The 496,555-nt window shown below is 48.2% G+C and overlaps 12 protein-coding genes across 28 annotated transcripts; 3 read left to right on the forward strand and 9 right to left on the reverse strand.

Moving 5' to 3' along the window:
• Positions 1–5,453: 5,453 nt before the first annotated feature.
• CRELD1 (CRELD disulfide isomerase 1) lies at positions 5,454–20,646 on the reverse strand. 4 transcript variants are annotated; one of them, XM_028719695.2, is made up of 11 exons: positions 20,192–20,646; positions 16,264–16,420; positions 15,827–15,909; positions 15,088–15,198; positions 14,627–14,718; positions 12,326–12,502; positions 10,478–10,573; positions 9,821–9,904; positions 9,378–9,473; positions 7,980–8,126; positions 5,454–6,878 (listed from the first exon to the last, which is right to left on the reverse strand). In XM_028719695.2, the coding sequence occupies exons 1-11, from the start codon at positions 20,383–20,385 to the stop codon at positions 6,658–6,660; spliced, it is 1,458 nt and encodes a 485-aa protein (XP_028575528.2). In that variant the 5' UTR covers positions 20,386–20,646; the 3' UTR covers positions 5,454–6,657. The 4 variants fall into 4 exon arrangements, with proteins under 4 accessions (XP_028575528.2, XP_077781266.1, XP_028575530.2 ...); XM_077925140.1 differs by having other exon boundaries at positions 16,264–16,457; positions 20,196–20,333; XM_028719697.2 differs by having other exon boundaries at positions 20,196–20,323.
• A 2,386-nt stretch (positions 20,647–23,032) lies between these two features.
• IL17RC (interleukin 17 receptor C) lies at positions 23,033–58,531 on the reverse strand. The gene is made up of 19 exons (XM_028719694.2): positions 57,972–58,531; positions 53,487–53,508; positions 52,058–52,216; positions 50,797–50,880; positions 50,012–50,124; positions 46,556–46,673; positions 46,410–46,454; positions 41,888–42,033; positions 40,699–40,758; positions 38,833–38,896; positions 38,145–38,332; positions 36,503–36,553; positions 34,306–34,351; positions 33,383–33,513; positions 33,200–33,259; positions 28,458–28,515; positions 26,575–26,670; positions 25,228–25,266; positions 23,033–24,641 (listed from the first exon to the last, which is right to left on the reverse strand). The coding sequence occupies exons 1-19, from the start codon at positions 58,110–58,112 to the stop codon at positions 23,968–23,970; spliced, it is 2,295 nt and encodes a 764-aa protein (XP_028575527.2). The 5' UTR covers positions 58,113–58,531; the 3' UTR covers positions 23,033–23,967.
• Positions 58,532–69,886: 11,355 nt separating this feature from the next.
• On the reverse strand, positions 69,887–123,871 carry IL17RE (interleukin 17 receptor E). Of its 3 annotated transcripts, none has more exons than XM_028719698.2 (18): positions 123,702–123,871; positions 102,259–102,395; positions 100,891–101,045; positions 96,098–96,116; positions 95,024–95,176; positions 93,289–93,380; positions 91,597–91,720; positions 90,739–90,881; positions 89,622–89,690; positions 88,821–88,890; positions 86,775–86,962; positions 85,430–85,477; positions 82,841–82,886; positions 80,965–81,116; positions 78,963–79,031; positions 77,388–77,439; positions 74,942–75,052; positions 69,887–71,860 (listed from the first exon to the last, which is right to left on the reverse strand). In XM_028719698.2, the coding sequence occupies exons 3-18, from the start codon at positions 101,005–101,007 to the stop codon at positions 71,157–71,159; spliced, it is 2,157 nt and encodes a 718-aa protein (XP_028575531.2). In that variant the 5' UTR covers positions 101,008–101,045; positions 102,259–102,395; positions 123,702–123,871; the 3' UTR covers positions 69,887–71,156. The 3 variants fall into 3 exon arrangements, 2 of the variants coding, with proteins under 2 accessions (XP_028575531.2, XP_077781269.1); XM_077925143.1 differs by lacking the exon at positions 123,702–123,871 and adding an exon at positions 111,709–111,724; XR_013392020.1 differs by lacking the exons at positions 102,259–102,395; positions 123,702–123,871 and having other exon boundaries at positions 69,887–70,584; positions 70,623–71,860; positions 100,891–101,319.
• Positions 123,872–130,222: 6,351 nt separating this feature from the next.
• On the reverse strand, positions 130,223–133,367 carry JAGN1 (jagunal vesicle mediated transporter 1). The gene is made up of 2 exons (XM_028719704.2): positions 133,216–133,367; positions 130,223–131,882 (listed from the first exon to the last, which is right to left on the reverse strand). Exons 1-2 carry the CDS (start codon positions 133,302–133,304, stop codon positions 131,420–131,422), a joined length of 552 nt encoding a protein of 183 aa, XP_028575537.2. The 5' UTR covers positions 133,305–133,367; the 3' UTR covers positions 130,223–131,419.
• A 171-nt stretch (positions 133,368–133,538) lies between these two features.
• Positions 133,539–145,930, forward strand: RPUSD3 (RNA pseudouridine synthase D3). Of its 3 annotated transcripts, XM_028719701.2 has the most exons (9): positions 133,539–133,694; positions 135,588–135,730; positions 137,471–137,515; positions 139,324–139,420; positions 141,010–141,117; positions 141,281–141,365; positions 141,593–141,719; positions 142,760–142,899; positions 144,194–145,930. In XM_028719701.2, exons 1-9 carry the CDS (start codon positions 133,630–133,632, stop codon positions 144,401–144,403), a joined length of 1,020 nt encoding a protein of 339 aa, XP_028575534.2. In that variant the 5' UTR covers positions 133,539–133,629; the 3' UTR covers positions 144,404–145,930. The 3 variants fall into 3 exon arrangements, with proteins under 3 accessions (XP_028575534.2, XP_028575536.2, XP_028575535.2); XM_028719703.2 differs by lacking the exon at positions 142,760–142,899; XM_028719702.2 differs by lacking the exon at positions 137,471–137,515.
• Positions 145,931–148,409: 2,479 nt separating this feature from the next.
• TTLL3 (tubulin tyrosine ligase like 3) lies at positions 148,410–193,021 on the reverse strand. The gene is made up of 20 exons (XM_077923507.1): positions 192,884–193,021; positions 192,424–192,542; positions 188,515–188,626; positions 188,327–188,422; positions 186,193–186,363; positions 176,503–176,569; positions 174,145–174,258; positions 172,993–173,105; positions 172,620–172,794; positions 171,242–171,303; positions 169,204–169,332; positions 168,918–169,032; positions 167,521–167,646; positions 166,259–166,448; positions 163,704–163,852; positions 161,518–161,761; positions 159,017–159,452; positions 156,889–157,420; positions 153,351–153,508; positions 148,410–153,087 (listed from the first exon to the last, which is right to left on the reverse strand). The coding sequence occupies exons 1-20, from the start codon at positions 192,884–192,886 to the stop codon at positions 152,938–152,940; spliced, it is 3,261 nt and encodes a 1,086-aa protein (XP_077779633.1). The 5' UTR covers positions 192,887–193,021; the 3' UTR covers positions 148,410–152,937.
• On the forward strand, positions 193,019–206,916 carry TADA3 (transcriptional adaptor 3). 3 transcript variants are annotated; one of them, XM_028719705.2, is made up of 9 exons: positions 193,019–193,124; positions 194,480–194,703; positions 196,901–197,154; positions 197,929–198,034; positions 200,746–200,887; positions 202,083–202,186; positions 202,305–202,414; positions 204,527–204,712; positions 205,698–206,916. In XM_028719705.2, exons 2-9 carry the CDS (start codon positions 194,497–194,499, stop codon positions 205,888–205,890), a joined length of 1,302 nt encoding a protein of 433 aa, XP_028575538.2. In that variant the 5' UTR covers positions 193,019–193,124; positions 194,480–194,496; the 3' UTR covers positions 205,891–206,916. The 3 variants fall into 3 exon arrangements, with proteins under 3 accessions (XP_028575538.2, XP_028575540.1, XP_028575539.1); XM_028719707.2 differs by lacking the exon at positions 193,019–193,124 and adding an exon at positions 193,372–193,603; XM_028719706.2 differs by lacking the exon at positions 193,019–193,124 and adding an exon at positions 193,639–194,077.
• A 5,584-nt stretch (positions 206,917–212,500) lies between these two features.
• On the forward strand, positions 212,501–255,869 carry CAMK1 (calcium/calmodulin dependent protein kinase I). 3 transcript variants are annotated; one of them, XM_028719710.2, is made up of 13 exons: positions 212,501–212,672; positions 215,458–215,500; positions 221,945–222,115; positions 229,918–230,049; positions 237,271–237,345; positions 237,517–237,655; positions 244,561–244,687; positions 247,582–247,657; positions 249,094–249,206; positions 249,525–249,603; positions 251,165–251,252; positions 252,499–252,595; positions 254,167–255,869. In XM_028719710.2, the coding sequence occupies exons 3-13, from the start codon at positions 222,030–222,032 to the stop codon at positions 254,229–254,231; spliced, it is 1,077 nt and encodes a 358-aa protein (XP_028575543.2). In that variant the 5' UTR covers positions 212,501–212,672; positions 215,458–215,500; positions 221,945–222,029; the 3' UTR covers positions 254,232–255,869. The 3 variants fall into 3 exon arrangements, with proteins under 3 accessions (XP_028575543.2, XP_028575542.2, XP_077781272.1); XM_028719709.2 differs by lacking the exon at positions 215,458–215,500 and having other exon boundaries at positions 212,502–212,672; XM_077925146.1 differs by lacking the exons at positions 212,501–212,672; positions 215,458–215,500 and adding an exon at positions 212,724–212,961.
• Positions 255,870–256,027: 158 nt separating this feature from the next.
• Positions 256,028–273,013, reverse strand: OGG1 (8-oxoguanine DNA glycosylase). 2 transcript variants are annotated; one of them, XM_028719708.2, is made up of 7 exons: positions 272,715–273,012; positions 269,683–270,056; positions 267,093–267,272; positions 265,062–265,243; positions 262,822–262,969; positions 260,799–260,848; positions 256,028–258,160 (listed from the first exon to the last, which is right to left on the reverse strand). In XM_028719708.2, exons 1-7 carry the CDS (start codon positions 272,969–272,971, stop codon positions 258,053–258,055), a joined length of 1,299 nt encoding a protein of 432 aa, XP_028575541.2. In that variant the 5' UTR covers positions 272,972–273,012; the 3' UTR covers positions 256,028–258,052. The 2 variants fall into 2 exon arrangements, with proteins under 2 accessions (XP_028575541.2, XP_077781271.1); XM_077925145.1 differs by lacking the exon at positions 262,822–262,969 and having other exon boundaries at positions 272,715–273,013.
• Positions 273,014–274,897: 1,884 nt separating this feature from the next.
• On the reverse strand, positions 274,898–301,812 carry BRPF1 (bromodomain and PHD finger containing 1). Of its 3 annotated transcripts, none has more exons than XM_028719714.2 (14): positions 301,656–301,812; positions 297,236–297,845; positions 293,106–294,062; positions 289,451–289,649; positions 288,359–288,493; positions 287,347–287,493; positions 284,513–284,819; positions 281,650–281,955; positions 279,587–279,865; positions 278,708–278,855; positions 277,505–277,641; positions 277,282–277,400; positions 275,970–276,124; positions 274,898–275,770 (listed from the first exon to the last, which is right to left on the reverse strand). In XM_028719714.2, exons 2-14 carry the CDS (start codon positions 297,829–297,831, stop codon positions 275,587–275,589), a joined length of 3,669 nt encoding a protein of 1,222 aa, XP_028575547.2. In that variant the 5' UTR covers positions 297,832–297,845; positions 301,656–301,812; the 3' UTR covers positions 274,898–275,586. The 3 variants fall into 3 exon arrangements, with proteins under 3 accessions (XP_028575547.2, XP_028575548.2, XP_028575546.2); XM_028719715.2 differs by having other exon boundaries at positions 287,365–287,493; positions 288,359–288,511; XM_028719713.2 differs by having other exon boundaries at positions 288,359–288,511.
• A 15,290-nt stretch (positions 301,813–317,102) lies between these two features.
• On the reverse strand, positions 317,103–377,273 carry CPNE9 (copine family member 9). Its single transcript, XM_028719716.2, has 20 exons — positions 377,080–377,273; positions 362,042–362,082; positions 354,038–354,084; positions 352,159–352,262; positions 351,125–351,164; positions 347,530–347,606; positions 344,792–344,855; positions 342,445–342,548; positions 341,019–341,123; positions 339,766–339,807; positions 336,430–336,505; positions 327,667–327,720; positions 326,349–326,410; positions 325,023–325,069; positions 323,959–324,140; positions 320,197–320,324; positions 319,164–319,266; positions 318,155–318,212; positions 317,766–317,839; positions 317,103–317,652 (listed from the first exon to the last, which is right to left on the reverse strand). Exons 1-20 carry the CDS (start codon positions 377,154–377,156, stop codon positions 317,500–317,502), a joined length of 1,638 nt encoding a protein of 545 aa, XP_028575549.1. The 5' UTR covers positions 377,157–377,273; the 3' UTR covers positions 317,103–317,499.
• Positions 377,274–379,774: 2,501 nt separating this feature from the next.
• On the reverse strand, positions 379,775–470,895 carry MTMR14 (myotubularin related protein 14). 3 transcript variants are annotated; one of them, XM_028719717.2, is made up of 19 exons: positions 470,488–470,893; positions 468,843–468,991; positions 454,241–454,349; positions 453,521–453,596; positions 451,177–451,237; positions 449,843–449,965; positions 447,997–448,070; positions 443,869–443,939; positions 440,187–440,261; positions 431,384–431,450; positions 429,635–429,720; positions 428,280–428,356; positions 427,504–427,540; positions 426,285–426,355; positions 424,773–424,822; positions 416,392–416,530; positions 409,389–409,565; positions 390,894–391,037; positions 379,775–380,313 (listed from the first exon to the last, which is right to left on the reverse strand). In XM_028719717.2, exons 1-19 carry the CDS (start codon positions 470,800–470,802, stop codon positions 380,136–380,138), a joined length of 2,079 nt encoding a protein of 692 aa, XP_028575550.2. In that variant the 5' UTR covers positions 470,803–470,893; the 3' UTR covers positions 379,775–380,135. The 3 variants fall into 3 exon arrangements, with proteins under 3 accessions (XP_028575550.2, XP_028575551.2, XP_028575552.2); XM_028719718.2 differs by lacking the exon at positions 390,894–391,037; XM_028719719.2 differs by lacking the exons at positions 390,894–391,037; positions 409,389–409,565 and having other exon boundaries at positions 470,488–470,895.
• Between the last annotated feature and the right edge of the window lie 25,660 nt (positions 470,896–496,555).

Consider the following 496,555-nt stretch of genomic DNA (forward strand, 5'->3'; position numbering starts at 1 on the left):
AGCCACTCTGAAAATGTAACTCTGAGAGGGCTATGGACCTCCTAACAACACTAAACACCCTTAACAAACTACAGTTCCCAGGATTCTTTGGGGGGAAGCCATGACTGTTTAAAGTGGTATCACCCTGCTTTAAAGATATAGTGCAGATAGGGCAAGAATCCTCCATCTCACACTGAGATATTGCAGAGGGGTGGACTAGATCGGCACGGTTTCTTCCAGCTCTACGATTGTATATACGATCTTCCAACACCGTCTATTCTACTGTTAAGCTGCCTGTGCCATCAGGAAATTCTTCCTAGGGTTTAGTCAATATCTCCTTTCTTGGAGTTTGAATCTGTTGGCTCAGGTCTTGCCGTCTGTGTGGAGCAACAGAAAACCAGTTTGCTCCATCCTCTGTGTGACAGAGCCTTTCAGATATTTGAAGATGGCCTTCGTATTTGAAGGACCGTCACACTAAGTGAGTTACCAAGTATGTTCTTTCAAGCCTGCTTCTGCTATTGCATGGCCCATAATCCATAACGTGCTGGCTCACTACACGCAGGGAGGAATATTTCCACGTGAGGAAATATTTAAGAAATGTGACGTCCTGCCTTCGGTCCATTCTGCCACCTCAGAACTTCGCCACCTCCATCTGTTAATGCACATAAGCAGGCTTGTGTAACCATGGGTTATAAATGCCAGATATTCAATAGCACAAAACCCCTTGATTTCAAAAAAGCAGAAATTGGCGTGCGTGTCTCTGCACATGTGGCCTAAGCTATTCCTACGGCTACGGTTATGAGCAAAAATAAATTAAAAAAGCGGTGGCAACGAACATCTTTGAAACGTGATGAATTATGCTCCCAGCTGAAATCCAAAATAGCACTCCAGCTTCCCTCAGACACGTTTAGCTGCCTTCCCTTCCCCAGCTGATTGAATTGCAGTGGCAGGATGAGAGGCTAGGGGAGGCCTGGGAGGCTTGAGGGAACAGGAGCTGCCGTGTTATAATTCTTTGAACTGGAACGGCACCCTCACATGAAGGACAACGTTGGCTGTGGCGCAGACTTAGCCACACAGGCCGTAAACTAGGGTCCCCATATTCCCAAAAGTGAAAATCCAGACAGAGGTTTGGGGTTTTGTTGGGGGGGGGGGGAGTGTTGGAAGTTGTTGAGCCCAACTTGCCGTATGTCCAGGTTTCCCCGGACATTTTGCCGAAAATCCTCCCGGGTGCCATTTTCCGGCCCAATTCCCGGATGTGTGGCAGCCCTATCGTAGAAGCATCTCCCGGCATTTCAGCAAAGAGCCAACAACTGCAGCCTCCTGCGGGGAGGGAAATATTATGAATCCCTGTGAACGACAAAAGAAAATGGCTGGGTAACCGGATTCAAAATGTGGAGCTTTGCATACTCTCCTGCTGGGAGAGATCTCCAGCAGCAGATATTAAATTCACAAATGAAGCAGCAGTATAGTGTTACTAATATAGGTTGTTAAAACCTTTTTATCCCGTTCAGCTAGCTGCACACAGCAACCGACCACTTTCTACTCCTCTTGCAATGAGCAGACCTTGGCTACGCCATGAACCCAGGATCTTCTGCATATCATATATGTAGTCTATGGCTAACCTTTCTCTCTCTCCACCACCCTACAATTTGGTAGCTGGGTATCCTTAAAAGGCATCCTACAGCCATTCAGGCATGAAAGCCTTGCAACTCGCTTGTAACTGTAGACTTTTAGACTAGTGGAAATTGAAATATCAGCCTATGTGTTTGCTTTTTAAAGCAAGTTTCTAACCCTCATGAAGATTGGTTTTAAAATATATGGGCCTTTAAGACCAACTGAGACTGCAATCTGATTAAGTCCATGGGGGTCATTTTTTAGTAGGTACATACAGAATTCCAGCTTTTATTTTTATCTTCAAGCTGCCTTGAGTCTCGTCAGGGAGAAAAGCAGGGTACAAATTAATCATCATCATCATCTGCATGCAGTGAGCTTACACCATGTGTTTGGGAAGCAACGTTAGCCCTGATCCATATCTGTCCTGTCATTCCTTATGAAATTCTGTATTTTCATGCGTTTTCCCCTCAAAACCATTTTTTGATCTGAATTAGGAAAAAAGAACATCCTAGCTGCGATTTAAACTGGTAACGCGTACACAACCTTTGTTGGAATTGACTGTTTGTCTGCATGTGAGACTCGGGGTAATTTCCCTTTTTCTTTAAAAGATCCCAGTAACACTTTTTGGAAAGGCGGTCTGTGTAAGATTTCAGTGTCCAGCACAGCTCCCCACTATGACTAGCAAATGAAGAATAATAAAAGTATGCAGAAGAAAGCTATATACAGTGGTACCTCAGGTTAAGAACTTAATTCGTTCTGGAGATCCGTTCTTAACCTGAAACTGTTCTTAACCTGAGGTACCACTTTAGCTAATGGGGCCTCACGCTGCCGCTGCACAATTTCTGTTCTCATCCTGAAGCAAAGTTCTTAACCTGAGGTACTATTTCTGGGTAAGCGGAGTCTGTAACCTGAGGTACCACTGTAATGCAGACTGGTACGATTTAAAGACCACCGAATCCAGCTTGTCAGGGCAGAATCTTTTATTTCCTTGCTTATTTCTGAAGATCGGAGCACCACAGAGTCCTGCGTGAAAGGCAATACATACTGAACTGACTGCATATGCTAAGAGTAAAGGCAGAAATGTGGGGTGTATCGTCTCAAGGCCCAACTTCCAGCTGCAGTGGCACACCTGCGCAGCTGCAGTTTGAGATGAGCTATGCACTCCCTGCCAGCAACCCGCCAGGCTTGCTCCCGATTTGCAATTCAAAGGCCAGCTTATCAGGCATGAAGCTAAATCACCTGCCAGCTTGCCTTGTTCCCTTGGAAGATATTGCTGTCACCCTTTTCAGAAAACCAAGCTGTTATTATGAAGAGAAGCCATTTATTATGAAGGCGTTTACAGTCACGCAAAGCATTTTCAGTTTGACAAAAGTGCTTCCATTTCTTAGTCATTCTCCCCCGCAGCCTTGCAGGAATACAATCGAAATGAACTTTCATACCGTTTCACTGTTTATGGATGAAAGCAGGATTCTAATAGCTCAGACTGGCGACCGCATGCCGTACGTGGAGTGAGACAACTAAATCTGACTAAGAGAGTACCATGGGGGTGGTTCAGGAGATTATCATATTCACATTTGGGTGGGCGGGCGACAGAAAAATCTCTCATGTCTTTAGTAGAAGCTACAAGAGGTTCTCTCTTGTGTGCAAAGGCATTTAACTCAGGAACTTATTCAGAGGCTCATTGGCTTGATTAGTTAGGGGCAGAAAATGTTATTTATGCTTTCAGGCACTTAACCTCAGAAGCAATGAATTCTGGGAATGGCTGCTGGAACCCGGGGCAGCAAAGATTGCCAAGATCAACCGGCCTTCCCTTGGAACCATGGGTGGTTGTCTGCGTGAGGCGTCCTTTGAAACATTGCAGAGCTACTGGAAACTGACACCAAAGGTGTGATGGAGGGCATAACCTCTGAAGAGCTCAACAGCTATGAATGGACTGATAAAGGGAGAGAGAGGCAGCAGCTACCCAGACTAATCCCATCGAAAGTCGGGGGCTAAATCTCTGACTGCACTGTTTTGAGCAACTGGAACAACTGGGAAAAGAAGGATAAGGGAGCAAAGGTTTGTGGGGTGGGAACGAAGCAGCTTTGGTCATCTACTTGCTTCAAAACAGCTGGGTATCATCTGCCACCCCTTAAACTCTGCAGGAAAATCTCATTTACTCACCCTTCCCCTTCCAGAAGACACACTACATCCTTGCCACCCTGGGCTCCTTTGGGAGGAAGGGTGGGATATAAATTTAATAAATAATGATATTGTGAAGTGGGGGGAGTGAGCAACCATTTCCCAAATGCTTATCTTACTTGTGTTTTGTTTTTTAAAAAGGGGGAAAGTTAGCCTTCATCAAAGAGATTTCCCACCAGCACACAAAGAAATGTGAAACTGCAAAAATAAAAAATGGGAAGGGTCCTAGCTGAGTGGCAGTAGGCCTCATGTTCAGTGTTCAGGTAGCAGTGGAAGAGAGTCCTGTGTGAACGCCAGGCCCCAAAGAGCTGCTGCCAATCCGTGTAGGAAATACTGATCTAGAGTCTGGTTCAAGTCTAAAGGCAGCTTTTTAGGCTGACAAACAATGAAGCAAACTTAGAAGAGAAATAACACAATCCAGTTAGCCCAAAAAAGAATAATTGTGGTGCAAGACGCCTGGAGAAATAAAAATGTTTTAACTTGGTGTCGAAATGAATGCACTGGTGGTTGCCAGACATATCTCCCACAGGGGACGGGGAGCATTCATTCCATAGTCAGGATGACACCCCCAGAGCAAGCAAAGTCGCTCTCTTTTGCACATAGGGCTGTCATACATTTGGGAATCAGGCTACAAAATGGCGTCTGAGCAGATTTTTGCTGAATTGGCAAAATGTCCGGGGAAACCTGGACGTATGGCAAGTAGGGGTAATTTTATTTTTTAAATGCTTTTAATATAGCCGCAAGGATGCTACTTGCCCAGAAATGGAAAGAAGAGGAAGTACCACCGAAGGAGGAATGGATAACTAAGACAATAGACTATGCCAAAATGGCAAAGAGGGCCGTGAAAATCCGGGACCTGGATGAAAAAAAGTTAAAACAAGATTGGACTAAATTTATAGAATTATCTTAATGTCCACTGTAAAGACTCAAAAACATTAGCAGGATTGACATAGCATCTATGAAGCCATGTGAATTAGGGTTATCAACGCACTTGCAAGTGAATGGAAAACTAAAGATGTGTAAGGTAATAAAGGGGAGAAATTGGAAACCAGGGGTGGGGTGGGGGGAAATATAGAAGTGATGAATAAGTAAGTAATATGGATGTTAAATTGTTAAATTATTGGAAATTGGAAAAAATAAAATAAATGCTTTAAAAATCCAAAAAATGTATTTTTGGGAGGGACAACAACATGGACCAAAAACCCCCACTACCCAACAACTTTGTCCAGATTTTTACTTTTGGGAATATGGCAATTCTTATGTACTTCTCCAAAACGTGGAACACAGAGAAGGGCCTCCTCTGACAAGCACAATAAGTGTTGAGCTCTCCAAAGACCTGAAGGGAAATATTCCCTTGTCACCCTGTTTTGCCCCTGCTGGAAATGCCAGGAGTTTATCTGCACAACGTGAGAGGACACCCACAAGGAGTTTTTTTTTGGGGGGGGGTAGCGAAAGGAGGAAGAAGAGGATATTCCGAGAGCCGCTTCCGAGAGTATGCAGTTGTTTGTGTGTCACGTGTGTGCGAAGTAACGGGTGAGATTTTTCAGTGTTTTATTTTTAGAACCAATGCCTTAAATCCAAGAGTGGCTGAGATAGCAGGCCTCGTCCCAAGCTTTGACACACACCCTGCACTAGAATTGGAATTAGCGCAGGAGAGAGATAGCCAGAACCACGTGGGATGTGGACAGAGAGACCTTTAATTTCCTGAGATGTGGACGGACAAATGGTTGAGTGGGCAGATGTAACGGGGCAAGGATGGGCATGCGTGCCAATCAAGCTTTCCTCTGCCTCACGTGCTGCACTTGGCAGCACCGGAGCTGTTTCACACATTATGCAGAAGGAGGCAAGGAGAGACTGGCGGGGGAAATAGAATTCTGGACTGTACCACTTCAGACGGCAGGGTGAGTGGGACCTTACCTTTGAATGCTCCCTCCCAATAAAACTCCCTGCATTAAGTAAGCTAGCCTATCAGGGAGAAGGTTATTCCCTAAATCAGAGATAGGGAACATGTGGTCCTCCAGATATTGTGGGACACCCATCAACCCCAGCCTGTACAGTGTGATCAGGAATGATGGAGGTTCACCAATAACTAGGAGACTTCAGGTTCCCTAGCCATGCCTTAAACCATTCTCACCATAGCCGTCAACTTTTCCCTTTTCTTGCAAAGAATCCTATTCGGAATAAGGGAATTTCCCTTTAAAAAGGGGGAAAGTTGACAGCTATGATTCTCAATGATGGTGCTGGCTCATTGAATGCAGGGATATTTTTTTTTTTAGGTGGGAGAAGCATTCAAAGTGCTAACAGTCCAGAATGGTACTGCCTCAGTTTTTGCCATTTCCTCCAGCATAACGCGTAGATCAGCTCCCAGCCACAGAAGCAGCCCCTCCAAGAGCCAGCAGGGAGCAATTCCAAGCTCAACCACCCTGTGTTTCTTTCCACAGTGAGACAACCTTTTTCCTGGTCCATCTGAGTTGACCAGTGTGGGGGAGACTGGAATTCACGGGTAGGAACACATTTGAGATCATCCCACATGCAGTGAGGGCCAGGCCAGTCAGAGAGTAACGGGGGCCTGTTTTTCAGGCCCCGCTGATGGTGACCCAGATCGGTCCTCTTGCACCATTAAGGGGTACTTCCCCCCTCCGTCTGAAGCCAACAGCCCTCCTCTCAAGCCAAACTGGGACTGCGGAGCTCATTTCCTCTCGCGTCCCATTTCTACCTTCACAGCATGCTAGGCCAAGGCTACCAACAGCCCAGAGTGGGATATGGCCTGGCCTTTCTGCCTCTTTAATCTGGATTTTTAAAGGGGTGAGGTCAAGGGATTGCTGCCCACCAGCTGGCTCTCTGAGGCAGGACGCAGAAGGGGACGTTCACTTGGCCCGTGCACTATCTGCCTTTGATAAAGCCGTCCAGCACGCGGTCACTGCGCTCAGACAGCCAGTAGCCAGCCATAGCGGCCACGGCACCAATGAAAATGGCGGTGAAGACCATGTCTCCTTTCGCAGCTAGGGTGGCCAGCGCGCAGATGATGGCACCGAAGAACATCTGCTGCAGCACAACCACCTCGTCGTCCGTGATGTCGTCAAAGAATCCTTTCTCCGGAGCATCTGTGGGAGAAGGAACAAGTCGTAAGAAAAGGGAAACCGACAGCTTTTGTCACCTAGAGCCTCCTAGTGGTTGCACCAAGTTTTAATGAAAGCCACAACTTTGTTCTGATTTTGCATTTTACCTCTGCACTTAGCATTAAATAGAAACAAGAGACTGAAGGGACACGGGTGGTGTTGTGGGTTAAACCACAGAACCTAGGACTTCCTGATCAGAAGGTTGGCGGTTCGAATCCCCGTGACGGGGTGAGCTCCCGTTGCTCGGTCCCTGCTCCTGCCAACCTAGCAGTTCGAAAACACATCAAAGTGCAAGTACATAAATAGGTACCGCTCCGGCGGGGAGGTAAACGGCGTTTCCGTGTGCTGCTCTGGTTCGCCAGAAGTGGCTTAGTCATGCTGGCCACATGGCCCGGAAGCTGTATGCCGGCTCCCTTGGCCAGTAAAGCGAGATGAGTGCCGCAACCCCAGAGTCCTTTACCTTTTAAGAGAGACTGAAAGGACTAACAAATTTATCATGTCGCAAGTCTTCATGGCCACAGCCCTATGACTCATGGCATAATAAATGTGCTGGCCTCTTCGGTGGTTTTGCTACAACAGGCGGTTTATTTATTACTAATTACTAATTACTACTTATTATATGCCGCCTTAATGTAAAGTCAGTGTGCGACTTAAAATATTAGAATAAGCAATGCTACAAAAATATCCTCAGGCGAACTTCAGGAGCTGATGGCACCAGCTGGCCTGGCCCTCCTCACTTGTGAAGCAGACTCTCGCCATCGTTCTGAAAACTCGTATTAAAGTGTTTATATTTGCATGTAATGCTGTATCTTGAGTACCTGTCTCCGTAAGAAGCCTTGTCTGATAGGTAGCGTTAACTTTTCTGTGGAGCCAGACCACTCATAAGAGACTTGGTTTGTTAGGCAAAAGTCATCTTCTGGACAAACCAAACACTGGTTTGCAGCAACCTACAAAATGGCCGACGAAACTGCCTCCGGGGTAGAAGGCAAGCCCTAGAGACTGACCGCCACATGGCGTCATTGCCTCCTCCAATTCCCCAGCTAGAGAACATGTGCTGTAAAGAGCGATGCTGCTGCTGAGGTTTACCTGGGGGTTTGTCTTCCACACAGATCCCCTCCTTGCGAACATGTCCCTCTGCGCAGACACACCGGTAGCTGCCTTCCGTGTTCTCACAGGCCTCGTTGGCGCCTGTGCATACGGGTTCTTCCATGTCCTCAGCACATTCATCCACATCTGGGAGAAGGGGGGATAGGAGTCACACTAGGCGGTTGGGAACCATTTCCTCACAGAGGGTGGAATAACCTTTCTAGGCCCCGACCCTCCCACCTTATATACAGACAGAGAGCATTCTATCACTTGACTGTAGCAAAACCTCCCAGTGATTTCCCAAGAAACAATAAAAATCATCAATTAAAAACATACATTTAAAATAATGAAAATTAAAGGAGTAAAAGAAAATTAAGAGTAAATGGGCCTTTTCTGCAGGCTCCCCATTTGTGGAATGCTCTCCCCAGGGAGATTCGGCTGGCGCTGTCATTATTTTAGACAACCAGGCAAAAACAACCAGGTCATTTGCTGACTGACATTCAATGCCCTTTTAAATGTGGAAGGGGGGATTATTGGATCGCCTTTTCTTTTTTTATTATGCATTTTGTGTTTTTTATATTGTGATTTTTTGGGACGCGGGTGGCGCTGTGGGTAAAAGCCTCAGCGCCTAGGGCTTGCCGATCAAAAGGTCGGCGGTTCGAATCCCCGTGGCGGGGTGCGCTCCCGTTGCTCGGTCCCAGCGCCTGCCAACCTAGCAGTTCGAAAGCACCCCCAGGTGCAAGTAGATAAATAGGGACCGCTTACTGGCGGGAAAGTAAACGGCGTTTCCGTGTGCTGTGCTGGCTCGCCAGATGCAGCTTTGTCACGCTGGCCACGTGACCCGGAAGTGTCTCCGGACAGCGCTGGCCCCCGGCCTCTTGAGTGAGATGGGCGCACAACCCTAGAGTCTGTCAAGACTGGCCCGTACGGGCAGGGGTACCTTTACCTTTACCTTTTTATATTGTGATTTTACGTAGTGAACTGCCCTGACATCTACAAGTATACAAATTTATTAAATAACAGTAAAACAAAACAAATAAATAAAAAATAAGATTACAGCACATTCACATCTATGTGTCTAGATCGGCTTCCCTGAACAGAAATGTTTGAAGTGGGTGCCTTCCTGGCGCCAATAGCCAGTGAGTTCCAAAGTGTACGAAGAAATTGATTGCTGAAAACTGCACAGCGATAAAAGGGACCCAGGATTCCAGAAACAGAAAATTGGGGGTGGGGCACAGAGAGTTACAGCGACAACGGGCAGTCAGATGACCGGCAGGAATTGAACAACAGCCTTAAATGATGCTTCACTGATAGGCCAAACAAAAGGCAGAGCTTTGTCTACCAGCTTCGTCATGCAGGGAAGGGTTAGCTGCGAGATAACTGCTTGAGAGGGCTTACCAAGGCACTTGACACCATCGCGCCGATAACCCTTGTTGCATTTCTTGCAGCGGGAAGGCCCGGCACCCATGCAGCCAATGCAGGCCTTGGCACAATCTGAACAGAAAGGGAAAGGCAGGATTAAGAGGCAGGTCTGGAAACTGGATGCGGACAAGGAACGCTAAAGTTCTGTGGCGAGAGATGGCGTTGTCTCCTGTGACGAATGAAGGTTTCCAAATGGGCTTTGTTCTCAAGCCCTTATATTATATTGTTCTCAAGCTGCTTATATTTCTTCTCCTCTTATACCCCAGCAAAAGAGTGATTGGTCCAACATGGCATCTATTTTTTATTTTCTCCAGGAAGGGGGTTGGAGTGGAGGAACAGGGTACAGTGCTATAAATTATTCTGCAGAGCCGAGTCACTTGTCTAAGGGCAGCACACTTTTAAGGCTCGGGGGCTCTTACCTCGGCACTCGTAGGACCCCTCGGTGTTGACGCAAAACTGGTTGGCCCGGCAGTGCGCCATGTCTGTGCCACATTCATCTATGTCTGTGTGGGACAAAGAGAGATCTGTCAACCCAGGGCTCACGCAGAGCAGTTCTTGTTCTGTCCCCATGTGGGAATCATCTTCCTTTGCCCCCCCCCCCCAATAATCAGCACCACCCTGCAAGGTAAAGGTAAAGGGACCCCTGACCGTTAAGTCCAGTCGTGGCCGACTTTGGGGTGTGGCGCTCATCTCGCTTTATTGGCCAAGGGAGCCGGCGTACAGCTTCTGGGTCATGTGGCCAGCATGACTAAGCCGCTTCTGGCGAACCAGAGCAGCACATGGAAACGCCGTTTACCTTCCCGCCGGAGCGGTACCTATTTATCTACTTGCACTTTGACGTGCTTTCAAACTGCTAGGTTGGCAGGAGATGGGACTGAGCAACAGGAGCTCACCCCGTTGCGGGGATTCAAACCGCCGACCTTCCGATCGGCAAGTCCTAGGCTCTGTGGTTTAACCCACAGCGCCACCCGCGTCCCTGCAAGGTACCTATATCCAAAATACACAGCACCTCAAATCCTTTTTCACTGGTTGCTAAGCAACCATGGATTCTTTCCGGCCTAGTCCCACAAACTCACCAATGCACCTTCGGTCATGTAGCATCCAGCCCCTCTTGCAGCGAAGGCAGCTTGAATCTTCGGGGCCTGAACAGCGTCCGCAGGCCCGGTAGCACTCTAGAGAGGGGAAGAGAGCCTAGTGGGTAGGGGGGAAGAGCAAAAAGCTCCCCATCTTTCCAAGCCAAGGCTAGAGTAATAGCTTATGAAGGACTGATACGAACTATGGAAGGGAGGGAGGGATGCATAAGGAAGGGAGACATTACTCCCACAGCACTTCAACACCGCAGGCCTAAGATGACAAGGGAAGGAGGAAGAGGAGGAGGTAAACAGGAAACGCAGGCACCACCCAACCCAATACAGTGGTGAAGAACATAAAATCATGTCTGTGACACATCCGCTTTTGGAAGAGCAGTAGCTCAGTGGTAAAGCCATCTGCCTGGGATGCAGAAGGCCCCAGATTCCATTGCAGGCATGGTTCTCTACCTGCAACCTCAGAGAGCTGCTGCCAGCCAGTGTAGACAATACTGAGGCACATGGTCCATTGGTCTGACTTTGCATAAAGGCAGCTCGCTAAGTGTTTCGCTTAATTCAGCCCAGGTTGAAAATATTCTTGTCCATCGGTAAGAGTGATCAGCTGTGGCAACCGTACCTACAGACAGGGCCAGTGTTTAGCCGATTAAAACCAGTTTTAAGAAACAGGGCTCAAAGAAGCCAGGTGGTACGGTGGGAACAAGGATTCAGCCCCAACCTCAAGGGCTCAGAGGCAGAGCACCTAGGAGAGCTCAGGTTTAACATCTGGCTCATCAAATGGGTGAAAGATCCCTCTCTGCCTCAAGCTCTGGAGAGTCACTGCCAGACAGATTAGACAGGACTCCAGATGTTGGACTACAACTCCCATCATTCTTGACTATTGATTGCTGCTGGCTGAGGCTGATGGGAGCTGTAGTTCGGCTACATCTGGAGGATGCCATGTTGGCTACCCCTGGGCTAGATAAACAGACAGTCTGACCTGGAATGAAGCAGACCCCTGTGTTCCTAAATATTCTTTTAGCAATACGTGCTAACAGTGATGCTAAGCAATAAATATAACTATTATTACACTGTATGCTGTGAACAGCCCTGAGACCTACGGATGTAGGGTGTCATACATATTTAATAAATAATAATAATAATATAGTGCAACGTATTACTATATTGCCTTATTTAGAGTATGTGTACATGCCTGGGGATGCCAGGGGAATGTGTATACCAGCTTATATAACAGATAGATGGATAAAAAAGGTAAAGGGACCCCTGACCATTAGGTTCAGTCGTGACCAACTCATCTCGCTTTATTGGCCGAGGGAACCGGCGTTTGTCTGCAGACAACTTCCGGGTCATGTGCCCAGCATGACTAAGCCGCTTCTGGCGAGCCAGAACAGCGCACGGAAACACCATTTACCTTCCCGCCGGAGCGGTACCTATTTATCTGCTTGCACTTTGACATGCTTTCGAACTGCTAGTTTGGCAGGAGCAGGGACCGAGCAGCGGGAGCTCACCCCGTTGCGGGGATTTGAACCACCAACCTTCTGATCGGCAAGCCCTAGGCTCTGTGGTTTAACCCACAGCGCCACCTGCGTCCCTGATAGATGGATACAATGAGGTTTATACATGTTATTTGACAGAATATTGTGGGGATTTCTGGAACTCCATTCCACCACAGACAGGGGGAAGCTCAGGAACAGTGTGGTTATGAGTATTCAAGGGGAACAAGAAAGGAAGGGGATGGCAGGAAGGGAAGTCACTAACCAGCACTAGCCAGCACGGGCAGCAGAGCTTACATCTCCAGACCCTGCCCCCAGTCTAGCAAAGCATGGGCACTCTACATACCCGCACATACCAGGTGGCTGTCGTTGCGAGAAGCTTCGTAGTAGCCATCTCCACATTCGGAACAGAAGGGGCCACCGTAACCCGTCTGGCACATGCACAGGCCGGTGCCCCTGCGTGTGCCATCACCGTCACACTGCCCATACCCGCTGCAAGGCTTCTGGGCACCCCCAGGGCAGGCTGTGGAGAGATGTTAGTAAATGCTGGGGGTCAGCAGACCTTAAATGGCAATGCGCAGACCACCCAATTCAACACATGACTCCATTCGATATGCATTTACTCTGGAACGGTAACAATTCTGTATCTGTCTCACTCTGTTCAAAGGCCCCAGCTGCCCGCATACTCCACCACTTCAATTTGGCCAGCTTCCCTTAGAATCATAGAATTGTAGAGTCGGAAGGGACCTTGAGGGTCACCTAGTACAACCCCCTACAGTGAAGGAATCTTTTGCCCAATGGGGGGCTTGAACCCACAGCCCTGAGATTAAGAGTCTTGTGCTCTACCAACGGAGCTATCCCTCAGTCCCAAGAGGTGGACAACATGATTAACAATCGCTGGATTCCATCAACCAGCCACACTTTCTGGGGGGCTGATAATCCTAAATGCACCTAGTTCAGTGATAGCGAGAGAGTGCCCAAACTGCAACCCAAAAGCCACTTCTTTATTGCAAAGTGCCAAGACGGCAATTTAATCTGTATATTTCATTTTCCCTGTGTTTCACGTTTCTTCTTCTATTGTAATAAATAATCCTTCAAAAAAGTTATTGCTCTACATTCTTCATTAAATTATATTTCCATTGATATATAATTTTATGGCATAACTCAGCTGAGCTGCCCGATCCTGCTCCTACTTGCGTGCAAGCAGGAGTGGAGCGCCTGGCTGCCTTCAGGGCTCTCAGATGCAGCTTCCGGGCTGCCAACCCCAGCACCTATTCAGCCTGCCTGCCTTCACAGGGTTGCAGGGGATCTGATGCAGAGGTGGGGGCTCCTTTAAACTTCTCCCTTGAGAGGACTGCAGCCACGAACCCCTCAACAGAAAGTGTGATGGAGCCTGCACCTCCCCAGCTAAGCAGCCCCGATCCAGCTCCTGTTCCTGTGCAAGCAGCAATGCTGCCTAGTGGAGCAGCCTGATCCCACTCCTACTTGCCTACAAGCAGGAGTGGAGGCAGGGATCTCTCAGAAATGGAGCAGGCGGGGGGGGGCAGCTACATCCCTTGCCTGCTCGCTACGGTACCAGGGCTGCAGGCTTTGGATGTGCACGAGCCCTCCTCCTCCTCCTCTCCCACCCCCACCCCCAGCACAGAAACTATGGCCCTGCTGAGGCAACGGCATGTGCCCACAGAGAGCGTTACGAGTGTTAGAATTCCTGCTCCATGATTGCAGTCATGGGATTGTTGTCTATCACATGACGGTATATGTTTTGACTCCACAGAGTGGGAAGTGACGGAGACAGGATGTTTGTGTTACTGTGTTCCGTGAAGTGGGACTGTTGTCCTTTGTTCTTTTTTTCTCTTTGCTGTCTGGTGCTAGAGAGAGAGGGAGCCATGTTGCAGTGCTCCGTGTGTGTTTATATGTAAATAAAGTAGATTAGCCAAAATGCTGAGGTCTGTCACGCAAGCTGCGAAGACTCTGCAGATCCCTAAGTGTCCCGATGTCTGTTGGCATCGGTCGCTGTGATGTTAGGGCTGAAGAAAGCTTTTGAAGCTCCCGAACAAACGACCAGGAGGGAGAGAACATGCCAGTTGGGCATGTGTCTCTACCAGGGTCCTACTCGAGTGTAGGGTGAGCTCCTAACACTGAGTGCATTCTCTGGCATGCGTTGCCCATAGGTTTGCCACCACTGACCTAGCTTTTTAGGAAAAACAAGACTCCCCCCCCCCCCTTCCCCATCCATCAGTCTTTCACAATAAAGTACTTTGGGACAAGTCCTCTTTGGCTATGGAGGGCTGATTTGGAAAGAAGCCACTCCCAGCAAACCAGCCAAAGAAATATCCCACAGCGCAAACGAGTGTCTTTGACTGACCCCCAACAGGGAACTGAGGCATCCAGCATATAAACTCAGAGGTCACATCTACCCCATACATTGAAAGCGCTATTACACCACTTGACAGAGACTCCTGGGAACTGTAGTTTGTTAAGGGTGCTGGGAGTTGTAGCTCTGTGATGCCAGCACCTGGACCAAACTACAGTTCCCAGGGCTGTAAAAAGACTGATTGTAAATGACTACAAAAGTGGCATCAGAGTGAGTTTAAGTGAGGTACATGCGTCATCGCAACAACACAGGGAGCCACGCAGGACCACTTACTGTGGCAGTCAGGGCCGTAAGTGCCGGGAGGGCAGCAGAGTTTCAGCGCATCCATGCAGAGCCACTGGAAAAAGTCAGGGTGCTGTTGTTGCCTGGGGAAAAGAGAGCCTCTGTTACTGCCCTGGTCCCATGCTGGGACTTATTTATACCACAGGCCCTGCACAGCTCTTCCACTGCGCCCGAGAATGGAGCAGCCAGAATTAGGCAGGAAAGACCCCTCGGAAGAGATGTTCTATCAGGCAAGGATAGAGACACCTGTGGCCCTCCTGTTGTTGCTGGACTCCAACTCCCATCAGGCCCAGTCAACAGGGAGGGATGATGGGAGCTGTAGTTCAACCACACCTGGAGGGCCACAAATTCCCCATCCCTGAGCATGGAACCAGAAGCAGGTTGAGCATGGAACCAGAAGCAGGTTGTAAGGAAACATTCCATGATGGAAACTCTTGCTCTTTCCCACTCACTCATGGAACCACCAATGCTCCACGTGGTCTTCTCCCTGCTCCAGCAGCTGGTGGCATGCGAAGTCTGATGTGGCGCACACACCCTCCAAGACTTCCAGCAGGCGGGTCTCACTGAAAGGAGGGAAAGAAGCCGGGTGAACATCAAGGCAGCTGGGAAAACCAAGGCAGTCCCTCCACCAGCGTTACAAAGGCTGCCCTCTCTGCTTCCCCTGCTAACCAGTCTACTGCCCAATCGACCATTTGTAAACCTCTGTCCCTCTTTTGACCAGCAAAGCCCGGCTGGCCCTATCTTCTTCTCAAAACTCCACCAGGAGAGCTTGCGTTTACTCTGCTCAAGCAGCCAGTCCCTTAGGAGTTCCCTTTTGTCCCCCTGAGTAAAGTCAGGAGGTGGCAATATGGCCAACAAGCCACCCTGGGGAGCTCGTGGGCGACAGCTGCGCTATCGTGGAATAAACAGGCAAGATGTTTGTCAGGGCTGACAACATTTCCTTCTCTAATCCTGAGGGCTAGTAACTTGCTTTTAACAATCCAGAGCGTCAGTTTCAGCCGGAGCTTTTCGTCCTCCGCTTAATTCTGCAGCAGAGGCTACATTTAACGGCGCCATCTTGGCCGTGCTGATTTTTCTGAGCTCTTTCGTGATCAGGATTATTAGTGAAGGTGTGCCACCCCCACCCCACCCCTCCCCATCAAGGCAGCAGCATCTCACCAATGGCCTGGCCCAGCCCAGACCTCAGGTCACCTGTTTGCATATTTTGCAAGCTTCTCTTCTTCCCAGGCCGTGTTCCCGCCCCCGAAGTTCTCTCGCTGTGTCCGCTCCAGACCCTGAGAAGGCAGGAGAAGGCTCACAGCAATCCCAAAACTAATTTTTTTGCCTCCCCTTCCCCCAGCAACCCTGAGCGCAGCAACCCTTTCACCCCACAACCTGCATGCAGCAACCCACACACCCTCGATTTTTAAAACACAGGCTCGCCAAGCCCCTCTGCTTATCCCCCACCCCCTATCTCTGCCTGTCTGTCTTTCTCTTGCTCCAGTCCTAGCCCTCCCTGGAGACAGGAGCTCAGGGGCTAGGCTGGAGACTGTGTGGCGTCCCATCTCAAAATGCTTGCAAGTCCCTACTTTGTGCAAGAGCGGTCACACACCCCAGCCCAAGCCGAAAGGCTCTTTCAAGCCTCCCACCTTATTGAAGTTGCTGGCCAGGTCGCGGCACGTCTGGCAGGGCTCTTGCTGCGAAGGGCTCCCCCTTGGAACCCCGAGGAGCAGCAAGAGAAGCGGGAGCCACGCAGACGCCATCTTCTTCCAGGGCAAAGCCATCTTCAGGAGGGCAGGGACCGGGCTGGAAGAAAGGAGGAGGAGCCTTCAAGTGGGTGGTCCTGTTGGAAAAGCTTGCAAATCTCACTGGCAGTGCCAGGATGTGAAATCTCCACACACACACACCCTCCTGAGATAGAAGGTGATTATTCTGATTTTTTATTTCTTTTTCAATATTTATCCGCTGCAGTGAATTAGTAACACTGAACACTCGTTGCTTTTTCTTCAGCGATGGAGTCGGGCTGCAAAAGCACCATACATTTAAACCCTCCCGAGAATCCTGGGAATTGTAGTTTAAGGGCGCTGGGAACCGTAGTGCCACGAGGGGGGTAAACAGTTCCCAGGGCTCTAGGGGGAAAGTCATGCATAAAAATACTTAACTGAGGTTCTACCTCCCCCAACATAAAGCCTCCCACCATTAACCCTGGCTACGCTCATGAAGTTATCTGCTTTAAATGAATGGTGTGCATGCCATTAGATGGGTTGCTTGCTGGAAGCCTTCAGCTAGAGGTTGGGGTGCCCTAGCTTTGGATCCCCTTCATTGGGGCCAGGACAAGACGAGCCACAAGATCCCCTCCAACTCTTAGGATTTTATGGGTTGAGGCCTACCCAGAAACTGTGTTACGACTCAGAAACCTTGCCGAATGGCCCACAATGCATCTGGGCTGCCTGGCTAGGCCTTTCTCTGTAGCAGCCAGCGCAGTCCGCTAGTTGCAGAAACCTGTCTTTGCCACCTGTCTGAGAGGCCTTCACAATTAGGGGCTGGGAGGGGAGGAGAGGGGCTGTCAAGAACCAGGAAGACCACCGTACGTGACAGCCATCTTGCCGTCTCGCAAGCCGAGCAGGCATGTTGTGTAGTGAGGGGAAAGTCCCTGCTCAGACTCTCCAGGCTAGTTGTTGCAGAGGAGAGCAGGCCCCCAGCCAGCACCGGATATTGCAAATTCAGATCCCGGGGCCTGACGCCAGCTTCCGAAGCTGTTTCCAGGATGCGAGCGAAGGAATCTCTGCCTAAAAATAAAGGCCTGAAACGGATCCTCGTAGCCGTCAAAGTGCTCTCACCGCTAAATAAAGCCAGGAGGAGGAGGATGCAATTATCCCCCTCTGCAGCACTGGTAGATCCCAGCCTAGAGCTCAGGATACGAAAAATGGCAAGCTACAGGCTTGCGGGATCTACTCTCCACCCCCCTGGCATTATGGGATTCCATGCTATGCCATCTCGGAATACAGCCACTGAAGTTAATGGGCACAGCGAACTTAGGTTCATTCATTACAGCCCTTGTGATGTCAACAGTTGGTTAAAGCATGGTGCTGATAACGCCACGGTTGCAGGTTCGAGTAGGACAGCTGCATTTCCCCGCATTGCAAGGGGTTGGACTAGATGGTGCTTAGGGTGCCTTCCAACTCTACAATTCTATGATTTCTATGAATTGGAACGGGATACAAAATAGTGGGCCCAGGGTGCATGTGTAGTGCATATGGAGGACAATGGTCCTTCATTTTTAAATTGCTCTGAGCAAGAGAGAAGAATCAGGGTTTTAGGCCTTTCCCAATATGATGCTCTCCACGTGTGCTTGGACTCCAAAACTCATCCACCCTGACAGCTGGCCATGAAGCCTGGACTGGTGGAAGTTGGAATCCAGAACATATGTAGGCTTGAAATCACAAAATAACATTTTATCTACTTTCAAGAGCCTTACTCTGGCCAGGGGCCTGAACATTTTTACCTCAGGGAGTTTCAGGGTACAGAACCTGATGCTCTTAGAGGAACAAATGGTCCGCTCTACATTTATTTTTATCTATTAAATTTATTGCTCACTTTTTTTAAACCAAGGTAACTCAAAGCGACTCACAATAAATAATCAAACAATTACATACATTGAAACTGGCATAAAAGGGAAAATGGGAGAAAAATAAAAAAAGACAATCCTATTTTAGGTGGCCACAGATAAGATTAAGAGCCTGGCAAAAAATGATTTATTTATTTTTACCTGGCACCTGGCGCTATGTAATGAAGGTGCCAGAACCACGCTGGGGAGAGCATTCTGCAATCAGGGAGCCACCACTGAAAAGGCCTGTTCTCATGTTGCCACCCTCCAGGCACATGAAAAGGGGCCTCAGATGGTGATCAATAGTAAAGATTTTCCAAATGAAATAAATCCTGGGCAACAGGCCACTGTGAACTGCTTCTCCCCAAGCATCATTTGAATTCCAAGCTAATAACAAGGAGCAAATCTGTGGATTGTGCTTCAACCCTGTTTTTTGGGAATCTGAGCATTCCTGCGACGGGAGCTAGATCAGGAGTTTTGTTATCCCTTGCTACATGTGCATCATCTCAAGCCCTCTCAGGGAAGATAGAAATATATTATTATTATTATTATTATTATTATTATTATTATTATTATTATTATTATTTACCCACCCTAAAGTCCCAGGGCAGGTAGTTCTGCATAACTATACATTGATTAGCATACAAAACTCGGCCCTCCAGATGTTTTTGGCCTACAACTCCCATGATCCCTAGCAGGACCAGTGGTCAGGGATGATGGGAATTGTAGTCTCAAAACATCTGGAGGGCCGAGTTTCAGGAAGCCTGAAATAAAAGAACCAATTCACATAGCATTTTAAAACACACCCACATACAGAAGCCTTTGAGCCTCTGCCCATCAACTTCCTATCTATAGAGCAGGGGCAATCAACATTGTGCCCTCTGGATGCTGTTGGGACTACAGTTCCCATGAGTCAGAGAGGCATCATGGTTAAGACTAGGACCTGGGAGACCAGGATTCAAATCTCCACTTGGCCATGAAGCTCACTGAGTAACCTTGGGCTAGTCACTCACTCTCAACCTAACCTGCCTCCTGGGGTATACAACAAACAAATGGGCTAGCATGGCTAATGGTGAAGGATGATGGGAGATGTAGTCTAGCCGCAACTGGAGGGCATCACATTGCTATAGAACAGAAGGGAAAAGCCAGGAGCGCCCAGCCCACATTTGATGGAGAAACCATCCCCAGTCCGGCGACCCATAGATCCTGGGTGGAGCCACCTATTAAGAGTGAACTCCATCTTGCATCTTGCGCTAATCCTCACACTGCACAACCATTATTTGGGATTCATTTATGCAGAATGAAAACCATAACCCGCTAGGCTTCGCCGTTTATTGAAGCGAGTTAGAGCAGCTACTCACTCGACATAGGAGCCAACTCCTAGGGGCTGGGGCCCCCACAAAGTTAGTGGGCATTCCCATTCAAATGGTGGGTGGGTGGGTGTCTGTCTGTGTACTGTGTCATGTGATCGATTATGCTGGTCGGGGCTTACTTGGCCCCCCACAATTTATTTATTTTTCCAAGTTGGCACCCCTGGCACCCGATTTCCGCCATCCTGACTGCCCAACTCCTGGTTTGAATTTAGCAAAATCCTGCCATTCATCGCGTGCGGCGCTTCTGCACCCAGGGCAATCCGTCGCGCGCTTGCTGGGGAGCAAGCCCGCAATAAATGGGATTTATTTGCAAAAACAAGCACCGGCCGCCTCTAACCGGGGATCGCGATTTATGGAGGGAGCCGCGTGGGACCCTGGCTAGGCCTGTGGCCCGGACCCACCCACGAAGGCCTGAGAGAGAGAGAGACGGTGGCTCTGACCTCTCCTGCAGGCGACGGTGCGCCCTAAGGCGGAGAGGAGAGGCTGCAGACAGACCGGAGGGTGGGGAAGCGCGCGATGCCCACCCATTCTCCACTCCCCGCGGGGGAAAGGACCTGTTTGTTCCGATCTTCCCCCACCCGCGTCCGGGGCACCTACCTACCTTCCCTCGCCCCCGCTCGCCCTTCCGGGGAGCCTGCGCGGGCCGGCAGGGGCGAGGCCGGCGGGGAGCAGCGCCCACTTTTGCGCACGGGGCTGCTTGCAGCAACCGAGGCTAGGAGCGGGGAAGTACACCTCCGCCTGCCCAATGGACCTCGGTCAGCAAGCCGGGACCGCCTCTCCGCCAATGGCATCGGGACGTGTGCGGTTACATCATCCCGATCTCCTCGCGAGTTGCCAATCGGCGAGCTCCGTCCCCGCCGCCCCGCGGAGCAGCACCTGTCAGGGCGCGTAAAGGCGCAGCTCGGCCCCAGGATGCGGCTTCGAGGAGGGGCGAGAGGCTGGGCTGCAAACGGCTGAGCGCTGCGCCTCTGCAGCAGAAGGGAAGGTGCTGCTGCTGCTGCGCAGCGTGGCCCAGTTGTTGTTTCTCCAAAGCAGATCCTGGACGAGACCAGATCCCATCCTCCGTCTAACCTCAGGCGTAAAATGTCTGACAAACGGACGGGATATCCGTGGCGGGGAGACGAGTTTTCTGACAAAACCCGCGACTTCGTGCACACCAAACATTGAAAGCATATATATTCCCCCACCCCAGAGAATCCTGGTAAGTGTAGCTTAAAGGTGCTGGGAATTGTAGCACCATGAGGGGTATACTAAGGTTCCTGGGTTTTGGGGGGGCGCACACACAGGGTATGCAGCCTTAGTATTTTGAGCCCCAAAAACACTGGGGAATTCCCCTAAACACCTTCCCCAATAGACATTTGCTGCATTTAATGACAGGTGTTTCTATAATATTTTATATACAGTGGTACCTCGGGTTACATATGCTTCAGGTTACAGACGCTTCAGGTTACAGACGCTTCAGGTTGCAGACTCCGCTAACCCAGAAATACAGTGGTACCTCGGGTTACATACGCTTCAGGTTATATACGCTTCAGGTTACAGACTCTGCTAACCCAGAAATATTACCTCAGGTTAAGAACTTTGCTTCAGGATGAGAACAGAAATCGTGCTCTGGCGGCGCGGCAGCAGCAGGAGGCCCCATTAGCTAAAGTGGTGCTTCAGGTTAAGAACAGTTTCAGGTTAAGAACGGACCTCCGGAACGATTAAGTACTTAACCCGAGGTACCACTGTACAGCCAATAAGGATTTCACAGTGCTTTGTGATATTGCCAAATCTTGCAACTGTGCAAACATAAGACAGGTCAGGGCAGGATGGAGGGGAGATGAGTTTCCTTGTGAAACCAGAAGTTAAATTTCAGTGCTGGAAAACACTTTGTTACAGTGTGATGGATATTTTAGGGAAGTGAGTTTGTTGTGCAAGGCCACCCAGGAAACTATAATTACGCAACCTGAAAGCGCCCCCCGGTCAGCTACTGTGGGGAAGAGGACACTGAACTAGGTGGACCTGTTGTCTGGTCAAACAGGTGTTGTGTTCTGCAGGGCAGCAAGGCAAGGCCTAACCAGGGTGTGAAACAATGCAAATTGGACAAGGTTCAGATGGGATGCTAGACAGGGCTCTGGGGAACATAGAACTCTGAAGCTGCTGCATTATTAAATTACCAGTTTATTGACTCAACAATGCCGAAAGTGGGGGAGACCAGAAGAGTCCCATAGAGTCGGCCACCCCCCAAAAGAAGAAGAAGAGGAGTTTGGATTTGATATCCCGCCTTTCACTCCCCTTCAGGAGTCTCCAAGCGGCTAACATTCTCCTTTCCCTTCCTCCCCCACAACAAACACTCTGTGAGGTGAGTGGGGCTGAGAGACTTCAAAGAAGTGTGACTGGCCCAAGGTCACCCAGCAGCTGCAGGTGGAGGAGCGGAGGTGCAAACCCGGTTCCCCAGATTACGAGACTACCGCTCTTAACCACTACACCACACTGGCTCTCCAGGATCCAGTTTGCATGCTGTAGCCCTTCCAGTAACCTGAGCCCGGAAGCTGCCTGCTACTTCCACTCTAGTTTGGAAGCAGGTCAAAAAGATATTTGCATGCAATTATGACTACAACATATAGCATGTTTCTTTGTGATTAATTCGCTCACTGTGCCAGCAGCTGCTCAAAAGAAACAGAGGAAGATAGAGGAACAGAAGGGGAAGAAGACATGGATGATAGGCCATTTATTTATTTAGTTTAAAAAGTGATACCCAACCTATTTTTCAGAAGATCAAGGTGGCTTTTTTAAAAAAAACAACAACAAAAAACAACCACAAAAACAATCCCACAATTCAAGCACGGTCTGTTTCCTGAAAGACAAAGCCCCAGCTTGGTGCCTGTTACATATTTTGGGGCTATTATTATTTGAATTTGAATTTGTATGCCAGCTTTCATCCAAAGATCCTGGGGTGGTTCACAACAGAAAAATACAAATGAGAACACAAAATACATACTAAAACAAAAGCAAACCTTCTCACCAAGACATTTAAAAAGTCATAGATTGTTAGTCTGCCCAAGGCCTGGTTATAGAGAAATGTTCTTGCCTGGTGCCTAAAGATATGTAGTGAAGGCGCCTGGCGAACCTCCCTGGGGAGAGCATTCCACAAACAAGGAGCCAACACAGAAAAGGCCTCTTCTCGTGTTGCCACCTTCCAGACCAAAGAAGGGCCTCAGATTATAATCGCCGGGGCTGGATTGGTTCATATGGAGAGAGGTGGTCCAGTATTTTGATGCAATTGCCTTTCAAAAATAATTGCAAATGCAATGTTATATGGACTACAACTCCTATCAGCTCCAGCCATCATGGCCACTGGTCAGGGATTATGGGAGTTGGACTCCAACATCTGGAGGGTAGCAGGTTGAGGAAAGCTACCCTAGAGAAGGAAATATACTCCCCCCCCCCAAGATAATATTGCTTAAATAGATATCCCACAACTGAGAACCTACAGTGGAAAGTCTTGCCTTAACGTGTTTGTGTTCCACTCACTCCTTGGCTCAGATAAAACAGATACTGGTAGGGATTAGAGAAAAGTTTAGGGTTTTTCTAGATGCCGTTCCCTAAAAAAGACCTTTCCACTTTAAAAAAATCAGCCTTCTCACCGCATTGAGTGAAGCTCAGCAGCTATCTCACCATTAAGTCCAGTTAGGAATCTTAAGGACAAGTCATGCTGGATTGGGATAGGGGCCAAATATGTGTTTTGTTTTCTCATTTTGCATTTCTCTGTTGTGAACCGCCCTGGGATGAAGGGTGATACACAAATCTAATAAATAATAAATATAAAAACCTTCTGTTTCCAGAAGCAACCAGCCAATCAGATGCCTCTCAAGCAAGAATGGGGAATGTTAGACTTTGACTTCCACCAGCCCCAGCTAGACTGGCCAATGGTCAGAGAAGATGGGAGGCTAACAACATCTGGAGGCTCCCAGCTCCCCTACTCTATGGGTTCCTAACCAGAGCATGAAAGCAACAGGCACCCATGTTGGTTGCCCTTCGTATACGGTACTTGATGGTATACTGCTCCCTGCCCGTGTAGATGGGATTCCTCCGTTCTCGCAAGCATGATAAATATCCAGTAGTTGCACACTTGGTAGCAAAATGTCAGGATCTTTCCAAACAAGCTAATACACACACATTTTGCACCCCACAGGGATACACCTATCCACTTCACTGCTGTGCCCAAATGCATCCGTTCACATGGTCCAGCTATCCTGTGCCATCACGGCTACTGGGAGCAGGCTGGCCAGTGATGGATCAACACGGAGCCTTCATGTCCATGCATTCCGCTTAACTTCCTGGAACCACAAAGGGCCCCCAACGCAGCCAACTTCTGAAAGCTTTCCCTCTCAGGACTCTACAGAAGGGCGAATGCTGGTCCCCGTCAGCTGTGTGTCGTCAGACTGGGGAGGCAGCAGTGGTGGATAACGCCAGCTTGGCTCCTTTTCCCGGCAGTCCCGCACCGCATCCTCCAGACTCTTGCTGATCCACACCGCGTGTCTCCTGAGGCTGTTCCTCTTCTCCTGGCCCACACCGGGGCCAGCCAGAGCTAGCAGGAAGTTGAAGAGCTGTGACGGCAGAGAGTAGACAGGCGCCGAACGGAAAAGCGCAGGGATCTGGTCTGCAGGGAAGAGCTCCTCAAAGCAGGCGACCATATACCGGTCCCTGGATTTCCCAGCCAGGAAGTCTGGCAGGATGCAGTTCAGAGAGGCCAAGAAAGTGCTGTCGGGCTTGGCGGCCAGCAGCCTGTCTTGATGCTCCCAACCCAGCCACTCCGAGCAAGCAGCTCTGGCGCCGCGGGAAAAAAGCAGCACAACGGCTCCGCCTTCTTGCAGGACCTGGTGCCGCTGAGCATGGAGCCACTGCATGGGCCCCAGGGATCTCAGCTCCCCGCGGCTCCACAGCTCCAGGGATACAGTCAGCTGCAGCCGGGCCAGTGCGCCAGCCAGGGTGCCCACCAGGCGCTCAAAGCCAGCGTGGTCGGGAGAGTAGAGAACGAGGATGTGCCGTCCCCGAAGCACTCCTGGCAGAGAAGAAAGAGAGAGGGCGTTTGTCCACGGCTTGGTGTTCCGTAGATAATGACCAGGTACTTGTGCACATTGCCATTCCAAAGTTCAGCATGTCCAAGGCCAAACTTCTCATCCTAACTCTCAAACAATCGTCAAACGCTCTCTTTTTCTATTGGAGAATGCGGCCCTCCAGAACTCTTATCTATGGCCCTCGGGACTCTCCTCTCTCTGGCCCTACCATGCGCCTTCCTGGAATTCTATCAATGTTTGGGTGGAGACAATGCTCTCCTGTTCCCACTACAAATATTAATTTACTTAGTAAATTGCACAACCACTTATCACTGCTCTCGTGAAGGGTCACTGGGCTGACTTTGCAAACATAACAGCTCTAGGTGAATTGTTCCAGGCTGCCCCTTTCGCATTTAATTGCCGTTCAACACCACTTTGAACCAATGTTTCTTTCCTTCTTTACCCATGTGTGATAACACCAGCTGAGAATAACACTTCGTGCATCTGAAGAAGTGGACTCTAATCCATGAAAGCTGACACCAAACTGTATTTGCTAGTCTTTACATGCTACGAGACCCTTTGTTGTCTTACCTCCAGAACTGTAATCTTCTTTCAGGATCCTGAGCCACCCTGTGGGGGGAAAGGGATGTCAGAGAGAGCTCTTCAGTCAAGAGGACAGGCATGCATGAAAAGAAAACACCTCTGAGTCATGACATGCCACAGAAAGGAACAGAGTGAAGGGGCTACATAAACTGGTAGCATTTTAATCTGTAAGAATGCATAAGACCGCCCTTAGGGTGTAACACTTTTGAATGCTTTCTTCTGTAAATGACACTGCTATGTTACAGGAGGGGTCAGAAGAGGGCGCTCTCCTCCCAGCTGATTGCAAGGCATCAGGGAAGTGCTGAAGAAAGCACAGCCTTAGAAGGTTGGAGAAATCAGGGAGGGGGGAGAAATTTGGCTCCATTCGCATGAGAACCAAAACATGGCTATCCTTCAAAACTCACGCTTCTCTGAATTTTGTGGTGCATTCTAGTAGAGAAGAAGAAGAGTTTGGATTTGATATCCCGCTTTATCACTACCCTAAGGAGTCCACAGAGCCTAGGACTTGCCGATCAGAAGGTCGGCGGTTCGAATCCCCGTGACGGGATGAGCTCCCGTTGCTCGGTCCCTGCTTCTGCCAACCTAACAGTTCGAAAGCACGTCAAAGTGCAAGTAGATAAATAGGTACCACTCCGGCGGGAAGGTAAACGGCATTTCCGTGCGCTGCTCTGGTTCGCCAGAAGCGACTTAGTCATGCTGGCCACATGACCCGGAAGCTGTACGCCGGCTCTCTCGGCCAATAAAGCGAGATGAGCGCCGCAACCCCAGAGTCAGCCACAACTGGACCTAACGGTCAGGGGTCCCTTTACCTTTAAGGAGTCTGAAAGCGGCTAACATTCTCCTTTCCCTTCCTCCCTCACAACAAACACTCTGTGATGTGAGTGGGGCTGAGAGACTTCAGAGAAGTGTGACTGGCCCAAGGTCACCCAGCAGCTGCATGTGGAGGAGCGAGGACGCGAACCCGGTTCACCAGATTACGAGTCTACCGCTCTTAACCACCACACCCCACTGGCAAGTAGGGCTTGCAATCATACATATTTTAGGCCAAACTGCATACAAATATGTGTGCAGTAGGAGAAATGCACATGGCAATGCTGGTGAATTTCTGTGATGTGGAAATATGGTGTATGGGAATTAATACTAGAAAAACAAGGAGCTGGAGAGGAACTGATAAAAGATTCATCCATCCCTGTTGGAGAGGTAAAGCAGGCTCATAATATCACAGCGGGTGAAGCAGAAGCTGGGATGACTGTGGGGAATACAGGAGATAGATCAAAAGGGATAAGCAACCGTTGTGGGTAGCGCATTGGGAGCCACAGAAAGTCTGCCTTGTACCTTTCAGTGCTTCTTTCTTGAGCAGAAGCACGAGCAGGATAGAGCAGCTGCCCAGGAGAGCCATCATCCAGGCCAGTGCCCAGCGTCTTCGGAAATCTGCATGAAAAGCATGGAGGGGAGAAGGAATCATTGGGTGATCTTTGATTCCTATTCCTGCAACGCATGGCCCTTTCACCCTCTGCTCAGTGGCTGGCAATTTCCCCCGCACCCAATGGTTTTAAGACTGAAGAATGCAGCCTCCCAGTCCAGACGTATTCTTTAAATACTGCGCTTGTCTCACTGGAATTGGGGACCAGGTCAACAACCCTATCAGGCTTGAAGAAAGAGAGAGAGCTTATCCATACTTCTCCTTGCCCTGCTACTTTCTTCTGGGGAAAGCTGCTCTTCAGTGCTCAGTCGGAGCAAACAGCAATTCAGGTTCTCTCTGGATGGACGTTTGCTCCAATTTAGCACTAAAGAGCAGGTTTTTTTCCCTTGGAAAGGAGCGGAAACCATTTGGACACATGCTTTCAAGGCACAGGACAAGTATGGATGAGCCCTTAGTCGTGTGGTTTGTTTAGTGAATATCCAATGGCTACATCCTCCTCCACCTCCCGCAAACTGGGGTTTGTGTTCTTCAAGCTATGCAAGCAGCTGGAAGAGGAGCAGGGTGGGGGGCGGCAGAGGGCAGAGAAAGAACTCTTGAGTGGAGAGGCGTCCCAGTTGTCATCCTTTGGAAGCTCCTGGGAAAGTCATCCAACCAAAGCTGATATGGCCTGGAACTGGTTCTGTATGGTGCATCCTGATTCATGGCTGCCAATAAAAGCGAGCCTGGAGCAAACGTCTAGGATGTTGCCAGCAGGTTCCAGGAATCCTCTTTGTTGTGACATTTGGGGGAGGGGAGTTTGTTTGAGCCCAGGGCAACAGCCCAGGTGGAGCTCTGGGCGAGAGCCAGAAAGCAGAGAGGAATTGAGTGGGAAGGTGTGTCAGAAGGAGAAGGGATTGTTTACATCTGTTAGTAATTTGTATTAATGGTTTTGTCGTGTGTTTTTGTGACAGCTGTTGCTTTAGCAACCAGGCAGTGGAGGGCCTTCTAGGTATTGGCACCCTCCCCGTGGAATGCGCTCCCTTCAGATGTCAGGAGATAAAGAATTACACAGCTTTTAGGAGACATCTGAAGGCAGCCCTGTATCGGGAGGTTTTTAATGCTTGATGTTCTTATTGTGTTTTTAGATATGCTGTAAGCTGCCCAGAGCAGCTGGGGAAACTCAGCCAGATGGGTGGGGTATAAATAATAAATTTATTATTATTATTATTATTATTATTATTATTATTATTATTATTATTATTATTATTATTAGCTTTCTGTATCCCACTATAAGGGATGAGGGTGGCGCTGTGGGTTAAACCACAGAGCCTAGGACTTGCCGATCCGAAGGTCAGCAGTTTGAATCCCCGCGACGGAGTGAGCTCCCGTTGCTCAGTCCCTGCTCCTGTCAACCTAGCAGTTCAAAAGCACGTCAAAGTGCAAGTAGATAAATAGGTACCGCTCCAGCGGGAAGGAAAACGGCGTTTCCGTATGCTGCTCTGGTTCGCCAGAAGCGGCTTAGTCATGCTAGCCACATGACCTGGAAGCTGTACGCCGGCTCCCTCGGCCAATAAAGCGAGATGAGCGCCGCAACCCCAGAGTCAGCCACGACTGGACCTATTGGTCAGGGGTCCCTTTACCTTTACCTTACCCCATTAAAACTGATTTTTAGATATGAAGTGGTATAGAAATGGTCTAAATAAATAAATAAATAAACCCCTGTGCAACCTCTATTCCCCAGTTGCCCTTGGAGGAATTCAAGGCCACCTCTCCTCCAAGGAGGCATCCCTGTTGCCCCAGACACAGGTGCACTCACACTTCTCCAGTGAACAGGCCCAGAGCTCGTGGTTCTCACCATCCTCTGAACGCCATACCTGTAAACAATGATAAAAGAACAGCTGGCTCATGGTCTTGTTTGCCTGGGAACACAGAGTCACACAGCTAGCGCCTGGCAACTATCTTAGGCCACTTCCACTTCCGGAAATGAATGTTTATTAAGCATTCACCCCGATTTGTTTGCACAAAGTCTTGGAGGTAATATACAAGGTCCGCTCTTAATTGAGCGGAAGCGCTGTCTTGTTTGCGGGGAGGTTATATATAACAACCTCTGTTTATTGAAAGTGTGTCCTCATTGGTTTGTGTGGAAGTTATGCATGTGGCCTTCCAGATGTTGCTGAACTACAACTCCCATCATCCTTGACTATGTTGGCTGGGGTTGATGGGAGTTGTAGTCCTGCCAGAGGGCCACAGGTTAGCCACCCCAGGTCTGGAGCATTTAAAGCACTTCACACATCAGCAATGCTTACAGCAACCTCTGCAAGGCACTGCATTATTATTGCACCATGCTGCAAACGAGTTGTGACTAGCTCAAGGCCACTTACTGAGCCTGTTAATAGGTGAGGAAATCTATTGGCTACCACACTACAGGAGCTCCCAACCTTTTACTGAGCAATGCCCAAGGGAGGAGGTTACATCTCTAAGGGGATTGTTCCAGCACTGGTTATAAATTAAATACAGCCATATTTAATTTATCTCAAACGACTTGGCTCCCGAATGAATCGGCTCCCGAACGATCGAAACCCGGAAGCCGAATGTCTGACGGAGTTTCCGTGGCTTCCAATTGGCTGCAGGAGCTTCCTGCAGCCAATCAGAAGCCGCGTTTTGGTTTCTGAATGTTTTGGAAGTCAAATGGACTTCCGGAAGGGATTCCGTTTGACTTTCAAGTTACGGCTGTACATCAAATGCAATTCACCAAGATGCCTAGGACAGCCATCCATCATAATCCTTAGGATGCCCTTGAACTGGGAGCTTTGGAGTACAAAGATACCTGTACAATGAACCAGCAAACACATCACAGCCTCTGAGTGGGCAGTTTATTATCTTCAAGCCACACCCAGGATGACGATTGGATCCCCTCAGCAGGAAGCAGCATAAGAGGGCTTCCTGTTCCAGATAAGCCTTCCTTGGCCAACTGGATCTTCTGGGGTGTTCCTGTATCCCTTTAGTCCTGACTTCTGGCTTGCATCTTGATCCTGCTAGTCCTTCAGTTGTGACTTCCTTGCACAGCTCCTGGCTCACCTCAGATTGCGTCCAATGGCTGAGTCCCGATACTTCAACCACCAGCCAGCAGCATGTGGTCAGTGGAGTAGGGGGACCAGGCTAAGTCCCCTAAAGGCTCCAAGAGCCCTCCCACCACTTCCCCAAAGCCATCCCATCTTTGGAAGGATGCAGCAGGGCTCCAGTATCCTGTGCCTCCTTCCCAAAGTCCGGGGAGCTTCTGCCTGGCTTAGGCAGGGAAGTGTGACACTCACAATCACCCTTGCAAGCTGGTGCCTCTGGCCTCGTTCTCCTAAGGAAAATGTCACTGCGTGCCACTGCCACCGGCAGCCATGAATAGTTAGCAAGAAATATTTCTGCTTCCTCTTTCTCCATGTGTCTGTTTAGGAGATACAGCCTCCACAAGATGTATTGGAATAGATGATATAAGTTTGGACCGGCAAATAAACTTTGGGTTGTGGGAGTGGGGTGTGTGGCCTTCAAACCTCCCTCTTCTCGGGCTAGGAAGATGCCCAGAGTGTAAAAGCCTGCCCAACTGAGGATTTTAAAGGCACAGACTGGGTTGGTTGGCAGGCGCTAGCCCAGGCAAAGGCAAACTCGGCCCTCCAGATGCTTTGGGACTACAGTTCCCATCATCCTTGACCACTGGTCCTGTTAGCTAGGGATCATGGGAGTTGTAGTCCCAAAACATCTGGAGGGCCGAGTTTGCCTATGCGTGGGTTTGTCAGGAGCTTGAGTAGGACCCTGACAGAGACACATGCCCGACTGGCATGTTCTCTCCCTCCTGGTTGATCGTTCGGGAGCTTCAAAAGCTTTCTTCAGCCCTAACATCACAGCGACTGATGCCAACAGACATCGGCACACTTAGGGATCCGCAGAGTCTTCGCAGCTTGCCTGACAGACCTCAGCAACTCAGCATTTCGGCTAATCTACTTTATTTACGTATTAACACACATGGAACACTGCAACATGGCTCCCTCACTCTCTAGCATCAGACAGCAAAGAGAAAAAAAGAACAAAGGACAACAGTCCCACTTCATGGAACACAGTGACACAAACATCCTGTCTCCGTCACTTCCCACTTTGTGGAGTCAAAACATACTGTCATGTGACAGACAACAATCCCATGACTCCAATCACGGAGCAGGAATTCTAACAGGGCTAGCTCAATCTCTGCCTTCCAAAGCTCTCCTTTCTCAGCGAGGCTGCACAGCTCTGGACGGCCCTTCTGCTTGGAAGCTCTTGAAGGTGTGGATTGAGTTGACCGCCAGCCAAATTGTTCCATGCCTTCAGAGTTTCCCTTTCTTAGCAAGAGGCTGCTCAATGCAAGGCTGCCTCTCTGCTAAGAGCACAACTCTATGGTGGGGTGGTGGTTTTTGGAGCAGTGCAATTCCCCACTGTTGTTCTGAACAAAGTGGGCATAGGATTCGGCGGCTACTGCACCAGTATAAAGCCAGGGAATCTCTGTCCCTGATGTAGATAAGATGGTAAACAGGTTTCTGCACACCTACAGCCATGTCCCAAGCTGTGTTCACGTCCCAAAGCCTTTGTCATATGATCAACCATTAAACCAGTGTGTGTTTAAGATAACCTCACAAACCAAATGTTTCTAAAGAGTGCCAAAGTATGCATTAAAATACCTAAAAGGAACAAGGTGCTTTTATAAAGAATGATACAGATGGAGCAATTAGCCAATGACTAACAAGAGTAACAGAACAATGTTTCCAGTGACTCCATCACGGGAGAAGAAAATGGCAAAACTAATTACAAAGAGCCTCCAGACTCTCAGCATTCTGTGAGAGGGTTTCAAGCACACGCTGGGAAATTTCAGTTTGCACAATTAAAGGTGGATTAAAGCACTCTGCCTCTCTTGTGCTGCAAATCCACTTAAAAAACAAACAGGTTTTTTGTGTTTTGAAAAGTGATGTGGAGATGCACGGAAAAGTGGGGGGTGAACGAATGACTCGTGGGAAGACGTGTCAATCCGAACGAATGCTCGCTGTCATAAGACCGCCCCAAGACAAATATGAACAAATGCTTAATCAAGACCAGACAGAGGATCCCTCCAGGCATCCTGATCATCATGCATTCATGGTGGTTTATGTGCAATCCTGCTTTCAACACTCTTTTGAGCCTGCAGAAGTTACAGGGCAGGCATACAGTTTCCAATCAGTGTGCATCCCATGATTTTCTGCTGTAACTTTTTATACCACAAATGCCTGAGATGGGCGAGTCCCATTTTTGTTACACTCTAGTGCAAGAGTTACACAGTGACACGGGTGGCACTGTGGTCTAAACCACAGAGCCTAGGGATTGCCGATCAGAAGGTTGGCGGTTCGAATCCCCGCAACTGGGTGAGCTCCCATTGCTCGGTCCCAGCTCCCACCAACATAGCAGCTTGAAAGCACATCAAAGTGCAAGGAGATAAATAGGTACCACTCCAGCGGGAAGGTAAATGGCGTTTCTGTGCTCTGCTCTGGTTCGCCAGAAGCGGCTTAGTCATGCTGGCCGCATGACCCGGAAGCTGTTTGTGGACAAATGCCGGCTCCCTCGGCCTATAGAGTGAGATGAGCACTGAAACCCCGATAGTTGTCCACGACTGGACCTAATGGTCAGGGGTACCTTTACCTTTACCTAGTGCAAGAGCAGCCCTCCTGGTGGCAGTAATGTGATAACACTGGGAAAGAAGCACCAGCCAATGTTCTGTGGAAGGTGCACTATAAATCCATCATGAATGCACTAGGATTGAGTCCATGACATGTTGCAGAACATGCTCACAATAAGAACCATTGGTCCAAAGGGTCATAGAATCGGAGAACTGTACAGTTGGAAAGGCGCCCAACCCCCTGCCACACAGGAATCTCATCTAAAGCATCCAAGACAGTCTCTGTGCAAGCAAATCATGATGTATGTTCATTCAATAGGTCTTCTGGAGGAGTCAGCTCTCTCAGGAGCTCGCCCTACACTCGAGTAGGACCCTGGTAGAGACACATGCCCAACTGGCATGTTCTTTCCCTCCTGGTCGATCATTCGGGAGCTTCAAAAGCTTTCTTCAGCCCAAACATCACAGCGACCGATGCCAACAGACATTGGCAAACTTAGGGATCCGCAGAGTCTTCGCAGCTTGCCTGACAGACCTCAGCAACTCAGCATTTTGGCTAATCTACTTTATTTATGTATAAACACACACAGAGCACTACAACGTGGCCCCCCTAATTGATACAGCTGGAGCAATTAGTCATTAGCCAATGACTAGCAAGAGTAGCAGAACAATGTTTCCAGTGACTCCATCAGGGGAGAAGAAAATTGCAAAACTAATTACAAAGAACCTCCAGACTCTCAGCATTCTGTGAGAGTCAAAACATACACCATTGTGTGATAAACAAAAATCCCATAACTGCAATCACGGAGCAGGAATTCTAACAAGCTCAACACCATCCAACATGTGGCAATTCCTAAAGGCATGCCCTCCCTCTTCCTGACACTCGTCCCCGCACTCACCTTCGTGCACTCTCCTGACTGCAAGTCCTTCTGCAGGGCGACCTCCAGATTCCCATTTCCCTGTGGAGAACAGGGAAAAGAATATGCAGTGAGTGCTGCACAGCTACACCCCCCACCTCCACCCTATAGAACAGCATCTGAACCATAGCAGGAGGGAAAAAAGAGTGGCAGTCCAGGACTTACTGTGCTGGCAGCTTGAGCAATGGGGACCCAGGTACCCTCCTCAAAGACATGTGTAGAAGAGCTCCCTTGGGAATGCTCAGTCTTCCGAAGCAGCACATGTTGCTTGGTTTGCCCAGGGCTTTCTGCGGTATCTAGGGGAAGAGAAAAGAAAGCTTCAATGGAAAGCTTGGCCGCAGGATCAGTCTACAGATCTCATCTCTGTTCTTGGGAATATATGAGAAGATAGTCTGATAGTCAAATGGAAATCGCAGGCAGGACTTGAAATACAGACATACCTCGGGTTACAGACGCTTCAGATTGCGCGATTTCGGGTTGCGCACTGCGCCGAACCCGGAAGTACCAGAACAGGTTACTTCTGGGTTTCGGCACATGTGCAGAAGCGCTAAATCGCACATTGTGCATGCGCAGAAACGCCGAATGGCAACCCGCACATGCACAGATGCGGCGCTGCAGGTGGTGAACGTGCTTCCCACACAGATCACGTTCACAACCCGAGAGTCCACTGTATAAGCAGAGGAAGGAGAATGATAAAAGGAATGTTAATGTAGGATATAGGTTATAGAAATAAGTATTACATTTAAGGCAGCTGATAAAGGATTTGAACAGAAACATCATGGAAGTAAGGACGCGAAGTCAAAACGTTAAGGGAATATTGTATTGAAATAGAACTGAATTTTGTTAACTTGTATGAAAATCAATAAAAATTATGGCGGGGGGGGGGAGGAGAGAGAATATAAGAAGAACCTGCTGGATCAGACCCAAGGCCCATCTAGTCCGGTATTGTGTGGCCGACTCTATGCTTGTGAGAAGTCTGCAATCTGGACATGAGCACAAGAAGCCTGCCATTCCCAGCCACTGCCATTCAAAGCTATGTTAAATACCTCTAGTCTAGTCTGGCGCTCAGAGACCACTGTGGCACCCACCTTCCTGCAGGCAGCTTTGGAGGTAGGTGTTTCCGTTGCTCCTGACCTGCACAAAGGGAAAGCATGGGTCAGTAGGAGGTCCTGTCATGCCCTTGAGATTTTCCTGGAGGCACCTAGCCAGAAATGGAAGGCTAAGGCAGATTTGAAAGACATTGGCACATGGGCTTAATTCTCCCATTGAAACCCATGCGACCAGACACCCTTCTTTTAGCTGGATTGCGCCCCCTCCTTCATTCTTTGAGATCAAAGCAGTAACAATTTGTTGTATATCGAAGTCGCAAAAAGGAAAATCCATGGGCATGACTTCAGGCACATGACACCAGAGGGAGGCTGTGACAAACAGGGCTGTGCCTCTGTGATCTCAGTTGCTGCCGCTTCTAACCAAAGCGTCAAAGTCTAGATTTGAAGCCTGAAGGCACTTCGAAGTTATGGCATTTCTCATCCACTGGGCTTAATCCTACAATTCGCACACACTTCGCCTTGAAAGTATATCACATGGACCTAAAGTGGTTAGACATGTCAGGAGGCAAGATCTAGCTGTGTACTAAATTGCAGGTCTGTTGTTCAGCGGCAGAGCTGGGTTCAATTCCTGGCATCCCCAAGCAGAGCTAGGTAAATACACCTGCCTGAAATCCTGGGATGCTGCTGCCAAGCAGTGAAGCCAACACTGAACTAGATGCATCAATGGTTTTACTTGGTAGAAGGCAATTTCATGCGGGCCTGTTCTTCTAAGCCAACCTGAGTTTTCTGCTTTTAAGCACAGTGGTTCCTTGGTTCTCAAACTTAATCTGTACTGGAAGTCCGTTCCAAAACCAAAGCGTTCCAAAACCAAGGCACGCTTTCCCATAGAAAGTAATGCAAAATGGATTAATCCGTTCCAGACTTTTAAAAACAACCCCTAAAACAGAAATTTAACATGAATTTTACTATCTAATGAGACCACTGATCCATCAAATGAAAGCAATAAAAAATGTACTGCAGTCACACAATCAATCATTCATTCAATCAATCAATCAATCAATCAATCAGTCAGTCAGTAGTTGAACTGAGTTCCACACATTCACAAAAAAAGAGCCACAAAAGCAAAAACGCAAATAAATAGCAAAAACAGACAGACCTCAGCGTAACACTCAAAATGGAAGTGTGGCACTCAAATCGGAAGCATAACACTCAAATTGGAAGCGTAACACTCAAAATGGAGCATGTTCAGCTTCTGAAAAAAAATTGCAAACCAGAACACTTACTTCCAGGTTTGCGGTGTTTGGGTTCCAAGTTGTTTGAGTACCAAAGCTGTTGAGAACCAAGGTACCACTGTATCTCACTGAAAAAGAATCCGTACAAAAGAGATAACAAGAAAACAGGTCACTTGCCTTTCCTTCTTCCCAAGGCGAACACCACCACAGTCCTAAATTGATTCAGTAAACGTACGGCCTCCATTTACACGGCAGCACCTTAGGACCCAGCCCCAATGGAAAATGGAAACAGAGAGGGACTTCCAGACTGTCACTATTTTCAGGTGGAGCTCAGTAACATACTGGCAAATTCAGGTTGCACAATTTGGAAATCTTGCGCAGCAAAAAACCTCTCTCCCCCCCGTATACCCTGACTGGACATTTTGTGATAAGGAAATTGAAGACAGGAGGTGGAGAGATCAGGCCACCTTTACAGCAGAGGTTGGCAATTAAAGTGAACAGGACACTGCCCCATCAAACTCAATCTGCCCCCGTCAGCCCCCTGATCTGCAGACCTGCCTGCTTAGAAATAGTCCAGGGGGCTGGCAGCTTCCTCCTCCTCGGTTCAGTTCTGTCCTTGTAGACCCACGCAGGGAGGAGATTGGGGGCAAAACTAGAAGCAGGTGGCCCTGCCTGTCATTGGCTCTTTGGCATCACCTCCTATTGGTCTCCCTGCCTTCTGCCCCCCTACCAGTCCCCATGGCTGACCAACCACCACTACACCTTTGCCACCTGAAGGAATCACTCTAGTAAGGAAATTCTCTTTGGTCTCTTTCTCTGCGGGTCACTATAAAAAATGAGCTCCAGATAAGAACAGTGAAAGAGGAGCCCAATCCTGACTTTCAAAATGCCTTAAGACAGCAGGCCAACATTATGCAGGACCGCAGGAAGCTGGACAATAGAGGCTTAGCCATTGTTCTTGAATGGATTGTAATTACGTGGATTGTGAATTACGTGGGTCCTACCTGCACACAGAGGTTGGGGTGGGGTGTCAGTCCTGGGAACTCCTGCGGCACCTAAGAGGTTTGGGAAGAGTTTGTTACAGTCACAAAACTCACAGCTCACTTGCACATTCATCCGTGCCCATGTCTTCACCACCAACCCAGCCACTACCCATCGGAAGGGAACTCTGGTGCAAATGCCTCAGACCCCTCGCGCTTTAGGCCTGCTGTCAGATGCTCTTGGTTTGAAGGGCTGCTTCTTATCCCAGCACACCACAGCCCCGTAACACAGGAATGAGGAACCAGGGGCCCTATAATGTTGTTGGACTCCAACTCCTATCAGCCCCAACTGATAGGGCCAATAGTCGGGGGGGGGGCAGTCGTCCCAGGACAACTGGAGGGCGCCAGGCTCCCCCATCCCAGCTGTAACACGTAGATGTCCCATAATGTCCACATTTCCACAGAACGCAGGTGGGTGATCTGCAGCTCTGGGGCTGATGTGGTCCTCAGCCTGAGCTCGAAAGCCCTCTGCAAGTGACAAGACTTCTCACTAGGAGCTCACTGTAAGCCAAGTTAATGGCAATCAAACACTCTTCTTTCTTTCTGAGGCCTGGGAACCTGTACAAAGTAGTAACTCCAACCTTCCCACCCAGGCCATACCTCCGAGTTAGTTCTCCAACAACTGGCCTCCTGAGTCACCACCACCTTTTCACTTAAATGGGCCATGGGCCGGATATTTAATTGATCGTGTCTACATCACGGGTGGCACTGTGGTCTAGACCACAGAGCCTAGGGCTTGCCAATCAGAAGGTTGGTGGTTCGAATCCCCGTGACAGGGTGAGCTCCTGTTGCTCAGTCCCTGCTCCTGCCACCCTAGCAGTTTGAAAGCACGTCAAATTGCAAGTAGATAAATAGGTACCGCTCCGGCGGGAAGGTAAACAGGGTTTCCGTGAGCTGCTCTGGTTCGCTAGAAGCGGCTTAGTCATGCTGGCCACATGTCCCAGAAGCTGTACACCAGCTCCCTTGGCCAATAAAGCAAGATGAGCGCCGCAACCCCAGAGTCGTCCGCAACTGGACCTAAGGGTCAGCTGTCCCTTTACCTTACATCACATAAGCAGCCTGAAACCTAGACCCTCCAAGTGTCCCCTTATTTTCCAGGGTTTTACAGAAGCCATCCCGGTTTCTGATTTGATCCCGGAATGTCCTGCTTTGCCTTAAAGGTAAAGGCCTTAAAAAGGTAAAGGGACCCCTGACCATTAGGTCCAGTCACGGACGACTCTGGGGTTGCGCGCTCATCTCCGGCATCCCTATTTCCATTGGAGTGTATGGACCCCCGAGAGCCAAGTAGATAAGTAACTATCCAGCCTTTAGAAGACATCTGCAAGCAGCCCTGTATAGGGAAGTATTTTTTTAAAATGTTTTATGTTTTATTGTGTTTTTACATATGTTGGAAGCTGCCCAGAGTGGCTGGGGCAACCCAGTCAGATTGGTGGGCTATTATTATTATTATTGTTGTTGTTGTTGTTGTTGTTATTGAATAGGATGTCCCTATTTTCATTGGAAGAATTTTGGAGGGTCTGGAGACTTACTGGGCTCCACACAATCCACACTTGCCATCTCGCCCACATCTCCTTTCCCCGCCCCACTTGCTCCTTGCTCTACTCACTTGTGGGGTGAGGGCCAGGTTCAGCTGGGGGTGCAGTGGGTGGCAAGAGGCATCGGGTGTCCCCCTCCAGCAGGGAACCAGCTCCCCTGGGAGGTCGCACGGTGCAGAGAGAGAGCAGGTCAGCGTCCCCTCAAAGGCTTTAATTTTCAGATGGCTCTGTTCCCAGGCCCTGGACAAGGCCTCAGCATCTGGAACAGGAAGTCAAGTCTTTGTCATAACAGGCGAGAATGTCCTTCATACACACCGTCCGCTCTCCCTCCCAAAGTACACATAACCATGGCAAGTCCTCCTCTGTCAACATGTTCAGGGCTGGCCTAGGACAGTTTGCTGCCTGAGGTGAAGAACAAGATGTCAAAACCACCCCCTTCTCCCCACACTTGGTACAAAAAGATGCCTGCTAAATCCTGCTTTGGCCAGCATCCCTCACCACACCTGATGGTAACAGGTTGGCCTAGGGCAGGTGACAGAAAGAAGTCTACCTGAGACACACACACACACACACGAGACCTTCAACACCACCTTGAGACTCCCTGCACTTCAGTGGCTTCCTGCCACCTGAGGTAGATGTTCCCTTCTGCCTAATGGTATGACTGGCCCAGAAGAACACACCCCAAGTTAATGCTAACATTTTCACTTTTTGAAATCCTGGGTCCGATGTGGAATGGATTTTTTTTAAAAAAACGCATACCGCTTGAAAAGGGGCACAGGTGAGTTCGGGGCGAATCTTCTTGGCTTCCGACGTTGGGCCAGACCTATGAACACAATACCCAATAGAATAAGAGGCCAAATGCGAGGAAGATGTGCAGCCGTGTGTGTGATGGGGGCGGGGAGAGAAATCACTTGGTGAATGGCTATGCACATGCAGCTTACCACATGGTGTTCTCAGCCATTACGCTTGTTCTCAAGGCCATTTGGGTGAAAGTACAGTCGTACCTTGGTTTTTGAGTGCCTTGTGACTCAAACGTTTTGGCTCCAGAATGCTGCAAACTCGGAAGCGAGTGTTCTGGTTTGTGAACTTTTTTTGGGAGCTGAACGTCCGACGCAGCTTCCGCAGCTTCCAATTGAGTGCAGGAAAGTCCTGCAGCCAATCGGAAGCCGTGCTTTGGTTTTCAAACGTTTTCGGGAAGTCGAACTGACTTCCGGAACGGGTTCGAGAACCAAGGTAAGACTGTAACTTGTAAACCAGCCCTTAAGTCCTGGAAATAACCACGGCTCAAACCAGTGCACCATTTAGGGACTTGCATCACCAGGTCTGAGGTATTCCAAAAACGCTCTTACTCATGAAGAAATTGCAAAAAAAAGTAAAAAAAAAGTATAAGGACTTACTCTGATAAATTGCTATGTGAAATGATTCATGTATGAAAACTGGGATTAAAATTCTGTTAAAAAATCAGGGTTCTAGTCAGACTTAAACCTTAACCCACTATTTTAGGACATTAGCAGCTGGGCCATAGTCAAATCAAACTTGTCGCAGGTGACAGTGCTGGGCGGCAATCTGGTAATAATAATATAATAATAATAATTTATTATTTATACCCCGCCCATCTGGCTGGGTTTCCCCAGCCACTCTGGGCGGCTTTCAACTGAATATTAAAAACAGTACAGCATCAGACATTAAAAACTTCCCTAAAGAGGGCTGCCTTCAGTTGTCTTTTAAAAGTAAAATAGCTGTTTATCGCTTTGACATCTGGTGGGAGGGCGTTCCACAGGGCAGGCGCCACTACCGAGAAGGCCCTCTGTCTGGTTCCCTGTAACCTTACTTCTCGCAATGAGGGAACCGCCAGAAGGCCCTCGGCGCTGGATCTCAGTGTCCGGGCTGAACGATGGGGGTGGAGACGCTCCTTCAGGTATACTGGACCGAGGCCGTTTAGGGCTTTAAAGGTCAGCACCAACACTTTGAATTGTGCTCGGAAACGTACTGGGAGCCAATGCAGATCTCTCAGGACCGGTGTTATATGGTCCCGGCGGCCACTCCCAGTCACCAGTCTAGATGCCGCATTCTGGATTAATTGCAGTTTCCGGGTCACCTTCAAAGGTAGCCCCACGTAGAGCGCGTTGCAGTAGTCCAAGCGGGAGATAACTAGAGCATGCACCACTCTGGCAAGACAGTCTGCGGGCAGGTAGGGTCTTAGCCTGCATACCGGGTGGAGCTGGTAGACAGCTGCCCTGGACACAGAATTAACCTGCGTCTCCCATCAACCTGGTGGCTCTCCCATTCCCCAGCAAGCATGGCCAAGGTTCAGGGGTGATGGGAGCTGTAGTTCAACAATATCTGGAGGACCACAAGTTTCCCACCGTGATAATAATGTGAGGACGGGTATGGCTTAGAACATTGCAACTGCATCGCGCATTTAATGCATGCTGAAAGCGACCGGCTTCCTGCAAAGAATCCTGGGAACTGTAGTTAGTTAGGAATGTTGGGTGTTGTGACTCTGCAAGGATAAACTACCATTCCCAGGATTCTCTGGGGGAAGGCATACACTTATTTAAAGTTAAACGTGCATCGGGTGTATAGCGAGGGGGGAAACTTTGTGGTGTGTGTAAAAATCCTTACCTCCACGCAGAGACAGGGTAACACCTGGTCGATAGGCAAGCTCACATTCTCGTTTCCGGTCTAAATACAAGACAGGGAAGTGACGTGAGTGGGAGCAGCTTAGAGAGAAAAAGCCTGCCTGGTCTCAAATTCTTCCTGCCCCTAGAAACTGTTATAAGAATTCTAAGGTCCCAAATATAAAATAAACGTTCATAAATGTACAAGGCAAACACATACATAAGTATATAAACCATGTGTCTGAAATAGTACAGAAGAGCAATCCTGAAGCCATTTTGACTCTCCCAAACCATTTTGACCTCAAATATTTCTCTGCAAGGAGGAAGGAAATGGGCAAGCCTCTTCATTGCCTTTTGCTTACCTGTCTTAAGGTAAGGGCGTATTTGTGTATGAATAGGATGAGCCAGTGACCTGGATTCAGGAATTAAAGTATTAACCATCACAAATGAATGGCCAGACTGCCCAGGTAATGCAAACAGGTACGATTATCAGATCCTGGCAGACAGGATTTCTGCCTCCTTCTGTGATGTATGTATGATGTTTTGTGGGGTTGGTCTTGGGCTACAGGGTGGGCAATTTCAAAAGTCTATATAAGGGCTTGCGCACCATCGTTCAGGGTTCTCTCCTCCCTCCTGCGTGTGGTGAGTGGAGACAGGCTTAAAAGGTAAAGGTAAAGGGACCCCGACCATTAGGTCCAGTCATGGCCGACTCTGGGGCTGTGGTGCTCATCTCGCTTTATTGGCCGAGGGAGCCGGCGTACAGCTTCCGGGTCATGTGGCCAGCATGACTAAGCCCCTTCTAAGTAAGACAGGCTTACTAGCTGCTTTTGCGCCCCAATTTTCTCTGGTTGGCCTCTGTTATTTTCTCCTACCAATAACTAACTTAAGGACTCTAAGATACCCCATAAGGGGAAAGGAGCAGTTTTTTCTTATAACAACAGCATTAGGATAAGAAATTTAGTGAAATGTATGACTGACTGCACATCTCTTTTTGGGTTTGAAACAGCGGGAAGGAATTCAACATCAGGCCAAGGCAATTGTTCCCTCAAGGTAAGTATTTAGGCTTCCCAGACAGAATATGACCCCCCCCCATCTCTTCTCCTGCTTTTCTGGGGGTTCTTCTGAGGAGGAGGAGGAGGAGGAGGAGGAAGAGCATTCAGCTCAGCTTCTCGGCGGAGTCTTCTTCTGCTCACCAGCAATTTAGGTGCGTCTTCCCCCAGCTCTTTGAATGCATTCGTCTGATTCAGATACAGCCACATGGAAAAGCGCTGTCCCTCAGGGATGTCCGACACACGCAGCACTGCCTTGTCTAACTTCCTGGAGACCTCCAGTCTGGGCACTGCAGGAGAGAGGAGGCGGCCATGAATACGCTACATAAATTCACACTTTAGAGAAAACAGCAAGTTAAGTAGCGACATGATACAAGTTTATAAAATTATTCGTGGCATGGAGAAAGCGGGTAGAGGTCTATTTGTTTTTTAATCCCTCTCGCAAAACACTAGAAATTGTGGACATCCAGCGAAGCTTAGTTTTCTCTAAACTAAGAAGTCCCAAATTCTGTAACCTGTCCCCCCAGAGGAGTCGCTTCATCTCCTTCATCTTGGTTGGCTCTTAGTGCGGACCCAGGAGATCGAATCTGAGCGTCCACGGCTGCCACCCGCCATAAACCACCATTGGCAGGATTGGCAGCAACCAAGGAAAAAGCACACCAAGCACTCAGGCCAATTCAATAGTCAATAGTAACAAAAAGTAATCCATTCAAAAGATTACAAGATCAAATAGAGATTACAAACTCTAACAGAGATTACACGTAGTTGTTATCCATTTTCTACGTTTCTCAAGGATAACAACTATGTGTGGGTAAATCAACGTGTATCTTGAGCTTTTCTGTGCATATATTTATCCGAAAGTCTTCAAACTTACAAATTTCAAACTTAAAAATTACCGTAGATTCCGGTGTATTAGGCGACTGGGCGTATTGGACGACCCCCCCAAATTAGCAGCTGCAATTTGGGGATTTGTTTTATAAGCCCAGTTACCTGGGGGGGGGGGCGGGCGGGCTCTGCTCTGCGCCACCCACACCCAGCGTATAAGACGACCCCTGACTTTTTAACCTCTTTTCCGGGGTTAAAAAGTCACCTTATATGCCGGAATCTACAGTAGCTGATGAAGGTGAATACATCGAAACAGGGCCCTGTCCTGGTTTCCAATGCATAATTTGACTTCTGCTCTATGATTGAAACTGAGTCTCCATCTGCAAGCTGATAAATTATAAGGATCAACATTACTGTCGAGTGAAAAAGAGAAAATCTTTGTAACGACTTATTGTGTTATACATATCTCTTTGAGTTTGAGTTTGTAATCTCTATTTGAGTTTGTAATCTTCATCAGAATACGTACTTTTGAATGGATTAGTTTTTGTTACTATTGACTATTGAATTGTGAGTAGGGACCTCTCCCACTATTAAAACTTACATTGGCCTGAGTTCTTGGTGTGCTTTTTTCTTGGTATACAGTATTTAATAACGAGGACTGGCAGCAACAGCAGCTGATATGCTTGTGATAATATCTTGTTCTCTCGTTAATTGCGCTGTTTTAAATGCACATGTTATACTTGACTTCCTTTAGTCATGTTTTATTTGGAAACGTTTAAGATTTCTTTTCATTAACATTTCCGCGTTAAATGTGCATTCTGTACTTGAACTCCTTCGTAACATTTTATTTTGAAATCTTTAAGATAATATTTTAGTTTAATTATGTTGCTTTGAATATATATATTAAATTCATTCAGTAATGTTTTATTCTGGGTTGTTTTATTTATTTATTTATTTATTTATTTATTTAAAAGCCAGGCAGCACCCACGGGTCTCAAACCGCTGAAAGTGATTGAAGGGTCCAAGCAATACGTTGGTCGATGGAACCGCTGGGCTGAGCTGGCTCCTTGGTTGTTTTATTTATGTTTCAATGTATTGCAAACCATTCTGAGATTTTTGAAATGGATGATTATTATTATTATTATTATTATTATTATTATTATTATTATTTTGGTGGACCTTTTCCAATTGCAAGATCCTTTTTGATGTGAGACGACCAGAAAAGTATACACTGTACAACTGTGGTTGCACCACAGATTTGTATAATGGCATTATGATAGCAGCAGTTTTATTTTCATTCCTTTCCTAATGATCCCTCGTGTTGATGACACTCAGCAGTGGAAGTGCTGGACCAGTGTCTTGCCTCAGTAATGAACTGGATGAGAACCAACAGACTGAAGCTCAAATCCAGACAAGACCGAGGCACTGTTAGTGGGTGGTTCCCTAGACCAGATGGCTGGGAGGTTGCCTGCTCTTCTTGCACTTTCTCTGAAGGAGCAGGTTTGTAGCTTGGGGGTACTCCTGGATCCTTTGCTGTCGCTCGAGGCTCAGGTGGCCTCAGTGGCCTGGAGTGACTTCCATCAGCTTCGGCTGGTGGCCCAGCTACGCCCAGTGGTGGAGCTTCATGACAGGGATAGCCTAACTACCGTTGTCTATGCTCTGATAACCCCAAGGTTAGATAACTGCAATGCGTCATACGTAGGGCTGCCTCTGAAGATGGTTCAGAAACTTCAGCCGGTGCAGAATTCAGTGGCAAGTTGCTCACTAGGAGCAAGACAGTTTGAGCATATTACACCGATTCTGGTCCGACTGCACTGGCTACCAATTAGTTTCTGGGCCCAATTCAAAGTGCTGGTTTTGACTTATAAAGCCTCAAACGGCTCAGGACCACAATACAGTGGTACCTCTGGTTACGAACTTAATTCCTTCCAGAGGTCCATTCTTAACCTGAAACTGTTCATAACCTAAGGTACCACTTTAGCTAATGGGGCCTCCCGCTGCCACTGTGCCGCCAGTGTTTTCATCCTGAGGTAAAGTTCTTTACCCGAGGTACTACTTCTAGCTTAGCGGAGTCTGTAACCTGAAGTGTTTGTAACCTGAGGTGTTTGTAACCCGAGGTACCACTGTACCTCAAGGACCGCCTCTTTCTATATGGACCTACCCGGACCCTGAGATCATCTTCCGAGACCCTTCTTCGTGTGCCTCCTCCTCAAGAGGTCCGGAGGGTGGCAACACGAGAACGGGCCTTCTCTGCAGTGGCTCCCCGTCTGTGGAACGCTCTCCCCAGGGAAGTTCGCCTGGCGCCTTCATTATACACCTTTAGGCACCAGGCAAAAATGTTCCTTTTAAACCAGGACTGCGGTTGATTTGATTGACATTTTAGGCCCTTTTTTAATGTGGTGGGAGGTTTTTTTGGGGGGAGGGGGGTTATTGGGTTGTTGTTTTTATTTTGATTATGTATTTTGTGGTTTTATATTTTGATTTTATTCTGTGATCAACACTGAAACCTCCGGGTAAAGGGCAGTACTGTATATAAATTCAATAAACAATAATAAGAATGATTTGCCTTTTTCACAGCGGTCGCAAACTGGATCAGCGTCTTCCCCTGTTACAAATTTTACAGATGTCAGATCGTTTCTTTAGTCACTGGAATTGTGCCTGTAAGCACCTCTGTCCCAGTTCGCAGAGTTCACCTGCTCCATGCAGGTTACTCCCAAATTACGCAAACAGGACACATTTTACAAAACGGACATTCGTTTCCAAGTATTCATCAAGCACAGACATGGCATTTTCAAACTTCTCTCTGTGTGGACTTTTATGTCACAGAGTCTGCAATTGTGAGTAATATGAACGTGCTATTTAAGAATGAAAGCTGGGGTTCTCTGAAAGCAGGATTCCAGAGCCCGCACTGGATACGCACCAAATTCCACTCTTGCACAGTCATCTTTCCCCTGACTAATAAAATTTGAATTACGTGGTACTGCTTTGCCTGTATGAAGGTTAACGTATCAGGGTTACGACATGAGTCCTTAATATGCAGAAAACCAGAAAGCTGCACTACACAAACTTTGGACCTCATTCAAGGTGTTGTTCCACTTTTACTCAGAGTAGAAGCAATGAAATTAATGGCTGTGACTAGGTTAGCTCCATTTGGACCAACTGCGAGTAGAATTTACTTGGATACAACAAGGTGGCTGGGACAACCCTCCTGTCCATCACCTGATGCCCCTATGACATCAGACGATGGACAGGTGAGTTATCCCAATCGCCTGCCAACGTCCCTGGCAAAGTGCCTCCCAAGCACCTGGCAACCAGCTGGTTGTTGGTTGCCTAGGAACCAACCAGGGGCTTTGCCAGCATTGGGCTGGTAAACCTGGTTCTTACAGGGATTGGCTGTGTGGTCAAGTTCCCCACAGGAAACTCATCTGCACAGTTGATAAAGCAGGCTTGAACTCACCTGGCTTTAACCCTGCTATATTCAGAGATTGACCGCACAGGGAACCTGGTTGTGTAGCCAACCTGCTCCTGATGTGACAAAGGATGTCAGATTTGGAGCAGACTGGCACCGTTTGCAGGAAGTGGTCTCCAGGCCTAACTGTGACTCAGGTTGGGCCAAATTTGTCCTGAGGGCTGGAATGTTCCTCAGCCCTTTCCTTGTTGGACCTTTGGTTTTGACCCAGAAAAGAGTTGGTTTTAGCCTTAGGAAAGGTTGCCGCCGTGAGAATGTTTTGAACGAAGCTCAGATCCCTATCAATCGAGCCACAGGGAGTTTGGCTGGCTCTGGCTGGTGCCTGCGTCAGGGCCGCGGCACTGATAAGAAGTCGGTGGCATTGCTACATACCTTGGCAGAGGCGGATGGCATCTTTTGCTCTGTGCCAGGTGCAGTCTGTGGGAAGAAAACACAGAAGGAAGGCCTGGAGGTTGGTTGGCTGCTCTGCTCCATTTCCTCAGCTGCTCACTTTCAGAGCAGGCCTGAAAAGCACTTACCTGGCCCAGAGTGCGTCTTCCGCAAGGGTTGTGCAAACTGATAGTGGGGATGGGTGAATGCCATGATATGCAACTCCCCACTGAGAGCCACCGGGAAGCAGTCAAACTGGAGAGAGCCCTGGGAAGGAAGGGGGCAGGAGTGTTAAAGGTGAAAGGAGCACACACACCCCTCTCTTTCTCTCTCACACACTATCACGCCCACAGACAGGAACACCACCACTGCCTCCTCAAAGTGTCACCTCCCACCATCACCACTGGGGTGGGAGGTTGGACCTGCCTGCAGTCCTGCTGCTTATCTGGGGCTACTGCTTCAATGGTCTCCCCAAACACTGGTCCCCATTGCTTAGCGCCCTGACAGTGCAAGGGAGGCTGGATAGAGCAGCTTAGCTGGAGAGGGAGCGAAGCTCTGCGGCTGTGGCTCATTAAACGTTTTGTGTGTACTGCTGCTCCAGACACCATATTGTTGATGATCATTTGATGTGGAGGGGCTCTTGAAATTGTTTGGAGGGCATGCGGGCAGCCAGTCAGCCACCCCTGCCACAGAAGGCTCTGAGGGCCTTCTGGTGGTTCCCTCACTGCGAGAATTGAGGTTACAGGGAACCAGGCAGAGGGCCTTCTCGGTGGTGGCGCCAGTCCTGTGGAACGCCCTCCCGTCAGATGTCAAGGAAATAAACAACTATCTGACTTTTAGAAGACATCTGAAGGCAGCCCTGTTTAGGGAAGTTTTTAATGTTTGATGTTTTATTCTGTTTTTAATCCATTGGGAACCACCCAGAGTGGCTAGGGAAACCCATCCGGATGGGCAGGGTATAAATAATACATCATTATTATTATTATTATTATTAGTAGTAGTAGTAGTAGTAGTAGTATTACGGCAGAAATTGCAGCTCTATGGCCCACCAATTAAGGTCAGCTAAAACGGCATCCAAAATGCGTTTGTATATAAGTGGGGCTTAATATATCTTGCAATTTTTGCAACCACACTCTGCAGAATTTAGCATTTTCAAGGGACCCGGTTGTCCTTTATCAAAAGGCAAGTGTCTAGCCCTCGAAGATAAGATGCTTTCTGGAGTGTGGGCAACTCCACACTGAAAGAGCACCCCCCCCTCCTGAATTTTTTTTAGGAAAAATAGGAACTGCAGTTTGCCCTTCACAGAACTACAATTCCCAGCACCCTTGGCAAACTATATTTCCCAGGATTCTCCAGGGGCAGTCATGTTCTTTAAATGTATGGTGTGTGAGGATGATTCGCAGCAGGTTTGCCATGCATGAGCTGGCCCCAGTGCTCTGCATAGCTACTGAAAACTAGCAGACGGAGTTAGCGTGGAATAATGGTTATGGTTTCAAACTAAGGCCAAGGAGATCCAAGTTTAAATTCCCACAGCACCATGAAGCTCACAGGCTGACCTTGGATCCATAGCTGTCAACGTTTTCCTTTTTTAAAGGGAAATTGCCTTATTCCGAGTAGGATTCCTCGCAAGAAAAGGGAAAAGTTGACAGCTATGCTTGGATCTGTTAGTCTCTCTCCACTTTTTCTCCTGGGGTTCATATTAGGATAAAAAGAAGAGAACTACATATGCCTCCTTGAAGGAAAGGAGGGATGAAAATGCAGTAATAATGCAGAACCTAGTATGAAAGGGGGGGGGGCAAGGATTTCCATTTATACACTTTATGGAATACCCATCTCTGCATAGGGGTAGGGCAAAGGGAGGAACTGAACTTGTGGTCAGACTGATTTAGTGGTAGATTAGGGTTCTCTGCCTGTCTGCAGCCGAAACCGGCTCTGCAAGTCAAGTGCCAGGGAGCAAAACAGAGCTTGCATTCCTCCCTCAATCCCTCCCTCCTTCTCATCTATTTCACTAGACAAACACCAGTTTCTTTATGGGCTGGTTCATCATGGAGCCCTACCTCACCGCGAATCCAGATTCCTGTGGTTCGAAAGCAATCTCAGTAGTTTCCACATGTGCATATTTGGATTTGACCCAATCCATTGTTTCATGTCCTGGCATACAAGTAGGTGTTTTTAACCCTGCACGGTCACTGACTAGTTCATTCCATTCGCCGAACCATGGCAGTACAAAAGGGGCACACACACAGCTTTCTGTTTACCTGCACATTCCCCCCCCCCTTTTTTTAAATAAAAGACTATTTTGTTTCACTGACCCCCCCCTCCCCCAGTGAGTATGTGCAAGTACCTATTTATTTATGTGCATGGGTCTTGTTTTAAATTTCCTCCTTCAGATAAGCACTGAAGCAGAGATCTGATTATAGGTCAGCTTGAGTCTACATCTCACGTCATTTGCTTGCTTTGTTGCTCTTCATTGCACACCTCTGAGGCTTAAAAAGTGAAGGAGGGTGAGTAAGATTGTTTAGCAAGGATCCCTGCATTGCAGGGGATCGGATTAGACGACTTTCAGGGTCCCTTCCCACTCCACACTCCTATGATTTATTTATTTTTAAGTCACCTTCCCAGACACTTGCTTGAAACTCAGTCGTATGAAATTCTGCGTGTGCGCAAACTAGAGGGTACAGGAATAAAGTTACAAAACGGTGTTTATGTTTTCACCACATGCCAGAAGTATGGGTAGGTAAAGGTAAAGGGACCCCTGACCATTAGGTCCAGTCGTGACCGACTCTGGGGTTGCGGCGCTCATCTCGCTTTATTGGCCGAGGGAGCCGGCGTACAGCTTCCGGGTCATGTGACCAGCATGACTAAGCTGCTTCTGGCGAACCAGAGCAGCGCACGGAAACACCGTTTAACCCACTGCGCCACCCACGTCCCATAGAAGTATGGGTACCAGAAAACAAATGAGAAGCGACAATGGATGCTGGGAGCTTGCAAAGCTGCGTGGGAGAAGAGAACATTCAGACATGCCCCCAAGGAAAAGAACGGCAGCGATGGATCCAGTAACCAATTAACAGCAGTTTGGAGTAGGGTTAATTCTAATTTTCAGATTATCCCAGGATACAGGAAATCTGAATTCACTGCTAAAAAGAAATGAGATGGGCACTGATTGAAGGCTCCGTCAGAAGGACAGCGCCTCAAAAAAGGTGCCCCGTTCACATACACAGTAAACTCCAGTGTAAACCATACTTTTCAAGCACATCCAACACACATTTTAAGGGGCATGATTTCCCCCCCAAAAAAATACTGGTAATGGTAGTTTTCCCCTCACAGAGCTATTCTATTCTAGGAAGCTTTTAATGTTTAACTGACCACTGTATTTAATACTTTGTTGGAAGCCGCCCAGAGTGGCTGGAGAAACCCAGCCAGATGGGCAGGGTATAAATAATAAATTCTAAATTCTATTCTACAACTCCCAACACCCTTCGCAAACTACAGTTCCCAGGATTTTGAGTGCTTTGAAACATACGGTGTGGATCCTCCCACTTTTTCTCCATGCTTAAAAATTTTGGATTTCACCAATGGACATTCAATGGGCCCAAATCACTTACCAAATTGCTTCTGTTATGCCAGTCACCACCCCGGGGGAGCAAAACCTTCATAATGGCGCAGTGGGAGGAAGCGTATGTCTCAGCTGAGAGCAGCACGTGCGCCTGCAGGAATCCTGGGAACAGAGGAAGGGAGGGAGTGCAGGGTGTCAGAAGAGGAATGGAAATAAATGCAGATATGGACTCTCGAACTGGAGGACTGGTGCGGCCATCAATGAGGCTTCATGAGGCTGTTTGAGTCATTCCTCACATTCATATAACATGCCATCGAGAATTAATTAGGCTCATAGACTCACAAGAGCTGGAAGGGACCCTGAGGATCATCTAGTCCAACCCCCTGCAATGCAGGAATATGCAGCAGTCTTTTTTTCCTGGGGGGGACGCAGGGGTATGCAGACCCTAAACATTTTGTGAATCTAAGCTTGGCCTCACTGAGGGGCAGTATTTCAATATGAGTAGGGAAAGGCGAATACCCCTAAACATTTTTTTAAGGGGGTGGAAGCACTGTTTATGGGGCTCGAACCTGCGACCTTGGCATTATCAGCACCACGCTCTAGCCAACTGAACTATCCAAGGTGGTTATTGTCTGTGCAGCAATTGCTATTGTTAACATCAATACCAACTTTCTTGTTCCTCCTCCTCTTTGACTTCTGTAGAACTGCACAATATTTAATAATAATAATAATAATAATAATAATAATAATAATAATAATACAACAACATCAACAACAACAACAACAACAACAACAACAGGGACTGCTGTAGACCAAGTCTCCTTTCTGGCTCACCTTCAGTGTTGCCATGATGTCTTCTGGGCTCTGGTCTGGTCCTGTCAGCTCCCTCCTCTTGTTTTGAACCCAAGGCAGGTGACTCTACAAGAAAATAAAATGATTGTGATGATGATGCAGCTCTTGTAACTGTGCAGTATAAAGTAATGGATAGACAAAGTACAGTGAGATTAATTGGAAGTCAGTTTTAAATTTCTTTTCTATAAATTTTATAACTGTGTTCAATACCAGGAGTATATATGATGATAATTATATTAATCTTCTTATATCTTAGAGCGTGGTGGTTTGTTTGATTTTTTCTGTTGTTTGTTTGTTTGATTGTATGTTTGTTTACTTGTATGTACATCTGTTTTTCATAAATGTATTTATTTAAAATTAATAAAATATATTTAAATATAATAATAATGCAGCTCAGTGCAGTGCAGCAATTGTACTTTTCTCCACTTATTCTCTGTTTTGTAACAATAAAATATTTAATTGAAAACTTTTTTTTTATGAGAGGATTGGACAAATTGATGGAGGAAATTTGATGGCTGGGCTCTATCTACATCCACAGATGGAGGCAGCAACGCTTCTGAATATCAGGTTCTGGAAGCCACAGGAGAGGAGAGAGGTCTTGTGTTCAAATCCTGCTTGCTGCTTTCCCAGCAGGCATCTGGCTAGCCACTGTGAGAACAGGACGATGGACTAGATGGGCCTTGGGCCCGATCCAGAGGGCTCTTCTTTATGTTCTTAGGACAGAGCCTGGGACGTTCAAAGTACAGTGGTACCTCGGCTTACAGACGCTTCAGGTTACAGACGCTTCAGGTTACAGACTCCGCTAACCCAGAAATAATACCTCGGGTTAAGAACTTTGCTTCAGGATAAGAACAGAAATTGCGCGGCGGCAGCCGCGGGAGGTCCCATTAGCTAAAGTGGTACCTCAGGTTAAGAACAGTTTCAGGTTAAGAACGGATCTCCAGAACGAATTAAGTTCTTAACCCAAGGTACCACTGTACATGTCCTCCTGTTGAATTCTGGCCTTTCTTCCATCTGTATGGTTTGGTCCCTCATGGGGCATGTCTAGGAACTGAACTCTACGACCTCTCAAACCTAATGTGAGAATCACGTCCTGCTATCACTAGACGAACAAGCCTGCCCTGAAGTGGCAGAGAGGGCATGGCCCAGCTAGGACTGAAAGCCAAGGTACAAGGCCAACTGCAGCAACAGCAGCAGGCCAGGGTCAACGTTCAGGTACAGAGCTCTGAGCCATCTTTCTCACCCAGCAGGCCAAGGCGTAGGATCACCTGCACACAGGGGATGCAGTCTCGCTGCTTCCGACACCGAAGTCCGTTCCTCGTCTCCATCTGGGTCAGCACCAGGACTGGGTCTTGCCCTGGGACTGGCAGGGCATCTCCAGGCATGCACAGCACACCTTTTTCTGAAAGTAGGCGAAAGAAAGAAAGAAAGAATTACCCTGTGAAAGAAGGGTGTATTATTCAGCAGAATGTGTGCTAGCACCCCAAACACAGCATTTCGAAGGAACACTCACTACTGTCAAAAGAGCCCTGAACCAAAATTCACAGAACCTTCCATCCCTAAAATATGTTGTTGTTGTTTAGTCGTGTCCGACTCTTCGTGACCCCATGGACCAGAGCACGCCAGGCACCTCTGTCCTCCACTACTTCCAGCAATTTGGTCAAACTCATGCTGGTAACCTCGAAAACACTACCCAACCATCTCGTCCTCTGTCCCCCCCTTCTCCTTGTGCCCTCCATCTTTCCCAGCATCAGTGACTTCTCCAGGGAGTCTTCTCTTCTCATGAGGTGGCCAAAGTACTGGAGCCTCAGCTTCAGGATCTGTCCTTCCAGTGAGCACTCAGGGCTGATTTCCTTAAGAATGGATGCGTTTGATCTTCTTGCAGTCCATGGGACTCTCAAGAGTCTTCTCCAGCACCATAATTCAAAAGCATCAATTCTTCGGCGATCAGCCTTCTTTATGGTCCAGCTCTCACTTCCATACATCACTACTGGGAAAACCATGGCTTTAACTATACGGACCTTTGTTGGCAAGGTGTCCCTAAAATATAGTCTGAAGCTTTTGTAGATGAGAAGAAGCTTGTGTTGAATCCAGGGGCCGCAAGACTAAGGGAGTCTAAAGTTGGCTTTCTTGGGTGACGTCCATCCTCACCCGAAACTCTCCCCTCTTTCCCAGGAACACTGCAGTAGAAATATTTGGCACGTTTTGGGTCGTGCAATGTGAATTGCGGCCAAACGATGACAAGAATGCTTTTAAACAAACAAACAAACCCTGTAGCAAAATAATCCCACGCATGGGGCTTTAGGACAAGTCAAGTCAATGGCAGTCTTCACACTTGGACTTAGTCATGCTTACCTTTCCTCCACTCTTTCCAGGCAAGATCATCCGTGCTTTAAAGCTACATGTCTGAGCACACTTTTTTTTTTTTTTTTGCTCTGGAGATTTCCCCGCGAAAACCCGCTCTTTAAAGCACAATCGGAGCATACGGCAATCCTCAGAAAACCTAAGTTCTCTGAGCAATTTAACACTAAAGATTAAATAATTGCTCCGACACAGAGCCATCACATATGGATCTGTCTGGGCAAAAGGTAGGTGCTGATAAACACATAGATTTGTCAAGATAAAGAACAGGGATGAGAATTTTTTTTTTTTTTTTTGGTACGGACACTTACCCAATAGCTGGCAGCCAAGACCCTATAGAAGGACACAAAAGGGACAGTTTCAAGAGCTAGTAAAGAGACTATCACAAGTTGATCCTCTTTTCTCCCACCCTACAACACACCCTGCCAGGCTGAGTCTAAAACAACATGCCTTCCAACTGTTATTTCATTGTGAGGACCAATTTCTTGGGTCTACAAAAGCTGTTCCCAACGCAGGACATATTGGCTTAATAAGGTGGAGAACCTGTAGCCCTCCAGGAATTGTTGGACTACAACTCACCTGTTTGTACTGACTGTTTTAAACAGCATTGTTCTGCTTTTCCCTTACTGTAAGCTACTCTGGGTATTCTGCTATATCTTTTGCTCTGCGGAGTCAACTAGGAACCTCCTTTCCACCTGCACATCTGGTTTAAAGGTAAAGGGACCCCTGAACATTAGGTCCAGTCATGACCAACTCTGGGGTTAGGGTTTACTGGCCGAAGGAGCCGGCGTACAGCTTCCGGGTCATGTGGCCAGCATGACTAAGCCGCTTCTGGCAAACCAGAGCAGCGCACGGAAACGCCGTTTACCTTCCCGCCGGAGTGGTACCTATTTATCTACTTGCACTTTGACGTGCTTTCGAACTGCTAGGTTGGCAGGAGCAGGGACCGAGCAATGGGAGCTTACCCCGTCGTGGGGATTCAAACCGCTGACCTTTTGATCAGCAAGCCCTAGGCTCTGTGGTTTAACCCACAGCACCACCCGCGTCCCTTACATCTGGTTTAGTACTATATTATTATAGATTTGCAGGGAAATCAGTCTGGGTGATATCTGTGGGTCTCTTCCAAACCTGTGATTCTGTATCTGTGAGGTTAGAATCTACAAAAGCAGAACTGGTAAACTGGTCCAACCAGCTCCTTTGTTAGGGTAATGACTTTGGCCAAACTCACCAGCATCTTAAAGAGTTAGCTAAGAATAAATACATTGCCATAGTGACAACTGAAGTTACTTCCAGGAAAGGATATAGGCCGTTCCCTACCAGCGTCACAAGGCTACCTGCAACATCACCACACACCTAGTTTTGGTGTGTGAGTTTTGGCTGATGCTAGAAGGAGGAGGCAGGGAGACCTGTCTTGCTCTGTGCTGGACCCAAAGCTATGGTTTGGAGATCTCCCTGGGAACCTAATGAGGAGGCAAGGTCTGCTGAAATGTTAATGCTGCGAGCCTCTCCGCAATATGTTCAGGTTGTATATATGTGTAAAGAAAACCATATTTCGTAAAGACACCAGAGTCTCCACTGACCAAAAAAACTGAACTCTGGATAGGCGTAGACCTCCCTAAAGAACTTCATCATTAAGAAAATGGGGTGCACCCAACAATATCTATATCCATGTATGATTCCAATGGAAAAAACATAACAGGTTGCTGCCCCCATGAAATATACAGTCTAACTTTTGATAGTGGCAATGGCAACAGAGGAAGGATGTATGTAGAAATAGAGTTCCCAGGGGGTACTCTCCATTGTCTCTCAAGACAGACAGATGCCAACAGCAATATAGAAAGCACATTATTATTATTATTATTATTATTATTATTATTATTATTATTACACATCCTTCACCAGCAGGTCCCAGGGCAGCAACTTAAAATGCGGCATTAGAAACAGTCCAAAACAGATTACAGCAGCAGGAATAGGGTGGACCCTGAATACTCACATATGATACGATACGATATGATACGATAATCATTATTGTCATTGTTCCATACAGAACAAGGAAACTGGAAAATCTACATCAGACATTCAACCAACCAGCCTGCTATCCCAGCCTGGTTAACCCCCTAAAAACTCTGTACCCTATAATTAAATACAATATACTCCCACAGAGACTACCTTACACTGTGTTTAAAACCAAAACTGCATTTGGATAAAAACTGTTTCTTAGGCGGCTAGTCCTAGTCTTTATAACCCTGTACCTTCTTCCAGAAGGTAGAAGCTGAAAGAGATCATTTCCGGGGTGCGTATTATCCTGCACTATCTCTGCAGGTTTATTATGACACCTGGAAGCATAGATTTGATCCAAAGTGGGAAAGTGCACCCAATTATTCTCTCCACAGTCTTTACAACCCTGGATACCATGGGAAAGCTGTCATAGTGTCAAACAGTACCAACCCCATAGCTACTTTCTGGAAATGGCTCTGGAGCTTGGAGCAGAACCATTGAGGTTCATTGCCCTCAACCCTCACCTCCTTGAGCTGTTCTAAAAGGAATTTAAAAGAAACACTATCAGACTAGGTTGGCTGACTGGCACCCCCATATTCTGAGCTACAGTGGGGCAAAGCAGAAGGGACAAGGCCTTTGATGTAACTAGCACTATTCATTACCTCAGTAGACCTTTGCTCTCTCCCCTCCACCCCCCACCTACCATCACATACCCCCCAACATGTCCTGGCCAAAAACTGGGTTGCACATCTTCCGGGCCGCAATATCTCACATGTTTTGGCTCCTGTGCTCTCACATGAGATCCCCCAAAATGGGATGTCCCATTTTTATAAGGACAGTTGAGGGATATGCCATCCCAGGGATGGCAGCCCCATTCTTCTCCTCCCACTGTCCTTGACACGTTAATCCCCTTGTTTTGAAATATTTTTTTACTAAAGATTTTCTTGAATTACAAAAGAACGTGCAATTAAGCCCGCTCGACTCACAGTGGCAGAACACAGACAAAAAAAAAAAAGAAAGATCAAACCACCTCAGCTGAAAATCACCCAAAGCGGTTGCAAACACTTTCCCCTGTCTCTCACTCAGGGAGAGTAACGGTACTACTACTAAGTGGCAGTATCTGTGTGGTGGACTTTTCAACTTTTGCAATGTCCTGGCGAGGGTTGTCAACATCTTGGCTTGGCACAAAGGCTTGCGGCCTTGTTTCCTGAGCCTTGACAACTGCAGTCACCTGAGCAGGTGACGCTTTTCATGGCAGGTAAACAGGTGGCAACAAAAGAGCGGCCTGCTTAGTTCTTGCGATGCCAGGCTTGCTGTTAAAGGGCACAGAAGTAGAGCCAGGAAAGGAGGGGGAAGCACTGCAGTGCCATAGCCTCGCTACACAGGCGCTGAAACCTTTTGTTCCTGCCGTGGCTGTCTCCATGGCCACAAGCTCGAGGAAGCCTCGGCCTGCGGCAATTGCTGAGTAAACAGCAATCCAAGAGGCCTTGTCACAGGACCAGGTAGATCAGGTAGTTCCTCCTCAGTCTCTCCTAGCAACCACAGCGCTCCTTCTCTTCCACACGGCAGTCGCCAAAATTAGGCAGAGAGGCCATGATGGGCAGGGGAGAGGAGGCCTCAGGGCCGAAAGGGTCAAAGGCAGTGCAGGGGAGATGGAGAGAATTGTCCCTCTCCCCAAGGCCCATCCAGCATGTTCAGCTCAATATTAACAGGGACTGCATACACAGAATCCTGGGAGCTGTAGCTGACTGCTCACAATTCCAGGCATCCTTAACAAACTACAGTTCCCAGGACTCTTGGGGTGTGTGCTATAAATGTATGGTGTGTACATAGCCCCAGCTTAAATGTGACACCAGGCATGTTTTTTAAAGAATCCCCCCCCCATTTAAAAAAAGGTTGTGGGATTTTGTTATAGCTGAGAGAACTATACAGTGGTACCTCAGGTTACATACGCTTCAGGTTACAGACTCCGTTAACCCAGAAATATTGCTTCAGCTTAAGAACTTTGCTTCAGGATAAGAACAGAAATCATGCTTCGGTGGCGCAGCGGCAGCAGGAGGCCCCATTAGCTAAAGTGGTGCTTCAGGTTAAGAACAGTTTCAGGTTAAGAATGGACCTCCAGAACGAATTAAGTTCTTAACCCGAGGTACCACTGTAGAGGGTGGCAGCGGTGGGAAGCATGGCAGTTTGGCTTGGGACCTGAGATGGAAAAACGCCATAGCTGTCAACTTTTCCCTTTTCTTGCGAGGAATCCTATTCGGAATAATGGAATTTCCCTTTAAAAAAGGGCAAAGTTGACAGCTATGAAAAACGCTCCAGATTGGGACTCTCGTTATTTTGCTTTCGAGGGAACCAGCTGATTTGTGCCAGCGCACAAGAGCCAAAAGCCAGAGCGCTGGACCAAAAAAAATAGGATGTTCCAGGATCCAGTTAGAAGCAGGGAATGGCTTCTAGGTTTCCAGGATGTCCCGCTTAGATCAGGACGGTTGAGTGGTATGAGAGAGGTGGAAGTAAACCGCCTGTGAGTGTAGTCTTACTCAATACCCTTTCTTCGGAGAGGTCTGGACACGCATGCCTTCTCTGGGAATACAGCCTATGCCACAAACGAAACCACTTCCCCCATTTGAACAACCACGATAGCTCATTTAGAATAAGTTGAACTTCCAAGCACATCATGTGGTGTGTGGCATGGCCCTGTCAATGATGCGAGCCAGTCAGCCAGCTGTGCCCTTCTTCTGGATACTCCGTTAGCTGACCTTCCCTCCCCGACCCCAATTTTTCAGAAGGCTTGTACCTACCTGAGAGCAGTGGACAGACTCCAGAATATTTGCAGGCTGAAGGCAGGCAGAAGGCAGGCACACTAGGACGAGTGGCAGGACCCAAAGCCACATCTCCGCCATCCATCGTGAGCCAAACATTGGCTCTACCCCACAAGTCATTGTGGGGATGACGACGGCGCTGCTCCTTTCATCACAGAATCTGCTTTTGCACAGGGCAAATTAGATCGTGCCTGAATAGCACAGTTGGCACACAGCTTGATAAATATTTCCTCGTTTCCACCTCCTGGGAGTTGGTTTCTTTCCAGTGTTTTATGTCTAAGGAGCTGGCGCAGGTGCCGGCAAACAGGTCCTACGCCAGGGCAAAAGATCCAAGCTGAAAGATCGGGAAAGCTTTCCTATCCGAAAGAAGACTTGAGGATCCAAGGAACCGACGCTCCACAATCTTCACGGCAACTCGTTTGACAGGGCCCAGCTTAGTCAATCTCACTCCCTTTTTGCTACTACCAGAGAAATTGCGTCAAAGGGGAGTAAAGGTGGAGAGGGCGTTGCAGAAACTGGAAGTGAGGGCGAAGGACAGGATAGCCTGGGCATAGCGCCAGCAACCTAGTTTAAGAGAAGCCCCAAAGGGTACAAGGATTAAATGCAGAAAGAAGCATTCACAGCCAAGTTCAGAGCTGTCAGGTTTCCTGAGTGGCAGCACAGCAAACCTGATTTTTTTATTTTATTTTTAGCAGAGGTTTTCCATCAAAGCTGGCAAAGGAACTTGTTGGGTCTAACTTAATTTTTAGAATCAGGTAGATAACCGTGTTGGTCTGACGCAGACGGAATAAATATAAAAAATTAAAAAATTGTTCAGTAGCACCTTAGAGACCAACTAAGTTTGTTCTGGTAAGCTTCTGTGTGCATGCACACTTCTTCAGATACCTAATTTTTTAAAAAAAAAATTTTTAGAAGGGCATGTCATTTTGCTGGCTTGCATTTTGCCAGCGTACTATGTATGCTATGGGTCTCGAACCCTCAGTGAGTTAGGGACTTCCTCTGCATGCAAAGAAGAGGAAGAAGAAGATTATGGATTTTATATCCCGCTTTATCACTACCCTAAGGAGTCTCAAAGTGGCTCACATTCTCCTTTCCCTTCCTCCCCCACAACAAACACTCTGTGAGGTGAGTGGGGCTGAGAGACTTCAGAGAAGTGTGACTAGCCCAAGGTCACCCAGCAGCTGCATGTGGAGGAGCGGGGAAGCGAACCTGGTTCACCAGATTATGAGCCCACCGCTCTTAACCACCACACCACACTGGCTCCGAAACCTGCAAAGACAGGTTGTAGCAGATAGAGCGGACAAGGCCAAGCCTGGGTCCAATGGTCAAGAAGGCAGATTCTGCACTTGCTGTAGAGAGAAGTGAGGGGCAGGTGGGGCTCGTCAACCTGAGAAGGTAGCCCATCTAGGAGAAGGAAAACTCTGGTCCTAAACCTCTGCTGCCTTGTGGGATATCTTTGGGAGAAGGAAAAGCTAAGGAGCCAAACGTATCGCTCTGCTTTCCTTTGGACCACATCAGTGAGGCCAAGAGTGGGGTCTTGTTGTCTGGGCAGCAAAGGAAAACACAGCCAAAACTTGCTCCCTAGAGAGGTCAGTTCAGTGCTGCTAATGTACCGTATTTTTCCTCAAAAGTAAGGGGAAATGTGTGTGCATCTTATGGCGTGAATGCAGAGTGCGCAGCTTTTGCTGAAGCCAGGAGAGCAAGAGGGATTGGTGCGCACCAATCCCTCTTGCTCTCTTAGCTTCGCTTCGCTGGAGAGGCGCTGTGCAGCTTTCCCTCTCTGCGCAGCGCCCCTTCAGCGAAGCGGGAGGAGAAACAGAGCCCCCTTCCATTTCTCCTCCCGCTTTGCTGGAGAGGCGCTGAGCAGAGAGGGAGAGAATATCTTTTTTCTTGTTCTCCTCCTCTAAAACTAGGTGCGTCTCATGGTCGGATGCGTCTTATAGAGCGAAAAATACGGTAGCAAAAAAATATTCTGGAGGCAGCAGTTACAAGTTACTGGTCTCTACAGCCACAGCAGGCACAGCGATTCTCCAGTGGTTTGGCTTCACCCCCGCAGGAGCTCTCCATTGGAGCCAGTGTGGTGTAGTGGTTAAGAGAGGTAGACGCGTAATCTGGTGAACCGGGTTCGCTTCCCCGCTCCTCCACATGCAGCTGCTGGGTGACCTTGGGCCAGTCACACTTCTCTGAAGTCTCTCAGCCCCACTCACCTCACAGAGTGTTTGTTGTGGGGGAGGAAGGGAAAGGAGAATGTTAGCCGCTTTGAGACTCCTTAAGGGGAGTGAAAGGCGGGATGTCAAATCCAAACTCTTCTTCTTCTTCCATTGTCTGTTGAGGCAGATGGATGCCAACAACTTAAGTCAACAGCCTTTTAATACCCAAGACCCCACCACCATGCAAGATGGGATCTGCTTGTAGCAGGGTGGGAAAAAACTCACTGCCACAAGCAGAAATTGATTGTCAACCCATGCCGCAAAAGTGGTGTTGCCAATCTGCCGAGAAGTACATGTATAGCTGCCATTCTGGAATCCAAGATTACTGCTGCCGACATTTTTATCAATATTTTGACCTCCCGTTTGGGTTAGAAAACTAACTCCAGTTAGAAAAATAAACAAATGCATGAACCAGTGAAATCAACTGCAGTATAGCATTCCTGTTATCATTTACTTCCTGAGACTAAAGGGGTGCCTGTAGCACATAAAATACCCAGGTTGGGCCAAGTTTTCTAGAGAAGTGATTTAAAAGGAAGATAAAAGTGAACAATTTCCTGAACTTACATAGGAATAGAAAGCCTAGTATAAAGAATGGGAGTTAAAATAACAACACACAGGAAAGTGGCCCCCCACCTTGCAGTTTCCTCATTAAAGGAAGCTTACTCGGGTGTTACAGAAATAAGAAGATGGAGGGAAGAAAAATTCAGAGGTGAAAAAAAAATATTTTTTTAAAGGGGAGCCTGAGGGTCTGGGTTAATCCTATGGAGACATCAGCCTTCCAATGACCTATTTAGCCAAACAAATCCACGCCAAGGCCCAAACTCAGACAGACAATTGCTGCACATGGAAGCTCTACCTTTTAACATTTTTCTTTTCTTTTCTAGAAGGAACACTAATTTTCCCCATATTTATACAGTCATAACCTTTCCTAGGATTCCTCAAAATACCTTTTACTCTCTGAGGAGACCTGTTGCTGTTGTTGCTTAGTCGTTTAGTCGCGTCTGACTCTTCATGGCCGCATGGACCAGTGCATGCCAGGCACTCGGCTAAATGAAAGCCGACACTGCATCTTGGCTTGTAAGAGGATTTTGGGCTCAGACTAGGCTATTTGCAGAAGGAAAAATTAAGTATACCAAGAGGCTAACTTCAGAGTAAAAGAGACTGAGATTAAGTAGTGTCTCCCTTTTGATGGAGTTTACAAACTCCAAGTTTCAAGCAAAACATTTTCAAAGTTACAAATCTCCTTTTTCCCTCCCCCTGCCCCCTTTTACTGTAGAGAAAGGGGAGCCCAATCTCTTTCCCAAGGTACGAGAGCAAGTATACACACACATTTTCCTGTTACTATTTGGAGAAAGACTGTCCTTTTTACAGCCTCTTTCAAACAACAAACATCAGCACACCTCTCCCGCTTTTCTCAATATCTGCCATGTTTTGGGATTGATCAGGCCCAGCATGTCTCCCTCACACAAAGATTTTGAAGCAAACTTGCATTTAAACAGCACATTTAGGATACACAGCCGCCAAATGTTCCCTTTAAGCCCAATTTAAACACAGGGGGGAAACGTTTTCTTAACATTTTTAAACCTTAAGTACAAAACTTACTCACTCCTAGGGAAACAAAGATATCTAACATACCCCAATTTCCTCTCTTTCAAGCAGCATCAGGCTGGATGTTGGTGCCTTAATGAGCCCATTAAAGTTTCCCAAAAAATGCAACAACGACAGAACAAGACTTACACACAGACACGAACACACGTTGACCTGTTCACGGTTCGGAGACACTCACATGTCCTGACATGTTCCCAGTCAGAATAGGTGTCCACTTCCAGTGTGTATACAAGCACTGAAATCCTTTCACTCTTCAGCTACAACCCATGTTTCACTTCACTCATACTCATACTCACATGCCAACAGATTGTTATAAGGAAAGAAAACTGCTCCTTTTCCCTTATGGGGTATCCAAGAGCCTGTACAGTGGTGACCCACAAGACGAATGCCTCGCAAGACGAAAAACTCGCTAGACGAAAGAGTTTTCCGTTTTTTTAGTCGTTCCGCAAGACGAATTTCCCTATGGGCTTGCTTCGCAAGACGAAACATCTTGCGAGTTCTTGCGAGTTTGTTTCCTTTTTCTTAAAGCCGCTAAACCGCTAATAGCCGCTAAGCCGCTAAGCCGTTAATAGCCACTAAGCTGCTAATAGCCGCTAAGCCGCTAAGCTGCTAATAGCCGTGCTTCGCAAGACGAAAAAACCGCAAGACGAAGAGACTTGCGGAATGGATTAATTTCGTCTTGCGAGACACCACTGTATAGAGTCCTTAAGCGGGTTCCTTATCGGGAGGAGAAAATGACAGAGGCCAACCAGAGTATATTGAGAAGCAAAGCGGCTAGTAAGCCTGATCTTTATTACCTGTTGCAACAGGGTCCCCTACGTAGGGAGGGAGGAGAGGAACCCAGAACAATGGTGTGCAAGCCCTTATATAGACTTTTGAAATTGCCCATCCTGTAGCCCAAGACCACCCCCTAAAAAGTCATACATACATCACAGAAGGAGACGGTCTGTTGCAGAAATCCTGTCTGCCAGGATCTGATAATGGTCGCTGTTTGCATTACCTGGGCAGCCTGGCCATTCATTTGTGATGGTTCATACTTTAGTTCCTGAATCCAGGTCACTGGCTCACCCTATTCATACACAAATGCTGCCTTAAGACAGGATTTGCAAGCAAAAAGGCCATGGGAAGGCTTTCCCCATTTGCCTCTCTTACTGCAGAGGAATATTTGAGGCCATTGGGAGAGTCAAAATGGCTTCAGGATTGCTCTCCTGTACTATTTCAGACATATGGTTTATGTACTTATGTATGTGTTTGCCTTGTACATTTATGAACATTTAATTTAAGGTTACAAGACGTCCCCGTTTCCCGGGGACAGTCCCTGGATTTACAAATCAGTCCCCATACAAAATCAATTGAAGTTGAAAAGTGTCCCCGGATTCATTGGAAAAAATCTGGTAAGCTTAATTTAATTTATATTTGAGACCTTAGGATTCTTATAACAAGATGATCCAGGGAACTCATGTTCCTTTTCTTGGCCATCTTGATGTTAGTGTTCCTTTTCTTGGCTCCAGCTCCAATCCAGAACTTTGGTTACCTCCCACCCAAGAAAAAATGGTGAAACCGGGAAACTCACTGACAAATGGTCAGTTGCGCGCTAAGCTTCACTGGATCCCCACCTCCCAGAGGTAGGTGTACCGATTTAAGTCCCTTTGTGGTCGCCAAAACTGATATAGAAAAAATAGGGGTGGTTGGCTTTTGCTGCCCAACTCCCCCTGAGTCCCCTAAGTCCATGATTGGTCAGAGATGAATGGATGGAGGCAGGATGCAGTCAGGATGCAGGAGCCAGTGTGGTGTAGTGGTTAAGAGCGGTAGACTCGTTATCTGGTGAACTGGGTTCACTTCCCCGCTCCTCCACCTGCAGCTGCTGGGTGACCTTGGGCTAGTCACACTTCTCCGAAGTCTCTCAGCCCCACTCACCTCACAGAGTGTTTGTTGTGGGGGAGGAAGGGAAAGGAGAATGTTAGCCGCTTTGAGACTCCTTCGGGTCGTGATAAAACGGGATATCAAATCCAAACTCTTCTTCTTCGTCTTCTTTATCTTTCTGTTGCGACAGAGTTCCCTCCCCTCCTAGCAAGGAGGCAAGAGAGACCCCGAACCAAGAAGAAACATCTCTTTGAAGTGTTTGCATTTTGGCGTGAAGAAGGAGGACACCCCCTCTATAAAAGTCAGAAATTACATCACACATAAGGTGGGGTAACAGTGGCTCAGGCAGGCCAAGGTGAGATATTCCTGAGGATTTAGCAAGTTTCACATGGTTCCAGACACAGTTTGCACAAAACATTAGCATTTGATAAGACAATAGCGACACTAGAAGAACCATTCATTAGTGCCAAAGAAGTACTAGAGGAGATAGAACTATTTGGGCAAGTACCAGGTTTTAAACTGAATAAAAAGAAAACTAAAATGTTAGTTAAGAATATGAAACAAGATTTGGTGGATCTGTTGCAGCAACAGATTGGTTTAGAAGCAGTGGAAAAAGTTAAATATCTATCTGCCTACCTGTTCTTCTCAGGCAAGGGGGATTAAGGAGGCAGATGAAATAATAATAATAATAATAATAATAATAATAATAATAATAATAATTTATACTCCACCCATCCTAGAGTCTTTAGGATAGCCAAGATGGCTTTGGGATTGCTCTCCTGTACTATTATAGACATGTGGTTTATGTACTTATGTATGTGTGTTTGCCTTGTGCAATTACCAACATTTATTCTATTTTTAAGAACTTAGAATTGCTATAACAAAGGCAATCACCCGATAGCCCCTCTACCGCCACAAAGCCAGAGTCGTCCACACCAGAGTCAGAGCTTGAATCAGAGATACCCATGCACTAAACTAAACTAAAATAATAAAAAACCCAAATCCAGGACATTTGCTTTAAAATGTAAAATTCCCCCTGGGTGGGCATGTCAGACCCCCAAAAGAGGACATGTCCAAAGAAAAAGAGGGAACATTTTATCACATGTGGTGGGAATGTAAAAAGGTGAAATGCTTCTGGGAGATGATATATAATGAGTTGAAAAAAATGTTGAAATATACATTTATAAAGAAACCAGAAGCATTTCTATTGGGCATTGTGGGGAGTGATATAAATAGAAAGGAATGTAAGCTCTTTTTATATGCAATAACAGCAGCAAGAATATTATTGGCCCAAAAATGGAAGCAAGAAGAGTTACCGCCGATTGAAGAATGGAGGATGAAGTTAATGGACTATGCAGAATTAGATAAACTAACAGGAAGGATTCGAAACCGGCGAGACCAGAAATTCACGGAAGACTGGAGTAAATTTACAGACTATTTGAAAAGTAATTGTGAAGAACAGACGACGTTTGTAGGGTTGCAAGAAGTTTTGTGAGGAGTATTATTTGAAGTATTGTAAAAATGGATAAGGGGGAGGATGATTTGTTAAGAGATGTAAAGGCAATATAAAGTTAAGAAATGCATAAGAAGTGGTTACAATGGTGGATCATCAGAGGTGCTGATGAAAGTCCAAAAAGATTGTATAAGTGATAAGTTTTGTGGTACATTTTATATGTTAAAATTAATAAAAAAGATTATAAAAAACACACAAAAGAGGTCATGTCCGGGAATTCCCAGACGTATGGCAACCCTAGCCCAAATAAATGTGCTAATGAGCTTTCATACCAATGGTGACTTTGAGTCCATAATGGGTTGCTTTCTGTTTAATGGTGTTTCCCTGTTAATGGAAAATCCGGATTAACTGGGGGCAGGGGAGTACAAGCTGGCATTTTGACAGTCACGACATTGACGAGGTGCTGCGAAAAGTCCCAGTACTCCAGTATTCACGTATGTATTTAGCAAAACTTGATTTCTGAAAAAGCCAACAGCCTCTTAAGTGGTTTACAATAATATAAAACACTACAATTACTGTCTATATAAAAACCAGGTGTTTGGAATAGTATAAAAGACTTTAAAAACCAGCTAAAATAAATAAATAAAACGCGTGTCACATCTTTTTTGTGTCTTGCCTAACTGAAAATATTCCAGGCAGGCCCCAAAAGGAACACAGCGATGGCACTTGCCTGGTATCAATAGGCAGGGAGTTTCCAAGTGTAGGTGCTTTGGGGGGTTTCTGCGCACCCATCTTCAACCAGACAGAGCTTGGATGCTGTTGAATAGTGAGTAACTGAGGTGGACCTGAGTGAAAACTATATACACGATACTCCTTTTGGCCAGGGTGAGAACTTCAATACATAACAGATGCAGTGTGTTTTGCACTTGTGGATCATCGGCAGCCATGCCCCCTCAAGGCGCATAGCTGTCAAGTGTCCCTTATTTGAAGGGACAGTCCCTTATTCCAGCGCCATGTCCCGCTGCTGTCCCTTATTGATGGATGTGCCTTAAATGATGTCCCTTAAATTTCAAAGGAAGCAGCTCCTCTCCCTCCCTCCCTGCCAGCCAGGGAGGAGGGAGGCTCCAATTGTGTTGCTTGGCTGTGTTGCTCACCCAAGAAGAAGTCTAAGAACGACTGGGGGGTGGAGCTTGCATGCCTTGTGTGTGGCTAGTTAATGCAAGCTGAGGAGTTTTTTGAATACTGGACGCCATTTTGTTGCACGTGCTGCTGCAAACTTTGCAGTGCAAAGCCAGGCTGGGGAGCCATCTTAGGTTGAGGCTGCATAGGCCTTGTGGTGCATGTGATTCAGATTCTATTCAGTTGAACCTCTGGTTACAAAGTTGGTTGGGCAGTGTTCTCGAAGCTACCAGCATGAGTTTGACCAGACTGCAGGAGGACAGGAAGACTGGAGTGCCTGGAACAGGTGAGGCTGCAGGTCCCTTATTTTGGCTGCTGGTCCCTTATTTTCAAGGCTGCTGGTCCCTTATTTTCAAATCTGTAAATTGACAGCTATGTCAAGGCGTCCTGTAGTTTGTATTGCTCTGTCCAGAACCATTGATCCCAATGGCTCTAAGAACTAGTTTAGTTCAGTGGACAGTGGATTCATAGCTGTCAACTTTTCCCTTTTCTTGCGAGGAATCCTATTCGGAATAAGGGAATTTCCCTTTAAAAAAGGGAAACGTTGACAGCTATGAGTGGATTTGATTGCAAGACATATGGCTTCATATCGGCAGTCTGCAGAGTCACTCAGCAATGCTGGCTAGCCTGCTTATTTCAGTCCGGGTTAATCATTCGTAAAATTGGATTCGTTATGACTTATCGCACAAGGTCACTAGGAGGTTCAAGATAAACATTCGCCCGTTTTTCAAACAATAAAGCTGTTCTTAGCATGCGGTGTGCTACTCACCCTAATTAAACAGCAGCAATAAATCGACAGCATAAATCCAAACATTGGATGTGACCACAACATGCTGGAGGAGGAAGAAAGAGTCGGCTTGTATGTTGGCCCTATGAGCCATCTGCTCTGGGCTTCATCTACATCAGACTATTGATTAAGCCACACTTATTAAGGAGTTTAATTTAAAACCAGTTTCCAGGGCTGGGTCCAGCAGTGGGCCAGGTGGGGCACTGGCTGAGGGCCCAGGAGTTCAAACAGGCCCCATCCTGGCTCCAGCACAACCTCACCAGTAGCTCTTCTGAGGGTTCATCAATCAGTGTGACAGCCTGGACCCCATGTTTTAGGGGACTCTATGCTGTTAACAGTGGGGCGCGGGTGGCGCCGACTCTGGGGTTGTGGCGCTCATCTCGCTTTATTGGCCGAGGGAGCCAGTGTACAGCTTCCGGGTCATGTGGCCAGCATGACTAAGCCGCTTCTGATCGGCAAGTCCTAGGCTCTGTGGTTTAACCCACAGCACCACCTGCGTCCCACTAAGTTTCCTGTTAGATCATCTGATTGACTCCCATGGGAACAGGATGTGGCAGTAGATAGGTCTTTTTATGTTATGGATGTTGTTTTTTCAAATATCTGCCACACCGGCTGTGGGAGAAACCAGCAGCAGCCACCCAGGGAGGACACCCTGGTCTGTGGGGGCCTAACATGTGGCTGCTTCAATATCCATGAGAATGGCATTTGTTGGAACATTGGAGAACAAGGGGAGGGGGTTCTCATATATACCTTTGTCCTGCTGTGGCGACTTCTGTATCTACTTTATTGGATTTTATATGTACAGTACACCCATAATACAAGGGATGCGGGTGGCGCTGTGGTCTAAATCACTGAGTCTCTTGGACTTGCCGATCGGAAGGTTGGCAGTTCGAATCCCTGTGATGGGGTGAGCTCCCATTGCTCTGTCCCAGCTCCTAGCAGTTTGAAAGCACGCCAGTGCAAGTAGATAAATAGGTACTGCTATGATGGGAAGGTAAACAGCATTTCCGTGCACTCTGGCTTCCATCACAGTGTTCCATTGTGCCATAAGCAGTTTAGTAATGCTGGCCACATGACCCAGAAAGCTGTCTGTGGACAAATGCCGGCTCCCTCGGCCTGAAAAGCAAGATGAGTGCTGCACCCCATAGTCGCCTTTGACTGGACTTAACCGTCCAGGGGTCCTTTACCTTTTCCTTTTTTCACACCTGTAATTTATGCAGGGGTTATGTTCCAGGAATCGTGCCTAAATCCAAAATCACATATCCTATCTATCTATCTATCTATCTATCTATCTATCTATCTATCTATCGTATCTATCTATCTATGGTGGGTGGGAATGTTGTTTTCCCTCTCTCTTTTTTGCCACAAACATAAAGCTGAATGCACACAAGTTAAATGTGTGCAAGATGCATACTTACTATATTCTAAACTGCCTTGAGGACTTTGGTCAGTAGGTAGGGTATAATTCATTTATTGGTTAATTAATTTTTTTATACTGCCCTTCACCTGAAGATCACCGGGTAGTTCACCAGGATAGGAGTATAAATACTCCTAAACAAAGAAACAAACTTTTATTTTCATACTTTGCCTGCACAAAAATGTTATCCCCAAAGAAGGAAGTGTAAAGTGACAGAACAGCAGAGAGACACAAGGGTTATTTTTAGATGCATGGGAGTGGAGTATCTACTGAATAACGAGGAAATGACAAGCATAATTTTGAAAGTTTGACATTTCACATGGTTTTCCTTTTGGCAAGATGACTTGAGATCCATTTTACAGTGGTACCTTGGTTTGCAACCATTTTGGATTACAACCACATCAAACCCGGAAGTGTGTGTCCCTTTTTTTGGATTACAACCCATTTTTGTATTATTACAACCCATTTTGGGGGGGGGGGGAGGCCCCATTGGCGAAAGCACGCCTTGGATTACAACCTGTTTTGGTTTACAACCGGACCTCTGGAACAGATTATGGTTGTAAACCAAGGTACCACTGTACTTCGAAAGAGTGAGGCCAAGAAGGAGGGGTGAATGTGGCTTGAGGAAGAAATCAAGGGGCCCACTGATACCCTGGGTTCATGGTTCACATTTATACTACAGAAGGGATGGAAAACTTCTGGCTCTCCAGAGGCCAATGGACTACAACTCCCATCATCCCATTCTGCCAGAGGCTGATGGGAGTTGTAGTTCAGCAAACACCTGGAGGGCCCCCATTTCCCAACTTCAGTACTAGAGGGGAGAGCACTTGGTTTAAAAGGTTATTCTTTCCCACCTGTGCACTTCTGTTCGGCCAAAATCAAGAGAGGCAATCAGGACAGACTGGCGCCTGGTGCCACCACACCCTCAGGCACCAGCGGCAAACAAAGGTCCTTTGAGCTAAGGGCAGCACTGCCAAGTGTGTGTCACATAGAAACCATATATCTTATTCTGTTTACATCTGCAATCTACATCTACAAGGGCTTAGAGGAGAAGCCAATAATTCAGAAAGCAAGCATATACATTTTACTATCAATTGAAAACAGCTGCTAACACCCTGCCCCACCCCCTGGCCGTGGCTGGTATCACCATCAAAAGCTATAATTTAATGTTCATTGTGGAGACTTGTTTGTGATACCTCGGTGACACGTCTGCAAGGTTAATAAGCTCACGTCTAGAAGCACCTCGAGTTCTGTAATACACAACCCAGTTATGTGTTCATTGCAACAGGGCAAGTCTTGACCTGCCTTTTCAAGGTTGAATTGTATTGTATGTACACACCAAGCACAGAAGTGATCTATATATCAAAGATGCGTGCGCGTTTTCAACGTAATTTTTATTATCGTATTCCAAACAGAAAAAACAAAAACATAAGGACTCATATAAAAAATACCCCCCAACGCATTCGACAAACACACGACAAAACAAAAAAGCGTTCCCTCAATGTAATCCTTAAGTGACATGCTTGCTTTGTACTTATTTGAACAAGAGGCAGGCTGGTGACCAGAACAGGTAGTTTGATAGATTTGTAGTTACTTAATTGTATATTCCTTAATAGCTTACCGTTGGGCAGAATGCGGCCTCCATATTTCCCCTCACATATTCACAAGTTAAATTGCTAGTGAAACCCGCTTTTAAAATGAAAGCGGAAAATGCAGAGAGTAGAGGTGGGTGGGTTAGTCCTGCGGCTACAGCCCTGAAATGACCTGCCGGTGAGCAGTTTAAGGTTTCCTGTTAGCCAATTCAGTTGCAGTAGGGCCGATATGACTGTCCTCCAGAGCACCTCTCTTGGGGTGATCGCAGCGTCACATAAATTACACATGGCAAGACACAGCTCCAATATTGCACAGGCCCTCCTCTGGCGCCAATACCACACAGCGGCCTCCTGACCTTTCCTGTGCCGTGACTGACGTTAACTTGCACCGCACTATCATTTCCACGGCAACCGTTTCCATAACCGCTGTGCAAGATGAGGCCTAGCCGGTGGAGCAGCCTCCAACTCGGCCGAGTTTGGCTGCTCTTTTTCGTGGCGTTGGGACTCAAAAGGCCCCGGACTTCCTTAGCAAGCAGAGCAGCCTCTCCTTTAGCTTAGGACACTGAGTTTGGACCTTCCTTTTCACATCTGCAGACCTAAAAAGATAAAGGTAAAGGGACCCCTGACCATTAGGTCCAGTCGTGGGGTTGTGGCGCTCATCTTGCTTTATTGGCTGAGGGAGCCGGCGTACAGCTTCCGGGTCATGTGGCCAGCATGACTAAGCTGCTTCTGGCGAACCAGAGCAGCGCATGGAAACGCAGTTTACCTTCCCGCCGGAGCGGTACCTATTTATCTACTTGCACTTTGACGTGCTTTCGAACTGCTAGGTTGGCAGGAGCAGGGACTGAGCAACGGGAGCTCACCCCGTCGCAGGGATTCGAACCACTGACCTTCTGATTGGCAAGCCCTAGGCTCAGTGGTTTAACCCACAGCGCCACCCGCGTCCCATCCGCAGACCTAGCAGGCTGCAAACGCCTGGCTTCCTAGGTTCCGTAACTGAGGGAGAGCCCCATTTCACAACCCCACACGTTGTCCACCGGGATGCGCCTCTCTCCTCAAGCGCAGCTCGCCCTGCGTAGTTTGGGATGAGGAGCGAAAGGGACCAGGGAGCTGGCAAACTTCTCCGTGGCTGACCTCCAAGACTGATGCCTCTGGCTCCGCACGGCTTTCTTCCTCTCGGCCTTGAGCAAGCGGCACACAAGGGCCTTAGCGCTGGCGCGGAGCCATCTTGGGGCCGAGCTGGAAGGGCCCTGAAGCACCCTGACCAGCCCTGGCAGTTCCTGAGGCAGGCGGTATCGAGGAAGGAAGTGCAAGGCCCGGGGGATGTTGTGCCGGCCGCACAGTTTGCTGAAGTAGGCGATGACCCAGTCGCCCTTTCCTCGCAGGGTCCCGGGCGCCCCCTGCAGTTCGCCTTTCAAGCAGGCCATGGCCGCCCCAAACAGGTCGTGGGGCTCCGGTGCCTTCGCTCCGCCGCGCCTGGAGGCCTTCCCTTGCCACAGCCCGTAGGCGCGGGCGCTGCCGACGCTCCACAGTAGCAGGACCTGGCCCTGCTCCCGGCTGACTTGCTCTCGCTGGGCGTACACCCAGGGCAAGATGCCCAGCCGCCCCACGTGGCCCAGCTCCCAGAGGTCCAAAAGCACGGGGCAGCCCAGGGCCGAGCGCAGCAGCGCCGCGAAAGCACACACCAACTGCTTGTGCTCCTCCGAGTCGGGGGAATAGATCAGCAGGATGGGGCGAGAATGGCGCTTGCCCGGTACGTCTGGGGAGAGAAGGGAGAAAGCGGAATCAGGAATGCTTCTCATACGAAGGTGCTGACCCTTGACAGGGACTTTCGGGTGGTGGCTCCCCAGCTGCGGAATGCCCTCCCTAGTGAGGTGCAACCTCTTTCCGTCCTCATTAATTTTCAGGAGGAATTTGAAAGCGTTCTTGCGGTGGCTGAAGGATACTGTTCCTGGCCAACCTTCAAGATCATTGGATAGAAGCAGGGTTTTAATTGATTTTAGAATATTTTAAGCAGAGATTGGGTGGCCATCTGTCATGGATTGCTTTAGTTTTGATTCCTGCACCCCAAATGGGGTTGGACTAGATGACCCTTCCAACTCTATGATTCTGTGATTCCGTTTACAGCTTTTTAGTTGAGTCACAATTGTTTTTAGAACGCTTTTGACTGCTTTAGAATGTTTTTACTTTATTTGTAAAGTTGTCTTATCTCTTTGCCACCACGGGCTCCTTGGGGAGGAAGGGTGTGGCATGAATCCAATATAATAATAATAATAATAATAATAATAATAATAATAATAATAATAATTTATTACACCCCACCCATCTGGCTGGGTTTCCCCAGCCACTCTGGGCGGCTTCCAACAGGAGATTAAAATTACATTAAATCATAAATAATAAAGGTCTTAGGTTCCTCCTAAATGGAGCCTTGCCAACCAACGGATCGCCAAATGAGACTGGATGTAGCAGCACAAACCACCAGCGACTATGAAATATCCCTTCCCAGCAGATCATGGGAATGATAATGCCTGGTGTTTATTCTGTTTCCATCATCCTGTTTTAGCTGAGACAAGGGTCCTGCTCAGAATGCAGTCTGCTCCCAGTTGCACCATGAAATCATAATACAGTCTTATCTTGGGATAAATATGCTTCAGGATAAATATTTTCGGGTTGCTCTCCACGGTGACCCTGAAGTAACGGAGCGCATTACTTCCAGGTTTCGCTGCTCGCGCATGCGCAGATGGTCAAAATGACGTCACGTGTATGTGCAGAAGCGGCAAAACGGAGCCCGTTACTTCCAGGTTTTGCCACTCGCGCATGCGCAGATGGTCAAAATGATGTCACGTGCATGTACGGAAGCGGCAAAACGGAGCCCGTTACTTCCAGGTTTCGCCGCTCACACATGCGCAGATGGTCAAAATGACGTCACGTGCATGTACGGAAGCGGCAAAACGGAGCCCGTTACTTCCAGGTTTCGCCGCTCACACATGCGCAGATGGTCAAAATGACGTCACGTGCATGTACGGAAGCGGCAAAACGGAGCCCGTTACTTCCAGGTTTCGCCGCTCGAGCATGCGCAGATGGTCAAAATGACTTCACTTGCATGTGCGGAAGTGGCAAAACGCGACCCGTGCACTCGCAGACGCGTCTTACGTTTGCTTCAGGATGCGAACGGGGCTCTGGAACGGATCCCGTTCGCATTCAGAGGTACCACTGTACTTCAATGGAGAGCAAATGGAAGCTCTGGCAATGATAAGCTCCTGACTAGAGCAGAAGTGAAAATAAAAGCTGGATGCTGAGAAGAATGAGTCATTAATAGAGAAGGCTTTTAACTGCATATTTGCTTTATGTTGGTACAGAAAAGAGCCTTCTCTGTGGTGGCACCTCCCCAATCGAGATTGGGCAAGCACCAATATTGGATGCTTCTGGCATGCTTTGAAAACATACCTATTTGCCCAGGCATTCCTTGGCCATTAATGCCAGTTTTTAGCACCCTAATTACTGTAACTGATGTTAATATTTCACTCATATGTTTTTGAGGGTATTTTTCCGGACTTCTTGGTATACTGCCATTGCTTCTTGGTTGTAAACTGTTTGGGCACTCTGTGGAGTGAAAGGCAGTACAGAAATAATTGAAATGAATTAATAACTTTGTCCTGCCATATTTTTTCACATTGACCCTACACACATTTCCAGGCAAGGAAAAAAGTGACCTTCTGCATAAGAGTAGATGGACTAACATTTTTATTCACAAATGCCACCACATGGTAAGAATTGTTTTTGTCATTCTCAACCAATCTTTTCTGAAAAACATTCAGGTTTTTCTTATGTTGCTTTATGAATCGTTATGTATACTTACGGAGTTAAACAATAAGAATGACTATAATTTAGGGCAATTCCTAAATTTGCCCCTATCTCAGAGGGAGTTTTTGGACTACAACTCCCAGAAACCCCAGCAAGCATGGCCAATGGTCAGTGTGGGTGGGAGTTGCAGTCCCACAAAAATATTTGCAGGCAACCTCTGCCCTATGTGATGAAATACAGAGGAGGATGCTGCTCTGACAACTGTCTAACCACACAGGACTGAATTACTAGAGTGCGTTGCCTTTTGGGAGTGGCCGCCGAGGCCATATAACACCAGTCTTGAAAGACCTACATTGGCTCCCAGTATGTTTCTGGCACAGTTCAAAGTGTTGGTGCTGACCCTTAAAGCCCTAAACAGCCTCGGCCCAGTATACCTGAAGGGGTGTCTCCACCCCCATCATCCAGCCTGGACATTGAGGTCCAGCGCCAAGGGCCTTCTGGAGGTTCCCTCACTGCGAGAAGTGAGGTGACAGGGAACCAGGCAGAGGGCCTTCTTGGTAGTGGCGCCCGCCCTGTAGAAACGCCCTCCCATCAGATGTCAAGGAAATAAGTAACTATCTGACTTTCAGAAGACATCTGAAGGAGGCCTTGTTTAGGGAAGTTTTTAAGGACTAATCTTTTATCGTGTTTTAATACAGCGGTACCTTGGTTTATAACCATAATCTGTTCCGGAGGTCCAGTTGTAAAACAAAACCAAGGTGTGCTTTCGCCAATGGGGCCTCCCCCCAGAAATGGGTTGTAATCCAAAAAAAGGGACACGCACTTCCGGGTTTGACGTGGTTGTAATCCAAAGCGGTTGCAAACCAAGGTACCACTGTATTCTTTTGGGAGCTGCCCAACAGTGGCTGGGGAAACCCAGCCAGATGGGTGGGGTATAAATAAATAAATCATCATTATTATTATTATTTCAAAGACATTTCCCGCCCTTTCACAAACACACAGTGATAGTTCTTCTCATCTCTCCGATGCTTCTTACCTCTATGAAGCCTGCGCAGAACACAGCGAATTAGCAGAACGGCTGCGACCAGCAGCAACGCTAGTCCTAGACTCACTCCAAAGGCCAGCAGTCCCCAGTGCCTGTGAGTCACTAGTAGGGGGGGCGGGAAAGGAGGTGAGAAATTAACACAAATTAACAGCAACCTGCACTACCTTTCCATCTGCTCAGGGATCTATGTACGTTGTTTCTCTTTCCATCCAAAACACTCATTCTCTTTCCATCCAAAACTCATTCTCTGAGTGTGGATATTCATGGAGCCAAAATTTGCACCATCCATTCATGCACAAGAGGGGGCGGTAACGCCAGTCTCGGGGGGAACCTCAAGGTATGTGGGAGCACTTTAAAATAAATACATAAATCTAAGGACTCTCTCTCTCTCTCTCTCTGTGTGTGTGTGTGTGGGTGTGTGGGTGTCAAAGAGAACCAAAACAGACCAATGAGGACTGAACATGCTCAGTGGCCACAAAATGCTGAATGCCTCTTGCAGGGTGGGGGCAGAATGGAGTGTTATGGAAGATAGCAGGACTGACGGGAACCTCGCATGAACCAACCCAGATCCCGCATTCATCATCAGAGGTCCTTCTTCGTGTTGTGCACTCTCCAAGACAGGTGTGGAGGGTGGCAACGTGAGAACGGGCCTTTTCAGTGGTGGCTCCGCACTTAGGGAATGCTCTCCCTAGGGAGGCACCGCCTGACACCATCACTGACATGTAGGCTCCAGGCAAGCCCTTTTTTTCTTTTCAACCAAGCTTTTTATTTTTTTTGTCCTTTTGCTTGGAGTGCCATAAATAATAACAGTATCAACCTGAATGGGAGCACTCCCTACTGCAACCTTTTGTTGCAGGACCCACTTGCCCATCCTAAAATATAAAGTTTTGATGCCGTTTGTTGTGTAGTGAGTTGAATAGGATCCAAAAGGCAGCAGTCTGATTGGTCCTAGAACAATAGGATTCAGAATGCAGCAGTCTGATTGGTCCTAGAACAATAGGGTCTAGAATGCAGCAGTCTGATTGGTCCACAGGAGCCACCCAATCCAGCTCCAGATGGAAGTGAATCCGCAACCTGATTGGCCTGCAGGAGAATCCTGGAATTAGTCAATCACATGGGGTCCATTGTGTAAATAAAGTATATAAAGCAGACATTCTGGGGGAACTTCCATTCCTCCTCACCACTATGAGCCGAATAAAGAGCATGAAATCCACTCTCGACTCCAAGTATATTTCACTGTCCCTTCTCTCCATGGTATCTATGTGCTACTAATCCTCTTATGACTAACCCTACTAGGGAGCCTTAGCACTGCAGCAACACGCCTTGAGGACTCCATCCTTCAATGGAGAGTCTTCATTGAGGACTCTCCTTCATTGGAGAGTTTTAAGCAGAGGTTGGATGGTCATCTGTCTTGGATGCTTCATTTGAGATTCCTGCATTGCAGGGGGTTGGACTAGATGACCCTGGGGGTCCCTTCCAACTCTTTGTGAAATATACTCAGAGTCGCAAAGTGATTTCATGCTCTTTATTCAGCTCATAGTGGTGAGGAGGAATGAAAGTCCCCCCAAAGTATCTGCTTTATATACATTATTTACACAATTGGCTGCACGTGATTGGCTAATTCCGGAATTCTCCTGCAGGCCAATCAGGTTGTGGATTCACTTCCATCTGGAGCCGGATTGGGTGGCTCCTGCAGACCAATCATACTGCTGCATTGTTCTCGGACCAATCAGACTGCTGCATTCTGAATCCTATTGTTCTAGGACCAATCAGACTGCTGCATTTTGGATCCTATTGTTCTGGGACCAATAAGACTGCTGCATTTTGGATCCTATTGTTCTGGGACCAATCAGACTGCTGCATTCTGAATCCTATTGTTCTGGGACCAATCAGACTGCTGCATTTTGGATCCTATTGTTCTAGGACCAATCAGACTGCTGCATTTTGGATCCTATTCACTCAGTACATAACACTTTGATTCTATGTTCTCCCAGAGGGTACTGATATTTTCCCCATTCGCTGGCTGACAAAACAGGTTCCCCATCCCTGCCTGCACAAAAGAACAAGTGGTATGTGCACTACAACCTGCCTCTGTCTACTACAAGATCTAGAACATCTAGTTCTGACTCATTACTCTTTCCAAGAAGACTTTTCACTGTTCCACATTTAGCTGGGGCCATGGGAGTAGCCAAGGGAGGGGGTGCAGGCAGGGAGGGGCAGCTGCTCCCCCCCCCCAAAAAATCAATAAAAGTGCATAGCTAACTGAGGCTCTGCCACTCCTAACAAAAATCATGGCTACGCCCATGGCTGGGACCCAGCAAAAACAACCAGGCAACCTCACGCAAGGGATGAGACATGCAGCCACTCCCCACAATGGGGCAAGGTGCTGTTCCTTAAATCCCTCCCACTCCCAACCCAACACAGGATGGCAACTTACCATCTGGGCACAGAAGCTGTTTGCCAGCGAAGCGCACATCAGAACGCCAGACCTGACAAACCAGAAGGAGAGAGAAGGCAGGACGCTTGAAACTGGTTTTAGTGACACAAGACCGCACTGTATACAAGTTGTACAAGTGACAATAAAGTATTTCGATTTCAAATTCAGCAGCTCGCACGTTTTGCAGCTGTCAAGCGGTCGGCCAGTGGTGCCGGTCTCCGGCATCGAGCCCCACCTACTGCTGAAATTGTTCTCTACTGAGCAAGGTTCTACTCAAAGTCAACAAAAGAGGTTTAAAGACTCTCCCAAGGCAAATCTTTAAAAGATGTAGTATAAACACTGTCCTGCGAGCGCACCAATTGGAGATCAGCCTTTACCGAAGGTGTCATGGGCTTTGAAGACACTCGAACTCAGGAAGCAAGGGAGAAACGTGCTAAGAGGAAGGCATGGTTGGCAAACCCTCACCGTGATCAACTCCCACCTGTCCCCAATGTGGAAGGACGTGTGGATCCAGAATTGGCCCCCACTGTCACTTACGGACTCTCTGTTAAAACCGTGTTTATGGAAGACAATCTTACTCAGCTACGAGAGATCACCATAGAAGAAGAAGACTCAAACTAGACCCACTGGAGTTAATTAACTTAAGCTAACCACCGTATTTTTCGCTCTATAAGACGCACCAGACCATAAGATGCACCTAGTTTGTTTTCTAGTTTTCCTAGGAGGAAAACAAGAAAAAAAATATTCTGAATCTCAGAAGCCAGAACAGCAAGAGGGATTGCTGCACAGTGAAAGCAGCAAACCCTCTTGCTGTTCTGGCTTCTGGGATAGCTGCGCAGCCTGCATTCGCTCCATAAGACGCACACACATCTCCCCTTACATTTTAGGAGGGGGAAAATGAGTCATATAGAGCAAAAAATACGGTATGTCTGTTAACTCCAAGGTGACTCCTCTGGGCAGGACTAGTGATGGATACAATCCAATTTACAGTGGTACCTCTGGTTACGTACTTAATTCGTTCTGGAGGTCCGTTCTTAACCTGAAACTGCTCTTAACCTGAAGCACCACTTTAGCTAATGGGGCCTCCCGCTGCCACCACGCGATTTCTGTTCTCATCCTGAAGCAAAGTTCTTAACCCAAGGTACTATTTCTGGGTTAGCGGAGTCTGTAACCTGAAGCGTCTGTTACCCGAGGTACCACTGTATACAGTGGTGCCCTGCAAGACGAATGCCTCGCAAGACGGAAAACCCGCTAGACGAAAGGGTTTTCCGTTTTGGATGTGCTTCACAAAACGAATTTCCTATGGGCTTGCTTCGCAAGACGAAAATGTCTTGCGAGTTCCTGCAGGTTTTTTTCCCTCCCCCCCCTTTTTCCCAAGCCGCTAAGCCGCTTATCAGCTGATCCGCTAAGCCCGCTAAGCCGCTAATAGCGCTAATCCGCTAAGCCGCTAATGGGCTTGCTTCGCAAGACGAAAAAAACGCAAGACGAAGAGACTCGTGGAACGGATTCTTTTCGTCTTGCGGGGCACCACTGTATTACAATACAGGGTGGGGTGGGACTTAGGTTGGTCCTTACCAGTACACAGCTTGTCAAGGCCCGCCAAGGAAGGATGAGGTCCAAGTCTTCCAGGCTTGATCTCTCCAGCTGCAAAACATAAGGGTGAGTAGGACATGAGGCCCAGTCCTCTGCCTCGCTCCAGGAAAAAAATGCAGCCCATTTACCGCACCTTCCCTCACCCATCGTAGAATTGTAGAGTTGGAAGGCACCCCAAGGATCATCGAGTCCAGCCTCCCTTGCAATGCAGGAATCTCAGCTCAAGCATCCACGACAGATGGCCATCCAACCTCTGCTTAAAGGTAAAGGTAAAGGTACCCCTGCCCGTACGGGCCAGTCTTGCCAGACTCTAGGGTTGTGCGCTCATCTCACTCTATAGGCCGGGAGCCAGCGCTGTCCGCAGACACTTCCGGGTCACGTGGCCAGCGTGACAAGCTGCATCTGGCGAGCCAGCGCAGCACACGGAAACGCCGTTTACCTTCCCGCTGGTAAGCGGTCCCTATTTATCTACTTGCACCCGGGAGTGCTTTCGAACTGCTAGGTTGGCAGGCGCTGGGACCGAACGACGGGAGCGCACCCCGCTGCGGGGATTCGAACTGCCGACCATGCGATCGGCAAGTCCTAGGCACTGAGGTTTTACCCACAGCGCCACCCGCGTCCCAATCAACCTCTGCTTAAAAACCTCCAAAGGAGGAGAGCCTATCACCTCCCGAGGGACTTCATTCCACTGTCGAACAGCTTGTACTGTCAGAAAGATCTTCCTGAAGTTTAGCCGGAATCTCCTTTCTTGTAACTTGAAGCCATTGGTTTCCTCCAGAGCAGGAGAACACAAGCTTGCTCCGTTTCCCATGTGACAGCCCTTCAGATATCTGAAGATGGCTATCGCATCTCCTCTCGGTGTTCTCTTTTCCAGGCTGAACATACCCAGCTCCTTCAGCTGTTCCTCACAAGTCTTGGTTTCCAGACCCTTGATCATCTTGGTTGCCTTCCTCTGCACACGTTCCAGCTTGCCAATATCCTTCTTAAATTGTGGTACCCAGAACTAGATGCAGTACTCCAGGTGCAGTCTGACCAAGGCAGAATAGAGCAGTACTATTACTTCCCTTGATCTGGACACTATGCTTCTGTTGCCAGAGGGGTGCATGCTCTAGTTATCTCCTGCTTGGACTACTGCAATGCGGTCTACGTGGGGCTACCTTTGAAGGTGACTCGGAAACTGCAATTAATCCAGAATGCGGCAGTTAGACTGGTTACTGGGAGTGGCCACCGAGACCATATAACACCGGTCCTGAAAGGTCTTCATTGGCTCCCAGTATGTTTCCAAGCACAATTCAAAGTGTTGGTGCTGACCTTTAAAGCCCTAAACGGCCTCGGTCCAGTATACCTGAAGGAGCGTCTCCACCCCCATCATACAGCCGGAAACTGAGGTCCAGCACCGAGGGCCTTCTGGCAGTTCCCTCGCTGCAAGAAGTGAGGTTACAGGGAACCAGGCAGAGGGTCTTCTCGGTAGTGGCGCCTGCCCTGTGGAACGCCCTCCCACCAGATGTCAAAGAGAAAAATAACTACCAAACTTTTAGAAGACATCTGAAGGCAGCCCTGTTTAGGGAAGTTTTTAATGTCTGGCACTGTACTGTTTTTAATATTCGGTTGGAAGCCACCCAGAATGGCTGGGGAAACCCAGCCAGATGGACAGGGTATAAATATTATTATTATTAATATTATTATTATTATTATTATTATTATTATTAATGCAGCCTAGAATAGGATTCGCTTTTTTTGCTGCTGCATCACAGTGTTGACTCATGTTCAGCTTGTGGTCCACTAAGACCCCCTAGATCCTTTTCACATGCACTACTGGCAAGCCAGGTGTCCCCCATCTTACATTTGTGCAGCTGGTTCTTCCTGCCTAAGTGCAGAACCTTACATTTGTCTCTTCTGAAATTAATTTTGTTGGTTTGGGCCAGTCCAGGTGGATCCCAACCCAAGTCAACCCTCCTCCTCTCCAGCTCCAAAAGTCACTTACATGGGTGATGGTATAGACAGGCGGCTCAGGCTCACACTGGTGCGGAGATTGCTTCTGACAAAAGGCCGAGCTGAAGGATGCTGGTGCACGAGAATGAAAATGCAAGTGGAGCTGCCACGGTTTGACACTCATAGATACATTCCAGGCAGTGTCTAGGAAGAAAGACCGGCACCAAGTTGTTCTAATGTCTCAGACCTTTTTAGGCATATGTTTGCACTTTAAGCAAAAAAATAATTCTTACAAACTCTTAGGCGCATCTGATATGTGTGTGACCACGGCATCGCAGTGAACCCGGAAGTGACCTGGAAACGTCACAATAACTGCACAGAATAGGGCAGAACAGGGTGGGGGTGAAATGGGGTGTTTCAAGGCTCTTCCAATGGTGTTTCGAATATACGTGATTTCACTTAAACGCACGGGGCCTTGGAACGTAACCCAGGAGTTGCCTGTATAGCAACATCATACATGCATAAAATATATCCCAGAAGGTGGAGTTTAGGCAACACATCCAAATCAACATGGGTCTTCAGAAAACTAAAGCAGGGGCAAGTTAGTTCAGTGCTGCCTACAGTAGGCTGTAAGTATTCTGTATTTCCACTACTTTGCCACATGAGGGCGCAATTGCGTTTCAGTGTTAACAATGCAAACACGGCTCTTACCGATTAAAGGGAACAAGTGACAAGACTGCTCAAAACTAAGCAGGAACATTTAACTTTAAAATCCACATAACAAGCCATTCTGTTTTCACAAAACAACGTTGGGGCAAGAATCTTCACGTTGCTTTAGACTGACTACAAACACCAGGGAAGTCTTTTGTTTCAACCGTTCATTGTTTATGGTCAACATGTTTTCTGCCAGTTAAGAGGACCGTGCATTTACGCCATGGGTAGCAAACTAAGGCCCGGGGGCCAGATCCGGCCCAATTGCCTTCTAAATCCAGCCCATGGACGGTCTGGGAATCAGCGTGTTTTTACATGAGTAGAATGTGTGCTTTTATTTAAAATGCATTTCTGGGTTACTTGTGGGGCATAGGTATTCGTTCGTTCTTTTTCTTTTCAAGGTATAGTCTGGCCCCCCCAAGGTCTGACGGACAGAAAACCGGCCGGGTGCTGAAAAAGGTTGCTGACCCCTGCTCTATCCTCTTCCTTAAAAAGGTAAAGGGACCCCTGACCCTTAGGTCCAGTCGCGAACGACTCTGGGGTTGCAGTGCTCATCTCGCTTTATTGGCCGAGGGAGCTGGCATACAGCTTCCGGGTCATGTGGCCAGCATGACTAAGCCGCTTCTGGTGAACCACAGCAGCACATGGAAATGCCATTTACCTTCCCGCCGGAGCGGTACCTATTTATCTACTTGCACTATGACCTGCTTTCGAACTGCTAGGTTGGCAGGAGCAGGGACCGAGCAACGGGAGCTCACCCCGTCGCGGGGATTTGAACCGCCAACCTTCTGATCGGCAAGCCCTAGGCTCTGTAGTTTAACCCACAGCGCCACCCGCGTCCCATCCTCTTCCTTAGTGTTCCCTTTATAGGACTTAGCATGGCAGAGAATGGAAACAAAAGCCGAATCAATTGGCTCTGCCTGTCAATTTCTCTGGCTCCATCTACTGTCGGCCCCCTTGCCTTCCGCCCTACCAGTCCCAACGAGCACCAGCCTCTACTGACAGCTGAACAGCAATGAGACGACCTGCTTCTGAGTGCTGTTGTGATGGGAAAGGAATGTACAGACGCGGGTAGAGAAAACAGCTTTGGGTCCGTGCTGGCAACCCTAATGAGCACGATCTCTGGTTCAGTGAGAAGGAATCGCCTCCCTTGCCCCAGTCACCACCTCCCCATCATCCTACGATACCAAACCAGCAGCTTTGAGCTGCAGACTCACCTGTCCGGAGTGGGCACTGAATGTGGCTGCTGTTTTTGTAGGAAAACTAGAAAAGACAGACAGCAAAGACACTGGATCACTGGAAGAGCTGGGGCTGGTGAAACCAAACCAGCAACTCACACTCACAGAATGAAAGAATGGCAAAATCAGCAGGAGTCCTCAATTCTAGCCCCCTGCCTTCCTTCAGGAGGGGATACAACAAATATCTATAGCGGGAAAGAAATCCCACATCTCCATTCCTCCAGTGACAGACAACCTTGAATGCAGTCATACCTTGGATCCCAAATGCCTTGCGGGTTGAATGTTTTGGCTCCCGAATGCCACAAACCTGGAAGTGATTGTTCTGGTTTGCGAACGTTCTTTGGAACCCGAACATCTGATGCGGCTTCCAATTGGCTGTAGGAGCTTCCTGCAGCCAATCAGAAGCTACACCTTGGTTTCCAAACATTCTGGAAGTTGAACGGACTTCCAGAACGGATTCTGTTCGACTTCCAAGGTACCACTGTACAGGACTTGAACTGATCTCATCGATCAAGCCAACTTAAAACTAAAACCATCAAGTATTTGTCCAAACCTGCTCTTATAAAAGACATGGGGAGCTGCTTTTTAACGAGTCTAACCATTGATCCATCTTGCTCACTACTGTCTACAATGGCTGGGAAATGGCCTTCCGGGATTTCACACCCCTTCTAGCCCTACTTGGAGATGCTGGGGATCAAACCTACAAAGCAGTAGGTGCTGTACCGCTGAGCCACACCCCTGACCTCCAGCAGTGAAGATTCCGCGGCACTCCTGAAAGCAACCTGTCCCAGTGCACCAACACCCAGTCAGTCAGTCACTAGGACAGCATGGCTGTAGCTCAGCGGCAAACGCAGAAAGTCCCAGGTTCAGTCCTTGGCATTTGCAGACCAGGGTGAGAATATCCTCTGTCTGAAACCCTGGAGAGCCGCTACCAGTCGGTGCAGACAATGTGGAGGTAGAAGGACCTATGGCGTGATGACTCAGTGGAAGGCAACTTCCTATGTGCCTAAGTTCTTCCCAATGTCCTAAGTGAATTCTTGTGCTTGCAGTTTTAAGCCCACGACTATGGCTCATCTAGAGCCCCTAAGACTGCAGACCTTGAGAATCAGCCCCATGTACACTGTAAACAACTAAAAACTTCAGCAGGATTTGGATAATGTTTGTAATGTACTAAAAACTAAGGTAAAATGGGATTCTATAAGAAAAATAGGGGAAATAAGTGAAGCAGTGGCAAAAGATTGAAAATGGTAACCATGGAAGCGTGGAGGGGAGTCAAAGGATTCAGGGAATCCTCAATGATGTTGTTTATTGTTTGAATTTAAATTTGAAATGTAAAACTCAATTAAAATAAGATTTATAAGAGAGGCAGCCCCATAGGACTCTGTGTAACTTCTTCCTGAGTCAACCTTCATATGACTGCACTGCACATTACAGGGTCTGTCTTCCTTTATGCTTTTGAAGGCTTATCAAGTGCAACCTTTTTCATACTCTATGACGTATGGAAAGAAGAAGAGTTTGGATTTGATATCCCGCTTTATCACTCTCCTTCAGGAGTCTCAAAGCGGCTAACATTCTCCTTTCCCTTCCTCCCCCACAACAAACACTCTGTGAGGTGAGTGAGGCTGAGAGACTTCAGAGAAGTGTGACTGGCCCAAGGTCACCCAGCAGCTGCATGTGGAGGAGCGGGGAATCGAACCCGGTTCACCAGATTACGAGACTACCGCTCTTAACCACTACACCACACTGGCTCTCACTGCTGGAAAAACCCCAGCAGGGACTGAGAGCTCATCTGTACCTTGGACATTCTATGCATGGGACAAGCCGAGATGAGCCTTGAGAGGACATTCCTTGGTTGAGGACCAGCTTGTCTAGATCAGGGCACGCAAGAACAGAAGTGAAGTTCACTTTTTTTAAAAGCACACAAACATCTACATCCCAATGCTATCTACAGGTGAACCTCAAAAAAAAAAAAAAAAAAAGAATATTGTGGAAAAGTTCCTTTATTTCAGTCATTCAACTTGAAAGGTGAAACTAATATACGAGATTGACTGATAACATGCAAAGCGAGATCTGCTTCTACTTCTCAGAGGTCCAATCTTACTCCATTTGCAATGCTTGTTTTGCTGATTTCATTGAATATTCTCATTTTCTGAGATGGTTCATTTGGGGTTTTCATCAGCTGTACGCCATGATCATCACAATGGTAACAAAGGAGAATGTTAGCTGCTTTGAAACTCCTGAAGGCGAGTGAAAGGCGGGATATCAAATCCAAAGAAAGGCTTGACATATCTTGCTTGGCATTCATGAGTCTATCTCATATATTAGTTTCACCTTTGAAGTTGAATGACTGAAATCAATGCACTTTTCCACGATATTCTAATTTTTTGAGTTTCACCTGTACTAAATCCTATAATGATAATGCAACTCCCAAGCTTTCCGTTGCTCTCCTGAGACTGTGCAGAGTCCAGATGGCTGCAAGTGGCAACAGTTTTGGGCAGAAAAGATTTGGCACTAGGTAACTGACTTGCCAGCGTCCGGTGCGAGTAGCGACTGGGAAGCAGGCCTCACCTTGAAGCAGAGCCGAGGGTGAACATCCACCTCCTCAAGGATGTACTCCTAGAGAAAGAAAAAAACACGCGAGGATAATCTTGATTGTTTATTTGCAATATCCATCTATCGCTTAGCATGCAAGACCTCTAAGCAATAAGGCACAATAAGATCATTTCAAAAACACTCCATTATTTTCTTTCCTATATCAGTTTCCACAACTCAACATGGCAAGGGTGAGGGAATCTGTGACTTTTCAGAGGTTGTTGGCATCCAACCCTGCCCACTCCAGCAAACAGGGCCAACAGATTGACGTTTGCTGCAATTCAGCATTGAAGGGAAGCGTTCTAATGAATAATGCTTTATTATGTTTTTATATACCGTATTTTTCGCTCTATAACACGCACGTAGTTTTTAGAGGAGGAAAATCCGTAGGCATGCCACCCATAGGCATTCCCTCCATAACACGCACAGACATTTCCCTTACTTTCTAGGAGGAAAAAAGTGAGTGTTATGGTGCAAAAAATGCGGTATGTTGGAAGCTGCCCAGAGTAGATGGGGCAACCCAGTCAGATGGGCAGGATGCAAATAATAAAAATTATTATTCCTTGGAAAAAGTAGAAGAAGAAGAAGAAGAATAGGAGGAGGAGGAGGAGGAGGAGGAGGGGTTTGGATTTGATATCCCGCTTTATCACTACCCTAAGGAGCCTCAAAGCGGCTCACAATCTCCTTTCCCTTCCTCCCCCACAACAAACACTCTGTGAGGTGAGTGGGGCTGAGAGACTTCAAAGAAGTGTGACTAGCCCAAGGTCACCCAGCAGCTGCATGTGGAGGAGTGGGGAAGCGAACCCGGTTCACCAGATTACGAGTCCGCCCCTCTTAACCACTACGCCACGCTGGCTCCCAGCACAAAAAAGCACAGGGCAAGTGCGAAACTGCTTGGACCTGTGCTTTCAAGGCACAAAACAAGTGGACGTGTTGACAAGCCCTAACGCTTCCTCCAGTTCAGCCATCCTTTAAACACCCCAGTCTCCCCTCTTTTGCTCTTTACAGTGGGCAAGGAGCACCAATACGTATTTACCCTTAATGGGGACATACTGCTAAGCGTGAACCACTTGCCTGTGCAAACAGGCTTGCCAGTCTTTGGTGGCTCAAAGGCATCAAGCAATGATTCGGCAGCTAAATATCTCTCCACGTGCCTCTACTGCTCCCTTTCCCTACCCTGCTGCGGCAAAACCAAGCTCTACCACAAGCAGGCAGGGAAGGCAGGGATCAGTTCCGAACGAACGTCACCCTAAGAGCATCATTGGATCCTTACCCGTTACCACCCCAGCAAGCTCCTAGTATGACCGCCCCACGCTTTCACCTGACGTAATCCTGTGACTGTGGAGTTGGGGATGTCTTGACAGGCCGCACCCGGAGTGGCGCTTTCTTTCCAGCACAGGGAAGCATTGGGATGAAGCAGGCAGCGGCCGCTCAGAGACATAGCCATTTCAGCCTTGCCGCTGTTGCTGTAGTCGCGAAACTCCACCGAGGACCACAGATCTGGACCATCTAGAAGAGAGGCAGCAGCGGGTGGGTGTGTGTGTAAATATGATTAGACTGTTGAGTCTCCAACAGACAGTGATACCTTATAACAGGGATGAGGAACCTGTGGCCCAGTGTATGCTGTTGGAACCAGGCAGAGGGCCTTCTCGGTGGTGGCACCCACCCTGTGGAACACCCTCCCATCAGATCTCAAGGAAATAAACAACTACCTGACTTTTAGAAGACATCTGAAGGCAGCCCTGTTTAGGGAAGTTTTTAATGTTGGATGTTTTATTGTATTTTTAATATTTTGTTGGATGTGGCCCACAGTGGCTGGGGAAACCCAGCCAGATGGGTGGGGTATAAATTATTATTATTAAAGGTATAGGTAAAGGGACCCCTGACCATTAGCTCCAGTCGTGACCGACTCTGGGGTTGCAGCGCTCATCTCGCTTTATTGGCTGAGGGAGCCGGCGTACAGCTTCCGGGTCATGTGGCCAGCATGACTAAGCCACTTCTGGCAAACCAGAGCAGCCGTTTACCTTCCCGCTGGAGCAGTACCTATTTATCTACTTGCACTTTGACGTGCTTTCGAACTGCTAGGTTGGCAGGAGCAGGGACCGAGCAACGGGAGCTCACCCTGTTGCAGGGATGCGAACCGCCAACCTTCTGATCGGCAAGTCCTAGGCTCTGTGGTTTAACCCACAGCGCCACCTGCGTCCCTATTATTATTATTATTATTACTACTACTACTACTACTATTATTATTACCCAGAACTACCTAGTTCAAGTTATGCCCTTTAACCACTACATCACATTGGCTCTCTCTTTGTCTGCTGGACTCTTTATTGAATCAAGTAGGTACCTCCAGCAAAACAAAAAACAGGGGGGGGGGGGACACACCAATACCACCTCATTTTTATACCCAAGTAAATGCATTAATAGTCTAATGGGCAGAGCTAGAGATCAATTTAGTTCTAATAGAAAAGGGGGCTGCATTCTTTCATTAGGGCTAACTAAAGGTAAAGGTAAAGGTACCCCTGCCCGTACGGGCCAGTCTTGACAGACTCTAGGGTTGTGCGCCCATCTCACTCAAGAGGCCGGGGGCCAGCGCTGTCTGGAGACACTTCCGGGTCACGTGGCCAGCGTGACAAAGCTGCATCTGGCGAGCCAGCGCAGCACACGGAAACGCCGTTTACCTTCCCGCTAGTAAGCGGTCCCTATTTATCTACTTGCACCCGGGGGTGCTTTCAAACTGCTAGGTTGGCAGGCGCTGGGACCGAGCAACGGGAGCGCACCCTGCCGCGGGGATTCGAACCGCCGACCTTGCGATCGGCAAGCCCTAGGCGCTGAGGCTTTTACCCACAGCGCCACCCGCGTCCCTATTAACTAACCAGAGAAAAAGCAGTCTGTTCTGCTTCTGCACCTTTAACAGCTCAATGTGCAGAAAACAGCAGATCAGAGCCGTCTTTCCCATTGGTGTTAGTGGTTCGTTGCGCCAGGGCGCCGGCCTCTCAGGGGCGCCCCAGCGAGTGGGGGAGCTGCACCCCCTCCCTTGTTTGGGAGTTGCTGGGGGGGGGGGTCGCCGGAGGGATCTTTGCACCATGGCGCCGGATATGCTTCAGATGGCCCTGCAGCAGATGAACATTTCACGGCAAGAAGCTATGCATGCTTGCTAACACCTGCATACCAAGGTCCTCTCAAAGGCACAGGAGCAGAGGCTAGCAAATAAATTTGGCATGCCTGTCCTCCACAGCAGACCTTACCTACCTAAAATAAACACTATTGGCATAACAGCCATTCAGCCCTAGCAGCAACAGAGCTAGACAGCATTGGCAGAGCCCTGCTGTCATCAGACCCGGCCCTGGAATAAAGCAAGACTCACAAGCCTCTCGCTGATCCCAGAAAGGGCACACTTTTTTGCGCAAGCTGTCGTGCTGCTCATGATACGATGCCTAGAACAGAAGGGAGGAAAGTTAGGTCCAAGTTGGCTGCTTCCCAGCCTTGATTCCCTCTGCGGTCCCCAGACAGAGGGCTCCCACCCATGTGCTAAGAGGCACCCAAGAAAAAAATGACAGGTGAGCCCATTCTGTCCTGGGGTGCTTCCAGATTGTGGGCTTGGGGTAAGGGGCGAGGGAGGCTTAACACTGTAAATGGGTCGTTCACAAACAAGTCAAATCTGGATGAAACTGGTGGTGGCGGGGAACGATGGACTGGACTTTGATGCCAACAAAGCTGCAAAAATTGCATGCATAAGGAGCAACCATCCCGCAATCGACACCCATCTGGAAACATTCTTGAATGTTCTGTCCCCTGCCCACATGGCCACTTTCTGTAGAGGGCCTGGCGTGGGTAGGAGGGGCTCTTAAAGGCACAGCCACCCACAAACCTAAGCAAAACCTGCTACAAGACTGAGCCACAGAAGTAAGCCTCAGCTCAGCTCAGGTTCCTCTCCTCCAGCCTTCCCCAACTTGGTGCTCTCCAGTTGCTTTGGACTACAACAGCTGGTGGGAGTCCAAAGCAGTCAGAGGGAACCAGGTTGCAGAAGGCTATTTCCATCCTTCTTCCCCCTCCGAGTTCTGTTTGTGCATCTCCCCGCCCACCCACAAGAGAGACGGTATCTCTCTTTTCTCCTCCCACTGAAAAGTCTTGGAATGGTGGGCCCCTCAACATGATGCGCACGCACCTCGATACATAAGCATGGGAGCAGGCGCTCATACGACAGCAGAGCAGGGTGATGTTTGGAGACCAGAACCTGAGAAGAGGAGAACAGGGCCATAACATTGAGGCTCTGGCACAGAATATGTTTGTAATTCTTCTTACTCAACCCGCACATTCCCCTTCATATCCCTCCAGCCTGTTTGTCCTGCCTTTTCCTCCCCCACCCCCCATTATTTTATCGTTTTATTGTTTGTACAGGAAGCAACAGCCTCCTTGCTCTTCCTTCCTACTAAAGGTAAAGGTAAAGGGACCCCTGACCATTAGGTCCAGTCGTGGCCGACTCTGGGGTTGCGGCGCTCATCTCGCTTTATTGGCCGAGGGAGCCGGCGTACAGCTTCCGGGTCATGTGGCCAGCATGACTAAGCCCCTTCTGGAGAACCAGAGCAGCGCACGGAAATGCCGTTTACCTTCCCGCTGGAGCGGTACCTATTTATCTACTTGCACTTTGACGTGCTTTTGAACTGCTAGGTTGGCAGGAGCTGGGACCGAGCAATGGGAGCTCACCCCGTCGCGGGGATTCGAACCGTCGACCTTCTGATCGGCAAGTCCTAGGCTTTGTGGTTTAACCCACAGCGCCACCCGCATCCCATTCTTCCTACTAGATGGGTCCATTTCTTTTCTTTCCTCCCTTCTTTCTAAATTTATTTGATTTTCAGATTAAAATTTTACAGTCATATATCAAACATAGACCAAACATAAGCACTAGATTCCAAGGAATATCTTGGACTTCCCTCCTTCCCTTTGTGGGTCCTCTTGTTAATCATTTCCTCCTGCATCTTTTATGATGAGCCAAATCTTTTACATCTCCATTGTGTCCAAAATTCACCCTTAAACTACAAGTGATATTCCAATCCTACTAACGATTTTAACAGTCTACAATGGTCTTTAAGGTAAGTTATAATTTCCCCCCATTCCTTATTAAAATTTTGGTCTTCCGGATTTCGACTTCTTCCGGTCATTTGAGCCATTTCGGCGTAATCCATCAACATGATCTGCCATTCTTCTCTGGTAGGGACTTATATCTCCTTTTAGATGGGTCCATTTCTGTTCCTCCTCTGCATCCTTCCCCTCCAAGGTCTCACCTGCTGGTGGAACGGCTGGCCCAGTTCCTCGCACTCCAGAGCCAGCTGGTGGCAGAGGCGTACTGTGATGTCAGGGCCCTTGGTGACAGACACCTCAATAGCCCGTTCTGCTGGCACCCATCTGTGGTGGAACTCTGGAACTTCTGGGGAAGGAAAAGCAGGCTGTGGCAGAGGAGAAAACCCAATTTGGAGCAGGACATTTGGAACGATGATGCGGCAAGTGATGAGGAGTTTTGGATTTGATATCCCGCTTTATCACTACCCGAAGGAGTCTCAAAGCGGCTAACATTCTCCTTTCCCTTCCTCCCCCACAACAAACACTCTGTGAGGTGAGTGGGGCTGAGAGACTTCAAAGAAGGGTGACTAGCCTAAGGTCACCCAGCAGCTGCATGTGGAGGAGCGGAGACACGAACCCAGGTTCACCAGATTACGAGTCTACCGCTCTTAACCACTACACCACACTGGCTCTCCACACTCACCACACTGATGTGTTTCAAGGCTTCGTGTATGTGAGGTAATACATGGCGTTGGTATGGAAATGTTGCAAAGCCTGCTATTACTGCATATTCTATTGCCTATCAGCCATTGTGTGTACTTTGATATAGGATTAAATTCTTGCATGTGCAAGTTACAGAAATATATTATGCTCGTCTAAGACCTTGGCCTCTCTCCCCTCTGCATTGTTCACAAGATAATTCTGGAATGCCAAGGAAGGCACTTTGAATACCATCTATGACCAGTGTTTCCTGAACACCATTTTCCCCCAGCACAGAATTTGAAGATTTTCTGGGCACAGAATTCCAGACCCCTCAGCAATGGCAGTAGGCCAGGCCTATGTGTATTCGAGCCTTTTCTTACCTAATTGGTTGTTAGGGATTAAAAGGCTTTCGTTGATGCTCAGCACCCTGCCAGGAATGGTTTCCAGTGAAACAAGCACCCGGCGGCCGCTCTCTGCTGGGAAACAGTCAAATAGCACCTGCCACTGGAGAAGGAAAGGCCACAGTGAGAATGGTGCTCACCCAGATCTCCTCCTTGTAAATCATGCTGGAATCTTGGCCTGTCCCAAGCTGGAGTAACCCCCTAACTAGTGGCTGCAAGGCTATTGCTCTGTAAGCGATTATCTGGTGAATCTCTTAAACAGCAGGAGTCCACAAAACGTACAAGCCAGACTTCACATGCCACTGCATCATCACATCCAGTGCTTTTGGGGGTGTGAGGTGTCACCGCGCATATCTTGGCAATGGAGCGGCAGTTGTGAGTACAAAATGGCTGCTGTTCACAGCCAAAAGAAAAGGAGAGGTGATGGTATTCCGTATCAGTCACTACCACCACAAAGAAAGCACTGCTCATATCCATTCAAACCCCTGATCATGGAATCCAGTGGCTTGTGCAGGATCTTGAACATACCAGTTTTCAATTTATAACCCCCCCCCCACATTTCTAGCCCTCATGAATTTAACTTTAAAAGGTTGAAGCAAATTATGTTAATTCCCACATCTTCTCCATCTGTTAATTGTAGAAAGGAAGTACAGTAGTACCTTGGTTTACGAACTTAATCCATTCAAGAAGTTTGTTCTTAAACCAAAGCATTCTTAAACCAAGGCGTGCTTTCCCATAGTGGTGGGGGACTCAATTTACAAAAGGAACACACTCAACAGGAAGCGGAATATGTTCTGCTTCCAAGGCAAAGTTCACAAACCAAAACACCTACTTCCGGGTTTGCAGCGTTCTTAATCCAAGTTGTTCGTAAACTAAGCTGTTCTTAAACCAAGGTACCACTGTACTTCCACACAGTATTTCCCCACAAGCCTCGCTCGTAAGAGATGGGGTGCCATTCTTCAAGTCTGCCTGAAACTCAACGTCACAATGATCCCTAAGCCTAGAAGAGCATGCATGCTGGTTGCAGTCACCCAACAGGTCCTCACTCTGCACAAGCTCAAGGGCATCCCCATTCATTATGAATTTACAAGGAGTTGAGTTGACCACTGAAAGCAAGTTTTTTAGGGTTCAGTCCTGTCCTCTGTACCTTTTCTACTTCAGGACACAGACATCCCACCAAATAAACTCGGTGTCTGGTACACTGCTAGGGCCATCAAAAGATGGGGGACTGGGAAGCACAGCCAAGTTTCTAAAACCAAGGCCAAGGCTGAGGAATCTGTGACCCTCCAGAGGTTACCGTACTACAACTCTCAACCACCCAAAGAATTTAGGTTCCCATAAAATTACACGTTGCTCCTACATTTTGCAAAGATGTTGAAAGACACCACTATGAATGAGGAATGAACAAAGACTGGTCGTTTCCCAATGCAATGGTCAAAAAGGGGGTTGTGGTGTATATGTTTCCACCTTTCTTTCCTGGCACAGAACTCCTGTGATGGCAGGCTGAAGTTCTGAAGCTTTTCCCAACATGGAGATAAAGGAGAACTTAATCAGCTGAATTTCGGCCTTTCGTGCAGCTAATAAACAGAAGGCAGCGACATCCTGTTGAGTGGAGGGAGAGAAGCCTCCCCATCCCAGTCCAACACGTCCATAGGAATGGTGATAACTAACCAAGGTTCCAGTGCCTGCTCTTCTGAAGATCTGAAGCCAGCCAGAGCGTTTGGAACTTATAACCAGGAAATGCAGCTCCAGTCCTTCAATCCCTGAGGTCAGGAAAAAGAGAGAATAGTGTTAAGTTGTGGGTGAACATATCAGACGACACAGCGATTCTTCAAACAGCTCTTGTTTATTCACAGGCCAGAACAGAACTGAACTGAAGGGTTCAGCCAGCCTGCTTATATAGAGCTCCAGTACAACGTAACTGTTACAACTTTCTAAAACTATCCAATCACTGAACGTCACTTTCGATCCCTTATTTGCATAACTATCTACAGTATCCCCCTGCTGGCCCAGGGTGAGAATTTCAGTACATAACAAATAGTGCCAAGGAGAGAGACAGGCAGTCCAAGGCAACACAAATCTTCACTGAATCCTGGTATTACTTATCACTTTAATGGAGCAATTTGTATCCCACTTAATACAGCAGTTTCTAGGCAGTAGAAGCAGTCTACCTCTCCTGGTGCTTACAAAGCGGTGTGCGTGCTGTGCATTTGCGGGTTTGCTGAACAAGTGCATCATATTGTTATGAGTTTGTGGGTGCCAGGGTCCCCTAAATTCCTGGGCCCAATAGGTGCTAGAATTTAATCAAAGCTTGGGAGCTAGAATCGCAGAATCGTAGAGTTGGAAAGAAACCCAACGGTCATCTGGTTCAAACCCCAGCTATGCAGGAATCCCAACTAGATCATCCATGACTGATGGCCATCCAGCCTCTGCTTAAAAACCTCCAAGGAAGGAGAGACCACAACCGTCGTACAGCTCTTACTGTCAGAAAGCCCCCCCACCCCGAAGTTTAGTTGGAATCTCCTTTCTTGTAATTTGAAGACATTGGTTTGAATCCTACACTGCAGAGAAGGAGAAAACAAACTTGTTCCCTCCTCCATGTGACAGCCCTTGAGATATTTGAAGGTGGCTATCATTGTTAGAATTCCTGCCCCACGATTGCAGTCATGGGATTGTTGTCCATCACATGACGGTGTATGTTTTCATTCACACAGTGTGGGAAGTGACGAAGACAGGATGTTTGTGTTACTGTGTTCCATGAAGTGGGGCTGTTGTCCTTTGTTTTCTCTCTCTTTGCTGTCTGATGCTAGAGAGAGAGGGAGCCATGTTGCAGTGCCCCATGTGTAAATAAAGTAGATTAGCCAAAATGCTGAGTTGCTGAGGTCTGTTACGCAAACTGCGAAGACTCTGCGGATCCTTAAGTGTGACGATGTCTGTTGGCTGCGACGTTCGGGCTGAAGAAAGCTTTTGAAGCTCCCAAACGATCGGCCAGGAGGGAGAGAACATGCCAGTCGGGCATGTGTCTCTGCCAGGGTCCTACTCGAGAGTAGGACGAGCTCATGGCAATCATATCTCCTCTCAGTCTCCTCTTTTCCAGGCTAAACATACCCAGCTCCTTCAACCGTTCCTCATAAGGCTTGGTTTCCAGACCCTTGATCGTCTTGGTTGCCCTCCTTTGCACACGTTCCAGCTTGTCAACATCCTTCTTAAATTGTGGTGCCCAGAATTGGACACGCTCCTAACCCTTCTAAACGACATCCCATTTACATTCGTTTTCTATATCTCATTGCATCATGAGAACACTTCAAATAAAAATATTAACTGTGATTTCCTTCCTCGCCACACCTGTTGTAAGAACCCTGGATGGATCAGGCCCTGGCCCACCCCACCTGCTCCCACATCATACCTGTAGCGTTCAAAGCCACGCGAACACGCACACAGGTCTGGCGCTTGCGGAACAGCTGAACTGGGCTTAGGCTAAGGCTGGGCACACGCAGGAATAGGTCTTCCTGCAGCTTCCGCTGGCATCGCAATCTGGACCGAGGCAGGGCACCATACGCTGTAGAAAAGAACAATAATGCAATTATGGGATAATGCTGGAGAAGCATCTTGGAACAACCAGCCAAGAGGAATGATGTGTGGGCAGCCCAGTATAAATCCACCATTAATGCACTGTTATTCTATTCATGACATATTGCAGAATGCACAGCTGTTAGGTAAAGGTAAAGGGACCCCTGACCATTAGGTCCAGTCGTGAGCGACTCTGGGGTTGCAGCGCTCATCTCGCTTTATTGGCCAAGGGAGCCGGTGTACAGCTTCTGGGTCATGTGGCCAGCATGACTAAGCCGCTTCTGGCGAACCAGAGCAGTGCATGGAAACACCGTTTACCTTTCTGCCGGAGTGGTACCTATTTATCTACTTGCACTTTGATGTGCTTTCAAACTGCTAGGTTGGCAGGAGCAGGGACCAAGCAACGGGAGCTCACCCGGTCACGGGGATTCGAACCGCCAACCTTCTGATCGGCAAGTCCTAGGCTCTGTGGTTTAACCCACAGCGCAAACTTTATGTTTTAAATTGTGGTTGCAAACTTTTCAGAGATAATTTTATTGCTTTACCTTTTTTGGTAAACCACATTAAGGTTTTTACCCCCCAAGCAATCAAGTGGTATATAACTTTTACGAGACTGATTAATCAATCAAATGCTCATTGTCATATAACCACCGTGCAAACATATCAGAATGAATTCTCAGCAAAGACAGGATGTAATCTAACCCCTGTACAAACAAGTTGCCGGAGGGACCCTTTGTTATATTCTGCAATACAAGGACCCTTCCTGCACTCCAGGCCAAGCAACATCCTAGAGTTTAGGAGTTCCAAAATCTTTTCTCTTCAATGTCCACTCCAAAATGCCCATGGTTCCTTGCTGCAGTCACAGTTGCCACACAAGCAGCAGTACAGGAGCGCTTATTTTCTTACTTACCAGTAGCATTCCAGCATTCCTGGAAAAAAGAAACAAGAGAGAAAGAAAACCTCAGTGGGGTAAAGTGGAATCAATATCTCTCCCTGCAATCCTAAGGCAGAAGCATATTTGCCGGAAGCAAAACAGACAGGCAGGGTCCACAAATGTTTGCTAGTCCAAGGAAGCTGAGAGGTAAAGAAAGTACAGTGGAACTTCGGTTTTCGAGCGTCTCGCAAGCTGAATGTTTTGGAACTCGAATGTCGAAAACCCAGAAGTAATTGTTTCTGTTTTCAAACACGCCTCAGAAATCGAAGGCCTTCCAAGGCACGTTTCTCATTTTCTCAATTAAAATTGTCAACGGCCCTTTGCACCTCAGTTTCGGAATTCGAACGGTCTTCCGGAACGGATTACATTTGACAGCCGAAGTTCCACTGCAGTTCTTCACACAACATGCATTTCATTTATAAAGATCTCACAGGTCTGGTTCACGCATCACACTAAGCCACAATATAATGAATACAGTGGTACCTCGGGTTACATATGCTTCAGGTTACAAACGCTTCAGGTTACAGACTCTGCTAACCCAGAAATAGTACTTCAGGTTAAGAACTTTGCTTCAGGATAAGAACAGAAATCGGGCTCCGGCGGCGCGGCGGCAGCAGGAGGCCCCATTAGCTAAAGTGGTGCTTCAGGTTAAGAACAGTTTCAGGTTAAGAACGGACCTCCGGAACAAATTAAGTACTTAACCTGAAGGCCACTGTATATGGCTTTCAGTGACCTTGTGCCCAGTGAGATAGCACTTTGATTAATGAAACGATATGTCCTTTGAAATGTGTTTGTGGGAAGGGGGGGTATTGTTTTGTTTGCGTTCTTTTTTATTATGTACTTTGTGGTTTTATTTTGTAATTTTATGCTGTGAACCACCCTGAGATCTTCGGATGAAAATTCAATAATCAAAACAAAACTCACTTTGCTACTGCTACTTCCCAGCAGGGCTACCAGCTTGAATAAAATGGGGGGGGGGGCAGATAAACCCTACCCTGCATAACTGATCACAAGATGTGGCACACACGCCATTTGAATGGCATCGCCCATCAACTTGGGTGTGGGCCTCTCAAATATTTTATTGGGGGGGGGGGCAAAGGGACCTTGGCTCCTAAGCTCCCCAGGCGCTTTAGTTCAGCAACGAAACCAAGACACTTCACCCCCCCAAAAAAATGTGGGAACTGTAGTTTTCTTCTCACTGACCTACAGTTCCCAGCATTTGTGGGAAGGGATGCTGTAAATGTGCGCACAGCCCAGGCCTATGTGTTTCAATGCCTGACTAAAGCTCTGCCTAGTAAAAAAAAATTACTGGCTGAACTGGAACAGCAAACGCCCCCCTCCTCCCGTGAAAGTCAAGATGTGGCATACCCAAGGTATTTTGGCACGTGAGGCAAAAGTGAGCATTAAAAAAACCAACCCAATGCCTCTCATAATTTGCTGACTTTTGTGATCCTCAAAAGCTGCTGCCTGAGGCAGTTGCCTCACTCTGCTTAACGGCAGAGCCGGCCTTGAAAAAAACAATGAGTCCACGGAAGCTACTTGTTCACCCACCCACCCACCCAATCCAATCTTAAGTCACTTGTGGCTTGGAAGGCGGGGTTGAATAAGCCACAAATTTTAACACTTCTCTGTCTAGTCACCCACAAGTGATGGTTATCACAGGAAAGTGACAATTTACAAGCTGCTTCCGCTTCGATCCTCACGTATTCGATTCTCACTGAGGAGGGATACTTATTATGCCCCGAGAGATGTGGTTTTCTCCATGTGTATGAGGGTGATCTCTCTCACACTATCTATCTATCTATCTATCTATCTATCTATCTATCTATCTATCTAGATGATAGATGATAGATAGATAGATATATAGATGATAGATAGATAGATGATAGATAGATAGATGATAGATAGATAGAGATAGATATCTACACACACACACACACACACACATACACAATGTTGGGGGGGAGGAAGAGGAAGAGAGGGAGCTCTGATTGTGTAACACCTCACACTTCAGCGATAATAAATCACTGGCAAATAGGCGGCCATGCGCTACCGCTGAAATGTTACTCAGTCAGATATGTGTCCCTGCGGATGAGAGTGGGGTGCCGTGAGTTTAAATTGAAATGTACTCAGAATTCCGTTCCGGCACCTCTCAGGTGGGCGCCGTTGCCATTGTAAGAGAACAATGGAGGTGTTCCTGGCGAGTTCCAGCACCTCTTTTTCTAGAAAAATAGCACTGTATACCCCCCCTTCCTGAATCATCTGTGAGACTGCTATTTAGTCCTGTAGCAGGCCCAAACCAAGAGGCCACTGTTAACTGCAGGAAAACCGGCATACAAGGGGAGGCAAACAATCTCAAAGCGATGTATAACTGGTAGGAAAACAAACGATGAGTACGAAATGATGGCTTAAAACATCCCCAATTAGAATTGAAGGCTGTCGCATGTTAAGGGCTCTGTATCACTGGAAAGGATAAACATAAGAAATGAGCCAGTTCCTTCGCACAAAAATTCATGATCTGAATAATCCCCAGTCTACCATAATGTGAAACGCTAATAATTCGAGTGAGTGAGTGAGTGTGTTAAGGCATTTAAGGAAATTTTTTTTTGTAGGTGGGTTTCCCCCCCCCCATTTTTTTACTAAGGCATGGGGTTTGTGGGTGGAATTCGACTTAAGTTTTACTCAGACCCACTGAAATTAATGAGCAAGACTACGTAAGGTCTGTCCATTTTAATGGCTCTACTCTGATTGATACGTGTTTAATCTTCCCTTAAAGCCATCTAAGTTGGTGGCTATCAGCTCTTCACATCTCGTAGGAAGGAGTTTAGTAGCTTCACCATGTGAAGAAACACTTCCTTTCATCTCTTCCGAATCTTCCTTTTCTGAAACGTCTTCAGTCTTACAATATCCTTTTTGAGGTGAGGCAACCAGAATGGTACACGCGTTGGCAGCATTATGATACTGGCGGTTTTATTTTCAGTCCCTTTCCTAAACAACCCCTAGCACAGCATTCGCTTTTTTCGCACCAGCTGCACACATTTATCTTAGCAAGACGGGAATCGCTAAGGCCGCACTACGCACATTTAAAGCTCATGACTTCCCCTAAAGAATCCTGGGAACTGTAGTTTGTGAAGGGTGCTGCTAACTGTAGCTCTTTGAGGGGTAAACTACAGTTTCTGTGATTATTTATGGAGGGGAGGGGAAGCAATGCATAACTCGGTCGGTAGAGCATGAAGCTCTTAATCTCAGCGTTGTGAGTTTGAGCCCACATTGGGCAAAAAAACCTGCATTGCAGGGGGTTGGACTAGATGCCCCACACGGTCCCTTCCAACTGTACAATTCTGTGATTCTGTGAAATATAAGGGGTGGTAGCCAACTAACAGCTCATCCACACTTTGCTTGTCCCACATCCAGAAATCACAGGTCTGAGAGGTTTTCTGCTTGTTCTGTGCTTTCTAGGCAGATTTTTGTTTGCCATGCAGTTTTCCCCAGGAAAACATGCTCTTTACTGCTGAACTGGAACAAACAGCAATCCATAGAAAGCCCCATTGGAGTTTGGACTGATTCAGCAATAAACTGAGGGTTTTCTCAGGGGAAAGCGGCGGGCCAAGCACAAGTGTGGAAAAGCCCTAGGTTTTACTCAAAGTAGACCCACTGACATTAGTTAACACCCATCATAAAGAAAGAACATAAGGATCTATACATCCAATTGTTAACAGCTGCAAGGATGTTAATGGCTCAAAAGTGGAAAGGAATGGCTTTAGAAGTTCAGGATTTGGCTATAATGGCAAAAGCAACAAAGAGGAAGAATGGCAAGTGAATGTGGAAATAAATTATGGGGAAACTGGTTGTTCCTTATATGACCCCCCCCCCCCAAAAAAAAATAACTACTTCCCATGGAAGAAAATTCAAGGATGTCTGGAGGGTTTCTTAGAGGAGAATTTTATGTTAAGGTGTGTTTTCTTGCAGAATATTATGATCCGGAGCCATTTTATTTCCTAGAGCAGATTTGTTGATTTTCCTGAACGACTGTCGGATGATTACATAAATTTGAAAAATAAAAGGAAAGGAAAGAAAGAAATCGGCGTGACTTATGTTACGTCCATCGATTTGAACTGTGAGGGAAACTTAGCTGAATACTCCCTGTTGTGTGTATAACGGGGGCGGGGGGGGGGGCGGCGAGAAAAAACCAACCAGAGAGCCAAAGAGCAGGGCGACTGTCAGATTCTTCTGAGAGTCCTCCGCTGTAGGGTCCCTATCCTGCACTTCCACCATGGACAGCCCTCGCTTCAGTTGCTCTGTGGGGCACTGCAACCCTGCCTTGCTGTCACAATCGTTAACGGACTATGAACCACATTCCTGACAATACTAAGCGCGCTGCCTCTTTTCCAGTTCCCTGACGGATCACATTTGCAGATACATCGTGCCACAGCATTCTCTCTCCTCACGCTTCCCCCAAACCCCCAAAGACATTCATATAAAGAAGCAGAGGAAGCAAGAAGGACATTCTCCTGTCACCCGCATTAAAACAACAAACAAGAAAGCAGCCTGGGCAACTCTTGGCTTCAGAGAGCGCAAGGAACAGCCAGGCACTCAGAAGGGTGCCCAGCTTTATCCCATGTCCCTCTTTCCCATCAACCGATAAAGGATCGGCGCTCAAATTTTGGGGTTGCCCTGCGTCTTCAGTGTCTGAGGTCTGCAACATCCACTGCCCGCCCCTTGCCCCCAAAACAATATCGTTGCACCCGTAAAAGTAAAAACATGCTTACGAAGTTGGTGAGGAGCTGTCGGCGGGCAAGAGGCAGGTAAGTTCGGGGTGCAGCATGCAAGAGGCTCAGGAAGAAGGCGATGGGCAGCAGCAGGGCACTCGTCGTGGGCCTCCCCATGGAGTGCCGGGCTGGAGCTCAGCTAGGCCGGAACATGGCTGTTGTTAAACAGTCGAAGAGTCAGATCTCAGCACTCCTAGGCCAGGCAGCCGCAGGCAAGTCTCCACCCCTCAGTCTCTCCGTTCCCTGCTCTGCCTTGCCCCAACCTAGCCAGTCTGGCCTGCCTGCATTCCTTGGCGGCTGCTGCTGCTGCAGCTGTTCCAGCAGGGGCTGGGTGGTGTTGTTGGGACAGCCTGCGAAGCCCCACAACTCAGAGGGGTTTCGTTTCCCCTTCTGCCCCCATGTCATTGCAGGGTTCTCTGAGAGGCGGCACACAGCCCAGCTTGGCTTAATCATTTCTAGCCCTGGCTCAGGGGTTAAAGGGCAACCAGGACATGGGTGTAAACAAGGGGGGAGCAGGGAGGGGCAGCTGCTCCCCAAGCAATAAAAATACTGTATTTTTTGCTCTATAAGACTCACTTTTTCCCTCCTAAAAAGTAAGGGGAAATGTGTGTGCGTCTTATGGAGCGAATGCAGGCTGCACAGCTATCCGAGAAACCAGAACAGCAAGAGGGATTGCTGCTTTCATTGTGCAGTGATCCCTCTTGCTGTTCTGGCTTCTGAGATTCAGATATTTTTTTTTTTCTTGTTTTCCTCCTCCAAAAACTAGGTGCGTCTTGTGGTCTGGTGCGTCTTATAGAGCGAAAAATACGGTACATAGCAAACGGAGGTTCTGCCCCAGCCCCACAACAAAAGGCCACACCCCCTAACAAAAATCCTGTCTACACCGGTGAACCAGGACCTATGAATCCACTGAGAGGACTCTCCCCATGTAAACTTTTACAGCGCTAAAGCCCACCCTACGCTCCAGGCTCATGCTCAGGAGCAAAGCTTCACTCATTCCTTACAACAACCCTGCAGAGTATGCCACTATCACTCTTTGTTTTATGGAAGTGAGGATGAGGGAATGCGGCTGATCATAAAGTAGAGCTTTCCAAACTTTCTATGTTGGTGACACACTTTTTAGACACGCAGCATTGCATGACACAATAATTCAGTTTTACTGACAAACCAGAGGTGTAAACTAACCCCTTTCTAGCCCTGTGAGGAGCGTGGGGAGCGTTCGCACGGCACATCTGCACACACGACACACAAATGTGTCACGACAGAGTAAGGAAGGTTTTGTGGTAAAGTGTCATGTGGGGTCTGAATGTCCCTGCCTAATGCTTCGATCTCTGTGACGTGAGCTATTAAAAAGATAAAGAGTGTCACCTGGTTGCCTATGCAATGCAAGGACCCTGCAAGATCAGGAACAGTTGGGCTGCTTGTGCTGCCTTGCTTCTTCTGCGATTGCGAACAGGTGCAAAGAAACGGTCCTGAAGTTCGTTGGTAGTTCCCAGTTCTCTTATCTGCATGGAGGTTCGAAAGACAGATCAATCAGAGAGCCGTCAGCATCACACACATATGAAAAGTTCTGACTGGAGGAAGTTACTGTTGTTCTCATAGAATCATAGAGTTGGAATAGACCACAAGGGCCATCGAGTCCAACCCCCTGCCAAGCAGGAAACACCATCAGAGCACTCCTGACATATGGTTGTCAAGCCTCTGCTTAAAGACCTCCAAAGAAGGAGACTCCACCACACTCCTTGGCAGCAAATTCCACTGCCGAACAGCTCTTACTGTCAGGAAGTTCTTCCTAATGCTTAGGTGGAATCTTCTTTCTTGTAGTTTGGATCCATTGCTCCGTGTCCGCTTCTCTGGAGCAGCAGAAAACAACCTTTCTCCCTCCTCTATGTGACATCCTTTTATATATTTGAACATGGCTATCATATTACCCCTTAACCTCCTCTTCTCCAGGCTAAACATGCCCAGCTCCCTTAGCCGTTCCTCATAAGGCATCGTTTCCAGGCCTTTGACCATTTTGGTTGCCCTCCTCTGGACACGTTCCAGTTTGTCAGTGTCCTTGTTGAAGAACAGTGTCCTTCTCGAAGGGGACATTGCTTATACAGTGGTACCTCGGGTTAAGTAATTAATTCGTTCATAACCTGAAACTGTTCTTAACCTGAAGCACCACTTTAGCTAATGGGGCCTCCTGCTGCCGCCGAGTCGCCGGAGCACCATTTCTGTTCTCATCCTGAAGCAAATTTCTTAACCCGAGGTAATATTTCTGGGTTAGCGGAGTCTGTAACCTGAAGCGTATGTAACCCGAGGTACCACTGTATTGAAGGACAGGCGCCTAATGTTTACTTTAGGAATTCAGGGACATAAAAACTTTACTGTTTTTTATTGTGCTACTTTTCATGTTTTTGTGCAAATAAGGGACTGGAAATTTGGAACTAGTAACCAACTTTAGCGCTTTTACAAATAAAGTGAGCTAAAGATGCTTTTGGGGGAGTGAATTTTTTCGGTCAACCACCAGAAAATTGGCACTGTAATAGGGAGTGACCATATTGTGGGGGGGTTCTGTTCCTGACCCCTGCACATGTCTCATAAGCCAAGCCAAGCCCATTATGCCCTGCCCCCGTTATGCCCTCTTCTGGGTCCAAAATGACCCACACTTTGGTGGTCACACAAAATTGGACACAAGCAAAATGGTCACCGCCTGTACTTCACAAAGCACTTCAATTCATTACCAGTGGTTAGGATGAAGAGTATTCTGCTTTTTGTACGTTAGAAACCCAAGCTGCATGCAAACTGTACCTTTAAAGTACGGTATATTCAAAACACATTTCCCCTCAAAGAATTCTGGGCACTGTAGTTTCTTAAGGGTTGCTGGCATTCTAACTCTGTGAAAGGTAAACTACAGTGCCCAGAATTCTTTGAGGGCGAGAATGTGCTTCGAATGTGCTTTAAAGGCATAGTGTGCAAACACAGTATTTAACTGGAGTGAAAAATTGCTAATACAAACTGAAATTGAAGCTGAAAACAGGGAGGATGAAGGAGGGGGAGATATGCTGCCAAGATAAGAGAGGTGATGGCAAAGAAGGAAGGGAGATGAGGAAAGAGGGGAGAGGGCTTCATTTCAGATCAGCTCTTTCTCTCTCTCTCCAGATATTGGAGCAGCTTGCTTTGAATGGGAATTCTTCCTGCAGATATATTTCTTCAAAGTCACGTTTCTTAATTCTCCCTGTGAAAGCTTGGAGCCTGCAAACTACCACTCAGATCTTCTCCAACCTTTGTTCATCTTGTCAGCCATCATCCTTCTTAGATAACTGCCCCCCACGTGTTCTCCCCTCCCCGACTACCTCCTCCTAAAGCCCATTCTCAAAAGAAAAGCATCAACAGAAACCCAAAAAATTGTATGTTGGAGCCACCGCAAAGCTTCCTTTGCAATACACACACCTTGTTTGTTGAGCTTTCCTGCCGGAGCGACTCCTGTCACATCCAAACCGTACATTCAAAGCACAAATTCCTACAAAAATTCCCGGGGGAGCATGATTTAACCCTCACAGAGCTACAATTCCCAGCACCCATTACAAGCTACAGTTCCCAGGATTCTTGGAAGAAAGCTCTGAACTTTACATGTATGGTGTGGGTGGTGTTGGAGAGTTTATCCTTCCGTGGTTGCAAACCTATCAAGGCATACCTCCCAAGTCACCAGAGATCCTTCTTTAAGGCTTCAAGGTCAGCACTGCTCCTTCTCTCTCTCTCTCTCTTTCTCTCTCTCTCTCTCTCTCTCTCTCTCTCTAATGCTTTCATTTATTTTTCACGGTACGGAAGATACAGAATGAGAAAGCCATTGTTACGACAGTAAGCAACAAATAACCCGCCCCGATTAAATGACAGACTTTTGTCACGCTCGGTAATGAAGTGTCACTGGATTACTCTAAGGTCACAGCACATTTTCCCACGAGTGGATTCCTGCCACAGACTGAACCATTTATGTACTCAACTAACATTCGAAGTTGAGTTTCCCCCAGTAGCGAAACAGAGAAGTGTTTCCAAAAAGTGGATGCCTGTGTCCAGTGCCGGATTTACGTATAAGCTAAACAAGCTATAGCTTAGGGCCCCACTCTCTTGAGGCCCCCCCCAAAAAAAGTAAAAGAAAAAGAAAACTGGATGTACATTTCTAAAATATATAAGATAAATAAGAAATAAAATAAAACCTACATACAGCAGCAGTGTTTTGTGTTGTGTAGGCTCCTAGGATGAAAGTCATGGCCCCCGCCTGCTAGCCTGCTCCCTAAAATATCACTAGTTTGCTCATTTCTAGATATAGGGTGCCTACATTCTGCATGTGCAAATGGCTTTAGATACCTATTAGATCCATAAATTACCATATAGCATATATTCTTTTTTATTATTCTTTTTTTGAATATTTTATTAGTTGAATATAAGAATAACATATAATCAAATACAAGCAATAAAATAGAGTTTTCCTCCAATGCCCCCCCCCCCAAAACAGCCCCAACTACGTCCAGGTAATTACATTAGTAATATAAGCAAATGAAAAATTATTTCTACAGTTGCTGGTTTAAAAAATATCATTCCACATACTCCCATGTGTCTCAGGTGGTTTAAATGCATGTTCTTTCCTTGATGCATATGTAATAAAGAAGGACCACGTTATGTAAAAGTTATGTAGTTTCTCATGTTGTTTTCTTTCATGTACCCTTTCTGTTAACTTTTCCATCAAAATTAATTCCCAGACATAAGCATACCAAACTTCATATACGTTCACGTTTAATTTCTTCCAGTGTCTAGCAACAGCAAGACATGCTGCAGTTAGAAGATGCACAATTAAGTCTTTGTCTCTAAGATTTTGTGCTTCATCTGCAAATATAGAAAGCAATGCTATTTTGGGATCTAAATTGATCGACTGAGATGTAAATTGTTCCATTTCCTGAAATATTTTTAACCAGAAGTTTTTAATCGATGGGCATTTCTACCACATGTGTATAAATGTTCCTTCATTCCCACAATTTCTCCAGCATTGTGGAGAAATATCTTTGTCTATTTTGCTTAGCAATGTGGGATGCAAGTACCATCTGTGGGTTAGCTTTAAGGTGTTTTCTCTTATTTGGGCAGAAATAGCTCAAAAGGGGGCTTTTTGCCACATTCCTTCCCACAAACCATCATCAATCCCTTCTCCCAAGTCTCTTTCCCATCTAGTCTTTGAGATACAGCATATATTCAACACAAAAAACAGCGATAATTTGTTGTTGACAAAGGACAGCTGGAGGGTCCCATTACCTTCAGTAGCTTAGGGCCTCATCGAACCTAAATCCGGCCCTGCCTGTGTCAATGTGCACAAGCAGGCACATGTGTGGAATACTGCTCTCCCACAGCACCACCACAAGCCTGCCCAGCACTATATACCAAGGAGAGCTCCACTGGGTGACCTCCAACTACAACCCCCAATATTATTGACCACTGGCCATGCTGGCTGGGACTGATGGGAGCCGGGAGCCCACAGCATCCACAGGTTCCCACGCCGACTACCACAAGTGCAACGCTGCAAAGAGAGTGAAGGCGTCTGACTGCATCCAGGATTTTAGGTGTCACAGAGTTGCATCTTCCTGGGGGAGAAGGATGGCAGTCCTACAGCAGGTGGAAGCAAGCTCAAACGAAAGGGAGAGCGTTTCAGGGGAGCAAGTTTGAAGGCCTTTCTGCTTAGTCCTAGCCACCTTAGAACATGTGATGTCCCACCAAAGGGGTTTGAACTTACCTACCTTGGCCGACTCCCCGCCAGAGCGAATTCCCCTCCTCGCATCTCTTTCAGACAGCTACTGCACAGTCATCCCTTCCTTGCTTCTCTGACCCGTCTCCACCTACAGGTTTTTTATTTTGTGTGTGGGGTTTCTAAAAAAATTTCTAAATGAAGAACTGAAGTTGGGAAATGGGGACATGCTACAGGGTGACCTGGTTTAGCTGAGGTTTCCTGTTGGGCTGACTCTACAGGTAATGAGGACGCTCAACAGCAACTCATCAGCCGATGTGGTGAAAGGAAGCACGAGCAGAAACACTGGGTGAGAGAGAGGGTGGGGAGAGGCAGAGAGAGAGAGAGAGAGAGAGAGAGAGAGAGAGAGAGAGAGAGATTCTTCCATTGAGGGCATGTCAAGCAGCCAGCCATTCTGGCCTGGCTCTGCCACACCTGTGCTGCTCTGATCAAACATCAACATGTGGATCTTGGCTACCTCCCAAGGGCACAAATACACATTGATTAGAATGAGCAGCAGGAAGCCCTGTAGGTTACGTAGATCAGGCCAGGAAACCTGGTTTTTTTCACCCAGCTTGGGCAAGGTCCCATCGGCCCAAAACTCTAGTGTTTACATTTCAGAAACAAGAGAGTTCAGAACAGCCTGGAAGTCATGTCCTTTCTCCATTATCTAGGATGCCTGTCTGTCCCACATGACAACACTTTGCATGCATAGTATTCAAAACACCTACAACGATCTCAAGAGATTCACAGCAGACCTGGGAGGCAGGGCAGCCTTATTTATGTGTGTTGCATTAATAACCTGCCTCTTTTCTATGATAGAACTCAGGGCGGCTTTGAGATCATAGAATTGTAGAGTTGGAAGGGACCCTAAGGATCATCTAGTCCAACCCCCTGCGATGCAGGAAGATGCAGCTGTCCCAGACGGGGATCGAACCAGAAACCTTGGTGTTATCAGCACCATGCTCTCACCAACTGAGCTGTCTAGGCTTACAGGAGGTTCCAAGGCAGTTTCCCATCCAGACCTGCTTTGGTCCAGCAAGGTGGTTACTTCACGGAAAGGGTGTTTGGGGTAAAATAACAAAACTGGGTGAAATGATACTTATATGACCATTTCCAGAGGGGGCCCCCCCATGTCAGCCTGCTCTGGCCAAAACGACAAACAGGCTAGCGGTAAGGGATGGAGGGATCTGTCAATTACAGTTCTCGCAGTTTCTCATTTTCCCAAACTTAAATTCCGTTCTGCACATTTCCACAGCAATTCGTGGGTTCTTTTGTAATCCTCAGGAACGTTCATCAGCATCTTGGCAAGTATTTCTCCTAATCAACACATTTTTGTACGCAGTTTTGAATAACGTACACTTTTCTGCAAAGCAATTTCCCCAAATATAGTGGTACCTCGGGATGTGAACAGGATCCGTTCCGGGGCCCCGTTTGCATCCTGAATGGAACGTAAGATGCAACGGCATGTCTGCACGTGTGCAGGTCGTGTTTTGCCACTTCCGCACATGCGCGTGACATCATTTTGAGCGTCTGCACATGCGCGAGCGGGGAAACCCGGAAGTAACGCGCTCTGTTACTTCCAGGTTGCTGCAGAGCGCAACCTGAAGCACATTCAACCCGAGGTATGACTGTACAATGCGCTTTTATAGCAAGTAATACATTGCACACTAGTAGCTTAGAAGAAGAAGAATTGCATTTCTCCCGTATAATATATATGCATTTTTGTAAACTGCGGTTGAGAAATTCATTGCAAAATTCAGAGAAGTGTGAATTTCAAAGGACGGCTTTGTTTCAGTTTGCATATTGTTTAAGAAAGCACAAGTCCGACAGATACACCTTTAAATATGAAGTGAATAAGATTTCTCCACCATCCCAAGCTAGCAGCACCTTAAAGGCTAGCCAATTTATTACGGCACAAGATTTCATGGATCAAAGTCAACTATATCAGACGCACGATCTTAAAATGGCAGATTCGTTCATCTGATCCAGATCAGCAAGATCCTATGCCATACTATGTTGGCTAGACTATAAAGCGCCACTAAGCCATTTGTTTTTTACATGACCCTGCTAAGCGAGTTGTCGTCACTGTGAATGCTTGCACAGAACGCTTTATTTAAATGAAGGCTCACCTACCCTGGTTCAAAGGAGGCAGGGTAGGGGATTATATCAGATTACATGACTCTTGCAAACTGGAATGGGATAAGGTAAACCTAGGTTCAGTTTATGACCCAAAAGTTGTCAATTACAGTTTCGAAGGCAGAGGGCCTTCTCGGTAGTGGCGCCTGCCGCAGAGTGCCCTCCCAGCAGATGTCAAGGAAATAAACAACTATCTGACTTTTAGAAGAAATCTGAAGGCAGCCCTGTTTATGGAAGTTTTAAATGTTTGATGTTTTATTGTATTTTTAATATTATGTTGGGATAAGATTACCAGATTTTTTTTCAAAGAATCCGGGGGCACTTTTTTTAAAAAAAGACAAAAAAAAGAGTTATTTTAAAAAGTTATTTTTTAAAAAAATAAGAAATGATATCTTCTCTTCTGTGGTCTCCTCTGTCACACGGTCTTCCTCTGGGCCCCAGCCTGCTCTCTTGGCTCCTGGCTCGATTTGGGTCGCGGGGGGGGGGGTGTCAGCGGTTCCCCCAGTTGACGCGTTGGGCGTCCCCGGTTCCTCTTTGGCAGTGGCGGCGGCAGCAGCAGTCTCAGCAGCCCGGAGCCAGCCTGGTAGCGCAGTTGGCTCTGGCTGGCTTCAGGAGCTGCTCGCTGCCGTGGCGCCTGCCATTTTGCCTTGCTGGCATATGATGTGTCTTATGCCGTTGAACCAATCACGCAACATTCATTCCCTACTAATAAATCTACAACACTTAAAATATAAATCCAGGGACATTAAATGAAATCCGAGGACATTCCGGGGACAGATTTGTAAATCCGGGAAACGGGGACGTCTGGTAACCATATGTTGGGAGCCACCCAGTTGGGCAGGGTATAAATAATAAATTACTACTACTACTACTACTACTACTATTACTACTACTACTACTACAGTTTCAATGTATTACCTGGGGATTGGAGGGTCATCCTCTCAAAACCTGATTGACACGCATGTTTCCAAAAGGAAAGGCCATATATGGTTTGCGTGGAGTACATGTGAGGGGAAAGATCTCTGTCTAAAACCTTAAAAGACCTGCTGGCAGTCAGGGCTGACAAGATTAGATGGACCAATATTAAGGTGGCATCCTAAATTCATATATCTCAGCTTTCCTCGCCTTGGGTAATAGTTGTGTAAGTTAATAACATTGCTTACATAATGCTTGACAGCATTCAGAGTGCTTCCCATATATTATCTTGCGGCAATTCTGTAAGTAGTTCAGTATGATTATTCCCATACTGCAGATGGGAGAGACTGAGCTTGGGAGACAGCAGCTTGTCTAAGAATCTAGGTGAATTCATGGCAGGCGCAAGATTCAAAGCACAGATTCTGGATCTGTGGCTTTGCAACTGGGCCACTGGACTCCACTGGTTCCTAACTTTCCTTTTTACATCCTGCTGTGACATTCCTATTCAGATGGCGGAACAGTATATTTCATATCGGATGTCCACCTGGCCAGGGGTGGAAAACCTGCCTTGGTCTTCTGCTCTGTGCCTTTAATAGTAGAAATCAGGATAGGAAACCTTTTGCAACCTGGAGATAAGCATTAGCTGTTATAAGGTTCAGGAGCAAGCAAAAAAGTTGGCCAGCAAATTCCACCAGGAGTGGCCACTGGGCAGGACTTTGAAGTCCAGGGTCCCACTCGGCTTAAAAAGCAGCCCCCCCCCCAAATGCAGGAAGGCTGCCTTGCTATATTTCGAAATGCGAAGTGATACATGCTGCCGTCTAAAAGAATAATCCCCTCACCACCCTGGTTAACACCATCAAGTTCAGAATCTAAAATTATCTAACTGCACCACTGAGTTCCACAGCACTTATTTCCAAGTTAAACACAGATGATAGCTCAGTTGGTTAGAACATAATACTGATACTGTGGTACCTCGGGTTAAGAACTTAATTCGTTCTGGAGGTCCGTTCTTAACCTGAAATTGTTCTTAACCTGAGGTACCACTTTAGCTAATGGGGCCTCCTGCTGCCGCCACGCCGCCGCCGTGCTATTTCTGTTCTCATCCTGAGGTAAAGTTCTTAACGCGAGGTACTATTTCTGGGTTAGCGGAGTCTGTAACCTGAAGCGTCTGTAACCTGAAGCGTATGTAACCCGAGGTACCACTGTAGTACCTCGGGTTAAGAACTTTGCTTCAGGATGAGAACGGAAATTGTATTCCGGCGGCGCAGCAGCAGCAGGAGGCCCCATTAGCTAAAGTGGTGCTTCAGGTTAAAACAGTTTCAGGTTAAGAACGGACCTCTGGAACGAATTAAGTTCTTAATCCGAGGTACCGCTGTATTCTCAGGGTCCCTTCCAACTCTACATTTCTATGATTTTAAGTTAGTGTGCATACTGCAGCCCTCAAAATGTTCAAGGACTGACTTAATCTTCAGTCTGCTGCAGCAAAACCAGCACAGAGACTGGCGATACCTTGCAGAGGGCTCATGTCCAGGAAAAAACGTGCAACTGAAACATGCAATTAAAAAGAAAATGGCGGAACAAGACTTCTTGGGTGGCAGTTGTTACTACATCTAGCTTGATTTCGCTTTTGTTCCAAATACCAGTGCCCGAAAAAGGAGCCCCTCCCTTCTGAGGAATGAAAACTCATTAGCAGTCTTAGCATTTCAGTTGTTATTCTTATTCTTGATATCTCTGTTATGAACGGCCCACCCTTCCAGTGGCGTAGCGTGGGGGGTGCAGGGGGGGCCGGCCGCACCGGGCGCAACATCTGGGGTTAGGGCAAATCCACGGGTTAGGGGGCGCAAATCCACGGGTTAGGGGGCGCAAATCCACAGGTTAGGGGGCGCAAATTACTTGCCTTGCCCCGGGTGCTCACAACCCACACTACGCCACTGCACCCTTCACCCTAAGGTCCCGAGGCGGTTGCAACAATTAAAACACAGTGTTAAAAACGTTTCAAAACAACTTACCATCACAAGAAATAAGGCAGGTGCTAAAGACGTACAACTCGAGTGCCAAAAGCCAGAGTAAAGAGGGCATTTGCTGAAAGCGGTATATAACAAAAATGCCAAGCCACACCTCTGTGGGGAGGGAGTTCCACAATTTAGGGGCTGCCACAGAGAATGGCCTCTGCCGATCTTCACACCTGAGGTGTCTGGGGGGAAGGAGGCAGCCTGTCAGGTGTTTGTCCCATCAGAAAAGATAACACTGCAGCTATTTCTGTGCATCTCATTCTGTGGTGCCAATACGACTCCTATTTACTATATACAGCCAGGACCTTTCACCACCGCCCACCTATGAGTCATGCGAAAACATCCTTCATGCTACAAGCCAGGTAGCTTGGAGCTAGCCAACACTCCTGTCGAAACAGATACCCTTGGATTCACTTTCTAGGTTGGTATCAAATCAACATTTTTTCCTCTTCTCGCTGTATGTTGGGGGGCGTTTTCCTTCAATGTGGTTCAGGTTGCTGCGACAAGACTGATTAAGAGACCTAATTCTTTAATACTGGAAATTGGATCTGAGCCCCAGGTTGGGCAAAAGTTTCCTGTATGTCCTGGTTTTTGGGTGTAAAAATGGCATCTGGGGGGAATTTTGCCGAAACAGCAAAGTGTCAGGGAAAGCCCGGATGCATGGCAACGCGATGGAAAAAGCAGTGGAAACAGCTCAAAACCTTTAAAATCACTATTTTTGGGCTAGGTTTTTCTCCCAAATCTCAAGAATTTGGGTTTGTCCCCCCCCCCCAAAAAAAAAGCTTACAAATTTTGGTTGTTTCCTAAAAAAAACCCTCAACAACTTTGCGGGTTTCAGGAATTCTACTTTTTTGAAATATGGGAACCCTAGGGAAGATGTGGAAATATCTCACATATATCTCACAACCAGGAGGGTTGCAAGATATATGCTCATTACTTTAATGTCTGTGGCCTTTTTTGCCTCTCCAAAACTGCTGCTTGTTGTCCTTTTCACACATAGACACCTTGCCCCCTACCCCTGTTTCAAGGGGTGGAGATAAGGGGGAAACAGCTGTTTGTCGATGGAATGGAATGGTTGGTGAAACTGTCCTTCTTGCACCACAGCACAGAGACATTTTCCCTCTCTTTTTGGAGCTGGGGAGGGAAACCACTGCAGCTCCTTGCCAAGGGCGCAAGGGACCCTAAGTACGCCCCTGATAATATAGAACCAACTCTTCATGTTGTGGTTTTGAACCCTTGGTCTCTGTTCCTGGAGGCATTTTCTCATGTCACAGACACCTTCGCCCCTAATCTCATTAGTGTAATTATAAATGAATTCATTGTTTCAATACCCAGAAGCGGTGCTGTTTTTCCAGAAAAGGAGGTGCCGGAACTCACCATGAACGCCTCCTTTGTTCTCTTAGAATGGCAAAGGCGCCCACCTGAGATGTGCCAGAACTGAGTTTCTGCAAGTTCCAGCTGGGGAAAAAAAGCCCTGCCCTGAAGTCCATAAAGGTAAAGGTAAAGGTAAAGGTAAAGGACCCCTGACAGTTAAGTCCAGTCGCAGACGACTCTGGGGTTGCGGTGCTCATCTTGCTGTACAGGCCGAGGGAGCCGGTGTTTGTCCGCAGACAGTTTTTCCTGGTCATGTGGCCAGCACAGAAATGCCATTTACCTTCCCGCCAGAGCGGTACCTATTTATCTACTTGCACTTTTTTGCGTGCTTTCAAACTGCTAGGTTGGCAGGAGCTGGGACTGAGCAACAGGAGCTCACCCCGTCGCGGGGATTTGAACCACCAAACTTCTGATCGGCAAGCCCAAGAGGCTCAGTGGTAACCCAAGTCCTCCTTAAGTCCATACGCGTATGCAAAACCTGGTCCTGTGTACGCTTACTCAGAAGTAAGGGCCACTGTTTCCAGTGGGGCACACTTTCAGATAAGGATGCATAGGACTGCAGTCTAACTTAATGGCAAGATACATTGACTGATAAGGATAAAGGCACACATTTCACATGGTTTGGTCTGCATGATTCTTTTTAAAACTTTAAATAGCAGCTGGTGGGGGGGCAATCAGGATGAAGATCACAGTATAGGACGGAGGGTTTTTTTAACCCTTCAAACCCCTGGTCCTTATCCTGATAAACATTCCCCCTCCTTCCCAGTTTATTTGCAATAAGTGGGGAGAAGGCATTAAACTTATCGGAATAAGGAGAAGGGTTGATTTGCAGTCCAGCAACACGTGGAGCCACAATTATATTTAGCACAGTAATAGTGAGAACCCGCCAGGTCTTATCGGGGCAGATAACAGCCATTTATATAATAATGTTCAAGTTTCATAATGAAAGGAAGCTTAAAAAGCATCACACTAATGAGCAGCTCCTGAATCTCCACAGTGATTGTAGGCAGTATGTAATTAAGTATAATTATGTGTTCTTCTGGAGAGTATCTTTCCCCTATTAACCTAAGCAGCGCTTTGTTTCTAAAATGAAAACGTCCTGGGTTCAGGCCTGCCTAGGCATGGAAGCCATGATGAAGCCATGCTGTAGGCATGTACTATTATTGCTCTGCAGTGGCGTAGCGTGGGGGGTGCAGGGGGGGCCGGCCGCACCGGGCGCAACATCTGGGGTTAGGGCAAATCCACAGGTTAGGGGACGCAAATCCACGGGTTAGGGGGCGCAAATTACTTGCCTTGCCCCAGGTGCTGACAACCCACGCTACGCCACTGTTGCTCTGTGCCTCCCTTTACTTACGGCCATCTTAGCCTATAGTCAGATGTATATAAAACAATCAGACTGTACTTACAAATAAGCCCACCTCGAGAACTTGTCTGTGTTCCCAGAATTTAAGCAGAATTTGTTGGCCTGACCAGAATTTTATCCTGTTGGCCACTTGTGTGAGAAATTGAGGATACGAAAACAGAATATTTATATTTTAGGAACCTGCCCCCGCTAATTTGTTTTAAACTGATTTAAAATTGTATAGTGGTACCTCAGGTTACATACGCTTCAGGTTACATACGCTTCAGGTTACAGACTCCGCTAACCCAGAAATAGTGCTTCAGGTTAAGAACTTTGCTCCAGGATGAGAACAGAAATTGTGCTCTGGTGGCGCGGCGGCAGCAGGAGGCCCCATTAGCTAAAGTGGTGCCTCAGGTTAAGAACAGTTTCAGGATAAGAACAGACCTCCGGAACAAATTAAGTACTTAACCCGAGGTACCACTGTATTTTTAAATTGCTGTAACCAGCCCAGGGACCTAGCGGTGAAGGACAGGTTGGAAAGAAAGAAAGAAAGAAAGAAAGAAAGAAAGAAAGAAAGAAAGAAAGAAAGAAAGATCATTTCCATCTGAAAGTTTTTTGTTCAGTGGTTTACTCTGTAGTAAAAAGATTGACTATGCAAAAGCCTTTGACTGTGTCGACCACAGCAAACTATGGCAAGTTCTTAAAGAAATGGGAGTGCCTGATCACCTCATCTGTCTCCTGAGAAATCTCTATGTGGGACAAGAAGCTACAGTTAGAACTGGATATGGAACAACTGATTGGTTCAAAATTGGGAAAGGAGTACGACAAGGCTGTATTTTGCCTCCCTGCTTATTTAATTTGTATGCAGAATACATCATGCAAAAGGCTGGGCTGGATGAATCCCAAGCTGGAATTAAGATTGCCGGAAGAAATATCAACAACCTCAGATATGCAGATGACACAACCTTGATGGCAGAAAGTGAGGAGGAATTAAAGAACCTTTTAATGAGGGTGAAAGAGGAGAGCGCAAAATATGGTCTGAAGCTCAACATCAAAAAAATGAAGATCATGGCCACTGGTCCCATCACCTCCTGGCAAATAGAAGGGGAAGAAATGGAGGCAGTGAGAGATTTTACTTTCTTGGGCTCCATGATCACTGCAGATGGTGACAGCAGCCATGAAATTAAAAGACGCCTGCTTCTTGGGAGAAGGGCAATGACAGGCCTAGACAGCATCTTGAGAAGTAGAGACGTCACCTTGCCAACAAAGGTCCATATAGTTAAAGCCATGGTTTTCCCAGTGGTGATGTATGGAAGTGAGAGCTGGACCATAAAGAAGGCTGATCGCCGAAGAATTGATGCTTTGGAATTATGGTGCTGGAGAAGACTCTTGAGAGTCCCATGGACTGCAAGAAGATCAAACGCATCCATTCTTAAGGAAATCAGCCCTGAGTGCTCACTGGAAGGACAGATCGTGAAGCTGAGGCTCCAATACTTTGGCCACCTCACGAGAAGAGAAGACTCCCTGGAGAAGACACTGATGCTGGGAAAGATGGAGGGCACAAGGAGAAGGGGGCGACAGAGGACGAGATGGTTGGATAGTGTTTTCGAGGTTACCAGCATGAGTCTGCCCAAACTGCGGGAGGTAGTGGAGGACAGAGGTGCCTGGCGTGCTCTGGTCCATGGGGTCACGAAGAGTCGGACACGACTAAACGACTAAACAACAACAACAACAAAAAGATTGCAGCATTTGACCACAGCAAAACAAACAGACTATGCATACACACCATACACTTAAAGCACAATACTCCCTCTAAAGAAATATTAGAACTGTGGTTTAATCCTGGCAGAGCTACAGTTCTCAGCACCCTTAACGAACTACAGTTTCCCAATATTTAGGAATACGTGTCTGCTTTAAATATACTAGCGCATTAGCAGTCAAATAGGCCTTTCTGTAGAGGAGGTTAATTATTGACAAAAAAGGACAAACATGGTCAAACCAATTAAAGCTTCACTTCCTTATTCATCATTAAAAAAAACAACACAGAGATAATTAAAGGGGAGTGAAGGGGAAGTGATGGAAATTAAGCAGAGAAAAACAAACTGAAATATAATTGGCCGACTAATAGGAATTTAATTGTGTGATGTCTGAATTAAAGCTCTTGAGTTTCCCCAGTGATCCTGAAAACCTCTAGAAGTCTAAAGAAGAAGAACGGAATCTATGTGGCTGCATGATGATTTCAACACAGAAATCACTAAATTAAGTACAGTGGTACCTCAGGTTAAGTACTTAATTTGTTCCGGAGGTCCGTACTTAACCTGAAACTGTTCTTAACCTGAAGCACCACTGTAGCTAATGGGGCCTCCTGCTGCCGCCGCCCTACTGGAGCATGATTTCTGTTCTCATCCTGAAGCAAAGTTCTTAACCTGAAGCACTATTTCAGGGTTAGCGGAGTCTGTAACCTGAAGCGTATGTAACCTGAAGCATATGTAACCTGAGGTACCACTGTATTCCTACCAAGCTTGGATTCATGCATGCAACCAATTATTATTTTTCTACTGATTAAATGCATAATATAACACTTTGGCATGTTCAAAGTGCTTTGCATGGATTATCTTAATAATATTTACCAAAACCATTATTATTATTATTATTATTAGTAGTAGTAGTAGTAGTAGTAGTATTACAAGTACTGTACTACTAATATTGTTTCTGTTAACCCCATATTAGGGGCTGAAATTAAAGGATGGTGGCCCATGCTTTTTTCTAGAAAAATAGTTGCCAGAACTCACCATGAAGTTTTTACGATAAGTGCCACTTTTTAACAACAACAAATAGGCGTGCCATGTTATAATAAAAATACTGCTCCCTTTCCCTTATGGAGGATCTAAGAGCCCATATAGAGTCCTTTTGTAGGTTCTCTATTGGTAGGAGAACATAACAGAGGCCAACCAGAGAATATTGAGAAGCAAAGCAGCTAGTAAGCCTGATCTTTATTAACTGTTGCAACAGGGTGCTCACAACCACACGCAGGAGGCAGAAGGGACCTAGAACAATGGTGTGCAAGCCCTTATATAGACTTTTGAAGTTGCCCACCCTGTAGCCAAAGACCACCCCCCAAAACATCATACATACATCACAGAAGGGGGCGGGCTACAGCAGAAATCCTGTCTGGCAGGATACTGATAATGATCACTTGATTGCTTTACCTAGGCAGCCTGGCCATTCCTTTTGAGACGCTAAATGCTTAGTTCTTGAATCCAGGTCACAGGCTGACCCTCTTCATACACAATACGCCCTTAAGATAGGATTTGTGAGCAAAGAGGCAGTGAGGTTTTCCCATTTCATTCCTCACTGCAGAGAATTTTTGAGGTGGCTGGAAGAGTCAAAATGGGATTGTTCTGTACTACAGTGGTACCTCAGGTTACATACGCTTCAGGTTACATACGCTTCAGGGTACAGACTCCGCTAACCCAGAAATAGTGCTTCAGGTTAAGAACTTTGCTTCAGGAGGAGAACAGAAATTGTGCTCCGGCGGTGCGGCAGCAGCGGGAGGCCCCATTAGCTAAAGTGATGCTTTAGGTTAAGAACAGTTTCAGGTTAAGAACGGACCTCTGGAACGAATTAAGTACTTAACCTGAGGTACCACTGTATTTCAGACATGTGGTGCCATTATTGCGTACCCTTGAGTACTGCACCGTTGGTGGCAAAGGCATATTTGAACCATTACTGTATTTTTCGCCCCATAGGGCACACCGGCCCATAGGGTGCACCTAGTTTTTTGGGGGGGAAATAAAGGGGAAAAAATTTTATTTCCCCCCCAGGCGCGGGCCTGGGGCGGGGGAAGCCCGAGCTTCCCCTACCCCAGTCCCCAGAACAGGCTGCTCTTGGCAAGCCGTGGGAGCCCTCCCACAGCTTGCGCAGAGCTGCCTCTATCCTGAAGCCCGGGCATGACTCCTCAGCGCGCCCAGGCTTCGGGGTGCAGTCAGCTCTCCGCAAGCCGTGGGAGGGCTCCCGCGGCTTGCGCAGAGCTACCCAAAGCCCGGGCGTGACTGCTCAGCGCGCCCAGGCTTCAGGGTGCAGGCAGCTCTCCGCAAACCGTGAGAGCCCGGCGGGAACTCCCGCGGGCTCCCCAGGTTTGCAGACAGCTTCGTGAAGCCTGGAGAGCGAGAGGGGTCGGTGCACACCGACCCCTCTCGCTTTCCAGGCTTCAGCAAAAGCCGGCATTCGCCCCATAGGACGCACACACATTTCCCCTTCATTTTTGGAGGGGGAAAAGTGCGTCCTATACGGCGAAAAATACGGTAATTTCTTGGTTCGAAATAGTTCAGCTTTTGATGGCCACTAAAATTTATGAAATGGTAGCCCGGTGATTCTTTTCCCTCCTAGAAAAGCTATTCTGAACGCAGCGACAAGAGGCAGAGTGCTTAACCCCTTCCCCACCAACTTGCTTACTCCCAATCCTCTTCTGAAAAGGCCAAATCCCCACCATTCATCTGCAGCACATTTTAAGCATATACCTTCCCTCAAAGAATCCTGGGAACTGTAGTTTTACCCTCTACAGTGCTTCCATTCCCAGCATTCTTAACAAACTACAGTTCCTAGGATTCTTTGTGCTTCAGATGTGCTTTTAAATAGATGGTGGGAATGTGCTCTCTTCCCCGCAGGGTTTCAAATGCTTATTTGCAGTGCCAAACACATCACTGAAATCAGCAAAGGAAAAGCCACTGCCCAAAAATTGCAACGGGGAAAGGCTTAAGCATTCCAACCTTCCTCTCTTGTTCTCACTCAGCCAGTCCTCAGCAGCTTTTCCAGCAGAAGATAGGCCATGTGGTTAAAATTGCATTTATGTATAACATGTTAGAAGGGACGTGGGTGGCGCTGTGGGTAAATCCGCAGTGCCTAGGATTTGCCAATCGTATGGTCGGTGGTTCGAATCCCTGCGGCGGGGTGAGCTCCCGTCGTTCGGTCCCAGCTCCTGCCCACCTAGCAGTTTGAAAGCACCCTTAAGTGCAAGTAGATAAATAGGTACCGCTTTATAGCGGGAAGGTAAACGGCGTTTCCGTGTGCAGCGCTGGTGCTGGCTTGCCAGATGCAGCTTCATCACGCTGGCCACGTGACCCGGAAGTGTCCTCGGTCGGCGCCGTCTCCCGGCCTCTAGAGTGAGATGAGCGCACAACCCTAGAGTCGGACATGACTGGCCTTCGGGCAGGGGTACCTTTAACTTTACCTTTTTTAACATGTTAGAGGGATGCGGGTGGCACTGTGGGTTAAACCACAGAGCCTAGGACTTGCCGATCAGAAGGTCAGCGGTCCGAATCCCCATGATGGGGTGAGCTCCCGTTGCTCGGTCCCTGCTCCTGCCAACCTAGCAGTTCGAAAGCACATCAAAGTGCAAGTAGATAAATAGGTACCGCTCCGGCGGGAAGGTAAACGGCATTTATTGGCCGAGGGAGCTGGTTTGCCAGAAGCGGCTTAGTCATGCTGGCCACATGACCCGGAAGCTGTAGGCCGGCTCCCTCGGCCAATAAAGCGAGATGAGCGCCGCAACCACAGAGTCGACCACGACTGGACCTAATGGTCAGGGGTCCCTTTACCTTATAACATGTTGGCAGTGCTATTTTTCAAGAAAAAGACACTGCCGGAACTCACCATAAACACCTCTCGTGTTATCTTATACAGCTGTACCATGGAAGTCGAATGGAATCTGTTCCCGAAGTCCATTTGACTTCCAAAACATTCAGAAACTAAAGTGTGGCTTCTGATTGGCTGCAGGAAGCTCCTGCCGCCAGTCAGAAGCCATGGAAGCCCCGTCGGATGTTCGGCTTTTGAAAATCATTCGAAAAGCGGAACACTCACTTCCGGGTTTCAATTGTTCGAGAGCCAATTTGTTTGGGAGCCAAGGTGTTCGAGATTCAATGTATAACTGTACAGTGGTACCTCCGGTTACAAACTTAATCTGTTTCGGAGGTCCATTTGTAACCCAAAACCACTCGCTAATGGCGCCTCCTGCTGCAGCCGCACTGCTAGCATGCAACTTCCACTCGCAAAGGTCGCAGCAAGGGGCATCTACTTCCAAGTTAGCGGAGCTCATAACCCGCAGCGTTCGGAAGAAGGACGGTACATAACATGAGGTTCCACTGTAATGGCAACAGTGCCCACCTGAGAGGTACCAGAACCGAGTTCCAGCGAGTTCCTGCTTTAAAAAAAGCCATATATGTTGGGTGGCTGTATTAGCACTACCTAATCCAATCAGAAGGTCAGCGGTTCAAATCCCCGCGATGGGGTGAGCTCCTGTTGCTCGGTCCCAGCTCCTGCCAACCTAGCAGTTCAAAAGCATGTCAAAGTGCAGGTACAGTGGTACCTCGGGTTACATCCGCTTCAGGTTACATATGTTTCAGGTTACACACTCCGCTAACCCAGAAATAGTGCTTCAGGTTAAGAACTTTGCTTCAGGATAAGAACAGAAATCAGGCTCCGGCTGTGCGGCGGCAGCAGAAGGCCCCATTAGCTAAAGTGGTGCTTTAGTTTAAGAACAGTTTCAGGTTAAGAACGGACCTCTGGAACGAATTAAGTACTTAACCCAAGGTACCACTGTAGTTAAATAGGTACCTCTCCGGCGGGAAGGTAAACGGTATTTCCGTGCACTGCTCTGGTTCGCCAGAAGCAGCTTAATCATGCTGGCCACATGACCCGGAAGCTGTACACTGGCTCCCTCGGCCAATAAAGCCAGATGAGCCCCAGAGTCGTCTGTGACTGGACCTAACAGTCAGGGTTCCCTTTACCTTTAATTTGCAATCTGTAAAGTAAATAAATAAATCTGCTAAGGCCTCCCTCTTGTGCACACCATAGCAATGTATGTAGCGGCTGCCACATAAAAGCAGTGCAGCCACCACACTTTGCTGGAAGTTGCAGCAATGTCCCAGCAAAAATGTTTCCAGCCACTCCTTGCATATTTGAAAATATATGTGATCCTTTTTATTCTAACACCCTCCCCCCTCAAAGTTTAAGTACTACATGGAAAACTGCTTTTGTACCAGATTGGACTATGTTATCCATCTTGCTCAATATTGTCTACTTTGGCTGGCAGCAGCTCTCCTGATCTCCCTGATCCTTTTAGCTTGAGATCTCAGCCTGGGACTTTCTGCATCCAAAGCATCTGCTCTACAGCTGATCTACAGTCCGCCCATCCTGTCCCAGCGTACAATAATTCAGCATACAACATGTCACCTTTTCTAGAACGCTTTTACATCTTCAAAGAGCTTCACAATCCTTAGCTTTTATCTCCCGCAACAGACAAGGAGGAAGGTTAAGCCGAGGCAGTCTTTTGTCCGAGGCTACCCAGCAAACTAAGGGACGCGGGTGGTGCTGTGGGTTAAACCACAGAGCCTAGGACTTGCCGATCAGAAGGTCGGTGGTTCGAATCCCCGTGACGGGGTGAGCTCCCATTGTTCGGTCCCTGCTCCTGCCCACCTAGCAGCTCGAAAGCACGTCAAAGTGCAAGTAGATAAATAGGTACCGCTCTGGCGGGAAGGTAAATGGCATTACTGTGCGCTGCTCTGGTTCGCCAGAAGCGGCTTAGTCATGCTGGCCACATGACCCGGAAGCTGTACGCTGGCTCCCTCGGCCAATAAAGTGAGATGAGCGCCACAACTCTAGAGTCGGCTACGACTGGACCTAATGGTCAGGGGTCCCTTTATCTTTACCCAGCAAACTACGCAACATAAAAATAATTCGAGACAGGCCCATGCAGGGCAGGGGGCAGCAGGGTACACTCAGAGGGCTAAGTTGGCTGGGGGTTCTCCACCAGACTGCCATGCCAAGGATGCCCCATTTCTCCCAGCCAACTAGGGTCTTATTGGGCAAATCAGCCATGCTGTCTGTAGGCGCTGCATGGCTTCGATAGTAAAATCTGGATCTGCATTATTGTGTACTGGTGTGTAGTGTCAGGTCAGATTAGGCAATGGCACGACTGTGGCACATCTTACGGACAAGACGTCTGCCTTGGGCCTCAGACAAGCTCTGCATGGACCAGATTTGAGGCACATGCCAAAGGGAAAGGAAATCCTCACTATTTTTTATAACACATGGCAACCACTTCTGGAATACATGAGACAGTAAGCGCGATCCACCGAAATCCCATGGCAACATGTGCAAAGATTTCTTGGACTAAAATACAGGGGTGTGAGTTGATCTTTGAAAGCTGTCTGGTTGGTAGGTTTCAAGTTGAGTTATTGTGTGTATGTTCTTTGTAATTAATAAAGTTATTTAAAATAATAATAATTTGAGGCAGCTTCGCCCACCTCCAGCACAACCTGATGAACTGTATATATGAGGCTTTTAATTTCTATGCAAATTGATGTGGAAATATGCCTCTATGAGAGAGAGAGAAGACAGAGGAGGAGGAGGAAGAGGATTCATAAAACCAACGTGTTAACCATCTTGCCTGCAAGTTTCATATTGGTTGCTCAACTTGTATTTGGCTGAGAGTCCATGCGCACCTCTGACGTAAAGATTCAAACCATTTTACGCTTTCCTTTTTTTAATGAGGCATCTCCTCTCGGATGTGAAATAATCAAGCAGTTCCTGGGAACTGGGAAGCATTGCCCTAACTAGATGTTCATACCTTTCCAATCCATATTGATTTAAAATTCTCTGTGGGCAGGTGAATTTCAAATTAACACTCCTGGCTGGCGGTTCCCTACACGGGACTATCACGTACAGTGGTACCTCGGGTTAAGTACTTAATTCGTTCCGGAGGTCTGTACTTAACCTGAAACTGTTCTTAACCTGAAGCACCGCTTTAGCTAATGGGGCCTCCCGCTGCCACCATGCCGCCGGAGCACGATTTCTGTTCTCATCCTGAAGCAAAGTTCTTAACCTGAAGCACTATGTCTGGGTTAGCGGAGTCTGTAACCTGAAGAGTATGTAACCTGAAGCGTATGTAACCCAAGGTACCACTGTATATCAAAGAGTGCTTTTAAAATAGGGATACCAGTGCTCTTTTTTCTAAATGTTTAGGGGTACTCTCATTTTCCTACTCATATTGAAATACTGCCCCTCAATGAGGCCAAACTTAGATTCACAACATGTTTAGGGCTATGCGTACCCCAGCGTCCGTCCCCCCCCCCCCAAAAAAGGCACTGGTAATTACTATGAGCGTTTGTTAATTGCCGCTACTCCATATAACATGTCCTAAAGCAATTCGCAATCATAAAAGCACACATAATGCAATGTTTAAAACATACATCGAAAAGATAAAAGAACATTTTACCAGGTTCTGTTTAGTTGTGTCTCTTGTTTCCATGGATTCAGGCCAGAATTATGGGGTTGTTTCTCAGACAGGACCTTGACTCGTTTTATGAAGGCAAGAGGAGCTTTATTTGCCGATCATCTAACAGCAAGCATCCATCGCCTTTTATAACTCTTCTCACGGCCCTCCTCAAGATTTCTCCTCCCATTTCCACCCCCTTTCCATACACACCCAAACCTCCAGGCTCTTTCTGGCCTTCACAACCTGCCTTTTTTTACACACATCCCTCCCATGACAGGATGTCCTTGGAGATGCAATACGCCACATGCTGGTTCTATGTTATTACGCTATCACAGAGATTTAATCTCGGCCGCAAGGAGATCTTGCCTTAGTAATACTTTCTAATTTGCATTAGCAATACTACTTTATTTTTCTGCAACTTGCATGAGTCATACCGCTTTCTTTGTTTGCTAACCCTGGACTTAATCATATGTATGCAACTGGGAACAGTGACCATAGCGCTATCAGATTCAGCAAATATTGGATCTGCAAATGGCGGATAAAACCAAACACAGTTGTGTTTGACTTCAAATGAGGAATCTTCGAAAGAAGCGAGGGGATTGGCAAAAGGAAGCTGGAAGGCAAAGAAGAGGCTCAAATCTTTCCAGAACGCCTGGGGGCTGTTCAAAACCACAATAAGCGGAGTTCAGCTGTACAGTGGTACCTCGGGTTAAGTACTTAATTTGTTCCGGAGGTCTGTTCTTAACCTGAAACTGTTCTTAACCTGAAGCACCACTTTAGCTAATGGGGCCTCCTGCTGCTGCCCCGCCGCCGGAGCACGATTTTTGTTCTTATTCTAAAGCAAAGTTCTTAACCTGAAGCACTATTTCTGGGTTAGCGGAGTGTGTAACCTGAAGCGTATGTAACCCAAGGTACCACTGTAATTTATACCGCAGATCGGGAAAGGGTAGCACCTAGGCCAAGGGGATTTCAGCATGGTTGACAAGGAGGGTCAAAGAAGCTATTAGAAGCAATAAGGTTTCCTTTAGCGTTTTTATTCCTGTTTTTATTCAGTTAATGGCATTTTTCAATTGCCTTGCACATTAAAATGTAAAACAGCTTGACAGGTTAAACTAGGACCCATAAAAGCAGTTTAAAACCAGGGGGGGGAATTAAAACCCATAAAAAAATAAAGAGAAAGAATTCTGCATATAAAGAATTGAGTACAATAGCAACTACAGGAGGAATAGAAAGAATTATCATTTGAGTACAGCAAAAGCAGCAAGGAAATGATATAACTAGAAAAACAAAAGACGTGTGTGTGGAGAAAGCGATAAAATCTACCTTTTAAAAAGAGTGGGTGGGGAAAAGTAATTTGGTCTAAGAAACATCAAAGCATGTAACAGTCGATTAGATGCTGCTGCTTTCATCCTAGACTCTATAAAAAAACTGTGTGTTAAACTAGTTGAAAAATCCCCTTAGCTTGTTTTCAAGCAACTTTTTCCACTTCTACTTAGAAAAATAAAACTTATTGGAACCAATTTTAAATTCTACTTACCCATCAGAAAATTACTCTCAGATGCCTACAATATTATTTGCAATGTGATGAGAAGGAATCCAGTCTCATTAAAATCGATTTGGGAAATGGATTTGCACTGTGAAACTGATAACACAAACAAGCAACAAGCCTTTGCAATTATTTTGGGAAAAGGTATTTGAATACACATAGCACAAGCTGATCCAAGGATAACTTTACTAAATCTTACTTAGTTGGTCTCTAAGGTGCTACTGGAAGGAATTTGTTTTATTTTGTTTTGTTTTGTTTTGCTTTGTTTTATTTTGTTTCTACTACGGCAGACCAACACGGCTACCTACATGTAACTTTACTAAATCTGCCTATGGATACCGATAATAATTTACTATTTAATGAACCTACTAATCTTCCTCATGTCCGCAACAAGATACCTGTTAGTACAATACAGTATTGGAAAACAGCTACAAACTTAACTCTAGAGGCATGGTAAGGCAGACCACAGACCACAACACTTATGGAGAAACTAACTAAGTATATTAGGACACTAAGAACCACAAAGTCTGAAGATGATTTTGGAACAGTATAGTGCATGTTTATTAATAACGCTGGAAAGGAGAGTGCTATCTCTTCCCCACCCACGGTTCGCTATGGAACAATCTGTTAAGGCAGAGATTAGAAGACACTTCACTGATAACGCTTAAAATATTGTACAAACCAGCTCAATATTTAAATGTATTGTTTACCATTGAATACGCATGGAATTTTTATTGGAGGTGGGGGGATATATGGGGATTGCTTGTTGTAAGTCTTTTCAGACACTGGAAAATTAAGTTAAGAAAAGAATCATTCAGTGGAGGGGAAAGCCCTCTCTTTATCTACTTTATCTACTGTGGATTTCCACTGAATGAATCAGAATTGAGATTTAAGCACTAGACTCCTGTTGCAGCCTGTGCCGCAAACACTTGCAAATCTGTAGAAGTCAGGACATGGGTCAGAGACACCAAACAGCCATACAGTGGTACCTCGGGTTAAGAACTTAATTCGTTCTGGAGGTCCGTTCTTAACCTGAAACCGTTCTTAACCTGAGGTACCACTTTAGCTAATGGGGCCTCCTGCTGCTGTTGCGCCGCCGGAGCACGATTTCTGTTCTCATCCTGAAGCAAAGTTCTTAACCCGAGGTACTCTTTCTGGGTTAGCAGAGTCTGTAACCTGAAGCATCTGTAACCGGAAGCGTCTGTAACCCGAGGTACCACTGTATTGTGAATACAGTGGTACCTCTAGTCTCAGTAACTTCCTCTTGTCACATTTATTTTCCAGGTTGTACAGTCTGCACACAGTGGCAATGTTCACCTCATTTTCAAACAGGGAGGCATGTCTTACGAACTTAATTCATTCTGGAGGTCCGTTCTTAACCTGAAACTTTTCTTAACTAGAGGCGTGCTTTCGCTAATGGGGCCTCTTGCTGCCGCTGCGCCGCTGGCACACGATTTCCGTTCTCATCCTGGGGCAAAGTTTCCAACTCGAGGTAACTCTTCCGCATTAGCGGAGTTTGTAACCTGAAGCTTTTGTAACCTAAGGTGTTTGTAACTCGAGGTACCACTGTACGAACTTAATTCATTCCGGAGATCCGTTCTTAACCTGAAACCGTTCTTAACCTGAGGTACCACTTTAGCTAATGGGGCCTCCCGCTGCCGCTGCGCCACAGCCGCGCAATTTCTGTTCTCATCCTGAGGTAAAGTTCTTAACCCGAGGTACTACTTCTGGATTAGTGGAGTCTAACATGAAGCGTTTGTAACCCGAAGTGTTTGTAACTCAAGGAACCACTGTAGTTTGTTCCTTTGCTGCAGTGAGTGGACAATTCCCTAAGTAATAGAGATGCAAGCATTATGCCTGCTTCATGTGTGAGGGAGAGGATACCCAGATTTGCACCCTCAGGACATCTGGAATTTCCTATCTCCCCTTATTCTTTTGCATATTCCAAATCCCCTCCCCTTAATAAAATTCCTCCTTCAGAAAACTTTTATGAACTTCATGCTCTAGGAAGGGGACGGTACTGGTTATCTCGAGTGTCTCTGTCCCTGAGGACCTTTGGTTGGTTCCCCCCCCCCCCCCGTTGTTTGCTGCCAGCCTCCTATCCTCTTCGCTGCCCTTGGAGCTGCCTGTGTCATCCTCTAAAACTGCCACCAAACTGCTGTTTGCATCTGTCTGTGTGGTTGCTGTCAGCACCTTGGAATCATGGGATGCTATCAAGCTGGAATGGAAAATTCCCAGTCATCTCTCACCCCTGCAGAGCGTAACTTTCCTGCAACTTGCTTAAAGTCCTTTTTTTTTTTTTTTTTGCAATGTACCTGCACCGAGATCCTGGAAAGTTAGTAATTTCACTCCTTCCCATTCTGTGTTGGGTACTGCTTGGGCGTTTCACATTTCTTTTTACGGCGCACACCTGAAGAATTTTAGGCGTCTGGGATGTTGCTAGTATCGGAAATGTCTGGGAAAACCTCTTTAAACCATGCCACCGAGGTGGTACCGTATTTTTCGCCCTATAGGACACATTTTTCCCCCTCCAAAAATGAAGGGGAAATGTCTCTGTGTGCTATGGGGCGAATGGAGGAGGGAGGCAGGCAGGAAAAGCTCCCAAAAGCTGCACACAAGCTCCGCGCGGCTCTTGCAGGCTTTTCCTCAGGAGGGACAAGGGACTGACGCGGCCAGTCAGTCCCTTCTCCCTCCTCATAGAAAAGCCCACAGGAGCCGCGTGCTCCTTAAAGGGTGCGCGGCTCCTGTGGGCTTTTGCGGGAGGTGGGGTTATTGCCATAGCTGCGCGCAGCCTCTCCCGGCTGGAGAGGTGACGCGTGGCTGTGGCAGCAGCCTCTTTAGCTGCACGCCACCTCTCCAGCAGGGAGAGCGTGCGGGGGGCTAAGGAATAGCCCCGCGACCCTCTCCCAGCTGGAGAGGTGACGCCCGGCTATGGAAGCGAGGTGCCTGTCCTGCGAAGCCGGGGGAGGAGCAGAAGGGTCTATTTCAGTTCCTCCTCCAGCTTCGCTTGATGGGCGCTGTGCAGTTCTCCCTCTCCGCGCAGCGCCTCTCCTTCGCAGGAGAGGTGTTGCGCAGAGAGGGAGAACTGCACAGTGACCCTTCAGCCACACGTCTGCCTGGAAGCTGGAGGAGGAACAGAAGGGTCTCCTGGGGGAAAATAATTTCCCCCCCTTTATTTCCCCCCCAAAAAACTAGGTGTGTCCTATGGGCCGGTGCGTCCTATGGGGCGAAAAATACAGTAATTAAATCCTGCCTTCCCCATATCTTCAAGGACGCCTCTCAGTCTCAGATTACTTGTGTTATTTATGTTCTTCCAGGGTATCCACCGTAGGCAGTAGATTCAGTGACTTTAGTAAAGGTCTCAACGGAAGTGTTGTGCCTCAGTCCTATTCCTATTGTAGACTGCAGTCTTTTCAGAGGGATCCTTTTAGAACTGTTGCAGACAGTGCTCTTTTTCTAGAAAAAGAGGTACCAGAACTCATCATGAATGTCTCCCTTGTTCTCTCGTCATGGCAATTGCACCCACCTGAAAGGTGCCAGAACTGAGTAAGTTCCAGCTGGGGGAAAATGGCCCTGGTTGTAGCTCTCATGGGCTCCCAGTCCTCCCTCAGTAACACTATTATTCTTGCCGCAGTAGGACTTGCTTCCCTTTCAGAGTGGATCAGAAACGTTATCACTCAGTGCATGGTTTTAGCTGAGGATGCATAGCACCCCGAGATTCTTGGATCATTGCCCACCTGATCCACCTGCTTACCTGGCGGTTTTGTCACCTTGTACAATTCTTTAAAAGAAATAATGCAGCTGCGAGCGTGGCAGTTGGCTCACCTGCCATCTTGAATGATGACATCGCAACTTCTCTCCCCCCCCCCCCCAATTTTCCTGGTTTCTTGACCTTCTGCAGCTGAATGAGTTGGCTGCACCACATTTTTCTGACCAACAGGGCACATGTAAGGTAACCAGAAAATCAGAATAACCACCATTCAACAAGCATAAGATCTAGAGTATTATTAAATTTTGTCCCGATTTCCTACTGCTTGAAATCAATCAGAATAAAATAATAATATTGTGGTATGGGAGCAATTATAAGTTGCTATTAGAGAATCAGCATGTTAAGCTTGATTAAATAGATTGGGGAGATCTGCCTCAAAATCCTCCTCACAGAGCTACTATCCTCAGCCCTCTTAGCAAACTACGGTACCCAGAATTCTTTGTGGGAACTCATGTGCTTTGAACATGATTTAAATGTATGGTGTAGATCTGTATTAAGAGTCGTTTTTGGAACCAATCTTGTTCTGTTCTTCAGCTTCTTTTTGTACAGGGGAGCAAATGTTTACAACACTTGTGACTACCTCAAGGAAGCTTTCTATGTAGGCGAGAGATCCCTGACAGATCATATTCTCACCACACAAATCTCCACTTTCTTTCCTATTGACAGTGGCATTCCTTAGGCCAGTGGGCATCCTTGGAATTTTGAGAAAGGGCACCCATCACAAGATGGCTGCTGTGGGGAATGGAGCAACACAAAATGGCTGCCACCTCTCAAAGAACAGAAAAATGTAGGGGAAAATGACATCTACGCCATTGCTGCGCTTGCTCAGAGAGAGCTCTTTGCATCTCTCCTCTGTTCAGAATGGATAGGAAGGTGGCTGTCCAACTGCAACATCCAATGAAATGTGTCCAAGCTTAATGGGGCATGTTCCAATGTGAACAGGAACTGAGCAGAAGGCACAAACAGCCTCTCATGTGCACTGTGGATTTTTGAGGGGATATTTACTGAGACCTTTCACGGACACTGGAGGTACTGGTGGGCAGTCTTAGCACTCATGCACACCACATTGTTATCTGGCACTACGAGGCCCTCAGTGCCTCCTGAAGACAGAACAATGCATGATTGAGGGTGGTTTCACCTATAGCAGCTCGAGCCAACTGCCACCATCACACCCACCCCCTGCTAATTAAAAACAAAACCCAGGTGCAACGTTCTGCAATATTTTTCTTTATTTGGTACCCAAGTACATGGGGGTGGGGTATGTGTGCTGAAACTCATTAGCTGGGAATGGGGTGGCGGCAGCAGTCTCTGGGGCACCCAGGCAGTTATAGGAAAAGGCAAGGCGGGTTATGAGCAAAGATTGAAACCCATCTACATGACTAAATGAGCAAGGGACAGCAGGCTGTGGTTGCGTCGATTGGGCAGTTGGGCTTTGGGCAGTGAGGCTACAGGGAACCAGACAGAGGGCCTTCTCGGTAGTGGCGCCCGCCCTGTGGAACGGCCTCCCATCAGATGTCAAAGAGATAAACAACTACCTGACATTCAGAAGACATCTTAAGGCAGCCCTGTTCAGGGAAGTTTTTAACGCTGTACTGTTTTTAACACTTGATTGGGAGCCGCCCAGAGTGGCTGGGGAAACTCAGCCAGATGGGCGGGGTATAAATAATAAATTATTTTTATTAGTAGTAGTAGTAGTAGTAGTAGTATGTAGACGATTGATGTCTGTAGTGATGTGTGCGGTTTGCCTTGTGCGGTAGGCTGTCGAGTGTTTTGCGGTGGTCCCCCCCCCCCAAAGCTCAACAACTCTGGGCAATCTCCCCCCAAAAAGTGCAAGAACTCTGAGCAATCCCCCCCCCCCCAATTATTTTGTTGCAGTCCCAAAAAATAGGGGTCGTTATACACAGAAAAATAGGGTAAGTACACATAGCATAATCTCTCAAAAGGGCTTGATTGGGAGCTCTTAAGATGGGTGAAACGTGATGGGACCTCAAGCCTCACCATGAACTCACATCCTCTTACCCAACTCACATCTAATCAACTCAAGAAGATGGAGTCAGACTGCCTGGTCACAATTCAGCGTCCTGCATCTCTCAGTCTGAGCAAGCTAGGTAAGGTCTTTCTGAATGGCACCAGTTGCCTCTCCTGTAAATCCCTCCCAAAAGGAGGGTTGCCGAAATCTGCAGCTCCTAGTCCCTGTGGTTGCCAGCAGAGGGTTGGAAGGCACCCACAGAGGCTTTCACCCTGCTCAAACGGAGCCCTTGCCATCTCCCATCAGCTTGGCATGGTAGGGAGGGCAGAGAATCCCAAATAGCGCCATCTGCCTCTGCTTGAGCAGGGCACCCCTGAGCCCCCACCCCAAGCCCCCAGACATCGCTGCATGCAGGTGAACTCCTGGCCGCCTGTTCATTTCTTCTTTTTCTCCTGTGTGCTGGTAAACCAGGAGTCCAGCAGCTTCTTGCTGTAATACAGCTGCCAGCCGTGAACCTGCACGGCGACCACCACCAGCAAGTACATGACGGAGACGGCGGAGAAGCCAAAGATGAAGCGGTAGGCCTTGCCGTGGCGGTAGAGCTGCTGCGCCATCGGGAACATCTCCATGCTGCCGTAGATGAGAGGCGCCACTGAGAAAAGGCCCGTGCTGATCATGGAGATGACCAGGTAGCTGATGTTGTTCCGCGGGAAGGAGAAGAGGCCGAAGAGCGAAGGGACGATGCTGAGCAGGTACGGGTACTCCCACTGGTAAGGCATGGCCACCTGGTCGTGGGGCAGCAGCTTGAAGTGAGCGACGCACATCTGCGCTGCCACCAGAAGCCACAGCGCTATCTGCATGTAGATCAACTTCTTAATCTCGGACTTGAGGGACACACTGTGGGAAGCAGAGAGGGAGGGGGCGGCAAGGGTGAGCAAGAGCCAGCACTAAAAGGTAATTTCAAATATGGGGGTGAGATACTCAACACCAAGACAAACTGGTGAAGAACTAGGCAGAATGACATAGGCTATAAGCTAAGAAAAACCCAAACAAACCCAAACCCAAAGCAGGGAGTTGATTTTCTGGATGTTAACCCCTACCATCTCAGACTGCAGAATTATAATATTATTGCTATTTATTAATGTATGTACCACTTAATGCCAAAATAAGCTTCTAAGCCAGTGTTTCTCAACCTGTGGGTCCCCAGATGTTGTTGGACTACAACTCCCATCATGCCTAGCCAGCATGACCAGTGATCAGGGATGATGGGAGTTGTAGTCCAACAACATCCAATGTTTTCGTTTTTGTGTCACTTATTCTCATCTCAGATCCCCAGACATTGTTGCAATGCAACTGCCACCATCCCTGACTGCTGGCTGAGCATAACAACAGCTGTAGTTCAGCAACATCGAGGGACCCAGAGTTGACGGACGCTGCTCTACATCCTCAGCCATGTGCCCTCAAGTGCTGCTGGACTACAACTCCCATCACCTGTGAGCACAGGCCAGGATGACAAAGGCCGAAAGGATTTGGAGTCCAACATAGGCTGCTCTCGACCAATTGAGCAAAAGAATTCCGACTGTACTTATCTGTGGCGATTGGGATGATCCTATTTTAAAGAACAGAGAATCAAATATTTTATGGGGCGTGCTGCTGCTAATTGAATACTAATATTCTGCAAGGAAGGTGGAGCTGCAATCCAGTTGCCAGCTTTTTTTTTAAAGAACAAATTTCCTGTGCCTTTAGCAGCCGCACAAGAAATCAAAATTCAGTAGAGGAAAACTTTTCCTAGCATGCAGATACTGTGATGGAGAAGGCCTGGCCAGCTGAATCTCCAGCTGTGTGAAAGACACAGGCAGAGGAAAAACAAAACAAAACCTCATTAGTAGGTGGCCGAGCCATCAACCTCTTCACACAACACATGATCTCCCCCCCCCCCTCCCGTCTTACTGCATAGTGATTTACCGGGCGATCTGCATAATGACTTTACATGCATTTAGCTTTCCCCCACCCACACTTTTGAGCAAGAGGGCGGCGGCGAAAACGCAACGACGCAGCCCCAAAGCTGCCCGATAAGCGGACGGGGGGGACCCCACGGAGGCGAATGACTAAGGAGGGATGACAGCGGGAAGCTCCGGCAGCGTGCACTGCTGCGGAGGCGGGGGAAGAAGCCTGGTTTCCCCCGCTGGGCGCGCGGCTTGCTGGCCCCAGCCCCCACCCCGCGCGGCACCTCATTTGGTAGTGCTTTGCCACGCGCTCCCGGTGCTGGAAGTCGCTGCCGTCGGTTCCAGCGGCTCGAGGTCCCGCGCGGGACGCCATCTTTCACCAGGAGGGTTAGCGAACCCAAGTGCGCATGCGTCAAACTAAGGCCGTTCCCGTTCCCTTCGCGACGGTGGCTATAATGTTGGAAGCGGGGGGGGCGGATGTTTGCTCCCCGCGCCTCTCTGATTGGTAGCTCTCGCCGTCTCTCGTGTGATGCTGACCAATCCCCTAGTAGGAGAAGGAAAGGCGGGGGGGGGAGCGGCGCCAATGCGAAACTACATTTCCCAGCGGACCTAGCGAGCCATTTCGGGTTTAATCCTTCCTCCGCCGGTTTGCGCGCGCGTGGGTCTGAACGGAGCCTTCTGCTCTCCTCGGGGTCGCGATGTTCCGCTCGAGCCGTTGGTGCCTCCTCTGCGGGTGCGGAAGGCCGTTCAGCTCCCGCGCCTGGTAAGAGGCTCGTGAGGAAACTGGGCAGGGAGTCGGTTTGTCTCCCCCCCCCCCCACTGTGTATCCCACTCTTTCCTCTCAGCCTGTGCCAGGCAGAAATTCAACAGGTGTGGTTTGGTCGTCGTCCCCCAACACCGGGGGTCTAAGTGATAGGAGGGAGGCATCACTTGTTGAGCTTCCAAAGCTAGCCAGTGTGGTGTAGTGGTTAAGAGCGGTAGACTCGTAATCTGGTGAACCGGGTTCGCTTCCCCGCTCCTCCACCTGCAGCTGCTGGGTGACCTTGGGCCAGTCACACTTCTTTGAAGTCTCTCAGCCCCACTCACCTCACAGAGTGTTTGTTGTGGAGGAGGAAGGGAAAGGAGATTGTGAGCCGCTTTGAGACTCCTTAAAAGGTAAAGGTACCCCTGCCCGTACGGGCCAGTCGTGTCCGACTCTAGGGTTGCGTGCTCATCTCGCTCTAGAGGCCGTGAGCCGGCGCCGTCCGAAGACACTTCCAGATCACGTGGCCAGCGTGATGAAGCTGCAGCTGGCGAGCCAGCACCAGCGCAGCACACGGAAACGCCGTTTACCTTCCCGCTAGAAAGCGGTCCCTATTTATCTACTTGCACTTAAGAGTGCTTTCGAACTGCTAGGTTGGCAGGTGCTGGGACTGAACGACGGGAGTGTACCCCGCCGCGGGGATTCGAACCGCCGACCATGCGATCGGCAAGTCCTAGGCGCTGAGGCTTTTACCCACAGCGCCACCTGCGTCCCTCTTGAGACTCCTTAGGGTAGTGATAAAGCGGGATATCAAATCCAAAAACTCCAAAAGGTGGCTGCAATGATAATGAGGCCCGGACGTTTCTTCTGGATACAGATTTAAGTTACTGGAAGGAAGCTCCTGACTCTTTCTTGATGCACCAGCATCCTGTGAAATGGACAGAGGTGTACAGGGTTGAGCCAGGGCTCCTTAGGGGCTTGGCCCCAGGAACCTATTTCTAGTGTTAAGGCCTAATTCTGAAAAGTATGGATAAAGAAAAAACACACCTCCAAGCACGTGCAGAGTGCCTTTTGCTTTAATCAGTAAGTACAACCTGGTATTAGGAGGCAGGAGATCTAAAGTAGGTAATGGGTTTTTTGTTGTTTTTTAATGCAACACTGAGCCACTTTCGCCCCACAGAACAAAAACCCTGTGGGTGGTTTGACTGACGAGTTGGGAATGTGAGGAGAGGCTGTTGGTTGAGGTGGTGGAGAGAATATTGGATGGCACTGGGTACGAGTGAAGGGAGATATTTGGGGGGGGGGGAATCGGAAGGTGTTTGAAATCTGGTTGGATAGGGGTTGAGTTTGTGAAAAGTGTCGTGTGGTAGATAATAAGCCCTCTCTCCCCACTGGCCCTAAATGTGCTCATTTGTGTGTCTTACTGATTTCAGTTAGATTTAGAGAGCTAGTGTGTCTCCTTTCTGACATTGGCTAATGTTACAACTACCCTATGAGAGAGATGGTGATGGAGATGGAGGCGTAGAAGAACACCATCATTAACATCTGTTTTAAAACTGGCTCCCTAGGGTCCCTTTTGCTGGCTGTTGCCCATAATCAGAACAACCAATTCTCTACATACATATTCCAATTTCGTTTTTCTCCCCCCGCGTAAACTCGTTTGCTTGATCACTCTGTATTCTGAGCCCCTTGATGGGCACAGACCCATTATATAACCCAAAGCTGTTGTTAGCAGCTTCTCTCAGAGATGCAAGATATAAATCCAGATCAATATTTATGTATTGTTAGAGGAAGTTAAGAGTGGCAGGCAAGCTGTGTGTAGAAGGAGCCAGTGTCAGAATGGGAGAGGAAAGTATGGAGCTTAAGGCCAGCTGGCTATATATTGGTGATTATTTATGGTTTCTTATTTTGTAGGTATCAGTTGCTGCAGAAGCAAAGAGGCTCACGGAAGCCAGTCACAGACAACCCCAGTGAAGTAAGCATCTTGAGTCCCACAAGATCACTCAGCCCCGAGGAAACGTTGAACCTGCTGGAAGCATCAGTAGTGCATGCAGATGGTATGTCTGTCATTTCTCATAACACTAGAACGACATGTGAAAAGGATCTTGGGATTGTAGCCTTAATCCAGAATGCGGCAGCTAGATTGGTGACTGGGAGTGGTCGCCAGGACCACATAACACGGGTCCTGAGAGATCTACATTGGCTCCCACTACGTTTCCGAGCACAATTCAAAGTGTTGGTGCTGACCTTTAAAGCCCTAAACGGCCTCGGTCCTGTATACCTGAAGGAGCGTCTCCACCCCCATCGTTCTGCCCGGACACTGAGGTCCAGTGGCGAGGGCCTTCTGGCGGTTCCCTCATTGCGAGAAGTGAGGTTACAGGGAACCAGACAGAGGGCCTTCTTGGTAGTGGTGCCCACCCTGTGGAACACCCTCCCTTCAGATGTGAAGGAAATAAGCAGCTATCCTATCTTTAAAAGACATCTGAAGGCAGCCCTGTTCAGGGAAGTTTTTAATATTTAATGCTGTACTGTTTTTAACATGTGATTGGGAGCCGCCCAGAGTGGCTGGGGAGACTCAGCCAGATGGGCGGGGTATAAATAATAAATTATTATTATTATTGTTATTATTATTATTACTACAACAAGCAGCACATGAATCAGTAAGTGTGATGCAGCTGCAAGGAAGGCTAATAAGATTTGAGGATGCATTCATAGAACCATCATTTCTAACTTGCTGGAAGTAATTGTTCCCGTTCATTCTGCACAAATCAGACCTCAACTGGAATACAGTCGTACCTTGGATCCTGAACAGCCTGGAACTCAGATGTTTTGGCTCCCAAACACTGCAAACCCAGAAGTGATCGTTCTGGTTTGTGAACGTTCTTTTGGAACCCGAATATCCTGCAGCCAATCAGAAGCCACAGTTTGGTTTTCGAACATTTTGGAAATTGAACAGACTTCCGGAACGGATTCTGTTTGACTTCCAAGGGACGACTGTACTGTGTCTGGTTTGGGGTGCTACATTTTAAGAAGGATGTGGACAAATTGGGACAAATTTAGTATTCTAGTGGGGTGGGTGAAGACGCAGTTTCACGTAGCTTAGCCCTAGAGTGTTATAATTCAGACCTGCCTGCACAACTTGTGCTCACCAAGCTGAATGCAGCTCTCAAGCCATGTATGATGGCTTTCCAGATACTGCACTTGACAACTTATGCTGGGTTTTCAGCCCAGGCAAGGTACAGGCAGTAAAAATAGGTGTATAGATCCATTGTTGGTCTGCCATACATGGTTAGTGAGCTGCATTCTTCCTAATTGTATAGACCTGGTATAAGTGAATGGAAAAAAACATTGAGAGTAAAAACTGGCCTATTAGCCTTGGCTGCTCTAGTGGAGGATTGTGAAACTTGCAGTAGATCCCCATTCTGCTTAGGCTGAAAGTGTGCAGAATGTAGCTTGCATAGCACACCTTTGTGTGTTTATGTATTCTCTCTCTCTCCACAGCCCTGTCCCGATCCCTCTGAATTTGGTGTCTTTTGTTTAGAATGCTGCTATCCAAAAAAAGTTGTTGGGGAGAAGGGGGCATACATTTGAAAGGGAAAGGAAATATAGAAATGGTGGAGAGGAACAGGGATTTCTGCTTATACAAGAAACCCCTTTTTCCGAGCATGGAAAATTCCACCCAGAGCCTCCTTTCGATTCTGCATTGTGGCAGAGGTTGTTGACATGTGTTGGAGTTGTTTTGAAGACTCCAGCAATCACCATTTGTCCCTGAGGCTCCTGGTTCTTTTGTATTTCAGGTTCACTGGTGGCCATCAGCAAACCCCCTGGCTTACCTGTGACAGGTATGTGGCGTTACACTTTGATGTGTTTGGATCCCGTGGGGCTGCGTCCCTTGGGCATTTCCTTTTAAAGTGGAAATGCAGGATTATAGAAATGCCTTTAGAAATACATACAGATATGCCTGTAGTGTACAGATTAAATATGTGTTGTATGTGGCCTCCCCTTGCGCTTGGCAGTTAGTGCAGAAGGCTGCAGCACAATTACTGACAGGAGGGAGGCCTTCTCAGCATATAACACCTGTACTCAGAGGTCTGCACTGGTTGCTGATCCACTACTAGGCTGAGTTCAAGGTGTTACTATTAGTATATAAAGCCCTTAACAACGCTTGACTAGTTTACCTGTGAGATTGCCTTACCCCACATGTGCTCGCTGAACTGCTTTGATTGGCAGAATTGGAACTTCTACAGATGCCACATAATATTCACACTGCATCTGTCAGAACTTGATCATTTCGTGTGGCGGCACCGACACTTGGGAACTCCCTGCCTGTTGATATCAGTCAGACACCTTCACTCTCTTCTGCTGGAGGCATTCTTATTTAGACAAGCCTATCCAGATGTTGCACTGTGGGTTAAACTACAGAGCATAGTACTTGCCGATCAGAAGGTCGGCAGTTTGAATCCCCGCGATGGGGTGAGCTCCCATTGCTCGGTCCCTGCTCCTGCCAACCTAGCAGTTCGAAAGCATGTCAAAGTGCAAGTAGATAAATAGGTACCATTCCGGCGGGAAGGTAAACGGCGTTTCCGTGAGCTGCTCTGGTTTGCCAGAAGCGGCTTAGTCATGCTGGCCACATGACCCGGAAACTGTATGCCAGCTCCCTCGGCCAATAAAGCGAGATGAGCGCCGCAACCCCAGAGTCGGACATGACTGGACCTAATGGTCAGGGGTCCCTTTACCTTTACCTTTATCCAGATGTTCAGAAAGTTTGTATGAGTTTTAATTTGTTTTAGTTTATTCTATTATGGTTTTAACTTTCTGTATGTTTTAAATTACCGTTGTAATTTTTTTTAGTGATAATTTTTAAAATCTTTTTTTGTAAACTGCTTCGAGGTTTTTTTCTACAATCAAGTGGTATATACCGTATTTTTTGCACCATAACACTCACTTTTTTCCTCCTAAAAAGTAAGGGGAAATGTCTGTGCGTGTTATGGAGCGAATGCCTACAGATGGCGGGGGGATCTGCTGCAGTCGTGAGCAGAGGATCCATGGTTCCCCTTCATTCCCTCCTCCATGGCTCTCTTTGAAACAGCAAAAAGGGAGAAGAGCCTCTGAGTGGGGAGGAGAGAGGGACAGAGACCCTGCTTGCTTTAAAGGAGCAAAGCGGGAGAGGAGAGGAGCCTTCTCCTCTCTACATTATTAACAGCATCCTTCTCCACCCACCCCATGCGTGTTCCTTGTCCCTTGAGTGCTTTTCCTTCCATCCCCACTTAAAACGTGGTTACAAAGCACGGATCCACATGGATCCTCAGGATTTTTGCATTGGGCTACCCCAAACTCACTGTCAGATCACATGTCTGTGGCCACAGCATGAACCACAGAAATCATACATCCACTGTTTCGTTTAGAATATTTTTTTTCTTGTTTTCCTCTAAAAACTATGTGCGTGTTATGGTTGGGTGCGTGTTATAGAGCAAAAAATACCGTACATTTTGTAAAATAATAAGTAAATAACTGACCTCCCAAAGTAAAGCTGGACCAGGGTGGGAAGGGCTGGCAAGCCTTTGCCAAAACAAGCCTCTTCTTTGCAGCCGTGAGTAATGGCTAGCTTCTGTGTGGCATCAATGATTTTCCCCTCCTCTGCCAACAACAGGCAAACCGGGGGAGCTGACTTTGCTGTCTCTTTTACCGGATCTAAGCCAGAAGCTTGGCTTCCCACAGAACCTCGATGTGATAAAAGCTGCAGTAAAGTAAGTAAACGGAGACAAGGCTTTGGAGAGAATGACAACAGGCTGTGTACAGGGTGGGTGTTATTGATTTTAACCCCCCCTTTCTTCCACCATAGAACTTAAGGCAGCCTGCATGTGCTCCCGTCCAGATACTACTTTGCTTCAGCTTCCCATCCCGCACCTCCAGACCATGCCCTGACATAATCAGCAAGAGGGCATTCAGTAAAATCCGATTAAACTGCTGTATTGCGAAAGAGACCCATAGCACAGAAGTTAAGACAGCTGATCTGTACTACAGCTCCAGTTTTCTGGATATTATCGTGTGCTCCGAATTCACTTCAGAACTTCTGTATGCAAAAAATAAAATAAAAATGGTTGCCAGGGGCTAGTGGAAAGATTCGTGATTGGCTCTTGGAAGTCAAAAGATTGCGAGGCTGGAGCAACTCCCTATAAGGGAGGTTATATAACGCTTGGAGATTACTCGCTTAGAAAAAGGGACAACAGTCAAGGACTATTTGAATAAATATTGTAATATTAAAAATTAGAAATTACTTGAAAGTACCAAATAGGCCTAGGATTAAATTAGGATTTATTTAAATAAATGGGGTTTAGAACACAAAGAAAATTGAATAAATTTGATTATAATTGGAATATTGTTGTTTAATAATGATATTGGAAAGCTGTTACATTCAGACACAAGGAAATTCAGAAGGGAGGGACTAGAGCAGGGGTCTGCAACCTTTAAGACAAAAAGAGCCACTTGGACCCGTTTCCGAAGAAAAACAAAACTGGGAGCCGCAAAACTCGTCATTATAAAAATAACTTTTTTGTCACTTTTTTATTATTTCTTTGTTTGACCCCTCAGAATTACTCCTCCTCATAGAAATAAACGTTAAATTAACAAGTTACCTTTTTGTGTGTGTGTGTTCTTCGCTCCCCTTCAAAACAGTGACCAGCGTACATGCCCCCTTTCAATGCAGTGACCAGCGTACATGCCCCTTACAATGTAGCGGGCAGGCGGGAAGGTGACGTCGGGACGGTGCATGACTAACGCACGCACCGCCCCCATGCGACGTCACAGCCAGTACAGCGCCCGCCACAGTGGGGAGTGTCGGGGCGCACAATGCGCCTCCTCCCCTCGCTAGTATCCGTCCTGGAGCCGCAGCAAAGGTGTAAAAGAGCCACATGCGGCTCCGGAGCCGCGGGTTGCAGACCCCTGGACTAGAGGAAGTCAAGTAATATAAGGTTGGATTTTTAAATAATTAAGTTTGTGTTGTATATTTGTTGTTGTTTTTCATAGATGTATTTTTTGTTTTGGTTTGTTTCACGGTTGTGCAACGTTTGTTGCAGTATTTGTTATAATTGTAGAAAACTTAATAAAAATTATTGTGGGGGGGGGGAGAAAGAAAAAGGGACAACAGGGTGGGGAGACATGACAGAGGTATATAAAATAGCCTCAGATACTGGCGGGAACTTGTAGCTGTTGTGACCTTTGGCCATTGATGCCACCTTGCGTGGTTTTAAGCAAGGCACTATTCTGTCCACGGGATTACTTACTCATGGCCTGTGTCAGAGAATCAAAGATAATAAAGGATTTTGCCTCTCCCTAGGGAGAGTTCTGGACTTGTTCTGCTCTCAGGTTGCCCGAGCACCACCCAGCGCCTCCAGGATTTCTATGCCCGATGTAGGAGAGCAGGAGATCCAGCCGCTACCTACTGGTGAGATGAAGACTTCCTAATCGCTTCCCGTTTCCATGGTAGGGTGGGGATCCCTCAGCAAAAAGACTTTAGGTTCCCATTCTGCCTTCCCCATTTCCTTCAAAGCGTTGTAGGCCCAGTTTGGTGTGTGTGTGTGGCTTGACAGAAAACCTTTTCTTTGCAGTGCTGTCACTACCAGGATCCCTGCAGCCTCGGAAGGGGAAATTCGTACATGTCTCAAACTGATACAGGTCGAAGACCATAAGCTGGTGAGGATAGGTTTTTAACAGGGAGGGAGGAGAGGATTTGACTCTAGAGAATTTGCCTGCTGCTGCGGGCAGCTCGTTCAGTGGAGTCCTTGCAGGGCCTGAAAAGTTAGGTCTCGCTTCCTCTGGGATCCAGTTGCCTGGGCTGGGCGCCAGGATTATTTTTGCTGCTGAAGTTTCCGTTGGCCCTCAGGAAACACACTGACTCGGGGCTTCTGTGTGGGTTGCAGGTGGTGCCAGTGGCTTCCCCTTCTCGAGGCAGCCTCCAGAGGAAGGAGGTTAGAAAAACACAGACACTCTATAAGGTGCTGGACTCCCGCGAAGGCTGCGCCTTGGTGCAGCTACAGCCACTGACAGGTGTGTGACGGAGGCCCCGTGGCACAGAGACAGCCGCAGGAATAACTGGAAAGGGGCGCCGTGATATGCAAAGCAAGCTGAGAACCTGACACAAGTTCCCTCAGTTACAGCTACTCCCCCAAGATTTTTCCCATTTATAAAATGTATAAACTTTTTGATCAAAAAGCTCTCCAGGTAGCCCAGCATACACTTTGGAACCTGAGATAGCAAACCCCTAGCCACCTTTTCTTTTTACAGTTGATCAGGTTTCTAGCTCTCATGACTGTAGAGAAACCTTTCCTGTACATAACTGCGTAGTTGTTTACTTGACGGGTGGAAAGTCAAATGGAACTGGGCTAGGTCCTTTTATAATTAGGCGGTGGGGTGTTCATGGCCAGTTGATTTCCCTGTCCCTCTCTGCCTTCCCTTTTCCTTCTCTTATTTTAAGCCTCTTTCTCTTCCTTTCCTCTTACCATCTTAGCCTTGCCCCCCAGAAATGCTTGCCTGCCCTTTCCCCCCCTTTTTGCACATTTAAAGTGTTTCGTTTTGCAAATTACCGTATTTTTTGCTCTATAAGACTCACTTTTTCCCTCCTAAAATGTAAAGGGAAATGTGTGTGCATCTTATGGAGCGAATGCAGGCTGCGCAGCTATCCCAGAAGCCAGAACAGCAAGAGGGATTGCTGCTTTCACTGCGCAGCGATCCCTCTTGCTGTTCTGGCTTCTGAGATTCAGAATATTTTTTTTCTTGTTTTCCTCCTCCAAAAACTAGGTGCGTCTTGTGGTCTGGTGCGTCTTATAGAGCGAAAAATACGGTAATGCGGAGCAAACCTCTGCAGTCTAGGTTTCTGTCCTTTTGCCTCCTTTCCTTATTTTGGACTGCAGAAATCTGGGTACCTTGGGTACAAAACCAGACTGTCATAGTTCTTGTTTTTGGACGCTGTCCATTTGTCTTACTCGGGTTTTAAAAAGAGCTTGGATTGCGAGGGTCACAGTGTGAAGCATTGTTGGGAAAGTCTACACTGAGGCCCCCTCTTCATCTCTCCTTTGTCCTTTTGGCAGCCTTCACTAACCAACTCCTGGTCAGCCTGATACTGCTGCTGAGCCCTGCGCTAGGGGACCACGTGTATTCCTCCCGTGTGGGGTCTATCCTGGGGGAGCCCTTCCTCTTGCCAGCTGAGAGTACCCTGCCTCGCACACAGGTACCAAACTGCTCTGATGCTGCCTCCTATCTTGGTGTCGGGGATCTACAGAGCGATGTAGCAGGATAGAAGGAAGGAACCTGACTGAGCAGTGCCTTGGCACAGTCAGATCTATGTCTCCACAACCCAAGGCTATACCACTTGGGAGATAGCAGCAGCAATCAAGTTTTACATCCATTGGGGAACCTTTTGCCCTGCAGATGTACAGCTCCCAACATCCCTGACCATTGACTGTGCTGACTGGGGCTGATGGGAGTCCAACAACATGTGGCTCCTCATCTCTGCTTTATGGCCATACAAGTAGCTGACATTCCTGGCTACAGCCTTCCAACGTCTCTTTGTGCTCCAGGAGCCGTTCCTTGTAAAATGGGGCCCAATGGAAACGAATCTGTTTCTCCCCAATCCTAGCCAAACACTCTAACCGCTCCATTGCGCCGGCTCCCTCCTAACTTCTGATGGCAGGGACATGCCTGGAATAGGGCCTGCTTTTCGTTTATTATGATGGTATGCACTATTATTATTATTATTATTATTATTATTATTATTAACCACCCTGTGATCCTTGAAGAGCGGTATAAAAATCTGTTAAATAAAACAAAATAAACTCTTTGCTTCCACGCTTTCCCCCCAGACCTCGCCACTCCCCAAGCTGCTACTAACTTAACGGGGGCAGACGGGTACCACACAGGTTTAATTCCTTATTTGTTTGTTTGTTTGATTGATATCTGCCTTTCATAAGATCTCAGGGTGGCTCATAGAATAAAATGATCTTCAAAGCAACTGAACGGTGGTGGTGTACAGGTATTTAAAATCAAAATCAAAGGGAGAACCAGACTAAGATCTTCCACACCACATCTGATTTGGAGCTCAGTTGATCTTCCTACTGTGCTTGGAAGCTCTAGGTTCTGCTCAGCGAAGAAGCTGCCTCTTGCCTTGGGACAAGTCACTATTCTGTAATGCTCGCCTTGGGACAAGTCACTGTTCTGTAATGAACCGTCCAAGCTTGGCAAGGATAAAAATGACACTTGGTGCCCTCTCTTGGGTTAGAGCAGGCTTCCTCAACCTCGGCCCTCCAGATGTTTTGAGACTACAATTCCTATCGTCCCTGACCACTGGTCCTGCTAGCTAGGGGATGATGGGAGTTGTAGGCTAAAAACATCTGGAGGGCTGAGGTTGAGGAAGCCTGGGCTAGAGTGACAAAAAGCTCCCCCTCCCCAAAGTAAAATAAGACTGCTATGCACTTTCCTGTAGAAAGTTGTAATGATGATGCCTTCCCCTCCCACCCTCTTGACAGGTCCTAGAAGATGCTTTGCTGAAGAAGCTGCGCCTGCAGCAGCAACTGGCGCACCGATTGCCTCTCCACCTGCACCTGCACCAGCTCCTCCTCCCGGCCGCCGGCTCCCCTTCCTCCCGCACTGTGCTCACGGCTCCTCCGCCACCTTTTTTCCTGAAGACCCTTTGTCTTCTGGGCCTCGCCTTGCCGCAGGACAAAAACAAGCAGTGACAAGGCATCCGAAGCGTTTGCCTCAGCTCAGCAGGTACCGCCTGCCCCGGTCAAGTGGAAGTGATGGCTTTTGACAGCCAGAAGCAGGTCTCTGCCAGGTTCTTGCTGCGGGAAGAAGCGTCTCGTCTCCTACTGGCCGGATGAAGAATGTGAAAGGGAGAGGCTTCCTTTATACCTCCTGTGGTCTTAACAGGGCAGCAAAAGCAATTTTTGGAACTTTTGGTGCCGTGCAGCAATGAAGGTAGCAGCGAGGGAAACCTGGGTTCTAGAGTTTATGTTTGCCCTGATAAATGCAGCCTCCACAGGCTGTGAACCAGCAGGCCAATGGCGTACACATGGTTGCGCCATGGCAACGCGAGTTAGTGGCTGGCTTGAGGTCCAGGCCAGAAAAAGCTTAGGCACACCCAACTCCTACTGAAATCGGTGGGAGTGCTGCACTCCCATTACCTCCGATGGGGTGCATGCGCTCCTCATGCTGTGTGGTTTATGCTCCTTGCAGCACTAAGCAGTTGCTTGCCAATGATAGCCTCTGGCACTCAAGATAATGGCAGTCTTCTGGGGGGTAAAGCAGCGTAGGATTCTCTCCTTTAATCCGTATATCTATGAAACACAAATGACTAATGAAAAAAATGTGCTTTGGCTTTTCACTATTGCTTTTCTACACACACGCGCGTGCACACACACACACACACACACACACACACACAGTGGCACCTCAGTTTAAGAACAGCCCTGTTTACGAACTATTCGGTTTACGTACTCCACAAAACTGGAAGTAGTGTCTTGGTTTGCGAACTTTACCTCGGTCTAACAACGGAAGCCGAACGGTGGAAGGGCACCGGCAGTGGGAGGCCTCATTAGGGAAAGCGTGCCTCGGTTTAAGAACCAATTTGGTTTAAGAACGGACTTCCAGAACGGATTAAGTTCGTAAACCGAGGTACCACTGTATATATATAAAATCAGAACCTTTAAGCATAAAGAGCTGTTGCTGAATGGGTTTCAGATAAGGATCCTGTTGTTTCTTCTGTGTCGTCTATTGAACTGAGAGTAATTTTTAAAACTGTCCATATGAATATTCTCAGGGTAACTTTTACGTGATAAAATAAATAACTAAATGGCAATAAGATGAAAACGCAGCTTCTGAAGTGGCAGCAATATATAAAAATCTGTTTTAACGAAAGCCTGGGGAAAAGACAAAGGCCTTCCCCAAGTGATGAGCAGACTGAAGAGCAGGTGTCATGGGAGCCTCCCTGGACAGGCGGTCCCATAAGCCACTGCTGAAGAAGCCCCACCCACCCCCAGTCACCAGCTGGCACCATCCATGATGCCAGGATGTGGGGGCATGAGTGTGCAAGGTTTTGTAGGACTCTTAAGTGGGAAATAGTTGGAATGCTGGTTTAAAATGTTGTCTACTGCTGGCAGCCGGCTCCTCCTCCCGTCTTATCTGAAGCGGCTTTGTGTGATCTGAAAGCTTGTCCTCTTCTCTGCTGATACGAATTGATCCGATAAAGGTGTACCTTCCTTGTTTTCATGCCTAGTAATTTAGTAGTAAGATTGATTTGATAACCGCTGGACTGGTGCCGTTTAACTTACAGCAGGAGGCGCAGAGTTGGAACAAGTGCTCTTAATAGTGGCAGATGGTTATCTTTACAATGGCTTTCTGTCAACAGGGGAACCGGAGAGCCTTGTTGAGTTACTGCAGTGAGATAACTGGCATAAGATTGCAGGCATCAAGTTCATCCTGTTTTCGGGCTGTATTATGGTGCAGAGGTGCAAGTTGAGTTCAGACTAGAGGAATGTTTATGGGGTGGGGGGAATCTAGTTTTGTGCTATACACATAGGTCCAGGCCACTGAGAGAGTTTGCAGACCTGGGCACAACCACATTACTTGGCCACTTTTTCCTTTTCTTCTATAGAGGGTGGCTGCAGAGGGGTCTGGCGCAGTCTTCTGCAAGGGCCGTGGGCCAGAGATTCCTGCTTTCTAGCAGCAGCAAGTGACACTTACGAGAGGCGGAATCAGGGCTCTTGTTTGCAAACATAAAGGTAAAGGGACCCCTGACCATTAGGTCCAGTTGTGACCGACTCTGGGGTTGCGGCGCTCATCTCACTTTATTGGCCGAGGGAGTCGGCGTTTTTCCGCAGACAGCTTCTGGGTCATGTGGCCAGCATGACTAAGCCGCTAATCTGGTGAAACCAGAGCAGCCCACGGAAATGCCGTTTACCTTCCCGCTGGAGCAGTACCTATTTATCTACTTGCATTTTGTGCTTTTGAACTGCTAGGTTGGCAGGAGCTGGGACCGAACAACGGGAGCTCACCCCGTTGCAGGGATTCGAACTGCCGACCTTCTGATCGGCAAGTCCTAGGCTCTGTGGTTTAACCCACAGCGCCACCTGCGTCCCGTTGGCAAACATACACACACACTAATAATAGGAAACAAGCATTGTTTACTTCCTTCAGAATGAGGATTGCTGTTTAAAAACCTACAGCTTATTCTTCTTTAAGGATGGAAAGGACAGCTTATTTTGTCCCAAACAAAATCAAGAACTACATAATTTCCTCCCTCCCTCTCCTCCTGTCTCTCCCCTCGTTCCACCCACCCCCACCAATCGTATTAAAAGAATGCAGCTTATGGTTTGTTGTGCAGCATGTAAGTGTCAGAGTGCTACCTGCAGTTAGGCTACTTTGGAAAGAACGAAGAAGAGCGACTGGAAAAATGTGTGCGCAGCCTTGCTTGCATTTTGGCTCTTGCTGCCATCTGGAGCCAGGCTGCAGCAGAGCATCACCAAAGTGTGTGTGAGAAATGGAAAGAGACTTCTTAGTTTTGTGCATTATTGTGTCTCATGCTGGAGGGCTGCAGCATGCTGTGATTTCCCCCCCTGTTGTCCACTTTGTAGCTATAAAACAAATGCTACTGCTGGAATAAGTTTACAGGTCTTTGGTCAGCTAGAGAGGCCAGAATGGAAGAATCTTAATGCATGGAGTGGAAAGCAGGAGGGGCCATTTAGATACGTTAAGGCATCAAAGAACATTTTCAAATGTTACACAAGGGTTTCCCTGCAAAATAAATATAAATAAATTAAAGGGTCGGGAGAGGAAATTCCAGGTACTACAAAGTGACGTTAAAGGTTTTGGTATTTGGCCTGGGTGGTACCTCAGGTTAAGTACTTAATTCGTTCCGGAGGTCCGTACTTAACCTGAAACTGTTCTTAACCTGAAGCACCACTTTAGCTAATGGGGCCTCCTGCTGCCGCCGCGCCGCCGGAGCACGATTTCTGTTCTTATCCTGAAGCAAAGTTCTTAACCTGAAGCACTATTTCTGGCTTAGTGGAGTGTGTAACCTGAAGCGTATGTAACCCGAGGTGCCACTGTACTTGTACATTTAACCAACGAGGAGTTTATCAGCCCTTGGTAGAAAATTATGGCTCGAAAAGCCTCCGGTTGGACTTTGATCATCCTTTTTATCTCATTTGGGTTATGACATCACCCTTAAATCCTCTTTGAAGAGCCTAATAATAATAATACAAATTAGCAAAGTGTTTCTTTTTGAAGAAGGGAATAGTGCCAGCAGTAGGGAAAGACTGGAGTCTAGGAAGCTCCTTTATATAGAGTCAGAAAGATCATTGGTCCATCTAGTTGAGTATTGTGTCCAGAGGCTGGCAGAGCCTTTGCAGGGTTTCAGATAGAAGTGTTCCTGGGCTCAGTGTAGAGTTGTCAGAGGCTGAACTTGGTCTCTACTGCATGCAGAACACATTCTCTTCTCTTACACTACGGCCCTGAGCGCCACTGGTGCCATAAATGAGCCTTACTCCCATTCCACTAAAATCTCATACTAGCACAAGCAAAGCCTGCCAAGACTGTTTGGTGGTTTCTTTGTAACGTGGTCAAGTTTCAGATTTTACCATTCCGTACAAATGACAGACTTCTCAACGTCCTCCATTTTAAAGAAAACAAATCAATCCCCAACCCCTTTGATCAGAACGTGAAAAACTGAATTCTACAAAGATCAGACTGCAAATGTAGAAGTTTATTTTTCTTTCACAAACTGCAATCCACAAAACCACTCCCCCAACGATGTAAAGAATATTTTTTTAAAAACAGACTCGCCAAGGAAAGCTGCACAAATGTCAAACACAACCGCACAAAACTTGTATTCTTGGTTCTCTTCAGTGGTTTAGGAACAATGAGCAACAAAAGAGATGCATCAAAGCTTCAACTTCCTGCCTTTAATCGTTGCGTTTGGAGAGTGGATGGAATTGCCACTCGCTTTTTTACTATCATTGCCCCTTAATGGCAGGAGTAGCGGTGGGGTAGAAAAGGAATCTGTGGCCCCCCAGAATTTGGTAGACTCCAGCTCCCATCACCCTCAACCACTGGCTACTATGGCTGGGGCTTATGGGAGCTGAAGTCATAACAACATTTGGAGGACCACAGATTTCCCCATCCTTGCTTTAATGGCCATCTGACATATTGAAATATAACAGGTGGAGCTTTTCCTGCCCCTCTGTATATGAGAAAAAAGTTTGCCTGCTACATGACTCTGTCTCAGGCTGCTGGCAAGTATGGGAACAGGGCTGTGTTTTTGTTTGTGTAAGTAAAAACCTTAAGCTTGAGTAAGAACAAGGTAAAAACAAATTATAGCATGCTTTTGTATTGTAACAAAAAGATACGGCACAACTATATAACCAAAGCCTAGATAAATATATGGAATAATAAAAGTAATTTAAAAAAAAATTCTTCCAGAAGGTGGTAAGATTCAGGTGGACTTCCAGAGGAGAGCCACCCAGAATCCTGAAATAAAGATGCCTTTATTTCGAAGTCAAACTAAATCTGTTCATCTAGCCCAATACTGACTATGGTGACTGTCAATGACTCTTCAAGGTCTCAAGAAAAATCTGACCCCAACCTTACTACTTGAAATCCCATAACCAGCAATGCTACGGATTGAACATGTGGCATTCTGCATGCCAAGCATATGTTTTGCCCCTAAGCTGTGGTCTCCTTCCCTTTCTCTTCCATCTCCTTTTAATACAAGAACAATGCTAGCCAGCAGCTGCTCCAAACCTGCTTACGGAGACCGTCATGGCATGAGCAGAGGCGGTCTGTTGTGTAGAGCTTCATACAGGAGGATGGAACCTCAGCATGGAGGAGAGGCCGTAAGGAGCCAAGCCACGTCCTAGAACAGGGAATCTGTGGCTCTCCCGATGTTGGAGCCCAGCGCCCAGCTGGCATGGCCACTGTGATGTGAATTGATGGACTGCAGCCGCTGGAATCAGTCACCCCTTTCCTAGAACAAGGAACTAATGTCTTCATTTCTAGTGCCACCTCAAGCTGAAACAATGGGAGAGACCTGCTATGGGATCTATAAAACCATACTGTGTGGTTATTAAAACATTTCCTTTTGCACATATACACAGAATCCACGAGCCATCTAACATACCTATCCCCCCCCCCCCAAGGCAGGCATTTAACAAAGCCTGCATTGCTACTACGTGGTAAATTAATGAGCTTTCAGGTGCTTTGCATTGGCCATGGGAGTGATAGGCTGAAGCACCGTTCTTGTCTTTTCCTCCCCTTTGTATGTCGGTTCCCAGAATTGTGTTGAACATTATTTAACAGAACCCAGCATGGGCAGCCGGCTTTGAATTCTCCCACAGAGTTCTATAAGACGAATGTAATTGGGCTGCAACCTGGAACACAGTTAATTGGGTAAAAACAGACATTGGGAATTCCAGGAATAGAAGGGGGCTTAACTCCCCGTTTTCCGGAACAGAAGAGTCACGGTGGCACCAACAGTTTTATCTCCTCTGAAGAAACGAATGTGAATCCTCCAGCTGCCAGGCACCATTTTGTTGTTCCTTAAGCCTGGTGGCAGGATAAGGAGATTGTGGAGGTGGCAGCAATGTTATGTGGGGAGGAAGGAGGGAACAAAAGCAGGAGCTACGGTAAGTTCAGGTGGGGTGCACAGGAAGAACAAAGGCTGGACCCAGTCCCAAATCCACACCTCAAATTTCGCTAGCAGTACGCTTACCAGGATTTTTATATATCAAGATAACAGTCCTGAATTTTGCCTCCTTGTTAATGCTCCAGTGCGACTCAAAAATATCACACGGGGAACTGGATTTCAGGAAGTGAAGCAAAGACTGGCCAGAGAGTGGAGGGGAAAGAAGGCAGGGCATCAGTAGAGAATCATATTGCCCTCTCTGCACCCCCAAGCCCAGTATGAAATGCCTCCTAATCCAATAAAATAGCTATTTCCTTTTTCTACAGCCAGGATTTTTTTTAAAAAAAGATTCAGGCTAGTATTGGCAGCCCAGAAGAGCCTCTCTTCTCTTGGGTGGGGTTATTCTTGAACCCTGAAAGCAGCCCATCTAGGAGAAGGAAAACACCGATCCTAAATCTCCACTGCCTGGTGGGATATCTTTAGGGGAAGAAAAGGCTAAGGAGTAAACCCTACATAAATCCAGAGTGGAGTCCCTAAGTGGGTTGGGTGGTGGGTTGGTACAACACCTTCTGATAACTCTTGCAGCCAAGCTGGTGCCAATGTACGGCTCTGCTTTCCTTTGGAACACATCAGCGTGGCCGAGGGTGGAGTCCTGTTCGTCTGGCAGCCCAGAACCTCCATATTCACTGCCCAGGCTTGTACCCCAGGGAGGCCACTTTGGTGTGGCTAATGCAGCAGTTTGGTTGCTCTAAAAACGTAGGGTGGCGGTTTTGTTTATCTACACAAGAACCAACCAGGCGGCGCTGTACCGATCCAACGCCTAGTGCAAACGTAAGGAACAGAGGCTTCCACAGTAGACCCGACACACAAATTATGACTATCTCTCTTGTTTCTGCCTTCTGTCAGGGAAGAATTTCCGAAACCAGGTATGTTAAACAGAGCATTTTTTAGCCAAAGGTTGGGTTTGCCTCCTCCCCCCCCCCGCCCCACCTGTCTGACTAGCAAGAATTCAAGAGGTGAAAGTTTCACTGGATTAATGCGATGAGACAAATTGATGGAGGGTCTCACTAGCTCTGTGTCTCTGAGTAACAGTTGCCACTGACTGCAAGTTGGAGATGGGCTGTCGCCTTCATGTCTTGTTTGGGTTGGTGGCAACTGGTTTGCCACAGTGAGAACAGAATGCTGGACTAGACAGGCCTTTGGTATGATCCAGCAGAGCTCTTTTTTGTTTTTTAAATTTCACTGGTGGGGGGACGGGAGTACCATCTGCATTTGATTGTCTGGCAGCTGTAAAAATCACAGGAGCGCCACCGAGGTGGGATGGGGTGCGGGAAGAGTGACAATCTTACCCGAAACCTAATGTAAGACTAATAATTTTATAATGGGGCCTATGGGATCCTGTGCCCTAGATCAGTAATTTCACACAAAATGTACATATTTAAATGCTAAAAACATAACCCAGCACCCAGCATCCATTCCTAGAAGCCTTTTTCAAAGAAATTTCCAGGGCTTTTTTTCAGCATGAACTCGCTGGAACCTGGTTCTGGCACCTCTCACTATTGCCTTTCTAAGAGAACAATGGAGGCATTCATGGTAAGTTCTGGCACCTCTTTTTTCTAGAAAAATAGCACTGGAAATTCCTATACAATGGAACCTCAGAAGCTGAACGCCTTTGAACTCGAACGTTTCGGCTCCCGAACAATCGAAAACCCGGAAGTGATTGTTCCGGTTTTCGAACGATTTTCAGAAGCCGAACATCTGGCGCGGCTTCTGATTGTCTGCAGGATGCTCCTGCAGCCAATCAGAAGCCGCGCTTTGGAAGTCGAACCGACTTCCGGAACGGATTCCGTTCAACTTCCAAGGTACGACTGTACTGGTAGTAAAGCTAAGATTTCTCTTGTTTGTCCACCACCTATTTTTACACCGAATCTCTCATTGTCAGAGACAATTGTGTATTTACAGGCTGGTTACTTAGAAGCTGGCCAGGTTATCATCCATGTTTAATGCCCTGGTTAGCAATTAGTATTTACTGGGAAGGGTTTTTTTTGGACATGATAGATGGTATCAAGCTGTGCCCAGCCTCATGAACCTTCAATTCCTCTACACATATACTCTTGCCTCCGAATTGGCAGCCGTGGGCACTGCTTAGTGGTCAGATTCGGGGAGCCCTGTTGTGTTCTGGATCCCTGGGTTAAGAACTGACAAAGGCAGAGGGCAGCAAGCATGGTTCTTTGTTTTAGCATGTGAGATAGAGCCCTCTTATGACCTAACGGGTCTCTTTCGCTCTCAGCAGTTTTGATCTTCTTTCTCCATCGCTTTGCAACTCTCGCCTTCTGCTGGGTCTCCCAGGGTGCTCCATTTTTCACATCAATGGTTGGAAGATTTACAAAAGTTATCAATCGTGTGATGGGGAAGAGCCTAGGAGCAACCTAATTCTGCAGCCTGGCAGTTGTTTCGGGGAAGCAGAAGAGAGACCCGGTCGTCTTTAGAATCTACAGACAATTGATTCGGGCGCCGCACGACCCACTAGAGGTCTTCTCAAAGTTTCAAGCCAGAGTGGATTTCTACGTGCAACTCTCCCGGAGTTCCTCCTCAAATTTTTACCAAGCCCGACGGCATCGAGTTGGCTGCCGTGGCGGAGTTATTGCATGTGGTTTCATAGTCTCCTTTTCCCCCCACTGGAGGCAATACAGACATCTGATTTTCAAAAGCTGGTACCAGGGGTGGCAGGTGTTGCACATCCTAGACATATGGGTGAGGGAAGGATCAGTGGTTACTGGTCTGGGAGGGGAGAAGCATGTCCAAAGAGGGGGTGTGGGGTGTTTGTGGTGACCTCTCGGCTCCTGCTCAAAGCTGCAAGATGTGTTCTACAGAGGGAAGCAGCTTTCGACAGCCTCCGAGGGTGGAGATGCGGAAGGAGGCGGGCAGAGAGGGGCAATGCTGGTCAGTGGGGCTTCTCGGGGCAGGAGTGTGGTCCCGTGAGCACTCAGGGACTCGGTGTATACCTGAGCCTGGCATGAGATGACCACCTTGCGGTAGAAGAATTTGGGAGTTCTAGGAAGCCGCCGCCGAGGCCCAGCTCTGGAGCCGCACAGCACTTGCCAACTTGCCATGGCCTTTCCGTTGCAGAAGAGGCGGGGGAGCTTGTGAATTGCAGCCAGGCCTGGGGAGGAACCAATAATAGAGCACGTTGCCTTGATGCTGAGAGACCCCGGAAAGCTCTAAAACGTTCTAAAAAGAGCGCCCCTTCCGCGCAGACGGACAGCCGCTTTTTAGCCATTGGCAGAAAGCAAAAACGACAACAACCCAAAACAGAATTGTGCAATGGCCTCCAAAATGAGAGGAAAGCCCTGGCCCTGCTCCTTTTGCAACAGCAGGGGAAAGGAAGGGAAGAAACGAGCCCATGCAAAACTCATGGCACTTTAACCCCAACAGCCACTCGCAGGCCCCAAAGCCAAGGCTCAAGAAGCAGCGGTCAATGCAGGGAGGCATGGACATGCCACAACATACCATATACACCACTGAAGAGGCCCACCACAGTGGACAGGCACCTGACTGAGAACCTGTGGGCTGAAAGACACACTCATCTCAACCTGTGAGCTCTCAGCCCTCCTCAGGGATGAAATGCCTCGACTCTAGGCCACTATGATCTTAAATGCACAACACACAGTGAAAGGAAGCAATACTTTTGGCAAGAGCTTTGGAGGAAGCTGGTGTCTGATAAAAACGAGACAGTCCAACTGTCTCCATGGTGTTTTATGGGCTGAGCAAAGCTACATATATATTTTTTTGCATGTTTGCAAACCTTAACATTCCCTGTGTTCCAGGTCTGCTCACACCTCTCTGTTGTGCACATGAAGAATAGTGGGTGTGTACTTTGTACACACCAGTGCTGTATATCATTATCAGTTCAGGCCTGTCATGCAACTGTTAAAGACACAGGCAGTCCCCTAGGAATGGAAATTCAGTGACAAGGCAAGTTTCACCTGTTGGATTCAGTCCATCACACAAGTGTTAAAGGCAAAGGGTATTTTTAAAGAAGACTGGCAAGCCTACAATGGCCTCGGAGGCACAAACCCTATTTGGCCGATTATGTTAAGAGTCTACAAGGGCCCAATGGCAAGCTCTACCCTTTCCAGTACATTCCGGTTCTGTGAGTTATACTCAATTATACTCAGAGTGGATCCATTGAAATTAATGGACCTACATTAATGATGGCCATTAATTTCAATGGGAGGAATTCAACATCACGCTAAAACCTTTTGGCAGTGTAAACATTTCTGTTTGCTTGACAGAATGACTCCCCCCCCCCCATGTTCTGTTCTAGGGTGGTCCCAACCACACACACCCCAAGCTGATTTGGGGGGGGGGGGGAGTCCCAATGTGCCAGCAGGAGTCCTTGCACTGGCTATCAATTGCAGAGCTACTTACCGTAGTTGGATCTAGCCCAACTTTTAAGTAAATGTTTAATACAACCCCCAGTATTTATATGGCGAACTGCCTGCTTCTGAAAAATGTCCTTTAACTCATGGAGGGCTATTGATAAGATGACTGTGACTTCTGGCAGGGAGAGGGGCTTGCATGTATCTTTCATGATTGTAACACACAAAAACAATGAATGCCTCAAGAGGGATAAGCAGGAGTCCATTTTGACGATAAGGAATTTCATGAGAGTGAAAAGGGCCAGCTTTAAAAACTTTTTTTTTTTTTTTTTTTTTTTTGCATTAAAGAGCATCCCTAACCATGAACGATATTTAGGATCACGTTTAGGATAAGCTAAGCACAAGAGGAGCCTGCTGGATCGGGGCCCATCTAAGTTCAGCATCCTGTTCTCACACCACTTCAGCTTGGTCACCTGAATTTTGCTAGTCAGTGGCTTATTCATGCATTATGCTTCAGTCCTTGAAGAAATATTTGGTATATACTGTTGTACATTCCTACTAAACTCAACCAAATGGGTGGTTCCTCGACCACAGAAGTTTGACAGAAGGGCAAGAAGTGTGCTGATGCATTAAGAATGGAGACGAAGAACCACAGGGAGGAGGGGAGGTCAAGTACCACTCCTGCTCCTCCGTTGTTTCACAATGCCACCCAAATGGCAGGGACAAAAACAACAGCACAGTGGCAGACAAATCAGTAGCAACGTAGGGAGGATGGCTAGCCAAGCAGAGACTCAGGAGGATGGTGGTAAATGTCGTGTACTGCAGAGCTTGGCTGTGGGTCGCAAGGCAGGGTTGTTTAACTGGCTGTTTGGGCAACCTGCTTGCATGCCCATAGGCTAGCCTTTTGGACCTCCTTGCCTAAATCCCACATGCTTCTGATCTCTTGAGTCACATAATTTCCTCTGTCTGAGATTCAGCCCGCTCTGTTCCAGTGGGCTTGGAACCAAGCAATCCCTACATCAGGAGTCACCAGCTTTTGGGTTCGGGGGGGCACATTGGGAATGTACTGAGAAAGAAACAAAATGGCTGCCGACAGGGGGGCTAAGGTGAGAACCCTTCGCAAAATGGCTGCCATTGTGGGTGTGGCCCGTCCCAAAACATCCATTTCAAAGAAGGCAAATGATCCACAATACAGTCATATCTTGGATCCCGAACGCCTTGGTATTCGGACATGTTGGCTCCCAAACGCCGCAAACCCAGAAGTGAGCGTTCCGGTTTGCGAACGTTCTTTAGAACCTGAACATCCGATGGGGATACTGATTGGCTGCAGGAGCTTCCTACAACCAATCAGAAGCCACGCTTTGGTTTCTGAATGTTTTGGAAGTCGAACAGACTTCCAGAACGGATTCTGTTTGACTTCCGAGGTACCACTGTACACTCATGGGAAACTGTTTCTATCCTGGTTCTGAGAACCTTCTCTGCCTCCCAGGTGTCCTTGGAATCAAAGTTCTTCCCTTCATTTCATGGTTTCTCTCCACCTCCCTTAGTCCCTGAGTTGCTCTTGGCTCCTAGCATTCCCAACCCGCCTTGCCCCCAGCAAACGGAGCCTTAGTTTTGCCCTCCACACAAATGCCAAAGGCGGTTCATCCGACCTCCTCCTCTGGCCCACTCCCTGCCATCACACACTGTGGCCAACGTTCCTTCAAAGTCCTTTATTGGGATGGAGAGTCTAGCTCTTAAGAAAACATGATTCCCTCTCCATACAACCCCACGTTGAGAAGTGCTGCCCAGACCCTATAAATATATATAAATATGTATCTATTTATATATGTGTGTGTAGCATGATTCCTGCCTGCGGCGACAAGCCCCGAACGAGGGCTGCTCCTGGGTCAATGGGGGCTCCTGCCCTCCCTCTGCTGCCGCCTTCGGATCATAGACGCTCTGATGGCAGTGAGTTCGGTGGCCGAAGCTAAATCCATGCCCGGGGGGGACGGGGGATTTGGGGGCACAGGAATGCTGTGCATCAAGTTCCGCAGGTGCTGCTGCACCCTGAGCCTCACGGGGTAGGCGGCAGAGAAGGGAGCGCGAGAGGCCGCCAGGTCAGGAGAGAGGGGGAGAGAACCCATTTCCTGCGACCGCATCTTCAGCCACAACTCCCTACCTGGCATTGGGGCTGCCTTGCTGGGCACCGGAGCCACTGTGCTGGCGCCTTTGGGATCCTTGGCCTGGTGGAGGGCGGGCTCCTGGGGGGCTAGGCTCTGGGAGCTGGACGTGGCAGAGAGCTGAGCCGGGCCGGACAACTTGCCCCCCGGGCTGACCGTGGTGGTAGCCATGCTATGGGCGACCAGCACTTTCCGGTTGCGGGGGTCTGCATTGAGCTTGCTGGGCAGCTTGAACCTTGCGGACGTCGAATTGGGGACCTTGCTGCCGGGCGCCTTCTCCCGGGCTTTGTTCTCCTTCCCAGGAGCCGCAGTCTCGGTCGCCTTGCCGTTGGCGGACGCCCAGCACGGGGTGGGTGCTCGTGGGGTATCCTGGTTACTGCGCCGGTAGATCAGCTTGGGCTTGGGCGGCTGCGGCCCGCTGCTGTTCTTGGCGTCGCTAGGCACGGGGCTTCTCTGGAGCGGAGGCCTCTTGACGGTGGAGCCTTCTACCAAAAGGCTAGTGCCAACGTACTGAGGGATTTCCACAGCTGCCTGTGGGGAGATGAGGGAAACAGGGTGAGGCTGCCAAGCACCCCTCCAGCTCAGAGGGGCAGGGCAGCAGCGATTCTCATGGGCCCTGGCTTGCAAAGCTGCCACAAGGCTGAGAGAGATATCCTGAGACGGGGCTTTGGGGACACGGTTTCATCACTGGACACTGAGGTCCAGCTCCGAGGGCCTTCTGGTGGTTCCCTCACTGCGAGAAGTGAGGTTACAGGGAACCAGGCAGAGGGCCTTCTCGGTGGTGGCGCCCACCCTGTGGAATGCCCTCCCATCAGATGTCAAGGAAATACAACAACTATCTGGCTTTTAGAAGACATCTGAAGGCAGCCCTGTTTAGGGAAGTTTTTAATGTTTGATGTGTTGTTGTGTTTTTAATATTCTGTTGGGAGCCGCCCAGAGTGGCTGGGAAATCTCAGCCAGATGGGCAGGGTATAAACATAGCTGTCAACTTTTCCCTTTCTGTAAGGGAAATTCCCTTATTCCGAATAGGATACCTTGCAAGAAAAGGGGAAAGTTGACAGCTATGGGTATAAATAATAAATTGTTGTTGTCGCCAAGCAGAAATGGTCCCCAGGATGCTACAGCGTGTCTCGAGAGAACCACTAAGGTGCTTGCAAAAACCCGAATTGTTAAAAAGGGTCCTGTGATGCTCCTTCCCATAAGCCCCTTCCAAGAATAGGTAATTCTGGAGCATCTCTGCACCAGAGTGAAGGAATGATCCAACTCCACCTGATGCAGAGCCACAGCAGAATGACCCAGAGGAGGCCATCCACTGCAGTTCCGCAGGAGGTACATTCAGGACAGTGTCTGCTTCCAATCTGGAAGGCTCAGTAGGAAGAGCATGAGATTTCTGCACTGCACGGGGTTGGACTAGCAACTAGAGGTTGCCAAGCTTGCTCACTCCGTTCACCTGGCCTATCCACCAACCCCTTTGCCAGTTGCCCTTCTCCCACACCTGACCAAACCCCTCTCTCTTTACACTGCTCCTCCCCTCACAGTGCATCCCAACCCCAAACACCTTTCAACAGAGGGCAAGGGATGCTTCATAACGGCTTGCTAAACCGCTCTGTGAAGTGCCTCTCCCTCCTTCCTGGGCTGCCTGCCACCAGCAGTGCTTCTTTGCTCTCCTGCCTGTGTTCGTCACACTGGAGTTGGCATGGCCACCTACTGGTGGCCACGTGAACTGCAAAGCACGACAACAGCCTTAGGTTTCTATATATATAGGAAGAAAGGGGAAGTCTGTGTGTGGTGCCGCCTCCCAACCAATCAAGGCACACTCTGCAGAGAAGAAACTCAGGCCTGCTTTGAGGTCCTGTCCCATTCCATGAGGCACTGAAGACAGCTCTGAATGAGCTCCCTTAGCTTTCTGTTGGCCATTCCTGCCAGCTGGCTCCTCAGGCACCTAACCCTCAGTGCAGAAAGGATGAGCCATCTGCATTGAAGGCCACCAGATGGTGGCAGAGCAAGAACCCCAAGGAAAGGGAGGCAAAGCCAGTGCAAGGCAAATAAGGTAGACTGGGGAGATGCTTTATCCAAGCAGCTAATCCCAGTCCCTGAGGCTAAGGCAGCTGGGCCCTGTGCACTAACCTGCTTGTAGATGAGCTCAAAGTCTCCCGTGTTGCAGTTGCGGTCGTACTTGCGATCGATGACCACACGCAAGGTGTCCTCCTGCACGCTGGCGCAAAGGCGGGTAGTGATGGCAGTGGAGGCTGCCATGGTGGGGCTGGCATTGATCTCAATCAGCCACGGCTGGTAATCTTCTCCAAAGAGGAAGTCTGCGCCGTAGAGCTCAAAGCTGTTTTTGCGGAATTCCACCAAGTCCTGCGAGGTCTGCATGGCGTGAATGATGGCGGCCTTCATGCCGGGCACAATCACCGTGGACCACGCCTCGGGGGCCCCCATCTGTCGCAGATGGGCCTGGAACTGCTCGGACGACCACATGTTGTCACGGGGGAGCTCAGAGTGGCGGTTCAACGAGTTCTCGTAGTGCTTCTGGATGGAGTTGTTGCACAGGTGGATGGAGCTGGGTTGGAGAGGAGGGTAAGATCAGTCCACAAGGGGCGGGGGTTAGGTGCATCAGGCAACAATACAGGATTGGGACCCAGGACCCGGGAGGTGTGCTAAGCCACAATAGGAACACAGAAAATCAGCCCATCTATCTCAGCGTCATCTATAGGGGCAAGAGTCCAGCGGCACTTAAGGATTTTGGAAAGGAGGCTTTCCCAGCCTTATCAGGAGATTCTGGGGACTGAACATGGCACCTTCTTCATGCAAAACAGAAGAACACGCCCACTGAGCTGCTCCCCATTCTCAACTCCTTCCCATCTATGGTGATCAGGGATACTGTTATGTACTGAGTTGAATAGGATCCAAAATGCAGCAGTCTGATTGGTCCTAGAACAATGCAGCAGTATGACTGGTCTGCAGGAGCCACCCAATCCAGCTCCAGGTGGAAGTGAATCCACAACCTGATTGGCCTACAGGAGAATCCCGGAATTAGCCAATCACGTGCAGCCCATTGTGTAAATAATGTATATAAAGCAGATACTTTGGGGGAACTTTCATCCCTCCTCCCACTATGAGCTGAATAAAGAGCATGGAATCCACTCTCGACTCCGAGTATATTTCAGATACTTCTTCCCTGTATGTGCTGCTGTCAAGAAGCCTCATTTTGCATTCTAAAGAAGCCCTGTTCACAAGAGCTCTGCCCCCGACGGCTGACTTACCAGTGTGGTAACCACAGTACTTCTTGGGCATTTCTCCCCTGCTAGGCTCCAGCAAAGCGCAAGGCATGACTGCTCTGCATTGCTCTGCATTCTCCCTTCCCAAAAAACCCTCCTCTCCCTCTACTTTAGCCCCACAGCGCCCTCGTGGCTCTCTGAACAAGCCCTATCTTCATCCTTCTCCTAAGTAAAAAGGTAAAGGTAAAGGTACCCCTGCCCGTACGGGCCAGTCTTGCCAGACTCTAGGGTTGTGCGCTCATCTCACTCTATAGGCCGGGAGCCAGCGCTGTCCGCAGACACTTCCGGGTCACGTGGCCAGCGTGACAAGCTGCATCTGGCGAGCCAGCGCAGCACACGGAACGCCGTTTACCTTCCTGCTGGTAAGCGGTCCCTATTTATCTACTTGCACCCGAAGGTGCTTTCGAACTGCTAGGTTGGCAGGCTCTGCTAGGTTGGCAGGCAACTGCTAGGTTGGCAGGCAAAGTACTCTCTCCTTATTACTGCAACCACACCCAGGCTCCCAACTCTTTTTTCATGCTCATACTAGATATTCACTCCTCCGCCACCAGTTCTTTTTTCCTTTCTCCCACCCTCCATTTCTTCTCCACCCTCAGCTGCCCTTTCTTGGGGCTCTCCAAGATATTCAGCGGCCAGCTACCATCACATGCCTTTTCCCGGTTACATTATGCTGGTCAAGTTGCTTTGGCAATGTTTGCAGAGCCCGCTGGTCTGCATGAGAGCGTTGATTTATTTAATTTCACGCAAGAGATTTCTCACCTGCTTATCAGGGCACATTGCCCTCACAAGGTGCCTTATCGAGAGAGAATTAAAACACAACACACACAAAAACATATATGGAGCTTCCCAAGGTTTCAGGCAGGTCTGCAATCTGCTTAAATGGTCAGAGTTGTAGTTCACAAACTATTTACCCGGGAATAATAACTGGGATGATCCTGCAGAATTTAGAAGAGCGGAGAAAGCTGCCTTATACTGTCAGGCCAGACAGTATTGTCTCAGTATTGTCAGCACAGACTGGCAGCAGCTCTCCAAGGATTCAGGCTGGAGAGATTCTCTATCCCGCCTGCAGATGCCAATGCATAATCCTGAGACCATTCTGCATGCAAGGCAGATGCTCTTCTGTGGATCTGCGGTCCTCACGGGGACATCAACGAGACTATTTAAGACTGTGAGTGGCATGCACAGAACAAAGACTTCACAAAGCAGCAGCAGCAGCATCTCTCTCTCTCTCTCTCTCTCTCTCTCTCTCTCTCTCTCTCTCTCACACACACACACACACACACACACACCAACCACACACATCAAGCTGTATCCAGCCGTGGAGAAGATAAGCAATGCAACACTCACGTGTCCAGTTTGTGCAGGGAAAAGGGCTGCGTGGAGAAGCGGATGTAGCTATGCTGGTAGAACCAGATGGTCAGTGGGTTCCAGTCGGTCACCAGGAACCACTGGCGCAGATCAAACTTGGTGCCAAAGATGAGCAGGGGCGTCTCAATGTATTTCTGCACCACCCACTTGCCGTCCTTTACGATCATGGGGTCGCAGTCCACTAGCTTCACTATTTCCTCCAAGCGGTCCATGCACATGATGCCTGTTGGGAAAGAAACAAAAGCCCTCATGGTCGTGACAGACCCACGTCCGTTCCATCCCCACATCCTTGCCATCAGAGCAGTTCAGAGCAAAGCAAAAAGCTCAGGCACCATTTCTGCAGAAGCCAAGCTAGGGAGACAACACCCTTTCCACAGCCGATGCAGCGGAGACGGCAAGAGACACAAAGTGCATGTTTTGTGTTACTGGTGTCCAACCTCCACTCAACAAAGAGAACTTCTAGAGTGGCTGTGAAACTCACAAAGGTGGCAGTCATATCACGCCAGGATCAGGAGCCCAGCATAACCAGGTGGTCAACAGGTTGTCGTGGCAGGACTAACATAATGCCTTTTTATCTTGTACTTCGGCAACAACAACAAAAAAAGAGTTCTAGAAAGGGCCTAGGGTTGCCATATTTAAAAAAGTGAAAATCTGGACATGAAAGTTTAATGAAGAAAAAGTAGAGGAGGAGGAGTTTGGATTTGATATCCCGCTTTATCACTACCCGAAGGAGTCTCAAAGCAGCTAACATTCTCCTTTCCCTTCTTCCCCCACAACAAACACTCTGTGAGGTGAGTGAGGCTGAGAGACTTCAGAGAAGTGTGGCTGGCCCAAGGTCACCCAGCAGCTGCATGTGGAGGAGCGGGGAAGCGAACCCGGTTCACCAGATTACGAGTCCACCGCTCTTAACCACTACACCACACTGGTGAAAACCACCAAAATCTACACTACCGACACGGGCTGCCATTTCCACTCGAGGGCTGAATACTGGCTATGTCCAGGAAATTGTGGGTGTATGGCAACCCTAAGAAAGGCTAACAAATGTCAATGATAGGAAAGGATCTGCCTTTGGGCTTACGATCTGAAAGTCACAACACAAAAAAGGAAAAGTGTTTTGGAGTGAAAAGGGAGGAAACAAACCCTTTGGCTCTCACCCTATAAGGCTGGTTCATAGCTGGGGGTTAACTCTGAGCAACCTCAATCTGCCACTAGGGCAGGCTGCATTCACTGCAGTAAGCAAGTCCCTTTTCAGTCGGCCTTCACTGTCTCATTTGATTGTGTGAACTCAATAGAGAGGCCAAAAAAACCCTCCTCACATTTCAACTGCTGGGTGTCAAGAAAGCACACCCTCTCCTCTCTAAGCCTGCTGGGTGAGGGCTGCACCAGTTGCGCACAGTGCCTTAGCAACCAAGATTTTTTAATAACAGCAAACTCAAGAAGGGCACAATAGGGATGTGGTCAGGGTGCCGCTGCTCAGGAAGAAGCCCAGTGTGAACAAGCCCTTTGCCAAGTCCATTTTTCCCCAGTCTCCCCCTAATACAGTGGTACCTCAGGTTACATACGCTTCAGGTTACAGACTCTGCTAACCCAGAAATAGTGCTTCAGGTTAAGCACTTTGCTTCAGGATGAGAACAGAAATCATGCTCCAGTGGCGCGGCAGCAGCAGGAAGCCCCATTAGCTAAATTGGTGCTTCAGGTTAAGAACAGTTTCAGGTTAAGTACGGACCTCTGGAATGAATTAAGTACTTCATTGTGATATGATAGCCATGTTGAAATATATTAAAGGATGTCATATAGAGGAGGGAGAAAGGTTGTTTTCTGCTGCTCCAGAGAAGCGGACACGGAGCAATGGATCCAAACTACAAGAAAGAAGATTCCACCTAAACATTAGGAAGAACTTCCTGACAGTAAGAGCTGTTTGACAGTGGAATTTGCTGCCAGGGAGTGTGGTGGAGTCTCCTTCTTTGGAGGTCTTTAAGCAGAGGCTTGACAACCATATGTCAGGAGTGCTCTGATGGTGTTTCCTGCTTCGCAGGGGGTTGGACTCGATGGCCCTTGTGATCTCTTCCAACTCTATGATTCTATGATTCTACTTAACCCGAGGTACCACTGTATGCTCTTTTGGATTATCAACTCCCCTCCATATGCTGCGCCGCTTCTCTCACCTCTGCCCCGGGACTTGGCTCCTGGCTTCACAATCCATATGTTCCTGTCCCCTTCCATGTCCAGCTGCGGGACGACCTTTGACAGTCGCTGAAGGACGTCTTCGCACCGCTCGACGTGGGCACCCGTCTGCACCATCTGTGCCCCCTCGCTGCAAACACAAACACTCAGAGCAAGGACCCCACCCATTCTCCTGCCAGCACAATCTGCTTGGTTCGGACAGGCAGCTATTCTAGAAATGAGCTGTATATCAGACTCATCCACAGCTTTATCTAGAAATTGGCACGGTTATGACCAAGTGGTAGATCTCAGAATACGGCCTCCTAATGGACCATTTCACCATTAACAGATTTACAGCCCTTGCAGTCGCAGAGGGAACTCGTGGCTCTCTAGATATTATTAGACTCTAATGGGGTGGTGCTGTGGGTTAAACCACACAGCCTAGGGCTTGCTGATCAGAAGGTCGGTGGTTCGAATCCCCGTGACGGGGTGAGCTCCCGTTGCTTGGTCCCTTCTCCTGCCAACCTAGCAGTTTGAAAGCACGTCAAAGTGCAAGTAGATAAATAGGTACTGCTCTGGCGGGAAGGTAAACAGCGTTTCCGTGCATTGCTCTGATTCCCCAGAAGCGGCTTAGTCATGCTGGCTACATGACTCGGAAGCTGTACGCCGGCTCCCTCGGCCAATAAAGCGAGATGAGCGCCGCAACCCCAGAGTCGGCCACGACTAGACCTAATTGTCAGGGGTCCCTTTACCTTTACCTTTTAACGCCTATCAGCCACAGCCAGCATGGCCAACACATCAAGGGATTGTGGGCAGTATCTGACAACATAGTTCCATTTGCGTAAGGACTTCTGGCTGCATCACAAACTCCCTCCCCTTCCCCTATGCACCCCCTAAATCTGTTCTAGGGGTTCTCCCAACCCTCTGGAGGATATTTGGAGAGGGTGTGGGAACATGCAGGGAGAGAAAGTCCTTGTGCTGATGGAACTACTTCAATGGGATACCACCCTATAGGCGTTTAGCCCAACAACATTGAGTAGGCTGTAGGTTCTCCATCCCTGGGCTTGGGATACGTGAGCATTTTCAACCACAACGTCTCAGGTGCTATAGAGCACCTGGGAGAACCTTCCAGGTGGCTCAGATTTCAGTACCCAACTGCAATCCATTCCTCTCTCCATTGTTTCCCATGCCTAGGGCCTTCATACTCAGGTCCGACAGTCATTTCCCTTCAGTCTTTCAGACATAGCCCAGTTTTTGATGATTAAAAACAAAGCAAAAACAAAAAGAGAGAGAGAGATTAAGAGCATGAGCATGTAAAGATGAGCAAAACTGCCTAATTCACGTAACACAATTCACATAACCTACATAACAAATTTCTGCATGGACACTTCTCAGTCTGCTGATTCCTGCAAAATTTTGTTTGAAAATAGAGCAACATTTCCAGCTCTCACAATTGTGAAGGAAATGAAAGGTGTTCAAGGACTTTCTGCTCAATGCGCCTAGAAAAAAATCCAGGTTTAATCTGGCAGGACCTTCCAGTAGTCAGGGAGTAAGATTTCTTTACACAATACAAACCCCAGTCCTTCCCTCAAGTTCCCCATTAAGTCCCTGTATCTTCCTCTACATACCCAGTTGCTGTAATCCTGATAGGTGTAGTTTATTCCCCTGTTTGTGTTAGAAGATTGTCCCTTCAGAGCTTATGTAGGCTGCCCTCGCGCCATCGTGATCACATTAACCCCATTCCCAAGGATGCTCAGAGGGGGGAGGAAGGGCAGGAAGAGAGCAAGGAGGAAGGAGGAAGGCAGGGGCTGCAGAGAAGATAATGACACAAAGTTTGTGGTTCAGTCCTGTCCGGTGTGTCCGCTTTTGTCAGGGGCAAGCTACAAAACCAAGCGCCCTAAATGCAAAATCTGTATGTGCGTCGAAAACCTTCTTTCCTAAAATGATTCTGCAAAAAAATTAAGTGGGGCGACAAATATTGCCAAACTGAAATGAGCACATACACACACAACAGGTTGCACCCAGGTGCTGTCCATGCATAAACAGAATGGACTTCCACTTGTGCAACATTATTTCAGCTTCCACTGCCAACCTCCAGCCTTAAGAATACCCTCAAAGAAAGTTTTTTTGGGGGGGCTTTGAGAGCGGGGTGGAGAGACAAGCGGAAGATGCAGTCTCCTTGCCCAAGTTACAGATAGGTAGCCGTGTTGGTCTGCCATAGTCAAAACAAAACAAAATTCCTTCCAGTAGCACCTTAAAGACCAACTAAGTTAGTTCTTGGTATGAGCTTTCGTGTGCATGCACACTTCTTCAGATACACGTGTATCTGAAGAAGTGTGCATGCACACGAAAGCTCATACCAAGAACTAACTTAGTTGGTCTTTAAGGTGCTACTGGAAGGAATTCTCCTTGCCCAAGTTAAAGTCAACTTGGCGGAGTCCACTCTATGCAAATGGACACAAATTTGCACAAAGATCCAGTTCTGGAATTGGGGCTTCCCGGGTTCAAGAACAGATGGTTTTGCTGTGTGGTATATTCCAGGATCTCCTATACTTACTGGGCTAGCTGGTAGTAGCCATGTAGAAACTTTTCCCATTGTGACTTTTTCATTAGCAAAGGAGAACCGGATTCTCTGTCAATGTCCTGGTGCCTCAAACTGCTCATGTGTTCCTCGCAGGCATGTATCGCAGTCTCAATCAGCTGGGATGAGAGCAGGACCCCTTTCTTCCGGCTGGTGTACTGCTTGACTTTTGAAAACGAAGGGTTGTTGAGCCAGTTATGCAAGGCACACAAAGCAAGACTGCCCGAGATACTGTTTCTGCTGCTCCCTGTAAATCACAGACCTTCCAACATTTCTCCCATGAAAATAGGGACATTCCATTCAATTATAATAATAATTTTACTATTTACACCCCACCCATCTGACTGGGTTGCCCAAGCCACTCTGGGTGGCTTCCAACATTTATACAGTATACATATACATACATACACACACGCAGCTTCCCTATATAGGGCTGCTGTCAGATAGCTCAGGAGTCACATAACTCCATATCTTCCAACATTTCTCCAAAGAAAACAGGGACGTCCTAAAGAGAAGCGGGACATTTCAGGATCAAATCAGAAACCAGGATGGTTTCCATAAATCCAGGACTGTCCCTGAAAAATAAGGACACTTGGAGTGTCTGAAATCAAAGCAACACACACACACACACACACAAACAGTCACAAACAGAGACCTAGGTCTTTTTTACAAACAGATTCCCAGTTGTCAGCGTCTGGCTGGACACTGAGGAGTGGTGGTTGGAAACTGACTTGGAAAAAGTGATCTGTGATCTGAGGGAGCCTAAAAGCTACACCCACCCACCCAGCTCACTTCAGATAAAGAAACTCCATAGCACTTCTTTCTTAGGACATTTTCACATGGAAGACTTGAAGCAAGCTCATGCTCTAGTTAGTTTCTGATCTAATCTCCATTGGAAAGAAAGTTCATCTCAATGTCAAACACCTCTACTCCATTCTCTCTTCTTACACAGAGGAGACCAGCCCAACCACAGACAAGAGAAGGATCACTCAGCTGTGAAAAATATCTTAAGAGAAAAAGCCAGGGGGCTACACTTTGGGAAGTAGTCCATAGCCACTTCTCAATAGTCTCCCCTAGAACACAACTGATGGCATTAGCAAAAATATCAAGAGAAAGGCAATTTATCACATGTTCGGCTCTCCCATCCAGGACCTTCTCCAGGTACTCCACGCTGGAGACGGCGGTAGAGAAATCTCTGTGGCTGTTCCTTTTTTGAACACACAGCTCCTACCACTTACCTGGAGTCTCTGGGAAATTTGGGGGCTCATTCTGATTAGCATCCAGTCTTGTCACGTTGGGTTCATTCCAGTATCGTTTCACCACCACTTTGAGAAGGCTCCTGGCTGCAGTGAGCTGGAAATCCTCTACCATAAAAGGGAGGAAGGACACATAATTCTCTGGTGAGAATCCAGAGCGGGGAGGAAAGGAACCCCTAAACTATCCTCGCTCCTCAACTGACATTTGAGGGCACCCATTCCATCCAGCTACCTCAGTGGAGGAGATGGGAAGCAGGGCTTGTTTCATTAGCTTTGCTGGAGGCCCAGTTCCATCAGGTGTCTCCTGCCCCTGATTTGTGCCAGCTGGTCATCATATTTAGAAACTGATGCCTGAATTTTTATTTCCCTCTTCCTTCCCTGTCTTTTGCACTTGCGTATTGTGTTGTGTGTGTGGTTTTTTTTTAAAGATATAAGCCAGCAGGTAGGGACTGTTCTGTTTTGATTGAAGCAGCTTAGGTAAAGGTAAAGGGACCCCTGACCATTAGGTCCAGTCGTGGCCGACTCTGGGGTTGCGGCACTCATCTCGCTTTATTGGCCGAGGGAGCCGGCGTACAGCTTCCAGGTCATGTGGCCAGCATGACTAAGCCGCTTCTGGCGAACCAGAGCAGCGCACGGAAACACGGTTTACCTTCCCGCCAGAACGGTACCTATTTATCTACTTGCACTTTGACGTGCTTTCAAACTGTGTTGTTTTTTTAAAAAAATATAAGCCTGCAGGTAGGGACTGTTCTGTTTTGATTGAAGCAGCTTACATACAGTGGTGCCCCGCAAGACGAAATTAATTCGTTCCGTAATTTTTGTCGTCTAGCGAATTTTTCGTCTTGCGAAGCACGAAATCCCATAGGAATGCATTGAAAATCAATTAATGTGTTCCTATGGTCAAAAAAAGTCCAAACAAAGCCAAATTTGGTACAACAACAGTTTATTAACTGCTCTTTAAAGTCACACATACTGTAAAGAGTAGTTCAAAAATTGAAGGGAAAATAAATTAACTTTATAAACAAAACATGTCTTTGTTTTTAGACAAAGAAAACAAAGTCGCGAGACGTTTTCGTCTTGCAAAGCAAGCCCATAGGGGAAATTCGTCTTGCGAGGCAAATCGAGAATGGAAAAACCTTTCGTCTAGCGAGTTTTTTGTCTTGCGAGGCATTCGTCTTGCGAGGTACCACTGTACAATCAAAACAGACTTCCTACTGCACTAAGACATATCATCAAAGTAGAAAGTATATCCCAAAACATGGTGGGCCTTTACTCTGGGATAAGGCATCTCTCATCCCATTGTCCCCATTGTGCTAGAGTCATGGAGTTTCCTTCTCTTCCCCACCCCACCGAAGGAGAGCATTGTGAACAGTTCTCACCAATAAAGGCATGCTTTTCATCTTCAGCTCCAAGGCGGTAACAACGTGGGAAAAAGGTATCGGCATCAGCCTGGTCAAACCATGGCAGGTTTCGCAGGTTCAGACACAGCCCTACCTGAGAAAGAAGGATGGATGCCTTTGCAGCGGCTTAATTTCCCAAGTCCCCACAGCACACATACACAAGCCGGTTGGGCCCAGATCCTGCACATTCCTTTTCCAAACTCAGAGCACCATTCGCACTCTGCTAGCGTGGCCCAGAGGTTCAAAAAGCAAAAACTCTGCCCACCTTGGTGGTGAAGGTTCCCGCCTTGGCATAGTGGTTCATCATCTGATCTTTGCGCAGGAGGCGGCAGTCAATGACATCACGCCGGTTGGTCCAGATGAAATAGGGGATCTGATTGCGAACCAACCTTGACTGCCAGGGAGAAAGAAAGGGTGAAAAGTAAATGTGGAAGACTAGTGAAACAGAACAGAAGATGGTTAAAACAACAACAACAACAAAAAGGACAAGGTAGGTGGGTGAAAAACTGGGTGCAGGTGACAGATCTGCTGTTGGGAAAGTTGAAATAAGAACAGGCAGCTAAATTATTAACTGGAACAAGGTGGCATGATGGCGGCCCAACAGCACTGGCTTCCAATTTTTGTCCAGACCCAATTCAAAATGCTGGTTTTGACCGTTATATGGCCTTATATGGTTCAGGACCATTACACCTAAAAACTTGACACCCTGAGATCATCATCTGAAGCCCTTCTCTGCATGCCACGTCGAAGGGAAGTCTGGAGGGTGCCAATGGCCAGACAGGTCTTTTCTGTAGTAAAAGGTAAAGGTAAAGGGACCCCTGACCATTAGGTATAGTCGTGGCCGACTCTGGGGTTGCGGCGCTCATCTCGTTTATTGGCCAAGGGAGCCGGCATACAGCTTCCGGGTCATGTGGCCAGCATGACTAAGCCGCTTCTGGCGAACCAGAGCAGCGCACGGAAACGCCGTTTACCTTCCCGCCGGAGTGGTACCTATTTATCTACTTGCACTTTGACGTGCTTTCGAACTGCTAGGTTGGCAGGAGCTGGGACCGAGCAACGGGAGCTCACCCCGTCGCGGGGATTCGAACCTCCGACTTTCTGATCGGCAAGTCCTAGGCTCTGTGGTTTAACCCACAGCGCCACCCGCGTCCTTTTCTGTAGTAGCTCCCATTTATGGAATGTTCTCTCTAGGGCGGCCCACCTGGTATTAACCTTGTCATCTTTTTTGGCACCAGGTGAAGACATTTCCCCCCAAAGCATTTGGGCACCCCTAACAATATAGTGTTGCACTGTTAAATGTTTTTAAAACAATGTTCACATTACTGTTTTTGTTTGTTTGTTTTCATTTGACTGTAAATCACTTAAGGAGCTTTTTCTATTTGAGAAGTGATGTATAAATGGAGAAACCCCAAACCCTGAATAAATCTAGGTGATGCTGAAGAACACAAGGAGGGGGTCTATGATGATCAAACAGACAGCATGTGTATTGCAGCGGTTAGAAAGTCTGATTAGGATTGAGGAGACCCAGATTCACATCTCTACAAAGCCATATAGCTCACTGGGTCACCTTGGTCCAGTCACTAGCTACTAGCCTATGGCTGGGTACAAAACCAGAGTATAAAAAGTGCATGTGGGTAACACATATCCGATTGTTCCATGTGTGTTTTTGTCCATGAACAACAACACATGAGTGTTTTAAATTGAACTGTATACAGTGGAACCTCGGATTTTGAACGTAATCCCTTCTGGAAGACTGTTCGATTTCTGAAATGTTCGAAAGCCGAGGATCAATGGGTGGTCGGCAAAATCCATTGAATAAATGGAGAAACACGCCTCAGAAGCCGTTCGACTTCCAAGGCACGTTTGAAAATGGAAGCAATTACTTCCGGGTTTTTGGTGTCTGGGTTCCGAATCGTTCGGTTTCTGAGATGCTCGAACACCGAGGTACCACTGTATAAGGCCAACCAAAACATCACAGAATAGTGTGCATGCTATTAACGATAGAACCTGGATAGCTTGCACGCTGCCTTGTCACAATTGGTTGTCCTCTATTGCCTTAGTATGGATCTACTGATATTGGGAAAATCTGAATTAGATGGAGGTGAGGGGACTGTGGGCTGCAACCCGGATGAGGACAAGGTGGTGCGGAAGGCATGAAAAGCATGCATCAAATCCACTTTAAACTGCCCTGTGTGTTTGTGCAGCCCTCAACGGGCTTTTGCAGGAACCAGAATTGTGGAGGGAAAAGTTTAGCTGCTTGAAGGAAGCATTTAGGGGTAAGTTCACCATCACATCAAACTAACCATAAGGCTATAGGTACTATCAATGGCATCATCCTGTTCCTCTTCCCCCTCTTCCTCCTCATCTGTGAAGGAAACGGAAAACAGCGGAGACAAGGGTCACTCACAGTCATTACCAGGGAGCAGTCTCCTTCTTGGACACACTGAAACTGTATTTAAAGTGCTTATTACTGTGGGTAAGTCCATAAAAAGATGGGTGCTCATCCATATATTTAATTATTTTGTTATTTTTGTAAACCACTTTGAAATTGATAACCACCTTCAAATCACTGATAGAAAGGCAGCATGGGTTTTAATTTTATAGCTCTATATACACACATAAATGTTAAATGCAGAATAGCAGAGACACACCTAATGATACTTATTCACACTTAATTTTATAAATTTAAGTTGTAGAATGCACACTCTGAAGAGGCTAAATTAGGAAAATAGTGCAGAGTGCTATTTTATTAGCAAACGTATACAGATCTTGGGTTGCCAGTGGTTTCCTTCCAAAACCTGGAGCAATATTTACATCAGTTACATCTTTTTCTTGTTACAAAAATGCCAAGTGAAATCTAAGAGTGTTTTTTTCCAGCCAACCTAATATAGTCCATTTTACTGCAAGTTTTACATTATTTTCTTCAGTCTTCACAAACCTAGCTATTTTGCTGTGTTTTCCCTTGCTGTGTTGCCAACACAAACCTCATGCTTAGGAAAACATAGTAATACCATCCTGTGTTTCCTTGTAGCACTTTTACACAGTTCACTGCAAGCTCTTTTAGGTCCAAACAATGGCCATTTTAGAAGGTTAAGTAACCCATGAGAAACAGTGTAAAGTCAGAGGTGACATTTTAAGAGAGGTGGAGGTAGTTTTAAAGTCCTATTAGTGCCCTCAACACACATACATACACACATTTCCAATCCTAGGACAAAATATAGCTTGGCTTTTCAGTGTTTCACACTGAACAAATGAAAGCCAGTTGTGATGGGCACTGATTGGCTAGTGCCCATGCCATGTCAAACCTAAGTCTCTCTATTAGTAGCTTTGCACCTGTTTTTATAGCGTGCATGAATTTATTGGGAGCAGGAACAGATGAACATATCTGGTGCGTGTACATCTGAGATTCTTCCAAAAATTCAAAACAAACATTTGAATGTTTTTAAATACCATTGCAGAGGGTTAGGCTAGATGCTCCTTGAGGTCCCTTCCAACGCTACAGTGATACGATTCTATGAAATATCTCTTTTTATGTGGTTCTAATTGAGAATCCCAATGTTTCGTTTTACATTTTTGTAAATCGCCTAGAGGGTTTCCTCTTTTGTAAATATACAGTCAGGCAGCATATAAATTTTGTTTGATACAATTAAAAGAGAAGTTGCGAGAGGCTGGTGGCCTTACCGTCCTCAGGCGCGTCACTGTCATCACCATCTTCATCCTGCTCCCCATCAGGCGGACGTTCTCGCTTATTCACTACTTTAGCCACCTTGGGAAACTTCCTCTCCACCCAGCCCCTGCCAAGCAGCCGTCTTCGAATCACGGGGTAAGGGCCGTTCACCATGAAGATCTTCCTTTGCTATGGGGCAACAGGAGAGGCTTATCAACTTTGCCCTGCAGCGGGGAGGGGAGGCAGGGACTCTCCCCTCAGTGATGATGATGATAACATTCTCCCCATTGGGCAAGGTTGACCCATCCAACCAAGGCTACAAAAGAGGGGAAAACAGGCAGGGTGAAGGCTAAAAAGGTAGAGACCAGGTAAGCCAAGGCCACTTACCTTGATGGCTCTCTCCACAAACTGCCTGGCTTGCTTGAGGCGCTCTGGGTTGAAGGAAGAGTTGAAGTTGATGCTGCGAGGTGAGCGTCCCTCTATCAGAGAGGCTGCATCTCCTGGAACGAAAAAGCTAGGCTTTCCAACCTTTGTGACCTCTTAGCACCTACCTCACACCAAACAGTGGTACCTTGGTTGTCAAAAGGCTTGGCTCCTGAACAAATTGGCTCCCAAACACCACACACATGGAACTGAGTGTTCCAGTTTGTGAATGTTTTTGGAAGGCCGCACGTCCGATGCGGCTTCCACAGCTTCTGCTTCAGTGCAGGAAGCTCCTGCAGCCAATCAGAAACCGCGCCTTTTCGAATGGTTCCGGGAGTTGAACGGACCCCTGGAACAGATTAAGTTCGACTTCAGTTTACGAACTTAAACTGTACCAGAAGTCCATTCTTAAACCGAAACCGTTCTTAAACCAAGGCACGCTTTCCCTAATGAGGCCTCCTGCCACCGGTGCCCTTCCACTGTTCGGATTCCGTTCTTAGACGGAGGTAAAGTTCACAAACTGGGACACTACTTCCAGTTTTGCGGAGTTCGTAAACCGAATCATTCGTAAACAGGACTGTTCTTAAACTGAGGTACCACTGTATTGTGTCCTATATCTATTGCCCAGTGTGCCACCACCTTTGTACCAGCTGGCAACCAGGAAGTCCAATTAGGCAAGGATTTACAGCCAGCACTCACTATCAACGGTAAAGAATCTGTAGGAGCCTGATGGGAACATGGCTTGGATCACAACTCATATCCACCAGGAGTTATGAATTTGGTGTTGTGGGCCTGATTTTGTAGAATTCCCTCCCAGCTGAAATCAGACAGGCCTTCTCCCTGTTGAAGGTCAGGCATGTAACAAAGACCTTTCTACTTCAGCATCCATTTTAAGGAAGTTTTTTTTCCATGTTTAATTTTAATTGAACATGCCCATTGTATACTTTTCAAAATAAATTATGTGCACTGCTTAGAAACTGCAAAAATAAGAAGGGGAAATAACGCAAAGAGGATCAATCAACAAAATAAAATAATAAAGCAAATCTAGAGGGGATAGCAAATCACATGAACATCAACCCACGGCACAGAACCCCTGGCAGCACCTTGGCAACTCACCTTCTGGTCTATACCTGCTGGTATTGGGAGCGGTGGATGGGTGGCGGCGAGTGGGGTGCAGCTGTGTACGTTCGATGTTGGAGGGGGCATCTCCGTCAGGCTTCAATCTGCCAACTGAGCACAGTTGGATGAGGAACATTTAATAATAATAATAATAATATTTTATTTATATCCCGCCCTCCCCAGCCGAAGCCGGTCTCAGAGCGGCTAACAACAGTAAAAATAACACAGTTTACATAAAATCACAATCAATTAATTGAAATACATTCTAAAATCAATTCATTCTAAAATCAATTCAGGGTCAAATTAATGGCAACCATTGGGCTAGAGTTATATGGGGATTACAGAAGGAGAGAGGGGGTCAGGCTGTGCCCTGGCCAAAGGCCTGGTGGAACAGCTCTGTCTTGCAGGCCCTGTGGAAAGATGTCAAGTCCCGCAGGGCCCTAGTCTCTTGTGACAGAGCGTTCCACCAGATCGGAGCCACAGCCGAAAAAGCCCTGGCTCTGGTTGAGGCCAGCCTAACCTCCCTGTGGCCAGCGGCCTCCAATATATTTTTTTTTGAAGACCATAAGGTCCTCTGTGGGGCATACCGGGAGAGGCGGTCCCGTAGGTACGACGGTGCTAGGCCATGAAGGGCTTTAAAGGTTAAAACCAGCACCTTAAATCTGACCCTGTACTCCACCGGGAGCCAGTGCAGCTGGTTTTTTAAAAGAACAAGGGTTCAAATGGCACATATGGGGACTACATGGCTAGTCTAAGACCTATTGTAATACAGAAAAGCACACCTGAAGAAGCAGGACTCGTTTCTGCTGTGACTTAAGTACGGGAGAGGCAGGAGATAATGGATTTCTCACTTAGGGCTGTATCCAACACTGCAGCTTTGTTGGTGCAACAGATTTCTGTACATGATCTAGAGCAGGGGTAGGCAAACTAAGGCCCAGGGGCCGGATGCAGCCCAATAGCCTTCTAAATTCGGCCCACAGACGGTCTGGGGATCAGTGTGTTTTTACATGTGTTGAATGTGTCCTTTTATTTAAAATGCATCTCTGGGTTATTTGTGGGGCCTGCTTGGTGTTTTTATGAGTAGAATGTGTGCTTTAATTTAAAATGTATCTCTGAGTTATTGTGGGGCATAGGAATTTATTCATCCCCCCCCCCAAAAAATATAGTCCAGCCACCCACAAGGTCTGAGGGACAGAGGACCAGCCCACGGCTGAAAAAGGTTGCTGACCCCTGATCTAGAGCCTCCTCTTTTTCTTTTGTCCCCTGCCCCCCTGGTGCATCCTCAAAATTAGTTCCAAAGCATTGGAGGAGCCTCCAGAGCAGATTTTGGGGGATGCAGGAGGAGGAAAGGAAGCAGAAGTCCCCATTGTGTCAGTGGAACCCTGCTGGTGCAACACTGGGTACAATATTTGTCAGTATGTACTAAGCATGGGCAACCTCGCTTGTCTTTAAGGCTAACCTAAAACATTTTGCTGCCTGAAACAATATTAAGATAATGTCCCAGCCCCAGTCCTGACTGGATTGGCAGTCTCCCCTCCTGTGGTTTCCAGAAACTGGCATTCAAAAGCATTACTGTGCCTTCCACCATGAAGGTGAACAAATCTAGACAGCATCTTAAAAAGCAGAGACATCACCTTGCCGACAAAGGTCCGTATAGTTAAAGCTATGGTTTTCCCCGTAGTGATGTATGGAAGTGAGAGGTGGACCATAAAGAAGGCTGATCGCCGAAGAATTGATGCTTTTGAGTTATGGTGCTGGAGAAGACTCTTTGAGAGTCCCATGGACTGCAAGAAGATCCATTCTTAAGGAAATCAGCCCTGGGTGCTCACTGGAAGGACAGATCCTGTAGCTGAGGCTCCAATACTTTGGCCACCTCATGAGAAGAGAAGACTCCCTGGAAAAGGCCCTGATGTTGGGAAAGATGGAGGGCACAAGGAGAAGGGGACGACAGAGGACGAGATGGTTGGACAGTGTTCTCGAAGCTACCAGCATGAGTTTGACCAAACTGCGGGAGGCAGTGGAAGACAGGAGTGCCTGGCGTGCTCTGGTCCAGGGGGTCACAAAGAGTTGGACATGACTAAACGACTAAACAACAACAACCATGAAGGTAGAGCAAAGTCATCATGGCCATCAGCCATTGGGAGCCTTATCCTCCACGAATTTGCCCAAACCTCTCTTAAATCCATCAGTGGCCATCACTGTTTCCTGTGGGAAGGAGTTCCATAGTTCAATTGCACACTGTGTGAAGAAGGGCACAAGGTTGGGAAAGGCTGCTGCAGGCATCCTTTTGCCCTGAAGGCAGCTCTTTGACCTAGGAAGCATGGAGTAGAAATCTTGGAGTAGCTGCTACCTTACCTCCTCTGCTGGTCCTTCTGCCCCCTCCAGCGTCACTGTCCCCTCCTGCTTTACACTTTGGGCCCAACTGCGAGAGATCAAAAGAAACACTGAGGTTGTTAAAAGATCCTATGACTCCAAAAGGAATGCAGCCCCACAAGACTTCCAGGGGATTGCCCTACTCCAAAGGCAAATGCAGCAAAAATGACCCAATAAAGGTCAAACAAAATGCAGCAGCTAGAGTGGTGACTGGGAGTGGCTGCCAAGACCATATAACACTGGTCCTGAAAGACCTACATTGGCTCCCAGTACGTTTCCGAACTCAATTCAAAGTGTTGGTACTGACCTTTAAATCCCTAAATGGCTTTGGTCCTGTATACCTGAAGGAGTATCTCCACCCCCATCGTTCAGCCAGGACACTGAGGTCCAGCGCCAAGGGCCTTATGGCAGACGGTTCCCTCTCTGGGAGAAATGAGGTTACAGGGAACCAGGCAGAGGGCCTTCTCGGCAGTGGCACCTGCCCTGTGGAATGCCCTCCCATCAGATGTCAAGGAAACAAACAACTATCTGACTTTCAGAAGACATCTGAAGGCAGCCCTGTTTAGGGAAGTTTTTAATGTTTGATGTTTTATCGTGTTTTTAATATTCTGTTGGGAGCTGGCTGGGGAAACTCAGCCAGATGGGCGGGGTATAAATAAATAAATATACTGTATTATTCTTATTATTAACACTGATGAATCTGCAACTCCCATGACCACTGTTTCTTCTAGGACAATCAGCTTGTTCTTGGATCTTCAGAAGCTCTGTTCAAAGAGTTGCAGAAAAGCCCCACTCAAAAGCCCCACTCAAAGCACTATCTCACCCTGTGCTTTGAAAAGGGCTTTGCAGGCCAGCAAACGCCCTTTTGACAAAGCCTCAACTTTACATACCTCACAAGTGACTTCGTATATGACATCAGGTGTTGTAGAGCAGGTGGGTGTGGCCTGGCCGGCCAAATAGGGAGGGCATAATAGAATGGGCATAATGAGGTTCCCCACTCCTGTTCTAAGTCTTGCTCTTCTTTAATACTGGATTTATTTTTTGGACAGGAGGGGTGTGAGCTTGTAGTGAAGTGAGAGAGCATCGGCTCTGCCTCTCAAGGCAGCTGCAGAGACTACCACAAAGCACTTACCGTATTTTTTGCTCTATAAGACTCACTTTTTCCCTCCTAAAAAGTAAGGGGAAATGTGTGTGCGTCTTATGGAGCGAATGCAGGCTGCACAGCTATCCCAGAAGCCAGAACAGCAAGAGGGGTTGCTGCTTTCACTGCGCAGCGATCCCTCTTGCTGTTCTGGCTTCTGAGATTCGGAATATTTTTTTTATTGTTTTCCTCCTCCAAAAACTAGGTGCGTCTTGTGGTCTGGTGCGTCTTATAGAGCAAAAAATACGGTAGATTTCTTTGACTGCCACCCTACCCCAAACACCCTTTAGGGGTCACTGTAGTCTTTGCCCATTGTGTGGTGCCTGCAACCAGTTGATAATTTGGAGTAAACACGCCCACCATTTATGGGTCATGACAGCCTCTTCAAAACTGAACTGAATTTCTGAACATGTATTTCTGGGGGACTGCTATACAAGCATTGTACGCTGAGAAGAATATTTGGTGTCCTGGCAAGCTCAGCTTCCATTTCTTGAAACCCAGCCCATATAGCTCTGGGGGGAAAACCTTGCAAATGTGTGGTTACCAGAGTCTGGTGAGGAAGTGAGCAGGGCTTACAAACAGAGAGGCAAGCTGTTACTACTTTAGTTAGCTTTTTATAGTACCCTACAAGTTAATCTACCCCTCAGATCCTGCCCTCTTTTAATTCCCTCAAGTCAGGGACATGAATTCCAAATCCTTTCAAAATATTGACCGCTGAAACAATATATTTGTGCAAAGCAGTACATTCCCAGAGAACCTGGATCTTGGCTGTCCCAATAAACAGCTCCGTGGTCAGTCACCTGCATATTCTTGGTGCCAGCTCCACTGCCTGTCCAGCAACTCACAGTGAACAGGTATGTCAGTCATGGCGCACCGCACAGCCACCTGCAGGGACAAGGTGACAAGTTCACTGTTGCAGCTAAGCTAGAGAACCCTCCTCTCCACATCAATATCCCATATAGGAGCTCATGACAGAATATAATCCGCAGACAGACACCCACATCATACAACCTATGGCAGCTGTCCACTTTCTATTATTGGATTTTTTTTGGGGGGGGGGCAGGCCTTTTGTTAGGGGGCAGAACCTCAGTTAGCTATGTATTTTATTGTTTTTTTATTGATTGGGGGGCAGCTGCCCCTCCCTGCCATGGCAAAGAGGAATTTTTTAGTAGGGAAGGATGGATCTGCACCCAGTATTGCTTATTCTTGTTGGAGTCCGTTGATAAACCTACCTTTTCCCAGAAGCTTTTCAGAAATGCTCACTTGGGTTCGGACAGAGCAGTAACAGCTGAGCTGACCCCAAGGTGCCCTTCACTGTGTTTCTGCTCTTTTTGCAAACTTAAAATGTGCTTTTAATTTTGGAAATCGTTTTTTAAAAGTGCTTTTTCCTTCACTGCCAGGCACAAAGCAGCTCAGGTCATTAGACAGGGAAGCACTGCTTGATCACATCAATACACACACACACACACACACACACACACACACACACACACATTCAAGCCATTGGGCACCCTTCCCCATCCAAAATCTAAGCCAACAGTTCCCATACCCCCAGCTGCTTCTCCTCGCTATCCACCCTCCAACCAAGCACAGCATTCCCAGGTGAACATAACCCTGTCAGAAACAGGCCTTTGAGCTCCGAAAAACCTGGCACCGCAACATAGGTGCCAACTCCCTGAGCACCCACAAAATTCCCCATGAAGGTGCCGGGCACCCACAGGGTCATTGCACGCTGCATGGCACCCACGTCCCCGGGGCACCCACGGTCGCGGGGCCAAGTTGGCGCTTTTGCACCGCAAAGGGAGACGAGAGCACCTCTGTGCATGTGCAAAGGGCATTCCTCTCACCGAGCGGTAACGAGGCCATCAGGAGCCGCGGCAGACGAACCCCATTCCTCCTCTTGCATGGGGAGCTCTTCTTCTCTCCCCACCCACAAAGTTACTACCCCACAGCCTGGTCTCCACGGCCGGCTGCCCCAACCAGCATCCCCCCCCCCCAACCCACGGGCAGTTTCCGAGTCCCTTCCCCGCCCCCGAAAAGCCGAGGCTCCCGCTCCCGCCGGCGGCGAGGGCCCAGCTCCTCCGCAAGGCTCCCATGCGGCTGTTTGGCGTTTCTATGGAAACCAGGGAGAGCGGCAGGTGCTCCAGGAGAGGCCTTTTCGTTTTGCTTTGTTAAAACACGGGCCCCTCCCCCACCCCGGGGCCTTTCAGAAAGATATTTTGCAAAAGGTATTTTGAGGAGAATTAATTCTGTCCCAGAGCAACTGAAGCTTGCTAGCTAGATAATGGCCACGATAAGGATAATTAGAAAGGAGATCTCAAAAGCCTCTATTTTAAGCTGCTCTCCAGGAACTTCTTTCTGAATCAAAACAGGGATGTTAACTGATCAGCAGAGGTCGTTTGCCAAACCCCTCCTTGCCTACTATATCCTTCTCTCTCTTTCTTGTGGTTAGATAAGGCACTCTCATCAGTGCACTGCTTAAAGTAGAAATTGCTAACCAGTTCCTGAGCTACAACTCCCATTAGCCTCAGCCAGCAGAGCCAATGGTCATGGAGGATGGGAACTGTAGTCCAACATGGATCTTGGGAGAACCAGTTCGGCTGCCCCTGCCTTAAGGATATTGGGCGGCTCTCCTGTGCCCCTCAAAATCAGATGTGGGGAACTTTTGGCCTCCCAAACATTGCCAAACTACAACTCCCATCAGCCCTAGTAAGCATGGCCAGTGGCCAGGGATGGTGGATGTTGTAGGTTCAGCCACATCTGGTCAAACGTGCCTCACGCCTGTTGGCCATCAGGCAGGAGGATGGATGTAGCAGTCTGTGCTGGCTAGCGCTGATGGGAGTTGTATTTCGGCAGCATCTGGACGGCTCCAATTTCCCTTGCCCTGAATTAAGGGAACTGTGGCAGCAGGGTCTCTTTTAAGGTGACCACTTCTGGCTGATAGAGGGATGTAGGCATCCAAGATCCAAGGCGACGTGGGCAACAGCAGGAACCAGCCAGCCAGGGGACGCAAGAGAGGTTTGTGTAGTCAAACTGCAAATGGGGGAAATTACATCAAGGATAAGACTCCAGAGGGGGAGGAGTAAGGCTTTGGCAGCAGGGTTCAAGGACCAACATGTTGAGCAACGAACAGCACAAATAAGGCTGTTGTAGGTGCAAGTATCCTTAGCTGGCCTGAGGGACACACATCTACACGGGCTCTATCCAAAAGGGACATACTATTCCCAATTTACCTTAGTTGCGGCTCATACTGTCTCCCTGCTACCTCTGATGACTCATGCACATTTGTGGCTGGCCCCCCCGTGCTTGGTGTCCACTTGACCCTGTCAAATTCACGTGGGGGCAAAAGTCTACTTCCGGCTGCAGGTATACGAAGCCCAGACTGGGCACAGTGGGAGGGTTTGTGGCTCAGAAGCAAACAACCTCCCTAGGCTTGAGGCCTACCTTGCAAGAGAGGGCCAATGGCATTGTATTATATCACCTGCTGGAGACCTGCAGAGAATGCTCAGGATGGCTCACCTATGACATCAAAGGGCAATGGAACTACCATCGTATTCCAGGATTCTGTTCCTTCCTCCCATTGGCTTGGCTTCCTAAGGATCGCACACCAACCACTCCTGGCTGAGGATGGTGAGACAGCGGATGGGGGTAATTGCCTCTCTTTCGTTGCCTTTCTCTAAAACAGACTGTACGGAGGTGTGTATGCTATCTGAATTGTTTTTTGTCCCTCCCAGGGGGATCAAATGCAGGAAAGAAAAACCTTCCACCACTCTCTGAAAGACAAGCTAGCTAAACTAGGAATTCTTCAGCAGTGGAGTGCTACTATCAACACAGGAACAGAAGTGCAACACTTGAGTTTGGCAGGTGCATGAGGTAAGGGGCTTCGTGTTCATTGGCTACAATGTTCAGAAGGGACAACAAACCTGCCTCTTTAGGTCTCTTTGACATGAGAAACTGGATTTAGCAAGTCAGGTTTATCTAGGTTTCAAGTCCAGTAGGTAGCAACCAACAGCCCCCACCGCAAATACATTTTGTCCTCAGAACCACGCAGTCTTCTGAAATCTAGCGTCATTCATTGCTTCCCCACATTCATATGGTTCCGCAGTTTGTGCTTGCTGTGCAATAGCCAAGCTGCTGGATCGCCTTTTGCCTTGCAAAAGTCTTTGCCACTGTTAGCAGATGCTTTACTTCTCTTGCTGCTCGGCTTCAGGACCATTTCAACTCCCCCCCCCCCGCCCCGAGTCTTGGTGTAGACAAATGCGTGTGCGTGACTGCATAAAGGGTATGAGGATTTGCTATGCTGCACAAGAACATCAAATCGCACTACAGGAAGCAGCCCACAAATCCATTTATAGGCTACAGTGCTCTTGCCCACAATGGCAGAAGCTGAGCTTGAGGAACCAGCAATGGTTGTTCTCCTTAAGAAAAAGGGAAATGCTTAAAACAGCCCTTTACAACGTCTAAAAAAAGAAAGCAGACACATTGCGGTGGTGCAGGGGGAAAGACAGGAGAAACTGTGAAATTTAGTTATTGATATACATTCTTCTCCTTTTGCCAATTAATGAAGCGACATTAATGTTTTGCTTTGAGGCAGAGAATATTTTGCTAACTTTCACTAGAGGAATAGGCAGTGTTGAGTGTAGGATTTAATGTCATATTTAAGCAAACTGTCGCTTACTTTTATAAAACCTCCAATACCCACTACACTGCCTCAGTGGCTTAAGGAAAGGAATAGCTAACCAACTCCCATCAGCACCAATGTTAGGAATGACTGGACCTCTGGGGAAGGGCCACACCTCAGTGTACAGAAGGTCCCAGCTTTAAACCCTGGCATCTCCAGGGAAGGCTGGGAGAGACTTGTGCCCTCAACCTTGGAGAGCTGGTGCCAGTCTGTGTAGACAGACAGCAGTGTGGTAGATGGACCAATGGTCTGGCTCAATGTAAGCAGAATGTATGGAGGGCCATATGTTAGCCACCTCTACCATGGGTGCACATCCTACAATAGTAAAAGGTAAAGGTACCCCTGCCCGTACGGGCCACTCTTGACAGACTCTGGGGTTGTGCGCCCATCTCACTTAAGAGGCCGGGAGCCAGCGCTGTCTGGAGACACTTCCGGGTCACGTGGCCAGCGTGACGAAGCTGCATCTGGCGAGCCAGCGCAGCACACGGAAACGCCGTTTACCTTCCCACCAGTAAGCGGTCCCTATTTATCTACTTGCACCTGGGGGTGCTTTCGAACTGCTAGGTTGGCAGGCGCTGGGACCGAGCAACAGGAGCGCACCCCGCCGCGGGGATTCGAACCGCCGACCTTTCGATCGGCAAGCCCTAGGCGCTGAGGCTTTTACCCACAGCGCCACCCGCGTCCCTTCATCCTACAATATACACACCTAATAACTAAATGCCTCTTGTATCAAAACCTTTCAAAATAGGTACATGTGAGCTTTAGAAAAGGTGGAGCAAATCTACCCAGCAAGAATATTATCTTCACTTCAGGGAGGATTAGCTGTTCTTTACAAAGCAATGAGATACCCTCATAACATAATAGAACATGTTCTTTGTAGGGAGCATGGTAATTTGGTTTGCCTTGGCTTGGGAGAATGCAGCCTACATTCTACTAAGGTGCGGAAAGAGCACCTACTCTGAAAACATCCTTTAGGGCAGGCATAGGCAAACTTGGCCCTCCAGATGTTTTGGGACTACAATTCCCATCATCCCTGACCACTGGTCCTGTTAGGTAGGGATCATGGGAGTTGTAGCCCCAAAACATCTGGAGGGCCGAGTTTGCCTATGCCTGCTTTAGGGAAAACACAGAACATTGGTCAATCCTAGTTGCTGGGACACGACAAGAAATTCCATGTGCTTCCCAGGCAGCATAACCAGACTCAGTAGGGGAGGACTTAGCACGCCACAGAGAAACCATGCAACCACCGCTTAACTTCAGGAGGCAAGAAGGGGAAAAAAGGCTTTAATAGGGAAGGTCCCAGAGTAAGAAAGTTACAGCAAGTGCCATAGCAAAAAGAACCAAGAGTTACAGATTCCAGCTCCGTCGCGTTTTGCTGACGCATGGCCTGGCCCCTCCCATCACAGCTCCCTCTGGCACAGATGTGGAAGGGAATAGAAAGGGAATGAACAGGAGGCAGTGCTGTGCTCAGAATGCTGTGGGAGTAAGGGAAAGTGGGCTACAGAGAGGGCGATCTCTCTAGAGAATGGGAATGACTTGGCAAAGGGGAGGACTGACATCTTCAGCACCTGGCTTGCCTGCAAACTCATGATTCTGTTTGGGAGGCGGACCAAGGTAGTCACACCTTCTACCCTTGTACATTCCTAGACAGATGCTTCAGGCCTCATTTACTGGGGCCAAACCTTATAGAGAAAGGCAGCTTTTGTGCGTTATCTGTCGGAGGTGTTTTTTTGCATGCACAGCACTGAGATGAACTCCCGCAACAACTCTTTCTGAGGGCTGCTGGAACAGTCGATCCTTCCCCCCCCCCCAAGGCCTCGGCCACTAAGAGACTCAAGTAGACAAATAACAGCAAGTATCAGTCATTAAAAAAAAGAAAAGGATATCAAGTTGACACAGTCTTAAACAAGCACAGTTTTGTTCCAAAATTATTTAAAAAAGCACCCTCCCCTCCCCTGGGCACGCTGGCGAGCATGGTGTACATTTAGCTGGGACAGCCCCCGCAGGTCTGGCTGCTTCTCATCTCGCTCCCAAACTGTGGCCCTCTCTGAAGCCGCAGCAAGGTGGCTGTGCAGAGAGAATGAGAAAGCCAAGCTGTGGATTCCAGCCCTTAGTCTAGAACTGTGGGGGGAAAGAGAGAAAGAGAAGTCAATTAATTCAAAGTTGCTTTACTCAAATTGATTAATACAGCTTCTCAGAGGCACACACTATTAACACTCGCATACACGGGCTAGAAGGGGGACGCGGGTGGCGCTGTGGGTAAAAGCCTCAGCGCCTAGGGCTTGCCGATCGAAAGGTCGGCGGTTCGAATCCCCGCGGCGGGGTGCGCTCCCGTTGTTCGGTCCCAGCGCCTGCCAACCTAGCAGTTCGAAAGCACCCCCGGGTGCAAGTAGATAAATAGGGACCGCTTACCAGCGGGAAGGTAAACGGCGTTTCCGTGTGCTGCGCTGGCTAGCCAGATGCAGCTTGTCACGCTGGCCACATGACCCGGAAGTGTCTCCGGACAGCGCTGGCCCCCGGCCTCTTGAGTGAGATGGGCGCACAACCCTAGAGTCTGTCAAGACTGGCCCGTACGGGCAGGGGTACCTTTACCTTACACGGGCTAGAAAAGGGCCTTTTCAGTGTTGGTGCCCTTACTGCGGAATACCTATCCCAAAAAGGCTCGCCTTGTGCCTAAATTATGGTGTTTTCAGGGCTAAGTGAAGTCTTTATGTCCCTGGGCCCTTTAGTGCATTTTAGCTGGTTTCCATGTCATATTGTACAGATATTTTAGAATTTTGACAACATTCAAATTTTAAGTTTGTGAAATACTGAGAAAACTTACTGTCTTTAGAAAATTTCTTAAATCTCTTTATATTCAAAAAGAATCTTAAAGCAACGTACAAAAAAGAAACAAAATGTATTAATAACCAGTGGCCCCAGGTCACCTCAGGGGCATGTGGCCCTGTAAGAAGCACCTTCTCCGATAACTGAGGTGGCCACTGTTATATAGGAGATAAGGCACTTTCGCTCTCAGGTTTCCTAAGACGTTAAGGCAGCCTTTCCCAACCTGGTGCTCTTCAGATGTTTAGGACTCCAACTCCCATCAGCCCAGATGGCATGATCAATGTTTAAGGATGAAGGGAGTTGTAGTCCAACACCATCTGGAGGGCCATAGGTTAGGGAAGGCAGTGTTAAGGGCTCTGTACACTAATACTAAACCTTAAGCCTTGTCTTGCGGCATATTGAAATCAACTTTGTAGATACAGAAGTGTCACAAATATTAAATGAACCAAAATGGCACAAACACTGGAACACCCTGGAGTAGTTCACTTCTCTAGCGAGAACTTTACAAGGAAAGACATCTGGAAGAGGTTGCTACCAACCTTTTTGCTATCACCTCCAAGGGCTTGTTTGCATTTTCATTGCTATTAGCAGCATGTAACAGGTAATTCAGATCACTTCTCTTGGAACTTGGAATCCAAACAAGCTCCTATTTGATTCCCATTGGAACAGTCCATACCGAGGGTTGTGTGCTCCCGAGTACCAAACAAATGTAAGGAGCAATTACTACTACTCAAGGCTATGTGATGAACTCTATAAACACTTGTGATAAAGTTCTCCATTTTCATCTCTAAACTATTTTACATGCATACATCATTTTATCCATATGCCGGCTTTCCATAGTTTAACCCTTCTCAAGGTGGCTTGCTACATGAAAAAATGTACGCAATTTTGTTTTTTGTTTAGAAGGCATTGCTTTTCTACAGATGGCGCTGGCAGTCACATGACTTACCAACCACGCTCCCACAAACCACTGGTGAATTTTGGCATACCATTTTTGTTTCACTTCTGCCTAACAGACCCTTACATTCTTCAGGAACTCCTCTGCCACAATGCGAGCTCTGGCATTGACGGACAGCTTCATCTCGCTGATTTCCTTGTCAATTTCCTCCATGAAATGAATGACAAAGTCCACCAGCTTGTGCTTGTACATCTGCTCTGTATGGAAGTTTGTAATCAGGAAGCTAATGTCATAGCCCTGGGATAAAAGGAAAGCAGCATGTAATTAGCATCTATTAAGCAAAGACTCAACAATCACACCTCCTACTCACTCTGACACCAACTCAGCATGGGGAGGAAGGAATTATCCTGCTTTTTTCTCCCTTCCATAAGCAGTTTGCAGATATATGTAGTGGGCTTGGCTACATGTAACAGTGAGAACTAGCTATACTAACCACCCAGTCAATAAAGCCAAGCCTTATGAGGAACAGTTGAAGGAGTTGCATATGTTTAGCATGATCAAGAGGAGACTGAGGGGAGATATGATAGCCATCTTCAAATATCTAAAGGGCTGTCGCCTGTGTTTTCTCCAGCTCTGGAGGGTAGGACTCAAACCAATGGATTCAAATTACAAGAAAGGAGAATCCAACTAAACATTAGGAAGAACTTTCTGAAGTTAAGAGCTATTCAACAGTGGATTGGACACTCTTGGAAGGTGGTGGACTCTCCTTCATTAGATGATTTTAAGCAGAAGTTTTAGGTCATCTGTCATGGATGTTTTAGTTGAGATTCTTGCATTGCAGAGGGTTGGACTGGATGGTCCTCAGGGTCCCTTCCTACTCTACAATTCTGAGATTCTATGATAATAAATCCAACAGCTGAGAAGAATCAGGAGAACACACAGACCACACTGGAGTAATGGCCCTAACCCCTGTTGTCTGCCGATACTGGAACACCAGTTATGGAGGCAGCCATTTTAACATCCATCAGTGTATAGCAGCACACACATGCATATCTCCTGTAAGAAAATGCAGATCAAGGCTTTGGTATTCACATCAACTCAGTCATTTGGACTCTAGCGACCAAGCTCAACACAGGGCTGAAACCACACCCTTCTTTGAGTCATACCAATGCTGCAAGGGGCAAGCTCACTGTTAGCCATTGTCACTGCTAATACTACTGTGGAAGATGTTGGCAGTCAAGCAACATCTTGAAAATAAAAGCCACTCAGTCAGACATCTTATCTCCTGAGAGAGCTTCACATTACTGAGAGCAGTGAGGTGTGGGATATGCTACAACAGCTGTCAAAGAAATGGCCTGTGTCACATGCTGTTGCTTTGGCTAAGAGACAACAGAATAATAATAAAATAATAATAAAATAATAATAATAATAATAATAATAATAATAATAATAATTAATAATAATAATAATAATAATAATAATAATAATAATAATAATAATAATTATTTATTATTTATACCCAGCCCATCTGGCTGGGTTTCCCCAGCCACTCTGGGCGGCTTCCATAGAAACAAAAAACACACTAAAATATCATACATTAAAAACTTCCCTGAACAAGGCTGCCTTAAGATGTCTTCTGAATGTCAGGTAGTTGTTTATCGTTTTGACATCTGATGGGAGGGCGTTCCACAGGGCGGGCGCCACTACCGAAAAGGCCCTCTGCCTGGTTCCCTGTAGCTTTGCTTCTCGCAATGAGGGAACCGCCAGAAGGCCCTCGGCGCTGGACCTCAGCGTCCGGGCAGAACGATGGGGGCGGAGACGCTCCTTCAGGTATACTGGGCCGAGGCCGTTTAGGGCTTTAAAGGTCAACACCAGCACTTTGAATTGTGCTCGGAAACGTACTGGGAGCCAATGTAGGTCTTTCAAGACCGGTGTTATGTGGTCTCGGCGGCCGCTCCCAGTCACCAGTCTGGCTGCCGCATTCTGGATTAGTTGTAGTTTCCGAGTCACCTTCAAAGGTAGCCCCACGTAGAGCGCATTGCAGTAGTCCAAGCGGGAGATAACTAGAGCATGCACCACTCTGGCGAGACAGTTCGCAGGCAGGTAGGGTCTCAGCCTGCGTACCAGGTGGAGTTGGTAGACAGCTGCCCTGGATACAGAATTGACCTGCGCCTCCATGGACAGCTGTGAGTCCAAAATGACTCCCTTTGTGAAAAAGCCCTTTGTATCATGCCATTGACCCTGGGTCAGGTCTCCATACCTCAACTGGTTTCCGACGTAAAATGAAGAAGTTCTCTGCTCTCATCATCATGAAGCGCATAAATTTGTGACACAGGATCTTCTCAATCTCATCAGCCTGCAGAAGGAAAAAGCGACAGCCATTAGCGTTTTTCAGGTTGGGTTGCAATGACCACCCCACCCCTCATCTCCCATCCATGCTTGGCTTACCTGCTTCACTGCAATGCTGACTCGCACAGAGTTGATTGACCCTTCAATTAGGACCTTTTCTTTCTCATTCCTGCTGATGATCACTGGCTGCAGCAGTAACTCCTTGCTGCTTCTGCAAACCCACAAAGACAAATCTATGTCAGGGACCACGGAGAGGCACATGTTGTCTCTCCTTCGGAAGGATTCCAGCCATAGCGCAATCCAATGTTCTCTCCTCTCCCCAACCATTGAACTTGTATTCCTAAATGCAAGCTCTGCAAGTTTTCACCACTTTTTAAAATTCAGGAGGCGGTGCCCAAAAGTTGTGGAATTCCTTCTCCACAGAGGTGCATCTGGCACCCTAATTGTACTGTTATCATCATATGCTGATGGCACACCTCTTTACCCTAAGCCATTTGACACCTGAGACACATTTTTTAGAGTCCACGCTACTGTAATGATTGTTAGTTGTTTTAAATATGTTTAACATTGTCTTTTTAATTTGGGACTTCATGGTGAGTAAGAAATCATATAAACAATTCTTCTTTGGACCAAGACATCAGAGTTAAGTTAGCTTCCAGCGCATATACCTTCGCCTGGCAGATGTAGATAATGTATGGCTTGCTGGCTGCAATCTGCCCTCCGATGCCTGTCCCACCAGCAGCTGATATGTAATAACTCAGCCATGGGATAGCTGTTCTGGGCAAGGTACATCCCAGATACAGAGCAGGGGCTATACACTGACAATCACTGTCCTGAGGACCCTGTACAAGGGATTCATTCAACTACTTGACCAGAGGAATTGAGGTAGAACATGCAAATGAGCACAATCAGAGGGAGTTGCTAAGACACTTTACACAAAACATCATTAGAAGTGCCTCTCCAAGTTCCATCATATCCACTTTCCAACTTTTGGGGAGACTTTTGACCTAGTAAACCATCTTGTTCATTTTGTGAGCAATCCAATGTCTACGAGCCAGGCAGCTCTAGAATTTGCTCCTGCAGCTAGTCTGCCAGAAGACCGAAGAAGGTCCAAGTCTGGCAGTTGTGGGCAAATGCCTTTCTGGCATTAGTCAGACCACAAGCACTTCCTCTTGTGTAACTGCACTTTAGCTCACACAGAAGATATTGGATTCAGTAAGAAGCAGTGGGAGAGTAGAAGCGTGTACCTAAACTCAATTGCCATCCCAGTATTTCTAAAAGGGACGAGAAATCCATTAACTCAGAGTGCAAAAGGGCGGTCCAGCAGACCAGGAGCGTTGGGACAGGGGTCACCACATATCAAGCCTGTTTATGCAATATAGACTCACTGCCACAGCCCAACTTTTGAATTTTGGTATGTGGAGTGAAGTTTGTGATTCTAGTTAGAAAGTAGATCTTACTTGTTGCAATCCCACACATGCAAGAAGTATTTGTAGAGTAAAGACAATAAAATCATTTAATACAGGAGTTACATAACTTAGAAAGAGAAACTTTTTCTATCCAAATTAAGTAATCATTCTAGAAAACACAAAGGCAGCCATGCTTGCTCCTTTGTTCTCAAAGGATAGATCCAATATGACCTCTCATCTTGAATGAGTATGAGATAGAAGTTGAAGAGGATGAAGCCTAAGCAGTCTAGACTTCAAAGGATAGAGAGGTCAGCACAGAAGTCAAAGACATAGAGATAGTCTAGGAATGTGGAGGTTCCTTACTCTATCTGTACCAAGTCCATGCAAACCCCTTTCTGCAAGGTGAGGTTCAGCCAAACATCTAACACCACCGCAGTACCTTTCTGAAGAGTACTGATGTAAACTACATACAACACACGGAATACAATTGTTCTAAAGACAGTGACATAAGAATGAGGACCAGGAGCTTGCAAGACAGGCACAATAAAATGTATTGATTTTACACCTGTACATTTCAGGCCAACTAATGCACCCATATGAACCATGATGCATTAGTCATATTTGCCTTCTGAGCAAATGTAAGATTATCCATTTGTTTCACAGCTGAGACCTTGTTCAAATATTTCTCTAAACTGATTACTGTACTCACATAAATCAGTAACGTTTTGACTAGGGAAATATCAGCAGGGACTCTTAATGCTCAGAATTAGATGGCTCCCTTTACACACTTTCACATAGATTTTATGGCAGTGGGGAGGGAATAAACAGCAGGAGGAGGCAAGCAGAGAGCAAGCATAGGCCTCACTCGTTGGTGGCCATGCCACCTCTTTCCCATACTTAATACAAGTCAGTAGAGTGGCATTTATTCCACTGATTTCTACCAGAATGATTCCTGGGCGAGGCCCCCTCTTAGCCAAGGAAAACCCTCAAGTGGGAGGGCAGGAAGGACTGTCTGTTTACCATGAGTATCTAAGCAGCTGCAGTTTCCCCTCAGCTGCTAACCAGACTTTCCAGCTGAGGAACTACAGGGAGATAGCAAAATGTTCCTTTCCTTGCTACTGCTCTTCATACGGCCATCTTTCTTTTGCTCCCTGCCCAAGACAGTACAAAAAGGAAGTCAAGGCAAGCCTGTGGCTAATTATTTAGAAATGACCCAGGAGGTTAGGGAAGTCTTTGGTTAGAGAACCCAAGAGGATGCAGAAGGAATGGAGATATCTGAATGCTGCAGTCCATGCATAGCTCTTTGAATGAAAACCTGTGCTGAAATTAGAGAACATTAAAAATGGGCCATCCACAATTTCAAAAAGTATGAGGATCAGTATATATGGAAGATTGAATTTGTGTAACTGCAGTCACCATGGTCCACTTAAGGGATGAAGCAGAGGAATGGAATGAAGCAGTGGCATGACAGCTGACATGCAGAATAGGAACAAGACAAAAAGAAAACAAAAGATGTAATAATAATTACCAACGGATCGACACTATCCATAGCAGGATGGCCAGATACTTGGGCCACGGAAATTAAGAAGAAGGTTATTGTAGTCACAAAAATATGATACGATGAATGGGAATAATAAGCAGAAGTCAAGAAATGAGAAGGTAGAGGGCACTAGTGTCATGACAGCGGGGAGAAAATACAAACAGCAAAAAAATGAATCTAAAATTGCAAGCCCCTGGAAAACCAAGAAGAGCTTTTGTGCTGACCAATTAGCAGCACACACGAGGACTACTCATAAATATGTTCTACTTAATTCAGTAATGCTTACTCCCTAGTAAATGAGGTTAGGACTGCAGCCTCAAATGTTCCACAAAATAAAAGTTATTTTTTAAAAATGGGATTGCAGCCTTTTTAATTTATTTGATTTCCCGCCCTATCTTTTAGGGTCTGTACCCTTCAAAGGTGGCTTACAAGTCAGCAAAACACATTGAAACTCTAAGATTTCAAAGAACAACAGATAAAACAGATTACCACAGTGTAGAACTCTTTTTAAAAAAAAGTATTTAGGGTATGGGAAACCTTGAACAATGGGTGGCGAGAGAAAGGTAGCAGAATTAAGATGCACACCATCTCTCCACCAGCAACCTACCCTGACAGCTATCATTTCACTTTGGAGCGCATTGCAATGTGGAAACTTTTCAGTCCCCATGGCAACCTTCAGGCCCTTCCATTCATTCTCCCTCGACTCCACCTCCTCGGTTTCCGCACTTCCGTATGCGGCTTTTATCCCCCAGCCTTTTGCCTGCATCTGCTGCCTCTGCTTCCCGCAATGAGCCCTTGAAGGACCGTTTCCATCAGCCGCCCTTTCGCTTCGCGCACATTGCTTTAATCCCCGGTATTTATAGGTTTAAAAAAACAACAACACCCATTCATCAATCGACACCAATTCATAGCCATCGGAAAAGAAAAAGCAGGGAGTGCCGACAAGCCGAAGGAGACCTTTTCCCCTCCCTCCAAATAAAGCTCATTATTATTATTATAAGCAGTATTTATTATGCAGCCGCATCCCCGCCCCCAATACCCACCACCACCGACACCCACCTGACTTCCACCTCCGGCTTGTTGTGCCGCTCCACCACCTGGGACGAGAAGTTCTCCAGGCACAGGGCGGCCTGCAGGGTAGCGCGCACAGCATTGAGATAAGGGCGAAGGGTGGCAGTCTGCAAGGAAGGAGATTCGACAGGTTCCCCCCCCCGTCAAAATAAACGTCGCACCTTTAAAACCCGTGACGTCACCGCGCACCCTCCTCCTCCTCTGGGCAGCAAGAGGCCTGTCAGCCGGGCCTGGGCGAGGCGTCTCCCCTCAGCGCCAAGCTTCCCTTCGGAGCCCCCTCAACTCCCTCCACGGCCTCGGCAGCGCCTCCCCTCCTGCCCTGACCGGTTACCGCCAACGGACAACCCTCCTCCCCTTCCCCTTTCGGCGGGCCTCGCGCTGCCCCAGCCAGGCCCTGTCAGCCAGACCCACCGTCTCACCCCCTCGCCCGCCCACCCAACTCCCTCACCATGGCAGCAAAGGCGGCAGCGGCAGCGGCAACAGCCGAGGGTCTTGGTCCCAGGAACGGAAGCGGAAGTGGCCCCCGCCAAGACGCGGAGGCGGCGCGCGCGGTGGGGTGGGGGGAGAGAGAGAGAGAGAGAGATCCTCGTTTCTGGAACGCTCCAAAATCTTTCGCGGAAGGGGGTGGATAGGTGGATGCGCGCTCTCAATACCGGCTCCTCTCGCCTCCGCCCGGTTTCTGGAATTAGGTGAGGTCGGTGTTTTTTAATACAGTGTCGGAAAAGAACGCAACCAGCCCTTTTTGTCTTTTATCGTTTGGTTTCCTCGCTCTGTCCCTCCTGACCCGCCCCTGTTCCTCAGTTGGTACGACCGAAGCCTCCCCGTCTCCATATTTGGGAACGAGAGAGGTGTGGGCGTGGTCGGAGGGGACACGGGCCAATAGCAGGAGGCTGAGGGGAAGGAAGAAGAAAAAAAAAAAGCTCTGTAGAACTTGACTCTCGGCCAATAGGGGCGGGGCGGCCGAGGGAGCGTCCAGCCAACGGGAGGCGCCGCAGGAGGGGCCAGGAAGGAAGTGAGCGGAGCTGAGGAGGAGGAAGCGGTCCTGCGGGGGAGAGCTCGGTCTCTATCTATACAGTATAGCCTTCGCCTTCCCCCGCCTTGCAGTCGCGAAGGCGCCCCACCCGCGGCGCTGCTTCTCCCCTTCCCTGTGCGCATGCGCGGGCCTTGGGTGAGTGTAACCCGGAAGGAGCCCCTGAAACCGGAAGCTACCCCAGCAATCTCCCCCCTCCTTCCTCCAGCGCCCCCTCCTGGCCTCTCCCCCCCCCCCGCTCATTCATCACCTGTTTCTTCATCCTGCACATTGGGTCCGTTTTTCCAGTGCTGCTTATCCCACCTTCCAAACCCTCATTGCTTTGTGCTTTTCTTCCCTTGCACGTTTGTGCCTTAACCCTGCAGAGGGTCTCCCCTCCCACTGCCCATTCCCTTTCCCACCTGCTGATGTTCTGTAGACTAGCCTTGCCTTCTCGTTCTTTTTTCCTCCTCCTCTTTTTCCTCCACCTGCAACCTGCTTGCTCCCATCCCTTCAACACTTGCCCCTCACTGTGGCTCCTTGCCCGCCTGGCTGATGATACCTGTCACCATGTCTCCATCGATGCAGGTTTCCTGGTTGTGAGCCGCCTCCCTGTCTCCGGTTATCCGTAGGGTAAGAGTTCTCTGTGCTAACCTGTGTCACTTGGCCAGTTAACTGTTATCGTTTTTTCTACAGTGGTACCTCGGGTTACATATACTTCAGGTTACATACGCTTCAGGTTACAGACTCCGCTAACCCAGAAATAGTACCTCGGGTTAAGAACTTTGCTTCAAGATGAGAACAGAAATCGTGCTCCGGCGGCACAGCGGCAGCAGGAGGCCCCATTAGCTAAAGTGGTGCTTCAGGTTAAGAACAGTTTCAGGTTAAGAACGGACCTCCGGAGCGAATTAAGTACTTAACCCGAGGTACCACTGTATTTTGTTTTGCTTTTACTCCCTGCTTGTTTTGATCCTCCCTCTTGGCACCTGCGTTTGTTGCTGTTCCGTTCCTTCATGTCACTTTCTCTTCTCGCAGACCCAGCTGGCCGCACCATGTCTGAGCTAAAGGACTGTCCTCTTCAGTTCCACGATTTCAAGTCTGTGGACCACCTGAAGGTGTGCCCTCGCTACACAGCTGTGCTGGCCCGTTCGGAAGATGATGGCATCGGCATTGAAGAACTCGACACCCTGCAGCTGGAGCTCGAAACGCTGCTGTCTTCTGCCAGCCGCCGGCTTCGGGTGCTGGAGACTGAGACCCAGGTCAGATGGAAATCAAGCTGCTCCATAGAAAGGAGATGCTTTATTTCAGTGGTTCCCAAACTTTCCCCCCTCGTGGATCATTTGAAAATTGCTTAGGGGCTTCCTGCTGTAGCAATTCTAATGTGCTGAATGGTTTTTAATTGGATTTAATTGCATCTTTTAATTGCATCATTTTATTCATCTAGAATGCAGTTTTTTATAGAATGAAAATCATAAAACAGTATAAGCAGTTAAAATAGAATTAAAAATTGATACGAATATTTAACACAGCGGTTGTGGCATCTCCTGTTTTCAGCCACAAATCCACATATATGTTGCAGACCACCTGAATGATGATTGCGGTCCAGTGGTGGTCTGTGGACCACAGGTTGGGAACCCCTCCTTTATCACATTCAGAAAAGGGCAACCTGATTTATCAAGGGGTGTTGGAGCAACTCCACTATGAAGAAAGGTGGCAATGTTTGGGTATTTTGTTTTGAGAGCCAGTGTGGTGCAGTGGTTAAGAGCGGTAGACTCGTAATCTGGTGAACCGGGTTCGCTTCCCCGCTCCTCCACATGCAGCTGCTGGGTGACCTTGGGCCAGTCACACTTCTCTGAAGTCTCTCAGCCCCACTCACCTCACAGAGTGTTTGTTGTGGGGGAGGAAGGGAAAGGAGAATGTTAGCCGCTTTGAGACTCCTTAAAGGGAGTGAAAGGCGGGATATCAAATCCAAACTTTTCTTCTTCTTCTTCTTTGTTTTGTTAAGAGGGACATGAGAGAGGTATAGAAAATTATACATGGTGTGGAGAAAGCAAATAGAGAAATTTCTCTCTCTCTTCTGATACTAAAAGTCTGAGACATCCAATGAAGCTGAATGTTTCAGGAGAGACAAAAGGAAGTGGTTCTTCACGTAGCACATAGTTAAGCTATAGAATTTGCTCCCACAAGATGTAATGACAGCTACTGACTTAGATGATTTCAAAGGGGGATTAAGCAAATGTTCTCCCTCTTCCGTCAGAGGCTGTATGCTTCTGAATAACACTTGCTGCGAATCACAAGTGTCTGTTAGAATTCCTGCTCCATGATTGCAGTCATGGGATTGTTGTCTATCACATGACGTTATATGTTTTGACTCCACAGACTGAGATGTGACAGAGACAGGATGTTTGTGTTACTGTGTTCCGTGAAGTGGGACTATTGTCCTTTTTTTCTCTCTCTTTGCTGTCTGATGCTAGAGAGAGAGGGAGCCATGTTGCAGTGTTCCGTGTGTGTTTATATGTAAATAAAGTAGATTAGCCAAAATGCTGAGTTGCTGAGGTCTGTTACACAGCTGCGCAAACTCTGCGGATCCCTAAGTGTGCCGGTGTCGGTTGGCATCGGTTGCTATGATGTTCGGGCAGAAGAAAGCTTTTGAAGCTCCCGAACGATCGACCAGGAGGGAGAGAACATGCCAGTTGGGCATGTGTCTCTGCCAGGGTCCTACTCGAGTGTAGGCCGAGCCCCTGACAGCGTCGATGACATTTTGTACTCGGATTCTGTTTGTGGGGTCTTCCACCCTTTCCACCAGTTGCAATGTAGCAATTGATGGAGCTAAATTGGGAAGGCCTTGCAAGAGTCCTAGTGCTGTATCCAAGAAAGTGGAATGACTTCTGCTCCTGCAATAGAATTCGCCCCATACATTATCCCCAGATGTACACTGCAACCCCGCAAAATCTGCCCAGGAAAGCCTGCAGAGGGAGGGCAAGTTCTGTTCTGCAGCCAGAAGTTCTTCCACTTGCACAGTTAGTTTGCTCAATTCAACTCCTAGATGTGCAGAAGTGGGAGGTGGGTGCAAAGAACCTGGACAGCATCTAGAAGGCCTTTTTCACATGCCTGCTACACTCCCTGATTCTAAAAATGTGGATTTATATATATTTATATCTTGCTCTAGCACAGTGCATTTCAAGAAGAAAGTGCTTGTTACCCTCTAAATGTTGTCTAGCATATGGCGTTGCCAGTGATGGAGCCGCCTTTTTCTGGTGAAACCTCTTCCAACACCTGAATTCCCCCCTCCCCAGCTCAGGTGTGCTATGAAAAGAAGAATGCAGTGCAGGAGTCACTGGGGCCAAGGAGATGGGAGCAGTTTTGGGGCAGTGACTTAGCAGCCTATGAATGAATGACTATATCACCTTTTTTTCTAACAGGGACTAACAAAGCAGCTGTTTTGGTTTTTTTCAGATCCTGACAGATTGGCAAGACAAGAAAGGAGACAGGAGGTTTCTGAAGCTGGAAAAAAAAGAGCATGAGTTGGGCACTCCTGTCAAACATGGCAAACCCAAGAAACAGAAGCTGGAAGGGAAAGGAGGTCACAGCACAGGACAGGGTCCTGGTCGGCCCAAATCCAAGAACTTGCAGCCCAAAATCCAGGAGTACGAATTCCCAGATGACCCAATTGATGTGCCCCGTATCCCCAAAAATGATGCACCTAATAGGTATGTGGGAGAGGGATTTCCACTGCAGCAGTAATAATGAAAAATACTTTGTTACATATAATCTGCATATCTTGAAGGGAGAATCTATCTATCTATCTATCTATCTATCTATCTATCTTTGCTGGACTGCAAAGAAACCCAAAACACTCAAAGCGGTTTACAAAAAGGAAACAAGAAAATCAAGAAAATTTTACAATAATACTTTAAAATGTACAAAAAGTTAAGATACTGCAACCAATTAAAATTTGTATGAGCTTTATAAGCATCTGAGTAGGCTTGTTTAAACAAGACTGATTTTAGCCCAAAAGCATACAGCGAAGGCACCTCCTTGAAACAGATATACCTCTGCAGCAATGAAAATGTATTTTTGATAGCGGTCGATTTGAAGATGTAACCCATTGTTTTGCCCGCTGTATGCAGATCAAAGGAAATGAGTTGCGTTACATATCTCCGTACAAAACCCCACAAGATATGGTTGGAATATTGCTGGATAATCAGTTTTATATTACAGTGGTACCTTGGTTTACAACAATAATCCGTTCCGGAGGTCGGTTGTAAACCAAAACTGGTTGTAACCCAAGGTGCACTTTCGCCAATGGGGCCTCCAAAAAAATAAAGGGGTTGTAATCCAAAATGGTTGCAAACCAAGGTACCACTGTACTTTAGTGTATTCCACTGAGGAATTTAGGTTGTCTTTTCCTCTTGTTGGCCAGAGTACCTGAGCTACAGGTGTGTATGTTTCTCAGTGTTAGTGTCCTGCTCTCTTGTTTGCAGGTTCTGGGCCTCGGTGGAGCCGTACTGTGCTGACCTCACCAGTGAGGAGGTGCGTACCTTAGAAGAGCTCCTCAAGCCGCCTGAAGATGAAGCAGAACACTACAAGGTAAAAATCAGCTTGATGGAGACACTTCATTCAGCCTGCCTACCTGCCCCTTCGCAGCCAAGTTTCCTGACGTCCACCAAGTAGCCCTTTTTATTTATTTATTTTTAAAAATTTATTTTCCATTTAATCATATACATTCACATTCATATTATCTACTTTACCGCCCAGGCTCTTTAGAGCCTATTGACTTCCTTCCCTCCTGCCACATGGCTTTCAAAATTAACATTTATATCATTGCATTTTGTACGTTATCTGATTCTAATTGCACTCATTGCATAATGGTTCAAAATATAAATAAATATAAAGAGGTGGAAAGTTTCTCATTTCAAGTCGTCAGACAACCCTGCTAGTGATGTTAATTGCTTACAATAATCTTTCAGATACCGTATAAATTTACTCCAGTCCTTTTGGAATACTTGATCGTGCTGTTTTCGGACTTTTCCTGTCAGCTTCGCCAGTTCTGCAGAGTCCAACTTCTCATTGAGAGAAGTTGCTGTAACTCTCTTCTTATCTTTGAGACTTGGCTATTGCTGGATATGGAACTTTTATAGCCTTAACACCAGCCAGATATGTGAGACAGCGGGTGCCAAAGTGAAGGGAGCCTCCCCACACGAGCCACCTCCGTTATCTTTAGCGGCAAGGTCACATGTTGATGCTTCCCAGATAACACAACCAGCCTCTTGTTCACATTCCCTCTCTTGACCTCGGAAATTCCCCTGCTTCATGAAACACCTCTCTTGTCGTTTATATATTTTACCTTGAAAGGCTTTTATCTGTCCTTTGTACCCAAGAATTCAACATGGCCTTCTGCCATAAGATTGGAAGAATAAAAGATTCAACAGCTGGGGTTATATAAAATACCAAAGCCAGCTTAAACAACAGCTGTCACATTATTGTTATTATTTTTTGATTTGGTATACTGCCCTATATACCCTAAGGGTCTAAAGGCGGCTCACAGAATAAAATCAAGATATAAAACCACAAAATACCTAATAAAAATAAAAACAACAACCTAATAGCTTCCCCCACCCAAAAAAAAACCCCAAAACATTTTAAAAGGGCATAGGAGGTAAATCGGATCAACCAAAGACCTGGTTTAAAAGGCTCGTTTTTGACTGGTGCCTAAAGGTGTATAATGAACATCAGAGAGTCACAGAATCGCAGACTCATGTAGAGGTGGAAGGGAACTCAAGGGTCATCCCAGTCCAGCCCTCTGCAGTGCAGAAATCTCAGCTAAAGCATCCAAGACAGATGGCCACCCAACCTCTGCTTAAAAACCTCCACTGAAGGAGAACCCACAACTTCCGGAGGGAGACGGTCCCACTGTCATGAAGCTCTTACTAAATGGAGATAAAGCTTCACACACCCCCTCTCTCGTCTGTAACACCTGGCGTTGGCAAGATGAAAGAGCTCTCCTCTGCATCCATCTTGCATCAGTATTTCATCTGAGCATCGGCAGTGTTACTTCTGCCCCTGCTGAACGTGGTTCTCCTCCATGGTTTTGCCTGCTCAGCGGGCTGCACCTGCCATTGGGCGTGTTGGATAACTGTCCTAGGTGGCAAGCAGACAATTTGTGTGCTCCTCTTCCCTTCTTTGCCCGCTGCATTTAGCTACGATGCCTGTTTCAGTTGCCTAGCGAAAGGTGATGGGGATATCACTAAAAGCAACGAAAGGGAGGGTGCCTGATACATTGAGGGGCGCAATGGAGTTCAGCATGGAGCAGGTTTGTTGGGGGAGGGAATAAGGTAGTGCACATGGTGAAATGGAGGCAAGGACTAGTGGGAGGAGGAAACGGCAGAGGGTAGGGCAATGGGATTTGTGTGGAGCTACATCCGGGGATGTGGGTGGCGCTATGGTCTAAACCACAGAGCCTGGGGCTTGCCGATCAGAAGGTCGGCGGTTCGAATCCCCGCGACGGGGTGAGCTCCCGTTGCTCGGTCCCAGCTCCTGCCCACCTAGCAGTTCAAAAGCAGTCAAAGTGCAAGTAGATAAATAGGTACTGCTCTGGCGGGAAGGTAAACGGCCTTTCCGTGCGCTGCTCTGGTTCCCCAGAAGCGGCTTAGTCATGCTGGCCACATGACCCGGAAGCTGTACGCTGGCTCCCTCGGCCACTAAGGCGAGATGAGCGCCGCAAACCCAGAGTCACCCGTGACTGGTCCTAACAGTCAGGAGTCCCTTTACCTTTACCAGCAGGCAGGAAGAGGAAACGGTAGAGGGTAGGGCAGTGGGATTTGTGTGGAGCTACATCCGGGGAGGGACGCGGGTGGCGCTGTGGGTAAAAGCCTCAGCGCCTAGGGCTTGCCGATCGAAAGGTCGGCGGTTCGAATCCCCGCGGCGGGGTGCGCTCCCGCTGCTCGGTCCCAGCGCCTGCCAACCTAGCAGTTCGAAAGCACCCCCGGGTGCAAGTAGATAAATAGGGACCGCTTACTGGCGGGAAGGTAAACGGCGTTTCCGTGTGCTGCGCTGGCTCGCCAGATGCAGCTTGTCACGCTGGCCACGTGACCCGGAAGTGTCTCCGGACAGCGCTGGCCCCTGGCCTCTTAAGTGAGATGGGCGCACAACCCCAGAGTCTGTCAAGACTAGCCCGTACGGGCCTTTACATCCGGGGAGGGAGCAAAACATCTGGACATTGATGAGCGGAGGCAGAGTTGGACTCGCCGTTCCGCCCTGTTATTGCACAATGTGAATGCACGGTTTCCCTGCCCCTATAGATCCCACCTCTGGGGAAACATTACTCCCAGCGCTGGGCCCAAGAAGACATGCTGGAGGAGCAGAAGGACGGGGCTCGAGCCGCCGTCACTGCTGACAAGAAGAAAGGCATTTTGGGGCCCCTGACAGAGCTGGACACTAAAGGTACCCGAGAGCCTTCTGCGGAATCTTGTGCCATCTTTTCTGGGGGAGTTTGCAGCTCACTAATACGGGCCACGCTTTATATGTCACCAAGACGGCGCACACTTTTATGTATCGACATGCAGCCCTGAGTCAAACTTTGCGTTGCCCTGCAGGTCTCTTTCCCCGCCACACCTGAGCTGTTTAGCCCTAGGAACAGCTGAGAAGGGCTCCCATAGGGGGTGCTTCTTCGCCGTTCCCGGACAGCCAGATGGGTGGGAGGCACATGGCAGGATCACTGAGATCCCATCGTTTGCCTCCCGCTTCCTGCTGCAGTTGGCACGGTAGCACCACTCAACTGTTCCCAGCACTAATCAGTTGGAGAGGCAAGCAATGTGCAATTGATTGCTGTCATAGATGGAGGGGAAAGTTGGCAGGATATTGGTGGGCAGGGAGGCAAGGAATGAGTGAGAGAGGGCAAGAGAGAGACAGAGAAGGGGAGGACCCAGGCCCTGACTACACCTACTGCCAGCCCTGACCCCTCCATGTGGCCATTGATACATCGTTGTATGTAGTGCTTGAAATCTTCCCCACCCTTCCTTTATGCAGATCAGCCTGCAGGTGTGACTCCCGGTTAACTAAGGATTCGGGCGGAAGTCTTCGGATAGAATCATAAAACTATAGAGATTGAAGGGACCAGGGTTTCCCAAACTTGGGCCACCAGCTGCTTTTGGACTGCAGTTCCCACCATCCCTGACTGCTGGTCCTGCTAGCTATGGATGATGGGAACTGTAGTTTGAAAACAGCTGGAGACCCAAGTTTGGGAAACCCTGATCTAGTCCAATCCCCTGCAATGCAGGAATAGGCGCTGTCCCGTACGGGGATTGAACCTGCAACCTTGGCATTAACAGCGCCACGCTCCAACCAACTGAGCTATTATACCCCTAGGCCGGCAGTGCCTTTAAGGTTTGATGGCCCTTGGCTTGATGGACTGCTCATCTAGGTTGGTATAAGGTTCTTCCCATTGACTTGTGGTGCACCCAAGGGTTTGGTTTCCCCTACGGCCGCGTGGTTATTATGGGAAAGCCCAAACTCTTCCCACTACAGAACATTCCTGTGCGGTTGGGCGTCTGCCTAGGGGTTCCCGCTTTTGCCTAAGGTCCCAAGCCAACCAGCCCATCCTGCTACTCAACTGCTCCTTTGTTCCCACAATTTCCAGATGTTGACGCTTTGCTGAAGAAGTCCGAGTCCCAGCATGAACAGCCTGAGGATGGCTGCCCCTTTGGACCTCTGACCCAGCGGCTTCTGCAGGCATTAGTAGAAGTAAGCGGACAAAATCCAGACTGCTTCAGCCCTGATTTCTCGGGGAGAGGAGGTGGTGGCATCAGAAGGCCAAGACCCTGTAAGCCTCACCTCTCCCATCTTCCCTCTCTCTGTGTAGGAGAACATAATCTCCCCCATCGAAGACTCGCCTATTCCTGAGATAGCAGGCAAGGACTCTGCAGCTGATGGGGCCAGCACTTCCCCCCGCAGCCAAAACAAGCCCTTCAGGTGAGCGCTTTGTAGGATAATAATAATTATAATTAATAAGTAATAACAATTTATTATTTATATCCCCCCCCTATCTGGCTGGGTTTCCCCAGGCACTCTGGGTGGCTCCCAATCAAATGTTAAAAACACAATACAGCATTAAACATTAAAAGCTTCCCTAAACAGGGCTGCCTTCAGATGTATTTTAAAAGTCAGATACAGTGGTACCTCCGGTTAAGAACTTAATTTGTTCCAGAAGTCCATTCTTAACCTGAATCTGTTCTTAACCTGAGGTACCACTTTAGCTAATGGGGCCTCCTGCTGCCGCCGCGCCGCTAGAGCACAATTTCTGATCTCATCCTGAAGCAAAGTTCTTAATCCGAGGTACTATTTCTGGGTTAGCGGAGTCTGTGACCTGAAGCATCTGTAACCCGAGGTACCACTGTAGTTGCTTATTTCCTTGACATCTGATGGGAGGGCGTTCCACAGGGCAGGTGCCACTACCGAGAAGGCCCTCTGCCTGGTTCCCTGTACTTCTCACAGGGAGGGAACTGCCAGAAGGCCCTCGGAGCTGGACCTCAGTGTCCGGGCTGAACGATGGGGGTGGAGATGCTTCTTCAGGTATACAGGACTGAGGCCGTTTAGGGCCTTAAAGGTCAGCATCAACACTTTGAATTGTGCTCGGAAACGTACTGGGAGCCAATGCTGTTCTCTCAGGACCGGTGTTATATGGTCCCGGCGGCCACTCCCAGTCACCTGTCTAGCTGCCGTATTCTGGATTAATTGCAGTTTCCGAGTCACCTTCAAAGGTAGCTCCACGTAGAGCACATTGCAGTAGATTCTTGTTCCTTTTAAATCAGCCTTCTAGAAATCTGGTCCCTTTCTTTTCCCTCATTGGCTCTTTTTGGGGTGCAGGCTGGGGGAGTTCCGAATATAGTCAAACCTCGGCTCCCGAATTCCTCCGTTATTGTACATTTCGGCTCCCAAGCACCGAAAACTCGGAAGTAACTGCTCTGGTTTTCAAACTATTTTCGGAAACGGCTTCTAGGGAGTTTTTCCCTTTTATCTCCATTGACTTTGCTGACCGCCCTTTGATCCTTAGTTGTTGAGCGCTTCAGAAGGTGAATGGTCTTCCGGAACGGATTACGTTTGACAACCGAGGTTTGACTAAATCAAACTGTAAATCGTGACTGTATACCATCACAGCAACCAAACTCTAAAAATGGGTTCCAAATCTTAGCTGCGTAAAAGGGCAGCTGTGAAAACTCACAAGCAGTCCAAGTTATTTGCCCTCAGAGGCTTGTAAAAAAACAGGACTTAAAAACAGAGAAAAAGATTAACCTTTCAGCTCAAAAGTAGCTATGTTGGTGACTGCTTCGTGGGAGAGGTGGCACTGCCAGGTGGTGGGGTAACTCTGGGTAAGCTACCGGTGCCATTCCCCCCTCCCCCAAAAGCAGCCCAGGACTAGCCACTGGTGTCACCTTTCTTTACAACTTTTGTATAGCCTTTTCTGTCACAGGTGATCTTGAGACGGCTTACAAATGATAATATCAATGCAAACCTTGAAACACAATGGGCTTTATCCAACACTGTCTCTTCCCCCTCCTCTTCCCTGCGCGCACACACACACACACACACACACACTGCACACTCCCCAAAACTGGGGGTTGGGGCCCCTCTGGAGCAGATTTGGGGAGAGGAGACGAAGAAATCTGCTGCATGAGTGGAACCCGGTGAAAACATAAACTACAAAACAATGCTAATTTTGCATACCGCTAAATTGCCAAAGATGGCAGTCAGTTCCAACTATACGGAAAGGGGAAACAGCTCTTGAGAACGAATGACTCAGCCAAAGCTTGCCAGGTGTTCCAGTTTACTGGAAGGCTCCTCACCTAGGTCTAGACCAGTGTTTCCCAACCTTGAGTCTCCAGCTGTTTTTGGACTACAACTCCCATCATCCCCAGGTAGCAAGTCCAGTGGCCATGGATGATGGGAATTGTAGTCTGAAAACAGAGGGAGACCAGATGTTGGGAAACATTGGTCTAGACCTTATGCTCTGCTCCCTGCCACCAGACCTCTCGTGAATGCTGAGGTTTCCCTCACCGTGGCACCGCTTCTTGTGTCCTCTCGCAGCGTGCCCCACACCAAGTCTCTGGAAGGCCGCATCAAAGAAGAGCTGATTGCTCAAGGCCTGCTGGAGTCGGAGGACCGGCCTGCTGAGGACTCGGAGGACGAGGTGCTGGCCGAGCTGCGGAAGAGGCAGGCTGAACTCAAAGCCCTGAGCGCGCACAACCGAGCCAAGAAAGTCGAGCTGCTCAGGTGGGAAGAGGAGGATAATGATTTCTTGCCCATCCTTCACCCCTATCCCCCAGGGTGGGTGGCAACGTTGTAAAAGTGCAAGGTTGAAACCGGTTCAAATAATTTACCATTTAAAAAAAACCAGATGTGGGTGGAGAATCTAATAGCCTCATCCCTTTGCCTTCTTGGCCATGCAGATGTTTTTTGTTTCATTTTTATTGCCCTCCTCCTCCTGGGGGGTTGGTGTTCTGGACCAGAGATGGATAGAGATGGAAGCACAGACTGGTTGAAACCTCCCCGTGTTTTATCCAGTTTGAAGCCCCTTTACGTTAAGGACCACCTTTCCCCATAGGAGCTTGTCCGGACCCTCAGATCAGCATTGGAGACCATTCTATACATGCTATACACCAGGTAGACCTGGAGGGTGTCAGAAAGAGGCCTTTCCTGCCTTATCCTCCTGTCTGTGGGATGATCTCCTCAGGAAGGCCTGCCTGGTGGCAACTTGTATTATTATTATTATTATTATTTATTAAATTTGCCCTCATTTCAGCCCCAGGTGAATATGGTTTTGTTTTCCTGGGCCTGTGAATGGCACCAGTGACCAGATTACAGTGATACCTCTGGTTGCGAACGGGATCCGTTCCGGAGCCCTGTTCCCAACATGAGCAGAACGCAACCCGCGTCTGCGTGGGTCACGATTCGCCACTTCTGTGCATGCGTGTGATGTTATTTTGAATGCATGCGCAAGTGGCGAAACCTGGAAGTAACGCTTTCCGGTACTTCCGGGTCGCCACGGGACGAAACCTGAAAATGCTCAATCTGAAGCAAACGTAAGATGAGCTATGACTGTATTTAAATACTGCTGTGTGTCAAATATCAATAAGTTCTTTTCTTTAATTACCATGTTATATTCCTGTTGCAAATCTGCTTCGGGGGTTGCTTCCCGTTGCTGAAAAGCAACCTGCAGATCCCGCAAACCCCCTAACCCCTTGCAACCCTTTCGCAGGCTGGCCAAGGAGGAGCTGCACAGACAGGAGCTGCGCCACCGGGTACGCATGGCTGACAACGAGGTGATGGACGCCTTCCGCAAGATCATGGCCGCCCGCCAGAAGAAGCGCACCCCGACGAAGAAGGAGAAAGACCAGGCCTGGAAGAGCCTCAAGGAGCGCGAGAGCATCCTGAAACTGCTTGATGGCTAAGCCCTCGCATCCCGGGGTCGTGTTAACTGGGAACCCCTTAGCCCAAGCGCCTCCATTTTGAACCGTGGTGTAGGCCCCAGCTTTAAGGGAGGCGACAGCTGCAAATATGGACTGCAGCAGCTCCCTCCATTCAGCTTACCAGCATCCTCTTGCAGACAGGGACCTGGGGCAGGCTGGATTTGGCCTGCTTGCCACCTCTCCTTCCTGTGTGTGGCTAGGAGCACTCGTTGCATGGTGAGCTGGGGCAGGGGGAGCCTTGATTGCTGCTAAAGTTGGCAGTTTCTCCTCGGACATCGGCAGGGCCGGCTTGCGGCATTGGAGATGGGGAACGGGACAGAGCCTACGAGTCAGGTCTGAGCATCGCACAGACGCTTCCGGGACTCTGCCAGCAGCGTATGAACTTGTGGAGGCGGATGGCTTTGGATTCTGTTTCGTATTTTCTGTCCCCCTTTCGCCACGCCGCATGCGAACCTTCGGAGGCTGCAGAGACAGCGAAACCTCATAGGCGGCAGCCAGAATTCCCCAAGCGCCTGAGTGGCGTTCAGCTGGGAACAATTTGCCACAACACTCCGGTGCCCTAATCTGGGACAGACCCAAGTTAAAGTGGCCAGTGAAGCTCAGAAACTGGAATACCTGACGGTGTAAATAGGTACCTGAAGTGCGTGGCATTGAGCAGTAGAGGGAGCTGCTTGTCTCCCGTAGGGTCTCAGCCGGACTGTTCACTGTTGGCCTGTGACAAATAGTGAAGGTCCCTGTGCTGTGGAGGATTATGGGTGTTTGTGAGCCTGAGAGGCAGCCCCGACTGCTTTCCTCTGCTCCCTGTCCTGCTCAGCCTCTTCCTCTGGTGGTGTGATGTCTTCTGCCCCTGTTTCCCCTTTCTCTGATTGTCTAAAGGACCTACCGAGGGGTTGGCCTTGGTGTGGGAATCGAGTAAAGGGGTCCCCTGGGTTCTACGATGCAAGGGCTGATTAGAAGAGGCCCTAGGGCAGTACGTTCCCTGCAGGGCAGAGCAAGGCCAGTGGGATTTGGGCAGAAGGGAGGGGCTGGAGTGGCCTTGGCTGGGCCTGCACAAGAAAATCACTAATGGGAATAGCAGCTAGAACCAGCGGTGGGGAAAGCCGCTGGGTATGGAGAGTCATCTTCCATTCTCTCCGAACCTGTGTCTTGGCTCCCCTGGCAACATCCTGGGAAAAGGCGCAGACCTAAGAAAGCGAGTGGGGAAGAAGTAAAACATCAGGGTCTCTTTCCCCATCCCCTGTGGGAAAGAGAAACAAGCAGGAGAAGGGCAGACTTCTCAGATCCACAGGGAGGGGGAAAGGGAGGGGCAGAGCAGAGATCACCTGAGATGGGCTGAACTCATGTCGAGAACTCTCAACCCTGCCAACTGCATAATATCTAGCCACGCTTCGGAGGGCATACAGATCAGGCGAGGCCAGCACTGCCTTTTCTTCCTCTGTTGCCTGCTAAGAGCGGTTTGAATGGTCCTGCCCGCTCTGCCTAAGTTTCACCTTCTTCTTGCTCCCTTTATAAGGCATTGGGGTGCCAGGTGATTGACAGGCCCCACTGGCCTGTCAGAATGGCCTGGAGGGGAGGGAGCCAGGAAGCTGAGGACCCAGCGCCCTGCTCCCAGCTTTACGCAGCTGGCTGTAAGTGTGTGTTTACCGTTTACGGTAGTCATGCCGTATTGCAGCGCTGCGCAAGGGAGCTTCAAACTCTGGCTGGCATCATAGCACAATTCCAACACAGCAGTAGGAGGAGATTGAAGCAAGGCTTTGGGCTTCCTCTTGGACACACCTCACCAGCTGCATCTGCAGACTTCTTCCACCTCCGCTGACTTTACCTCCTGAAAGTTTGATGGGCAGCTGACGGCTGTCTTAATTAAGCATACAATGCCTGTATTTAAAGACGCACTTGGGGCCTGTTCTTCTCCCCCCCCCCCCACTCCTTTCACGTACCAGCAACTTTCAAACACTTCCTGCTGTGCCTGCCTAGAGGAGGTTTCAAGCCTCATTGGTCTGTGACGTGAGGCGACTCTGGGAACAGATGGTATTGGGGGCTGGAAAGGGCAGCGGCGGAGAAGCCCGGAGGAAGGTCTGGCATTTGGGAGAGGATCGAATGAGTTCTTCACACGCTGCAGTCTCTTCCAGTCTGTGTCAACATGGTGCCTCACTAGAAATTCTTCCAGAGTGTCAATAAACCCATGACTACGAGAGCAGCTGGTGTGTTTGGGTGTAAACTTTGTCAAGGACCCGAGGGTTTGGATAGGGCCCAAGAGGATGTTACTGATAAATTTGAGTGCTGTAGGAGAAATTGACAGATGCTGAAGGGGATCTAGCAAACCCCACCCTAAAATAGCACGGGAGACTTTGGAGCAGGCTAGCCAAGGCTTTGGATGTACAGTGGTACCTCGGGTTAAGTACTTAATTTGTTCCGGAGGTCTGTTATAATAATAATAATAATAATTTATTATTTGTACCCCGCCCATCTGGCTGGGTTTCCCCAGCCACTCTGGGCGGCTTCCATAGAAACCAAAAAACACTAAAATATCATACATTAAAAACTTCCCTGAACAGGGCTGCCTTAAGATGTCTTCTGAATGTCAGGTAGTTGTTTATCGTTTTGACATCTGATGGGAGGGCGGGCGCCACTACCGAAAAGGCCCTCTGCCTGGTTCCCTGTAGCTTTGTTTCTCGCAACGAGGGAACCGCCAGAAGGCCATCGGCGCTGGACCTCAGTGTCCGGGCAGAACGATGGGGGTGGAGACGCTCCTTCAGGTATACTGGGCCAAGGCCGTTTAGGGCTTTAAAGGTCAACACCAGCACTTTGAATTGTGCTCGGAAACGTACTGGGAGCCAATGTAGGTCTTTCAAGACCGGTGTTATGTGGTCTCGGCGGCCGCCCCCAGTCACCAGTCTAGCTGCCGCATTCTGGATTAGCTGTAGTTTCTGAGTCACCTTCAAAGGTAGCCCCACGTAGAGCGCATTGCAGTAGTCCAAGCGGGAGATAACTAGAGCATGCACCACTCTGGCGAGACAGTCCGCGGGCAGGTAGGGTCTCAGCCTGCGTACCAGGTGGAGTTGGTAGACAGCTGCCCTGGATACAGAATTGACCTGCACCTCCATGGACAGCTGTGAGTCCAAAATGACTCCCGTTCTTAACCTGAAGCACCACTTTAGCTAATGGGGCCTCCTGCTGCTGCCGCGCCGCAGGAACCCGATTTCTGTTCTTATCCTGAAGCAAAGTTCTTGACCTGAAGCACTATTTCTGGGTTAGCAGAGTGTGTAACCTGAAGCGTATATAAACTGAAGCGTATGTAACCCGAGGTACCACTATATTCTTGAAATACAAGCAGGTGAGCCCGGACTCCTAGGACGGAAAGGTCAATACTACTGAGAAGGTATAACTGAAGCTTAGTGGAGACAACTCCTCTGATCAGATTAGATCAGCTGGAGGATATAACTAATTCAAAAACTATTGATGTTGCAGAAAAGAGGGGGAGGTGTGTTGTGTTTTTTAAAGTGTACCGCTACAGGGAAAGATGAGCAGGGTAGCCTGTAAAGAGGAACTGGTAAAACAAAATTAGCGAGAAAGAAATAAAAGCCACATTGTGGCTTTCACAGCCCACTGAACCAAGGAAAGGATGGGGATGGTGAAACAAATTACAAGGAAACGTTTCAAGGAAGCAAGACTTTAATTGACTTCAACTGCTCCGATATTTGCTAGGCTTCAAGCTCTACTAACCAGGGAATCGCCCAACAAATTCCTGCCAGACCTTGCTGACAACAACTTCCTCTTCCAGAAGGTGGAAGAATGAATTAGGGGGGTTGACTGTCCTTGATCTGAATTAATAGGGAAGAGTTAGTCAACGAGATGCGAGTGGCAGGAAATTTGGGGGGGAAGTGGCCGCAAGTAATGATGGAACTCGTCGTTTTGTGTAAAGCCCAAAGCTAAGGATCAAATGTGTGCCTTGGATTTCGGGAAAGCTGATTTTGTTTTGAACAAGTTCAGGAAAATACGACATAGGATTTGAGTGCCAATGTGGTGTAGTGGTCAGAGTGTTGGACTGGGACCTGGGAGACCAGGGTTCAAATCCTCACTTGGCCATGAGGCTCACTGGGAAACCTTGGGCCTACTTCACAGGGTTGTAAGAACAAGGTTGTTCACCACCTTGAGCTCCTTAGAGGTAAAAGGCGGATACAAATGCAATAAATAAATTCCTCAGCTAGATAGGGACAGGAGTCAAAGTTGGGCGGCATCCTCCGGAGGAGGAGTTACCAAAGGCACAATCTCAAACCATTCCAATGAGAGAGAATGGCGAGGCATTTAAGAAAGCCAGGGTGGCCGCCGCAGCTTAATGAGGAGCTGGAAATAGAGAGCACGTGTTTGAGAAGTGTAAGGAACGACAGGTAACCAAGTAACCAGGTGAAAAACCTAGCCTGTAGGGCCAGTGTCAGGAAAGCTAAAAGCTTGGAACAAGCCGAAACAATGGGAAGAGCAATGGAAAAGGGCTGTTTTCATGTGCATTTGGAGCAATGGTTCAATTCCTGCTGCTCAGTATGGATGGTGAAAGGTGAACTGTTTTCCCTGTCTTCTCCCTTAAGGGAAACTCTGTCTAATCTTAAATAGAAGAAGCGTGTAATAATTTATGCCAGAAGGGGAAAACAGTGGCAGGTAGCCCTGCTCTCTTTTCATTGGAAGTCCTGCATTTTTATAAAATTGTTAATAAAATTGTTACAGAGTTTAGATAAATTAGGTAAGATTTTTATAGCACCTTTTTGTTTTGTTAAGTTTTAGAATTTTGTGCGGCCTATGTATTTGATGGTCTTCTTGTCCCCGATCTGACGGAGCAGGTTTCAAGTCTCCTCTGAACTAAGGTGTGGGTGGGTGTTAATCCTAAGGTGTTTGGGAGGGTTGTACACCTTGTACATGCAGAGTCCCTCTGTGCCTTTGATATCCCGGCTAATGTTTAAAATTCCTCCAGTATACTATTCCTTTCGAGGTAGCCTGCTTCCAGGAAGTCCTCTGAGACAAGGTTGGAAGAGCTGGGTATATTTAGCATACAGGAGACTGAGGGACACTACAGCGTTCTTCAAATACAGTGGTACCTCGGGTTAAGAACTTAATTTGTTCTGGAGGTCTGTTCTTTACCTGAAACTGTTCTTAACCTGAAGGACCACTTTAGCTAATGGGGCCTCCCGCGCCACCGCCTCACAATTTCTGTTCTCATCCTGAAGCAAAGTTCTTAACCCGAGGTAATATTTCTGGGTTAGCGGAGTCTGTAACCTGAAGCGTCTGTAACCCGAGGTACCACTGTACTTGAAGTGTTGTCGCATAGATAAGGTCAAAGACTTGTTCTCTAATGCCTTAATGGGCAAAACTGGATCTCAATGCGATTAAGGTACAGAGGTGTTTTGGTGGAAAACAGAGAAAAACATCTTGCTGGAATAGCAATTTGAACACACACGCATACGCATACACGCTTCCTAAGATGCTGGGATCTCGACCTGCACTTCGTCAGGTTTCCTGCTATGCATGTTTTTACTCTGCATGTTTTTGATGCTTTTGAATTATGGTGCTGGAGAAGACTCTTGATAGTCCCATGATGGGCTGCAAGAAGATCAAACCTATCCATTCTTAAGGAAATCAGCCCTGAGTGCTCACTGGAAGGACAGATCGTGAAGCTGAGGCTCCAGTACTTTGGCCACCTGATGAGAAGAGAAGACTCCCTGGAGAAGACACTGATGCTGGGAAAGATTGAGGGCACAAGGAGAAGGGGGCGACAGAGGACGAGATGGTTGGATAGTGTTTTCGAGGTTACCAGCATGAGTTTGACCAAACTGCGGGAGGTAGTGGAGGACAGAAGTGCCTGGTGTGCTCTGGTCCATGGGGTCACGAAGAGTCGGACACGACTAAACAACAACAACATGTTTTTACTCAGAAGTCCACCCCACTCGGGTCAGCATGCAGAGGATTGGGAGCCGCAAGCAGGTGCAGAAAAGCTCTCTTTAAAAGAGTAAAAAGCAATTATTATTTGTTTCGAACATATTCTGAGGATCTCATCTGCGTTGCAATAGGAAAGGATGTTCCGATGCGAATTCCCTGCGTGCATTGTAGCATAAACGAAGACGTTTAAATCAAATGTGCTTCCTTATCTCATATACTTTTATTTATCGTGGAGGGTGAATAAGAGCAGACAATTAATAGAGCGCTCCTCTCCAGCCCGTCTCGTCTTCCATAGTACCCTAATGTTGACCTTAGGGGCTGCAGCTCATGGTTTTACAAACCGTAGCGGATAAAAACTAAATGACTCCTGGAGAAAGGGACCCCCCCCCAACTTTAACCCCCCCCCGCGATAAAATTCCTCCCCTGCCTGTTCCATCCCTAAATCAGGCAGCCCAGAGCGCCGCGGTGTGTGAACGTGCGCGCTCTTGCGCTGCGTATTTATGAATGGAGCGGCGGCGCTGCCTTCTCCTCCTCCATCCAGCCCCGTTTCACTTCGGTTTAATCCCGTCGCCAGGCAGCTCCCGCCTCCCGAGCCTCGGATTGGCTTCGTGCGGGCTCCAGCTCCGCCCTCTGGCGGTGACATCGCCGCTGGCTGGAGGGCGAGCGCGCACAGAGCTGGGGAGGAGAAGGCGGAGAGGGGCGCGACGACGGACGCCTTTCCCCCATCTCGGCTGGCGGCGGCGGCGGCGGGGCGCGGAGGACCCGAGGGAGCCGCTGCCGCGCACTCAGCTCACGAAGCGGGACAGCCCCGGCGGAACCGGCCCCGCAGATCCCTCCATGTAAGTAAGGAGGGCGTCTCGGGACTGCGCCGCCCGGGGACAGATTGGAGACGGATGAATGGGCGGCTGGCGGCGGCGTTGTCTGTCTCCCTGGCTGCAGCCGTGCGCCTTTCTCTGCCTGCTGCGCCCGCGCGCCTCTACCGCTCCTGAGCATGCATGCTCGCCCGGGTGCGGGTAGGGAGGTCGGTGTGGATCTCAACCTGCACCCCGCCAGATCTGCGCTGTGTGAGCCTTGGCTGCCTGCATTTGCCCGCGCGATTTACTTCTTCTCCTTTTCCTTCCTCCTATGGTGAGCTGTCGTTGCGCGTGTGCCTTGCCTGCCACTCACTCCGCAGCACATCATCTCGGCACTTGGCCGTTTCTTTGCACCTGCTTGAGGCTCCCAATCCTCGGCATGCTGGCCCGAGGGGTAGGAGTGTAAACATGCAGAGCAGGATCAGCGTTGTGCAATCCTTCCTCTCTCTCTCTCTCTCCCGCTCCAAAAGGGATCTGCATAATCGCCTGTGCGAATGTGTGTCCGGTGCGTGGAGAGGGTATGAATGGCTCGAACCTGTGTGAATAGGTGCACAGGTGTGCCTGAGTCGCCGCGGCCATTGTCTGCGCAACGCTCTGCACTTCTGCCTGCGTGTGATTGTATCTGACCCATGCACATACTTGCGCACTGTGCATGCCTTGGAGCAGGATGCCATGTCTGGAAGGGCTGCGTAAAAAGTGGCACATGCCTTTCTCTGCCTCTCTGCAGCTGGGGAGGAGAGACACGTTGCCAAATATGCCTGCCTCTGCCCCGGCTCTCCGTCTGCACAACCTTAAAAAAAGATAAATGATGCATGTCTGAGTGAAGAAATGGGCATAGGTCTTGCTCTTCCCTGTGCATTGATGTGCGCTTATCTCCAAGCCAATGTACATGTGTCGAGCCATGGTGATGCTAAGCGTGTGGTTATCATTGTCATCTGCCTGCATCTGTCTGTGATGTTATGCAATTGTTTTGTAGGCATGAACCTGTCTCTTTCCATGTGAAGGTACAAGTGCATATGTGATTCTACCCGTGTGGCTGTCTCTTTGCCCACTTGTTGAATGTATTTGTTTCTGTTGATGCCTGTTTCCATGTAGCGGTTGTCTTCATATGGGTGAATTTAGGATCTTTCCAAATGATTCTTTAACGCTCTACCTTTGCAAAGCTCTAACCCATGCAGACAGACAGACAGACAGACAGACAGACATAATATATACTGGTATATATCCTTTTAATACCTGTTGTGGAACAAATGGGGGGGGCGACACTTGTTGTAGAAGGGAGAGCTGAGAAAGTGGGATTTTTAAAAATTAATATATAAAAAGGACACATACTACCAATAATAAGGGAGGGAAGCCCATTTAGCCTCTTTGGGCAAGCCAGCCTTCTCCATCCAAGTATTGCTTCTTTTTTTAACTCATTTCTTCAAAATTCAAATCACACTGCTTTGGGTGTTTGGTGAAAACAGGATTCTTCCACTTTGTAGCATTATTACGGATAATCTGCTATAATTGCACACTCATCATGGGCACTGATTGGACTGTGCTGATGTCGTGTTTTCTCCTTATACACACATACACTCCCCCACCATATACCATTTAAAAAACTCCTCTCACCTTCCTTTTCTGGGGGGAAATAATAATTGCGTACCTGAGGTTTTTTTTTAATACCAGCACAGATGATTCATCTAGCGAGATTAAAAAATAATAAGAATCAGGCAGATTTCCAGTTGCTCCATTCCACTCGGTGCTTCCATTCATGGGCAGCCTGTTAGCCACTGCAGCAGCCTCCCTTTCTGCTTCCTCCGGATACAGGCAAACAGCAGGGTGGCACTTTTGCATTGTACCTCCCTGCCGTCACCCCTGTCCACCACACTCCTACCCCTAAAGGGGAACATGCCGTCAGCAATTTCTGCTGCAAACAATTAGCACGAATGCTGCAATTGGTGGGCAAATGGGGCACATGAGGGGGTGTGTGTGTGTTGGTCTAGAATATTGCATTATCACTGGCTCTGTGTGTATCTGTGTAGATGACCCCTATGCCTGGTTCTGTAGAGGGGTGTGTGCCCATCTGTTTACATCCCTGCGATGATGGCATTTGCCTTGGGTAGCGCTGAGTCTCTTCCTGCCTGCCTCTTCTGCGTACGCAGTGCTCCATTTACCAGATACAAAGGTTTCGATGGAGAGTTTATTGACGTCTCTGGCCTTCCCCTGTGGCTTGGTCTGAAAATACAGGGGGATCTGAAGCCCAAGACGTTGTTGAATTACAACTCCATTTTCACCCCGTTGTCCATGTTTACTGTGGCTCATGGAAGTGCAACAATATCTGGTGGGCCACAGGTTTCACATCCCTGGGATGGGGATGCAGTAGAGTAGCTACAAGGGAAGCAGAGTCTGTAGTTCCATGTTAAAGTCCTTGCATTCTTCAATCCCCTGCAACTCCAGTTCCTTTCTTTTTTTAAATGTCAGGCAGTAGGGTTCTGCCTGAAACCTTACAGAGCGGTTGCCATTCAGAGAAGCCAGGTCCTTGTCTCTTAACCTTGTAGCAACTTGTAGGGTATGAATTGGCAGGCAGCAGCCGTGTTAGTCTGTTGGAGCAATGTGAAACACAGAGTCCTGTGACACCTTCAAGACTGGCACCTTTTCCATCAGATGTCGCTGCCCACCTGCCAGTTCTTCGTATGCCAAGCTATCTTTAGTTGCCTGCAGTGCTGTTTTGCTAGAAAAAGAGGTGCCAGAACTCACCACAAACTCCTCTCTTGTTCTCTTATAGTGACAACCTCGCACCAGCTGAGATGTGCCAGAACTGAGTTCCGGTGAGTTCTGGCCGGAAAAACAAAAAAAAAGCCCTGGTTGTCTGGCTTGCCTTGTCTTTCTTACTTTACCTAATGTAAAGCCTGATGAAGCGGACTTTACTCCATGGTCGTTTATACCATAATAAAGCTTGTTAGTCTTTAAATTGCTGCCATACTCTTGGTTAAAGGTAGCGTTGGTCAACTGGCAGCCTGAGATCCCAGTTTGTCCCCTCCGGCCCCCTGCAGCAAGATCTCTGACCCAGTGGTGTCTCTTTGCATTCCCTGGGCATGTGTACTGTTTTCTCCTTAACCTCTTCCTCCCCAGAGTGATCAACAGCAAAAAAAATCTCTCTCTCTCTCTCTCTCTCTCTCTCTCTCTCTCTCTCTCTCTCTCTCTCACACACACACACACACACACATATACAGGTTTGATCCAGAGAGTTGCAGGGTTCTCCACTTCTTATGCACTTCAACTGCTCTCTGTTATGTGAAAGCCAAGAGACGTGCAAAACAGTTGTTATTAACTATCGGGCAGAAGGGGAGAACTCTCTTGCCTTTGCCTGTGCCTTGGCTTGGCAGGACCAGGTGATTTAACAAATTACATATCCCCCACCCTATGAGAGCATCCTGGATTTGTCTGCATGCTATTCAGGCTGCCTTCAAGTTGTCTCTGTTTTGCAGGAGGGATTCAAGCCCATACCCAAAACGTAGATTTGTGCAATTAAAGCGAAGTAAACCACTCTTTTAGGGACGCGGGTGGCACTGTGGGTTAAAGCACAGAGTCTAGGACTTGCCGAACAGAAGGTCGGCGGTTCGAATCCCCGCGACGGGGTGAGCTCCCATTGTTCGGTCCCTGCTCCTGCCAACCTAGCAGTTCGAAAGCACGTCAAAGTGCAAGTAGATAAATAGGTATCGCTCTGGCGGGAAGGTAAACGGCGTTTCCGTGTGCTGCTCTGGTTCGCCAGAAGCGGCTTAGTCATGCTGGCCACATGACCCAGAAGCTGTACGCCGGCTCCCTCGGCCAGTAAAGTGAGATGAGCGCCGCAACTCCAAAGTCGGTCATGACTGGACCTAATGGTCAGGGGTCCCTTTACCTTTACCTTTTAAACCACTCTTTCACCCTAGTACAACAAATCCATTTTCCCCAGACTTTTTGCACATGGACACAAGCACACGTTGGGAGAGACTGACACATTTCCACTGTGTAATGGTAGTGGAACCAGTATGTTGGTCCTTCAGCACTTGCTCAAGTCAACATGGGACTAATAATAATAATAATAATAATTAAAAATATGCTGACCACCGGTGTAGGCTTCAACTCCAGGCAGCTTTGTGAAGAGGAATCTGCAATTATACAACACTGACTCATGAACACCAGACCCTTCCATGTTAAGCTCTGTAGGTGCTGCGCTTGGCTTGCGGTTCAGAGTTGCATTTTGGCACTTAGCTATCTCGGCTGGATGATTCCGCACTTAGGTTGCCTGGGGCATAGTGCTGCTGTTTCTCCTGGTAGGAGGAAGTGTCGTTCGATGGCATCATGTGTCAAATCATCTAAATGCAGGCTGGTGTAAAATGGGCTGTTAATGTTGCCATTTTTATAACGATAGCCATGACGCAAATATTTCTGCCCAGGTGGGAGAAACCTGGCTATATAATGAAGAGATGAGGAACGACTCACTAAAATCACCCCTGACCATGCTAGCTAGAGCTGGTTGGGAGTTGCAGTCCAACAAGAACATGTGGGGAAAAGTCCCGCATCCCTGATATTAGAGGGCAGGGTGTCCCTTTGGAGTTTGGACAGCATTGGTGTGGGTCTGGCTCTGGCTCTGGCTGGGGAGCAGTTAGAATTGCTGGATTAGACCAATGTCCCATGTAGCTAAGCATTCTGTTGTCACAGTAGACAACTAGGTGCCCTTGTGAAGCCCCCAAGCAGGACAGGCGTGCAACCACATTCTCCCTACTTATGAACCCCATCTTTGTTATTCAGAGGCATATTGCCTCCGACATAGCAGGTGGCGCTGTGGTCTAAACCACAGAGCCTAGGGCTTGCCGATCAGAAGGTCAGTGGTTCGAATCTCTGCAACGGTGTGAGCTCCTGTTGTTCGGTCCCTGCTCCTGCCCACCTAGCACTTCAAAAGCACGTCACCAACGACCAGGAGCATGTGGGCACATTTAAAACTAGTGCGCCAGCTCCGCCTGTTCCTGGAGATGTCTGCTCTGGCCATGGTGACAGTTACACCCTGTTTGGATTTATGACACAAGAGAGGGCCTTCTTGGCAACTGCTTTCCGATTGTGCAATGCCCTTCTATGACAGGATAGCCTGTCTCTCTCTCTCTGCTTTCCTTTTGCTGACAGGAAAATACTCTTTCCCCCCCCTTGTTCCGACAGGCCTTTTGGCCACTAATTGTCTGTTGTGGCAGGGTTTTCAGTGTTATACTTTTATTTTTCTTAAGTTATAAGTGTTCGCAGTGCTTTTAAATAGAGTTACTTATTCAATTGCTTCCTAGTATTCATATTTCTTGCATACGTTCTTAGTTATATCTGTTTTCATTTATGTCGTGAGCTGCCACAGATCCTCTTGCCTCTTTAACACCTGTGTTGTCCACCCAGAACCAGACAACATATTAAAGAAAGACTCATGGTACAGACCCCCTGAAGTGGTACAGTGGAACCTTGGTTGTCGAACGTAATCTGTTCTGGAAGACCGTTTGACAACTGAGGCTCAATGGGTGGTCGGAAAATTCAGTTGAGAAAATTGAGAAACGTGCCTCAGAAGCCGTTCGACTTCCGAAGTGTGTTTGAAAACAGAAGCAATTACAGTGGTACCTCAGGTTACAAACGCTTCAGGTTACAGACTCTGCTAACCCAGAAATAGCACCTCAGGTTAAAAACTTTGCTTCAGGATGGGAACAGAAATCGCACGGCGGTGGCACAGCGGCAGCAGGAGGCCCCATTAGCTAAAGTGGTGTTTCAGGTTAAAACAGTTTCAGGTTAAGAACGGACCTCCGGAACGAATTAAGTTCTTAACCCGAGGTACCACTGTACTTCCAGGTTTTTGGCGTTCGAAAACTGAAATGTTTGGCTTCCGAGACGCTTGGAAACCGAGGTTCCACTGTACCAGTTCAGAATTGCATGTTTTGAATGCTTCCCTGTGCTTTTAACAAACCTTTCTTTCCCCCTCGTGGAAAGATAACATAGCACAGCCTTCACCAACCTAGTGCCTTACAAGTAGATGTTTTGAACTACCACTCGCATCAACCCCAGCAAGGGTGGGCCAAGAACAGGCCTGCTGGTGTCAGGCCAAGTGGTCCATCTATTCCAGCATCTTGTTCTCACAACCTCTGGGAAGCCAACAAGCAAGACCTGAGCACAAGAGTTACTGTTACTGTCAGTTACTGTTTTCAGCAACTGATATTCAGAGACTCTGACAATTGGAGAAGGATAAAGTAGCGTCACTTTCCCTCTCCATCCCTAACATGCCGACTTTCCCAGGGAGGGAGAGAAGATACGACCTAAACCGGGAAGAGAACAGGGGTACAAATCTTCTCTTAAAAAAAAAAGAGGACAAACATCCTAACCCCATTTGACTGGGTGAATGCTACAGAAATAAGATTTGACTTCCTCCCCCCGATGTGCTTCTGTCTGCTACAGTGAGCAGAGCTGTTTTCACTTCAGAAAACAGAGCCAAGAGGAACTTCAGGCGGCCTCACATGACTCGGGTGAATGTGGCCTTCCTTTGGAGGAAGGGAACAGCATTACGTAATTCTCTTCTTAAAATGTTTGCGAACAGTAGATCGCATCCAGCGTTAAATCATACTTTGAGTAGGCGCTTGGGAATGAGTGGGTATGACTAATTTAGGTCCATTAATTTCAGTAGGTTTCCTCCAAGTACAACGTAGGCTGCATTATCCACTATATTTTTTAGAGCACATTCAAAGCACATTCTTTCCCCTCGAAGAATTATGGGTATTGTAGTTTGTTAAGGGCAGCTGGAATTGTAATTCTGTGAGGGGAAAATGACAGTGCCCAGATTTCTCTGAGGTAAAGACTGTACCTTAAATGTGCTTTTAAGGTATTAGTGTGTACACAGCCTCAGTAGGCTGCAACCCAGTAGATTTTATTGTGTGTTGACTGATAACCTAGAGCTCCTCCAGGCAACATGTTTGTTGAGCATTAATCCTGATTTGCTTGTGCGAAGCAGATATTAGAAAATGCCCAGTCTTTATTGATCTGATTTGTTTGCAGGGAGCCATTTTCACCTTGAATTGCTTGTGCAGCTTCTCATTAATGTCTTTCCCATCACTTTCCTAACAGCAAAAATGGCCAGTCTTTAACAAGTGTGTTTATTGTGCCAGAGTCGTGGAACGTTTTAGTCCGCTTCAAGTGCGCAAACCCAAGTGCCTGCTATGCGATGGAAATCCCTCCTTGAAAAGACTGACATTCTGGAGGCAGCCCTTGTCTTCAGCATCAGGCATAAGGAGCAGAAGTGAATCAGAGGCCTTGTCCACACTTCCTCCTCCGCTCCCACCGCTTTCCCTCGGAGAAAGCTGCTCTTTAGCACTCAGTCAGAGCAAATGGCAATTCGGGTTTTCTCCGGATTGACGTTTTCTCCGATTTAGCACTAAATGCTGGGTTTTCTGTGGGAAAGGTGCGGGCGGAAGCGGAAAACCACTCAGGGCACAGGGCAAGTGGGAATGCGGATGAGCCCAGAGCAAATCTTTCAAGGGAAATGGACACCCTCCGGCTTAGCCTTTCCGGAAACCTCCAAATGCTGCCCACTTTAAAGTTCATTTGAACACGGTAGCTCACGTCGCAGCACGAAGGCTAGGCCGTAAGTCAGCCTTTGCCAACTTAGATGTTGGCTGAGGAGAAGTTGCACTCCAAATCATATCTAGAGGGCATCAGGTTGGAGAAGGCTGCTTTGAGGGTGTGTGGGTGTGTGGTGCGCATGAGAGTGCAAAAGTAGGGGCAAGCCTGGCCCTTTGGGAGATGGAGGTTGAGGCAGAGGAAGGAGCTGTGTTTTCGGTGTTGCAGGAGCTACAGCTGTTGTCATGGCGACAGCTGCAATGTTACCAAACAGGCTTAAAAGCCTGAGCAATATGCTGAAGGGCACAAAAGTGAAGAGGAACTGGGAAGAGGGAGGGTGAGATGAGCTGAAGCAAAAGAAGCCCTTGTGTCTGGCCACTGTACCCACCCCACTGCCCCCTCCTTGAAAGACTTTGCCAGGGGGAGCCAATATGGTGCCTCTTTCAAGATGTTGGATTATCAACTCACATCAGCCCAAGAGCCAGCAAGGCCCATGGTCAGTGATGATGAGAACTGGAGTCCAGAGAGATCCAGAGGGAGGGCACTATCTTGCAGACCCTTGGGCTAAGCCTTTGGGGGGGGAGACTCTATAACCTGAATTCTGAGGTCCCTCTGTAAATCAGTTAATTTTAAACTGAGCTGCTTCACCAAAGATGATATACCAGCCTTCCTGGACATTGGTGACCTCCTGATGTTTTAGACTACATCAGTCCTGAGCATCAGCAATGGTTCCTGTGGCTGACGGAAAACGGTAGGCCAAAAAAATCTGGCTGGAGAAGGCTGTGGCACATCTTGGGTTCCGGATCCCAGCTTTGTTGATGCTGAGCAGCTGAACAGTGTGAGAGCCTTCTGCTGGAAGGCGGCAGGTGAACTCTCTTCCTTCATATGCATGGGATGTGCAAAACCAAACTGAAGATGTAACACTCCTGCAACACTCAGGTTGGCCCCTGTTTGCTCTCCTCCTAGGCAGTGCTTAGCTCCAGGAAAATTCAATAAACACACGAGGCGTAACCGGCTGTGTTCTTCAATAAATAAGGTATACTATTCATGTATCAAATCATAAATTTCAACGGAAGTAACTCGTAAAGTTCAACAAACGAACAAAGCAGAAGACCCAGTGGATCAGATCATTCTCTAGTCAGTTCATGCATAAGGTCTATCCGTGTAATACATCGGGTTACATACGCTTCAGGTTACATATGCTTCAGGTTACAGACTCCGCTAACCCAGAAATAGTACCTCGGGTTAAGAACTTTGCTTCAGGATGAGAACAGAAATCGTGCTCCGGCGGCGCAGCAGCAGCAGGAGGCCCCATTAGCTAAAGTGGTGCTTCAGGTTAAGAACAGTTTCAGGCTAAGAATGAATCTCCGGAATGAATTAAGTACTTAACCTGAGGTACCACTGTAGTGTCTATTCCACCTGTCTGTTCATAAGGTCCAAACAATCCACATGAAAGGTTGTAGCAGTTCCACAGAATCCTTTCACAGAGTCTAAGACAAGGATTTCCGGAATATTGGCCTTGTTTCACCATCCTGGGCTTCATCAGTAGTTAAAGCTCATATGTGATATTACAGGACAGTGGAACTTATGGCATAGTAGTAGCTACTACTACTTTGCGGTCCTGTTCTAATGCCGATATCCCTGTTCTTCCTCTCTAGGCCCTGAGTTTGCTCCACCTGCCTGCCCCTCTGCTCTGGGACAGCTGGGCACAGGGCAGCCCAGAGGTTCAGCCCGATAAGAGCCATGCCCTTGGAAGAGGAGGAGCCCAGTTGGAAGAAACGAGCGGAAGATATCCGGGAGATCTATGAATTCCGGGAGGTGCTGGGCACGTGAGTCGTTGTTCGTTTGTTTATTGCATTTACATCCCACCTTTTTCTCCAAGGTGCCCGTGGTCCCCCCCCCCATTTAATCCCCACGACAACCCTGTGAGGTAGGTTAGGTTGATAGGCAGTGGCTGTCCCAAGGTCACCATCTTCAGCGATGAGTAGGGATTTGATTCTTGGTCTCCCAGGTCCTAGTCTGGCACCCTAACCACTACACCACACAGCCATGTGGTTATTAGGGATATCTGGGTGAGGGCTGCTCCTCTAAGGCAGGGGATTTACAGTACTTTATTTTCATGGAAACCTCAAGGCCCACCAACTTGAGCCAGGTTCAAAATAGCAGCTTGTTTTCTTCATTTTAGTTTTCTTCATTTTCGGGAAAAGGGTGCCTTTGTTGTTCTTTCTGTTATTAAACAATTGGAAGGACCCTTGTACACCTTCTGCAAATCTCCAAGCAGTAGATGCTGCCAGCTGATGTTCTAAGAGCTTGTTTTCTATCATCACGATTCCAAGGCTGTTAGCCTAAGCTAATTGACCTTGTCTACATGAAACAGGAATTAAAAAATGCTTCAGAGTCACACTGGTTGCCATGGTTTACTGTGGTGGGAGTGAGTTTACCCTCCCCTGGGGCCTCATGCTTCTCCTCTGACACAGCTGCAAGAAGGGGCTTGGAATATTTTGCGTCTGCTTTTTTAATTTTGTTAACCACATCTTGTGCTTAACCTTAACTATGGTTTGTTTGAAAGCAGCCAACTTCAAGCAATAGCTTACGAAGCTGTCTCGTTTCACCAAGCCATCGTTAAGATTAGCCACAGTTTAGGGTTCGAGCATAACAGTGATTGCGGTTAATTGAAATTAGAGGCCTCCATTCGTCTTCGCTTGGCTATGCTGGATGAGGAAGAGAGCACATGAAGAGAACAGGGAGTGTTAGGCTCGTTCTTGTCGAGATAAACCATGGCTTATAATGATATCTAAACACAACCACTTCCTTATATTTTGTGCTACACTCATGAGAGATAATAACCCTAGTATTGTTTATCTGATCAGTTTTTGAAAAATGTGTTAAGAGTCCATGAGGCGGCTGCTGCTTATTGATTTCTGCCTTGTGTTCCACTTGAGCAGGGGAAGCTGGCTGATAGCTCATTTCCTGTTTGGGGACTTCCTGCCATGAGAACAGGGTGCCACACCAGCAGGGGCTCCTCTTCGGTTCTTAACTTCTCATGCCCCAGTAGGAGACTGTCTAAAATGTAGGAGCCAGGTGTAGGGTGAGATGCAGGGTCCAGGCTCCACTAGTGGCAAACGTCTTCTCCCCTGCCCCATCCTAAACTGCTGGGCACACTCCACCTTGAATTTGTACCAAGGCTGGGCCAACAGGTGGCGAATGCGCTTTGGAAACCTGTGGCCTCAAATATTAGCACAGGGCTCAGTCAATATTGACAGGAGACCTGGGCTGCTGCTGAAGTATGTGGCCAGTCAATAGTACCCTATTTTTTATTTTTTTGCAAGGAGGGGTTTTTACCTCAGGTAGCACATGCTCACAGGTACTACCTTAAGGTTTTCAAGGTTCAGGTCTGGCAAGTAGCGAGGGCTCTCTGTTATCTAGGTAGCTATTTTCAGCCTCTCCTTTCTCCAGTACCATTGGAAGCAAAGCAACTCAGCTATCTGTGTGGGTCTTCATGATCAACAGCAGAATAAATGAATGAACTTTTCTGTTGGGCAAGAAACAAAGCGAAAGCCTTTCTCTCTCCCCATCCTGTCCCCCACTTCCTTATATGTGTCCATATTTTCTTCCAACGTGGTTGTGATATAAGGCAAGGATAGAAAGACTTCGTGCTTGAGAAATCTAATTGGGTGTGGGTGTGTTTTATTTATTTAAAAGCCTTTTAAAATTGCTTTACATTATATATTACGTTATATCTATCTATGTATATATCTATATCTATCTATATCTATATGGATAGATATATGGTGTGTGCTGTGTATGCAGTTGTTGTTGTTGTTTAGTCGTTTAGTCGTGTCCGACTCTTTGTGACCCCATGGACCAGAGCACAGCAGGCACTCCTGTCTTCCACTGCCTCCCGCAGTTTGGTCAGACTCATGCTTCGAGAACACTGTCCAACCATCTCGTCCTCTGTCGTCCCCTTCTCCTTGTGCCCTCCATCTTTCCCAACATCAGGGTCTTTTCCAGGGAGTCTTCTCTTCTCATGAGGTGGCCAAAGTATTGGAGCCTCAGCTTCAGGATCTGTCCTTCCAGTGAGCACTCAGGGCTGATTTCCTTCAGAATGGAGAGGTTTGATCTTCTGGCAGTCCATGGGACTCTCAAGAGTCTCCTCCAGCACCATAATTCAAAAGCATCAATTCTTCGGCGATCAGCCTTCTTTATGGTCCAGCTCTCACTTCCAACCACAACTACTGGGAAAACCATAGCTTTAACTATACGGACCTTTGTTGGCAAGGTATGCAGTATGCAGTAAACACATGCAATTTGAATGGCTTTAAAAAAGGAGTAGACAAATTCACTGAAGCCCAAGACTATCAATAGCTACAAGGCACAATCTTCTACTTCCACTGTCAGAGGCAATACGCCTCTGAATACCAGTTGCTTAGGAATTGCGGGTGGGCAGAGCGCTGTTAACCTCATTTGCAGCTTGCAAGCTTCCCATAGGCATCTGGTCAGCCACTGTGAGAACAGGATGCTGTGCTAGATGAGCCATATTAGCCTGATCTGGTAGCCTCTTTTATATTCTCTATATAACAGCAATATCCATTAAAACAGCAATGCAGCATAATCTCAACGAAAGAGTGCAAAAGAATAAAAACAAGTAGAATAGAGATTTGTGCACAAAAATCAGGGTCCAGTCTTATGGGTCAGGGGAAACCCTGGGCAAAAAGGTAAGCCCTTTTATAAAATGTTCAAGGCAACTGGTGGTGGTGGTTCATGTAGGGCAGAGGGAAGAACTTCAAGATCTACAAACCAGGGGTGGATGCAGGATGATGGCACAGGGCATCTTCGAATCAAGAGTTAAGGTGCCACAGAGCACACGCTTGGTTCAGGAATTTGCTGTCAGGACCAGAACTGAGATCACTGCGTAGCTCAGTTGGTTAGAGCGTGGTGTTGATAACACCAAGGTCGCAGGTTTGGTCCCCGTATGGGACAGCTACGTATTCCGGCACTGCAGGCAGTTGAACTCATGGTCCCTTCCAGCTCTACAATTCTATGATTCAATAATAATAATAATAATAATAATAATAATAATAATAATAATAATAATAAATTTATTATTTGTACCCCGCCCATCTGGCTGGGCTTCCCCAGCCACTCTGGGCGGCTTCCAACAAAGGTTAAAAATACATTAAAATGTCACACATTAAAAACTTCCCTGAACTGCCTTCAGATGTCTTCTAAATGTCAGGTAGTTGTTTATCTCTTTAACATCTGATGGGAGGGCGTTCCACTACCGAGAAGTCCCTCTGCCTGGTTTCCTGTAACTTTGCTTCTCGCAATGAGGGAACCGCCAGAAGGCTTTCGGCGCTGGACCTCAGTGTCTGGGTAGAACGATGGGGGTGGACACGCTCCTTCAGGTATACTGGGCTGAGGCCGTTTAAGGATTTAAAGGTCAGCACCAACACTTTGAATTGTGCTCGGAAATGTACTAGGAGCCAGTGTAGGTCTTTCAAGACCGGTGTTATGTGGTCTCGGCGGCCGGCCCCAGTCACCAGTCTAGCTGCCGCATTCTGGATTAGTTGTAGTTTCCGGGTCACCTTCAAAGGTAGCTCCACATAGAGCGCATTGCAGTAGTCCAAGTGAGAGATAACCAGAGCATGCACCACTCTGGCAAGACAGTATGCGGGCAGATCTCAGCCCTTTCTCCCTCTCTCTCTCCACAACCTCCCCCCGTCATAAAGGGCAATGAACCTTAGCCCTGTGGTCAAGGGCTGTGTCTGACAACTCAGGTGGAGCTGCCTGGCAGCAAAGGAGCTCAGACTGGCTGGCTTGCAGAGTAAAAGGAGGCCAGCACCCCAGACTGGCTAAGACACCTAAGCGGGATTAATGTGTTAATTACAGAAAGAATTAGAAGGTGAGAGCTCTCGCAGAGGTCACCATCGTCCAATCTCTGGAGGAAAACTTCTCTGGCTCCTCACAATCCATGTGGGGTTCTTCTCCTGCAGGCCTCTGTGTGACAAGTCATGCCACCCTCCCTAAGTTACCAGTTTAGTTACCAGGTGTTGATTTCTGCTAATAGAGTCAGGAGGAAGTGGGAGTAGCCAGATAGGACAGCAGGTTTCGCAAGCCATCATATGAAGTGGCGTAACTTTGTTTTTCATGAGAACATAGGAAGGGTCTGGTCTAGCATCCTGTTTCCCACAGTGGCCGGTCAGAGGCGCCTGGGAACCTCACAAGCATGGTGCGAGGGCAATGGCCTGCTCTTGAAGATGCTCCTCTAGCAGCTCAGGGAAGGGCCGAAGTTCAGGGGGTGGGACATTTGCTTGTATGCAGAAGGTCCCATTTTTTAAAAAAATGTATATATACATTTTTATTAGTTTTTTTAACGTATCATTTCCAACAGTCATATAACATAACTTCTTATCTTATACAATGTTTTGGACTTCCGTCAACACCTCTGATGATTTTTCATTCTTTATCACTTATTCTGCATTTCTTAATTCCTCTATTACTCTTAATTATCATTAACTAATCATTCTCCTCATAGTCTTTCTTGCAATATTTCAAATAGTCCTCCTTACAAAACTTCTTGCAATCCTACTAGTGTAATCTGTTCGTTACTATTACATTTCAAATAGTTTGTATATTTACTCCAGTCTTCTAAGAATCTCTGGTCCCGCAGGTTTTGAATCCTTCCTGTTAATTTATCTAATTCTGCATAGTCCACAGAAGGTCCCAAATTCAACCCCTGGCCAATCCAGGTAGGGCTGGGAGAAACTTTTGTTTGAAGCGCTGGGGAGCTGCTGCCAGTCTCTGTGTTGAGTTGGATGGCCAAATATGTACGTAACTCGTATCCAGGCCCTCCTCTGATTGTGTGGAGGTAGTAGGTACCTATCATGTGTACCCACCGATAGCCTTATCCTCCTACGAATTTTCCTGGACCATAAAAAGCAGCTGGCAGGTGGAGATTCTCTGGCGGGTCAGCAGGGCTCACTGGCATATGCCAAGTGGCATATGGTGCCATGGAGGGGACGGGGGCTGCAGGTTGTGAGCTGTGTCTGTCCTCGCAGCAGCGAATTCCTCAGAACCTGCCTCTCCCCATCTCTCCTTGGCTCGGGCCCCGAGTGCCGCTTTGTACAGATAACAAACCCTTTCCTTCCTGGCCAGAGACGGAGCCCATTCGGCTCTGAAATTGTGCCATTTCCCTGCCCTCTCTTATCCCCTGCCCTAGATGGGGCTGAAAAGCCAAAGGGCTCTAATCGCAAGAACCAGCGATAAGCAGGGAGGGGAATATATAGATAGTGCCCTTTGTTTGCCAGCTTGTGTTCTTATGCTGAAAGTGGCACAGCCAAGGCCAGCCAAGAAACCAGGATGGTGTGTGTGTGTGTGTGTGTGTGTGTGTGTGTGTGTGTGTGTGTGTGTGTTCATACACACCTGTGCAGTGGGACACCACCACAGAAATACAGGCTTTAGAAGCTCTCTGCTCAGGTAGAAGGGACCATGCCTCTTGTCTCCAGATCCTGTATCACTCCTTACCAGGAATCTGTGGCAATTCCTCCTATTATAGCCCAATCCTCACCCTCCTGCTGCCCAGATTTCACTGAACTACGACTCCCAGGCAGCATGGACAGCGGCCAGGGTGCCAAGCTATGAATCCCTTTCCCTTTCTAATCCATCTGTAGATCCTGGAGGACTTGGCTAGATTTGCTTTTCCACGGGTGCAACCTGCGCGGTTCTGCTTTTAAACTCACCCCCTACCTTGCTGGAACACAGTGTGCCCAGTCTCTGTCTTCTTCCTACCTGGTGCTTCCTCCCAAATTCTTTACCTAGCGCTTCCTCCCTTCCTCCTCTCACCCCTTTCTTCCTGGCACATTCTCTCCTGCCAGCCCGGTTCCATCTCTCACACGCTCTCCTATAAATAGCTGAAATTCTGCAGGTTGCTGTGGTGACAGAGGCTGGGTGAGAGATCCAGCCGGGTGTGATGGGGAGGGCCTGGTGCTCGCAGGATGTCAGGTCAGAAGATGACAGGGGCCTTGCCTGCACACCCCCACGCCCCCTCTGTGTTTATGGGTTGGCTTCACCCCATAGCTTTCGCTGTCTGGAGTTCCATCCATGCCGTATTCCTGTGCACGACGTTGAAGTTGCTTCCAAGTTCCTTATTTTGCACGTGGCTTTAAAACACATCTCAGTCAGAAAATGTAAGGAACTATATGCCCCTGTGTGGCGATCACACAGGGCCCCCGTATGTTTGACGGTCTATTGACCCTGTGCCACCACTGTCATTGCGTTCTTCGCTGCCACCAACCCGCTTCTCCTCACGGGGACACACGGGAGTCCAGTCAGTTGGTAACATTAACAAATAATCAAGTTTATTTTATAGGCATGAACAAGCTTATGGTTTCAGTTAATTTTTCTTGGCGGTTTCTTCATCTTAGTTCCTTAACTGTCTTATTCGTTCCTAACAACTTCAAGCTGATTATCCCAACTAACTATCTATCTGACTCCACCTAACAGTTCCTCTCACTCTCTCACCACACAACTTGACCAACCCACAGACTTACCGTATTTTTCGCTCTATAAGACGCACCAGACCTTAAGACGCACCTAGTTTTTGGAGGAGGAAAACAAGAAAAAATATATTCTGAATCTCAGAAGCCAGAACAACACTGCGCAGCAAAAGCAGCGATCCTTCTTGTTGTTCTGGCTTCTGGGATAGCTGCGCAGCCTGCATTCGCTCCATAAGACGCACACACATTTCCCCTTACTTTTTAGGAGGGAAAAAGTGATTCTTATAGAGCAAAAAATACAGTAGATCCTCCCTCTTCCTTCTTCAACTCCCAACTCTCAACTGACTTTCACACAACTCCCCCTCTAACCCTAACTCCTCCTATCAGCTTCCACTGGCCAATCACATCACACTCATTTTAACCCTTTCCTTATGACCCACCTAGGAGGTAAACGCCACACCCTGAATTCCGAAATAAGCTTGGGTCTGCTGCATCATGACGGGGGGGGGGTGACTCTTCAAGATCCGCAGTCATTTCTCCCAGCCAAAACACTTGACTTTATTATTTTTATTTATAAAATTTGTATACTACAGTGGTACCTCTGGTTGCGAAGGGGATCCGTTCCAGAGGCCCGTTCGCAACATGAAAAGAGCGCAACCTGCAGCGACACGTCTGTGCATGCACGGGTTGCGATTTGCCGCTTCTGTGCATGACGTCATTTTTGCGCTTCTGCACATGCGTGAGTGGCAAAACCCGGAAGTAACCCTTTCCAGTACTTCCGGGTCGCCGCAGGACATAATCTGAAAGAACGTAACATGAAGCGGACGTAACATGAGGTATGACTGTACCCTTCATCCGAAGATCTCTGGGCGGTACACAGCATAAACGTGTGCTGACCCCGAATGAAAACGATAAATAAGGAAGTGGGCATGTGTACCCCAATAATCACCTTTCGGCCACCCCTGTTGATAGACACCTGTACCTACTGGAGAGTGTCTTCTATAAAATGGCCTTGAAACCGCCAGGCCCTCTGAACCAAGGGATCTGCATACCTGGCTAAGAATGGGACAGGCCTGCTGGGCTGGGCTGGCCTGCTCCGCTGTCTCATTTCCCTCCCCTCCCCTTCTGTTTTCCAGAGGTGCCTTCTCCGAGGTGGTCCTGGCCGAAGAGAAGTCGACTCAGAAGCTGGTAGCCATCAAGTGCATCGCAAAAAAGGTGTTGGAAGGGAAGGAGAGCAGCATCGAGAATGAGATAGCTGTGCTACACAAGTGAGTGGCGCTCCCTCTCGTCCCCCACCCCTCCCTTTGAGAACAGCCACTGCTGGGTCAAACCAAAAGTCCTCCACTCTGGTCCAGTGACCCCGTCCAACAGCCCCTGGAAAGCAGAGCAAGGTGGAAGCAGCCATCCCATCCCTGCTTACTCCCACATCCCCAGGGCATGCTTGCGCGGCGTTGAGAACAAAGCAATGGCGCTTGCAATAAGCTACCTGAACTAGTGGGGGTGGGGTGATAGACAGAAAGGCAACTTGTTCTTCCTTCTCCTTTATTCCTGTTCTTTTAGTAGCTACATGTTGGTAGACCACATGACTTCCTCGCAGGCTTTGCTTCCTTCTTGCTCCTTCTCCAAGTGTCAATGCCAGTATGAGCTAGCAAGGGCTAGTTCTTTATAAGTACAGTGGTACCTCGGGTTACATACGCTTCAGGTTACATACGCTTCAGGTTACAGACTCTGCTAACCTGAAATAGTGCTTCAGGTTAAGAACTTTGCTTCAGGATGAGAACAGAAATCGTGCTCCGGCGGCAGCAGGAGGCCCCATTAGCTAAAGTGGTGCTTCAGATTAAGAACAGTTTCAGGTTAAGAACGGACCTCCGGAACGAATTAAGTACTTAACCCGAGGTACCACTGTAAGCTGGAACTGAACTGAACAGCAAACAGCTCAGCCAGCCTGCTTTTATAGGCAGCCGGCTGTCAACATTGTAACAACAACAACCCAGGGTTTATTGCCTAAATTAACTGACGTGGACCTGAGTGAAAACTATATACACGATACCCCTGGTGGCCAGGGTGAGAACTTCAATACATAACAGGGTTGGTGTTACCTTCTTGTCTGCAGCTCGGCCACTTGTAAAACCTATGCTTAGAATGGCTTTGTTGGCCATGAGGAATAAACCCAAAGTTTTCTTTATGCTTTCATACAGCACCCTAATAATAATAATAATATTAATAATAGAAATAATAATATATTTCTACCCCACCCTCCCTGGCGAGGGCCAGGCTCAGGATGGCTAACACCAAATATAAATTATAATAAAACGTAATAGAAAAAAAGAAAAAAGAAAACAGTTAATTAAAATATGGCTTAAAATACAGCTTGAAATGCAGCCTCATTTTAGTAGTAGCTCATAAATCAAGACCATAGAAACATCAGATATTCACCCGAGCCAGCTATCCATGCTGGTCCTACATGGGCCAGCAAAAAAGCCAAGGGAAAATTTATATACCAAATCCTATATAAGGGGTCAGAGTGAGTCCAAGCCAAAGGCCAGGCGGAACAGCTCCGTCTTGCAGGCCCTGTGGAAAGATGTCAAATCCCACAGGGCTCTGGTCTCTTGTGACAGAGTGTTCCACCAAGTCGGGGCCAGTGCTGAAAAGGCCCTGGCCTAGTTGAGACCAATCTAACCTCCTTTGAGACTCAGGACCTCCAAAGTGTTGTCATTTGTGGACCTTAAGGTTCTCCGTGGGGCATGCCAGAAGAGGCGGTCCCGTAGGTACGTGGGTCCTAGGCCGCATAGGGCTTTAAAGGTCAAAACCAGCACCTTAAACCTGACCCTTTACTCCACTGGGAGCCAGTGCAACTTGAATCTAAGGAGCTGCCTTAGATGCATGGAAGGGACTACAGCTTATCCGTGTCCCGTTTTCATGTGCCAACACAACACTTTTCATATTTCTGAATGTCATGCACAGCCATGCACAACTCGGGATTTGCTTTGCTCTTGCAAAATGTATATACAGTGGTACCTGAGTTTTTGAACGTAATCCATTCTGGAAGACAGTTCGAGTTCTGAAACATCTGAAAACTCAATACAGAAGCCTGAATTCGGAAAACTCAATACAGAAAGCGCGTGGCATCTTCGACTTCCGAGGCTTGTTTGAAAACGGAAGCATTTCCTTCCGGCGTTTACGGCATTCGAAAAGCAAAACGTTTGTCAGCGGAGACATTCGAAAACCGAGCTACCACTGTTTGTCCTGCAAAAGCAATGAATGTTGGTATTGGGCTTGGAATTCAGGATCCCAAATTTTTCCATTAAAAAAAAAAGCAACTTTCCAGCTGTTCTGGCTGCATAGGTAGGGTTGAAAAGGTATAGCTGCTGCCTGCTGAAAATGAAGGAGCCCAGTGAGATTGTGAGCCAAGTTTGTTGGCAAAAAATAAGGTGAGTGCTCATCTGAATATGACCTCAATGGGAGTAATTAATGCTGCTTGCCTTGGTTTGTGTGAGTTCAGCTGCAGAGAGGTCTGCGCATGAATGCGCCCTATGTGCAGGGAATCTCTCCCCTCATACATGTGGCCTGCCAGCCTGATCACATGTCAACAGCTCTTTGCTTCATCTACATGGGCGCATAATTTCCTACAACTGATATCTGGGCCTAGGATATCAGCCTTTCTGAAAATAGTGCTGGTTGGCACTGCACAGTGTCTCCTTGTGCCCGGAGCATGCCACGTTTTCGTTCCTGTGACTCTCTCATGTTCAGCGAGGGCAACTAATCTATGACCTCTGTCACGAGCATTGGAGAGGGAAATTCAGGAGAAGTGGCTGCCACATCTGGAGTCTCCCATTACAGAGTTGGAACCTGCACTTCCCATCCTCTGAGTACAGGGGTGGAGAACTGAGTACAGTGGTACCTCTGGTTAAGAACTTAATTTGTTCTGGAGGTCCGTTCTTAACCTGAAACTGTTCTTAACCTGAAGCACCACTTTAGCTAATGGGGCCTCCCACTGCTGCCACGCCGTTGCTGCTCGATTTCTCTTCTCATCCCGAAGCAAAGTTCTTAACCCGAGGTACTATTTCTGGGTTAGCGGAGTCTGTAACCTGAAGCGTACGTAACCTGAAGCATACGTAACCTGAGGTACCACTGTACCCTCCACATGTGACTGAACTCCACCGCCCATCATCCTTGACCATTTGCCATTCTGGCTGGAGTTGATGGGCATATAATGCAGGGCACGATGCTCGTGAGACCCCCAGCTATCTGCCATTCTATTATTATATTATACATATACATGAGCACATAAAAATTATATGCAAATTTGTGCCTTAGCAACAACCCTGGGCCACAGGGTTTCTGGGTCCAAAGCTGTGAGTTCTGGGGTGTCAGGTCCAACAAAACGAAGGCAGGTTCTCCCAACCAGCCCAACATCAATGACCATAATGTGGACCATTGAAACTGGGAAGTGGGACGCTCACTCAAAGGAAGTACAGTGGTACCTCGGATTGCATACGCTTCAGGTTACATACGCTTCAGGTTACAGACTCCGCTAACCCAGAAATAGTACCTCGGGTTAAGAACTTTGCTTCAGGATGAGAACAGAAATCGTGCTCCGGCGGCCCGGTGGCAACAGGAGGCCCCATTAGCTAAAGTGGTGCTTCAGGTTAAGAACAGTTTCAGGTTAATTACGGAACTCCAGACAAATTAAGTTCTTAACCTGAGGTACCACTGTACTCGGTTCTCCACCCCTGTACTCAGAGGCCCCGTTAGCTAAAGTGGTGCTTCAGGTTAAGAACAGTTTCAGGTTAATTACGGAACTCCAGACAAATTAAGTTCTTAACCTGAGGTACCACTGTACTCGGTTCTCCACCCCTGTACTCAGAGGCCCCGTTAGCTAAAGTGGTGCTTCAGGTTAAGAACAGTTTCAGGTTAATTACGGAACTCCAGAACGAATTAAGTACTTAACCTGAGGTACCACTGTATTTTCCAGGAACTAGTGAGTGATTTCTCAAGGAACCCGTTTCAATAGTGACTCTTCTGCTTAAGGCAAAAGGGTAGGGAAGAGGTGAGGTTAAAGGAAAGAGCTTCTGTACACATAAAAAGTGACCGTCTCCTACTAATAAAAATCAGCTCTAGAATATGATCTGGGTGTTAAGGTTGCTTCCGGAGTTAGCCTGGAATTGCTACCCTTTGTTCATTCACTTTTTATGGAGGATCCAGATGACATCATTCCCCAATTATTGCAGTCCCATGGCTTACTTTTTTCTTTTCTTCAGACTTGTTTTGTTTTTAAATACTAGGACAAATATAGTATATATAGAGCAAAAACTCCAGCAACAGCCTATCCAGTGCTGTTGAGCCTTTTTGGGGTGACTTTAATTGAAAGCTTCCTGCTGACCACTTCTGCTACTATGTTCGCTACTTCCTCTTGAGCACGGCAGTGGGATCACTGATGACTTTCCCTTGTCCTTTAAAGGTAAAGGTAAAGGGACCCTTGACCATTATGTCCAGTCGTGGCCGACTCTGGGGTTGTGGCGCTCATCTCGCTTTATTGGCCGAGGGAGCCGGCGTACAGCTTCTGGGTCATGTGGCCAGCATGACTAAGCCGCTTCTGGTGAACCAGAGCAGCGCACGGAAACGCCATTTACCTTCCCGCCAGAGTGGTACCTATTTATCTACTTGCACTTTGGCGTGCTTTCGAACTGCTAGGTGGGCAGGAGCAGGGACCTAGCAACGGGAGCTCACCCTGTGTGGGGATTTGAACCGCCGTCCTTCTGATCGGCAAGTCCTAGGCTCTGTGGTTTAACCCACAGTGCCACCCGCGCCCCTTTCCTTTAATTGCTGCCTTAATGTTGGCTTCTGCCCCTGTGTCTGTGATGTTGGGAGGCTTCGATTACTGGCTTCCTTTCATTATTTTCCTCTGGGTGGGATTCATCCAAGCTTTTGTGTGCAAGGAAAGAGGTCTGCTTGCACAACAGGAATCCCTGCCCCTCCTCCCCTTTTGTGCCCCCCCCCTAAAGCTGCTCTATGGGGTGAACCCCTGAGTAGGTTTAGGTATTGCCTGGAAGGGAAGGAATTCTCATTGAACTAATGGACCTTGTTCTATGCTTGTAAACCCCACTTACCGCTATGTTGAATTCCACCTCCTCTTTCTTTCTTTCTTTTATACCAAATTGCTATAGATTATTATTTCAGCAGTGAAGGAGGACGTGGCTTTCCTTTGTCACCAAAAACAATGGCTGCACATTTAAATGGGCAGCTCACCCACAATCCCCTATGAATTTTCATGAGTCTCCCCTCCTATAGGTTCTTCTTGACTACTACCAGTGACATCACAAGTGAGTGACACAGATCGGTACCTTTACAAAATTATTTGTTTTTTAAATCTTTTGAAGCCGAACCACTCATTTTAAGCCCTCTTCAAAACAAAGCTCCACCTAATGCCTGCAAACTGGCCTGCGTGGCAACACCCTGCGTTTCTTAAAAAATATAATACTTCTTTCTTTCTTTCTTTCTTTCTTTCTTTCTTTCTTTCTTTCTTTCTTTCTTTCTTTCTTTCTTTCTTTCTTTCGTATATATTTAAATAGCTGTTTCTGGCTTGTGTGCTCATTCTTCCCAGTATGTAATATATACACAGTGGTACCTCGGGTTACATACACTTCAGGTTACGTACGCTTCGGGTTACAGACTCCGCTAACCCAGAAATAGTATCTCGGGTTAAGAACTTTGCTTCAGGGTGAGAACAGAAATCGTGCTCTGGCGGCGCGGCAGCAGCAGGAGGCCCCATTAGCTAAAGTGGTGCTTCAGGTTAAGAACAGACCTCCGGAACGAATTAAGTACTTAACCCGAGGTACCACTGTATATAGCATTTATTTGACCCTTCCCATACGTTTCTTCAGTCAAGTACTTCACATACATTAGCTCGGGAATTCTTACAACAACCCTGCAATGTAGATTTTGCTATTATTCCCTTATTGTAGATGTGTGTGTGTGTGTGTGTGTGTGTGTGTGTGTGTGTGTGTGTGTGTATTTGTGGGGCAATGGCCTGAGGCTGAGAGCAGTAGTTTGCTTAAGGGCACCTGTTGGGTTCACAGCAGAGGCAAGATTTGATTCTGGGGATTGTTTGTTGCATAGCTCTGTCGCACAGCAACTAGCTTATCACCGGGACATTATCTCTCTGTTTCTCTCTCTTTTAAAGTAGCTTGTCAGCCTGTTCCTCTCAGGCAGCATGAGGAAACCTCTGTTTGGCCTCCCAATATTGCTGGACTACAATTCCTATCATCCCTGACCATTGGCTGTGCACTCTGGGACTGGTGGAAGTTGGAGTCCAGCAACATATGGAGGGTCAAAAGTACCCCATCCAAGTTGTACAGTGGGGACCCTCAGGAGAAAGGATGTTGCACAGCCGGTGCTGGTTGTGGCCAACGCTAGGAATAAAATGGGTGGGAGTTGCCACCTGCGCCCCCACCTCCTTGGTTTTGAAACGAAGGTACAGGCAACTCCCCACTTGCCTATGTTTTATTTGTGTGCAACTGCATACACCACCAAGAAATAAATAAATAATCCGTCTCAAACTTGGAAGTGGTGGGAGAGAGCTGGAAAGTTCTTGTGGCTCGCAAGGAGACCCTCCCCAGAGCCCGAAGAGGATGTCAGTAGAAGAAGAAGAGTTTGGATTTGATATCCTGCTTTATCACTACCCTAAGGAGTCTCCAAGCAGCAAACATTCTCCTTTCCCTTCCTCCCCCACAACAAACACTCTGTGAGGTGAGTGGGGCTGAGAGACTTCAGAGAAGTGTGACTGGCCCAAGGTCACCCAGCAGCTGCATGTGGAGGAGCGGAGACACGAACCCGGTTCCCCAGATTACGAGTCTATTGCTCTTAACCACTACACCACACTGGCTCTGAGCCAAAGGCCAGAAATAAATGTTTAAAATGCTTTTTAAAAAACCACACACACACACACACACACACACACACACACACACTCTTATGATCCAGATTGGCGCAGGGAACTCTCGCTGCTACCCTGCTCAACAGCTGTTGGGCAAGAAGCTGTATTGCAGTGGGCTCGGATGTGCTGTTCCTTTCCCCTTTCTGGTGATCTGGAGGCAAAGGGACCAAATAAAAGAAAAAGAGCATGTAAAAACAGGTGTTTAGAGCTGGCACAGGCAAACTCGGCCCTCCGGGTGTTTTGCGACTACAATTCCCACCATCCCTGACCACCGGTCCTGTTAGCTAGGGATGATGGGAGTTGTAGTCTCAAAACATCTGGAGGGCCGAGTTTGCCTGTGCCTGGTTTAGAGGATGCTCCCCACATGCTCATATCGCTTATGGGTGGGGCAGGGTGGAAAGTAACCCCACGCATAAGTTGCCTCTGCCATGGGGTCTGTGAAAATAGGCTTGCCTGACAGAGAAGCTGAGAAAGCAAGCCTTTCAGGCTAAACAAGGCAGAGTGATGATAATCCACGGACCTCTTGCTGAAGGAGCTTCTCTTTCTCTTGCAGGATCAAGCACCCCAATATTGTGGCTCTGGATGACATCTATGAGAGCGGAGGACATCTCTACCTCATCATGCAGCTGTGAGTTGAAGGCTGGGAATTAGAGGAGTCCCAGCTACCAGCGGCCGGGGGTGTGTGTGAGCCTGGCAGCATTGGTGGAGCTTGTGGGCAGAGCTTACCCTGACCACCCTCTTCCTGAAGGGGTCTCTTGAGGAAAGCAGACCTCACCTGTGTTTTGCCTCCCCAATGTAGGGTCTCAGGCGGGGAGCTCTTTGACAGGATTGTGGAGAAGGGGTTTTACACGGAGCGAGATGCCAGCCAGCTCATCCGGCAGATCCTTGACGCTGTCAAATACCTGCATGACATGGGCATCGTACACCGCGACCTCAAGGTAGGGGCATGTACCTGTGTGGGGATTTCTGTCGTAGCCGCCTCGGGGTTAAGATGTGCGTTTGCACAACTGTCTGTTTGCTGAAGGCCGGACTAGACAATTCATCCTTTTAGCAGTTGCTTGGGTGGCCTTTCCAAAATAAAAATAGCTGGCAATTTCCCTCTGCTGCAGTCCTTGGACTAGGACCTTGCTATGGCATAGTTTGGGGGGCTTTAATCCTTTGTCTCTTGCTGCTGCTCCAATTCAGATTGGGGGGCCCATGCCCCGCTCTCCAAGAGTTGGAAGGAAAGCTTGTGTTTGCCTCCTCACATCCCATGCCCAGTCTGGACTGGGATCACAGCAGGGGCCAAAGTCCCCCTTATCCCCTGCCAAAGCCTCAGTCCAAGATAGGGGGCGCCCCATACCTGCTATTCATTTGCTAGTTGGGGTGAATAGCATCTTGACTAGTCTGGTCCCTAATCTGCTGTAGGACGTGGGTGGTGCTGTGGGTTAAACCACAGAGCCTAGGGCTTGCCAATCAGAAGGTCGGCGGTTCAAATCCCCACGACGGGGTGAGCTCCCGTTGCTCAGTCCCTGCTCCTGCCAACCTAACAATTTGAAAGCACATCAAAGTGCAAGTAGATAAATAGGTACCACTCCGGTGGGAAGGTAAACGGCGTTTCCATGCGCTGCTCTGGTTCGCCATGCTGGTTAGTCCTGCTGGCCACATGTACACTGTACGCCGGCTCCCTCGGCCAATAAAGCAAGATGAGTGCACAACCCCAGAGTTGTCCACGACTGGACCTGATGGTCTGGGGTCCCTTTACCTTTACCTTAAACTAGAAATACAGCTTTTGTATTTACCAGTCAAGTATTAAGAGCTTACTTCCGCCATTGTCTTGTGGTTTAAGACCTAAACAACATGTAGTTTTTGATTAGATCTCTTTCCTGTCCCTTGAAAGCAGCCTTGGAGGCAAGGGCGGGAAACTGAATTGGGGCTGCAATGAAGAGGAGGGAGATTATAGCCTTCTTCCCCACCGCCATTCATTGATGCAAATCATTCCTTCTCCCCACAAAGTTCTCATAGCTGTGGAGGAGCGAGTGGACATTCATTTATTGTGCCTGTCTGCATTTCACCCTGTGAGCCTCTTCTTATTCTGCAGATTTTGGGGCGGTTAAATATGATCTTGCTTTCAATACTGTTATTACCTGCCTGTAAACATTTTGGGGCAGACATAACACTTCATTTCCTGTCGGCGTGTGTCCCGTAACGTCCTGCTGATATCCTGTAACTTCTTATGCCACAAATTTCCTGGGCTTTATTCTTTCCCTCTTTTCTTGCCCCATAGCACAGGATTGCCCCTCCAGATGGCAATAGCGTGGTAATGCCAGGGAAGCGTTGCATAACAATTTACAAAGCAGGATGATGTGTGGATGGTCCGGTATAAATCCACTGGAAGTGCACTGTTATTTTGTCAGTGACACATTTCAGAATACAACACCCCACAACACACACACAGTCTGGGCCCTGTGTTCAAGAGCAACTTCAGGAAGCTATGTGGAAAGAGTGATTTTTGTACCAGAGAATTGTTGTGGGAAGGTGGGGTTAAACTCTCAATGTCTGCTGAGAAAAACATTAGGAGAGTCCACTACTCTCACAACATGTTGATTTTGTCCCTTAAAGAAGTTCCAATTCTGGGATAACTGGTCCCGTAGTCGTGGTGGAAATGGTTCTGAGCCCTCAAAGCTGAGGACAGGATACAAGTTGATAATCAACATGCAGAGACAATGGAGAGCTGTTCAAGTAGTCAAAAATAGCATAGGAACAATCCCAAAGGAAAAAGACTTACATAAAAATGGGAATTCTTCTTTAGGTCAATACTGAACGCCTCAAATTGAAGGTGGGTGAGTTAAGAGTGTGCCGTGTTAAGAAGAGAACAGGACACAGTGGGAATATTAGAAACAATTGGATATTTATAATCCATGGATTTTAAATCTGTAGAAAGAATTCTATGGGAAGGGAGTGCAGGGTGTGGTGGTTTTCCAAGTCAAAGGAGGACCCTCTTGGGAACAGTGACCACAACACCATCAAATTCAATATATGGGTGGGAAATTGCCTAGAAAATGCAACACAGGCACATTTAATTTTGGGCCTGGGCATCTATAGCAGCCCAATGATTTAGGCTGGCACTGTTTTGAATGAAACTCTGCCAATAGTTGATTGCTCTTTTGGATATGTTTTGATTTCCCTGTGAGCTTGGCAACCGTGTGCTTACATATGTACATAACATACTGCTGTTCGCCTAATTTTATTTTACGGAATGGACGGCACAGTTTCGCTTCATGTTTTCTTCCAGAAGTGGGGTCACAAACACGGTTCGTGGCTCAATTGAGGAAGTCTCCTTCCTGACCTTTCTTGCTCTTTGGCCTTTTGAGGCTGAACCACCATATGTTGTTGCTAGCTCCAGCTATGAAAAATACAAATCGGGATGTTGTTGCCGCTAGCGAGCGGGGAGGAGAGAATGGCTCTTTTCACCTCGGCTGGCTCAGGACAAAGAGAGAACAATTTTTCCCAGTATAGCACTCCTTGGATCATTCAGCGAAAGAGGGAAGAGCAACAAGTTTGGTGGCTGTTCATCTCTGTGCTCCAGCACCTTGCTGTACTCTGTCGTACACTCCGCCTAATGGTAGGGCAGGCCCTGTGGAGAATTCTAGGGTGCGTGCTCAGTTCTTGCAGTATGCCTGTCTGGGCCTCATTGATGCCCCAAATGAACTAAGAGTGCATTAGAACACCATCTGTACTGCCCAATGGCTGCATGGTGTCACAAGGGAAGGCTAGCAGTGCCCAACAAGCCAACTTTCATGGAAGCTGCTTTGCCATTACTGATCTCATTTAGTATCCTCTCCTAGTCCTCTGCCAGTCTGTGCAGCAGATTTTGACCAATTGCCTTATTGCAAACTTTCCGGTTTTGCACGTTTCTGTGTCTTGGGAAAATGGATGGGCTGCTTTTTTCCTGTAGTAAGACGGAGCTGTTCCGCCTGGCCTTTGGTTTGGAATCAGTCTGACCCTTATGTTTCCCTCCCCTTATGGTTTTGATTTATGAGCTACTTTTAAAACGAGGCTGCATTTTAAATGGCATTTTAACCTGTATTTTAAATTGTGTTTTTTTTTCCCCTAGTATGTTTTTACTGTAATTTTACTGGTGTTGGCCGCCCTGAGCCCGGCTCTGGCTGGGGAGTGTGGGGTATAAATATTATTATTATTATTATTATTATTATTATTATTATTATTATGTGCATGCTATTGATGATAGATGGGACGCGGGTGGCGCTGTGGGTAAAAGCCTCAGCGCCTAGGGCTTGCCGATTGAAAGGTCGGCGGTTCGAATCCCCGCGGCGGGGTGTGCTCCCGTTGCTCGGTCCCAGCACCTGCCAACCTAGCAGTTCGAAAGCACCCCCGGGTGCAAGTAGATAAATAGGGACCGCTTACTGGCGGGAAGGTAAACGGCGTTTCCGTGTGCTGCGCTGGCTCGCCAGATGCAGCTTTGTCACGCTGGCCACGTGACCCGGAAGTGTCTCCGGACAGCGCTGGCCCTTGGCCTATTGAGTGAGATGGGCGCACAACCCTAGAGTCTGTCAAGACTGGCCTGTACGGGCAGGGGTACCTTTACCTTTTATTGATGATAGAACTTTGAAAGCTTGCACACTGCTTTGTCACATTTGGTTGGCCTCTACTGCCTTAGTACGGATCTACTGAGAACCATTTTTTCCCCTGTTGGGTGATGAATTCCATGCATCTGTGTTCTTTTGGCCATGGCTGCAACCACATCCTCACATGTCTCAAAGTGAACATTTGCTTCTCCCATTGCTTGCCCACTTGGATTAGCGCATGGGTTTTGGAACTGAAACTTAGATGTCTTATAAGAGCTTAAGAAGAACCCGCTGCATCAGGCCAATGGCCCATGTTGTCCACCATCTTGTCTTCACCATGGCCAACCAGATATCTGTGGCAAACCCATAAGCCAGACTAACAAAGGCACTGTTTCTTTCTGCAGTTTCCAATAATGATGATAATAATAATAATAATAATAATAATAATAATAATAATAATAATTTTTTATTTATATCCCGCCCTCCCCAGCTGAAGCCGGGCTCAGAGCGGCTAACAACAATGAAATAATACAACATTCTAAAATCATTTCATTATAAAATTAATTCAAATCAAATTGATGGCAGCCATTGGGCTCGAGTTCTATGAGGATTACAGAAAGAGAGAGGGGGTCAGGCTGTGCCCTGGCCAAAGGCCTGGTGGAACAGCTCTGTCTTGCAAGCCCTGCGGAAAGATGTCAAGTCCCGCAGGGCCCTAGTCTCTTGTGGCAGAGCGTTCCACCAGATCGGAGCCACAGCCGAAAAAGCCCTGGCTCTGGTTGAGGCCAGCCTAACCTCTCTGTGGCCTGGGACCTCCAAGATGTTTTTGTTTGAAGATCGTAAGTTCCTCCATGGGACATACCAGGGGAGGCTGTCCCGTAGGTACGAGGGTCCTAGGCCGTATAGGGCTTTAAAGGTTAAAACCAGCACCTTAAACCTGATCCTGTACTTCTGTACAACTGCTATTCAGAAGCATTACTGCCTCCAGCCATCATCTTCTCAGCTTTCTATTTTGATTTTGGCTTCCATTTCAGCATATATGCATCATGAACTCTGTGTTCTAGGCCAATTGAGATTTTGGGGGAAACTATCCCCAAACCCAGGGACGCGGGTGGCGCTGTGGGTAAAAGCCTCAGCGCCTAGGGCTTGCCAATCGAAAGGTCGGCGGTTCGAATCCCCGCGGCGGGGTGCGCTCCCGCTGCTCGGTCCCAGCGCCTGCCAACCTAGCAGTTCGAAAGCACCCCCAGGTGCAAGTAGATAAATAGGGACCGCTTACCAGCGGGAAGGTAAACGGCGTTCCGTGTGCTGCGCTGGCTTGCCAGATGCAGCTTGTCACGCTGGCCACGTGACCCGGAAGTGTCTTCGGACAGCGCTGGCCCCCGGCCTCTTGAGTGAGATGGGCGCACAACCCCAGAGTCTGTCAAGACTGGCCCATACGGGCAGGGGTACCTTTACCTTTACTTTATCCCCAAACCTGATGTCCTGGGTACTGGATAAATCAATACAACCACTTGAGCAGCCACTGAGTTCTAATGAAGTACAGAAGGTGTTCTAACTTAACTTAAAAACCCAACGATAGCACAGAGCTCAGATGACTTTTCCACAGGGCAAGGCTGGCTTTGCTGTGTAGCAGTTGCTTTGAACGGGAGATTACAAAACGGATGACGTTTTTTGGCTTTCAAACCCTATCCCTGTATAGCACTTAAATATCAATGGCTGGCACAACTACAAGGATGTAACCACAAAGGATTAGATAAGAATTAGCTCACAGAACCAAAACAGGCTGAGATTTTTTCAACCTGCAAAACAGGTCCGAATGCCCAAAGGAAACAGATAAGGATGGTATTTATAATAAGGGTGGTATTCTGCTAAAAGACAAATTTTCTCAGATGGCAACTTGGCACCGTTTCACACTCAAATGTGAGTCTATGAAGTGGCTTCTCATATGCTGCTCTGTACTAAATAAAGAATAATAAATAATATATATATATTTTATTTATACCCCACCCTCCTCAGCCAGAACTGGGCTCAGGGCGGCTAACACCAATAAAATTACAATAAAACGTAATAGAAAAAGGGAAAAAGGTTAATTAAAATACGGGATAAAATACGGGTTAAAATACAATTTAAAATGCAGCCTCATTTTAGGTCAGAGCACTTAGTCTGGAATTATTTTACATACCGTAACTTGATAGCCTGGACTGTTCCAGCTCTCTCTTGTAGAAACCATGTTTTCTTAGCTGCTTCTTTTTGAGTGATAAAAGCTTTCAGGCAATAAGGTAGAAACATCTAGCTTTGGCATTTAGATGTTTTTGTTGCTTGGCCTAACCTCTGAGGTTTCCCCTCCTTCTTTGCTTTACATCATAATTGCTAATTCCGCTTTGAGCAGTAAGATTTCAAGAATCTCAAGTCTCGTGGTTGTAGCGATTGGCAGGCATTTAACATTACACACTTGCAATTTAACTATTGCAGCTTGACCTCTTCCTCTTCCCTCAGGGAAATTTAGTTCTGTGAAGGGCTAATTGGTATCTTAAATAATGTATTGTATCAAGAATTGGTATCTTAAATAATGTATTGTGTAATGTCCCCCTCCCCAAAAAAATTATGTTTACCTTATTGTGACTAGGCTACCTTTAATCAGCTTTTAGAAATAAGTTTAACAGATCAATCCATGCATTTCTTATGCACATTTGATTTACGGTACTTATGTCCATAGAATAGAACTGTAGAGTTGGAAGGGACCCTGGCGGTCATCTAGTCCAACCCCCTTCAATACAGGAATCTCAACTAAAGCATCCATGACAGATGGCCATCCAACCACTGCTTAAGAACCACCAATGGAGGACAGTTCCGTGTTCTTTTCTGGACCAAGCTTGTCTTGATTATTTGGTTTTGTGTGGGGTTCTTTCTTAAGATGCTTAGAATGGTCTTTTCTCCCTACTGCCTGCATAATTTCTTTCTGCATTCCACCATGCTTACCTGAACTGTCCCAACTGGCCGTTATAAGAACTGCACTTTAACAACTAGTGCCTGAGTTTGGTTGTTTTCCTCTACCCTCCTCATCCCTTTCCCCTTTTGTGTCGTGTCTTTTAGACTGTAAGCATAGAGGGCAGGAACTGTCTTGTTTTTCTACTGTTCTGTAAGCCACACTAGGACCTTTTTTGTGAGGGGGCTGAAGTATGGGGTTAAAAAAAAATGCTTTGAATAAATTGTTACTTGGAGCTCTAGTCTGACAGTATTTATCTCCCTCTTTCCCCTCTGCTCTCCGCCCTTGTTAGCCCGAGAACCTGCTCTATTACAGTCTAGATGAAGATTCCAAGATCATGATTAGCGACTTTGGGCTGTCGAAGATAGAAGGATCAGGAAGCGTCATGTCTACGGCATGTGGGACTCCAGGTTATGTGGGTGAGCTGCAGAGGTTTCTTATTCCACCCCCTGCCCCCCAATTGAGAAGAGTGGATCTGGCTGACTAAGAAAATCACTTCATGCCATGAGGGGGGTTTTATGAGGAGGTGGGGCTACCGTTTGCCTCCAGCTTGCCGAACAGGAGGGGCGTATTAAGTGCCTTTCTAAATATGGATAGCACTTCAGTGTAGGCAAAAGCATGTAAATCCAGTGTACAGTGGTACCTCAGGTTACATACGCTTCAGGTTACTGACTCCGCTAACTCAGAAATAGTGCTTCAGGTTAAGAACTTTGCTTCAGGATGAGAACAGAAATCGGGCTCCGGCGGCGCGGTAGCAGCAGGAGGCCCCCTTAACTAAAGTGGTGCTTCAGGTTAAGAACAGTTTCAGGTTAAGTACGGACCTCCAGAACAAATTAAGTACTTAACCTGAGGTACCACTGTACATTGTAAGAGGGGCACCATTCATGTGTTTCGCCATGTGAAATTATGATTGGCCACAACCTCCCAACATGTGCTCAATGTACGTATTTTTAAATGTATTTTGGGTCTTTCGTTGGAAGCCACCCAGAGTGGCTGGGGAAACCCAGCCAGATGGGTGGGGTATAAATAAATTATTATTATTATTATTATTATTATTATTATTATTATTATTATTATTATTATTAATGATCTGCTGTACAGTATGGACTGCTTACGTTAATGTACAGTAAATGTTTAAATTACTATTGCTGAAGTGTTTTCATATGTCAGAGGGAGATATTTCTATCTTTCCCCTCTCTAACAGGAAATTGCAAATTCAGATTAGATAGATAGATGTTTAAAATAAATGCATGAGGATCTACTCTTGGATTTCATGCTTTGTTTCCGGCACAGGGGTACTAAAACTGAAATATCTGAAACAGTCCTTTCGCTGGGACTTTACAGGACAGGGGATTCCCTTTCATAGGCAGAATGGCAGCCTGGGGTGGGATGAAATAAGTTTCATTCAACTTTGCGGGAGATGAAACATACTCAACCTGCCACTGGCCCTATCATCTTTTGTTGAGGGAGTGGCTGTCAATGAGTGACATTTGCAGTGCTGTTTTTCTGGGGTGGGATGCAGGGGTACTCATACCCATAAACATTTTGTGAATCTTTGTACTTTTGTCTATTTGCTGTATTTATTTTCCCCCAATTTGAACTACAAAATGGTGATTTTTCTTGAGTCAAAATGAGAGTACCCCTAAACATTTTTTTAAAGAAAAAAAGTACTGGACATTTGTATCTGTTAAGCATTATAGAGTTGTTGTGCCATGTTTCTTGTAGCAGAATAATATCAAATTGCTCAAAAATACAGTGGTACCTCGCAAGACGAATGCCTCGCAAGACAAAAAACCCGCTAGACGAAAGGGTTTTTTGTTTTTTGAGCTGCTTCGCAAGACGATTTTCCCTATGGGCTTGCTTCGCAAGACGGAAACGTCTTGCAAGTTTGTTTCCTTTTTCTTAACACCGTTAATACAGTTGCGACTTGACTTCGAGGAGCAACTCATAGAACGCAGTGTGGTAGCCTTTTTTGAGGTTTTTGAAGACTTTGGTGATTTTTGAAGCTTTTCCAAAACTTTCCCGACACCGTGCTTCGCAAGACGAAAAAAATCACAAGACAACAAAACTCGCGGAACGAATTAATTTCGTCTTGCGAGGCACCACTGTAGCTATTTATTATTCTGCTTTGAACGCCAACCTTCTTTGTTCCATGGCATCAGTTTTAGCCCCAGTTCCTTTCAGGCTCTGTGCTTGTCATTTCCACTTTGTCCAGGTACCCAATTTCGTCTTAAAAAATGCTTCCATTCCTCTTACCAGTGGGAACCCATTCAACGGTGTTAGCCTATTTTTTGATTCTCGGGAGAAGACCACCTATTTCATTTGAAGCTAATTTCTGATAGCTCAGCCAGGAATTCATAATCATCCCATCAGGATTGTCCCTCACCATATCATATTCCAAGGGTTGAGTTTGCAGCTCTGCATCTATACACTTAAAACTTCCTCTGGTAGCCCTCTTTTTAACTATACATTTTGGAGAAACCAGCTTGTGGGTGAAAGGCTCGATTGTCAATTGTTTCACCAATGTTTTGTTGTCCACGTTGTTGTATTTTGGGTCAACCTGGACTGTAACTTAGCTACTCAAAGGTCTAGAAACGATGCCTTATGAGGAACGGCTAAGGGAGCTGGGCATGTTTAGCCTGGAGAAGAGGAGGTTAAGGGGTGATATGATAGCCATGTTCAAATATATAAAAGGATGTCATATAGAGGAGGGAGGAAGGTTGTTTTCTGCTGCTCCAGAGAAGCGGACACAGAGCAATGGATCCAAACTACAAGAAAGAAGATTCCACCTAAACATTAGGAAGAACTTCCTGACAGTAAGAGCTGTTCGACAGTGGAATTTGCTGCCAAGGAGTGTGGTGGAGTCTCCTTCTTTGGAGGTCTTTAAGCAGAGGCTTGACAACCATATGTCAGGAGTGCTCTGATGGTGTTTCCTGCTTGGCAGGGGGTTGGACTCGATGGCCCTTGTGGTCTATTCCAACTCTATGATTCTATGATACTTTGGTGAGAATGTTACTTAGGGATGAAATAAGTTTGGAGGAGACTTACAAGTCGGGGTTGTGAAAGGGGGGAATCTTTACAAGGGAGAGATGGCTGGCATGGCGTGTGTGTGTGTGTGTGTGTGTGTGTGTGTGTGTGTGTGTGTTTGTGTGTGTTTGTCCATAGAAATTCCTGGGAGAGCACACCTTTAGAAGGAGATCCCTAGTACAAGGGTTGCATCTCCCCATCTGTCCCCAAACGACATTTGGGCAACAGGGAATTTCCATCTCTAATGGTCACTTTCTTCTTCTTTCTCCCCTTGGGTCTGGTCCAGCTCCTGAAGTGTTGGCACAGAAGCCTTACAGCAAAGCGGTGGATTGCTGGTCCATTGGAGTCATTGCTTACATCTTGTACGTACTGAGTTGAATTGAGATGGCGGTGGGTCTGGAGCCAGAGGCCCTGCCTCCTATCGCTCCTGAATTCACGTATGCAAAGGGAGTCCTATTCAGCTAAACACTGGACACTCCCTTCCACTCTTCTCCTTCCACGGTGCTTCTGGCACCACACAGCTACTTTTGCCCGTTCATTTATGGGCCTTTCATTTCTCCTTTACGGACAGCTTGAAGTTTCATAATATTGTCCCCCACCAAGGCCCACAACTCAACCACCTGAGCCACCTTTAACCCTTTACCGCCCACAGAGGTGGTACATCCTCTCTTGGGGATTATTACTGTATTTATCAGTGTATAACACACCCCCATTTATTTTGGGGGACTCGAAATTTAGAAAATGGGGGGTGTGATTGTCCAGAGTTGCTGAGCTTTTGATAGGGGGAATGCCCAGCATTTTGGAGCTTTTTTTTGGGGGGGGGAGAATGCCAAAAATTGCTCGCCAGACTGTCCAACGCTGCAACGTGCACACATCGCATAACCCAACAATCGCCTGCCCAATCGCTGCAAGCAGCCGCCATTTGCCCGCCCAATTGCCACAACAGCAGCCAATCAACGGCAGCTCTTGCCACACCCACCAATCACCCGCAGAATCACCACTCACAATCTCCTACTTGCAGAAGCAACAAATTCCCCGGTTGGAAATGGGCTGGAATGGACTTATGGGTAAAGACACATGCAAATGACATGAAAACAAACTGGTTTGCCCATCGCTACTGTGTAAGAAGATTGGTCAGTGAGTGGCTTAGGAGGCGCATCAAGCAGCAGGCTCGCTTGGTGCCTCGGTGTCTCCAGGAGAGGGCAGGCCGCCACCCCCCAAATGAAACAGCTCCGCCTCTCTCTTTCGGCAACTATTATTTATTTATTAAATTTCTATTCCGCCCTTCCCCTTCATCCGAAGATCACAGGGTGGTTTACAATAGAAAAGCACCAAAAAAGAGAGATGCCATCGTAAAACAAACAAAAACGGTGCAACTGCCGTTATCAGGGCCAGGCAAAGACATTTTGGCACCTGAGGCGGACCCAGAAATGGCTCCCCCTCTCCCCGCCAGGGAACAAGGGGTCAGGGGAGATCAACTTCAGGAAAATGGAGGGGAAGAAAAGATCAACTTTGGGCTCTGCAGCCCAGGTGAATCTTGCCACCTGAGGTGGTTGCCTCACCTTGCCTCATAGGTGGGCCGGCCCTGACAATGATTCTACCCCTCTAATCCCCTGGTCAGGAAGTAACCTTCTGTCTTTTTTCTTCCTCTCTCCCCTCGCTTTCCAGTCCATTTACCTCAGTTCCCCACATTCTTTTGCTCCTTCACAGCCTATACATTTATTTCCAACTCTCCCCGTTGTATATCGCCATGCCTTCTGAGTGTCACACATGCCCTGTCCCCACTTTCTCCCCTCAGACTGTGTGGCTATCCCCCCTTCTACGATGAGAACGACACGAAGCTCTTTGAGCAGATCCTGAAGGCCGAATATGAATTTGACTCCCCCTACTGGGACGACATATCAGAATCAGGTGAGGGAAGGAAATGGTGGCTTCTCTGAATGCCAGTGCCAGAACCAAGGCACATATTATGTATATTTGTTGTGTTTTTTAAACTGCTGATTTGATAAAATTTATTGCTTGTTTTTTCAGTATTTTCTTGCGGATATTTTAGATCGCTTTATCTAAACAGCTTAGTGGGCTTTTAAAAAAATAAATCAATTGGTAGATAACTCTCATTAATTAAAAATAATAATAAATAGAATCCAATGGATCTGTGCTGTGGGAAGAGGCCAATGGCACCACTCACTGGCTAACTCAGGCCTTCATTCACTTCCTTTCTCCTCTCAGCCAAAGATTTCATCCAGCATTTAATGGAGAGGGACCCTAAGAAACGCTTCACCTGTGAGCAGGCACTACAACACCCGTGGTAAGGAGGAATCTGCACCCCATCATCCATTTAGCTGGCTTTGAGTCTCTTGGCTCCTGTTGTCCAGTTGTAAAAGACAAGTAAGGGGGAGACCAACCTGGTCAGAGAAGGAGCATCTGCAGGAAGTTTGCTTTTTCCTTCCTCCTCCCTGTCCGAAAGATCATTACGCTCCAGCTGTCCAGTGCCCTGGGACTGCGGAAGCAAGAAGAAAGGGCACGTTGGCTACCATTCATTGGCCAAAGGAACAAGGGGTGCCAATTGCTATTTGAGCAGGAATACCAGCCAAGAAAGGGATGCGGGTGGCACTGTGGGTTAAACCACTGAGCCTAGGACTTGCCGATCAGAAGGTCGGCGGTTTGAATCCCCGCGACGAGGTGAGCTCCTGTTGCTCGGTCCCTGCTCCTGCCTACCTAGCAGTTCGAAAGCACATCAAAGTGCAAGTAGATAAATAGGTACCATTCCGGCGGGAAGGTAAACGGCGTTTCCGTGCGCTGCTCTGGTTCGCCAGAAGCGGCTTAGTCATGCTGGCCACATGACCCGGAAGCTGTATGCCGGCTCCCTCGGCCAATAAAGCGAGATGAGCGCTGCAACCCCAGAGTCAGTCATGACTGGACCTAGTGGTCAGGGGTCCCTTTACTTTACTTTTTACCAGCCAAGAAGATGAGCCTGGTCTGAACTGGATGTAAATGCACTTTTATAGCTCACCATTTTATTCCGGCGTTGGAGAACCGATCTCTCCCCTCTGCCTTTTCCCTCCACTCGCCTTTCCTTGTGTGTCATTTCTTTTCAGTTTGCAAGCCTGATAGTAGGACTTCTCTCCCTCCCTCCTAATTGATGGGAGATTATAATTGTCTAAGAAAAGTGGCATTAAAAATATATATATAATGGAAGAAAGTGGGAATACAATCAATGCTGTGATCTTGCACCCACTTGAGAGTAAGCCTCTCATTGTACAGTGGTACCTTGGTTTAAGAACAGCTTAGTTTATGAACAACTTGGATTAAGAACGCTGCAAACCTGAAAGTAGGTGTTTTGGTTTGTGAACTTGCCTTGGAATAAGAACATGTTCCGCTTCCTGTTGAGTGTGTTTCCTTTGTAAATTGAGTCCCCCGCTGCTATGGGAAAGCAGGCCTTGGTTTAAGAACGCTTTGGTTTAAGAACGGACTTCTGGAATGGATTAAGTTCGTAAACCAAAGTACCACTGTACTTCTATTGTACCTGATGAGAGTTGTAGCCCCAAATATCTGGATGCCATTGGTTTGGAGAAGGCTGGCCTACAGGATTTCAAAGTTGGCACCAGGTGAGCTGATCGGAACAGGAATTCCCTTAGGTCCTGTTCTTATTAGCAACTCACATCGCTTGGAATGGTGGAGGCAGCTATTGGTATTTCAATGCCTTGTATAGATGCCTTGTATAGATGTTGATCTTGGGATCCTGGTGGGTTGACATGGTGAAAGGTGGTCCTTTTTAAGTATAGGGGTCCCGGACCGTAGAAGGCTTTACAGGCCAAAGGCACTCCTATGGGGCTTGTTAATAAGAACCTATCTGCTCTTCCTTCCAGGATTGCTGGAGACACCGCACTAGATAAGAACATCCACCAGTCAGTCAGCGAGCAGATCAGAAAGAATTTTGCCAAGAGCAAGTGGAAGGTAAGGGCACGTCCTGCAGAGAAGCAGTCAGTGGGTGCTTTTACCCATGAGCCTTAAATCTGTCCCTGCTCAAATCCAACTGCAATGTGAATGCAAAGCCTTTGTCCGCCAGAATATATGTTTGCTCTTTGCTTTAGGATAACCTTTACCAATGATATTCACTTGTGGCATGTGAGAGTCTCTTGAATATGTTTAGTATTTAATATACAGTTGTATAAGGGACGCGGGTGGTGCTGTGGGTTAAAGCCTCAGCACCTAGGACTTGCCGATCGAAAGGTCGGCGGTTCGAATCCCCGCGGCGGGGTGCGCTCCCGTCACTTGGTCCCAGCGCCTGCCAACCTAGCAGCTCGAAAGCACCTTTGGGTGCAAGTAGATAAATAGGGACCGCTTACCAGCAGGAAGGTAGGCGTTTCCGTGTGCTGCGCTGGCTCACCAGATGCAGCTTGTCACGCTGGCCACGTGACCCGGAAGTGTCTCTGGACAGCGCTGGCTCCCGGCCTATAGAGTGAGATGAGCGCACAACCCTAGAGTCTGGCAAGACTGGCCCATACGGGCAGGGGTACCTTTACCTTTACCTTTATACAGTTGTATGGATTGATATTTTTTGTATTACTGATTTTATTATTATTTCTAACTGTTCCTGCTAAGTTTTTTGGGGGGAATCGTTATACTTACTGTTCATTTGCTATGTTGTGAACTTCGGCACAATTTTGTGGGAATATGGCATACAAATTAAGCAGATGGGGATGGTAACCTCCCTCAGAATCTCCTAGGAACTCCAGTTTGTTGAAGCTGTTTAGAATTTTGTTTTGAGATTCCTATCTATCCCCATCCCAGGAGCGCCCCAGAAAAAGGAAGCAACTTATTGATCTAGTTTAGGTCCATGGTGCAAATATACTTTTATAGTGAACACAGCCGAGCATAGATATTTGCAGTCTCGAGTTTCCTTCGTGCCAACAGTTAGGGAAAAGAAGAAAGGCTTTCATTTTCTGTTTGTCTCATTTGCCACACAGGCTGCATACAAACCATACATTTAAAGACGTGACTCCCCCCACCCCAGTAATTCAGGGAAGTGCAGTTTAACCCCACACAGAGCTACAAATCCCAGCAGCCATAAACTACAGTTCCCAGGATTCTTTGGGGGAAATGATGTGCTTTAAGGGAATGGGGTATACAGCGACAGCATCTCCCCCATCTTTGACAGCAATCTGCTTTTCTTTTTTTCTTTCTTTTTTGTCCTACACAGCAAGCCTTCAACGCAACTGCTGTGGTCAGGCATATGAGGAAGCTACAGCTTGGGACCAGCCAAGATGGGCCTGGTCAAGCCATGCAGGAGAGCAATGGTGAGAGGCTGGGAATGGCCTTTGGTGCCACAGGGTATTCCCCTCCGTGTACTGTGGTGACACCAGTATAGAGCCGAAACAGATTTTCTCCTCAAGACCTTCGTCGGTGAATCTTGATATTCACTAATGGCCGGTGGTTAATATTTGTGTCTGGTATCTGCCAAGGTTTGATCTTACTATTTGATCCCCACCCCCCCTTTGATACACTGACAAATCCTAGGCATTTGAATTCTGAGGTAAAATTTCCCCTCAGTGTTGACATTCTGCATTTGGAACTTGAATGGCAAAATTGAAAGCAGTCAAGTTAAATACACACGAAAGCTTGTATCCCTTTGACCCCAATCCATCCCTGCCTTCCTGTTAACAAACACACTTTCTCCAGAGCTGGAGGATTTCCTCTCCTCTTTTCCCATTTATTGGGACAGAATGGCAGTAAATTGGTATAAATGGTTGTAAGGGCTAGCAGTTTCAAAGGCGCATGACCTGTATTCAGGCATATGCTGTTCTGTGGCCTCACGAACTGGCCGTGCATCAACAGCTTCCCTCACAGTTGCTTCTCTGTGATACCCTCACACTTGACTTCATGTTCCCTCCCTCACCCTTTGTAAGGTTTTATTCCAGTGTTGGGGATCCTTTGGACACCCTTTGGACGTTTTTCCAGACTACAACTCCCTTCATCCCTAGCTACTGGCCGGGGCTGATGGAAGTTGCAGTCCAGCACCTGAAAGGCCACAAGTTCCCTGTCCTTGTGACTCCCACTGTCTTTTCCCGCCATTTATAGCTTCTGCCATCTAGTGATGGCAATGTCAGAAAACGGGAAAAGGCAACTCCCATTTCCTTCCTAGTGCCCCTGAAAACTCACTCCTGTTTGCTTTGTCCAGGGAGCCACTGCCTGGCCTTTCCTGAGCTAGAAAATAAGGAAAATGTTTTGTTGCTTCACCAATTACTGTTGTTCGAAATTCAGCAAATTTAGTATTTGTCTGCGAAGGATGGGTGGGCTTGTGGAGAAGGAATGGGGGGATTTGGGAGTAGGATGTGGGTGAAGAAGGACGTTACAGCTTGTTTTGAAACTAAACTGTATTTTCCCCTGTGCGTGTGTGCGCTTTATATCAAAATTAAACACGTTAACTGCTTTCCACACTTCTTTTTATTTTAAAAAAACTTTACATGCTTTGAACACAATATGCACACACTTAAATTGGGTATATTGATTAACCTTTGGGGGCAGTTCCCCCTCCCTTGCTTCACCTTGCAGTTTGGCCAGTCAATGAGATGCCATTTGGGTGGCATAGCAATAGCAACTTAGGCATGGTCTGTTAGGGATTCCCTTTACGACTGCTGAAAAATGAGGTTTTGCTCACAGCTGGGAGATTCCCTGTAAACACAAAAGTATTAAGGTGCTATATATAATCTAGTGCAAAAGACCACCATTTTTAGTTTGCTGACCGGAAGACAGCAGCTAGGCAGCTTTGCCTCGCTGACTTTGTGCTGTGTTTGTTGTGTTGTGTTGGTTGTGTTGTGCTTGTAGTCGCAGTTAGCCCAGTCCTGACAGTCCCTTTTCTCTTCGGCAGGCTCAGCGTCCAGTAGCAGCGAGGAATCCTTGGGGAATGGTTCTCACCGTCAGATGCGGGACTGAACGTTCCCCAGTGGACAGAGGACACAGATGGCGGTGCCAGGATCAACCCACTATGGGGCGGGTGGCCAAAGCCCCACTCTGCTGTGCTACCACAAGTGGAGCCAGGGAAGGGTCTGGGACTGCCCCACACCCCTCCCAATTAAGTGTGGCTGAGCCCCACCGCAGGGAAAGCTTCCCTTGCTAAGCCACGCCCTCCTGAACCTGGACATGGGGCCTGATCCTTCATAAGCCACACACTTCCCTGGAGATGCTTCTTCTTCTTCTTTTTCTTCTTTTTCTTCTTCTCTCTCTAACACAGAGCAGCCAAATGCTGGCCGCAGCCAGCCAGCTCTGTCTGTGCCCTATGCTGACCCCCTACCCGAGCTGACAATGTCGTCCTCCTCCTTGCCCAATTGTGTGGTGTTGTCTAGGAAAGACCACACAGTGGCCTGCTCAGGCCCTTTGCAGCAGCTGTGGAGCTTGAGGATGCCTCACCCCCCCCCCATAAAAAACCCTAACCAAGTCCCCCACTCTGATCATATCACCTCCAGCCAACAAGCAGGTTCACAAAGAGCGAGCCTAACTCTAGATCACCCTAATCATGTCACGAAGGAAAACAAAAGCTGCTTGTGGACCCTTCACAATTTGATCTTGAGGCGCGCCTCCCGATAAGTGCATTTCCGCTGTCGAGAAACGTGAAGCTAGATTGAAAGGCGGTTTCAATCTTCTGGTGTCATTTGGCTGTCTGTGGGCGAGGACACGTTATTTTTTAAGAGTGGTGGTTTGATAGAACCACAGCTACCCTTGACACAGATGTACGTTTTAAATATATATATATATATACCCAGGCATAGGTGGGAGAGAAACAGTTTAGCTGACTTTCCGTATGGTTCCGGTTGAACTATGGGGAAAAGGGAACTGTGTTTGGGTACCTTGTCAGTTCCTGCCCATGGCCCATACCATACCATCGGCCTCCAGAGCAAATCCTGCAGCGGTTTTTAAAATGCTTTGTGTTTTGTATTTTTCTTTTTGCGGGGGGTCAGGGAAGAAGGAGCGCACTTGCAGAGATATGTGTATGCCTCTGTTTTCGAAAACAGCGTTGGAGTAGAAGGGGGAAGGCAAGATTGAGTGGTTGTTGAAACATCGTTTCGGCACGGGAAGCAACTTGCTGATGCAGGATTCGGCTTGTTGGGCCGATGCGTTTGCAGCGCCAGTTGCCAAAAAGGGAAGTTCACACCATAGACGACGCTCCCACTGAGGCAGCCCTTGAAGCGCTGGGTCTGTCTTCATCCAAGCTGGCCTTTGCACCACCCAACTGGCAGAACCAGGATTCTTCCCACTGTGTATAGAGTCCAGGCTTCCCCATCCTGGTGCCTTCCAGATGTTTTGGACGACAACTCCCATCCAACACAGCCAATGTTTAGGGGGTCATGGGAGTTCTGTAGTCAACGTTCTCCAACAACGTTTGGAGAAGCACCAGGTTGAAGAAGACTGGCTTGGTCCCCTTCCCCTCTCGCTCTCCTGCCTGCTCTTGACGCTCGCAGCTCCACATTTTGCGCCCATGTTCTCTCTGTCTCTGCACTCTCTTGGTTCAAGAGGACTTTCTAACTCGAAGTTTCTATTTTGTTGCTTGTTCTTGTATTAAAAAGGAAGAAAGCGCACATGTCTTCATCTACCCTATCTGCGGGCAAAGGGGTGGGGGAAAAGAAGGGAGCTGCCGCTGGTGCCCCCTGACCCAGCAACCAACCGAGGGAGGGCACTGCACACACCCAGCAGCGTCTAGATCTGTTTCTGAAAGTGAAAGAAGGCTAGGAGAGTTTTAGGAGGACACAACTTGTTTATTGTTATCGTTACAGCACCTCGAAGTCAGCTAAGCACTTTATAAAAGGGTAGAAATAAATAGGTCTCTGCCCAAAGCAGCTTACAATCTAGAAATAGTCAAGACGAAAAAGGCAGGGGTTGGTATAGGGAACGGTAGGTCAAATCGCTGGATGATTAAAAAAAACAAAAACACAGGCCCGTGAGCCAGCTTTTCAAATCCTATGGATTTTGATGGGGAAGAAACAAGCACGCTTAAGTCTCTCCCAGTGAAATCAGCGGGATTTTAAAGGGCTTAGCTCTGACCGTAGAGCATTCTCACGGTACAGGTTACAAAATATAATTTTAAACTCCACTATAGAAATGGAGGATGTTTTACCAAAACAAACAAACAAAAATTGAGGGAAAAGGACACTTAAGAAAGAAAGACAAAGATGTTAAAAGAGATAACATATTGAGCTGCAGTGAATGTATTCAGGAACAACATTCCATATTAGTGGAAGAAGGAAGAGAAAAGGGATGATAATATTTAATAGAACAAGAGGTTTTAGGGTTCACTGAGCAGAAAAAAATGAGGTCAATTAAAAGCCCAGACTAGAATACAGGAAGAAAACTCAACTTGGGCCTGTTAAATAAACAAGACGAACGTTCCTTCAGCTGGAGACTATGTTGATGCAAAAGCCAGAGGGGTGAATGTGTTGGTAGATGTTTATGGATGCATATAGGTTGGGAGGGGGAAGACGGCCTGCTTTTCAAGGCCAGAAAGTACTTCTTCAGTGGTTGGAATGGGGAATATAATATGAAGCCAGAAGGGAGGCAAGAGGGGAGCTTCTTGGGCTGGGCTTCGGCCCAAATGGCAGCCATTTTTAGTGTCTGGAATACCAGCAAACAACCTGGTGTTCTCCGCTATCCCCACCTTGACAGCGGGTGTCTAGTCCTCTCCCTAGAAAGCTGATCACCAGCAAAACACAATAACCCCAGTTCAACTAAAACTGGTCCCGATGAGCCACACAATTGTATGCCTCTACTCAGAAGTAAATCCCATTGGGTTCAGTGGGGCTTACTCCTGGGTAAGCATGCCTGCAATTTCAGCCTTGGTCCCTCTGAAAGCAAGGGGACTTGAGTTCATTACAAACTTGTTCCTCAGGCCCAGCAGAGTGAAAGTGTATTTTGCTGCACAAGCTGATGTCCGGCAAACAGTGGGAATTCCTTAATCCAACCAGCGGCGAGGGTTTTGCCGTCGCAGGGCACATGCACAAAGACACCGTTGTATGTATGTATATACAAACATGTACATTTACAAGTTACGTACAAAATGAGAGTGCCGTGGAGTTAAAAGTGTGATCTCTGCTCCCTTGCGCGCGCATACACACGACTTAAAATCTTCTCATTACAAAGGACACTCTAGCCTAACTTTTAAACCACACCTAGATTAAAGTTTAATAGGACCCACCGAAATTGCTAAGCATGGTGGGATCTGGGAAAACCGCCACCAGCTAACTCCCCACCCAATGTCAACAAGATCACAGATATCGATGAGACTCCAGCCCTCAGCAACTGGCCTTCAAGTCTACCTGTCACACATCCATTATGTGTAGAAATACTTTTTTGAAGTGAGGTAACTCCTAGGTCTAGGTCTATAGAACCAAGACCCTGGTTCTGATAAGGAGGGCCTCTGAATTGGCCTAAACTGAGAAACTGGCCTACGCCACACTTAATACTGTACCCCAAAGCCAAAGCAAATGACCAAAGCCACAGGAACAAAACAAAACAAAAAAAGAGGATTCTATTCTATAATACATTGCGGTTACACATCAAGCTTACAACCACCACAGGAGACCCCTGGTGGAAAAAAGACAACAGCAGTTTAACTAAGAGGAGAGCTCCACAGCACACCAGCCTGCCTCTCTCTGGCAGCCCCTGTTCTCGGTGTGGATGTTCCTGTGCCTCTCCAGACCTGTAGAGGAAATGGTTTTTCTTACTTGCCCAAGCCAGGCACAAAAAAAGGGAGGCTGTGGGAGAGGTTACGACGTCAAGGCGGGAAGGGTGCTCCTGGCAACTTTGACACAGCGGTGCTTGGCATCCGGATCGGAAGATTCCTGGTACTTTCGTAGATCGGCGCAAAAAAGGACCTGGTGAAGGAGGGCAGAGAGTCAGAATTGCGGGGGGAAACAAATGTTTACGAAAGGTGGTTTGGAAATAGGCCCCCCAAGAGAGGAGGAAGCAGGTTTCTGTGTGAGCCAGGTAAGATTTTTGCCAGCTGTGTCAGAGGAAGCAAATGTCAATTATACACAAATTGGCGATTTTACACCGAGGCCAAAACAAAACAAAAACAGGCCTAGAGGCAAAAAGGCGGTGTCAGGGGTTCAGGGACAGAGGCACAGGTGAGGGAGGAGACGGAGAGCGAGGGGGAAGAATCCCAGGGCAGCGAGGAAGAGGATGACAATGACTTGAGGGATTCCATGAGTCTTTCAAGTGAATCGGAGGATTCCCAGAAGGGGGCGCCTGTGGTCAGGCCAAGGGGAGTCACAGGGGGGACTCGTCAGGAGCAGGGGACCAGCGGGGGAACCCAGAGTGGGAGCTGGGAGTCGGGACCGGCTTCTCCGCCAGAGCGCAGTGAAGGGGGTGGAGATTCCAGAGTGACAGGAGAAGCAGGTCCGAAAGCAGAGAGGGAGGGGAGATCGGAGCAAGACATCCTCCCGGAAGGGGAGGGGAGTAGTGCAGGGAGTAGTGTAACTGTCAAGAGGAAGGTTAGAGGTTGCAAACGCGCGCCAAGTTCAAATGTGGAGGCGCGCGGAAGAACAGGGAGCCCGGAGGAGGAGCCAGGTCCCAAAGCACGCAGGAGGGGGGAAGAGCTGTCTGGGGATTCCGCGTCAGGGGAATCCAGGAGGGGCGAAACCCCAGGGGGCAGGAAGACCCTGCGGAAAAGGAAAGAAAGGAAGAGGTGGAGCAGCACAAGCCTCTTAAAGTGGTGCGGAGGCGGGACTGACTCAGAGGGGACTTCAGCGGTCTAAGCGTAACAGACGTGGGGCTGCGCACCTCGGCTGTGGAGCATACAATACACTTCAATAAACGTCTTTGTATATAAACTGGACTTGGCGTTGGTCTCTTGTGAGCTGGGACCTGAGGCAGCCCTGACAGGCGGTATGCACAAATGCACCATTCAGACCAGTTTAAAACAGGGCAGGTAAGCATACCTTAGATTAGCATCTGCTGGGCTGTGTATTATTTTGTCTGTATATACAGACTGAAGGAAGAAACCTCTTCACATGTTGATTAATTTGGAGAACATACTGCCACAAAACCGAGGGATGGCCACCTGAGTCAGAAGGCTTGAAAAGGGAAACGGGTAATTTGGGAAGGTGGGTCTATTGTTCCTTCTAATGGCCAATTCAAGCAAGGTGTTTTGATTGCTAGGGATGGCAAACCGTTCCACTCGGAAACAATAGGGAGGTCCACTGCAGTCTCCAGAGAATCCTTGGACTTGCAGAGGCACACAGGAAAAAGAGACGGCCACCACATCTCTCCTGGCAGGAAAAGCAGGCTGTGCACAAATGGATAAAAGGGGAAAGACAACTTGGAGGAGGTGGGGGAAAGCGAGGAATAGAGGAGGCAGAGAAGAGTTGGGAAGAAGGTGACATGCGGGGAGAGGGACCCGGAACAGCAAAAACATAGGACAAAAACTTGCTGGTCCCAGTTGTCAATGGCTGTTCTCCATGTTGGCTAATATTCAGAGGAAGTATTCCACAAAAATACCAACAACTGTGGAGCAGTGGCGGAGCTTCATCCTCTGGCATGGGGGGCGGGGGGAGGAGAGCAGGAAGGGAAGGGGCTGGCGCACATCCTAGGGGTGTGGCACGCCACCTGCGGGGGCACGGCACCCGGTGGGGGGCAGCCGCGATGGCACCCCACCGGGATCGCGCTGCCGGGAGTGGTGTGCTCCCCCCGCACCCCTCTTCCTCCGCCAGTGCTGGGGAGGAGTGGGGAGAGCTATCGCCTCCAAGCCCTGCTTGCGAGCTTCCTGGGAGAAACTGGCTGGCCATTATGGGAAGGAAGATGCTAAACCAGGTGGACTTCGGGTCTGGTCCAGCCGGTCTCTTCTTACGTTTTAACATAGCCCAGAACAGGGGTCCCCAAACTATGGCCCGAGGGACTCCTTTATCCGGCCTGCGGCGATCCCCGCCGCCTGCTTTTACCGGCACTGCACGGCTGCCCACTTCAGGGTCGGAGGAGCACCGGAAATAGCTTGTGCTCATGCGCAAGTGTTATTTGCACATGCACAAGCGTTATTTCTGGTGCACATCCGGGTTGGAGGAGGCCCGTTCACATGCGCACAAGCTATTTTTGGTGCTCCTCCGACCTGGAAATACGCCGGAAATAGCATATGCACATGCATATGGGCACGCGCTCCCCCACCCTCCGGCCTGCCGTGTGATCGGCACTGGAGACACCGGCCCGAGGCGCGGTAAGTTTGCTGACCCCTGGCCTAGATGAAGTAAATATTCCCCTACAAGTCGCTGTGGCGAGAAAAGCTGGATCAGATTTACTTAACTGTTTCTGCTTCTGAGATAATCCCCAGACATTGACCATTCTCTCTGATGCCCTTAAAAAAAAATCAATGAAAGCTAAGATGCTTACAATTCTGAACTACTTTACTCTCAAGCCGATTCCTGCAGTTGGACGATCTAGCTGTTCTTGTGTGCTCCCTTCTCTTGTGTGTTCCCAAAGCCGCAGAAGAAAAAGAAGAGGATTTTCCACTCATTTACTCACCGCTTGTGCCCATCCAGCATATGGTCCCCACAGGCTCCGGAAGAAGTTCCCTGAAGGGAGAGCAGTCAAGAGGGCAGCCTTAGTGAGTTGGAAGGCAACAAGCTGCCTTGACAAGTGAGTGGATTCACACAACCAATTCTTCAAAGGAAGCTCCCTTATACCAAGCAAGACCCATTGGATGGATGGCGGCTAATGGATTGAGGTTGAATCCTGACAAGAAAGAAGTACTGTTTTGGGGGCACAGGGTGTGGGCAGGTATGCAGGACTCCCTGGTCCTGAATGGGGTAACTGTGCCCCTAAAGGACCAGGTGCGCAGCCTGGGAGTCATTTTGGACTCACAGCTGTCCATGGAGGCGCAGGGTAATTCTGTGTCCAGGGCAGCTGTCTACCAGCTCCACCTGGTACGCAGGCTGAGACCCTACCTGCCCGCGGACTGTCTTGCCAGAGTGGTGCATGCTCTGGTTATCTCTCGCTTGGACTACTGCAATGCGCTCTACATGGGGCTACCTTTGAAGGTGACCCGGAAACTACAACTAATCCAGAATGACGCAGCTAGACTGGGGACTGGGAGCGGCTGCTGAGACCATATAACACCGGTCCTGAGAGATCTGCATTGGCTCCCAGTACGTTTCCAAGCACAATTCAAAGTGTTGGTGTTGACCCTAAATGGCTTTGGCCTAGTATACCTGAAGGAGCGTCTCCACCCCCCATCGTTCTGCCCAGACACTGAGGTCCAGCGCTGAGGGCCTTCTGGTGGTTCCATCACTGTGAGAAGCAAAGCTACATGGAACCAGGCAGAGGGCCTTCTTGGTAGTGGTGCCCAGCCCTGTGGAACGCCCTCCCATCAGATGTCAAAGAGATAAGCAACTACCTGACATTTAGAAGACATCCTTTTTCAGGGACTTTTTTAATGTGTGACATTTTAATGTATTTTTAATCTTTCTTGGAAGCCGCCCAGAGTGGCTGGGGAAACCCAGCCAGATGGGCAGGGTACAAATAATAAATTATTATTATCTAGCTGTGTACTGTCTGCCCTGCCTCTCCAGGATTGGATAAAACATGGGACTTTCTGCACTCAAAGCAGGTGTTTTACCGCCAAAACATGGTGATATCTCTTCCTTGGCTCGCATTGGCCAGAATGCTTCCTAACTACACGGATGTTTCCACCCCCATTCTGGAGATTAGAGCCCTAATCTCTTTATATTTAGTAGAGGACTTCCCTGACAAACCATAAGTGAGCATTTGCAGCAATTGGCAATGATTGGTTCCAACTTGTTCCATAACTGAAAGGGCTCTGCTGCCCCCTGCTTTTTGGGAGGAAGGTGAGAGTGAGTTTGAGAAGTTGCAGCTGAGCAGCCACAGTTGAGTGGCATCTCAGCAAACCATTAACCCCTCTATTTGATGGAGCCTCTGCAAGTCTCTGGGCCTCGAGCAAGCGAATTATGTATTTTCTGCCGCTTTTCTGAAGCAGTGGGCATTGCTGCCCACTTTGTTATCGTCACCTTGTTTTAAAGTTATGCCGGCAGTATACAGCAGCAAGAAGTGGGACCTAAAGGTAAAGGACCCCTGGACAGTTAAGTCCAGTCAAAGCCGACTATGGGGTTATGGCGCGCATCTCGCTTTTCAGGCCAAGGGAGCTGGCGTTTGTCCACAGACAATTTTCCGGGTCATGTGGCCAGCAGGATTAAACCACTTCTGGTGCAATGAGACACTGTGACAGAAGCCAGAGCTCACAGAAACGCCGTTTACCTTCCCGCTGCAGTGGTACCTGTTTATCTACTTGCACTGGTGTGCTTTCGAACTGCTAGGTTGGCAGGAGCTGGGACAGAGCAACGGGAGCTCACCCCATCGCGGGGATTCGAACTGCCGACCTTCCGATCAGCAAGCCCAAGAGGCTCAGTGGCTTAGACCACAGCGCCACCCGCTGTGGTCCCAATGTGGAATGCAAGTCTGAGGTTGCATTCTGAACCGAAATCCAGGAAGGGTTCACAAGAGGCAGGCAGCTGACCCCACTGGCCCTCACCGATCTCTCGGTGCACCCGCTCGGTCACACTGCGGGCCCCCATGCCGAGCTCCTGGCCGTAGTACCGCTTGGCAACCTGCCATATGTGGGTGTCCACCGGCACGGCCTCCGTCTTGTCTAGAGACATGAGACACACGCAGTCGGCCACCTGCAAAGGGAAGCAAAGAAAATTACACCACGATAGCGGCCCTTGTTTGCCATTGCTGGAGGACACACAGCTACAAACAGGCAGCCGTGTGTCAAAGTTCAAGCAGTCCCCTCCCTACCACACTACAGCCCTTGTGCCATAGTTATGTATTCATTTGTTCACTCCCTTGTAAGAGAGCCAGTGTGGTGTAGTGGTTAAGAGCAGTAGACTCGTAATCTGGGGAACCGGGTTCGCATCTCCGCTCCTCCACATGCAGCTGCTGGGTGACCTTGGGCCAGTCACACTTCTCTGAAGTCTCTCAGCCCCACTCACCTCAGAGTGTTTGTTGTGGGGGAGGAAGGGAAAGGAGAATGTTAGCCACTTTGAGACTCCTTAGGGTAGTGATAAAGTGGGATATCAAATCCAAACTCTTCATCTTCTTCTTCTATAACCTATAGTTATGTATTCATTTGTTCACTCCCTTCAAAATGTTGTAAGGTGCCTTTTAGGATCAAACCCGCCCAAGGTGTTCCCCAGCGTATAAATTCACAACGTGTCATTCATAATAAATTGAAAACCCACATCACAACATTAGCACACAGCAAGAACCAGCAGTAATAAGTGGGGTAGGAGAGCTTGAAAATAATGCCAATATATTTCACAGCTGGCAACCAATGCCAAAATATACCTCAGTACGACTCCCTCAAATATGGCCATAAAACCTTAATTCTCTTCAGCGAAATGAGAGTGATATGGCTTTAGTAGAAAGGTTATAAGGAATTAAGTACAAATAGATTAATAGAGTATTAAAGGAAAAATAAGGTTAAAATGTGTTAAGATAATTATAGGATAGAAAACAGGGGAAGATGGAAAGGAATTGCTGAAATAATTAATAGATGTGGAATACGAAAAGGGAGGTGCGAGGAGGTCGTGGAAATATGTGAAAGAAAGTTAAGATACTGAAAAAAAATTTTGATGTGTTTTTAAATTGTTTTTGTTTTGTCTTGTTAGTTTAATGTTTTAGTGCTTTTTGTATTGTAATGTATTGTTTTTTCTTTGTTCTCTTTTTTTTGTTTAAATTGTTGTAAAAGTAATAAATATTATTTTTTTAAAAATCAGCGAAATGAGGCATCCTTAAGGCCTATCATTTTAATACATCAGTACAAGAATGAGAAGCAAATTCCAAATACATTAATATTCAACTCTGGGAGGCTTAGTTTGGTCAGAATCCAGTATATCTGAAGGAGCGTCTCTGAGGTCCAGCTCCAAGGGCCCTCTGGCGGTTCCCTCACTGCGAGAAGTTACAGGGAACCAGGCAGAGGGCCTTCTGGGTAGTGGCACCCGCTTTGTGGAACGCCCTCCCACCAGATGTCAAAAAGAACAACTACCAGACTTTTAGAAGACATCTGAAGGCAGCCCTGTTTAGGGAAGCTTTTAATGTTTGATGCATTACTGTATTTTAATATTTTGTTGGAAGCCGCCCAGAGTGGCTGGGGAAGCCCAGCCAGATGGGAAGGTATGTATGTATGTATGTATGTATGTATGTATGTATAAACAAACAAACAAACAAACAAACAAACAAACAAACAAACACTTCCAGAATTAACGCTAAATACTGTACATTACTTCTGGTAAATGAGCCACCATAGCTGCTAGAGGGCTGTTAAAAATTTGCATCCTGGGCTTTTTAGACTCGTCTACCCATGTATTATATGAAACCAAAGGGGCACATTGGTTGCCAGATGTGTGGCTCCCCTCCTCCACCAGTTCTCCTACCCTACTATAACACAAATCAGGAACAACATTCGGAAAGAACAATAAAATAAAATACAACTATTGTTAACATTATCAACACCATCTTCAAACTTGTTAGTTTCCAATTGACTCCAATTGACTTACAACGCACTGAAAACATAAAAATACAATACGCTATAAAAGCAGAATGAAACAAACCCTGTAAAAGCCACAGGAACCTTTGGTAGCACGCTTAGTAGCTAAACAACATCATATTGCAGGGGAAACCCCAATTCTTTACCTGGCACCCAAAAGATGTTAACGGAGGCGCTAGGTGGGCAATAACAACAGAGGGATAAGGCGCCTAATTTGTACTCACCTTGGCTCCCACTCCAGGCAGCGTACACAAGGCGTGTCGAGCCTGTTCATAAGGAACGGCTCTCAACTGCTGCAGGCCGGCAGCCCCACCAAGCGTCTTCAGAACAGCGCGGGCACTCTCGCTAACAAACCTCGCCCGATATCCGAAACCAAGGTCCCGCAGGCGGGCTTCTGTGTCTGCTCCTGCAACAGGACACCCAAAGAAGGATGGCAGCCTTTTGAGGAAACGCTACGGTCGTCTAGAGAAAGACGCATGTCCGGCAGCCATTATTATTTCCTAGAAGAAATGGCTAACACAACATTGGTCAATTAACCAGTCCCCTAAAATAAAAGATGAGCACACAGCTTACAGGTCGGCTACAATGCCACTGTAACACGCACGCTCCACATCCCAAAAACAAATACAGTGGTACCTCGGCTTAAGTACTTAATTCGTTCCGGAGGTCCGTTCTTAACCTGAAACTGTTCTTAACCTGAAGCACCACTTTAGCTAATGGGGCCTCCTGCTGCTGCCGCGTCACCGGAGCACGATTTCTGTTCTCATCCTGAAGCAAAGTTCTTAACCCAAGGTACTATTTCTGGGTTAGCGGATTCTGTAACCTGAAGCGTATGTAACCTGAAGTGTATGTAACCCGAGGTACCACTGTATATTAATCCCTTGTATCTTTGGAACCTATTTATCGACACCATAATGACTGATGAACCAACGTATACTTGAGGGAAACAATAAGTTTATCTATTTACATATATACTACATAGTTCTGCAACCTTAATTATATATCTTTGTAATTTTGTTATTGCTGTTTTCCTGTTTTTTTTTATGCTTTTAATGTATTTTTTCTTTTTCTCTTCTCTTTTATTTTTTATTTACCTTAACTCACTGTAATACTCTCAATAAAACACAAATAAGCAAACAAAATTAATTCCGTGTATCCAGCTGGAATTTGTTATAGGCTATCCTTTCCTAACCCTCAGGAGATTTATCCTGCTTAAATCAACATTAAGGCAAAAAGGCAAAGGACCCCTGGACAGTTATGTCCAGTCAAAGGCGACTAGGGATGTGGTGCTTTGCTTGTCTCGCTTTTCAGGTTGAGGGAGCAGATGTTTGTCTGCAGACAGCTTTCCGGGTCATGTGGCCAGCAGGAGTAAACCGCTTCTGGCGCAACGGAACACCGTGACGGAAGCCAGAGCGCACGGAAATGCCATTTACCTTCCTGCCGCAGCAGTGCCCATTTATCTACTTGCACTGGCGTGCTTTCAAGCTGCTAGGTTGGCAGGAGCTGAGACAGAGCAATGGGAGCTCCATTGTGGGGACTGGAACTGCCAACCTTCCGATCGGCAAGCCCAAGAGGCTCAGTGATTTAGACCACAGCGCCACCCGCTCCCTTTTCAGTCTCTCAAAAGAATGTCAGCCAATCCTCCACAGAAGGTCCCTTTGGATAATTCCACACATTAAGGTAAAGGTAAAGGGACCCCTGACCGTTAGGTACAGTCGTGACCGACTCTGGGGTTGCGGCGCTCATCTCACTTTACTGGCTGAGGGAGCCAGTGTACAGCTTCCGGGTCATGTGGCCAGCATGACTAAGCTGCTTCTGGCGAACCAGAGCAGCGCACGGAAACACCATTTACCTTCCCACTGGAGCGGCACCTATTTATCTACTTGCACTTTGATGTGCTTTCGAACTGCTAGGTTGGCAGGAGCAGGGACCGAGCAACGGGAGCTCACCCCGTCGGAGGGATTCGAACCGCCTGATCGGCAAGTCCTAGGCTCTGTGGTTTAACCCATAGCACCACCCGCGTCCTAATTCCACACATTAGCGATCTCAGTTTCTGCAGCGGTCAATAAATTTGCCGCCTTTCATTGTTCCAGATACTCCAGAAGCAGCACCAACAAAGGTAGCGGGTAGAAGCTACTTGAGGCAAAGATTTTATAGCATTTCACCATATTCCATGCTCAGTTGTTAAGGGACAGCAGCCGCCACGCAGTTTGAGTCCAGATTCCTCTTGGGTCACCCGTGAAGAGCATCCTTACCTGCCATTGCCTGCAGCGAGGGGAATGCGTGGTACGTCTTGGTGTCCAGCTGACAGAGGCGGCGCCCAAAGACCTGGCAGAGATGCTGGATCATGTTGGTGATGCGCGACAAGTGGTTGTTGGAGGTGCAGATGAAGGAGAAGAGGCATTCTACGGGGTCCTGTCGCAGCACCCGCACCCCTGAGAAGATAAGAGGGTGGGAGGGAGGCAACGTCATATTTACAGGACCGTCTCTCCTGGTATAGCAATAATAATAATAATAATAATAATAATAATAATAATAATAATAATAAAAAATTTATATATCCCCCGCCCTCCCCAGCCAGAGCCGGGCTCAGGGCGGCTAACACCAATAAAATAAAATCACAGTAAAAAAATAATAGGGGGAAAAGAGAGGGGGGGAAACCAATTTAAAATACAGGTTAAAATGCAATTTAAAATGCAGTCTCATTTTAAAATAGCTGATAAATCAAGACCATAAGGGGAGGAAAACATAAGGGTCAGACTGAGTCCAAACCAAAGGCCAGGCGGAACAGCTCTGTCTTACAGGCCCTGCGGAAAGATGTCAAATCCCACAGGGCCCTGGTCTCTTGTGACAGAGTGTTCCACCATGTCAGGGCCAGTACTGAAAAGGCCCTGGCCCAAGTTGAGACCAATCTAACCACCTTGCGATTTGGGACCTCCAAGGTGTTGCCATTTGTGGACCTTAAGGTCCTCCGATGGGCATACCAGGAGAGGCGGTCCCGTAGGTATTTGGGTTCTAGGCTGCATAGGGCTTTAAAGGTCAAAACCAGCACCTTAAACCTGACCCTGTACTCCACCGGGAGCCAGTGCAGTTGGTAAAGCACTGGATGAATGTGATCCCTCAGCAAGGACCCTGTAAGGAGCCTCGCCGCGGCATTCTGCAGTATGCCCCGCAGAGGACCTTAAGGTCTCCTCACTGGCCCAAATAGGACTAATTTAGCCAGCTAGCCCTGGTGATCATCTAATGTTTATTGGATGGATTTCCCCCCTAAATTGATTTTTGAATTCTGAAATTATTATTCACGTTTTATACTGTATTTTATGCTGGTTTTTGTTGCATCAATTTAGTGTTTTAAATTTGTTGTTAGCCGCCCTGAGCCCAGTTTTCTGAATCGAGAAGGGCGGGGTATAAATAAAAAGTTAGTTAGTTAGTTAGTTATTATAACAAACACCCACCTAAGTGATAGAGCTTGACACACACACACTCTCTCTCTTTTTTTTTTCAAATTAGCTGAAAAGGGTGTCCCCAGACTGATGGTTCTCAGTGGCTAAGGGCTGTATGCACTCAGCAACCCTGTCAAATTCATTATCAGGTACAGGGTGTTTTAAACCCCCCCCCCCAAAAAAACCCCAAGTTTCTAGTCCCTGAGGCAGCAAACTAGGGTTGAAGACATGTAGGCAACATATTGTGAAATACAAGAAGCATATTCCTTGCGGAGAGGGAAAAAGAGGCCAAGTAGGCTTGTGGTTTGTTGGCCTGAAACGGGAATCCAGGACCTCCTCCCAATCTTCCATTAAAAGCAGAAGACTCTCAAATTAGCAAACTGAGCAAATGTACCTAGTTGGCATTATTTATACAAGTTATGCGATTTAACCTTTTTTTTTTTTGGCGCTGGACAGAGGTGACTTTGCAGCAGATTTCTGGACTTTTCAAATGCAGCAGTAGAAAGCTGTCGTGGCAAACACTAGGGCTACATAACACTGGTCCTGAGAGATCTGCATTGGCTCCCAGTACGTTTCTGGGCACAACTCAAAGTGTTGGTGCTGACCTTTAAAGCCCTAAACGGCCTCGGTCCTGTATACCTGAAGGAGCGTCTCCACCTCCATCGTTCTGCCTGGAAACTGAGGTCCAGCGCCGAGGGCCTTCTGGTTGTTCCCTCATTGCGAGAAGTAAGGTTACAGGGAACCAGACAGAGGGCCTTCTCGGTAGTGGTGCCCGCCCTGTGGAACGCCCTCCCTTCAGATGTGAAGGAAATAAGCAGCTATCTTATCTTTAGAAGACATCTGAAGGCAGCCCTATTTAGGGAAGTTTTTAATATTTAATGCTGTATTGTTTTTAACACTCGATTGGGAGCCACCCAGAGTGGCTGGGGAAACTCAGCCAGATGGGCGGGGTATAAATAATAAATTATTATTATTATTATTATTATTATTATTATTATTATTATTATTATTATTATTATTATTATTACATATGGCGATCAGAACAATAGATCCCCTCTTTAACATTGCTTGTCTGCATGTATCCAAAGACCTTGCTGCAGCCGGAAGGACAAGACATGCTATTCCCTTAAAGTAAGAAGGGGGAAATGAAGTCTCACACCTGCTTCTGTGTGAAAATGTGTGCATTTGGTATCGTGCGATGCAGTCCTGACATAGCTCTATTAGTCCCAGGTAAAGGAAACAGCAAAAAGACCTAGGCCACCTGCCTCCATCTCCTGAGATGTGCTGGTGAACTAACTGGGAAAACTGCACCCTCTCCTCTCTCTCTTCCATCATATTAGTTATCCTTCCCTGGTGCCACCACAGTTAATCGAGTTGCAATGCCACCCTGAACCTCACCTACCTGGGAACTTGATGGCCACTTCTCGGAAGTGAGAGTCCACATAGGACCAGCCCTGGTACAACGCAGACAAGTTGACGTGCAGCTGGAAATAATCCTGGAGGATCTGCGAGGGAGTCAGCCCATCCGTCCCCCGGACCAGCTCTCCTGACAAATGGCCGCCCGGGCGCTCGCTGGTACCAGCGCGGAAGGCTTCGGGCTGTGCCTGCTTCCTGCCTTTCTTCAGCGGTGGCTCAGAGAGGCTGTCTTCTTCTCTGCTGCCGTCCTCCTTCTCCTCTTCATGAAGCGTGTACCAGAGCTGCTCTTCTGACTGGGTGAGGGTCCAGACACGGCCTGCCAACACACCAGTCCAGTAGCCAGGGCTGGTTTCGGACCACCTGAGAGGAACGCAAGGCTAATTAGAAGCAGGGACAGACCGACTGCAGTTTGGAGAAGCTAACCTAGGCCTTCCTCCGCCTTTCCCTTTATGCTCCAGAAGGTGGCAAGACCTGTATCTTTGGAGTCACAAGGCCCGTCAACACCTCACAGCCACAGCTATGCTACACTATCCTACAGTACACTTCCACCAACTACAGTGGCACCTCAGGTTAAGAACTTAATTCGTTCTGGAGGTCCGTTCTTAACCTGAAACTGTTCTTAACCTGAAGCACCACTTTAGCTAATGGGGCCTCCCGCTGCCGCCGCACTGCTGCCGTGCGATTTCTGTTCTCATCCTGAAGCAAAGTTCTTAACCCGAGGTACTATTTCTGGGTTAGCGGAGTCTGTAACCTGAAGCGTATGTAACCTGAAGCGTCTGTAACCCGAGGTACCACTGTACACGACACCTTGTTTCACACGCACGCTCTGACATCAAATGCGTCCCCCCCCCAAACTGCAAAAAATGGCTCCCTTATTAACTTACTATTCAGCATTGTATCCTCCCAGTTCTGTAGCAGCCCAAAGGGATAAAAACATCCTAGACGGGTGATGTTCTGGGCTCCTGTGATCCTTCACAAAGGAATGCAAAGAACTGAGAAAGATTTGCTTATTCTACTTTATGAAGTCGTGTATTTGATTAGAAGCAGGATGTTTGTGGTTTTTTAAAAGATCTGAATCAAAACACTATTGATCAATAATGCAGACTTTTGGAAGCTACGTACTGAGACCATCTGGCTCTGCAGTGGTAGGCAGTAGCTTCCCACAGTTTCACAAACAGTTCACAGTTTCCCAGCTCCTACCTGGAGATGCTGGAGGATAAAAACATAACAAGAGGCCAAAGGCCCATCTAGTCCAGTATCCTGTTCACACTGTGGCCAACCAGAAGCACTCTCCCATCCTGTGGTTTCCACCAACTGGTATTCAAAAGCATTACTGCCCAACAGTGGAGGTAGAACATTTCCACTGTAGCTATTAGCTGCTGATAGTCCTCTCCTCACCCAAGTCATCCAAGTTGGGGGCTGCCACTAACAGCCAGATGTCCACTGGAAGCCCACAACCAGGTCCCTAGCCCATAGCACTGTTCCTACTTGTGATTACCAACAGCTAGTATATTGGTGACTTATTGCCTTCCGCAGTGGAGGGAGAGCAGAGCCATCATGGCTAGCAAGATTCGAACTTGCAACCTTCCTCAAGCAATGCACACACTCTGCCACACAGATATACCCCACTGACATATCACAGCCAGCATTCAAAATTCACCAGGTGCCAGGCACATTTTGCACCTGGCTATCAGCCACTCGCAACCAAGCAAAGACACTCAGGTACCAGGATGGTGCCTGATGTTTCCACCACCTGAAGGTGCATGCCTGGGGATCCTTGGATCTTGACGGTTTTCACACACTAGCAACACATCCTGTAGAATTCTATCTGTGCAGTCAGATAGATGAATGTCAGGAAGCAAAAAGTCGTATAGAAAAATACGGTTTTCAAGCCGTCTGGCCCCCAAATGGCAACTAGGCATTCCGTTTTGGCACCTGCAACCCTGGTTTAACCTGGTTTAACCCTGGTGCCTAATTTTTATATACTGTATAGTCGTACCTTGGTTGCCGAACACCTTGGTACTCATACATTTCGGCTCCCAAACGAATGAAAACCGGAAGTGAGTGTTCCGGTTTCTGAACATTTTTTCAGAAGCCAAACATCTGATGCGGCTTCCACTATTGTTTCTGGCGCACCTGCACAATTGGAAGCCAATCGAATGGACTTCTGGAACACATTCTGTTCGAAAACCAAGGTACGACCGTATGAGGTTCTAACGCTGATCACAGCTGCTTTCCGCAGATGGTTGTGGGGAGCAGAAGAGAAGCGGAGTTAAAGCTGCAATCCTAACCTCACCTACCCGGGAGTAAGCCCCACTGAATTCAATAGGATGTACTTCTGAGTAGACCCTGTTGGAATCGGGGCTTTTTTCCCAGGGGGAACTCACAGGAGCTCAGTTCCGGCACCTCTCAGGTGGGCACCATTCATTGCTGTTCATGGTGAGTTCCGGCACCCTTTTCTAGAAAAAACAGCCCTGGTTAGAATTGTGCTGTAGCACGCCAGTCTAAACAAGTGTCCCTTTTTCCAAAGCGGATTCTCTCTCCCGAATTATTAAAAAAAGGGCAGCTGCCATAGTAAGTAACCAACCCATCCTTTGCAAGCCCGTGGCCAGGATGCATAGAATTTGCAGGTGATCTTGAGGTTCCGTGCGGGAGACACAATGGTGCTTTGCTGAAAGCGCAATGCAGAGCCATCGGCAAGAGGGCAGAGCTGGCCATATTTATACATATATGGAGGCTTTTTTGTGCCTTTCGGACGCGCAGCTTCATCTCCATCTCCATGCCAACGAGGGGGGGAAAAGCTGCACTGCACAAGAGCCTTGCAGAAAGAGGAGAGAGAGAGATGGTGGCAACCCGAGAGAGGGGGAGCAGGGAAGGGGGAGGGGGGCAGCGAGACAGGGGCACCTTGGAGATAATAATACAAGGGAGGGAGCAAGACATTGGCGGCGGGGGGGACGGGACACCCTTTCTTAGCAGGCTGCCATTCCGCGCTCGGGAGCCGCCAGGGGGCGCACTAACCGGAAGGTCTGCCCGCCACAGAGCACCAGGTCGAGGCGGAGTTGGGCGCGCGGGCAAGGCAGGGAGCGCCAGGGGGTAGCGCGAGGCAGCGGGGCCGGGCGGGAGTCCATGCCGTTCCTCCTTCTGCTGCTGCTGCTGCAGCTGCCGCCGCCTTCGGGGTGGACGCGGGGGTGCCGCTCCTGCCGCCGCCGCCGTTGTTGCAGCTGCAGCCGAGCTCCAGACCAGAGCAGCTCCGAAGAAGCCCGCAAAATCACCATAGAGTTGTTGTTGGTTTCCCTCCCCCCCCCCCACCGCCCCCTCTCGCTCTCCGCCGAGTTCGGAGGAGGGATCGCGCAGGGGTAGACGGAGCGCCGGCGCTGCCCGCTCTAGGCCGCTGGGGTATACTCTGTGGCTCGAGTGGGCGGAAGTACTGGCCTGGGAGGCGTCCCTGAGAAGCCCGTTCCTGCGCCTGGGAATTGGGCGGGCGCCGCGAGCTAGGCCTCTCAGGAGAAACGGCCACAAAATGGAAGGGAGGGGAGCTTGCTTGCCCCCCCCCCCGCCCAGTTCAACACTATATATCTAATAATACCTATAGGCATTACACTCTACCTGTTACACTATATGTGTATTTATTAAATATATTATTAATACATTATTAAATATATGTATATTTCTGTAGTTCGAGATAGTACAGTACTTTCTGTATCTTTTATCCATATGGCCACAACATGGACAGATGATTGGGGAAGTCCTTTCTCTCTGTTTACCCCTTTCAATACATTCTATTAAATTAAAGTCCCGCAGTGGAGACCATAATAATAATAATATAAATATAATAATAATTTGTTATTTATACCTCACCCATCTGGCTGGGTTTCGCCAGCCACCCTGGGCGACTCACAACACAATATTCAAAACACAATTGCTTTATCACTCCCTTTCAGGAGTCTCAAAGCGGCTAACCATCTCCTTTCCCTTCCTCCCCCACAACAAACACTCTGTGAGGTGAGTGAGGCTGAGGGACTTCAGAGAAGTGTGACTAGCCCAAGATCACCCAGCAGCTGCATGTGGAGGAGCGGGGAAGCGAACCCACTTCACCAGATTATGAGTCCACCACTCTTAACCGCTACACCACACTGGCTCTTGATAAAACATCAAACATTAAAAACTGCCCTCAACACTGACTAGGTCAGTAAACAAGCAAACACCTGACTGATTCTAAGCAAGAAATACTTGTAATGGGTTGCCTTTGGGCCGAAATCGAATAAAATTCATATCCCCCACCTGAAAGAGAAGCTAGTGTGTTTTGTGCAAATTGGCATTTGCACTTCTTTTCTCTGTAAAATTGAATCAAGGCTGTGGTGCACACCCCGTTGCGAAAGGGGTTTGTGTCCGCGTTCCTGCCACCACCCATGATACAATTACGTACTGAGAAGAACTCTGAAGCATCACTTCGCATCAAGTCTCTTCCACAGGCTTGTTGGTCCCACAGACCAGAATGCAGATCAGGTTGTGAGATGGGGGACAAAGTAGGGAGAAATTATGTTGCTGTTGGGAGTGCTGGAAATGTGGAGATTCAATACCCAAAGCACGCAATGTACAGTGTGCAAGAATTAGTTCAGATGATTGGAAGGCTCTCCATAGAATAAAGTGGGTTTTTAAAAAGTGCTATTTTTTTAAAGGCTGTAGTGACTTTCAGCATCACTATCCCAAAATGTGGCTCAGAGAATGATCTGATGCACTTCTGCTGCTGAATGAATCTAACCAAACCTGGTTCCGTGAACTCCCAGGATGGGAGGCCCCTTGGGAACCATATTTAGCCTGCTTTGAGTCCTCTGGAGTGAGCTGGGTAAGAGCAACATAGGGATTGTTAAAAAGGGTACCTTATCCATATGTTGTTTCTGGTGGTTGCTTTTTAAAAAGCAAATGAGGTTACCAAAATCACATCAGCACTTGGGCACATATTGTTAGTGCTAAATGAACAGAAAATAATGGCAGCAGTGGTGTTTTTACCCTGGCAGTAGAGTTGAATCTGCAGCTACACAACTCCATGCTTTCAGACCAAGAATGGACAAAAGTATAGAAAAGGCAGGAGAACATGAAAAAGCAAAACACTTTCCCTCATCTCTTCTGGTAACAAGAAAGAAAGAAAGAAAGAAAGAAAGAAAGAAAGAAAGAAAGAAAGAGAAAACAGACACAGTTGGTTCCAAAAGAGCCATTTTATTTTCTAAGAATTGATAGAGATCTTCTTCCTCCAAAATAAATACAAGTACAAATGCCCACCCGGCTGCAGCAGAAAGAAGAGCCGGGGGCCTACAGGGCAAGGGGGGGTGGGATCAGGCAGAGCCAGGTTCCAAAAAGCTATAGTATCAAAATGTGCGAGTGAGAAGACAGCGGCCCTGCTCTGCAGAGTGTCGGTAGGACTGGGCCGAGGAAAGGATAATGGATCAGGGCAGGTACTATGATGCAGGGAAAGGAGGGGCCGGGGTCTGTGTGTTGGTGAGTGTTTATGGAGCAGCCCAAATAATTTACATTCTCCCACTATTGTACAGTATTTTACACAGGCCCAGGGGACCTCAGGACCCAGACAGTGGGGTATTGTCCTTGGGAGCTATACAGGCAGCTGGGTGTCGCTCACGCAGCTGGTCAGGGCAATTCCAGGCATGGAAGAAGGAACGGCAGGCTGGCACAAGAGGTAGGCTTGCCCACACGGAGGGCACAGTGCTCTGTGGGTGTGCTCAGCACACTGGAGGGGCCGTTGGGTGCTCTACGCAAGCTCCCGCAGCCTGGCCACCGAGGGCCCGGGCTTCTCGAGGCTGGAGCTCCCCGCTCCCCTCTCCCGTACAGTCCAGCTGCACCGAGCGAGCAGCCTGGGCGGGAGCCCCGGTGAACTTCAGTCACTCTCGCTGGAGTCGCTGCTCTGCTCCCCTTGCACCTTGTTGCGGTGCTGCATGGCCCGGTGGTAGGCGATCTGGACAGACTTGCGGATGTTGGACTTGCGCCCCTCCAGCATCTTCTCCTTGTCCAGGTCCTGGTTCACACCCAGGGGCACGAGTTTGGTGCGGGGCAACCACTGCCTGCAAAGGAAATGGAGAGACCCAAACTCAATAGGGGTGCTTTCCTCCCCTGAAAGGAGAGGGTTTCCGCGTTCTCCCAAGTCTCGCCCCCCTCATCCTTTCTCGGTATGGGGCAGCTCCACCCCCAACTTTACCCACCAGGTTTCAGTCCAGACATGGCAGCCCCCCATCTCTGCCAACTTCCGTCGTAGGCCCTTACCAGGTACGCTTGTTGTCGAAGAAGAGGACCAGGTAGAGATGCTCCCGGGCTTCCTGAGTCATCTGCTCTCCCAGCTTCAGCACCTCCAAGGGGGGGACGGGGATGGGGACGCCGTGGTGGAACATCCCTTCCCGTGGCATCTTAGGGTCAATGATCTGCCAACAGGGGAAGATCGGACATCAGAGAAGGGAAACTACACAGTTGTTACAATAGATAAATCATTGAGCGTGAACACACACCCACACACCAGACAAGGAAAGGCTGCACTCATATGTAGAGTGCTGGAGTGGGGAAACTCCCAGGTTCAAGCCCCAGTTTAACTGTGAAGCTCACCAGCTGGCCTTGTGCAAGTCTGTATGTCAGCCTAACCCACACAGCATGCAAATTGACTGCCCTGAGCTGCTTGGAGGAGATGGAAATGTGACAAGTAAACAGATTGGGCAATTCAGCATTGAGGCTTTAAGGACCAATATGGCCTTTACATGTTAAACAGCCTGAGTTGTTCACGGCTCGCAATTGCACATGTATGCTGCTGGCAGTCACAGAATTGGGATTCCCCCAAACTTTTCCTGTCTGCGATTCTTCCTGCCCCTTAAAACAGGTTTCTGTCCTTCATGGGTGTTGAAGAAACATTTCAAAGGCTCTGTGTCGTGCATAGTAACGTGATGAGAGATTAGAGAAGTGCGCAATCTTAGAACTTAAATGTTGCGTTTAGAATAAATTACTAACACAACAACCGTTTAATGTCTCCGTTAACACCTGGCTTATGCTAAAAGGTACTGATTAGGCAAGTGGTCCATCCATATCTTTGCTAACAGACTGGTTGTATGGTTGCACAGCTTAGGGTTTAAGGATGTGGAGGCTGAAATCTTGAGTTCAATTTTCCACCCAAAAAAAAGCACTGACAGAAGGTAGTAAGGCAGAAACTGGGGGACCCTTGTTCATCCAGATGTTGCTGGACTACAACTCCCATCACCCTTGACTATTGGCCATGTCGGCTGGGGATGATGGGAGTCGGAGTTTTTTCTCTCTCTCACACACACACACAAAATTACCCTATTTTTTCTCCGCAAGAATTAGAAAAGTTCATTAAACAGCAACAACTGAATACTGTGTTTCTGTCGGTTTCTACACTAAGTAGCATTTTCTATTCTGCATAAACTTTTCTGTCTCGCAAGACCTGTCCTTGAAGCTTCACTTGGTTCATAACCTCATTTTCTACTATTGTTTCAAAAGGGGCATCACCCCTGCCAAGGTTTCCAGTGGCCTTAACCCTCCTTAGTGCGAATTTAGGCGTGCTCATCAAACCCACCAGTGCCGGATAAGAGGGGTAACCCCTGCACTTGGCCCACACCAGGTCCAGGGCATCCAGAGGCGAGTCCTCATCCTCGGACAGCCAGCCGGCCGATCGGCTGATGCTCTTCCGCACCACTGCACAAAGACAGAACGAGAGGGGAAAGGGTGTAATTGCCGTCCTTCTCACCAGCCCCATCTCCAGAGAGGAAAGCAGAGGAAACGCTGCCCCAAATACTCACTGCCATGGCCCACCCCTCGGCCGGTTCCCACCGAGTAGGACTCGTTTTCTGTTCCCGACGTGTCTTCGCTGCTGTCCTCTGGGAAATTGACGCGGGAGAAAGAGGGCTTCCCTCTGCCTTGTTTGGAAGGAGTTGTGCTAAATGGGAGGAAGCAGAAGCAGCGTTAACTTTCCACGTTCCGCAGAAGCCTGGGAGATTGGTACCTCCGCATTAAACGCGGAAGGGGGAATGGAATGAGACCCGTTCCCTGGGAAGTCCAAGAAGGATGCACAGTGGTACCTCTGGTGCGAACAGGATCCGTTCCGGAGCCCCGTTTGCATCCTGAAGCGAACGCAACCCGCGTCGGTGCGTCTGCACGGGTTGCGATTCTCCGCTTCCACGCATGCGCGTGACATCATTTTGAGCGTCTGCGCATGCGCGAGCAGCAAAACCCGGAAGTAACACACTCCGTTACATCCAGGTCGCCACGGAGCACAACCCAAAAATATTCATCCCGAAGCTACTTCAACCCGAGATACGACTGTACTGCAGGAACTTCCTGCGTTCGATGCCAGGATTGATCTCGCCACTAGAACTTTGGGCAAGCGTGGCAAGTGAGGAAAATGTCCTCAGCCTCTCATTGCGGCATACGTCAGAGAAGCCCTCGTGGAGCAGACCACAGGCCTACCTAATCCCACATCCTGTTTCTTGCTGCGGCCAACCTGATACTGGAAACAGCATGCAGGTAACTTGACTACTAGTCGCTCATAGCCTTGAAATGTGTGTAAATTTCTTTTTATAGAGGCATACAACGCAAGCAGCACTAAAAGGCGTGTTGTGTACACTGCTTCATCTGGAACAGTGCCTGGATTTACAGCAGCCTGATCCACAGCCATGACTCACAATACAGTGCCTAGAACCTGGTCTAAGCCACTACTTTTGCAAAATCAGCCATTTCCTTGTGGCACAGTTCTGCTTTTGGCCCACCATTATCCAGAACATATCAATGTTAGCAAGCGGTTGTGCTAAGACCTTGTGGCAGGGTGGTGCATGTGTCTGACAAGATTCCCTTCGAAACCAGAAGGGCAGTTTACAAAGTTCGCACTTTCCACCTGGGAAATTGCCTGACCTGGGCTATCCATTATTCTGCACTGTGCACCTAGGCTAAGGGGGGAAAGAGGCCCGGCTTCACAGCTCCATGCACTGGGAAGGATCTCCTGGTACCTGGTACGGTCCGAGGCGGCGCTGCTGCTGGTTGTGCTGCTGGACTCAGATTCAGAGCTGCTGCGTGGAAGGTTGTAGTCGTTGCGATAAACTAGGAAGCTCTTCTTGACCGGCTGATTGCCGCTGCTGAAGCCGTTGGCTGGCAGATCTGCAGAGGGTGGGGAGGGGAGGGCAAATCACAACAGGCTCTGATATAATACCTATAACTGAATTCTCCAGTTGACAATGCAATGGCTTTCTACCTGGCCAACCATTACACTACAAATTGTGAAAGCTGGATTCAAGCACAGATGGGTCCATTACAACAGTGTTTCCCAAACTTGGGTCTCCAGCTGTTTTTGGACTACAACTCCCATCATCCCTACATAGCAAGCTCATTGGTCAGGGATGATGGGAACTGTAGTCCGAAAACAGCTGGAGACCCAAGTTTGGAAACACTGCATTGCAAGCTTTTCTTTTTATCTATTCTGTCCCCCACCCTGTTCCTCCCCCCTCATGCTTTTTACATCTTTCTGTGCCCTTCCCAGCAATATACTTTCAGCCTCTGTGCCCCATTGGCTTCCCAGAGGACCAAGCCCCTCTCTTTTCACTGTTGACGTTACTTTTACCACTTTGTTAACCGGGACAAGATGCTTAACCTGACACAGGCAATACTCTCGTATTAAACTGTGGTCACTTTATGTGGCACTGAACTAAACCTGCAGGGCACTAGCTAACAAGAACGGCTTGCATTATTTAATTCCTTCCTTGCACATATGCTGAGTTTGCAGCAAATCCCACCTCCCTTCCAATCTAAGTATCTTCTCTCATGACATGGGACTTGTTGTGGAAGGAAGACCGTCCACACACCGTCTCAACTTGGACCCATTCCTCACTCACCGATTGGGCCGTCATCTGCTGATTTGTCGCTGTCGCTGTCCGAGGTGGAGCTGGGCCGCGGGCTCCTCTTGCGCGGCCGCCGGGACACCATGATTGGCAGCTGAGGGGGTCCCACGGCGCTGTTCCCGTGACCCGGAGCCAGCTGGCTGTCGCGGTTCTTGGGCGGGCGCCCCGGACGCTTGGGGGGCCCGGCCGTTTTGGGGTTCTTCTTGGAGAAAAGCACCGACGTTCTCCTGCCGACTTCGTGCGCAGGCGTGGAGGATGAGTTGGGGCCAAGGCCTGGAAGGGCAAGCAGTGACATTGCTCAGAGGATGAACATGAGCATTTCCCTTCAGTATCCCCACCACCCGTCCTTGGAAGCTGAACGGGTTCATTCGAAGGGATTGCTCCCCTTATACGCTGAGCGGCCCCCTCTCCTGTGAAGGGAGTCACCCACAGCAGCTGCTGAACAGATCTCAGGAGTTCTGAATCCAAACTTCAATGTCTCAAATCCCTGGTAGAGGACAAGGATCTTGAGATCATGTTAAAGGTAGCCAAATTCTGTGCGATTGCCATAAAACTTAGGGAACAAGCTGTGCTATCATGATTAAGGCCTTAAATGATAATTTTAGGTTATATGTTAGTGACAATGTTTTAATTTATATATTTTTTAACTGATGCTATATCTGTATTGTCCCTGTTATACCTAATTGCAAATTCAAATGCATCCCTATCGTGTTTTATGACTTCCTTGATATTGTATGTGGGCTGGAACTGGTCTGTGACCGAAATAATAAAATTCATTCACTCAGGAGTTCCAGAGTAGGGGATAACGCTAATAGGAAGTGGCAGATCCCACTCTCTGAGCCTCTGGGTAAACACTGGGAATCTATTAGGGCTGATGCCAAGGAAGACGTTACTAGGCCTGGGTGATACGCTGATATATGATCCAAAGCCTATCATTATATCGGTTTGATCATCTTTGACCTGGCAATATACCGTGAATCGTGATGTCTGTTAGGGCTGGGCGATATATCTTCCAAAACTGGTTTGAAGACCATACTGTGATCTCGGTTTAATAGTTATTTGACCTGGCAATAATGAATCATGGTGTGTGTGTGCTATGCAAAAATCACAATGTGGGGGAAACTGCAAAGCCAGCCAATGCCTCTACATGGCTCCATCCTTATTGCAGATGTTGTGATATATCAGTATAGTACAATGTTTAGTGGTGATATATCACAATAAAGTTAAATGTAAAGTAAAGGACCCATGGACAGTTCAGTCAAAGGCAACTGTGGGGTTGCAGCGCTCATCTCGCTTTTCAGGCCAAGGGAGCTGGTGTTTGTCCACAAACAGCTTTCCGGGTCATGTGGCCAGCAGGACTAAACCGCTTCCGGTGCAATGGAAACCATGATGGAAACCAGAGCAGTGCACGGAAACGCCATTTACCTTCCTGCCACAGCAATACCTATTTATCTACTTGCACTGGTGTGCTTTCGAACTGCCAGGTTGACAGGAGCTGGGACAGAGCAATGGGAGCTCAGCCCGTTGCGAGGATTCAAACCGTCAACCTTCTGATTGGCAAGCCCAATACAGTGGCACCTTGGGTTAAGTACTTAATTCGTTCCGGAGGTCCGGTCTTAACCTGAAACTGTTCTTAACCTGAAGCACCACTTTAGCTAATGGGGCCTCCCGCTGCTGCCGCACACTTTCTGTTCTCATCCTGAAGCAAAGTTCTTAACACGAGGTACTATTTCTGGGTTAGCGGAGTCTGTAACCTGAAGCATATGTAATCTGAGGTACCACTGTATCATGATGGTGAAAACCAGATATCGCCAAGCCCTAGGTGTTATACCTTGAACCTCAACCCTGGTCTGCTTGCCATGCCCCTTTCCACAGACCTGAGGGATCATGAACTGAAGTGCCCCTGTGCAATATTTTCTGGGAATCCTCCCCAGGAGGAGGTGCTGCACTGCTCCCCTGGCCAAGCCCCTCCCACTCGTGGAGGACCCTGCTTGTGGTACAAGCAACCCCTGGCTGGGGCCTGGCTGCTCCACGCGGTCCCAGGCCCCGCCACCCACCTTTGCCGGTCTCCTGGCTGCTGCTCTCCTCGGCGGCACTGTCGGTTTGCGTGTCCTTCTCGCAGGGGTTATGGGCCGGCAGGATGATGCGGGTCAGGGGGCCGTGCCCATCCCTCCCCGACTCCCGCTGGTGTGCCAGTTTGCGCCGCAAGGCCGTAATCTCCTTCTTGATCATCTTGGCTCGCCGGCAGCGGCCCACGCTCTGCTTCCCGGCGCTCACCTCGGCCAGGCGTCCCACCAGCAGGCCCAGCTGGTCTTCCAGGGGCAGGTGCTTCTGGTTCTCGGACAGCACCATCCGCTCCTCGTCTGCGCCAGCAAGGAAACAAAGCCCAGGATGAGAAGGAGGCTTCCGCCGATGGACCAATGAGAGACAAGAACCCGGGAGGCAAAGAAAGGAGGCAGGGATGGGGGAACCTGTAGCTCTCTGGGCATTACGGGACTACAACTCCCATCAGCCCCTGCGGTCAGGGATATTGGGAATTGGGATGGGACAACAGCCGGAGGACCACAGGTTCCCCAGGCCTGACACTGTTATGCAGCATCTCAGTCCCTAAAAGGAGAGGAGGAAAGCATCAGGATGGGGGCGGTTGCCTTCCACAATTCCATATGCATGCAGTTTTAGGTGCACTTCACATCCCTGGGAATTCAAGTAGCTTCTATCCCCGCCTCCTTTCGTTGAAAGTTTAGTTTCCGGATTTCTGGTGATAAGATCTGTTCCGTTTCCTCCTCTCCAGCAGCCAAGCACATGGAAAAGTAGCTTGTTGGTCCATCTGTGTCTGGGGCACTCTGGCATGAGCGAGTCCAACTGTTAACAGCCTAGCTATAAGGATGGCCGCCGTGGACTGTAGCTACCCAGCACTGCCCCATACATAATTCTTATCTGGCTCCTGGCTGGCAATATCTTAAGGCATGGTGAAAGCCTCACCAATAGTTTCAATGATGTGGAAAAGCAAGGAACATATGAAGCTCTAAGAAACAGATATACCAGACTTTGGTGGTTAACCTCTCCGATGTGCAGATCTGACTAGATCCTTCAGATTTTGCACTTTTCTGAATTTTGCAGCACAGTTCTCGACTTGAAAAAGTACTAAGATACACATAAAAGTGCTTTAAAAATAAAATAAAATAAAATATGTGTAGAAAGATGTCCCTTTGAGACAAAATATGTTTAGAATAGCGTGTGAGAAAATGCATTCATTCAAAGCTACATCTGGAGTACACGTGTTGATATGGATTTTTTTAAAAAAAATGCAGATCTGTATGGAGATGGGAAGGAAGGAATTTATTGCTGAACACATGCAAACCAGCCTTCCTCAGCCCGGTGCTTTTCAGATGTTTTGGGCTCCAGGTCCCAACAGTCCCAGGATGCATGGCCAATGGCCAGGGATGATGGGACTTGTAGTCCAACAACATCTGGGGTGTTAGGAAAGGCTGAAACTGATATGGACTGGAAACGTACTGCTCCGTAATTCTTGGAAAAATGAATAATTTAAATATTGCAATTTAAAAACAAACAAATAATGAAGATATTTATGAAAAACACGGTTGTCTGCATACTTTCTTTAGGGGGCAGACCGAAGAGATTTTTCAGACAGGGTGTTGAAGACCGAAGGACAAGACCAGTACCAACAGCTCTTAAATAAGCCCTCAGATGTCAAGGAGATAAACAACTATCTGACTTTTAGAAGACATCTGAAGGCAGCCCTGATTAGGGAAGTTTTTAATGTTTGATGTTTTATTCAATTTTCAATCTGTAGGAGCCACCCAGAGTGGCTGGGGAAACCTAGCCGGATGGGTGGGGTATAAATAAATTATCATCATCATCATCTTTGCATCCTCTTCGTCACAAAGCAAAGAGGAGGGCAGATTCTTGAGTCTAACCCATAATACAAAGGGCTCAGTGCTAAAAGGATTCAAGGCAACATAGGGTCCTTTTGGCTAAAAGCCAAGGTAGCAAACAAACAACCGTAGAGGCTCAGGGTAATTGTAAGTTGCTGGGTGAGAGGATAGATGGGAGAGAGGATAGACCGCTGGAGGGTGGTTTGTGTAAAGAAAGCACATCACGGCGTTTTCCTTCCTGGAGGAAAATGAATCCCACCCCCCACCTTCTTATTTGTTGGCCTAGATACACACTGGAGCATTGTTTAATGCTTGTGCCCCGTAAAAGGAAGAAAGAAGGGAGCCAAATGCCACTAGGCAACCTCTTGTCTTGGGACTTTTCCTGCACGGGAGAGGAAGGGGAAACTTGCCAAGAGGGATTCTAGTAGTTGAAATTCTGCAAGCCACCTCTGGCAACTTGTCAACATACCAAACTGCAATTTTTGAAAGCTGGTGGGCTGCTGCAACGGGGAAGTTTTGGCCCAAGCTCCCACTTTCTTAGCCCCTGCAGCTCTGGAAAAGTCTCCTTTAGTTAGCCTTCCTCTTTTCCGAATTCACCCCCGTGACCTGCTCCTCTCACACTCGGACCACTTCCATCTTCCTCCGTGAGGCTCTCCTCGCCCAGCCCCTCCTTTCGCCACACTTCTTCCCCCAGGAGGCCTGCCTCTTTCTAAAATCGCAGCAGCTCAGATGGTGCCAGCCGGGTCCCTCCCTCTACGTGCCAACACTACCAGAAGCTCCAGCCCTCCCACAAAACCCTTTTTGTGCTTTGCGATAAAGGCATCTCGGCAACGGATGCAATCTCACTGGGGAGAGAAGGCAGGGGCTTTCTCTTCAGACACCCCTTTCTTCCCAGTGGATCCAACCCGAGTGAATGCCAGCTTCCGCCCAGGCAACCTGGGGCAGGTTTCAGCTCTGGAACTCCTGCCCCTACCCGGGCAGCCACCATCCTAATCTCTGGGCATTAGCCGTTTCTTATACTGACCGTTCTCGGTGCTTCGCAGAGGCGCCTCGTCCGCGGCCATGGGGAAGTGCATGCCCGTCTCGAAGTCGATGCCCATCTTCTCCGCTTGCCGGCGCGCCTGCCGCAGCACGACGTCCCCTTGCTCCCGCAAGCGGATGGCTGCCCGGTAGAAGATGGTGTCTTTGGCGTTGTACTTCAAGCAGTTGCTGACGATCAGGTTGAAGTCCTCTTCGAACTCGTCCAGGTTCAGGTAGCGATAGCCCTCCAGCTTCTGCTTCATGGTGTAGAAGTCCATCGGCTTCTTGATGTGGTCCAGGTAGTCTGGGACCTGCAGCGGGCAGAGAGAGAGAGAGAGAGCGGCGCGGCTAAGAGATGGGGGAGATCGCCGCCCCGGGGTGGGGAATCCCTGCTCCAAGAGAAGACGAAACAAAAGTTAGAAGCAGTCCCGAAAGCCTCTCGCCCAATCTGGAGCAATTTCCCCACGGAGAAAGGGGCACTGCCATTCAGCGCGGGCACACAAAGTCGGGCACCCTCCCCCAAGGCCCCGTGAACGGCGTTCTCCCACCCCCACCTTCCGAAAAAAGAAGAGCGAACATTCAGAAAGGCGGGTGGCTTGCAAGGGGAGGCAAAACCAAAGCTGGTAGAGGTTTGGGACCTTGCTCCCAACCTCTGCTCCTCTGCATGTGCTGCAAGTCCCCTAAAAGTGTCTGCCTGCACTCTTCCTCGCCATACCTGGCTACCCCACCTATTACCTCTCAATTTCCTTTCTCAATAGGCCTCAATCTCAACACACAACTCTCTCTCTCTCTCTGCATCAGAGGAGGTTCTCCAAAACCCCTCTTGCCAGGCCCTGCACCACCCTGACTAAGGGCTGGGGACAGACCTCTTCCTCTTCCTAGGCAAAGACAGTTCCTGCATCCTCCTCCCATATATAACAAAGCTGTGTGGCAGAAAAACAGGGTGTTTTAATATAATTATGCTGTACTGGATGGAATAGAGCAAGACTAATCTGATGGTAAGTTTGTACTGCTAAGAAGTGGGTCAGCAAAAAAATAAAATAAGAGAGCGTCCGCAAAAAAAGGGGGCTGATAACCAGACATTTTCAGTAAGCTATTTGCCCCGGCCTGCAGTGATCTATTCAAACAATTTGTTTTTCATCAACAGTCAGAAGGGAAATGTAAAATGAACCTTTAAAAACAACAACAACAAAAAACACTTTGGCTTTCGAGTAGACAATTCACTTTGATGGAGTGGTGCTGATTTTGTGTATTTTTGTCTTCCCAACTGCCCAACCTAGGAGCAGAATCTAAACCTGGACTGAATTGTTCCCTCTTTCTGATGAAGACAAGGTATCCCTTGAAAGCTGAGTTTGGCTTCTTCATAGCTTTTCTACTTTCTGTATTTATTGACATTAAAAACAACAAAGATGCGTACTCCAATCTTCTAGTTCCTTAATACGAATGACGCATTGACCTTAGATAGCAGCACGGCTTTCAGAAGAAGAGTGTGAAGGACTGGCCATGTTGGGAATGTAACACTAAACCATGACTTGGTCCTACAAGCAACAGTGAGACTTGAACTCGTCCACTGCCTTCTGCATGACCAGAACGAGGACTTTGCGAACCTCTATCTCCAGTTTGAGTGTGTGTAGTAGCTCTAAAAGTGGTCTGGCTGGGCAATGGTGTCATTATTTCCCCTGGTGGTGACCAGCCTGTAGGGCAAACAGATCCTTTTCTATGAGAGAAGTCACATAACCCCAGACAAAATCAAAAGGAATAGAATAGTCCAGCTTGAGTTTAGATGGCCCTTGTCAAATTGCCAACCTGTAACCCCTTCCCTGCACCTTCACGGGAAACCCCTGGGGCTTTTATCTTGGTGACCTGGGTGACTCAACACATTGGCCTCCCTCCTCTCCTCGCCCTGCAAAACGGATAATCCCCGAAGCAATTTTTGGTGGTGACAGTGACCGCAACCCACCCCTCTCACGGTGGCGTTAGAATTTACCTTCTCATTTGTTACCAAAAACAAAGATGGCGGCCAACTGGAGTGGGCGGGGGTGGTTTTTTATATATATATAAAAAAAAGAAATGGAAGTTGTTTTTATATGCAGTAATGGCAGCAAGAATATTGTTGGCCCAAAAATGGAAACAAGAGGAATTGCCTACGATTGAAGAGTGGAGAATGAAATTGACAGATTACGTGGAACTTGATAAATTAACAGGAAGGATCCGGAATCGACGTGACCAGAGATTCACTGAAGACTGGAATAAATTTACAGAGTATATGCAAACACTATGTGATGATCAATTAACGTTTGTAGGTTTTCAGGAAGTTCTGTGAAAATGTAAGGTAGAAATATTGTTAAAGAATAAGGGATAAATAAGATATTAAGATTGTGCAATATTAAGTAAGAAATGTGGAAGTAGTAAACAGAATGGAGAATCATCAGAAAGGCTGAGGGAAGTAAAAAAAAAGAGGATGTCGGTGATAAATAAGTGTTTGTTTTGTATGTTTTTTATATTGGAATATATATATATATATATATATATATGAGAGGGCCCAGGGCAGGTGTCAGCAGTGGGCCATCCCAGAGCACGGAGGCGCAAAGAGGCCATCTACTGACGCCAGGCCTGGAAATGGCGTCTGACCCTGTCAGGAAGCTTTGGACCATAGTACATTCGAGCTGCTTGCCCAGCCAGCGGGGCCTCTGGTGCCTTTCGCACACACAATGGCCCAACCCTGTGGGCGTGCGAAGGAAGGGTCGGGGTCGTTGGGGGCACAGGACAGGACAGGCCCAGCGCCAGGGCTGGATGGGAACAGAGCAAAGTATAAATTGGGGGTGGAGGGGTTCTTACTTCGTAGAGTTCTGTTACCTCAGACAGCGGGACCGGCTGGCTGAAGATGTTGCCCGTGTCCTTCTCCTGGAGCTGCTCCAGCGTCCGGCGCAGGAGGATGAGGAAAGGGGTCAGCTGCATCTCCAGGGCCACCTGCTGCATTTTGATCTGAAACACAGAGCGGGGGGAGCCATTGAGCTCCCAGGTCCCCGGGACAGTCCGCTGCGCCTCAGCCGGGGACCTCTGAAGTAGCATGGGGTTAGAAAGCACCAGGGCAGAGGGGCTGGGGAGAGGGGCAACCGGTGGCCCTCCAGGTGCTACAACTCTCCACCCACCCCACCAAGTCCCTGACCACTGGCTGTGCTGGTTGGGGCTTGCCGGAAGTTGGGAGTCCCCCAGAAACTCTGCGCTGTAAGAGAATTTCACTTACGGGGCGACCGAGCCGTCCTTGGGGCAGCTGGCCTGCCATTATGGATCTTGTGGAAGCCCCTAATATGCTGCTGTAATACACCCTTACCTCCCCCCACTCCTCCCGGGGAATGCAGAGGTGCATCATGGGCAATCCTGGTGCTGCTTCGCTCCTGCCATGTCAGAACACGGCCTGGGAGCGAGCTGTGGGGACAACGGGAACTTGGCGCGAACAAGAGGGGAGCAGAATTCAGACTAGAGCCAACAAGTCACATCTGCACAGGGAAGTTTTTAATGGCTGATGTTTCGTTGCCTTTTTAATATTTCGTTGGGAGCTGCCCAGAGTGCCTGGAGCAACCCAGAAAGATGAGCGGCATATAAATAATAAAATTATTATTATTATTATTATTATTATTATTATCTGGGGAAGCTTGACACCTCCCCAAACACCCCTCAGACCACCCCTTCCGGAAAGGATCTACCACCTCATCCCGTAACTCTCCTAGGAAAGCCCAGTGCTCCCCTCTTATCATGCCACTGAGGTCGAGCGCTTCCCTTAAGCGTGTCTCCCTCCCTCCCCTCCCCAGGAGAGGACGCCCCAATCTCCCTTTCCCGCCGCAGTTACCGTCTCTCTCTTGAGCTTCTCCCGCTTGCGTATTAACTCCACCAGCAAGCGCGCTCGTTCCAGGTCGTGGCGGAGGCGCTGCCAGGATTTCAGCTGCTCTTTCAGGGCCCAGTTCTTATCCTCTGTGTTATCTCGCTGCAGGAACATCAGAGTCTATGAGAGGTAGGGGCATCCCTGCCCCCTGCCAGGTTTCCACGGCTCTCGAAAGAAGAGCGGCAGCTGGCTCCGCCCAGGGTGGCTGCCAGGAGCTGAGGGGAGGGGGGCAGTGGCAAACGCCAGAGCGGAACGGGGCACGGCGAGGGCAGAGACCCCTTTGGCGGGGTTGCAAGAGGAGGCCCGGTGCCTTCTCTCTCCCTCCTGGCAGAAGGAAGATGCGCAGAGCTGCCTTGCACAGTCAGAGCGCCCTGCATGGACTGTCTACCCTGAATGGCGGCAACTCTATGGTCATGGAAGAGGGCTTTCCACCCTCCCGCCCGCCGAGTGAGCCTGGGACTTTTTGCATGCAAAGCTGGTCCTTTTGGGTTAAGCCAGGGGTCAGCAAACTTTTTCAGCAGGGGGCTGGTCCACTGTCCCTCAGACCTTGTGCGGGGCCGGACTATATTTTGGGGAGAAAACTGAATGAATTCCTATGCCCCACAAATAACCCAGAGATGCATTTTAAATAAAAGGACATATTCTACGCATGTAAAAACACGCTGATTCCTCGACTGTCCGCGGGCCGGATTGAGAAGGCGATTGGGCCGGATCCGGCCCCCAGTTCTTAGTTTGCTTACCCATGGGTTAAGCTCATGCTGGCTTTGGCCTTGGCCGGAGGACATCCATAGGTCCCCGCACCCACCACGTCTTGCCGCGGCAGCCAAGGCCTTCCTTCCTGCATGCAAACTGGGGAGCGCATTGCCCGGCCTTGCCGCGAAATCAACCTAAGCTTCTCCCGCACAACCCCATGCTCCTTCAAGTCCAACAAACAATGGCAAGCGGGTGGCCAGGCACCAGAGGCCTTGCTCTTGGCCCTGCAGGCACCCGGCAGTCACGCCCCACTCGTCCCCCTCCCCACACGTTCGCCCTGGCCCCCAACCTCAAGGCAAGACGTACCTGCTCAGCCTTGGACACGGGAGGAGGAGGGGCCGGCCTCCCGGGCTCGCAGTTCCTATGGGACTGCAGGTGTGTTTGGAGCCGGCGCAGCAAGGGCACTCCATTGCGGGACTGCCTCTTCAGGGTCCAGTAGCTGTGCAATCTCTGCATGAACTGGCTCTTCCTCTGGAGGGTCAAGCGGTTGGTGATCTTACTGAGCCTGCAGGGCGAGAAGGGGCGGAGTGGGGAGGGTCAAGCGGTCGTTTGGCAAGGCCAGGGAGGCACAGCTGTTCCGCCTGTACCACAGGCCTAAGGAAAATAGTTAAGCGGCGTTACTGTATTGCAGAACACACCGACAGCGGGGTTTGGAGATGGGGGGGGAAAGAAAACCTGGGTTCAAATCTCCTACGCAACTGGAAGGTCGTGGAGCAGCCTCGGCCGTGTTGCTAGCTCTCAGCCTTTTCCACCACTTTCATCAACCACAAAGTCAGAGATGTGGCGTTAATGTTATTATTGCTACGTTGCTGGTGAATGAGAGTTCTGCAGTGGCCTTTTCACTCTGCCCTGCTTCAGAAGTCGTCCATCTGTGCACCTCTAGGAGACCAGAAGAAGGGCCGCCAAGGAACCAGGTCACGAGCAGGGAAACTTTGGCCTTCCTGACGCTGCTGGACTACAAGTTCCCATCATCCGTCGCCATCAACTATGACGGCTGGGGCTGATGGGAGTTGTAGTCCTGCAAAATATCTGGATGGCCAAAGGTCCCGCAGCCCTGAGCTAGGTGAAGGATGAGGCTAAAATTGGTTTGCCCAAGCCTGGGATATGGATGTGGCACCTGGTTAGATCCTGAACAGGGGGCAATATCCACCCACCAACTTTCTCCATGGCTAAAATAGCCTGCTTGGCATCCCATCGTTGGCCTCTGAAGTCTGAGAGTGAAAAAATCAAGAATCTGGTGGGGTGGAACTCCTTTCCTGAAAACATCACACCGCCAACTAAAGCACCAGGAGGCACCTGGGATGACTGAGGTTTAGTGGACAACTTTTTGGATCTGACCTGGCCTCAAATCTCTCCTAAGCCGCCAATTCACTGTCTCTCTGCTTAACCCCGAGCCACAGTTGCCACTTGCCTCTTCGCCCCTGCATGGGACAAGAGCACTTCTCTGCAGTCAGGAAGACGAGTGGCTGGTGGCTGCAGCAACAGAACCGCTGGGAGCCCCTGCCCTGGAAAATAGTAATGTTATTCTATTTATTGATTATGACATTTAGATCTCACCTTTCCTCTCCACAGAGCTCAAGGGGGCACAGGTGTTCTCTGCCTCCCCATTTTATCCTCGCATCAACCCTACGAGTTAAGTTAGGCTGAGAGGCTGTGTTTGGCCCAAGGCCACCCAGCGGGCTTCACGGCCAAGTAGGGATTTGAACCCTGGTCTCCCAGCTCCTAGGGACGTGGGTGGCGCTGTGGGTTAAACCACAGAGCCTAGGGCTTGCCGATCAGAAGGTCGGCGGTTCGAATCCCTGCAACGGGGTGAGCTCCCATTGCTTGGTCCTTGCTCCTGCCAACCTAGCAGTTTGAAAATACGTCAAAGTGCAAGTAGATAAATAGGTACCACTCCAGCGGGAAGGTAAATGGCGTTTCCATGCACTGCTCTGGTTCACCAGAAGCGGCTTAGTCATGCTGGCCACATGACCCGGAAGCTGTACGCCGGCTCCCTCGGCCAATAAAGCGAGATGAGCGCTGCAACCCCAGAGTCGGCCACGACTGGACCTAATGGTCAGGGGTCCCTTTACCTCCCAGCTCTTGGTCAAACACCCCAGTCACGACACCACATTTGGCTCTCTTACGGGAAGCCTGCAGAGCAGAACATCAGGGCAACAGCTTTCTTAGCTGCTGGTGCAACTGGGACTCAGAAGCGTGTTGCTTCTGAACCTGAAGGGAGCATCTAGCCAGTAAGGCTTGTAGCTATTGGCAGCCTTATCCTCCAAGGACCTTAAGGTACAGATTTGCAGGCAATTTGCCTTTGCTACAAGGCTGGTTTCATTAGCTGCGGTGGGATGGAATTCTGTATTTTTTTAAAAGCATTTTGTACACTGAAAAAGGTGCTCAAGAAATATGCAGAGACAAATTAAAGATTTGCCTTGTCGGCAAAACAGACCAGCGTCCATCGAGACCAGCGTTCTGTTAACAGCCACAGCCGGCCGTGTTACTCTTGAGAAACCCAAAGCAAAGCAACAAGGGTTGCTCGGGGATGTGGTGACACACAGCGGAGGAAACACCCACCACTGCCGGGCTTGTTTCCTGCTCCCAACGGACAGGATCGCAGAACCGGCGTCCAGCAGGAGAGCATTTTTCACCACGCAGCGAAAGCAACGTTCAGCCTGGCGTAATTTGCTGCCTTGCCGTTTTGCCCACAGAGGGGAGACAAATTCAAAAGCGGGGTTCCAAGGGAACACAGAATGGAGCCCTGCCCAACCTTGTCATCAAACCGTTGGGTGAACAGTTTCTCTGGCCATAAACAATCATCTGTGCTCACAGAGAGAGGAGTTGAAAAGGAAGGAAGAAACAGGAGCACCACCTTACCGCTTAAAAAACAGGGTGCTGTTTACGGACAGTTTCTAAAATGTTTTTAAATTGTTGTTTTATTGATAGTAATCCGCTCAGGGGTTTCATGACGGCGGAGCGATATATGAATTTTTGTAAAATGGATAAAATAAATACACACCCCTAAACAGTGTTATTTTTTTTTTAAAGAAACATAAGGTACCCTTGAGTATCCCTAGAAAAAAGCACAGCCCCTAACTCCTGAAATGTTTGTCCATGGCAACATTAGCAGTAGCCCTTCTCCACTTATTCCCAAAGTGCATCTCCTTTAGCAGAAAAAGATATATTAAATTATTTTTTAAAATTAAATCTTGAACAGTCGCGTGCAAACTTACTGAACATAACTCCCATGATGGTAAAAAATAAAATAACTTGCACCCTCGTGCAGAGACATGTGCCCAGTAGCTTGAGAAGCGAATGGGGAATCTGTGGCCCTCCAGATAAAGCCGGACTCCAATTCCCACCAGCTGGCATGGCCAATGGGAGCTGGAGTCCAGCAATGTATACAGGGTCTCAGAAAAGCCCAGTTTAAGCCCCTGATCAGCTGTGGAGCTTGCACAGCGATCTTGGACAAGCCAGCCTCTCTGGAGATTATCCCACTCGTTATTCTGAGGCTAAAACGCTACCTTGAACATAGATGAACTGCAAACGTAGTAAATAAAAAAGCAGCCCTTTCACAAGCACCCAACACGGTTTTGTCTCAAGCGGATGCGGCCCAAGACAGTTTGTACATAGCAGGCCTCTGGATTAGGCGCCCCAAATACTGATTGACACCCGATGCCCCTTTAAATGGGTGGGGTATGATTGGTTTGCTCCTGTTCTTACTTTATTATATATTTTGTGTTTTTTTATATTGTACTTTTATGCCGTCAACCGCCCTGATATCTACAAGTATAGGGCAAATACACAAATAAGAATAAACAATAAAAACCCAGGGATTATTTTTTGCCTGGGCCGTACAGACCGGCCTGCAAAGCCCCAAGTAACCCAGACAACAACCTCGCCGCTTTCTGGTTCCATCTTATTAAGGTTGTGGGACGAGCGGCTGGGGGGTGGGGTGGGGTAGAGAGCGCCCTACCTGTGGGGAGGAATGCAGGGCACCGACACCACCGGCGCAGCCGCTCTCTTCTCGGCCAGGATCTTCCTCGCCTTCTTCATCTTAATCCGGGACTTGGCCTTGGCCTTCTTCACTTTCTCCGAGCTCCAGCCTTTCCCGTCCTCCTCCTCCTCCTCTTCCTCCTCCCCCTCGCTGTGCGAGAGGGCGGGCAGGCGCCGCATGGAGCCGGGCGGCGTGTGGATGTCGCAGTAGGCCGTCTTGCGGACGCTGAAGGAGGTCCCGTTGGCCCCCGTCTCGCGGACGGGCTCCATTTTCATGTAGAGCCCGGCCTGCTGGGCGCAGGTGACGTGGAAGGCGGTGTAGCAGTTGGCTTTGTGGCACTGGATGCAGGCGCCCGAGCCTCGCTGCTTGCAGATGTAGCAGGTCAGCTTCCAGCGGGCGGGCGGGATGTGCTCGATGCTGTCGATGGGCTCCAGGAAGACCGTGTTGGCGAAGCACACCTCCGGGATCCAGAGGGCGCACACCACGTGGGCCCAGCGCCCGTCGTCCGTCTGCTTGAAAGCGCCCCCTTTGTTGGGGCACAGGGCGCAGTCCACAGCCCGCGAGGGGGACTGCAGGCAGCGGCGGCACAGCCACTGGCCTTCGGGGATGTAGGGGACGCCGTAGCACTCCTGGTGCACGGCCAGGTTGCACATGTCGCAGAAGAGGATGACGTTGCTGTTCTGGCACTCGCCGTCGTTGCAGATGCAGCAGACGGCATCCTCGTCCACCAAGGCGTTGGGGTCCCCCTTGTTGTGGCTCTCAAAGTAGGACTCCTTCTCCAGCCGGTCCATCAGGTACTCAAAGATCTCCTGGGGGATGGGGCTCACGCCCTCCGTCTTCCGGCGCTCGTTCATAATGTCCAGCCAGATGTAATCCTCCTCGTCCATGTCGTACTCGACCTCCTCGTCCAGCTCCTCGGCCGACTTCTCAATGTATCTGGGGCGAGCGGGGAAGGAAAGGGACAAAAGCACACGGCTCGGTGACCGGGAGCGACTGAGCGCCTTTACAACAGAGAAAAGCGACTATAGGGTTGTTGGCTATTACTTGCATCTTTCCACCCGGGCCTGCCCTTTAAATGCTAGAGGTCAGGGACTGGCTAGATGACAAGGAGAGGTGGGAGGCACCAGCTGGGAGACCCCCAAGGGAAGCCCCAGAGGAGGAAGGCTCCAAGCCTGGGGATTGGTAGTGGGACACTGAGGTCCGAGGGAAAATGGGAGGGAGGAATGGTTGGCTGCTGAAGAAGCAACAGGCTTTAGTGAGCAAGGAGAGCCTGTGACAGGGAGCAGCTCAGACTCAGAGGCTGAAGCACAGAGGGAACAAGAGGCTGCAGGAGAATCCCAGGAATCTGCCTCTCCTGCTGCAACGAGCTCCTCTCCCTCGTTGTCTCCAAGGACACACAGGGCGATGCATAGGGCGGAACAGAGATTGCAGGAGGCCTGACGTAGTTTGAGGCTGCTTGGGAAAGGTCTGGCAGAGGGAGGAAACTTAGATGGGGTAAAGAAGTCGACCATCGGTCCTGGCAACTGCTCTGTAGGGGCAAGTCCTGTCGGGATGTGTCGCTGAGCTATGTGCCGTTTTCTCAAATCAAGAAATAACTACACTGCCTAACTCTGCAACTTGTGTGTTGACCATAGCTGTCAACTTTCAGATTTGAAAATAAGGGATCAGCAGCCTCGAAAATAAGGGATCAGCAGCCTCACCTGTCCCGGGGACAGTCTACGGGATATCTAACAATCCAGGATAGTAGCGGGAAGCAGCGGGAAACGGCGCTGGAATAAGGGAATTTCCCGCAAAAAAAGGGAAGGTTGACAGCTAGGGTGTTGACCTGCATCTGGCCCAGTTCTGAAGCTACATAGTCTGTTTCAAAAGCGTTAAGGTTTGGTTGCTTTGACCTACAGAGGGAGACCTGTTACCCCTAGGCCTGAAAGCAAGGAGCACAACAGGACAGATTTTGACTGGCAGCCTAATACTAAGTGTTGCCAGTTTGTTCCACCATTTGGGTTCACTTATCATTTGTTCACCTGCACCATTTTACGTAGAGAATTCTGGGGTTGGAAGGGACCACGAGGGTCATCTAGGCCAGCCCCTTGCAAGGCAGGAATCTTTTCCTCAATGTGGGCTTCGAACCCACGACCCTGAGATTAAGGGTCTCATGCTCTACTGACTGAGCCACGACTGGCTGCTTCAGTGCTCTCTTCCTGGCAGAATTAGCTGAGTACCAGCATGAGCTCTGCATGCCATCCCTCTTCCTCTAAGCTGAGAATTCTGGTCACAGCCATCCAAGCCCTTTTTTCTTTGACCTGGGGTGGGGAGAGAAACCTATCACGTCACTCTGTGAAAATCCTTTCATGCAAGCAGCCGCACTACTTACAGGTGAGTGAACCGGACTGGGCGAAACACCACTGCAATCAGACAAAGTCTTCCAACTTCAGCATAATGTACCTCTCAAAAGTCAGGGGTAGGGAGGTGGTGTTGGGGAGTTAGGGCGTCTCTCCAGGCAAGTTGCACTTTCTTTCTACCTTGCCCCCTGATGCCAGGGAATTCTGTGGCCACCGGGTAGGAATACTGCTGTTCCTGATTCTCCTCCCGAGGTGCAACCCCACCCCTCCTGTTAGGAAGGGAATAACTCATCCTTTGCCCAAGGGACACAGGCTGCCTCGGTCTCCAAGCTGCAACAAGGCGCAGCCAGGTGATGCCCTCCAAGAGGGAAGCGCAGAGGCCCCCCGAGAAATGCTCAGCAGCACCTCCTTAAAGTGCTCTCCTCCCCATTTGAGAACCTCAGCTTGGATGGAGATGGTATGATTAATAATATTGTATACCACTTAAGAAGGGATGCGGGTGGCGCTGTGGGTTAAACCACAGAGCCTAGGACTTGCCGATCAGAAGGTCGGCGGTTCGAATCTCCGTGATGGGGATGAGTGCCGCAACACCAGAATCGCCCACGACTGGACCTAATGGTCAGGGGTCCCTTTACCCTTTACCTTTACTATACCACTTAAGGGGGCACCTAGCCCATCTAGGAGAAGGAAAACTCTGATCCTAAACCACCACTGCCTTGCAGGATACCATCAGGAGTAGAAAAGGCTAAGGAGTAAACCAGGGGTCAGCAAACGTTTTCAGCAGGGGGCCGGTCCACTGTCCCTCAGACCTTGTGGGGGGCCAGACTCTATTTTGAAGGGGGGAGGAATGAATGAATTCCTATGCCCCACAAATAACCCAGAGATGCATTTTAAATCAAAGGACACATTCTACTCATGTAAAAACACGTTGATTCTCGGACCGTCTGCAGGCTGGACAAGAGAAGGCAATTGGGCTGGATCCAGCCCCCGGGCCTTAGTTTGCCTACCCATGGAGTAAACCCACACAAATCCTGAGTGGGGTCTCTAAGGCGGTTGGATGGCACCTTGTACACCTCCTTCCTGCAACTCCTGCAGCCACGCTGGTGCCAAACGTACTGCTCTGCTTTCCTTTGGACCAGATCAGTGAGGCTGGGCAGCCCAGGCCCTCCCCACACACTGCCCAGGCTGGTGCCCCAGGGAGGTCACTTCAGTGCTGTTAATATAGCAAAAACAACACGGGAGGTAGCAGCTACGAGTTACCACTCTCCGCAGCCACAGCAGGCGCTGTGATTCTCCAGCAGGGCTGGGTGATATATTGATACATTGCCCAAAACAAGTTTGAAGTCCATATTGTGATATCGGTTCCATAGTTTTTTAACCTGGTACAAAATACTGCAAATCATGATGTGTGTGCTATGAAAAAATCACAATGTGGGGGAAACGGTGAAGCCGGACAATGCCTGTACATAGCTCCATCCTTATTTCAGACATTGTGATATGTCGGTATATCACGATGTTTAGCTGGTAATATATCATGATTCTGAAAAACCAGTTATCGCCCAGCCCTATTCTCCAGTGGTTTGACTTCACCCCAGGAGGCGAACTCCATTGTCTCTCGAGACAGATGGATGCTAACAACATACCACATAATATAATAAGAAGAAGAATCTCTTAAGTTGCTTACATAGGACACAATCAAAACCCAAACACGACCCAGCAAAGCCCTCCGAACCACAGCTCCACAGGGTGCCCCCAACCCACAGGTGGTACCTGTAATACGAGGAGGGGCGAGGAGGGGCGTCAGGCGTGTCCTGGTCCAGCTCCCGGTACACGGCCTCTGGGAGCTTGGGCATGTTGCCCGCCGAGGCACTGTGGTGGTGATGGTTGGAGTCCTTACGCTTCTCCTTATTCTTATGCTTGCCGGCTTTGGGGGCCACGGACGGCGTCTCCGTGTTCTCCTTGTTGCTGTTGTTCTCCGGGACCTCCTCGGGCGCCTCGTCGTCCTCGGACACCACGTCCAGGTTGTCGAAGATGCTGATGCGGTGCACGCGGCCGTGCAGGTCCACTTCCACCATGCGCTGGGCCTGGGCGTAGGTCATGACCTCTCGGCCCGGCGACTGCGAGGTCTCGGAGGGGCTGGGCGACTGCTTGTTGGCCGCCCGGCCGTGCCGGCCCTTCTTCTTGTGCTTGCGCAGAGGGGTGCTCTGCGGGGGTGGGGGGTTGTCATGGTCGTAGTGGTAGAGGTGGTACTCGATGCCGCTGTAGCTCTTGTAGATCTTGCGGCAGGTGTCCACCGGGCACTCGTACGGCGGCTTGGTGGCCCGCAGGTTGTGGCAGAACGTCTTCACGTCAAAGTCCACCCCCATGGCGCCTGCTAGCTCTGTAGGGAAGGGGGAACCAAGAGCGGAGAGGTCAGGGCTGGCGCACCACCCGGATACCTACCAACAGATACGACCCAAAACACTGTGCCGGGAGGAGCCAGGAGCTTCGCAAACAGGCTTCTAGCACGTCGTAACAGGACCTGCTCCACTCCCAGACTGATCTAGCACAAAATGCACATGGGGACCAGGCCAATTCCCAGAGGCAGACGGGCACGAACGTGACAACCACATCAGAGACTGTTGTGCAAAATTTTGCACAGAACTGTACTGCTTCTTTTCCCTAACCAGGTATTACACTTCGTCCTCTTTCTCCCGGGTTATTGCTAAATCACGCAAGGAAAAATGTGGGCAGCAGCCATCTGGGCACTAGGGACCTGGGATGTCATTCTACTCACCCTGCCTGATGCTGCCCATCTAAGGAATTTCTGCTGGTTGTGCAGGGAGCAGAACAGGTTCCGGTTTTCTGTCTGTCTAGCTCAGGGACAGGAAACCTGTGGCCCTCACGGTGTTGCCGGACTACAACTCCCATCATCCCCTGACAGACAGCCATGCTGGCTGCAGCTGCTGGGAGCTGCAGTCAACCATTTGGAGAGCCTTGAGGTTCTCATCCCTGGTCTAGCTGTTCTCCACTCCTCCTACAAATTACTCCTCAAAGCCCACTTTTTCAGCAAAGCTTTTCCTGAACCTCTTCACTTTCTTGCCAGCCAACTTCCCTGTATTCCAGCCTCACAGAGCCAACTAATATGGCATTGTCGGCAGGGGACTTCTAATAGTGCTTGGCGTGGTAAACTGCAAAGGCAAGGCACACAGCTCCAAAAATACCACCAATTGGTTGCACCAATAAGCCACAACCATGTAGCAAGTCTCTGTTGTGTCCACCTCTATTTCTAAGGCATGGGGCCAGTTTCCTTCCCTTCGTATTTTGTTTTTTGTGGCTTTCACACCTGTGATGTCCTGCAACATTCAAAGCCATTTTTACCCCTTTATCCGTTCCTGTCTTCTCTCTCCACTCCATCCAAGGCAGGCTGTAAGCCCTCTAGGCAGGGATCCTTCTCACTTGTATTTTCTGTTCCTTTTTAGGCACGCTGCTACCACTAAATTTTAAAGCAGCAGGAGTCTGGCAGTGGCGGGGAAGGGAAAGAGTTTGAGAGTATTAGCATTAACCAAATTACTCATGGTATCTTCCCACTACCCCGCAGCTGCATAAGAGACAAGCTGGGCCACAGTTATCCAGGCTCTGGTAACATCCCATGTGGGCTACTGAAATGTGTTACACACTGGTCTGCCCTTGAAGACTACTCTGGAATTTCAGCTGGGATGCAATACAGTGGCTTAGAATGTTAACTGCAACTGGCAGAATGAAACATGAATCAGAAGTTCTGAAACAACTCAACCAGCTCCAATCCATTTCTGGTTCTCAGCTTTAAAGCTCTGGATAGCCAGGTATCTAAAGGGCTACCTTTTTCTCCCCATGAACATATCTCCCTTCCAAGGCCCACTCTGAAGTGAGGTAGATGGCAAAGCACCACAATGTAGAATGCTCTTCCTTTTCAGCACCAGCTGAAGGCTTTTGTTCGCCCCGGCTTTTAATGTAAACTAGCTGCAGGGACGCGGGTGGCGCTGTGGGTTAAGCCACAGAGCCTAGGACTTTTGCCAATCAGAAGGTCGGCGGTTCGAATCCCCGTGACGGGGTGAGCTCCCGTTGCTCTGTCCCAGCTCCTGCCAATCTAGCAGTTCAAAAGCACGTCAAAGTGCAAGTAGATAAATAGGTACCACTCCGGCGGGAAGGTAAACGGCGTTTCCGTGCGCTGCTCTGGTTCGCCAGAAGCGGCTTAGTCATGCTGGCCACATGACCCGGAAGCTGTACGCCGACTCCCTCGGCCAATAAAGCGAGATGAGCACCGCAACCCCAGAGTCGGTTACGACTGGACCTAATGGTCAGGGGTCCCTTTACCTTTACGGAGCAGCAGAGAATGACAACTAAGACAAGGAAAGTCTGGCTAGCAACATGGAATGGCCCTCGATTTAATACTACCCACAGTTGTGCAACTGATAGCAACATCAAAAAGGGAAGTAAAAGAATGCCTGTCACTTGCCCCTTCTTGCTCAGGCTCTGTCTCACACACTGCCTCTGTCATGCCATGGTGTCCCCTAGCTGGAGGGGAAATGAAAATTAATGGGAAAGGTGTCAGGCACCCCAGGTTGCATTGACTTCCTTTCTACAACAGGAATCAGACTGTACTAGGAATGAAAATCCCAAGCTTTGCCTGTGTGTGCAGCCTCCAACCACTCTTTGCACCTGTTGTTGTTTACTACATTTCTATACTGCCCTCCATCCGAGGATCACAATTTACAATTTAAAAACACAAAAATGCGCAACATAGTAACAAACAACTGCTCTTTCCCTTTAGCAGTACACTCTGTGTTTGTTTGTGTGCATGTGTTCTTGTTGTAGCACCAGGAATAAACAGAAAAGGGCTGAAAGAGAACACTGAAGGACGTCAATCAGCCCACCACACCTTTTGGCCCTGATAACTCCCACATTGCCTTTCTCATCCTTGCTTGGAGCAAGGAAGAAGAATTAGCACAGAAAGGATAGGAAAGCAGATAGAGAGGCTTGACCCTGCTTTACACACTGCAGACCTTACATTACCTCTCTCATCCCACGCTGTGCCAGCAGCTATAAGGAGAACGATAACTAAGGGAGAAGAACGAGGGAGAGCAGGTGGCCGTGAAGCTGCTCCCATCACACACCACCTTCCCTATCTCCAAGGCACCCTCTGCCACAGAGAGATCACGGGAGAATGAGTGGGTAGCAGAGAAGGCAGAGAAAGACGCCAACCCAGTATGCCACCACCTTTGTCCAAGTAACCCTGCGGTGTACCAGGAGGGCAACGGGTGGCGGCCATCAAGCTACCCACCTTTCGCTCCCCGGTCCTTCTTTACCTTTGTGGCATCTTCCAGCATAGGTGGGCAGGGCAAAAGAGCAGGCACGGAAACACCAATCTCTCCCACGTCTGGTGCCCGTGGTTCATGCAAACCCCACGCCACCTCCCCCAACAGCAGGGCAGCAGCTGTCATGGGAGGGGGCAACCTGGGCAAAGCAGCTGTCAGGTCTCTCTCTCTCCCTCTTCATGGTGGTGGTGAGAGAGCAGGGAGGGGGGCACAGAGAAGTCCGCACGCCACATCCCCTGCTGTTGGGCACATTGTCCCAGTGGGTGCTAAAGAGAGGGAGAGCTGCTGCCCTCCCTAGATATTGCTGGACAACAACGCTGCTCCTATTATTATTATTATTATTATTATTATTATTATTATTATTATTATTATTATTCTGATGTGCTGGATTTGTAGACCGCCCTTCGCCCGTAGATCTCAGGGCGGCTCACAGCAAACCCATCACCCCTGGGGGGGGGGCCCGCCCCACGGATACCTGCTGCAATGGGAGGGAGAGGGGCTGTCAAGCGCGCGCTCTATCTCTCATTCCCACGCGCGTGCACTTCCTGCACGCATCGGAGGTGGGGGGGGAAAGTGTGGGTCGGATGTGGGGCAGGAGAAGAAGGCGGCTTGTGGGTTGGCGGGGCAGGAGCGGTGGGGGGGGGGGATATCGGAGGAAATGCCAGGCGGCCCGGCAATGCTTTGCCCGCCGCCTTCTCCCCCCTTTGCAAGGCGCACACAGACCCACGCAGAAGCAGCAGCAGCCCCCGTCTCCTCGCTGTTTCCGCGGGAGAAACGCGCCCGCCCGCCCGCCGGGCGGCTTCCCCTCGCCGCTCCCCGCTCCCCTCCTCTTCCCCGCCCGCAGGCTCTCTCACCGCGCTCGGCCTCAGGCCCCCCGCCCGCGGCGGCAGCGGCTGGGCGGCTGCTGGGCGGCTCTCGTGGCGGCAGGGCCCATGGGCCCAGCCCGGCCCGGCCCGGACAATGGAGAAGGAGGAGGAGGCTCCGGCGGCGGCGGCGGCGGCAGCAGCAGCTCCTGCGCGGGGAGGCCCCGCTGGGTAAAGCCGCTCCTTGGCAACCGCACTTTCGCCACCCGGCTCGTGTTTGTGTATGTGGGGGGCACCTGCCGATCCCACCCCCCCAGTTTCCCCCCACCCGCCTCGCCACACACGTTTCCCACCCCCCACCGTCTTCTTCCAATTTGCAAGGTCAGACTTACCGGCCGGCGGCCATGGGCGAATCTGCTGGCGCCAATGTCAAGGCTGTGCTGTCGTCGAGAGTGAAGAGGGGGGAGCGTGGAGGGGGTCTCCCGCTCAGGACTCCTGGGTCCTTCTCCGGGCCAGCTCCGGGAGGAGGAAGAGGGGGAGCCCCGTTTCCGTGCCACGGGGGTTTGGACTGGGACTTTCTTACACCCCCCCACCCCATCCCACCCCACCTCCCAGGGCATCCAGGCAGGAGTAGGGGGCTGGGGAGTGGAGCCCCCCCTCTCTTGACAGCTTTCCCCAGGGAAAGAGAGGAGAGGTTGCTGCTGAGGCTCCAAAGGCGAATTATAAAACGAGAGGCGCAAAGCTTGGCCTGGAAGACCTTCTAGGTGGTTGGACATTCATTCAGGGATGTGTAACAATAGCAAATGTCGCTTTCCACGACAATAATAATATTGCTCTTGATGACCATCATTGCTTTTGAGCAGAGATAGGGAAACAGGGGTTGCTGGGCTGCAACTTCCATCACTGGCCATGCTGGTTAGAACGGAAATCCAGCAACATCTAGGGGACCGCAGTTGCCCCAGTCTGCCGTCATGGGAAGACCACAAGTTCCTGAGCGCTGCTTTGCAAGAAAGGTGACTGTTATGCAGGTATTCGTTCAGGTGCTGGCAGAGGCAACATATGAACCTAGGTTCAGTTCTCATAGAGTGTGCAGAAGTAGGCCCTGTCGCTAGCTTAAAATGCAGCCGGGTCGTCCCCAATGGAAGCTAAGGAGGTGAAAAAACTTAATATGGAATCTAAATGGCCAAGATAATGGAGAAATTTTAGAACAGGAGGGTGATAAAGTGAAATTACAGAGCTATGAGAAATTGAAGTCCAAAGTGCGAGACTGGCTTCATTATTTTCAAATAATGGAGGTGTTTAAACAAGACAGAAAAATTGGCTTCCAGGTGGAGAGATCAAAATTAGAAACAGAATTGTGAGAACCCAATACTAAGAATTTGTCAAGAATGTATAACCTGCTGTTGAAGTGGAATACACAAGATGAAACAGTCAAATCAGCTATGATTAAGTGGGCACAAGACATTGGTCATGACATTATGTTTGCTGACTGGGAACAGTTATGGACCACCGGTATAAAGTTTACGGCATGTAATGCCTTAAGAGAAAATATTATGAAAATGATTTATAGGTGGTACATGACCCCAGTCAAGCTTGCAAAAATTTATCACTTGCCCAATAACAAATGCTGGAAATGTAATGAGACTGAAGGTACCTTCTATCACCTTTGGTGGACTTGCCCGAGGATTAAGGCCTTCTGGGAAATGATCTATAATGAAATTAAGAAGGTCCTTAAATGTACTTTTCACAAGAAACCAGAGGCTTTTCTCCTGGGCATGGTCAGCCAATTGGTGTCAAGGAAGGATAGGACGTTTTTTATGTATGCTACTACGGCAGCAAGGATTCTCTTAGCAAAGTATTGGAAGACACAAGAACTACCCATGCTGGAAGAATGGCAGACGAAGGTGATTGACTATATGGGACTGGCGGAGATGACTGGCAGAATCCGTGACCAAGGAAAAGAGACGGTGGAAGAAGAATGGAAGAAATTTAAAGTATATCTTAAGAACTGTTGTAAAATTAATGAGTGTTAAAATGTCAAGGGAAAGGAAAATATAGAATTACAGCTGTAAGTGATTAAGTAAGAGAAGAAGGCAAAAAAAAAAGAAAATGAGTAATTAGTTAATTGAAGTGAGGGGTTGCTGAAGAAATTTTAAAACAGGGATGCAGAAAAGGGGAGGTAAGGGGAAGTCCGGAAAGTAAGGTTTATGAAAAAGAGCTTTTGAAATTATACATGTCTATATGTTTGTTTGTCTATGTATTGTGTATTGTTTTGTTTTTAATTTGTGTTGGAAAATCAATAAAAATTTATATAAAAAAAATAAAATGCAGCCGGGTCGTTCTTTTTCTTAGTCCGGATCATAAGAACATAAGAAAGGCTTCCTGGATTAGGCCTGCGGTCCATATGTAGATCAGCATCCTGTTCTCACCGTGGCCACCCAGACATGGGTGTAGCCAAGGAGGAGCAGCCCCCAATTAATAAAATACGTAGCAAACTGAGATTCTCCCCCCTCTCATAAGAAAGGCCTGCTCCTTCAACAAAAGGCCTGGCTCGCCTATGCACCCAGATGCCTGTGAAAACCCGCAATCAGGACCTGAGCACAAAAGCATTTGCCCCTCCTGCAGTTTCCAACAACTGGTACTGTTGTAAACAAAATCTGCCCTTTTTCCCTTATGGGGTATCCAAGAGCCTATATAGAGTCCGTATCACAGTACCCAGAAACGCTTCCATGGCCACTGAGAGCCTGCTCTCCATGAACTTGTCCATTGCTCTTTTAAAGCCATCCAAATAGGTGGCCATCACTGCATTCTGTGGGTCCATAGTTTCACTGTGCATTATGTGATAAGTACTTTCTTTTGTCTGGCCTGAATCTTCCAACATGGATCTATCCAGTTTACGAGAGAAGGAAGGAAACGGGGGTTTTTTGGGGGGGGGGCGGGCGGGGTGCATCAAAATGCAACATTTCTCAAAATGACTGTTGCTGTATGCACACTTCTTCCCAAACCAGCAGTGGGAGTGCAGTGAACACAGTGCAGAGTAAATGGTACACAGCGTTCTTCCCAAGTGAGTTTTATAGCAGGGATGGGGAAACTTTTCCCACCTGAGAGTCACAATCCCTGATAGATGTTATAAGAATTTTAAGGTCTTATATATATATAATAGATGTTCATAAATGTACCAAGCAAACACATACAAATATCTAAACCACATGTCTGAAACCCATAGAAAAGTCCTGAAACCATTTTCTGTCTCCCAAAATGGCCTCAAATATTTCTCTGCAAGGTCAAAGGAAATGGGAAATCTCCCCATTGTCTCTTTGCTCACAAATCCTGCCTTAAGAGCACATTTAAGGTGTGAATAGGGTGAACCTGTGACCTGTGACCCGGATTCAGGAATTTTGTTGTTGTTGTTGTTTAGTCGTTTAGTCGTGTCCAACTCTTCGTGACCCCATGGACCAGAGCACGCCAGGCACGTCTGTCCTCCACTGCCTCCCGCAGTTTGATCAAACTCATGCTGGTAGCTTCAAGAACACCATCCAACCATCTCATCCTCTGTTGTCCCCTTCTCCTTGTGCCCTCCATCTTTCCCAACATCAGGGTCTTTTCCAGGGAGTCTTCTCATGAGGTGGCCAAAGTATTGGAGCCTCAGCTTCAGGATCTGTCCTTCCAGTGAGCACTCAGGGCTGATTTCCTTCAGAATGGAGAGGTTTGATCTTCTTGCAGTCCATGGGGCTCTCAAGAGTCTCCTCCAGCACCATAATTCAAAAGCATCAATTCTTCGGCGATCAGCCTTCTTTATGGTCCAGCTCTCACTTCCATACATATTCAGGAATTAAGTAGTTCTAATAACAAAAGAGTGGCTAAAACCCAGATAATGCAATTAGGTAAATGGCAGACAGGAGATAAACAACACCTTCAGGATTCTGTTTTAGACCGCCCCCTGTGATGTATGTATGATGTATTGGGGGAGGTGGTCCTGGAATACACCCCTTCTGTGATGTATTTATTATGTTTCTGGGGGTGGTCAGGAGTTTGAGGGTGGGCAATTTAAAAAGTCTATATAAGGGCACATCCTGAAGCTGAGGCTCCAATATTTTGGCCACTTCCTGGAAAAGACCCTGATGTTGGGAAAGATTGAGAGCACAAGGAGAAGAGAACGAGATGGTTGGACAGTGTTCTCGAAGCTACCAGCATGAGTTTGACCAAACTGCAGGAGGCAGTGGAAGACAGGAGTGCCTGGCGTGCTCTGCTCCATGGGGTCACGAAGAGTCGGACACAACTAAACAACAACAACAATATAAGGTTACAGATAGGCAGCCGTGTTGGTCTGCCATAGTCAAAACAAAACAAAATTCCTTCCAGTAGCACCTTAAAGACCAACTAAGTTAGTTCTTGGTATGAGCTTTCGTGTGCATGCACACTTCTTCAGATACACTGAAGAAGTGTGTATCTGAAGAAGTGTGCATGCACACGAAAGCTCATACCAAGAACTAACTTAGTTGGTCTTTAAGGTGCTACTGGAAGGAAATTTTTTTGTTTTAACAATATAAGGGTGAGCACACCTTTGTTCTGGGTCCCTCCTTCCCTCTGTGTGTGTGGGAGCACCCTGTTGCAACAGCTTTAAAAAAGATCAGACTTACTAGCTGCTTTGCTTCTCAATATTCTCTGGTTGGTCTATGTTATTATTCTCCTACCGATAGGGAACCTACAAAAGGACTCTATATGGGCTGTTGGGTACCCCATAATGGAAAAGGAGCAGTTTTTTCTCGTAACATAGGCAACCTTCTGGGTGGGGAAGCACATGCCAGTGGCAGGTTCAAAGGTGAAAAGTGGGTGGGGAAATGTAATTGACTGTTGCCTCTGTACAGTGGGCTACATTCCAGCCATGCAAAAGCTTCAAGTTTGTACACCCATCTCCATCCAGCAGAAGCTCAGTGCACTGTCTGGGTACGGAGGAAAGCCAGTGAGGAGTGTGACCTGGGGAGATCTTTGAGGGCTAGAGAGAGAGGCCTTGAGAGCCACATTCAGCCTCCTGTTTTAAGTTCCATGTGCACATTGCTGCTGCTTTTATTGGTATTGTTAAATAAAATACCGGTACATGCAGTCAGGGAAAGTTAAGAGGAGGCAGGGAAGGTAAAACATCAGATTTCTCAACATAATTTTAGAAGAATCCCTCATTTATTTCAACATAACATACTTTTTTTCAGCCTTTTGGTGATTAATGTTCTTTCATTCCAATATTGTATGAAATTTTACCAACATTCCAAAAAGTGTCTTTGAGTTCTGCTTCCTCCCTTAAATTTATTATAATATGTTTTTTTATCTGTAAAAACCCCCCAAAAGTAACCCATTTCATATACTTTTCAGTTCCTCTAACAAAGGAGATTGTCCCGGCCCCCGCAGTTGTTAACAGTTTACAAGCAGTGGTTAGCATCTAATTTCTGGAACTTTAGATAGACAGCCCCTTCAACTAATCGAAAGGTTTGTAAAATCAGACTTCCACTATTCCCAATTTGAAAGTGGAAGTGCTGAAAAGATAGCAGAGACTAGGCCTGCCTAAGAATCAGGAGAAGGGGATTCCAAAGGCTGCTGTGCAGCAACACTAAAGGCCTCATTCCCACATTTTGCAGGCTGGGCCTTCTGACAAGGCACTTGCCTGCAGAGTGTAGTGAACCATTGGGTAAATAATAATAATAATAATAATAATAATAATAATAATAATAATAATACATTTTATTTATATCCCACCCTCCCCAGCCAAGACCGGGCTCAGGGCGGCTAACACCAGGTATATAAACAATTGATTAAAATACAACTTAAAAACAAGATTAAAATACAACATTAAAATGCAGCCTCATTTCAGTAGACACTCAAATCAAAAACTTTTGGGGGATGAAAACGTCAAATCTTCACCAAGGCCAACTATCCAGACTGGTCCTACGTGGGCCAGAAAAAAGCCAGGGAAGTCCCTAAATAGGAGTTCCATCACAGAAAGAGAAAGGAAAAAGGAAAGGGGAAGGGGATCAAGTTGATTCCAAGCCAAAGGCCAGGCGGAACAACTCTGTCTTACAGGCCCTGCGGAAAGAAATCAGATCCTGCAGGGCCCTGGTCTCATGAGACAGAGCGTTCCACCAGGCCGGAGCCAGTGTTGAAAAGGCCCTGGCTCTGGTGGAGGCTAATCTGACTTCCTTAGGGCCCGGGACCACTAGGGTGTTGCTATTTATGGACCTTAAGGTCCTCAGCGGGGTATACCAGGAGAGGCGGTGAGCTGACCTTTCACTACTATTCAATCCCTGTGAACATGAAATGGCAATTAAGAGCTTTTAAGGGGCAAATTGAAAGGCACTAAACTATTCCAGACCCATAAAAACAGGAACACGTATTCCTTAAAAAATAAAAAACAGATTCTGATTTTTAAACCTAAGGAACCGCCGAAAGTGAAATGGCCAAGAGGTGGCGCTGTGACATCAGCTAACCCTGGGTGCATTTGCTGCTAGGGCCTCAAGCGGGAAAGGGCCTCCCTTTGATGGAAAAGGTAGCAGATGTACCTCTGTTGCCAGCTGCCAGCTTTTCATTATAATCTTGTCTTTCTCTAGAGAGAGACCGCAAGCCAAAGAAGCTGCACATCTGAGATTTAAAGCAGCAACTTCAAACGAAACAACCCTTTGACACAAGTGATGTAATGAGGGTGGAAGATTATTCCTCTGAGATGCAGGATGCAATAAACAAAAAAATAAAATAATAAAATTGGTAGCCAGGAACCACGGGATCTTTCTCTGCCTCAAGCTGTTGAGTGAACAAAATCCAGGGGATAAAGAAAATGTGAATAATCATGGAATCTGGAAGGAGCTTAGCATCAAAGTCCACCGAGCTCAGGGCTTGCTCTCATCACCCCTGAGGCTGATGAAACCAGCTAACCCTCAGGCGTTAGTCCCTAGTATCTTGAAATCAGAGGCAGCTTACCTCTGATACTCCATTTCTGGCGCTGTATATAGCGGTATTGGTGTCCATGCACTTGCCGGATTACATGAGGATAAGTCCCTGCCCTGAGGAGCTTGCAGTCTAAAGACCGACACAGGAGAAACATTGTTATTCTCATGGGTAGTGGTCATCGATAGTAAAGGGAACCCGGACCATTAGGTCCAGTTGTGACCGACTCTGGGGTTGCGGCGCTCATCTTGCTTTGTTGGCTGAGGGAGCCGGCGTACAGTTTCCGGGTCGTGGCCAGCATGACTAAGCCGCTTCTGGCGATCCAGAGCAGCGCACGGAAACACCGTTTACCTTCCTGCAGGAGCGGTACCTATTTATCTACTTGCACTTTGACGTGCTTTCGAACTGCTAGGTTGGCAGGAGCAGGGACCGAGCAGCGGGAGCTCACCCCGTTGCGGGGATTCGAACCACTGACCTGATCGGCAAGTCCTAGGCTCTGTGGTTTAACCCACAGCACTACCCCTTTATAGAATCATGGAGTTGGATGAGGCCTTGTCATTCAGCCTTGCTGCTTCAGTGCGGGACATGAACGTACCTACTCCTTTCTAAAGCCACTTCTGTTAGTGCGTATTCTAAATATTCTGGGCTCATTTAGTCCAAACTACCAGTATCGGGTAAGAACTGACGTTTATGTAAAATATGCAGGGATTTATGATATGCAAAATGAACCATGGAAAGAGAAGAAGGGAAGTCACTGATATTTTAAGGATGTTTAAAGGAGTATTCTAAATTATAAAATGGAAAATTTAATTAAAATGATACAGAACTAAAGGTAAAGGTACCCCTGCTCGTTCGGGCCAGTCTTGCCAGACTCTAGGGTTGTGCGCTCATCTCACTCTATAGGCCGGGAGCCAGCGCTGTCCGCAGAAACTTCCGGGTCACGTGGCCAGCGTGACAAGCTGCATCTGGCGAGCCAGTGCAGCACACGGAAACGCCGTTTACCTTCCCGCCAGTAAGCGGTCCCTATTTATCTACTTGCACCCGGGGGTGCTTTCGAACTGCTAGGTTGGCAGGCGCTGGGACCGAACGACGGGAGCGCACCCCGCCGCGGGGATTCGAACTGCCGACCATGCGATCGGCAAGTCCCACGATAAAGAACTGTCTCAAGCCAAAACATGGCTAAACCAAGCAGAACACACCCTGCAAAGTCCCACCAACACGCCACAAATAAAGTAACCAATAAAAAAACCACTAGGAAGAAACCCAGTTTTGTTCCTTTATCTCTTTTGTACACTTTTATACAAATCCATATAATTCATATAAATTCATGGGCTGTCTGCTGTCCAATAAATAATTTGTTTGCTTAGGCTGCTTCCAGAATGCGGCAGCTAGACTGGTGACTGGGAGTGGCTGCCAAGACCATATAACAAGATCTTCATTGGCTCCCAGTACGTTTCCGAGCACAATTCAAAGTGTTGCTGCTAACCTTTAAAGCTCTAAACAGCCTCGGTCCGGTATACCTGAAGCAGCATCACCACCCCCATCATCCAGCACTGAGTTCCAGCACCGAGGGCCTTCTTCTGGCGGTTCCCTCGCTGTGAGAAGTGAGGTTACAGGGAACCAGCCTTCTCGATAGTGGCGCCTGCCCAGCAGATGTCAAGGCAATAAACAACTATTTTACTTTTAAAAGACAACTGAGGGAAGTTTTTAATGTCTGATGCTGTATTGTTTTTAATAGGAGGAGGAGTTTGGATTTGATATTCCGCCTTTCACTCCCTTTTTTAAGGAGTCTCAAAGCGGCTAACATTCTCCTTTCCCTTCCTCCCCCACAACAAACACTCTGTGAGGTGAGTGGGGCTGAGAGACTTCAGAGAAGTGTGACTGGCCCAAGGTCACCCAGCAGCTGCATGTGGAGGAGCGGAGACGCGAACCCGGTTCTCCAGATTACGAGTCCACTGCTCTTAACCACTACACCACACTGGCTCCTTAAAATTAAAATTTAATATTTTAATATTTGGTTGGAAGCCACCCAGAATGGCTGGGGAAACCCAGCAAGATGGGCGGGGTATAAATAAATAAATTGTTGTTGTTGTTGTTGTTATTCATAAATTACTGATATTGACACAAGGCATCTTTGACCTTGGGGATAAGTTTATATTTTGTTTACATTTCAGCAGCGTGCAACTGAACTACGGGACCTGCTCTCACAGGAGGCAGTGACTAAGAGAGGGACACGGGTGGCGCTGTGGGCTAAACCACAGAGCCTAGGACTTGCCAATCAGAAGTGGGCGGTTCGAATCCCTGCAACGGGGTGAGCTCCCGCTGCTCTGTCCCTGCTCCTGCCAACCTAGCAGTTCGAAAGCACATCAAAATGCAAGTAGATAAATAGGTACCGCTCCGGGGGGAAGGTAAACGGCATTTCCGTGCGCTGCTCTGGTTCGCCAGAAGCGGCTTAGTCATGCTGGCCACATGACCCGGAAGCTGTATGCCGGCTCCCTCGGCCAATAAAGCGAGATGAGCGCCGCAACCCCAGAGTCGGCCACGACTGGACCTAATGGTCAGGGGTCCCTTTACCTTTAAGAGAGGAATGGACAAATTTGGGGGCGGGAAGCTATCAGTGGCTGCTAGCCATGATGACTATGCTCTGCCTCATTGGTCTTGGGCTGCAATGCTTCTGAATGCCAGTTGCTGGAAACCACCGGAGGGGAGAGGGCTATTGTGCTTGAGTCCTGCGGGCTTCCTACAGGCACCTGGGTGACGACAGTGACAACAGGATGCTGTGCTAAGATGGGCCATTGGCCTGATCCAGTAGGCTCTTATTTTGTTTGCAGCAGAGTCTGTTGTTGTTTCCTGACAGTGTGTTAATTGGGGATCTGATAATGGGTGTTGATTTCATGTTTTGTATACGTGTGGGGCGGAAAGTGGGCTCCAGGTTCAGTGACTGGCATTCCCCTGTCTGAAATCTCGGAGACCTGGAGCCAAACATCGTAGATAATTGCTGGACCAATGGTGACCTGACTCAGAATAAAGCAGCTTCCCATGTTCCTAAGAAGAAGAAAAAAGCAATAAAATCTTGTATCGTCATTCAAGTGCTGCAAAAAATAATAATAACCTTCCCATTTCCATGTCAGCAAAAGTAGGAAAAACAACCTGATCTCCATCTGAGCTGCCTAGTCTTGGAGCCTGCTGTTACATCAGGGGCTTCTTAGTGAGTCAATTACTCCCATTAATCACAGAACCTTAAGGAAAGTATCTATAATTATTACATGATGTTTTTTAATAACGCCATGGTGGAGGCTGGGAGCTGAGGCAAGCTGTTTATTTACCACTTCGAGCATATCTTGACCCAAAGGCTGAGGACTTGAGATTGGTCATTGAAAATACTCTTCTGAGGGGAGTATTTCGCTTGAGGAAGGGATGGCTCTCTCCCCCTAGAGTTTGTCTTCACTGGTCAATTCATTCTTTTGACAAATGCTTATGACACCATCATGTAGGAACATAAGAACAGCCCTGCTGGATCAGACCAAAAGGCCCATCTACTCCAGTTTCCTGTTTCTTCAGAGCTCAGCCAGATGGCTTCAGGGAGCTAGCTAGCAGGAAGCCCACGGTTGTTTTGTCACTCTTGATGTTGCTGCAGGGCTGTTTTTGCTTCTGGGATCTGTTCTTAGGAATGATCATGGTTAAGGAACAACGTCCACGGAACGGGGCCGTCCTGAGAATCTGAAATGTGAGTTGTCCTGCTGTGTCACAGGAAGCATAAAACCATATTTGCCTGGTGTGGCATAGTCCAGGTTCACATATAAACCCATAGCTGAGATCAAGTAAGCCAACAACAAGCTTCTGGGATAGCTCAGTTGGTGGAGTTTGAGACTCTGAATTCCAGGGTTGTGAGTTCAAGCCCATGTTGGGTAAAAGATTTTTGCATTGCAGGGGGTTGGATTAGATCAGGAGTGTCAAACTCAAATTCATCGGGGGGCGCATCAGCAGTTTGGTCACCCTCAAAGGGCCGGTTGTATCTGTAGGAATGCATGTAAAGTGGAGGTTTCCTGTGTAGAACGGCCGGTGCCGCTAGAGGGCAGACATTCTCTGGCTTGTAAGGCTGCTGCGCATGCGCTGAAGAGGCGGCTTTCTTGTGTCAAAAAAAAAAGGCGAGAATAAAAGGTGAAGGCTGGCGGCCGCCGGCGGCTACACAGGCCACATGACGAGGTCTGGGGGGCCGGATTTGGCCCGCGGGCCTTGTGTTTGACACCCGTGGATTAGATGATCTTAGTGGTCCCTCCAATTCTACATTTCTTTGATTCTTATTTTCCTTAACAAACTATAATTAATAAACCAGAGTTGAGATACTGGGCTGGATTCACATTTAAGACTAACTCACTCACTAAGGTTGATTTAAACCAGGGTTTAATGTTACGTGCAAACCAGGTCGTAGTTGCTAAGAGGTGAGGCCCAGTCAACCTAGATTAGACAACAAGCCGACCGCCAGCCTATGTGTGTATAGCTGTGCACCCCTGTTTATTTACGTACGTGAAGATTTAGGAGACGTTGCCGATTATTTATTACAAATATACTCATAGTACAATCCTATGAAGGCCTACTCAGAAGTTAGTCCTATTTAGTTAAAGGCTACTTGCTCCAAGGTGAATGTGTAGGATTGCAGCCTAAAAGCTGGCCTGAATTTCCACCATGGCTAGGGTCAAAAAAGAGCAGAGAAACAAACTTATTTTGTTGGGAAATCCAGAAATTTAGACGAAATCAGGCTTGACCTGGGAGAAATGTATGAGCACTCTTTCTCCTTGGATATCTCTTTAAGGAAGACTTTTCTAGGCGGCTGTAGCTAGGCAGCTCTAGAAATTCCTTGTTAGTTCCTAAAAGCAGCCTTGCTGACCATTCTTAACATTTGTGTTTGAGCTTTTGGCCACTTCCTATATTCGCCCAGAGGTCTTCATTTTCTGCTTACACCGGTTGCCATGGAACCAAGGTACCCTCGTCACAATGACGCTAAAGCGGAATGTCCTGTTTCTAACTGAAAGTGGCCATTTTGGTGGTGGTGACTAATGCCAGGCAAATGTAGGATCAGACTGTCTTTCTCTATGTGAATCATCCTCCTTCCCCACAAATTGAGGTTTCTCTAGAACAAGAAGAGACAGCTCTTTTGTCACTCTAGCCTGTTCTTAGCTCCTATTTATAGTAATTAGAACATAAGATACTGCCTTTTACAGTCAGTTAGGACTCCCCAAGCCCATGGGTCAAATTTGGCCCAGCATGGCTCCCAGTTTGGCCATTTACTCCAAACCACGCCCACCAGGCTGGCTTTCAGGTGTTTGGGATGCACAGCACAAAGGAAGCTGTCGTCTGTGCATGCACAACGGCCGTCTCAAATAAACATTCACACTGTGAGGAAGCCCAAAGTGAGTGGGGCTTAAATTTTCCAGCTGGATTGAAGCTGGTCTGAGGGGAAAACACACACATCCGACAACAGTATTTGTCAAGAAAGTCCAGGACCGATGTAGACTGTGGCAAACACCGTGTGAATGTGGCTTGAAAAACTAGCCGTGGCAGCACACTGGGTGTGGGGCCTGTTATGTACTGAAGTCCTCATCCTGGGCCAGCAGGGGGATAGTTTTCACTCAGGTCCACATATGCAAATAAGGGATTGAAAGTGACGTTCAGTGATTGGATAGTTTTAGAAAATTGTTACAGTTACGTTGTACTGGAGCTCTATATAAGAAGGCTGGCTGAACTCTTCAGTTCAGTTCTGTTCTGGCCTGTGAATAAACAAGAGCTGTTTGAAGAATCGCTGTGTCGTCTGATATGTTCACCCACAACTTAACATGGTCAGTGGTAGTGTGAACACACCCTTGGTTGGCAGTGCCTGTCATTGGCTCTGCGGTGCCCCCTGCTGTTGGCCTCCTTGCTTTCTGCCCTATCAGGTCACCTTCCATCATTGCTTCCCACGCAGTTAAGGGTTTACACACTGCCGAGGCCGTTTGCTAAGCATACTGCCTGCCCTCCACGAGAAACTGCCCAGGAATCGAGCCCCTCCCTGAGTTACCTGTACCTTCTTGGCCAAAGACAAAAGCTGGACCCCCAGCCAGGGATGTGGGAGGAGTGGGGGGTGATGGCGATGATGGGAAGCCTTTGAAAGGTGGCCCTCCCGCTGGATCAGATGAGCGGAGGCATCCTGCCAGCTTCTGCTGTTCCATGTTTTATTCAGGCAGGCTCAGCCCTGGGCTGCTCTTTCGCTTCCTGAGAGCAGAGATAAAGTAGGCCAAACGCCCTGCCGCGGGAATACTCCCTTCCCATCTGCTTGCTGGCTTCAAACAATTGAACCTCACCAGGCTGGGCCGCTGCCGCTGCTGTGCACCGAAATATCCCTCCTGGAGAGTCTTAGGGAGCTGGAGAATTGCTGCATCGGTGGAAAGAAGCTCCCAGCTTATAGGCTTACAATATCAGGGTTTCCCCATCTGTCAGGGAAATGAAAGATTTGTCCTAAAACTTAGGTCAGAGCCACACCAAACATTTCAAGCACATGGGCTCCCCCACCAAGGAATCCTAGGAACTGAGGTTTGTTAAGGGTGCTGGAAATTGTAGCACTGCTGAAGGGCAAACTATAGTTCCCAATGTTGTTTGTGTGTGAAAGCCATATGTGTTTCATGTGCTTTCATAGTATGGTGTGTATATCCTTAGTCTGCAAAAGAAGAACCCAGCAGTGTTCAGTTGCTGTTCTTGAGGTGCCATTGGGCAAATGGGATATTTGGCCTGGGCTCTGGCCATGGAAGAAGCTTCTGTTTCAAAGGGCTTGGAAAAGTAGGTGCCTGTATGGCTAGAAAACTGTATGCCTTTTAAAATGTTACCACGGCCTGGTATATGTTTCTACCCTGAGCTCTGATCTTTTCTGAATTAAGCTATAATATGAAGAAAATAACTTTTTAAAATGTATAAATTGCTGCTGGAATGGCATTTGAAAGATGAGGAGGTTAAGTCGGTTATGATTCATTGGGCTAAAGATTTTGGATATAATATACAACTGAGTGACTGGGTGAAATTATGGAAAGGTGGTTTAAAGTTTACTGCATGTAATGCATTAAAAGAAAATGTGATGAAAATGATGTATAGATGGTATATCACTCCTGTTAAGCTAGCGAAAATGTATAAAACTAGTAATAAATGTTGGAAATGTAAAGAAAACGAGGGAACATTCTATCATATGTGGTGGGAATGTAAAAAGGTGAAATGTTTTTGGGAGATGATATATAACGAGTTGAAAAAGATGTTGAAATATACATTTACAAAGAAACCAGAAGCATTTCTATTGGGAATGGTGGGAAGTGATAGAAAAGAATGTAAGCTTTTCTTATATGCAGTAACAGCAGCTAGAATACTATTAGCCCAGAAATGGAAGCAAGAAGAATTGCCAGTGATCGAAGAATGGATGATGAAGTTGATGGACTACGCAGAATTAGACAAATTAACAGGAAGGATCCGAAACCGGCGGGACCAGAAATTTACCGAAGACTGGAGTAAATTTACAAATTATATGAAAAGTATTTGTGATGATCAGACAACGTTTGTAGGTTTGCAAGAAGTTCTGTGAGGAGTATTGTTGGAAATATTGTAAAAATGGAAAAGGGGAGATGATTAGTTAAGAGAGGTAAAAACAATATAAAATTAAGTAATGCATAAAAAGAGGTTAAGACGGAAGATCATCGGAGGTGCTGATGGAAGTAAAAAAAAAAGTGTATTTGTAATAATTTGTGTGGTACGTTTTATAATTTGTATGCTAAAATTAATAAAAATGTATTTTAAAAAAAGAAAAGAAAATAACTTTTGCCTTCCTTGCCTCTGTTGCCAGTGCTGTGGTTTCTTGCCCAAAATCCCCACATCCCAGTGGCAATTCATTTTGTACTCGGGGCTGCGGTGGAGTTGCTATCAGTAAACTGAATCTTTAAAAAGCCCTGCAACTTTACTAGTTCTCAAAGTGGGATAAGCAAGAGGCCTACCTCTTGAGCTGGTCTTTAACTGGGAAGCATAGCCTGAGATGGCAGAAAGCCACAACCCCACAGCTGGTTCATCCCACTGGGACAACTACCCTGTAACATCATAGAATTATAGAACTTTGTAAAGTTGGAAGGGACCCTGAGGGTCATCTAGTCCAACCCCCAGCAGTGCAGGAATCACAGCTAACGAATCCCTGACAGATGGCCACCCAACCTCTGTTTTAAAACCCTCCAACGAAGGAGAGTCCGCCACCTTCCGTTCCACTTTCAAACAGCTCGTGCCGCCAGAAAGTTCTTCCTGATGTTTAGTCGGAATCTCCTTCCTTGTCATTTGAACCCATCGGTTCGGGTCCTACCTTCCAGAGCAGCGGAAAACAAGCGCGCTCCACCTCCCATTTGACAGCCCTTCAGATATTTGAAGATGGCTATCATATCATCTCTCGGTCGTCTCTTATCTGGGCTAATCATACCCAACTGCCTCAACCGTTCCTCACAAGGCATGGTTTCCACAATCCCTCACTGACACAACAACAACAACAACAACATACGCACGCAAGAGAACCTGGGACCAAGGATGGTTTATTGTCGATAACCAGGCAGAAACAGAACTCGGTGGCGCCTTATTTAGCGAACCTGAAGAAAAACATCGTCCCTGGCTGCCCTCAGCAAAATGCAGGCTTCCTTCCAAACTCCTTCCTGGTCCGTGCCCCTTGCCAAGGGCTGGTTTGTGAACTCTGGTGCCATCCCTTGGGAGATTCTGGGTGGGTTCATGCTTTTGTGCTGGCATCTCCGAGGGCACCTGTGCGAGGCAGGGAGGTCACGCCCCAGCCCACCTCCCACAGAGAGAGCTGTCCCAGCCACCCGGCCCATTGGGGACAGCCAACGTTGCCCAATTGGTAGGAGTCGTCTCAGTCCCAGCCGGAGCGGAACACCCTCATTGGCTCAGGCTACGGCAGAGGGCGGAGCTACTGCGGACTAGCAGAAAGGGGCTTGATGTCGCGGGTCTTCATGTAGGAGAGGAGCTGCTCGGGGATTTCTGCCAGGACGTCCTTTGCCAGGCGTGCCATGCTCAAGACGTGGTTCCCAGAATGGTCCACGTAATCCCGGAATGGCACAAACTGGGCGGAAAGAGAGAGAAGGAGGTGGGTGCTTGGCCAGATCCCGCCCCCCAAAACCCCACCACCACCCTTTGGCATTGCTGATCCATCCATGCTCTCTGGAAAAGAGTTACCTGCACAATGTCTCTCTCAGCATAGCGCCCCCTGGAGGAGACTCGCACTTCATCTCCGTCCAGCTCTTCCATAGCTGCGGATCACACAAGAATGAATTACTGCTAAGATTCATTGCCCTCCTCCTTGGGTCGCTGCCCAAGTACAGGATACCTACGAAAGCCCCTCTTCCCTGCATGCAACCCAGCTCCACAAGGCCTAGTCATTGGCCTCGCAGCATGGCCTTTGGTGGTGGCCCTCTCACCGCTTTGTGCTTTGTGCAAAGTGCTGAAGCATAGCAAGCCACCGACTTTGTTGTTGTGTCACCCTGTCGGACCGGGTTGGTCCAGGTCCACCCGACACAATTCCCATCGTTGGCCCATCACACATCTGGGATCAGGGCAACACTTACCCAGAAAATCAGCCGGTCCTACTCCCACGATGATGATAGACATTGGCAAAGACGAGGCCTGTGGGGAGAACCGCATTATCTGAGATGCATCCCACATGCATAGCTGTCAACTTTCCCCTTTTTAAAAGGGAAATCCTATTCGGAATAAGGGAATTTCCCTTTTAAAAAGGGAAACATTGACAGCTATGCCCACATGGTGTTTAGCCTTGCAGATCCAGATCAAGGCCACAAGGAGCCCTGGGCTAATCTAAATCCACACATTTGCAGCTGTGTATGCACACGCAGGTGGCGCTGTGGGTTAAACCACAGAGCCTAGGACTTGCCGATCAGAAGGTCGGCAGTTCGAATCCCCGCAAAGGGGTGAGCTCCCGTTGTTCGGTCCCTGCTCCTGCCAACCTAGCAGTTCGAAAGCACGTCAAAGTGCAAGTAGATAAATAGATACTGCTGCGGCGGGAAGGTAAACGGTGTTTCCGTGTGCTGCTCTGGTTTGCCAGAAGCGGCATAGTCATGCTGGCCACATGACCCGGAAACTGTACGCCGGCTCCCTTGGCCAATAAAGCGAGATGAGCGCTGCAACCCCAGAGTCGGTCACGATTGGACCTAATGGTCAGGGGTTCCTTTACCTTTATGCACACATGCATAAAAACAGTGGACATTGCTACGTATCTTGGCTGCAAAGCTCTTTACCCCTCAGCACAGCAGAGCCGTGCTGGGACCTCTCAGCCTCATTCTGCCGGTGGTTAATGTCCGCACCATCGTTTATGTAAAGAAGGCCTTTTTATGGGGTTTGGGGGGTGGGCAATGAGGAAGCCTGTGTTGACCACTTTATTGCTAATTCAATCGAGAAGGCGGTGAGGGCAGGTGGAGACCACTGGTTTCTTCAAGAAGGCATTTAAGGTGACATTGGGAGCTGCTGGTGACCGGCTTTCATGCCTCCCCTTAAGTCTTGAGGGTGTTCCTTTTCTTCCCCACCCCTCTCCCAGCATGGAAAGGGAGAGTTTGGACTCACGCTGACTATGGCTTCCTTGGTTTGCAGCATGTCAGAGATGACTCCGTCCGTGATGATGAGCAGGACGTAATATTGGGACCCGTCGGTCTCCTGGGCCGCCAACCTGGGGAAGAGGGAGAGTCGAGAGGACCGAGACATGCCTTGCTTCTTCACCACTTCCCACTGCACTATGGAGCTCTACCCGCCAAGCAAACAGAGTTCTCAGCCGGAGAGTTGAAACAGAGGGCATTATTATTATTATTATTATTATTATTATTATTATTATTATTACAGTGGTTCCTCGGGTTACAAACGCTTCAGGTTACATACGCTTCAGGTTACAGACTCCGCTAACCCAAAAAAAGTGCTTCAGGTTAAGAACTTTGCTTCAGGAGGAGAACAGAAATCATGCTCTGGTGGCGCGGCAGCAGCAGGAGGCTCCATTAGCTAAAGTGGTACCTCAGATTAAGAAGTTTCAGGTTAAGAACGGACCTCCAGAATGAATTAAGTTCTTAACCCAAGGTACCACTGTATTATTATTATTATTATTATTATTATTATTATTATTATACCCTGCCCATCTGGCTGGGTTTCCCAAGCCACTCTGGTCAGTTTGCAGAGTATCTAAAAACATAATTAAAAACATCAAACGTTATAAACCTCCAGATACAGGGCTGCCTTCAGATGTCTTCTAAAAGTTGCGTACGGTAATTCCTTATCTCCCTGACATCTGAAGCGAGGGTGTTCCACAGGGAGGGCGCCACTTCTGAGAAGGTTTGGGTTGGCGGTTCCTCCACCTTTCTCTACCGCTGTCCTCACTGGTTCAAATCGTGCTGCTCGGATCGGCCAGGCAACGGGGGATGTTCCCTAAGGTGCCACTGAAAACATGCAAGCCCTGGAGCCAGACTGGGCTCCTTTGAAGGCAGAGGTGACTTTGGTCTGGGTGCTGCAACAACTGCGTGTTGGAAAGACCAACTCAGAGATGTTCTGCCCCCAGCCCAACGCAAGGCTCCCGAGAGGAAAGAGGGCAGGACCTTTTCCAGTGCCCACTTACCGTGCCACCTGGTTGATGACTGGTGCAAAGTTGGTGGGTCCGTATAGCTGCACTGTGCGTAAGCTGTGGAAATAAGATTCCAGCACTCCCTCGATGCCCTCGCAGCTGGGGTTGTCTGGGTTGTGATTCTAAGGAAAGAACAGTGCTGTTTAGCAAACACGACAGATCTTATCGGAAGGGAGGTAAATGGATTTTTTTTGCCAAGATAACCCCAACAACAACAACAGCCAGTAACAGGTGAACCCAAAGCCGAGATCTGCAAGATAGGATCTGGTGGATTTCTGGCTCAGCCACCCAGTTCCTACCACCGCCGGGCTATACCAGTGGAGCTCCCTAATCCTGGCTTAGCTAGAGCTAAGACCAGTGGACCTTAAGTGAGGATATTAATAGACAAGATGTTAAATTGTTTTTATATGCAACAACAGCGGCAGGAGTATTGTTGGCCCAGAAATGGAAACAAGAAGAAATACCGACGAAAGAAGAAAGGCAGACAAAATGAATGGACTACGCAGAATTGGATAAAATGACAGGAAGGATTCGAAATCTGCAGGACCAGAGATTTACAGAAGATTGGAAGAAATATACGAATTATCTGAAGAGCAACTGTAATCAACAAATTACGCTAGTAGGACTACAAGAAGTTTTGTAAGGAGAAATATATGAAACATTGCAAAGAAGAGAGACGTTAGTTATGATATTTAAATGTAAGAGTGAAAGTAAGAAATGTAAATTAAGTGAAGAGATTGGAAAATTTTCAGATGTGATCGATGGAAGTCAAAAAAATTGTATAAGATATAAAAGTATGTTTAATAATTGTTGAAAATGATATGTTAAAAAATTAATATACCGTATTTTTTGCTCTATAAGACTCACTTTTCCCCTCCTAAAAAGTAAAGGGAAATGTGTGTGCCTCTTATGGAGCGAATGCAGGCTGCGCAGCTATCCCAGAAGCCAGAACAGCAAGAGGGATTGCTGCTTTCACTGTGCAGCGATCCCTCTTGCTGTTCTGGCTTCTGAGATTCAGAATATTTTTTTTCTTGTTTTCCTCCTCCAAAAACTAGGTGCGTCTTGTGGTCTGGTGCGTCTTATAGAGCAAAAAATGCGGTATATAAAGACCAGTGGACCTTACGCCAGCATAAGCCATGAAAAGCAGGGAGTGGCAGGGATTGGACCAGGCAGTGGGGACTTATGCTGGACCCTAACTTTGAGCTTGTCCACACTTCTGCTGGTTCCGTGCCTAGAAAGTGCCTGCTGGGCACGAGTCTGAGTGGATTTGCATTTGCCCTGCAGCTTTCCCCCGGGAGAACACTCTATTTACCGCTGAATCATAACAAATGGCAAACCGCTGGTTTTCCCGAGGAGAGAGCGTCAGGGCAAAGGGAGGTGTGGACAAGCCCCTTTTCAGCTTGGAACTAACCTAATGGAACTAATGCTTGCTAAAAGGATGGCATTCAAAACTCTTATTTCAAAGGCTTGCTTTCCCTCTATCGGGCTTAGGACAGCTCAGCCGGCAGCAATCCCAGCTCCAGAGTTTGGATAGGGTGTGCTTTATTGAAGGCAGTGCAAACTGGGCTGACTTCCCTATTTAGGATGTGTGATTCCATCCCCACCCCAGTCCTTAGCAGATAATTCCTTGCCAGGTGTGAAACTAGGATTTCTTTCACCTGGGTTAAAGACCCAGTTTGGCGCCCCTGCCACACACACAGGCTGGGAGACTCAATGGCGCCCCTCTGGAGGCTTCACCCAGGGCAAAACACCCGGCTAGCTCGCCTGTAGCTACGGCTGTCGTTGTGCATTTAAGAAGTATTCGGAGGCATGAGGAATGGAGACTTTGTGTGCGTGTAAAAAATTTAAGTTTCCTTCCCTACCTCCCCACAATCCGGTTTTTGTGCTGTGCCGCAGAAGCAAGCTCAGTCACACGCATTTGTAGATACCTGCGGCATGTTTCATACTGTAAGCACTAAAAGCCATAGAAAACAGGGGGTGAGCAAACAATATTAAGGATCCTTCTACCACTACTAAACTTTTAGAAAGAGGGGGATTGAGGAACCTCTCTTGGAAGACAAACCCTGAGCTGGAAGACCTGCCCCACTAACCACAGAACAGTGAGCAAGGGGCTTCATTTATTTGGTGGAGAGGGACAGGCGTCTGTTCTGCACAATCCTGAGATAAAACTTGGCATTGGAAACAGGTTATAGGCCTGAGCCCTGAAGTTCTGGCACAAACCCATCGCTGCATCCCATCACCTGTGCTAGTCTTGAAAAGGAATGCAGCACTGACCAGTAACTGGAGCGAAGGAGAAGGAAAACGAAGGCAAGAGTTGGATGTGAACAGTTGGGTAACTATGGATGCAGGTTAGGCAATTCACGTCAAAGGGAGATACAGAGTGGGTTTTTTAAAAAGCTGGTTTGATGGATATCAATGTCCCCTATAAGGCTGCCTGCCTGGTTTGTTGTTGAGTTGTAACATGCTTGCTACTTACAGCAGGGCAAAGGCTTCTGCAGTGGCTCAGAAGCGGAGTGTGTTGTGTGTCGCAGCGAACGTAGTTATTGGCAACAACCTTGAATCTTCTTGCTCTTGCAAAATTCACCAGGTGTCATTACAGCAAGTCTTGACTACACACTCTGAATTTCTTTTTGGGGTCTATGTAATGGTAGTTCTCTAACTCCCCCTGCCCCACTCCGGAGGGCCACTGCAAAGTTCCTAGGGTGAGATGTCTCGGCAAACCATGTACTTAACCATGGTGCCGCCATAATTGATTTATCAAATTATTTGACAGCATTTATATACTGTTTGAATGTACAAAAAAAAGCAAGGAGGGGAAAAAAGCACCAAAAACCAAACACTTCTAAGTGGTTTTCAACAATATGAAATAAAACATCAAAATGATCCATACAAAATTGTTGTTGCTGTTGTTGGTGGCATCAATCTTGGGAGACAATGGAGGTTCATTCTCAAAACCAGTACCGTATTAGGAAAGTCAGGGGTCAAGCTGTTCTGAGAACGGCCTCTTTGACTAGCATATTTTAAAGGGAAAACTATATATTATGAAAATCCGGAGTCCCAGGCTGGTAAATCTGGCTCTGGTTAAGACAGTCTTGATCTCCGTTGTCAGAGGGGAAAGAAAACCAAGCACAAAACTAGGTACAAATGACTTGTACAAATCAGCTCAACAGAGCTCACTGACCATTAATGGTCCATGGAGCTCAGCTTGTGAACCTCTGGGGTATACAATGATCCAGGTAAGGTAAAGGTAAAGGGACCCCAGACCATTAGGTCCAGTCGTGGCCCACTCTGGGGTTGCGGCACTCATCTCGCTTTATCGGCCGAGGGAGCCAGCTTACAGCTTCTGGGTCACGTGGCCAGCATGACTAAGCTGCTTCTGGCGAACCAGAGCAGCACACGGAAACGCCGTTTACCTTCCCGCTGGAGCGGTACCTATTTATCTACTTGCACTTTGATGTGCTTTCGAACTGCTAGGTTGGCAGGAGCTGGGACCGAACAACGGGAGCTCACCCCGTCGCAGGGATTCGAACCGCCGACCTTCTGATCGGCAAGTCCTAGGCTCTGTGGTTTAACCCACAGAGATTTCCCTAAGACCCGACTCCACAGGTATGCAAAAAAACTGCCTCATAAATCAGGACAATGATCCCTCTAGCCCAGTTTTGCATGCAAATGGAGACACTAGGGATTGAATCTGGGGCCATACGCACAGCAGACCCCTACCATCATTGCAATGGGGGGGCAGGGGTTCCCACCTACCAAAGGGAACTGGTGGGACACCTTGCCGTCCGGCGGGACTTTGGCTCCGAAGCCGTAGGCAGGGAAAAGTTTGTCGCTGTCGTAGTCCTGGATGATTTCTCCAACGGCCTTCAGAGCCATGGCATACGAGCTGAGCTGGTAGGGGCTCATGTAATGGAGGGAGGTGGGCTGGGAGGGAATCCCTGTGAAAAGGCATTTGGTCAGCCTCCAGAATCCCACAACCCCATTCCCCCAGAAATCCAGCCCCACGGCTTCCCACAGGCCGTACACACAGCATTTGGAAACCCATGTCAAAAAGCCAGCAACCCTCCGCTATCTTGGCTTGGCTCTCTCCCTCCTCTGGGAATTCACAGAACATTGGGTAGCTCTTCATACTTTCCTTCTTCTCCTCAATGGCACCTTGATTGGCCTAATAAGGTAAAGGGACCCCTGACCATTAGGTCCAGTCGTGGCCCACTCTGGGGTTGCAGTGCTCATCTTGCTTTATTGGCCGAGGGAGCCAGCGTACAGTTTCCGGGTCATGTGGCCAGCATGACTAAGCCGCTTCTGGCGAACCAGAGCAGCGCACAGAAACGCCGTTTACCTCCCCGCTGGAGTGGTACCTATTTATCTACTTGCACATTGACGTGCTTTCGAACTGCTAGGTTGGCAGGAGCAGGGACCGAGCAACGGGAGCTCACCCCGTCGCGGGGATTAGAACCGCCGACCTTTTGATCGGCAAGCCCTAGGCTCTGTGGTTTAACACACAGCGCCACCCGCGTCCCAATACTTGGCCTAATACTTCCACTTCATTCTCCCACAGGTGAATTCCCCTCTTCCTTGACTCCTCAGACACTGGGACAATGGCATTTCTCTCCCCTTCCCCTGTCCTGAGACCAATTCTGGTGTGGGAGTTCTTTGCGGGAGGATTCCCACAGCCCCACATTTGAGAGCGGGGGCAAGCAACCCCACAGAGGTGGAAGGTTAAAGATCTGCCTTTAGCCCAAGGGTCCTCGGCTGCCTGGTTACCGGCAGCTAAACTCTCCCTCTGTTCCCATAGCGACTCACGGCTGTGCTGCACTCACCGTTGGAGGCGGTGAAATCAATGGCGACGGTGAAATTCAGCTGTGTCCTAAGGGGTGGGATGGAGGAGAGAGAGAAATGGATGCGGACATTCTTGTGAGCCCCCCAAAATGCCCTTAGCTGTGTTCTTCCTCATAGGTTAATCCCACCAGCACCCTTCGGTCTCCTGCCAGTACCCCAAAATCAGAGCCCCAACCTCAAATGTCTCTGCCAGACTTCAGGCATGTTATCCTCTCAATGCTTCACACGCTTGTCTTGTTCTGCCTTCCTGCCTAGGCCACCCTAGTCTAGTCTCCTCCTGGGCAATACCCGAGAAGCTGTGAAGGCTGGCGTTGGTGCTTCAAGCTCTAAACAACTGAGAGACCAAATATCTGAAGCACAGCCTCCTTCCCTACAGATCCTCTCAGGTGCTGAGATTGGCCCTGCTGGTAGTTCCTCTACCATCAGAGACTTGGGCGTGGGAGTGGTGACCTGCGAGAGGGCCTTCTCCATGGTGGCCCCTAAGCTGTGGAACTCCCCGCAGAAGCGTGTCTGCACCTTCTTTATACAGCTTTCGGAGAATGCCGAAGACGAACCTCTTTACCTTGGCTTTTGATGCTTGAGGTGTATAATTTTGGAATATATTTTTAGGATAGATATTTCTGAAATGGTAAGTTGTTTTAAATAAATAAATAAATAAATAAATAAATAAATAAATAAATAAATAAATAAATAAAAATAATTTCATTATTTATACCCCAGCCACTCTGGGTGGCTCCCAACAGAATAATGATAATAATAATAATAATAATAATAATAATAATAATAATAATAATAATAAGTGATAAAACATCAAACATTAAAAACTTCCCTGAACAGGGCTGCCTTCAGATGTCTTCTAAAAGTCAGATAGTTGTTTATTTCCTTGACATCTGATGGGAGGGTGTTCCACAGAGCGGGCGCCACTACCAAGAAGGCCCTCTGCCTGGTTCCTTGTAACCTCACTTCTCGCAGTGAGGGAACCGCCAGAAGGCCCTCAGAGCTGGACCTCAGTGTCCGGGTCGAATGATAGGGGTGGAGACGCTCCTTCAGGTATACTGGGCTGAGGCCGTTTAGGGCTTTAAAGGTCAGCACCAACACTTTGAATTGTGCTCGGAAACGTACTGGGAGCCAATGTAGGTCCTTCAGGACTTAATATCGTATTGCAAAGTGGCACTTCGGTGTTGTAACCCAGCCTGGGACCTTAGGGTGAAAGATGGGCATTCCATCCATCAATAACAGGGCAGCCAGCCCCTGGCCCTCCAGAGTCAGGGCCTTAAGGAGGCACCCCCGCTTTTCAACCAACGCACCCGCCTCGAATGTAGTCGACAAAGGTGTATTCCGACTGCACTGCGAAGGACAGCAGCGTTACCTACCGGAAACAGAGAGACAGGGAGAAAAAACAACATGGGAAACGCATGTAGTCAGAAAGGCAGCTTGGAGGCTCTGTTCTGTAGCAGCCTAAAGGTGCTTCTAGACTGTTGCTATTTTGGGAGTGCGATATGATCACATGCTGGCAAATTCAGGTTGCCGAATTACGGTTGACCTTGCACAACAAGCTTGCTTCCCCCCCTAAAAGATTGAGGGTATTTGTGATAGGGAAAGTGAAGGGAAAACGCACCAGAAAAATTTGTGGGATTGCCCTTCCATGTCTAAATTCCCCACTGTGTTCAGCTCCCGAGTCCTGCCAGTGGAAGCCCACAGAAGGGTATCTGCCAGCTCAACGGGGCATTCCACCCCTCTCCGCCCCTCCCAAAATGGCTTGGGAAGGTCAGGGGAACCCCCAGAACAGCCTGAGGGACGTGGGGAGGGATCATTCCATCCGGCAACCTGAAAAGCTTGCACGGGCAGAAAATTCGCCATAGTGCTGAGCTGAATTTCTCCCCATGTGTTTTCAATGCATGGCGTGTGACACGGTTCACCCAATGAGCAACTGTGCAAACCACTTTTGGAAACGTAAATAAGAAGTTGTTGATGGGGGGGGCGGATCTGGACCCTGGGGGGAGGGGAAAGAGGGCTTTAAACCTCTGCCCACTCCGTCCTGATCCAGATCAGCTTCCCCTGTGACCGGAAGGAAAGACTGGTGGTACCCAGTGACGTAGCGTGGGGGGTGCAGGGGGGGCCGGCCGCACCGGGCGCAACACCTGGGGGTTAGGGTTAGGGGCGCAAATCCATGGGTTAGGGGGCGCAAATCCATGGGTTAGGGGATGCAAATCCACGGGTTAGGGGGCGCAAATCCACAGGTTAGGGGGCGCAAATTACTTGCCTTGCCCCGGGTGCTGACAACCCACGCTACGCCACTGGTGGTACCGGTGGGAATTTTTGTCCCGCCCCCCAAAATAACACAGGAATCTTAGCAACCCACTCCAGTTCACCAGATCATCTATGCTCTGCGGCAGGTTAGGGTACCTACACTCCTCTAGATGCTGATGGACTCAAAGTCCCATCATCCCTGATCCACAGTGGTTGAGGACCGATGGGAATTGTAGTCCAGCAACATCTGGAAAGCCATGAGATTTTCTCTCCCCCGTCTTATAGGTTCAAGCCAAACCCTTCAGCAACTGGAGCTGGCGCTTAGCAATTCAAGGTGAGGGGAGAGGAGAAGAACATAACATCCCCCATACTTACTGTCCCAGAGTTAACGTATTTTTTCTTCTTGCATTTCTTCCTAGGATTAGAAACCTGGGGTTGAAACAGAAGAACAAGGAAAGGTGACTCTGTTGTCAACTCTCCAGCCACCATTTTGTCTCCCAACAACCGTCACCAAAGTTGTATCCTTTGCAACCATTATACTTCATATTTGTGGCCATTATCATAACCTCAACTGAGCAGCTACACAGATTGTGGAATTTTAAGGATCAATCAAACAGTCCGGAAAGCCAAATCCAATCCCTTATACAAAGTAAAAAGTTATCCATCTTTTCTTTTATCAACCATCTTGGACACTATACAGTGGTATCTCAGGTTAAGAACTTAATTTGTTCTGGGGGTCTGTTCTTAACCTGAAACTGATCTTAACCTGAGGTACCACTTTGTCTAATGGGGCCTCCCGCCACCGCCGCGCGATTTCTGTTCTCATCCTGAAGCAAAGTTCTTAACCCGAGGTACTATTTCTGGGTTAGCGGAGTCTGTAACCTGAAGCGTCTGTAACCTGAAGCATCTGTAACTTGAGGTACCACTGTAATCACCAGGTGAGGTCTTGCGGATGGTCCTGCCACTGGAAGCTGCCTGGTTGATGATTAACTGCGACAGGGTCTTTTTAGTGGTGGCTCCCCGGTTGTGGAATGCCCTCCCTAGTGAGGTGTGCCTGTCTCCATCATTATTAACTTGCATGAAGAACTTGAAAGTATTCCTGTTCCCCCCATGATCGTTGGATAGAATGGTGTTTATAAGTGCAGTTTCTGACAGAATGTTTTTAACTGAAACGGCTTTTAGATATTTTTAAATGCAAATTGCTTTTAGCGTGTTTTAGCGGTTTCAGAATATTGCTGCTCCATTTTTATTGTTAAATGGTGCATTTGCTTGCCACCCTGGGATCTGTGGGGAGGAAAGGCGGGGTGACAATCACTGTTGGCATCCATCTGTCTCGAGAGAGACAGCGGACGGCACCTCCAAGGGTGAACTGCTGCATTAGTGTTATAAATTCAATAAACAGCAGCAATAAGAAGTAATTTCAGACTAGCAATCACCAGCTGACATTCTGTAGTCTTGCCCCTGGTTTCATTTCTGTCTAACTCGTGGGTAGGCAGACTAAGGCCTGGGGACCGGATCCGGCCCAATCGCCTTCTAAATCTGGCTCACGGACGTGTTTTTACATGAATAGAATGTGTCCTTTTATTTAAAATGCATCTCTGGGTTATTTGTGGGGCCTGCCCGGTGTTTTTACATGAGTAGAATCTGTGCTTTTATTTTATTTTATTTTATTTTATTTATTTATTTTATTAAAGATTTTCTTGATTTACAAAAGTGTGTGCAATATCTCTCTCGTATTTTTTCCCCATGTAACATTTTTACAAATCAGTGTCATTTGTCGAGACATTAGGAAGAAAAGGGGGAAAGAGGTGGGGGGGGTGAGATCGGGTGGCGATGTTTCTATTTTACTTACTATATGTTGGGTTTGGTGTCAGCGTTGCTTGTGCAGGTTCTTTGTTGTTCACTTGTGTTCCTCTGGTGGTGAGAGAGGTTGGGGTTGGCCTAGGGTGTGGGTGTTCATTTGTGGTTGGCTGTGGTGGTCTTTGTTTTCATGTGTGAGTGGGGTGGGTGGGTGTTTTGGGTCAGCTTTTATTTAAAATGCACCTCTGGGTTATTTGTGGGGCATAGGAATCCGTTCATTTTCCCCTTCCAAAATATAGTCCGGCCCCCCCACAAGGCCTGAGGGACAGTGGACCGGCCCACTGCTGAAAAAGTTTGTTGACCGCTGGTCTAACTTGTTCCGGCTTGTGCAAGTGGATTGCTTGCTTGCACGCTCTTCAATGCTGCTGAGTCTCCACTTTTCAGTTGGAAAAAGAGCTCAAATGAAGGTCCAACACAGCACAGTATAGCGATTCATTATCCAGCAATATCCAGAAGGCTGCCGGTTCAATCCCTGGTATCTCCAGGTGGGGATGGGAAGATCCACTGCCTCAAACCCTGGAGTGCCACTGCCAATCAATGTAGACAATTCTGAGCGCTGTGGGCCAAGGGCCTCAGTCATAGAATCATAGAGTTGGAAGGGACCACAAGAGCCATCTATTCCAACCCCCTGCAATGCAGGAATAAGTAAGAACAGTGGTACCTTGGTTCTCAAATGCCTTGGTACTCAAACAACTTGGAACCCAAACTCTGCAAACCCAGTAGTAAGTGTTCTGGATTGCGAATGTTTTCCGGAAGCCAAACGTGCTCCATCTTGAGTGTTATGCTTCCATTTTGAGTGCCACACTTCCGTTTTGAGTGTTAGGCTGAGGTCTGTCTGTTTTTGCTATTTCTTTCGTGTTTTTACAGCTTTTTTGTTTTGTTTTTGTGACTGTGTGGAACCCATTTCAGCTACTGATTGACTGTGTGACTGCAGCACATTGTTTATTGCTTTCATTTTATGGATCAACGGTCTCGTTAGATAGTAAAATTCATGTTAAATTGCTGTTTTAGGGGTTGTTTTGAAAAGTCTGGAACGGATTAATTCGTTTTGCCTTACTTTCTATGGGAAAGCGTGCCTTGGTTTTGGAACACTTTGGTTTTGGAACGGACCCCCGGAACAGATTAAGTTTGAGAACCAAGGTACAGTGGACGCTCAGGTTGCGAACGTGATCCGTGCGGGAGGCACGTTTGCAACCCACAGTGTTTGCAACCCGCAGCGCCGTGTCTGAGCATGCGTGGGTTGCGATTCGGTGCTTCTGCGCATGCACAAAGAGTGATTTAGCACTTCTGCGCATGCGTGACCACAGAAACCCAGAAGTAACCCGTTCCGGTACTTCCGGGTTTCGGTGCGTCCATAACCCGAAAAACCGTAACCTGGAGCATCTGTAACCCGAGGTATGACTGTACCATTGTATAAGGCAGCCTTCTACGTTCTTAATAACTGCTCATCTAAGTTGGCTGTGAGTTCTGGAAGACCTGCTCCTGCCTTACAGGAGTTTTTCTACCTGGCCTGGGAGCGCAGGGTCCTGATTGACTCCAGCTACAAATGCTGAACCTGCTGAAGAGGACAGAGTCTCTCTTGGTTGCCTTTTGGTGCAGACCCAGCTCATATAGCATGAGCGTCCACAGCCCCCTCCACAAACCGCCATTGGCAGGATTTGCAGCTACAGCAGCAGATATGTTGTGTGCTTATGAGAATATTATATTCTTTTGCTAGTTATGCTGTTTTATATTTGACTTCACTTAGTGATGCTTTCTTTTGGAAATGTTTAAGATAATTCTTTTGTTAACTTTGCTCTGCTAAACGTGCGTTCTGCAGTAGTGTTTTTTTTTAAAAAAAACGTTTAGGATAATATTTTAGTTTCCTGTTAATTATGTTTGAATGAATGTCAATTGTATTTAAATGTATACTTTGTATTCGGCTTTCTTCAGTAAGGTTTTATTCTGGATTGTTTTATTTGCTGTTTTAATGTAGGTTGTAAACTGCTTTGATATTTTCTCCCCTTAAAAATATAAAGTAGTATGAAATTGAAATGAAATGAAAAGAAAAGAAGAGGAAGAGGAGGAGGAGGAGGAGGAGGAGGAGGAGGAGGAGGAGGAAGATCTGTTCCCATGATCAATATTTTTCAATAATTTCTATTCAAAAATTCGTCCTGTCTAGCAACAGGAAACTTTAGTAAGAAGCAGGGCAGATGATGGGTGTTGCAACAGCTTCTTTGAGGGGTGGAGAGAGGGGATGATGAGGCCCAAAGGAAGGATGTCAGTTCCAAACTAGATAGCTGGGATAGAAGCAACTGGGATATGGCTCAAAGTTTGCTTGTAATTTCACTTAAGGCAGGCATAGGCAACCTCGGCCCTCCAGATGTTTTGGGACTTCAATTCCCATCATCCCTGACCACTGGTCCTGTTAGCTAGGGATCATGGGAGTTGTAGTCCCAAAACAGCTGGAGGGCCGAGGTTGCCTATGCCTGACTTAAAGGAAAGCAAACGTGTTTTTCCAGGTTGCCAGACAGGTTCTGAACATCACATCTCTTTGGGGATCTTGTACATAAAGCGATCTGAAGGAGCGTCGCCACCCCCATCATTCAGCCCAGACACTGAGATCCAGCGCCGAGGGCCTTCTGGCGGTTCCCTCATTGCGAGAAGTAAGGTTACAGGGAACCAGGCAGAGGGCCTTCTCGGTAGTGGCGCCTGCCCTGTGGAACGCCCTCCCAGCAGATGTCAAAGCAATAAACAACTATTTTACTTTTAAAAGTCATCTGAAGGCAGCCCTCTTTAGGGAAGTTTTTAATGTCTGATGCTGTACTGTTTTTAATATTCAGTTGGAAGCCGCCCAGAGTGGCTGGGGAAACCCAGCCAGATGGGCAGGGTATAAATAATAAATTATTATTATTATTATTATTATTATTATTATTATTATTATTATTATTATTATCTATAACTCAAAATCAAATCAAACCTTTATTGCTTATCCAAGAGCTATTGCCAAATCTAATAATAATAATAATGATAATAATAGTAACAACAACAACAACATCACTCAAAATATAATGAAAACAGAGTAAGAAGAGTGCAGTGTCTGTTGCAGCATCTGATCCTATGTGGTATCCTGTATCTTTTGCAAGGAGAATAACTACAACTTTCGCTGTAACTCTCACTACCAAAAAAATAAAATAAAAAAGGATACTGCTCATTTACAATTCGACCCAACACTTTAGCAACAGAGTCGACAGTCCCCTTCCTGCCTGACATCCTTCATCCACCTTCATTATTCTAAATCATGCTGGCAATCAATCATAGGGGATTTGCCTCATTCCTTTTTAATAGACAAAGCCACTACTAGAAATCCAGATAACTCAAAAGTGATCCTGTGGGTCTGGTTTGCCAGCAAAAGAAAAAGAGAGAGAGATGAGACCAGCACGTCCTCTCAGATCCAGTCACTTTTCTGCCGCAACCGTTTTTTGCTTTAAATTCCTGTCTAGGGCAATTATCTAGATTGCAGTGCAATACGGATTGTAGTGCATTTCCTTCTGGGGGGCCCGGCCGGCAGCTTCCTCGAGCATCCCAATGCTCTTCTGTTTGTGTGGCAAAATACACTGTGTGACGCCATGCTAGGAATACAGGCAGACGCCCCACTCAGCTACCATTTTAAGAATGCTACATGAGGCAGGATGATTGGGCTAAATCTGGCGAGAGTCGGGGCGGCCTTGTGGAGTTCATGAAGGGTCTCCTCCATGCCCCCTGTGCCCATACTTTTTGTTACGTTGTGGGTGAGCATATCAGACAACACAGCGATTCTTCAAACAGTTCTTGTTTATTCACAGGCCAGAACAGAGCTGAACTGAAGGGTTCAGTCAGCCTGCTTATATAGAGCTCCAGTACAACGTAACTGTAACAATTTTCTAAAACTATCCAATCACTGAACGTCATTTTCGATCCCTTATTTGCATAACTATCTACAGTATCCCCCTGCTGGCCCAGGGTGAGAACTTCAGTACATAACACTTTTTGTCTCAGCAACGGAGTGGGTACCACAGAGATATCTGTTGGCCATTTCAGATTGCCACAAGCGGAGTACTGCCGCCCTGCAAATAGTTTATATGCGGAAATAGTTCCAGATGCCGGGGCCCTGATTCAAGGAAAGACGCACTCCAGCCTGGCTCCCCCACAAGTCACTAGCCAGCCCACCTTCTTGGCTGCCGCCTTACAGACCCTGTGACCATCTAGTTCAGGGCTCGGCAAGGTTTATCTTGCCTGGGCCAGAATGGTCCCACAGAGATCCCTCTGTGGGCAGGATTGTGCGAGTGCATGAGCGCCCATGCCTGTGATTCCCAGCGTCTGCGCATGCGCAGATGTGATTTCTGGTGCCGCGGAAGTGAGTCCCCGCGCCACAATGCGCCGGTTCAGCACAGCGCGAGAGCAGGCAGCTCAGTTTGGGGCTCATGGGCCGGTCAAATGACCTCCGCCGGCCGCTTCTGGCCCACGGTTTGAATCCTCGCTCAGCCACAACGCTCCCTGTGAGCTTGAGCCAGCTACCGTTTCTCATCCTAACCTACCTCACAGGGTTGTTGCAAGGATAAAATGAGAAAGGGAACCGTGTAGATCACCTTGAGCTCCTTATAGAGGAAGGGTGGGATAGGAAATAAATAAACTAAACACACTGACAGTCAGTTGCTCTCCAGGTCTTTCTCAGCCATTGTCTGGAGATGCCAGAATTGAACCTGGACCCCAACCTGGTGCCCTCCAGATGTTTTGAACTACAGCTCCCATCATCCCTGACCATTCTGGCTGGGGCTGATGGGAAACGGAGCCCAACAAAATTGGGAGAGTGCCAGGGATTGGGATGGGCAGGCAGCATTTTGGGGTGGGGAGCAGCAGCTGTGGGGAAAATTATTTCCTTCACACATCCATATACAGTCTGACTTTGGATCCCTAACACCTTGGTACTCGGATGTTTTGGCTTCTGAATGCTGCAAACCTGGAAGTGAGTGTTTGCGAATGTTCTTTGGAACCTGAATGTCCGATGGGACTTCCGCGGCTCCCGATTGGCTGCAGGAGCTTCCTGCAGCCAATCAGAAGCCTTACTTTGGTTTCCGAACGTTTTGGAAGTCGAACGGACTTCCGGAACAGATTCCGTTCGACTTCCAAGGTACGACTGTACAGTGGTACCTCAGGTTACATACGCTTCAGGTTACAGACTCCGCTAACCCAGAAATAGTGCTTCAGGTTAAGAACTTTGCTTCAGGATAAGAACAGAAATCGTGGTCCGGCGGCGTGGCAGCAGTGGGAGGCCCGATTAGCTAAAGTGGTACTTCAGGTTAAGAACAGTTTCAGGTTAAGTATGGACCTCCAGAACGAATTAAGTACTTAACCTGAGGTACCACTGTATATTATTGAACACAATGGTAACTTTTTTAGCATATACCGTGTGACATGGCTGCATGCTAAATATATTATCTGAAGCAACTCTGAGCACGAGCAGAGTCTGCCTGCCAAGGCATCCCAAATAAATCTTGTTTGGTATCCCACCTCCCGCCAGCCCCTAATGCTCCCCCTATTTCTCATAACGCCGCAAGCTGAAGTTCGCTGTGAGCAGATTCAGGATGATTATTTATTCCCTCTGCCAGATCAGAGATGCTGGATTTTATTAAACTGCAGGCGCAAACTGTGCAACATCACCCAAAGTGGTAATAATACTTATTGAGACAGCATCATCTAGGGTGGGGATGTACATGGTTTGTTCTCAATACAACACAGTTAGGGCGGGGGAGGAATAATGGGACTTGAGATATTGGAAACCAGTAAGCAGTGGCTGGGGAGTAATGACTGGGTTGCCAACTGGCCAGAAAAGAAAAGAAACATCTAAGAGCTCAGGGGTAAAGCACCTGCTTTGCACACAGAGCATCCCAGGTTCGATTCCCGGCATCTCCAGGCATGGCTGGGAGTGTCTGCACCTTTAACCCTGGAGAGCTGCTGCCAGTCAGTGTAGACAATATTGATCTAGATTGATGGAGCAACGGTCTGACTCAATACAAGTCAGCTTCCAAATGCAGTCCAGTCTGCTCCTAAGAGCGTGATTTATACCGGGTCAGACTATTTGTCTACCTAGCCCAATACTGTCTACTTGGATGGCAGCAGCTCTCCATGGTTCTTTCCTATTGCCTGATGTAGTTGCCAAGGATTAAACCTGGCGCCTTATGCATGAAAAGTACCGTATTTTTCGCTCCATAGGGCCCACCTAGTTTTTAGGGGGGGGGGGAATGAAGAAAAAAAAAATTCTCCAGGCTTCAGCGAAAGCCTGCATTCGCTCCATAGGACGCACACACATTTCCCCTTCATTTTTGGAGGGGAAAAAGTGCGTCCTATAGAGCGAAAAATACGGTATGTCCTCTGGCTCTCAGCTGCGGCCCCTCTTCTGCCTTCAACTGATCAGTCTGATCAGCAGAAATTAAGTGCTGAAGCTTATTGCAGCATGAAAAGAGCCAAAGCCATGGGTAGGCAAACTAAGGCCCGGGGGCCGGATCCGGCCCAATCGCCTTCTAAATCTGGCCTGCGGACGGTCCGGGAATCAGCGTGTTTTTACATGAGTAGAATGTGTCCTTTTATTTAAAATGCATCTCTGGGTTATTTGTGGGGCATAGGAATTTGTTCATTTCCCCCCCAAAATATAGTCCAGCCCCCCCCAAGGTGTGAGGGACAGTGGACCAGCCCCCTGCTGAAAAAGTCTGCTGACCCCTGGCCAAAGCTTATCACCTATTAATTGTTGTGGATCAAATCACCATTAAAGGGACATTGACAGGGGCCAGTTCAAAAGCTGGCAACTAAGGCTGCACACCACCTGTTCCTTTAAAACGCCATTCAGAGTATGTTTCCCCCCTCAAAGAATTCTGGGCCCTGTAGTTTACTCCTCACAGAGTTACAATTCCCAGCAATCCTTAGCAAACTACAGTGCCCAGAATTCTTTGAGGGAAAGAGTGTGTTTTAAAGGTATAGTGTGTACACAGCCTGAAAAAGTCCACAGTGGAAACCAAATCCAGGCCATGGCCTTCATTCTTTTGAGCTTTCCCCCCATACCAATGGGGACTAGAAACATGAAGTTTTTACAAAAAACAAGAACAACACCATTCACAGCTCTTACAAGTCTGGTACATTCAGAGGATTCCACTCTAGAAACACAATCTGTTGATTCAAGTTACAACTCTAGCCATGCAAAAAACAACCCCACAAACAAAAACTAGCGTTGCTCAGTGTTAAGTATTTAAGTTGAAAGAAGCTTACCTCATAGACGGTGAACTGGTTCTGGGCCCGAGAGAGCTCTCTGTAGCTTGTGGCAAACTCCCCGATAAAATCATGGCTGTTGGGCCAAAGAGGAAGAAACAGTTCAGCCAATTGGTTCTGGCGCAGTCTTACACTCGTGTCAGAGCTCAGCTATTTAAGCATCCCTGCTTAAAGGCACCCCCGTGTTAAAACAGCTGCGCTGGCTGTCAATTCAAGCACCCCATTCGAGGTGTTCAGGTTAGTGTGCAAAGCCCTAAATGACCCAGGCACCAAACACCTGGAAGTCTGTCTCCTCTCCTACAGATCCTCTTGGGTGCCAAGATGGGCAGAGGAAGTCCTATTGGTAGTTCCTCCACTTTCAGAAGCTTGAGGTGGGGCAATCTTGGAGAGGGCATTCTCTGTAGTAGCCCCTAAGTGGTGGAGCTTCCATCCCACAGATGCTACATCCTGGCATTTTTATTATACAGCTTCTCCTGGGATTGCTGAATATGCATCTCTTTGCATCTCTTTTGACCCATGAGGTGCGTATTTTGGGGAGCCACCTAAAAACTGCAACTGAAAGTTGTTTTAAATTGTTTCTATATTGTGTTTTGGGACGCGGGTGGCGCTGTGGGTTAAACCACAGAGCCTAGGATTTGCCGATCAGAAGTTCGGCGGTTCGAATCCCCGCGACGGGGTGAGCTCCCGTTGCTCGGTCCCAGCTCCTGCCAGGGAAAGCACGTCAAAGTGCAAGTAGATAAATAGGTACCACTCCGGCGGGAAGGTAAATGGCGTTTCCGTGCGCTGCTCTGGTTCGCCAGAAGCAGCTTAGTCATGCTGGCCACTTGACCCGGAAGCTGTACGCCGGCTCCCTCGGCCAATAAAGCGAGATGAGCGCGCAACCCCAGAGTCGCTCACGACTGGACCTAACGGTCAGGGGTCCCTTTACCTTTATATTGTGTTTCGCCTGCCAACCTAGCAGTTCGAAAGCACCCCCGGGTGCAAGTAGATAAATAGGGACCGCTTACTAGCGGGAAGGTAAACGGTGTTTCCGTGTGTGCTGCGCTGGCCCGGAAGTGTCTGTGGACAGCGCTGGGTCCCGGCCTCTTGAGTGAGATGGGCGCACAACCCTAGAGTCTGTCAAGACTGGCCCGTACGGGCAGGGGTACCTTTACCTTTTACCTTATTATTTGTACCCCGCCCATCTGGCTGGGTTTCCCCAGCCACCCTGGGTGGCTTCCACAGAGCCCAAAAACACACTAAAATGTCATACATTAAAAACTTCCCTGAACAGTAATAATAATAATAATAATAATAATAATAATAATAATAATAATAATAATTCCAGAACACCAAGCATCGAGCTCCTACTCCCCAAGACAATCTCAGCTACTTCACCCATTCCAGTTCTCACCAGAGACTCTTTGCTCTTCTAGAAGAGTGGCATACCTATGAGCCTTGAATCTCAGGGTTGTGGGTTTGATCCCCGTGTTGGGCAAAAAGATTCCTGCATTGCAGGGGGTTGGACTAGATGACCCGTGTGGTCCCTTCCAGCGCTATGATTCTGTGAAAGGCTGCTAGACTTCAGCTGCCGTCTCAGGCCCAGACAAAATGGCCATGTTAGCTGGGGTTGATGAGATCTGGTAGCCTAGCAGCAGCAGGCCACAGGTTCTGCACTCCTGCTTCATAGATCTACATATACACCAGAACAACCTTGGCCAACTTAGTGCCCTCCAGGCTGCAGCAGATTGAGATGGTAAAATGTACCAGTCCAGAAAGCAGGCGGGGAAAGAGATAACTGTTTCTGAGTGCTCTCCTGCATTCAGAAACAGAAACCTGCAAGCAGGGAATTAATCACAGCAGGGAGTGTGCTGAGCTAAAACCTCTCTCCTCTCTCTCTCTCTCTCTCTCTCTCTCTCTCTCTCTCTCTCTCTCTCTCTCTCTCTCTCTCCCCACAAACTGCAGGTTCCTTTCAGGGGAGCATTAGAAATGGTATCTCCCACCTGCAGCCGGAAGTGGTACAGTTCACTCTGCCACCTTTCTCATGCATGGATCTTGGCCCTATCCAGAAAGAAAACAGAGACTGTGATATATATTTTTTTGTAAAGAACTGCACAAAACGGGAGCGCTGAAAGCACTTTCGGGTCGAATGTTTTTGAAAGGGGCTTGGAAGCCGGGAAGGGGAAGAGCGGAAATATTTCTGCAAACAGGAGCAGAGAGGATGCTCTCAGGGAGCCCTAACGCAGAGGCAGATCCCTCCGTTGCTTCAGGGCAACTCTGCTTTTCTGGCCCTAGTGCTCTGAAGTGCTCTGTTCCTTTATTCTATTCTCACAGTGCTTTCCTCACTAGCTTGTAAACCTTTTAGGCCTATGTGCCTATTTGCTAATAATGTCGTATTTGCTACATTAGATGTCCTGGTATGGTTCTCCCTTAGCCCTGGCCAAGCCTTCCTTGCTACTTCCAGCCTCAGTTCAAGACAGAACAACTCAATTACTTTGAAAATGGTGTTGTTTGGAATTTTTCTTCTGCTGCTTCTTTATTTTCATTATTAAAGTGAGAGTTCATCAACCTGGACTGTGACTCTCTTAACCCCCCAGCCAGCATGTGGGGCTGATGAGAATTATAGCCCCGAACATCCGGAGGGCACCGGGTTGGCAGAGGCTAATTCTAGCCTAAATAGCTGCAGTCCTATACACACGTAACTCAGGAGTAAACCCTGCGACTTCAACATGATATATTTCCAGGTAATGATTCTTCAACCTCAACTTTGTTGGACTGGTCATGTTGTTAGGATGCCTGATTATCGTCTTCCCAACAACTACTCTATTCTGAACTTAAAAATGGAAAGTGTAATGCTGGTGGTCAACAAAATAAGTTTAAAGCCTCAAGGCAAATCTAAAAAAACACAGTATAAACACTGACAACTAGGAAACACTTGTCTGCGAGTGCTCCAATTGGAGAACAGCCTTTACCAAACGTGTCATGGACTTTGAAGATGCTCAAACTCAGGACGAAAGAGGGAAGGCACGCTTGGCAAACCCTCCCGCCTGGAAACCTGTGTCCCCACTGTGGAAGGACGTGTGGATCCAGAATTGGCCTCCACAGTCACTTACGGACTCACTGTTAAGACCGTGTTGCTCACTGTTAAGACAATCTTACTCGACTATGAGTGATCGCCGAAGAAGAAGAAAGAAAATATTTCCAAGTAAATGTGCACAGGACTGCACTACAAGATTGCACATGTATGTGATTTATATCCTGACTTGAGTGACTGATCCTCAAAATAACCCATAGATTGGTTCTCCCACAGAACTAGAGAATGTTCTAGAGACTATGCAGACCCCACCACCTCCTCACCTGCCATCCCGGTCCCAGTCAAAGACGTCAATCTTCACCGTCCTGGAATGCAAGTGACAAACCAAGGCTGAAAGAAATATTACGGTTCTGAGAAGGTCCCCGACTTGTGGGGCTTGTGTGTGTGAAACACTTTCCCACAACCTCTGATCTGTTTGGGTGCTCTGTGAGGACCTTTGTCAGAAATACTCAACCCTTGGAACTAGCCCTGATGCCATACACAGGAACACAGACCGCTGCCTTAACCCAGCAGTACTGCATGTAGCTTAGTACTGTCTACCGTAGCGGACAGAATCTCTCTTTAGAATCACAGGCCAGGGTCTCTCCCATCCCTATGTGGAGATTCTGAAGTGTGGCTTTTTCTCCTGTTTGTCAAGATACCTGATAATGGTTGCTGATTGCAGGGCCATTCTTTTGAAATAGTTTCTGAAACCATTGTCACAGACCCCCCCCCCCACCCCTCTCCTATTCATACACAAAATACGCTCTTTCAACAGGATTTGAAAGATTTGTAAGTGAAAAGAAAGGTTGGAAAAGTGTTCCCCTCCCCGCCCCCCTCAAGGCACATCCTTCTACCTCAGGGGAAATATTTGGGGTCACTAAGACAGCCAAGATGGTTTCAGGATTGTTCCATGTGCTAAAACAAAGTGCCTTATTGTTTCCAGAGAATACAGTGGTACTTCGGTTGTCGAACATACAGTGGTACCTCGGGTTAAGTACTTAATTCGTTCCGGAGGTCCGTTCTTAACCTGAAACTGTTCTTAACCACTTTAGCTAATGGGGCCTCCTGCTGCCGCCGTGCCGCCGAAGAACGATTTCTGTTCTCAACCTGAAGCAAAGTTCTTAACCTGAAGCACTATTTCTGGGTTAGCGGAGTCTGTAACCTGAAGCATATGTAACCTGAAGCGTATGTAACCCGAGGTACCACTGTACGGTAATCTGTTCTGGAAGACCGTTTGACTTCCAAAATGTTCGACAGCCGAGGCGCAAATGTTGGTCAGCAAAGTCAATTGAAATTTTTTTTTAAAAAAATACAGTGGAAGTCATTCGACTTCCGAAAAGTGTTCAAAAATGGAAGCAATTACTTCCGGGTTTTCGGTGTTAGAAAAAAACGAAACGTTCGGCTTCCGAGATGCTCGAAAACTGAGGTACCGCTGTACTTCTCAATTTTGAAGGAAGTTTTTTTGTAGTGCGGCCCACTGTGTGTGTGAGAACCTTACAATTATCAATTATCAGAACAGTATATAAACTCTGACCTGTCATAGTCCCCATTGCACAGGGCCCGCACAGGGATGGAAAATGGCTGCCACACGGGATTCAGGTTGTTCTTCACGACCTCCGTCTTGTGGCAGATGGTGAACCTGGAACCAGGAAAAGGGTCATGGCAATGGGCACAGGAGAACAGGAAGTGCTGCTGTGTGTGTTTGTGGGCATGGCGGCACAAACGAAAAGGCAATATAGCCATGGCGGGAAATATGGATGGTTAAGGGTTATGACTTGGGCAGGCCGTACGATACGTTAGGGATTCATCTCATGAGCACAAGGGTCCTGTACTTCTAGCTACATCTAAGCAGAAACCATAAGGGACGCGGGTGGCACTGTGGGTTAAACCACAGAGCCTAGGACTTGCCGATCCGAAGGTCGGCGGTTCGAATCCTCGTGGCGGGGTGAGCTCCCGTTGCTCGGTCCCAGCTCCTGCCAACCTAGCAGTTCGAAAGCATGTCAAAGTGCAAGTAGATAAATAGGTACCACTCCAGCGGGAAGGTAAACGGCGTTTCCGTGCGCTGCTCTGGTTTGCCAGAAGCGGCTTAGACATGCTGGCCACATGACCCGGAAGCTGTACGCTGGCTCCCTCGGCCAATAAAGCAAGATGAGCACCGCAACCCCAGAGTCGGCCACAACTGGACCTAATGGTCAGGGGTCCCTTTACCTTTAAGCAGAAACCATAGACCGCAGCACATCGTGTTTAGCTGCAGATCTCAATCTTTTCCTTTCTCCTACACACGCATTAAAAAGCATGTGTTCTGGTGAGCGTCTGCCCATATCTTGCTCCTAAAGCGCCCGGCTTCCCCCAGAGAATCCTGGGAACTGTAGTTTGCTAAGGGTGCTGAGAGTTGTGAGGAGACCTCCATTTCCCTTCACAGAGCCACAATTCTCAGAGTTCACTGGGAAGAGGGTTTGACTCTTGAACAACTCGGGGAACTGTAGCTCTGTGAGGACCATGGGGGGGGGTGTCTCCTGATAACTCTCAGCACCCTTAACAAACTACAGCTCCCAGGATTCATTGGGGCGGGGGGGGGGAAAGCCCTGACTGTTTGAAGTGGTATGATGCTGCTTTAAATGTCACAGTGTCAAATGGAATATGAGTAAAGCACAGAAACTGCTGCATTGTAGAGGGGTTGGAATGGATGACCTTTGGGGTTCCTTCCAGAGCTACAATTCTACATGTGTTGTGTTCAGAGTCCTGGGAAATAAGAACCTGGACTCAGACCACTCTTATTAGGCAGGAGGTATATTTTAGAGATCCTTCCTTGCTTACAGCTACACGCAGGCTAGACCTTCTTCCTTCCAGAACTCCCCTCTCCCTCTGCCTACTGCGTTCTGGAATTTGTGTTCTGGATCAAGGAATGGCTCTGCCACAAACATTACAGTTAAGGCGGGTGTCAGGTATTTCTTGCGTACGTGCCATCCTCGTTGCTGCGGTAGAAGACAAGGAAGGGGTCGGATTTGCCAAAGAAATCCTTCTTGTCCAGTTTGTTCGCACACAGCTGCATGGTGATAATGTCCTGGAAGGGAAAAGCTATATCAGATTGAGGTGGGGACATCGTCAAGACTAATATATGCATAGCTCATGGGACTGGCAGAGCGTAATGCAGGAGGACAACAGCAGGTGGCGCCAGAGCCCATGAGAGGCACAGCCGCAGCCAATCGTAGGCAGGGCCAACGAATTATCATTTTGTCTCCGCCCTCCTCTTCCTTACAAGGGCAACACTGAGACCAAGGAGGAGGAAGTTTCCTGGGGTTTCCAGGGAACTGACTTTGGCAATCCCACCCGCCGTTGAACCCAATGTGTTTTGACCATACAGGTAGTGACCACTCTGCGTGGGGGGCTGGTTTGTTCCTGGTCCCTGTGTACTTCAGCGCAGGGCAAATAATAATAATTTTTTAATTGAATTTATATCCCACGCTATACCCGGAGGTCTCAGGGCGGTCGGTTCACAGAACAAAATCAAAATATAAAACCGCAAGATATATTGTCAAAATAAAAACAACAGCCCAATAACCCCTCCTCAAAAAAACCCCACATTTTAAAAGGGGCATAGGATGTGCCATTTTAAAAGGGCATAAGCCCGCCCCACCCAGTTCTGCCCCCTTTGTGCCCTCCTCCAGGTCCCAAAGGACCCATGCGTCAGTAGTCGCGCAACAATTGAATGTGTGCAAAACGGTCGCTGCCTGTTTCGGCTTTAGGTGTGATCCCCGGAACGTAACCCCTGTGTAAGTTGTGGGCTTACTGTAGCGTGAGGACACAGCCAGCAGCACAAGCTTAGTGCAAGAGGCGCTGTGTTTGTAGAGTGAACAGTTCATGGGTAGAAGAAACCGATACGGCAGGGGGAAAAGCAGAAAGAAAGCTTTATAGCCTGAAATCAAGGAGGTGTCAGGTGATGTACCTGAAGCATACTGAAGCATTTAAGAAAGGGCTAAGGCAGGGGTCAGCAAACTTTTTAAGCAGGGGGCCAGTCCACTGTCCCTCAGACCTTGTGAGAGGCTGGACTATATTTTGAAAAAAATATGTGAACGAATTCCTATGCCCCACAAATAACCCAGAGATGCATTTTTTTAAAAAAGGATACATTCTACTCATGTAAAAACACGCTGATTCCCGGACCGCGGGAGTCCGTGGGCCGAATTTAGAAGGCGATTGGGCCAGATCCGGCCCCCGAGCCTTAGTTTTCCTACCCATGAGCTAAGGGCAAGAGGGAGGGAAATGGTGGATGGATACAACAAAGGTGAGGCAGGTCAGTCATCAGAGGCCTGCAAAATCCTGGACTCCAGTTTCCTTTTTGGACAGTTGTTGCCCCAAGATGTTGTTGCCTTACTTCATCCCACTCTGTGGCCCTGAGCCCAGAGAACCACTCGGTCACCAGTTGTTGGCGAAATCGCTGGTTGGGGACAACAATAAGGTTATATCCACACAGAGGGTTTATTTTGGGTTGTGCTCAGGCCTTCCCCTCAACTGCCATTTCGCCGGTCATCTATGCCCAGTGAAGAAAGCATCCTTTTAAACAGGGACAGGGAACCTGTGGTTCTCCAGATGTTGCTGGAGCCAGCCGACATAGCCAGTGATTAGGGATGATGGGAGTTGTAGTCTGGAGGGCAATGCATTGGCTCGCCCTGACTGAAATGTAGCAGGCGTTCAAAAATCCATCTAAATGCATCACTGCCATATTTGTGCGATCCTATACATTTCTGAAGGGACGCGGGTGGTGCTGTGGGTAAAAGCCTCAGCGCCTAGGGCTTGCCGATCGAAAGGTCGGCGGTTCGAATCCCCGCGGTGGGGTGCGCTCCTGCTGCTCGGTCCCAGCGCCTGCCAACCTAGCAGTTCGAAAGCACCCCCAGGTGCAAGTAGATAAATAGGGACCGCTTACTGGCGGGAAGGTAAACGGTGTTTCCGTGTGCGGCTCTGGCTCGCCAGAGCAGCAATGTCACGCTGGCCACGTGACCCGGAAGTGTCTGCGGACAGCGCTGGCCCTCGGCCTATAGAGTGAGATGGGTGCACAACCCTAGAGTCTGTCAAGACTGGCCCGTATGGGCAGGGGTACCTTTACCTTTATACATTTCTGAAGCAAGCCCTGCTGCGTTCAATGAGTGCAGATGCATGCCATACATTTAAACCGCATTCAACATACATTTAAAGCATGTGACTTTCCCCTCAAAGAATTCTGGGAACTGTAGTTTGCCACAGGTGCTAGGAAGGGTAGCTTGGTGAGGCAGAAACTACGGTTCCCAGCAACATTGGGAGGCAACTCACCCGACAATTGCTGAGTTCCTCGGCGAACAGCACAATTGTGCCGCACTTCTTGCCTGGAACCCCCCTAAAAGGAAAGAAAGAGAGAGAGACACAGGTTTAGTTCGAAAGTACTTTACATCCCATGGCTGCACACAGAAAGGCCTCATTCGTGCTGGCTTTGCTGACACTTGTGTGGTGACGTTACTGGAGTAACTGGACAGGACTCGGGGGAGAAAGTTCAAATATTACTCTGAACCACCAACAAGTGCAAAGCCTTAGCCAAGAACTTGGCTGCCTCTTCTTTGGCGCTGCAAGAAGGATGGGGAACCGGCAGCCCTCCCAAATGTTGGACTACAACTCCCATTGTCCTTGACCAATGGCTATGCTGGCTGGGGCTGATGGAAGTTGGAGCCCAGTCCTATCTAAAGGGGCCCCAGGTTCCTTATCCCTGAAATACCCCTGAAATACAGCAACAAAGTGAGAGCGATCTCTTTTTGGCCCAGCCTTTTACCCTGCTGCTAATTCCCCTATTTTAATCCCTCTGTAATCACCTTAACTAAAAGGAATAACAGGCTCTTAACAAGGTGCTAAGATGTAACTAATCCTCATAAAGTGACTTTCTGTGTGTGTGGCTGGCAAAACACAAGATAAAAAACTCCTCCGCACTCAGTGCCAGAGAATTCCCAGAATGCATTGCTTCAGAACAACAAGGAGCCCACCATGGTTGTTCCTGGACATTCAAGTCAAAGTTCCCCCTGAACTAGAAAACAAAAGCTGTAAAGGGAGATTAGATTGACAAAGAACCCCCAGCACCTAACCTAAAATCTGCCATTTGAGTAGCATGATATGGAAAGTCACTTATATTACCACCACCACCACCCCACATCCCTAGTTGTTCGAGTCTGACTTCCATCATCCTTGACCACTGACCATCTGGCTGGACATGTTGGGAGTAAGGTAAAGGTAAAGGGGCCCCTGACCATTAGGTCCAGTCGTGGCCGACTCTGGGGTTTCGGCGCTCATCTTGCTTTATTGGCCGAGGGAGCCAGCGTACAGCTTCCGGGTCATGTGGCCAGCATGACTAAGCCGCTTCTGGTGAACCAGAGCAGCACACGGAAACGCCGTTTACCTTCCCGCCGGAGCGGTACCTATTTATCTACTTGCACTTTTGACGTCCTTTTGAACTGCTAGGTTGGCAGGAGCAAGGACCGAGCAATGGGAGCTCACCCCATCGCGGGGATTTGAACCGCCGACCTTCTGATTGGCAAGTCCTAGGCTCTGTGGTTTAACCTACAGCGCCACCCGCGTCCCATCTGTTGGGAGTAGGAGTCCCCAAAAATCTGGAGGGCCGTAGCTTCCCCCATCCCTGGCATGAGCCTTATTAGCGGGATCAAGACCCCTTGCGTGGAGGAGACATAGAGGGAGATGGGAGCAGTGCAGAGGCTGGGTGGCGTGGCAGTGACAGGCCCTGTTTCCCCCTTTGCAACATGGCAAATTGACTTTAATCAGTGTGGCAGCGGCCAATCCATTCTGACTTTGTGTATTTGGGAGACAGGCAGTGGTGAGAAGGACGCCCTGTCAAAAATAATTAGTGATGGAAAGAGCGACAGGTCCTGATAGCCTCCATTTTGCCCTTGCTGCTAGCTGAAAAGCCCAAAAGGGGGAGACGGGTGGTTCTGGCGGGGCCTTTGCGTCACAGCAGGAGGCATTCGGCGCAAGGTGTTTCAAGCCAACGGGCTTCGTTTTGGGAACGTCCCCAACCTTAACGCTTCTCACTCAAATCTTCAAACCGGCTACTCAGACCCTGAAGCTCAAGTGGTCAGCAGAACATATCTCCAGGTTTGGAGAGTTGAAATAAGCATCCCTTTCTGTCCACTTGGCTGGCATGCCCCTCTAGGGAGCTAGATTCTGCTTTTCACTAGGCTGCCAATCAATTAAACGTCTTAATAAATCAATTAACGAGGATGCTTTGAACTGATTCGTCAATTACTTCACTTTTAAGAAAAATTAAAACACGTGGTTCAGAGCTGAAGGAAGGTGCCCTTTCCAGGGGGCGAAGGATGCTGAAAAGTCTCCCTGCACTTAGAATTTAACAAACGAAAGCTACAGCACTGAAAGGCCTTTATTAATATTTTCTTTCTCATTACCTTTGGGGGTATCAAACATTTACAAACCGAGCTAAAATGGGCATAAAAAACCCCGAGCACGTTCAAGGACCACCATGATTGTGGAAGCTCCATGTTTTAAAGAAGAAATGGGGAACCTGTTACTGTCAATGCTGGACTACAACTCCCATTATCCTTGACCATCATCGGCCATGCTGGCCGGGGCTAGTGGGACCTGGAGTCCAACACAAATTCTCCACCCCCATTTTAAAGACATATTGGCAAAACGAACTAAATAAAACAAATCACCGCTGGTTCTTCACCTTAGAAGCGAACAAACCGTCATTCACTCTGGAGGGAAGTCTCGCTTTTGTGGATTATTTCCCAAATAATTATTGCCCAGCCGGGAGGGAGTGATCTTGAGGACAGTTTACCATGGAAAGGTGGCATTCAAATAATTTTTTATTCTCTTTTTGTACTTTAACTTTTTGTATGCTTTTAAAGTATCGCTGTATTCCCCCCCCCCCCCAATTATCTCCTTTCATCTTTTTGTAAATCTCTTTGAGGTGCTTTTTTTAAAAAACAAAAAAACCAATCAAGCGGTGTACGAGTTTTATGAAATAATTAAAAGCATAAACGATGGTGATGACTCACGTGAGGGGCCGCTCCAGGCGACCCCTTTGGGAGCCGATGACCTCGCCCAGGGCTATGTAGGCCTGTCCTAGGAAGCCCTGCCAGGCAGAGAGAGAGAGAGAGAGAGAGAGAGAGAGAGAGAGAGAGAGAGAGAGAGAGAGAGAGAGAGATCACAGATGATTTGCGGGGTTAGGAGAGGATGGGAAGGGAGACACACACCCCTCATTACAGAGCCAACAATTTTGTAATTTAATGCCCATTTCTGCCCTCTTGCATCGCCAGCTTTCTGCGGCAACTGAGAGATCTTGCAGGTACTTTCCCACTCAGCGCCAAGCACCCTCTCATCTCAGCTACATCGCAAGGACTTGAACATGGGTAGGCAAACTAAGGCCCGGGGGCCAGATCTGGCCCAATTGCCTTCTAAATCTGGCCAGCGAACGGTCCAGGAATCAGTGTGTTTTTTACATGAGTAGAATGTGTCCTTTTATTTAAAATGCATCTCTGGGTTATTTGTGGGGCATAGGAATTCGTTCATTTCCCCCCTCCAAAATATAGTCCGGCCCCCCACAAGGTCATAAGCATGGCCTTAAAATGGCCCAACTCTGAATATGTCAGGGATTGTGAGTTTTATGGGTGCAAAACTTCCTCACGCTTTCTCAACAGACAAGCCTGAAGCTGTTGTTTTATCAGGTGAGTCTGTGAGACCCAAGGCCCCTGCTCAGAGATGAGTCTATATCTTCTGCCTGCAGAGCGGTTCTGTATCTCTTTCTTGTACAGTGGTACCTCGGGTTAAGTACTTAATTCGTTTCAGAGGTCCGTTCTTAACCTGAAACTGTTCTTAACCTGAAGCACCACTTTAGCTAATGGGGCCTCCTGCTGCCTCCGCGCCGCCGGAGCCCGATTTCTGTTCTCATCCTGAAGCAAAGTTCTTAACCCGAGGTACTATTTCTGGGTTAGCGGAGTCTGTAACCTGAAGCGTATGTAACCTGAAGCGTATGTAACCCGAGGTACCACTGTACAGTCTATCTATCCTGTCTGTTCTTTTCTTTTCTGTAAGTGAATGCGCTCTCATGAGCTGAAGAAGTATTTTTTAGCCTTACTGGGGATCCTGTCAGAACTTGGACTTTGCAACCATTTTACTCTTTTAAACCTCAGTAAACCATTGCTGGTGAATTCTGCTCCCTGTGCGTGTTTCTTTGGGCTCAGCAGCATGAGAGCTGAGCTTAAGGCAGTCCGCTGCTCTGCTATTTTTTGCCCATGCCCTGGAGTCGCTGTGCTCAGGCATGGAGCCAGGGTGGCGACTGTTTTTACACCAGGCGTGGTCTATGTACACAAAAGCTGGCTGAGAGGGGTGCTCTCTCCCACCGCTGTCCCCCTCCCAACCCATGGCAAGGGCCGCATCAAGAGCACTGCATGCAAAAAGTCCCACTTGCAATTGCTGGTGTCTCCAGGTAGAGCTTGGGACAGATTCCCACCTGGGAATGCCAGAGAGCTGCTGCCAGACCATAGCTGTCAAGTGTCCCTTATTTGAAGGGACAGCCCCTTATTCCAGCGCCATGTCCCACTGCTGTCCCTTATTGATAGATGTCCCTTAAATGTCCCTTAAATGATGTCCCTTAAATTTCAAAGGAAGCAGCTCCTCTCCCTCCCTCCCTGCCAGCCAGGGAGGAGGGAGGCTCCAACTGTGTTGCTTGGCTGTGTTGCTCACCCAATAAGAAGTCTAAGAACGACTGGGGGGTGGAGCTTGCATGCCTTGTGTGTGGCTAGTTAATGCAAGCTGAGGGGGTTTTTGAATACTGGACGCCATTTTGTTGCACGTGCTGCTGCAAACTTTGCAGTGCAAAGCCAGGCCGGGGAGCCATTTTAAGTTGAGGCTGAATAGGCCTTGTGGTGCATGTGATTCAGATTCTATTCAGTTGAACCTCTGGTTACAAAGTTGGTTGGACAGTGTTCTCGAAGTTACCAGCATGAGTTTGACCAGACTGCAGGAGGACAGGAAGACTGGAGTGCCTGGAACAGGTGAGGCTGCAGGCCCCTTATTTTGGCTGCTGGTCCCTTATTTTCAAGGCTGCTGGCCCCTTATTTTCAAATCTGTAAGTTGACAGCTATGTGCCAGACAGCATGTCAACAATGCTCTGTGCTCAATGGGCTGATCACAGGACATCCCAGAAATACAGAAGCCATCCCAGCTTCAGACTGGATCCTGAAATGTCCCATTTTGGCTCCTGCAAGGTCACCCCCCCAAAAAAGATCGGGGGCCTGTGCTCTCTCGCGAGCCACGTGTCTCACGCAGGAGCGTGGCTCCAAAAGACTTGCATCCCGATTTTCCTCTGTGCCATGTTGGAGGGTATGCAACCCTCTGCCTTGCTGTAAGGCAATTTCCTATGTTGCTAACCTGGCTTGGTCAAGCCCAACCACACTCTACCTGGCTCCACCAGCAGAGGGCAGCGTGGCCGCTTCAAGGGGCGGGAGGCAGCTTACCTTCTACGCAGGTCATAATGGGAAACGCAGCATGGAAATAAAATTCAAGACACAGGAGTTAGCGGCACCATCCCTGCTACTATTCAGGAATCCCCAAAGAGCTCCCCCACCTTACCCCAAATTTCTACTTTGGGCTTGGCTCAAAGCATCCCCAAAAATCTGTTCTGGAGAGACCCCAAACCCACTGTAAATCATGCTGTGTGAGCAAATGGCATAAAATGTGATCCCGACTAAACAGACAGCTCAGTTGTAGAGCGCGAGACTTTTCATCTCGGGGCTGTGGGTTCGAGACCCATGTTGGGCAAGAAGGTTCCTGTGTTGCGAGGGGTTGTACTAGATGACTCTTGCGGTTCCAAATCTACGATCAGGAGGAACTTTTTGACTGTAAGAGCTGCTGTTATGTACTGAGTTGACTAAGACCCAAAAGGCAGCAGTCGGATTGGTCCTAGAACAATAGGATTCAGAATGCAGCAGTCTGATTGGTCCACAGGAGCCACCCAATCCAGCTCCAGCTGGAAGTGAATCCGCAACCTGATTGGCCTAGAGGTGAATCCCAGAATTAGCCAATCACATAGGGCCCATTGTGTAAATAATGTATATAAGGCAGACATTCTGGGGGAACTTCCATTCCTCCTCACCACTATGAGCTGAATAAAGAGCATGAAATCCAATCTTGATTCCGAGTATATTTCAGCTGCTTGACAGTGGAACAGGTTCCCTTGGAAGGTGATGGACTCTACTTCCCTAGAGGTTGTTAAGCAGAGGTTGGATGGCCGTGCTTCAGTTGAGATTCCGACATTTTCAGAGGGTTGGACTAGATGGATCTTGTGGGCCCTTCCAGCTCTACAATTCTAAAATATCCTGGGCTCTCTGGATATTAATGCTCATTGCCCAAGGCAGATGGTTATTTTCCTGCCCAACATTTTGTGTTCTTTTTTTTGGAAAACACAGCATTTCCTCCCTCCCTCCCTCCCTCCCTCCCTCACTTCCTTCCTTCCTTCCTTCCTTCCTTCCTTCCTTCCTTCCTTCCTTCAACTTGCAACAGACTTTCCAGGACCTCAACTAACTGCATTTTCTAGGTCCCATCTCTGCAGCAAACCCCTTTGCAGACGTATTTAGGGAGGTATGTACTCACGCTTTTGGGAAGGTTGCTAGTCTTGGAGTCCACATTGTAGCTGGGAAAAGCACAGAGAAAGTGCATTACTGCCTTGGTGTTAGAACATATCAGTGCCAGATTTACGTATAAGCTAAACAAGCTGTAGTCTAGGGCTCCACTCTCTTGGGGACCCCCAAAAAATTAACGGAAAAAACAACTAGATGTACATTTCCAAAATATAAGATAAAAAACTAATAAAATAAAACCTACATACGGTTAGAGCTTAATAATTATTTCACTATTCATATACTTCTTAATTGTATTTCACTATTATTATACTTAATTGTATTTCAGTTCAACAATTACTTTGATAAAAATACATATTTTGTTATGTGCCAATGGCTTTAGATACCTATTAGGTCCATAAATTACCATATAGCATATATTCAACACACAAAAAACCAGGAATAATTTGTTTTTGACAAAGGGCAGCTGGACATATAAAGGGCCCCATTACCTTCAGTCGCTTAGGGCCTCATCAAACCTAAATCCGGCCTTGGAACATATTCAAGGTCTGATTTGGAATAGGGTTTGAAAGCAGGCCTCAGCCCTGCAATCTGGGGGCAGGAATGTAGAAGGCAGGGGCATTGCCAGAGGTAGACCATGGGAGTTGAGCCCTACCCTTTTGCATTGGACCCCGGATCTCCTTTCTTCCTCCCCTCTTAAAACCTAAATTTTAAAAAAAGTTTCGCTTGTAGGATGGCTTTCCCTTTGAAAGTGACTCTAAAGTTTCAGCTGTGCCAGGGATGGAGCCCCAGTTGTTATGGGCTTGTGCCAAAAGTCTTTTAAGGATCCAGTGATGCCCCTGGCAATGAGCCTCTTAATCTCAGGGTTGTGGGTTTGAGCCTTAATTTAGGGGGGTTGGACTAGATGACCCCCAAGGTCCCTTCCGACTCCACCATTCTGTGGTTCTATGAAAAGAGAACCAGTAATCAAGCAAGCAGAGGGGTGGTAAGAGAAAAGGGGGTCAGGGCAGGGGCACAAAGTCGGGGAGAGGACCAGAAGCGACTCACACATCAAAACGAAGGTTCTGCTTCTCCTCAAAGTAATAGTCAAGCACAAATTTCCGGACAAACTCTGGGTTCAGCGTGTTGTCGATCACCTCCGTACGACCAAACTGGGACAGGGAGGTAAGAAAAAACAGAAGGAGACATGCAGAAGGTTAAAGAGGTGGCAGTAGCAACCCCTTGCATATATGAACTGTGAACACACCACACCTTTAAAGCACTCTCCTTGGGGAGGAAATAATCCTGGAAACTGGTGTGTTACAGGTGCTGGGAATTGTAGCATTGCGGTGGGGTAAACTGCAGTTTCCAGGATTCTTTAGAGGAAGCCGTGCACTTTGCATGTTTGGTGTACAGTGGTACCTCGGGTTACATACGCTTCAGGTTACATACGCTTCAGGTTATAGACTCGGCTAACCCAGAAATAGTGCTTCAGGTTAAGAACTTTGCTTCAGGATGAGAACAGAAATTGTGCTCCGGCGGCCCGGCGGCAGCAGGAGGCCCCATTAGCTAAAGTGGTGCTTCAGGTTAAGAACAGTTTCAGGTTAAGAACGGACCTCCGGAATGAATTAAGTACTTAACCCGAGGTACCACTGTATACTCAATCCTTGTATGTTTGCACGGAGGACAGGGCTGGCAGGGCTCTTGGGTTGTTGACTCACTAACCCTCCCAATCCATAGCTTAGATCAAGGGTGGCGAGTCTGTGGCCTTGCCAGGTGGTGTTGGTCGGCCCCAGCCAGCATAACCAATGGTCAGGGATGATGGGAGTTGTAGTCCAGGAATAGAAACAGTCTTTCGTTTTCAGATCCGGGAACTGCCTTTAACCCAAACACCCATTTGGGCCCACTGCTTATTTTTCTAAACATACATTTGTATGGTGACGGTCCTGCTGCCAAACCCCAACTGTTATGTATTCAGTGGTCTGAGCTTGAGTCTGGACTAAGGATTCTCCTGATTCAATACATGTTGTCCAATCACAGAACATTTCAGGATTTGGGCCTCTGCCACTGGCCCTTGAACTCTGAGTCGTGATTCGCAGTTTGGAAGTTTAGACAGCCAATCATGTTGGGAGTGGGAGTGGCCGATGCTTTCAGAAATGTATATAAGCCGTTGTTTTGCCTCTCTTTCCCAGTTACATAGTTCAGTAAAGGTTCTTGCTGTTATCACTGTGTCTCGCCTTGTGGGAACCCGCCTACAATTCACTAACTTCGGTCTATACATGACCCAATGTTTGGTCCTGACTCACCAGTGATCTAGAAGGCAACAGGTTTCCCACCCCAGCCTAAAAGAGCCACATACCTCTGGCCAAAGCAAAGCTGTCCCACCACAAAAAGTCGAGGTTTGGTGGAAGCAGCAGCTGCGGGGGAGCAATTTGCCCCCCGAGCGCCAAGGAAGCTACACCCAGTGGTTGTTTCCTGGGCAGGATTTGGGTTGGAGGACCAGGCCCCAGGGTGAGAAACGCAGCAGGGCTGGCCTACCAGCTACCACATTTTGAAGCAAGTGGGACGTTTTCATTCCAAAGAGGGCGGGGGGATGTAAGACCCATCAAGTCTAGACTCTAAAATAAATCTAGCGGCAAGCACAGACCGCATCCGCCACGCCACCCACAGCCCGGGGGGACTTCAGAGTCAGAGTTCATATCTCCTGGATACAACCCTAGTACCTGCCAAGTACAGCTGATGGTGACCATGTGGATTGGACTTGACAGAGGAATGGTAGGCAGCAGGCAGCTCATTGGCTGACCTCCCAGCAGGTTTGACCAATGAGGGTCTGTGCTGGTAAATTGCGGCAGGGCCCATATCTTGCAACAAGAGTCCTTTCCCGGTTTGATGTAACAGGTGTGCTGGAAGCAGAAGGGTGTGTGTGTGTGTGCCTGCGGCTGCTCACCTCTCTCCATTCCTTGTCCGCCGTTCCTTGGATGTAAAGAATCACAACTGCAAGGAGAGATGTCAGAAGAAGACATTCAGAGCAGAAAAAGAAAAAGAAATCTTATTCCGTACAATTGCATTTTTTACACATGCACTTGTGTTTTCCATGTCATACTCCCAATGCACCTTTTGCAGCCAAAGGTTTTGTAGGCACCTTATATTTAAAGCACACTTTCCCTTCAAAGAATCACAGGAACTGTAGTTTGTTAAGGGTGCTGGGAATTGTAGGTGTGTTGCGGTCCCCAGGATTCTATTTGGGCAGGGATGCGCTTTAAATAGCTGGCGTGCACGCAGCTTAAGTTTTGATTACACAATTGCTAGGTTTGTTGTAATTATTATCATGTTTCATTATGTATTTTAATGATGGGTATTTATATTTTAGTGCCAGTGTAAGTTGTTTTTTTTATATTTGTAAACTGCTTAGATGCCTGTCGTGGCATTAAGCTATATGTAAATTAATTAATAATAATTTCCCACTGTTCTGCAGGAGGTTTTCTGTTTTATAAGCTAAATTAAGAACAGACAATGGGTGCCAGCTGCAAATACAATACTAGGCAATATTGGAGTTTTAATGCTCCAACATCAATGTCCGTAGTTCAGTGGCAAATCTGACTTGGTCACATGCAAAGCTCTCAGATTCACTCCCTAGCATTTGCAAGTGAGCCCGGAAAAGACACTCGAGAGAGATGCTGCCCGTTACCGGATAACCGGATAGTCTGACCTGGGACACAGGTCACTTTTCCTATGTTCCCTGAGTACAGTGGTACCTTGGTTCTCAAACAACTTGGAACCCAAATGCTGCAAACCCGGAAGTAAGTGTTCCGGTTTGCAAACTTTTTTTGGAAGCTAAACATGCTCCGTCTTGAGTGTTATGCTTCCGTTTTGAGTGCCACACTTGCGCTTAGGTCTGTCTGTTTTTTGAGGCTCTTTTTTGTTGTTTTTGTGACTGTGTGGAATCCAGTTCAGTGATTGATTGTGTGACTGCAGTACATTGTTTATTGCCTTCATTTTATGGATCAACAGTCTCGTTAGTTAGTAAAATTCACATTATATTGCTGTTTTAGTAGTTGTTTTTAAAAGTCTGGAACGGATTAATCCATTTTGCATTACCTTCTACGGGAAAGCACGCATTCGTTTTAGAACACTTTGGTTTTGGAACGGACTTCCAGAACGGATTAAGTTTGAGAACCAAGGTACCACTGTACTGAGTACTAAGCGGCTGGCACTGGTGACGTCACAAACCCTCTCTTTCTGAAGCAGTTTGCAGTTCTTTTAAAATAGTTTCAGTAATTAAAAACAAGGCAAGCATTAACTATAGCTAGGTAAAGGTGTGTATGGCACTTTAAAAAAAATGTCCAGCAGCCTGTTTGAGGCATGAGGGAAAGAGGAAGAGTGATGGACAAGGCAGCCTTTGAGTTACTGGTCTGTTGTGCAACTCTCCTTTAATTTGTGATGTTGAGAGGGAGCCAGGTTTCTACTGCAGGAGCAGAACCTGCTGTGATGTCTGTTTATATGTTATTGATCATCCATCAGCTACAATATCTTTTAATCAGTTGACAGTCCTAGCTTGCACCTTCATCACAGAGATTTCCTAAACAATGAGATTGGCATTTAAGATCAGGCGAAGCAAACTCTCCATGAGCTACTTTTGCAATTTAGCCCGAAACCGCTCTGCGATATCATGAATTAGGCAAAGCAGTGACAGCATTCTTTTAATAATGTGTCTACGCATCTTGTCACCATTGCTTTATTGGGAAATGTATCAAAACTACACATGGGTTATGACAAAAGCGGCCTAATGAATCATACGATAAATATTATATGTATAGCAATCACAATTAATATCAAGGCAAAGATTTAATATTACAGTGCCATATCCTGCCTTAACGTTTATCCATCTTGGGCAATCCATTACCATCACCTGATCCAATATGTCAACACAATTAAATTCAGCGAGATTAATATTTCAGCTCAAATGCTGAACGCTATCATACCCATCTTCTCTGAATGGTTTTGCCATTTCTGAACTTTTAAAAGGACAGTTTTAAATGCCAGATCACTGATCAACAGAATTTCTCGGAGTTATATCTGATATTAGTCGTATGCAGAGTAAACCCATTGAAATCAACTGACTTTTGTAAATGAGCATCTTAGCTGGGTATCAGCCTCAGTGTATAACTTAAGTTATCCCAATTCCTGCTGAATGTCAGACTTTTAGATTTTTGCAGTCATTAATGGATAGCAAATGTATTCAGCTTCCTGCTCCGAATCCAGCTTTTTAAAATAGCCTAACAAGACTCTCCTTGGATCCAGACCACATCTGCAATATTTTCCACTCAGTTATCTGGGACCAAAACATCTGTATTCATGTATGTATCAAGTCAATCTTTACATGACTGCATCACCAACAAATGGAACATATCAGGTAGATTTTGTCAAGTTTCCATGGTTATCAAATGCCACTGTACAAAAACCTTAAAACAGCACTACTATGGGGCTGAAATTGAACTGGAGGACCTCAAGGTCCCTGCCAAGTCAATGGTTTTATGGTTGCAAAACTGACTTCCTGAGGCAAAAGACAAGATGGGGCCGTCTCCTGGTCCATAAACACAGAATAAAGGAATCAGAGAACTGTAGAGATGGAAGGGATCCCACAGGCCATGTAGTTCTGCTGTGGTGGAATCACAGCTAGAGGATCCCTGACAGATCCAACGTCTGTTTGGAAACCTCCAGCGAAGGAAACAATCCATCACTTTCTGGAATGGTAGTGTAAACTTACTTCAGTACTGGCCACAAGACAACATTCTCTATTGTGCCTGAGGTTTTTGCAGGGCTGGCTAGGAACAACCCAGCATCTGACGTGGCCACTTTGCTTTAGATAATGGCAGGGCCACCTGTCAGTCTGGACAACAGAAAGATTGCCATGTACCCCAGCCTGCGTCTGGGAAAAGCTGTCTTATTTCAGTGAATGTTGTGCTATGTTCCACATTGACATGCTCAGGCTGCAATGATGTGATGCAGTCACAGGGAACCTCTGGCCTCCAGGCCCAAAGAAGCCTGCCAGAGGTCCCTGGGGCTCTTTCCTCCCGGCCACACACACCTGCCACTCACCTGCAAAGGAAGAATCAGGAGACTAAAGAGTACATTCCAGGCCAGTCCTTTGCGAGCGCAGCTGACATTTGATGCTCTAAGGCATGGTGTGTGTGTTTGTGTGTGTGTGTGTGTTTGCAATCAAGCAGGGCATACCTTTTATGAAATAAATAAATAAAATTAAACTTGGCAAACCTCTCTGCTGGGATCGGATGCACTTGGGAGCTTCCGATGGCATCGGAAGTCTGCTAAAAGCAGCGCTGGCTTTTAGCAAACATCCGATCCAGCCAGGAACTCCTGCAAAGAGGAGCTCCCTAGTGTATCCAACCACAGCAGAGCGGCTTGTCTTTGCCAGCGCGACTTGCCTTTGGCACCAAACTGAAGCTGTGCTTAATGCAAGCTGCACCGCTATGTCTAGGGGCTGGATTCACTGAACGTTTTACTACAGCAGGCGATTGCCAAGTGCCAAGCCCAGCCCAGCCCCCTTGCCAAATGTAGCCCACAACTGGATCTGGTTCACTGGCCAAAAGGAGTTCCCTTGCTGTTGATGCAATGGGACGTTCACAAACATTCTGAGGTCACGGAATGTTTACAATCAATATAGCTGCTGTGAGGGAAGTGGGCATTTTGGCTGGGAGTAAACCTCTTCAAGGGCTGTGAGGTATGGGGTGGGGTGTCACAGGGCCATATAGCTGGCTGGGGAGGAAGTGAGATGACCCCGTTGAAAACAAAAGAGGCACAAAATTAGGGGAGTAAAAAACAACAACCAGGCAGACTGATTATTTCACATTGATTCAAAGTTAAGCAGCCAAATATTTAGCAAGAATCTTTACATTAAAAAACATTAAAGCCTTTTAAACTCGGTCTTCAGCCAAAAAGGCTCCCAGAGCAGCTTATGAAGATCATTAAGAAGGCACACGTTCGTAGAAAGGATTTTATGTAAGCATTGTTGATTTTATACTCATGTACAACAGCTGATAAAATAAAATGTAACTAGGTCATTTCAGGAACACATTGTCCACACAGTGAATGCAGAAAATTCACATTCTAGCTACTGAATAGGTTATTCCTCCCCATGTAATTAACTAGAAGCCATCTTTTAAAAAAAGGAGTCTATTTAAAAAGTCATTTTTAGATATATGTCAGTGTTGTTAACTTCACCACAACTGTAGCGTCCCACAGTGCCTGGAGCCATCCCTCCTTGAACCCCTAATGTTTTAAAATATTGGGCGTTTCTAGGTGACCTGTTTACTGAGCATTCGTTTCTGATTTGCTCGCAGGGAGGTTAGATGATGTTGTGGCAAAGTGAGCTTCACCACACACTTTCCCAGTGCATTTTCCCGTCACACTCCTTATCGCAAAAAAAAAAGTCCGCCGTTTTGAGGAAGCGGCTTTGTTTTGCAAGGCGACCCAGTCAACTAACCGCAAAGCCTGAATCCGCTGCCATGTGACTGAATCCCACGTGACGGTTCTGGAAGTGCCCTTCGAAAGAAGCCCTTGCCAAAAGTCTCTGCTCGCCTCGCAGTCATTATGAGGCTGATCCCACTTAAAAGGGACACCTGGGCTTTCTGTGGTTCAGCCACCAGCAGATAGAGACTCTCTGTAATTGGATTCCCCTTTTAGACATTCACCAGAATGTCTCCTCTGAGACAGCCTCTCTCTCTGTGTGTATGTGTCTGTGTATGTCTGAATCCCGTCTCTGGGGCCTCAAATCTGCTGAGAGATTATGTAGGCCACTGTTGCCATACAAGCAGGTACATGAGCTGGTCTCTACAGCTGGATAATTCCACAGACCACGTCAAACAAACTGCGGCTTCACACTTGCTTCCTCCCATCTTTCCGTTGAGCTCCTCCTCACATTTCTTCAGGATATGTTTCTACATTGTGTCCCAGAACTAAGACTGACTCAGTTCAAGGAAACCTAGGCTACATATCGATGCCCATACATTTAAAGCACCGTGATACCGGCCCGCTATGATGCACACCTGAGAGGTGCTGGAACGGCACTCTGGGGCACCCCAGCTCAACAAAAGCACGACCTAGAAAGCATGAGACAAGTGGGAAACCGATTGGACCCGTGCTTCCTAGGTGCAGGTAAAGGTAAAGGGACCCCTGACCATTAGGTCCAGTCGTGGCCGACTTTGGGGTTGCGGCGCTCATCTTGCTTTACTGGCCGAGGGAGCCGGCGTACAGCTTCCAGGTCATATGGCCAGCATGACTAAGCCGCTTCTGGCGAACCAGAGCAGCGCATGGAAATGCCGTTTACCTTCCTGCCGGAGTGGTACCTATTTATCTACTTGCACTTTGACATGCTTTCGAACTGCTAGGTTGGCAGGAGCAGGGACCAAGCAATGGGAGCTCACCCCATTGCGGGGATTCGAACCGCCGACCTTCTGATTGGCAAGTCCTAGGTGCTGAGCCCTCTGTTTGTGTAACTGAAATAAATGGCAACTTTCCCCCTGCCTCCATTTCTCTCCCCTTTCTCTCTTGCCTCCCCATTTTTAAATTACAGCATGCAAGCTCCTCAGGGCAGGCAGCTGTCCTCCTCTGTTTTGTAAAATGCCCTTCACATTGAGGGCTTGTCTACGGGATGGGGCATAAAATTCCTCCAGGGCTACCATCTATTTACACTAGAAACCCAAAGGGGTAGGCCTCTTAGATCGGCGACAGAACATCTGAACCTAGGACGTCCTAGGTTAAGACCCCAAGGTCTCCATGGGACAAATGTAAGGTTCTGCACTAAGGCAGAAAGAACCAGCAGCACAAATATAAGATGCGGGATGCCTGGCTTACTAGTAAGTAAAGGGACCCCTGACCATTAGGTCCAGTCATGGCCGACTCTGGGGTTGCGGTGCTCATCTCGCTTTATTGGCCGAGGGAGCCGGCATACAGCTTCCAGGTCATTTGGCCAACATGACTAAGCCGCTCCTGGCAAAACCAGATCAGCGCGTGGAAACGCCGTTTACCTTCCCGCCGGAGTGGTACCTATTTATCTACTTGCACTTTGATGTGCTTTTGAACTGCTAGGTTGGCAGGAGCTGGGACCGAGCAGCAGGAGCTCACCCCATCGCGGGGATTCGAACCGCCGACCTTCTGATCGGCAAGTCCTAGGCTCTGTGGTTTAACCCACAGCGCCACCCGCGTCCTCGGCTTACTAGTAGTACATGTGAAAAGGTCCCAGGGATTTTGGTGGACCACAGGCTTAACATGAGTCAACAGTGTGATGCAATGGCAGAAAAGGCTAATGCTATTCTAGGCTACATCAACAGAAGTCTAGTGTCCAGATCAAGGGAAGTCATAGTACTGCTCTATTCTGCCTTGGAAGACTGTGTCCAGTTCTGGTACCACAATTTAAGAAGGATGTTGACAAGCTGGACCATGTGCAGAGGAGGGTGATCAAGATGATCAAGGGAGGGTTTGGAAACCAAGCCTTGTGAGGAACAGTTGAAGGAGCTGGGTGTGTTTAGCATGGAAAAGAGGAGACTAAGAGGAGAGGTGATAGCCATCTTCAAACATCTCAAGGGCTGTCAGATGGAAGATGGAGCATGCTTGTTTGCTCCTGCTCTGGAGGGTAGGACTCCAACCAGTGGCTTCAAGTAATAAGAAAGGAGAGTCCGACTGAAAATATGGAAGAACTTTAAGAGCTGTTCGACAGGGGAACAGACTCCCTCAGAAGGTGGTGGACTCTCCTTCCTTGGAGGTTTTCAAGCAGATGCAAACTTTTTCAAGCAGTCAGCAAACTTTTTCAGCAGGGGGCCGGTCCACTGTCCCTCAGACCTTGTGGGGGGCCAGACTATATTCTGAAGGGAAAAAATGAACGAATTCCTATGCCCCACAAATAACCCAGAGATGCATTTTAAATAAAAGGACAGATTCTACTCGTGTAAAAACATGCTGATCCCTGGACCGTCTGTGGGCCGGATTTAGAAGGCGATTGGGCCGCATCCAGCACCCGGGCCTTAGTTTGCCTACCCATGTACTAAGGGCCCAACAGTTTCCTATTTTATAGGACACATCTGCTATATGTCTACTCAGGAGTAATGCCCACTGAGTTCCATGGAACCCGTTCCCAGGTGACTGCCATGAAAGATTGCAGCCTCAGCTCTTGTAGACAAGAGACGGGAGAAAAAGCAGGCTATGAGATGAGAAGTTGGCATTTAAGCAATGGGGAGAACCTCACGGCATGAGAAATGTTCCAGGCTTGCAGGCATAATGAGCTGTCTGCCTGTCTACCCATTGTCCATTGGAGGAGGATTAATTCTGATGAGAACGAGGTTTCCCCCATTAGCTATATTAGGAAAAAGCTCCACGACAGATGTGAAGGCGTTAGAATCCATTTTCAGCAGCGGCGAGATTTAATTGGGCAGCATCTATTGGTCACTGGGGACCAGTAGGGGCTGGTTGGGCGGAAGGCAGGGAGGCCACCAGTAGGGGGAGCCAGAGCCAACGGCAGGCACAGCCGCCCCCTGATTGGCTGTGCATATGAAAGCAGGCAGGTGGGGTTGGTTGAGGGCAGGCTGAAGGTTGGTGGGACAGTGGCCCTTCCACCCTCATGGGCCACCTTCTACTGGCCATTTCAAGCCAATTTTCTGCTTTCTCGTAGTACGATAAACAAGTCAGATTTTATTGCAAATGTTTTAATTGTTTTGTAAGCACTGCCATTATTTGACTTCACTTCAGTAGCGCTTTGAGGTGGACCAGAAGATCTTCCTGTCCCTCCGTGCTGCCCAGGTGGTGAAGCAGATTCTAGCAGCCAACCTACTTGACAAATCTTCTTTGGGCTTTTCGACCACATTCGTCACCTCCCACCAAGGACAGTGACATACTGCCCACCCCACCTCCTCACCAAATATCGACAGCTTGGCACACTTACCAGGATCAGACTTGGAGAAAGTATCCATGTCCAACAGGTTCCTGGGGAGATCGATAAGCAAAGGGGTAGAAAGAAAGATAAGAATGTGAGTTTGGAAATAAGAGAAAGGCCGGAAAGTGAAGTGAAGTGAAGTGAAGTGAAGTGGTGTGTGTGTGAGAGAGAGAGATTGAGATATTGAGGTCCCATCTACACGATGCTTCTAAAGCAGTATCAAACCACTTTAAACAGTCATGGCTCCCCCACAAGGAATCATGGGAAATGTGGCATGTTAAGGGTGCAGAGAGTTGCTAAGAGACCCCTATTCCTCTCAGTTCTCTGCAAGGGACTCTGGGAATCGTAGTTCTGTGAGGAGACGAGGGGTCTCCCAAGAATTCTCAGCACCCTAACCAAACTACAGCTCCCAGTATTCTTTGGGGGAAGCCGCGACTGTTCATAATACGGCTTCAAATATGCAATGGTGCAGGCAGGGCTTAAGGATCAAAGTTAGAAGCCTAGGATTTGTTCCCTTCCCTTCCGTTTCCCCCGACAGCAAAGTCACCTTGACCGTTCTCAGCCGCTTCCCTTCTCTTGTGTTGTTAGCTTTATTAATGCATCTGAATTAAGATCATTAAAAGAGGCAATCAAATCTGTAGTCAGTCGCAGCTTCGTGCTGGAGAGAGGAGGAAAGAGCCAATTCACAGCCCTCTCTGCCCCCAAGAAAATCCTCAGGGATGCAGACGACCTGAGAATGAAAACAAGGAAGATGAGGGGGCAAGGTGAGTCTACTTACAGGCCTCCCTCATGGCGAGACCTTGTGCCCTTATTGGATGCAGAATCCCTTCCCCTCTGTTGCTAGGACACTTCAACTGAGGTTTAAGTACAATTAACAGTCACGATTGCCAGGCTATTGTCACAGATCTGACTCCAACTGGGTGAGAAAACCCAGCAGTTCTGTATTCAGCCCAGAACTCGGCAAACAACTTGAATAAGCAACTGAAATTTAAATCTCTCCCTTGGTCACAGAAGTATACCATTCGGGAGGCTGCCAGCCAGTGTTGGCAATACTGCCTGAGTTGGATGGAGAAGTGGCCTGTCCCAATCCAAGGCAACTCCCTATGTTTGGCAAGCTTCCGGCTAATCGATTATCTTCTTCATTATTGTAATTTTTCAGGGGTTATTTTAATATCCCCCCTGAAAATAATACAAGCAAAGCTTCCTTAAGTTTCTAGTCAAGAAGGAAGATTAGTTTGAACATGTGCAGAGGTCTTAGGACATGGGCGTAGTCAAGATTTAGCTGCCCCCCTAAATCAATGCAAACCAAGTAGGGTGGTTTTAGAGGTCAAGTGTCAGCATTTTAGGTAATAATGCATAGACCACTCCAATCTCTGAGGTGATGGACAAATAGGAACGTTCAAGCCAAACAGAAGTTATCATTTTCCTAGATTGCTTTCTTTCCCTGTCTGTGGGTCAGCAGAATCAGTCATGCTCCCCCTCTGAGCTAGGCAAATCCTTGTTTTTCACTACAGTAAGCCTGCAACTTATGCACATTTAACTTGTGCGCATACAGCTTTGCGGGCTTGGCAAAAAATGTAGAAAGAAAGAGAATAGGTAAAAGGTAAAGGACCCCTGGACGGTTAAGTCCAGTCAAAGGTGGCTACGGGGTTGCGGCGCTCATCTCGCTTTCAGGCTGAGGGAGATGGCATTTGTCCACAGCTTCCGGGTCATGTGGCCAGCAGGACTAAACCACTTCTGGTGTAACGGGACACAGTGACAGAAACCAGAGCAAACGGAAATGCTGTTTACCTTCCTGCCACAGCTGTACCTATTTATCTACTTGAACTGGTGTGCTTTCGAACTGCTAGGTTGGCAGGAGCTGGGACAGAGCAATGGGAGCTCACCCCATCGCAGGGATTCGAACTGTTGACCTTCCGATCGGCAAGCCCAAGAGGCTCAGTGGCTTAGACCACAGCGCTACCCGCGTCCCAGAAAGAAATAATGCAGGGGCAGGAAAGGGGTGGACGTCCAGGGGGGGGGGGAAAGGCTTTGGCAATCCCACCCACCACTGAACCCAAAGTGATTATATGTGATTTTTGCTTTAGGCATGATCCCCGGAACGTAATCCTTGTGTAAGTTGTGGGCTTAATGTACACAAAACCACACATTTAATACGGAGCTTGTGAACTCCTTCATTTTAAAAAAAGAAGCAGAAGCAAGATACTAGTGCCCATGGTTGGTTAGAAAAGATCGGTAACTCATTTTTTAAAAAAGCAAGTTTCTAGCCCTTATGGTTGATTAGAAACACTTGGAAACTTGTTCATTTTTTTTTTAAGCAAGTTGCTAGCCATCCTGGTTGGTTAGAAAAGCTTGGAAACCCTTGGCTGTGGTGTGGTGCAGTTTGGCAAACCAGATGTGTGGGGGGTGGGGGCAGCGAGGCCAATACAATCACAGTGGGGCAGGGAGTACATCTCTCTTTCATGCCTCCCCCCCCCCCCCCCGAGCGATCCTCTCATCTCCTTGCTCTCTCTGCCACCCCTGCCCTTGCCGAACACTTTCCCATTCTTTGAAACTGTTAATCTTAGAAACCGAATGAATTATGTAGCCAAACTGGATATATGCAGATGTACCCGAGTTGCATAATTCATTCTGAGTACAGATCTGAGGTTTCCATGGAACAGAAGTCGGGAGGCTTTCGATGCTGAGTGCGTCCTGCTTGCTCTCAGGGCAGCATTCGTCTCCCCCTCAGCCCCCAACGTGTACTAAATTGGCATGCTGTTACGGAGCGTTAGGGCAGATGCTTTGGCCTCCCACGGAAGGTCAGCCCAAGGAAGCTGGTTATCAATGCTGGGCTAGTGCAGGCTGCCCACCCTGAGCAGCAGCCCCCATTCATTTCAATCATTCCAGCGGGGCAGCTGTGGGAAGCGCCATCTGCACTAGGGAATAACTGGGAGCAGGTGGCACTGTGGTCTAAACCACTGAGCCTCTTGGACTTGCCAATCGGAAGGTCGGCAGTTCGAATCCCCGCAACGGGGTGAGTTCCCATTGCTCTGTCCCAGCTCCTGCCAACCTAGCAGTTCGAAAGCACACCAGTGCAAGTAGATAAATAGGTACCACTGCAGAGGGAAGGGAAATGGTCCTGTTGTGCCAGAAGCGGTTTAGTCCTGCTGGCCACATGACCTGGAAAGCTGTCTGTGGACAAACGCCGGCTCCCTTGGCCTGAAAGCGAGATGAGTGCCGCAACCCCATAGTTGCCTTTGACTGGACTTAACCGTCCAGAGGTCCTTTGCCTTATTTTTTTTTACCCAGGGGATTCTGGGAATTGTGGCTCTGGGAGGAGAATAGGGGCCTCCTAACAACTCTCAGCCTACTTAACAAACTACACGCCCCAGGATTCTTTGCGGGAGGCCATGACTGTTTAAAGTGGCATGATACTGCTTTAAATGCATCACGCTTGATTCGTCTTTTTCTCATAGCTAGGCAATAGGTAGCCATCAGGTGAAACTCGGTTGGGGAGGACATCTCTCGCACCCCAGGCAAAGGCCCAGCATTTTTAGCCCTTCCTGGGCTGTGTGAGAGGAACCACTCCTGTGTTCTTTACTCATGGGAAGGGTTGAGAAACTTGTGGCCCCTCGCCCTGCAAATGTGGCTGGGCAGCAGCTGTCGTTCACCCCAGCTAGCATAGCCAACCGTCATGGATCATGGGAGTTGTAGTTCATCCCTTTCAGGCTGCACGCAGTCCATCCCTGCTTCAGGGAGATGCATCCCTGGTGGTCCACACAGGTGGGGACGGGAAACAGTGCTCCTACATCTTCAAGAGTTTTATAGAAGAGTTTTGTGAAACTGATGAAATACAGTTCATCAAAGAGGTTCAGTGCTGTCGTGTGTGGACTGAATTGGCACAATAGATAAAAAAAACATGTACTACAGGCAACTCCCCATTTATGCACATTTAAGGTATGTATGAACATGCACACGACCATCACCACAAACCCAGAAATGAGAAAACAGTCTCTAGCAATCCTTTGCAAGTGCAGTCCTTAGTAGCCTTTGCACTGGCCTTTGAGGTCTATGGAGAGTTGGAGTTTGAGAAAGGAGGTTTGGAGGGTGTTTGGAAGCTTTTTCAACGGTGTCCCCAGTATACGTGACTTCACTTAAATGCACAGAGCCTCAGAATGTAAAGGTAAATTTAAAGGACCCCTGGACGGTTAAGTCCAGTCAAGGGGGGGGGGGGGGGTTTGCCTATAATTGGCTTTCCAATGCTACAACATCTGTGTAATCCTTTGTGGGGGTGTCAGTTGCCACTGCTAATGATCCGATGATCACAGTCCGTACTGCATGTCTTTCCCTCCTGACCTCACTGTTTACAACACCGCACAACACCGTATAATGCTACATGCAGCTGATGAAACAGAGCGCGATCCGTAAAACCTTACGATGCCTCAACAAATTTGTTAATGTGTCGCAGCACCCTTTCCTTATCCCTGTAAGAGACTAACACTTCCGATAATCTGGTATCGTGTCTATTTTGGTCTAAAGAAGCCATGCACAAAATGAGGGGCTCCTCCATCGAAATAACTGGAGAGTTGCATTCCCTTAAAGGCTCCTCCAAATTGGCATTATTCCTTATTTGCTTGTACAAAACATTCACAGAGGTTAAATCCGGTCTTTACTGCGTATTTGTTCCAACTGGTATGTGGGGAAGTTACACGACGGCGAATGTTCATTCTACATTCATCCTGGGGAATTACACCTCTTGCCTCATTAATTCATTAGTTCGTTCCACACTTTTCAGCGGACTTCAAGTCACTTTCTAAACAGCAAAAAGTCTGGTTGCTCTTGCCGTTGTTTTAAGTGCTACAGGGTGCTATAATTCACCTTAGTTGCACAGACCTAAATTTCTCGGCGCGCGCTTGAATCCCACCTGCAAAAAAGGACTAGCGAGCTTATTGTGGAATAAGCTTTCAGAGGGTTTAAGGAAGCTTGCGCTGCAAAAACTGCTGTGACCCGCCCTGGAACCTTATGGCGAAAGGTGGTTAATAAATCAAAATGATAATAAATAAAGTGATCATAATATTTTGTGACATCAGCCTCTTTGCTGGATTCGCTTTCTTGCTGCTCTGCATCTGTGCTGCTGCTTCTACAGCATTCTGCACTTTGGGCCCAAGATGCAGAAGGTGAGTAGCAGGAAGCGAGGCAAGGGAGAGTCCCCTGGAGATTGCAAGCATCGCTTCCAATCCGATTATGTGCAACTCACGGCTGCTTCGTGGCCACCCTGACTGCCTTCCCTGGCCCCTGTGTGCTCCTTAACAGCAGCCCAGATCAAGTTAATCTACGGGCACTTTCCCCAAAACAACTTCTGCCTGTAGACACGAGGCTGTCAAAGGAGTTTCGTCTGCTGCTAAACGAAGCAGAAACACAAATTCTCTCATTATGGGCTGCGCCAGGCAGAAATCAGGCTCTTTTCTTTTTTATATATATATGTTGCTATTACAGAATCAAATAAGAACCTCTTGAAGAACTTCCTGACAGTAAGAGCTGTTCGACAGTGGAATTTGCTGCCAAGGAGTGTGGTGGAGTCTCCTTCTTTGGAGGTCTTTAAGCAGAGGCTTGACAACCATATGTCAGGAGTGCTCTGATGGTGTTTCCTGCTTGGCAGGGGGTTGGACTCGATGGCCCTTGGGGTCTATTCCAACTCTATGATTCTATGATGACAGTACACCTTTCTGCACAGGGCAGGTCCAATACCTGAGGCACAGCAGCCGTCGACAAGCCAAGGTTGTCCTTAGCATAGCTGTCCTGCACAGCCACAACGTAACAACAAAACTAACTCGGCACAGATGGTTTTACCACCCCAAGTCAAATTCTACTGTATAGGAACACACTGAGACACACCCTTGCTCCATATAGCTGAGAATTGTCTGATGGGAGGTGTTTCTCTGGGGCTTCAGCCAGGGGTCTCTCTCTCTCTCTGAGTCCTAACTGAGATGCTTTACAGCTGAGCCATGGCCCTAATTGTAGAATTACAGAGTCGTAGAGTTGGAAGGGACCAGGAGGGTCATCTAGTCCAACCCCTGCAATGCAGGAACCTTTGGTCCAACGTAGGACTCGAATCCACAACCATGAGATTAACAGTCTCATGCTTCTACCGACTGAGCTATACATCATGTCGTCTGGTTTTCCAAATCAGCTTTTGTTCGATTCCCCTCATTCCAAGCCAGGCAGGACATTTTTCACCCTAACACTTTACGTTCATTAGGACAAAAAACAACAACCCAGTGGCAAAAAACAAAACGAAACAAAACCCAATGGATTTTTGGGAATATGTGATGTTCCATCTCCTTTTTGCTCACAGAGGAAGAAGACGGAAAATGGCAAGTGGCTGAAATTCGGAGGCATTGTTTACTACAGCGGTACCTCGGGTTACAGACGCTTCAGGTTACAGACTCCGCTAACCCAGAAATAGTACCTCGGGTTAAGAACTTTGCTTCAGGATGAGAACAGAAATCGTGCGGCGACAGCGGGAGGCCCCATTAGCTAAAGTGGTACCTCAGGTTGAGAACAGTTTCAGGTTAAGAACGGACCTCCAGAACGAATTAGGTTCTTAACCCGGGGTACCACTGTACTTGCAGGGATCTTACAACAGCCTTTCCTAGTCTGCGATCCTCCAAATGTTGTGAGACTCCAGCGCCCATGAGTCTCAACCTGCATAGCCAATGGTCAGAGATGATGGCTGAGGATGATGTAGCCCAACAACAGCTGGAGGGCAAGTTAGGGAAGCTTGTCCTAGAAGAACTATGTGGTAGGTTTCTACTTGGCTACTAACAACTGGATAGCTCAGTTGGTTAGAGCACGGTGCTGATAACACCAAGGTCGCAGGTTTGATCCCCATATGGGGCAGCGGCATATTCCTGCAATGCAGGGAGTCGGACTAGATCAGTGTTTCCCAAACTTAGGTCTCCAGCTGTTTTTGGACTACAACTCCCAGCATCCCTAGCTAGCAGGACCAGTGGTCAGGGATGATGGGAACTGTATTCCAAAAAGAGTTGGAGACCCAAGTTTGGGAAACACTGGACTAGATGATCCTCAGGGTCTCTTTCAAGTCTACAATTCTATGTGCCCTACTTTACAGGGGCCAGCCCTTGATTTGAAAGAATCCTCTGTTTCAAGAGCTATCCAGAGCTATCAGAAGCAAAAAAACCCTCTTGTTTTGATGAATTGGAAGAGCCGCAAAAGGATTCCATTAAGCACATGGATTGATAACATGGACAGATTAGCTACATACGAACGAATTGCATGTTGACGCAAAATAAGAATGGATAAATATGAAGAAATCTGGAACGAATATTTAAGCGATAAGTGTTGGGAAGTAGAGGGAGGAGAGAGAGGTGGGAAAATATTGTTAAAAAAGGTGTAGTCATAGGTATATCAGAGTATCCAAATCTGAATTGTCAAATTGTGTTATTACTGTTATTATGGTTTTTGTTGTATGTGTCTTTTGCGGTTGATGTTTGTATTGAAAAATTGATTAAATACATTTTTTTAAAAAGAGCTATCCAGTCCAGATTTCTTTCTTTCTTTCTTTCTTTCTTTCTTTCTTTCTTTCTTTCTTTCTTTCTTTCTTTCTTTCTTTCTAAGAGAACGATCCCTTGAAGGGGGAGCAAGGGCTTGGGGATTTGAAGCTGACCATCTGCAGCAGCCGGCAGCAAAGTCGCCCTGCCGGCTTCTGTGAGACGTATCGTACTCCCAATTTGAATCATAGTCATTATTTCTGAATTTCCACCTGCGGGTAAAGTTACCAGCCACATCTTATGCAGGTCCGTGTCCAATCCTGCGCTCTTCTTTTTGGTGACGTTTAAGCGGCTGCCTCCGTCTACCTCTGTGTCAGTTCTGCAAAGGAAAGAGCCCCCAGGGAAGGAGTCTGTCCTAAATGGCTGCAATTAATAGTGTGTCTAACTCAATAGTTTAATAACCTACAAGTGGGCAGGAGGAGAGAACTGCAACATAAAACCAAAGTATAAATTTTTAATTTTAATTTTAATTTTGAATAAACCTTTTATTGCCTCCTTGGCATCGTAACGGGCTGGCTTCCCCTTCTTTTAACACAGTTCTCTGTATCCTGCGTATGCTCCTCTGATGCCCAGTTGCAATTTCTGCTTTGGTTGAAATGGAGGGACCATAGCTCTCAGTGGCAGAGCTCATGTGTTTTACATAACGCGTCTGCTTTGCACTCTGAATTTTTAAAGTTCGCTTAGTGTATGTTGTTTTCAGCTTCCTTTCATTGTACAATTGCTTGGGAACTGCTTGGAATTTTTGTATTTTTTTGCTGTTCTTGTCATTTTTTAAAAAAAATTCATTCGAACACTATATGCAATCCATTGGATGCCTACCAAAAAAATGTGATTAATAAAATAAATAAATTCAAGGATTCCATGCAGAAGGTCCCAGGCAGCAGCGCTGTGATACATTTTGAGGGGTAGGGACTCATATTAACTGCCAATCCCACAAGAAATATCCGACAATGCAGGTAAGCTGCACAACAAACAACAACAGTACATGACTCAGGAATGCCACCAAAGAAAAGGAAACAAGTTTCCATCTTCTTCTGGATTACTTTTCTCAAACCAACCTACCTACCAACTTGAAAGCCTTGTTATCACCTCATCCACTTTCCAGGGCAGGAGGCCATCAATTACCCAGGTGCCCCAGCACAGGAGGCAATTGCTCCTGCCCTGAAAAAAATCCCAGAGCCCCACTGTCTTGCAACCCCCCTCGCCCCACTGGTCTTCCCAGCTTCAGTCCCTGGCACCCTTAGTTAGCGTGGCGTAGTGCTTTAGAGTGTTGCATATGGGCCTGGAAGACCTGGGTTCAAATCCTCACTCATCCATGAAGCTCACTGGGTGACTTTGGGTCAGGAAGACTTTCTCAGCCTGATGATAGTTTAGCCCAGGCATAGGCAAACCCCGGCCCTCCAGATGTTTGGGACTACAGTTCCCATCACCCCTAGCTAACAGGACCAGTGGTCAGGGATGATGGGAATTGTAGTCCCAAACATCTGGAGGGCCGGAATTTGCCTATGCCTGGTTTAGCCAGTCCGATGTATATTCTTTAATCTCGTCCATTTTTCTCATTTTTGGCTCTCTTTCCGAAAAATCTCACAAATCATTATAGGTACCCCAGTTATCACTCATATTAATTCCGGCTCCCCTTCTATCGACTTCTATTGGGGATAAAATGGGGAGCAGTAGAACCAGGCACCGTATAGTAAGGTGCGTATAGTAAAAGCTATACGTATAGTAAAGGTCCGTATAGTAAAAGCTATGGTTTTCCCAGTAGTGATGTATGGAAGTGAAAGCTGGACCGTAAAGAAGGCTGATCGCCGAAGAATTGATGCTTTTGAATTCTGGTGCTGGAGGAGACTCTTGAGAGTCCCATGGACTGCAAGAAGATCAAACCTCTCCATTCTTAAGGAAATCAGACCTGAGTGCTCACTGGAAGGACAGATCGTGAAGCTGAGGCTCCAATACTTTGGCCACCTCATGAGAAGAGAAGACTCCCTGGAAAAGACCCTGATGTTGGGAAAGATGGAGGGCACAAGGAGAAGGGGACGACAGAGAATGAGATGGTTGGACAGTGTTCTCGAAGCTACAAAGTTTGAGTTTGAGTTGAGTTTGACCAAACTGCGGGAGGCAGTGGAAGACAGGAGTGCCTGCTGTGCTCTGGTCCATGGGGTCACGAAGAGTCGGACACGACTAAACGACTAAACAACAACAGAATCAAGCACACCACACTGAGTTTCTTGGAGGAAAGGCGGGATCTCAATGTTAAAAATAAATAAATACCAGGCGGTAGCAGGTGATAGGCAAGACCCCTCTCTTCAGAAGGGTCTGGAAATGTGCTGGCAGGATTTGAACCCAGACCCCACAGGTCCTAGCCTGAAAAGCACAATAGCTCATGTATGAGCTTCAGCTGGGATGGCTCAGTCGGTGGAGCACAAGGCTCTTAATATCAGGGTCCTGGGTTCAAGTCCCAAAATATTCCTGCATTACAGGGGGTTGGTCCCTTCCAACTCTACGGTTCTAAGTCTTCACAAAAGGAAACAAAAAAACCCCCACAGAAGCCAGATTAGGGCTGTAGCTCGGTGGAAGAGAATCAGTTTTGCATGCAGGAAAAATGTGCCCAGTTCCATCCCATTCCTCCTTCCTGAAACGATGGAGGAGCTACTGCCTGCCAGTGTAGAAGATACTGAGCTGGGTGGATAATAATAATAATAATAATAATAATAATAATAATAATAATAATAAAATTGTACCCCGCCCATCTGGCTGGGCCTCCCCAGCCACTCTGGGCGGCTTCCAACAAAGATTAAAAATACACTAAAAACTTCCTTGAACAGGGCTGCCTTCAGATGTCTTCTAAATGTCAGGTAGTTGTTTATCTCTTTGACATCTGGTGGGAGGGCGTTCCACAGGGCGGGCGCCACTACCGAGAAGGCCCTCTGCCTGGTTCCCTGTAGCTTTACTTCTCACAGCGAGGGAACAGCCAGAAGGCCCTCAGCGCTGGACCTCAGCGTCCAGGCTGAATGATGGGGGTGGAGACGCTCCTTCAGGTATACACTTTGAATTGTGCTTGGAAACGTACTGGATCACAGGGCAGCTTCCTGCCTTCCTGTGTAGTTTGACCGCTCTGTGAGACCTGGACCAACTGGCATTCTGCCATGGTCCACACCCACCCACAACTCCTACAGTCAGGACCAAATAACCCAATCCTGTGCAGGAAGTCCTAAGGGGAGAGAATTTGGCGAGAGCCACAGGCAGAGGTTTCACCTTGGACATGAGGGGGGTCCATCTACACCCCTGGTGCTTCTGACTACAACAGAAAAACATATGATAGGTAGGAGGAGGTGGAGATGATGAAGAAGAAGAATTTGGATTTGATACCCTGCTTTATCACTACCCTAAGGAGCCTCCAAGCGGCGAACATTCTCCTTTCCCTTCCTTCCCCACAACAAACAGGTGAGTGAGGCTGAGAGACTTCTTTCATCTTTGGTGGACGTGCCCAAGGATTAAGGCTTTTTGGGAGATGATATATAATGAAATGAAAAAGGTATTTAAATATACCTTTCTGAAGAAACCAGAGGCCTTTCTCCTGGGCATGGTCGGCCAATTGGTGTTAAAGAAGGACAGAACTTTTTTTATGTATGCTACAACAGCAGCGAGAATACTTATTGCAAAGTACTGGAAGACACAAGATCTACCCAACCTGGAAGAATGGCAGATGAAGTTGATAGACTATATGGAGTTGGCGGAAATGACCGGCAGAATTCGAGACCAGGGAGAAGAGTCGGTGGAAGAAGATTGGAAAAAATTTAAAGTATATTTACAGAAATATTGTAAAATTAATGAATGCTAGGAGGTTGTTGGAAAGAAGGTATTGGGCTTTAGTAGAAATGTTATTAAGAATTAAGTAAGAATAGATTGACTATGGTTAAAGTGTAAAATTTAAGGCTAAATTGCGTTAAGAAAAAGTTTGGATTTAAATTGAAGAAAAAGGGAAAGGACTTGCTGAAATAATTAATTGAACTGGAATGCAAAGAGGGAGGTTTGAGGAAGTCAAGGAAATAAGCAAATGTAAAATAAGGATATGAAAATATGGGTTTTTTCTTTTTCTTTTTAAAATGTTTGTGTTTTTAAAATGCTTTTGTTTTTTTGCTGTTTTTGCTTTTCTTTTTCTATATTTTTTCTTTCTTTTTTATTGTAATCTTTTATTGTTTTTATTTTGTTTCTTTGTATCTGTTAAATTGTAATAATTTTTTTTTTTTAAAAGAGAGACTTCAGAGAAGTGTGACTAGCCCAAGGTCACCCAGCAGCTGCATGTGGAGGAGCGGAGACACGAACCCGGTTACCCAGATTACGAGTCCACTGCTGTTAACCACTACACCACACTGGCTCTTGTAAGCAGACTTTTTCATTAACTGCTTCCCAGGACCCAAGCAAAAAGTCCAGGCTCAGCTGGGTTAGAATGTGGTGCTGATTGTGGAACAGCACACCTGAAGCTTCATAAATCAATAACTAGGAAGACGCACATTGACCCAAAACTGGTGAAATCTGAAAGGGGCAGTGCGGGGAAGCAGGAAGGTGCATGCAAACTGCCTAGCGTCACAAATGAACCATGAAGGAAAACATATTTTGAGGGCAAAAAAATCAGATTAGTCTGGGGGAACTGTGGCCCTACGGGAGTTGTTGAGATTCGACTCGCAGCAAAGCCAACCGGCAGGGAAGGATGAGTGTTGTCGTCCATCAACTTTTGGAGACCACATCATCCCCAGCCCTGTAGTCACAGGTAGCAAGACTGAGCCATGGGACAGGTGGGGGACCATTTAAAGATATTTTAAGCCCCGTGGACTAGGTCTTTCTGGTTAGGAGCCTGGCAAGATGGGTTGAAAAGCCTGTAAAGTCCTGCGTTCTGTGACCACCTGGATGCCAGCAGGGCACGAAGGCGAGAGCCCATATCTGTACTTCGTCTCCAGCCTCTGGGGCTCAGCAGCCTGTTGTTGTTTAGTCGTTTAGTCATGTCTGACTCTTCGTGACTCCATGGACCAGAGCACGCCAGGCACTCCTGTCTTCCACTGCCTCCCGCAGTTTGGTCAAACTCATGCTGGTAGCTTCAAGAACACTGTCCAACCATCTTGTCCCCTGTTGTCCCCTTGTGCCCTCCATCTTTCCCAACATCAGGGTCTTTTCCAGGGAGTCTTCTCTTCTCATGAGGTGGCCAAAGTATTGGAGTCTCAGCTTCAGTATCTGTCCTTCCAGTGAGCACTCAGGGCTGATTTCCTTCAGAACGGAGAGGTTTGATCTTCTTGCAGTCCATGGGACTCTCAAGATTCTCCTCCAGCACCATAATTCAAAAGCAACTATTCTTCGGCAATCAGCCTTCTTCATGGTCCAGTTCTCACTTCCATACATCACTACTGGGCTCAGCAGCCTACTGCAGCTGAACGTGGAGGCTCCATTCCACCATCACGGCTAGGATTTCGGAGGAGCTACCCTCCTTGGCACGGCACCCTCGGCTTCATGCCTTGGCCCCTGAGCAGACTTGGCGTCTTTCTCAGCAGCACAGCCCAGCATCTCGCTGCGGAGAGAGACATCCCTTCTGTTCACCGTGGGACATAGATTTCTGCTCTTCTCCAAGTGAAGTGGGTGATGCTTATCGCCTGTGGTAACCACTCTCCTCTGCCTGACAGGAGGAAGGCTTATTTTCTCTGTCCATTCAGGTCTATTTTTAAACACAGCCTCCAGGGGCTTGGATTGATTGGCTTACAGGCATTGCCGCGGTGCGCAGGCCTTCTCCCTGCAGCCCAGGTTCCCCTCCACCCTTCTAGCTACCCTCGCACCCATCCTCCCAACACTCTGCCCACAGGAAAGGGAGGGAGGAGGAAGCGTGCTTTCCAGATACCTTATCTGCATACACTCCATAGGTCTAAAATACAGCACTGTATTTATTACACAGGTTTCAAATTCTGCAACCAGAAGCAAAACTTGCATTCCGATCATCAGAATAAATCGGGCAAGCTTACCCAAAACAAGCACCATTAATAAGTAGGCTTGAATCTCTCTGAACATGTTTTTGGCCCAAATTTGTGGTTTGGAGTTTCTGTGTTGGGTATCGAAATAAGGGTAAGGGAAACAGAAATTTAAAATGAAGGGAGAAAAGAGAATTAGATATGTAAGAGCAGAGTGCCAGGGGTGAACTCCATGCCTATCTTCTTGACCAGTAGAGCTTTAAAGAGGAACAAACTCTTATCTCCAGACCATCAGAAGCCCAACCTAGTATCTCTATACTAGGAGCAACCAGCAACAGCTTTGCACATCTTTCACGAGGACTAGAAACCTGCTCATTTTGCTAAGGGGATGTTAGGATTCTGCCTAAAGTACTGGATTTTGTGCTGCGACCAAATCCAGAGTTTTGCTGTGACGATGAGTTTTGAGGAAACTGTACGTGGTAATATCAAGCTAAGCTTAACCAGAAACAAACTAGCCAGGAGGAAAAAATAAGGTGGTTAAGAAGTCCTAAAAGGTGAGTAATTGTCCAGTAATGAACACCCTCCCTTTCCAGGTATTTTGTTAGGGCAAGCAGCTGGACCCAACAGAAACTCCAGGCGTCTTCCAAACCTGTGATTCAAGCACATTGCACTTACACAATGACACCAGTGCAAAACGGGTGCTACGCACATTTAGATGCCGATTAAACTTATATGGAGATTGGGTCCATTCAAGCACCAACACGAAACACGAGCGATATTGCAAAGGAAGGAGCAAGAACATCATGTTTGAAAAGCACTCTCCAAGGGTGATACAAACACACGCCGGCTGCTGACATGCTGAGTGTACCAAATGCATATGGGCACCTCCACGCTCACTGCAAGATGTGAATGGAACAGGATTGCTGACCTGAAAGAGCACATACAGCCGGGGAAAATCTGCGAAGGCTGCAAACAGAGAGAACCACACATGCTGAGCCTAAGCGTCGCATGCACACGCGTACATACACACAGGTAAACGACATGCGTAACACTTGACTACGGCATGCACACATATACACACACAAACAAATTCATGTGCCCTCGCTGTGTCCAGGGTGGCACGCACAAAACTGTACACACACCCACACCTCTCCGAGGCACCAATTCACTGGGCTCCTGAGATGTACAAATTGTATAGCAACATGACTTGCACGCTAGGCTCCTAGTTACCCCCCTCACACACTGTTGGACAATCGTAATGCACTTTTTTTTTGCACAAGCGTGCGCCCACCCCGGGCGCTTCCCGGGCACTGTTTACATCGGGACAAATCCACGCGCATCCTGCAGGGCTCGCGAGCGGGGAGGCGTTTCTCTCTCCGTCAGGTTTCCCTCCCCGAAGTACTGTAAGCCCTGAGACGAGAAGGGATGCACCCGATCCACGCGCGAGGTGTAATAACGGGGCGAGAGGAGCGGATTTTCGGGGGCGCTTCCTCCTTCCTTGCCTCCCTCCCTGCCCGCCTTCCCCGCCGCCCACCCCTCTCACCTGCAGGAGACGGTGAGTTCCACCTTGGTGGCCGGCACCCTGGAGGGCGCGGACTCCAGATCTCCGGGAGACGCCATCCCCGCCGGGCTCCAGTCGCGCTAGGGGCGAAGCGGGGCGCGCTCCATGGGGCGGGCAGCCGGAAGCACCGGAGCGCAGGAGGCTCCTTCGATCGCCGCTCTGGCTCGCTCCGTCTAGCCGCGTCCGCTCCCGCTCCAGGTGGCAGCACGTGTGTATGTTGGGGGGTGGGGTGGGGAGGGACCGCTGTAGGGCAGGGCGGGCTCCCCACTCTCCCGCCCTTCCTGCTTCCCGCCTTTGCCCGCCCCCAGGGGGCGCCCTTCGCGCTCAGGCGCCGGCGCCCGTCGGAGAGGCGCGGGGAGCTGTCCGAGGTGCTGAAATCCAACCCGACCGCGGCTGCCTTTCCAAAGGCGCGCAGGGCTGTCCAAGCCGATGCTCGCTTCCTTGTCGGCTTTTCAGCGGGTCGCCCCTCGCACCCTCCCTCGGCGCCCTTTTTCTTGCGGCTCCGCCCAGATGGGAGCCAGAGAAGAGATGGGACCGGGACAGATCTCTCTGGATCTCTCTCGCGGCTCTCAGTAAAGCGGGCCAGTTTGAAAGCTCCGCCGCTGTTCCGATGCGTGGGTTGGGTTATTTATAGACCGGGAGAGGAAGGCGGAGGAGCGGCGCGGCGCGACCCCGGGTCCTGCCTTGAAGCGCTCGCCCAGCGCCGCGAGGGGGTGGCGGGGATTGGGGCACCATCAGGCGTGATCCCCGCAAAAAAAAAAAAAAAAAAAAGTTTAAATAAAAATACGAGAACGATTGTATAAGGGGAAGTTGAAACTTGTTCGCCTCTGCGACCAAGCTGGAGAGAGGTTGCGCAGCTCCAAGATAATCGGAGTGAGTTGATGTTTTTTTCTAGGCGGAGCGGAGTCGCCTTTTCGCGGAACCGGTCTGGCAATGGGGTGCAAAACATCGCATTTCCCATTCTGGTTTACTCAGGAGCCAAGTTTCACTGAGTTCAGAGGGGTTAATTTCCAGGCTGTACAAACTGATTGAAATCCGAAGCCTGATACGCCCAAGATCCAGAGTTTGAAGGGCTTGTGGGGTGAATTGGGGGGCGCTACAGTGCTTAAAAGTGTTAATACGTCCCCTAGCTTCGTTATTGCAGGTTTCAAGACGGGAGCCCCAGCCATCCATAGGGAAGGCAACATTATATCTATCTATTTTATCCAGCCTTTTCTGAAGCTTTCATAGATTGCTGGGAGAGGCAGGCAGTCCTACAAGTTGATTTCTAGTTCTTTTGAGCACTTCCACCCTCACCCATAGGACAGAAATGAGCTCAGCCAGTCATGCTTACAAGTAGATTACCGGGGGACGCAGCGTTGTTTGGGAAGTATTCTCCCCCCCCCCCCCAATAAAAACACACAGTTTGCCATTTTGGCCCATCCAACCCTACCACAAGTTTTGGGGAAACTGTATCAGCAACAGTAAGAGGAGAAAGAGGACTGAGAGATTGAGAACAGGTGCAAGTGCATTGATGAGCCCTGGGCTGATGGTTTGATGCAGCATAAAGAAGATCCCTAAGAAGAGTGGAAGGAAAACATTGGTATGCTTTAGTGGAGAAACACCAAATATCCTGCACCACCCATGCCTACGGGAAGACACCCATGGATCATCCAGTCCAGAGGTGGGCAATTTGCAGAATGCGACCTCCAATGTGACCCACCCAGCAGCCTTTGCGATTTCCCCAGAGTTGTTCCTCAATGCTTTTGATGGAGAGGGATGGGTTCCTGGGACTATAATGGCAGCTCTTTGTATCCTGGATGGAGAGGTGTGCATGTGTGCGCTTGTTGCAGTACAAATCGCCTATCCCTTGTGAGTTGTACCTTCAGGGCTCTGGCTCCACCCATTTGCTGGCACACAGCACTCAGAAGCAAAGGCAAAGCCTAGTGGGGAGAGGTCCCCAACGTCTAAAGTCGAGTCCATGGCTGTCCTTGCCTGCACTTCTAAAGCAGAGTAAGAGTGAAGAGAGAACTTGCTTACTGACAATCTGATTTCGTTTAAATAAAGGAGCATTGTTGGGAAGTTTGCCGGGGCACTGTCTGCTGAGACACCTCAAAAGCCAGCTAGACTGGGCTGGCATGGAGCTCCTTCAGGTGACAAATGAGCCCATGTCCAGCAAAAATATGAAAAGGTACAGAATTATGCAAACAGGAAGAATGCAGAAGCTCGATTCAGATCGATGGAGGACAAGAACCGTAAGCTCACAGCCCAACGAGGGCTGCGGGAGTTTTGCAGAGTGGGATGTATAGATTCAACCTCCCTTAAAGGCTCTTACCACTTTGAGAACCAGGCCTCTATGGAAACGAAAGGGTGGGGGACCCAGCAGCCTTCCAGATGTGGTTGCAGTGGCGTAGTGTGGGGGGTGCAGGGGGGGCCGGGTGCACTGGGCGCAACATCTGGGGTTAGGGCAAATCCACAGGTTAGGGGGCGCAAATCCATGGGTTAGGGGGCGCAAATTACTTGCCTTGCCCCGGGTGCTGACAACCCACGCTACGCCACTGTGTGGTTGGACCCCTCCTCCTCAGCTCTAGATTGCCTGGGGTGGAGAGAGGTACAAGCCCCCCCCCCAATCTAAAGGCTTTGTGCAGAACTCGCAGCCAAACGCAAAGAGAAATCACAAAGACAGAACCAGAAGACGGGGTGTTTGACACATTTTACTGTGGTGATTTGTCAGAGCTAGCCAAATCCTGTATGAGGGGGGGGGGGGGGGGAGAACCGCTCCCCCAGCTCATCATTCTAGTGGAAACCAGCCCAGCCCAAGGCAGCTGAAAGCTGTGACCAGTCAGTCAGTCAGTCAGTGATGGACCCAGAAGGGCTGGCAGTCAGGTAGCGTACAGAGGAGAGCGTGGCCTGATGCTCTGGCCCAAGCCAGAAGCTGGCAACTGGGCTCTCATGGCTTATGAGGTTCCTTCACCTTCCGGACTAGAAAGCAACCCAGACAGGGCAGCGTTGTTGTTGTTGTTGTTGGTAGTGGTGGGTGGTGGTGGTGGGAGGGGGTCTCAAAGAACGCTGCTTCCTCTTAGTCCAACGCCACGGGCAAACTGCTCCAGAAGGCCACCGATGGCTCCCGATGGGCTGGGCATCACAGGCTTCAGGCCCACCGTGCTGTTGTAGGCCGCCAGAAACGCCGAGCGCACGTCCTCCAGCCGGGTCTCCCTCTCCGTCAGCGTCACCAGGCTGTAAGGACAAAGAAGGAAACGGCAATTCTTGGAACTGTTCCAAGGGCTCCCCTTAAAATCCCATTAGCTAGCACCCATCTGACATGGATGCTTTAGTGGAGATTCCTGCACGGCAGGGCTGGCTGTCCTGTGGGGTCCCTTCCATTTCTATGACTCTATGAAATCCATATCCTCTGCAGAAGTGTGTCAGTGTCCTATATTGCAGACGGGTGGGGAGAGGGGCTTGCCCAGTCCACAGCAGAAGCCAGATTTGAAACTTGCGAGAACCAGCTAGGATTTGGTCCCAGGGAGCTATTCCTGCGAGGCAGGGAGGAATGCTAAGCAACCTTTCTACCAGCCCCTCCACGCCAATCCTTTTCTTTGGCAATACAGGAAGCTGCCGTAAAACAAGAGCCAGACCTCTTGTCCGCCTAGCTTGACATCGTCTGCACTCCATAGCAGTGGCTCTCCAGGATTTCAGACGGGGAACCTCTTCCTAGCCCTACCTAGAGACTGCAGGGATTGATCCTGGGGCCTTCTGCATGCAAAGCAGATGTCCTACCGCTGAGCTATGGGGGGAGTTCACAAGTTCTAAACTTCATACTTCACAGCTCGGCCTTTTGGCCACCAGCTCTCTCAAGATGCCGGTGAAATGCGCGACTTCATTTCTCACAGCTCCGAGAGTGATTGACACTTCAAAGCCAGCTGGCTTCCCTTTCCTCTGGTGGCACGGAGGGGGAAAGGAAAACAGACGCCCACTGGCTCCGACGCATCAAGCTTCTGCACCTTTTCGCCGCCTGCATCTCGCCATGCGAGCGAGGAGACCGTGAGTGAAGCACGAGTCCCGGAACCCGGTCGGCTGCGGCAGAAAGCTGCTCAGGGCCTTCCAAATCAGAGGCAAACACTCCCCCGGTCCCTGACAGGGCTTCAGAACAGAACAGAACAGAAGCAGTGTCTGCTCAAGGCAGCTGCTTCTGGGGCAGCCTGAACTCTGGCACTCAGTGCCGGTTTGGGGAAGGGGCAAAGCTCAGCAGGAGAGACGCCACTCTGCATGCAGAAGAATTCAAGTTAAATCGCCAGCATCTCCAGGTAGGACCACGGGAGAGCCCTGCCTGTAGCCCTGGAGAGGTGCTGCCAGTCCGTGTCAGCAACACTGAGCTGCATCTGATTGTGTAGGGCAGCTTCCTAGGCTCAGCTGCCTTTGCACCGAAGTATTTCTGGGCCACCTTGGCTGGAGAGTGAGGAGAAGGCAAAAGGAGAGGCAACAAGGGGAAACTGGCCACACGGTTAGTCAGGGCCCAGATTTTTTGTGATTGTGTGGGTGGATGGGTGGGAGAATCACAGCCATGGGAGAGGCTCAGGAAGCCACGAAGGCCAAACCCTTTGGAATCTCAGAACCCACACCTCCATCTCCACCGCCCATAGGGCCAGATCATTATTCCACCGAAAAGAATTCTTATCCTCCGCTCCTCCCCCCTCTCGGCTGGCTGCACCAGCCCCAATTAGAGCGCCCGCCCCACTTGCCATCTCCTGCTGCTGCATTGAGGAGAAACCTCAAAGCCAACATTTGAGCAAAGAAAAAGGCCATGATCTCCACCTTCTCTCCTTGAACTTTCTCTTCTACGCTTCCCTCCCCATCCCTAAAGCCCACTGCAGGGAGGAGAGAGAGAGAGAGAGAGAGAGAGAGAGAGAGAGAGAGAGAGAGAGATGGAGAAGGAACTGTGTGCTGCATTCTGCCAGCCGTTCCTCAAAGTGCTTTTGGGATAAAGCCTTCTGGCCAAGAGCTTCTGTATTAGTAACGCTCCTCCGGCTCCATTACCCCGACGCTTGCTGGCCTCCTCGTCCACTTCTCCTCCTCCTCCAACTCCCACCTCCTTCCCCCTCCTTCCACAGGGTCCAAGTTGAGAGTGTAATCTCCAGAGATGGAGAGAAAGGGAGCTGGGGGAGAGTAGAAACCAAGAGCTTCTGGCTGTGCCTGCTAGCAGGAAGCTATTCTCTCCACCCCCCCCCCCCCACATCACTGCCACTCCCCACCCTCCCGTTCTGTGAAAAAGAGGTGCAAGAGAGCGATGCATCCTGTAGAGTAGGGCAAGGCGTCCCCCTGTGACCAGCCTCCTCTCCATCTGATCTATGGTACGGTGGGGAGGAAGCAAGGGTGGCGGGGGGGGGGGGGAGGAGAGAGAGAGAGAAGCAAACAAGACATTCCAGATGAGAGCTGCGCAAAGGGAGATTACTGTTCAAAGGCATCTGTTCAGAGCTGTCTTAAGAAAAACAATCTTTGCCGTCGTGCATACATGCATCTCTCTCTCTCTCTCTCAAACACACACACTTTCTCTCTCTCACCATTTTCTCTCAAAGAGAATAAGACATCCCTTTAAAAAAGGTCATCCCAAGGGCACGGCACAAACCTGCCCATCAAGCATTCCCTTTCATCTCCCCAGTGTTTTCACCGGCTTAGGAACTGGCACCGTCAATTTGAATGGAAAGCAGGAGAAAGCCACCCACTGCCACCAGCTTCAAGTCCGGAAAGAGCAGCGAGGGGACATGGAGGAAAGGCTTGGATTAGAAAAAAAATAATAGTACAAAAAAACACAAGAGCCCAGGGAGAGAGGCAGCCGGTCTATTCAGCCCGCCTGCCTCGAAGAGTGAACACTTTGGGAGAGAGTGGCAGAAAGGGGAAAGGGCCTTTCCGGCGCCCCCACGACTAGCCCATGGAACTCCATGTCACAGGACTAGTCAAAGAAGGGAATGCATATTTGAAGATGAAACTGCGCAAAAGCAGAGAAATGTTGCTGTTTCGCCAGAACAGGGGTGAGAGACTCAGAAACCGCAGCAAGGAAGCACAAGTTTGTTGAGTCTTCCTCCAAATGCTTTTTAAAGGTCCAGGACTTGCGGCATTGTGAAGTTCGCAAAGAAAACTTCCGCACCAGTCCCAAAGGGGCTGGTGGATCGCAGGATCTGAAGCAGAGAGCTACAGCAAAAGCATCGATCCTATCTGTATTTCCTCTGGGAGTAAGCCCTGTTGAACATTGGAATTTGACACAGTGCAAAGGCGATTGTTCCACCGGTGCAAACATATCTGCTTGTCTGCTGGAATGACCCCTCTGTCTTTCTTTCCCCCAACATGCTATTCTGGGAGTCTTCCTGACCCTCCGTATCCGGGGGAGGAGAGGAGAGGAAATTGCACCATTGCACCAGCAGGAGTCTTGCGCTTGGCTTCGTCTGCTAATGGAACCAAGCAGCTGAATCTGGGCCCAAGGCTATCTTTCTGGCTAAGAAAAAAGCCCCACTGAATTCCATGGGACTTATTCCCAGGTTAAGTGGGCCCAGGGCTGTGTACCCTAGATTCCGAAGAAGCATGTGTAGGAATGGGCTGCAGGGGTTTGTCCTTGGCTTCCCTTGAGACATCAGGCTTCCTCCTCTTCACATCCAGGGATGTTCCTGCCCCTCTCCTGCGGTTCCACCTGGAAGGCTCCCGACAGAACCTGAACCCGGGATTAGACGCAGGTTTGGTCTGATCCAGGAAGCGTCGTCAGATTCACCGCCAAATGTGGACCCCCCAAGAATCTCAGAGTAATGGTTATTTAAATGGCTCTGGACTACAATGCCCATCGTCCTTGGCCTGAAGCTGATGGGAGGTGGAGTCTGCAGGTTCCCCACCCCCTGTTTACGGTATGGCTCCCACATGGGCTCATGGCCTTCAAGCTATGCACCCCACTCTACCATCTCCCCTCCTAATACAAAATGGCAGAGTTTGCATGTTGCAGCAGCCCCCCCCCCCCCAGGCCAGGGAATGCGTGAGAGGCTGGACAAACTAGAACAACTGCAGGGAGAGAAGGAACTTGCGCTCTTCTCCCCACCACCTTATTCTAACCCACCTGATTCCAATCTCTGAAAACCTACACACGCGGCTCAGTGAGGAAGGAGAGATCCCTGCTTATTTGCCCCACTACAAATAAGCTAGCGGCTCTCCCCCGAGAAACTCCCAAGGCACAAACAGCGCTATCAGGAGATTACACAAGACTTTGGCATAAGCCCTGGCTTTGGCCACATGCTGCTTCCTCGGTGAAATTACCCGTTTAGTGACACTGCAGCTCTCCAGACTGGATGGGGAGGGCAGGGGAGAAAAGTCTGTAGCAGAAGCAGCTCCTTGCTTGGTATTTGGAAACAAGCCCAGAGGGCTTGCAGAGAGGGTCGGCTTTTAGAATCCCCCATTTCCTTGTAGGGGAGACTGGCTTGCAGGAGTTGTAAGCTAGCTTCACTTACTCTGGTTCTTCCTTCTGCTGCAGGAAGTCATTAAGCTCATTCGTAATATCTCCCAGATTTAAGCTAAGGGCTGCCATAAAAATGCATTTCCTGGAACTCAAAGCATCTATTGAAGATGGGTTGCAGGAGGCTTGAAAGAAAACCGTACACATATCTAGCTTTGTGCTCGGTGTTTCTTAGTTTCCGGCTTCCTTGATCTGCACCTGGTGCTGTGTAGGTGCATGTACATAGATACCCCATCTCACCAACAAGGGAGCCGGTGTGGCATAGTGGGTAGTGTGTCAGATGAGGACCTGGGAGACCAGGGTTCAAATCCCCACTCTGCCATGATGCTTAGTGGGTGGCCTTGGAGGCCAGTCGCTGCCTCTCAGCCTAATCTACCTCACAGGGTTGTTGTGGGGGATTAGATGAGGAGGGGGAGAACCATGTGTGTCACCTCAAGCTCCTTGGAGAGGAAGGTGGGATATAAATGCAACAAATAAAGGTAAAGGTAAAGGGACCCCTGACCATTAGGTCCAGTCGTGGCCGACTCTGGGGTTGCAGCACTCATCTTGCTTTATTGGCCGAGGGAACCGGCGTACAGCTTCCGGGTCATGTGGCCAGCATGACTAAGCCGCTTCTGGCGAACCAGAGCAGCGCACGGAAACGCCATTTACCTTCCCGCTGGAGTGGTACCTATTCATCTACTTGCACTTTGATGTGCTTTTGAACTGCTAGGTTGGCAGGAGCAGGGGCCATGCAACGGGAGCTCACCCCATTGCGGGGATTCGAACCTCCAACCTTCTGATCGGAAAGTCCTAGGCTCTGTAGTTTAACCCACAGCGCCACCTGCATCCCTTAATGCAACAAATAAATAACATCAAAAATAAAAACACACTCTGCATTTGACTGTGGCCACCATGGGCAGAACGCACTTGCATGATTCTTCCACCCCAATTCTAGGAGAAGTCAAAGGGCTGCAGTGTGTCTGAAGCCATAGAGTAGAGGTGACTAACCTACGGGCTCCAGGCAGTGTTGAACTCCATCTCCCATCAGCCCCTGCCCGCATGGCCAATGGGCAGGGATGATGGGAGCTGTAGTTCAGCCACATCTGGTGAGCCACAGGTTAGCCACGCCTGCTTAGAGGAGAATCTCTCCCCACCCCACTCCTTATAAAGGCAGGATTCTCAATGGACAAAACCACACCGACCTCATTACAGACTGGCCTACATAATTCCAATTACGGGTCAGCCGGAGAAAGAGGCCTGGATTAAGCGCCTAGGAAAGCTGCCTCCCCCGCCGCCCCCATGCGACTTCCTCCAGATATACAGCTCCGGCTCCTTTAAAAATTCCTTGCCACTCGGAACGCAGCAGCAGCTGTGCTTCCTTCGTTGCAAGGCCCAGGCTGTGGCCATTTGCCCAGCGGTAGGAGAATTCAGATCCTGGCAGCCTGAAAAGCTACCAAAGACATGGAAGTGGGGGGGAGGCTGGGAAGGGGGGGAAATGGAGGGACAGAAGCATGCTGCCTCTGTGCAGACATGGCAGCGGTGGGAGAGGAAGGACCCCAGGATATGGCTCAGGGTGAGGATTCCATGTCCTCTGAAGGAATTTGCTCACACCAGAGGCATCTGTTATCTTCAAAACAACACACACACACACACACACACACACACACACACACACACCCCTACACAATCTGGGAGCACTTGCATGCTCCCGTTCCTGGGTCTGCAGGAGACAAGTGTAACCCCATGTCTGCCAATTCTTCTCTGCAAATGTGCCCCACTATGGGCAGTTTCTCCACCAAGCTGGTTTGGGCATCTAGCTGGAGGGCAAGGCATGGCCTATGGGGCATTTTGCGGGGGGGAACTGGCAGGTAGGTCAGGGTTAACCATCACTCGCTGATTTTGCACCCCTGCAAGTCTCACCCATATGTCTGCCTTTTGGGAAGCTCATGAGTCAAGATAGGTCATTACTTAAACAAAAAGGCTCCAGTCAAGAGTTCCACGCTGGGAAAAGTTGAATCTTGCCTGCCTAACGCAAGTCAAATGTACAGTGGTGCCTCGCAAGACGAAATTAATTCGTTCCACGAGTTTTGTCACCTTGCGATTTTTTTCGTCTTGCGAAGCACGGTGTCGGGAAAGTTTTGGAAAAGCTTCAAAAATCACCAAAGTCTTTAAAAACCTCAAAAAAGGCTACCAGACCGCGTTCTATGAGTTGCTCCTCGAAGTCAAGTCGCAACTGTATTAACGGTGTTAAGAAAAAGGAAACAAACTTGCAAGACGTTTCCATCTTGCGAAGCAAGCCCATAGGGAAAATCGTCTTGCGAAGCAGCTCAAAAAACAAAAAACCCTTTCGTCTAGCGAGTTTTTTGTCTTGCGAGGTACCACTGTATTTCAAAATACTTAGCATAATTTAGTCCGCTTCACAAGGAGAAGTGGGTACAAGTTTCTAACAACTGGAGGGCAGCAGCTTATAGAACAGAAATATTTTTTCCCTGTGCTGCTACAAGATGGCATGGTAAATAAAATAAGCATTTGAAATATCTGCTGTTGTAAGTGTCTAAAAGAACAAAAAGCAAAGGGGCTTCTGCCACATGCGGTGAACATGCCCTCGCACTAAATACCAGAAGAAAATGAAAGCTTTTAACGGGTAAGATATTGGACTCCTTTACTTGCTCGTTTAAACTTAAGATCTAATACAAAAAGAACATCGTGAACTGACTAGCTGCATGACAGCACCTGCTGTGATAATCCATTCTAAATACTGGAAATTACCAGATATAAATGAATGGATAAATTGTGGGACGTCGCAGTAAGGGCTGAACTGATATCTTTTAGAATTATTTTTTTTTAAAGGCTAAGATTCAAATTTTTGTTTGTGAGCGCTAAGCCTGCACTTATAATGAAAAATTATGAGCATTTATTAATATGTGGTTTTTAAAGCAAAACACTGGAAGTATCTTGTATGGTTTCTGTTAAGTCTCAATGTATATATACCAAGTGCGTCCAATTTCCAAGAGACTGCGATCTACTCCCACTATAAATAAACTGGCAATGATCTACCCATTGGATTGACCAGAGTTGTTGAGCTTTTTGGGGGGAGAACTGACCAGAGTTATTGAGCTTTTATTTTTCCTTGGGCGATCCATCAGGATCACGCGACCGACCAGGATCAACCAGGGACACTCAGCGATTGATAGGTAGATCACAATCGACCAGTTGGAAATGCCCAATATATACTATGGGTGTTATTCAATTAAGTTTTGACCCGTTGGACGGGATTCACCTCACAAGCCCTATCCGATTGTCCCATTGAAATTAATGACCACACTGACCAAGGTAAGCCCATTAATTTCAATAGGTCTACTCTGAGTGAAACATAGCAGACTAACACCTTGCACCTCCTCCTTGTGCGGATCCTGTCTGCTATTGCACTCCATTTCTGTATTCTTGGGGGGGGAATACGTGCAACCTGGAACGAACTTAAAAAGTACCACTATTGTCATCCTCCTATGCAACTCATTTATTTGAAGCACTAAAACAAAAAACTGCCCTTCAATTATTCCCACAGCAGTTCACCGAAAGAACACACTTAAAATGTAAATATAAAAGCCAAAACGCGCGATTATGCCAAGCAGCGCAACAGAGTCAGCAGGATTAAAACAGCACTGAAAAAACTCTGGGGAGATAAAAGAGGTTTTGCCCGATGAGAAAAAGGGCAAGAAAGCAAGAAACAGACAGGAAACCTCTGTGGAGTGTTTCACCCCAGGAAATTCGCTTCACCTCGAACAGTGATGGCACCCTTAGGAGGCTCTCCACTGAAGATCTTAATGTATGGACAGGTACATATAGAGACAGGCAGACCTTCAAGTAACCTGGGTTACCTGAACCCAGTTTCAGAACAGTTTTCAAAGGCAGCCCCATGTATAGCACACATTACAGCCAGCTACCCTGGAGGTCTGCCGAAAGCAAGCAAGGCTAGGCTTTTTCCTGTCCAGATAGGGTGGGCCACAAGTGGATCGCCAGGCTAGGTCGCTAAAAGGCACTCTGTACCACAGAAGCAACTTGTGCCGCAAGCGAGGAAGATCGGGCAAGGCAAGCCCTAAGCTGCAAACCTGTTTCTTCAGGTGGAACGCTATTTTAGCCATTTCCTTGGACAGATGGACCGCTTGCCCGCAGCACCTCCATATTGTCTGGACTGTGTCTGGCTCTTAACCAGTCCTTCCCCATGGGCAGCAGGTTGGGTAGTAAACAGCACAACCCCTAGTCTGCCCTGATTGTGCAACACAGGGATACTCAAGAGAACTCAATACTCAAGAGTTCTGCAACCCAGACAGGAAGCCTGGAGAGAGAGAAAGAGAGAGAGATGCAATTCTCATAGATCATGGCAACACCATCTCCCTAGTCCTTGCTGGCGCTGAATTGAGTACTTGGGTGGATGTAGCCGAGAGGTCAATTCCACCCAGGTTTCAGTGCCAGAAGCCAGATCAGTTCTACTCAACAACAGCCATCTGTTGGAGGTATAATGTCTTTTATCTACAGACCTACACTGTGGCCCTAGCCAACTTATGGACTTGGCTTTTCTGGAAGTAATGAATCCATACTAAACCAACAGGACTACTGCTCATTAAGCTTTCTTCTTCTCGTTTCTGTGCCTCCAGGATAGTTCACCGAGACACCGCTTCAGCCAAAGCCCCATTCCAAATATGTCCCAAACCTTCTACTCTATTGCCAACTGTACAGAAGACCCATCCTCACTCCAATGCTAGGAGGAGAAGCGTCAATACCCCAGGGAACTATCGTGCCAAGGATGCTGCCGTCAGTGTGGCATTTTAAACTGAGCAACTTCGTGGTGCGAGGTTCTGCCCGAGCCTGGTGAGAAGGGCTAGGGGCAAATGAGAGAGAGGCTATCAAGGGGCAATGCGAGCACAGTCCTCTTATAGCAAGACCACAAAGGATTCAGCTGGCACTGGTCTGAACGTAAAACTAACATAAAGGGTTATAGACCACTGGCCAAAGAAGCCACAAGATGCCAGCAAGGAAGAGGACGAGGTCTACCAATGAGTTCTGGTGCAATCAATGAGTTCAAGTCCCAACACACTTTGAGGGACACAGCTAGACATGAGTATTTGTAGAAGAAGAAGAGGAGTTTGGATTTGATATCCCGCTTTATCACTACCCGAAGGAGTCTCAAAGCAGCTAACATTCTCCTTTCCCTTCCTCCCCCACAACAAACACTCTGAGAGGTGAATGAGGCTGAGAGACTTCAGAGAAGTGTGACTGGCCCAAGGTCACCCAGCAGCTGCATGTGGAGGAGCGGAGACGTGAACCAGGTTCACCAGATTACGAGTCTACCACTCCTAACCACTACACCACACTGGCACTGGCAACAGCTGCCAAGAATATAGGGCCGGCCCCACAGAATTGCAAAAGCAGTGCATCTCCCCAATCCACATAGCAACCCAGTCAGATGGGCGGGGCACAAATAACAAGATTATCGTTATTAAAATGAAAACTTCCGAAATGAGGAAGAGAAAATGAAGAGGCTGTTGACTGGTCTGATCTGTCCTTGGCTCAGTGGATGCAACAGTAGCCCCTTGGCAGGAACTCCTAGGACTGGACTGCTGGAGCAGAAGAAAGAGGGATCAAATGACAGTGCCATGGTCTCTGCCTGGTAAATAAAAGTTGCAAGGTAAAGGAACGCCATGGAAAACAAAAGGCTTGGCTGAATGGGAAAAAAACAACAACGCGCAAAAGTTGTCTTGAAAACCTCTGCATAAACGAACTGAATCAAGGAAGGCCAAGTTCCACAGCTCCATGTGCTGCACTGCTGAAAAGGACGAGAAAGGAAAAGGATCAGCCCGACGAGAGAGCACATTGAAATCAAGATTCAGAACTGGTTGTGCTTCCCCGGAGGGGCCCAGCTCACATCTACGGAGCATCCGCCTTTTAGCAACAGGACTGATATCAAGACGAGACATGCATCTGCATGGAAGTACCTGTGATGGCTGAAAAAAGGGGAAAGTTCGCAGTCATCCCTGTGCATTGTGAAAGGCATATCTGCATCCCATGCGCTCTGGGGGTGTTTGGGTGGGAAGAGTCAGCTTGCACTGCCAGGCACCAGCATGTTCTCGCTAGGGAGAAGGCCTATAAGGAACTGTCACACTGAGTTAGACCGCTGGACCTAGCTAGCCTGGTACGATCAAATCAGTAATGGTCCTTGTGGGTCTTCTGGGAGAGAGGCCTTGCCCAGGCCGGTGACTATCATTTCAGGATGCCGGAAGTCCGAACCGGAGGCATCGGGTTATGCACAGCTCAGCCCCTCCCAACGCGTCGTTCTCAGCACACTTACAGGGAACTGTTAGGGAGCTCATCCGGGAAGCTGAGAGGGAGGGAGGAGTCTGCTTGCTCCTGTATACTGCCATTCCCCGTTACCATCTGCCAGCTGCCAAAGTCTGTAGAGATGGAGGATCCAGGCAGAGAATGGTCTGCAGATCTGGGGCAGAGAGAGGGAGAGAGAGAAAGAAAGAAAGAAAGAGAAAGAGAGAAAGAGGAGACGATGCAAGTCAGTGGCTTTGTTCAGCAGAACGTCCCTTTTGCTCAAGCCCTTGTTGGTCTCCTGACCCTTTGAGTTTACACTGCCATCATCATCATCTCAAGAATGGCATTGAGGGTGTACGGCTTACGGCAGGCCTTTCTAAAGCGAGAAGGAAGAAGATGCTGAGCTTGTTAAGGAGGGCGAAAGCGCTGAATCGCTGTGGCGGGCAAACCAGCGGTTAATGTCATGCAGGAGCTGCAAAAGCCAAGAATCGTCTTGCCAAGAGAGCCCAAAAACCCTGGTGCTGTTCCCAAAGGTGCGGTCGTCATGCAGGCCCAATGGAAGTTTGCGGAGGGCATGGAGCGGCGCAAGAGGGAAGGGTGGCAGAGCATCCTATTTGCATGCAGAAGGTCCCTGATTCGATTCCCAACGGCATCTCCGGGGGGGCTGGGGGCTGGGAGAGACCCCCCACCTGAAACCTTGGAGAGCTGCTGCTGGTCAGTGCAGGAAGTAGCAAGAAGGATGGATGGGGGATCTGACTCAGTACGAAGCAACTTCCTAAGGTTCCTATGAGATTTGTGCTTCCGGGAGGAACTTCTACTTGTCCCCCGGCCCTTCCAGCCAGTGGAGTGCTCAGATCCTGACACGGCATCCCCGGTTTTCTTTTCCTGGAAGGTGAGAGGCAGCGTGGGACCACAACGGCCGTGAGTTGGTAGAAAGCAAGAAAGCAGCAGTAGCGCTTAATCGAAGAAAGCGGCCCAGAGGGCAGCAGAGCGGAGAGACAGAGAGGAGATCCCCAGCGGATTGCAGAGCAGAAACCGTGCAGCAGTCCCGTTCTCGTCCTCCTTCCAAAGGCAAGCCTTTCAGCCCCTGGCCACGTCCTTCCTCCACGGTCCCAGAATGCTTAGCTGGCGGCCCAGGAGTGACACACGGCGCTAAGCGTTAAGCAATACGACAAGCTGGCCGATTTGGAAGAAATGAATCCGATGGGAGCAAGGAAGCATCAGCTGCGAGGCGGCAAGCCCAGTTCACAAGGAAGCCCTTTATTTTTATTTTAAAGAGGCCCTTCAGGCAAACCGCTTTCAGTCGGAGCACCAGCAGCTGCTGGCATTTTGCAGAAGCGTTAGGCCCGCTCTTACCTGAAAAGGTCATTTCAATGTACGGGGAATAATCCAGATTTCCAGTTTGGGGGAGAAAGGCACAATGCTGTAGGGTTAAACAGACTTCCACTTTTGGCGCTGTTCCCTATCACCACCCCTCTCTCTGTCCCCAAAAGTCACTGCTTGGAGAACAAGGAAAGGCGAATAAAAAGGGATTTGCTCTCCGGTTTCTTGCAAGAACGGGCTCATCAACCGACTGGGCACAATAGGTCACTGGGCCCTTGGCAAAAGAGGATGCTCTTCCACACAAATTTATTTACACCCTGCCCTTTTCAGCCACAAAGTCTCCAAAGCGTCTTACAATCCAGCATTTTTTAAAGAAAGCAAATCTCAGCTTTTATGACCAACCGTCTAGGCTTGTGCAAGGGTTGTGGGATAACGCTGTCTCTCATGAGTTTAGGAAAGGTGAAGAGCAGCTGTGCTGGGTCATGCCAAAGCATCAACTATGCTAGTACAGTGGTACCTCTGGTTACGTACTTACCGTATTTTTCACCCTATAGGACACACTTTTTCCCCTCAATGAAGGGGAAATGTGTGTGCGTCCTATGGGGCGAATGCAGGCTTTCCCTGAAGCCTGGAGAGCGAGAGGCGTCGGTGCGCACCGACCCCTCGCGCTCTCCAGGCTCCAGGAAGCTATCCGCAAGCCTTGCACGCCCGGGGGGGGGGAGTTTCCCCCGGGCGCGCAAGGCTTGCAGGCGGCAGTCTGTAGCGCGGAGCACGGGGTGCCCTTCGGAGGACGCCCCGTGCTTCACGCAGGTGTCGGCAAGCCTTGCGCGCCCGGGGGAACTCCCCCCTGGCGCGCATGGCTTGCGGGCGGTAGCCGGCAGCGCGGAGCATGGGGCGCCCTCCGGAGGATGCGACGTGCTTCACGCAGGTGTCCGCAAGCCTTGCGCGCCCGGGGGGGAGATCCCCCCGGCGCGCAAGGCTTACGGGCGGCAGTCTGCAGCGCGGAGCACGGGGCGCCCTTCGGAGGACGCCCCGTGCTTCACGCAGGTGTCGGCAAGCCTTGCGCGCCCGGGGGAACTCCCCCCTGGCGCGCATGGATTGCGGGCGGTAGCCGGCAGCGCGGAGCACGGGGCACCCTTCGGAGGACGCCCCATGCTTCGCGCAGGTGTCGGCAAGCCTTGCGCACGGGGGCAACTGAAGCAGAGCGCCCCTCGCGCCGGGCAGACATCGGCCAGCCCCACAAGCTCGGGGGACAGTGGGGAGGCCAGCGCCGCTATCCCACTGTTCCCCGACCTGGTTTTTTTTTTTGGGGGGGGGGAAATAAAGGAAAATTTTTTTCCTTTATTTCCCCCCCCCAAAAGCAGGTGCGTCCTATGGGACGGAGCGTCCTATGGGACGAAAAATACGGTAATTCGTTCTGAAGGTCCGTTCTTAACCTGAAACTGTTCTTAACCTGAAGCACCACTTTAGCTAATAGGGCCTCCCGCTGCTGCCGCTGCGCAATTTCTGTTCTCATCCTGAAGCAAAGTTCTTAACCCGAGGTACTATTTCTGGGTTAGCGGAGTCTGTAACCTGAAGCGTTTGCAACCTGAAGCGTACGTAACCTGAGGTACCACTGTATCACTCTTCCCACGGTGGCCAATCAGAAGCAGGACATGAAGACAATTACTTCCTCCTCCTTCTGGTGCCCAGGGACGTACAAAATACTCTGAACGTGGAAGTTCTAGACAGCCACCCTGACTAGACGGTGGCCGTCAATCAACTGCTGGCGGCTCCCGTTCCAAACGCCTGTACATGCCAAGCAAAGAGACTCGCTGGCTCCTCTTTCCCTTCTCCCGACAACTTTGGCGGCGAAGCGGATTCCCATCAGAGAAACGCGTCAGAAATAAAGACAAAACTGACTCCTTCATTGCAGTCCCCGGCTGTCTTACTGCAGAGGGATCCACAGGTGCGCTCATAGCATTCTGAAGCAAAGAGGGTTTTTTTGGGTGGGGGTGGAGAAAAGGACGAATACCCAGACGCCTACTGGCTCTTAGCTTTGAAGCCGTTTATAGCAAGAGTTCCAAAAAGCAGGGCAGGACTTGAAAAGGGAGGCAGCCGGCAAGTTTCGCTTACAAGGATGCGGAAGCAAGGAGAAGCATCCATGTGGGGGGGATTAGTAGTACAAGGAAAGGGGTGGGGGGAAAGGAAGAGATTTATCTCTTAGGATCAAGCATTGGTGATTCCTCGAAGCAACTCCCACAGAGACTTCCTTCAACGCGGTCACAGCCATCATTTCCCCACCTTTGACGATGGATGTCTGGAGGGCAACATGGCTGGGCCCATCTGTCGGCGTTTCTCAGCTGCTATTCCTGCATTGCAGGAAGTTGAACTAGAACAGGCATGTCCAACAGGTCGATCGCTATCTCCTGGTCGATCGCGGTATTATTTTAAGTGATGGCTGTTGTGCTCCTTACCAATTCCCCCCCAAAACGGTAAACAACTCTGGGCACTCCCCCCCCCCCCAAAAAAGCACAACAACTCTGGGTCATACTTCCCAAAAGAAGCTCAACAATTCTGGTCACTCTCCCCTAAAAACAGCTCAACAACTCTTGGCAATGACATTGGGTATATCACTGCCAGTTTTTTTTTAATACAGGGAGTAGATTGCAGTCTCTTGGGAGTTGGACGTGCCTGGACTAGACGGCGCTTTTGAGTTCTTTCAAACTCTACAATTCTATTTTAATTCTTTATTATATAATTTCCATACCATGCTGGATCATGGGACACTTTACAATATATAAAAATCTATACAGTGGTACCTCAGGTTAAGAACTTAATTCGTCTGGAGGTGTGTTCTTAACCTGAAACTGTTCTTAACCTGAGGTGCCACTTTAGCTAATGGGGCCTCCCACTGCCACCGCGTGATTTCTGTTCTCATCCTGAAGTAAAGTTCTTAACCCGAGGTACTATTTCTGGGTTAGCGGAGTCTGTAACCTGAAGCGTCCGTAAGCAGAAGCAGATGTAACCCGAGGTACCACTGTATTCTTCTATTAAAGCCTTTGTGTGAACAGAAGAAAGGGCTTAGAGCAAATGGCCGAAGAAGGGGAGAAAAAAGAATATTCTTCATGACTGCTAGGACATTAACATTGTGAATGTGGGGATAAGGGGCTGCAGAGAGACAAAGTTGAGAGGCCACAGATCCCCACAGTGGAGTGCAGAAGGTAGAGAGACCTTACACAGGGCTAGCTGGCAGGAAAGACTGCTCTAGCAGAGAGGAATTGCCCTGTAACAAGAGAATGTGAGGCGCCAAAGATTGTCTTAGTGCGGTGAAAGAAGGAAGCTCAAGGCAGAGCAGCAGTGGCAGCAAGACTTATTAGAATGTCGGGTAGAGAGAATGTGACTCAGGAACTCTTGGCCTCGAGTCTAAATTAACCTCAACACATACTGCTCTGGGTGGATCATGTTTCCAGAGATTTGGGGAGTCTGGCCTTCTTGTATACTCTGGCAAAGCTCACGCAACTCGGCTCACCAATGAAGTGGCCGGACCAGGGATTGGAAATCGGTAGGAAGCCAGCTGCCAAGAGCCGAGTGCAGGAAGGAGAGAAACGCCGGTTGCTTGGTCAGCAAAGCAGAAGGGGAAGAGGGAAGCCAGAAATAGAGAGAGAACTGGAATGGCCACAGAAGCACAAAGCCAGCCACGAAGTTTGCAGACACAGCCAGAGAGGATTCAAAGCCAAGGGATTACCCAATAACTCTGCAATTTCAACCACCTGTGGGGTACAGATGATAGACTCTACTAGTTGATTTACAGTCCATTTTCTGCTTCTGTTTTTTAAAAAGCAAGTTTCCAGCTCCTCAGTGCATCAGAGAAGAATGGAGAAAAATGTGATTTGGGCAGGGTGCCCATCAGTTTCTGCGCCTACTCCTTGAAATACATGCCCCCCTGCCTTGCTCTCTTGCTACCTCTTTCTTCAAAGCTGCACAAAAGCCCATCTCCTGCAAACTTCCACTGTGAAAACTAAACAATTTTTCCAAGTGTACATGATTGACACGACTGATGCAAGCATAGTGCTGTAGTCACGTTGGGTCACTGAATAAGTTACATTTTAAATGCAGAGAGAACCTCCGTAAATCTGGCGATTTTAGGAGAGATTTTTGTTTATGACAAACTATGAGAGACAGAGAGAGAGAGAGAGAGAGAGGAAGGAAGGAAGGAAGGAAGGAAGGAAGGAAGGAAGGAAGGAAGGAAGGAAGGAACCAGTGACATTATCTGGGAGCAGAGGATAAAACAGTCGTGAAGAGTTGTGAACGGCACCAGCAGAGCTCTGTGAAGACTATTAAATCCCTTGGATGCCAGCATGCCAGAGTGCCTAAAACATTTTTTGTGTGAAAGGCCCTTCTTGCATGGCTTGCATGAAGGAGGTCTCAGGTTGAAGGACTGCAAAAGTGTCGGGAGCTGGAGTCAGGAGCAGGTTAGCAATATATTTATTCAAAGAAACCAAAACAGCGCAGGAGGCCTAGTGAACCCAGCAACTGTTCCCAGGAGGTCTTGACCCCAATGAGGCCTCCTCTTCTGCCTCTTGGCCCCCTCCTCTCCAGCCTCTGCTTCTGCCTCCGATTCTGGACTGCTCTCTGCCCCAGACTCCTCCTGATCACTAAGCCCTGTTGCCTCTTCAGCTTCCAACGCTTCCTCCTTTTCTCCCTCTAGCCACGCATCATCATCATCCCACCACCAACCGCCTGGCTCTGAGCCTTCTTCCCCTGGGGGGTTCCCCAGCTGGCGCATCTATATCCAGCTCCTCTGTATCCAGCCAGCCCATGACACAAGTTCAGGAGGAGCTACTTCTATCCAAGGCACTGGAAAGCCACTGCCCATCGTGGTGGACCAGGACAACCTACGAGGAACCCTTTCCAGCTGCTGTAGAACTAAAATACCCATCAGCCTCAGCCAGAGGGCCAATGGGAATTGTAGTCCGACACCAGCTAGAGGGCACCAGGTTGGGGAAGCCTGAAGCAGACAACGCCGTTGGCGTTGTCAACACAAAAGTAGCTTTATCTATCCGAAGAGTAACTCATCCTCTTCTGCTGGGGAGAATGTTCCGGAAACTCTCCAGCTCTAATCCTTTCACCCTGGCAAGCGGAGCTCTCCAGCCTTCATCCCACACGACCTTATTAGAGTTTCAAGTCCAGTCTTCCGCCAAGAACAGACACTAGAGCGCCGATACAGAGGATTAATTTGGCTTATGATCTTTGGACAAAGCAGAAAGCCAAGAGAACAACAATAAAGGGAGGGCTGGGAGGCGAGATGGCAAGACTAGCCAGCACTTCAAACCATGGATTCATCTTCCCTTTCTACTCCAGACTCATGCTGGACAAAAAAGACCTCAGTGATGTGCTCGAGTACAGCTGATCTAAGGACGAGAACAGCAGAGGGACTAACAAGCCAATTAACTGCAAAGAGGCTCACTGGCAGGGCAATAAGAATCTTTTAATACCAGGGACCCAATTGGTGGTGAAATCTTTTTCAAAAAAATTGTTTTAGCAAGTAGTGCCGTCTCTCTGAAATGTATGTGCTGCTGTGGCTCTACAGCATGGGTAGGCAAACTAAAGCCCGGGGGCTGGATCCGGCCCAGTCGCCTTCTAAATCCGACCGGCGGGCAGTCTGGGAATCAGCGTGTTTTTACATGAGTAGAATGTGTGCTTTTATTTAAAATGCATCTCTGGGTTATTTGTGGGGCATAGGAATTCATTCACACACACCCCAATATAGCCCGCCCCCCCCAAGGTCTGAGGGACAGTGGACCGGCCCCCTGCTGAAAAAGTTTGCTGACCCCTACTCTACAGTCAACCTCACGAGCTGTGTCAGAATTATGGTATTTCTGCTAGTGTTTCTGTTAACTAAAGCAGGAGTGGCCAGTGCGGTTTTGCACCCCTGGATGTTCTGGCTGGACTCCAACTCCCATGATCCTCGGCCGCATTGGCTGGGGCTCATGGGAGCTGGAGTCCATTAGCAATTGGATCGGAACATGTTGGCTATCCCTGAGCTCAGGAAACAGAATGACTTGTTTGCTCCTACTGCCCTTGCAATCTTCTTGTGTCGCCAGGCGGCAACCCATACGTAAACCTTCCCAGACGCCTCTGCTTCCCTGATTCACCTACGCTCTCTTCCTCACACAGATGAAAAATCGCTGCCTTTTCCTGGGGTGATGGAGTCAAGTAGAACTCAACTACTTTGATGCTGAATCAGAACAGGGTTGGCGACTGAATCAGATAAGTCCTGGAGATGCAAAGAGGTTGAGGGAACGTTCCTTCACATGTGGCGGACTTGTAAAAGGGTAAAAGAATGTTGGGAAATAATCCATAATGAATTGAAAAAAATGTTTAAACGTTCTTTCCCCCCCAAAAAACAGAGTCCTTTTGGTTGGGGATAATTCAGACTGAAATTCCCAGGTGTCAAAAAAGGTTCTTTATGTATGCTGCTACTGCGGCCTGTGTTTCGTTAGCCCAAAAATGGAAAACGAGCGAAGTCCCAACCAAAGAAGAACGGCAACTTAAGCTTGGCAGAATATGCTCAGCTTGCAGACTTAACACATAGAATAAGAGAACAAGAAGAACATACTTTTAGAGAAGATTGGAAAATGTTTATTGACTATATGGGGGGAAACTGTGTAGACATGAAAAAAATTGGCAGCATTAAGATAAATTCAACAGTGTAAATAAGTTTTGATGGATGCAATAATGGAATACTGAATGGTTTAGTTTTGTAAAAGATGCAGGGATGTGAGATACGTAAAATGAACCATGGAAAGAGAAGAAGGGAAGTCACTGATATTTTAAGGATGTTAAAGCGAGTACTTTAAATTGTAAAACAGAAAATCTAATAAAAATTATATATATAAAGCAGAGTCGGCGATGCTTCATTAGCAGCACAGGTAGAAAGCACAAGGGACCAAACTCCAGAAATCCACCAAGCCGAGAAATATTTACTGGGACCGCCCCAGTAAATGGGTTGGGCTGGGAATATCCTGCATCTGAAACCCTGGAGAGCTGTCCATGTGGACAATAATAAGCTAGATGGGCCTCTGTCTGACTCTGTATAAGGCAGCTTCCTTGGAAGTCAGCCCCTTGGAAGGAAAAGTAGGATCGAGGCGAGGCAAAACAGACAGGGAGAGTCTTGCTGCTGCCCATTCCACTAGCAGGAAGAACGTTCAGATCTGCTGGGTCTTCGAGCAGCCCAGATTCTTTCAAGCTCCAGCTCCGGAGAAAGGGCTTCGTTTAATTAGGTCACTCCTCTCCACTGCACCACCCTTCCCTCCCAGGAAGAGCTATATAGGTTTCTGACAGCTCTGGCTTCTCTTTCTTCACATCCGTCACTCAAGCCAGCTAGGAACGGGGGTGGGAGAGAACCTAATATCCACAAATACCACCAACCTGTGGTGGCCTAAGAATGGAATTCTGGCTTTGGTGCAGGGTTCAGTTTGGGCTTAGTTTTTGAATCAGCTCTGCATGTGATGCTATGACTATGCCTTACCCCTCTGTACCCTATACTGGCTGCTCTAACTGGCAGCAGAGATCATGGCCACTGGTCCCATCACCTCCTGGCAAATAGAAGGGGAAGAAATGGAGGCAGTGAGAGATTTTACTTTCTTGGGCTCCATGATCACTGCAGATGGTGACAGCAGCCACGAAATTAAAAGACGCCTGCTTCTTGGGAGAAAAGCAATGACAAACCTAGACAGCATCTTAAAAAGTAGAGATATCACCTTGCCAACAAAGGTCCGTATAGTTAAAGTAATGGTTTTCCCAGTAGTGATGTATTGAAGTGAGAGCTGGACCTTAAAGAAGGCTGATCGCCGAAGAATTGATGCTTTTGAATTCTGGTGGAGGAGGAGACTCTTGAGAGTCCCATGGACTGCAAGAAGATCAAACCTATCCATTCTGAAGGAAATCTGTCCTGAGTGCTGACTGGAAGGAGGCTCCTGTCCTGAAGCTGAGGCTCCAATACTTTGGCCACCTCATGAGATGAGAAGACTCCCTGGAAAAGACCCTGATGTTGGGAAAGATGGAGGGCACAAGGAGAAGGGGATGACAGAGGACGAGATGGTTGGACAGTGTTCTCGAAGCTCCCAGCATGAGTCTGACCAAACTGTGGGAGACAGTGGAAGACAGGAGTGCCTGGCGTGCTCTGGTCCAGGGGGCCACGAAGAGTCGGACACGACTAAACGACTAAACAACAACAACAATTGGCAGCAGCTCAGCAAGCTCTCAGGTAGAGGGTTCCTAAGAAGTGCAGTTCTGTCTACACTCCATGACAGCAGCTTTCCAGGATTTCACCCCACAAGGGATGTTCAAAAGCTCTAAACCTCATGCTTCACAGCTTGGGCCTTCTCTTCCAGAGTTGAGCCCTGGCTTGAGGCCAGCCCCATAGCTTAAAACAGCCTCCCCCAGCCTGGTACCCTCCAGGGGTTGTTGGCCTGCAACTCCCTCACTACTGAGCATGCTGACTGTGGGTGCTGGGATCTGTAAAAAAGGTAAAGGTAAAGGACCCCTGGACGGTTAAGTCCAGTCAAAGGCGACTATGGGGCTGCAGTGCTCATCTAGCTTTCAGGCCAAGGGAGCCAGCATTTGTCCACAGACAGGTTTCCCGGTCATGTGGCCAGCATGACTAAGCCGCTTCTGGAGCAACGGAACATCGTGGTAGAAACCAGAGCGCACAGAAACGCCGTTTACCTTCCTGCTGCAGCGATACCTATTTATCTACTTGCACTGGTATGCTTTCGAACTGCAAGGTTGGCAGGAGCTGGGACAGAGCAACGGGAGCTCACCCCATCGTGGGAATTCGAACCGCTGACCTTCTGATCAGCAAGCCCAAGAGGCTCCCTGGTTTAGACCACAGTGCCACCAGCGTCCCTGCTGGGATTTGTAGTCCAACAATGGCCGGAGGGCACCAGGTTGGGGAAAATTTACCCACTAATTAGATCCTTGATACTGAAAGGTTCTCACTGTCCTGCCGGTGGACCTCTTTACAGTAATGAGCTTGTTAGTCAATCTCATGCTCTCTTCCTTAGATCAGCTGTCCAATGTAGAAGCAGCAAATATAACCAGCAGCCTCAGCTATATGCATATCCATACCATAATACTACCTCCAATGAAGAAAAGGAGAACGTGGCAACAGGGGAAGATTTACATCTCCAAAGAATCTCCGCTTTCATTTAAGGGGGGAAACTAAATTCTTAGGACTGGCAAAAGTGCACTTGGAAAAAAGTGGGCAAGCAACACTGCCCAAAATTTATGAACTCAAGAGCTCCCTCTGAGATTCTCTGTGGTTTGCACTGTGCAACCCCAGCTCCTAACAATTTTTAAAATTATTGTTGTTATGTATTAACTTTATGTGCTGCCCTTCATCTGAGGATCACAGGGTGGTTTACAGTACAAACACGGAATTAAATTCTGCATTAAAAATAAGCCGAATAAATTTGCAAAAAAATAAAATAAAAAATCCCCTTGGTGCAATTCACACAGTCCTCCATGCAGTTGTACAGACTGCAAATTCCAGCTTTCCTTGGTGGTGCTAAAGGTAAAGGGACCCCTGACCATTAGGTCCAGTCGTGGCCGACTCTGGGGTTGCGGCGCTCATCTCGCTTTATTGGCCGAGGGAGCCGGCGCACAGCTTCTGGGTCATGTGGCCAGCATGACTAAGCCACTTCTGGTGAACCAGAGCAGTGCACGGAAACTCCATTTACCTTCCCGCCGGAGCGGTACCTATTTATCTACTTGCACTTTGACGTGCTTTCTAACTGCTAGGTTGGCAGGAGCAGAGACCGAGCAACGGGAGCTCACCCTGTCACGGGGATTCGAACTGCTGACCTTCTGATTGGCAAGCCCTAGGCTCTGTGGTTTAACCCACAGCGCCACCTGCGTCCCTTTGTTGGTGGTAGTGGTGGGGAAATCTGGATCGTCCAGGCACAGAACCTTTGCTCACTTGCTTGGTACGGCGCTTCCCCCACGACTGCCGCCACCTTTGGGCTGGCGGTTGCCTGTTTGCGCCTGCCTGCTTTAATCAGCTGCCTGCAAAAAGCAGACATGGCGTTAAGGAGCACTCCCAGGACATAAATATTTAACCATAAAGACCAGAAAGCTAATAATTACTCTATTAACAGCAGCTGGATGGCAGGAGATCTTTGTGCAGGGCCCAGAAGCACAGCCGGCAAGTGAGCGACGCACTTGGCAGCCGGCAGCACTCTGCTTCAGCCATGCCTGTTTGCTGTCACATTAGAGCATTTACCGGCCTGACCCAGGGTAATAATTACAGGGCCATTAAGGCCAAGAGCCAGGACGCTTGCGTGCAAGGAGAAGGGTATTTGCTCACAGCACACAGCAGCAGCAGCAGCTTCCTCCACAACCTCAATCAGTGGAAACCAGCAGATCATCGGGATGACATCATGGGCTTCCCCTGATCATAGAGAAGTGCTGGGATAGAAGAACTCAAGAGCCCGTGGGGACTCTGATCATAGAGAAGTGCTGGGATAGAAGAACTCAAGAGCCCGTGGGGACAATGGCCCGTCCAGTCCAGCGTCCTGTTCTCACAGTGGCCAGTCAGATGCCGGAGGGAAACCAGGAAGTAGGATTCAAGCACAAGAACTCCTCCCGTGGTTTCCAGCAAGCACTGCTGCCTCCAACTGTGGAAACAGAGCACAGCCATTACAGCCAGCAGCCCTCGACAGCCCTCTCCTCCCTGAATGAGTCTAATCCTCTTTGAAAGCCACCCAAGTTGGGGGCCCGTCGCTGCCTCTGGTGGGAGGGAGTTCCACAGGTTAACTACGCGCTGCATAAAGAAGCTCTTGTTTTCAGGTGTCCCGAACCTTCCAACGCTCTAGTTAACTCTGCGAAATAGATGCACGGGAACAGAGGCCGGGTTCAGCTGCCAAAAGGCAGACCTAGAGGACTAGCTCCCTTGTTCCCTGGTATCATTCAACTGCAGGTTCAGTGGCTGAAGAACCGCCTCGCACACATACAAGGGAAACGAGGAAGTACAGAACCACAGCATCTCGAAGCTCTGTGGGAAGCTCCAACCCCACCCCGACACCTCTTCCCGTGCTCACTTGCCGGCCGGGAGCAGTTGCCGCTGTGCTTTATGCATTTTGACAAAGCTGTCTCCAGACCCAGAGCTGCTCGGCGGATCTGAGCGCATTGTGCCAGCTTTGTTTAATGGGTTTAGCAAAAGCGCATTCAGGCGCGGCTTAGCCAGTTTGCTAAGCCACATTACTGTCCTGCGCGCATCTTACACGGCGTTAATCCCGCCGCCTGCGGACACCCAGGAATGCTTCCGCAGAGGAGGGGGCCACACCTCGCTCCCAAGGCAAACGGGAACAGTGGAACAGACTCTGCTCCCCAGGGCCCATTTTGCACAGCCTAGCCGATCGTAATAAGAAGGTGCAAGAAGGTGCAATCCTGCCTTCAAGCGTTTGCCTGAAGCTCCCAAGATTCTTTCCTCACGGTACCAGACTACCCCAGCTTTTCTGCAGAACGTTTTGAGATTAGCTGCCTTCATGTGCAATATTAACACAACGGAGATAAGTATCCATGTGTGGGGGGGGGGGACGAGACACATACAGCTTCCCCCATTAAAATGTGGCACAGGCCGGTAAATACGTTGCTGCAGCGCATTTCATTTGTTAATGGGGCACATGCTGATTAGATTGAGACGACAGGGGGCGGTCGCTCAAACGGGTGGTCTAGCAGGCAAGCTCCTTGGCTGCCCTCGCACGGGACAGGTGGGAGAGGCCTGATCGGACCCTCCAGGCGTTTGAGGCTTCCTTGGCCCTGTTGTTAAGAAAGCAGACAAACCCCCACAGGGCAATACTGAGCGATGCCCTTTCCTTCCGCTCAGTCACAGCTTCAGGCAATCGGGAGTGCAAGGATGCGTGCGCTTGCCAGCTTAACTACCAATATGCCTATTTGGCTTCAATTAAGCTTCCCTGATCCAGTCTGCGGAGACAGACAACCGCGGGGGTTTCCTTCTGCCTGGCCTGCCAGTTTGCCCAGGCACTGGCAGGCTCCCCTCTCCCTGTCTTGGGGAAGGGAAGGGAACAACCCCCCCCCCGGCTTCCCTTCCTTCTCCCAAGCTAGCATGCGCTGCGCTCCTCTCACGCCCTCCTCCTACTCCCAGCGGCCTCAGCGTGACTTGCCCTGCGTGCCTCCTGCCTGTCAGTGCGCTCGGGAAGTGGCAGGTAGCCACTTAAGTTACCTATTGTAGTAGCTGCTGGCCCACCGGAATGCCCCGCTTCCTCCGCTGCGGCAAACGCTAAGTGCTTTGTTGCCATGGCCACGGGTCCAGAAGATCTGAAAGCCACGCACAGCCATCTCCTTCCTCCCGGTTGGCAAGGCTCTGTGCCGGCCCCTCAGCCGAGATGGCATAGCTAAGCCTGCCAGCGTGGCAGGGCCCCCAAGTGCTGCCATGGAACTTTCAAGAGCGTGGTTACCTTGCCCGCAGCTCTCCCCAAAATAAATCTGCAACAGCAGAGCTGCTGGGCCTGAGGAGCCACACGCTCCCAGGATAAGACCCTTGTAACGCCAAACACACACACACACATAACAATGTCATCACCCTATGGGAGAAGGGGGCTGGGTCCTCCCTGGCAAGCAGCCCCCAAAGCAGAAGACACTGGAACATGCCTTTTCCAGAGCAAAAGGAGAAGGAGGAGGAGACCACAGCTCAGAGGCACAGTGCAAGTTTTGCATGCAGAGGGGGCCCCAGGTTTATTCCCTGGCAGTTGTAGCCTTAGCTGTTGTTGGGATCTGCCTGTCTCGAGAGGAGATGGAGTGCACGGCCCAAACTACGATGCTGGCAACAGAGCAGCCTCTGCAAATACCACCACAATTTAAATTATGCAGAGGGAATAAATTCAACAGCCAGGCCACACCACGGACAGGATGGCAGGGGAAAACGATACCATCCTGTACTCAGGGAAGATAGTTACAGGTAGGCCACCGTGTTGGTCTGCCATAGTCGAAACGAAATAAAAGAATTCCTTCCAGTAGCACCTTAGAGACCAGCTAAGTTTGTTATTGGTATGAGCTTTCGTGTGCATGCACACTTCTTCAGACACCAAGTGTACATGCACACGAAAGCTCATACCAATAACAAACTTAGCTGGTCTCTAAGGTGCTACCGGAAGGAATTTTTAAATTTTGTTCAGGGAAGATACAAAACCAAGGTATAGTCTCCAAGGCAGGGTGGATATGGGAGGGCAAGGTTTGGCGGCACCATCTCATTTGAAATACAACATACAATTAGACCTAAGGGTAAAAATCTCGAAGTCAGACAATTGCACAAGTGACAAAGCGCGAACGGTGCTGGAGGAAGATCAGCCAACCGCACACCTGAATTAAGGGGGGGGGGGGAAGGCTTTGCAGCGCTGCCAAAGATAGTTGGAGATAAATTTCTGTAAGTACATTAATTTCCTGAATTGGGTGCCATCGCGAAAAGATATCACCTGCCTGCGGGCACAAGCCACCTTCCTCCTCAAATGGAAGGGGCACGAGAAAAGTCTCCTCTTACACCAATGGACAGAACGGCAGACAGCTCTAGAGCAACTCTGGCTGCAGCCGAGGGTGGGGTAGGGGAGAAAGCGAGCAGAGAGCATTCCCGAAATTTGAAACACTACTCTGAAACATTTAGCATTATCTCACTTGTATGCTATCTAGATTTCAGCTTTGTGGTTTTCTTTGCTATGCGCTTTCAGTTCCTATACCCAATTCCTTACTTGCTACAGATTGAGAGTATGTGTGTGATCTGTTTTGGTTCAGATCTATAGTTCTTAAATCTTCTATGCTTTTCATCTCTCTGCCTTTCCAAACTCATGTTCCTTGACAAGAACTGCATTTGATTTGAGCCAGTTTTAGTTTCTTATTGCAATCAATACCTTGACATTTTTAGAAAAGCACTTCAGATAGTTCAAGACTTGCCTGGTTAATGACTCAAGAGGCCTCTGGTTGGCTTAAGGGTTGGAAGTAACACTCCAGGGCTTCAAGCCACAGGAGAGAATCTTTTATATGTTTAAAATAAGCACATTGCTTTTCCCCATTTACTGACGGGATCTGCAGTTTCCCCCCAATATTTTGCTATTAATACATATGTCGAGGCTAACGAATGCACACCAAATTCACCCTCTTTCGTTGGAAGTATGTACCGTATTTTTTGCTCTATAAGACTCACTTTTTCCTTCCTAAAAAGTAAGGGGAAATGTGTGTGCGTCTTATGGAGCGAATGCAGGCTGCACAGCTATCCCAGAAGCCGGAACAGCAAGAGGGATTGCTGCTTTCACTGCGCAGCGATCCCTCTTGCTGTTCTGGCTTCTGAGATTCAGAATATTTTTTTTCTTGTTTTCCTCCTCCAAAAACTACCGTATTTTTCGCACCATAGGACGCACTTTTTCCCCTCCAAAAATGAAGGGGAAATGTGTGTGCGTCCTATGGTGCGAATGCAGGCTTTCGCTGAAGCCTGGAGAGTGAGAGGGGTCGGTGCGCACCGACCCCTCACGCTCTCCAGGCTTCGCGTTCCCGCTGCTTGCAGAGACTTGCCTGCATGCTGAAGCCTGCGCGCGCTGAGCTCAGCACGTCCAGGCTTCGCGGACCTCTCCGCAAGCAGCGGGAGTGTTCCCGCTGCTTGCAGAGACTTGCCTGCATGCTGAAGCCTGCGCGCGCTGAGCTCAGCACGTCCAGGCTTCGCGGACCTCTCCGCAAGCAGCGGGAGCGTTCCCGCTGCTTGCAGAGACTTGCCTGCATGCTGAAGCCTGCGCGCGCTGAGCTCAGCACGTCCAGGCTTCGCGGACCTCTCCGCAAGCAGCGGGAGCGTTCCCGCTGCTTGCAGAGACTTGCCTGCATGCTGAAGCCTGCGCGCGCTGAGCTCAGCACGTCCAGGCTTCGCGGACCTCTCCGCAAGCAGCGGGAGCGTTCCCGCTGCTTGCAGAGACTTGCCTGCATGCTGAAGCCTGCGCGCGCTGAGCTCAGCACGTCCAGGCTTCGCGGACCTCTCCGCAAGCAGCGGGAGCGTTCCCGCTGCTTGCAGAGACTTGCCTGCATGCTGAAGCCTGCGCGCGCTGAGCTCAGCACGTCCAGGCTTCGCGGACCTCTCCGCAAGCAGCGGGAGTGTTCCCGCTGCTTGCAGAGACTTGCCTGCATGCTGAAGCCTGCGCACGCTGAGCTCAGCACGTCCAGGCTTCGCGGACCTCTCCGCAAGCAGCGGGAGCGTTCCCGCTGCTTGCAGAGACTTGCCTGCATGCTGAAGCCTGCGCGCGCTGAGCTCAGCACGTCCAGGCTTCGCGGACCTCTCCGCAAGCAGTGGGAGCGCTCCCGCTGCTTGCGGAGACTTGCCTGCATGCTGAAGCCTGCGCACGCTCAGCTCAGCACGTCCAGGCTTCGCGCACCTCTCAGCAAGCAGCGGGAGCGCTCCCACCACTTGCAGAGAGCTGCCTGTTTGGGGGCTGGGGTCGGCGGAAGCTCGAGCTTCCCCCAGCCCCGCGCCTGGGGGGGAAATAATTTTTTCCCCTTTATTTCCCCCCCAAAAAACTGGGTGCGCCCTATGGTCCGGTGCGCCCTATGGTGCAAAAAATACGGTAGGTGCATCTTGTGGTCTGGTGCATCTTATAGAGCGAATAATACGGTACTTTAAAAGAAAAAATCACGGCGCCCATCGTTGACTCATAAATGACAATTTGATCGATTTCCCTTGCAATTTAGCCCCCCAAAATCTTTTCATTTTCATTTCCTCTAAATACTACTAAATCTGACGTAACACCGACTACATCTCCAGCATAAGGCGGTTGGTAACCTGTACATCTTTTCAAGTTCAACAGAGCAACAGCTAGACCATGTAGTTCCTAAAACACTGCAGATCCTGGTCCCAGAACAATTTCACGTGGCACTAACCAATTGTTGCCTTCTTCCCAGACTCCCTACCCACCCAAACGTGCTCAAGCACTTAAAACAAATCTTTACGACGGGTTTGTTCAACACCGCAGGAGAGGAAGAAGAGAGACACAATTTACAGAGTCGAATTTGGAGCAGTTGTTCAATAATTTTGCATCGAGCCATACCTGCATGATACCGAAAGCTTCCTTCAGGCGGCCCAACTTCTCTTGCCCACGGATGGCGTGGCACCTTCTTCCCCAAGCCCCCAATTCCAGCATTCATGGGCACAGCCCCCTGCTAGCCATGCCTACGCTTTAACACAGTCCTCTAGCATCCCTTTCGAAAGCAAGATGCAGAGAAAGTACCAGAGTGCCTCTGGGTGCTTTTACATAAACAGGGCACTTTGCTAGGCCAAATGCATGATCTAAAGCCTGGAAGCAGAACCTCTGGCATTGCCAAAAATGTCAACACACTCTCTTCTTTCAGAATTAAAGATTCTAGAGCTCATGGACCAAAACTGTGGGCAGTGGGAAATCCCTAAAGCCGTAAAAGGGCTAAGCAGGAATTTTTAGGGATATCTGGCTCGACCTAGTACAGTGGTACCTCTGGTTAAGAACTTAATTCGTTCCGGAGGTCTGTTCTTAACCTGAAACTGTTCTTAACCTGAGGTACCACTTTAGCTAATGGGGCCTCCTGCTGCCACCGTGTGATTTCTGTTCTCATCCTGAAGCAAAGTTCTTAACCCGAGGTACTATTTCTGGGTTAGCAGAGTCTGTAACCTGAAGCGCCTGTAACCCGAGGTACCACTGTACTGCTTCTTGTGCAGCCAGTACAACCCAGTGAAGTTTCTTGACCCCATCCAGCCTAAAAGGCTGCCATCCCCCAAACTCAGTGCTTTTCTTCCTCTCCTCATTCTGCTAAGTCGGCACCGGGCCCAGAACTGAGGCAGCAGGAGCAGACATCTCAGGTGGCAGAATCCGGGTGGAACTAAAGAGCAGCAAATTGCCACTTTAATTATATTTTTACCGCAAGGGGAAGGGCAGTGGGTGCTTTTTCCTTGCGGCGGCACTTGGCGGAAAGTTCCCAAACTGCTGCCTGAGAAGGAAATTTGGGTACATTTGCATGATCGATTCCTTCCTAACGCCCGGTTTTTCTAAAAGGGGGAAAGGAGGGTTTCTTTCATGGGCAGCTGCTAGAATGCTGCCGCCATCGCTTCTCCTGCAGACCATAGCCAATGTCGTGCGCAGCTTGGCAACCTGCCCCCCCCCCCCACTCTCCAAAGTGATAGAAGCCTCACTCCATCTCTCACCTGGCTTTGGGCACTTCCAGAGGACTGCTGCCCAGCCTTGAGAAGTTCTCCGAGTGGTTGGAAGAGGAGGAGCTGGAGGACTTGGCTTCGAGCACGCCCTGGACGGGCAGCCGTTCCTCGGACGGTTGCGGCCGACCCCACAGGACTGTCTGTGGGGAGGAGGCGCAGTTTTTCCTCCTGCAAAAAATTAAAATTAAAATAGTAGTACAGAAAAAATAAGGAAACGCACCTACTTGGGCTGCAAGTTCCAAGCCAAGTGGGGAAGAAGAAGAAGAAGAGTTTGGATTTGATATCCCGCCTTTCCCTCCCTTTAAGGAGTCTCCAAGCGGCTCACATTCTCCTTTCCCTTCCTCCCCCACAACAAACACTCTGTGAGGTGAGTGAGGCTGAGAGACTTCAGAGAAGTGTGACTGGCCCAAGGTCACCCGGCAGCTGCATGTGGAGGAGCGGGGAAGCGAACCCGGTTCCCCAGATTACAAGACTACCTCTCTTAACCACTACACCACACTGGAAGTCTAGGCCGCCTCAAGGCAGGTTCCTCCTTGCCTCCTAACTGCTCCACTCCCTCGCCACCAAAAAGGCTTGCAGGGAGGTCAGGCCAAAGGTTTACAAGGTACTCCCCTGGACTCTCAAAATGCTCAGACCATTAACTGGAGCTCAGCATCCTTTCCAAAGAGAACAGCAGCCGGGGGGGGGGGGGGTTGCCCATTCCCATAATCGTGGATCTTTTTTCTTTTTTAAAAAAATAATAATCTATACAACAAGAAAAAGAGATAAAAAATACATATAACACATTTCTATTCCACCTCTCTGTTAGAAATGGCTCACGGTAGCTAACAATAGGTTAATCTACTGAACTTTTGGAGTTACACTGTCGTAAAAAAAATATAGAAAGCCCAGAATACAAAGGGACAATCACCCTCTGGCAACACAGCAAATCACAATCAGAACAGGAGCTGAAAGCTATTCATACCATAAAAGCCTTATTAGAAGATTTTTAGCCGTCAGGTGAAAGACTGCTGAAGAGGGCATTTACATAGCGCTCTACAGCCCACAGAGTCGCTATTATTCCCATTTCGCAGATGGGAAGGGTACGCCCAAGAGAACAATGATAAGCCTAAAGTCAGCACAGCGAGTTTATGGCTGGGGCAAGATCTGAACCAGGAAACTTTCCAGCTCACCTCCCCTGCTCTGCTACTACAGCAGCTCTCTCGGGGACAGACCCCAAGCACTTCCAGCAGCTGCCTATTCTGCAGTTCTTAATTCAGGTTCCCAAGACAATGGGGCTTTGCTGCTGCTGCTGCTATGGAGATTCACTCTTTTGATTTCCAAGCGCCTGCTATTGTGAAGCAAAGCTTGGATCCAGAGCTGAGAAGGGCGAGATAGACCCAAACTTGACTGGGATAAGCTTGCACTGAGTGACAGGTGCCATTTCTGCTCTCTGAACATTTCCATGACGTCTATCACCCGCACGACCTAAAAACACCAGGACTTTAACCTTTAACCTTTCCCCCTCCTCCCTTTGTATTCTGGGCTTTCATATTCATCGTTCCCTCACCTTCTATCATTCAAGCCCTTCCAAAAATACAGTGGTACCTCGGGGTAAGAACTTAATTCGTACCGGAGGTCCGTTCTTAACCTGAAACTGTTCTTAGCCTGAGGTACCACTTTAGCTAATGGGGCCTCCTGCTGCTGCCGTGCGATTTCTGTTCTCATCCTGAAGCAAAGTTCTTAACCTGAGGTACTATTTCTGAGTTAGCGGAGTCTGTAACCTGAAGCGTCTGTAACCTGAAGCGTCTGTAACCCGAGGTACCACTGTACTGAAATTCTGAGTACAGGCTACATTTTGGAAGCAAGCTAAAGAGCACGCAGCAAATACTAATCTTTGCAGAACTGATTCTCAGCAGAGAAAAAAGATTGGGGGGGGGGAGGGGGACAGACACACGCTTAAGAGCAGAATTGTGAAAAAAAATTGCTCTCTCTTCCATCTCGTTCTGCTTTCCCAGGTGTTACCATGCAGCCTTGCGAGCCATCTCCCCACTGCCAAGGAGAGTTGCCAGGAATTCCTTGCCCCAAAGGGTGCATTCACAAAGGGTTTCCTATGTCTAATGTAGATGTTGCTAGGATTAAGCATTTAGGTGAATCAGGAAGGTGGGCTGCAGCCATTGCACAGCGGCACCTTCTCCCCAGCTGCTGTGATTCCAGGAACACCTGCAGGCTGCCTTTAGCTATGGCCAGATTTGCACAAATAATAATTAAAAAACCACGCCTCTCGATTGCAGACACACATAGCCCTGGAAGAGCTATAGGGCTGCTCGTGTCCAAGGGGAGGTTTGGTGCAAGCCAGCCCTTAGCAGCTGGGAGACCTGAACCTTCCACAGCCGTTCCCTCTCCCTGCTGCTGCCCCAATGCTTTCTGTTTCCCTCGCTGCCTGCTGAGCGATTATCAGAGGCCTGGCTTATTACCCCTTGCTGCGCACGTTAATAAGGGCTCTCCTGAAACCCCAGGATTTCCTCGCAAGACCCTCGGCGACTCAGAGCGGCGAGGCAGCGGGGCCAGGCTTTCGAGAGCCTTTATGCGCTCCCTTGCCTTGTGATTGCTGCATTGTGCGCGGGCACAAGGCTGCGACTTAATGAAGTGCCTAATAACACAGCCACAGGCACTCAAGCAGGCAGGCAGAGAAGAGAGGCAATTAAAAAAAGAGAGAGGCTTTTAAAAACAGGACAGGGCTCCCCGCAGCTTCCGCAACCGTCCCAGCTTTTGTGAGGGGGGTGGGGAGCACGCGGGGGGAAAGAGAGAGAGAGGCCCAGAACTGGCAGCTAAAAATGGGCCTCCTTGCATGGAAGAGATTCGATTTTCTCCCTTGCACGCAAGAAGAACCCTGCAGGATCCGGCCATCTAGCCCAGCATCATGTTCTCGCAGTGGCCAGCCTGTAGGAAACCTGCAAGCGGGATGCAAGCACAAAGGCACTCTCCCCGCATCCTGCGCTTTCCAGCAACTGACATCCAGGAGGGCCGGTGCCTCTGATTGTGGAGACAGAGCGTACTATGGTTTGCGCCAAACCGCCTACATAGCCGATGTCTTATGCCAAACTTCTCCAACCAGGCACCCTCCAGATGATGTTGAGTTCCAAGTCAGCGTGGCCATGCTGCTGCAAGGGATGATGGGACTTGTAGTCCCAACACCTGGAGGGACCCATGTTGGAGACAGCGACCCAAAGGAGCCACGGCCCTTTTCACAAATACATATCTGGGTTAAAAGCGGGTCGCGGGAAAGAGGAGACCGAATAAGCCAAGGTCCCTTTCAAGTCTACAATTCCTGGGCTGAGTACCAACTTCCTCCTTGTCAGCAGCTGGAGTCAGGTGTAAAGGTAAAGATAAAGGTACCCCTGACCATTAGGTCCAGTCGTGACCGACTCTGGGGTTGTGGCGCTCATCTCCCTTTATTGGCCAAGGGAGCCGGCGTACAGCTTCCGGGTCATGTGGCCAGCATGACAAAGCCGCTTCTGGCGAACCAGAGCAGCGCACGGAAACGCCGTTTACCTTCCCGCCGGAGCGGTACCTATTTATCTACTTCCACTTTGACGTGCTTTCGAACTGCTAGGTTGGCAGAAGCAGGGACCAAGCAACGGGAGCTCACCCCGTTGTGGGGATTCGAACCGCCACCTTCTGATTGGCAAGCCCTAGGCTCTGTGGTTTAAACCCACAGCACCACCCGCGTCCCGGAGTCAAGTGTAGGTCACTGATAAAAACCCACGATGTCAATAAGTTAACTCTTTATTCGAAGAACCCAAAACAGTGCAGGCCTAGTGATCCCAGCAACTCTTCCCCGCAGGTCTTGCCCCAATGAGGCAGGTGCAAGGACTCAAAGTCTCTGCCTTTCCACGGCTGCCTAAGTCTCCAGGGTTTTTGACAAGCAATCGGAGACTGTGCCTGTGCACAACCAATCTCTCCTCTGCTCTTTTCATTTCTCTGTGTGTTCTGGGAGACCAGGAGGGAGGGGGAGCTGGTTCCAGCAGCAGCAGCAGCAGCAGCAGCAGCAGCAGCAGCAGCAGCAGCAGCAGCAGCAGCAGCAGCAGGAGACTCCCTGTATTCTTCTGCAGCCGGCCTCCTTCCTCTCCAGCTTCTGAACCAGGACTGCTCTCTGTCCCATCTTCCTCCTGCTCACTAAACCCTGTTGCCTCTCCAGCTTCCGATGCCTCCTCCTCCCAAGTCTGCTCCCTCTTCTCCCTCTGGCCACTCGTCGTCGTACCACCACCAATCCCCTGGCTCTGAGCCTTCCTCTCTTGGGGGTTCCCCAGCTGGTGACTCCCGACACTCCTCCAAGTTTCCCTTCCAAAACATACAACAGCCCCCACGGGATTATCCTTGCACATGCTGTAAATTGAGAAATACAGAGACGGTGTTCGACAGTGGAATTTGCTGCCAAGGAGTGTGGTGGAGTCTCCTTCTTTGGAGGTCTTTAAGCAGAGGCTTGACAACCATATGTCAGGAGTGCTCTGATGGTGTTTCCTGCTTGGCAGGGGGTTGGACTCGATGGCCCTTGTGGTCTCTTCCAACTCTATGATTCTATGGTGTGCACACACAAAGAAGTCCTCTGGCTACAGAATCTGCCTTCCAGCTCAGAATTCCAGACAGCCCTGCACGCAACTCTGGCAACCCAGGACAGCTTCCAGCTCCTGCGGAATCATCTGCCAGCCCTTCTTTCCCTGCAAGGTTTTCAGTGTCAGCTACTGTGTGCCGCCTGCAATTTGACTGGGGTGCTGAGCAGACTTGGCAGGGCCACCATTTCGAGGGCTGCCCATGCTCTGAACAGATCTCTCTCTCTCTCTCTCTCTCTCTCTCTCTCTCTCTCTCTCTCTCTCTCTCTCCCTTGCACTCCAAGAAGCCAGGCATGCAACAGCAAGCTGAGGGTTCGCTGTTGCCCAGAGGATTTCCAGCTGCCTCTCAGCACAGCCCAGATTTAGCTCAGAATAATTGCACTGTAAAATATCATTAGCACACGTGCTTGGGGAGGAGAAGGAAAAATTAAACTGAGCAGGGCAGGCCCGCGGGCAAGGCTCCGAAATCCCCAGCCTTTGGCTCCCTACCCTCCCGTCATGTGGGAGAGCTTCTCCTCTTCTCCCGCTAGCTCCTCTCCGGCATAGACTTCAAGGTCCAGGCCAAGGGAGGGGAGGGGAGAACAAGCCCCCCCCCCTGGTGGAACGACCTTCACTGTCAAGGATCCTGCCGCCCGCCTATCCTAAGGCCAAGTGGTATGCCATGCTTGGATGAAATTGGTGGGCTGGCTTCCCCCCCTGGATTTGAGAGCCTTTTCTACAGAGGAAGCTGCCTTATTCCTAATCATCCAGTCCATCTGCTTAATCATCTGGACCATCAAGCTCAGTATTGTCTACGGTGACAGGCAGCGGCTCTCCAGTTTCCCAGAAAGGAGCCTTCGCAAGCCCTGCTACCAGCAGATCACAGAGTGGCATTCCGGAATGTAGGACGGCCAACTTTAGCCCTAGGAGGTGGATTTTGTGCAGTCAAGATGGGGGACGGGAGGTAGAACCCTATATCCATTGGGTCACTCCTGCCTGCCTGCCTCCCGCCCCTTGGCTTGGAAGGGCCCCCCGTGCCCAGGCTGAAGAACATTCCTAGTTATAAGTGAGAGGGTTGCTATCTGTCATGGATGCTTTCGCTGAGATTCTTGCATCGCAGGCAGTTGGAATGGATGACCCCTGCGGGACCCTTCCAACTCTATGACTGTACAGTGGTACCTCGGGTTATGAACGCTTCAACTTACGTTTTTTCGGGTTATGAACGACTGTAACCCGGAAGTAAGTTGTCCGAGCTCTTGGAGGCCTTGCCGCTGCCTGGAGGCAAACCCAGATATCCGCAGGGCCTACAGAGCTCTCTGAGGCCTCCTCGAATGCTGGGAACCAAGCCCCGACGTCCGCAGGGCCTGCAGAGGCTCCACGACTGGACTCCAGTCACGAGAGCTCTCGGAGGCCTCTGCAAATGCCAGGAGCCAAGCCGATTGTGATTGTGGAAGAGGAGTAAATAAATGTTACTTTTTTTCATCTAAAATACTGTCTTATTTATTTTATAGTACAGTACATTGATTATTGCCTTCATTTTATGGATCAATGGTCTCGTGAAACAGTAAAATTCGTGTTAAATTGCTGTTTTAGGGGGTGTTTTTCATCGTCTGGAACGGATCAATCCACTTTCCATTATAGTGGTACCTCGGGTTAAGTACTTAATTCGTTCCGAGGTCTGTACTTAACTTGAAACTGTTCTTAACCTGAAGCACCACTTTAGCTAATGGGGCCTCCCGCTGCCGCAGCCCGATTTCTGTTCTCATCCTGAAGCAAAGTTCTTAACCCGAGGTACTATTTCTGGGTAAGCGGAGTCTGTAACCTGAAGCGTATGTAACCTGAAGCATATGTAACCCAAGGTACCACTGTACTTTCAATGGGAAAGTCCGCTTCAGGTTAAGAACGGACTTCCGGAACCAATTAAGTACTTAACCCGAGGTACCACTGTATAATGTCCCAGAGGCTTTCTAATTCAGTACTGGGAGAGGAACCAGTGAGGTGAGAGGAATGCACTGTGTGTGTATGGGGTACCAGACAGGCCATTTCTGACTTGACAGGTGCCCTCTGCCAAATGAAGGGGTTCCCCAGGGCCTTTGCAATAATACTGGGTTTATGTGCGTGCCTAATTTTGCACCTGGGTGTAGTGTGAGGTGTGTTGGAACTTCAGCCAGCCCAGCAACACAACGAGGGTGAGGTTGGCTCAAGGTACCATCGGGGTCACTACTTCAAAAATTGGGAAGGGTGAGAGGCCTGGATGTAGCTGCTGCTACCTTAGGCCCTGTCTAAGCTACTGTAATGGACTGCTTTTGTGGCACATGTTTACTAAAGCCATCCACCCGCAGCCCCACATACACCTGCCCCATGGTTGAAGGCACATGCATACACGCGCACACACACACACACACACACACACACGGTCTTACCAAGCAGCCTGTGTTTGGGACCCTGCTGTCATCAGCTCCACTGCTTCGTAGGTGAAGCTCCCTGCAGCCCCAGGTGAGTTTTCCATCACGAGAGAGAAGTCGCTGCTGAGACTAGTAGGGCTGCCCCGGTCCCTCTGCTCTGGAACACAAAGAGAGCAACGTCGGACTACCTTTCTTCTATAAAGCAGCAGACCCAGCATCCCCGCAAACAAACCTCACATGGAGATCCCCACCACACATGAACTCACACAACAGTTCGTTTTAATGTTTGCGGCCTAGGATCTACATACCTGCGGGACCACCTCTCCTGGTATGTCCCGCGGAGGACCTTAAGGTCCACAAATGACAACATTTTGGAGGTCCCAGGTCACAAGGTGGTTAGATTGGTCATAACTAGGGCCAGGGCCTTTTCAGTACTGGCCCCAAATTGGTGGAACGCTCTGTCACAAGAGACTAGGGCCCTGTGGGACTTGACATCTTTCCGCTGGGCCTGCAAGACAGAGCTGTTCCGCCTGGCCTTCGGTTCGGACTCAGTCTGACCCTTATGTTTCCCTCCCTTTATGGTTCTGATGAGGCTGCATTTTAAATTGCATTTTAACCTGTATTTTAAATTGTGCCCCCCCCCCCCATTATGTTTTTACTGTAATTTCACTGTTGTTAGCCGCCCTGAGCCTGGCTCTGGCCAGGGAGGGTGGGGTATAAATAAAATTTATTATTATTAACAGCTTTAATCAGAAGGAGAAACATCTGTTTGCTTTCTCATAATAAATAGGCAGGAGGTTCGGAGGCATATTTTGGATTCAATTTTTCAGTACAGTCCATACAAGTCTAACTGCAGTCTTGCAAAAAAAACAGGAGCTTGTTTATGAACTCTATGCAAACAGGTATCACATGAGATTGCATGTACATTGTGCAGTTATGCTGAAGAAGCATAAGATTACCAGGTGCAAAAGGTTTTTTTTAAAAAAAAAAGTTAAGAAAACAAGCTTCACTGCCTGATGAGATTTCAAAATTGGCGTTTTGGTTTTTTTAAGGGTGGGGGAAGGCGAGACAATGTTATACAGTGGTACCTCGGGTTAAGAACTTAATTCGTTCCGGAGATCCGTTCTTAACCTGAAACTGTTCTTAACCTGAGGTACCACTTTAGCTAATGGGGCCACCCGCTGCCGCCGCACAATTTCTGTTCTCATCCTGAAGCAAAGTTCTTAACCTGAGGTACTATTTCTGGGTTGACGGAGTCTGTAACCTGAAGCGTCTATAACCCGAGGTACCACTGTAATGTGGTTCCATGTGGTCAGAAATGGGACTCGGGTGTCCCACATCATAGCCAGAGAGGGGCGCAAAAGGTATCAGCAGACATATCCATAACGAGAAGAGCGTGAGCTGTTTATACATTTGCTTATTTACACAGACCACAGAACTTGGCTCTTCTTGCCACGGCATATATGTAGCTCCAATTCTGCACTTCTCAAAATCAGCCAAACCGTTTCCAAGCTGCAGCTGAGAAAAGCATGGCAGAACTTAAGAGGGGTGGCTGTTTTTTGTTTTGTTTTAATTATTAGCAAAGATGACAGTTCAGTGATCTGTCACAAGACTGAGCATTGCTACCTGCAGCGCAAGAGTTGCCAGGCTCTCGTTCAGAGGCAGCACCTGTTTATTTAAGGGCTCAGGTGGGGCGAGGAAAAGGCGGGGAAGCTGCGGCCATTCCAGATGCTGCCGAACTCCCAAATGCGTAGCAGCCCCAGGTCAGCAAAGCCAGGAATCGGGAACACAGGGAAGTGCCTGGTGCCTGCCAGGGATCAAACATGTGCTCTGCCACTGAGCCACAGCCTCCCCCCAAAGAGGGGGCTGATGGGAGTTGTAGTCCGACATCTGAAGGACCACAGGCTCACTACTCTGGGCTAAGAAGACACAGACCCAATTTGCCCACTCTCCTCTCCTACCTGAAGGAGCGTCTCCACCCCCATTGTTCTGCCCAGACGCTGAGGTCCAGCACCGAGGGCCTTCTGGCAGTTCCCTCATTGCGAGAAGCAAAGCTACAGGGAGCCAGGCAGAGGGCCTTCTCAGTAGTGGCGCCCACCCTGTGGAACGCCCTCCCTTCAGATGTCAAAGAGATAAACAACTACCTGACATTCAGAAGACATCTGAAGGCAGCCCTGTTCACGGAAGTTTTTAATGTGTGACATCTTAGTGTATTTTTGGTCTTTGTGGAAGATGCCCAGAGTGTCTGGGGAAACCCAGCCAGATGGGCAGGGTACAAATAAATTATTATTATTATTATTATTATTATTATTATTATTATTATTATTATCCACTGCATGGGTCACAAGTAATAATTGGGCCAATAGTGAGGCGGGAGTCACAGCCGCTATATCCTCTTGGGGCACCGGAGCTCTTCTTTTTAAAGAGAAACAGGCAGTCTTTTACAATCCTAGTCAACAGCAAGCAGGCATTTTTGCCCACCATCAGCAAAACCCCATCTGAGAGCATTGCGGACTCAGACCTGCTTTCAGATCTCAGCCCAGCGACAAACTTGCTGGGGGGGGTGTCCCTGGGGCAACACCCCACCTTTCCAAGCACAGCTCCCCACCTGCAAAATGGGAGGGAACAGCATCTTACGCTTCTCACCCGTGATGTGAGATTTTTTCCTTGTAAGAGTTATAACCAGGAGCATGTATATACACTGGGCACAGAATTTAGTGCCAAGTTCTCTGACCAGAAAATGCTGCAGCCCAGTGGATTAGGTGGATTAGGTGCACACCTGCATGACTGCTTTGATTTTGCGTAACTTTAAAATAGAATCATAGAATCATAGAATCATAGAATCATAGAATAATAGAGTTGGAAGAGACCACAAGGGCCATCGAGTCCAACCCCCTGCCAAGCAGGAAACACCATCAGAGCACTCCTGACATATGGTTGTCAAGCCTCTGCTTAAAGACCTCCAAAGAAGGAGACTCCACCACACTCCTTGGCAGCAAATTCCACTGTCGAACAGCTCTTACTGTCAGGAAGTTCTTCCTAATGTTTAGGTGGAATCTTCTTTCTTGTAGTTTGGATCCATTGCTCCGTGTCCGCTTCTCTGGAGCAGCAGAAAACAGCCTTTCTCCCTCCTCTATGTGACATCCTTTTATATATTTGAACATGGCTATCATATCACCCCTTAACCTCCTCTTCTCCAGGCTAAACATGCCCAGCTCCCTTAGCCGTTCCTCATAAGGCATCATTTCCAGGCCTTTGACCATTTTGGTTGCCCTCCTCTGGACACGTTCCAGTTTGTCAGTGTCCTTCTTGAACTGTGGTGCCCAGAACTGGACACAGTACTCCAGGTGAGGTCTGACCAGAGCAGAATACAGTGGCACTATTACTTCCCTTGATCTAGATGCTATACTCCTATTGATGAGGCCCAGAATTGCATTGGCTTTTTTAGCTGCCGCGTCACACTGTTGGCTCATGTCAAGTTTGTGGTCAACCAAGACTCCTAGATCCTTTTCACATGTACTGCTCTCAAGCCAGGTGTCCCCCATCTTGTATTTGTGCCTCTCATTTTTTTTGCCCAAGTGCAATACTTTACATTTCTCCCTGTTAAAATTCATCTTGTTTGTTTTGGCCCAGTTCTCTAATCTGTCAAGGTCGTTTTGAAGTGTGATCCTGTCCTCTGGGGTGTTAGCCACCCCTCCCAGTTTGGTGTCATCTGCAAATTTGATCAGGATGCCCTTGAGTCCATCATCCAAGTCGTTGATAAAGATGTTGAATAAGACCGGGCCCAAGACAGAACCCTGTGGCACCCCACTAGTCACTCTTCTCCAGGATGAAGAGGAACCATTGATGAGCACCCTTTGGGTTCGGTCAGTCAGCCAGTTACAAATCCACTGAGTGGTAGCATAGTCAAGACCGCATTTTACCAGCTTCTTTACAAGAATATCATGGGGCACCTTGTCAAATGCCTTGCTGAAATCAAGGTAGACTACATCCACTGCGTTCCCTTCATCTACCAGGCTTGTAATTCTGTCAAAAAACGAGATCAGGTTAGTCTGACATGACTTATTTTTCAGAAATCCATGCTGACTATTGGTGATCACAGCATTCCTTTCTAGGTGCTCACAGACTGTTTGCTTAATGATCTGCTCCAGAATCTTCCCTGGTATTGATGTCAGACTGACTGGGCGGTAATTATTTGGGTCCTCTCTTTTCCCCTTTTTGAAAATAGGGACAACATTTGCCCTCCTCCAGTCTGCCGGGACTTCGCCTGTTCTCCAGGAATTCTCAAAGATGACTGCCAGTGGTTCTGAAATCACATCTGCCAGTTCTTTTAATACTCTTGGATGCAGTTCATCTGGCCCTGGAGACTTGAATACATCTAGACTAGCCAAGTATTCTTGTACTATCTCCTTAGTTATTCTGGGCTGTGTTTCCTCTGCTGAATCATTTGCTCCAAATTCTTCAGGTCGGGCATTGTTTTCTTTATCGGAGAAGACTGAGGCAAAGAAGGCATTGAGGAGTTCAGCCCTTTCTGTGTCCCCTGTTTGCATTTCACCATCTTCTCCTCTGAGTGACCCCACGGTTTCTTTGTTCTTCCTTTTGCTACGAACATACCCATAAAAGCCTTTTTTGTTGCTTTTAACCTCTCTAGCAAGCCTGAGTTCATTTTGTGCTTTAGCTTTTCTGACTTTGTGTCTACACGTGCTGGCTATTTGTTTGAATTCCTCTTTGGTGGTTTCCCCCCTTTTCCATTTTTTGTACACATCCTTTTTTAATCTTAACTCAGTTAAAAGTTCTTTAGATAGCCACCCTGGCTTCTTTAGGCACCTTCCATGTTTCCGTCTCATTGGTATTGCCTGAAGTTGTGCTTTTACTATCTCCCTCTTAACAAACTCCCAGCCATCTTGAACTCCCTTTCCTTTTAGTATTACTGTCCATGGGATCTCACCCAGCACTTCCCTAAGCTTTATGAAGTCGGCTTTCTTAAAGTCGAGAAATTGAGTCCTAGTATGCTTGGCTGCTCCTTTCCGCTGTATAGTAAACTTCAGAAGAGCATGATCACTCGCGCCTAATGATCCTTCCACTTCTACCCCACTAACCAGGTCATCAACATTGGTTAGGATCAGATCTAAAATGGCTGTTCCTCTTGTTGCTTCTCCCACTTTCTGGACAATGAAGTTGTCTGCAAGGGCAGTGAGGAATCTGTTTGACCTTATGCTCTTGGCTGAGTTTGACATCCAACAAATATCCGGGTAATTGAAGTCCCCCATTACTACTATCTCCCTTCCTTTTGCATGCTTGGCCATCTGTTCCAGGAAGGCATCATCTATGTCCTCCGTTTGGCTTGGGGATCTATAGTAAACTCCCACAATGAGGTCACTGTTATTCTTCTCTCCCTTAATTTTGACCCAAATGCTCTCACTTTGGCTTTGAGGTTCTAAATCTTGGATCTCTTCACAGGTATACACATCCCTGACATATAACGCCACTCCTCCTCCTTTCTTGTCTGGTCTGTTTCTTTGAAATAGATTGTATCCCTCCATTATTACATTCCAATCGTGGGATTTATCCCACCAGGTTTCAGTGATTCCTATTATGTCATATTTAGTTTGCTGTACCAGGAGCTCAAGCTCATCTTGTTTATTTCCCATGCTTTGCGCATTAGTGTACAGACATTGAAGTCCATTAATCATTCCCCCGTGTCTCTTATTTAAGGATTTTCTCCTCCCACCACTAGGTCTGCATGCTCTTTGCTCCATTCGGTCTATGACATTTGGATGATCATCTTCATCAATTGATAGACTCCTACCTTCAGGAGCACTGTCTCCCTCCCCCACATTAGTCAGTTTAAAGCCCTCCTGATGAGGTTTCTGAGATTTTTTGCAAAAACATTCCTCCCAACCGTTGTGAGGTGCAGCCCATCGCTTGCCAGAAGTCCATCTTCAAGAAACTGCATTCCGTGATCTAAGAATCCAAACCGTTCCTGTTTGCACCATTTGCGAAGCCAGTTGTTCACTTCCACTATTTTTCCCTCTCTCCCTGGGCCACGTCGTTCAACTGGGAGGACAGATGAGATGACAATTTGTGCATTTAATTGCTTCAATTTCCTGCCCAGAGCCTCGTAATCTCTTTTGATCTTCTGGAGGCTATTGCTTGCAGTGTCATTGGTTCCCACATGAACCAAGAGGAAGGGGTATTTGTCAGTGGGTTTTATGATTCCTTGCAGTCGTTCAGTTACATCTTGGATCTTAGCCCCGGGGAGACAGCACACTTCCCGAGACATCTTGTCAGGCCCACAGATCACTGCTTCTGTTCCCCTCAGTAGGGAATCCCCTATCACCACTACACGCCTCCTCTTAGGTCTGGTCGGGGTTCTTCTGTGAGCTGTCGGTTCCAAGGTCGCCTGGACATTCCCAGAGGACTGCCTTTGCTCCTCGTCTTCATATACCTGATCGACTGTAATGAGGGAGAGATCCTCAAATGGAGTCTGCTCTTCGTCTTCCATGCTAGGGGAAAGGACCTCAAAGCGATTGCGTATTTCTAAACAATCAGAGCGAACCCTGTGCCTCCTACTTCTTTGAGTCACGTTTCTCCATATATCTGGCTCCTGTGTTGGTGAACTAGCCACCTTCTCAGGGGAGTCCCCTGTCTCTTCCTTGGTGGAGACGGTGTGCTCTGTTGCTTCCATGAAGAGTTCCAGCTCTCTAATTCTTTGGAGCGTAGCTACACGTTCCTCCAGTTGCTGGACTTTGTCTTTTAAGAGGGCAATCAACATGCAATTGCTGCAGGTAAAGCTGCCTGCAACCTTTGGCAAGATGGCAAACATTGCGCAGGAACCACAGGCGACTGCAGCTGTTCCCTCACCCTCCATCTTGGGAACGTGTCGTTGGGGGTGACTACAGTGGTCCTCTATCATAAAAAGTGTGGAGACAGGACAAATAAATCCCTCCCAAAAAACCTAGGTCCCCCCCAACAAATGTTTGAGACTAGCTCCCCTAAATCTAAAATATGGATCAAACTGCGCGCGCCGCTGCCCTAAAGCTCTGATAAGCTCCTCCCACAGCTAATCACCTACCTCAACAGAAGCCCTGCCCCCTCTGACCTTTGCCCAGAGAGAGCAGCTAAACAGCCACAAGAAACTCACACAGGAAAACCCTTACTGCTGCTGGGAGTGTCAAGGGGAAGGAGGACTTGTACAGGAAAGTCAGTTCCCGCCACCATCACTGGAAATCTTATCCCGCATCTGCACAGTACCAGACCGCTTGAAACAGTCGTGGCTTTTCCTAAAAAATCCTGCGAACTGTAGTTTGCTGAGGGTCACAAGAGTTGTTAGGAGCTGCGATTCCCACAGTGGTTTAACAATCAATCCCTCTTCTGAGGTTACTATGAGAGCTGTATTTCAGTGAGGGGAAATAGGGCTCCCCTTATGGTTTGCAGGGTTCTTTGGGGGAAGCCATGACTGTTTATAAAGTGATACTTTAAACATCTAGGGTAGATGGGGTCTGACTCTGCCACCTCTCTGGATCCTGAAATTTCAGTAGGCACTGCACACATAACTCTTGAGTCTTCAAATCTAAGAGAACTGGGCAGTTTGTGTATGTGCGCTTTGATCAGGGTGATAAGTTCTCAGGAAATCGAATTATTGCCACATTCTGCGGCAGCACATGCACACCAATTGCAGTTGTCTGGTTACCTCAGAACACACACCCGTCCCTCAGCGGTTTCAAGGATTTGGCCCTTATGTAACAAGCATGGTTGTATCCAGCAAAGTCATCCCATGTGCACCGTTTGTGGAATCAAATTTCTCCCCATGTGTCCCCCCACCCCAAAAAAGAAAAATGTTCTGGGGGTCCCTCTGGAGTAGATTTGGGGAGGGGAGGGGGCATGCAGGAAAGGAGGGAAAGTTCCATTGCACTAACAGAATTCTTTTTGTTAACAGGACGGCATTGCATTAGTACAAAAATCTTTATGGAGGGGGAAACTTGAAATGGGAAGGAACTCCAAGCAGCCCAGTGATGACTGAGCATGCTCAGGGGGGGCTGGTTGACTGTTTGCGAGGAAATAGAAAACTGGTGAGGGGCAGGCAGAAGGGGGAGATAGCCTGCAAGTGAGGAGTGCTCTACACTGCAACATTTTGTTGCAGGCCCCATTTGTTATCCTCATTTTCAATCAGCAGCTGGAGTAGATTTCCGTTACAGTTGTAGAGACACCGATCTTTTCTGGAATCTGAATCCAGCGACCTGGCCACCTTCCTGTGAAACTGCGATGAGCTATGGCTCTCAAAGGCTTTTCGCAAATTCCCCTAGTGAGCGAAACCTTGCTGCCCCACTTGCCATCAGAAAGCAGACCCAGCTGGGGCTAGAGGGGAGACTGGTTAGGAGGCGGCAAGAGACACTCACTCAGCATACAGATCTCTTCCAAAGTAAATCCGGGTGGCAGGCTCTTCCGTCTAGGGCGGGGAGAGACAAAACATGACAAGTCATCAGATGCCACTGAACCACCAATGGAAAACGGACTTGGAAACAGGATTCCTCCAGGTCTTGACTGGTTAAACAGCTACTGACCAGGAGGGAATTTAGCCCTGCCACAGAAGAAAGGAATTTTTGGAAGTATTTGGCTTAAAAAAATACAAATACAAGTGGAAGTGAACTCCACAAGAACTTGAGAGATTTTGGCAAGGTCTTGTGAGAGCTCACTGGAAACTGGCGCTGGTGCTGTTTCTCCACTGCCAGTGTGGCGTTGGGGGCCTCTGCCGCCTGAGGTGGCGGCTTCACCCTGCCTCTTAGTTGGGCCGGTAAACAATAGGAGTTTGTCCTGACTGGGCTCTGCCCAGAAGTCTCTTGCTAGCCACCATTTGGAGACAGAACGCTGAACACTATCCATACCATTAATTTTTTAAAATCAAAAAACAAGCAATCTTAGAGCCAAAGAAAACAATTCTTAAAACCAGCCATTTCGGGGGGGGGGGGGGGAGAAAGTCTTTCATTTAAAATCCAAAAAAACAGGTGCCGTATTTTTCGCTCTATAAGACGCACCAGGACCACAAGACGCACCTAGTTTTTGGAGGAGGAAAACAAGAAAAAAAATATTCTGAATCTCAGAAGCCAGAACAAGAGGGATCGCTGTGCAGCGAAAGCAGCGATCCCTCTTGCTGTTCTGGCTTCTGGGATAGCTGTGCAGCCTGCATTCGCTCCATAAGACGCACACACATTTCCCCTTACTTTTTAGGAGGGAAAAAGTGAGTCTTATAGAGCAAAAAGTACGGTAATCCAGTGGGAGAGAGTTCCACATCCCAGGGGCCATTAACAGAAAAGGAAGGCCCTGCGCTGTCCTGTCACACAGCAAACCACAACTGTGGATGGAACTGCAAGCAGGATATCTCCTTTCAGACCCTAAGGCATAGGCTGGCATGCAATGGACTTGGGTCCCCTGCTGTATAGGGCTCTATGGTAAACACCTTAAATTGTGCCCAGTAAGAAACAGACAGCCAGGGCAGCTCTTTAAGGATCGGTGACACAGTTCCGCTTTGGGGCAGCTGGCTGCCAAATTCTGCACTGCTTGCTGCTTCTGGACCATCTTCAAGGGTGGCCCCCGTGTGATGCTACTGCCACAGCTGCAGTGCTGTTTCAACAGCAACCGGCACAAGGCGAGAGATCCTTTCGCCCGCTGACCCACCCCATGCGCCGACCAAACTCACGACCACTTTTTTTTTCTTATGTAGGACTTTGCAGCCCAAACCTCTTCAGAGAAAGTGCTGTGGCCCCGTTTTCGCTGCAGAATAAATTAAAGCAAATTGGGCCAAGGCACCTGGGTCTCCCATCTCCCAGTAGAAAGAGCGTGCGCTAACAAGATTCTCCATTCTTTTAGGCTGCCTTTGGTAGCAGGAAGCTCCTACTGTGGGCTCTCCTTACCTTGGCGGCTTAGCAGCCGAAAAGTCCTCGGAGGTGATGTGCTTCAGAAAATCGAAGCAGAAAAAGAAAATCTGGAGCCAAGAGAGAGAGAGGAGAAAGCGTAAGAGAGAGCAAGGGGCGACAGCACTTGGTAAATGACAGCTGTCATACTGTACGCCTTCCTCATCTCTGCAGGAAGGGGGCCGTCACCACCACACAAGCCTAGGCAAGACCCCCTCGTAAGCCAACACTTTTCCAGGGGTCTCCTGCTGGCCAGGCCTGAGCGCTGCTTGTGAGAAGGCAGAACAACACAAACGCACAGAGCTGACATTATTAAAGAGGAGACATGGCTATGGAAAGGTGTTGGACATGCCCAAGTCAAGATGACCGGAGGGTCTAGGAACCCACAGTTACAAATTACTTTGGCATCCTGGAATTTAAAAGAACAAATCATGGCGCAGGGGTTTTATCTGAAGAGGAAGACCCAATCAAGGACGATTAGGCAGCCACGCTTACACTCAGTGGCCAATGCAGCCAAATTTCAGTCAAGCCTCCTACCAACCAGAAACCTGTGGGAAGCCCATAAGCAAAACATGAATGCCACGAGCATTTTCCTGTTTGTGATCTCTAGCAACCAGTACTCATTACGACCCAACCTTATCCACCGCTAGTTTGCCCAACACTCCTTTTTCAGAGCCATCCAAGTTGGCAGACATTGTTAAATCTTGGGGTGGTCCAACCCCCAGTTTAACTAAGGCACAGGGCAAAGCACTGCTTCCTTTTTTTTCTGCGATGAATCGCCACCATCCAGCTTCAGGGGCTAATTCTGGCTTTGACTGATTGTGCGAGAGGGAGAAAAGCTTCTATCCACTTTCTCTACATTGCAGAAGGAGAAAAACCCTCTATCCGCTTTCTCTACGCTGCTATCATGTCTAATTTACTTGCCTTTTTTCTCTAAACTGAAACACGCCAATCGCTGCACCGTTCGACGTCTACTGCCTACAGGCTTGCTGGAGGTTTCTGCTCTGGGCCAATATGGGAAATAGGAAGCTCTTTGGCTTCCCGTGGCGCAGGATGCAAATTTTTAAGCTTATCCTGCTAAAATTTCGGGCGCAGGTAAGACCTGCACGCCTCTGGCTACCGTTCCCTCACGCCACCCCCTCCCTGCCAGGGCGGAGTCCGCACGGGACGCTGACATCACTGCCGCTCTTTTGACGCCCCCCCCACCAGCAACACTCACCTCCTCCCCTTTGCTGAGTCGATCCACTAGCATGTGCCTGCAAGAGAAAGAGGGAAACTGAGTAGCACTCAAACTCAGGAGCAAGCGAGGAAACAGAGGCTGGAAGTCTGTTTCCCCATTGCCCCCCCAATGTTTCTTCAGACTATGAGCAGAATTCACACAAGAGGGGAGGATCTTGAGACAGGCTTAGCTTTGAGCTTTCCTTCCCCTGCTAGCTGTGAAGTAGATTGGACTGAAGGTCTCCTGGCAAAAAGGTTCCGATTTGCCAATGCTGGATTTGCTGGTCGCATAATCACCAGCTAATCTGGGAAGGACAGAGCCTTCAATGGCAGCTTTAAATTGTATTACGGTATTTTAGTATTTTTTTGGAAGCCGCCCAGCGTGGCTGGGGAAGCCCAGCCAGATGGGCGGGGTATAAGTAATAATAATAATAATAATAATTATTATTATTATTATTATTATTATTATTATTATTATTATTATTATTAAAGTTAAGCTTCTATCTGCATGGTCTGGGGAAATCAGAGATACCCTTCTATGATCAGTGCCCCAGTACACAGATTATCACTCACAGCTGTAGGCTGGGCGCGCAGGTGCAACTGTGTGAGAGGGTCTCTATACGCTCACCTGCAAAACAAATGGCTGGTGCGGCGTAGGGAGCCCCCACCCTCAAATTCAAATGAGTTAGGGGAAACTGCATTAATCCAATCTGCAGCTGGTCCTACTGTTCCCTCCCTGGTTCTGGCCAAGGCAGGGCTAGCAGCCAGCATGCTTACCCAAAGAGGAACCAGTCATAGGCCACGGTCAGATAAAGGATCTCTGCAGGTTCCAGGGATGCATGGATCAGCCCATCCTAAGGAACGAAAAACTGACAATACATCACAAATGACAATGACATTCAGCTGTCCTGCATTTCCCCCTGCAGCTGTGTGGAAGAGAGACCCAAACAGGTTATAAGCCAAAGCGCTGTGTTCCTATGACTGAGAAATGGTTTCTTGTCAATGCAATGAAGCTAGGCCAGCAGTTCTCTCCAAAGCTATGTCATATGCAATCTAGACATGGGGGAGCTCCAGATTGAAAACCGTTTTCGAAAAGCAAGCTTCTCGTCCTCAGTGTTATAGGAGAAAAAAAGCCGTGACGTTTTACAAACACCATGGGACAAATTTGACACCCACAGTTCTGAAGAGGCACCCCCCTTTTTTTTTTGCTGCTTCTCCGCCCTTCCTGTCGCCTCTCATTCCAGAGATTTTTTCCCTGCATTTCCCAACATCCCAGCTTTATCAGCAAATGAAAATTATGCAAATGCAATAGACTCAATGCACTTTTGCTTGAGCGAACACAATTTGCTCCTGCTGCGGAACAAGAAACGGTAAGGAACAATAAGGGATGTGGATCAGAGGACATCAAGGAATTCAGTTTTTGTTAAGAGAGAGAGAGAGTGACTCTGGCCTCTAAGGTCACAGGGAAGGGAGGAGTAAAAGTTTCAGCTATACATAGCCTAGAAACCAAAATGGGAGAGAATACTAAGTTGAAGGATTTCGGGGGTCCACGGCGGGGGCCCCTTCACCTGAAAATAAAGGTCACACACAAACCAAGCCTTGCTCTGTCCCTGGCAGTGATTCCTTTGCCAGTCTGGAGGTACCAGAAAATACTTGACCTCACTTCCTTCCCTGCCCCTCTGGAATTAAATCTGTACGGAGGCTCTAGCAGACAAGGAGTGCAAGATTTTAATTCGGTGCAACTCAAGTTGTCCCATATCCTCCAGCCCTCTCTGTCCCCAAAGGCAGCCCTAATTGTTCCACAAACCCCCATCTTCTTCCCCAGTCGAATAGTGGGGCAAGGTGTCCTCAGTTCTGAAAGCTGCCGCCTCTTCCAACTGTACCAGCAATGCAAAAAGCGCCCCGTGTAATTTAGCATGCCGAACATTGTGTTTTCTACTAGCAGATTCGTGCATTTGAAGAAGAAAGTGGGGGAAGCATCGCCGCAAGAACCACAGAGGTCCCCCTGCTGCCAATCCAGTTACGAATGAAAAGCGACCGCCCCCTCTCCACCCACCCCGCCCCCTTCCCAGGTCCCGGCTGCACCCCTTGGCGACTGCCTCGCCTACGGAAACATGCCCATTGGTACTCACAGCCCACAGGGAGAGGCGCAGGAGGGAGATGAAGAGAGGCGTCCTGTCCCAGCCGGATATACAGTGTATCAGGAGCCCACTGTCATCTGCGCTGAGCCAGCAGGAAGGCAAAGCAAAAGGCGGGAGAGAAAAAGGCTGTGTTACTTGCATGGCATTCAGGATGAAAAGCCCCCCGGGGCACCGCTAGCCCCCCAGGAGATGCGGTGGCATATGCCAGGCCAGATGCACAAGGCACAGCGTTCTCCGGGGACAGGCTCCGCAAGGCAGGCAACAAGGGACTATATGAAGCCTGGGGGACGGGAGAAAGGAAACAACAGAAGCACCCACCGAAAATTACTGAGGATTTAAATGGGTCCACTGTGAGTAAAATCCAGCCAAATAACTGCCCTGTATATTCAGCCCCAGGGACGCGGGTGGCGCTGCGGGTTAAACCACAGAGCCTAGGACTTGCTAGGATGTTTGGAGAAGGTGGTGGTGATTCTCCACTTTCAGTTACACTTGGAGGGTAAAGTGGGTTGAAAAAGGTTCCCCACCTTTGTCTTAATCAGATTCATGATGTGAGTGTTGTAAGTGTGTGTCACCCAGTGGGCTTCCTGGCTGAGTGGGGATTTGAATGCTGGTCTCCCAGGCACTCTGACCACAACTTACAAATACACACGTGGCGCTGTGGGTTAAACCACAGAGCCTAGGGCTTGCTGATCAGAAGGTCGGCGGTTCGAATCCCCACGATGGGGTGAGTTCCCGTTGCTCGGTCCCTGCTCCTGCCAACCTAGCAGTTCGAAAGCACGTCAAAGTGCAAGTAGATAAATAGGTACCGCTCCGGCGGGAAGGTAAACGGCGTTTCCGTGCGCTGCTCTGGTTCGCCAGAAGCGGCTTAGTCATGCTGGCCACATGACCTGGAAGCTGTACGCCGGCTCCCTCAGCCAGTAAAGCGAGATGTAAAGCCGCAACCCCAGAGTCGGTCACGACTGGACCTAATGTTCAGGGGTCCCTTTACCTTTTTATATTCAGCCCTGATGAGCGAATCAGAGGGGGCAGATCGGGAGGCAAGTCGGCTACAGGGGCAGAGCTTGCAACAGGCGCCTCAAAGCTCACTGAGAGGCCTCTGAAAAGCAGGGTATATGGAGTGGCTGCGTCCAAAATTCTCAGCCACAGAAGTTTCATGAGAGCTTTCTTGGGAGACATGCAGGGTGCACTGTGCAAAGGAGACCAGAGGCAACAGGCCTTTCATAAGGTCAAATGCATAGGGAGCAGCACTCTGCAGCTCAGCTCAGATTATTGAAAGGGATGCCAATACAGTGGTACCTCGGGTTACGTTCATTCATTCCGGAGGTCCATTCTTAACCTGAAACTGTTCTTAACCACTTTAGCTAATGGGGCCTCCCACTGCTGCCACGCGGCGGCGGCGGCGGCGCGATTTCTGTTCTCATTCTGAAGCAAAGTTCTTAACCCAAGGTACTATTTCTGGGTTAGCAGAGTCTGTAACCTGAAGCATATGTAACCCGAGGCACCACTGTATTTAAGTCTACAAGCCCAACCCTCAATTCCTCTGCTTTTAGCCATGAGGTTTCTTTGCCATGGCGTTTTCTCCAAAACACTCTCTCTCTCTCTCTCTCTCTCTCTCTCTCTTACACACACACACACACACACACACACAACCATAGTTTTCTAAAGTAGTCAAATAAGCCACCCCCAAAAGGTACCCTCCCCCCATTTCCCACCTTCTCCATAACAAGAAGAGAACCTCACCGTCACCATTAATAATGGAGATCAGGAGCTTCAGGTAGTTCTGTGTCTGTTGCACCAGGTCCCAGCTCTGCAGGGGAGGGGAGGGCAGTAGATGAGAAAGAGAGGAGAGAGAGAAAAGGAGAACAGATGAAATAATGTGATGCATATTGGAGCATCTTTGCAATCCTGCTCAACACTCATTACCTGAAACACTTAACCCGCATTTTATTACCTGTGCTAACCTGCTTCGTGTCTACATTTTGCAAGTTAGGGAGGACTGGCATGCAAGCAAGAAGTGGGAGAATGCAGAGCCGCCTTTACTTTGCAGGAAACCACGTCTCTGCGGCGGCTCTCACAGAGCCCTCCTGCATTGTTGGAGGACGTGCATCTTAAGCTCTCTGTTCTTAGGGGCAGACGCTTAAGCCTCTCCACTTGCCAAGTTCCCCAAAGGAGATTGACAACCACCATCTTCATCCGTGGGACCACAAGGGAAAGAGGGCTGCACGCTCTCTAGGTCACAACACAAACGTTAAAGGGGGAAAGGCTACTTTGGGGCAAGGCAGAGGCTCTGATGGGCACATGCATCTGCAAGGCCTAGAAAAGGGTTTTCATTTTGAAAGAAAGATGGAAAAGTTTCTGGTCTCCGTGGTAGTGAAGGCAACTGGTTTCTGCAGGAGGCTCAGGAACTAGAACGTACACAAGCAGGCCTTCTCTTGTCTTCCCTTTGTTGTTTAGTCGTGTCCGACTCTTTGTGACCCCATGGACCAGAGCACGCCAGGCACTTCTGTCTTCCACTGCCTCCCGCAGTTTGGTCAAACTCATGTTTGTAGCTTCGAGAGCACTGTCCAACCATCTCGTCCTCTGTTGTCCCCTTCTCCTTGTGCCCTCCATCTTTCCCAACATCAGGGTCTTCTCTTCTCATGAGGTGGCCAAAGTACTGGAGCCTCAGCTTCACAATCTGTCCTTCCAGTGAGCCCTCAGGGCTGATTTCCTTCAGAATGGAGAGGTTTGATCTTCTTGCAGTCCATGGGACTCTCAAGAGTCTCCTCCAGCACCATAATTCAAAAGCATCAATTCTTCGGCGATCAGCCTTCTTTACAGTCCAGCTCTCACTTCCATACATCACTACTGGCTTGTCTTCCCTATGCTCCCTCTAAAAGAATATGCTGCACCACCCTTTTCCTTGTCCAAAGGCACGTAGAGCCCTGCATTTTGCAACTTTAGTCAGGCTTGCATGACTGTAACCTTAAAAATATTTCGGATTGGAGCTCCCATCGGCTCCAGTCAACACGGCCGAAAAGTGAGGGATGATGGGAACTGGAGTCCAACACCATTTGGAGAGCCCCAGGGTGGAGGGAGGCTGGGCTTAAGTACATTCAAGAAAAGGGAAGGAGAGAAAAGTAATCAAAGAGTTAAGCAGAGGCGGTAGCAGATTTTGTATTTAAGGTTGGTTTACGCTGGGCTGAAGTACAGCGATGCGCCCAAGCCTGGATAGCTCAGCTGGTTAGAGTGTGGTACTGATGATGTCAAGGTTGCAGGTTCGATCCCCATATGGGACAGCTGAATTTCCTGCACTGCAAGGGGGCTGGACTAGATGATCCGCAGGGTCCCTTCTGACTCAACGATCCTATATCTGAGCAGGGACTTTTCCTGCAAGTTCAACAATCCACTTTGTAGATTCTACTTTGCCACACAATACTCTTGGTCCAGCTGCAACATCAGATAAGTTTCTTAGTTGTGAGGTTTGGATTTGAAGCAAAGCATGGAACGCTTGCGTAAGTGTTTTACCCAAAAAGAAATCTGGAAGGAAACTTCAGAATGCAGTGGGAGGAGAAGGAAACAGAGCTCTAATTTCTGACTCATTACTCAATTGTTCAGGAGAATTTAGTTCCTACAGAATCACACAGTGCGTCCAGGACCCCCTAAAGTAAAGAACTGTTACAGCCCAGCGGCGGAGCGCGTTCTGAAACATTGATTAGAGTCTATGAACGCCCTGCTGCGTCCCGACCCACTTCACCAAGTGCCCCCCCCCAAAATGGGGAAGCTCAGCCCATGAGCTCTTCACAACGGAAAACAGATACAGTGCGTGAGTAACAGGAGGGCGTAGGAATGGACAGGGGAAGGGGAAACCGCTACCCTCCTAGGAACAGCATCCTCCCCCAGTAATTGGGGTGGCTGGGCCACAAATTTCACATTGCGCTGGTCTTGGAATGACCCCACCGAGCTGCCTGCAGAGTCCTAACCCACTTTCGGCAACTGGCATGGGATTGGCTGGCTCGACAAGATCCCAGGGACAGCAAGTCAGGAGGGAGAGGAGTCTTCAAGCCTCCACAGATGTTTACCAGGCAGTGTCTGCCCCCCCCCTTTATTATTTTGAGGTGACTCGAGAGAGCTAAAAGATAAACACAACAGGGATCCATCAAACTTTGGGAATGAAGAATGGCTGCTCTGGTCAAAGCCTGGAAAGGGCATCCCCTCTCACCCAAGTTGCATCACACATTGTCCGTGGAGAGCGACAGAAACACACACAGAGATTCTAGTGGTGATGGGCTGGGCTGGTAAAGAATGGCAGAACTCTGCATCCACCATACCAGTTTATATCCTGAAGGTTAGCGCTTTTGGAAAACTTTCCACTGCAAGTTCTAGTGGTTGGGCTACAGCAATGCTCTATATGTGGGGCTGGACACGGACACGGAAGCTGGAGCTGACGCAAAATGCAGCGGCTCATCTGCTCACTGGGAACAGCGTTCCCATATTAACCCTTTGCTGGAATAATTCCACAGGCTGCCAATCAGCTACCAGGTTAAGTTCAAGGTGCTAGTTTTGGTGCATAAAGCCTTATGTGGTTTGGGACCAGGTTAGCCTTTCTTCCCCCCACCTGGAGCCCTGGACTGACTCCAGCTACAAATGCTGAGCCTGCTGAACAGATTTCTTGGGCCAGGGTATTGTTTAGGAGTTTCCGTTGGGTTTTTGTTGTTGTTAATTTGTTTTACCTTTATTCCTAGATTTATTATGACTTATGTGAAAACTGTTCAATTTGGTGTATTTTGATTTGTTTTTCTTATTGCCTAGGACTACTTTTGTTTTAAGGGACGCAGGTGGCACTGTGGTCTAAACCACAGAGCCTAGGGCTTGCCAATCAGAAGGTCGGCGGTTCAAATCCCTGCGACAGGGTGAGCTCCCGTTGCTCGGTCCCTGCTCCTGCCCATCTAGCAGTTCGAGAGCATGTCAAAGTGCAAGTAGATAAATAGGTACCGCTCCAGCAGGAAGATAAATGACGTTTCTGTGCGCTGCTCTGGTTCAACAGAAGTGGATTAGGTATGCTGGCCACATGACCCGGAAGCCATCTGCAGACAAACGCCGGCTCCCTCGGCCAGTAAAGCGAGATGAGGACCGCAACCCCAGAGTCGTCCGCGACTGGACTTAATGGTTACCTTTACCTTATTTTTGTTGTTGGCAATGATGCAATCATGTTGTAAGCTGCCTTGATTGTGATCTTATGTATGATGATTAGACTCAAAAGGTATTTTTGGCTTTCATATACCCAACCAATCATAGTGACAGATACCCTTTGAAACTCCCCCACTCCCAACAAATAGCAAGATTGGCACCTTCTGTGCTGCCTTTTCAGCGCCTGCTAAAGACATTCCTCCTTTTTCAAATACAGCCATACCTTGGTTGTCAAACGGAATCCAATCCAGAAGTCCGTTAGACTTCCGAAAACATTCGGCAACCAAGGCGTGGCTTCCGATTGGCTGCAGGAGCTTACTGCACTCAATCAGAAGCCGCAGAAGCAGCGTCAGACGTTTGGCTTCTGAAAAACGTTCAAAAACCGGAACACTCACTTCCAGGTTTGCGGCGTTTGGGAGCCGGAACGTTTGTCTCGCAAGGCATTCGGCAACCAAGGTAAGACTGTAGCCTTCTAAATGGAGATCTTTATCTCACTTGGTCTCTGTACTGCACCTGAATTGATTTTATGTATGGGCTGTTGCTATAAACCGTTTTTCTATAAGAAACTTACTTATACAGGTTTTTGTTCTATTGCAAATCGCTTTGGGATTCCTCATGGGAAGCAGTTTATAAATTAAATGAATGATAACAACAGCGCTCATGGCTACGGCAAAAAAGGGGGGGATGGGGGCAGCACATTTGCTCCAACCAGGTACCTAAGGCAGAAATCTGTTTACAGCCTGCTTCCTTGCCCCACTAATACAGGCCCCCGTTGTGCTACTGCTTCAGGTTTGACCAAACCTTTAAGCAAAAGTACCTCTTACACTAACAGGTTTCCTTGGGCTTAATTGTGAACTGCCCTGAGCTCCTGTGATGAAAGGCGGTATTATAAATCTTAATAAATAGTAAGAGTAATAATACAGGCACTGGCAATTGGCATCTGTATCACTCTGATCAGACTCGGGCAACTTCTGCCATTTAAGTTTCCCACAATTCCAGCCTTTAATGATAAATTAACATGTGCCATTAAGGTAAGACGGGGAATACGCAGGAGAAATGATTTTGAGGAAATATGGAAGGCGTTTGCAGAATTTGTACTGTTAAAACGGAAAGGGGTCAAACCATCGCAAGAGGTGTTGAAATTTTGGGAGATTGGATAGTTACAATGGAATGGTCTCGGAGGTGGGGTGCACATTTTTATCCTTATTTATTTATGATTATTACTTTGTCAAAATTAAAAATAAAAATAAAAAATAGGAAAAAAGGTTTCCCACAATTCCCACAGAGCAATACTATTTTAGGGGCGCTGTGGGGAATTTGAATGGTAGAAGCTGCAAAGCACTGATCAATGCTCTAGAAAAATGGGGCCCATGACAAGTGATTCCCCAGAAGTCACCCTAGAGCGCTACATAAGACATATTAAGGTAAAGGTAAAGGGACCCCTGACCATTAGGTCCAGTCGTGGCCGACTCTGGGGTTGCAGCGCTCATCTCGTTTTATTGGCCGAGGGAGCCAGCGTGCAGCTTCTGGGTCATGTGGCCAGCATGACTAAGACACTTCTGGCAAACCAGAGCAGCACACAGAAACACAGTTTACCTTCCCGCTGGAGCGGTACCTATTTATCTACTTGCACTTGGGCGTGCTTTCGAACTGCTAGGTTGGCAGGAGCAGGGACCGAGCAACAGGAGCTCACCCCGTCGCAGGGATCTGAACCACCGACCTTCTGATCAGCAAGTCCTAGGCTCTGTGGTTTAACCTTATAAGACAGATGACTGGCCATCTATATACTTGGCCATTCATTTCCCACAAATTCTCTCTCGTCTTCTCCACAATTCAGCTCTAAACAAATTCACGTTCTGCATAGCAGGGTTTCATTTTGTTTTTAACAACCTGCAGCCGCCAGTCAAGAGTATCTTAGGCTGGTGGGTGGGGACTGAAGGCCAAACCTGCCACAGGAACAGGTGGGTTATCTCCTCTCACGCACCAAGGTGCGAGCGCCAACTGGCTGCCGAGGCATCAAAAGAAAATGACTGACATTCCGCCGCGAAGCTCTCTCCGGCAAGGATGTGCTCAAAAATGCAATTAACGGCAAGCCACGCTTGGCAGAATTGAGGTGAAATTGCAGGGCACCAGCAGAACGCTACAGGCCATTGCTTTGTTGTCAGATTTTCAGCACAGTGCAGAGACACTACCCTGCATGTGTTGAATGTTACAGCGAATGTTATTTTTAAGGAAGTCACCTACAAGAGGTGAGGGACACAGTCCATCTAGTCTTGCAGCGGCCTAGTCAGTTCCAGGCCCTCCCTTGTTTCCCTTCATAGAAGACGCATGCTGCTCCTGTTCTGGGAAATGGCGGTTAGCACGTGTCTTTGGGTGGAAGCACTTATCTTGAAATCTCTAAGGCTAAGCAGGGAAGTCCTGCTTCAAAAGAAAGGACTAGAACAGAAATAAAGGGAACCTTGATCCCAACCTTAAATGCTGTGTGTGTCAAAGGGAAAAGGGGGGGGGAGGGCTGGTGAGAAATACAGTGGTACCTCGGGTTAAGTACTTAATTCGTTCTGGAGGTCTGTTCTTAACCTGAAACTGTTCTTAACCTGAAGCACCACTTTAGCTAATGGGGCCTCCTGCTGCTGCCGCGCCGCAAGAGCATGATTTCTATTCTCATCCTGAAGCAAAGTTCTTAACTTGAGGTAATATTTCTGGGTTAGCAGAGTCTGTAACCTGAAGCGTCTGTAACACGAGGTACCACTGTACTTGGTTTAGGTATGGGAGGGAATGTAGAATGAGATCCTCGAAAACTGGGAAAAGTCAGCAGCAAAAATGCTCTGGTACTTGAAGCCTGTTTCAGAACAACACATGCGGAAATTGTGGTTGTGAGAGAGTGAGAGACAGACGGACAGGATCCTCCGAAAAGTTTTCTCAAGCCTGTTTCCCAGAAGGCAGTACAGGATGGAATCACAACTATTCAGGCACATTTATTGCTCTATAACAGAGCGGTCCAACCTTTCATACCAAGCGGGCCGCAAGAGTACTATACAGTGGTACCTCGGGTTAAGTACTTAATTCGTTCCGGAGGTCTGTTTTTAACCTGAAACTGTTTTTAACCTGAAGCACCACTTTAGCTAATGGGGCCTCCCGCTGCCGCAGCCCGATTTCTGTTCTCATCCTGAAGCAAAGTTCTTAACCCAAGGTACTATTTCTGGGTTAGTGGAATCTGTAACCTGAAGCGTCTGTAACCCGAGGTACCACTGTACTTCGACACAGAAGCCGCCACACACTTAACTCAATTACCATATCGTAAATTAAAGTGTTCACAATATGTTTAATAACATTTAATAAGCACAATTAATTTATTTAAATATAATATTAAATACACAAATAATAGATTTAATTATAAAACAAAGCTAATACACAGGCGTACGCACTTTCGTTAACCACACCTGACACCAAAAAATATCTTTTTAAGGCTTTAAGATTTATTTTTTCTTGAATGTTGCCGAGGGCTGCCAAAACAGGCCTTGTTGGTCACGTGCAACCCAAGGCCCGGACCGCCCTGCTCTATAGTCTAACAAACTGCTCACTAGCACAGGAGTGCTCAGGAAAGCATTCTCCCAATGCTGTCCAGATGATAGCAAGCAAAACGTGGGGTCGTGCCAGATCTCCATCTCTTTAGGTAGAGCAGAACCGTTTCCTCTCCACACGCACCCAAGTTTCGGGCCACATCTGAGAAAGCTTCTCAAGTGCGCCTCCCCCTCTGACCTACACACCCGTTATATACATACACGGAATGGCTTCAGCTTAATCCACACAAGGGAATTAAAAAAACCACTTATTTATGCAGGCTTTTAATGGATTGCTGCTCTCTGATAACATGCCCTCCCAGTGTGAGCATGTTTTCGCCATGTTTTGCAATTAAAGAGGCGCCGCTTTGTGTTTCGAGGCACTTGAAACTTTTTAATGGCGTTATTTATACATTCCTGATTTAGAGTCCCGTTTTGTACCGGTTTTTCTGCTGTCGGCTTTTGTTTGTTTGAGAAGTGCCTTGGTCTTTCTTCTCAAAATTAAAGGTAACACATAAATTGTTTAAACACTATCATCATCATCATCATTATTATTATTATTATTATTTGTCAACTTTTCCCTTTTTTAAAGGGAAATTCCCTTATTCCAAATAATAATAATAATAATTTTTATTTATACCCCGCCCTCCCCAGCCAAGGCCGGGCTCAGGGAGGCTAACAAGCAATAATAAAAACAAGTTGAATGAATACAACTTAAAAACAAGATTAAAATACAACAATTAAAATGCTGAAACATTAAAATATTAAAATGCAGCCTCATCACAGGAGGAGAAAGGAAAAAGAAAAAAGAATAGGATTCCTCGCAAGAAAAGGGAAAAGTTGACAGCTGTGTTATTATTATTACATGCCATTCATACATTTTTAAAACATACTGTAAGCACTTTGGATATAAAGTGCTTGTCAGAAAAGTAGGCTGCAAATTTACCCTGGAAATGTGCGCCCCGGCTTGAAAGAGTACACCTGCGTACCTCTGAATACCACGGGTTTGGGACATGCCAAGAGAAGAGCTGTTCCCTTTGTGCCTTGTGTGTAGTTTTCTGGCAGTTCACTATTGCAAACAGAGTGCTACACTGGAAGCAGCCTCTCTCTGGTCCAGCAGGGCTCCTTCTTAAGTGGACTCACTGCTGTTCCTACCTCAATCGGCTCAGAAAATGGCTAGAAAGGACACAATGAAATTTTGCAACTGAAGGAAGCCAAGCATGGCTAGCTACCTGGGTGGGAGACTGCCCGAGAACCAAGAATTAAACTGCTCTCAGCTCCAGAGAGAAAAAGCAGGTAAGGTGAAGTTATTCCGATGGCAGGCTCATAAGGTTATTGGGGCAAATAAGGTTATTGGGGCTCATAAGGTTATTTCCCGCAAAATTGTGCCCAAAATGGTTCTCAACGTATCACGTGAACGACGACTGTAATTCAAAAACTTACTAGAGTTCATCGTTAACACCAGTAGCAAAAAAAGGAATCCGTACAACTTTGTATAAAATACTAGGAATAAACTAAGCGAATTAAGTAGCTGTCAGGAGAATCACATCAACACAAATACAGAACGTTAGCCATACCAAACATCCTCATGAGTTTATGGTAGTATTCCTCAAACTTGGGTCCCCAGCTGTTGCTGGACTACAAATCCAATCATCCCTAGCTAGCAGGACCAGTGGTCAGGGATGATGGGAGTTGTAGTCCAACACAGCTGGGGGTCCAATTTTGAGAAACACTGGTTATGGTGTAAGACATTATGCCCTGTCTACCATCCAGGGGTCAGGGGGAAACTTGGTCCTTGCGACCTGCCATCTTACCTGATACTCGCTCCAGTCAATGTTCAACCGCTCAGTGAGAGAGACTGGGATGCTGAGAGGAGCATCAACATAATCCTGCAAAGAAGGAGGCACAAGGTCCATCAGGAGTAGAATGATGTGATGAAGAAAGTACAGTGGTACCTCAGGTTAAGTACTTAATTCGTTCCGGAGGTCCGTACTTAACCTGAAACTGTTCTTAACCTGAAGCACCACTTTAACTAATGGGGCCTCCCGCTGCTACTGCGCCACCGGAGCCCAATTTCTGTTCTCATCCTGAAGCAAAGTTCTTAACCTAAAGCACTATTTCTGGGTTAGCAGAGTCTGTAACCTGAAGTGTATGACTTTCCCAGGCACTGAATTTTCTCATCACCTAAATTGGGAATGGCCAGTTGCCCCCCCCACTCCCGTTTTGACAGTCCTACAAAATTTAAAATGAGGTAGGATCAAACTCAGTTCCACATATACGAAGGCAGTGTTTTCAGATTTAAAAAAATATTCCACACGTTAACATAGCCTTCCTGTCCCTCGTTTGTTTACAGGCGGGAAACCTTTTTAAGTGTACAGTGCCAAACCTAACAACATGTGTTAAATTCCCGAGAAGCCCAAATGACTAGATGACACAGGCTTTATTATGGCGCCTGCACTACTTGTGCATTAATAGACATACAGTGCTCTGATCATGAGAAGCAGGAGTTCTGCTCTGTACTGCACTATTCTGGCTAATCATCATCAGTAATCTATCCTGTTCTGGGCACATTTTAAGGAAGACACTGACAAACTGAAGCATGCCCGGAGAAGGGAGACCAGGATGTCTAGAAACAAGGTCTTATAAGAAACATTTGAAAGATCTGGGTATGTTTAACCTGGAAGAGCAAAGATTAAAGGGAGACATGTGCATCTTCAAATATCCGAAGGGCTGGCTTCAGGCTTCCATCTTTTCTATTTCATTCTGTCTTTTTCTGGGTCTCTGCCCCAGTCAGCATTCTGTGTCCACTGAGCATGCTCAGTCCCCAGAAGACAGTGCAAATTTGTTTTCCCGTTGCTCCAGAGAGCAGGGCTAGAACAAATGGGTGGAGTCTGCAGGGAAGGAGATTTCGGCTAAGCGCTAGAAGCTTCCTCCTGGTAAAAGCTGTTTGACAGTGAGACAGAGGCTGTCTTAGGAAGTGTCTAGCTTTTCCTTCAACAGACTATCTATCTATATATATACACCGTATTTTTTGCTCTATAAGACTCATTTTTTCCCTCCTAAAAAGTAAGGGGAAATGTATGTGCGTCTTATGGAGCGAATGAAGGCTGCGCAGCTATCCCAGAAGCCAGAACAGCAAGAGGGATTGCTGCTTTGACTGCGCAGCGATCCCTCTTGCTGTTCTGGCTTCTGAGATTCAGAATATTTTTTTTTTCTTGTTTTCCTCCTTCAAAAACTAAGTGCGTCTTGTGGTCTGGTGTGTCTTATAGAGCGAAAAATATGGTGTGTGTGTGTGTGTGTGTATATATACACACACACACACACACACACACACACACACACACATATATGAATGAGACGACCCCCAAGGTCCCTCTCAGCTCCACACATCTCTGAAAAAGCCAGTTTGTGCAGCAAAATAATCCCTTCTGCCCCTCCCAAGACCAGCCTGGGAGCGAAACATCACTGGCTGCCTAGAATACAGAAGCTGGCAATCCCTGCCTAAATGAATGGCCCCCTTTCTCCACAATTAAGTGGCTTTCAAAGCCTTCCTCCTGAGCTCTGAATCCTGATTTACGGTGGTTCATAAGTGCTGAGGAAGACACCGTGGAGTGTGGCATTGCACGCTTGCTAGATTTCACAGCAACCGTATTTCACCTGCGTTATGTCTCCCCGTTGCGAACCACGTTACTGTGGCGTCCTTTTCTATGGGAGGAACAAGCCTCTCGGCTGAATGCTTTCAAAAGGATTTCTCAGAGAGGACCGCCTGAGCAGCAGTGGGGAAGGGGAAGGACAGAAGCAGCAACTCCCGAAACTGCTGCAGATTCTAGGCCCTCTTGTGGCTGCAAGTGCGAAGGTGGGGCTGTCTGCGACGGTGCTGCCAAGACCGGCCAACACCTAAGCAGACACTCTCTGACTTTCAGGAAAATAGCACTAAGTTCATCTGTTCTGGAACACCGCCCTCTGACCCGACAGCTCCTTCCGCCCATTCCCTGGTGAACGAAATGAATCCTTTTAACTGCTCAGGGGCAACCTGTACACCAATCTGAGCCTTCTCAGGTTTGTGTAGCCAAAACGGACGTACAAAACCAGCAAGGAAAATCCTAAAAACCCCAATAATCCCTTAATAGCTCAAGTAGCGTGGAATGCTGAGGTGGGAGGTGATAACTAGAAGGGGGAGAACACACTGGAATAGCAAACAGGAGGACATGGAAACAAAGACATATGCAAAGGGTCAATTGAACCATCTTGCTGTCTGGATAGCTTCACAATGGATTACCCCTCACCATTTTATTTTTAAGGAAAAGGGGCACAAAACAGCCCACTGAGCTTGTTCAACAGGCACAGAATGCTGATTACCGTATTTTTCGCTCTATAAGACACACTTTTCCCCCTCCCAAAATTAAGGGGAAATGTGTGCGCGTCTTATGGAGCGAATGCAGGCTCCATAGCTTCAGCGAAAGCAACGCGAAGCCTCCAAAACGCAGTGGGAGCGCTCCCACCGTGATCCGGAGGTTTGCGTTGCTTTCCCTGAAGCCTCCAGGCTTCAGGGATAGCCGCCTGAAGACTCTCCTTGCTTCAGTGATAGCCGCTGAAGCCTAGAGAGCAAGAGGGATCGGTGCGCACCGATCCCTCTTGCTCTCCTGGCTTCGCTTCGCTGGAGAGGCGCTGCTCAGCTTTCCCTCTCTGCGCAGCACCCCTTCAGCGAAACGGGAGGAGAAATGGAAGGGGCCCCGTTTCTTCTGCCACTTCGCTGAAGGAGCACTGCGCAGAGAGGGAGAGAATTTTTTTTTCTTGTTCTCCCCCTCTAAAACTAGGTGCGTCCTATGGTCGGGTGCGTCCTACAGAGTGAAAAATACGGTAATCTGTTGAATTATCTGCTTGTTGAGCAGAGGAACCTGGGAAAGAAGGGATGGAATAGGGACGATGGAAACCTGAAGAGAAACAAGTCCATGTTGCAGTGACCCCTACTTGTACATACTAATGGGAAACTCCTTCGCCAAGTTACAATCCTTAATAGTTGTAATAGTTGTGTGTTGATAGTTATGCCAAAGCATATCTATCAACACACAAGAGGGCCTTGGGGGGGGGGGAAACCCTGGGCGTTGCACATGTGTGCAAAAAACTGAGCCCCACTCCCAAAAAGGAGACCCCAAAAGAACCCAGTGCTCAGTGGCCAGAGAAACCAAGTGTTTGGGGCCCTCAGAAGTGGAAAAGCGCAGGCAGAAAAAGGAAACAGAGGAGTCTGGGAAAGGACACAGCCGGCTGGCCGTAAACCCCACTTGTTTCACATTCCAGGATTGAGTCCTAGCACTGGGAACATGGACTCTGGCTCAAAATTAAGCCCGCGAAGACATTCCAGTGACTACAGAGAAACAAACACTAGGTCTCTGCTCCCAGAGTTGGTTCGCAAACAGCTTGGGCCATCGGTAAAAACGAAAAAGTTTATCTTGGAAGAGATTCGCGGCAACTCTGCTTCACGGCCTGCCCCCGTACCTGCTTCCAGTTAAAAACAAGCCCTTCCGCCCGGTAGCCCCGCTCTTTGTACTCCTTGAAAAATTCACAGCCTGCGTGAAGAGAAAAAGGAGAGGGTGAGAGGGAATCCGTGAATGAACGTGCACAGGGTAGTATCCAGACTTGACTTCCCACTCAGCAGGGTGGATTCGATTTAAATCAAATAAATTTAAATCCCGACTTAAATCACTAGTCAGTAAGACTTGATATAAATCTCTCTCTCTCTTTTTTTTACAGAAAGACTCATTCTTGCTGATATAATCTTAATATTTACAACCAGATGCAGGTTTCATTTTGGGAATAATAAATTTTCAGAGTAGCTTTTACAGTTACATCAAAAATTACTGATTTGGTTGTACTATTAGAAACACACAGACAGATAATGATGAAATGATTGTGAGGTTTAATAAGTTAACTGTTTATATTTGGAGAACTTTTCTGCTGTACTATATTGGAAGGAGAAAAACAATCAATTTCTTAACAACAATTTAAACAATTTATTTAACTAAAGCAATAACATTATAGCATATGTATCCATGTTTGTTAACTGGTGTGGTTAAACTTAAAAAAACCCCAAAAAACTCAGTTTTAGCACACATGAAAAACTTAAAACAAATCCTTATTTCCTGATGAATAGCCTTTGGACTATAATGTAACCTAAACAGAAAACTATCCTTAAAAAGATTTTTCCTCCAGAATCATTTTATTTTAAAAACCCAATTTAAATAATAAAAATCTGATTTAAATTTTAATAATCCATTTTTTTATTTTTAAAAACCATTGATTTTTTTATCCACCCTGCCACTCAGCCGCTTCTGAGGTAGAGGGAGGATACATTCTGTGTCTGTCCTCCAGAATCAAGAGTCCAGGACAAACAGTGTGTTAAGGGCTAGAGCCAGATGCTGGGTCACAAGAGGTCAGACCACTGCCATCACCACCACCAGCCCAGCACCAAGAGGTCACAGGAGACTCAGTGGCAAACAAGGAAACAGGGACTGGCAGCCCTCACCAGGCAGCAGGCAAGGCTTGTTGCCAGAAGCTGAAACCAGCCAAGGGACCGCGCTCTCAAACTCTGCCCCAGCGAGCGCATTTCATGCATCGGCACATGGCTCTCAGCTACCCGCTTCCCCACCCCCCAAAGCTGGTTTGGAAAAGGAAGAGACTCTTGAAATGGTGTTTGCTGGCAGGGGAGAAGCCTGAAATCCCCTCGCTTGGAATAGCTGGCAGTGAAGAAGAGGCCACAGGGCGGGGAACAAAGTTCGCGACACATTGGTTCTTCAAACCATGTTTTAAAGCGTTTGCTCCTTAACAGTTTTATTCCACAACAGAAATATTCATGCCTGCAAAGCGATATAAATGCTCAGAGGTTATTTGCACGTAGCCATATGAAAATGTCTCTGGGTTCCTTTGGGAAGAAGGACCGGGTGTCTATTTTTAATCATCATCGTAATAAATTTACAAATTCCTTCCAGTAGCACTTTAAAGGTAAAGGGACCCCTGACCATTAGGCCCAGTCGTGGCTGACTCTGGGGTTGTGGCGCTCATCTGGCTTTATTGGCCGAGGGAGCCGGCGTACAACTTCCAGGTCATGTGGCCAGCATGACTAAGCTGCTTCTGGCGAACCAGAGCAGCACACGGAAACGCCGTTTACCTTCCTGCTGGAGCGGTACCTATTTATCTACTTGTACTTTGACGTGCTTTTGGACTGCTAGGTGGGCAAGAGCAGGGACCGAAGAACGGGAGCTCACCCCGTCGCGGGGATTCAAACCGCCGGCCTTCTGATCGGCAAGCCCTAGGCTCTGTGGTTTAACCCACAGTGCCACCCGCGTCCCTTCAGTAGCACCTTAGAGACCAACTAAGTTTGTTATTGGTATGAGCTTTCGTGTGCATGCACACTTCTTCAGATACACAAATTTGTTTGTTTGAAGGTGGGGTACAGGGTTCTCCCCTTCATTTAATTCCCACTACAATCCTGTGAGTTAGGTTCAGGTAGCTTAGGCTGAGAGGTAATGACTGCGCCCAAAGTCACCCAGTGAGTTTCATGACCAGTGGGCCTCTGAACGCGGGTTCTTAACCACAACACCGCACCGGCTGGTCGATTTCTAAAACAGTCTCTCAGAATGAGAGGGCAGTTCCTCTCCATCCAGGCCATACATTTAAAGAATTATTTCCCACTTTAACAGTCATGTCTTCCTCCAAATAACCCTGGGAACTGTGTTAGTTTCTGTTTTGCCACTGAGCAGCTGCTTGGAGTCACAGGACTCTGTTTACATTCCAGAGACAGCCCAGGCTATTGGAAATCTCACGGGAGACTAGAGACGGATGTGATGTTACTGGTTTCCTGTTTCCTTTGTTCAGTTGCTCTCTGCTTTCATAGAGAGAGGATGTGTTTTTTGTCTGCATAGTTAAGAAATAAAACTCTTTAACCATGTAGCCCAAACCTCTCGTCTCTTTCCTATGCTGGAAACTCTGCTGAATGGAACGTGCCTTGGAGCCTTATCAAAGGCTCAGGTCGTTAAACACGCCGGGAGGCGATTCCGAAGGACTTGGGGGAAGAAAATGAGCTTTATCAGCTTGGCTGAGCGGAGATCCCGACAACTATAGGTTCTTAAGGGTGCTAACTTTGCAGGGTTACAGTTCCCGGCACTCTTGAACAAACTGCAGTGCCCGAGATCCTCCAGGGCTGCTGAAAGTGGTTTAATAGTGCTTTAAATGTTTGGAGTGGATGCGACCTTAAGCTAGGCTATATGAAGCATAATGGTCATGCCAAACTGGGACAAGGTTTGGGCCAGTTGCGATTAGAGCATCATGCCACTTGAATTCAAAATGGATTCTCATACATATAAATATATATGTACACACACACATAAAGGCACTTCCTAGATTGGTTTGAGAAGCCTTCACAAACTTTAATAATAAGAAAAAACAACCTTGGCAATTACAGAGCCATGTTCTGGTGGTGACAATTCACCCATGGCTTGATGCGACCTTAATTGGAACACTCCCAGTGTGGGTCTCCCATCCATTAGAAGATGTCGAGCACCTAAGCATGTGCTCATTCCCCCCACGTAATGCCTCTCGAGGAACATGCCACAGCATTTCAAGACTTTGCAGAGTTTCCAGGTCAGCACCTGCTTGCCGTGAGTTTCCTCGCTGTTTCCTAGCAGCAGAATCCCAGGCTTGGAAATAGCAAGCAGGGGAAAACCTGAGTTCCAGCATGGCGGGTGAGCAGCGATGCCAAATTCAAGGACGCATCCTTCCTGCAGTCACCCATTATCCCGGCATGCGACATCCATTTGCAGCAACATCCACTTTCGATGTGCTACTGGCTATGTTCCCGTGGGGGTTTGTGGGAGTGAGAGCATGGAAGGGCAACAGAGATCCGGTCTAAAAACCATGGGCCTAGAGACTGCTAGACTCTGACTGAGGAGCCTTATATTTCCAGAGTTTTCTCCCAAAAGACAAAGGAACTCCTCCATCACGAGACAAGCAGGGACTCTGAGAAGAGACCGTGCAATTCTTGAAATATGTTGGGTGCGCTAAAGAAACTGGAACAATTTTGTAAATGAAAGAGGTGATTTTATTCCGCACCCCTTAAGAGTTTTGTCTCCTTGGATACTGGAGGTGCTTCTATTTTACTGTGGGAGAAACCACTCATAGCCATTCTGCCCTCTTCCCAGTAGGAAAGCTTTCCCCAACCTAATGGTCCTCAAGGTGTTTTGAGCCACAACTCCCATCAGCCCCAGGGCCAGACATACAGTGGTACCTCTGGTTACGTACTTAATTCGTTCCAGAGGTCCGTTCTTAACCTGAAACCGTTCTTAACCTGAGGTACCACTTTAGCAAATGGGGCCTGCTGCTTGCGCACAATTTCTTTTCTCATCCTGAGGTAAAGTTCATAACCCGAGGTACTACTTCCGGGTTAGCGAAGTCTGTAACCCGAAGTGTTTGTAACGCAAGGTGTTTGTAACCCGAGGTACCACTGTACTGCACTGGTTGGGGCTGTTGAGAGTTGTAGGCCGAAACATCTGGAAGGAACCAGGCTGAGGAAGGCTGCACTAGACAGCTGTGCGGAATTGCTGCTGGTCCCTCAGAACGCTTCCTTCCTACCTGGGTACGGGATGGAGAGGAGGGTGAAGTCTGCATAGCGCTGTGCTTTATCCACCTTCTCGGAAGACGTCACACTAAGGAAGGAAAACAGAGAAACGCACTACACGTGTGTGAAGCTGGTTGGCATGGCGTGGCAATTGTGGGCCAACCTCAACAAAGTCAGCCGAATATCCCTTGCTGCTCCCCGCCCCCACCCCGAATAATCTCAGCTTTTCACCAACAAAGTTTACAGAGAATAACTGCACATTCAGGATCTCTTTCCAATTAAGGCATGAACTACTCTTTGTGCTTAAATTATCCCATCTGGCATTCTTTTTCTTTCCCTTTTCTTGAAGATTACAAAGAAGTACCTGGCTGGATTACCCTTCACGCCTACTCTCCAACAGAAGCTTGTTTGTTTTTAATTTTGATGAGTCTGGGGTGGGGAATTAGAAATGGCATCACGCTGAATGCAGAACGCCACAAAACAATTTCATTTATGAAGCAAGCCAAGCTTTTTAAGCTCATGGCTACCAAGTGGCAGGCATCCTGCCAAGACCTGGAAGAGCTCCCTGCAACAACAACAACAAAAACACCCTGCCTAATTAAGCAAGCATTTTATGGCAGAGACTTTGAGCTGATCAACGCACTATAAAACATGATTCCTGCACATAGCGAGCAAACTCGTAAGAGAAAAGTTCAGTGTAGTCTTCTCTCTGACATCTCTATTTTGCTACACGCAAAGAGCATTTTAATGTAAGGTAAAGGTAAAGGGACCCCTGACCATTAGGTCCAGTTGTGACCGACTCTGGGGTTGCGACGCTCATCTCGCTTTATTGGCCGAGGGAGCCGGCGTACAGCTTCCAGGTCATGTGGCCAGCATGACTAAGCTGCTTCTGGCAAACCAGAGCAGCACACAGAAATGCCGTTTACCTTCCCGCTGGAGCGGTACCTATTTATCTACTTGCACTTTGACGTGTTTTCGAACTGCTAGATTGGCAGGAGCAGGGACCGAGCAACGGGAACTCACCCCGTCGTGGGGATTTGAACCGCCAACCTTCTGATCGGCAAGTCCTAGGCTCTGTGGTTTAACCCACAGCGCCACCCGTGTCCTTGCATTTTAATGTATGGGACCATAATAATAAAAAATAAACTTCCTCACCTATTTGCATTCTGAAGTGCTGCTACCTAGCATTCTATCCTTGCATTATGTGCAGAACAACTATCTGCAACCACACTTCAGGGTGCTCTACGCTAGAGGAAAAACAAACCTAGGCCAAAAACACAGAGAGGCACTCGGCACATTCCTCCATTTGGGGCCTCTTTCCAGCAGGGCAGGCGAAGAGAAGTCAAAAGAGAGAGAACGACCCTAGGAACGTCTGCTGAAAATGAAACCTGGTTGCTATATCCAGATAGCAGCAATAACTTGGCTTCCTTTACTTTTTTAAACTCATTTCAATATATTTTTATCCCACCCTTTTCTCTGCAGCAGGAATGGAGAAACCTTGATATGTTACTGAACTCCAACTCCCATCAGCCCCAGCCAGCATGGCCAATAGTCAGGGATGATGGGAGATGCAGTTCAATATCTGGAGTCCTACAGCTTCCCCGTCCCAACTCTACCCTCCTGCCTTTTATCCTCGCAATACCCCCTTGAAGGCAGCTGAGGCTGAGTGATAGGGACCTGCTTGAGGTTAGTTACTCAGGAAGCTTTAGGCAACAGTGAGAACCATTGTGCAGTATCCCTGATCTAAATCTGACCGCTGTCCTACACCTGCTCTCAGGAGCATCCTTCACCTGCAGTGCTTCTCAAAATTTGCCAGCAGCCAATTGGGACGCACAACACACAAATGGCACCCGTACTTACTTCAAGCCAAACTTCACTTTCTTGTTCTCCACCATCAAGTCACAGATGTACGCAACCGACAGGTATCTCAAGAGCTTGATGTCATGACCTCGGACCTTGTCGAACAGCTGCGAGTCTGCATTTCTGAAATACAGGACAAGGGGTGAGGTTTTCTGCCCGGAGGAGGAAATGCAGAAGGCTCAGATTAGCAGAATCAAGGCATAAGCAAGTCCTACAAGCCAACACAAAACGCTTCACACAACAGTGCTAATGCTCTACAATGGCCAAAACCAAAGACATGATAAGCCGGGCGATTCTCCTGTGCAAGACCCGTTGATTTCAACGTGGCTTTTGCAGGAGAACTTCCCTGGTGGATGGTGCCCCAGCTCAGTAGTAAAAGTATCTGAAGAACCTCTTTAGGAAAACAGGTTACATTTTTTATCCAAATCTCTGGAGGTTCTTGTAAGGGAGCACATCTACTATGAAAACATACATTGATTTAGGTGTCCTGACCTCACCCCATATTCTGGGGGTGGTTCTATAGGGGTTCCTGAGAACTCCAAAGAGGTTCCCAACAACCTCCAGAATTAAGGCCTCCAGAATTAGCTTTGGGAGAGGGGGGAAAGCAAAGCCAAACCAGTTAAACAATCAAATTTAGAAGTCACACACGTCCAACACTGCCCTGTGAGTGGCAAACAAGCAAGTCCTTGAGAGAGGATTTTAATTGGCCTAAAATTACCAGAAGGAATAATCTTAAAACGGCAAGCTATACACTAACAATGGAGCCCATTCTGCCGATGGGTTTTTAAAGTTTTGCTTCAAACTGTTCTTTTGATCTCGCCGAAGTCTGAAAGTATTTTATTATTGATATTTCTATGCTGAGATTTTAGGACTGCTTTTTGTGAGTTGTTCTCCAGTTTTGTTTTAAATTCTACTGCGAAGCACTTCCAAGTGCCTTAATATAGTACAGCAGGCTATAGGTTCGTGGAATTAAAAGAACAAACAAACCCAAGAAGAAATATTGGCAGCAAGTGTGTAGTCCACCTCCCATACGATCCTTACTCCCCCCCCCCCCCCACGAACTCTACTGCAGCCCAGAAAAAGCATCATTGGACTGGCCTGTTCTCACAGAACACCAACCATTGCTTTGTGACCCACAACAGTCAAGTACTTCCCTGCATTGGGAGAGATGAAATTATGGAAGTGCAAGTTTTTCTATTACTGCAGCTCCATGGTGGCAGGAAAGGTCCCTCTTACATTTTTTCCCTGCCATGCCAGCTTAAGCAGATCCATGAAGAAAAAGGAGTCAAAACCTTGTCTGACATATTTGTAGGAGGTGGTTGGGTCAAACAGACCTGAAAGCAGAGTCCTCTTCTGACATGTCCTCTGTATCTGCCCAGGCATCGTCTGTGCCCCCTGCAGAGAAGACACCGAGAGAAGTTCAATATATTAGTAGTCACAACCTCTGCCCTAAACAGACTGGATCAGCTGGCATAAGAATCTCAGCACTTCTCCCACAAAGCATGGTTCTGGACTTCCCACGTGTTCCAATAATGTAAGATGTCGTTTGTGATGATGAGCGAGTCCTAAAATCATCAGGCTCGTCCCATGTAAGCGACCCGCTTGCCGCCTCACAAACTGGAAGGATACTACCAACAGGACCAGCTTTATTACAGAGCTTTTCCCTTCAGTCCCACCCCTCGTTTCATTGATGGGGAATTGCTCCAAGGTGATGTAGACCCTGAAAACGACCCTGCGAGGTAGGCTAGGCTGAGATATAGCAGCTAAGATGACACAGATTACACCACACTGGCACTCAATGACTTCATGGCTCTGAAGAGATCAGAGTCCCACGCTCATATATTCTCCTGGACCACCCAGGTATATTTGACACTACCCCTATCTTTTTACTTTTCAGTGCTATGCATAACATTAAATATTATATTTAAAGTGTTTTTTGACGTGAAACATATTGAGTGGATACGGAACGGGTGCCTGCTTCCTGCATGGTAAAGCAAGTGGTGCTGGCCATAAATCAAGACTGTTCGTTCAGTCTAGATGAAGAAATTGATGCATGCAGTAACACTAACAGTTTCAACTCTTTCTTTAAAGAAACAAAACAAAACAAAAAACAGGATTGGGGAACTTTTTTGGCCCAGTGGACCAGATCCTTATTTGCCTCCACCCCATGGGACAGCTTACCTGACAGCCACCTGACATCACAATGATGTCAGATGATTGGCATGTGTCCTGTCCAGCTCACCTGCTCAAGCGTCCTGCTCAGCGCTTCCCAGACACCAGGGACAGGGCTGTGGCTCAGCCGCTTTCTGCAGAGATCAGCAATGCAACAGAGATGCCTTCAGGAAACTGAGTCATGCAGCGGATCCTTTGCAGAAAGCAGGGCTAGAGTCACCGGCCATCAGCACAACTCAGGCACACAGCCAATCACAACAGGCGTGACCTCACCACCCATTTAGCTGATGGGGACTTCAATGCAACTCTCTGCAGCGATAGGCTGTGTGATCAGGCTGCCCCACAAGGAAGTCTGTCACACAGCCAATCCAGTTGCACCTGTACCTGCCCTACGCTTGACTCCTCATATGTGACGCCAGCTATGGGGCAGCTGGGTGTGGTTTGGGGAAAACAGCCTCCCCAGCCAGATTGGGACCTGTGCTGGACCAAATATGGCCAGAGGTTCCCCACCCAAGTTAAAGACCTTAATGCTGCTATGACCTCCTGAAGGTGTACGGCCAATCAGAAAATAGGGAAGGGGAGTCTTAGCATTGAGTGCAGCTAGCCATAATTAAGAGGTAAAGGTAAAGGGACCCCTGACCATTAGGACCAGTCGTGACCGACACTGGGATTGCGGCGCTCATCTCGCTTTATTGGCCAAGGGAGCCGGCATACAGCTTCCGGGACATGTGGCCAGCATGACTAAGCCGCTTCTGGTGAACCAGAGCAGCGCACGAAAACGCCGTTTACTTTCCTGCCGGAGCAGTACCTATTTATCTACTTGCACTTTGATGTGCTTTCGAACTACTAGGTTGGCAGGAGCAGGGACTGAGCAACGGGAGCTCACCCCGTCGCGGAGATTGGGACCTTCTGATCGGCAAATCCTAGGCTCTGTGGTTTAAGCCACAGCACCACCCGCGTCCCCATAATTAAGAGGACAATTCTCTAAATGTCATATTTTGCATAACTTGAAAGTTGGAAATCAGATTTTCTTTGTGCAACAGGCAGCTCCCTTGGCTCAGAGGTTTTGCTTCGTTTCTGAAATGTGGAATCTATGCAGCAGTGTCTGAAGAACGAAAAAAAGCCACCCTGGTCACAATTCTCCTGCGCAACCAGGGATTCCCGCAATTGCTTCATCGCTGAAGACATGCAACTAAGATGCCCTCTTGGGAGCAGACTCCAATACTGAAACAGGAAGCTTACGGAGGAGCTTGCAGACCCACAAGACAAGGCCACAAATGGTTACCACCACCTGACAGTACCCTTTGCATATTCCTCTCCTTGCAGAACTTGCCAGCTTTGGCTTTCTAGGGAACGTGAGTTTGGTTTCCATTTTGAACTAAGCCACTGTCCTCAATGGCAGCTCAAGCCTGCTGCTCACGCCAATTTTCAAGGATGCTCCCCCAACTAGCGTTATAAAACAGAGATAACACATGGCAGCTATTACCAAACCTACACCTCCCTTACCTGAGAAAATGTAGTTGTATCCTGTGCGCCCATAAAGTTCCCCCCACCCCGCCAGGGTGGCCGATCGGCATATATGCTGAGGAAAGAGAGAGATGCAACAAATGACCATCAAAGCACAGAGATGCAACGGACCCTCCTCCTCTTCCTCTCCCAGCCTTTCCCCATTCCCAGTTCAAGAGAGTCTGGCTTTGCACTCGTGGTCCGCACTGCGCCTTCCAGATGGAGGTCTGCATGGCTCACAGGTCAGGCTTAATTACTTCCCAACCCTCTGCTAAGCTACATTTCCCCATGATTCTACTTTGCACCACTATTTGCAATTCCTTTTTAACTAATATCAGCCTTGTGCGCTTCATTAACATGCTCTTTGAACCGTCTCTCCCTCAAACCGTTAATGAACGGGATTAGGCTGGTCCCCGCAGGATCCTCTTTAAGTTCACCTATCGGTAGTAGAGCTGAAACAAATCTGCAAGTTATGGAGCAGCTTATCAAAGGCGCCAGCCCGGCCTCAGTGTGCACAGGTGCATGCCCACTTGACTTGGGAGCAACGAAGAAAGGTTGTCAAGAGATTGCTGCACCCGCTTTCTAGAGCCTTCTGTTCATGGCTGAAGGCACCCTCCAGTAAATCGTGCAAAAGCTACAATGAGACATCCACATAAGAAAAGAAAACCATGAAAGTCACAAGACACAGAGAGAGAGAGAGAGAGAGAGAGAGAGCTTTACCTTGCCCTTGTAGAGGATGACGGGGCAGACAAACCGCCCTCTACACCTGGCCATTTTACTGCGGTGGATGAGGTCTTGCAGCTTGCCAACTTGGACAGTGCTCTCAAACCTATTGGAGGCAAAACAGGCCATTACCTGCACAGGCACCAACTGCAGATTGGAGGGGACAGGTGTTGCCTGGATGTGCTTCTCAGGCTACAAGTGACTGCAAAATCTCGTCTTGGCATACATTCAGTGTAAAGCCTGGTAGCTTCTGTCATCTTGTTTCGAAGCCAACAGCTCAGGGGGAATGGGGCGGGGGGAGAGACTTCCACTAACCAAAGGCTTGGTTTTGTTAACTCCACAGCCACGAAGGATGTGCACCTCACCGTTCACTGTCTCCTTGTTTTAAAGGCTCAGCGACCACAAATTTAACAGATCCTGGATCCAGACTCAGATTAGCTAACCAACAGATGGAAATTTTAACGCTGCTCTCCCACCAGCATAGCGTACATAAGTAAGCAGAGAGATGGCAATGGCTACAAGGCTGGTGGTCATCGCCAAGGAGAGACCCAAACACAGATCTCCACAGTCTAGATCAGGTTTCCATTTGTTCACCACCACTAATATCAGACACCAATTCAGAACTAGTAATGGAGTTGGATGGAAAAGACACAGAGGGTGTCACAAGGATACTGATGAGACTGAACTCCAAATCCCTGGATGACATCTCTCGGTGTTTTCATGTAGATGTTGAACAGCATGGGAGACAAGATGGGAGGACACCCTAGAAGCCACCATGGAGCCACCATGAAATAAATGATAAAAGTTCCACCCCAGTCAGGCGGTCTAGAATAAATGGTCAATAGTACTGAAAGCTTCCAAGAGGTCCAGCAGAACCAACTAGGACATACTGCACCTTCCCAATATGGATCTACCAAAGTCGTCTGCCCCACAACCAGGCCTTGAATGCCATCTTTTTTGACAATCCAGTAACATCTGGAGCAGAGATGTGTCCATATGCTCAAACACACTGCCCAAGAATGGAAAATGAGTGAGCCTGGATCACTTCTCAACAAAGTGGGTATTTAATGGGAAAGGGGGACGAGGCAGGATCAGGGGATTACCAAAAATCCTGGGAAGGGATCTAACACACCTCCATTTCCACTTTGGTCTGAGTACCTGCTGCTTTATTTCTGGATAAAAACAAATGCAGGATTTAATAAGCATCAATTGGCCACCTCTGGATCATCATATCTTGACTTCATAAACAGAGATACGCCTAAACCTTTTGCCTAACTGCTCCAGTCTCATATCACCTCTTCCCCTCCCCATAATGCACCACAATAAGACAGTAAGTCTTCAAATTAAGCCTAGTTTCCCATTTCAGTGAAATCTTTCACAAGCCAGGATGTTAAACCTATTTAGGCCTGTGGTTTAAGATCCTGGCTTGTTCCAATCTGATAACCATTGTTTCCTGGTCCAGATGAAATGGGAAACTGTGGTTAGTTGAAGAATTCCAGGTTTAATTGTAGCACACCAAGGAGCAAAGGAGCGGCACATACAGTCAGATGGTGAGTAATAAGCTGTGGCGTGATCACCTGAATATAGCCTGCATAAGAGAACACAAGGGCTAAAAATGTCTCCCCCCCCCCCCACAGAGAGGACTGTGTTTGCTAAATGAATTCAAAGATGGGAGATGAAAAGAAGAGTGAAAGAGAAGCAGTTGAGGAGAAATAAGGTAGCTTTGCCCATGAAAGGCTTTGCTGACTACACGATGCTTGAGAGACACTGGAGAAACAGTGGCTTGATTGAGAGACTCTCCCAAGGCCCGGGGAAGGAGCATGTGAGAGGTAGGGTCAAATGCAGCCAGTTCCCAAGGGATGCCAATTAGCACATGATGGTTTCAAATTTATTCCAGTAGTCAGATCAAAAGATCTGGCCCCTCCCCTCACTCTTTCTATTACCTTAATGAGGCTTAAGTTGACTCCTGGTCCCTCTGTATTTAATTCAAAGGTTCAGCCTGGGTAAGCAACTGGGATATATGAAGCACCACAAATTAAGCTGTGGTCCACCCCAAACCACACACACACACCCTCCATCACTGAGACACCGCATTGGATGAGGTTCCCTGGTACAGCATCTGGCTCAAAGCTTCACCTTAGTGCCAAGAACTCTCCAATAAACTTGTCTCTCAAGAGCTACTCTGGTTCGCTCGAGTGCCTCACAGTGGCAAAACGAAGCTTTCTGACAGATACACTGCAACTCCACAATATTCCAGATAGCTCCTTTGCCAACCTGGTGCCTTCCAGATGTTTGAGACTTGTAGTCCACAATGTCTAGAGCAGTGTTTCCCAACCTTGGGCCTCCAGCTGTTTTTGAACTACAATTCCCATCATCCCTGACCACTGGTCTTGCTAGCTAGGGATGATGGGAGTTGTAGTCCAAAAACAGCTGGAGGCCCAAGGTTGGGAAACACTGGTCTAGAGGGCACCAGACTGGCAAAGTCTTCCTTGAAACGATCACCTTTAACAATCCACCTCTCAATGTTTTGCTAACCCAAAAAAATGCCGGGGGGGGGGGGGGGGAGAGGAACTCATCTACAAGTTAGACCAAATACTAGAAATATCAGATGTGTTGCTTTCCTCGCACTGGACCACCTCTTGCATCAGGCGCCTGATTATAAGCCCCTTTTGCATTGCTGTTTTTGAAAAAAAAAAAAAAGGATATTATATGCATTGTGTAAGATGATTTTTTTGTATCTAACTTTGCAGAGTTTGGCTTTTTTTTAGAAACAGCAATGCAAAAGTGACGAGCCGCATGTGGTACGTTATTTCTGCATCATATAATTTTATGTATATGCTAATAACACATACAGTGGTACCTCGGGTTAAGTCCTTAATTCGTTCCGGAGGTCCATTCTTAACCTGAAACTGTTCTTAACCTGAAGCACCACTTTAGCTAATGGGGCCTCTTGCTGCCGCCGCACCGCCGGAGCACGATTTCTGTTCTCATCCTGAAGCAAAGTTCTTAACCAGAGGTACTATTTCTGGATTAGCAGAGTCTGTAACCTGAAGCGTATGTAACCCGAGGTACTACTGTATGTATTTTTCTCCAGTGTTATAACATATTTTATGCATTATAAGATATGCTTATAACTGGTGCTTGGCACTTTAGGAAACCTGGCTGTGTGCATGCAATAAGGGACGTAACAATATGAGAATTGTTCTTGTTTTTAGCAGGATGGGGGAAGTTGACATTATTAAGGATCAAAGCAGGTTTTCCAGCAACTGATATGCAGACATTTTGCTGCCCCTGAACATGGAGGCAGAGCACAACCATTGGGCTACCAGCCACTGCTAGTCTTATCTTCCATGAATCTGACTGATGATCCTCTTTCAAAGCCATCCCAGTTGGTTGTCATCCAAGGTAACTGCCCCATCCTCCTTCAAGTGCCCTGATCCCAAGCTGCTTTGGGGCTTCCCAAAACGAAATAACCAGGACTTTGAATCGCGCCTGGAAAGAATCCTTCTATTTTCCACCAGCAGCCAATCAGTTGTATAATATGACCCCATTACAGACGATCCCTGAACTGTAGCTCTTGCTTATTAGGGGTGAGCAAATGCCTTTCTCTCTCTCCACGGATGTCGGCGTAGCGTTAGTAAAAAAAGAGGAGGAGGAGGAGAAGAAGAAGCACGGAACATTTTGCACGGCACAGCTGCCGTTTGGGCACCTTGTCTATGTGTGCCGTCCTCGGGGACAGGAGAAAAGCCCTGCCACCTGCCCAGCCGGAGGGTGCCAGGAACACACATCCGGCCACCCATTGGTGCCAGGGAACTGGACGCTTTTGAACTCGCGGCTGCAGTTCCCTCCGACACACAGGAGAACGCTGCGGTTATGCCAGGCAGGAGCCGGTGCCCAGCCGAGAACCGTGCCCAAAGCGCAATGATTTTATGCCAACTCCATTAAAGTTCCCAAGTCCTCTTAAAAGCCTCTGTAAGCCAAAGGGGTTGCTATGGCAACCCAGACCCCTGCTTATGAAAAATACATAAAGTACAACATTTCCAGTTGTGTTTTAAAAAAAACAACAACCTCTTTTAAGGACGAGCGAGGAAGCAAGTACCGCCAGCTTAAAGTCCCATAGAATATTCTATTACCCTGTGCAGTTCACATATCCAGCCCCTAAAACAGTCTGCTTTAGCTAGTCACGTAGCTGCTGCTGCCGCAGCACCACCCCCTGCCATTAAGGGGTAAGGGGCAAAGCAGTAACTCCTCTAGGGGGGTTCACAGAACCACCACCGCCCTGCCCCATTCAGTTGGACGGGCAAAGAGGGCAATGGTGGCTGATTCCCTGAACAAAGGGGGCATGTATGTGCAAAGGAACAGTGGAATGCTCAAAATCAGAGTGGATTTGAAATCGCACGGCGGCAGCGGGAGGCCCCATTAGCTAAAGTGGTACCTCAGGTTAAGAACAGTTTCAGGTTAAGAATGGATCTCCGGAATGAATTAAGTATGTAACCAGAGGTACTACTGTATTTAGTTATTTGGCAACCTCTGGTGTAGACAATGCTGAGCGAAATGGATCAATGGCCTGACTCTGTCCAGGGCAGCTTCCTGTTACTTATGAAGTGAAGAATGGCAAGGGCCCACTAAGTAGCCGCAAAGCTCTGAAGTACTGGCACAAAGGCAGCTTCCTATGATCCTATCCTTCCTCTGTTTTCCAAGCAATCGCCCTGGCCATGTCTGCTTTTGCTTTCTGGGAAGGAGGAAGGTAGGTTTTGAGGAAAGGAGCTAATTCTAATATGGGCAAGAATGCATCATTGGGCAGGGTTGTTATTCCTTGTCCCCTCAGCCCTTCCTCATTTAAAACAGGAACTCTTAAAAAAAAATAGCAGTTGCCAATGGAATTGCAGTTCATTTGCTCTGCCGTTTCATGAGTCTCTGCACTACATATCTGGCTCTACATGAGCTGTTTGGTCCCTCCAAGATATTTATCAGCAATAGATTCATTCTCTCTCTCTCTCTCTCTCTCTCTCTCACTCACACACACACACACACACACACACACACACACACCGCCCAGCCCACTAGCAGCTGGGATGATTCAGTTCTTCTGCCAGCTAAGTAATCTGCAAATGAAGTGGAGTCTGGATTGCAGCAGCAGAATTTCCCAAGCAAGGAGGGAAAGGACTTGTATGATCTGGTCACGGAATGAAGGGCTGAATCAGTTCTCAGGTATTTTGGATGGGGAAGAAGGGAGTGCTTTTAGAAGAGAGAGAAGAAGAGTTTTAGATTTGATATCCCGCCTTTCACTCCCTTTAAGGAGTCTCCAAGCGGCTAACATTCTCCTTTCCCTTCCTCCCCCACAACGAACACTCTGTGAGGTGAGTGAGGCTGAGAGACTTCAGAGAAGTGTGACTGGCCCAAGGTCACCCAGCAGCTGCATGTGGAGGAGCGGGGAATCGAACCCGGTTCACCAGATTACGAGACTACCGCTCTTAACCACTACACCACACTGGCTCTCTTTTAAAGGAGCCTTCTGCCTCCCCCACCACAAAACGAGCACTCATGTTCTGCTTGCAGAGAACCTTGCAAGTATTTGTTGGTGAACAGCTTGCTGGCATGCGCAAAGTATCTGAACAGAGCTAGTAATCCCTCACTGGCGTCGGAAGAGGAACTGGGCAGGGTTTGACATAAACTCTTAAGAGCTGCTCACAGGAAAATGGAAGGATGAGCAGCAGCCAGTATGGCACAGTGGCTAGGATGCGACGCTAAAGGCCAAGGAGATGCAGCTTCAAATGCCCTCTGAGTGACCACAGGTCATTCACAAACGCCTTCATCCTTACCCGTCTCACAGGGTTGCTGTAAACACAGCAGGGGGGCAGGCACACACTATGTATTTAAAACCCGGAATCAAGTGTAAATTAGAAGTGGCAGCTGTACAGTGGTACCTCGGGTTAAGAACTTAATTTGTTCCGGAGGTCCGTTCTTAACCTGAAACTGTTCTTAATCTGAGGTACCGCTTTAGCTAATGGGGCCTCCCGCTGCCACCACACGATTTCTGTTCTCATCCTGAAGCAAAGTTCTTAACCCGAGGTACTATTTCTGGGTTAGCGGAGTCTGTAACCCGAAGCGTCTGTAACCTGGAGCATCTGCAACCCGAGGTACCCCTGTAGTTTTGATTTGCTGTGCAACCTATTCCATATTCCGCTGGTCCTCCTGTCTTCAGTACACGGAGCGGTTAACTATAACTGGTCAGATTTATGCATGTCAGAAACAAGGGTATATTCTCGCCCCTTTTCTTGTTAATTCATTTTTATCAGGCCTTCCAGAGCACATTCAAAAAATAGATTCATGTGCCCCCGCCCCATCAATCAAAACCCGGTCCCACTGTTTCGGCATGCGGATGATGTGGCCTTATTATCACTGATGAGGAGAGGTCTGCACTGATGAGGAGAGGTCCTTTTACTCTCCCGGATTTCCTATTGTGAAACCAATAAGCTCTCAATAAATGATGTGAAGACAAATAATAAATGATGGGAAACTAGAGAAATGGAAAATAAGAGGGAAAGAAATCCAGCAAGTAAAGTTGTACAAATATCTTGGAATTTTACTCCAGAGCAACTCAGATGGTCAAAACATCTATAAAGCAGGCCAAGTGTACCTACTCAGTAGCAGTTCACTTTTATTTTCAGAAAGGTAACCGATTTATACCAGCTGCTATTCAATTTTTTTCAAGCGAAACTGTCGTCCCAGCTACTTTTTGGGATCCCAATATGAATACAAGCATATAACAGTGATTTAAATAAGATACACTCAAGTTTCTTGAGATGTATCCTGGGGCTCCCAAGTTCAATCAAGTATGAAATTATGTGTGCAGAACTAGGTATACACACGATGGAATTCTGGGTGAGGGCAAGCACTATAAAATACTGGTTGTGTTGCCACTTCCGTTGCCAGCCTTCAAGTCTGCTTTCTGACTTTCTTAAGGACTCTTATAAATCCAGATGGTTCCAACTCTTACATAGCAAAATCAGATCTATTGGTATTGACTTGGAACACTTGTATAATTCAAGTGAGCAATATAAACGGCCTCGGTCCAGTATACCTGAAGGAGCGTCTCCACCCCCATCGTTCTGCCCGGACACTGAGGTCCAGCGCCGAGGGCCTTCTGGTGGTTCCCTCGCTGCGAGAAGTTACAGGGAACCAGGCAGAGGGCCTTCTCGGTAGTGGAATGCCCTCCCACCAGATGTCAAAGAGAAAAACAACTACCAGACTTTTAGAAGACACCTGAAGGCAGCCCTGTTTAGGGAAGCTTGTAATGTGTAATAGACTACTGTATTTTAATATTCTGTTGAAAGCGGCCCAGAGTGGCTGAGGAAACCCAGCCAGATGGGCGGGGTATAAATAATAAATTATTATCGTCGTCGCCGTCATCATCATATTCCAATCAGATTAAGGGACATTGAAAAACAAAACATTGAGTCAGCTGTAAATAAAATTTGCTCCCCCAAGTTTTATGGTTTAAATACAACAGGTAACAGGGTTGCTTATTTTTCAAAATTAATAATTCCAATCCAACGCAGGGCCTTTATGTTAGCCCGACTGAACGCTTCCCCCTCAGCTTTTGTCAAGGGCAGATATTTAAACATCCCCAGAAACGATAGACATTGCAAATGTTTTTTGAATGTGCCAGACACAGTAGAACATATTCGCTTCTACTCTCCATTGTACAACCAGCTACGCAAACATGTTATCCCCTTTTTTGAGTAGTCTAACATCAAGGCACAATGAAAATATCAGATTATATCTGTCTGACATTAACCCGGAGGTAACTGCAAGGCTGGCTGAGTTTTTTATCAATAGTACCTCTCAGAGTGGTGAATGGCTCTATTTAACAGGAAGAAAGTCCAATGAAAATCATCATTATTACATATTTTAGATGGCTGTTTATTTGTATATATTTTTAAAATTATATATATGGATGTTTTATGATGGCCTATATTTGTAATGGGGGGCGCGGGTGGCGCTGTGGGTTAAACCACAGAGCCAAGGACTTGCCGATCAGAAGGTCGGCGGTTCGAATCCCTGCGACGGAGTGAGCTCCCGTTGCTCGGTCCCTGCTCCTGCCAACCTAGGAGTTCGAAAGCACATCAAAGTGCAAGTAGCTAAATAGGTACCTCTCTGGCAGGAAGGTAAAAATGGTGTTTCCGTGCGCTGCTCTGGTTCGCCAGAAGAGGCTTAGTCATGCTAGCCACATGACCAGGAAGCTGTACGCCGGCTCCCTCGGCCAATAAAGTGAGATGAGCGCTGCAACCCCAGAGTCGGCCACGACTGGACCTAATGGTCAGGAGTCCCTTTACCTTTTTATATTTGTAATGCCTAATAAAGGTTTGGTGAAGTAAGCAAGCATGTCACCATTACAATTGCTAACTGCACTTACTGGGCACTTTTCAAAACATAAAAATAAGCTGAAAACAACTTTCAATATATTAACACAGAAACACAGGACACTGAAGTTATCAACTTAGGAGTGGGCAAATATATGTTTGGAAAATATATGTAAAAACTAATAAAAGTGTGTATTAAAAAAACAACCTTAGGAGTGGGCAACTGACTTTTTCTTTCACACATCTTGGATGCCTCTGGGTTCAAGGAAGGCATGGGTGCAGTTCCTCAGGAGTAAAGCCAGAGGTCTGCTCATGTTTTCCAGTGCCAGCTGTCAGCTTGTCAACACTCAGAAGAAAAGCAGAAGTTTACTCATCCTGGTTGTGGGCAGCAAATGAGATGACTTGAAGTCGGCACACCAGGAAGGTAACGTACTTTTGCGACTGGGGAGCCTACCTATTGCAAAGTGGTTGCTTAAAAAGTTGCGGAAGGACCAAAATCATTCCAAACAGGGCTGACTTCCACGGAATTATCTCTGCACAGATCAAACTGTGCATGCTGTCTCAGTAGCCCACAAGCACCCAGGAGGCGCTTCGTAGATCCTGAGTTTATAGCAAATGATACCAAACGTTTCAAGTGAGCCATAGCAGGGAGGCAAATCCCTCTTCATGGGCGTTCATGAACTTGGAAGGGAAATCCTTTTCCAGTCTCAAAGACGGAATTGAACAGATTCAGAATGATGCACCCTTCAGGAGGAAATGAGTATACACATGGGGGGGAGCACACAACCCCACACCACCCTTACATTGTGCAGCTCATACTTAGTTATTTTCCTATTGCACCACATAAGTAATGTTTCTGTAGGTTGAAAGCTTGTTCATTCCAACAGGAGAAGGCAGCGTGGTTGGTTCCCTACGCAGTACAGAATCTTGCACATATCCTTCCAGCTGAGGTCAGTCACCACCCTGGTAATTTCCATCAGCCACTTTTTGTTCTAAAGTTGCGTGTTGCATACTAGGAGGAAGAGGTGGGCTTTGTGTGAAGGAAAGACTGACCCTGGACACCTAATTAGACCGGAGGCGCAAGAAGTGGGAGGTGTGGTGCCCAGTGGCCTACCATCATCACCAGGCTCCTCTCGCGTAAAAGGCCTCAATGTTTTATGACTGCAAAATGGGGGGAAAGGGCTCCAAGACTAAAACCAAAGAGGATAAAATACAAAGATCTTTTGGAAAACAAAACCCCAAGGTGGTTGTCACCAATGGAGGCTAAGGCTCAGAAAAGACTCAATATGGAGGCCAAATGGCCGAAATATTGGGAAATATTAGAAAAAGATGGAGATACTTGGAGAATGCAGAGTTTTGAGAAGCTAAAAGATAAAGTGCGAGACTGGCTACATTATGCTCAGATTAGGGAGGTTTTTAATTTGGACAAAAGAATAGGTTTCCAGGTGGAAAAATCGAAATTAGAAACAGAACTGTTAGAACCGAAAACCAAGGTACTTTCAAAAATGTATAATCTGCTGTTAAAATGGAACACACAAGATGAAACGGTCAAATCAGCTATGATAAAATGGGCACAGGACATTGGGTATAACATTATGTTTGCTGACTGGGAACGTTTGTGGACCACCGGTGTGAAATTTACGGCATGTAATGCCTTGAAAGAAAATATTATGAAAATGATATACCGATGGTACATGACCCCAGTCAAGCTTGCAAAAATATACCATTTGCCTGATAACAAGTGTTGGAAATGTAAAGAGACTGAAGGGACATTCTTTCACCTCTGGTGGACGTGCCCAAGGGTTAAGGCCTTCTGGGAAATGATCTATAACGAACTAAAAAGGGTATTTAAATATACCTTTCCTAAGAAACCAGAGGCCTTCCTTTTGGGCATTGTCGGCCAAATGGTGGCAAAGAAGGATAGAACTTTCTTTATGTATGCGACAACAGCAGCAAGAATACTCAGTGCAAAGCATTGGAAGACCCAAGATCTACCCACCCTGGAAGAATGGCAGATGCAACTGATAGACTATATGGAATTGGCTGAAATGACTGGCAGAATCCGAGACCTGGGAGAAGAGACAGTGGAAGAGGACTGGAAAAAGTTTAAAGACTATTTGCAAAAATATTGTAAATTGTATGAATGTTAAGAGGATGCAGGATAGAAAACAATTTGGCATTAGTAAACTAAGCGGAAAGATATATGAAAATAAGCTAACTTTAAGAATAAGGTTGAAATTATGAATTAGCAGATGAAACTCAAATATCTAAGTATTTGAAAACAAAGTTCAAAATTTGGAGATAAATTTTTTTGGAAAGTATATAACAAGATTTGAAAGAAGGTGAAGTACTACTGAATATAAATTTTATAAACGGGAACGCAGGAAAGGGAGATGTGAGGAAGTCCAAAAGGAAGGTTTATGGAAGATTGGTTCAATGAAAAGTAATAATGTTGTATTGTATCTGGTTTGTGTGTGGTTAGTATTCTGTTTTTTCTTTTCTTTTCTCTTTTCTTTCTTTATCTAAGTTGGTGATGGTGTTTTATATGTTTGGTATGGTATTGTTAAAACCTTTAATAAAAATTAAAAAAAAAAAAACCAAAGAGGGCAGATACTGCACTATACAGAAAACAAGCAACCACCAAGTGCAAGAATGGCCCCGAGAGGTATCAGGCAACAAAGAGCTCCACGGTTGCACTGATCTAAGCCCTGGAAACGTGTCAAGAACTCAGTGCTGTGGGTGAAAATGCTAATGTCTGAAGATCATATCAACAGCATTTTGCCATATTCCCTATGGAGCTTGGCCTGCCAAAAATGGCTTGGAGGGCCAGCCTCGGATGTCTGGCAGGACTAATTGGGCCCGAGGGCTAGAGATTCTCAAGCACAACTCTAGCATATATAGAGAAGAAGTATCTAATGCATAGGAAGATCTTCCAACAATAATTTTTTGGAAAAGCCACTTCACCGTTAGTAAGCTCTGCGCCCTTAGCTGTCAAACAGACAAGGGCAAATAAGCAATGCTGGGAAACATAGAATCATAGAGTTGGAATAGACCACAAGGGCTATCGAGTCCAACCCCCTGCCAAGCAGGAAACACCATCAGAGCACTCCTGACATATGGTTGTCAAGCCTCTGCTTAAAGACCTCCAAAGAAGGAGACTCCACCACACTCCTTGGCAGCAAATTCCACTGCCGAAAAACAAGAAAAAAATATTCTGAATCTTAGAAGCCAGAACAGCAAGAGGGATCGCTGCGCAGTGAAAGCAGCAATCCCTCTTGCTGTTCTGGCTTCTGGGATAGCTGCGCAGCCTGCATTCACTCCATAAGACGCACAGACATTTCCCCTTACTTTTTAGGAGGGAAAAAGTGAGTCTTATAGAGCAAAAAATACGGTAAATCTCCAATGGGAAGTTTGAATAAAAACGAAGCGCCATTCAACTGACGCTGCTGCAGTCTCCACCTCTCCTCTCTCAGTGCAACCTCAGAAAGAGCAGGCAAAGGTTTGGTAGCTGAAGGGACAAGATGGTGCATTGATTCAGTCCAAGAACCAATACTTTTGTCAACTCCTGGACAAGACAGACCTCCTTTCCAACTCACTGAATTTTGCAACTCGCCACATCTTTCTGAGTTCTCACTACGGATATGAGGGGACTGAAACGAAACTTGGAATTTTCCAACTGCTTTCGCAAAATCCTCAGATTCCATCTTCAGGGTCAGAAGCCGCTTTCTACCTTATGATCTAGACAGTATGATCAAACGGTACAGCTTACATCCAAGTCATCGTTTTGGTTTTCCAAGCCGCAAGAAAGCTGAAGTGAAAAAACTTAAGAGGAACCAAAAGGGCAACGAAAGATACTCAGGCATGAAAAACATGCAAACATCACATGGGTACACCCTGCAGCTGGTGGGCACATTAAGAAGCAGCACAGCTAAGCACTGCTGTGCATGAGTCAAATTTGCAAGCGGCAATAACTTTACTAATTGCAGCTTGCTAAGCCATTGAAGATGGAAAAAGAGAAGTCCACCTATATTGATGGCGTTTGACACTTCAGGGCAGGGCTTCTGGATGGGGATGAACTCCCTATGGAGGAACAAGTGAATATCTCCTGGATACCTTGTTGTTGTTGTTGTTGTTGTTGTTGTTTACTGAATTTGTATACCGTCCTTCATCCAAAGATCTCAGGGAGGTTCACAGAATAAAGATACTTTAAAATACAGAATAAAACCACCAAGTACATAATAACAGACCAAAAACTAAACAAGACAAATAACAAAACAAAACAATAACTCCTACCCACCCATTTTAAAAGAACATTGGATATCAGTCAGCCAAAGGCATGGTTAAAGGGGAACGTTTTCGCCTAGTGCCTAAAAGTGTATAATGAAGGCGCCATGTGAACCTCCCTGGGGTGAGCATTCCACAGACGGGGAGCCACTGCTGAAAAGGCCTGTTCCCAAGTTGCCACTCTCTGGACCTCACATAGAAGAGGCACACAAAGAGAAGGGCCTGGGATGATGATTGCAAAGTCCGGGTTGGTTTATCTGGGGAGAGGTGGTCTGTGACATCTAGTGATATCAACATACCTTGGAAATATCAGCAACCTGCCTCATGGTTATGGCTACACTGAGGGTTGTTAGAAGGTAAGCACAGTTAAAAAAGCAGAGGCATCACCTTGCCGACAAAGGTCCACATAGTTAAAGCTATGGTTTTCTCAGTAGTGACATATGGAAGTGAGAGCTGGACCATATAGAAGGCTGATCGCCAAAGAATTGATGCTTTTGAATTATGGTGCTGGAGGAGACTCTTGAGAGTCCCATGGACTGCAAGAAGATCAAACCTATCCATTCTGAAGGAAACCAGCCCTGGGTGCTCACTGGAAGGACAGATCCTGAAGCTGAGGCTCCAATACTTTGGCCACCTCATGAGAAGAGAAGACTCCCTGGAAAAGACCCTGATGTTGGGAAAGATGGAGGGCACAAGGAGAAGGGGACAACAGAGGATGAGATGGTTGGATAGTGTTCTGGAAGCTACCAGCATGAGTCTGACCAAACTGCGGGAGGCAGTGGAAGACAGGAGTGCCTGGCGTGCTCTGGTCCATGGGGTCACGAAGAGTCGGACACGACTAAACAACAATAACAACAACAACAAGTGCAGTTAGGCCTCACTGCAAGCAAAGGATTATAAACAAGCTTACAGAGCTCGCCATTATAAAAAAATCGCTGTCAATTTATCAAGGAACATGCAACACGACAAAATCTGCATACAGATTCAAGTTCTGCATGGGAATTGAGTTCTGTATGAAGAAGCTCTAAAGTGTTTCAAAGAACAGAAGTGGAAAAAGTGAAAACGAAACAGGAAGTCCACCCCACCCTTCTCCAACTGTGCAGATCTGTCATATGCTTGAATTTCTACTCGGCTATCACTGCATGGACCCCCTGACATGCAACATGTGTCTAAGAGGCCGAACAATTCAAGCCACTGATGCACTGTGCTGGAGAGGGTTTGAATAGTGCAGATGTGTCCCTCTGCCCAGCGCTGCGGGGGTACAGGAATCCCACTGGCAAGGGGCACCTCAATGCACTGCCTGAACAGCAGGTAGATGGAAGTTACCTACAGTGGCATTCCCATCTGCGGAAACCCCTGAAACAACATCAGAAGGGCCCACTGTAGGATCTGCTGAATCCTCAGCCAGCCCCAATGTCACTTGTGATGGCAACACCACCAATCTAGGCCATCTTGTTGCACCAGCATGGAAGTTTAATAGAGGATTAGACAAATTCACAGAGGATAAGGCTATCAATGGCTACTAACTCTGATGGCTGTGTTCTACCTCCCCTGTCGGAGGCAGTACCATTTTCTGGAAACCACAAGAGGGGAGAGTGTTGTTATAATCAGGTCCTGCCTTGCAGGCTTTCCACAAGCATCTGGTTAGCCACTATAATAACAGGATGTCAAACTAGATGGGTCTAATCCAGCAGGGGTTTTTATATTCACTGGTTGCTACTTAACTCGCACACCACAGTAGCCTCTCATTCATAAGAAAAAACACCAGGGCTTGTGCACATTTATGTGAACAGCCAATTTTAGAGCCAAATGGAACAAAAAGACTGATTAGTAACTTGCTAGTACTGTAGTACATCTCCCCAAAAAACAGTGACGCACTTTGCAGGCCACAAACGTGCTCAGGTTAATTTGGGTAAGACACAGTCCTTCCAAAAGCAGTCACGACTTACGTGTGCCTCTCTTGATCTGTACTCTCATACTCCAAGAAGACAATCAGGCGGGGGTAATGGCTGCAGATTTCACCATTCCCATTGTGGATCACGCTGAAGCAGTAGTCCTTGCCGAACAACTCAAGACAGCATTTCTCAATGCGCTCTATCTAGTCAAGTCAAAGAACAAACCAAAAGTTATTACAGAATTATTGTTATTTATACATGGGGGTAACCTTCTCGGCCACCGTGCACATCAGCAAGGCAAGTCTAAGTCCCTTCCAGTCCGTTCTGCCCCTGCCCCACCCACTAACAGCACGCATGTCAGCAGCCACACATGTGCTGATTGCGCACAAGTGGGGAGTTGCCTGTACTGTGATCCAAACCAAAGGCCTGGTACATTGTACAAACACTGTATATGTGAGTTAAATAAATGCAAGTATGGAGCAAAACATTTGATCTTAAGGAAAACTTTGCTGCCTCAAAAATCCAGTAATGAGACCCTCTGTATAGCTGGCATCTATCCCAATGGACTTGCAGCATTTGAAATGCTTATCATTAGAATTCTGGTTATCTGGCAACCTTTGGACAGAGGAAACACATGACTCACAATGTTCACCACGTGAGCATTAGGTTACTCTATAAGCGAGGACAAGGTGCACCAATGAAGCACATCCAACCCACAAAGGCCATGCAGAATCTGATTATGCACTTGGGAGTATAGACATGGAGTAACCAGGGATGCTAGTATTGTCTACTTGTGTTAGGGAAGTTATGACTTCATGCAACACAGTACCTTTTCTCTCCACCCCACCTTCCTTTCCTAATCTGTTTTCCCATGGCTTATTTTGCAATGAAGCACCATACAAGAAACCCAGAAAATCCCCATATAAGGATTCGTTTTAAAACAACTGCACTAAAATAAGGGAGAAGCTTTGCAGTATTAACAGGGATCATGTAGGGATCTCTTTTAATGGACCGGGATTTTACGCTGCAGAGAACGGATGTTGATTCACCTATCCACTCTTTTCAGCCAAAGCTTGGCTCCAAAATTGGTTCACAGTAAATTACAAATTGACCCAACTACAGATAACACTTCACGTATCAGAGTGGACTGCAGCGCAACAGAAGCTTACACCATAATGGATTGCCACATCTTTATAAATATGCCCTCTTTTGCTGCTAATACGGCTTTCTCTGTGGAAGACAATTAAAATGCAACACAAAAACACTTCTCAGATTTTTTTATCTTTCTTTTTGTTGTGGTTTCCCCCCAATGCTTTTAGCAGTTCTTATTTTTATCTGTAAGCGAGTGCCTTGATCCTGCTGGGTGGAGGAAAGGCAAGACTATAAAACCCAGCGTGGTGGGCTGGGTACAAATAAAACAAAACAATTCTCAACTGCATCTGGGTTGCAGGCACGGCACAGGAATGTCCGGCTGCCGTCCTGCTTATGCCTTTGATGGTCGGTGGGGAATAATAATGAAAAGGCATCTCGAAGCTTTAAGAAATTGTTCACCAGTGGGAGTGTTTTTTTTTTGTTTTTTGTGCCAGTCATGCACTTATCAGAGGAGAGGGATCAGTAGCAACCTGGGGTGTCGGTTTAAGGCAAGGGCCGTGCAGAGCGGGGCTGAACGAGGCAGGCCCAGCCCACCCCTCAGGCTCACCTTGGCGTTGCTGCCGGCCCCGCCGCTGCCGCTGCCTCCACCTGCCGAGGTGCCTCCTCCTCCTCCGCCTCCCCCGCTACCGCCCCCTCCATCCCGGGCCCGGTACTGCGCCCTCGAGAACTCCAGCAGCAGCTCCGCCAAAGCGCGCTCCCCGGCGCCGGGCCCCTGAAGGGAGGAGGTGGGGTCGCCCGGGGCTCCTGCCATCCCCGCCCCGCACTCACGGGCCCGAGCCCCGGACTCGCCGCCCCTGCAGCGCCAGCGCCTTCTCCATCCCAACCGCCTTCCGCTTCCGGGAAAGGAGAGCGATGCCGTCATTACAGCGCGACACGAGAGCGAACACCACCACCACCACCGGCCGCCCGGAAAGGATACCCCTTCCCTATTGGCCCGAAGAGAGCGCGAAAACACCCCCTCCCTCCCTCTCTGCCTCTTCCAGGGGAAGAAAAGGAAGAAGCGGAAGGGCGGGGCTTAAGGAGGAGGAGATGTGAGGGGGCGTGTCCGTGGGCGGGGCTGTGTGGGCGGGGCCGGACTCCGGCTCTGGGAATTGCGGGGCTGCGAGCCAATGGCTGCGCGTGGAACTTTGGCAGCAGCGGCGAGGGGTTTTTTGTGTGTGTTTCCTGTCGCGCGCGCGCCCAAAGCGAAAAGAGGTTGCAGGGTGGAAACTCTGGCCACTCGCGTGCACGTGTAAGTGGATCAGTTATTATTGATACTACTGACAATATAGAGTGATGTATGGAAGTGAGAGCTGGACCATAAAGAAGGCTGATCGCCGAAGAATGGATGCCTTTGAATTATGGTGCTGGAGGAGACTCTTGAGAGTCCCATGGACGGCAAGAAGATCAAACCTCTCCATTCTGAAGGAAATCAGCCCTGAGTGCTCACTGGAAGGACAGATCCTGAAGCTGAGGCTCCAATACTTTGGCCACCTCATGAGAAGAGAAGACTCCCTGGAAAAGACCCTGATGTTGGGAAAGATGGAGGGCACAAGGAGAAGGGGATGACAGAGGACGAGATGGTTGGATAGTGTTCTCGAAGTGACCAGCATGAGTTTGACCAAACTGCGGGAGGCAGTGGAAGACAGGAGTGCCTGGCGTGCTCTGGTCCATGGGGTCACGAAGAGTCGGACACGACTAAACAACAACAAACAATATTATTAATACCCAGTAATGCTTTGCCAAGAAGAATATCGGTTTCTGCACTCTGATGTATATTATTACCAGTGCTTTTTTTTCGGGGGGGGGGGACGCATACCCCTAAACATGTCTTGAATCCTTGTACTTCTGTCTCATTTAGTGTATCCCCCCCCCCCCGATTTGAACTATAAAATGGTGATTTTCTCGAGTCAAAATGAGAGTACCCCTAAACATTTTTTTTAAATAGAAAAAAGCACTGATTATTACCGTAAAAAACAACAACATGAAGATTGGATTTCAGGTAATTTGGTTGTAGCCCTGGCTTACCACCAGGTAATGCAACAGGCTAACACCTTGGTCTGTTGCAGCAAAAAATGAGAGAAAGAAACGTGCAACGCTTTGTGGATTTCTCAAGTGAGCAGGATTCCACTTAAGGACCAGGATTTCAGGCCCAGTGGATGAGTGTGGTTGTCTCTACCCATGCTTGGCGATTCTCCCCAAACTCCCCAGGCTACAGGTTTGGATAGTGTTGGATTGCCATGCCTAGAGCAAGTCTGATGGAGGCATGCAGAGCACTGCCTGTTCCCTGTTCCATCCATGCTGGATCCGTTTCAGTTCTTGTTACCTGAGGATGTGGCTAAGCTGCTTGAAGCAGTGTGGTTCCTTAGGCCTGGCTGTAGGGAACTGACTGGATGGGTCCAGGGAAGAGGGGAAGTACCATCTGCCTTGAAGGAGGCCGTGGTGCATGCCATCCTTAACAAGACCTCCCTGGATTGCCCAGTAGCGAAAATCCGCTTTGGGGACAAGGATGTTTGGAGAAGCTGGTGGTGATTCTCCACTTTAAGTTACACTTGGAGGGTAAAGTGGGTTGAAAAAGGTTCCCCACCTTTGTTCTTAATCAGATTCATGATGTGAGTGTTGTATGTGTGTGTCACCCAGTGGGCTTCCTGGCTGAGTGGGGATTTGAATGCTGGTCTCTCAGGCACTCTGACCACAACTTACAAATACACGCGTGGCGCTATGGGTTAAACCACAGAGCCTAGGACTTGCCGATCAGAAGGCCGGCGGTTCGAATCCCCGCAACGGGGTGAGCTCCTGTTGCTCGGTCCCTGCTCCTGCCAACCTAGCATTTCAAAAGCATGTCAAAGTGCAAGTAGATAAATAGGTACTGCTCCGGCGGGAAAGTAAACGGCATTTCTGTGCACTGCTCTGGTTCGCCAGAAGCAGCTTAGTCATGCTGGCCACATGACCTGGAAGCTGTACGCCGGCTCCCTTGGCCAATAAAATGAGATGAGTGCCGCAACCCCAGAGTCGGCCACGACTGGACCTAATGGTCAGGGGTCTCTTTACCTTTACTCCTAGGCGCACTGACCACAACTTAAAAATACACAGGTGTTGGGGAGGGGGGAATAAGTCTTAATCAGCATAGCTCTATGGCAACGGAAAAACAAGAGTCCATGATATCAAGTGCCAAGATTGCCAACTGATCAGTTCCTGTGTCTTTAATTGCACCTCAAACTGCAGAAATCAGCAGCTGAAACTGTTTAGCAACATGGAGAGAGAACCTCCGAATGCCTGCACATTTGGCTAGTTTTAAAGTTGGATGTACCACGGATGGGGGTGCTGTGATGTGCCAAACCGGACATAGCCTAACTGCTGTTTAAGCTTGACAATTCCTGCTCTCTATGGCAGGCAGCAAATAATAGGATTTATTGAGCTCTCTGGTGGTCTGCATTTACAGGATCAGAAATTGAGAAACTGATGCAGGGGTCCAGCCGTTCAGGGTCCGATCAAGAGCTGCAGTTTATGCGCATGGTCATCTGCATTCTCATGCAGTATGCCTCTAAATAACAGGAGCAGGGCCCGTAGTTCAGCAATAGTTCATCTGCTGTGCACACAGAAAGCTGCAGGCAGCATTTTCAGGTAGGGCTGGGAGAGACTCCACTGCCGGAGGCTATATGTCTCTAAATACCAGTTGCAAGCAGGTGAGAGCGCTGCTGAGCTTATAGGTTTCCCATAGGCATCTAGTTGGCTGCTGCTGTGAGAAATAGATGCTGGATGTTATGTACTGAGTTGAATAGGATCCAAAATGCAGCAGTCTGATTGGTCCTAGAACAATAGGATTCAGAATGCAGCAGTCTGATTGGTCCTAGAACAATAGGATTCAGAATGCAGCAGTCTGATTGGTCCTAGAACAATGCAGCAGTATGATTGGCCTGCAGGAGCCACCCAATCCGGCTCCAGATGGAAGTGAATCCACAACCTGATTGGCCTACAGGAGAATTCCAGAATTAGCCAATCATGTGGGGCCCATTGTGTAAATAATGTATATAAAGCAGATACTTTGAGGGGACATTCATTCCTCCTCACCACTATGAGCAGAATAAAGAGCATGAAATCCACTCTCGACTCTGAGTACCGTATTTTTCGCCCCATAGGACACACCAGCCCATAGGACGCATCAAGTTTTTTGGGCGGGAAATAAAGGAAAAAAATTTATTTCCCCCCAGGCGCTTGTGGGGCCGGCAGCGGGGAGAAGCGCCTTGAGATCAGGTCCGGGGACAGCGGGGAGATACGCTGCGCCTCCCAGCTGTCCCCGGAGCTTGCGGGGCAGGCAGCGGGGAGAAGCGCTCTTCTCCCCGCCGCCCGCCTTCAGATCAGGTCCAGGGACAGCAGGGAGACGCGCTGCGCCTCCCCACTGTCCCCGGAGCTTGCGGGGCTGGCGGTGGGGTCTCCCCGCCGTCAGCCTCCAGACCACTTCGGGAGACAGCAGAATGGCGGCGTTCCGCCTCCCTCTGTCCCCCGACCTTGTGGGGCTGGCGCTGGGGCTCTCCTGAAGCCTGGAGAGCGAGAGGGGTCGGTGTGCACCGACCCCTCTCGCTCTCCAGGCTTCAGCGAAAGCCTGCAATCGCCCCATAGGACACACACACATTTCCCCTTCATTTTTGGAGGGGGGAAAGTGCGTCCTATAGGGCGAAAAATACGGTATATTTCACTGGACTAGATGGGTCACTGCCCAATCCAGCAGGCCTCTCTCTCTCTCTTCTTACTTTCCCTGAATTCTCCTTAGGAAGCGAACCTGCAGTAACTGACCACCCTGCTTTTTCTGGGGGAATGGCGAAGGAATATAGCTTCGCCTAGGCTCTCCCCATCCTTTAATACAGTGCTGGTTTATACATGAAAGGCCAGTCAGCAAGGGCAGTGCTTGCAAGCAACCCACTTCCTGGTCTCTGGTACTTAACGCTGCTGCAGCCGCTGTTGCCACCACCGCTGCTCTCGGGGCTATCCTAGCGGCTGCCACCCACTTTTGTCACATTGCATTGTGGAGCAGCTTCCCTTTCAGAGACCTGACAGGGTCAGCTGTTTCCCCTCTGAGCTACGTGCTGAAGTGCTAGCCAGTAACAAGGCTCAGCAGAGGGTACTGCAGGGTGGTGGAAACCAGACATGCCGTTTTGCCAGGCCTTTTCATGCCTCAGCAGGCTTCCAGTTCCAGCGAGCGGGTTCATAACGGAGGTGGAGCTCAGACTCTGCAAGGAATAACAAGATGTCTCTGCGAACTCTTCCCCATTTCTCCTTTCCATAGCCTTCAGCAGGCGGAAGATATTTTCTGAGGTGGAGAAGCAAATGCCACACACATGCCCAGTAAGTCAAAGCGCCTCGTATCCAAAGCCAGCCAAGTTATTGTGGCACCTGAAGCAGGAAAATCTCATCCTTATCTCTCTCCCCCCCCCACCTCACTGCTGTAAAAATAAATAAAAATACATTGAATTATGAACTGTCTGAACAAGAACGTTACTTGCCCCCCCCAAATGGAAAGAAGTCCTAGGAAAGGAAGACATGGCGAAACTTACCAGAAGAATAAGAAATCGAGATAACAATCTTTTTATAAAAGAATGGAAATGGTTTATTGAATATTTACAGATAAATTGTAAACAGATCAAAACACTGGCAGGATTATTGTAATAACCTGCAGCTACGTAGTTGTGCGTGTGTGATAAATAAATGAGTAAGTTGTGTTAATTTGGATATGCAGAAGATATTAAAAATAAATTTAAGGGAAGGAAGTCGAGTTTTAAAATGTCAATATGATTGTAGAATCAGTGAAATGTATATATCTGAAAAGTATAAATAAAATTTAATAACGAAAAAACAATATGAACCGTTTGCTACCCAATGGTAGGGCCAGCACTGAGCAGACAGCTGTATACACCATTCTTTTAGAGCAAAAGCCCCAAAGAATGCTGGGAACTGTCGTTTACCCCTCCCAGAACTACAATTCCCAGCACTTTTAACAAAGTAAAGACCCCAGGATTCTTCGGTGAAAGTATTTTGCTTTAAATGTATGGCGTGTACACGTCCCCAGTGTGCTGAAATAATTCAGATTGTGATCTGAGAAGATTCAGATCTCACACGCAGAAAAAAATAATTCATGTCAAACAAATAGGGCTATATCCACACACAGCCCTCGAAAGGCTGAAATGGAGGCCTGTAATTTTATGTTGGAAGAGGCCTATACTGAGTCAGACCATGGTTCCATCTACTTCAGGGTTGTTAGCACTGACTGGAAGGAACTATCCAGAGTTTCAGACATTAATTCTTCCCAGCAAGGACTTAGGCAGCACAATAGGAATCAGAAACAGCATCCCATGGCCAAATCCGGCTCTCCAGAAAGACCATACCTCCTCTTTCCCCAATTGCCAACCATAAAAAGCAGAAATTTGTGGCAACGTGTTTTTTTAAACGTTAGGCTTAGGAGATAAAGGTTGAGGCCCATCTCACATCACTCCTTTCTTGAAGTGGCCCTTCAGAACAACGGATGGCTGACACGGGCCAGCCTAATATATTTTGCTGCCTCACAACAGGACACATACAGAAGCCAACCGGGTGGGCAATTGAATCTTATTATTCCTATACCGGGACACGGGTGGCGCTGTGGGTTAAACCACAGAGCCTAGTACTTGCCGATCAGAAGGTCAGAGGTTCGAATCCCCGTGATGGGGTGAGCTCCTGTTGCTCAGTCCCAGCTCCTGCCAACCTAGCAGTTCTAAAGGACATCAACGTGCAAGTAGATAAATAGGTACCACTCAGGTGGGAAGGTAAACGGCGTTTCCGTGCGCTGCTCTGGTTCGCCAGAAGCGGCTTAGTCATGCTGGCCACATGACCCGGAAGCTGTACGCTGGCTCCCTCGGCCAATAAAGCGAGATGAGCGCCGCAACCCCCGAGTCGGCCACGACTGGACCTAATAGGTCCCTTTACCTATTCCTATACTGGCAATGGGGCAGTGTCTTCCATCTCACCTAACGGCAGCAAGGTAGTTCTGAGGGGCAGATCAGGCCACATGGTGCAAACCAGGGGACTGAAGAGAAACAGGAGGCTGTTGCTGCTGCCCTCCTGCATCCACCAGCCAAGGCGATGGCCTCACGCTGTCTAGAGCAGTGTTTCCCAACCGGTGTTCCGCGGCACACTAGTGTGCCGCGAGACGTTGCCTGGTGTGCCGCGGGAAAAATTAAAAAATTCGAAAGATATCCGGAGAGGCGGCCTTCAGGCGAGTTTTAATTTTAATTTTCCTTCTCCCACTTAATGCCCCACGCTCGCCCGAGCAGCTTGCAGTCCTCGGTAACCACGGCGACCCGAGGGAGGGGAGGGAACAGGGAAGTCGAGGGCGGCGGCGAGCCGCGATGACGTCAGTGGGCCGCGCCGCCTCGCCCTGGCACGGTGTGAGAGCCCCGGCTAGTGGCGCGAGCTTCAGAATAAGTGGGATCTGCGTATGCGAGACCGAGATCGCGGGTAAGGAGCTCAGCCCTGGGCAGGAGGAAGCGGGGCCGCGCGTGCGGGCCACATCCCCACAGAGAGCGAGCCTCCCCCGGCCCACCACTCCGGGCAGGTCCACTCGCATGAGGGGGCGGCGATGGCGACGGCCGGCAGCTTGCCTGCAATGCCATCCCTCGAGCAGGCGAGGAGCCCGGAGGCTACCAGATGCGAGTCCTCTTTCCCACCCTGCTCGGGAGTCCAGAGCACTTGGTCGCATTCAGGATCTAGAGTGGGGAAGCGGGGCTTGTGTCTGGGCTGGACACATTGGGCTGCCTGTGCCGCTCGACCTGCGGGGAGAAATCAGGGTGGGAGTCACGACCGTGAGGCAGGGCTGCCAAGTGTGGCAGAAGAGGACACGGCCGTCGCACCTGTCCTTAGGTAGGAGCTTCTTCCGTGTCGACCTGCTGCCCTAAAGTCTTGGCTTTTTTCTTGGCTTTTTGGCGGTTGGCACAGAAGGAAGGCAAGGGGGAGGGGGAAAAATTGAAACTTACACTTTCGTGCGTCCCTCCCGGCGTGACGCTGCGCGCTGACGTCACGGGGCTGTAATGGTGGTGTGCCTCGAGATTTTTTTCATGAAACAAGTGTGCCTTTCCCCAAAAAAGGTTGGGAAACACTGGTCTAGAGATAGGGCCGGCTCTGGGTAGACTGATTAGGGTAGCAGAGGGAATGGAGGTTGGGTTTCCATGTGACACGGTGATGTAAGAATTAGGTTGCAATTCTGGATAACAGGACCCTGTTGTGGAAATGAACCGAGCTGGAAGTAGATTTGTTAACTAGCCCCAAGGAAAACAAAGCCAAAAAAAAATATTATTTTTTTTAAAGACATGACGAGCTTTGGATTGCAACCACCAGGTGGTGCTAGAGCTCTGTTTTCTTCTCGCTCTGTTTTCCTGTCTCCCTTGCCACTTTTGGAAAGCACAGCTTGGATTATTACCAGATGCAACTCTCTCCGTAGTCCCCCTTGCTACTAATAGATTTCCATGGAGCAGCAGCTGCAGGAGAGCTGACACAGTGCATACAGTGCGAGTTGGGGAATCCCTGGGGCTCAGCCTCACGGGGGAAGCCGCTATTTGCTCTGATTCCATTAGCCCTCACCCGCAACAGGGAGAATGATGACACTGGCCTGCTTTGCAAGGCTGTCGTGAGGAGCATCGATGTAATTTATAGGAAGTGCCCTGAATGCTGGAAATATGCTACGGTACTTAAATGCTCAGCAGTGGTATTATTACCACCTTCGTCGCCCGCCGAAAATGAAGTGTTTGCATTTAGAGAGGACTCCCGGAGCTACCTGATTGCAATGTTGTTGTTGTTGTTTAGTCGTTTAGTCGTGTCTGACTCTTCGTGACCCCATGGACCATTGCACGCCAGGCACTCCTGTCTTCCACTGCCTCCCGCAGTTTGGTCAAACTCATGCTGGTAGCTTCGAGAACACTGTCCAACCATCTCATCCTCTGTCGTCCCCTTCTCCTTGTGCCCTCCATCTTTCCCAACATCAGGGTCTTTTCCAGGGAGTCTTCTCTTCTCATGAGGTGGCCAAAGTATTGGAGCCTCAGCTTCACGATCTGTCCTTCCAGTGAGCACTCAGGGCTGATTTCCTTCAGAATGGAGAGGTTTGATCTTCTTGCCGTCCATGGGACTCTCAAGAGTCTCCTCCAGCACCGTAATTCAAAAGCATCAATTCTTCGGCAATCAGCCTTCTTTATGGTCCAGCTCTCACTTTCATACATCACTACTGGGAAAACCATAGCTTTAACTATATGGACCTTGTTGGCAAGGTGATGTCTCTGCTTTGATTGCAATGAGACTCCTGCTATTCATAAATCTAGCTCATGGGTAGGCTCACTAAGGCCTGGGGGCCGGATCCGGTCCAATCGCCTGCTAAATCAGGCCGGCGGACGGTCCGGGAATCAGTGTGTTTTTACATGAGTAGAATGTGTGCTTTTATTTAAAATGCATCTCTGGGTTATTTGCGGGGCATAGGAATTTGTTCTTTTTCTCTTCCCCCCCAAAAAATATAGTCCGGCCCCCCACAAGGTCTGAGGGACAGTGGACCGGCCCTCTGCTGAAAAAGTTTGCTGACCTTCTATAGCTAGAGATAGAGGGTGATAAAGAGTGTTGTAGGATAGCCACACCATTCCCTTTGGCCAGCTTGACTAAGCCGCTTCTGGCGAACCAGAGCAGCGCACGGAAATGCCGTTTACCTTCCCGCCGGAGCGGTATCTATTTATCTACTTGCACTTTGACGTGCTTTCGAACTGCTAGGTTGGCAGGAGCTGGGACTAAGCAATGGGAGCTCACCCCGTCGCGGATTCGAACCGCCAACCTTCTGATCGGCAAGCCCTAGGCTCTGTGGTTTAACCCACAGTGCAACCCGCGTCCCATATAGCTAGAGGTATAGTGTTGTAGGATAGCCACACCATTCCCTTTGGGGTATGTCTGCATTGCTTTTCTCCTGCTTTCTGCCATCTCTGGCCACTATAGTTTTATTGGGGTGGGGGCTACAAATGGGGTTTGACATTGTTTTCTCATTGTAAACTGCCCCTTGCGAGCTTCTGTTCACTGAAAAGTGGCATATATAAACCTGAAATTTGGAAATAGGTTTGGCAGGTTTTGGAAAACGCCATTTAAAAAAAAAAAACTTGTGTAAGCTGTTCATCACAAGACACTTGATTGTATGATGAGTGTACTAGCCACTGTTCTACCTTCACCGTCAGAAGCATCAAGCCTCTGAATAAGATAAAAGGTGAAGGTAAAGGACCCCTGGATGGTTAAGTCCAGTCAAAGGCGACTATGGGGTTGTGGCACTCATCTCGCTTTTAGGCTGAGGGAGCCAGCATTCATCCACAGACAGCTTTCCGGGTCATGTGGCCAGCAGGACTAAGCCGCTTCTGGCGCAACGGGACACTGTGATGGAAACCAGAGTGCACAGAAACACCGTTTACGCCCCAGCGGTACCTATTTATCTACTTGCACTGGCGTGCTTTCTAACTGCTAGGTTGGCAGGAGCTGGGACAGAGCAATGGGAGCTCACCCTATTGCGGGGATTCGAACCGCCGACCTTCTGATTGGCAAGCTCAAGAGGCTCAGTGGTTTAGACCACAGCACCACCCATTTCCCTAAGCTTCAACACAGTTACTGCTGCTCTTACTTACAGCCTTGGATAAAGGAGGGTGAGAGAAAATCAATGGTACTGCCACTGGAATAGGGACGCGGGTGGCGCTGTGGGTTAAACCACAGAGCCTAGGACTTGCCAATCAGAAGGTTGGTGGTTCGAATCCCTGCGACGGGGTGAGCTCCTGTTGCTCGGTCCCTGCTCCTGCCAACCTAGCAGTTCGAAAGCACGTCAAAGTGCAAGTAGATAAATAGGTACCACTCCAGCGGGAAGGTAAACGGTGTTTCCGTGCGCTGCTCTGGTTTGCCAGAAGCGGCTTAGTCATGCTGGCCACATGACCTGGAAGCTGTACACCGGCTCCCTCGGCCAATAAAGCAAGATGAGCGCCGCAACCCCAGAGTCGGTCACGACTAGACGTAATGGTCAGGGGTCCCTTTACCTTTACTTACTTATTTATAAGACTTCAGTTATCCCATGGCTTAAAAAAAAGGGGGGGGGGACATAATCTACTTGGCCTGGGCCTCTGCCTCGCTCTGCAAGGCCCTGTGTATGGCAGTCCTGTGCCCAAAGCACAGCAGAGCAATACCTTTGGCACCAGCTTGGCTGCAGGAGCCGCTGGGAAGAGCCGTGATCTGAGCCAAACGGAGTGAAAGGGAGCCCGGGAATCAGGGCAGCCGCTCCTCTTCCCACCATTGCTACGCTTTGCCTTCTCCCTGCCTGCCTGCCTGCCTGCAGCTTCCACCACCAGGTTTTGGCACATCCGAGGTCGGCTCCCTCCCTTCTCCCTCCCCGAACACCGCAGGTACCAGAAGCATCATGACGCAGCCGGATTGGCTGCAGAGCATCCTCCGAGACGCCTCTGCTGCGGCGATTGGTTAATATGCTAGGGAGGACCTGGGCTGCTGCTTTTTTTGGCATCCCTGCGCAAGGAGGATGGGAGGAAGGGCGCCGCCGCCCGCCTGGGAACCGTGCACGCGATGCGGATTCCCTGTTACAGAGCGACTCTCCCGCAAGCGAGTAGTAAAAGGCCTCCTCGCTTGCCTGGGGCCTTGCCAGAGCCAATGAGCAAAGCAAGGCGCGTTGATTCGTTTCCAACAGGCTAGGAGAACGCGCCGGGTTTCTGAATGATGCCTGGAGTGAATTGCTCAAAAGGTGGCCATCGCAGCGTCTTAGGGGGGCTTGGAGGAGGTCATTTCGGCTTAAACCACCCCCTCCCCACACGATCCTTTGTCGGATGCAGCCTCAGATGCTTCCCAAAGCATTCCCCAAACACATTCTTCCATCTCACAACAGTGCCTTCCAGTTTGTTACCCTCCTTGATTCCCCCTGTCTTTCTCTCGCTGATTAAATGCTTCTTGCAATTTGTCCTGAGTCTATGTAGTTGTGTAGGGTGTGGAAATGGCAAGGGGCCATCTTAATGAATTGATTTTTAAAAATTTGATTCCTCCACTCCACCCCGATCCTCCGCTGTATGAGTTGCTGGAAAATAAGACACACACACTTACACACACACACACACGCCAGCTATCTGAGTTCAAATTGGTAGTTTTCTGCCATAGCCTTTCTTTGTGTATATGTGTGGTTGGAGAGAGGGGAGTGTTCACACACACAAAAATCAGAAATAAATTTTAACTTTTTATTACAATTGTTTTCCCTTGCTTTCCAGAACTGTAACTGTATTGGTCCATTGTACTTTTAAAAATTAAAAAAAAATATAATTCTGTACAGTGGTACCTCGGGTTAAGAACTTACGTAATTCGTTCTGGAGGTCCGTTCTTAACCTGAAACTGTTCTTAACCTGAAGCACCACTTTACCTAATGGGGCCTCCTGCTGCCGCCGGAGCACCATTTCTGTTCTCATCCTGAAGCAAAGTTCTGAACCCGAGGTACTTTTTCTGGGTTAGCAGAGTCTGTAACCTGAAGCGTCTGTAACCTGAAGCATCTGTAACCTAAGGCACCACTGTATACTTATTTGAGAATATAAGGAGGCCTTCTTCTGATTAGACCTGCATAGGGAATTGTGATTTCCAGTCTGATGTAGCCTTGGTGAAAATGGAAGCAGAGCAGGCTTTAGTTCAGACATACAGGTCTACCTGTGGCACATCATGACTTGGGTTGTGATGCATCTGCTGGAGGGGTCCAGGCATCTTGCACAGGCAAGAGATCTGCCATCCATATCTGCAGATGGTTCAGTCCAGGGGATGCACGACAATCCCAGGCCATATTGTACCTTTCTGCATCAGCAGCGTCTTCTGCACGTTTGGCTTTGAACTGCACAGTTGAAAGAGAACGTGAGCAGGGCCCTCTCTGCACCATCAGACCACAGAGTAGATCTAGTCTGGCATCCTCTTTCCTACGCAGTGGCCAACCTGGTGTCCCCGGGAAGCCCAGAAATAGGACATGGGGAGGGACAAAAGCATAAACCATGCCCCTTAAGAAAATCTATCTATATTTTCATAGTTTTATCTGAGGTTCTACCCACTGTCTTCCAAAAATCCTACTCGGCTCTCTCTTCGAGTTTCCAAGATTTCACAGTGTGTTGCTATTATACTTTCAAACACAGCTTTAAGGACTAGAAACCTTGCCTTTTAAAAACCAGACAGCAGAGATCACTGCTGAGGAATCGTTACCCAGCCAAGAAAATGCAATACTTATTTGTTAAATAAATCATCAATTCAAGACACAACTACCATTCCAAGTGATGTACAAAATTCCATTAAAAACATAAAGACCGGGGGGGGGCGCTAATTAAAACTGCGTCCCACCACCTTAAAACTGAGCAGTAGCAATTAATTTTGCTGCAGCGATTAATAAAACGCTGATGGAACTAAAAATAAAGTTTGATTTGCGTGGGAAGGAGTAAAATACACTTTGATTCCCTGCAAAAGCATGTAGCCTCCAGACTTTCCTCCAGTGCTTTGTCCTACGCACCTCTCAGTCAGGAATAAATGTGTTAGCCCCATCATGTTCTATTTTCGTGCATCTTAAGACACCTTTGGCATCGCCTTGGAATATTCTGTTTGAAGCAAGTGAGAGATACCTGCAACTGCTAAGTTCAGCAAACAGTTAAGGAAAATTCACCCGTGAATATTACTGAGAGCGGATTAGCAGAGCTGTTTAGGTTCCCCCATCACCACCACATATCCCAGGTGACTCTTTTTGAGGTATTCATGTGCATCCCAGTAGCCAACATATTTTGCTTGCAATTTGAACAGGCGCTCGTTAGATCTCAATGCTTGCTGGGGCCAAAATAGTGTTGGATTATTGTAGCTGGTGAACTCTTAATGTTGAACGATGCGCAAAACCTCATTCTGTAGGAGAGTGTTTCAAGCATTAAGCAGCTACTAATACTTATAAAGGGATTTTGAATGTGTCAAGTCAATTAAATAACATTTAAAATGCTAGTTTGGGCAAATGTACTGTGACTGTATTGATTGCTAGCATTGCTTGTTCTGTGTGGTTTTTTGGTTATTTGTGTTTTGAAGGAAATTTTATTATTATGGAATGTGAGTGTGGTAGGTTTGCAGGCTCACACCATGGGCGTAGCCAGGGGGGGGCACCTGCCCCCCAATCAAGTAAATCAATAAAACTACTTAATTAAGCCTGCCCCTCTAACACAGGGCCAGATTTAGGTTTGATGAGGCCCTAAGCTACTGAAGGTAATGGGGCCCTATATATGTCCAGCTGTCCTTTGTCAACAACAAATTGTCGCTTTTTTGTGTGCTGAATATATGCTATATGGTAATTTATGGACCTAATAGGTATCTATTACTTACACCATAGGAGCCTACACAATACAAAATACTGTTGTTGTATGTAGATTTTATTTTATTTGTTTTTTATCTTACATTTTGGAAATGTACATCCTGGTTTTTTTTCCCTTTAATTTTTTTTGGGTGCCCCCAAGAGAGTGGGGCCCTAAGCTATAGCTTGTTTAGCTAATATGTAAATCTGGCACTGTTGTTGTTGTTGTTTAGTTATTTAGTTGTGTCCGATTCTTCGTGACCCCCTGGACCAGAGCACGCCAGGCACTCCTGTCTTCCACTGCCTCCCGCAGTTTGGTCAAACTCATGTTTGTAGCTTTGAGAACACTGTCCAACCATATTCATCCTCTGTCGTCCCCTTCTCCTTGTGCCCTCAATCTTTCCCAACATCAGGGTCTTTTCCAGGGAGTCTTCTCTTCTCATGAGGTGGCCAAAGTATTGGAGCCTCAGCTTCAGGATCTGTCCTTCCAGTGAGCACTCAGGGCTGATTTCCTTCAGAATGGATAGGTTTGATCTTCTTGAAGTCCATGGGACTCTCAAGAGTCTCCTCCAGCACCATAAATCCTGACTACGCCCTTGCCTCACACCCAACAGGAGTGTTCCTGGTCAGGATTCCACCTGCCTCATCTTACCTTCCTCTAGGATGCTGTTAGGTTGCAAGGCGTTCAAACACACCAATTCGCTCTCCCACACCCTAGTTTTCCAAATGACACTCAACCTTCTGAAGCAACTGAACATGCTCAGGCGTCATGAGGGGTTGCTCTGTTTGGGTTGCCTTCAAAATAATAGCATTGATATTTCCATCTGTGCTCATCCAAACAAGCCTTCCTCTTGTTTCTCAGTGGCCCAGTTTTGGGCTCCAATTCTATCAGCGTTCAGCCACCTGAGTTTGCTCTTAGAGGAAACGAGTGGGGCCAGAAAGAAAATGCTAGAGATAGTCTGATATGGTTTCAGCCAACTAGCTAGCTATGGCCTTCCATATTACATCTTTCGCCCTTATTCTGTTCTCGTTGGTCTGTTGGGATTTAGTCAGTGGAGGCTGGTCTAACAGGGTATATGGATCACAGCTCCACCAACCTCAGCCAAACCCTTGTTTTTTTACTTACAACCAGTCTGGGAGGTGGCACTGCCTGAAATAATCTTCCTCCTTAGCTTCGGTGTTGTCCTTAAAGAACTCAGCAGGGAGAAGGATGGGGGCAAATTTGGAATCAGTTGGCTCCGTCTGTCATTGGCTGTAGCGCCACCTACTGTTTGTCTCCCTACTTATCACACTACCAGTTCCAATGGGCACAAGCACCACTGGATTTAGCCCTTAATAGGTTTTTGTTTCTTTGTTTGTTGTTGTTTTTTATTTGTTATAGTTATCTCCCACTTGCCTGCAATGCACTCTATGTGGGACTACCTTTGAAGGTGACTCAGAAACTACAACTAATCCAGAATGCGGCAGATAGACTGGTGACTGGGAGTGGCTACCGAGGCCATATAACACCGGTCCTGAAAGACCTACATTGGCTCCCAGTACGTCTCTGGGCACAATTCAAAGTGTTGGTGCTGACCTTTAAAGCCCTAAATGGCCTCGGCCCTGTATACCTGAAGGGGCGTTTCCATCATTCAGCCTGGACACTGAGGTTCAACTCTGAGGGTCTTCTGGCAGTTCCCTCACTGCGAAAAGTGAGGTTACAAGGAACCAGGCAGAGGGCCTTCTCGGTGGTGGCGACCGCCCTGTGGAATGCCCTCCCATCAGATGTCAAGGAGATAAGTAACTATCTGACTTTTAGAAGACATCTGAAGGCAGCCCTGTTTAGGGAAGTTTTTAATGTTTGATGTTTTGTCATGTTTTTAATATTCTGTTGGGAGCTGCCCAGAGTGGCTGGGGAAACCCAGCCAGATGGGTGGGGTATAATTAATAATATATGATGATGATGATGTTTTAAAAAGTGTACTAAAAACCTTGTAGTTACTCCAAGGATGCCAATTTCTCTCTCTCTCTCTCTCTCTCTCTCTCTCTCTCTCTCTCTCTCTCTCTCTCATTTCTCACTTGGCCCCATTTTGGTTGCAAAACTGTCAGCCCTCACCACCTGAGTTCTCTGTTAGAGAGAATGAATGATGATGCATTTATATCTGGTGCAAGCCTACTTGGAGTGCACTAATTGCAGGAAGTGGATACATAAATAAATCTGACTTGACTAATTGCCTGACTCTCATGAAGATGAATACATGCAGTGATACTGAATCAGACCATTTGTCCATTTACTGTTGTCTATTCTGACAGGCAGTGACTGTCTAGAATCTCTGCCAGATATTTTTCGTACCACCTGATACCTGGGATTTTTCAGCTTGAGATGCCAAAGGCCTTTCAACTAGGCCTTTTCCCACAGCCTATCACCTGTGATATATATATATATATATATATATATATATATATATATATATATATATATATGCAGGTTTTGGTGTCCTCGGGTGTCTTCCCGTGTAAAAGTTGGGGTGTCTAGGCGACGTTTCGACGAGGTCTCACTCGTCATCTTCAGGCTGGTGCTTTCGGCTTCTTGTTACTGGAACAGAGCTCTGTTCAGTGCATATTCTAATTATGGATGTTTATATTTCACTGCTTGTGTATGTAGTTGGTTTTCACACTTACAAACTGCTGGGGAGCCTATTTTAGCATTAAGTGGTATATAAATTAATAATAATAATAAAACAGTGAAAGCTGTTGACCCTAATATGCTCCTAAGTGGTGATTTCGCTACCCCACCCCGACCCCCACCCTCAGTTCTGTGAGGGTCTGAGCACTTACAATATGCACTGGACTTACTTGGTTGTTGTTGTTTAGTCGTTTAGCCGTGTCCGACTCTTCGTGACCCTATGGACCAGAGCACGCCAGGCACTTCTGTCTTCCACTGCCTTCCGCAGTTTGGTCAAACTCATGTTGGTAGCTTCGAGAACACTATCCAACCATCTCGTCCTCTGTCATCCCCTTCTCCTTGTGCCCTCCGTCTTTCCCAACATCAGGGTCTTTTCCAGGGAGTCTTCTCTTCTCATGAGATGGCCAAAGTATTGGAGCCTCAGCTTCAGGATCTGTCCTCCCAGTGAGCACTCAGGGCTGATTTCCTTAAGAATGGCTGATTTCCTTAAGAATGGACTTACTTTGTACTGGCATGCTAATCTATTCTAGGGCGGTCTGTCATGTTTTGCCACCTGAGGCAAAAAGAGCAATTGCACCCTCCCCTACCAACGCCTACCTTACTGGGGTCACACAGCTGCAGTGGTTGGGTGGCTTCCAGTGAGATCTCATGAAACTCTCGCGAGATCTCGCTGGAAGCCGCCATTGCCATCATGTGACCCCGCCAGCAGACGCTTCAGCCCACCTCATGGGTGGGCCAGCACTTGGGAGGCGAAGTGTAGCATGGTATTAACACCTAGATTTGTTCCTGAAGAGGAACAAAATTTCCCGTTTCAAAAAATGTGGGCACTCCGAAATCCATAGATCAAATTTCAGGGCTGTTTATTCTGTGAGAGCCTGAAGCTTCCTGGGATAGCTCAGTCAGTAGAACATGAGACTGTTAATTTCAGGGTTGTGGGTTCAAGCCCTGTGTTGGGCAAAAGATTCCTGCTGGACTAGATGACCCTCATGATCCCTTCCAACTCTACAATTCTGTGATTCTATGATAGATCAATTACATTTCCACCACTGAACCTGGGGTACACAGGGGTCCTGGGAGCGGGTGGCGCTGTGGTCTAAGCCACGGAGCCTCTTGAGCTTGCCAATCAGAAGGTCGGTGGTTCGAATCCCTGTGAAGGGGTGAGCTCCCATTGCTCTGTCCCAGCTCCTGCCAGCCTAGCAGTTCGAAAGCACACCAGTGCAAGTAGATAAATAGGTACCGCTGTGGCAGGAAGGTAAACAGCGTTTCCATGCACGCTGGTTTCCGTCACGGTGTCCTGTTGCACCAGAAGCGGTTTAGTCCTGCTGGCCACATGACCTGGAAAGCTGTCTGTGGACAAACACTGGCTCCCTCGGCCTGAAAGCGAGATGAGTGCCACAACCCCAGAGTCGCCTTTGACTGAACTTAACCGTCCAGGGGTCCTTTACCTTTACCTTTTACCATTATCATTTTACACAGGGGTCCTAGAAGGTCTACCACCCAGGCAGAGACAAAATTCCAGACCTCCTTAGCCTCAGCAAGAGATCTGTATGCATCATGTGCCTTCAGACAACAGCACAGGAGAAACAGGATTATTCTTGTCCCCCAATGCAGTGGGTATGCTTGGTGCAGCTCCCTTCTGAGCAAACATCTGTGCACATCTGGGCTGCTAAAAATGAATTGGGGGGGGGTCTGAGCATTTCAATAGCTGGGGTTATTACCCAACACTCCAGGGTGGAGGAGTGCCTGATGGGTTTAAATCAGTAGTCATTCAGCTCCTGCTAAAAAAGAAAAGTAAAAAGTAAAATCAACCTGGATGCCGATTCCCTAGCTATTCCTTACCTTCTTCTGGGGAATCTGTGACCACCCATGAGCCATTGAACTACCACTTCCATCTTCCCTGACCATTGGCCGACCTGGCTGGGTTGATGGGAGATGGTGTCAACAACATCTTGAGGGCCACGAGGTATATCCATTGCTACTTTTAGGGAGAACAGGATTTGTGATCAGGCATACACAAGCTTCAGGTATACCTGGCCATCCATCCTGTTTCTGGAACCATGCCAGTTTTGGTTTTCAGAGCACTGAAATCACACCCGGGACTTATCTCTGTTTACAGACTGATAGGGGTTGCGCTCACCTTGTTGATCCTTTCTGAGGTTATCTGTGGTTTCCAAAGCCCTTGATCAAGAACTCCCACCTGCATATATGCGTAAAGACATACTTTTAAAAATTGATTTTCATTTTAGAAGATTAAAAGGTAAAGGTAAAGGTACCCCTGCCCGTACGGGCCAGTCTTGACAGACTCTAGGGTTGTGCGCCCATCTCACTCAAGAGGCCAGGGGCCAGCGCTGTCCGGAGACACTTCCGGGTCACGTGGCCAGCGTGACAAAGCTGCATCTGGCGAGCCAGCGCAGCACACGGAAACGCCGTTTACCTTCCCGCCAGTAAGCGGTCCCTATTTATCTACTTGCACCCGGGGGTGCTTTCGAACTGCTAGGTTGGCAGGCTTTTAGAAGATTACGAGGAGCTAAATAAATAAACCAGGGACAATCAGACAATAACAACACTGTAATTACAGGGTCATGCGATTATGAAGGGGAGAGAATGGTGTGTGTGTGTGTGTGTGTGTGTGTGCGCGTGTGTGGACAGTTTCTGGCAAAGCATGCTGATCGCCTAACCTTATGCAAAAGCTCTACTTAGGACACCCAAATACCGATGCAGGACACCCAAATATCTGGTTGCCTGTCCTAAGGAACTGTGAAGGACCGGTTAAACCACTCTGGGAATTGTAGCTGTGGGAAGGGAATAGGGGTCTCCTAACAACCCTCAACAAACTACAGCTCCCAGACAGTGTTGGGAACTCCCATTGTTCCAGGCACATTTGGGAATTTCATTTAGCGCGGGCGGTTTCTGAGCTCTGGGTTTCAGATTAAAACTGCAGAGGGGAAGGAAAGGAGGACCTTTTTCTGCCTCCCTCCTTCCAGCTACAGTGGTACCTCGGGTTAAGAACTTAATTCGTTCTGAAGGTGTGTTCTTAACCTGAAACTGTTCTTAACCTGAAGCACCACTTTAGCTAATGGGGCCTCCTGCTGCCGCCACGCTGCCAGAGCACAATTTCTGTTCTCATCCTGAAGCAAAGTTCTTAACGCAAAGTACTATTTCTGGGTTAGTGGAGTCTGTTACCTGAAGCGTATGTAACCCAAGGTACCACTGTACTCTCTGAAGACTGGAGAAGAGACCCTCTTAAGAATAGGGGGGGGGGAGGTCAGGGGAAAGAATAGACCATGTGAAAAATGAACATAGTATCTTAGCTGCTGCTTATTCACTTTCAGCTTTGTATTCTTATTATAAAAACACCCCTAGACATTCTGTTGTTGCGCCTATAACCTAGGTTTAAGGTGCTATTTAGCTTTCATAGCTCAGTTTCTAACAGTGCTCCCAGAATTCTTTGGGGGGAGCCATGTTTCAAGCAGTATCATAGTGCTTTAAATGTACGGTGCAAATGTGGGCTTAGCCTAACCTACCTCACAGGGTGGTTGTGGAGGTAAAATGGTGCAGGAGAATGCTTTAAACCAGTGATGGCCAAACTTGGCCCTCCAGCTGTTTTGGGACTACAATTCCCATCATCCCTGACCACTGGTCCTGTTAGCTAGGGATGATGGGAGTTGTAGTCCCAAAACAGCTGGAGGGCCAAGTTTGGCCATCACTGCTTTAAAACATCTGAGTTCCTTAGAGGGAGGATGGGAGAGGGAGGAAATGTAATAAATATCTGTTAACCACCCACCTCTAGCTTTGTCGGACTGATCTCCCTCCTCCTGCCTTTTACTCACCACTCCTCTTCCCTTGTATGCCTTGTCATTTATTCTGTAAGCCTGAGGGCAGCGCCTGTGTCTCATTTTCAATTACAGGCAGTGTCTGCCGCAAGCACTGCGTCCTGAATTTTAATTGCTGTAAGCTACTTTGGGAGGCATTCTGATTTCCTCTAGAAAGCAGGATGGAAAGCATAACAGATCAATAAATGAAATAGCCTTCCGTTTCTTTCCTATGTACACACTTTCCTATGGGGAGTCCGCCTCTCCCCATATGAACTGACCCGGACCCTGTGATCGTCATCTGAAGCTCTCCTTCACGTGCTTCTTCCATGAGAGTCCAGGAGGGCAGCAACACGAGAACAGGCCTTTTCTGTGGTGGCTCCCTGCTTGCGGAACGCTCTCCCCAGGGAGGCTCACTGGACACCTTCATTGCCTATCTTTAGGCACCAGGTAAAAGCATTTCTTTGTGACCAGGCCTTTGGCCGATTAACATTCTATGGCCTTGTAAATGTCTTTGGTGGGCTGTTCTCAGTTTGCTTTTGCTTTATTGGGCATTTTGTGTTCTCAGTTTGTAATTTTATGTTGTGAACTGCCCTGTGGTCTTCAGACGAAGGGCGGTATGTTGTTGTTTAGTCGTCTTGGTTGTGTTCGACTCTCCGTGAACCAGAGCATGCCTTGGAAACTCTCACTTTCTTCTCAAAGCTTCTCCTTTTTTTTTATGTCCATGGAGTTTTCTTGGCAAAATACTGGCGTGGTTTGCCAGATCCTTCTCCAGGTGGAACACATTTAGTCTAAACTCTCGGCTATGACCTGTCCATCTTGGGTGGCCCTGCACGGCATAGCTCATAGCTTCTTGGGAGTTATTCAAGCCCCTTCGCCATGATAAGGCAGTGATCCATGAAGGGGAAGGGCAGTATACTGTGGTATCTCAGGTTACAGACGCTTCAGGTTACAGACTCCGCTAACTCAGAAATAGTACCTCGGGTTAAGAACTTTGCTTCAGGATGAGAACAGAAATCGCGCAGCGGCAGTGGGAGGCCCCATTAGCTAAAGTGGTACCTCAGGTTAAGAACAGTTTCAGGTTGAGAATGGACCTCCAGAACAAATTAAGTTCTTAACCCGAGGTACCACTGTACAAATTTAATAAATAATAATCCTGACCCATCTTACCTTTTTCATTCAGAATAGAAGATGGAAATGGCTAAACAGCAGAATGTATCATTTGATGTAATAAACCAGAAATGGAAGCTGAGGGAAGTCAACGGGGGGTGTGGTGTGGTGTGGAATGAAAAACTGATGTTTAGTATTGATATTGGATATTTGTTTTGAAAATGGAAAATCAATAAAATCTTCAACAAACAAAAAAGAAGGAGGAATGGCCAATTTAAAATTGGTCTCCCTCCTCCACTCCTCCTCGCCCCCCCCCCCAAAGGATATATTTTAGGGCTCAAGAACATGAACTGCTTTTGTGGAGTCTGGCCCAGGGTCTGCTGACAATGCAACCTGTGCATGTTCACTTTGCAGAAATCATCAAAGTTATGTGCACTGAAGCTTAGAGCAGGGGCGGCAGCTCACTGGAGGAATGCTGCCTTGGCATACAGAAGTTCAATCCCCAGTACTGTATCTCTCAATTAAAAAGAGCCACTAGCATGAATGCGAAATGACTCCAGAAAACTGCTGCTCATCACAGGAGACCTCCTTCAGTTTTGTCAGACATGGGACCCACCTTTAACCCAACCATGCAATTGGGGACTCCGTTATTTTTCTTTTCTTAAAAAAAGGGATTTGGGTGTTGCTATCTATTTATTTTATTTATACCCCGCCCTCCATCCCCAAATAGAGCCCAGGGCAGCAAACACACAAACAATACAACAACTGGAGGTTTTTAAGAAGAGGTCGGGTGGCCATCCAACACGGTCAAGATTATTGCATTGCAGGGCACTGGACTAAATCAGCGTTTCCCAAACTTGCATCTCCAGTTGTTTTTGGACTACAACTCCCATCATCCCTAGCTAGCAGGACCAGCAGTCAAGGATGATGGGAATTGTAGTCCAAAAGCAAGACCCAAGTTTGGGAAACACTGGACTAGATGACCACAGGGCTCCCTTCCAACTCTGCAATTCTTTGATTCTGTGAATTAAAGCACCTAAAAATTATTCCAATAGAGAGAAACAGACTTAAATCAAGCCCCAACCCAATAGTTGGGGCCAATAGAATAGACCAGGGGTCAGCAAACTTTTTCAGCAGGGGGCAGGTCCACTGTCCCTCAGACCTTGTGGGGGGCTGGACTATATTTTTTTGGGGGAAATATGAACGAATTCCTATGCCCCACAAATAACCCAGAAATGCGTTTTAAATAAAAGGACACATTCTACTCATGTAGAAACATGCTGATTCCCGGGCCGTCCGCAGACCGGAAGGTGATTGGGCCGGATCTGGCTCCTGTGCCTTAGTTTGCCTACCCATGGAGTAGACTATAATGGGCTAAATGGACCAATGGTCTTGCCTAATACAGTGGTACCTTGGGTTACAGACGCTTCAGGTTACAGACTCCTCTAACCTAGAAATAGTACTTCGGGTTAAGAACTTTGCTTCAGGATGAGAACAGAAATCGTGTGGTGGCAGCGGGAGGCCCCATTAGCTAAAGTGGTACCTCAGGTTAAGGTTAAGAATGGACCTCCAGAACAGGTTAAGAACGGTTAACTTCAGGTTGAAACTTCTGGTTAAGAACGGACCTCCAGAACAAATTAAGTTCTTAACCCGAGGTACCACTGTACAAGGCAACTAGCTTCCTATGCGATTTACTTCCAGGTGTCTGTCCGCAGCATTCCAACCTCAAGTCCATCACCCAATTCCTGACCCTGGCTAGACAAAATACATGATGGAGGAAACCACCCCATTGCTTATTCCCAGCATCTGCTCCCTAGCCGGGAAAAGAGCCCTCTGATATTGGAATCCTGCCCTGAAGCCCCAGAAATGAGAACTGAGTTGGCTTCATTGAGTTTGGCTTGAACTTGGTGATGAAGTCCATTGTTCCAATCGGTATTGCTAGTTCAACACATGGAAATGGCTGTGACTTGAAAACAACAACACCACAACAACACCACGGGCTCATGGTCAGGGCAACACACAAACAAGCGTGGTGAAATGCTTAAAAAAAATATATTGGTGGTAGTGGGCCATGAGGACTACTCAGTATGTAGAAGAGTTTGGATTTGAAATCCCGCTTTATCACTACCTGAAGGAGTCTCCAAGCGGCTAACATTCTCCTTTCCCTTCCTCCCCCACAACAAACACTCTGTGAGGTGAGTGGGGCTGAGAGACTTCAAAGAAGTGTGACTAGCCCAAGGTCACCCAGCAGCTGCATGTGGAGGAGCGGGGAAGCGAACCTGGTTCACCAGATTACGAGTCCACCGCTCTTCACCACTACACCACACTGACTCTTAGTCTATGTGTGGTCTATGTGTGAGAGAAGGAAACTCTGTACATGCTCAGACGGGGCCCTGACGCTGGGACCGACTTCCATATTGGAGGTGTTTGTTGTCGAAAATTCTTCAGAAAAATTAAACAAACTCCAAGTTCTTTCAGGCTTCCTTTGCAGAGAGGAGGCGGTTGGAGTTAAGAGGAAAAAAAGAGAATCAAAAGGAGGAGGATTCCTGAAATAACTCCTTGGTTTCCATTCTTAGCAAGATCTACCAAACATAGGAAGCTGCTGTATACAGAGCTCAATTGTTGTCTACACTGACTGGCAGTGGCTATCGAGGGTTTCGGACAGGATTCTCTCCCAGCCCTGCCTAGAGATGCCAGGGATTTAATAATAATAATAATAATAATAATAATAATAATAATAATAATAATAATAATAATAATAAATTTATTTATACCCCGCCCATCTGGCTGGGTCCCCCCAGCCACTCTGGGTGGCTTCCAACAAAACACTAAAATACAATAACCTATTAAACATTAAAAGCTTCCCTAAACAGGGCTGCCTTTAGATGTCTTCTAAAAGTTTGGTAGTTATTTTTCTCTTTGACATCTGGTGGGAGGGCGTTCCACAGGGCGGGCGCCACTACCGAGAAGGCCCACTGCCTGGTTCCCTGTAACTTGGCTTCTCGCAGCGAGGGAACCACCAGAAGGCCCTCGGAGTTGGACCTCAGTGTCTGGGCAGAAAGATGGGGGTGGAGATGCTCCTTCAGGTATACTGGACCAAGGCCGTTACACACTTGTGCTACAAACTTTCATAAGAACATAGAGTATGCTGGATCAGACCAAAGACTCATCTAAGTCCATCATCCTGTTCCCACAGTAGCCAAACAATTGCCCGTGCCCCCCCCTAAAAAAGGGTCGACAACTTTGACCTGAACCCCCCCCCAAAAAAAAAAACTGATCACTGTCAGTTTTTCATTCTGAGTAGATCACTGTCTCTTGGGAGTTGAACGTCCCTGCTTTAGAGTAATGAGATAGCTCAGTCGGTAGAGCAAGAGACTCTTAAATTTCCAGGTTGTCGGGGGGGGGGGTGTTGGACCAAGATGACCCTTGTGGTCCCTTCCAACTCTACAATTATATGATTCTAATGATTCACAGCGCAGGTGGCGCTGTGGTCTAAACCACAGAGCCTAGGGCTTGCTGATCAGAGGGTCGATGGTTCGAATCCCCGTTACGGGGTGAGCTCCCGTTGCTCGGTCCTTGCTCCTGCCTACCTAGCAGTTCAAAAGCACGAAGTGCAAGTAGATAAATAGGTACTGCTCCAGCGGGAAAGTAAATGGCGTTTCCATGCGCTGCTCTGGTTTGCCAGAAGCGGCTTAGTCATGCTGGCCACATGACCCGGAAAAACTGTCTGCGGACAAACACCGGCTCCTTCGGCCAGTAAAGCGAGATGAGTGCTGCAACCCGAGAGTCGTCCGTGACAGGACCTAACGGTCAGGGGTTCCTTTTAATATGCTTTAGGGGCTATATCAACAACATAAAGGCCTAGACTAGGGTGGTCTGACATGTGGTCCGTGGGCTGCATGCAGCCCTTGAGGCATTTTTGGTGGCCCTCAGCAACATTACACACACACACACACACACACACACACACACAAACACATAGTTCAGCCATCAAAGCCATGTAAGCAAGGTGCTAGGCTTTGGGGAGCAAGAGTGAGGGGTCTGGCAGAGTCCTAGAGTCCTCCTTTCTCCTTCCCAAAGCCTAGTTGTTGCTTTCCCAGCTTTGGGAAGGAGATGGGATGACTCTTATGACCCCGCCAGAGCCTCCTTCCCAAAGCCCTGCCTCGCTTAGCAGGCTTTGGGAGAGCAACATGAGGGCTGCGGGGGCACCAGATTTTGGCCTCACTCCCCACCCACCAGTGTGACAAGGTAGTGTGCAGCCTGTGGGTTATGTGTCGAAGTACGTTTGTGGCCCACTTGGTATGAAATTTAGACCTGCCCTGGCCTAGACTGAAGGTCAGCTGATTTCCCCCCACTTAGGTTTACTGTTGTAGACTTGACCCCAGTACCTCTGCATCTTGTACAGTGGTACCTCTGTTTACGTACTTAATTCATTCCCGAGGTCTGTTCTTAACCTGAAACTGTTCTTAACCTGAAGCACCACTTTAGTTAATGGGGCCTCCCGCTGCTGCCGTGCCGCTGCTGCGCGATTTCTGTTCTCATCCTGAAGCAAAGTTCTTAACCCAAGGTGCTATTTCTGGGTTAGCGGAGTCTGTAACCTGAAGCGTATGTAACCTGAAGCATATGTAACCCGATGTACCACTGTACTGCAATATAGACAAGGGCGGCTTTTAAAGCACCT

The sequence above is a fragment of the Podarcis muralis genome, chromosome 2 (assembly GCF_964188315.1).
Source record: "Podarcis muralis chromosome 2, rPodMur119.hap1.1, whole genome shotgun sequence".
Taxonomy (NCBI): Eukaryota; Metazoa; Chordata; class Lepidosauria; order Squamata; family Lacertidae; genus Podarcis; species Podarcis muralis.

Bases quoted from the DNA above. Each gene is read 5' to 3' on its own strand.
- CRELD1 (XM_028719695.2), bottom strand. From the start codon at position 20,385: ATGCCATTGGCGGAGAGGCGGTCCCGGCTTGCTGACCGAGGTCCATTG. The intron at 14,719-15,087 runs GTGAGTGGGAAA...TCTTTTCCCCAG, and splicing joins GAGCATTGGTGGTTCCATGA to GCAACAACAGCACCCTGACT. The intron at 8,127-9,377 runs GTAAGCCCTCTC...CCCTTCTCCCAG, and splicing joins CGATGGTGTCAAGTGCCTTG to ATGTGGATGAATGTGCTGAG.
- IL17RC (XM_028719694.2), bottom strand. From the start codon at position 58,112: ATGACTTGTGGGGTAGAGCCAATGTTTGGCTCACGATGGATGGCGGAG. The intron at 42,034-46,409 runs GTATGTAGCAAT...TCTCTCCTGCAG, and splicing joins TGCCATCCGCCTCTGCCAAG to TGCCCAGACTGGAGGTCTCC. The intron at 26,671-28,457 runs GTGAGTGCACCT...CTTTTCATGCAG, and splicing joins GGCCTGTTCACTGGAGAAGT to ATTTCCGAAGACGCTGGGCA.
- IL17RE (XM_028719698.2), bottom strand. From the start codon at position 101,007: ATGGGGAGGCCCACGACGAGTGCCCTGCTGCTGCCCATCGCCTTCTTC. The intron at 90,882-91,596 runs GTAAGAAAAGGC...TTCCTTCCCCAG, and splicing joins AATCCCTAACAACCAATTAG to AAGTTCCAGAGTTCCACCAC. The intron at 77,440-78,962 runs GTAAGGACCAAC...CTGGTTTGTCAG, and splicing joins CCTTGACAAGCTGTGTACTG to GTCTGGCGTTCTGATGTGCG.
- JAGN1 (XM_028719704.2), bottom strand. From the start codon at position 133,304: ATGGCGTCCCGCGCGGGACCTCGAGCCGCTGGAACCGACGGCAGCGAC. The intron at 131,883-133,215 runs GTGCCGCGCGGG...TGCTTCCCACAG, and splicing joins GCAAAGCACTACCAAATGAG to TGTGTCCCTCAAGTCCGAGA.
- RPUSD3 (XM_028719701.2), top strand. From the start codon at position 133,630: ATGTTCCGCTCGAGCCGTTGGTGCCTCCTCTGCGGGTGCGGAAGGCCG. The intron at 135,731-137,470 runs GTATGTCTGTCA...TTTGTATTTCAG, and splicing joins ATCAGTAGTGCATGCAGATG to GTTCACTGGTGGCCATCAGC. The intron at 141,720-142,759 runs GTGTGTGACGGA...TCCTTTTGGCAG, and splicing joins GCAGCTACAGCCACTGACAG to CCTTCACTAACCAACTCCTG.
- TTLL3 (XM_077923507.1), bottom strand. The intron at 188,423-188,514 runs GTAAGCCAAGCA...TTCCTTCTGCAG, and splicing joins TCAGCATTGCAGTGAAGCAG to GCTGATGAGATTGAGAAGAT. The intron at 169,033-169,203 runs GTGGGCAGAGTT...CTTCTTTCTCAG, and splicing joins CGGGAACCTTCACCACCAAG to GTAGGGCTGTGTCTGAACCT.
- TADA3 (XM_028719705.2), top strand. From the start codon at position 194,497: ATGTCTGAGCTAAAGGACTGTCCTCTTCAGTTCCACGATTTCAAGTCT. The intron at 200,888-202,082 runs GTACCCGAGAGC...CACAATTTCCAG, and splicing joins GACAGAGCTGGACACTAAAG to ATGTTGACGCTTTGCTGAAG. The intron at 202,187-202,304 runs GTAAGCGGACAA...CTCTCTGTGTAG, and splicing joins TTCTGCAGGCATTAGTAGAA to GAGAACATAATCTCCCCCAT.
- CAMK1 (XM_028719710.2), top strand. From the start codon at position 222,030: ATGCCCTTGGAAGAGGAGGAGCCCAGTTGGAAGAAACGAGCGGAAGAT. The intron at 237,346-237,516 runs GTGAGTTGAAGG...TCCCCAATGTAG, and splicing joins CTCTACCTCATCATGCAGCT to GGTCTCAGGCGGGGAGCTCT. The intron at 249,207-249,524 runs GTGAGGGAAGGA...TTCTCCTCTCAG, and splicing joins GGACGACATATCAGAATCAG to CCAAAGATTTCATCCAGCAT.
- OGG1 (XM_028719708.2), bottom strand. From the start codon at position 272,971: ATGGTGATTTTGCGGGCTTCTTCGGAGCTGCTCTGGTCTGGAGCTCGG. The intron at 260,849-262,821 runs GTGAGGGCCAGT...CTCTCCCTTCAG, and splicing joins GCGGGTGCACCGAGAGATCG to GGAACTTCTTCCGGAGCCTG. The intron at 258,161-260,798 runs GTGAGTAAATGA...CTCCTTCACCAG, and splicing joins ATGCTGGATGGGCACAAGCG to GTCCTTTTTTGCGCCGATCT.
- BRPF1 (XM_028719713.2), bottom strand. From the start codon at position 297,831: ATGGGGGTGGACTTTGACGTGAAGACGTTCTGCCACAACCTGCGGGCC. The intron at 279,866-281,649 runs GTGGGTGGCGGG...TTGCCCTTCCAG, and splicing joins CAGCCAGGAGACCGGCAAAG to GCCTTGGCCCCAACTCATCC. The intron at 277,642-278,707 runs GTACCAGGAGAT...CCTCCCATTTAG, and splicing joins GCCGCCTCGGACCGTACCAG to CACAACTCCTTCCAAACAAG.
- CPNE9 (XM_028719716.2), bottom strand. From the start codon at position 377,156: ATGGCGTCTCCCGGAGATCTGGAGTCCGCGCCCTCCAGGGTGCCGGCC. The intron at 326,411-327,666 runs GTAAGTATGGGG...TGTTTCCGGTAG, and splicing joins AATACGTTAACTCTGGGACA to GTAACGCTGCTGTCCTTCGC. The intron at 320,325-323,958 runs GTAGGTGGGAAC...TTCTTTCCTTAG, and splicing joins TGTCCCACCAGTTCCCTTTG to AATCACAACCCAGACAACCC.
- MTMR14 (XM_028719717.2), bottom strand. From the start codon at position 470,802: ATGACGGCATCGCTCTCCTTTCCCGGAAGCGGAAGGCGGTTGGGATGG. The intron at 431,451-440,186 runs GTAAGATGGCAG...CCTCCCCTGCAG, and splicing joins TTGACTGGAGCGAGTATCAG to AGCTGGGACCTGGTGCAACA. The intron at 427,541-428,279 runs GTAAGCATGCTG...TTTCTCTTGCAG, and splicing joins TATGACTGGTTCCTCTTTGG to GCACATGCTAGTGGATCGAC.